The 452393-nt window shown below is 36.9% G+C and overlaps 11 protein-coding genes across 18 annotated transcripts; 7 read left to right on the top strand and 4 right to left on the bottom strand.

The window, feature by feature from the left end:
- Positions 1 to 5447: 5447 nt before the first annotated feature.
- On the bottom strand, positions 5448 to 64962 carry LOC139692568 (ankyrin repeat domain-containing protein 11). 3 transcript variants are annotated; one of them, XM_071590811.1, is made up of 9 exons: positions 64817 to 64962; positions 27642 to 27854; positions 15502 to 15644; positions 13766 to 13895; positions 10952 to 11060; positions 8952 to 10650; positions 7500 to 7712; positions 7133 to 7384; positions 5448 to 6443 (listed from the first exon to the last, which is right to left on the bottom strand). In XM_071590811.1, the coding sequence occupies exons 1-9, from the start codon at positions 64956 to 64958 to the stop codon at positions 6264 to 6266; spliced, it is 3081 nt and encodes a 1026-aa protein (XP_071446912.1). In that variant the 5' UTR covers positions 64959 to 64962; the 3' UTR covers positions 5448 to 6263. The 3 variants fall into 3 exon arrangements, with proteins under 3 accessions (XP_071446912.1, XP_071446913.1, XP_071446914.1); XM_071590812.1 differs by lacking the exons at positions 13766 to 13895; positions 15502 to 15644; positions 27642 to 27854; positions 64817 to 64962 and adding exons at positions 11409 to 11543; positions 11869 to 12182; XM_071590813.1 differs by lacking the exons at positions 13766 to 13895; positions 15502 to 15644; positions 27642 to 27854; positions 64817 to 64962 and adding exons at positions 11409 to 11543; positions 12001 to 12182.
- LOC139692570 (splicing factor C9orf78) lies at positions 64573 to 69478 on the top strand. 2 transcript variants are annotated; one of them, XM_071590814.1, is made up of 8 exons: positions 64573 to 64677; positions 64851 to 64926; positions 65797 to 65930; positions 66287 to 66401; positions 66565 to 66713; positions 66843 to 67064; positions 68932 to 69065; positions 69150 to 69478. In XM_071590814.1, exons 3-8 carry the CDS (start codon positions 65818 to 65820, stop codon positions 69323 to 69325), a joined length of 909 nt encoding a protein of 302 aa, XP_071446915.1. In that variant the 5' UTR covers positions 64573 to 64677; positions 64851 to 64926; positions 65797 to 65817; the 3' UTR covers positions 69326 to 69478. The 2 variants fall into 2 exon arrangements, with proteins under 2 accessions (XP_071446915.1, XP_071446916.1); XM_071590815.1 differs by lacking the exons at positions 64573 to 64677; positions 64851 to 64926 and adding an exon at positions 65670 to 65694.
- Positions 69479 to 73393: 3915 nt separating this feature from the next.
- On the bottom strand, positions 73394 to 94530 carry AcCoAS (acetyl coenzyme A synthase). Its single transcript, XM_071590357.1, has 11 exons — positions 94113 to 94530; positions 93705 to 93900; positions 93493 to 93619; positions 89037 to 89191; positions 87745 to 87860; positions 87085 to 87277; positions 83212 to 83345; positions 81886 to 82075; positions 78801 to 78990; positions 77917 to 78162; positions 73394 to 74461 (listed from the first exon to the last, which is right to left on the bottom strand). Exons 1-11 carry the CDS (start codon positions 94412 to 94414, stop codon positions 74253 to 74255), a joined length of 2058 nt encoding a protein of 685 aa, XP_071446458.1. The 5' UTR covers positions 94415 to 94530; the 3' UTR covers positions 73394 to 74252.
- A 50027-nt stretch (positions 94531 to 144557) lies between these two features.
- On the bottom strand, positions 144558 to 254387 carry LOC139692296 (SH3 and multiple ankyrin repeat domains protein 3-like). 2 transcript variants are annotated; one of them, XM_071590397.1, is made up of 6 exons: positions 254010 to 254387; positions 227338 to 227460; positions 149776 to 149878; positions 148634 to 148761; positions 147399 to 148047; positions 144558 to 146350 (listed from the first exon to the last, which is right to left on the bottom strand). In XM_071590397.1, exons 1-6 carry the CDS (start codon positions 254184 to 254186, stop codon positions 145386 to 145388), a joined length of 2145 nt encoding a protein of 714 aa, XP_071446498.1. In that variant the 5' UTR covers positions 254187 to 254387; the 3' UTR covers positions 144558 to 145385. The 2 variants fall into 2 exon arrangements, with proteins under 2 accessions (XP_071446498.1, XP_071446499.1); XM_071590398.1 differs by having other exon boundaries at positions 147594 to 148047.
- Positions 254388 to 255332: 945 nt separating this feature from the next.
- ND-30 (NADH:ubiquinone oxidoreductase core subunit S3) lies at positions 255333 to 257573 on the top strand. Its single transcript, XM_071590926.1, has 5 exons — positions 255333 to 255464; positions 255860 to 255937; positions 256012 to 256259; positions 256339 to 256584; positions 257307 to 257573. The coding sequence occupies exons 1-5, from the start codon at positions 255380 to 255382 to the stop codon at positions 257487 to 257489; spliced, it is 840 nt and encodes a 279-aa protein (XP_071447027.1). The 5' UTR covers positions 255333 to 255379; the 3' UTR covers positions 257490 to 257573.
- Positions 257566 to 259016, bottom strand: LOC139692632 (magnesium-dependent phosphatase 1-like). The gene is made up of 4 exons (XM_071590927.1): positions 258784 to 259016; positions 258550 to 258607; positions 258264 to 258482; positions 257566 to 257752 (listed from the first exon to the last, which is right to left on the bottom strand). Exons 1-4 carry the CDS (start codon positions 258824 to 258826, stop codon positions 257605 to 257607), a joined length of 468 nt encoding a protein of 155 aa, XP_071447028.1. The 5' UTR covers positions 258827 to 259016; the 3' UTR covers positions 257566 to 257604.
- A 192-nt stretch (positions 259017 to 259208) lies between these two features.
- eIF3i (eukaryotic translation initiation factor 3 subunit i) lies at positions 259209 to 262055 on the top strand. The gene is made up of 6 exons (XM_071590925.1): positions 259209 to 259322; positions 259443 to 259689; positions 260359 to 260511; positions 260597 to 260724; positions 260807 to 261007; positions 261753 to 262055. Exons 1-6 carry the CDS (start codon positions 259320 to 259322, stop codon positions 261999 to 262001), a joined length of 981 nt encoding a protein of 326 aa, XP_071447026.1. The 5' UTR covers positions 259209 to 259319; the 3' UTR covers positions 262002 to 262055.
- Positions 262056 to 272569: 10514 nt separating this feature from the next.
- On the top strand, positions 272570 to 351934 carry Not1 (CCR4-NOT transcription complex subunit 1). Of its 3 annotated transcripts, none has more exons than XM_071590395.1 (42): positions 272570 to 272859; positions 273495 to 273704; positions 273790 to 273967; positions 274043 to 274144; positions 274230 to 274390; positions 283883 to 284281; positions 286343 to 286528; positions 286607 to 286734; positions 286817 to 287057; positions 289950 to 290219; positions 290492 to 290607; positions 293012 to 293162; positions 297065 to 297632; positions 301589 to 301764; positions 304822 to 304946; positions 305269 to 305458; positions 306041 to 306241; positions 306895 to 307038; positions 307128 to 307307; positions 307405 to 307632; positions 308401 to 308535; positions 308606 to 308741; positions 309210 to 309409; positions 309524 to 309664; positions 309751 to 309906; positions 313700 to 313840; positions 318908 to 319129; positions 319226 to 319270; positions 319355 to 319555; positions 321373 to 321521; positions 326202 to 326477; positions 329151 to 329256; positions 329345 to 329476; positions 331007 to 331246; positions 334764 to 334910; positions 338036 to 338170; positions 338534 to 338737; positions 342229 to 342384; positions 343525 to 343774; positions 350621 to 350753; positions 350849 to 350983; positions 351191 to 351934. In XM_071590395.1, exons 1-42 carry the CDS (start codon positions 272758 to 272760, stop codon positions 351270 to 351272), a joined length of 7578 nt encoding a protein of 2525 aa, XP_071446496.1. In that variant the 5' UTR covers positions 272570 to 272757; the 3' UTR covers positions 351273 to 351934. The 3 variants fall into 3 exon arrangements, with proteins under 3 accessions (XP_071446496.1, XP_071446494.1, XP_071446497.1); XM_071590393.1 differs by having other exon boundaries at positions 297047 to 297632; XM_071590396.1 differs by having other exon boundaries at positions 297047 to 297632; positions 351112 to 351223.
- A 9955-nt stretch (positions 351935 to 361889) lies between these two features.
- Positions 361890 to 377737, top strand: LOC139692090 (dynein regulatory complex subunit 2-like). Its single transcript, XM_071590121.1, has 10 exons — positions 361890 to 362018; positions 362639 to 362788; positions 362888 to 363001; positions 363654 to 363825; positions 364959 to 365182; positions 367079 to 367271; positions 369478 to 369539; positions 370222 to 370416; positions 376422 to 376779; positions 377568 to 377737. The coding sequence occupies exons 1-10, from the start codon at positions 361890 to 361892 to the stop codon at positions 377735 to 377737; spliced, it is 1767 nt and encodes a 588-aa protein (XP_071446222.1).
- A 2892-nt stretch (positions 377738 to 380629) lies between these two features.
- On the top strand, positions 380630 to 418756 carry LOC139692089 (ATP-binding cassette sub-family C member 5-like). Its single transcript, XM_071590120.1, has 15 exons — positions 380630 to 380961; positions 381090 to 381201; positions 381280 to 381366; positions 381452 to 381578; positions 392538 to 392714; positions 396719 to 396866; positions 399194 to 399349; positions 402808 to 402911; positions 405927 to 406074; positions 409419 to 409675; positions 411587 to 411746; positions 411890 to 412119; positions 412651 to 412775; positions 412913 to 413011; positions 418570 to 418756. The coding sequence occupies exons 2-15, from the start codon at positions 381092 to 381094 to the stop codon at positions 418754 to 418756; spliced, it is 2115 nt and encodes a 704-aa protein (XP_071446221.1). The 5' UTR covers positions 380630 to 380961; positions 381090 to 381091.
- A 472-nt stretch (positions 418757 to 419228) lies between these two features.
- On the top strand, positions 419229 to 452155 carry LOC139692298 (ATP-binding cassette sub-family C member 5-like). 2 transcript variants are annotated; one of them, XM_071590401.1, is made up of 13 exons: positions 419229 to 419424; positions 422113 to 422318; positions 423308 to 423608; positions 425128 to 425250; positions 425327 to 425486; positions 429676 to 429862; positions 429985 to 430074; positions 431702 to 431924; positions 432231 to 432390; positions 433155 to 433233; positions 444073 to 444186; positions 447983 to 448147; positions 450618 to 452155. In XM_071590401.1, exons 1-13 carry the CDS (start codon positions 419295 to 419297, stop codon positions 450720 to 450722), a joined length of 2043 nt encoding a protein of 680 aa, XP_071446502.1. In that variant the 5' UTR covers positions 419229 to 419294; the 3' UTR covers positions 450723 to 452155. The 2 variants fall into 2 exon arrangements, with proteins under 2 accessions (XP_071446502.1, XP_071446503.1); XM_071590402.1 differs by lacking the exon at positions 444073 to 444186.
- The last annotated feature ends 238 nt before the right edge of the window (positions 452156 to 452393 follow it).

Below are 452393 nucleotides of genomic sequence, written 5' to 3'. Positions count from 1 at the left end.
TTTCCTCCTGTTAGTAGTGGATGGAACTTCAACAAATATTTCAGATTTCCTACCTGCTTGATATTGTATACTGAAAGAGCAAATTCATATTTCCCAATCTTCTTTTACGTAAAAACTAGTTTAAAAATATGTATTAGTCTTGCCTCCCTAATTGTCCCCCCACAAGCCCACACCCTTCTTTATGCTAATGGCTGTATTTAAAGAAATAATTCAATTTCAGACTGTCACACACTGCTAGATGCCAGAAAATAACTTCTGAATGGTTTAATATGTGGCAATTAAAATAAAGTGCAAATAAATGCAGCATTGTTCATTTTGCTGGAAAAATACCCTTTAGCTTCAAATATAACATCAAATCCATCCCTCTCAATGGTGTGCAATCAGTAAAGGATCTTGGAATTTCAACAAATTCCAAACTGAATTACATTGGGAATATTCAAATTGCCAGAAATTACACTAAGTCTGTATTAGGCCTCCTCTACTGCTTCATGGAATTAAGTGATCCATGGGTATTGCACTTTATTTTTCCACGATTGTCCGGCCACTCCTCATTGCTCCCCATCTGGTGAATGTCAACACTTACCAACGTGGCTACCTCAACAGAGTTACTAGTTTCTTCAATAAAATGGTAAAATACTGGGTTTCTGATCTCCGCAATATTTGCGTACACCGTTGATTATTTTGGTTTTGAAATATTTATCTAGGAGAGCATCACTGGGAATAGCATTTCATACAATCCATGCATTAGCATTTTCCAGTCATGGTGTCTTAACATTTCTCTCTAAGTAGGTATCAAAATAGTAGGCGTTCCCATTTAATCATCCACTTTCAATCCCTAAAGGTTTTACTTTAATAATATCTACCCTTAACTCCCTCATCTTTACTGTTGGACAGTTCAGTCTTACTTTCTTGGGTCATGAACTTCCCAATGGCATCACAGGCTAGCTAGCAACTGAATTGTATTTAGAAGTTCATGGGTTAAATGATGATGTCACCCAATGTGAAAGAAGTGCTCAATGAACAATATTGATTTCGGTGCCTGGTAAAAAAAATGCAGAATTTTGCACAAGGTTGTCCATAGTCAGTATAGAAACTGGATGAGACAACATTGCTGAAAAAAATATTCACACTTGTTTTTTGGGACATACTATACTTGCAGCTACCAATTATTGTCCTACCGTCATATCTCTTCAGTTGGATACTTTTTCTTGATTACCAAGTCTGTTATTGTCTCGTTTTTCACTATTCAAAATGTGAAAGCTCCTCTTTGCACAGGACAGTCATGAGGTACAAAAATGGATTGCCTCTCTCCATTTCCTTTCCTAGTTCATAATAAATATGTGGAGAAGAGAAGGGTGAAGTGAGACACAATTGATCACAACAACTGACTCACCTTCACAGATCAGTAGAGATGTATATAACTTCTCTAAAGTGTTAGACAATTGTGAAATCTTGCAAACAATTCCATTGAATCTATGGAGACCACCATATCCCATTGCTTGTTTGGCGTTGTGATTGGTATTCTACTGGTTAAGCTAGGTTTTGATGGAACGCAGCTATACCATAACACAATATATTTACTTTCCTCTCTTGAAAAAAAACAACATGACTTCTTACTCTACATTAAGCCAATCTTCATTGTCACATCCTCCTTCCTTTCCTCATTAATGTTCTCCCTGCCATCACCTGATTGCCCATTAAACACTTAGTATCCATCTTTCCTGCTTTCTTTTGATTTCTCCCAAAAATTCTCTCTTCCCCCTCACCCTATCTAGCACATTCTCATTTGTTTTCCATCCTTCTCCACACCCATGTTGCAACATCATAACCGTAATCCCAGGTTACCTCACCAGTCACGATGGTTTTAGGAAACTCTGGGCCGGCATTGGCCCGATTCAGGAGTTCCTGACTAATGTCCACACGTTTTTGTCTCTGTTCATAAGTCAGCCCCTGCAGGAATTTCGATGCGGCGTGCATCATGCCCAAAATGTCTGACAGGATCCAAAACTAATGTTCACTTCCTCGGCTATCTCCGCGACAATTAAATGGCATTTTGCCCACACCAAACTTCACCAATTTGACCTAGGGTCTGTCAAAGTGGAAGGCCGCCCCATTCAAGAACCTTTATCTTTCTCGGTTCTGCCCGATTTAAAACAACTGTACTACTCAAAACACTGGCTTCGACTCATAGCCTCATTAAAAAAGGCTTGCTGAATCATTCCAAATGTCTCCGTAGTACTTTTGCCAAGTTTGAAACAACATTTCACGCACACACACTGTTCCTCTAGCTCCTACATTGCTGCCAAAGCACGCAGCAACGAACAGGTTAAGACACGTACCGCTGCTGCTGCGCAGACTCAACATAAACAAATGCAACACCTCTTGTTTAAGCCGTCAGATGTGTCGCTAGATTGCGCAGTGTATTGTTTGATCCATTGAACGGTTTGCACTCAATAAAATCAGTCCGGTCTTTTTTTGATCATACCTTGTATACATTACATGCAGACATGTACGTTAATTTAACCTAATTCACTCAAATTATCGAACTCAAGTCTTTCAATCTATGTAACAAAAAAAAAATAAGCGCTCTGTTATCTATGGTCCTCTCTATTAGTACTCTCATGACTGCTCTGCCTCACCCCTTTCTTTAACTATAGCTCATCATTTCCCAATTAAGTCATTTGCCTTGCTCTCCATCCTCCAATGGATGATCCTGAGAACCACTTCAACTGTACGACAAATCAAACTTATTGTTCTATAGTCCTCACATATAGCTGCCTCAAACTTTTTGCAATAGGAATTACATCAATTCTGACAAAATCTTCAGGCCAAATTTATCCTTCATAAATACTGTAAGTTAATCCACAAAAACTCATTGTCCCATATTTCCCAAATCTTTAAGTAATTCCATGAGAGCAGTGCATACCTCCATGGACTCATTTCATTTAATGCTGATTGTCTCACCATGAATGGAGTTATTTGGAGTACTGGAAAATTATTTGCTGTCAAAAATAAAGGGTTAATCTTGAAAGAATGGATATTTGGGGTTGGGAAAAATGGAGCAGGATTGAAGTTTGACTTTTGGTTTGGTTATTGGGAGAGAATCATGAACATTTGTAAAAGATCAGAGATCTCCTCTAGATGGTTTGAGACGAAGGTTATTTCCATAAAGTTTTTGTAAATGTTCTCATGGGCACTCAGCATGGAATTATAATTTTAGAAAACTAAATGGTGTGCATGGATTACATAGGAGAGAGGAAGAGAAGTTTGCAAGAACTGAACTATCTTAAGTTATAAGTAGATGTCACTTTTCTGAACATAAACTTTTTCTTAAACATAACCTGAAATGATTCAATTTACGTAAACTATGGGCTATGTAAAAATCTTACTTGAATGAAGATCCTCTATTCAGATTCCTTCGGATGGCACTAACAGAAACATAACATGAAGCATTAAATTTTGTCACACCTTCAACATATTATGGAAGGCTGGCATCATACATTCTTTATTGAACATTGTCACTGAAAATTAACATCGCCAAATGTCATCGGCATGATGCCCACATTGCAGCAATGCATAATATTTCAACCAAGAACTTTGTAATTTCAAAATACATTTCCCCCCTCCCATTTTTAGGATGTTGATGCTGCATTAAGAGCTTTAAGGGAAATATGATACAGATTTAATTAATAGTACTGCAGTCACTTTTAATGATCCCTAGGCTATCAATGATCAGATCTGATGAATTTAATAAGTTATGCATCCACCCTATAACCTAGTAATTGTGGCCATCTCAAAACCTAGTCAACCAATGCTGACCTACTCTAATCTTTATTGCTGATATACCACGAAGGATATAATATTAGACCAACCAGGAATGGATTTCACAACTTTTTGGAGAATCTACCATAGACAAAAACAGAACTAAACCTAAAAGCTTTCCTGTTATTTCAGGTCTTTAAGCCAAAATACACCAAGTGCATCAGAATATGCTCGAAGGATACTTGGATGTACCCATGAAAAGAATTTTCTTCACCATAAAATATTAAAAATCATTTGATTACATCTTTATTGTCCAGCCCAGGTGAGATAGGGTAACGTCCTTGCCTGCCAACCCAGAGGTTGTGGGTTTGAATCCCACTTTCAATGTGGGAGTTTTTCCATCTAGGGCTGGGGCGTTTGTAATTATTTCCACCCTAATATCATAGTTGAAAGTCCGATGCAAAGGCCAAAGTGCAGGTTTCAGATAAATGTCAAAGAAATAATTTGCCATGGTATATATTCAGTTGTCGTAGGAAGAAACCAAAAAGGTATTTAATAGTCGCACGAAATATTCTGACCTCTGCTCTCATTTTTAATTACTGTCATAGTGATAAATTGTCAAAGGTTGTTAAAGCCAAACAAAACCTCTATATATGAAATATAAGTCCATTTGGGTCTTCCCTGTTCAATTTTAATTGGAATAATTCAATGGAAAGGACAAGAACAATGCCCTACAGACACCAACAATTGAATTAATCTTTACTTCATAGAATGCAACCAAAGCTTCCATTACTTTATGGTTAAGCAGCACTTTCTATTTGTGAACCTAAGATAATATATTATTCTAAACATGGACACCACATGCCTTAATTATGAAAATATACAATTCATACTTTTAGCCCTTCCTTTTCAAATATAAAAATATGAGTAGCTTGTCCAATGTAAGAAACAAAATTATCAACAAAATAAATTTAGAGGGCCAAGCAAGCACATTTAATGCTTCCATTGTAATATGCAATTACTATAAATAAACTTGTCAGAACTACACACTTAAGCGCAAACTTGGAAGTGTTCCTTATTTAAAAATACCAATATTTTACAAAAGACAAGAAATATAAGATTACAATGCGATTCATGTCTCATTAATTACTGAAAACATTCATACCAAAGCTTAATACAAACTGTTACACTACACAGACCTGCTCCGATTCATGTCTCATAATCTAAAAAAACCACTAAGATATCAACTTATTTTTTCGATGAAATTGACTTTTTTGCAACTAGGGGTAATCACAAAGGTATTGGTTTATAGTTATATAATATTGCATTATATATAGAGGAAAATAGGCCCACATGAAAATTAAAAGACGTCCTTACTGTTGACACAACAGATTAATCATTTTAAGTATCAGATATGTATCATAAAAAATAATGCTGTAAATACATTGACCATTTCCATTTATATATGAACCAATTTATGAAAATATGTGAGCATATTAGATGAAGGAGCGCATTACAAATAAATCTGAAGAGGTTAACTCTACGGAGATGGCAATGGATAGCATTAGAAATCCAACCTTTGATTTGGTAACTGTTGGTGGCATAAACACACCACCATTTTTTTTCACCAGATTCAGGGAATTACCTACCCTAAATAACTGGATTAATTGATTGATTAAAGGCACTTAATGAAAAATGTTTATATAGCTGATGTATATATGTACAATTTTTACAGGATTTCAGTACATTAAAAAAGAAATGTATATTAGAAGTGAGCTCAGGGGAAATAATTCTTATTAAGTTCCTGAAAAATAGTTACATTACTAATATCACATTAATTACTTCGCATGATTATGCCAGCTTTCCCCAGAATGAATTATTCTCCACTCAATTTCCTCCAACCAAGTTATCCCTACCAAAATGCTGCCTACTGATGAAAGTTGTTTAACAGGATTTGAAAACCACACCTTTCAAGGCACAATGACTTGAAATAGAAACAATGTATACTACAAAAGTATGGAAATACAAGCCTTTGAGAGCTCAGAGTCACAAATGTACAGGTACATAAAAGAATGAACAATTTTAGAAATTAAGCTTATTTGACAATGCATAAGCCTTATACAAGTTGAAAACAAATTATAGTAATTAGCATTAAATTCTTCAGTTGACCATGAAAAAGAGCTGATTAATTATTGCAAATAATTGGATACATCACAATCATTACTTGAAGTTTTCCCAAAACGGAATAACTAAGAATATGATAACAATGAGTAATAAATAATCTAGAATATTAATGATTTTTTTAATAATTAACTGTTACACATTTTGAAAAAAAGATTAAGTTCTTACAAGAAAACTTATTCCTCACTGAGATTCCTTTGCAAACAGATTAGCAATGATGTCAAAGTGTGGTGATTTTAAAAGGATGTTACTGTGGCAGGCATTATTTTTCTTCACTATAAGCAGTTGGCCATTTTTTATGATGCAAGCAGCTCATCCTCTCAAGCTGGAAGGAGATCAAAGTCATCACTAACATGAACCATTGGTACATGATGATCTTCAATTACTGGTTTTGTTTTGGCCTCACACAACCCCAATTCCTTCAATTTCCATTCCCAATCCATCTTTTGAACAGCATGCAATGATGCAGCCTCATTGTGATGACGAAGCAGCATTGCTTCCTGAAAAGAAGGTAGAGAAGGCAATTTAGAATACTCAAATATTTGAGTGCCAAAAGTAAATTTGAATTGGTCAACAGAAATGATGACCGGGAATACAGATATGAAAATAATTACTATAATGATATATCAACACAATTGTGAATAATGTAACTTCTTGAGACTTTAATCCTTCATAGTTCCCAAATTCTCATTCATCCTTTTCTTCATTGCATTTAGAAGTATCTTCTTAAAAAATAAATGCATTCTTTAGAAAAGAATGAGCCAACTTTTAAGCTAATAATAACTACCACTGATGAGAAACAAAATAATTAAGTAATTTAAAAAGCAAATAATTATAAGTAGATACTTAAATCATCACCCAATTTCTTTGACTATTATTTCATGAAATATAACCTCATTTAGAAAAATTTGAAACATATTAAAATTACAATACCTGTAGCTGACCATATGCCCCCAAATTCATTAACATACCTTAATTACGAATATTTCGATACTTAATAAATAAATTTATTCAGGTAAGAGTGCTAATACAATAATAACAATTTCAATGGGAAATTACTTCAATTCTGTAGAATTCCTCAGCCTCACTTTTTTAAATTTTAGATACAGGCTTATAGCATATATTAGCAATTGACCATGAAGAATGGGTAAGCCATAGTCAGAAAAAGTTTTATAAAGCAATGAACTACCTTAATTTTTTCCCATTTGTCATCAACATCTTGGAGCCAAGATAAAAATAAGCGCCCATTGTAGCGAGACCTGGCATTCCGGTCCTTTTCCTCTTGTTCAGGTGTGATAACATTATACACTTCTTCATCTTTCAAAATGGTACAAGCAGAGAAAGGAAGGGCTTGGTTAGCTAATGCTCTTGCAGCCCGCCCATGTACACGTAAGATTTCTTGTTCCACTGATAGTACCAACTTTTCTTTCTCAATGACATGCTTCAATACAAAAAGAGAAGAATATTTCAATTACTAATAAAAACCACAATCACAAAAAGGAAGAAATTCCTAGAGCAAACAAGACTAAAATTAGTAAAAAAAGCTGCTCATGTACCTGCATACGCAATCTATAGCGCTCCTTTTCCTGGTCCTGGAAAAGTTCCTTAACCGATGCAGACAGACACTGAGGAGGAGGAGTTATAGGTACTGACAAACGGGAAGTCGCATTTCCAGCAAGAACGTACGTACATCTATTCATGAGGTAATCTTTAAAACCTTGAGGTGGCTTTGGTTGTACTGGAAATAATCCTTTACGACGCCGTTCAATCTGAAATCAAAAGCATACAGTGCAATAAATTAACATTAAAAACAAAGCAATTCAATCTTATTAGAAAACTAAATACTCATCAACTTCTTTACATATTTTTTCTTTCAGAATAGTTATCAGGGTGTATCCTACTCTGTTCTGCCCTCATGATTATCTTGTCCATTTTTGTAGATTAATTGGATGAGGCTTTTCTAACTAATCCTCCAAATATGAAGTGAGATCCTCTGAATACACAGAATTGATGCCAGTTTTAACTTGGTGTAAAGAATACACACATTTACATGCAACATAGAGGAAACAATCAAAGTCCTCACTCCATTAGCCACAAAAATAAAACATGTTAGGTTACATTCATAGAGCAAAAAAAGTATTGACAATTCCCACTGGAACTAGAAAGTTAAAACAATACAGCTTCAGACTTATAGAAGACTTCTGACACCATCATTTGAAAAATAGAATTAATGATTCCAAAATGGGTAAACTCCTGGTAAATATACATGATCCAATTTGTGCAAACTCAAGGATTTCAAGTCTAAAAAAAAGTCCTCAAGAGCTTAATCTTTTTTAAATAAGGAAAAAATGGGGCAAATATTTAGTTCCAAACCTTTATCTAATCGCTCTTTCCACTGAAGAAACTATATTATTGTATTTCAGATTGCTCCCTCTTGAAGTTTAAATATTTAAAGCCCCCAGCTGCTTTTGAAATGATTACTCCTAATTAAAAAAGTTATACTTTGCCTAGGATGGGACAGTCTACTAAGAAAAATAATTGAAGCACTGTCACAAGCACCAACTTCCCATGAAAAGATTACAGAGCAGCACAATCCCCTCAAAAATGAATCTTGTCTAGAAGTAAGAAGGAAAGCACTAAGAAATTACAACACATTTAGTCACAAAGGCATATTATGCACCATATTCAGAAAGAAATGCTTTGAAATATCATGCAAATAACTCCAAAATGCATTAGGCCTTATCAAAGATACATCCTATATTTCTTTCTCAATGAGCATCAGAAAACCATTGTAAAATGAATCACCTGAAAATATGCAAAAGGCTAGAGATTTCCAACAGGTCATATTTAACATGATAAGATCCCAACTATTTGCAATTCATGAATTTACATAAAATAATTCATTTTTTATGAACAAAGCAGTCCATTTACACTATCATCACTGTTACCATTCCATTCAGGATAAATGAAAGAAAAGATAAAAATGTATACCCAAATTATCTACCAACCTGCTTGCGAATGTTGAGAAAAAGCTCATAACAATTGGTTATTGGCTGGTCATGAGGGTGAACTTCACTGACGGTACCAGATGGTACATCCATCGCTGCATCAGTTGATTCCTTTTTCAACTTCCTTTTTCTGGGATGAAGATCTACAGTGGATGTGGAAGACTGCTGCTGCTGTGGCTGCTGCTGTTGCTGAATTGGTGGAGGTAGCTGCGACTGGGGTAGAGAAGTGGGAACCTGCTGAGCTGGCTGGGCTTGGGACTGAGTCTGAGGACCTTGGGGCTGTTGCTGCTGTTGTAGTGATGGAGGCTGGGCTTGCACTGGTTCTTCACCTCCACAATTTGAGCTTGGACCGACAGTCGAGGATGAAGTTGGAACAACTGGGGCAATTTTCTCTTCTGTCTTCACTGGACAAGTGGGCCCACTGCTCAAGGCGGGAGAGGTAGATGCAGACGGGGCAGATTCAGTGATGGGCTCTGGTGGGTTTGGAGGCGATAGATTGGAAGTGGTGACAGGAGTGCCAGTGGAGGCTGATGATGTTGGAATCACAGGAGCTGTTGTAACCGCAGTTGTGCTTACAGTGACCGGTGGCACTGCCGAGGACGTAGGGATGAGAGGCACAGGATTTTGGGGCATTGGGATGGTTGAATGCATGTTTGCCATGCGATGCGAGCTTCTGAGGACTCTCTGCGATCTCTCCTCCGACAGTGTTGCAGCATCTTTCTTTTCATCACCCTTTGACCCAGGGAGGTTGTTTGTAGGCAGATTTTCTCGATTTGCAGAGCAACTTTCACCAGCAGAAGGCATACTAGAAGGTTGACTACTAGGGGCTGTCACCACCGTTCCTGAGCTATTTGGTACAGATGATGATGGATTTTCAGCCCTTTCAGTTTCACTTCCACCCCCAGAGGAAACCACATAGGGCAAGGCAGGATGGTGGTGATGGTGCCTTGTGCTTCCATTTTTACCATTGTTTCGTCCTCCTTGGTCACCACCCTCTGCACCTCCAGAATTTTGTTGAGGAATGACTATTTTCAAAGGTGGGACTTTAGGACCTCCCACCCCTGATCCACCCTCGCCCCTCCGCCCATCTTCCCCTTCGCTCTCCCCACTCTCTGTACTGACTCTGGTAGGTCTTGGACTAGCCCCAGGAGAAGATGTGGCATTAGGGCTCTTTCGATCTGTAGGTGTGTTACCACCAGATGACCCTCCACTTCCAGCGCTAACTTTCCCACTGATTGCGGTGGTAGTACCACCACTCTTACTAGCCATTCCTCCACCCTTAGGGCATCGATCTGTTATCATGCCTCTACCTGGTGGACGTCCAGATGGGCCTGACGTCCGGTTCATCTCCTTGTTACTTTCTGGCCGATCTTCCCTTCTTTTCTTACGCCTTGTTTCATCATCCCCATCCTCCCCATCATTTGCATCATTGTGACTTCGCTTGCCAAGCTCAACTTCAGCAGATTTCAGCTTTTCTTCCCTGACATTTGAGTCGGCAGAATGCTGATCGTTAGTATTTCCAGATCCAAGAGATTCTCTTAAGTCCGCTTCTTTGCTGAGTTTCGATGGTGTAATGGATTTATCTGTATCTGAGCCAGCACTTGTGCCACGGGCAGCACTGCTTTCTTTGTTGCTCTTGAATTCATAGATATCATCAACCTTACTTGAACTGGAGTCCATCTTCACACTGAATTGCACTCTATAACATAATTAATTGTGGGGATCAATATATAACCATAAAGTAACAATAAAATCACTTAAACGCATGTTCGCAGATTTTTGAACTACTATTAATTATTTTTAAACCAACTAAGAAGCAGCTTTAGAATTCCTCATTCGAGTTTTCACCAAGTGCTAATATTTCTGAAAAAGTTTGGGTTCACGGAAAGGAATTGATTGAAACATTATATTAATTACCATGCATTAACTAAATAAATATGCAATGCACACGATCTTTTACCCAGGGACTAACAGTAAACTTAACAAATAAGTCGAATTACCTGGAGTCATGAGGTGGAACTTCTGGTTTGGATTGGGTAGGCTTTTTCTCATCCCTAGTTTTCAACTGATGGAGTCTCAAAGTAACTCTGGGTGAGGCAAGCTTGTCCACTAAGGAGAAACATAAACAATGGCAATGAATATTTAAACGTAATGATAACCACCAGAAGGTGATATGACAAAAACCCTCCTGGTTGAAGACGTTAAATAATGGCTAATCAAACAGTGCCAATGGTTAAAAATCAAAAAAATAAAATGGTACGGGTTCAACGAACGCATCATCAATTATAGTCAAACATTTCACCGTAATATGTTACTATCTTTCACCTACTGAACTGACTGATGCGCCACGCTAATCATCCACACGTTAAAAACGATTAAAGACAACGTACGTTAATATAACTACTTATAACATCAACCATTGATAATATACTTCATCGACATTTGGGAATCGGTCACCTTTGTTTTGAGGTGGTGTTCTACGCATTTCACAGGGGGCACCACAGGCCTCGTAGATAGATGCACAACTGAAGTGGAGGGATCCAATAAATTTATCGTTGGGTTCTGTTTGGTTAATGCAAATTCCATTCAAATCTGTGAACCAGCGAAAACATAATTATAATATAGAGTATTATATGACTTCTACTTTAGTTCAAAGTAGAAATATTAAAATGTAAGCAAAAGGAACTTGACATTTAATGAATACCAGCCGTAAGCAGCAACACCATACAATGTAAATCGTACTCTTACATAATTAAATTACACAATGAATCAGAAATTGCAGAAAATAATGAAAGGATGATTTGATAACAAATCTTAAATTACATTCAACATAACTACTCCATTTAGAATGCATGGCTAGTTTGATAATTCGGAAAACACGCCGTTATTTCACGAAAAGACAAAAATCTAATATTACCATTTTAATCCTTGGAGAGAAGACAATCATTTCAAACCAAGGTAGCACCAAAGGATTAACGGTGTCCAGAATCGTATAACACCAAACATCATGACGACACATGAAAGTTCAATAAATTACAGCAACACAAACCTCAAATCATCACGATATTTGCAATTAACATGTTCCGAAACGGCCGATGTTGCAACATTCGAATGTTATGTGCAATAATGTTTCAAATATACACGACAACTGATACTACCCAAACACGCACTCCTACGGTCGGCACACGACTAATGCACAGGGTTGCCTGCTAAAACCTACGCCGCACAGCCTCACCGCCATGCTGATTTGACCGTGGCTCCCTCATTCGGAAACGGTCCAAGTATATTGAAATTATATAACGCTGTTTAATATGCTTTAAAATTTAATCCTAAAATTATAATTGTAAACATTTATGAAATATAGCATTCTAGAAAGTATTTCATAACTAATTAATACCAAATACGGCCTAATGTATCCCCTTTAAATTTAAAGAAGGCGTGGTCTTATTTCATTTGAGGAAGAGGACAACCAATGGTACAGAGGTTACAGAGCAAGCCCCCCCTCCCTATTACCTGTAGTAAACGTAACCAATCAAAAAAAAGAAATCCCGGACTCCAGGAATTACTTCTATCAGTTTCCGAACAGGGAGAGTTTACTAGTAGTTGTGCGGACATTGGCAAGGTACAATATAAAACAACGAAACAAGTGCTAAATAAAACACTATGAGAGCGGCTAACTCAATTATTTCGAAGAGTATTTGTCAATGGCAACGAGCCCAAACTTATGAACATTCATCTTGAGGACTAAAACAAACCGAAAAATTCAGCTAGATTTTTTCTAATACCGGAAGATGTCACCTATGCAATGAAACCGGTAGTACCGTATTAATAAATTTTTTGTCGACTTTTGCAAAGTTTCTCTTATTCATGAAGATTACTAGTAACTAATTTCACAATCGTTAATATGAAAAAATATACAAAATTAGGAATCCAGAAAATACAAATATTACAATGGGACCTTTGTCACAATCAAACTATGCCGTCTCCATATTGCTTTCTCATCCCGCAATTGGGTGACAAATATAAGGATGGATGATACCTTTCAGAAGTGGAGAAATTATCACTAATTTTTACTATATGCATGAAATTTTGGAAAAAATGCCAAATAATTTATTCAAAGGAATAACGTGCGAAAGCGGTGGGCGGATGTACCACGTACAAGGTAGTCGAAAAAGCGAAGTAAGGCAATGGGGTGGGAGCGTAGTGAGGTAAGATACAAGAGTAAATTTATAACGCAATGCCCGTCATAAACACGGCAATGTCATTTCAGCCTGAGGGTACACACATTCCGGACAATAAAGGATGGCCAAGAAAGAGTAACCCAACAAAGAGTAATTAAAGAAATTAAATTAAGTTTAAACAATGAAAATCTTAGTTATAAGCAAAGTCTAGAGGCGATTACGCATATTGAATTGAGACTAATACTATTAATTAATCAGTTAGGTAACACATTAAATATTTCATAAGTTAGGAGGCTACTTCTAGGAGCCGACCGAGCCTGGCGTCTCTAATTTATGGGACTTTCAACACATTTAAAAATGAATAAAACCTATAAAACATCGTCAAAAGATCAAAATTTGAGGACCAGGAGCGAATTACATCGATGAAGAATTGATGTTACCATTACCAACGCCCAAAGAAATGATAACGTTAATTTAACAATGAAATGAAAGTAAAGAGACTCCAGAAAATTGTTTGAATTTATTTGTTAGAAAACAATGAGGTTATCAGTTGCGATAGCTAATCGTTGGCTTTCGGTGATAATTTTACGGTTCACTAAACACAAATATAAACCAATTCGTTAAAATTCTCACCTTGATTTTGCATGTCCGTATTCTCTGCGAAAATTGCTGCCACCCGGGGCGCTGCCACATCCGCAGCAGTTTTCCCTCTCTTGTTTCTCAACGCTGTGCTGGCTCCACGATGAATGAGAAGCCTCACCAGCTGAAAAATTAGTTTAAACGCATTATTTATAAAATAACACAGTACAAATGGATTTAAACGAATGCGGTTAAAAACATAAAAGCACTTGCCGTCCTAACTACTGCTAAAGGAGTTCTGAAAGTCAGCCGAACGATAATGATTCGGGATCACATACAACATTATTATTAATGATGATAACCCAAGTCCGGAGCTGCTTTCACAATTTCATGGTACACATATTGCATATAGATATAATCATAAAATGTAATATTAACTTAAACTATTGAATCATGCCTTACTTAGTTAAAGTTTGAAATTTAAACGGATGAAAATTTGAAACTGCGATAAAAATCTAGCGGTTCTTCCACACCAGGAGTTATAGGCCATCAATGCTAAATCAACTAAATAAATACTAATTTTTTATGCACAAACAATCAATCACGATATAACTGACTATTAGCGAGTTAAAGGTGATGCTGGACAAAAAACTGATAGCCGGGCTGTGTCCTGTAAAAGCCTGGCAATATGACGCACCCATAAGAAGAGAATATTTTTAAACGAGATTACCTATTTCTCATTCGCGGAACTAAAATACATGACATTGCTGGGTCAGCATTATTCAAATAGCACAGAAGGGGCATTGAAAAATACCATACGAGGAAAATAAGGATTAGTTTTATGAACACAATAATCTGCACCAGCCGATTCTTGTGTATCTACGATTTCATCCGCTCAATTAACAAAAAAATGTGCCAGGCGAGACGTAAGGAAGCAGTGCATTACAAATAAAAAAGAGAAGCTAGATTGGTACTATCCTCCACTTATATAATGCGCAACGTGTCAAATCCATTAATTCATACTCTAAGATATTGCCTAAGTGCCTGGCATTCCACTTAAGGAATAAAGAGGATATATATATATATATATATATATATATATATATATATATATATATATATATATATATATATATATAAGAAATAGGAATAAAATACAACCCAGAGAAATTTCAATACCCCCATACTGACTCGTGAAATGGTCCTTCCTCAACAGGTAGAGCAGCATTGGGTCGTGATTCGGAAGATTCTAGGAATTAGGCAACGGGAGCAAAAATACCTAAAAATTACACTTAACAAATATTTCTTAATGTAAGTTATTTAATTAAAATTCCTGAGGCTACTGTAACGACCAAATGTCTACATGAAATACCATAGATATCTGTCTTTCCATTAAATCATTCGTTTGAAACATGATGCAGTGCTTTCCCGGCTATCAGCTTGACGAAGTTTTCTCGGACTCATCTGCCACGATGACAACGCTCCAGACGAATTTCGAAACATCGGGCAACATGCAACCCATGAACCGGTGGAATACCCGAGAAAACTTCGTCAAGCCTATTATTTTGATTCTAACTCCTCGTGCTTACGAATGGCATCACATTTATAAATATATTTGGTTAAAGGAGATGCTTTCCACTTTCGGCAATTGCTTTAAATCTCACGATTTCCTTAAGCGGCACTTAGGTGGAGCTAAAGGAATATTTATAAGGTTAATATGGTATCGATCAAAATATTTTATAACCTAAGGATGAATCGGGAGATGAGTGGTCATGCTAAGGAAAACTCACGTTTGCGTGCCCGTTAACTGATGCATCGTGAAGTGGCGTCTCGTCATCCAAGCCGCGTGCATCAACCGAGGCGCCAGCGTTTATCAAACACCTGGCCACGTTCTCCCATCCGCGGTTGCACGCCTCGTGCAAGGGCGTCCATCCTGAATTGAAGATTTAGGCGCATTAAAGTAATCAAAATATTAGGTACACAGGACAGCAAGAGGGGGAACATACCCATGCAAATACGATTAAACTAGGATTAAAACCATGGGAAAAATAACTATTCTTCTACCCAGGGACGCGTTCGCCCCGAGTAAGTTAAAAAGTGTCACAACGTTTACAACCGTCGACGGGATGATATGCCCCGCACAAGTAGAAAACTAGGCGTCGAAGAAAAAATACCTGCGTGTTCGTAATGTTTTAATTTATACCAGAAGCTCTAACAGGAAAAAATAGTGAGCGAGACTGTTCTAGATTTAAAAAAAATCCTTTCGGTTTCAAGCTTATGAGAATTAAAGTTTCAGATTTTCCCACATCAAAATTTTGGGCCGGGAAATTAATTGACCAGATTTGACATATGCTACTTCAATATTATTACTGGCATGATTATTACTGTGAATCCACTGAATTCCTTCAATTATGTAATCATAATCCTTATGCGTATTTCTTTAGAAATGTATTCGGAAATCTTCCGAAGCCAAACAATGCCCACATCTCAGGTTCGTATTGCATGTCTCTAATAAATACTACTTTAGGGAAAGTACGAGGGTCATCCGGAAAGTAGTACCCGTTCGTGCCGCATGAAGTGCTGACGACGCGAGTAGCCGCTGGACGAGGTCAGATAGCTTCAGTGGCTTGTCTGCCTTCTCTGAGCCAAGTTGCGTGACGCTAGCATTGCCTGTGTTGTTTCTGTGATTGTTTACAATGTTTAAAAAAATTGAGAACGCCGCCAGTTGTGAAGTGAGGGCAGTGATTAAATTCCTCAATGCAAGAAACGTTCGCCCATGTGATATTCATCGCCAATTAAAGGAGGTGTATGGAGACAATGTAATGGACGAGTCGTCTGTTCGGCGGTGGTGTCGCAACTTCAACATGGGGAGGGGGAACACACACGACGATGAGCGTTCGGGGAGACCGTCTGTCATTACAGACCAACTGGTGAGCTCAGTTGACGAATTCGTGAGGAACGATCGGCGCGTCACAATTGATGACATCTGTGAGCATTTTCCCAATGTTTCTCGAACAATTGTTCATGAAATTGTTAAACACCATCTGCATTATGCAAAAATTTGTGCAAGATGGGTCCCTCGCGTATCTCAATGAGCTGGCGGCGAAGGACTATGCAGCAGGAATACAGAAACTTGTCACACGTTATGACAAATGCCTTAATTTGCTTGGAGATTATGTTGAGAAGTAGTTTAAAGTATCCTCTTTCAAATAAAATTTTTTATGTTTGTTAATATTTACTTTTGTGTCTTTAATTCACGAACGGGTACTACTTTCCGGATGACCCTCGTAGAAACCCAAGGATAATATTGTTTTCTGTAAGCCTTTGCCTAAAAATCACAAAGTTTTATATTTTTTTATGCATAGCCTGAAAGAGTAACACATTAATTTCCTGGTCTTCCAAAGCAAAGCGAGACGGCGATGCTTTCACAAAAAGGCTGAATTATGGAAATAATGCTCAAACCACAAATTACCACGTCCTCATCAAGTAAATACTCCAGCATTGTTTCATTTTTATTATCAATATACAGAGAATGCTCAGCAAACATCCAGAAAACCTTATAGGATCGTTCATTAAATTTAATCGTATGCTTCTGAAATAAAGAGGCGGCAGAAAGCAAACCTTGAATAACACAAAAAAATTAAAGCAACCCCTTTGGAATTAAATTAAAAAACAATAGAAGACCCAAAGTTTTTCCTACCGTTATCTAACATAGAACACTGAGAAGTTCATCAACTAGAGGCTAAAAATTCTCAAAGCACGACCCTAATAATTCCAGTTTTCCATTTCATCGACACTAGAATCTTATGAAGAGATTTGTTGCACTCTAGAGCAGATCTTCTACTCCTAAGATTTGATCTAACATTAGCCTCGCCTGCATTATCACGGCGAACTCAGGAGTAATCGTATTCTTGGGCAACCGAGGACGACGGTCTCAAAATAATTTACGCTAATGCTCAAACCAATGGTATCAAACATGCTGGTGTTCAAATCAAGTGCGAATTGGCTCTTGGCACGAGTTTCTTTTTAGTGATGATTCATTAGTTTAGCTCACCTTACAGAACTAAACAGGCACACAACCTCTTTGTATTGATAATTAAAACGATACAGTGCTGGGAGATTCACTGGATGAGGGTTTCAGATATTTTAGCACCCTGTAAGCCACTGCTAGGGTGTGTAGGTGAATAAAAACCAGACTAACTTTGACCCGAATATTCGGACAATGTTATTCTGATTCCTTATCGTACGTGGAAAAAATTACATATTAAATCTCTTTGTTCTACACTTAATCTCTCTAATTTTATTTAAAAAAATATTTCTCCTACCGTAGTACGATAGCGGTAATAATACATGTTCAGCTAAAGAGATATCTTTCCAATTTATGGAAGAGATTTAATCTGCAATTTAACCTTTGCTCCATGAGTATCTCATAGTCCAACTCCTCTAATATTTTGGATACGTTTAACAAATCTAGCTCCTATACGCTGCACGCGATTCAATTCGGTAATCCATCCAACTTCGTGAGGATCCCATATAGCACTAGTAACATATTCTAAATGAGGCCTAACCAGCGAAAGATAAATTTCTCTTTGACTTTTTCATCACATTTACCAAGTACTCTTCTAATAAATCCTAATTTTTAGTTAGCTTGTCCACATATTCCCCGTATGTGTTTCACCCAGGAGAGATCGTGAGTGAAGGTAACGCCTAAGTATTTAATTGAGACTACACATTCCATTTCGGCGTTCCCAATGCAGTAGGCGTTCGGGTGGGAGTCAAAGAGAAATGTTATCTTTCGCTGGTTAGGTCTCATTTAGAATAAATGGCTAGTGTATGGGATCCACACGAAGTTGGATTGATTACCGAATTGGATCGCATGCAGGGTAGAGTTAGATTTGTAAAACGTTTTCAATTGTTTCAGGCACAACTTTGTGGAAGAATGAAGGAAGGAATTCATGTTCATTAAATGAAGAACACAATGGAAATGGAAAAAGTTACAAATGGTGTTAACTGCCTTATTATGGATTAATTTCACAAAAGATAGCCAACCTCTTTCTAAGGGAAAAATTTCAAATAGCGTTTTAAAACACGAATAACTTAAAATCATTCTTGAATACTACGAAATACAACGCAGGAAAAAAAATAAAAAGTGGCACTTATAAGTTAACTTGTAAGGACTGTATATGCAGGCCGAACGGGGAGATCATTAAAAACACGGCTGGAGGAACATAAACGCTCTTTCAGAAATTGCGACCTCAAGCAATCTCACTTCACCAAGCATCTATGGGAAGAAAATCATGGGAGTGATTTCAACCCGGAACTCATACACCGGATGGACAAAGGAATGAGGATGGACAAGTAGGAAGAGCAGGAAATCAAAATTTGAAAAAAGGTCATTTGGTCCACGATTTATTGTTTGAATACATCTCTCCAATCCTGGAAGCATTCCTTTCCTTCAGGGAAAGACCTAACCTCCCCACTGTAAACCCCACCTTTCCTGACGCTTAACATCCCTCTCCTCCTTCCTATCAATGCCGATCACAACCCCAATTCTTTCCCCTCCGTCCGCCCCTCTCACACAGTCCTTCCCCCGCATGAATCGTATACAAATGGACCGCAACTTGACTAATTTGTAACTGATGATGACGCCTGAGCGTTGAAACTAGTGCAATGTAAAGAACAGTGAAAAAATACATTACGTTCTTCATTAAATGAACATGAACTTCCACAAAGTTAAACCAGAAACCATCGAATGCAGAATAACACGTATTAAGTAGTTACTAGGGCTAACTTTCACAAATTTTAAGAAACTGCAGGAAATGACTCAAGTGCAACTTTCATTATGTCACCTGCAGGTGCCCACAGAAGTGCGAAAATTTCTGCCAAAATCATTCGTCTAGACCAAAATCACGCACGCTATCATAGTTTGATAAAACACGGCATGCATTCAATTTGCTCGCTTAGATTTCCACCCCAGGAACAGGGGTCCAAAAATATATGGATCGATACTGGACATCATGACTGGGCATGAATGAGCTTAAGATTGACACGTGAATGGCACTTAAAAGTTAGACTTGTTCAAATCCATGTCGTCAAAATATTTCGTTGAACTTAGAAACTGGAAATGCATGCATTTATTTTACGTGAAACTTTAGAAGGGCTATATTGATGTTCAAACGGAGAAACCCGGATTGTATGAAATATTAAATATCTGTCTCATTAAAATTTCGACAAATATCTTATTCATAAACCATTCTCCCGAACTTCCATTTATTCCTACGCTCACTACCTTACTTCAATATCCCAACATTTTCTAATGTTTCCTTACAAGGATACTAGCAATTATTTTATCTATTTGATCTTGTACATAGTTCACGTCTAACCCCCAACGATTGCTTCGGCATGTTAACTTGAATAACATGAAGTTTCTTGATTTGCTTTTATACAGAGACGCCCATAACACCCGCCCCCAGTCCTTCAAAAGTGTATTTTTAAAGTGACAATGTGGGGGCATATTCCCGAGCATCTACCTCACTGAGGAATAGATGCTGCGTGGACTACCGTTCGAATAGCTACTACCTTTCGACCTATCGCACGGGTGACCGTACTTATTATCCCCGCCAGCACAACTCTATGGGCATTCTAGAAACGCACCCCTTCCACCAACAATGGTTAGAGCCCATGGTATGGGATCTGGTGTATAGACTATAAATGAAGTCTCAGAAATGGATACGATAAATATCTCTTTGAATACATTGTTTTGGGGCGCGAAAAATATCTTCATAAAATGCCATTTAAATATTAACTCTGCTAGTTTTAGATACGGGCACGCGCACGGCGTTATCATCGTTACAATTATATTGTTGGTGCAAAATTGAATGAGGTTATTTTAAGCCTCCTATCACATGGAGTTGGGGATGCATTTCACTCAAGTAAGGAATGGTCTATTTCAAATGGGGATTTGACCCAAATATTTGGGCGAAATGGACGGAAAAGAAAACAAATAATGAAGTGCAAGGCACGATGGGATAGGAGGGAGATTTCTAGGAAGAAACTGAAAGGAGGCGGGAATGGTGGATTCACAACATTTGGATTGTCGATGGAATTATGAAGACTGCGATGGAGAGAACTTAACGCAACCGAGGTAGAGGGAAGAAAAGGATTGGCATATTGGATGGAAAGAAGCAAGCGAGAATGCATACGGGCTTGAAGGATTTATTGTACCATGGAGTGTCAGTTTGTTTCATGTTAGAAGAGGGTTGAACGAGACTAACAATTAATTATAACAGGAGAAAAAACAACGGATCCAAATAAGCGACATAAGACGACAGGTTCAAACCACCAACTAGTATCGCATGGTGTACCGACCTGAACTATTAGCAGTTGATTAACTACTACGCTCCAAAATACCCGTAATACGAGTACGGGAACGCGCAAAAAGTCAAAGTTTCAGAGCCCATTTCTCAGTGTTGGTATCTGTCTGAAAATTTTGTACGATATAACCTATTCGTGCGACGCACGAAAAAACGATCTTACAGCAATCTCCTTTCATTGAAAACCATAGCGTAGCAATTCTCAATAATACCCAAGGAAACAGAGACACCTTTATCTGTATTTTACATGGAACATTGTGTTAACTTTTCGGCACGGCTATTACTTCTCGGATAACTCCTCTTTTTCTCCCGGCGCAACAGTTCGAGGTGAACTTTTACCTTCCGCCTATTTCTCCTCCACTGTCCTCTCTTGTCCATCTTTCTCCTTCAATTTTCGACTTCATTCATGCGAAGACCTACATTCTTATAACCATTTCAGTCTGGCTCTCTCCCTTGATACATTATACCTTTATTTACATCGCTGTCTCAATCATTCTTCCAAGATGTCGCAATCACAGTAGTATATGTACCTTTATTAACCTAATTGTATCTTCTCCATTTATAAGTTTATAAAATTCATCAACATTATCCGAATTCAATACTCGCAATTTTCTTTAACTTCCGCATACATATTTCGAATATTCTCGAAGTATTTTCTTCCGTCGACCTTTAAAGTTTGTTTTAGTAACATGCATGACCTGTCTCAAAAAATAAGTAGAATAAATCGGGGGAAAGCCTATATTGCATATCAAGTACGAATTACTAAAACTCTTCAAAACAGCAAACTTGTGCATCAACACACCGATGTCAGCGCCCCTGCCGAGCTTCAGGTACGCGTTCTGCAAGGCATCAGGACCCTCGCTCAGGCATCTTTGACATAATCCAGTGGTGCAAAATGGTACTCATAGAGATTGCACTTGGGCCGAACTAAAAGGCCCATGTCTCATCATCAGTAACCAATTCTAAATAATTCGGGTCACTTTCACAACGGTCTAAGGGGTCTAAGGCAAGATTGTCACACATGGCGTCTTCCTGCAGCACCTTGAGTACAATCTGGGCACACCTTTCTCATGGCTTAATCTTCCTTAAGGATTCAATGCACTGTGGTTTTCTGAATATTGCACTCTGCTAACACCCTGAAACTAGGGAGTCATAGATCATAATTGAGCAAGTGCCTCACTTGTGGCTCCTTTTTATCACACTGTGTTGTTTTTGGATGCCCAGGGTATTCCTCATCGTCAACCTCCTCGTTACCCTCCCAGGACATCCTCTGCAAGCAGAAAACCATCACTTGGGACATTTCTCCATTTCCATAGGCATCCTAACCATGGTCATGGTCTCCTAAACCGATTTCCCAATTTCAATACAAAAAATTTATCGCATATCATTGCTCGGTGGAGAGTGACATCGTTAATTTGTGACGCGACCCTCGAACAGGGGTTCAAATCTGGCAGCGATCCGCAGACTGTAACGGCCTGAAGACAACTGACGCGGGCTTCTAGCGGTGTTGCTTTTCCAACACCTCTCAACATTTTTCCCGCCACAAATTGTCCCACTCTAGTCTTCATAAAGCACAGACCCTGTATGACATTACAGGCCATATCAATGTTTTGTAGGCCTGGATTTTTGTTTATGGATAATGGGTTACATATAATTAGATGAATGACATCATAATATGGTTTTTCCCTGCATGCATTCGTTCTAAACACTGATATACTCGAATAATTAGCAGAAAAAATACTCATAGAACTCGGAGGATATGCGGGACTATCCTTCGATAACGAACTTCAAAAGTTTGGAAGAATCCCATGCTATGATGTTACTCAGACTTGCACACTGTATTCTCTTTGCCTTGATCCGAAGGAGAAGAGCGAATTTTCTAGAAGTGAAAGGCAAATATATTGCATACTTAACATAACACATAACTCGAACTCTTGCATTTAGTCTTTTGTTCACTTTTCAAAAATTGTGGAACGCAATTTGAAACGACATCAAAACTACAAATACAGACGTAGGCGTTATAACTACGAGGGTCATCCGGAAAGTAGTACCCGTTCGTGAATTAAAGACACAAAAGTAAATATTAACAAACATAAAAAATTTTATTTGAAAGAGGATACTTTAAACTACTTCTCAACATAATCTCCAAGCAAATTAAGGCATTTGTCATAACGTGTGACAAGTTTCTGTATTCCTGCTGCATAGTCCTTCGCCGCCAGCTCATTGAGATACGCGAGGGACCCATCTTGCACAAATTTTTGCATAATGCAGATGGTGTTTAACAATTTCATGAACAATTGTTCGAGAAACATTGGGAAAATGCTCACAGATGTCATCAATTGTGACGCGCCGATCGTTCCTCACGAATTCGTCAACTGAGCTCACCAGTTGGTCTGTAATGACAGACGGTCTCCCCGAACGCTCATCGTCGTGTGTGTTCCCCCTCCCCATGTTGAAGTTGCGACACCACCGCCGAACAGACGACTCGTCCATTACATTGTCTCCATACACCTCCTTTAATTGGCGATGAATATCACATGGGCGAACGTTTCTTGCATTGAGGAATTTAATCACTGCCCTCACTTCACAACTGGCGGCGTTCTCAATTTTTTTAAACATTGTAAACAATCACAGAAACAACACAGGCAATGCTAGCGTCACGCAACTTGGCTCAGAGAAGGCAGACAAGCCACTGAAGCTATCTGACCTCGTCCAGCGGCTACTCGCGTCGTCAGCACTTCATGCGGCACGAACGGGTACTACTTTCCGGATGACCCTCGTACGTTAACATGCGAGGTTATGTTTATAGATTTCCCACACTCATATGAAATCATAAAGAAGGATATTAAGATTAATTACAACACGGAAGACAAATGGGGAAACGGAATGTAGAACCATTATCTGGGACGAAAGGAAGGAGTATCTGGAGGTAGTGGAAACATTTATGAGTGAGAACTGGGAGATGCGTGCAGTGGAGGTACGAGGCATATTCGAAAAGTAACGCCCGTTTTCTTAAATTTAAATATTGGTGGGTCAGAACAAAGTTGTACTCACGCACCACCCAGGAGGTGAACTTACATGTTGAGGGATTGAAAAATCTGACGAAAGCGTCGCGAAAATTGCTTAGAAATGAACGGCGACTATGCGGAAAAGTGAAGTAGGTTTGTAGGAAACTAAATTCGCCAATAAAAACTTTTCTAACGAATATAATTCTCTAAGACCAAGTTAACCTTACTTACAAAATTACCCTAGCATGAATTGAGGCGGGAAATTAATACAGGGATTGCTCCAAAAGTAATGCAATTGAACTTCCCGCGCCGTTCCTATTGGTCGGAGTGGGATCGAACCACTTGGAGAGGTGAGGAGACGCTAAGCTTTGCCGCGAAACAGGTCTCAGTGCTCTCCAAGCTGTGGAAGCGGCAGGACGTCACTTATTGTAAACCTCTGCGCGCCGACCATGTCACGAAAGACCAACCGAGCGAAAATTTCCATTGAAATTTTGCAACGGATTGAAAATGAACCGGATTATTTGGACAACGTCATCACCGGTGATGAAACCTGGGTTTTAGAATACGACCCAGAAACAAAATTCCAAAGCTCTGAGTGGCACAGCGACCAGTCCCTCAAGCCCAAAAAGGCAAGAATGAGGTTAAAAATTTAGGCTCATATGCAATACACTATATCAACAAATGAGCCATTTACAGAGGATATTAGACTGAAAGGCTAGAAATCCCGACAGGTTCCTATTGTCATTTGAGCCACACAAGAAAATAGTGAAATGTAACAAATTTAAATGCATTCAATAATGCAACGTTTGCTTCTCAGCCAAACATAACCATATTACGGCACTAAATTGTGGATGACTTCTCGTTGTAAACCATTTCGACTCTAATGAATATTTTTGTCTAATTGAATGCAGGATATATTCGTATTGATAGGTAATGTGGTGCTGAAGACTGTAATAGAGGAGAGAACGGAGAGCAAGATACAGGGAAGAAGAATGAGGAAATGTGGATGGACTTAAGGGAAGTAGAAAGTATCAGAGCTAAAGAATGAGAATGGGTTATCGCATAAGTACTATCGCATATTGTCAAGATCAACAACTAATGCATTGGTTCGTTTGGGAGAAGAAAAACATCAGTCATCAGGACAACGTGGGCAGGCAGGTTTTGTGGATGGATAAGAAAAACAGCGGCTGAATTTGGCCTGTATTAACACTGATGGGCCTCTTCAAAAATTACTCCTCAAGTGAAATACTTTCCAGATTTGAATCACATTGAATGTACCCGGACATTTTAATCAAAACACGCATGCATGTTATTATTTCTCAAATATTTTTCCTTATTGGGTTGATTCTTTCTTCGCAATATTGGCAACGATATTAATGGACAAATGAAGTGGATTACGAGGGTCATCCGGAAAGTAGTACCCGTTCGTGCCGCATGAAGTGCTGACGACGCGAGTAGCCGCTGGACGAGGTCAGATAGCTTCAGTGGCTTGTCTGCCTTCTCTGAGCCAAGTTGCGTGACGCTAGCATTGCCTGTGTTGTTTCTGTGATTGTTTACAATGTTTAAAAAAATTGAGAACGCCGCCAGTTGTGAAGTGAGGGCAGTGATTAAATTCCTCAATGCAAGAAACGTTCGCCCATGTGATATTCATCGCCAATTAAAGGAGGTGTATGGAGACAATGTAATGGACGAGTCGTCTGTTCGGCGGTGGTGTCGCAACTTCAACATGGGGAGGGGGAACACACACGACGATGAGCGTTCGGGGAGACCGTCTGTCATTACAGACCAACTGGTGAGCTCAGTTGACGAATTCGTGAGGAACGATCGGCGCGTCACAATTGATGACATCTGTGAGCATTTTCCCAATGTTTCTCGAACAATTGTTCATGAAATTGTTAAACACCATCTGCATTATGCAAAAATTTGTGCAAGATGGGTCCCTCGCGTATCTCAATGAGCTGGCGGCGAAGGACTATGCAGCAGGAATACAGAAACTTGTCACACGTTATGACAAATGCCTTAATTTGCTTGGTGATTATGTTGAGAAGTAGTTTAAAGTATCCTCTTTCAAATAAAATTTTTTATGTTTGTTAATATTTACTTTTGTGTCTTTAATTCACGAACGGGTATTACTTTCCGGATGACCCTCGTATATGCTAGCATGACCAATCATTAACTAGTAATCTAATTTACTATATTTAAAACAAGTTAGACACCACCAACCACAGTAAACACGAAGGTTGGTTCAATAGGTGAGGATAGAGCCCAAATAGTACAAAGCCCAACAGCATGTGGCATTAATACAGGGGTCGGTTCCTTTCACTTTTCCACCTATGGTTTCCCAGGAAGATCTGGCACCTGTAAAAATTACACAGCTTTGGAGAAGCTGAGAGTGCTGAGGAAAGTCAAACATGAATGAATCTGGGCCTTCAATTCAGTGAGCTATGCACTGTACTACCATTTCCCCAAAAATTAGATGGAGCCAAAAAATGTCTGAGCACCAACATTATATCTACATCTTCCCTTGACTTTCTGATGCCCAAAAAATACGGCTGAGCTGTCCTAAGAGAGGGAAATCATCTTGTTCATATCAAATGATGCAATACAATTTATCTGCGCTGCCCATGAAAAAACTGTTATCAACAAGAAGTTCCTTATAAGTAAAATAAAATGAGTTAATCGTCATTAGGAGAACTAAAATTAGTTTTTCATTAACTTAAACATTGATCGTATGTCTAGTAAGTAAAATAAGGCAAATTAATAATTGAAATCTTATCAAGTTCAATTTTGAATAAGAAAATTATTTTACGAAAAGGGATACAAAATGTCTAAGCATTCTAATTCCCTACTAACCCTAAAGGAAATAAGTAATTCAATTCTCACGCAGCAATGAACTCGGAACCAGGGATTATACGCGGAGAAATGATAAATTATGAGAAAAAAGCTCTTCAGAAAAGAATGAATGCTGCATGTTTAAAATGGAACTAAGTCAAGAAATCACTAACTCGGTCAATTAAGATAACAGTAGAAAGATGCACCATACAGAGCGCTGTAACCCGATTAGTGGGCGGTAGTGTTGCATTCTGCAGGCGATGGCAACGGTAGAGCACATTAGTGATGATTATCGTTACACCAGAGGTCATTAAAAACAGTTATTGCAGGCACGACTGCTGAGTTCATACGCACTTTCATACCCATTAGAGTACTTAGGGAACAGAGCAGCTCTTTTTAGAGCTACTTTTGCACTATTTGTAAATGAGAGAGGGGCACCAATTAAGTAATTAAGTACCTTCTTTGGCCACGGAGCTTGGTGATACCCTTATTAACTATTACATGAGAGGATGGGGCAGTTTGAATCTCAATATGACGCAAATCACGGCTTAGTAATCCATTGCCAATCAATTATTGACTTCACTGTAGAAAATCAACACCCAATGCCACATCTGTACACACATGCTCTTGGGAAGATTCGAACTCGCTATCCTAGGTTAGATGGCCAATTCCCTGCAGGTTGAGGTTGCATATGAGGGATTTAGCGGCGTAACTCACCCGCGAAGTCAGTGCAATTCGGGTCGGCGCCCTGTGACAACAGTCTCTGGACGTGCCGGAGATCACCTCGGATGGACGCGATGTGAAGGGACGTTTCCCCACGCTCGTTACGCCAGCAAGTCCCGCTACGCGATGAAGTCGGAGTGCCGTGCGACTGCTGGTAGTGCGACGGGGAAGCTGACCCGGACGAAGATCGACTCGGTGAACCATTGCCTGCAAGAAGAAAACGCCGATATTTTATGGTCTATGTTGCGGGATTCACGAGGAAGAATAATTGATTGACTTGATTTCATTTCCCAGGAAATAATACAGTTAGATGTATGTTACAACGAATGGACCACTAACATCGATACCGTCGATATGTTGGTCCTCGAAATACAAGGGGTTGAAAACAAACACTGCTGTCAAGTTCGGTTTGATAGGTGAGGCTTAGGCATCATCCAATACTAGGCCCCATACGGCGTGTGAAATGAACACTTTAGTTAAGAGGGACCAATTTCCTTCCCCCTGTGCCTCCTATGGTTTTTATCAGGACATTCTGGTACCCGTAAAATCACACAACTCGGGTGAAGTTGAGGGTGCCCAGAGACGTTCCCGGAAATGGAACCCGGATCCTCCGCCCAGTAGCTCTATGCTCTACCCCAGAACTACCACGTCCCCCAACAAGAGGTCAACGAATTTAATATCAGTGGACAAAAAACAACATTTTCGCCTAAATCTCTTCGGCTAGATCACAAATATGAAAAGATTGAGATTCCGTGATACGTTGGTGCCAGCCGTCTTATAAAAATCTTTAGATTTATCCAAAGGTAATGGAAAAGATAGCAATTGGGAATATGAAGATATCCTTCAGTCGATTCCGCCAAAACTGTAGCAGCTGATAACAGAGACGAAGGCTATTTCAATGTTCCACTTGATAAAGATTTATTCCCGACTGGTTTCGATGCACTTTATCATTTTCAAGTGAAGCTCGCATATATTAAACATAGGAGGTGGGGAAACCAGGGTGTCTCCACGTGCTGGGAGGGGTTATACGAGTGGGAAAAACAGAAACTTTGGGGATGGGAGCCTAACCTCTCCCAGCACGTGGAGACACCCTGGTTTCCCCACCTCCTATATTTAATACACACGAGCTTCACTTGAAAATAGCGCATCGAAACTAGTCATGAATAAATCTTTATTAAGCGGAAAATCGTAATAGTCTTCGTCTCAGTTATTATGAAACAGTGCCACCACATCACACCTGAATCTTTAATTTATGTAGCAGCTGAGATGAATTTTATGCCGAGATTGCAATGCGTAACTTCATTATACATAATATTCGTATTCTATAATTGGTTATCTGAGACGTGACTTCAAGGAATCAATTCATTTTATAATGAATAACTATAACTTTGCAATTCAAAAGTATTTTTTTAAATACTGTGGAATCACAAAATTATTAATTATAAAATTTCCATCATGTTTCAAAGCACTTTAAACGTTTTGTGATAGTAAAGAAACATAGGACTGATTTTAAGTTAAATTGTCTAATCTATCGTTTTGGAAATATATTTATCTTTGTTTAATATGTTTGACATGTATTAAAAATGAATTTTCTTAACTGAATTGACTAGGAACAAATGAGACTAGAATAATACAGGTTGCGTTCCATAAGTAATGCAATTGAGTTTCCCGCGCCGCTCCTATTAATCGGAGTGGGATCAAACCTCTTGGAGTAGGTGGGGGAGGGACGCTTAGCTTTGCAGCGAAACCGGTCCCAGTGCTCTCCAAGCTATAAATGCGGCAGGACGCCAGTTTTGTAAAGATCTGCGCGCCGACCGTGTCACGAAAAAAATGGAATCTATGCTCGAACAACGTTACGCGCTTAAGTTTCGGGCTAAACTGAATAAATCTCTTGAGGAGACTAACAAAATGATTCATGAGGCTTACGATGACCCTGCTCTGTCCTACTTACAAGTTTCGAGGCGATTAAAGGCTTTAGAAGAAGGGCCGGGAAGAGGTTCACGACGAACAAGCCCAAAAAGGCAAGAACGAGCAAATCAGAAGTGTTAACAATGTTCATTGTCTTTTTCGGCAGTAAAAGAGTCGTCCATTAGGAGTTTGTTCCTCAATTATAGACAGTTAACGCTGCCTACTACGTGGATGTGCTGGCAAGACTCCAAAAAATGGTCATCAGGACGAGAAAAGACATCTCCGCCACCTGGCAACTCCACTACGACAACGCGCCCTGCCACAACGCGCTACGAGTCTGCGAGTTCCTGGACAAACATCGGGTGCCAACGCTACCCCGACCCCCCTTTAGTCCTAACGTCGCCCCAGCAGACTTCTTTTTTTCCCTTGAAGGCAGCCTGAAAGAAACCAGTTTTTCGTCCACAGGAGAGTCCCAGGGAACACATGAGCGATCTTACACTGACCAAGCAGGGAATAGTTCATCTGCTCCGTAGTATCAAAGCACACAAGGCACCTGGTCCGGAAGAAATACCTGCTAGAATATTAAAGGAATTAGCTGAAGACATTGCCCCGTTTTTGCATATTATTTTTCTAAAATCGATAGAAGGCTCAGTGCCTCGCGACTGGAAGCTAGCCCATATAACTCCCATCTATAAAGGCGGCGATAGGGATAAACCAACCAATTACCGACCCATTTCTTTAACATCGATCTCTTGTAAAATATTGGAACACATTATTGTCACTAACATTATGAGATTTTTTGACAGTAGGAAAATACTAATCAACAACCAGCACGGATTTAGAAAAAGCAGATCTTGCGAAACACAACTTAGTCTCTTCATTCACGATATACTTAGTTCGGGAGAAAACAACACACAAGCAGTATTCCTGGATTTCAAAAAAGCCTTCGACAAAGTCCCACACAATAAGCTGTTACATAAACTTAAATACTATGGGATCAACGAGAAAATAAATAATTGGATTAGAGACTTCTTGTCAAATCGCAAGCAAATAGTAGTCTTAGATGGGTTGTGTTCAACGGATAGAGATGTAACTTCGGGCGTCCCCCAGGGAAGTGTAATAGGGCCTCTTCTGTTCTTAATATACATTAATGACTTAGGCACACACGTTGGTAGCAATGTGAGGTTATTTGCTGACTACACGGTGGTATACAGGGAAATAAGGAGCCAACTAGATCGCGAGCTACTCTCTAGAGACTTAGATAATATCTCGGAATGGTGCAATAAATGGGGATTAACACAATATAGATAAAAGCGCAGTTTTGAAATTTTGGAGCAAAGGAAGCGAGGAACAGGATATAAACTACAAAATAGAGGGTTCATTACTGACTACGGCCGATCAAGTTAAATATTTGGGTGTTGTTCTAACACCACGCCTTTCATGGGGAGCACATATCAGGACAATATGCGGATCAGCTTTAAAGAAACTTGGCCTCATAAAACGGGTAGTGGGGAAATGTAATGAGAAAGTTAAAGAGAGGTGTTATTTTGCTCTAGTTAGACCTCATTTAGAATATGCCGCAAGTATTTGGGATCCTTGGGAGAAAATTTGGCAAAAAGAATTAGATAAAGTCCAGAGAAAATCCGCTAGATTCGTTAGAAATTGTTATGATAAGAACACAAGTGTGACAGGTCTCTTAGGGGAATTAGGCTGGGAACCACTTGAAGTGCGGAGAGAACAAGCGAGACTTAGGCTTTTAGAAAGGTTCAGAACAAACGAGTTTAACTATGACACTGAAGGAATTCTAATGGCCCCACACTACTTAGGTAGATCAGACCACAAAGATAAAATAAGGGAGATAGATTCCAGGACAGATAGGTAAAAAAAACTCATTCTTTCCCCGAACAATCAGAAATCATAATAGTAAGAAACCGAAGTCACTGTAGAAATATTAAAGACATTGAATTTACAAGTCGGAGCAACGTTAAACACTGCAAAGCTGTTATACTACCTTGATCAAAAATTTCCCGGAATTTATTCAGAAAATTAAAAATACAAGTTTATTCATCTAAATCTATATTGTCCCCTTCAAAGTAATCCCCATCGACTGCAACACACTTATGCCAGCGCTTGATCCAATCCTCGAAACATTTTTTATATTCGGTTTTCGGTATGTCCATCAGTGCTTCCTGCGATTTTTCCATTACTTCCTCTCGGCTGCTAAAACGCGTTCCCCGTAATGGTTTTTTAACTCGATTGAACAGAAAGAAGTCACAGGGAGCCAAATCAGGTGAATTCGGTGGCTGTTGGATGGTATTTGTTGCATTTTTCGTCAAAAAATTACGAATAATGATAGCACTGTGCGACGGTGCGTTATCATGGTGCAAAATCCACGAGTTTTCTGCCCACATTTCTGGTCTCTTTCGGCGAATTGCTTCACGCAAACGTCTCATAACGCCCAAATAATACTCTTTGTTTACTGTCTGGCCTTCTGGCAAAAATTCATGATGCACTACACCGTTGTAATCCATGAAAACCGTCAGCATTGCCTTCTTTTTTGACTGAAAACGACGTGGTTTTTTTGGTCTCGGCTCATTTGGTGAACGCCATTCACTTGCCTGATGTCTGGATTGCGTGTCGTACTCATAAACCCACGTCTCGTCTCCAGTAATGATCCTTTTGATGAATGTGGGATCGGATTCAGCCTCGCAAATCATGTCTTTTGCGACGTCAACACGGTCTCTTTTTTGCATGAAATTGAGGTCTTTTGGCATGCTACACGACGGAAACCCAAATCATTAACCACAATGTCTTGGGCGGATCCATAGGCAATGTTCAAGTCCTCCGCTATTTCTCTGATGGTTAATTTGCGGTTATTGACCAACATTTCTTTTACTTTATCAATTTTTTCACCGACTTTCGATGTCGATGGTCTGCCACTGCGTTCATCATCTTCGATTGACTCACGACCACTTCTGAACCGCTCGTGCCACTGGTAAACGACCGTTTTTTTTAGAGAATCGTTGCCGAAACACTTTTCCAACATTTCCAACGTCCGTGCGCCACTAAATCCGTTTTTTACACAAAATTTAATACAAGTTCGTTGTTGCAAATTTAAATCCATTTCTGAAATTGTAAAAAATCGCCAACACACACAGAGATAGATGTACTCTTGGCTACGTAACTTTTGCAAATGTCAAGTTATGACACTAAGATTTAAAGGGAATATCAACAACAGATGTACCAATTTAACAAAAAAAAACAACTCAAATCGGAACGATGGGAGCGCCACACGGTGGTTATTCCGGGAACTTTTTGATCAAGGTAGTATACTTTCAGGTGCATGTGTATGTAAGATGTAGTTTGAGTGTTTGCATGTGTGGGGTGCAAGTGTTCTTACATGAATGTATGCCATGTTTTCTTTGTGGATGTATGAATTTGTGGTTCTTGCATGCGGTTTTTTTTCTAAATTACGGGTGGTGTCCTAACACCCCCCACCACACGCCCTTGCGGCAGCTTGCGGGGTATTAAGTAGATGTATATGTAGAAGAGATTGCCTCTTTGCCTTGAAAAGGAATCATGAGCTTTGGTAAGTTTTTGTACATTAGCTATCATCTGAATAACAAGTGAATCTATAGTCTAACATTTATGCATGCATGATATGTATGGCGCCAGACACCCTTGTGAGTTATTATGTGGATGTAGATGTCTTACGCATCCTTTTCGCTCTTCGCCTGATCTACGCAGTCCTATTTACCAACACTTTCCGTTCCTAACTGAAATTTCCCTTCAGAGCCCAAGGAAATTATAGTTTAAATTCGAGAAAGCTATAAATATGTGCGACAAGCCAAACGAAACGCGATGAAGCGGCGCTCAACAAAGATCATTAAGTAGGTAATGTACTTAATACTAGGGACGTCCGCGGTTAGGCATTGGGCTACTGCGTTCAAATCTGGGTGACTCTAGACACTCAGCTTTTGTAAAACTATTTTTCCTGGAATAGATCTTCCTGAGAAACTGTAGGCGTTTTAGGGAATTTAAAACCAACTGCTCTCGATTTGTCCCCAATAGCCCTCAGAGTTTTACCCTCACTTATCAAACCAACCTCCGGATTGAATACTATAGTTTTGGCTTACGTCATCCTTTCCCTTATTTTCAAAACACCAAACTCACTATTTCGTGAAAAACAGAGATGCATCGCGTTTTTAAATGTGTATTTCATTTTCACGGCAGTAATTTCAACAAAGCGTCCCATGTTACATGAGATGAAGATTTGGCTGGGAACTCGAGCGCCGTGGACAATGATGGGAACTCCCCGGGAACAGATTTAGTTCACGCCCCACGGGAATTTAGCTGCATCACACTTAGAATTGCATATCATTATACTGCAAGAGCTGAATTTCACAATTTTTGACGGGGGATTTCTGGAGCCCACCACACCTCAATCTGCCCAAAGAAACACGTGAACTGATCTTTACATCCTTAACATATTCCTCAAAAACTGACACTTTTGCCATGTGATTCTCGTAAAATTAAATGATGGTTGCTCGAATTACCCGCAGCAACTTTATCACTTTACTGAATATTTAAAAGCATTGGATTTAGAGCTCACATATCCATCTTTAAGTACTCCTGGAAACGCCACCCTTCCTCACAACTAGATTTCAAACTCATGGTAATTGACATCAGAAACTATTTTGATCAAACTGTAGAAACGCCAAATTGATTAGAAAATTACACAAACTATTAGCCTCAACATAATGCTTGTGTAGTGTTTGTATATAGCAAATGGAATAACATTAGATCACATTTTTTCACAAAAGACTTCATGCACTCGGGATAGTGAACTGATTAGTACTAACGTTATGCAGTGAAAAACATAAGTGACTTTCTCAGACGAGATAATTTCACACCGTTTAAAAAATTAACTAAATACAATACGTCAAGACGAAATATTCATGTTCAAGTGGGGCTCTAAGCCAACCCCATCACCATATTGGCCAAGCGGATTTTCCTTCGAGCTAATGACATCGGCAAGAATATTTATTGCTTTCAACACACCTATCAATTATTTCACCGTGAGCATAGTCACTGTTTAAAAGAAAGGTTAAATATGCACAATCCACCATTAAGTCGCAACTAAAGAGCCTTTACTAAACGGCAATAATCCATTACAAATTTTTATTTTGGAATACTTTGAATCACACTAAGAAAAAAAAGATATATTTTTATAGGTATTTCGCTTGACTTGATTGCAAGATTATTGTCAATCTTAACTTTAACTTTTAAAAATTTAAACATGCCAAATGGTCACAGATACCAACGCTTTTACACAGTGTATTGTTTTTTTACACATTGTTTTATTTTACAAACTTGTTTTTTACTTGAAATGGTAAAAACTCTTGAATTCCATGTAAGAGTACAATCTTAAATGTATTTCTTCAAACGAAGGTATTGTGTGATGCTATTGTAACTATTTTCAATTGTATTCACTGGGAACTTCAGTTATGCACTACTTGCTTTTCTTCGCAGTGCATATATGATCATATAAAAGCTGTTACAGTAGTAAATATATCAATAAACCCGTTTATAATTATAACAAATCGGCTTCATTGGGGCGAGATCGAAACTTTGGCAGTCCCTTCTTCCATCTAACCTGTAGTCAAATACATTAGATGAAAATAGAATTAAATTTTAGGACCAAATAATATAAAAAATAACTAGATAAGGACGTTCGATTTACAACGAATGTGCATGAGTAACAAGAGATATGCAAAATTATAGGAACATTCTACGGAATAAGGTTTTTATCCGGAGAGCATCAGTGCCTGGAGTGGCGATAATTTTTTGAATTAACCGTTTAACGCAGCATCGCGACAATCGAAAAAACATTAAATGAACTAGCGTAAAAATGTCTAAAACTAACATATGGGTCCTCCATGAGTCTCGTCACTTTAAAAGCCCGCCTTGGCTTCAATCGATATGCAAACGGCGTGACGCGAGCGAGGAAATTTCACCAACACCAACATTCCTTCAGAGCACGCAAAAGATACCAGTGGTTTAAACAAAAGTGCAACGGACACCAGGGGAATGGACTCGGGGGAGAGGGAGGAAAGGGGGGAGAAGGAATGGGATTTTCAAAGCATTGGCCCAGGGACACGTGCGACCACCGAGAGGGGCGGGGGCCGCGCTCGCTGGAAGGGATGGGAGGAAACCCCCTGATTCTGTGCGAGCTTGAGGAAAGTCGGGGGGAGGAATGAGATGAGGAGGGGGGAGAAGGAGGGGTTAGGGAGTAAGGGGGAGGAGTAAGGGGCTAGGGAGGAGGAGGTTGGAGGATGGAGGAGGGTGGGGATGAAGGGAGGAGGGTTGGGATGGATGGAGGAGGGTGAGGAGAAGAGGGAGGGAAGAGGGAAGGCGGGGGGAGGGTTGAAAGGGAGGGGAGGAAAGAGGCGGAGGCCGAGAAATCAATACGAGAGAACCCCTCGCGGGCGAGCCAGGCTCGGCACGGTGAGATGGATCGGTGGGGGAAGGGGGAGGGGAATGTCGGGCCGCCAGCGGCTCGGGGAGGAAAGGGGGCGTGCAGGGTGGGGCGCATCCCTCCCCCTTTTAAAGACGAACTTGCAAGATTAATTCGGAAGCCCCGCTCTCGGAGACCGTCATCTCCAGGGACGGAGGGGCGGTATTAGTACTGCCCACGTACGTCATTTTGACGGGCGAGCGGGGGAGGGCCTTTCACGAACGACCCCGGCCGCCCCTTCCGCATTCGCGTGTGGAGACGCAGGGCCGTGCCGTGCTCGGAATCAGGAGAAGAGCGATATTTCCGGGGTCGTGAAGGAAATTTCATTCCACCCGGTATTTCGCTCCCGGTCGCTCGTGCTTGCTTATTGAACCAATATTATGAAAACGCTTTCCTGTTATCCATGTGGCACTATTTCAATGCAATAAGACTTTCGACCAGTGCATGTGTGCTCAATGCACAATCTGAGGGCAGCGTTCCAATGATATGCAAGTACCATGTTATTAATTTCTAGAGCCAATTTCATCCCAATAAGAATTCTAAATATCACTTCCATAAGACAAAACGATAATAAGTCTTCTTATCATATTTGGTGATCAACTCAATTTTAAACAAAATATACTTTTAACAGAATAACACAACTTTTTGTCAGAGAGCAGTACCACTTTGCATGGAAGTGCACCGTCAAGGTCATTTTAAATTCAGGCGCCAGACCTGCACTGCCGTGGGGCAATTCTTAGTTGTATTAGTACTAGCAGTTTAATCTTAGGGTGCCTCGACGACCGAGGCCATTTGCACTTTACTTGGCCGATATAAAGAAAAAGAGAGGAGATGAGGTGTAGAATATGCAAGAGGAAACTCTTCGTTATTACATTATTACCGATATATGCCAAGAAAATGGAACAAAATTATTACTATGGTACGGTATAAATTCCTCAGGAATTCTAGTAAACAATGTATTCATGAACATTTCCCCAAATAGCTGCGAGAACTCTGGGATGGTACGTAATTGCTGATACTCATTAGATCACACCGAACTTATTTAATTTTGTCAATCTCTTTCACTGCCACAAAATAAGTATATACATACTAAACATAAATTACGATAATCACTTAAACATAATATAGTATCTAAACCCTCAGTATGATTTTAATAGTTCCAGGTCACAATGGCGCATCATTTTTAGCTTGACTGATACCTTTAACATCGAGTTGTTTTTGCGAGTTAAAGTTCTGTGCATTCTCAAGGTGTCTAATATCCAGCCATCAAAAAATTCCCTGATTTCTCCAGGTTTTACAGGTTATATTGTCAGAGCGTTTCAAATCCCAAAACATGTGTATCATTGGCGCGCATGGGTCCTGTGTTAATAATAAATTAAATAAATTATTGATCGCAAGCGTAACAAATGAAAATAAACGATTGATAGTATCACTGTGATATCGGCCACTTAGCATAATATTCTCATGTATGCTGTCAGCATACGTGAATATAAGAAGAATGCTATTGACACCATCTCGATCAGATATACTCTTGCACCCAAGTTTTCAACAGCCCTCTAAGCGAAACTAGAATTTTCTAGAAAAAGAAACAAATTACCTGAAAAAAATAGCGACGCAGAGTTTCACCAAAGTGGCACTTCTGTATAAGACAAACAGCAACAATAGTGGCGAGGATAGAATCATTTAAGTCACACTTTAAATATAATCATTCGCATCGATCAAAAGGAAACCTGGAAATCACTTTTTGGCAACTAGATGACCAAGGAACAAAATGAAATGTTTCCTCAAAGTAACCGAATTCATAAGAATAGAACACAGAAATAAATAAAAACATTCACAAAGAAAAATTTGTATGCCCTAATTTCCTCAGACTCTCAGTCATGAGTCTCAATTTGTCTCAACTAAATGCAGGGACTTTCATTGACATTCAAGTAGGGCAAGTGGTCCGAAGAAGACCAGAAATACTAAGGCGTATATTAATAGTCTTGAGGGATGGAGAGAGAAAGTCGGTTACAGTTGATTCGGTAAATTGCATTCGCGAGAAACTGACGAGTCGTTTATAAGTTGCTTTCCCTTGTTGTCACCGTTGGACGAGATATGGATATATGGAGACGTTTACAAACCGTTAGGGTCGTATTCCCACGTATCCCATTCGTTAAATATTATAATGTGTTTACTGGCAGTAATTTCGCACAAAATATTTACAGAATAAATGCACATAAAACTAGTTGTATTGGAGTTAAAGATAACGCTCCTAATTACGACGTCTGTCTAAGTCTGCCTGACTGATTTAAAAGCATTAGTTCTTACATGGTGCGCAAGACGAAATTAGTTTTCTATGATAAGCGTTTTCATTCGAAGAATAGATTCCTTTCCTATGAGTTAGTGAGCGTCAGTTGGCCAGTCGGTGCGCACGAAATTTCTACACTTGCACTTGCGAATGCTGTGAAATATTTTGATCGAGCGTGAAATTATTGCTTTCGGACCTATCACAATGAATAGGAATGGGGCAACTAACAAAGTTCATCGCAAATGTAAAATTGAGTAAAACATCTCATACAAATTACAATATTTATGCATGAGTAACAATTCTCCAAATTGATTAGATGCCCAATCACGAAGTAAAACTTCAACCTAAGGCATGCCCTAAGGTACTCAATTGAATCGACCAACTCAATTGAGCTAACCCATCAAAGTTTTATAAAAATCTCGGCATGTACACTAACGAAATTATCACTAGCGTGAAACACGCCACAGGCTATCCACACAAGTTTTATACTTGCTCAGAAAATTAACTGCTTTAACCCTTTCTGTAATTTGTCCTATTTTGTAAAATGTTCATGTTCAAGTTAAAATGCATCTTGAAGCGCAACTTCAATTAAAACTTTTTAAATTTTGGGAACAATTTGGGATGGATTATTGATTAAATATATTAAATATGTATTCCGCGGAATAATCTACATTCCGTGCCAACTGGAAGAGATATTAAACACTATGGAGGAATACTATAAAAATAAGGTCGATACACGTACATATATTATTACGTGTGTGTATTAATAATAATATCCAAGTGCAATATATATATATATATATATATATATATATATATATATATATATATATATATATATATATATATATTCTTCCTCCCTTCATCCCGTCCAACATCCCTATCCTGTTCCTTCCCTTTCCTCTTTTGCCCAACATTCTACCCTCTATCACAGTCTTCAACATCCCACTGCCGGTCAACACCCCCTTCATCCACTTTTCCTGCCTCCATAGGATTGCTCCCAACAAACCCCTCTCTTCGCCCACCATACCAAGTACTTCCTCATTTGTTTTCTTCTCTGTCCATTTCACCTTCTCCATTCTTCTCCACACCCACATTTCAAAAGCCTCCAATCTAGGTCTATCCTCCTGCTCCAATGACCACGTTTCCGCACCGTACATAGCTACGCTCCATATCAAAGTTTTTACGAGTCTTTTCTTAACATCCTTACTCAAAGTCCCTGTCATCAACTCTGTCCTCCTTGTGAAAGCCTCTTTGCCTAGCGCAATTCTTCTCCTTACGTTCCTACTACTTTGACCATGTTGGTCCAAAACACTACCGAGATACGTAAACTGTTCTACCTGCTCTAGTTTTTACCCTCCTATTTTAATGTTAAGCCTAGCCTTTTTCTTTCTTGAAAATCGCATAACCTTTGTTTTATTAATATTGATTCTCATCCCATACCTGTCGCACTGAATTTCCAATTCACTAAGCAATGCTTGGTGGCTGACTGACAAACTAAAGCTTGGTCATGAGCAAACCTAACTGATTTTACGAATTCCCCGCCCACTTTCATTCCTACCTCCAGTTCTTCCCATGCCTCTTGAATCATTTCCTCTGCATACAGGTTAAACAGCAACGGCGATAATGGGCAACCCTGCCTTACACCTCTTCCTAACACTGCCTATCCGGACTATCCGTTTCCCACCCGCACCTGAGCAGTCTGAGACATGTACAGGTTGTGGATTAGCCTCCTGTGCCTCCAATCTATTCCTATTTTCTGCAATATACTCATTAGTTTTTCCCAGTTCACTCTATCGAATGCTTTTTCAAAATCTACGAAACAGGCAAATACCTCCTAGTTGTGTTCTATATTCCTCTCGATTAATAATGTCATTACTGCAATGGCAACATGCGTACCTCTCCCCTTCCTAAACCCAAACTGATCTTACCCAAAGTAATCATTTGCCCTACTCTCTATCCTTTTGTTTATGATCCTGAGAACAACTTTAGCTGCGTGGGATATCAAATTTATCGTCCTGTAGTCCTCACATGACGTGGCCTTTACCTTTTTCGGAATAGGAACTAAAACTGATCTCACTAAGTCTTCCGGCCAGATTCCCTCCTCATAAATACTACGGATCAGCCAATATAGCGTCTTCCTCCCACGTTTTCCTAAACATTTCAAGAGTTCCGCGGGAATGTTATCCACCCCCATGGCCTTGTTTAGTTTCATCTCCCTTAATGCCCTTTCTATCTCATTGTCTAGTATGCCTGGACCTAAGCTGTCTTCCTCTACGTCATTTTCTTTTTCAATGTCTAACTTTGTTGGTCTAAGCTCCTTACTCTACAGTTCTTCTATATACTCCTTCCATCTCTCTTGGATCTTTACTGCGTCAACTATTACCTTACCCGCCTTATCTCTAACTGTTAGCATAGCTCTTCCTTTCTTACTTCCCGATAACGATTTAACTTTGCTGTACAGCGCACCGACTTCACCCTTTAGCTGCAGACTTTCCATATCCTCGCACTGCGTCTTCCACCATGCTTCATTTGCTTTATTTGTTGCCCGCCTCTATTTATTGTTCAATTCTTTGTATTTCATTTTGCCTAATTCTGTATTTATATTCTTCCATTTTCGCCGCTCATCCATCTTTGTAATCATCTCATCCGTGATCCATGGTTTCCTAGTCCTTCTAGCGTTAACGGTTCCAATAGTGTCTTTTGCGGCTTTAGACAACCCTTTTTTGATCATTTCCCATTTTTCTTCGATAGTTATAAGCCCTTTACCATCCTCCATGATTTTCTCTACCGCCTGTTTGTATTCCTTCCTTTTCAACCCATTTAATGCTTCTACATTCCATTTTCTGACTCGCCGCCCCTGCCTTATCTTTTTGAAACGTACGCTATATTTCATAACAACTAAATTGTGGTCTGAGTCCGGATCCGCTCCCGGGAAGCTGTGGGAATTTATCACACTGTTCCTAAACCTGTGTGTAACCAGGATATAATCTAGCTGATATCTTCCTGAGTCACCTGGCATTTTCCATGTATACCTGCGTCTTTTGTGGTGTCTAAACCAAGTGTTGGTGATGCCTAACCCCTGTCTCCTGCAGAACTCAACTGCTTTCTCCCCGCGGTCATTCCTCGTGCCTAAACCGTAGTCCCCCACCTCATCACCATCTCTTCCTTCGCCTACCGTCGCATTCCAATCCCCCATCACTATCAAATGCTTCCCTGCAGGAACACACGCGATCATGTCCTCTAACTGATCGTATATCCTATCGACCTCTTCTTCCTTATGGTTGCTCGGTGGCATGTATACCTGAATAATAACTAAGTTCGTCGGTTCTGCTTTTATCTCCACTAGTAGTATTCTATCCGTTACCTGCTCTATGTTGACTACGCTTCTTCCTACCTCTTCATTTAATACTATGGCAACCCCTCGTTGGCTCTCGTCCCCACCGCTGTATACTATTCTATACTTATCACTCCAGTAATCCCCGCTATCTTTCCATCTCACCTCGCATAGACCTAAAATATCTATATTTCCCCTTCCCATCTCTCGCTTAACATTCTCCAATTTCCCTGTCCTCATCATTGTCCTAACATTCCACGTTCCTATTCTAACTAATTTGGTATTCTTCTCCTGCGTCTTCTGTCCTGCTGCTGCTGGTTTTCCCTTGCAAGGGTTTCGTGGGATGACGACCGCGGAAACCTTGCCTCCCCCGCTGCCGGGCACGACACACGGCCGATTGGGCCGAGCCCCGTGGTTGCCAGGACTCAAAATATCTCTATTGTCCATCATATTTTTCTTGGGAATGATAATTGAGGTGGTTTCCCGTTGCCTTCCTCAATAGTGTTTTTAACGTGACACCATCACTTACTGGCCGCCCCACTGGGGTCAGACGCCATTGCAGCCGCCTCACTGAGGAACAGACGCTGCGTGGACTACCTTTCGTCTGGCTCCTAACCTTCGACCTATCTGGCATGGGTGACCCTACCAGGAGCAATTTTTATTACTCCCGCCAGCACAGCTCTAGGGGTCATCGGAACGCACAAGTCCTTCCACCACGTCAAGGTTGTAGTCCGGGGAGGGAAAAAAATAAATATATATATATATACACACACACACACACACACATATATATATATATATATATATATATATATATATACATATATACATATATATATATATATATATATATATATATATATATATACATATATATATATATATATATATATATACATATATATATATTTATACCTCCCATGGACTACAACCTTGAGGTGGTAGAGTTGCTTTGCGTTCCAATGACGCCTAGAACTGTGCTGGCAGGAATAATGATAATTGCTTCTGGTAGGGCCACCCATGCCAGATAGTACGAAGGTTAGGAGCCGGACGAAAGGTAGTCCACGCGATGTCTGTTCCTCAGTAAAGCGGCTGCAAAGGCGTGTGATTCCAGTGGGGCAGCCATTGAGTGACGGTGCCACGTAAAGAACACTATCGAGGAAGGCAACGCGAAATACCTTCATTACCATTACCAAAAATATAATGATGGACAGTATAGAAAATACAAGGTGTGATCAAAAAAAAGACCGGACTGATTTTATTCTGTACAAACCGTTCAACGGATCAAAACGAAACACAGTGCGCCTTCTAGCGACACACCTGACGACTTACAGGCGAGGTTTTGCGTTTGTTTACGTCGAGTCGTTACGCAGCAGCAGCGGTACGTGTCTTAAACTGATCGTCGCCGCGTGCAACGGAAGCAATGAAGGAGCTAGAGGAACAGCAAATGTGCGTAAAAGTTTGTTTCAAACTTGACGAAAATGCTACGGAGACATTTGGAATGATTCAGCAAGTCTTTGCCAATGAAGCTATGGGTCGATCCCAGTGTTTTGAGTGGTAAAGTCGTTTAAAATCGGGCAGAACCTCGACAGATGAAGATTCGCGAACGGGGTGACCTTCCACTTCGACAGATCCCAAACATGTGAAATTGGTGAACGATTTGGTGCGGGCAAATTACCGTTTAGCCGAGGAACTGAATATTAGTTTTGGATCATATCAACAAATTGTGAAGACATTTTGGGCATGACACGCGTCGAATCAAAATATGTCTCGCGGGTGGTGACTGATGGACACAGACAAAAACGTGTGGACATTTGTCAGGAACACCTGGATCGAGCCAATGCCGTCCCAGAGTTTCTTTAGACCATCGTAACCGTGACGAAACCTGGGTTTACGGTCATGACGTTGAGACTTAGGCCCAGTATTCTCAGTGGAAAGGTCGTCATTCTCCGCGACCGAAGAAAGCTCGCATGGCCCGGTCCAATGTGAAGATCATGCTGGTGTGTTTCTTCGATTGGCAAGGGCTGATTCTTTAGGAATACGTCCCTCAACAAAGCCGTCAACAACGATTTCTACTTAAAGGTTATGAAGAGGCTGAGGGTCGCATTGAGCCGAAAGAAGCCGGATATTCGGAGAAACAATGCAGAGCGTTTCCACCGCGATAACGCGCCGGCTCACACGGCCCTGATCGCGAGTTTTTTGCCAGAACCGGAACTTCCGTGATCCCGCATCCACCCTACTCTCCAGACGTGGCTCCGTCAATTTTTGTTTCCTAAGGTAAAATCAACCTTGAAAGGGCGCCGATTCGACTCTATTGCGGACATTAAAACTAATTGTAAGGCGGACCTGAAGAGGAACCCTACGGCGGCTAATCAGGCACGGTTCGAGAGCTGAAAGAAACATTAGCAAAGGTGTGTCGTCAGCCAAGGCAGGTACTTAGAGGGCGACAAGTTTGAATAAGCTGTATCCGTCGAAATAAACAAGTTATAAAATCAGCCCTGTCTTTTTTTGATCACAAATTGTACGAGTTGCAGGCAACTACGGGACTGGGCCCAATCGGCCACGTGTCGTGCCCGGCAGTGGAAGAGGATGGTAGGACAGCAGATGCAGAAGAAGAAGATCAAATCAGTTAAAATAGGGACTTGGAATGTTAGGAAAATATTGAAGAGAGGAGTATTTGAGAAAATTAAGCGAGAGATGGAAAGTGGAAATGTAGATATTTTAGTTTTGTGAGAGGTGAGATGGAAGGATAGCGGGGATTACTGGAGTGATAGTTATAGAATAACATATAGCAGCGGGGAAGAGAGCCAACGAGGGGTTGCCTAAATATTGAATAAAGAGGTAGGAAGAAGCGTAGTCAACACAGAACAAGCAACGGATAGAATAATACTAGTAGAGATAAAGACAAAACCGACGAACTTGGTCATTGTTCAAGTATACATGCCACTGAGCAATCATACGGAGGAAGGAGTCGATAGGATATACGATAATTTAGGACATAATCGCGTGTGTTCCTGCACGGAAAATTAATTGGTGATGGGGTATTGAAATGCGACGGTAGGCGAAAGAAGATGTGGTGATGAGGTGGGGAACTAAGGTTTAGGAGCAAGGAATGACTGCGGGGAGAAATCAATTTACTTCAGCAGATGATAAGGGCTAGTCATCATCAACACTTGGTTTAGACGCCACTAAAGGCGTAGATAAACACGGAAAATGCCAAGTGACTCAGAGGGGTATCAGTTAGATTATATTCGGGTTTGGCACAGATTTCGGAAAAGTGTGATCAATTCGCACAGCTTACCGGGAGCGGATGGGGACAATGACCACTATTTGGTTGTAATGAAGTGTAGCATCCGTTTCAAAACGATAAGTCAGGGGAAGGAGGATAGGAAATGGAATGTGGAAAAATTAGCTGGATTAACAAGGAAGGAGTATCAGCAGGCTTTAGAGATAATCATGGATTAGGGTAAAGAGCTTAATACTATCAAGGAAAAATGGAAATGTATCAGGAAAGGGATATCGAAAGCCGCACATGAAACTATAGGAACTTTAATGAGAAAATCAGAGCTAGGCAGAGAGAAGTACAAAAAGTTAAATAATAAATTGAGACGGGCAACAAATAAAGCAAAAAGAGCATGGCGGAAGACGCAGTGCGAGGATATGGAAAGTTTGCAGAAGGGTGAAATTGGTGCGCTATACAGCAACATTAAATCACTATCGGGAAGAAGGGAAGATCTGAGCTAACAGAGATAAGTCGTGTAAGATAATAGTGGACAGAGAAAAGATCCAAAAGTGATGGAAGGACCATACAGAAGAACTGTAAGGAAAAGAACTTGGGCCAACAAGCTTAGACAGATAAAGAGAACTTGGCGTAGATAAAGATAGCTTAGGTCCTGGCATATTCGACAATAGGAAGGGATGGGAAGGGCATTAAAAGAGATAAATCAAATAAGGCCAAGGGGGTAAAAAACATTCATGTTGAACTACTACAAGGTTTAGGAAAATTCGGGAGGAAGTGAATATGGGGACGGATTCGTAGCAAGAGGAAGGAATCTGGCCGGAAGACTAAGAGATCAGTGTTAGTTCATATTCCAAAAAATATAAAGGCTACAACTTGTGGGGACTAAGTTACAGAACAATAAGTTTGATTACCCATACAGCTTAAGTGGTTCTCAGGGTTGTCAAAAAAGGATGGAGAGCAAGGCTAATGGTTACTTAAGGGATGATCAGTTAAGTTTTAGGAAGGGGAGAGGCACGCAAGATGCCATTGCAATTATGAGGTCACTATTCAAGAGAAATATAGAATACAATCAGGACGTATTCACCTGTTTCGTTGATTTCAAAAAAGCGTTTGACAGATTGAATTGTGAAAACTAATGAGTATATTGAAGAAAACAGGAATAGATTGGAGGGACAGGAGGCTAATCCGCAACCTGCACGTTTCCGACTGCTCAGGTACGAATAGGGAATGGGGAGTCCGGACGAACAGTGCTGGGAAGAGGTTTAAGGCAGGGTTGCCCATTATCACTGCTGCTGTCCAAACTTAACGTGGAGGAAATGATTAAAGAGGCATGGGAAGAACTGGAGATAGGAATGAAAGTCAGAACGGAATACGTAAAATCACTTAGGTTTGCTGCTGACCAAGCTTTAATTTGTCAGTCAGCCAACGGATTGCAAGCATTACTGAGTGAATGGGAAATTCAGTGCGACGGATATGGGATGAGAATCAATATTAATAAAACAAAGGTAATGCGATTTTCTAGAAAGAAAAAGGCTAGGCTAAAAATTAAAATAGGAGGGCAAAAACTGGAGCAGGTAGAACAGTTTACGTATCTCGGAAGTGTTTTGGACCAACACGGTCAAAGTAGTAAGGAGGTAAGGAGAAGAATTAATTGTGTTAGGCAAAGAGGCTTTCACAAGGTGGAGGGAGTTGATGACAGGGACGTTGAGTAAGGATGTTAAAAAAAGACTCGTAAAAACTTTTATATGGAGCGTAGCTATGTACGGTGCGGAAACGTGGTCATTGAAGCAGGAGGATAGACGTAGATTGGAGGCTTTTGAAATGTGGGTGTGGAGAAAAATGGAGAAGGTGAAATGGACAGAGAAGAAAAAAATGAGGAAGTACTTAGTATCATGGGTGAAGAGAGGGGTTTGCTGGGAGAAATCCTATGGAGGCAGGAAAAAAGAATGAAGGGCATATTGATCGGCAGTGGGATATTGAAGACTGTTATATAGGAGAGAATGTTAGGCAAATGAGGAAAGGGAAGGAACAGGATAGGGAGGTAGGACGGGTTGAAGGAAGTACTCAGAGATGAAGGGGGACCTGATATAGAGTAGGATGACGGATTTTGTCTTTTGTTAGGAGTAATAAAATGTTTGTTTGGTAGTTGTGTCCATCCAAAAACCTACCTTAACCGGTAGATTACCATTATTGAAATAGAAAGAAAGACTCGTACTTTTCCACAGATGAAGAGGGACTTATCTCTTCATCTCTCTATCTATTTGTTTTACACTTAATATCTCCAATTTTACTGCCATTTCTCTCCTACCGTAGTACGATAGGGGTAATAATACATTTTCAACTAAAGAGTTATCCTTTCAATTTATGGAAGAAATTTAATCTGTATTTTAACCTTAGCTCCGTGAGTATTTCCCTGTCTAGCTCATCTAATAATTTGGATACGTTATACAAATCTAGCTCCTCTACGCTGCACGCGTTCCAATTCGGTAATCAATCCAACTTCGTGAGGATCCCTTATAGCACTAGTAACATATTCTAAATGAGGCCTAACAAGCGAAAGATAAAATTTCTCTTTGTCCTTTTCATCACATTTACATTTATTCCTGATTCCGTTGATTCTTATTAAGGAACCCGTTACGTTGCAATACCATTGAATGTAGAGCAAATCACACCAAAATTAACCATAGATTGATGAAACGGAATGAGTATGCCCATTAAAATCATGAACTTGATTATCTTTTAAAATTGTCTCATTTTTACGGGGATACGTACACGATAAAATACTATATTAATTGGTGATTTTTAAATATACTTATTAAGTTATATCATATAATTGTGTTGAAAAGGATTTGATATGAATTATTAATACGTAAAAGTGAACGAAACTGAAAAATAACGCGTTACGTTCGTTTTCATTACCTTTGAAAACTGGAATTATTTTTGACTACTTCAGTAAACCAATTAATTTTATTTTAGTGTACGTAGAAAATGTAACTCTGCCATTAAAATTATAAAGTTACATGATCCCATATTACGTACGGCCTAAATTTTAGTGATTCCTCGTTCTTTCAGTACAATGAAAGGATAAACAAAACGCTTTGCAATACGTATTAGATTTCCACCCACTGCACGAGATTTGTAAGCTTATACATTATCATATCATGGGTATTAATCAGATTTCAGTCAGCTTTCAAGGTGAACGGACGTATTATGCTTGCGCTTGCCCGCGATGACGAGCAACTGCGCTAAATGTGGTGGGCGCAGGCGAAGTCAGATGCATGTTGAAGGCAGTCGCTACCATTTAATCTTTCACCTACAGTGTATCTCACTACAAGAGAAAGAATTAAATGCTCTGGAGCAGCTACAACAATACTGGAAATGCTACACCTGAATTTCTGTATCACATGCGAACCGAGGTAACGAAACCCCAGTCATTAAATAATCTGAAACTCAATCGTCTAATACTTCTCTTAGATGATCAAAGAACTTCGCGTGATGGAGTTTTCCTTGAAATGTGAGCTGAGCGAGATAAATAACACACTGAATACCTGGCAAGATGCAATTCCGGCACAGACTAAAGCTGTCGAAACTCTTAACGAGGCAATCGCCAATGTTTACGGCAAGATATACAACGTGTGTGATGAAGTAGAGGTGGCCTTAAAAAGAACACAATCAATGTATGATATCGTGTTAATAAAATAGAACAGTAATGGCTATACAAATGAGGTTGAGACCCATGGTGTTCTCTTTTAAGACGGTGAAATCAAATATACTGTCAATTGGGTGTTGCTCTGGGAATTCAGTCAACCACTGATAAGATTGATTACTCCCATAGTCTGTGGACTATGTCCTGTGACAAAAACGACAAGTTGGTCCCTGTTGGCCAAACGCTTCCTTAGACACGGAAATGTATCTGATTTAATAAAGGGCCGCCGGGTTAAGTGCGACCTGCACAGATTTGACCTTGGGGGGCATGACACGCTAAATATTCCCATCTATGCGAACGAACGCCTCACATTGCCCAACTGAGTGCTTTTCTCCAGGACCCTTGTTCTTAAAAGGAAAAGAATATGAAATATACATGGAATTCGAAATGCGAACATATGTGTCAGGAGAATTGATGGTGGGGACGGGGAGTCATCCTCAATACCTCTCATTTGGATCGATTTTCATTGAAAATATGCTTGTTTTCATTCCTGTACTACTTTAATGCTCAAATTAGTAATGTTTTATTTCTATTTACACTGTTGAATTTTATGCAATGTGCTGCCTTTGTAATCATAACTTTTTTGTCTCCGTTTCTTCAAAGGACTACCACCCTAATGCTTCCATGGCATTTTTCTATTATCCCTCTCATAGAATGACAACGTTATAGTGAATTATTCAAAAATAATTCACTATAACAGCAATTAATCTTTGGAACACCCTCCCCATAGAAAAGACACATGCATTTTAAATCGATTTCAATCTGCATATTTCCGTTAAAAACTAAACCGAGAATTCTATTTTTTTTATTATTTCACGAGAGCTTCATAATATATTCGCAAATGTACTTGGCTAGTTTCTTATGTTATAACTACCTGTAGTATTGTATATCTATTAGGTCCTCTATTAACATATTCGGAAAATGATCATTTCATTTCAGAAATTAACCACAATATATAATACATGTGTTTCGCTGCGACGAAAAGGGGCACTTAGTATTGTATATTAAGTTTTTGTTCTTAGCAGAATTAAGTTCTTGTAGATATGCCACAGAATATTAATGAATATTATTATAAATTAAATAAATTCCACGAAGGTTGCTTTAAATGATAAAAGAAAAAGTGAACAATGAATTCATAACTGGATGTTAATGACTGGCATGATATATCTGGCTTTTGTATGACATAATGGAAATTAAAATTTTCCCTCAATACTAAAAATATTTACACCACTGCCATCATGTGCTTCGGCATAGCGTCATCGAATTACGAAAATAGTTGCCTACTCGTCTTTCATCAATTTCTTCCATTCTGCCCAGCCGCTGCATACTTCTTTCGTCTCATCCACATAAGTAAATAAACTGTTCCAGATACGCTCTTTTATCCCTGAAACGCATTATATTCCTCATTTCAATTCTCTTCGCTCACATTTCCTCTCAACTGTCTGGTTTTTACTGCCAGAGCATTTAAAATGTATCTTTTTAGTTTTTAAGGTTTTACTTATTCTTCGGCATGCCCAAACCAAAGCAGGGCGGGGATCGGGATTGGTGAGCTGGCTATCGTTCTAGCTTCCCACCCAGAGGTCCCGGGTTCAAATCCCGACGGTGTTGAATATTTTCCAGAGGTATCTCGATCCCTACTTGAGGTACTTTTTGGAGTGAGTACGCCGTCCGTCGGATGGGACGTTAAGCTGCGGACCCCTTGCCCTACGTTATGAGTAGGCTAATGCAGACGCAAGGTTTCTCTACACCCTTCAACCTTTCCTGTCGATCCCCCATGTCGCAAATGACCTCAGCTGTCGGTCGCCTCCCCTTAATACTACCAATGAATGACGATGCTTTCATACTTTTTACTACCAGACATCCAACAATGGCAACAACCTTGTCCCACGATTTCAAGGAGTTTTGAAAATCGTTGGCAAAGAATAGATTCCAAAGGACCGGTTGAGATTGTATGCTTGCATCAATCTACCCGAAATATCGTATAAAAAGATCAGAGTCATTTTGCATACATAACATCGCCATGATCGATGACTAACAAAGAATGGTACGTTGACGCTGCAAAGAGCATCCAAGTTATGGCGATTTACGTTTTTTTGCAAGCTCACCACAGGGAATTTTCAAGCCAAAACCTATATCTCCCCTTCTGACATCGAAAAAAAATTTCTTGGGTTTTTCAATTTTTTGTTAGTTTCAATGTGATTCTATTTCTCTTCGGGATAAACTTTTTCAATGACGCGAGGATGATTCGGTTGCAATGACCGGATGAACCAGTCGATTAGAACAAGACATGAGGAAATTGGTGCTGACGAAAACCACAAAAATGGACACGAATTGGTAGAATTTGTTTAATAAGATGATTTAATTGCATTTAGATCTTTGGGTAGGTCATGTTTCTTCCCAGGTCTGTGGTAGTAGCGAACTATAGGTATGCAAATTTTATCAATGGAATTACCGGTTCAGCATTCGATTAATGTATTTGGTCAATACTGTAAGGCTTACCAATTCAGCACATCGTTATTGCATGTCAAATCCCCATATCGACGCTGCTACAATATCATTTATCTTACGCTTAATATTTGTAGCATCTTAAGCTTACTTTACATCGTAAAATATTTATTTAAAAAAACGGCAGACATTTATTGCCAGTATATAACCAATAATAGCGATGAATAACACACTTAACATGCATTAAAAAGTAGTTTAAAAAAAGTTATTTTCATGGCGTAAATAAAACCATAGTGTATACTTTACTCTTGACTGTAACGACTGCTAAGTGTTAATTAGGGAAACGAGGATCTGTACATTTTCAAAACCCTTTGCCCCTATTGCTACTGACCTCAAATGAGAAGGACAATGGCTTAGAGAAAGCTTACCACTTTACTCCCTATACTTTACTGTACGTGATATTGGATTAATTGGGAGGGCGAGATCTCAACCGCGGTAGCTAGTGTTATCGATTAACGCCGTTCGAAAAGTTGCTGCCTTACGATTGCTTACGGAAGCGAGTCGGGTGCCCGGTTGATTTAAAGCCGGTTTTCGAAGGCCCTCGCCCAACTCGATCGCGAAGGAAAAAAATTTTCTTTTTAAATCATTAATGTAAATAAAAAAAATAGAATATGATCGCTTTTCTTGTGTGATAACACATGTTATATCGGTGATAATAATATGATGATATCAATATTGATCTGAATGAAAGGCCGCCAATTTAATTTAATTAAATAAAAAATGTAAGAATTAATGTCGACCGACAGCGTGGACTTTGACTAAAATATTCGCATCTAATCATGGCCGATATTTTTCGCGCTAAAATGTTGCTCCATTTTCCAATTTAAATTATCTTTATAGTCAACTTCCAGGAGATTCCTGCATAATGCATTACCATGGATGTTAAAATAATTAACTAAGAGATGAAAAAGGGTATTAAAATATAAAAACTGACTAACCCTTGTTCGGAAGTAACGTACGACAACTGGAACAACTGATCTGTGACCGAGAGTAAATTTCGTGTTACATTTAAAGTAATTGGAACATCAATTACTTGAAATTAATTCTTCGTCCACTCAATCACACAAACAACCAGTATCTAATGCTCTGTTCATGTCATAAGGATCCATTAAATATAATTAATACTCAATCATTTTCAGTAGCGCTGGGCATAATAAATTTATTTCTGGGGTGCTAAGTATACTTGTACGGAAGCACTTGGCGTAATAGCGATTTATAATAAAAATTTTTAACTTGATTTTATTATATTTTATTAAAAACTTAAATTTACCAATAATTTATAAATTGGTTTACAAACAAAATCAAACAATGTCTAAATAAATCGATATTTTAAATAAAAAAACTTCATTGACTTCTTTGCACGATAAAACAGGATGGTATAAACGATTTTGCAAAGGTGTGTTTAGCTGATGTAGGTGGACAATGAAGGCACACGACAAGAAACAATGCAGTTCAACATTCGGAAAAAATGATTTGCCCAAGAAAATCATTGGAGCGCGAAGCATATAAAATATTATTGGCATGCAACATTTTACAAGCATTAACAAAATCTTTGTTGTTCATGATTTTTCGACGAGGAAAGGAGGGCGTCTCTTTAGTTCTTGGAAATGTGAAGCAATAATATGACCAACATCGCAGAAAGTATTTTCAATACACAAACCGAGGTAGTTTTCTGAACATGATACTGAACACATGAGGATTAGTCACTCCTACGTTGGGATACAAGCGCAGTCGAACATTAAAGGGGAACCGTTCAATCCATTCCGGGTATATTTTCACGTAGGCTGCGGTCAGGAGGGAATGCGACACGCATAATCTTCATTCGCCTCGGTACTAAACTCGCTTCGAGGATGAGATTAGTTTGTAGCTTAGGGCGAAGAACTGTTAGTCTTCTTTGACCTTAAATTTATTCATTCCATTTCACAGCCGTTCAAACTTTCCCTTCCGGAAGAATATTACGCGACTGACGTGGAACATCGCCGTATACATGTACATATATATTCATTTAAAACTTCTTTTAAGCATTCTGAGGGAACTTGGTAGTTCAGCGGGTGCATCACTGCGCCCTTGGGATTCCGGGTGGATCCTCTGGGCACCCTCAGCTTCGCTGGGTGATCTTTCGGGTTCCAGATTTTTCTGGGAGGCTGCAAGCGGACTTGGGAAAGTAACTAGCCCCGGTGAACTATTGCTTGAATTACATACGCCGTTTTTTAGCATTAGGTGAGCTCTAATTTCACCTATTTCATTTTTCATTGGGGCAACAATATTTGAATTAAGAAATAGTAAAAAATAGACGAAAGTTACATGGAATTTTCCATGGCCTAATGTACTTTCTCTTTTTTTAAATGAAAGTCCACAAAGTAATGTGCTTTGGGATATTATACTATGGCTCTCAACTTCGCATGTTGACTATGTACACTCACGTTGATATTACCAGTTACTAAACGGTAATCTTTGATTTAATTTTCATTGCACAAGCTGATGAATAAACCAATGAATTTAATAAAAATTATCAAAGCTGAAAAATCTTGCCATTTACAATATAAAAAAGAATATATGATCCTGAAGCTTCGACATTAAATATTTCTAAAACAAATATTCCGAATAAATGTCGAAGTATTATTTATTGGAACCCCCAAAGATTATGTAATGACCTAATTACAATACATTATTAGAAAAATACACCAGCTTAATTCTGGCACAATTACTGATAGTCATCACGAGTGTAAAAAACTCTTTCTACGAACAGGAGGAACAGCGCCTCCGATCAGATTTACTAAATATTTTCCCGGTCCGACGAATATTTTAAAAGGACTCGTAAACTGACTCGTAGTTAAAGAAACGGGTTTCAAGGAGCTCCGGTAGGCTGTTAAGCAAGCCCCTGGAGGTTGCTAGCTGAGAATTTCGAATTTTGGACTGAAAGTAGGGAAGTAGCCAGACGAAAGGTGTCTCTGAAAATCTGTATGAAAGGATTTATAGGTACTCATCATGATATTCATATTTACTCTTCAATAATGCACCATCACTTATATTTCGATGAGAATCCAACAGGCGGAATGTTCTGTGGAAATTTAAGAATTAATGTAATCAAGGAATGCAGATGCAAGAAGAAAAGAAAATTTCATCACTTTTCTGCCAAAATTGACGGGAGGGAAATTTTTATTACAACTTGTACAGCATTAAACCATATCAGTATGAAAACCAATTCAGGCAAGCCGACGGAAAAGAATGTATGTTGTCATCGCCTCGTCGCCGTTAACCCATGGAATCCCTATATTTGTATGAATATATGGCCCATACACATGCTATGCTAGTGAATATTCCTTACAATTAAAAAATATCATCACATTCGATGAGGGAAAAACACATTCAAATGCTTCATGGCCACGAGCCAGCTACAGGCGCCATTAGAGCTGGTAGAAGTCCGGAATAAGGCGATAAAATTAAACGTGAAACATTCAACCAAAATTAGAAACAATCACAAAATTCGATTTAAATCGTTTTTCAATGGCACGAGTCATAAGGCAAATGATATCGCCTCAGTAACTGAAGAATTTGGACATGCTTGGCAAAACTTAAACATCAGATTTGAAGCTTTCACAAGCATAAACAAATGGACAGTAAAAGTTGGCTTTTCTTCTATGGATATCCAGCATTTCAATGGCGTCACATCTTAGCAATAATTTTGAGAAGTGCCAGAAGCTTGCTATGTAAAGGATGAGAACATAATTCATCTAAACTCTGGTCGCAATATGTTTACTTATGATAAATTAGTTTGCATTTTTAAATAATTATATTCTGGTTAGAATTTCCTGAGAAACCATTACCGTCGCAGGGAAGGGGACGCCCCCCCCCCCCCCAGCCTGATGATTTTCACATGCTGTTGGGCTAAGTATTGAGTAATGTCACATGTCACCAACCAAACCGAGCTTTCGGTTGATTACACTGTTCAAGGTTTTATATGCTGATATTGAAATAACTGTCAAACTCTAATGTACTGTTTGATATTCCTTGGTACAGTAATTAAGGGACATGGAAGGGGTGGACAGAAATTTAATTAGGAATGACATTGTTAAGGAATTAGTTGTTCTGATGGTGATATATTGTGCATCTGCAGAAACAAATATATCTTCTACTTATTTTACACCCTTATAATTAATACGGAGAATTTCTAAGTCGTTCAGTATTTTTTTACTCTATGTTTATGATATATATATATATATATATATATATATATATATATATATATATATATATATATATATATAATCTATAACTCTATCGAACGCTTTTTCGAAATCTACGAAACAGGCAAATACCTCCTGTTGTGTTCTATATTCCTCTTGATTAATAATCTCATTACTGCAATGGCATCACGCGTACCTCTCCCCTTCCTAAACCCAAACTGATCATCCCCTAAGTAATCATTTGCCCTACTCTCTATCCTTTTGTTTATGATCCTGAGAACAACTTTAGCTGCGTGGGATATCAAACTAATTGTCCTATAGTCCTCACATGATGTGGCCTTTACCTTTTTCGGAATAGGAACTAAAACTGATCTCACTAAGTCTTCCGGCCAGATTCCCTCCTCATAAATACTACGGATCAGCCAATATAGCGTCTTCCTCCCACGTTTTCCTAAACATTTCAAGAGTTCCGCGGAAATGTTATCCACCCCCATGGCCTTGTTTAGTTTCATCTCCCTTAATGCCCTTTCTATCTCATTGTTGAGTATGCCTGGACCTAAGCTATCTTCCTCTACAATGATGGACACTATAGAGAGTATGAATCCTGGCAACAACACAACTTGGGCCAATCAGCCGAGTGTCCTCTCTTGCAATGCGGGAGGCAAGGCTTCTGCAGGTATCATCTCATGAAAACCTTGCAAAGCAAAGCAAAACCAAAGGCAGCCAGCCGCACAGAAGTCACAGGAGACAAAAACCAAATTAGTTAGAATTGGAACTTAGGAAAATGTTGAGGACAGGTAAATTATATAATATAAAGCAAGAAATGGGAAAAGGATAAATAGGAATTTTCTCGAGATCAGTGTGAGGTGAGATGAAAGAATAATGGTTCCTGGAGTGATACTTATAGAGTAATATAGAGTGGACGGGGCCAGTGAGGGTGTGCCATAATATGGCAAAAAGGTAAGTGGAAGCGAGGTCAACTTAGATAGTTTGGAGTCCGACGGCAGGTGGATGAAGAGATGGCAATGAGGTGGGGCTTAGGGTATGAGATATGACCCTGGGGGGAAAGCAATTGAACTATGCAGGGGTAGGGTTGGTCATTACCAACACTTTGTTCAGACACCACAAAAGGCGTAGGTATACATGGAAAATGCCAGTTGACTGAGAAAGGTATCAGTTAGATTATATTATGGTTAGGCACAGATTTAGGAAAAGTGTGATCAATGCGCACAGCTTAATGGGGAGGATATTGACTCTGACCACAATTTAGTTTTTATGAAATGTAGCATCCATTTCAAAAAGCTAAGCAGGGGCAGGATGTTAGGAAATGGAATGTGGAAAAATTAGCTGGATTAACAAGGAAGGAGTATCAGCAGGCTTTAGATGAGGGTGAAGAGCTTAATACTATCGAGGAAAAATGCAAATGTATCAAGAAAGGGATATCGAAAGCCGCAAACGAAACTATCGGAACTGTTAATGGGAAAAGGACAATGAAACCATGGATCATGAATGAGATGATTAGAAAAATAGGTTAGAGAAGAAAATGGAAGATAATAAATACAGAGCTAGGCAGAAGTACAAAGAGTTAAATAATACATTGAGACGGGCAACAAATAATGCAAAAAGAGCATGCCAGAAGATGCAGTGCAAGGACATGGGAAGTTTGCAGAAGGGTGAAATTGGTGCACTATAGAGCAATGTTAAATCACTATCGGAAGTACAATTTTAAGATCTTTATTAACAGTAAGAGATAAGTCAGATAAGATATAATAGTTGAAACAGAAAAGATCCAAGAGAGATGGAATGAATAGAGAGAAGAACTGTATGGTTAAGAACTTATGCCAACAAGCTTAGACATAGAAAGAGAACATGATATAGATAGCTTAGGGCCAGGCATACTTGATGATGAGATAGAAAGGACATTAAGGGAGATGAAATCAAACAAGGCTGTGGGGGTAGACAACATTCCTGTAGAACTACTAAAAGCTTTAGGAAAATGTAGGAGGAAGTGACTATATGGACTCATTTTAGCAACAATGTAAACTGTGGAATCTGGCCAGATGACTTTGCGACATCGGGGTTAGCTCCTTTTCTGAAAAAGGTAAATGCTACATCATGTGAGGAGTATACAACTGTAAGTTTGATTCCAAGCAGCTGAAGTTGTTCTCAGGATCATCGACAAAAGGATAAAGAGTAGGGTAAATGATTACTTAGGGGATGATCAGTTTGGGTTTCGGAAAGGGAGAGGCATGGGTGATACCTTTGCAGTAATGAGATCACTAATCGAGAGGAATATAGAATAAAATCAGGACATGTTTGTCCCTTTCGTAGATTTTGATAAGGCGTTCGATAGAGTGAATTGGGAATAACTAATGAGTATTTTGCAGAAAATAAGAATACATTGGATGGACCGGATGCTTTCTGCAGTATGTATCTACTATATACGTATCAAACTGATCGGGTGTGACTGGGGAATGGAGAATCTCTATGGGCAGTGTTAGAAAGAGGGGTATGCCAGGGTTACCTATGATCCCCTGTGCTGCCCAACATACATGTGGACGAAATGCTTTAAGAGGCATGAGAAGAACTGGAAGTAGGAATAAAAGTGGGCGGGGAATTCATAAAATCAGTTAGGTTCGCTGATGACCAAGCTTTAGTTTGTCAGTCAGCCAACGGATTGCAAGCATTGCTGAGTGAATCGGAAACTCAAGTACGATAGATATGAGATAAGAATCAATATTAATAAAACAAAGGTTATGTGTTTTTCCAGAATGACAAAGGTTAAGCTTAACATTAAAATAGGAGGGCAAAAACTAGAGCAGGTGGGACAGTTTTCGTATCTTGGAAGTGCTTTGGACCAAAATGGTCAACATAGTTGGTACATAAGGAGAATAATTGCACTTGGGAGAGAGGCTTTCACAAGGAGGACAGAGTTGATGACAGGGACATTGAGTAAGGATGTTAAGAAAAGACTTGTTAAAACTTAGATATGGAGGGTAGTTATGGGCGGTGCGGGTACTTGGTCACTGAAGTAGGATTATAGAAACAGATTGGAGGCTTTTGGAATTTGCATGTGGAGGAGAATAGAGAAGGTAACAATGACCGAAAGGAACACAAATGAGGAGATGAAGAGGAGTGCTAGGTTAGGTAGGCAAGGAAATGGGACAGTTGAGAGAAATCATAAAGAGCCAGGAAAAATTGACGAAATGCATATTGATCAGCAATGGGATGTTGAAGACTATTAGAGGGAAGAATGTTAAGCAAAGGAGGAAAAGGAAGGAATAGGATGTGGAAGTTGGATGGGATGAAGGGAGTACACAAAGATGACAGGAGGCTTTTTGTAGAGTAGGATGCTGTATTCTGTTTTGTTAAGAAATAATTATTTAATAGTTTTGTCTATCCAAAATCTACCTTATCTGGTAGATTACCTAATAATAAAATTATATATATATATACACACATACATACATATATATACACACACACACACAAACACCGCCAAATGGCAAGATTTAGTGTTTTAATGTATATATATCTATCTTGAAGGAAAGTCTCACAGATGTGAATAATATTTTAAACAGAGAAATGAGATAGCACCAGCGAACAAAAACAAATTATTTTTGGTGGCTAGACCACCTTCCTCTAGGGAGAGAAGGAATTGAGAAGGTTTCAAGGGAGGATGAGGATGCCAGATGAAAGGGGAAGGTGAGAAAAGGTTTAGAGCAGAAGGTTATAAAGTGTGGGACTAATATGGAAGATTTTGGGAGCCAGGGGGAATGACAATATCTGGATATGGAGGTAATTAATGCCATATATTTATCCCTTACTCATTCCTGGTATGAAGGAGCCAGATGAATGCATCCTTTATTATCTTGAGTTTGGAGGGTAGGAATGTTGCCAGATAAGAGATTATAACATTTATCAAAGGGAGTATTAATTTGGGAGGTATTCTTTAGGATTAGGAGGATCTCTAATAGAGAAGAATTTTTCTACCAGGCACGGTGGCTTTTAATCCTGATATGAAAGGGTGTAGTCCACTGACTAATGTAAAAGGCAGTGAAATGTTGGCACTTCAGGAGATAAACTACAGTGCTGGAGTTTCAGGAGGAGTAAGGGACGGGTGGGAGAGATTTAAAAAGCAATTAACAGAAGGACAGGATTTCTGTTTACAAAATAGGACACCTTTTGAATCTTGGTTTATTGCATGGCATGGGAGTGACCTTGGGACGGTGCGGATTTAATAAGTGGACTCATTGAGGACATAGAATAAGGTGTGAGGATAGGGTGGTGAAAAATTTGAATGTAACCCAGGGGCATTTGGGATAAAGGTCTTGTTACGGAACTATGGTTCTTGAGGATGGGTGGAAACGTTTTAGGATGGATCTCATAGACTCTTCAGTTAGGGATGTAGGTGGTCCAAGTTGAAAATTGGTAGGTGTTTGTAGTGGAGGAAGGTTTGGGAGTAAATGCATGTTCATGTATTATTATGTTGAGGGTGGGTTTAGAGTATTCTTATCCGAGGAAGGAATGGTGTAGGTTAGGGAGGAATTTATCAAGGGAGTTCGGATGAAAAAATAGTGTGTCTGTATGGTATGTGTGTGTCCATTTTTATGCCTGACTATATTATATTGGCTAATGCTATCTCGCTCCCTTGTTTGATTTATTATTTACAAATGCGAGATTTTGTATAACCCACACATATACAAACATATATTTAACTGCAGTGAAACAATTATGGGAATGAAATATTAATGATGACTCAAAGGATGCTTAAAGGTTGAGTGGAAACCAATCAGAAAAATATGCCAGGAGATAAAAGAAACAAGCTTAATAGAATGAGTATAAAAATTACCATACAATTTAAAAGGATTTTACTGCTTTGACACTCCTTAATTTTATGTTATTATTTATTACAATAAAACAATTGGGTTGGCCATTAATTTATGAAATGATTGGCTGAAATGGAGTGGCTTGCTGATTCAAGAGATTCTTAAGTGGATAAAATAATACTTTGTAATTCTACAGATTTATTTCACAAACACACGACCCGGGTTTCGACGTACAACGTCAGCTTCAGGTGCAGACATACAGGCGACCAACATATATATACCCTTAGACCGGGGGGGGGGGGGGAAAAGGGGGGGAGGAAAGATAAAAAAGGGGGGGGGCTGGGGAGGAGGATGGTGGGGGAGGGGGGGGGGGTTGGGCAAGCCTGAAACCATCGATAAGTTCAAGAGATTGAAAAAACAGCTCAAATGATCCCTGAGGAATAAATGTTACTCACAGAATACCTCTTTCACTATGGATCATTATTACTGTGCCATATTTAGAAAAATGGGATGATAATAAGCATGAGTAAAGCATGGTAAATAAGTGCAATCACATTTATATTGACTAGACAAAGTTTAAACAAATATATTTCATTTGTGAATTAGCTGGTTCATTTAGGGAGCCATTAAATTATATCTCAAGGAGAAATAATGGCCATAGATTCAAGATTTCAACATAAGACACTGAATAAAAATATTTATAAATAAAAGTAGAGATTTAAACAAGTAATAAAATGAATAATACAACTAAATACAAAAATTACATAAAAACCATGCTGTAACTCATAAATTTAAAAAAACCCTAACATTAAATAGACAAATAAAACTGACAAATTAAATTTTCATGAAGTGAAAAAATACTGAACTTAGAAATTCTCCTTATTAATTACAAGTGCATAAAATAAGTAGAAAATAGGTTTGTTTCTGCACATGCACAATATATCACCATCAGAACAAATAATTCTTTAATGTCATTCTAAATTAAATTTCTGTCCACTCCTCCCATGTCTCTCAATTACTGCACCAAGGAATATCAAACAGTACATTAGAGTTTGATCCTTAAATATGAGTCATTTCAATATCAACATATAAAATCCTGAACAGTGTAATCAACCCAAAGGTCGGTTTGGTGGGTGATGGTAGACTTCAGCCAATATTAAACTCATGCTCAACAGCATGCAAAATTCACACATCAAGATAGGGGGTCAGTTCCTTTCCCTGTGTTGGCTTTGGTTTCGCAGAAAGACATTGACAAGACTGGTAAATGAAAAACCAAGCTCAAATTAGAGCTTTGGGAGTCCTAAGGCCCAAAAATCAAACCTGGACCCTCCGTTCAGTAGTCTAATGCTCTATCGCTGCACTACCATTTCTCCTTATCTAGGTACACACATACATGTGTGTGTGTGTGTGATTGTATTAATCCCTTGCAGACTTCACTGCAATTTCCATTTCCTTGATAGCTCAATGGCTAGTGCATAGGCCCAACAAGTGGAAGATACAAAAGGTGAAAAAAATTCTTTGGTGGGTAAAACAGCTCCGTAACACCATCTCCTGGCCAAAGAAACAGGGCACTTGATTGCATTAACCACCCACATATTTCAGTGTAAATAACATTTCCTTGATGGCTCAAGTGGTTATAGCATCAAGGAAATATTTTTGCCCTTCGGACCTGCTCAATTCTGCCTTTTCCACAGCTCTTGTGTTCATCTTTTACGAGTGTTCCTATCCCTTTTCCTCATATATTTCCATGTGAATGAGTGAATGTTCGTCATATGGTGGGTATTTGTGTTTGAATGTATGTACACACACATAAGAGTGTGTGTGTGTGTATATATATATTTTATACATATACATACATATATATATATATATATATATATACACACACATATGCACACACACACAATATAAATATATATATATATCGATGATATAGAAACACTCCCACGAGCAGCATAATATTTGGATGGCAGAATGGAACACAAATAAAATAGATAACACTTAAAAGGACAATCACAATGTACATTGTTTGAGCTTTCAGCCTTCTATATAATGTATAAAAGTTAGCAATTTGTATATACATGTATAAAGTATGTATGTGTATTGCATAGCAGAAAATAGGTATATATTATCTCTTTTTGGTCACCCAGGTGAAATTGATGATAACTATTATTTTCGTTGCCCATTGTCGTTGACCCTCAATTGAAGTAAATGATACCTATAGTTAAATATAACATTTATTTGGCCTTCACTATTTTTCATAAAAAATAATATGCCCATAATAAAAAATGCAACCTTTTTATACATCCCATGCTCACATACTGGTGGTAATAATGGCAAATTCAGTAGTAAAAAGACAACAGGAAGTAAAATTTTTAAAAGCAACTGACAGTTAATTTTAAAAATTATATACCAATGCGTGGAAAACAGTATTGGCTTTAAGTTTAGGTAATAGATGTAGGATATTCATGGAATGTGGAAATGGTTTAGAGAAACCGAACATTGATGTTTACTTAGTCTTCATGGAAGACACTAAGGGGTCCATGAAGTTGACAGTGTACTCCAATTGAACTGCTTCCCACATGGCACTAAAGTAGCATGAAAAATTTTGCCATTTTGGCCTTTGAAAAATCATGCCACCTAGATTACTCTAAGATATCATTCTAAAATTATTATATGTCACATGTTGTAATTTAAATTTCATGTTTCCTTGCCAAAGATGAATTGTTCAAGCAGCAGAGGTTAGGGAAAATTATTGGCAAAGTAAACCCAGCTGCATTTTTACTTTATGAAAAATATGTAAAATTAAGTGGAAAGTTTTCAATCACATTCACATCTCAAGCAAGAATACATTTAATTAATTGGCATATTGATCATTATATTAAATTCCTTAATCATCCTTATCAAATCACTCAAATCAAGTGGCCAAGGTTCATTTTACAAATTAAAAAAGGAAATTAAGGATCAAGAGAAAGCATTTTATACCAATATCTTTTGAAATGTCCACCGCATTTGGCCAAACTCCAACAAGACATCTAATAATCTATAGTGGAAATTAAAGTTTAAATATTAGAATAAAAATAAAAATCTTCATAACATTATTTCTTACAGAGAACAGACTATAAATTAGACCATTCCAATTAATACTTTTGGCAGGAGTTGTATTTTGTGACTACAATAAGCAAATATTAATCTGGTATGATGGTAGTCTTGAAGTAATATGCTCCTAAATCAACCAGGTAGTCTCCATAAAACTCCAAATGAAACCACCTCCGAGTCGGCCGGGGTTAACAAGAAGTATTTGTTTCAATGACAGGTGGGACTTCAATTGTAGGTTAGGCAGGCATTGAACGCTGCACTCAAACAACCAAAACAAATGTGTGCCTGTACAACGTGAATACTAATGTAGGGGTACGTTATATACACTGCTTTTTCATGGCAACTTCTAATTAATGCAAACTGAATGTGTTAGTTTCACTTTCAAAAAAGTAATCATTGAGGATGAACAAATTCCTGAAATAGGCAAAGAGCGCGACACTACTGATCATAATTTGGAGGTTCCGCGACTCATATACACAACAGTTAATGAGTATAATAGGTATCATAAATATAATGCATAAATAAAAGGTTTGAATACTGGTGACGTATCAAATATGTATAAGTATTATGAAAAGTTAAATTCCTAAATAAATTTTATTTAGATTTCTGATGCACCAACGTCCATGTCGCCTTTAATAAATTGAAATGAAGGTAAAACGAGAAAATCACCATAAAAAATTCAAGTCGCCAAAATTAGAAGTGGGCAGTTACTATCTTTTGCAGCAATTTGCGAACAACGCATTGGTTCACCGCATACACATTGCCTCAGCAAATTTATTGCTGTTGGAAAAAAGTTGACGCGGAAATTCTTCGCAGTCGACATGTCATCAAAAAAATGTTCACGCCACTAATTGAACACACAAGCGTATACTTCGTATTGAATATATAATGAAAGAAATGGCCACCACTCAAAATTCGTCTCTCTGCCCAGGAAAGCAAAAATGTTCACCTTTCGCGCCTTCGCGCAACTTAACCTTTTTGCATCTAATATTGCCGATACATGTATTGAAACAATAAAAATTTCAATAGTTCGAGCACATAAGGCGAGTTTCATGACTTGATGCGAGTTCGTATCCATTAAGCGAAGGTTTTATTGCCAATAAATGTTTTCAATGACAATAAATAGATACGACATTCAATGTAAACTCCAGGAGATTGTACAACAATAACAACAATACAGAAATCATTGACTTTTAATATCAAGCACTACTGTTTCTATTAATAACTGAAACGCCTTTCACAGAGGCTCCATCTCTTGAATTAAGAGTACAACTTTGTGGGTCTAAGTAAAATAACAATTACAACCCAACAGTAAGGCAGGAGAACACCGGGGGGAATCACAAATAAAACTACTTGAGAAAGTAATGTCAAGCGGACCACCACATGTAAATTATCCCGAAATGAACGAATGGTATGCAAAATACCGTCTTGATAAAATGAGAACACATAACTCCATCATGATGAAATTTGAATTATTCATGCTACGAGTTTAGTTTAAAAAAAGAGAGCAGTGTTGTTTGTTAAAAAAATAACTAAAAATAGATTTATACCTGACTGTCCATTTCCTGTCATCTGCATCACCAGTGCTAGCTGCTGACGTTCCGACACTGGGGCTGCGGATCTAGGCGAGCCCCCAAGGCTCTTCGGACGGCCAGCAACGGTAAGCATTCCATTCACATCACCTCTTGCCATATGCCTACAACAATCATACACGTTTTATATTAATTGAATAATGCGGCAACTATACAAGATTCAGAGTTTAAAACGCCCATCCAAGCCGAATGCGTATGTAACGCGAAAAAGAAGCGCTACATTGACGGCATGGGTAACATTACCTTAACATTAATGCCAGTTGTTCGAGAAACTAAAAGCTAAACCTAAACCCATACTATTCTTGAAAAACACCTCAATAATTGTATCACCCCGTTATCATACATTAGGTTGTAAGAGCGCCAACAGGAAAGGCTTTCTCGAACCAAGTCAATACATTGATGAGAGAAAAATACAAATATTGGATACTGATGTTAAAATTTTTTATAAAATGTCAGTTATTAGAGAAATTCACCATCAACAACGTCGTTACAGTTAAATATTCAGTATCACCCATTGAGGAAATTCAACATGGCAGCCTGATCGGTGGAATAAAGTATTTATGAATGGTTTTCACGTTATTTCTGAATTAAACTCTTGCAGTTTGACTACAATTATAATCGGATACCGATAAATCAACAATACTTACGTAAAATGATCAAGATATCCAACAAACACCAAAACAACACGGATCGATAGTCAGTTTTTCACTTCCTCCTCGGTTCACTCAGCTTGTTTTGATTTCTCGCGCGAAGTAAACTTTAATGTGATACCCATGATGCAATGCAATTGTTTGTGTTATGAGAAATTCATGAACTCAACGTACTAGTTATCGAAGGTGTTGAAAATTTAGATTTGTTTGTTATTTTTTCTTTCTGGAATTATCTTCATTCCTGCATTGATAATATTTAATTTCTCTCTGATATATTGAACTGTGAAGTGTGTTGAATCGTGTACAGACATGACGGAGGAAGAGAAGATAAGTTTTAAGAAAAAGACCTTCAAAAAACCATTAAGGAAACGTGAAGTATCTTCGGATGAAGAAGAAGCTGGTGAAAATGAAGAAGATGTGAGGTATTTTTTACTCACTCTTGTGTACTGTTTAATTCTAGTGTCTGGATGCTAAATATTTTTCTACGTAAGGGCTACTATTTGGCGTTAGTGAACGAACGTTAATCATTTTTCCATTCATTATAAGAAGTCCCTTGGAGTTGTGGGGAACAGTAATTGTGGCAATAGGGACTCTTTCTTTATTTGTTTATGTCAATGGAAGTTTGATCAAAGTTTAGCGTAAACTAATTATGTAATTTAATTTTTTCTACCATTTACCGTTCAACCATCAGTAATATGAGGTATGTCGCTGGAGCTATATTAATTGCCAATCCTAATATTCAAGTAACATGTATTATTTTTTTAAATATGTGGTTTAGGTGCAAGTTAGAAGAAATGAAATCGCTACAGAAGCTTAGGAGGCGGCCAAATGGTGTCAGCATAGTAGGATTGGCTCTTGGAAAGAAAGTATCAGTCGAGGAGGAAATATCAGTTGTAAGTGGAATGATTTTACGGTAAATTTTATATAAACTCTTTTATTTCAAACGGAGAGAATGCTCGTCATCTCTCCGAAAATAGGGACAGTATAATCTCTAGTTGCAATCAGCATGTCTTAATGCTTATTTTTATTACCCTTTTATTATCAATAAAATTTCAGAATGACCCTTTCAAAACCAAAACTGGTGGCATGATTGACATGGGTGCCCTTAAAAGTGGCAAAATTAAACGAAATGATGATGCATATGATACAGGTATTGGTACTCAATTTTCTGCAGAAACAAATACTCGGGATGAAGATGAAGAGATGTAAGTAAAAACATGACGGTGTTTTGTTATTGTAGAGTTAAGGTTGGTCGTCCTGTAAAGATATTTATCGATGTAAGGCATTGAAAACGTGTTATTTGGTCAAAAGTCTTCATGTCTGCTTGTTTACAGGATGAAGTATATTGAAGAACAACTGTCAAAACGTAAAGGTCAAAGGAAATCTACTGGAGAAGGAGAAGTGGAGTTAAATGAGGCATCAAAATATCTTTCTCCTGAAGAGGCCGCTCTGCAATCTGTACCAGACCACTTGAGAGCTTCTTCAACACAACGCTCCGAAGAAATGCTTTCTAATCAAATGTTGAGTGGAATACCGGAAGTAGATTTGGGAATAGAGTAAGTAATATCCACATAACGAGCATATTAAGTTGTTCTGGCAGTTTTACTAATGAGCACCAATGCTGTCTGTTGGTGGAGGGACATTCCACAGCATACCTAGGTTTTTGGGACAGAGGGGGCCGGCAGGATAAGATATTTTGAAGCTGGTAGTTTGGACGGGGTAGAGGTAGATACTCTATCGGGGAGGGTGGCCACATTTAGTATTATAATTCTCCTACAGCTCATTCCTACCGGCATGTTCTTACCATTGATTAATTTTAAGAAAAATTTGGTAAATGTTTGTTTTACAAGTTCCTGTTCTGAATATGCTACTGTATGAAAAACTTAAGCTAAGTTTTCATGGTTGTAAAAGGAAATTTCATGATAATGGATGAAACCATTACCATTCTTTGAAATTAACTCTTTGTTAAGAGTTTAGTGTTTTTGGAAAATACTACTTTATTGATGACAGTATTCTGACACTTTTCCTTTGTTAATTTGTGACACGTGTTTTTAAACTGTTTTTGGACTTTAAAATATCTGTGGTTATCCATCCATGCCCCAAATCTGTACCATTGAGAGTAGTCCAGTCACATGTCGGATTTAAGCAGTTTAGGGTTAAAAATTTTCATTTAGATTTTCCAGAAGTAGCATTTTTAAACTAGTTAGAAAGTTCATTTAGTAATAATTATGGGGAAAAAAATAATTTAAAAAATGAATTATTGCATTAACTGGTAATGGAAAATAGATGAAAATAGTTATAATTTAATGATCATGAAACAGTGCTATTGAAATAAGATCTGGTGCTTTCCCGGCGTATTTGATTCGTGAAGGATTCTCGGGTCTTGACCCGGTGGAAGACCCGAGAATCCTTCACGAGTGCTATTGAAAGTTAAGTTATAGTGATTGAATGGAGGGATTTTATACTGTTTTAATAACCTATTAGATATTAAAAGGGAAGATCTACATGGGGAAGAAAATCATAGGTTTGCTTTGCATAAGTACTTGTAGTGTAGTATTTCTATGCACATAATAAAAATATCACTAAAAGCAATTTGTAGCTGCCAAAGAATTGCATGTTGTGAAAATTTGCGAGAAAATTATTTTATTTTTGATAATCATATTTATACTACCTTTTTTATTTATTCTCAAAAATTCACATTGAAGTCACTAGTGTTCCTCTTAGGAAACATGGAAAATGTTGTCTTATAAATGGTATGTTTGTTACTTATTGAAAACCCTGTATTGAACTTAGCATTTTAAAATAAATAATTACAATAATGCATATTTCTAGGCACTATTGTATACATATGCACTTATCTTTTTTGACTTCCGGAAATTTTTTACAAATAAATGGAAATTATCATAATACAGTGTGCCATTTGTGATTAACAAGAACAATATACACGCACATAGCTTTTTTGGACAGAACGAGAAGAGGAAGAGGGTTTATTGTAGTTTTGAGGATCATGTTGTGGTAATTAAGGTATAGCAGTAGTCAGTTCAGAAAAACCTCCCCCAACTGGTAGTCTACCATCAATAATAATCAAATAATTTAGGCTCCTAAGACTGTTCCCAACATAAGCACTCATGAAAAAATAATGGAATCCCCCTCCATGTTATGTCTACCATCAATAATAATCAAATAATTTAGGCTCCTAAGACTGTTCCCAACATAAGCACTCATGAAAAAATAATGGAATCCCCCTCCATGTTATGTTTTCTGATTTAAAGCATGAATGATGAATGGTTGAGAATTACTCTGCTATACTTACATGATTTGAAGCACCTTGAAATTTTTAAATGTTATCTTGTCGAAGGATTTTGTTGCTGGTGAGGTTTGAATGTCAATTAAATTTAAAATGGGAACATATTATCTTTTCAGTGCAAAAATAAGAAACATTGAGGCAACTGAAGAGGCAAAATTAAAGTTACTGTGGGAACGGCATAGTAAGAAGGATGGACCATCCCAATTTGTTCCCACTAACATGGCGGTGAATTTTGTTCAACATAACAGATGTAAGTACAAAGATATAGTTTAATACAAACTAAATGTTGATGTATGGGAGTTTATGTTCCTGACCATAATTATTTTTAATTCAGTTAACATTGAAGAATCTGGCCCTCCAGCAAAGAAGTCTAAAAATCAAGATCCTAAAAAGCTGGTTGTGGTTGGTTCAGAACCTCTTGACAGACCAAGAAGAGTAAGAGTGGCAGGGGAAAAAGCAACCGATGATTACCACTATGAGAAATTCAAAAAGCAGTTCAGGAGATATTAATATGTACATTTTATTTGTAAAAGTACATTATGTGAATGGTGTGATTACATTTGACTTCTTGCAAACTGACTTGTGTGGGTCTTTCAAAATGGCTATTTTGTAAATATATACCCTTGTAAATATACAATAAAAAGTTATTTTAGTTTCTGTAAGAAAACTGTTGTTGATTTGCCTATTCCAAATATGTATTGCATTTGGTCAGACAACGTCAAATAAAAGTTTTGACTCCTCATCGCCCTGGTCAGCTGCAGCAAAATTCTGTTTTATGGAGGCTGGATTTCAAAAAGTACTCCCAAGTTTATAATTCCTATTTCAAAAGTTTATCATAATGATGTGGATGATAACCAGCTGTGCTCTTTAACTTATTTGGTGGTTTGTGGATTGTCCCGATGTCAAATCTCCTTAATATTCAGAAGATTTTTCCAGAGATCGTGGAGACGTATGGCAGAAGGGCCTTGGTGATAGGTTTGTCGTCGGGTGTTTGGTTTACACGGTTCTCCAGGGACCTTTTAAGGGCCACGGATATTTCACGGTCTTCGTAGCCATTCTGCAGGAAAGTCTTCTTTAGATGCCTTATTTCCCCCGGAAAGCTTTCTTCGTTGGAAATCCCTTTTGCCCGATGAATAAGGGAAGACAACACGACACTCCGTTGCGAAGGATGATGGTGGCTGTTGCCGTTCAAATACAGGTCGGTGTGAGTGGGTTTGTGGTAGACACTGTGGCCCAGACGTCCATCATCCTTCCTCTGGATCAGTACATCAAGGAAAGGGAGCTTTACAAGACTCGGGTAGTTTTGTGAGCGAGTCAAGGTGATGGCATGCTTCTGCTTTAATTTAGAGTATCTAAATTGGAGTAAATTCATGGGTCTCTCATGACAATGTAAATAATATTCCACCCATCCTTGGAGATGTATTAAACCCCCACTCATAGGAGCATTGATGCCTCTTCGCAAGAGGGATATTCATCACTGGATTCAATGTCTTCTATGATCACAGTGACGGAACAGGTTTCAATTTCTTTTTAATTGCCAACACACTTCTCAGTTATATATAACACCTTGCAATATTTTTTCTGGCATCTCTTCATAAGTGTGTATTAGCTAACAAGACTTGAGACATCTGTGAGTGAATATTCAAGTGCATTAAGTATCCCATTCTTAATATTTGAGTTGGAGGTAATTTTTGCCCGAATTTTCAAAAAGCAAAACTTCAGAGGCAAGTTTAAATATTGAGTTCTCAAATATTTTTCATGGATTATACTGAAATCAATTGACAAATTGTGTCTTAGGACAAATCCAGCCAGAAAAAATTGATTTCATCTCCCCAACTTAGTATTCATTCATCCATTAGTCAGAGTCCATTAAAAACCAACTTTAACTGGAAGAGCAGCAGGGTACCGAAATTGGAAATTCTGTCCCTGCCACCAGGGGGATATTTCGATAAGCTATTAATCTTCTGGCAATTGCTGTCGAAAGTTTTATGTAAGACTTAAATTTTCATTGTGTGTAATGTAGCTAACTAGTGCTGCACCATTAATCATCATCAGAAGACTGTATGTACAAATTACCAGGACTTACAGCTTTGATGAATGGAATCCATCTTTTAAGTTGCTGGTTAATGATAAGAAAGAAAATCTGTATATCTTTAATTTCATACAATGATTGTCAAACTAAGGAAAAAATGTATGTATAAATGATACATGCATGTGTTCACATAAAATAGACATGCTTGTAAGCCTAACATTTTTGATAGGCAAGCATACAGATTAGAATAAAATAGTGTTGTACTGTAAAATATTACTACATGAAAATGTTCCACATGTATTTGAAGCTCGATTGTGGCATGTAGGTATGGTGTTTAAGAGTAGATTTTTCGTTTATAGGAAGCAAAACTCTCTTAAGTCCAGCAAATACAATAAGCCAAGTGAACTTTTTTGTATCAGTTTTCAGTGAGCATAGGGCTATATGCCATTAGATGAGCTATATATAGTTACCTTAGATGTATACTTTTTGCAATTATTCATTTAACTTAAAAAACTAAACTTAGAATCAATCAGCGCAAATATTTTCTTTTTCCTGTTCAGAACCCATTGTGGGCACCATGGGTGTGGTATGCTGTTTCAACTTGTAGCCCATTGCATAATTGAGGAATACATAATTTTGGCATAATTTGCTACCAATGCACCAAATCAAATTTATCTTTAAATAATATGCATTACGTACCTACTATCTATATGTAACAGGAGTGCATTGTAGCAATAAGTAATAGTCACGATGAGAAAACAGAGTTCTACAGGAGAAAGGATTTAATATTGACTATCACACGGCTCAAACACCATCACAGGTATAAATACATGTAAATTGATGGGTGATACAGGGATATTAATTAGAGTACTTATCATGGTTAACATATATTTAGGCACAGTATCATACATTAGAAAAGTTTCTCATGACTGAATGCAGATACATTCAAATATAATTTTTGATGGAAATGGAAAATATTTAAAAATTCAGTAGCATTAATAAAGTATGTAAAGAGAGAATGAAATTGGATCATGGAAGCTTTACCTAAAACAAAGATGAAAGCCTACTATGCTTACATGATGGTAAGGGAATAAAAGCAGTCAAAGATATTGAAGGATTCAATAACATTGATTATGAAAACATGGATTACAGGGGAGAGAATTAGGCAGCTAGAAGAGAAGGCAGTTGAAGTATTTGACCCCAGGGTTATAGTGAAATAAGTACATTGAATTAATAACATTAGTCTGGTAGAGAATCAATCGATGTGAGAATATGGAGAAAGGCATGCTGGTCAGGAGGTAGGAGGAATTGCTAGGAAGCAAAAGAGGAAAAATCCCTCTTTCATAGATAATGAAGTAAACAGATTTAGATGATGACTAAGGAATACCAGTAGAATGTTATGATTTAGACATTTGGCCATTATACCAGCATACATTTATGCATATAAGAAATGAGATTTCAAGAGATAGGGTTCAGTGATATAGACATGAGAAAGCACTATGGGAAACAAAGTAAATTGATGTAGATACAAAATTCAGCGTCCCTCCAGAAAGAATTATTCACGGTTTAGAAAAAAAATTGAACCAAAATAGTATTTGCAGTTACACAAATGGTATGCAATCAGCTATGCCATAAAACTAACCAGGGAATGAAAATTGCATCAGCCAGGTAATAATCAACCATAGAGTATGGAATGAAACAAAAAATCAAATTCATTTAAATTGAGGGCATGGTTTGTAATGATATCATGAGTAGTTAGTTACTGTAGTAATAAAATCAAAATAATTACTCACTTAGGATTTTTTCATAGAGAAGGGTTGACTGTCATATCATTGCTTCCAACATTGGCTCTTACTTCAACTTTATTTTTCATGACTTTGTATTCCTGAGAATTGACCTAATGGTCTCATTTCCTAATTTCTTGAGTGGTAGTTATGGAGATAAATAAACTTGTATATTTTCTTTCCTTAAGTTAATATATAGATTTTAGCCTTATAAAAAGCTGCACATCGAGTTACCATTTTATTTCTACCTGGAAACTATCTGAAATCACTACCATATTTTCATTTCATCCTATAACTCTCTTAAAATTTCACCTATTTATATTTTTGTTCAGCGGAGTTCTTAATAATCATAGACCATCATAGGTGCAGAAAATGGTGCCAGCAATTCAATTGCTGATGGAGGAGATGACCGAAGGAGAAAACTTATTTTACAAAAATTTTTTTTCTCCATCTTATGCATTCTTAAAAAATTAAAATGTTTCATAAAAGAGAACAATTTCAATGTAGAAGTATACAGAAACAAAATTATTATTAAGTGATTGATTCAATAAATGCATTTTTATAAAAATTCCTTGCTGAATAGTTTATTTTAACTTTAGGAAATTTGGAAGATGATCAGCCATATTTGAAATAATGACTACGAAGTAAAGAAAAGTGGCATGCAGTATACAGGCAATTACCCAAAATTTACTGAAATTATAACATTCAGCCTGAAAACATAGAGGAATGGCTTACTTCAAAGTAGGAATTTAAGTGGGAGTTTAGAAATTTAGTGTCACTTTGAATTGATAAGCAACTAGTTTATTCATCACTTTCTCTATAAGATGAGGTAATTGTACTTAAACTGAGTGATTCATGTAAGTAAAAAAATATCTGCATTTTTAGAACAGCTCACAGAATTGAAAACAATATTCAATTAAAATAAATATTTTTCATTGATATATGCCAACAAATATGAACAAGTGCTCATATACATCAACATTTTACAAGTGCTTTAAAAAATATCTGTACAAACATTAGGTGGTGCACACAGGAATCCAGTCCTTCCACTGCAGCAAAATAACATTAAAATACTTTAAATTTTGTAACAAATATCTTAAAGCTACATCTTCCAAAAAGGAAGCTAACAATTACATAAAAATCGTATAATCTTAGGAACAACAAAAAACACTGGAGGCTTAATATAAAAGCCCTGACATCACAGATTTTCAACATTGTGCTTTAGGTACAATTGTGCAAATGTGCAATTATATTACAATGGCTGAAGGGCACATCAACAGTTTTCTTTCACATAGATTACAAATATTTCTGATCACATTCACAAGTGACTTATGATATGTATTTTCATCACTTATAATTTTTGGACAATTGGCATCATGACAACAAAATGTAGATGGAAAGGCTTATGAGATTCCTTAACAAGTTAGCAACATTTTCAAATAAAAATGAATAGCCACACATTATACTCATTATTGCTTAACTCAAACGGCATTTTGAGCTTGTGCCATGGACAGAGTGCAGGGGTTTACCACATGAAAAGAACATGAAACATGCTTTGCTACTACTGAATGACTGACACATAACTTTATGAGTAATATTTTCTCAAGTAATTAGGGCTTATTTATGACTTCAGATCCTTTCCTGGAAGATTGGCAAATAAATGTTCTATTATACTTTCATCTGCCAAAGTTGAGATGTCTCCCAAGTTTCGATCGTTTTGAGCTACTTTTTTAAGTATTCGTCTGACTATCTTTCCAGAACGTGTTTTCGGAAGTGCTGGTGCATGCTGAATAAATTCAGGAGCAGCAAATGGACCAATTTTTTCTCTAACTGAAAGTAATGAGAAAAAGACATATTTACTTGTTTAGTATTAAATTTATTTCATTATTTCTTGTTCTGATTCAATAATGCTGACTAAACATGCACAGGCATAATTTAGAAATACTCATCTATCTTACAATTAAGTCAACAAGCAAGCTTTAAACAATAAATTTCAATATTCAATAATTCAACGACAAAAATTTTACTATGGTTTCTAGATTTGAAATAAATTAACTTTTAATAATCTTAGATATTCCAGATTATGACAACAGAAACATTTTAATTCAGTTTTGTCTGTCCATTTAAATACTAATTAAATTAATTGGAGAGGTTGATAATTAATTTATTTGGACTTTTTCCAAAGAAATCACTGAAAAATTTTCAACAATGAATGTCTTACTGAGGACATGAATTTCTGAACAGTAAACTCCCACCCACTGATCTAGCCCACGAAATCAATACTACTCATAGCATATAGTGAAAAACTTTTTCCATTCCCCCACCAACTAGAAACTGACCCCATAGTGTCCTCTTCATTGGGCACTCTTCATTCTGTTTCTCAAGTTGCAGTGAGATTCTCTTTCTTTACCTCAGGAGAACCTCCATTTGTTCAGTACTGTATCAGTGCTATCATATTATCTTTGTGCACTCTTCAGGATAATGCATGCATTTTAGCTTGTCCAAACAACCACTATGGCTACATCTTTTAATGATAAAATATGAATTCTTACACATACGAAAAGAAGTTACATGTTTAAGAGGAAGTAAAGTTTTATTGGGTAATAAATGAAGATCACGCATGCAATGCCGATGTTATTTCCTCAAGAAATTCTATATGCAGAACTATTTGCAACACTATCACTTGGGGAAGGTTTAAAAATAAGCAATATTTTTTGAGCTGAGAGATCACATCAAGGCTTTGAATTTCTTTACAGATGAATTCCATTTTATCTGTACCTACTGAAACAACCCATACTTTTGATTGGGGGCGGCTCTCAGATTCAAATAATATGACAATTTGAATTTAAAAGGATCAAAATAATGATATTATTTGAGGAAATGAAATGACATGATGCTTTAGACAGAATTAGCTGATGCATTTTCATTAGGCTACTTTTTCTTTCCTGAAGAGGTATTTTATAATATAATGCCCTTATATGTTCACCCTTCATTAAATGCTACCATCCAGCCTGGAGAGTAAATGTTGTAATGCTTGTTCATAGTTTAATGGTATTTTTTCAACGTGTAAACTGCAAATGATCATAAATATCACATTACTGAGATAAGTGATTTCATTATGACAATTTTCCTATATATGTGATATTGTTATCCAGTCTTGTTGGAAGATCCATTGCAGAAATTACATTAAACGCCTCTGAAAATAACATTGCAATTTCTAAAGTCTTGCTTTCTAAAAAAGAACATAAGTAGAAATGTGCAATCGAAATTGTTTGCAATAGTCCAGATATTTTACAGAGATTAATAAAAGAGTTATCTCACAAAAGATAATGGAATAATAGGTACAAGTTAAATGTTATCTACCACAGGAATTTTTTAGATTCTGTCTGCATCCAGATCTTTGGTTAAATATATGGGAGTTCTCCTAGACTCAGAATGAAACTTCAAGTTTCACATTAATTAACACTCAGAAATTCACCTATGAAAACTCTCAAGGCTTTGCCATTGGAAATTCTATACAGAGTTAAAAATTACAGTGCCATCAAAACCTCTTATCTTGTTCGCCTTGTTTAAGTCTAGTTTCCAGTAAATTGAAGAACATATTTCCTAGTTTTAAGGTCACCAGATCATGATAATGACTATATTTATCAAGCTTATGAAAATGCCTTAATATGATAGACAGGATATGAAGTAAGTCATATTAAATAGTCAGCACAATCAAATTGAGGTCTTACTCTGAAGTTAAATTAAATTCTGGTTCATTACTTTAACTCAACTCAGGGATTAAATGAAATTAAATTTATTATATAGGTTACCAAAAATCTAACCTATCTTAAAGTCCCAAGTTGCTGACTAATGATTACAGAAAATGTTTTATGTTTTGCATGAAATATTTAATATCCACAATTGATTGGTTCTGTTCTTGCATATATCGCAAGAACAAAACCTGAATTTGACCTGCATTTAAAACTTCCATGATGTTTCAAGATGACATATATTACAAAATTTTCACATTGCTGTATACCTGAAAGCTAAGTTTTAAATAGGTCATAGTTCTTTGGATAACAAAGTTTTTATGTTTGAAGAGGGATATTATTGGATATTTGCTCTCTGGACCATCTGGAATAGTAAAACAAATATCCAAATATTCATCAAATACAGATATTCAAATGCTGAACAATAGTATATTCAAAGAATATGTGAAAAGTACTACTCTCTGACAGAATCTTCCTTATGTTTACTTAGATTAAAGAATTAATTGTGCTGAATTAATGATTCCACAAAACTATGGAGTGGAACTGAATTAACTGTTCCCTATAGTTTCAATAATGTTATCCAATTCAACCTGGAAAGCAGATACAAAAGATATTTAGCATACAATTTGATGGGATATTTAAGTTGTCTAAGACTCTAATTTTGAGAGAGGATAATAATTCTGAACCTAGTTTGCATAGTTATGAATGAAAAAAAAATCTGATTCAGATTCAGTTTCTTAATGTTTAACCCAGGTTAGTAATGCTAATAAATTGCTGTATTTTCATAAACACTATAAATGTAAATGAATACCTAAAAGTAGTGCATTCGCTAAAACCAGGGAAACTTTTTCAACTATTTACGTTGTCCCTTTTGCACCAGCTATTATTGTGGTGGATGAGCCAAGTCAAAATGACAGCCATGAGCTAAAATTGGTGTAAATGCTGACACTTCTAGCAGTGAGACAGTTTAATAAACTCTTTTTTTAAGGCCATTGGTATGCTACTCTCTTCATAATTTAATGTGAATATATCAAACTTCTAGATATAAGAAGTTAAATACAGAACATGATATTACATATTAGCAGTCAAATTTCTAGGTCATTTTTCCACATAGCTTTTTTTATTTGAAAACTTTTACTGGGAATTTTCAAGGAGAGACTTTGAGAAAAGAATTACACAGGCAATGAAGCCCTTTCACTTGTAAAATATTCCAGTAACAAAAATCTGGAAGTAAGAAAATATTTCATTGGACCATATCCGGTGAATAGTTTTCTATGGTGGTGAGATATGGAAACCAACAAAAGCAGAAAAGAGAAAGACGGAAGTAGTGGAAATGTGGAGCAAACAATGATGAAGATTTAAGGGACGCAGAAAATCTTAATTCAGAGCGGGATGCAATGAATGTTTAACAAGAGGTGTGAATGCAAGGTATGTTATAGGAGCGGTCAAATATTAGAAAATAATGGAGTGGAGAGATGGAATAAATGAATTTTCAGAATGATAATGACTGATTACGATGATGCTACTAACCTTTTTTGCGAAGCTCATCTGATAATTTAGGGGTAAACTTCACACCATCTTTAGTTGATATGAAACAGTGAAGACATTCTCCCTTGACAGGATGTGGACGGGCCACAACTGCTGCTTCTGATATTGAAGGATGTTCAGTAAGAGCTCCTTCAACTTCTGCTGTACTTAACAAGTGACCAGAAACATTCAGCATATCATCCATACGGCCAGTGATCCAAAGGTATCCATTCTCATCTCTACGGGCACCTGGGATAACATAAACATGATGTAATTCACCTGTTCCTAAAAATTACCATTGCATATGTACACTTCATCTTTAAATAGAGCACTTCAAAAACTGTGTCAGAGTTTTTTTGAGGGAGTTTCTTTGAAGAAATATTTATTTTAGCTCTTATATGTTATTTTAAAATTCATTCTAGTTCTGTGTGAGCTTTCTATATCATTATAATGTGTATAACAATTCCACTGTGAACTGAAGAGGAGCAAGAATGAATTCTACAGATCAAATGAGAGTAGGTAGCAACAACTCATACACATATGGCATTATTTGAATGAGGAGTAACAGGGTTTGAATACAAATTTATAAAGACTTTTGAGTTAAGAATAAATTTTTACGGTTGTCCTGAGACAGCCGGCCACTCCATTCGGAAGAAGAACAAAATGGAATTTAATGAATTAAAAAGGTAACTTCTGCTGATTACAATGTAAGAATATCCTGCCTGGTATCCCACATTAATGTGCTCCAGGTGACTACCATAAATAACAAGATAACATTCCCCATGGATTAGCCGAAAAAAAATTGACATCTAAACAAAGATTGACTGAAACTTTGATATTGACATTTTGTCTCATGGGTAATAGAACATTAAGAAAATAAGACTTACCATCACCAGAAGTGTAAAAGCCAGGAAACTTCTGGAAATATGTAGCTTCAAAGCGCTGATGATTTCCATTAATTGTTCTCATAATACCAGGCCAAGGTCTCCTGAAAACTAAATATCCTTCTCCTGGTCCTTCAATTTCCTTCCCTTTTTCATCCAAAAGTACTGGTAACACTCCAAAGAAAGGGAAAGACTGCAAAAAAGTATTAAGTATTAGAATATTATAAATCATATAATTGATTAAAACTCAGCAAATGCACCTTTAATAGTGAAATAAGACTCAACATGATTCATCTGGCAACAAATGAGAACATACAAAACATGAAGCAATGAAAACAATTTTTTGTGAATGGCTTAAATTTAGATGCCGACAAAATTTTATCAAATATGCAATATGGAGATTAGTTCTGTACGGAACAGAAAAATGACCTTTGACACAGGATGATATGCATAGATTGACAGCTTTTGAAATGTGGGTGTAGAGAAAGATGGAGAATTTGAAGTGGGCAGAAAGGAAAACAAATGAGGAAGTGCTAGGCATGGTGGGGAAAGAGAAGGGTTTATTGAGAGAAATCCAAAGGAGGCAGGAAAGATGAGCGCAAAGCATTTCGATGGGCAATATGATGTAGAAGACTGTGACAGAGAGGAGAATGTTAGGCAAGCAAGGAAGGGGCAGGAAAACAATCGTGACGTTGGACAAAATAAAGGGAGGGAGGAAGTATGGAATTGAAGAGGGGCTAATTGTTGTGGAGAATGTTGGGTTATGTTTTATTTGGAGAGGCAAGGAAATTGTCTCTGTACCTTTTGGTAGCCATCTAAAACCTATCTTAACCAGAAAATTACCAAATAGTAATCTACTATCAAATAAGTCATGATATTAGGGAAAGTGATTGAGAATGCTAAGAAAGTATTAGAAAACTTTGATATGGGGTGTCATTTTGTATAGAGTGAAAGCCTCGTTGTTGAAGTAAGATGATAAGCATAGAAAGGAAGTTTTAGAGACATGGGTACAAGGATGGAAAAAGCAAAATGGCAGGTACGTAAAGTGTATGGAAAGAAGAGAGGCAGGAAGTACATATATGATATTGAAGAAGGATTTATTGTAGTGTAGAATATCAGGTTTTGTCTGGCTAGATGAGGCTTAGAATGTAGCAGTGCTTTGCGTCAATACCTACCTTAAATGATAAACTACCGATTATTGATACACTATTAAAATGCATTCACAGGCACAAACTATTTATGCATACACAGGTGCAAAATATAAAGTTTTTGAAAGTTAATTTTTTAGAACAAAACTTTCTTGAGTCTTTCAAATTTTTAAAGTTGAGGTTTCAATTCAGATTTGGCAATATGCAAACAATTTCAAACTTAAGATGAAAATTCTGTAAACAAATTTCTCAGCAGAAAACTATGCACCTCTAATTACAGAGAGAATGACCTTCAATGTCTGGATAAGAGACAACTCCAAAGGTCCATTGAATGTCATTCACTTATGCCTTGAGTTCCATGAAATGATTTTTGCACGGGTTGAACTCATGGCTTCTCTAGAGAAAATATTTGAATGAAGCAGTTTTAGGTGTAATATTTTTTATAATCATCTTTTTAGGGAGAAAAGTTATAATTAAGTTTTCAAATGTTCTTTGTGAATCCAATTCCCTCATCCTCATGGTGGTTTCTTTACCTACCACAATTCTTCTCCTTCTGTCAATGCTACATACTTTGACCATTTTGGTCCAAAACACTTCCAGTATATTGAAATGAAATAATTTACTTTGTAATTCCACACACTTAATTTAAAAATAACACGACCCAGGTTTCGACGTTGAACGTCATCTTCAGGTTCAATTTCGAAACCTGGGTCATGTTTTTTTTAAATAAAGTATGTGGATTACAAAGTAAATTATTTCATTTCATTCCAATATGTTATGCAAATTCCATAAAGTTACGCCTGAGACAACAAATTTTACTTCCAATATAGGTAAACTGTCCCATTAACTCTAGTTTATGAACTCCTATTTTAATATTTAACTTAGCTTTCCTCTTTCTCAAAAACTGCACAGCCTTTTTTTTTGTTGGCAATTATTCTCACCTCATTTCTATCGCAGTAACTTTCCAATGTGTTCAGCAAAGCTTGCAACCCCTTGGCTGAGTGGCACACTCAAGCTTGATCATCCAACTAATTTCAAGGGTTGTCCACCAACTTCCATTCCTATCTCCAGTTCTTTCCATGTCATTTTTACCACCTCTTCTAAATATAAGTTGAAAAGCATGGGTAATGGTGGACATCGCTGTCTGTCTCCTCTTCCTAACACTGACTATCTTAATTTTCCACAAACCACATACACCTGTGTAGTTTGACACATACACATGTAACAGATAAGTTGCATATACTTTTAACTAGATGAAATTTATCACTATATAAGATTTTGAGAGCTTCTTCATAATTATTATTTTATATCTAAATTGCTTAAATAATAGAATTTACATAATGTAGAAGCTAGATATTGAAAAAACAATGATTCAGCATTTTAAATGTTTTGTTATATAGTACTTTTACACTATATTCTTCCAACTGCTATATTGCAAAGTTGATGGTATCTATTGTATCAACTTGTATGGAATACATGGAAGTTATAACAACACTGGTATTCTCCCCAGTTCTTGCTATGTGGTGCCACAGTTAGTACTAATAATTTTACTTAGTTAAACTTTAATACAGTTATTTAATGAATTCTCACTGAACATTACGAATAATCTGTTAATCTCACTCTGTTATGAAGAATGACAATGGTTCCATAACCATTCCTGAGCACTAGATTGGATATAATGTATCTTAAGTATGTACTTAGTTTCAATAATTATTATTCGATACATTTTAATGTACCCACATTGGATGAAAAGAGTACAAATTGCATGTCTCTAGAATGTTTTCCTGTCCTCTTAATACTTAAGATTGTTCTCATGCCCCAGACCTAATCAAAGAAAACCTGGTAATTATATCTGACTACCTGAGGAATTTCCTGTCAAGTTTTATGACTAAACATCATACTAATATTATATTCAATAAGTAAAAAGAAAAGAAACTTACAGCAGAACCCGGTTTCATTGGTGTGCACCCTGGTAAAGGTGTGATGACATGGCCTCCAGTTTCAGTCTGCCAAAATGTATCTACAATTGAACATTTTCCTCCACCAATCACTTTGTAATACCAGAGCCATGCTTCAGGATTAATTGGCTCGCCAACTGAGCCTAGTACTTTAAGGGAACTTAGGTCATACCTGTAATTTCCAAAATAAAAATCCATCAGAATCATATTACTTAGCATTTAAAGATTACTAATACCACATTTGGAGCAATAAGAAGGGTGAATTAAAGTTATCCATTTAATATCTCAGCACAAGTTTTACAAATTCATGGGCCACTCTCAGTAAAAATCATCAAATAAGTTTATTTGATGAAAGAGAATATTGCACATGCAAAACGAGCATCTAGTGGGGGAAAGGGACACTTGAGTCAGAACCAAAGGTAAATTGTTCATCCAAATGTATGTATTAAATTCAATAATTTGTGATAAGCTCATAACTGGTGCCTTCTAGATATATTCTGTGAAGTTATTTTGTATGCTATGATACGAAAGAAAATGATCAATGTAATCTACCTTGTAAAGGAAGGTTTTGGACTGTCCAGAGAAATTCTGAACAGAAAGAAAATTCCATATGAAACATGTATGCCAAACGGAAATATTAACCTATCTATCTGTTACATTCAGGGTTAGGTGGAAGTGAGAAATAATAATTATTCTCAGCTTCATTAAAATTTGTAAGGAAAACAATACTGAATTAAAACGACTATTTCATCATACAAATATTTCATTCCAAATATATTACACCATAAAAAAAGATTTAATTATAGAAGATGCTCAATGGAATTTTCTAAGGTGAAAAATTTTTAACAGTCACAATCTAAGCATGATAAATAGATCAAATCAACTCAAGAGGTCATCAGACTCCCAATCTTCAGAGGGATAAAGTTAGTTATTATTTGTGTAAGAGTAGTTCTGTTGCCTAACCTATTGTGGTAATTAAGGATATGTTGCTAATTAAGACAAGGTAAGAAGAAAAACTAATGAGATTAGCTTGCTCTGAACTAAATGCAACAAGGTATTATTTGGTTTTATGCACTATCCAGTATATTTGCATGCAAACCAAACAATGACTGACATCTTCTCATCAGGAAATTTTTCACCGTCAGGCAACTGAACAAAGTTTTTCCTACTGAGTCAGGGAGGAAACATATTTATCAAGATGCTTCTTCAGAGATAATTAGATTAGTCAGTGAAGAGTCATGTCCATCATGCTATTTTTGGTGATTAATGGTTTTCATCAATGAAAATGTTTGACAAAAGGAAAATTACTTTTTCACTGGAGCATCTCCGAACTTCATTAGTGCCCTTATTGCCGTCGGAGCGGTGTAAAACTGGTTCACTTTGTGTTGATCAATTATCTCCCAGTAACGTCCATTGTGTGGGTGGAATGGAAGGCCTTCAAACTGAAAGGAAAAGCCTTCATGTAAAAGCAGTAATCTGTAAGTCATTAAACAAGGTGATTGTATCTTTAGTGATGAAATGCTAAGATGGAGGTAACTAACCAAGATTTTTGGTGGTGAATGAAATTGTGATATTTTTGTATTTATAAGTTAATGTTACCTTCATTTTTCAAAAATAGTCATGTTTTAATTCATTTTCTACTGTGGAAAAGTGCATCTCATTACCATTCTAATATGGAAATTTGGGAAGATGGATGATGAGCACCCCATAAACAATAAATATTTGTTAAGTTTCATGCACATGATTTATCATTTGTTATTATTTTATTCCCCACATCCCTTTTATGGTCATACATTTGTGGTTTAAAAAACGTGTGTAACAAAATACTACATATGGCAAATCAAACCTTTGAGGGATTATCACAGGCATGCTAGTTATCTACAAAACTAATTATTATTCAAGTCCTTGATTCAAGGTAAAAATACTTTCACTGTTAGTAACAACTTGCCAATTGAATGCAGTAACCAATCACTAAATTCAAGTGAGACTGCAAAACCAAATTAAATGTGAAACAGTTACACTGGATTATGGGTGGCATGAAGAACTTCCAGATGTTACAACAAGATCTTGCGGTATTGCTCCTTGCATAGGGTTTATTACTGCATTTACCTACATCATTTACCATGGATTATTAATGGCAGAGACAGAATGGGAACCTGAAATTAACAAAATCTCTACCAATGCCTGCAATAATTAGAATTGAATCACACAAAAAGGAGAAAAATGATTGATTTGATGAATTTCACCATACAAGACAGTTTTTTAAACTAAAAGCATCTAATCCTTTATGCATTGAGTGGACTTTCCCAATCATGTATTATATTAACCTACATTATATCCTTCTTCATTTATTCATAACTTCTACCTGCCTTCATGCTATATGACAAAAAGCCTATTCTCTCTTTTCGTCTACTTACTTACCTACCAGTCTCTCCCCTATCACAGCCTGGAACATATCATTTCCTTCCTAATTATTTCTCCATCCACTTTTTCTGTCTTTTTCCGATTTATCCACGTAACTTCCTGTCTTTGCCCACACTATTTCAATATTCAGTGCTTGTGCCTCACACTCTGTTTAACTTATTCTCCCCATTCTTTGAAACTACTTCATCTCAAAAGATTATGATCTATGCTCATCTTCTTACCTCAAAAACGAGACTTCATGCTCATAGAGCACTACACTCCATATTAAGTTTTTACTAATTTTTTATTCACATCCTTACTTAATGTACCTGTCATCAATTGTCTCCTTATAAATGCCTCTTTTCCAAATGAAATTATTCTTCGATTCTCCCGAGAATCCTTCACGAATCAAATACGCCGGGAAAGCACCAGATCTTTATTCTTCTATTATCACTGCATAACCCTATTCCTCTAAAATATCACCCAAATACATGAACTGTTCCACCTGATCTAGTTTATTCACCACTACTGTGATGTTTACTTTAGCCTCCCTAATTCGAGGAATTCGTTATTTTCATTTTTCAAGCATGAGTGGTCATTAGTGATAATTTAGAACACTTTAGAATGGAGGGTCATCTATTTGTTCAGACACTTATTCTGTAATTAATATACTGTAATACCAGATGATTTGGGATAAATGATTGGATCTGCAATAGAAAAATGTTTTGGTGAAAATAAACCAAAACTGACTTTTTTATAATTAATATGCTTAAGTTCCTTAAGGTTAAAAAATTTGTAAGAAACAACAAGATCAGGAGAGAACCATCCCTTAGCTTCACTCTGTTTTCTTCTGAATAAATCTTTCCATCATAAATATTTATGGAAGAACTAAGCAAAATTCATTCAGGCTTCCAACATATTAATGCACAACAAACCTATGTTTGTGTATGTGACTATATCCAGTCAGCAGAAGGGATGGTAAAACTGAAGGAAGAGTAGAGAAGCACATTTTCCCTTTCACCTAATTTTCGGTGCCTTGGTGGAGAATTTTACCAGCATTCACTGGGAAACGGGCATGTTTTGAACTGAGCCACTTAGATCCAGGATTGATTACTTTATGTCTATAGTAATGTCATGGAAAGTTTATCAAGTTGTCCTTAACACTTAAATGGTCAAATACCTTGAGCCACACCTAACTAATGTACCAATGCTGTGCAGGCTATCTTTCATATGGATCCTAAAAAATAACTAACAAATACCACAGTTTCTAACATAACCTGGAGGAAATTCTTCATGATGAAAGAAGACGCTTGGATTTGCGCTTTACTTACAAACTTGGTATCGCTTGAGCATAACACCTTCAGGTTGATATTACATCATCCGGAATATGTTAATCTGTAACAAAATCTAGGTCATAAATTAAACTTTTTAAAGCGGAAAATTGTCTTCCTGAATCATAATCTTCAATCAGTGTAGGGCAACCTCACTACCAGCATAGTTCTAAGAATCAACAAAATGTAGAACCATTCCACCACATAAGGGCTGGATGTAGTCCTTGGATAGAATGAACATTTTTCCATATAAGATTATATTTCTCAACTTCTTCCTCAGTGGTAGATGCTTCAGAATTTAAACTCATGAAAAATGTCTCAAGTCTTTCAATTGAATATAGTTGAAAATGTTACTGCCATTGGGATGGAAACTTGCCAAGTCTCCATTAATTAAGTAGATAGAAAAAGACACTATTGCATTGTCAGATTTCGCATAGCCAAAATATTTGAAAACATAAATTACACAATTGACGTGACGAGTGTTGAGTAGATTCTGAAATTTGCACAGGGCTTAGAAATTTCATATATCTGTGGAACATTTATACAAAATTTCAATGAATATAACATTTGCACAATTTAATTTTGTTAAATTACTTGTTTTTCCATAACCCTGAGTGTGTTTTTCCTCACTGATTATGATCAGATTAAGTTCCACTTACAGGTGTTTCAGTCACTGAACAGTGGCTGATGAAAGTATGGGTAAACATAACCATGATTGGCTCCTTTCAATATTAATATCTTCTAATTTCTCCAATGTATTTTGATATGCTTGAGATATTTAACTAGTGGTAAAACTTGATTGTTCACATATTCTCTTTCAGAGGATATTGGACCATATCCTACTCATGTCATTTTTCTTTGCATGCATTCCCATACCAGTAAACCAAATATTACAAGTGATTTGCCAAACTCTTTTACTTGAAAGAAAACAACAACATTGAAATATTTAAGAAATCTGATACTAGCTGGAAATACTACAATAAAATTGGGTTATAAAATTTTAATTATATTCAAGTATGCAAAGGCAGCTAGCTGGGTAAAAGTAGTTAAAAATATATCTCAAGAATGACGGTTGTGATATCAAAAATAAGAGACATTTGCATGCACTATAACATACACTCCCAATACCTTAGATTAATTTTCATAGTTTATGTTTCAATAATGATCAACAGTCTTCACACTGAACGTCAGGGGTGCGCTGTCCACAATGCAAACCATTCTGAATGACAATTCAAGAAGTGATTTTTGTAACCCTAATTTCTAACATAAATTCTTCATATGCATTTATATCTATCGCTGTAAATACGATAAACCTTTAACTTCAACGGAGAAGAAATTTAAGGGGCTCTAATATACATAGCATAGAATCCTACACCGAACTTAGTCAAACTATTTACATACATGAACCCAATTTAATGAATATTTAAATCCTGAAGATAAACTTTACCAGCACAGATGTAGCTCCATTTGCTAGGGGTCCATAGACAACATAAGTGTGCCCAGTAATCCAACCAACATCAGCAGTGCACCAGTACACATCTCCAGGATGGTAATCAAAAACATATTTGAAAGTTGTTGCAGCATATATTAAATAGCCAGCTGTGGTGTGCACAACCCCTTTAGGTCTTCCAGTTGAACCACTAAATGAGAAAAATGACAGGCATTACAGTCAAATCTTTTGAGAATAATATAAAGAGAATGTCATTTGCATAAAAGGAATCATATACATCATTAGCCTATATGGACCCTTTTAAATTAATTGCTATTCTAGAGCAGGAAAAAAGTTGGGTGGTAAATTATAACAGTTTATTATTAAGACTCAAAGGGTACATTATATTCTATGAAATCACTTAATTCAAAAGTTAATATTATCCCTATTTAGAATGAAAACCACATTCAGCGTGGATTGCATTCATGATAATTTCTCTTGCACTGAGAATAAGTTAACAGTGAGCACATCAAATCATTGGAAATGAAAGAGAGGACCTGATTTTTTAGGGCTTGTTGTCAACAAAGACTAAGAGATCATAAATTCTACGCAAAATCATTCTTAAGGTAATTTTTTGACTTATATAATTTTCATAATTGATATCATAGTGAAAAATACCTAGTGTAGAGGAGGAAAAGTGGGTCTTCAGCTCCCACCCAAACAGGATAGCAAGATGAAGATGCATCATCCATTTCATCATCCCACCAACAATCTCTGTCTTCATTCCACGGAACCTAAACAATGATTTTTAAGAGTAAGAATTACATCCATTTGAAGAAACAAACACTTCCTCAGTCCAATACCTTTGTGATGATTAACCTATACCTTTATCATGATATGCAAAAACTAAAACTTGTTAAGAAGATTTTTAATCTTGTTCCACATTAATTATCAAAGGATCGGCATTTCAAATCTTTATTCATGAGTTCCTCATTCAAACAATTAGAAAGTTCATTTCCATTCACTAAATGAAGAGAAAATTTTTAAAATGGCATATTTCTTGATATACTTTTCGAAGTTATGTACCTACAGATTCTTTTGAATGTATGGATCTAACATATAAATACATTTTTGTAAATGCTGATATATATATATATATATATATATATATATATATATATATATATATATATATATATATATATATATATATATATATATTAAATCCAATTATCATTAATTTTCTTTGAATTTCAAATACACAAAACCAACGAGAGACATAACGAACTTGTATACACAGTATTAGGCCTGAAATTATTTCACATTAATTAATATTCATATCACAGAACTTTGTTGGGCATTATGCAAGGTATGGAGAAAGAACTGGACCTCCTATCCTGAATGTCTGAGGTTAACATTCCTTGTGATTTAGTTTTCAGTGAGCTTTACCACAGATTCAAGAAATGTATGCATGCTTTACTCCAGACCTTAACCTCACCAAGGAAAATTATCTATTCTACACTTTGCTCCCATTTTTTTATCAAACTCGCTTAGTTTTTCAATTTGACGTGCGGTACTATTTGTCAACAGTATTTCACCAGTGCACCCTTATAATCTATTATATCAAGCACCTACACACCTCTCTCCTTTGATATTTTAATGATTAATTAAGATTATCCTAGTATCAATATGAATACCTTGGAAAAAATATACTTACAGTGGGAAATCAAAAAGTTAAAATACATTCTCAAATGGAATTTTCATGTCAATATAGGGAACTGTGTTACTCTCACAGAGAAAATGAGCCGTTTAATATCATCCATGAAATACAGTTGACCAGAATTAGATTACTTTTTGGCGATGGATACATGATGATTAAGTAGAGACTGAGACCATCAAATATTTAGATACCTGTTTAAAATAATTTTTTTCTAACAACTTTTATTCACCTCCAAATACCTCTTACTAACCTGGTAATCAAATGCTTTCCGTTTCTCTGGAGACTTCTCGCTATCCTTCACCTTGCCTTCACCATCTCTTGATTGAGAGGCACTTAGCCGAGGTAAGTGCTTCACTAAAATACAGCTTTCCACTTCATGACCCAATTTTTTACTTCTTTCCATTGCTGTTATGATATAAAAACATGTTTTTAATTTATTAAAATGTATGCAAATGATTCATCATTAGTGGATTATGTGATCACTTATCTTAAAACCAGGTAAGATAAAAATTAGCATGGGTTTCACCCAACTTTGAATAATGCGAAATAAGTGGTAGATCTCAGGGTAACAGAAATAACATAGCTAACTATTGTCAGATTACAGAGCTCTCAATAATGGCAAAAATCTCAGAATATTTGGTTGTAGATAACCTAACTCCTATTTTGAATAGTATCATTATCCCTGAACTGTATGTTTTCCCTAAAAGAAGATCAACACTCAATGATCTTTTGATTTTTCAAAAGCATTTAACAGAAGGTTTGGAAAAAAGGTTACAAACAGATGTCATATACACTGACTTCAACTAGTATTTTGAAACTTTTAGTCATGAGCTTCTCCTTAAAAAATTGGAAGCACTGGAATTAATGGTACCTTACTTGATTGGATTGCAAGTTATTTGCCCAACAGAGAAATTATAGTAAAAATAAATCCATCCTGATTTAAATTTCCCTATCCATCATAATGTGTTCACCAAGGATCCCCCATCTGGGTCCACTATTATTTAACTTATTTATAAATGATAATATAATGGCATTAGACCTTTCCTTTTGTATGCCAATGACTTAAATATTTTTTTTAGAGTTCAATCAATTGATGATCACCTAACTCTGCAAAACTGCCTTTATAGGATTAAAACCAGGGGTGAGCATAAGTATCTAACTTTCAATTTAAAAAATGCTATTCTGTAACATTCAGCTGTCTAAGGAGTCCACAGCATCAAGAATATAGACTATCCAATTATCCTATCAATAAATATAAAGGACCTAGGATTAATGTTGGACTCACAGTTAATATTCCATCAACATAATAACTTTGTTCAATCTAAAGCACACAAATGGCTAGCATTTATTTTTAACTAATTTGTATAGAGTCATTTAAAGTTCTGTTCATGTCAGTCAATCAGGTCACACAGTGAACACTGTTCTTCTGTAACCTTACTAAAAACTCCATGTTCATACAATTGAACATGCGCAAAGAAAATTAATGCACAAAATTGCATTCAAATTCAATTTTCACAGAGATCTTTACAAATATCATGAAATGTTATTTTTACCAAATCTTTCCTCCTTGCATAAACGTAGAAAAATTAATGACATAAATTTTCTTTCAAAATAACTGCTTAATAAGGTTGATTCCTTAGAACTCCTAATAGCAATATCTTTTTACGGAGGTATGTTTATGCCTTTCTTTTGTAAAAGGGTTATTCCTTTCAATAAATATCTCAAGAACTCATAAACATTGCTTATAAGTCATTTGTGAAGTGATTCTCTGTACATTGGAAGTTATATAGGAAAATTTCACACCTATCATCAATCAACTTAAATTTCTACTTTCACAAAATATTTGCATTTTAGCATAGCGCAGTGATTACAAATGACTTCCCATATACCACTCCAAATTTTTTACTTTTTCAGATTCCGGAACAGAAATCAGTCTTTTGTTTTGTAGACAACACTAATTCATTGACCAAGAAAAGTTTCTAAGGGAAAATCAACATCATCCCTAGATAAACACAATCAAAAGAAATAATAATATCAAACTTTGGGCTATCGGCTTGAACTAGGATTTGGGTTATGACCTAGACCAATATCCTTCCTATAACCCAAAAATATTTTTCTTATCTGATGCCTGATATTTTATTTTGACATAGCCATAGCATATATATAGCATAATATTTTGCCACAAGCCAGACAGTGAAATATGATTTTATCTTGTTGGTAGTCTCCTATTTTAGGCAGGTTTTAGATGGACACAGGCTCAACACTCTTACATTTCTTAACATCACCTGACAAGACTAAACCAGACATCTTACACTACACTAAACTGTTCCGCATACATTCTATCTCCCTTCATTCTGTCCAATATCCCTTTCCTTTTACTCCTTCTACCTCAAATGCCAAAGCCCTCTAGCATAGTCTTCAGCAATCCCCAATGAAATTGATTTGCATGCATCTTCTTTCTTGCCTCCTTTGGATTTCTACCACCAAGGCTTTCTCCTCTCCCACTATACCTAGTACTTCTTCGTTTTATTTTCTAAATGTACTTTTTACCTTTCCAATCTTTTTCCACAGCCATACTTCAAGAGCCTCCAATCTATCCCTATCATCTTTATTCAATGACCAAGATTTCAACACAAACAAAACTATGCATGGTACTGTATATTTCACTCGTCATTTCTTGACCTCTACCCTTAATGTCCCTGTCATCAATTCCCTACTTTTTGTGAAAGCCCCTATCACAATTCTCCTTTTTGTATGCCTACTATTATGAAAATTAGGTTTTACATTTCTATTTAATTATTTGACTTAGCTTCCCTCTTTCCTACAAACTTGATAACCTTTGTTTTCCAAGAAAGTAATGGGAGATGCAGCAACAGTAAATTTTATTGGAGTGCATTTTAGTGGAGAATGCAACAATTTCATAGAGCACAAATTATTCGTCTTGACCGGGATCTTTGTTTTGCTCACATTCATTCTCAAAATGTACAATATAAGTTTCAATAAACATGGAATTTGAAATGGGTTTTTAAGAGATCATAAGATAGCAGTCCTTAACATTAGCAATCATCCTATTAAAGACAGGTTTTTGATGGTCTATAAAATATTGTATGTAGTATTTCATGAGGACTTCCACTTGTTTGCCCTATGTTATCTCCTCCCTAGGTTCTTCAAGCAATCTCATTGACTATACCCTTGATGCGATTGAAGGGCTCCTTCATTCCAATGAATTTTAATGCACTCACAAGTGACTAATGACACATAAGTAAAGCAACAATTTCACAGCGTAAAAATCATCTGCGTTTCCTGGGATTTGAACCCAAATCCCTCAATGTCTGGCCAAGTGCTTAAGCCAGTTAAGCTACCAAATCGAATCCTGGCCAAGGCGAATGATTGTTACACTCTGCAATTATTGCATTTGTAATGAACATTTAGCAGATGACTTCCTTCAAAGTTACTATCATGGCATCTCCCGCATTTCCTTGGAATTTGTGCATAGTTAATGGTTAAAAAGGTGGAATTGGGATGGGCAGTGATATGAAGTGGAGTAAGATGTGGTTGGCCATTATTGTTGGAGTATTTTAACAAATCTGCATAGGAAATTAAGGGTGACATAGACAGAACCTCATTCTGAGAATTAAAGCAGGCAATAATTGATTAAGCATGCTTTGTAAATGATCGAGCACTAATTAAATAGCAAAAGAACTGTAGTTTCTCTAGATTTCTGACACATGTGGACTGACTAGTGTTTTGAGTGCGAAGTACAAAGTTTTAAATATTGCAGAAGAGAGGAAATTGCTAGGTGAATACGGAAGAAGACAGAAAGGGTAGGTTGATGGAGTATTAAGAGGCAATGGGATGTTAAATATCATAAAAGAGGGAATAGTGTTAGGGGATTAAAGGGCATAGGAAGGATGAGAATAGTATTTTTAGATGGCATTGAGGTCGGCAGAAAGTACTCTCAATGACGGAAGGAAAAGTATTGGGAAAACAACAGGTATTCCAGATCTGGTGCTCTCCTGGCGTATTTGCGTGATAAACTTTTCTTGGGTCTTCCACCAGGTCAGGGGTTCCATGTTGGCCGATGTTTCGATACCCGACTCATACATCGTCCTCAGGGAAGATGATCTACCCTGTGGACGATGTACGAGTCGGGCATCGATCGTCGACCAATATGGAACCCCTGACCCAGTGGAAGACCCGAGAAAACTTCATCAAACAGGTATTCCACATGAAACAGGATAACATAATAATTGTTAGGGAAAGTCCATAACCATGCTTAAATTTCGAATTGTAAATGATGAGGTTGTATCATTTTTGGGAAATAATAAATTAGGAAGTGTATAACCCATAATTTTTATGGAAGAATTAACAATAAACTTAATTGTTAACCTGATAAGACTATCAATACTGCTATTCACCCTCTTTCATGCCATTTTAAAGGGGAAAATTCACTGTATTACTGAATTTTTTGTGATATTTCATAATTAATTACTTGATTCCAAAATAGATTTCCAAAATTTTTTAGACTCTGCCTAAAGAGAAGGTTGAAATTTTCATTTATGCTAGTTAGATAAGAATGATTTTTAATACTAGTGTTTGAGTGGAACGTATGAAAAATATTTTTAGTGAGGGATTCGGGTTGGAAAAAATAAAATCTATTAAGTAAATCAGTGAGCACATGCAAATATGATGGCTAAACAACTGACCTGCATCACATATTTCCTTCAAGCACAACAACTTCTCACCTCTCCAAACTCCATCGGCTGTAACTAGTACCTTCGCCTTAGCATCAATCAACCTTTCTGCCAGAGAATCTGATGAAAACCCTGCAAACTATTTGAAAGAATCAAGAATTATATTCAATATGGACACAATTACCCCACTATAGTAAGCATATTACAAATCAAAATTTACATACCACAACAGAATGTACAGCCCCAATACGTGCACATGCCAGCATAGCAATAACTGTCTCGAGTATCATAGGCATGTATACAGCCACTCGGTCTCCCTTAGTAACACCTTTTTCTTTAAGAACATTGGCAAATTTACAAACTTGGATGAGAAGTTTTTTATAGGTCAATCTACTGTAATCTTCAGGATCATTGCCTACCCTGTCATTGGTATGGAAATCATTAAAATTAATGAATGTTATTTCAACAAAGAAGATTCAAATGAGGGACTTATATTGTTCGATGCAATTTGTGTAAAAATTACCAACTATGACCTATTTATTAAAAATGAATCCAAGAGTTTTAACTGGTGGAAATTAATGAACAGAGGCATACGGCTGGAAATTAGCCAGTACTATAAATGTGTAACTTACCAGTAAAATGCGATTTTGTCACCCATTCCTTTTCGGACATTTCTATCCAGTAGATTGTAGCAAATGTTGGTCGTTGCGCCCTCCATCCACTTAATGGATATCGGTCCTTTGGATGCATCAAAATTGTACGAACAAAACTTTCCAGTGGGCGGCGTCTCCCAGTGGAACTGTTTCCCTATATCCTGCCAAAACTCCTCTGGTGATTCGATTGACCTTTTGTACATTTTTTCGTATTCCTTCATTGATCCAATATGTGGCGATGGTTTCATCGCTGGATTTGGTTTGTACACTTGATTCGCCATTTTTAGAGCTTTTTAAGTATTTCACTAAACACCACGTCCCAAGAGATTTAGAGTGTCACGATGGTATGACCCAAACTAATAACCTCACATCCATCCAGTAGCACAGTTGGACTAATCGATAATGCCGCGCAAGTCACTATATATTCCTTTCAGAGTCAGTTAATTAACTCCACGGCAGAGGACTCTGAACACATTAATGGCGGGTGATGCAACTAGAATTTATAAGCATCTGAAAATGTCACCTGTGGTAATCTCACGACCCTCTGATTAAGAGCAATTCAAATGCCCCGTTTCATCAAATTATTAATAAAAAATAAGATAAAAAATTATATATCATTCAAAATATGGCAGGGCGGATGTGAATAGACCATCCAAGGTCTTGAACCGTCCAAGGCCTAAGTTGGATTTGAGATACCTTGAAACATTTAGCATATAGCGAAACAGTTTCTAAGGTGTAGCCTCAAAAACTTTGACTTACTAATAACGAATTTCGATCAATCCGGAGTAACATACTGTTACGTATGGTTCAGGATTATAAAAAATCACAAAAGATTTTTCTATCCACATGACGGAATGGGCAAATGATTTCACGTAAACCATTAAGATTTTAAAAATACCAATTGGGTCACACAATTCGAGGTTTATCATTCATCCGAATGCATCTTGATGGAAAAAAATTATAATGACCCGGATTCAAATTCAGAATAATGTTCCTTTCTTTATTATCGGCATTTATAATGTATATTTAATACTTAATTTTGGAATTGCATTTATAAAGATCCACAACTATATATTTCCATCTCTTTCAAGGGGTTAACGTTGTGATTTATTGACATACAATACTGGATTTAAGTGATGCACCCATGATTATTATCTTACTCTACTGGCAAAAAAATTTAATGGAATTAGTGCTGTTAATAATTGAATCCATAAGCTTTTCACGATGAAGTTATAATCAGTTTTATACCTGAAATAAATAGGTAAATCTCGATCACAATTTCATTACAATTAAGGAAGCCAATAAATCATTTTGTTAATCCTAAGAAGAATTTTAAAATAATCATCATGCGGTACTTACCAGCTAATCAAAACGCCTGCCCACTATGATAGTAGCAAATAAACGAAATGCACATGTTGAAAATATAACACAAGAAGCAACACACAGCTATATATTTTCCAGAGAAGCATATAGAGATATATCTACTGTGAGTTTTATGCTCTGAATACCTGTGCAATTAGTTTATTGAGTCGTGTCTCACCAACTGGATACGCACCACACAATCTAACTAGTGTCATTTCAGGAAATTTTCCTCGAGGAGTACGCAATGACATGAATAGTCATCAAGGAAATGACGAGTGGAAAAGCGGAGCGGAAAGAGCATAGGTGGTATGAACTAAGGTCTAAAACAATGCTTATAAATTGAAAATACATTTTCAGGTATATAGACTCAGTAGATGGTATAGAGTTAAACGCAATGGAATCATTTCCGCAATATAACCAAAAACTGTTGGAACGCCGTTTACTATTTCTTTTGAATATCCAGTACCGGTTATGGATTTATTTGAATTAATATTTAGGCATATTCAGTCAATTTCAAATCTATTATTACTGTCACACATTAACTCAGTTGAAAGTAATGTCAAGAGAAATGCCCCTTTGTTTTAAAATCGTTTAAGTTCGACAAATAGCACAGAAAAACCTATTATACTTATAGTTATTATCAACCCCCTTTGTAGTATCCCTAACCAAATTCATATGATACACTAAATTTTTAGCTATTCAATATTCTAAGATGCGAAAACTGGTACGGGTGGTGGGAGTAATGGAGAAAGCTAGGCTTCAAGGAATTTATTATGAAGAGTAGGGAGTATTACGCACTGAGTGACGGCTGTTGTGGGCAGTAAGTTGGTTACGGATCTATTTCATGGGTATCATACTTCCGATTTGGATACAGTAATTGGGTGGTACAAAGTAATTCAAACTAATAATATCATTCTCACATTCTCTTTTTTTCCTTTATATTTTCGATTAATTAAAAATATCTTCGCACTTCATTCGCTGGAACCGACGTAACGGCCACTTCTGAAAGGAAGAAATCCTTCGGGATAGGTGGTAGACCCGCTGGCTGATGCTCACTGACTTTAACAGGAAATCGGCCCATTTCGAGTATTTCAGCTATTATTTATTAGCATTAGTCTTTGGGTCATTGGTTGGTTTTTAGATGAATTCAGGAAAACTTTTATTATTTTGCTCAGTGTGGAGGTCTCATTTGGTGAGCACTATAGACGTCTTGTGTCTAAAGGATGGGGTCAGGAAACTCCTTTTCTCCAGCCGGAAATGCTAGATCATTGACATTTGCGAGGTTGGGTAGGTAAGCTGTCATTGTACGGTGTTCATTATGCGTAAGAAATAAGCGGCTCCGCCCAATAAATGTAAAGTTAATATTTTATTTATGATTATCGAAAAAAGATAATGCTAAATGAAAAAAGGCACTACGAATTAACCCTGAAAGTATTTCCCATTAAATTCGCTTGGTTTACTTCTGGTTTTAACCAAACTCTTAAAATACAGAAAAACTGTACTCGATTAATAGTTATTTCATTAATAATAATGTTAAGTCAACTGAGACGGATAAAATCAGATAATAAAAACAATTATTTTTCACAACTCTAAACACTTGCATGCCTCTCCATCTCACCAATTACTCCCAATAATATTTCTAACTTCTATCGCATTAAACGGTCGAAAACCAAAGTAATATTCAAATGATTAGTGCAAGAAAATTTTCAAGGTAAGTTACACCTATTATTTTTGAATTGGCAACGAATGTAGGGTGTTGACATTATAGTAAAGTTACAGTGTTTATTCGATTGCAATAATTTCTCTTAACTTTGAGCAAGAAAAGTGAATGAGAAGCTTTAATAGAAGAAATGATCAATGCATTAGTATCGATACCTTGGGTTCAATGGCATTCCTTTCGCTCGAATATGAAGTAGAGTTGACACAAAAAATACTAGAAAATCACTTCCGCGTAAATAGTCACATGCTGGCTCGTGTTCTGAGTGCTAAGTAGCAGTACATGGTGAAGTCAAAACCGCTCAAAATTCGATGGGTTACGCCTGAATATGACAAATTTTTATGAAAATCACAGATAATCCAGTAAATTGCCACAACTTGTGGATTGCCTTACTCCTTAAACATCCACTTGGAATTTCCGCCGCACACATTCCAGGTACCCCCTTGTGTAACAGATATAAAGCATGGCTCGAAAGTTTCTCATTCAAGAATCTTCTGACGAAATGCAAAATCGAAAATTCTTTTTTACCCCTGGAATACTGGAGTTAAAAAAAACATTTGCAACAAATTATTATCACTATAAATACCACAATATTACGAAAAATATGAATTTAGCCACATTTTCGTTGAATGAATTTTTGTATCGTCTTATAGCCAACAGCGCTAAATAACAACAGCAAGCAATTAAGTAAGAACAGCAAAGTAATTCCAATGGTGAATTAAGAGGAGAAAATGAAAATCGTCGTTAGCACTAGCAACTGTGAAATAATGAAGAGATTGGCAGAGAACAGGATAGAATGAAAAGTCCAGATCGGGTGAAGATTAAAGAGCATTATGCAATCCTAGAATTAATAATCATGTAATGAACGACCTAATCTTACAAATGGAACTTTGATAATCAATAACTACTGAAAATGTATTCGATGGTTTCTGGTTCAACTCTGTAAAAGTTCATGTTCAATGAATGAAGTACACCCTGTATTTTCCACTGTTCTTTATTTTGGTACCTGATGATGACACCTAAGTGTTGAAGCTAGTAGTATTCCCAAAATAAAGTACAGTGAAAAAATACATTGTGTTCTTCATTTAATGAACTGATGAAAATATTATTAAATCATTTAGTATCTAAGTAATACTGGATGAGAACCTATAATAATCCATCTCTATAAAGAGAATGTGGAAATTCCTTCATGCGTAGGAGCATGAATGAAAAAAATGAAAGGCTTGCATTGACTGGAAAGTACAACAAGGAGTCCAGTTAAAGAAGAACTCATTTTCATTGTAATTGACCGGTTTGACAAGAGCCAATCGCACATCGAAGTTCACGCAATAGGATAATTGTCGTTCAACTTCTCACAAACCACTTAAGAGGCCAACGGATATCGCCAAACCTACCGTAATAAATTCCCGAGGCTTCGGAAAAGGAAATTTCCTACCACTTCAGGATTATGAAAACGAGTATCTCTTCCTTCTGATACTTGGCCTTCATTTGCAAAAAGGGCGCATATACCTGTGCACTTTCATTCCCAAGGTGGCCTTAATGTCGCCTTTAGCAAGGTTTTCACGGCGAAATATTAAACAGATCAATGACAAGGACGTGGAGGTACTGTTCAGCACTCTCTCTGTGCTAACAATGTATTTCCGAGAATATTTATTAAAGTGCATTCGTTACTAACTCACAAGCAATTTCACATCCTTCAATTGAATGATATAAATAGAATTTTAAATAAATGATTTAAGGTGGCGATTTTGCCACTGGTCCCGCCTAACATACTGAATTCCAACTTAATGCGCCTTTTGAGAAGTCTCGCTCTCTTAGATGATCTTCATTAACGTTTTGAAACTACTGCAAATGGACCATTATTTGAGAAATTTCAAGAATATTACTTCGTCATAAGCACGTATCATTGAATCCTATTTACTCGGTATTCTATGAAGCAAAAGAAAGTAATTATCAATAAGTTTCAGATATTGTTAAGGTTTATGATGCCTGTTTGCGACACGAGCCGTATATGTTGGGGTTCTGGGCTCGACGAAACCTTTTCCTAATTTTTTCCATTTGGTCAACGTATGCAACTGTTTACGTCTTGTGGATAACCATTTCCTTTATCTTCTTAAATACGAAACAGTCACTTTAAAGACTTCAAACTGTAATGCATTCAAAGCATTAAAAATGTTTATTTTGTTTCCATATTCTCAAAGTTTTGTTAGCAAAATGGAATGTATTGCTAGCAACATTTGACCGACTTCTAATGATCGGTTGCTATGACAATCCTTTGTTATTCTCTGCGTTTTCAGACGTATTGGTAGTGAAGCATACTAATGGCGTATCATCCACACATGATAAATGCTCACTTTGAATACCTTAAATTGAGAATTATCGCGAAAAGTTTACCTCCTCAAAGTTCTATATCGCTTGCGACGGACTTAGTAATAGTTTCAATACACGAAACACGAAGATTATTGCGAGTAGTGTCGATTTACCCACCGCGTGTTGCTCCTTTCTTATTATCTCTTTCGAGTATTTCAGGTTCCTTCCATTAGAATCATATTATCTATGAATATTAATGGTACGTGCATTTCCATGACAGAAGGTATGTAGCAGGAAATTCAAGTATTTATGAATACCAATAGGAAATATTGATAAACCTTGAGCCTTTTTTTTCAAGCCTCTGGTTACCTTCAAGAACAGAAATTGTCACATTAATGGACGATCGTCATATCACGCAAATCTCTACCCATCCTGTAAATGCAGTCGTAATTTCCCGGAATTTTTTAACTCTAAAATGACGTAAAGCGCCTAAACTCGTGGTATGGTTAAAATAAAATCAAATCGTGGATATTAATCGATTTTTCAATTTAAAAAATACATTTTCAATTCGGACTAACGACCTCGATTTCTTTCCAAATTAATCTCTCGCATCAGTTCCTCTTTCTCCACCTCATTAATCTCCATGACCTCCAACACCACATATTTAGTTACTAAAGTCAGCCATTCCATTTACCACTTTCTCCCCATCGTTCATGTCTAACCCACCAAAAGTACCGCCCAATCAACATTTACCAACATCATTTGGGTGGAGCAGCATCCCACTGGAGAGTAGAGGGTTGAACGCTGCAGCGAAGGGTTAACGCGCCATCCCCTATTCACACTCCATCCTGGCCAATCGCTCTTACAATAATCATCACTCAACCTTCATCGACAATACCTCAATATCCCAATTCATAACTCGACATCAACCCGCCCTTCTACATCGCCACACCCTTTCTTCCTCTTTCCTATACACGCCAAGCTCCAAATCCGACGCCGATAAACCTTGGAACCTTTACATCACCTTCAACCCCGCACTGCATAAAGCAAAAAAAACTACTCTTAAGACATTTTTCTCCATCCTGCAGGTCAGCCGTCTCTCCTAAATTACAAATGTTCCACTGTCTCCTAAAGATGGTCCACCAACCGCCCTCCACAACTTTCTCCCCGAAAGTTCCCGAGTCCTATTCCTGCCTTGGTGGTTGATGGCAGGGGCATACCCTCTCATCCGCTCTATTCCTGCATTCACCCCTAATCTACGCTTTCATGTATCCGGTTCTGCATCGCCGTCATCGTTTTCATTTCTTGCGGAAGCGACGGGCGGAAACAGAAGACGGTGATGACTCGTGACCTGTGTTACTTGTTAGGAGATGACCAAATAACAGACTAAGAGCGTCGATTTTCTCTCGACGTCCCAAGAGTTAAGAGATGGGCGACTTCTGCGGTGCCACAACCTGCAGCGGCCTTCTGCATCCTGATTAGCGCTGTCTACGGGGTCGCAAAAACGGGTGCATGAAAAGTAGGCTGGACAGTCTTGCCCAACTTTCGATTTCATTTAACGGTAACTGCACTCCAAAATAGTCGCATACCTACCAGAATGTGACGAGTGTACATCGTTTTAAATGAACCTTCTACCTCTATCTGCATTTACAGCCACGGAGCCTCTTCCAAGCAGTTCCCCGTCCAGAAACACGCACTAGCCTTTCCCCCTTTCTCTCGATGATTGTTTTTCTGTTTTCAACCGCCTCTCCCTTTACTTCGAACGCACACCTCGAAAATATGGAAGAATCAATAATTTAGCAGTTAAAGGCTTTCGATACGCCAGGCCTTAAACAATGACTGTGTGAGAAAAAAGGACCCCTAATATTGGCCAACTCGAAGTATTATTTCTTTGAAGTTTTTCAACGGGTAATAATAAGAGATAACAGGAGGTCACTGGAATAGAGATGTGGTGTAGTGGAAGAGTAGGTACTGAGGGACAAAGGATACTTGAGCAAGAATGATTGCCGAAAGCAGATAGCGGGGAAGTAACGTGGAATGGTCTATATGGTAAATATTTATCATTGGCCACTGAAAACCTTCAAAGATTTTTCTAAAGCTTTAATTACAAATCACTCCCTTCGTCTTCTCCTCAACTAATCTCGCTTCCTCCCACCTCATTGTCCTCTTGCACCGTTCACCGTTCTCATCTCCCCACCCACCTACCCCCCCACTTATCCTTACGAATAGAATAGCATACTTCTTGTTTCTTCAGTCTTCTTCTGCTGGCACATATATCCTAACTCTTCTCTTTCACATGAACTATTAAAAGAACGAATGAATTAATATTTACAGGGTTCGTCCGGAAAATAAGTGTACTGAGGTCAGGAAAAAAAATGTATTACACTTTTACATATCTTAAGCTAATATTCCTCAAAATAGGACCCTTGTAAGTCGATACACTTGTTCCAGCGGCGTTCCCATTCCTGGAACGCTCCCGCGAAGGCATCATCGGGAACCTCTCGAAGACTCGTCGTCGACCTCTTCTCTGCCCTCCACGAACATCTTGTGCCACCGAAAGATCATGTTTCTGGACATGGCTGACTCCCCGTAAGCCTGGTTAATCATACCGACAGTTTCGGTAGACGATTTCCCAAGCTTTACCGCAAATTTGATGGAATAACGCTGCTTCGGCATCGCGTTCCGTGACGTGGGTCGAGCGTGGAGGTTCGCGTTAACAGAGCTCCTCACTACACCACAGCTCAGAGCCGACTGCCTTTTTCAGCGTCTGCGCCTGGAGCGGCGCGCCCAGCCCAGGAGTCAGTACACTTATTTTCCGGACGAACCCTGCATGCGCATTCATTATAATATGGATGGAATATAAGGATTGAGATTCAAATTATAAAATTTAAAATATTGAACCCGGAATAAGTGCCAAAATATTTCTACTCCAACTGGTTGTCGTATTGTTAAAACTTCAAAAAAGTACCACGTTGGTTTCCGCGGTTTTGGAAAGATAACGTACTACTCTTCGGGTTGCTACTACGTTCATCCATATCCTTTGAGAACAGTTTCCCTGGTATTCCAGACTGCTCCTTCTTAGCAATTTGATCTAGAGATAAGGATGAGAGGTATGCTGGCAACCCGAAAACTCTTTTTTCTCCTATCTGATTAAGTAATTTGAACACTTTCCGCAATACTGACCATTTGGACGTTAAACAAGTGAAACGCCCATAAATAAATACACTTCATGTCAATTCGACTGACAAAAAATGATGACAAGGCTTTCAAAACATTTTTAAGTCTATTACAGACAAATTTCAAGTATTTAAGGCTAAAAATAACATATTATGTATCACCCTTTTAGTGGTCTTACAATTAGACAAGAACCAATGACTCGGTTAGAAGTTGTGAATAAAATTAACATATCGGTTCAATTCCAGTTGAAGAGACCTTTATGACCTAATGATTTCGCCCCTCTCCTATGACACCATTCTTAGCACTCCCTCCTTTGTTTCCATTTCGGTCAATTTCACCTTCAACATCTTTCCCCATATCCACATTTCAAAAGCCTCCAATCAACACCTATTCTCCTGCTTTAGTGACCATGTTTCCACGCCATACATAACTACGCTCCACATTAAAGTTTTGACGGGCCTTTTTGTAAAATTCTCCCTCAATGTCCTTGTCATTACTCGTAATTCTCTCCTCTTTGTGAAACTTTCTTTGCACTACGTAATTATTCTCTTTATGTCCCTTCTACCTTGCCCATTTCATTCCAGAAAACGTCCTATATAGGTAAACTGTGTAAAAAAGTTTATGAATGTCTATTTTAATTTAACTTAGCCTTTCTTTTTCAAGAAAACATCATAAAATTTGCTTTATTTACATTGATTCTCCTCCCATACCTGTCGCACCGACCTTCAAATGAACTCAGCACAGTTTAAAACCGCTTAGCCAACTGAAAAACTACAGCCTGGTCATCAGTAAAGCAAAATGATTTTATGAATCCCCTGACGACTTTCATGCCTATCTACAGTTCTTCCCATGATAATCATTTCCTCCACATTTACACAGAACAGCACTGTTGATAATGGACAACCCTGCTTTACACCTCTTCCTAATATTGCCCATTCGAAAACTCCGTTCCCCACCTGAGCAATCTGAGGCATGAACAGGTTGCCGATTAGCCTCCTGTCCCTCCAACCTATTCCTATATCCTGCCAATTACACATTAGTCTTTCCCAATTCACTCTATCAAATTCCTTTTCGATATCCATGAAAAAAACAAACACGTCCTGATTATATTCTATATTCCTCTCGATTAGTGATCTCGTTACTGCAATGTCATCACCCATACCTCTCTCCTTCCTGAACCCAAACTGAGCATCCCCTATGTAATAATTTGCCCTACTCTCTGTCCTTTTTTGATGATCCTGAGAAAAATTTTAGCTGCGTTGGATATCAAACTTATTGTTCCGTAGCCCTCACATGATGTAGCGTTTACCTTTATCGGAACAGGAACTAAAACTGATCTCGCAAAGTCTTCCAGCCAGATTCCTTTTTCATAGACGCTACGAATCAGTCCATATTCTTACTTCCCGATAGTGATTTAAACTTGCCGTATAGCACACCAATTTCACTCTTCCTTTGCAGACTTTCCATAACTTCGCACTACGACTTCCACTATGCTTCTTTTGCTTTATTTGTTGCCTGCCTCAAATTATAATTTAACTCTTTGTACTTCCTTCTGCCTAACTCTGTATTTACATTCTTCCGTTTTCTTCTCTCAACTATATTTCTAATCATCTCAGCCGTGATCCATAATTTCCTTGTCCTTTTCCCATTAACGGTTCCTATAGTTTATTTTGCGGCTTTCGATATCCCTTTTTCGATGTAATCCCATTTTTCTTCCATAGTACTCAGTTCTTTTTCCCTCTTTCATGATTTTCTATACAGCCTGCTGATACTCCTCCTTGTCCATCCATTTAATGCTTCTACATTCCATTTCCTAACCGGATGTCCCTGCCTTATCTTTTTGAAAGGGACGCTACACTTCAAAACAACTAAATTGTGGTCAGAGTCCACATCCTCTCCCGGCAAGCTGTGCGGATTGATCACACTGTTCCTAAATCTGTGCCTAACCGGAATATAATCTAACTGATACCTTTCTGAGTCACCTGGCATTTTCCATGTATACCTATGGCTTTTGTGTTGTCCAAACCAAGTGCTGGTGATGACTAAATGACCCTGTCTCCTGCAGAACTCAATTTCTTTCTCCCCGCGGTCATTCCTCGTACCTAAACCATAGTCCCCCACCTCATCACCATCTCTTCCTTCGCCTACCATCGCATTCCAATCTCCCATTGCTGTCAAATGTTTCTCTGCAGGAACACACGTGATTATGTCCTCTAACTGATCGTATATCCTATCGACTTCTTCCTCCATACGATTGCTCGTTGGCATATATCGTATACCTGAGCAATGACCAAATTCGTCGGTTCTACTTTTATCTCTACCAGTAATTTTATATCCGTTGCTTTTTCTATGTTGACTACGCTTCTTCCTACCTTTTTATTCAATATAATGAACCCTCTCACTGCCCCCCTCCGCTTAATATTGCTCTATAACTATCACTCCAGTAATCTCCTCTTTCCTTCCGTCTCGCCTGGCATAAACCTAAAATATCTACATTTCCTCTTTCCGTCTCTCGCTTAATATTCTCTAATTTTCCTGTCCTCAACAATGTGTCCTAACATTCCAAGTTCCCATTCTAACTAATTCGGTATTCTACTTCTGCGTCTTCTGTCATGCTGCAGTCGGTTTTTCCTCGAAAGGGTTTCGTGAAATGACGACCGCGGAAGCCTTGCTTCTCCCGCTGGCGGGCACGACATACGGCCGATTGGGCCGAGTTCCTTAGTTGCCACGACTTTCTCTTTACTGCCCATCGCAAAAATCGTGGGATTAACAATTGAGATAGTTTACCGTAGTCGTCCTCAGCAGTGTTTTTAACGTGACACCTCCACTCAATGGCCACGCCATTTCATAATGTTCACTGCAGATTGCTGAGCAGGAATATGGAATCAAAGTTACTTAAAAACTAATTTAAAAAAATCCATATTTTAAATTCAAAATTTAAGTTGATAGTGCAAGGGATAGTTAATGCTTCTTCTACTAATCTTTGCTTTAATATTCTCATTTTTTCAATTGCTCTGCCACAACCATAAAAATAAAATTGTGAGGCATGCATGAAATTTTCTCCGAAGAAAAAATGTTACTATGAGATTTCAGAAGTATACAGGAATACTTATAATATTTGAAATTACCACATCCGCTTATAAGAGAGATTCATCTAAGACTTTTTAAGCAGTAAGATAATGCAACCAAATAAATTCATCCAGAAAGGGGAAAATGGTCAAGTTTTTATCCATACTATAGATCAATTTACGCAGTATTTCACTAATCATAAAGACGCCGTGGGCAACTATCGACCTACCTATGATAATTACCAGCCGCGGATTTTCATAAGTGAGAATGGCATCCAATCCTACTACAGATTATCCAAATGTACATATTTACGCACAAATGAGGCAGAAATAAATGAAGTCCAGAAAAATGTATAATATCCTTAGTCTTTCGATCCGTAGATTAATTGCCTTGTCCTTTCTTTGCATCAGGACATAGACATAGACAGAAATTCTTTCCCGTCCATAGGCCATGATGAATCATTCTTAGGTTTTTCTTTGTTTGGTTCACGTATTTGTCCTTTGTTATTCCTCGGGAGACATTCCCTTCCAATATATTTTTAAAAAATCCTCAGTGCCTCATAACATCCTATTCTATCCCTATAATATCTCTACCTTATAATCTTAATTTCCAAAAGCTACCAAATAAAAAAAGTCAGATGGGAAACAACAACAAATGGCAACACTCAAACCACAAGTGTACAAGCTGTTGAAACTGTTTCGTGAGAAAATTAAGTTTGAACTTAGGCCTTGGAACTTGTGGCCTCTTTTGAGACTTCTATAATTATTTTCCTCTTACCCGTAAGACATGCCAAACGAATTTGGTACCTAACTCCTGGAAACCATCTTATTCCTTTACTTGTGCTCATACTGTTATGTTGCATTCTTCCTCGTTCCTAATTTTATCTGCCCGTTTTCTCATCAGAATCCGCCCACTGAACCATTCAAGAGAGCCTTGTATTCAAAAGGCTCCCGTTATCTGGAGCGAATTTCTGTATTCCGTCAACTCTCGCGTCCCTGTCCTTTCATGTATACATAGTTGCCAGATTTTGAAGAATTATTTTTTATGATTTATGCATTAATATTATTTATGTTTATTGCATTATTATTATTTATGAGTGGGTCGTGGTAGTCCAGGGTTAGAGGGTTGGACTACTGACCGGAGGGCCCGAGTGCGATTGCCGGGCAAGCCTCTCTGGGCACCTGCAGCTCCAAACAAGCAATGTCATTTTTCGAGTACCAGATCTTCCTGGGAAACCATAACCGGCACATGGAAAAGAGCTGCACCCCCTACCCTGATTTGTGAATTTCACACGCCGTCGGGCTTAGCACTACCATCACCTACCAAACCGACCATCGGGTTGATAACTCTGTATATGGTTTTCATTATTTATGATTCATGCATTATTATTATCATTCATGTATATTTTTCAGATATATATCTGCCATCACCGTCATCCGCAGTTCGGTGGAACTTGGCAAATGCTGCGGAAACCTTGGCCACAAAGCCAGAACAATACTGAATCACCAAAAAGGGAGAAAAAGATTCTCCTTCTCATCTTGACTTTGACATTAACATTAGAAAGACGTAGGATCGTCCAAGAAAGATACAATATCAAAAAATGTTCACATCCCAATCAAGATATAAGATAGGGGCGGTAGTTCCAAACGCACATTAAGTCCAAGAATGTGGGTGACTGAGTCACAGTCCAACAATATAAACAAGTGGAACGCTCCACAGTGCACGTATCCTCTTGACAGCAAAAAAATACCTACCAGCTGGAGTCCGGGTTGTGTTTTATGTACCAATCAGTATGGGAGAAGGAAGAATATTGTTTCGTTTCGGCTGACCCACCCCGCAAGCTAATTAAAAAATTCACGTTACGAAACCATTTGCGGAACGCAATCGTTTCATAAACCACGAATTTGCATGAAATTTGACCTCTCTTAATAAGTCTTTGTCGTCAATAAAGATGTTTCACCACCGATCACTGTCCGTAGCGTGTTGACAAGTAAGCGGGTGGGGGGTGAATTTGGAACAGTAATGAATTCATTTGAAAGAGGAATAAATGATATTGAATAATGAAAAGCGAAGTAAACCTAGATAACGGATACTCAGTAAAGGATAAGTTCTCAGAAGGGATTCAAAACATTTTATCTCTGGTCTCAAGCGTACTCGTATATTTCCAAACCAACGCCACACAGTGATTGAACAAACATGATATGTTGAAACTGGCTCTCGAAAGGAGAGAATAAAATCTATACCAAGAAAATAAATCCTGGGAGAAAAGAAACAAAATTACATTGATTTGAAGTATGCATCTATGGTATGTGAATTAAAAATGATAGCAGCAGAGAAGACCAGATCGGGAACTTTGGGAATGTGGTATTCAGAAGAAATAATAAATAGAAGACTTGTAAGGGGTGTACTAAGTGAAAATCTGTTGAAAACACAGTGTCAGATAAGCTCATTGGACATATCAAAACATTGTTTCAAAAAGAGTGCATGAAGTGTAGAAGAATGGACGGGGTGAACATATCAGACACAAGGAAGGACGAATGAAGTGAAGTGTATCTGAGGAGTCAGAATTAAAGGAAGAAACTGAGAAAAGAATGAAAGGGAAAACTGCAGCCAAACAATCCTCGGAATGGTTAACTACTGATGCGAGAGCATAAGGATCACATAGTTGTTCTCGAGTTACTTTATTTTCAGAGCTTTAATAAACTCGGTAAGTTGTTTTCCTTCCGTATTAAATTCGGTTCCTCCGGAAACTCTAAAAGGCTCCACGGAAAATACTGTCCTAATCTCGAAATCACGGATAATTTCCGAATTCTGCCCCGTAAGAGGACCCCATCATTCAGCAATCGCGTGTGAAGGAATAAGTTCCCGAGCTTGTTGCTTACACTTAGTTCGTTAATATTTCTGTATTTGTGAGATGGATTTCTTGTCCCACAAGGCAAATCAAACCTAATAGTGAAAAATCCACCTTCCCAGGGATCGTATCGAGCACGCCAATGTTTACATTTCCTTTGGATTTGTCATGAAATATTCTCAGTTGGAACCTCTTTATAAGACGTGACAACTTTTTGTCAGATAAACTTTTAGCCCCTGAGCTTGGCAGAATTCGATCGTAAGATACTTTTTCCTGGCTTCCTGGCGTGCGAACTGTGATAGCTGGGTTATTCACCTCCACGTAAGGGACTTTCTCATTTGGGATCATGCAATAAATTGTTACTAAATGCCAGTTCATAAAACAAAAATGTCATAAATATCTTACCAGGCCAGATTTTTTGTAAACTATTGATTGTTTTTATTAATTCGCAAGCGGAACAATATTGGCTGAGAACAAATACAAAAAGATATCATCTATCGCTAGACAACACATATTTTTGGTGTGTGGATACCAATAGATGATCATGACTGAAAATCGACTGCACAAGTATCAAAACTATTCAACGTGATTAGAATGACCAAGTTTATCTATTCCTAAGCAAGCCAAGCAAAAAGAGATAATGCTATTTACACATCCGCCACCATGTCAAGATGTATGTATGGATGTCTGCTTGAGAGAATGTAGTTGCAGAACTCGCAGCTCCTGCTGTTTGAGTTGCGACTGGCTACCACAGTCTAGCGGTTAATTTGGTAATTAATAATTTAAAATGAGTCCTAATACAACGAGGAAAGTCATTTTGTTGGTCATATAACATTTTAGAATTTTATTGAGTATAATCAACGTAAAATAATTTACTTGAATAATGTTTCAAGGCGTAGTATTGTTACGGCACTGTCAATGAGAATATGCAGCCATTGAACCCTTACCGCATTTGGTCAGTTAGGTAACGGCAAAGCTCATCTTTCACTCTATCGGTTTCCTGAAGCGTGAAATTCAAGTTTCTGAGATAATGCATTGCATATTTCCTATTTGAATGAGGGCGACAACCCACTCGTTAAACAAAAATGGAAAATCTCCAAATCACAATTGACGCGATAAGCATGACATGCTAACAACAAAGGAGCAGGTGCACTCATGAATGGCACGAGGAAGTAACCTAATGCATTAAAAAAATATAGCCATGATTGATGTTGATGGGCTGACAGTTACCAAATTTAATAGAACTATCGGACATACATCTACCGAATAGTGAAGCTTCCAGATCATCTGTTTCACTTTTACTTACCAATTGCGTAGTTTGGGAGACAGAACCAATTGTTTTCATGGCAATATACCTGTCCTGAAGTCCCCTGAACACATTTAGATCATTTTACGAATGACTATGGCAGTGTATATGTGTCTATGTGATAAATTTATATCAGGTAGGTAGGTATGGCAACTGAAAAACCCTGATCAACATGAAATTTTGTATTTAGCGTTTTCATTAGCATTATTGATTAGATGTTGGCCAAAAGCCAACCACCATAAATTACCGATTTGACATATCAGCATCGTGGGACCGCGGTGTCTCCCCAAAAATAAATTTTAAAAGTGGGAAATCTAAGAAGTATTTTTTATTCAAATAATACGAATTTTTGTGAATGGACATCTTAATATTCTCACTATAATATGACAGAATTGAATCAAAAGCGTGGGACTTGAACCATAAAACGGATAAAAGATTAAATTTTCTTATTCTGTTCACCATGCTCCGTGCTCATTCCCCTGGTGCCATTGTATTAAGAAAATTTCTACTTGCTCTTGATTTCGCCTTGCAGAGGCATTAATGGAAAATTTAAATGGACCTGAGTAATGTCATGTGTTATCGTCAATTTATTAAATTGAGTCTTTCATATGTTATTTATTTTTTATTGACTAGCTCTCTAATGGAGAAAGAAATGTGCTGTCTACATAAGATATTTTCGAAAGATAGGCTGAAAATTTTGGGAAAATCATCGATTGTGATCAGTTTATAATGATTTTGCACGTTCAGAAACATGCTCCCTTTTTGGAAAATTCCGCTCAACCAGGGTTACGTGCGTATGTTTTAATTTTTCAGTGGATATGAATAAAAATCGGCACATGAATAGACTCTCGTCACCATCCAACGAGCACAACTAGACATAAAGTGATTGCAACTATGTCGGCAACCTTTACCTGGCAGCGAAAGATAACATCTGTTAGTTTACCCAACAGGAAATTTCACAAACGATTGTCTCAATCAATATACGAATTTGTTTGCAGTAGTTTTCAGTTTCCAGGAGTACATGAAGTTTTGATTCAATCTAAGCTTTTGGTTCTCGACGTTCTCGGATTTTTTCAACAATCTTTATTCAAAACACGTTAATTCCTCGATTTTATCCGACAGGGAATACTCAAATGTATTCGGAAACTCTTTGGCTATCGCTTTCTTCCACCCTGAACCGGTAATTACACACAGTCCTCCCGATAAACCCACACATCATTCCCCCATCCGTGGGATTTATCATCGGAAGATAGCCACAATTAATGAGAATTGGAGTGAGGAGGAAATCTTACGATTCACGATCGACCTTCGGCCTCTCTCTTGCCAAACGTGGCATTGCCCTCAATCAGTTCACGTGTTGCGATCAGCTTTCACTCGTCAGAGATGCATCTCATTAGAGGGGGTCATCGAGTGGACGACAGCCCTCTAACGTTTGCTCTACTCGACAATTTGGAAGTGCCGCGTGACGCAGGCCGCTAGCGAGAGTTATCGCGATCACGCCATGTCTTAACAGACTCCCCAGCAAAAGGAATCATCCGAGGATCGCGGGATCTAAATGCGAGCACTATCTCTCTCTGTAGCCGACATAACATCACCGCGCCCGCCCATCACTGAAGGTCAAACGCTCATATGCGATCACGCTATCCCGCGAAGGTTGCCTCCTTCCCTCTCTTTTCTTAGAAGTAGGTAAAGACCCCAGCGCGCATGCACGCGAGTGCAAGAACATTTCCATACGATGAAGATAAATTGAAATTTTAACACAGCCAGGTCGACATTTCTATTTCCTCCGACGAAGAAAGGGAAGAGAAGCTTGATTTAGAGAGTCAACTCTGACGTGTGGGAGAGGGATTTTTTTATCTTCGGTCAAGCGATCCCTGACGTCATAGCGGAAATTAAAAGGATGTGAGGTGCAAGGGAGCCGTTCGATAAGATATGAGGCGTCAGTGGCTGAGTCACATATTCGGAGTTCTGAAATGGGCTGCACAAAAGCACTATTGGATTTCCTATGATGGAACAAAAATAATTTAATATCGTTGAATTAAGTTATTCTCACTGCAATCTCAATTTCTGCTGTCATGACTAGGTATTGTAAAAAAACTAAGATTCAGCGGTTCAATATGCATGGTCTCAATGCGTAGAATTTTTAATACGCGTAGTTTCATTACCATGGTTTACTGTTCGGTTTTCTCGTCAATATCCGACGGAAAAGGTCTCGTGATTTTCAAGCTTCACACAAGGTAGAAGGGGACATTATAGATTATTATGCAAGATAACATCAGAATCAAAATGGGCAAGCAAGTAGAAGGGTCAAGGGCACCGGCAGAACTAAAAAATGGAAATGAATGTAGTTGAGTGTTCCCAGATTTCTGAAATCGAAGAAAATCTCAAAAGTAATGCGAGAGAAATGGTTCATACTGAAGTCAGTTACCTACATTCATGGATAAAAGAGCAAAAAAGTGGAAAGGTTGATCCGCTGATTTCTCCTCGAACAGCGTGCGAAGTGGCAAAATCATCTAAGGTTCTTAAATTAATTAGTCATCAACGGGAAGGATTCTTTGGTCATTTATTTGAAAATACCTTGAAATCCATACTTTCAAATTGTAATATGGCAAGGAAAACTTTGTCATGATTTAAAACTAATCATTTTTTATTGGAACCTATTGTAAGGTGTGTTTGTGTAACGTTAAAATTACTATATTTTATACTAATCATTTATTATAAAATCCATATCTGAAACTCATAAGACAGCGCATAATAAAAATAGCTAGATGAATATGTTGATTAAACTTCAGAAACAAGAAAGAAGCGAATCAAGTCCCACAATAAAGTGTACACCTTTGACAGGCCTCTTAAATACAGTAGCGGTGTATTGAGCATAAACACATGCACCAGGGGACACATGTTTCAGTATCAGTGAACAGTGACAGGTCTACGGGAACTTTTGAAGATTGATGACGCAAGGGATATAAAAAGCACCTGTCATTATTTCCCATGATAACAGTTTAATGGACCCACCAAAACGTCGATTCTTCCATCACAAATTCGATCAATTTCTATCGTAACCGTAAAATAGACTTGTTATATCAACATAAATCAAACATTACTGTACCTCCAAGATTATCGAATATTCTAGAAGGCTCAATCGCCTGATAAGTTATTTTTTTTATTCTACTCCGTTTGGTGGAGCTTTTACGATTAGACTGAATCTTGCTACGCCTACTCTTGGCTTTTCAAGTGGAGAGGGGTGTTTTAATAATATCGACCACCAATGGAACATCTTGCCATATTATTGTATTCGAGTTCGTTCTCCCTCCCTATCTCTTTTTTCCATTTTCATCTTCTCCCTTCGATCCCCTTATTATCTACAGTGCACCCTTCAACTTATGCCCTTATCCAGTAAGATTTAAGATAGGTAAAATGTTGCATGCTTACTCATGTTGATTTATACTGTGATATCATTAAAAGAGAGCATGTATGAGTCTCAGCATTCAACGTTTCTTTGTTTGAATACTGTGGTTAAGACACCCTGGAATGGGTTATTGCCGCGATCCCCTGCATCACTCTCTGAATCCATTAAGCCCTGGAGAATAAATGACATTCCTTAAATAGATCTCCCTTAATACGATTCTCGGCTTGCGTCTAGTCACGGAAGAACGAAATCGATGAATGCTGCAAAGGGCAGCTGTCGCGTTGTGTTATTGAATGTCAAAGAAGAAGCTGAAGTGCGAAGAATCGACAGACCAATAGAGAAGGAAAAAATAGGTCCAGACTGATGTCCTACGAAAATAATAGCAGTGTCGATGTCCTTCTTTGTCAGCATGTGACACCACCATACGTAATCAACACGAGAGGTTCTCTCAAACACAGATACCACTGCAATACCGAAATTTTTCACATGCTTTTTATCATGATGAATTCCATTTAGATCGGTAAACATTTTAAATAAGATAGGCGTTTGGAAACGTTAGTTTTAGTTCAATTCGATAGTCTATCTGGGCATAATGTGTAGCGGATTCTAAGCCCGTGGTTTTCCGCCCGATCGGTTCATGGAGAGTGTACCGTAGTGTAGGGAATTGTGGGGGTAGTAGGGAAGTGATAGATGAAACATTGAAGGTGACTTTTGACTGAAATGTTATGCGCTAATTATGCACTGGGGCGGATTCAGGGGTTATTATTGTCACCGTTATGCAGTGAAACGCGTTTTATATTCCTTTTCAATCTGCCTTAAAGCTACTTTAATTATATGAATGAACCGTAATCAGAATCGACCAGTGGTTGGGACCGATCTCCACGTGTTCAAACGGATTACCCGAAAGTATTACTTAGACTCAAAAGAGACGGCAGAGGTAAATGACTTTTACAGCTATGCTCCAAAGTTTACTTATGTTCCATGGGTTTTTTTGCTGGACTTTGCGTCATGTGTTAATGTAAATGTTTCTGAGAGGAGATGAAAATCCGAATTGATGACGCGTGGTTTGTGAAACGCTGTGGTTAACGACTATTAAAATTTTCACTACCGCGATAAAACGACATAAATATGCGGTTGAAATATTTGACATTGAACCCCTTTATTTTATTCCATATTTCCCATCGCCCTAATAAAATTAGAAGGAAAGAGTTGCAACTTATTTCAATTTTCACATAGCACAATTGTTAAAATTTTAACGGAACTGATTTAATCTATGAATTTGACTTATGGAGGAGTAATTTTTTTCAAAGAGCCCTTTGAGGGTTCCTACATTCACTCCCTGGACATGAATAGTTGATCCCAAAGATCCCTTCATGGTTTTATCCACGAATAGGGCTGTAGAAACAAAACTTCTAAATAGTTATTTTCACCTCTCCTGATGGACTTTGAATTGGGTATTTATAACAAATACGATAAAGGTTTTTACATAATGATATTTTAAACTTTCGATACGATAGGGATTGATGGGGATATGTGTCAAAACTTTGATGATTTGAGACATTAGTATCTAATGAATTTTTCTAAATGCTAAGGTTTCTTTCACACAGAAAAATGAAACAATGCCACGAGTGAAGGCGTATGCATGGAAATAATTAGAGAACTCTTATTTATCTAGGTGCTCCTTACTCTTGCTCCTCTTGGGCACTTTTCACGGTTTGATACGTGTGGAAAAGCGTTTAACTAATAGTAAGATCATACGTGTACGTGAAAAATAAGCAGTGGGGGTGTAGTATCAAGCCATTTTGAGAAAAAACATGTTGTTTCTAGTATTCATGACCATAGCAATTTTGCCAATGTGTTCAATTCCCTATTCACCGCAAACGTACGTGCTCTCATCACATTCATCTTCTCACAATTTCTGAGTTTTCGTTAGGATTGAGAAAGAATCCAAGTGCAAGTCGGTATTATCTTGAAAAGAAAGGGCAGGAGGGATGAGATTGGGGATGTAGAGGACTGCGGAGGAATGGAGAAGGCTATGTAAAATACCGAAGTTGGATAAAGAGACGGTAGGTATTTTTACGGTAATAAAGATGATGATAAATATGTGGGGTTGAAGAAGGCGATTTAGATCGGGGAAAAGGTATTTTATAACGTTAATAAATATTTCAAAAGTTCGTAAAGTGTTTCATTTGATATCAGAAACCACCAGAAATCTAACTTTACGCGGCAGATTACCCCTAAAAAAACTGGCATTGGAAAGATTTCTCACATACACATCTGCACTTTGACCTATTCAACGAGTGAGATTTTTTTGACTTCGAGATAAATGGCCATATTACTTTTATTTATTATATCCTGTTCTTGTTTAACGGATGTAGATAAGGGCGAAAGAGTTTCAGAATAATTCTTTATCTTTCAAACGATTAATTAGCTAAATATTCACGAAAAGAAATGCAAAGGCTAAGATTCAATAAATGATAATGAAGTATTTTCATGTTTTATGACACGCCTAGTTTATTTTCAATTCAAATGATTATTTTTTGTGCTAACAATGTACTCAATTTCAGTCAAACATTTTCATAATTACAAATATTCAGGACTTTTTACTTAATCTATTCTAATTTAATAGAATTACCACAAAAGCATGGTTGAACAGAACAATGCACATAAAATACGAATTCGTAATTGAAGAGAGACGCAGGGATGAAGATTTGTTTAGCGGTAGTGTGACACGACAGCAACTAGGCAGCATATGGAACGGGAAAGACAGAGAGTATAAACATTTTAAAAAGCAGAAAAACTTAGAACTTAGAATTCTGCCTTTGAATGCACAATTGGTGAGGAAATAAATATGGATTTTACTGGCTGGTTGGAATAGAACTAATTTGTATTATCAGTGATGTAACGACGATCGAAGAACGTTTTTTTTAAATGTACGTTGTCATTGTGGCGGCTTCAAATCAAGATCCAATCATCGCCGCTTCCTGGGTAACGACCATTATCCTGCATGCTACTGGAATTGGAAGCATCCCCGGCATGCCCGCCCAAAGACAGACCCGGCCCACAATAGCGGAGAATAGGCTCTCTCTCATCTTCCCCTTGATCAATAGCCCTCAACCTCAATTCTCCTCAACTTACTCTAAATATCATTACGTCTTCTCGGGGGAAGGTCGCATGGAATTTCAAATATTCGATTGGATGCCGAGGAGCCCTTATGAATCGTACTTCTCCAGCTCACCGCTCTTTCTACCTCCCTCCGACTGCCAGCAATTGGAGTGAAAGATTTTCACCTCTTTGACTCAAAGGGGTCGTTATTTCACGAAGTTTTACCTGGAGCTACCTCTCTTGCCACGAGAGCTGCTCGGGAATTCCGATATAAAGAAGGCGTGTGATCTTAAAGCCGGACGTTCTTAAAGATGGAGGACTACGGGAGCACACCGAAGGGGAGATGTAGGTCAGCCGAGGGACGACGCTGTTATTTTTTTCTCCCCGCCGCTGTACGTTGCACGCATTATCACATGGTGGATCCAATTACACCACTTACATGACACCTCCTTTCTCGGTTCCGTTAAATTCGAAATACTTGGATTCGCGTTTCCCTTTTCACGAGGTCCGTCCTGAATGTCCGCAGGTGGAGACTACCCAAATGTGGCAGCGAAACCTTTCATTTTTCTCATGTGAGACGACTGAGTGCATTTCCAAGCGACATTTACCGTGTACCAATCACTTTAAAGAGAATGGGTTGCCTCGCTGCAGCGGCGAAGCGTGACGACATTGTGAGCGGGAGTGTTTTATCGAGGATAGACGTCCCCGGGAAAAAGTGAGCGAGAGAAGAGGGGAGTGAGGGTGGGGCCGGTGAATGAAGGGAGACGTGGGCACGGGAGGGCAAAATAGGCAGTTTCCTTCAACCTCCAAAATCAGACCAAGTGCATTAAGATGCGACGACAGTTTCTGCATTTCAAACGCATATCCCCCAGAAACGCTATTTCAACACTAATTAGGGGGAGAGGGTATCTAGGCCAAGTTAAAAAGTGTCGAGGATGACTACAATGTCTTCAAACTCGCCGTTTTAGACGGAAGCGCATGAGCGCCATGTTATACAAAATGCAAAATAATATGTACATGATTTTATGCGATGAAAACTGATAATTTAACTCTCGAGCCGAACTAGTGCCTTCACATAGACACAAATAATGCTATAGAGTATAATCAGAGTAAAAATATCAATGAAGCCTATAAAATTGAAAATTGTATTACTCAGAAAATTAAATTCATTATAATATACTATGACATTGAGCCTGTTCAAGCTGGAGTAACCTATTTCTCAGGTCACGATTCATTTCAATCTTTATGCATATAAAAACTATTGCGAAAATGAAGTATATACCAGCCTAAAATGCAACGTAAACTTGGAAATTATGAAACCGTAGCTTGTCAGAAAATGTAGTCTAATAAATACTGGATTCCCAAAGATGTTGTTGTACGTTCTAATGCTTTATTCGTTGCTGTACAAAGCGTGAGAGAGCGTGAATATTCAACAAATGTGAACTAATTATTCGAATGTAAAATGTTTCTGACTTTTATCACCAATGCATTTCATTATTAATTTAATTCCATAAAATTGTACTTTAAATATTTTTCATTTTAAAAACATTATGACCAAACAATTTTTGAAGATCAATGATAATATTTTTAATTTACGGTTCTTAAGGATGCTGGATATCTATGTAACCACCTATCGTAAAAGCGCCGTCAATTTAATTATTGATGCTAAGAAATGTTTAACAGGGTATAGTCGATGTATGCATATGGTTGATGCTGAAAGGATTAACTTGTTTTAGGCTAATTGGCCAGTACGCCTGGTTGAAGTTCGAGCCACGCTTCTATCACCTGAAGTGCGCTCCCCTTTGCCTTTGATTGTCCCTGAGGGATCTCCCTTTCTAATGCTTGAGCTTGTCAAACCAACAAAAATAAGTTGAGCTTATCAAAGAAGGAAATGAGGGATAGGACGGTTATTTTCTTCTTGCTCTTTTCAGATACCCGGACACGAAATCGAAGGATAAAGTGGGATTTTATATGAATTTAATAAGCATTTGCTTGCAAGACGAATTGGTGATTTTAATGAGCAATTTTGGGAAAATAGGCGGGGAGAAGGGGGTGCAAACAGAGCGAAAGGAAGAAGAGGGAAATGGAAATGTATAAAGGCGGATCTTTTTCCATCAAAAACTCCAATGACGCCAAATAACGTCTTTCTGCCCCAGTTTCCTAGGGATGAGGAGGTTCTTACCCGAGCACCCACCAACCTTGCCGCGATGGCTAACACTCTGCTTAACTGTTAGACTAAGATTTACTCTTCAATTAAAGTTCACATTTTCTTCGGGAGACTTGAAGTCACTGATAACGCTCAGTGACGTTTTGCGGAATGTTTAATCGGAACTTTGCATTTAAAGTAGAAATACTCCGATTTTGCAAAAAGCTTGAGATACTTCGAACTAATACAGCGCATCTATTGTTTTCATTATCAATTTTATCATTCTATCTTTGTCGTTTGAACGGAGTTGCAGACCATATATGGCATAAAGTTCAAAGTATCACGCAATAAGCAGAATTTATCCAAATATTGAGGTTATTCATACTACTTCTTTCAAATACTGTAAGCCTTAAAATTGTTCCAGCGGAAAATAACGTAAGGTTGACGTAGTTTTCAATTATCATACGAGTGCTACCATATGACGGTAGTCATGTTTGCTAGAGATCTTTAGGAGTGGTTGACTACAAAAAAATCATTGGAATAGACAAAAATATGACTGATCTTAACAGTAGATGTATTATCGAGATTCCTGATGTCGATAAGCTGGTGATTGAAAATACCCGGATCCTGAATTGAAACCTACTAAAAATGTACCTGGAAAAAATTGCCGACTCTTATGAGACAAGCATTTGTTGTAACGATAATATTCGTATTAATTGTGCTAAACTGTAGTATAAGATTTCTGCACGAGATTTGTGAATCAATTATTCATGTGGAAAGAGGCTTTTCCATGCATTTTAGTGTCGGAAGAACTTGGGCGAGGTGATTGGTGTATTAAGCATAATGACTTAAGGCGTCATTCTCGAGAGGGACTTAGGTAAGCGATTTTTTCATACCCTTTCTCGGTAGGACTCCAATTAGAACCTTTTAGGTAAAAATTTAGTTTAAACGTTTTAAACTTAAAGAAATACTCATACCAGTAAAGCTGTTACTAAATATAGCACACTCGAAGTTTTTAAATTGTTTTTTTGATATCTCAAACAACCATAAAAAATGTATACACAATTTCAAATACACACCCTACTCTACGAGGGTCATCCGGAAAGTAGTACCCGTTCGTGAAATAAAGACACAAAAGTAAATATTAACAAACATAAAAAATTTTATTTGAAAGAGGATACTTTAAACTACTTCTCAACATAATCTCCAAGCAAATTAAGGCATTTGTCATAACGTGTGACAAGTTTCTGTATTCCTGCTGCATAGTCCTTCGCCGCCAGCTCATTGAGATACGCGAGGGACCCATCTTGCACAAATTTTTGCATAATGCAGATGGTGTTTAACAATTTCATGAACAATTGTTCGAGAAACATTGGGAAAATGCTCACAGATGTCATCAATTGTGACGCGCCGATCGTTCCTCACGAATTCGTCAACTGAGCTCACCAGTTGGTCTGTAATGACAGACGGTCTCCCCGAACGCTCATCGTCGTGTGTGTTCCCCCTCCCCATGTTGAAGTTGCGACACCACCGCCGAACAGACGACTCGTCCATTACATTGTCTCCATACACCTCCTTTAATTGGCGATGAATATCACATGGGCGAACGTTTCTTGCATTGAGGAATTTAATCACTGCCCTCACTTCACAACTGGCGGCGTTCTCAATTTTTTTAAACATTGTAAACAATCACAGAAACAACACAGGCAATGCTAGCGTCACGCAACTTGGCTCAGAGAAGGCAGACAAGCCACTGAAGCTATCTGACCTCGTCCAGCGGCTACTCGCGTCGTCAGCACTTCATGCGGCACGAACGGGTACTACTTTCCGGATGACCCTCGTATATTTAGCCAATACGCATTTTTACTGTAGCCGTAGCCGTATTCATTTGACCTCAGCTACTTTGAAACAAAAAAATATAACGTGATTTTTCAAACAAAATTTAAATGAATTATATGTTTATCCTGACTTTATTTCAACGTATACCCATATGACAAATGTGCGCACTGTTATGAAATAGTATTTTCAGTGAGAAAATAATGCAAAAGTAATGACATTCACTTTTAAAATCCAAAAAAACTTGTTCCCTGGTTTTCTTATCGAGATATCATTTTAAATTTGCCACACCAAAGCAAAATTAGCTCACGCTCAAAGAGTAGGCTGAGAATTAAGAGGCATTGGTTTTAGCGTTTTAAACTAGTTTTGCCACTCAGTTTGAATATACTGCAAGGCGTACCTTTTCCACTTGTGACTAATTGCTTAGAAAATTCAAGAGTAATTTAACAGCAATAGATAAGCATATCTGTTCCACTCCTAATGGCTAATGGAGGAAATGCGGCCGCGTTCACTGTCGTGGCTACATCACCGTGAATACCCATTCTAATTAATCTCGTCGTGTAAATGTGATATCTTCTCAAACGCATGCTACTAACTCCAAGACGGCGTGGGAGATAATAGGAGAGAGAGCGAGGTACACAGAATAAAGCTTTCCTGGGTGATCCTGTTTCTTATCCATCAGCATCCAGCCCCAAAAGCAGGGACGTCCCACGTAGTGACAGCGGAGCCTTGTTCGCGTCCTCGTGGAGTTTGCGGAGGAAATGCAGTAGGAAAAAGCAAAGGGGTAAGGTGATACGAGAGAGGACGTCGGGAGTTCGCAATTCTTCGGAGGACTGGACTTCGGACCTCGGAGAGCTTTGTGTTGCTATTTCCTGTACATCCAGTAGGATAAGTGACATCCCTCCCGCCATAACAGTTGTGATTGTCTTTATTGTAATGCAAAAGAGTTAAGTGGAAGAAGGGACTATTAGTTCTAAACCTCGCCTCAATAAAGTTGTAAAATAAACAAATATCCTCTCTTCACCCTCACGTTTGATATTTTTTGGACTTCATTCCCGGTACCATGGAAAATAAAGACATATTATTAAAATAACAGTTTGCCACTAATTCCACACTTCGCCAGGATCTACATGTGGCAACTTAATTGGTACGGTGAGAACAACCGAATGAAAAAGCTGTTTATTCAGGGTGCAATCCCTGAGGTAACTAAAGAGCGAGGCAATGAAATCACGCGAATAAAAGAACATTAATGATCCAGAAAAAAATTTGACATTTTCCTGAGCAGTAAGTTGGTTAAAGGTTTTCACGATGATGGACTGAAAAATAGCTGGAATCATTTAAACTTATAAAGTGAAAAATTTTATTGGAGGAATCAGAATGATAATTATTTATTATTTTCATGATATTTCTGATTAAATTACCTCTAATTGTGGGCCAATAAAATGTCATTATTTACATAAACTGAAGTTAGCGAATCCATAATATTAATTTAAATGAAATTATGTCGTCCTAATATTTCGGTACACATTTGGTACCTATTCTGACCTCTCCCTACTCAATGTCCCAAGTTATAAACGCCATTCACGAATTAGTCGACAACCCGTCTCTAAAAGGTCACAGTACACCTGAACCCAATTAAATGATTGATAAATGAAGATATAGATAAATGAGCAACTCTAAATGAGCATTTTTATTTCTGGTAGAAACGTTCCTGTGCATAAATTAATTGGGAACATCGAAATGGAATGTGTAGACTCAATTCAATACCTAGACGTTACCCTCAGTCATAATATCTCCTGGGTGAAACACATTTGGGGAGTATATGGACAAACTAACAAAAAATTAGGATTTATTAGAAGAGTACTGGGTAAATGTGAAGGTCAAAGAGAAATGTTATCTTTCGCTGGTTAGGCCTCATTTAGAATATGCTGGTACAACGTATATGGGATTCTCGCGAAGTTGGATTAATTGCCGAATTGAATCGCGTGCAACGCAGAGGAGCTAGATAGAGGAGGACACACTGAGTAGCGTATTCAAAATATTAGAGCAGCTAGGCTGGAAATCACTCACGGGGCGAAGGTTAAATTACACATTAAATCTATCGCATAAATTGGAAGGACGTCTCTTTAGCAGTGACATTGAAAATGTATTATAACCCCCATTGTACTAAGGTTGGCAAGATCATGTAAATAAAGTTAGAGAGATTAAGTGTTGAACAAATAGATTTAAGATATAATTTTTTCCACAAACAATAAGTGATCAGAATATTGTATTCCGACCGCGAATGGAGGGAAAGGTGTTTTAGGTCAATAGTAGACTGGTGTGTATTCACCCCCTGCCACGCACCCTAGCGGTGGCTTGCAGGGTACAAAAATAAATAAATAAATTGCAAAATACCTGGTAGAGTGTTTAACACATTCACATATGTAAAGTTCGAGATTCATACAACGGCTTGGAATTTAAAAATGGGAAAAATTAGCTGCACCACTTGGTAAACGTGACTATAGCAATTGACGTGTTTAATTTTTTCTTCACCCACGAACTTAATTGTTTTCTATTGGATTACAATAACTATAATATTATTACAATAACTATCGAATAGGACTAATTGCTCAAAACATATCAAACCGTGGTACAGGGTAATACATGGTTCTCAAATTATTATTGATTCTATTTCTGTAACTTGGAAGCTTTTGGATGCGTACATTGTATAAAAATTAGTAAGGCACGCCGCTAACATGGATTCGTTCGCAGGAAAAATATTGCTGATGTATCTGTTGCTCTGAGCATTTCAGAATCCATATTAAAGAGGTAGAAAACTAATGGTGAAATATTATCTACTCGGGTTTAACAACGTTTAAACGCGAATAAATTATTACACAACAAATATTTGAAAAATGAAAAAATAAATTCCTGTTGAATATCCCGAGCGTTCGTTACTTGCAATATTAAATGGACATGTCAATAACACTGTCTAACTTCATCTCTAGCCAAGAATTCAATAACTTTTATTGGAAGTGAGAAAACAATGAAAGTCCACTGCATCATTAAATTATGAATTACCTTGTGTATCTATAATTAAACTGGTGCTTAAATTATCCAAATTTTCATTCAGCCATTTCAAATCAATTTTTATGGGGCCACGAGATATTTTGATATTTTTTGTATAGTAATTGGATAATGCACACGAAGTCTGCCTCGGGGACGTCATCGTTTTTTTAACCGAATCACTATAGATTTAACCTCGATCGCCGAAGTTAAGCTTTTCTCTGGAAGGAACAAGAGAAAGGCTGGGCGTATTGTCTCCTGCTTCGAGTCGAGGTCGCAATATTCCGGCTCGGTCACGATGCAGCATTCTCCTTTGCATCTTGAAAACCCGCCAGCAAAAACCAGAGGCAATATTGAAAGAAAAAGAGAAAATGCTGACATTCAAAATGCCTTTGGTGCATGATAACATTCATGGAAACCCTTAGGGATGTAGAGGAGTAGGCTTATTCGTGTATTGGAATGCTGCATCCTATAGATTTATGGGGTCATTGAGGAATTCGGTAGAAGCATTGATTTTTTTGAGCATGGAGATACCCTGTTTGCTGGATCCAGGTCGACATTTTAAAAGTACCAACTCCATTTCACACCAAAATTTGCAGTTTAATCGATTGCTTCACTGCAATCACTAATTCATTCAAATCTTCAATTGTTCTTGCGATTTTATGCAATATAAACGCAAATGGAAATTATGTTTTAATTTAAAAGAAAAAGTTCTCTCCGAAAATGTTCATGATATCGATGGCGCATTGAAATGTTACATTTGTCGTCATAATTTATTTTTTAACAGTTTTTCGCTGGTTAATTGCATTAAGCATTGTCTAAAATGCTTTCATTAAACCATGTTTACATTCATGCATTTAGTGCCAAATGCTACATATGCATACGTGAATTTTTTATTCCCCAATTCTATGTTGCCAGCATCTGCATATCAATTAAATTGCAGTTAATATCTCGTACCACATTATCGTACATTGAATCGTCCGAAGAATGTGGATAACATAACTAGGAGTACACGGCATACCGTTACTATAGCTACAGATGTTGACTTTGACAAAAAGTCTACGTTTCGATGCTCGACTCATGCATCTTCCTCAGGGTAAATGAGGACGATGAACGAGTCGAGCACCGAAACGTCGGCCAATATGGAACCCTTGACCCGGTTGACGGCCCGAGAAAACTTCATCAAGCAAATACACCGGGAAAGCACCAGATCTTACATCATAATAAGTCCTTGCATAACAAAATATAAAATGCTAGTTGACTGGTCATATTGCACAACCCACCTCCCTAAGTTTTCAGAGGAATGAAATATTTCATTTCTATTAAATTTATCACACTCTTGTAAGTATTAATTTAAATCTTTTGTTGACATGAAACATATTTTGACAATTGACTGTGAGACCGATTCATTAACCATGATTCGTCGCTAATGGTAATCTTTATCCACGGACACACACCAACATATTTAAAATCTTCCAAAAAACATTGAAAATATTTACAATATCTTAAATGTCAAACTGGGAAAAAACTACTAAACTTCACTAAGCCATTCTTTCTATCCGGAGCATGTCTCAAGCTGAAAATGTATCAGCATACGAAGCAGGTAATTTAAAAGTGAGAGCTTAGAATAACTGACCTTCCTTCATGTTTTCCATTTTAATTCAAAACTAGGTGAATGCAAACCTGTATCATAGGAGAAGGAAATGATGAAAGCAAATCATTTATATAAATTTCTGTGAAAGAGGGAATGGTATTAAAACACACGCTACTAATTTTTTATTACTTCAGTGCTAAAATTCCTTATCACTGCCCTTCCGAGTATTATATAAATGGAGACGCCGCCGGCTGCCCTTGACTACTTCGGCCATGACCACCGAGGCGCGAACAACATATACTCGTACGTATGTATATCTTAGTGGTCATGCCTCCGCCTCAACATAACCCCGTCACGCGTGACGTCAGATTTCTCTTCCCTCCCCACTTCTGGTTAATAATAAAACAGGTATGGTGCCAGAAGTGGAAAAAAGAATACTAAATGCTAAACGAATTGGAATCAGAGATCTATCCCGGTAGCAGAGTAGATAGGGAATGGGAGTATCCGGTGACGTCACGTACTTCTTCCAAGCTCGTTTTATGTCGGCCTTCTTGACTCAGGGCGAGTGAGCGTTTGGTATACCTTCAATTTTAGGTATTAATCACATCTGTAGACCAAAGATTCCTTGACCGTTCCGTTTCACTATTACGCATTTACGAAGTTGATGCAGAACCATAAAGCGGAACGGTTTTGAAACGGGAGGAAAATGAGAATAGTAACGGCGAAGGGCTGTCTAGAGTCGTTGAAAAAACAATTCATCAAAAATCAAAATTTTAAGGTGAACATCGGCATAACCAAATCCAACGCGATCAAGCAACCGCCAAATTACTTCACCGCATCAGTTGCACGAGTTTTTGAATGGAGCGTTTGGATGTGCATTTTTATGCCCGTTCCGGGGCCTCGTGGTGCTCGCATGGAGTGGTGCATCGCGTGGTGCTCCAATGCACGAAACGGAATGAGTCTAAGCGGCTCTAGCGCATCAATGCAACTGATACGCTAAACGTAACTTAGCTTCATGCTCGACGTTACCGAATGTCATTCTCCGATAATTTTTTCATCTATTTCTCTACTTATCTGTCAGCTTTTTAAAATTGCGCGTCGATATTAATAGCACCTACGTCATTCAACCTCGCCTACACCTAAGTAATGACTGGACGTTTGTTTGACGCGTGAAAGTAGAGCTCACCTTGTGTTAAGCCCTACGGCGTGTGACATTCGCGTGCCAGTGGAGAGGGAGGCCCTTTCGGCATTTTTTTCAGCTACGAGCCGAAAAAATTCCTTTCTCTGCAAGTAATCGAAAAAGCACCCTACTTGGATGAAGCTGGAGTGAACATGAGGCGTCCGTCACTCGTATTCGACCCTGGTCCATCTGATCAGCTCTGTTCCTTTTATTTATTCCGCAACCTGAAAAATAAAGAATTGCCAATAACCGATAGCTAAGTGCATACCTTTAGTTTTAATTGACCGTGTTATATCTGTTTTCTGAATCTATACACCTGAATACTTCAAACGTCTTAAGCCAATGTGTCATAGGCAGCAGGTAAAGGAGCTCCGGTCGGTGCTCAGACTAAGGGAGATTAACTGTGAAAAGTTAATCATTTTAGCTATATTTTTTATAAATTATTTAAATGTTATTTCCTTTCAAAATCACTTCAGCTAAATAAATCAGAATGAACGTGCAAGTTGTCACCATTTGATTTAACCACAATATTTTACTTCCACGAAAATGTGTACCAATAAATGTTATGCATAGAATAAAAAACGAATAATATAAAAAGCTAACAAACAGTTACATTTCTCTAAACAAGACAGAAGTGTTTACATTGAAGACTTCGTTCTCTCTCCTTTTTCTTCGTATTGGTACATACCTAAAATTCATAAGTAAATATCCTAAAATTATTCTGAGGATCATCTTTCTTTGGAAGAATTACCTTTCAATATGGCGATTTTTACATTTTATTTAAAAAAATAGACAAGCTAGTTCAAAACTGGCAAATCGAGTCAATGAGTTGATCGAAAAATTGAAACTACTCTTAGTTACGCTTAACGCGTCCCCACGCAAGTCTGCCAGTGCTACACGGCGCGGAGACTTCTCGGATAACCACCTTTAACCACTTCGTCGATATCTTGTTTTTATGATTATTTACGGCCGTTTATGAGAAGGGTTGTTCGTAGAGTGCGGCGAAAATTCGAATCCGCGGAAATTAGCTCTTTGAAGGAGCGGCGTTGTTCTGTGAAATTCTGCGTGAAACTCTGCAAATACTTAACGGAAACTTTTGAGTTGATTACCAATGCTTATGGTGAGGATGCTATGAAACGAACCGCAATTTATAGTTGGTTTAACTGGTTCAAAAAGGGGCGGCCATCGGTAAAAGACGATGAGCGTTCCGGAGGACCATCAATGTCGACTAATGACCCCCACATCGTGAAAGTGAATGATCTCGTTCGAACAAATCGACGCTTAACTGTCAGGAAACTTGCAGAAGAGTGTGTTATCTCGATTGATTCTTGCTATAAAATCCTAACTGAAAAATTGAGGATTGAACGAGTCGCCGCAAAATTCGCACTTCTCCTGATGACAGCAGACCAGAAACAACATCGAGTCCAAATCTACCAATATCTGTTTGATCGAGCTGAAGAGGATGAAACCTTCTTGTCCTGGATCAAAATAGGTTATGAGTCATGGGTTAATGGATATGGTATCGAAACAAATGTGCAATATTCACAATCAATTGGCGAAACATTCAAGAACATTTTCGATGCAAAGTTGTGTATCACGAAAACCGACCTAAAGGTCAGGGAGTCAACACGGAGTACTACCTGGTGGTTATGAAACCAGTACAAGAGAGAATCAAACGAAAACAGCTCGAACTTGGTAGGAGCGGCTAGTGGTTTTTTCACCACGACAACGCACCGGCTCATTCGTCTTACGGAACTCGTTCGTTTGTAGCCAAAAACAAGACCAATGTACTTTCCCACCCACCCTACCTAGCCCCATATGACTTTTTCCTGTTCCACAAGCTAAAAACCCCGCTCCAAGGAAAAATACTTGCCACCATTGCAGAAAGAAATTCGACGGAGGAGCTTAAGAGCATTCCGGAAGAAGCGTTTCAGGACTGTTTCAAAAAGTTGAAGCAACTTAGGGATAAGTGCATACTTTGGGGAGGAGACTACTTTGAAGGGGACCCTGGTCAATAATTTGTTACTGAAGTATTTTTTTGTAATAAAAAAGTTCGGGAACTTTAAACAGACCTCGAATGTAATTTGCTGAGATCCTCCTTGGTATGAGGATGCAACAGCAAACCTTTCGAAAGCGAGATACTGAGTATGCATACTTATTATCATTTGTTTCAACTGCCGTGCCTCATCCAAGTAATTCGGCTATGTCATGAATTCATTGATTTCGTCCTTAATCCAGAGAATTCTCCCGTGTCCTGGCGACAAGAGAAAGATTTACCTATTTTATTCTAAGATTTCCAATATCATACAATAATAATGCATACTGCGTTGATTGAACCTGCCATTAAGACAAGATTACTACCATGAAAAAAGTATTCCCTTCGACCCGGATTCTTAAGATTTGCGTCTGAATAGATTTGATTTAATTGGTGGTTATATCGTGGGAGATTTAAACCACTACGACTACGTGACAACCGATTGTCACAGAACAGGTGCACACATAAAATTGCAGTTGATGCGGTTGTCTTAACCGATTGATTGAATAAGCGCAAGCATTTGATCGTAACTAGGAGAATGCGCGCCCCTCAAGGCGAAGTACTTTTTCAAATATACGACATTCTTGTGCACGTCAGAGCAGCGCCTGAACTAAAGTTAAGAAGACATTTCCCACAGTTTCCTTGAACTTCAACAGACCTCGTTCAGAGTGAGAAAAACAAGATTTCAGTTTCCCAACCAACAATTTTCTAATTATTTCCAATATGGTTTGAATGCATAGCGTTCAAGGGAAGTATCTCCATAAGTTCGCGTTTACGCATCGATTGCACCATTGAATGTTGATCAAGAGGCCAGGGAAATGGGGGGAGTAGAGGTTCGGTTTACACATACGCAACATGAAAAAATACCACTTGCGCACCGCTCGAAAATAGAACCAAAGTAAAGACACATGGAACTTCTTGTCAGGCAACAAGTTAAAACTACCAATATGATTTTGACCAATCACCAATTTCAGGAAGGCAATGCCTGAAAATTTGAACAAAATGCAAAGAGAAGTCGCTCGGTTCGGGAAAATTCTGACCTGATGGGGCAAAAAACCTCAGAAAATCATCACAAAATCTTAAATGAGAGCTTCTGCAGACACGAAGACTAATCACTTGTTTGAACTGACCTCAAATTTATCGAACGTGCATTTTTACTTGCTACGTCCACTTTGTAACTCAGGTCTGGTGAAAAATCGACAGGCCAGACGAAAAGGAGTTACGCTTGGAATCACTCAAGGAGCGAAGGTTAAATTGTAGATAAAATTAATTTCATAGGTTGGATGTCTCTTTAGCAATGATGCTGAAACTTTATTGTTACCTCCATCGTACTACGGTAGGAGAGATCATGCCAATAAATGCAGAGGGGTTAAGTCTAGAACAGATAATTTAAGAACGTCATTTTTTCTACAAACAATAACGTTGTCCGACCGCAGTAGGGGCAACAATATTCTGGTCACAATTAGACTGGTGCGTATTCACCCACTGCCACACACCATAGCGATGACTTGCAGGGCGCTTAAAAATACGATATTAAATACGAGTATGTACTCGTAGTATGTAGCCTAGACGAATTTGAATGACAAAAGACTCACATTCTCGGAAAATGTTTCCCCCTACATGAGTCGCCACCGCAACATAAACAGAAATTAAAGACTCGCATAATGAACCGTATTTCTTTTTTAAATTGCCTTTTCCAACTTTATTGTTTCTGAGGATCAAATACCAACCACTGTAGCATCTTGCGATTGTTTTATTAGTGAGTTATTTGCGACTGTTTTATTTATGAGTGGGCAAATTATGCCTGAATTGCGAGGCAAGAACGGTGTCGGTGGCTAGCACAGCGACAAGCTGCATTGGGTCACTCCCCTCAGGGGCGAGAAGGCTCATGGAGTCTTCCCAGGTTTGAATGCCAGGTGACTGTGGCGGAAGTCAGGCGTGAGTCGATTAACACAAGGTCACCTCTCTTGCAATTAGAAGTAAAAACGATGAAATCTACATTTCACTTGTCGTAATAGCTCAAATTTTTCAGCAAATACGCCACCATGTTTATTGGCGTAAATGAAGGCCTTGACGAAGATCAGTTTGGTGTTGTGGCTAACGCATTGGATTAATAATCCGAGGTCCCCGGTTCGAATTCCGGCAGTGGGAGAACGTTTGAGAGGAATCCCGATCTCTACGCGGGTGCTATGTGGAGAGCACTTCGAGTGGAGTATGCTGGCCGCCAGATGAGACGTCAGATAGTCGACTCCGTGGTACCTTCCGTTAATGCTAATGCGGCCGCCGGGTTTCTCTCCACTTTGCCCTATTCCTTGGTATTCCTACCTCTTCCAAACTACCCACCTATCCCTTAATGGCGCAAACTACCTCAGTAATTTGGCGCCATTGATGGTATGATAGTATTTTTAGAACCCTGTAAGCCACCGCTAGAGTGTGTGGCATGAGGTGAATATACACCAGCCTAGTCGGCCGCCTTCCTAAATAAAAGAGGATTAACATTACTGTAGAATACATTACAAAATCAATGAGATAGGTGTAAGATGAGAATATGCGTAAGCAAAAAAGGTATATATAAATAGGAGGGCTAATAAAACATTAAATTGGGTGTGCATAAACTACAGCAGGTAGAACGGTCCCCCAATCTAGGAAGCGTTTTGGACAAAGACGGTCCAAGGGCTAAAAACAAGGGCCAAGAAGTAGAATTGCATTAGGCAAACAAGTGGTTACAAAATGAAACAAATTGACGGCAAGGACCTAGAGTGTGGATGGACAGAAAAACATTGTGAAAACTTTTGCCTAGAACGTAGTACAGCGCGGAAAGTTTAGGCAAGAGTGTGCAATCTCGTAGGCAGGAGGCTTTTGAAATGTGGATGTAAATGAGGGTTTAAACAGCAAAATGGACAGAAGAGGATAACAAACGAGGAAATATTAACCATGAATGGCAGAGGAAGAGAGTGGCTTGTCGGGATTGATTCAAAGAAGATAAGAAAAAGTGATTACATAGCGCTTTCATTTGCAATTGAATGTTAAAGAACGTAATAGGGGCAGGATAGTTAGGCAGGCGAGGTAGAGGGAGGAAAAGAATACGCATGTTGGACGGAATAAAGGGAGGCAGAAAGTATGTGGCATTGAGGAAGGGTTATTTGTAGCGCTGGATGTCATGTTTCGCCATGCTAGGTGGGGCCTAGAAATGTAGCGGTAGTTAGTCAAAGTACCAAATCCAAAACCTAAGTAAACCGGTTTATTACCATCAATAATAATTATAAATATATTTAATCACGTGTGTGTATGATATGCATGCACATTTAAATGAAGACTTCGGGAAAGTTTCGACTTCACTAGATCGATGGCTCCTTTCCGCAATATGCTGTTCGAGATGCGAGAATTTCACAGTACAAAAGCCATTCGCCATGACTGGAATTCGGATCCGGGGACCTTTCGATAGCTGAACTGCCTATAGCACTCGGACACGGAAATAGAGGAATTTGGGTTCGATTTCCGGTTGAGTAGAAAAACTCTCACTATGACATTTTCGAATCTGTATGTAGATCCTCGGATGACTCCGTAAAAGTAACTGTTGAAGCATTTCTCTGAATTGGATATTGCCTAAGTATTCATAGCTACTTATCGAAATAAGGAAATGTCACGGATCTTACCTCATCAACACCGTTTCGCTCAATTGATGACATTTCCCTACTTTTTGTGATAATTCTATCTGAAAAGACAATTAAGAAATCCCACCCCTTCCAGAAATCTACGGAAACTCTCGTGTCCGGCCTTCTCTCGGCCCTATTTCCTTATCTCACCCATTCACCGCAAATGCGTAGCTAGGAGTTGGACGAGATCAAGAAATACCCCCCCCCCCCTGTCCCTGCCAGACTTCCCTAACGTCATGTGCTGGTAAGCAAAGAGAAGAACCAATCTCCCATCGAGGGAGTGCCCGATTCATACCTTAAAAGATGACTGTTCTATAAAATAAATAGTTTGCTTCCATCATGGCTTACTCATGCTTCATAAATTTAATTTAAACTGGATTTTACCCCACTTTAAATGTTTCGCTAATTGTGCGCGACTATTCCCGACGCACATCCTCTCGCCATTGAGGCGCACCGCATCCTTCGGGAACCGCAGCGCTAATCATAATAAATAATCCAGATAAAAACAAAAGAAAAAATCCAAAAAGTGGCTAAAGAACAAAATGTTTGAGTTTAGTTACTATTTAATCCGCAAATGTTTGAACAAGATGAACGCACACACATAAACGATATTTAACATATTAATATTTAAGTCCCGCCGATTTGATTACTCCCTCCTGGGATTCGCCCTCGACTCAATGGCAATTCCTCCTTGAAATCGTGCTCCGTCACTCTCTCGATGTCTTTTCTAATGACACGCGTTACACAGTTTGCTACATTACATTGCTAATCATTTTTTGCCTCTTTCTCGGTCAACAGAAGGTATTTTTCGCACGAGTCTCAATCATTATTGACACACAAACTTAAGTGCTTTTGAGTTTCCAAGCTGAAAGATGATTCTGCAATTTCACATGCAAGCCCAGTGAAAGGTAAAGACTTTTTCCGAGAAAGAAGGATATTTTGATCGGGCCACTTTGGCGGCCTAACTCAAGGCTTAGGAAGTATTTCAACCGGTGGCATTGAAATTCCCCGCTCGCCTCATGGCTAAGTAGTGTGGCGAGGGATTGCCTTCATTCAGGGTCTCTCTCTCCCTCTGTATATGTGTGAGGTGGTTTGGTTGAAAGTCATTCCACTCTTTCAATGAATTAAAATTCGCGAAATAATAATGCTCAAGTCTACTCTGGAGCAATTTATGTGAAACTTTTCAGCAGCAGAATCATCATATCTTAATTAACTCAGTGTAAAATCTTTTCAAACTATATGTTCCACAAATCCTACAATACAGAATATCTTTAAGCTAAGCACACCACTGTGCGTGTGCAGAAGGTATTGTAGTTACAGAGATTATTGTTGAGAGAGAAGATATTGTAGTTTTGAAATGGAATTCTACTAGAATGAATGAGTGGATGACTAGAGTGTATGACCTTGGATATTTAGGAAGGGATTAGAGCAGTACGAACATTATGAATAATTGAAAAATAAAATGGAATCAAGGCATTGCCAGGAACTTCACGTTCAAGGAACAAATTTGAGATTGTTTTGGGGCTTTTTATTGGTTGACGGAGAGTTGAAAATTGACTTTGTTAGGGAAGAAGGCAAAACTATGTCCAACCAACAATATTATATAACCACATATTCACATTTATGCGCTTTTATTCACTTCATCCTTCACCAATATGAAGCTATAATATAAAGTATTCTTGAAATAGTATGCATGTGTATGAAACCAAAATATTCAACCTGAAAGCCAATTTGATAGCATTGGATAGGGTTAATCTGGCACTAATTGGAAGCTTAATTTTGATATTCAAACATCCTAGGTAACTCCCTTTCCCTGTCCCTTATGCAGTGTCTAAGAAATTACCTTAATATACATTTTCACATTTTAGCGGGTGGTATACCCAAAGACACCACAATAAAAATTAATTATGATCAATCCAAGAGCTAAATGCCCACAACTACCTATGTACAATGATACACAATGTGATAACAAGTGTAACAAAAACTTTCCTGATATTTCTTCCAGGTTTTAACAAATGATATGCTGAGAGGTGGTTGATATTATTACTGCCTTCTGTCCATATATCTTCAGACATACCCCAAATCTATATATACACTCACTCATAAACATACACACACATACATACACACACCATGTGAAAAGACAAAATCTTAATTATTCTACCTCACAATTTCCAAGTGAAACTAGTCTATGGAGTGTCTGTTAAATTGTGAAACAGAAAAATATGCAACATTGGCAGCTCACTCACAACACTCCATAATATGAGATCATATGCATTTTTGTCAATTTGTTGAACCACTAATCACAATGATTTAATCTAAACCCAATCTTAATGTATTTGTAATCACTGTTCAATTGTATTTGGAGAACATGAATTTACTTGCAGACACTGCAACAGTGACTGCATTGATGAAAGAATAACCCAGTCTAGCTTGGAGAACAACTGGCTGTAGAAAACCAAAACTGAGAGAACTCATGCAAATGCAGAAAAGATTGGAAGATTTTGAGGAAACCGCTATTTTTATTGCTATTATTGAAGATGATATCAGCTTCTGTGTCTGGATATTACCATTGCCTTCTTGAACTCAAGTAGAGGACAAAATCCATAGGGCCATACTGTTTTTTCATTAAACAAGTGGTTAAGGCGCACAGAGAGAGAACTAATCACACTGACATTATTGGTATATCCAGACTGTGTTCAACTTTAACATCATGCAACGGCCAAAAAGAGGGGGATTTGTAGAGGTAATAGATTGTGGATTATACAGTATGCCGTTTGATAATTGGTGTTGTCTTTTTTCAAAAGAGATGAATTCCATGGAGTCACACATTGCCTGATATCTCAAGTAAGAGATCATCAAGCCATGGCACTTGAGAATCAGCTATCCATGGAGCAACTCATCATTGGAATGACTGCCTGATTTGAGGAGAAAATTTTAAACTGAACAACTGCCCCATCTAAACTCCACATTAAAGGTCAGGGTACCATTGCACAAAAGTTCGGTTGTAGATGCACGGCGTTTCCCTTTTCCAGGCTCTAGCCATTCGGTTATTTATTGAAGCCAGAGATATTTCAAAGGAAATTAAAAGAAGCAAATAATTCAACTCTTACTCCATTGCAATTATAAATGTATTTGTCACTGGAATATTCTGATCATGGTTATGTCCAAGTTAGGAAGAATATTATCCACAAAGCATGGTAAATCATTCTCTTTGGGGTAAATGAGTCACTTGGGGTCATACAAATGATTGATTACACCACTGAAATTTAAGAACCCTTCAATCTTGAGGGATGGATGTCAATCTTGTTTTGCTGCATTGACCCATTTTGATGAAGTTGACAAAAATCTACAGAAGGATGGAGTTTATCTTCCAGGGATGAGAAGCCATAACCAATACTTCTCTTGCTGAAACACTCTTCAAGCATGGAATTACTTTTGATGAGATCAAGAGAGAAGATAAGAAGTAATTTGGTGAAGAGAATGACTGGAATTTTTTTGAAGTGCTGCTTTGGAAACTTTTGACATATTTTGGTGCCTGGGTCTCAAAAATTATCTCAGTGGCACATATTTATATGTGGAGGTAGGATTGAAATATTTTTATAGTAAGAAATACATTTTTAATATGACAAATGAAAAAATCCATCTGATAAGATGATTCTTATAAAGAGCAACACATTTTGGTGAAGACCAAAGATTAATACACAGCACAGATTTAATTAATATCTGCATTTTTTAAATTTAATTTATACATGGTTACAAATAGTTTCAATGCATTTTTCTCTGAAATTTGGCAATAGCAATTTTCTTTTTATTTTTAATTCACATATCTAGAAGTGAATGAATTTTTTACTTTGCTTGCTATGCAGAGGGTTTATGTAGCCAAGTGTCTGGATTCTTTGGCCTGGAGATGGTGTTAGGAAGCTGTTTCACCCACCAAAGGAGAAATGGATGATACAAAAGGAAAGGACAGTAGGTAATGCAATCATACAACATCATAAAGGATAGGAAGTGCATTTTGTGGCATGCATAACCAGAAGGAGATGAGCCACATTGGCCAAATATTAATTCCAACACCAAAACCCACCATATGGCAAACATATGCATATTTGCATGGAAATAGATATAAGGAAAAGGAACACACATAAAAGATGGACACAGGAGAGGTGGGGAAGGTGGAATTGAGCAGATCATAAGCAATAAAATATTTCCTTGAGCGGGAACCACGGATCTTTCAGTTTGCCGGGCCAATGCTTAATATCTTATACTATAAATATATATATATATTGTGGGTCGAGGTAGTCCAGGGGGTAGAGTGTTGGACTGCTGGCTGGAGGGGGCCTGGGTTCGATTTCTGGGTAAGCCACTCTGGGTACCTGTAGCTCCACCCAAGCTATGTGATTATTTGGGCACTAGATCTTCCTGGGAAACCATAACCAGCACAGGGAAAGTATCTGGCCCCCCTACCCTGATGTGTGAATTTCACACGCCGTCGGGCTTAGTACTGAGTGAACTCTGCCATTAGCCAACCAAACCGACCTCCGGGTTGATTACTGTGTTTATGGTTTAATATATTGACAATTTTAATAGCATAAATTGATATAAATGTTACTTAAACAGTTAGATATCCTGAAAAAATTAGGGAAGAAATATTATAATATCATCCACCTTTACCTGAAGCTCTTGCAATTGGTTATCTATGGTTGCAGGATGTCCGTAATTATGGTGCTACATATTGTATTAAGTTCAACTGCTTGATAAAACACTTATTGCAGTGAATAGGGATCTTTTCAGGATAATATTATCTTGTGAGAAACCTAACACCAGCAAGTTAATTTTGTTCAAAATATGAACAAGTAAGTAAAAGAATTGATTTCACTATGTCTCATGTGAGTGGGTGTTTGGTGCCAAACGTCATACTCAACCTACATAGAACATTGAATAATATAGTTAATTTAATTTCTACTGGTAACATGTTCATGCTAAGACCCATACGTACGGCTGAGTGCTACATTCAGTTCAGTTAAATTTCCTCATTCCTAGTTGAGGTAACATCACCTGCCCAGATATTCTCTTATATGTATCACGACATAAACAATCTTTGAAAGGGCTTCAATGTAGAATTAAAACGTTCTACATATATTTCCAAAAGTACCTGCCAGCACCACTCAACATAAAAGGAATTACTTGTATATGTATAAATTCTGGTATTCTTTTGAAACATGGAAGTGGAATTTTGAAAATTAGCTGAAATACAATGGTTATTCTTTCATAAAAGGGTTAAACTCTACCTTAAGCAGTGATGGCATCTTATTGCAGGTAAAATATTACATTTAACTGAAATTCATTCTTTGGAATCTAATTTTTGGGGACATTTTCCTCATTATTTCTTGAGAAAATTCAAAGTTCAATTAAAGTTCTAACGTAATTTATGAAATATTTCTAACGGAGCTTGTAAAGGAATGGGGTATTTCACGGGTAGAGCATTGGACTACTGACTAGAGAGGGTTTGATTGATAGCTCTACCCAAGCTGTGTGATTTTTAGAGTCCAGAGCTTCCTCAGAAACCATAGTGCCACAGAGAAAGAAACTGGCCCCCCTACCATGCTGTGTGAATTTCACACACTGTCAGGCTTAGTACTGGGTGAAATCTACCATCACGTATCCAACGGACCTTTGGATTGATTGTGTTTATGGTTTGATAATTAAGATTAGACTAAATGAGGAAATAAATGGGTGTACCTGAAATTCGAATGACTCAAGTCAGCCTGATGTTCCATCTAATTGAAGTTAAGCCTTGCTACTTGGTGATAGCTTCAATTGTTCATAATTTTGTGTTGAGAAGCCCACAGTATGAAATACTTGTGAAGAAACTTGAAACATACAATTAACACAAAAACAGGTTATTCAATGGTGATAAAATACTGGACAAAAACCTTCTCAGATCAATTTCCCGAAAACAAAAAATACAATTAATAGTATGGATCACATTAATCTTTTTTCCAATGACGATCATGATTCTGAGGACATGATCATTTTCTTACTTGTTTGAATTCTACCATGAAAATCTATAGTGATCCGTAATCAGCCCAAATATTTGATGATCATCAAAATACTCATGAAATCAAGAATCATTGAATATGGATAATTATAATCATAATTATAATCAATGAGTATAAATCTTAAGTACAAACTAACAATTAATGAAAAGTTATAATTTGTAATTAGATAATTAGGACTAAAAAAAATTCATTGGAATCAACAGTATGATCTTTTGTCTGCTATCATTGTCACTATTCATGAGATCATGTCCCTATGTTGCATCATTTACCATAACTCAAATCCAGTAATGCATGAAAGTGCCAGGAATAATGCATAATGGGCTAGGTAGGACAATATTTTGAGGAACAGTGACAGTATTTTCTTTCTCCCTTACATTGATAATGATAATGAGGGTGAGTTGTGATGAAACATAACCACTCCGTGAATGAGGTGTGCTGGTTCTGCCCAGGCATAACCTTACATGCCATGTTTTTCTGAAAACTGTCATGGTTCTCAAGACAATAATTGGTGGCTACTTAAAATACTTTTACTAAAACTGTTGATCTACTTACCCATTGAAAAATAATGGACATTTATACTACTAGCTTCAAATGCAAAAAAAGGGGTTTTTATAAATTTGGAGATATTCAAGCAAGAGATATTTTGCTGGGTAAGATGAGGTATTCTTCAACATTAAAGGTTTATAAAATTTAATGCTATGCCCCAATAAAAATCTCTTTACACATGTATGGATATAAAGATAACCGATGGTTAATCATTTGATAAATTGTTAACATTTAGTAATATTGCCTGCCTACATTTGCACAGCTCAAGCAGTTCTCAGTCTCACCACCTTAAGGGACAAAGATTTAGTTTTGGGTCATGTCACAACATGCTAAGGAATTGGAATTCCATCATGGAATGCTATCTTACTTTCGAAAATCTGCCCGAGTATGAATGGCAGCAGTTTGTTTACATCAGTAGTCATCGGCAGGCTTATGAAATGCATTTCACAGTAGGTTAGGAGTGTATTAGGTTATTTTACATAAAATGAGTCAGGACTGCTGATTGTAAACAGGTGAAGTTAAAGAAAAAATATTAGTTCAAATAGAAAATTACCTCATGATAGTTCTTCACAGCTAATTAGCTCATAAATGTGAAGAATCTCAACAAAATGTCCCTATTTAAGAAAGAACTGTGAATATCTCTTTAAATATATGTTTTGCACAGTTGATTAATATCTTCAATTCTAACTGGCAAACTATCATATTTTGAAGAGTTCTATATTTTTAATTCAAATCCATGGACAAAATGAATGATTTGATTAACATTTCCTAGTTATCTCTTATTTATTCTCATTGTACCCATAATTTTAGCATATAATGAAGTATCAGCTGTATCCTTTCTTTTTTCCATGCTGTGACAATCAATTTTCAGTTTTTAAAATTTAATTATAGAGTAATTCTCCATTCCTCAAGACATACTTAAATGAATCTTCAAGTGCAGTACTTATTTGAAAGAATGAATGCATGTTTTTTATAACCTTCATTTAAATCTTCAACATCTATGACCATCCTTCTCCTTCCTCATAGATCATTTTTTAAATTCTAGTTTTCGTACTTGATAGATGCAATGAAATTACAATTTTTTTTTATTTTTGTAGGACCAGGAAAATAATTGAATATGGGAAAGCAACAAAAACTTATCTCAGTCCTATAACAGTCAAAATATAATGTAGATATTTTTTTACATACATATACCAATATGAATGTCTGGAGTCTGCAAAAGGATTGAATTAAAAATTAAAGAATGCATTTGCATGCAAACCTTAATTTTGTTTATTTCGAAAGAAATCTTCAATTGCAATTTGTTTCTTAAGGACAAGACATTTTGATTCCAATGATTCATTTTATGATTTACAAATGCGGTATTTATTGGAATCACTCATGAGATGCATGAGGAAAAATGTAATGTTTCCTAAGCAACCAAGGTTTCTGCAGACATGGAAATAGGCTGCTCTTCTTCTTCATCTTTGTCTCCATCCAGTGTTTTATATTTCATGTCACACTAATCATCATTACTGTCAATGGGATATGCTGGAATTTCCTGGTAAACACCAAAACAGGATTTAAATACCTAATGCCAAGCTGCCAAACGATGCCATATTATGAATTGAAAAATGCCCATCTTCATAGTAGTAGCTTTTTTGATATTTCTACTTGTACTCATCAGGTAAGCTTCTTTTTTAACTAGTTGTTCTTTTAATGTAGTTTGAAGCAATTTACGACTCCCATACCAAGAGGCTGTACTATACTGGTGCAATTAGCAGGTAAAAACAGCATCTCCATGCATTTTGAGCTCGGGGGATGTGATAGTTAAGGAGGTAGCATGTTGGACAACTGACTGAAAGGTCTTGGTTTGATTCTCTGGCACCATCAAGTTCACCCAAGCTTTGTGATCTTTTGGGCACCATATCTTCCTGGAAACCATAGCACATGGTGCAGGGAAAGGAACTGGCCACCCTAACCTAATGTTTGAATTTCACACACTGTTGGACTTAGTATTAGGGAGCATTATCCGCACCCATCAAAGCCACCATCATGTAGATAACAGCATAGGTGGTTTTCTAGTTGGGATAAATAAATTAAATAAATGATAAATTGTACAAATGTATCAACAAAAAATAACATTTTATGATGTTGCACTCTCATATCAGCATCAAGGCACAGCAAAAACAAAATATCCATGGTCATCCATGCTTTCTTCTGCCTCTTGCATGATCAGGTCCTGCTCATTGCTACTGTCACTGTTTGTGTATAACACCAATGAGCTTCTCATATTAGAAAAATTTCCACCATGGTAAGACACTATGAATTAAAAATTTGAGTTTCAAATATCTATAAAATAAGCCTGTTTTATCAGTGTGACACACATCATAAGTTGCATACTTCTCTAGCAACATGGGTAGCTGTTTGAACTATTAATCATCACTTGAGTTTCAACAGTAGCAATTTATCCAGTAAGCTTCTTATACACAAGGCCATAACAATTTTTGAATTATATAAGCCAACTTTTTAACACCATGAAGTTGTGAATACAAATTCTCCCTGCTCCCTATTTATCTTTTACCCTAATTGTTTCCATTGATTTGGATGGTCACACCCCATGATGGCAGGTATTAGGTGAAAAAAATGGATTCAAGGTCATTGTGGTTTTGTATGTGATCACTTCTTGATGCCTCTTCTTTTTCACCATTAAAAGAATTAGGGTAGATGGTGGAAACCCACACAATACAACCACATCAACTCTATCTCCCATGGATTTTTTTCACTTCCTCAACAATACTCAATCTCTCATGGAGTGTCTTTACTTTCTTCATGGTGTGACTCATTAGTAATAGTGGAGTGTAGGTGGCATAAAACATGGGAAAGGGCACAAGAAAATTTACTAATGCCAAAACTAAACAAACAAGGATGAATGAAGAAACTATCAACCTCTCCATATGAAATTCTCAGGACTACTGATCTGTTATGACAGGCCAACTGTTCACTTGGTGATGAGGTAATGGTTATGCTCCCCAAGATCAGTGTATATGTATCCTTTACAACAATCATCTTCATGGAAATCACATCTCAAATAAAATTATGATGAAACTTACATGGGAATTGTTTATCCAACAAAGATGTCCCAAGGAGTAATAGTCTCAAGATAGATTGGATTGAAACATAAGTAAAATGTGTTAAAAATGATGAAGATATAATTTAGCCTTGCTTGCTCAGCATTTATTTCAGAAATAAAATGAATGAACAACAGATGCAGGAAAACAGTCAATGGATGAACAGGAGATCAAGGTTTCACTGCAGTCATTCGTTAAATAGTAATGTAAATCCTCAACACTAATTCATTCAGGGAAAAGTAAATAATCTTATTATAGTTAACAATACCAACATATTTATATACTATATCAAAAAGCATTTTTTCTGTAACCTGTAACTAAGCTCTTTGAAATTAATTAAACATTCGTCCATTATCAAGCCCAAGTATTTATAATGAAAATCTTGGAACTGGTGTTAATTAATTATAACATTATGAGAAATTTGATTAATAACTGGTTATACCCTGGGTTACAATGTTATTTAAATTAGGTTGGTATGCTAATCCTCAACAATTGTTAAAGAGAAATGATCATATACCTGAAATAGATGTCATTCAGCAACATTATGACATTTATATAAATAACCTCTTTTTCATAGTATTTGTTATCAACAAGAACCTTTCAATTGTTTTCTTAGTGCAAATTCTCAAAGAATAAAAATTTCTTTACAGATGACATACGATTGAATTTCCTTGTAATATTTAATATATGTAAATAGTACCTAATTCTTTCAACAAAATTTTATATGTAAAAAATAATTGTTTAATTTCCCATTAAGAGCATGAAAAATTAATAATTCAAGTAGCATTGGTCAATCAATAATATCATCAAGAAGACTGTAAAAGCAACCTAGACAGCATATGAAGCCATACCAAAGAAGAAAAACCTAACAAAATCAAAAATCATAACAGAATTATTTCACTAATTCTAAATTGCCTATTTCCAAAGGGTTGCTCGCATTCCAAGACATCTGTGCATCATAACCCCTTATTTTATTTGATTTTCTCACGATTGCTAAATATAAACATCTTAAATCAAGTACCATTCTGCCATTTTTACTCAAATAAGGATTGAAATTAAAGATATATATGCCGCATAAAACATTGGTATTCACCAAGCATGAGAAAAAGAAATTAAATTAATAAAATAACTGGTCCTGTGTAGTCATCATGAGGTAATTTTCATTACTTCTACAATAAGTTGTTCCTGAAATCACACAGACCCATAAAATGATCTCAACAATCAGCATTGTAAATCAGGCCACCAGGCTCATAATTCCAATGCAGAGTGTCACCATTGGGCATCACAAAACTCCACCTGGAAGAGTGACCTCTATTTCTAGTTCAGTATTGCCTGCCGGACACTCTAGTGACTTTGTTTCCATAACACAATTATGAGGGTAAAAAGAGACTTAACATTTCCACAAAAAGGTGGAAACATTAAGTATCTTTTTACCCTAATAATGGAGGAATTCCACAAGGTTAAACTTGAAACTTTTATGTCCATAAAACATTTTAAACCTTTACTAAGAAGATTCAAAATCACAAGCTTGAACAAAGGAGTAGTCTCTTAACCAGTAACACGAATATGCTAGGCACACACTTTATATTTCCTTTTGTTACAATTCATGAGATTTATCTCTATGGATATTGAAAGAACAAAAGAAAATGATTACCTGCATGAACCGTTCTGGTTGGTATCTGCAAGCAAATGTCAAAGGATACAAAATCTTTCAAAGGTAGAAAACCTAACGTCTTTCAAAGAAGCAAAAATCTAGTAGAAAAGGAAAAGAGAGCAAATAATAGAAAATTGACAATCAACTTGATTTATACCATGCAATAGATAATGCTGATGTGCTTTTCCAGGGAACAGATTTTAAGATTTCAGTACAATAATATATTCTGTTTGAATTCAGAGTCACATTTCTCTGAAAGAATTAATTTGAACAGGAAAACTATCAGTGAATGAGGAAGGTTGTCATTGCCATGGGTTTCTACATTGAAGAAGGATTTAAAGATCAAGTATTAGCCTTCATTTGGAAATCACATTCAAATCAATCAAAACTATCCTTTACGGCACAAATGCACCTAAAAAGAAAACACAGGAGAAAAATTTTAAAAATGTTTCAGTACTTAGATTGAAAAATACTGGATAAAATAAAGAGAAACCATGCCACCAAAGACTTGGTACTTAGTTTATTGCTTTCGTTTAAATTTCACCCATTTGAATAATTTTTTTACAGAGACATTCCTTTGGTAGCAATTACAATGGGCAAGTTTTGAGGAATGTATAGTCAAGTTGTTAAGGTAATTTTTATAACATGACTTAACATTTAGTTTAAAAGTTTAACTTGTCAGAATTGAAGACATTCTGAAAGTTATTAACACTGGTGGCAGTAATTCCCTGAGAAATACAGTACTTTTCAAAGTCAATTGAACTCTCTCTCTCTCTTATATGGATATGTAGGTATTTTGTAATTCCCACACTGCATGTGCATTTCCAGCTAATGTCAGTTGCATGATCAAGGAAATCTAGAATAAGCTGATACATAAAACAGAAAAATAGGATTTACAGAAAAGGAAACAAAAATGATGAATCAATCCAAAATCACTAATGATACAGATTTATGTTCATTCAAATTAAGTCAGTACAACTGTATATATCAAACTGTGCTTTATATGATGATAAGTTAACATAGCAATCTTATCACCATGAAGAAAGCATACTGTGTAACTGAAAAAATCATACTATATCAGCTTCCATGAAAGTCCATGGTTATTCATTACCAAACCTATTTTAAGGGAATATTTTGAAATTAATACTGAATGAAGAAATAATTATAAACTTCGTTAAATTATAAATGGGTCCCCTGGAAATCAAGTTAAGATAAATGAAAGTTCACTGGAGAAATTAGAATTTGGCATTAGTTATGCAAAAATAGCACCAAGATGGAAGACATAAATCAAAAAATCAATTTAAGTACTCTCATTTTTACTTATTAACCTGTTATTGTTAAATGAAACAGAATTATTGTATCAGTATTAAAGAAATGTGTATTTCATTCATGGTAGTGCTGATTCTCAACAAAGATTATCAGAAAAATAGTTTTACATAGTTCTGATGTTAAATCGTTGTTCACACTGGACTAGAAAGAGTAAGCAAAAATAGGCCAAATTATTTTTGCTCTTACAAAATGTGAGAGGTAAAATAATTGAGTAAATGCTTAGGACAGAACACATAACAAAAACAAATCTGAGTATTATTTCATGCAATATCATAAGCACCATTGAAACATGGAATTTGTTTGAGCTTGCTATGGGTAAATGTAAGTCAGTAGTCGGAAAATTCGTATAAAAGTGTGTCCATTACACTGAGTTTTTCTGCATCAGAAGTTGCAATTCAATCCTTTGCTAGCATTTGTACCAGAAAACAAAAAGATTTGAGACTTTACTTTGAAAAAAATATTATTGTCGCATCCATAGGAAACATTTTATCACTTCGGTATTGTTCAGATGGCATTATTATATTTAGCATCAGTTATTATGGAATAAATCACATATTTATTTTGATAAATTATGGAATGCACTTGAGTCTGGAATATATTTTGCTATGGCCATTTGCATTATCAAGAAAACATTTTCATAAAACCGCACCAAATCACTTGCATAATTGGATGTTGAAGCTATTATAATACTCTGAGCACAATAAAAAAATGATACAAATGGAAGAAATTCTTCGTTAGTAACTTCATGGCTCAAAGTCTTGTGATCTCTGAGTGTGTGATAGCATGAAGTTGCCTGTTTATGTCTGTTTGGCATGCCTTACTTGATAATCCTTGAGACTGAGATGAACTTGGTCCTCCACAACTGCACAGGCTAGAGTTTGATGCTTGTGCATGATACAGCAGAGCTTCCCTAGACACATTTTTTGTAGAATTTAGAAAAAGCTGGCGATCATCGCCTACTATTCCACTGCCATCCAAACACTCACAGCTTAAGCTCGAGTCTGAAACCATTCCAGACTCCCCAGACTCATAATAATGGGAAAGGAGTAAACTTTCAGCTGATTTGGGTGCACTACATGAGATTGAACATCCTCGACCCCCATTCCCACCTCCTCTACCCACAAATTTCCACTGTCCTGTATCTCCGGGTCTGGGCATTGGGCCCTGCTGGCGTTGCTGAAGTGGGGGCATTTGCTGCGGTGTGCCAGCTCGTGGAGGGGGCCTTACTTGACCCGGTATGGCCATGCTTCGGCCAACCGGTCCCAAAGTTCCTCCTGAATCAAGGTAGCCATATCCGAAACCATAGCCACCAAATGCTTTGGTTGTGAGGTTGTCCCATGACTTTGGCTTAACAGTGGGAACTGATGGAGGAGGAGGGGGAGGGGCCATTGATGGCATGGGTCCACCTGCTCTACGTGTTGAGGGACCCCAACCGGTTTCTGCATCCCAAAAGAGTGAATCCGTGCTGACGGATGTGGAATATGATGCTCCACTGCTCAATTCACTTGATGTACATGAGTGAAGACTGCAATGACTAATGGGGGCTGCTGAGGCAGAGGTGCGGGGCCGGGTAGTAGTGGTAACAGTTGTGTGAGCTGCAGTAGTGGTTGTGGGGGCAGTGGATGATGGAGGTGAGGTTGCAGTATTACTAGTAACCATTGATGGCATTGGCTGACATGGACTTGGAGGTGGGCGGCTACCTTTCTCTTTACTCCCTGCAATAGATGAAATGTTTGACATCACATATGAATCGTAATTTCCCTACGTGCAATGGAATTTATAAATATATTTTTATGGTTGCATGTGTACATGTGTGCACACACACACACGTCCTTTGTATGTACAGCGCTCTATCCAGTGATAATGCTTATGACAGTTATATCTCTAAGATTTCAAAACAACATAAAATCACTCAGTTATCCTTGAGCATAAATTCATTCCTTAAAAGAATCCATCAATTTTGAACTAATTTCAAATTTACATTGCAGTGAAAAATACTTACATATGCACTTTATGGTTTAGGAAAATTAATTCAAAAATCTGAGATGCACATATCTATTTAAAGTAGAGATACAAGTATGCATTAAGTTAATCTAGAAATGTAATTCAATGACAATTTCCAAATGCAATTGACAAATTCAATCCTCAAATGTAATGTTTAAATGTAATATAGACAATTTTCAGTTATGTTGATCAATTTTCAACACTATGACTGAGAGTAACAACAGACGAAAATGATTGGGAGACCCCATCCATATATTACATTAATTTGGATTACCAATCTCACGAGTCTTTGTGACAAATGCTTAATTGCACAATGGCATGATGTTGATAAAACTACATCGGAATGGTTACCATAAGTTATGGAATTAAGACCAACAGCAAAAGATTATGTAAATTTGATCAATTTTCACTATAAGCTTTGAAAGATTATACATCTTGCTCAATTAATCATGACTCCTGCTGCGATCAGGTATGCAATAGTACTTCTTTAATATTTCATAGATAATAAATAAAGACATCAAATAATAAAATACATAATAGATACAAAAATACATAAAAAATAATGAAAAATATATTTACCACAAAAGATGAGCAACTATGTGCCTAAAAATGAAAAATAAGTGTCCAGATACATGGGGAATAAATGAAATTATTGAAAAGTAACACACAGATACAAAAAAGTCTACAATTCGAAAATACACACTTGTATGCACTCTCATCAAACGACTCTCATCACATGCAAAAACTGAGTTACAGTACCTTTGGATTCACTGCGAGCCTCTTTGGATTTTGAGCGAGGCCGTCGTTTTGCAGACGGAACACATCTGGGGTCGCAGCATGGACTTGCAAGATCGTAAGCCTCTAAACCCAACCCATCTTTATTACCACCATGACGCACACATGGGTTGCATGAGCCTCGATCCCTTTCCGAGCCTCTCGTCTTGCCCTCATTACCTCCTCTGCGACTGCCTCCTCCCTCTTGCCTCATCCCTCCTTCTCCCCTTGATGAGCCCTTTGAATTCTGGGAAGTGTGGTGTGCCCTCGAAGAATTGTGGTGGGTCTCATAGCCAGGCTGGAGACCACGATAGAACTGCTGCTGCTGGTGGACCCACTCGGGTCCCGGCTGAGGGCCCGCCATTGCATAGGCACGGGTGAGACGATCAGTGGCTGTTGCAGCCGCTGCAGCAGCCACTGCCTCTGCATCTTCCAAATCTCCTGACCTCATTATGGGACCCCAAGCACCAGTGATACTACCATTGCCTCCATTACGTTTCCTGGCCGATGGCAAGCTGCGGCTCTTCCAGTGACCTTGCAGTATGTCCCGCTCTCGCCTGCAAAGGCGGTCCAGTTCTGAGGTTTTAACTTGAAGTAGCCTCTGCAACTCAATATAACGCAGGTGCAACTCCACCTGTGGAAGCAAAACATCAAATTATTGGTTGTAGAGAGACAGAGAAGTTTGCCTTCAATATAGAAAGCTGCAGAGATGTGGATGAACAAAAAAAAAACACTAACCCAGTCATTTATTGAGCAGGAATTAGGAAGGCTATTTGAATATACATTTATCCCCAAATCATGACTCTGTCATATTTGGCTACTTCAAATTCAATAAATTCTTTCAAATCTTATATATTTATTAGCAAAACTGAAGTAGACACAACTACATTTTATAAAATTAAAGGCAATTTAATATCATACCCATAAACAGCAAAAAATCTACATCTGATTTGACAGAGGAGAAAAGGGGTTGGTTGGGAAAATATTCAGAAAAAAGTAATGGTGGGAGGACGAGGCACACGTACATTTAACCTCAGGGCCGAAATAGAGCACAGAATACAGATCATACCTATCAGAGATTAGGAAGTAAGAATCAGTAGATGAGGCTGAGAAATATGTAAATAAACCATAGAGTAGCCAGCAATTTGTTCTATGACATCAGAAAAGACATTGCAGAAACAGAGGAAGTACTATTTATGCAGATGAATGCAATAATTTACCTTTCTAACACAATCCTCGAATAATACCACCATTCTCATTCTGCTATCACAGTTCTTTATAAAGCTCACAAGTGTCTTATGGTCAGCTTTCTCCATATCATGTCCATTGATGGAAAGGATGACATCACCTTGAAAAGAGTAGGGCCAGATGCTTAATAATGCCCCTGGTACAAATAACACTATACTCGAATCATCTAAGGAGCTTCATTATCATATTTTTTAGGAACTATCTAACAGATGTTAAAAACACAAATGAGTGATGACCCCAAATTATAAATCACAAATTTACCATTTTGATGTACTTCTCTCAAAATAAATCATGAAAATAAAAAGAATTTTAGTTATTATTTGGTTTCATGATAGGAATACAAAAGTCTACATTTTTTAGTGGTTAATAAAATAATGGTGTTTGAAGAGTGCTTAAATAAGATTTATCTTTTTTCCCCTAGAATTAACAGGTTCAAATTTGCAAGTATTGTTAAATATCCAATATACAAAATGGAAAAAGGTTTGGGAAATTTCTGATTCCTATTTTACCCTGCCACTGCAGAATATATATGGTCATAAATATCTATTTAATATTGTCATCTGTCAGTCTCAATGTGTAAAAGTGTGAAATATACAGAGAAATTGAAAAAAAATAAGGAAAATGGTCATTAGACTTTAACTAAAATTTAAGCAAAAAGTTATACTTAATTTATGTTTAAATCTTGTCTAGTGTAAATTATTTGTTGTAGTAAACTACTTTTATAATTACACATTTTGTGTGCGACTACACAGCTGCATGTTTCTATAATTTCATTCAAACATAATTAGCTGCAAAAAAACTACAAATGGGTCAATTGTGGATTCTATTTCATTTGGGTGATATAGTTTCTGAATCTTGAAAACATAGATGAACTTATTTGGTCCTTATAATTACTTTCATGAAGAGACTTCATATTGGTTCCCACAAAATCAAATTCACACTTGAAAAATGATATAGTTATAATATTTATATGTCCTACATTACAAACTGCCTTTAGATGGATTTTGCACCAAATAGCAATGTGAGGAGGCTTCATAAGTTAACCTATAAGAATTAATAAATACATACATACTACTTCAAGTACAAAAATTTGATGATGGGTAACATATCTTACCTTCACGCATACCAGCTCGGAATGCTGGGCCATCATAGTCCACAAAGTCCACATACGTTATGACTTCTATCTCTTGCTCCCTTTTGTAATGGATTCCATAACTCTGAAATTAAAAAGGACCATATTATGCTTGGATATCATGAACTTTTACTCTAATTGGTTACTGACTAATTATATTCTGATAAAAAAATATGAATGAATAAAATCATCTTGACAACAGAAACATCACATTGTCAAGTTGCCCATGAGACAGCAATTTAACATCAGGACATTTAAGATTTGCAAACATAGTTAACTTACTTTAACAATTTAAATCATATCAGTTAATCAAAAATGCAAACAAAAAATGAAAGAAAATTAAAATATTTTAGTCACCCTAATTTCTTAAAAACAAAAGTCTTTGGTGGGTAGGAATTATGCTCTCGGAAGAGGAAACTTTTGATAACTTGCCACTGAATTAGTCTCCCTGGATACATATCAAAGAAAAAAGATAACATTTTTCCCATTATAGTGCTTTCTCACTCGAGCATACAACTTGAATTAGCTGGAAGCAGTAACATCAGTTAGTAAGTCTCAGTCTCAACTGATCAATTTGACTTACTAGAGATAATTAAGAGAGGGTTTAAACTTCACCTTCAAACTTTTAGCAAAAGGCTAAGTATGTACTACCACCTTAAATGTTTGTAATATTATTTCACTAGTGTTAGTAACATAAGAAAATAATTCAATTCTGACAGATTTATTGAATTTTGCTGACTTTTTAGGGTTGTTCATTATGATAGTATGTCAGGGGTTTTCTTGGATTCATCTAGAGGGGATACATAAGGTATCATAGACAACATGCATCCAAGTATTGACTTAGAATATGCATATATATATATATATATATATATATATATATATATATATATATATATATATATATATATATATATATATATACTTATATACTACCTTGATCAAAAAGTTCCCGGAATAACCACCGTGTGGCGCTCCCATCGTTCCGATTTGAGTTCTGTTTTTTTGTTAAATTGGTACATCTGTTGTTGATATTCCCTTTAAATCTTAGTGTCATAACTTGACATTTGCAAAAGTTACGTAGCCAAGAGTACATCTATCTCTGTGTGTGTTGGCGATTTTTTACAATTTCAGAAATGGATTTAAATTTGCAACAACGAACTTGTATTAAATTTTGCGTAAAAAACGGATTTAGTGGCGCACGGACGTTGGAAATGTTGGAAAAGTGTTTCGGCAACGATTCTCTAAAAAAAACGGTCGTTTACCAGTGGCACGAGCGGTTCAGAAGTGGTCGTGAGTCAATCGAAGATGATGAACGCAGTGGCAGACCATCGACATCGAAAGTCGGTGAAAAAATTGATAAAGTAAAAGAAATGTTGGTCAATAACCGCAAATTAACCATCAGAGAAATAGCGGAGGACTTGAACATTGCCTATGGATCCGCCCAAGACATTGTGGTTAATGATTTGGGTTTCCGTCGTGTAGCAGCAAAGTTGGTGCCAAAAGACCTCAATTTCATGCAAAAAAGAGACCGTGTTGACGTCGCAAAAGACATGATTTGCGAGGCTGAATCCGATCCCACATTCATCAAAAGGATCATTACTGGAGACGAGACGTGGGTTTATGAGTACGACACGCAATCCAGACATCAGGCAAGTGAATGGCGTTCACCAAATGAGCCGAGACCAAAAAAACCACGTCGTTTTCAGTCAAAAAAGAAGGCAATGCTGACGGTTTTCATGGATTACAACGGTGTAGTGCATCATGAATTTTTGCCAGAAGGCCAGACAGTAAACAAAGAGTATTATTTGGGCGTTATGAGACGTTTGCGTGAAGCAATTCGCCGAAAGAGACCAGAAATGTGGGCAGAAAACTCGTGGATTTTGCACCATGATAACGCACCGTCGCACAGTGCTATCATTATTCGTAATTTTTTGACGAAAAATGCAACAAATACCATCCAACAGCCACCGAATTCACCTGATTTGGCTCCCTGTGACTTCTTTCTGTTCAATCGAGTTAAAAAACCATTACGGGGAACGCGTTTTAGCAGCCGAGAGGAAGTAATGGAAAAATCGCAGGAAGCACTGATGGACATACCGAAAACCGAATATAAAAAATGTTTCGAGGATTGGATCAAGCGCTGGCATAAGTGTGTTGCAGTCGATGGGGATTACTTTGAAGGGGACAATATAGATTTAGATGAATAAACTTGTATTTTTAATTTTCTGAATAAATTCCGGGAAATTTTTGATCAAGGTAGTATATATATATATATATATATATATATATATATATATATATATATATATATATATATATATATATAACCATAAACACAGTAATCAACCCGAAGGTTGGTTTAGTCGGTGATGGTAGAGTTATATATATATATATATATATATATATATATATATATATATATATATATATATATATATATATATATATATATATATATATATATATATATATATATATATATATATATGTATGTATATATATGCATTTTCTACCATAACCACAGTAATTATCCTGGAGGTCGGTTTGGTAGGTGGTGGTAGAATTCTCCCAATACTAAGCCCGACCGGCGTGTGAAATTCATCAGGGAAAGGGGGCCAGTTCCTTCCCCTGTACCGGTTATGGTTTCCCAGGAAGATTTGGTACCCGAAAAATCACATAGCTTGGGTGGCTGGAGCTGCAGGAGCCCAGAGACTTGCCCAGCAATCGAACCCGGGACCCTCGGGTCAGTAGTCCAACACTCTACCCCCTGGACTACCGCGATCCACTTTATCATTGTAAAAATGTCAAACAGTACAAATACGTGTAATGTTTAGCTTCCAAGTCGTCTGCTATTCTGGAAATTCTATTGTTTCTCGAAAAATCCAGCCATATAGCAACGATACCTACAAAAGTCTGCACACGATTATGAGTTAGCATTTTACCCGAGTACCAACAGATCTAATGCATATACAGGTATGTATATATAAAACCATAAACACAGTAATCAACCCGAAGGTCGGTTTTTGTAGGTGATGGTAGAGATCACCCAGTACCCACATCAGGGTAGGGGGGCCAGTTCCTTTCCCTGTGCCGGTTATGGTTTCCCAGGAAGACCTGGTACCCGAAAAATCACTTTAGCTTGGGTGGACCTGCAGGTGCCCAGAGTTCCTTGCCCGGGAATCGAACCCGGGACCCTCCGGTCAGCAGTCCAACACTCTACCCACTGAACTACCGCGACACACCAAAAGCATATATTATTAAATTTCAAATGTAATCATCAGATCTGTTCTCTGACAGCATGGTAGCATGAAATGCATATATATATGTATATATTTATATGTATATATACACTCTCACACACAGACGTATTTATATAATGGAGTGAAGATAATCAATCTGCAACCCGCAAGACAGTTAGGTAAACATGGGTAGCCGGAAATTATCGACGGCTACGATCAAGGATTGTCAGGTGTGAAAGGGCGTGGGAAATGGTCACTCCACGAGTAGGTAAGCCTGGGATATTAATTTATAGTAGAAACCTTATTTACCAATGTAAATTATATCAGGGCACGCGTATTGCTGATTTCTGAAAAAGCACTTTCGACAAATTAACCATCAATGGACAATGATTGAGTGTTAAACCAGCATTCACTTTTGATTTTCGATGTTTTAGCTGACAACATCTGAGAATCTCAGAAAGGTTTTTCAATTTTAGTGCAATGAAATTTGGGCATGAATTTTAATTTTAGCATCATTAATAACAACATCAACTTTAAGACTAACCTCTTTGCGAAGAATCAAAACGAAATTTCAAATTTTCTATCTAATGTTGTGTTATTTTACTTAAATAAACAATATTATTACTGAAAATAAGAATGACTAATAAGTCAGTGGCAAAATATCTTCCCGTTGATTGATTACTTTTGTAATTCGATTAACATAGTTTTTTCAATCATACCTGAGAATCTAGAAGATAAACAAACTGCTTCAATTTACTTATCTATGAATAAAATAGGTTTTCTTTGCTTAGTGGGCATATCACCTCTTTAAATACGAAATTTCCTGATATACTACCTTGATCAAAAATTTCCCGGAATTTATTCAGAAAATTAATAATACAAGTTTATTCATCTAAATCTATATTGTCCCCTTCAAAGTAATCCCCATCGACTGCAACACACTTATGCCAGCGCTTGATCCAATCCTCGAAACATTTTTTATATTCGGTTTTCGGTATGTCCATCAGTGCTTCCTGCGATTTTTCCATTACTTCCTCTCGGCTGCTAAAACGCGTTCCCCGTAATGGTTTTTTAACTCGATTGAACAGAAAGAAGTCACAGGGAGCCAAATCAGGTGAATTCGGTGGCTGTTGGATGGTATTTGTTGCATTTTTCGTCAAAAAATTACGAATAATGATAGCACTGTGCGACGGTGCGTTATCATGGTGCAAAAACCACGAGTTTTCTGCCCACATTTCTGGTCTCTTTCGGCGAATTGCTTCACGCAAACGTCTCATAACGCCCAAATAATACTCTTTGTTTACTGTCTGGCCTTCTGGCAAAAATTCATGATGCACTACACCGTTGTAATCCATGAAAACCGTCAGCATTGCCTTCTTTTTTGACTGAAAACGACGTGGTTTTTTGGTCTCGGCTCATTTGGTGAACGCCATTCACTTGCCTGATGTCTGGATTGCGTGTCGTACTCATAAACCCACGTCTCGTCTCCAGTAATGATCCTTTTGATGAATGTGGGATCGGATTCAGCCTCGCAAATCATGTCTTTTGCGACGTCAACACGGTCTCTTTTTTGCATGAAATTGAGGTCTTTTGGCACCAACTTTGCTGCTACACGACGGAAACCCAAATCATTAACCACAATGTCTTGGGCGGATCCATAGGCAATGTTCAAGTCCTCCGCTATTTCTCTGATGGTTAATTTGCGGTTATTGACCAACATTTCTTTTACTTTATCAATTTTTTCACCGACTTTCGATGTCGATGGTCTGCCACTGCGTTCATCATCTTCGATTGACTCACGACCACTTCTGAACCGCTCGTGCCACTGGTAAACGACCGTTTTTTTTAGAGAATCGTTGCCGAAACACTTTTCCAACATTTCCAACGTCCGTGCGCCACTAAATCCGTTTTTTACGCAAAATTTAATACAAGTTCGTTGTTGCAAATTTAAATCCATTTCTGAAATTGTAAAAAATCGCCAACACACAGAGATAGATGTACTCTTGGCTACGTAACTTTTGCAAATGTCAAGTTATGACACTAAGATTAAAAGGGAATATCAACAACAGATGTACCAATTTAACAAAAAAAACAGAACTCAAATCGGAACGATGGGAGCGCCACACGGTGGTTATTCCGGGAACTTTTTGATCAAGGTAGTATACTTTGTCTGAAAACATAAAAATCAGTCGCGAAACAAAAATGCAAATTAATAAAAAATTCCACACATGTAAATAGTACATTCATTTGGTTTACAGTGTATTCGCAAAATAAATTTAGCATGAACATTTTCCTAAGAGTATATGAATATTAGGCTTAAAGGTCGGCAATCCTTTATCACCTACTCAGCTTTAATCAACTAATTCGAGGACTAGGAATCGCATAATTTTACAAGGGTATCAAGATGAATTAGATTTATTATACATTATAAGTTTTATGAAACATGGTTAGAAACAGAAACCGTAAGAAGTTTAAAATTCATTGTTTCGAGGTCAGTATAGACCATTAATATAAACTAATAAAGGATTCGAAAAATAAAAAAAATATCCTAGCCGATTAGTAATGATTATACTATATATGATAGTTAAAATTTCAAAATGGCAATTAATATAATTTTTGAATTAATGATATAATAAACGATTTATGATTGTAACCGATAAAATAGTAAATTTATTACCTTTATACCTTTTATACCTCCATGAGAGAAAATTGCCATTTTCACCAAATGGATTTTTCCAGAATAAAATGTTGTAATATTTAAAATTTAAGTTTGAATATGAAACATCGCCGTGGTCGTATTATTACTTCTCTGTTATTGTGCTATCATTCGCACTAAAAATGGTACCGTCTCGAATCGAAGGTAATTGACAATCCTACATTGATTTGAATCTTAAATGATTTATATTTTTCAAATATTTAACATTAATTGAAAATATGGATTACGTGATAAGTAGCATATTTCAAACAGAGCCCCATTTATTTCTATCCAAACTGAAAATAGGTCATTCCTAAACGATAAACATACTAAAAATATTACTCGAGGAAGAATATTATTTTTGGATTGACTTTAATGGCCAATGATGATTCATGATTGAAATCAATCAAAAAATAGTATTCCTATTCGGCCATAATTAGAGGCCCTTTTAACATCGAGCATTAATGATGAATAATTTGGTATGAATAGATATGTCAAACACTTATTTCATTTTGCGATACCACAGCCGAACTTATTCATCGTAGGCCATGACTAAATTTATCGATCCGCTTGAGTTCTTAATTTAACAGCTGACATCATTTCTGTAACGTGTGAGCTGGCAGAAAGCGAACTAATACTGGATTGACTGTCTGCACAAAGTCAGTCAAGGTTCAAAATAGCGCGAAGGCTCTTTAACAATTCCTACCGCATCTTATTTGCCGAATAACTTGGATATGAAAATACTAGGCCGCTTACCTCACTTTTACGCAAAATGGTCAATCATTGGGTATATTGTCAGTAATCTATGTAATGTCAGCAGGTATTACAATAATTCGAGTGGATTTGATCTAAGATTAGTCTCCGGGGGGGGGGGATTGGGATGGTGCGGTGGCTAACGTAATGGCTCCCCATCCATTCGAACCCGGGCCCTCTGGAGGGAGTAGATCCTGAATCCTGATCCCTACTGGAGATACCTTGTGGAGAGCACTTTGAGTGAGTACGCCGTCTGTTGGATAGGACGTTAAACTGCAGACTTTTTGGTGCCTTTCAATCAGAGTAGGCTAATGCCGACGCTGGGTTTCTTCCACACTCCCTCCTTTCCCATCCATCCCTGATCGCGCAAATGACCTCAGTCGCCTCCCCTAAACTACTACTACTCAATTCACTTTGGGCCGATAATCGTGCCAAAGGGGACTGTTGTGGAGTAGTAGTAGTTTTTATGGTAGGCGACCGACATCTGAGGTCATTTGCGCCATGGGGAATGGATAGGAAAGAATGGAGGGTGGAGAGAAACCCGGCTTCGGCATCAGCCTACTATTTACGAAAGGCGCCAAGGGGTCCGCAGCTTAACGTCCAATGCGACGGACGGCGTACTCACTCAAAATGCTCTCCTAATGCAAGTAGGGATCAGGACTCCACTGAAACTTATCCTCTGGGATTCGAAACCGGGACCTCTTGGCGTGAAGCCAGTACGTTGGCCACCGCACCATCCCCGAGACTGTGTGGAATAACTGGCAATAGTCAACAGCTCATACTGACGGAGGTGATGTATTTTCTAATATAAATTACTTCGACAGCCTTAACATTAATGAACCTCAATTTCTTTTCTACAAGAACATACAACTTAAAAATAATTCAGGGAATTCAATATCCATAGCGAGGAATTCAAGACAAAGTACCGTTCACCAAATATCGCCGTTGGTTACAGAAATGATGGAATTCAGTATTCCCCTGCATCGTTTTAATTTGAACAATGAAACTTGTAATTGCCACAGTAATTCGAAGTTTTGAAAATATTAAAATTAGCTTTCCAATTTGGATTTTCCTTTTCGATGGTCACGCGCTGATATTATTCTTCTAAATTGCTACTTCTTATTTTCACCTCAAATTATTTATCCATGCAAATATGATATGGGGGAAGAGCTTGGATGCCAGGAAATACAAATAAAAAGGAGTACTTTTTCAGAGAGAAGCCGGGAGATGAATAGCGACTGCTTCATTTTTCCGCGAACGATTGCATGTCCCCGCTTTCTTTCCGACACGTCACAACGTTCGTCACGCGTTCTCCAGGTATTTTGGAGACTGACCTCGAGCTAACGTCGCTCCCCTCGCCGAGTCATAACAGTCGCTCTATGTTTTCCTTCATTTTCTGCATGCATTTCCTGGTACGCTTCTAATTTATGAATTTCCCTATCGTTCGAATTTTACTCCGATTTTCATCGTTCATTATTTCTATAAAATACTAAAGAGAAGAGCAATAAACAGATCGGGAATTCCTCATTATAAAGAACCTTTCAATCAAAAGGAATGGATGCTCGTTTTCAATTATTGTTTGATGCATTGGAATCAAAAATACAAGTATGATGATTGAGGAAATTAAACTTTCATTCGTCAGTTAGTTCGAGATATGTATGGTCAGATTATCTCACGGGAAACTTGCCTTAGAGTCTATTTAACTGTAAACACTGTAGTCAGAATGATTTTTACCCTAGACAGGCGCGTGTCTGACTGGATTTGGCATTTCACTACTGCAGCTAAGATTCAGCACTTGTTCGTTTCCATTTTAAATGCGCTTTTTCTTCGAGGTGAAACTTAAAGATTTTATCTGACCGTTGCACTAGTTGACTGAGAGGGTTATGCGATCATGAAAGAGGATTCGAGGATCAACAAGAAGATGGTGCGGCTAAGATGATACAACGGAGGAGAGCAGCAGCTCACCAATCTTCGGATTGAAAACTGGTACTGATGGCGAAAGAATGTCTGGATGAAGTTTTCCCCAATAAATTTACAACACACTCTTTGAAAGCATGCGCTTGATGCAGACGGGAATTACCCTAGTGAGTAGTGAATCGGCTAAATAAAATTAAACAAGGGTTTCAGTTCCATTCGGCTTTGAATCTCGTGCGTAATCATCTATTTCCAGGGCGTAGTAATCCACTTACGTAAAACGAATGGAAATTGAAAATTTTAATATGGTGCCGTGTTTGTTATGGTACGGTCCTTTTAGGCTTAAGTTTGAAGCAATCTAAGAATCGAGTAATGATATGATGGAAGTTGCTAACAGGGATGCGGCCTCAATCGTATTTATGAGGATTTTTGTCAAAATTATTGGCGTGAAGTTTTTGGTCTGCCTTTATTTCTTCCGTTACAATGTAATGGGCTCTGAATAAGCTCCACGCGAAACAACTGTAAAAAATCAAATCCATCCCGACTCATTCACATTAACCGTGAAAAATGGAAACTTAAATAACAATGAAAACCACAAACAAAGGACACATTTGCCCCTAAGGAACTCCGCAGCTTTCCCGAGGAAGTGATATAATCGTGCACAGTAACCGAGGTTTAGAATGCCTAGTTAAACGTAAAAAAAGCATTACGTCCAATAGAAAACTCATATTGATACGAATACACTTCATGTCATTTGAAGTTTAAGCAGAAATTTTCACCATGTAAAGCTAAATAAAATTATCCTGGTAATTAAAAATGCGAAATAAATCCAGTAAGTCTTCCTATTTTTTGTGCTAGTTTATACAGTGACCAATTCCATTTTAGAGCGTTAATGCTTCACGGCAGAAGACTCGAAATCCAAGCCTTTCTATGACGATTGCTGGAATCAAAGAATACAGGAAGATCCAAAATATTACATATCTTTCTTAATATTCATTTTCTCCCAGCTGATTTTTTTATTTCATGGCCGTACCATGATTTTCGGGGTTTGCAGTAATAAGGTGGGAACGGCGTTCGATCAATGATCGGAGGAATAGGTGAGCCTTGACCGGGTCAAACCTGGTGGACTCGTGACATTTGTATCACGAGTATGTACGAAGAATCCGCAGGCGGCACAGGGAAATGAACTGGCCCCGTAGCGTGAATGTTACACTGTGGGGATTATTGATGATGTGAACTCACTCACTAATCAAACCAATCTTGAGGTCTCTAGTGTCTTAATCTTATGATACAAGAAGACTAGTGTTTTAAAAGCCACAATTTTAGCATTTATTCACTGATTTTATCCTAAGTCGCGCTGTAATCATCAAGAATTTAAAATTAAATGTAAAATTCCAGGCTATTATCATTGATTAGAAGAATTATTTCTGACATTAAATATTAGAAAATAATACTTGGTAACATCTATTTAATTTGATTAATAACATATCCGCACAGAGGAATATTTTAAATAATTTATTCCTTGATGGTACTATCGTCAAAGGGAGGTTTTTTAAATTTGTTACGACCGATAGAAACGTGCTTAAATTGTTCCTAGCAAGTTATCATTGTTATGTCATTATCTGAAAATTTCCCTGAGTGCAACAATGACCTAGAATTCCATTTCAGACATCCAAAAATATAAATCAATAAGGGAATCATAATAATAAGCAAATCACAACAAATGAGGCGGTGGAGAATAATCCATTAGGCTAATTTATTTCAATTCCACGTGTTTCTATTGCCTTCGTAGTGGAATTCTACGGGTAGAGGAAATAACTTTCGGAAAAGCGCTTCTGGTTTTCTAGCTTAATAGTAACACGAAAGATAACCGGGAATATTACAAATAACCGACCTTGGTCTCCATTAGTGGTAGCGTGACTTATGAAATGAGGTCGCAGCCTCGGTTCTTAACGAGGCTAAAGGGGTGATTTTCATTTCGCTCGCAACTTCTTATCTTTTCGCTGAATTTACCTTCGGTGGGCGAATCAATCCGCGACAGAATTAATTGTTACGCGGAAATCTGAGTCATATAAAATTTCTCCCCCATTCAGACAGACTCCCACAATAATATCTTTCGCTGATGACTTCAACATTTCCGAGGCTTCAATTTTTTCCCACTCCCGTTGTGGGAGTATCAGCCGTTTTGAAAAACTTCAGGGCAGGGGATACGACTTTGCACATAGACATGGAAAGGAATGAATGGATGCAAACGAGTGATGAGCCAGGGAAATGGTGTTCGGCAAAAACAGTGGCGAATGCCAAGACAAAACAAGAGCGTGGATACAAATAGCACATCAGTTTTTGCTTAAGAATGATCTTCTATTAGTTTTTAGCGAAAAAAAAGTTTTATTAAAAATCATTGGGATATCACGCCGAGAAGCCCCTGAGAGTAGCCTCCAGGTACATGGAGAATTACTCTCACTAGTGAGCCTAGGTTTGCAATGGGATGACGCTAAGTTTACAGAGATCCTGGAAATAAGAGCTTAAGTATACGAGCTATCTAGCGGTCAAAAGATGGTGTCTGTCCGAGAACTCTAGCACAATTACTTCATCGTAGATTCCACAGCAAGGAAAGAATATTTTTCAAACTTTTAAAGTTGCATATTTATAATATCGTTTTGTTATTTACGTGGAAACTTTTGAAATGCCACAAATTGTACAAAATTCATTTTTATACCTTGTCTGATACAGTTTCACATAGCCAAACGTTATCAAATTGTCAAAGTTGTTATACGAGTACGTCAAGTCATCGTTGGCATTTACCAAAAAATCGAAATATTCCCTAGTTCGAGAATGATCTTAAAGCAGCGGTTGAAGCGGCGCTGGAAGCAAACAAACATTTGAGGATTTGTATTGGCAATACGGTCAATTCATTGCATTTTCGTAGGCAGCTCTATGCAAAAGTTTTATGCGGAAAATATTACCCTGAGGGATGACAAGTGAAGAGGAAGAATCATCCATCACGCAATGATTATCTAGCTTAGATATTAACATACTGACTGATTACAAAATCTAGCGACCACCTTTTCAAGTCTATCGCAATTTATTTATCCGACAATTGATTGACGGCATCTATTCAGTTAATTTGGTTCTCGGCGATTTCATTTGCTTTAATCTTAGCTATTGATGTTCGAAATGTTCCTCTTCAATTGATTTTACGCGATCTTTATGCGAAACGGATGGGAAAAGAGTAACTGAAGAGAATGTAAGGGTTTCCAAACATCCTTCCCCCAGAAACCCGGTCGTTTTGTGGAATCAGCTCAGTCAGACACGTGACTAATCTGGTATCACCGCAAAAATAAGGTGACAAAAGGAGAAAATCCAAAATTTTGCGACTCAAGTAATCCTTGAGAGAAGAGGGCAGTGACCTCAAAGAAAAGGCATTCATTAGCGCAACGATTATCGCAACTACGTGAATATGAAATAAACAAGCAAATCAGTCATTCCAAACAGTCTCCTCAGGCACGATTTTTGGCTTAAAGCGAATTGAGTGGTAGTTGTAGTAGATTTGGGGGAAGGGACCGACAGCTGAGGTCATTTGCGCCTTTAAGGAGGGGCGGGAAAGGATGAAGGGTGGAGAGAAACCCGGCGTCGGCATTAGCCTACTCTTGTCGAAAGGCGCCAAGGGGTCCGCAGTTTAACGTCCCATCCGACGGACGTCGTACCCACTCAAAGTGCTCTCCACAAAGCACCTCAAGTAGGGATCGAGATACCTCTGAAAAATATCTGTCGCCTCCAGGATTCGAACCCGGGCCCTCCGGGGGGGAAGCTAGTACGCCAGCCACCGCAGTATCGTGATCCTCATCTAGGCTATTCTTTTGCCCTTACTCCTGACTGGCGAAATGGTGAGGGGAGAGGCAATACCCCTCCCAGCTCCCGCACCAACGAGAGTGAGGGCGGGTTAGGGTGCAGAGACAACCTAAACCAACCACACTTTCGTAGTGTCATGATTTCTCCAAGGCGGGTCTTACCTGAAATACCAAATGTAATCCCTATAGTCAGTAACAGCTTTTACATAAATTGAAAGCGACGTCTAGGGTACTTCGAACAGCTGTATGGCTTTTTCCAACGAGAAATAACTTCAGAAGAATCTCGATTCCAAGTTTTTAATTAGCTATTCTAGTTCTAGGAGTTCGAAGGTTGATATTGCGAGAGAAATCCAAGAAATTCGAAAACATTGAAGTAAACTTATTTGACGTCAGGTTACAGTTCCCTAGCCAATTAAGTAAATTCGTCGATAGGTAAGGCTTAAAAAAAATTGGATGCAAATTCAATTAAAAATTTCTGCTCATATTTAAGGGTAATAATACTATATGTGAAGAATTTCGAAGTCTCAAGAGTCATTTTCATCATGCCATTATGAGGACCTTCACTTCCGATATTTTGTCTGCTACGAATTGAAATCAACCTTAGAGCACGTAAGCGTAAATTATTGTCACATCTGGGAGAGCAATGGTGTAATACTCACGGGCCACGCCCACATTAATGTCAGTAGCCAAAAGCAGTTAATGAACTACCATTCGTCGAATGATAATGCTAGTCAGGGCGTGTAATGCCTCATTAAAGCAGCGATGGCCCGCATTAACCGAACGGACATTAAATTTAGGCGTGGGGCGATGCGTGGCAATGACGTTGTTCGTTAATGAAATTTTGATATCCTCATGAATCGTTAAAATAGGAAGGGGAGAGGGGCCAAAACGCGGTAGAATGGGTCCGGTTCGCCGGCCAAAACTATTGGATTTTGAATACTCGCCGAAAAGGATTTCATGGACCTTAATTTTCGCTCGTGGTCCTCATTCATGTAGAGATGAGGAACACGAGCAAATATTTCATTGTCAAAAATTACCATCAATGGGAATGCGCCAAAGTTTGAAAGGTATAAGGTCGTTCAAAAGTCCGTTATTCAAAAATGGACGCAGTCCATCCAATAGGGCAGAAAATCGTGTTTTCAAATTCGGTTAATAAGGCAAAATACTGAACACTAAACTGAAAACTCATTTTTAAAGAAGCTTGAATTTTGTTATGAGGGGAGCATATATACCAGCGCCGATAGATTCAGGAAAATGAATTATATCATGTCAACACCAAATTAAATCTATTGCCTTGAGCCGAGAAGTTAAACCGCACTGACTAATACTTGTTACCCAAATTTACATCGTAAAGATATCAAGAGTCACCATGTTAAAAAGGCGTCTTTACAGGACTCTTCGGATAACTTACATCTTCTCCATTTCCTTCCAGAGACCCTAGAGATTCAAATTACTAGTAAAAGCTATAGTTTCAAAACGAAGGGGTCAGAAAGATAGAGAGAGTAGCTCATTTCTTTTCTCACAACACCACGGTTCGACACAATACGTTTCCCGCCATAAAATTCGAAGAAAATTACTTGCCCAAATATTAAAAGAAAAGAAATTATTTCTTTCTAGACAGCCTTTCCCATGAAAAAATAAAGCGATTTAAATTGCAGATTTACCATTAATATTAACGCCGACATCAAGAGCAGAGACCTCTAGACTCCCTTGTTACGCATCAACTTCAAAACCGTCCCACACAAAATTCCACATGGTAAAAATTAAATAGATGACAAACTTTTAATCAAACGTATGAAGAGTCACCATCAGCGTACTTGTATTTTCCATTGATATTAAAATAAGTTACTAATAACATTTATTGAAATTTTCATTATAGAATCTATATACTTATTAGTTTAACTTGATAATAACTCATTAAATTTAAGTTTTATATTAATGCATACCATGGTATCTATTTATTTTATAATAAACCACCGCTAATACGTAAAAATTTCGTGGAAAATTATTTTTTTTACAGATTTCCTTAGTAAAATTCTAAACAATAGAAATTAAAAATAGTATAATCGATATTTCCCTTTGTGACGGAACTTAGGATCGGGGATGGTCAAACTATTGCACCAAAGTAATAAAAATAAATTGCGATTATACTTCAGCATTACTTTAGTCAGTTATTTTAACTTTCCCAGCGAGGTTGCGTGGATACTCCCTTTTTTCGACGAGAGAAAGCCATAAGAAACATTTTCTAAAAGTAATAAATGCAAATGATGAACTTTAATGACATAACTGATAAGCGGTAATTTTTCATCAGCACATTCCAATATTTTCATTTCCATTTTTAAGCAACATTATCAACATACGCAATGACTTTGCTTTCGAAGCAATAGACATTAACATTGAATGCGCATTCGTTTCCACTGGTGCTGAACAACGATCGAAGTGTAGCTACAAAATACAAGCTATACTCCAATTATTTAACAGGTTAAAAATAGCTCCGGACCCTTATTTCTTGTATTTCCTTAAGTTTGATTCGATTTCAATGGAGCTTAAATGTTCGATTTAAATGGAGCTTATGCAAAATATATCTCTCGAGCTGAGTTATTCGTTGAGGCAAATTTATAGACATTTTCAAATTCTTTTCAATACTGTGACGGTTTGTAGAATTTCGAAAGGAAAAAGAAAAACATTAGCAGATACGTTCAAAACGCGAAGCACAGCAAACACACTGCAACTATGTCTTTAATAAAATACGTAACAAATTACAATAAAAGGGTCATGTTTAAGTAAGGAATTAATTTTTTATTCCAGGTATAATATCTGGAGGAGTCCGCAGGAAAAGTTACAAAACTCTTAATTAGATTCACTTTTCATAAATTGCAATCATAAAAGCGCCATGTGTGGAATTCCACGATCAGGAATATCATCTGCGTAAAATTAACTAGAAGTAAACCTATATGGAATGGATCAATAGACAGACAAGGCCGTGAGGCAAAGAGATCATAATGAACAGAGAAATTGGAGGTTTCTTTTTTATATCCTCTTTTTCAAATGGGAAAAGAAGCTGAAGAGGAATCTAGCTTAACCCAAGCGGCAGATTTCCATGAAAAACCTTAGGTTTCGACCGGGAAAACCTTAAGTTCATCCGACCGCCTCGAGGTTAAGAAAAAAACAATACATGGGGAGAAACCCGTGAAAGCCTTAAGGTAGCTCGAGGTGGAATCGTTGGTTGGTATGAAGGAAATGAGATCAAGGAAGGAAGCGAAGGCAAGAGTAAATGCAGAGAGAGAGAGAGGGAGAGAGGGAGAGAGTGAGGAGAGAGGACGAAGGGCGAAAGAAAAACGGAGCGATGCTCATTTATTCATTCGACCAGGAGAAGAGGCGGACCCACCGAGGAGAAACGGTGGGTTTCCTTCGGAACAAAGAGTCGAGCGCCGATTCGCTGAAGTTGACAAAAAGGAATTCTTAAACTTCAAACCCTAGCTTGGATTTAAAGGGGAGGGACGAAACAGAACTTCGCTTGCGTAAGCTGCGCAAAATACGAGTCGTACATCTAGGTACACCCTTCGCGTACATTCAAACGGGCCCTAATGATCGCCTCTCCAGGGGAGTGAAATCAAGGTGCTTTTAATTAACTGATTTCTGAATCACTGGCATGTAATGACTTTATTGATACCACATCTATGAACTGAACCGGCTATATTAATCTTAGAGCAAGTAGGTCGTATCACATTGCGTACTTGTCGAGTTAAATTCGATTTCCGTTGATGCCCGTTGAGTCATTAATGTTCTGAAGTAAACAGTTTTAATGGCATTTCTACTCACACAGTATTTTTTTATAGATAATAAGCCCAGGAAAACTTTTGGTAAAGGTAAAAGTTTCCGCTACATCCATCATGTGTTCAATGCGATCGTTTCATAGTCGATTGAAGAAAAAAACATTTGCTTATTAAGAAAAATGAAAAAAAATGAGTTTCGTATTGTGATTAAACACTTCCATTTAAAACCGGCTTGAACCGAAAAAGATCAAAGGCGAGTTGGATAATGTTCTTGGAACATTTGCTCCTGGGTTTGCGACTGTTTACCATTGGGTAAATTAGTTCAAACGTGGCTTTACATCCACACATTTTTAGGGATGTCCAGCAGAAGTGACTTCCTTGTTAGACAAAATCCACGATACGGTTTTGAGTGATCGACGAATTAAATGTTCGCGAAGTAGTGGATGCCACAGACATATCACAAAGTACAATTTTTTCAATTTCGCACGAAAAATTGGGTGCGAAAAATATTTGACGAGATGGGTGCCACGTTTGCTCTCAGTGGAGAATGCATTCATGCGGTCAATTCAGTTGACTTGGGTGGTTTAACCCTTTGCGGTCGCAATCCTGACGAGTCCCCACGTCGATATATAACGTAGGACGAAACATGGATACATTACTGCACTCCAAAAGCAAAGTAACAGTCGAAACAAGGGGTTTCTAAAGTCTTCAAAGACGGTGAAATCGGCCGACAGGGTGATGGCCTCGGTTTATTGGGACGCACATAAAAATCATCTGCATAGGTTATTTGCGAAAAGGAAAAACGATAATTGGAGAGAATTATGCGTCAATATTGCACCTACGGAGGGAAAAAATCGTCCTCGATTGGCCAAGAAAAAAATTCTCTTCCATCAATACAGTGCACGAATACACACCTGCGCTGTTTCGATGGCGAAAATTATGGAATTAAAGGTCGAATTGTTACGAAATCCACCATATTCACCCGATTATCCCCAAGACTTCTCTCCATTTCCAAACTTAAATAATGACTCAGTGGAAAATGATTCACCTCGAACTAGGAGGCCATCAACAACAAAAGAGGCCTATTTGGAGATCCTACCGCAATCCTACTTTTTGAACGGCTTCAAAGAGGTAGGAAAATTGTATTGAACTAAAAAGAGATTATGTTCAGAAAAATGTCTTCCCAAAATAATTTGTTTTTCCATTTTTTCCTAAGGACATATTGAAGGACCCACGTATGTTGTCAAGGCACACTAATTTGGCCGTTAGGTTAAAAGATTATTGAAGAAAGAGAAGACATACATTAATATATGCATGGGTGCGTGAATACTACCAATGAACTGAAAGCATGATAAACTGGGAAGGTGAGAAATGGAATAAAATGGGTGAAAAGAAGCACCAGGACTTCAACGAGGTTCCTCCATGTTCGAAGATCTTCTAATTTTTTTCTGACAACTAAATAAAGCAGATGGCAGAACTTCCATTAATTTCGGCGCAGTTTCCATGTTTCCAAAGCCGACGCGAACGCAGCAGTGGGACCTATTACCCACTGGAAAATTGCTGATGAACCGTGGTAGAGACTTCTTGTGTACGCTGTAACACAATGTTCGGTATTGTTTAAACTGTCGCACTCACAACCGCAACAGTAACTCCATTACCGCATGTCTCATTCAATTGATGGTGAATTTCAATGGGCGCAAACCCACACAAATGGAGAAAACGATGATTACTGGCTGCTCTCGTACACCAAGACGCCATTTTAATTATTGAAAAAATTCTTCTCACTCTAGCGGTAGCTATACGAACTCTAATAAGTGCTGCATAGTGCGGCCCTTTGTGCCTTGTATTCAAATAGAGTCCACGCTTATTTCAAGCTTAACCGCATTTTTATACTTACTCTCAGTTCCGAGAAAAAAATTGAAGGCACCTCGTGTTGTAGTATTTTCTATCTGAACTACCTTTTACGTGAAACAGCATTCATTGCTGTCAAATTTCTAAACCCATGACTATTGTCTCGAGGAATAAATCAATGTAAGCGATATAAATGTAACGACAATGGGCGCTATAAATGGCCAACGCACTCGATAACTACCGAAATAACAGCTCCTAATCGACGCTTTGGATTTGCTCACACTTTTACCATCACTGATATGATTCTCGAGGTAAATGTCACGGAGCACGCAAATTTGCAAGCACAATCGCCTTTGCGCTCGAAACTTAGCCCTACAAAAGTTTTGCTGCAGGCGAACAAGGTCAGTGCATATGCTTTCTCGTAATGAAAGTCTACAGGAATCCAATATGATCCATAGCAGAGTGGAGTGTTAGTGAAGAGTAACTGAAAACAGGATACCAATGAATCCTGAAGATCTTGAGGATGGAACCGCTTTTTTGCCATTGCATTGCTATGGTGATATTGCACCATTCTCCCTCTCTCTCTCGAAAACACTCTTCCTGCACTGATATCATGAGATTAACGACATTTTTTCTACTTCAGTGACTCATTTTCCCCTTGATTAAAGGGTTGAACGGGCTTGGAACGAGCTTTGCAGTGCGGGTAAAATATGCGAATATCGAAAATGTGCCAAACCCCTTCAGTAGAAATCCAGAACGCAATAATTGCCGCATGTCCGATGGCCCTTATCTGGATGAAAATAACGTTTAAATGGAAGTGACATGAAATTGACTTGTGTGGTAAGGTCGCTTTTCTATCTTTGCAAAGCCTCTCGTCTTGTATTCCTCCAACATTTTGGTTTTTTCTCTGGTTTTAGTTGAAGATAAAAATTGCGCGAATGTTCCAAAGCCTTGGGACCAGACCGCTATCTGGCGGTACGCAAAATTAAGAGCAGCACGCATAGTTTTTCCATGGAAGATTCCCAGCCCCTTAATCATCCAACCCTGATGCTAAACCACACTTTGGCCATTAACTTGATAGTATAAATGTCGCGCGCTCGAGAACGAGAGAATATTGGACAATCATAATTTATGTCCTGCCAACCAGCTTGGTCGTCAGTTTTGTGATATTAGAACCCACGAGTGGTCAAAATAAGACGATAATTTACCGCCTTCTCTCTCTACAACGAAGCGTAAAACCTACAAAACGGTGTGCGATTGAGACAAGAATGAATGCCGGGCGTACTAACATAACATTTCCAACGGTTTATGAAATGAGTGATTGATTCCAGTGCACATACGCACTGAACTAACATAAACATAAAATGAGCATAAACAAAACTTAGTCCTCATCAACAGGAGTTGAATATTTGTAAGAATTAAATCGCGCAAGTCCATAACACAACGATGCATCGAAAGCATAATCTAGAGGAATTTTTAAGAGTGCAACCGAAAGCATTGATTTCAAGGTTGTCCGGCCTGTTCTTAGGAGCAAACTGCCCGTTATGTATAATAAAAAGTCCGCTGGTTCGAGTATCAGTTCAGGTATAGTTTCTGCGAATCCTTGCTTGGTTCAACAGCTGAGACGTAGGTGACAAGCGAAGGATGATCGGAATTCCAAGAGCACACGAGCCATCTGAAGTGTCGTTAGGCGAAAAATGAACGCTTAAAGATACAGCAAGGGGTTCGAAACGAAGGTGGTTTATTGACTCCTATTCGTTTATCAACAGTGAAATTTGTAATTAATTCAGATTCGGATAAGGTCAAAGAATAACAATTGGCAATAAGTGTCAAACGTGTATAAGTTGAAGTACCATAATGCATTTAGATTTTGTGCTCAACTCTAGGATTTTGCTGTACCTTCAAGGGCTGAAACCCAAATACTACAAGCATTCGCCTCCTTCCTCGAACTATTCCGATATGCAGTCTTGAGCGATACCATACACTTTATAAATAGTTTAATTTACTTGGTTTGGAATACTTGGTTCTCAACATGAGAACAAGAGTATAAACTGCAAAAAAAACTACAGAAGGTTATCCACACAACTTGGTGAATAATACAGGTTGAAATTCTACACTTGATTCTATTACGCTTCCACTGGATGGATGATTAACTACACCAGCATTATGGGTAAGTTTTGACTTGAATTCACTACGATCAACCATCGGAACGACAAACATATGCTGTGAATTTTGGAATAGTTACGTGACACCTAGCCAAGCGCCCGATTATCACCTCTACTACTATCATCACCTGCAGGACAAGGAAATGCGCGGATACGTTCGCTGCGTGCTCACTCGATCAGCAGCATTGAGCGAAATTCCCCTGCAGCAAAGCAAGACTTCCGCGAGAGCATCATTCCACGTGCAGACTTCATATTCGCGAGACCGGCATCCTTTAATCGAAAAAGATACCCGAGAGCTCAAGGAGGTAAAGAAGACTGCACGCACCACAAGCACCACCCAATAAACTCATCAAGAGCTCGAGGGGTGCGAGGGGGAGCCGCCGGGACGAGGAGTGAATGAAAGTGAGGAAAACGGAGAGGGGGGAGGCAACAAGGGAGACCCGTGAGGGAGGAGCCTGAGGGGGGGGGGGGTGAGTTGATGGAGAAAAACGGACGGAGGGGAAAAGTTAGAAGGGGGAGGGGGAGGCGGGAGGGAAGAACGGTAGTGTTCGTTGAGAGGGGAAAGGGTAGGAAGAGGGATAGGGTGGGAGGAGAAGGGAGGGGGCGGGGGATCAGATGGAGGGTGGGGGGGAGGATAGAGGGCCTCCTACCATCTCGAGCCGCCTCAGTTGGAATCAATACGTACGTTGGGGCCAGACGCAATCCGGCCGCCGTCGAGTGCGCCGCGGACTCCACTCTTTCACGCAAACACACCCGCGCCATTCTCCGCACGCCACCATTCTCCTTCTTCCTCCCTTTCTCTCTCGCTCCCTTTATTCATGCCCTTTTCGCACGCTCGCCGATTTGGTTCCGCGAGAGGCAGCGGCGTGTCGGAGAGGAGGAAGGGCGACCCTTCCCACTCCGCGCGAAGACGGGAGACACGCCCCTCTGAAGCCCGCCTCCGAAGTGTGAACGGAAAGCCCCCGCCTCTCCGACGGCCCCCTCCCTGCGGAAGAGAGATGTGTGCGCGCTCCCGGCCTTCCTTTTTCTGTTTGCAATAAATTGTCAGCGCATTCTTTTATTTTTTAAATACGAACACCACTCGCGAGATGCTCCTTCCGCTGCCTACCTTCCTAAAGAGAAAATAATAAGACGCGGGCCGTTATCTAACGTGTGTCTCACCCTCGTGTAGATGGGGCGTGCTCTTTAGGACGGCTCCCCCGTCCCAGAAACCCTTTTTAGGGACGCCGCCCACCCGAAACTCGAGGGGACCGCAGTTAAAGAATTTGGGAGGCGCTTGGACTCTCCGTTCGTGCGCGGAAACGAAAAGAATCCCCGGGCGCGCCTCGACCATCGCCCGATCAAACGCCGCATACCCACGAGGAGGGGGGGATGCCGGATAGAAGGGGGTCATTGTTCCCCGGAAGCGGGTTGGGAGCCCGGCGCAACCCTATATTCGTTGGGCCTTGGTGCGGGGGATATCGGGCGACACCATCGATTTGCCAGTTACCCTAATAGCCTATGGATTGAAACCAAGTTTTCGCGCGTACTAAGAACTAAGCCTACAGAACAGCTGATACACAGGATGTATCGTGGTCAGGGGGAATCGCTGATTAGAATCCAAGTAATAATAGTCTTTATGATGTGAGGGCATCCAGTCACTTCCTGTCAATGCACTGAGGTGGGGACGATTGAAAGGAAGCCCGATGGACGCTTCAAGATCAATTTGGCATTATAAGTCTAAATGCATGGGAGGTGGTTACGACTCTTTGGAGAATTCCCCCTGCCACATATCTACTAAGCCGAAGCCATATCTAAATCGCAAGCCGCCGCAAGGATGTGTGTGAAGAGTATTAGGTGACCGGCCTTACATGCAAAACTATGGACTCTCACAGAAATATGCACATAAGGATAAATACACATGCATGATTATCTGTGGAGTGTTTGCTTAAGTATTTCAATGCTACTATTTGAACAAAATGTAGTAGTACTCAGGCATAACTTTCATGTGCCTTCTATTCGAGGGAAGAACGAGTACTTAAGTCTGTCAGTGGTATTGTCCCTTTTATTTTATCCCTGCCAGTCTATTATTTCAATGCGGGGTTTTAATAATTTCCTCGTGATACAAAGAAACTCAGGTATTCCGTGCATTTCTAAAAGTCTTAGTCTGCTCTCTCCGAGAATCAGGGGCCTTCAAACCCAATTCTCCAACATACGCGTCAGGCTTATTCTCTTCTCGCAGCAGTTTTTAACCAATCGGGCGGTTTTAATTTGAAAATTTTCCAATTCTGTAATTGACATTTTTCCCATGGATCTAAAAGGCTTGCCGTATATTCCAAATTATTACCTAAAACAAAAGCGAAGGAACGACTGTCTCTTATTTTTTTTACCACATTCCCAACCCGTCTAATAAAACCTAGTTTCTTTAAAGCTGACGCGCACATTCTCCTTAATTCTTCTGATGCGTGAACGACATCTTAATGGAAGGATGACTCCTGAAAAATTAAGCCATTAGAGATGAATAGACTCAAGCATCAATGAAGTACGTGGAGGGACAAATACAAAAGAACGCGAAAATCGCACGAATTGATAAACACCAAGGTTGAAAACGATACTCTACTAACTTCCGGTGGGCGCATACAACCGGCCGGAAACTAAGATAAAGCAGATTTACCAGTTTTCTCAGAATGAAAATGTTAATATCATTTCTTTTCACAAAAGCTTATCCATATTCGTTCATAACTAACAACACGTTCGTAACATACCAATCCAAAAAAGAGAGAGAGAGAAACAATTGGAAAACGATATATTGAGAAGAATCAAAATGGAGGCGCAGAAAGCTTGCGAAGAATTCGGTTTACGGTAATATTTCCCTGGGATGCAGCAGTTATTCAGCGCCAATAAGCACTCGCCATGCTACTATATAATATAAATTCAACTTAGCCCCTTACTTATACAGCAATCACATTCAAAAATCAGTATTAATAGGTCCACAGCCGCCAGGGTAGGTGCAATTCCTCGCCATTCTTGATTATCCCACCAGCAGGTCCTTATAAATACAGCCTACACCTCTCTTCATAAAATAAGTTTGCTGTTTCGAGTTTTCAGGCGGTGCCTCATCGATTATATCATAAACCGTATCTTTGCAGGAATGAAGGTGCTGATTTTTCTACTCCCAGATGGTCCTCGATTGATTGGTTTCAAAAAATAGGATGACAGTGTAAATAATACACTATTTCTCTGGAAAAAATATGCTATAAATTTGTAGATCAAAACAGATTTTTTATAAGTTTCATCACGTTCCATAGACCAAATCTGCTGCACCGAATTTTCTCGAACAAACTACTTCTAAACTTTGACCGTGGGGGCATCCACTTAATATCATGCAAATAAGTAATATTATTGCACGACGGACTTTTTAACGGAATCAGAAAAAAATAGCACCACTCGTTTCACAGCACTAAAGACATCGTCAATAACCGACACCTGACGTGACAAACGTGAAACACATTGTCCCAATCTTTTTTAACTCTTAAGAAAATAACTAATCGTTATGTCAATGCGAATATCAAAAGTTTCCTCGATGTTATAACTGAAAGCAGTTTACAACATATACTTGATTCCTTGCAATAAAATTAAACACAGTTTTACACTATTTCGGTTATGTACCGGCAGATCACGCGATTACTTTCGATGCGATTCAATTCCGCACCAATTACTGGCATACGTGTAGTGAGGTAACGGACTTATTTACCCATCGTTCTGTAACGCGAGTAAATTTACGTTAAATTGGTTATGATATATGCACAATGAAGTGAAAGTGTCGATGATGACGTTGCAAATCATATTACCACGACCCATGACGATGTAGCATTTGCGTCTTGATTGCCAATGATTTGATTGAAACTATTGGCTCCTTTCCATAGCCAAATATATTATGGACTAAATCCAAACAGAATAACAAGAAGTTATAAACATTTCAATTCGTCCAAGTGATTTGATTTCCATCGCCAGTCGATAATAATAGGTAATGAAATAAAGCGCATGCACTCCGATGTAGTTTGCTTTTCCTCCGTGCCGTAATAAAACTGCCAGACATTGTTCCATCCCCTCTTCATGTGGAGAGTGGAAACCGAGCGACAAGTGAAGGGGAATAGAAAAGTTCGTCACCACTTTACGTTAAGTGGCATACGGATGTGCCGTATTTTTTTACAGAAAAGTCGGGGAACATCTTCTAGGGTGCAGCTTCAAGAAACTTTTCGAATATTAAAACGACCACTTTCAGGAGAGAAGGATTTAATCTCGACGCAGAATCCAAAGAGGAAACTTAAATGGCAAAACTGAGAAATCAGTTTGGAAGCTACTTCCTTTAATCATCTACGCTGACGATAACACCTCGGTGCTGACAAGATAAAACTCCCGTCAGAATCGATAAAGCTTTTATGTATACTAATTTGGTAAGTGGAATTCGCGAGAATAAACTAGAGTAGCCCATAAGTATTGAAACTCAAGGGCTGAAAAAATTACACCATTAAAATTAGTAATAATGTGCAACGTCTTGCAAAATGAAAGAGGTTATGAAAAGAGCTTTTTCGTTTGTAAGGAGTCTCATCCCTTGGGCTTCCGAAGTTCACCTGGGAGATAAATGTTGAAACTGGTCTGCAAAACATTTTAATTCAACTGTATAATTCATAAATGGAGAAGTTATTTCTGGAAAGATCCTGTACCATAAATATTTACTCTCCTTCCAACAAATAGCGAGGGAATTGAGAGGGAAGCAAATTACAAGCATACATATTCATATTCCATCGAAGAAATGCAAAGGCTGTCCAATAAATAATGGTTACAAACGTTTTATACGCATAATTTTATGCGTTAATAACATGCATAATCATGCGCTAACATTTAATTTCGCTACACGAGTATTTTATGTTTTATGCGAAATACACTTATACGTATGCGTAGTACCAATTTCAATGATTTGACTCCAGCATTATATCAGTAGCAGTCATTGCAAGCTCTAACCTGGCAACGAAGGTGTTTCTTCAAATTGGAGTGGCAGAAGTATTTAGGGGAGGCGACCGACGGCTGAGATCATTTGCGCTATTTGGGATGGACAGGAGAGGATGAAGGGTGGAGAGAAACCCGGCGTCGGCATTAACCTACTCTTTACGAAAGGCGTCAAGGGGTCCGAAGCTTAACGTCCCATCCGACGGACGGCGTATTCACTCAAAGTGCCCTCCACAAAGCACCTCAAGTAGGGATCGAGATACCTCTGAAAGATATGCAACACCGCCGGGATTTGTACCCGGGCCTTCTGGATGGGAAGCCAGTACGGTAGCCACCGCGCCATCTCGATCCCCCTTCAAATTGGATGACAGGAAAAGGTCTCATGGGACGTCTGGACTACCGGGAGGATGAGTAACACGATGGACATTGATTTCAGTGAGATGCAACAACCTCTGCGATTTGCTCCGCGCATTATCGTGGGGCAACATCCAGCATGTTGTTTTGAAATGTGGTCCAAGCAAAATGAACCAAGCAATATTTTATTCCACTAATTTTTAGCGGAACGATGATTGGTGTTAATTCATGACTATGAGCTTCCAAAGGGCTTAACCTGAATCCCTAGAAATTTAATAAAAAGCTAGGATCGGATTGAAGAGTAATACTTGAAAAAAAATTACTTATAGAAGAGAAATAGTACGCCACAGAAAGCATTAAAGTTACCACATGACCAAGAAACATTGATTCATATTAGCATTTATTGTTATATGAGAGATAATAAAGCATAGTGTCATTCGGATAATCATTCCGCTCCATAGTGTTTTTCACCAAACTATGCCGTGTCCGAAATTTAAAAATTGAGTTGACTTGACGGGCAAATTGGTTGGCAATGGTCCATCACCTACGGATGTAAAGCAACTTTTTTTCGAGAAGAGCGCTTGGAAAGATCGAATCGAGCGTGGAAAATTAGGGCCGGGACCAATGATAATCCACTAGGACTCTCTCATGTTACTCCCTCAAAGAAAAAAATCGCGAATACGAATTTTGAACCAAGAGGACTCCCGCAGTAGAGAGACGATCATTAATACAGTTCCAAGTTTCGACGTGCATCGCCAGCAGCCCCGCCGTCGTACTGTTTACACCACCGAACAACACGCTGGGGGCGCTCGGGAAGAGCTAAATGCTCGGGAAAGCGAGAGGCCGAGAAAGCGGGTGGTGGGGTTAGTGCAGCCCGACAACGTGGACGGCGGAGGCCGGAAAACTCCCGACTTCCCATAAAGGAAAAAACACTTCGATGCGCCTGCGAACTATGCAGCCGAGTCCCTCGGGGTAAAAACGGAGCGAGGGGATGAGGCGACAATGTAGGGGGGGGAGGGGAAATGAGAGGATGAAGAGAAAGAGATAGAGGGGGGGTAATTTACGCGAAGAGGGGAGGAAATCGACGCGGGGTAATTTACATGGCACGAGGATGAGTAAGCCGAACGAGTGGAAAGAAGTCAAAAGGCGTGGAAAGGGGGGGGGTGTGGGCGGGGGATTGGAGGGAGGAATCTCGAGCGGGTACACGCTAGGTGCACACATGACACACACACACGCAGAGTCATTGACTCCCGATCAATAACCATGGTGACGTCACGCGGAAGCACACGTGATCCCTCCAGAAAGCCATTCACATCACCGGATTGTTTCGAGCAGATACAAGCCGATTAAGTCTTCGACCTCTCTCTCCCCCCCCCCTTCCCACAACCTTCCCGTACTACCCCCACCCACTCGCCCATCCATCCTTCCGCCATCTCCCTCGGGGGACTTTTCTCTTCCGGCCCGAACCCCCTTCGCCGTCCCACTCGTGGACGCTGGTGGCGTAGCGACACGTGGAAATGTCGAATTCACTCGCATATGTCTTATCTCGCAATATTTCCTCCTTGCGCTGGAATTCGAGACGACGAAAAACTCGTGGCATGGGGGGAAAAAAATTGACATTGTAAAAATTCTGACAGACCTCGGCAGACGCTTGTCTTCCTTAAAAGATAGTAACACATGCATGTGGGGAAGTTAATAAGAAGCTATCCATATATCACGTCATGCCTGACGGGGAAGAAGGGTCAAACAAAGGGAAAAGAGGTCATGACATGGGGGAATAAAGAGGATACAAGGAGTGTAATAATAGGCGAGTAGGGTCCGAATTTTGCACGATAGCCACGAACTATTAAAATGAAATAAGTGCCTTTGTACCAATTCGAGTGAAATGGCCATTATTCAACTCATGCTTATATTGGCAATAATATGAGATTTTGCGGGCGAGTAGAAGATAAGGTGTCATGCTATATTTGGAATAAGGTTATACTTGGTGATAATATTGGATGGTGAAAACAGGAACCATATGGAATAAAGATAACGCATGGCGTGTTATTTACAAAAAGCATGGTACTACTTGCAAGGTACGGTTGCTCCGTGCAAGGACGAACAAAAAAGAGAGCACGGAAAAGGTTTTGTTCGTCATACAAAGCATAATACATGGGGCAAGAGGAACGTAACGGTTAAGTCATAAGAGAGTAAATAAAGTATTGGATATATCTTCCGGAGGTATATTTACGGCACGAAAATTTGTCAAAACAAAACATCTAGATATCACATTACAATTTGCACACAGCGGAGGCTGACATTTTCTTCCAGGGTTTAAGAAAAATACGAAACAACCAAAAAAAGGTATGAAGTCAACGAATTTAGATTTTTCTGGAAGCAGTCCCTAGATTTCCTTTCAGAGGAATATTCATTTACATCAAACATACATTTAGTTATTTTCAATTCATCAACTAGATCAAGGCAATGGCATGCTTTAGAAAAAGAGAGTATAGTTAGATATATTAATTGCAGTAATTCCAATTCATTTATTGCTGAAGAAATACAAAAAGAATAAAAAAGAGAAAAACTCTCTAGTTATAATAAGCTAATCAGCTGTTGGCTTGATATTATCTCTTATTTTTCAAATATTTTCGTTCTCCTAATTTAGATGATTTGTAACACTCTTTAAAAACGAAAGGATAAACTCCACGACACTTATTTAAGGCATTTAAAGGCAAAAAATTGAAGAAGGAAACGAGAAAAACTGGATAAATTACAATTAAGTATATAATTTAATTAAGGACCAAAATATAGACAAATAGGAAGGCTGCAGAGGTCAGTGGAGATGAACAGCAACGGGTTAATTGCGTCAAATTAAGCAGCATTAAATACTGTGGGAAGCGATCGGCGACTGTGGCCATTATTTACTCCTTTATGGAACTGGTAAAGGTTGCGGGCCTCAGTATTTTATGGAGCGAAGGGCGGATGGAGGGAAACCCTACGTTGCCTTAGATAACGGAAAGGTGCCGAGATGCCGGCCCCGGTGGCGGCGGGGTAACGTCCTCGTCTGCCATTCCAAGGGTCGCGGGTTCGATTCCCGCCTGGGTGAGTTTCGCTCCATCTAGGGCTTGGGTGTTTGTAAATGTGACCATTGTTATCGTTGTTAATAGTTCGATGTAAAGGCCAAAATGTGCTGTTTTCGGACTTATACTGAATAAATAAATAAAATAAAATAAATAAAGTGGCAAGGAGTCATCTCAAATGTCGGGACGGCTCATCGCTGGATCGGGATATCGATGAACGTCCGCCAATGTCGAGTTTCGAACTGTCAGACAGCAGCACAACAGTCACCGAAACAATCCCATAAGGCGATTCAAGTAAAACGTCCATAAATTTACGACACATTGTGAACAAATAGGAGTGAGTATTTGAGGAATAATATCTTTCGTGGGAAGATCTAGAAAAACAAGTGAAATATATGCACCTCAAAATACAGAATTCACGTGCATTTCAGATTTGAAAACGTATTTTATAAATCATTAATTTATATAGATATTACACGCCGCAACCGGAACGGTAAACGTCTAATCTTGGAATTGTGAGGATAAATATTTCATTGAAAAAATCACTATTAAAGAAAGTTACACCAATGATTGGCTTATAGCAGTTCTTTCAGCCAATGTTCAGTTAAGAAATATGCCTTTGAATAGGTATATTCAGTTTATCCTTCTCATTTTATTCCAAATACATCCACATCCATGAGAGTTTAATTCATAAGTGCCCTAAGGTATCCATCCAATTTTATATCCAGATTTAGATCCAATCATCTGCCGTTGCTATGATTCGAACCCTTACTCCACAGCCTCAACATTTTTCAAATTTAATAGCTGCAGAAAATATACTATATCAAAGCAGTAAAAGAGGTCATCTCGAATATATATCAATATCGCTATTAACTGTAAATAGTGCCAACATTCGTTCTCAACACATTACGAATATGCTTCTCCATTCCAACCAGAGGCGTTTCGACCTCCCCTTCCAATGCCACAAAACACCATCACCCTCCCCCACCACACTACACACATCCGGTTCCCCCCTCCCCAGGAAGGGGAAATCGATGGATATCCTATTGAGCGCCAATGAAAAAAAAAACACGAATGCTCTTTTGTTTTATTTCCCTGCCGATTTAGTGACGATATCCGCGGTCATTCGGCGAGGTCGAGATTCTCTTCATTTTTTTTTCCAAGTCGCATTTGCGATTTGTGTGGGCCCTTAGATAACCGAGCAAAAAATATACTCTCGCTCGCGAGGGCAACGAGTTTAAGTGAAAGAGGACGATAACGAATGGTGGGCCGGCGGAAGGGAGGAAAGCGGCGGATATCGACTCACTTACGGGAAGTGAGATGTCGAGTCCGCCAGTTGGTCATTCAATCGGGGTTGGGGGTGGGGGGGCAACGTGTCGGAAAGGCGTCGCCCTTCGAACAAAGTGGGCTTCAGCTCGACGAGGAGGAAGGTGTCAGGGGGAGAGAGTGAGAACGGTATATTTTCGATTTTACTGGCTCCGATGACTGGTTGTTTCACACCATCTAACCAGGGTGGCCACTCACAAAGGGCTCAAAATTGCAGAGCCTGGACAATGACAAAATTTTGACGCTATGACCTCGATGAATCTCGGATAAAATGCATAAGATTTGGGTTCTTCAGATCCTATGACGTCACAATAGATGTATTTTCGAGGAATAAAAATTTCGAGACCTTACAGAATAACCCCTCTGGGTAAATACTCCTTTAAGAAACGAACAACCCATGCCCGAGGCCGAGAGACAGGAACGGAAGAAAGCATTTGCTAAGCTGTGGTACTCTTTAAAGAGTAAATAAATACTTAAACATGTAGTGAATACAATTTTTTTAAGAAATTACATCTTCAAGGAAGAGCACAAAAGTTAACACAATACATTTTTCGCAGAGAACGTAAAATAACGTGTCATTTACATCACGCAATGTGTTATTACCACGGGTAGTCTACACTGACAGTATGGGTTTTTGAAAGGCCAAGACCACTGTTAAATATCCTCATGCGCTTCCGAAATTTTTCTTCATCAAAAGTGTATCTCATCCCCGATAATACTGTCTCCTTCATCTTTACATAGCTCCTAACCCATAGCTAACCCATTCCTACTGCCAAAAATAAATAAGCTCTCCCTTCCTCTAGCCAACATTCTCTCTTTTATTACAGGCTTTAAAACCCCTCCAGCTCTCACTATATCTGCCATCCACTTTTTGTTTTATCTTCCCCGTTTACCCTAAAATCTATATTCAATCACAACTTTCCACATACCAAATAAATCCAGCATTCCCTTCAAGGAGTCTTTCAGCCTTCTTCGACATTCCCAAATCTGTCATGTCTTCAAATGCTCTATCGTAAGCTAATCAGTATGTTTTCTCTCGCTTCTAATTCTCTTCCTACTTCCTTAAAATGATAAATGAAAAACCTCCAGTCCCCTCATCGCCTCTTCTTAGCAACTTTGTTGCTAGGTCATGTATCGCTACTCACCTCGTTCATTCTTAATTACTTATTAAGTATGTTTCAGTAAAAATCTAATATTTAATAAAAATAAATATTAAAACCAGTAATCATAAAAATAACCGAAATTAGTATCCGTATATCCAACTATTTTTTAATAACTAAGAAATAAAAAATTAAAAGTTAAAAGGGAATTGATCATTGAGCAATTTAAAGTATGGTTTAAGCTAATCAGCGAAACAATTTTTTTTATTTTGAAGCTTAGTTAGCAAAGATTTCAAATGGAATAAACGAATTTCAGATAGTGACTTTAGCTTAGAAAGACTTCTTGCAATTTTCAGGTTCAACACGTAAGTAGGAGAATACGTCCGAAAGTCAAGACAGGTACCGAAACTTGCCATCATAAAATTCCATCACCCCGTTTCGGAGTTGGACTTTCGTGATCCTCCATTGAATTCCATCCGGATTTAGAATCTTCATGGCACATTAGTCCATTATTTTGGGCTTTTTTTCATCGTAATTAAACCATTCTGTTCTCGGTCGCCTATTTTACCTGTATACATACAGTCGCCACCTAACCAGAGCTAGCCATCAATCTATTTCTTAATCCTTCCAGTACGTGTCCTTCAAATTTCAAGTTTCTTTTTTCGCCATGACTTGGCCAGGGCGTTCTACGTATTCCAGGTAATTATTATGAACCAGTTTACATAGGAACAACCAGAAGAATATTTTTCAGAGACAGCGTCATAAAAAAGAAACAAACCTTTAAAGCCTTAAACGAAAGAGTTAAAAGAACGAAGGGAGGGAGATTAAAAAAAAACCTTAGAGGGGGAATGAAGACGAGAAAATACAGCTTCCTGGCCAACCGATTGGAAAGCCCAATTTTCGTTGAGAGGGGAGAATTAATTTGACACATAGAGAACGGCCTTCTCCAGGGAAAGACGAGAGGAAAAAAAAGAATCGACGATCAAAGGACGAAAAGTCACCAGTGCGAGGATCGGAGGATCCAAATTAGCATTTTGCTCTCCCATCGATTCTTGTGCTCGCTCGAACATCGCGAAAAAAATGAAAATACCGACGGCGCTCAGTGGCTGACGAGAGGGAACAAGGGCATATTCTCCTGGCGAGCGTGATCCGGGCGGCCGACTTTCACGGAGGAAAACACGCAAGAATCCAGCAGGAAAAAAATTAGGGTGGAAGGGGACACTACCCCACCAACTATCAAAGGGACGAGAGTCAAAAACACAACTTTTACGGTAAAAAATACATCTATTTTAACTGCTCCCATTCAACACGCGGGTGTCGTGTGGATTAAGGTTTCATATAAGATTTTTTGTGAGGTTTTTTGAAACGAAGATTTTTGAGAATTACCTCAGTTTCGCTGGTTAACTCGTCTTCAATCCAATACTAACCAGGATTGAGGCTGTATTTGTGGGTTCATACACTATATAATGTATTTTTTAAATAATCCAATGAACATAAAATAACAATTTAAAATATCACATATATTGAACATGCAATAACCAATAATAAACGTCTGTTAGCCCTTAAAACGTTCAATAACACTGTATTTGTACCCCATGAAAATGTAAACTCTAAACTAAAATGATTTGATTAAATTACACCATATGTCCTCTTCAGTGTACTTGAGTATAATACTTGACTTTTTTCAATCGATTCATAATCCCTTCCTGATGATGGGCACTGCGGTGGACAAGAACGGCGAGCAACAAAATAAATAAACACAAATAAGCCGAAAAACGATCTATCATCAAATTGAATCCAGGTTACGATTGCGGATGTGTCATATATTTCTTTTAGAAATGTACTTCTTCCATTGCATTTATCTAGATAAGTTTTCTAACCTTTTGTCTTTACCTTATGAAAAATATGTTCTTTAATCACCAATTATATGCATGCATATACAAGTGTGTGTGTGTGTGTGTGTATATATATATATATATATATATATATATATATATATATATATATATATATATATATACATACTTTTATACATATATATATGTATACACACTTGAATATGCATGCATACAATTGGTGCTTAAAGAACATATTTTTCATAAGGTAAAGACAAAAGGTTAGAAAACTTTATCTAGATAAATGCAATGGACAAAGTACATTTCTATATTTATATAGTAAAGTATATTTCTATATATATATACAAATATATATATACACACTTGTGAGTCATTACTTCTATTTCTTCCGATGAAGACGGAGCTGAATTCCGTCGAAATGATCAAGAGATAACGTGTGAGTGATCTTTTTTGTGTTCTTATGTTGTTTGTTGCTGTCAAAGTTTGTTATTCAACAATTCCGTGTTACTTCGACGATATTATATATATATATATATATATATATATATATATATATATATATATATATATATATATATATACACACACACACATTCAAACACGAAATCCCGCCATATGGAGAACAAATATTCATTCACATGGAAATAGGGATAGGAACACATAAAAAGGACGAACACAGGAGAGGTGAGGAAGGCGGAATCGAGCAGATCACAAGCGCAAAAATATTCCCTTGACTGGGACTTGAACATCGGATCTTTCGACTTGCCGGGCCGATGTTCTTGGACCTCTCCTGTGTTCCTCTTTTATATTTGTTCCTATCCTTTTTCCTTATATCTATTATAATACGGGTCGTGGTAGCCCAGGGGTAGGGTGCGGGTTCGATTCCCGGGCGAGCAACATCAGCTAAACCAAAGAGGTGTGATTATTCGGCACCAGACCTTCCGGGGAAACCAAAACTGGCACAGGGAAAGGAGCCCCCTACTGTTGATGGGTGAATTTCACACGCCGTCGGGGTTAGTACTGGCTGAACTCTATCAACACCTATCAAACCAACCTTCAACCTTATACACTCGCATATATAGATATCTCCGAAATAGAACTCTTTGGCGACGCAAAAAAATATACAAAACACTGATATTGATTTTTAAAACATAGATACACTAAGAAAGGACACTCACACGTGCAGTTTTGACAGCACGACCGTCATCATCAGAGAGTGTGATTCGGATGATGAAGGCTGTGCCGTCGTAACGTCAAAGCTACATATTCATGTGAGTGTCCTTTCTTTGGGTTTCTATGTTTTGAAAATCTAGGGTTCATTTTAGGGTAAAAAAACAGAAGAGTTATCAATACCAACATTTACATGAGACTGTGTAAAAACATTAACAAATGACAATCACACAATTAAAATTTATATCATTGCATACTGAGCTGAAAAGTCATTTAAATATACAAGGATACGGAGAAAGAAAAATAAAAACTTCGAAAGACTATTTCTGTTCTCCAAGGTGACGAACCGTGACCGATAAATATATGAAAACTCTCGTTCAATTAACCAAGCCTGGGCGCCCAACAATCAATGGAGGCAGGAAAAGTAACAGGATTTAATGGGTGTTTTTTCATTAAAATTAAGACCGAAGTTCAAAAGTCCCTCAACAAATAATCAAACATAAAACACTGGAAGATCTTGAGTGCAAAACAACATTTAACCTATCTTTTACGACTCGTACCAATCGGATTTCAATCTATCACAATTAAGCGAGTGCGATACAATTAAATATAAGTTTAAAAACCTAAAAATATTATTCCATAGGTATATTTGCTCACCATTATATGCACAAATAGTTACAAATACCACCGTAAATATATCAAAATGAAGTCGTTCGGCAAAGGTTGGAAAAATACTAATAGGATGAGGGTGTATTTGAGACTTTAGAGACGAGAATTGGCAGACGTATGAGGTAAAACATGAAAAAGAGGAGGACAAACTAAAAACATTTGTGTGTGGTGGAAAAAGAGAGGAGATAAGGAAGAAAATGGAATAAACCAGTTTGTAATGGGAGGAAATCCTGAGATGCATAAGGATTTTGATGGCTGGGAGAGAACAAAAAATACAAGGTAAGCAGGGGAAATAGAAGAAAATGATAGACATTTTGGATTTAATGAAAGGTCAATCTTATCGAGACGAAGAAGTGAAAAGTAAGAGGCTAAAAACAGTTCAGCAGTATTTTGGATATCCACAGGTAAGTAAAATTAAGTCATGGACTGTCCAAAACATTTCTATCCCGTAGAATTCCTGCAACAACAATGATGTCACCTTTGCTACATTTTTTTCGCAATGGCCAAAAGCTAAGGTTCTGACCACACAGGCATCGGAGATCGTAAATAATTTTTCCATGGGCCGACCAATGATATCTGTAAGAAACTTAGACGGCTCGTCCGTGGCTACGTGTTGGCAGGTCCTATGCATTCGGCCCACCATGATCAGGACGATATGGCTACCACGTCGGGTTCCCGTCCAACATCCATTAACCTCCACCACATTTAATATCCTCACTGCTCGCCTACATACTTCATTGAATGATATATATTTACGAGTAAAATATTGCCTGAAAGTCATTCGATCGAATAAACAGCATTGTGTGCTTATTTGAATTCTATAAATTCACTCTGGTATCACTTCTATCAGACTCCCCGGATTACTGCGGTATACGTCTCCGAAAATGAGTGCATGATGTGTTAGGAATGAGAATAATTCCTAAGAGACTCAAATTTTGTAACAATGCCTTATAAAACTTAGCTGTTTCACGTTTAACTCCCGAGGACTGGGACCGAAGTCTGCTGACGTAATATGTTCAAAGGGCTCGAAGTGGAGCTCGGATGAAAGCCTTCAAATGAATGAAAAGTGGCGAACCCTATCATTTACTTTTTGCCACACTTGGGCATCAAACTTTTTCCCTCCTTTGAGGGCAAATCGAAGTACTACAAAAAGACCCACCCAGAGAGTCGCCAATTAGAACTCCATGATAAAAATTCTCGCAAAGAATGGAAGCAAGGAAAGCGCATCGGCTGCATTGAGCTATTTTTTCCCCCTCCGTGAAAACCTTTTCAAAGCTTATATGTGGGAGGAAGAAGGAAAAGTGAATGGAACAAGCCTTCATACCGGAGGATCATGGGAGGGGAGAGGAAGAAGGGAGGGCTTCTCTACAACGCTTGAACGTGTTCATTTTGCCATTGAAAAGTCTTGTAAATATTTATTCTGTCCTCTTACTTAATTTTCCCTCAGTGTGACACAGTGACAACTTACAGGTGGTCGGGCAGGGATGGGAATTAGACTCGAATGTATTCTCCAGAATCCTTGGAGGGAGAGAGAGTGAAAAAAAGGGGGAAGGGAAATTCGAGCGACTTTTTAATTCCTCTTCCTGTCTCTCTCATTCAAAGCAGGCGTCGTCGTGTCGTCTTCAGAGCCTTTATCACACTCCTGCGTAATGTGAGGTGCATAAAACGCACCTAATGGGCTACTACACAACCAACCAAATTCCAGGGAAAAAATGACCAATTTCCATTTGATAAATGCTCGCCATTTACTAGCCTAAATTACAGAAAAAAATATCGAAAGAAATCTAGAGAACATTAAAAGTAATGCCTAGGAAAATAACTGCATGAATGCTCTGTCAACACAATATCTGGCTTGGCACAATATCTGATATGCTATCTCCCCAATATAAGGCTACTAAAATTCTCGTATGACAAAGTAATATAATGACTGCAATAGATATCGTAACTCGGGCGTCTCCAAAATGACTGGCGTTGGGATTGTATACATAATTTAATTGAAGTGAAATAAAAATTATAAGAAATAGAAAAAACTATGCATATAAATTGTTCTTCGTTCAAATGCTATTTAACGATAATTCAGAACACGAACGATACATAATTTATTAAATACTGGCCTCAATTATTGCGGGAGGATAAATAAATAATTTAGGTTTTCAATTGAATGAAGTATATAGACCAATTTAAATTAAATACAGGGATTTTCAGTAGCCCGTCTAGACAGCTTGTTACTACCAATTTAATCGCCATATTTTAAAATAATGCCAAAAATTATAAGACCAAAGTAATGGAATGTGTAACAGGAAGGTTAATGAGTCGAGAAAAAGAGACTAAACCAAAATGGAAATCCCATCGAACCAAAGCTATGAATCATTCAATATTTGTGGGAAAAAATATGGAAATTCAAACTACCTATTCCATCTGCAACACCGGAGAAACAATTATCAATATAACGTCAATATCGCTCTCATCTCTCATTTTCCGCTTGAATCACGCATTTTCAGGCAAAATGATCGGAGGGTAAGATGGATGTGATTTCAGCCTTTGAATTGAAACCAGCTCTCAAGTATAGTTAGTGCTCACGACCAAACGTCTAACATTTGTATTTTTTTATTCATCGCTAATCCGAAAACAGCTAATTTTTGGCCTTTTTTATCGAATTAGAAATAAAAATCACATGAAATGAAACAAAGGCCAATTACAACCCCCATGCCCTAGACGGGGTAATATATTGCCAAAGCGAGAAACGACCACGCGACATTTGGGTTAACTGGTGAGGAAGTAACCCGGCTTTTACAATTACCCACAAATACCTTGCTAACAATCTGACGAAAAATTGTGAAAGACAGCAGGCTGGCGGTGATAGCGGTATGCCGTGACGTCAACTCATGATAATGAAATAACAGGGTTAGTTCACTTTGTAAAATTCAGATTTCGGGTTCCCGAGGCTGTATTGATTTTTAAGCTGACGCATAAACATCGGTATCATACCAAATAATGCTTATATAATTTCCTATAATAACCCATAAAGCTATGGTAATCCTGGGCTAATGGCAGGCATAATCAAGGTATTGATTATGCCTGTCATTAGCCAATATTATTTTTTATCATGTACCTAGACGCACTGGATAATATTTGAACCGAATTGAGAATGATCAAAATACATAATCGTCATCAATAATGTATTTAAAAAATCCTGGTCAAGACTGAATATTACAGAATCATCTTCAGTAATTTGTACATTAACATTGAATGTTATTTTTAAAAACGGCAGTCTACCGCCAGAACCTAAATGGCAAGAGATGTCCACTCCCCCAGAATACCACGTAATACGATATAGTAACAGACTAATGCGTGCTCATTGCGATTCAGTGCGCATACAATTCCATGGCCAAAGATTCATATCACGCCTCTTATTATTGATGTTGCAATGAATTGTGGACGTCATGGTGTGAAATGATCTCATTCACACGAAGGCTAGTGCTACTCAGTTTCGGCTACTCCTACGGTTATTCGAAGTAACTTGAATCAACAAGTTCAAATTTTGCAAAGAAAATTAGGAGGGGGTTAAAGAGCGGTAAGAAACTGGATTTAATTAGCGTCACCTCTTTTGCAGTGCGGTATTAAAGACGAGCAGACAAAAAATCACCGAAAGATTATGCTAAAGGTTCGAAAAATTTATTCGAGGCCATCGCGCGAATTTATAAATTACGTCGAGCCATTACATAACTAGAAACTACGCTATTGCAATTATACGGTTTATAACACGCCACTGCTGCATTGATACAAAGAGTATTCAAATACGAACGCAGCGCAAAAAACCCAGGAGCACTATCGGCCGCCATGCACTAGTTACGCGCAATATAAGACGTGACTGTGAAAACTGGAACACTTCTTCGCAAGCATCTAGTTGTTAACCCCCTTGTTTACTAAGCGCGGTGAAGTAATTGCCTTTCACGCATACACCTTCGATACAAGTCAAGAAAGACGGTTGCGCAAGACCAGCCAGGCTTAAAGGAAAGCTGCTAATGGGAGAGACTGCGATGCTCAGAGTGAAAAAAATACGAGTCCGTGAGCATGAGGTACGACCACCACGGTCAGCGCATCAGGCTAATGGAAGAGTGGAAAGCACACGGAAAGCCTTTTAATCTGCCACCGCCATCGTGAACCCACTCTAGAATACAAATCAAACAAAACAAATTTGAAGTTTAGTATCTCATGCTGAAATATTGTCCTTGGAGAGTTCTTTCAGTTTCTATGAGAGGAAGTTCTCCCGCTATGAGCTCAAGCCCTCCTATGGTTACACGAAAACTAGATATGATATGAAAACAATGACATTTAAATGAATCCCGGGATAAAGGTTTTTGAAATTTAAACCAAACATTAGTGTTTTTTATCAGCAGACATTTTGATTGTTTAAGTAAAGTGGCTTCTCCGCCACGTTCAATTATTCAAACGCATTCACGTTAATACTGTCTATTACTCGTGATTATCTGAATGCATTCTACATTTGACTATAAGTTTTCATTTTTAATTTCATTTCTACCATTCAATGCATTAATTTTCCTTAGCCCCGTGACAACTCTCATCAAAGTTCAAGGTTCTAAAATTATTTGAAATTAAGGTATGAAATTAATCATTGAGAAAAATCAGCTCGTAAAGAAGGAATAGGTTACCAATAGAGTAACTGAAAGAGGATCGGAATTACTTAAGTCCATACGGTTCTGGATGGAACTTTAAATCTATTGTTCATTTTTTCTCATTATACTTCCGGTAAAATGAAATAAAGCAGGATAGAGACTGCTTTCCTTTTCCATCCTTCATTTTAAAAATGTAAACGTTCTTGTGGATGAAAAATACATGAGTACAGGACGTCACAGTGCGAAATTTAAATTCCTTAATCAAAGCTATAATAGCACCCTTACGCCAATAAAGCCAGGGTGAAGCAACTGTAGTTAACCTACCGTCAAAGAACTGGAGAAAATTCAACAATATAAGTCTAAACACACAGATATTAAATTAAAAACAAAACAATTTTAACTCTTGATTTTGTAAAAATGAGACACTTCTTCGCAAACATTTAATTGTCAACTTCCTTAATGATTCGAAGCCGAGAAATTTAGCTAAACATTTCACTATATATATATATATATATATATATATATATATATATATATATATATATATATATATATATATATATATATATATACCTTGAGTACAGTAAATTTATTTTGCAGAAAGAATTGTATCCGCACAAAACTTCAAAATTTTTAGAAATTCCCGAGGCACACAACTTCTTTGGCCACAACTGATATTAAACCATCGCAGGAAACTGATTAAACAGAATCAAAATATGTTCCCTAAAAAGCACTGCATTCGGGAAAAACCATATGACTTCGTAGCAAATACTTATTAACAAGTCTCGAACGTCTTAACGCAAAACCGGGCGGTACTTCGCTTCCGTACATACCGACGCAGAGTGAGAAATACCTTCTCGCGACGGGAGTGACGTCAAGTGGAAGAGGCTACTTCCTGTCAGTGATTCATCAAAAGAGCATTTCTGACCGTAATTGGTGGCTGGAAAAAATCGAGTGATGACTATTAATTAGACCCGAAAAATATTACATGAGGAATTCACAATGGGGGAGGTGAAAAGCCGATGTAGAGACCCGAGTCAATTCGAATTCTACTCACGAATAAATGCATAATGACTCAAAGGAGGTCAGGTATGAGACGAAAACAAATCCTAGTATTTTCCAAGCCAATCTACCTCAATTTCCAATTGTTTCGGCATATCATTCTCAACCGCTTCCTCCGTATGTGAATGGTTCTCGAGAATCTAATGACTCGCTGGGAGTTCTACGTCGCAGCTAACAAACCTGAGATATAGGCCTAGTGATACTATTCTGTTTACCGTAGGGTCCTTCGGACGAATTATTTAGACGCTGATAATCAAGAAAATGCCTCAGCTAATTTCAATCATACAAACAACGACAGTAAATTTATTTCAATCGATGTTCCGTAGTTACAATGATTATTTTTTCAATGCTATGAAAATTATGCTATTGGGGCTAGCAAGAAAAACATGTCCACTTTTGAGCTCTGAGGAGCAACACCTACCTTTTAGGTATTGCCTTATAGCGACAAGAAGGTTTGATCGCCGTAGTAGCAACGTAGGCCTCTGAAGGGAAACTCATAGACTGTTGACCAAAATTAAAAAAGGAGTACGCGCAGCCTTACGTGCAGCCTCGAAAGAAAAATTCCATGGGAATAGAAAAACCATAAATCATTTTGGTCTTGCTTTAGGACGACACAAGGGTACTTTCAACTTTACATTCTTTAAAGTTAGAAAACGGAGAAACTATTACAAACAGGGTAAAAATTATCACCATCCTAAATAAGGATTTTTAGGGCGGTTGAAACAAAAATATGAGTTTACGAAAATATGAATTTGAGTTGAGAAAAATGTGTTTCCTTATGCCTCTCACACGCCTGAAAAGTAAATTATTGGCATAATATTGTCTCAGAAGGAGTGTAAAAAGAACTCCGAAATATTAGAAAAATAAAGCAGCAGGTCCTGGAGAAACCCGCGCTAGAATACTGAAGAGTATTCATCGCACCTCACATAAAAACCGTTTTTACAAGTCTCTCGAATAAAGTCCAGTACCTAACTCGCCAATGAATCACTCCCCTATACTAAAGGAACTAAAGAGGTGGTTCCGGTACTTACAGAACAATCTTCGACATCTATATCCTGTAAATTCTTGAAAAGTACAATTTTATATAAAATATCCTCCTTTCTCGACGGTATGAATGCCCTATGCTGAAGCCGGGCTGAAAATTATATAATTCAAAACATAATTTATTTATTTACTTATATATTCAGTATTAGTCCGAAAACAGCACATTTTGGCCTTCACATCGAACTATTAACAACGATAACAATGGTCACATTTACAAACACCCAAGCCCTAGATGGAGGGAAACTCACCCAGGCGGGAATCGAACCCGCGACCCTTGGAATGGCAGACGACGACGTTACCCCGTAGCCACCGGGGTCGACGGATCGTAAGATCGTGAGATAAAGGATCGTAAGATCCTGAGATCGAGAGAAGGGAATTAACAAGTGAATACGGTGTTTTTCTATAAAGAAAGCTTTCTATACGGTACTTAACACTAAACTACACAAACAAAAATATCACGGTTCTTGAGAAAGTGAACAATGGATTGGTGACTTCTTGTCTCACCGTACACAAAACGTAGTCACGGATAAGTTGAAATCATTAGAGGTAGATGTAACTTTACAAGTGCCAAAGAGAAAGGGTATAGAGCTACTCTACTTGATAAAGCTCAGTGTCTTAAGTTCCCAAGCTAGCGAAAAGACTTAGATAATTTGCTGACGACATAGGGGAAATGATGAAATAAGGCCCCTGGCAAATAACGGGATACTCTATAGCGATTGTAACCAGATATTGGAAAAACGCAGGGTTTGAGGGATAGAAAAGAACATAAAAAATGAACAGAAATGGATTTCTGGAATAAAAGAAAAGGAGAACAAGACAATAGAGTAACTTAGAGCAGGTGTTGGGATGAGTCTTTAACTTAGTAAACACCATGTTTCCTCCGAGTAACATGCTCAACCGTCCAGATACGAATTTGCTTCAAACAAATCGAATGCTATAATGTGCATGCAGCGTTTCCATCGTCCTAATCTCTTCATGCTCGCATAAATCACTCCAATGCCAGTCAACTTTACGCTGAAACTGCAAGCATTTTTATAAGTGCTCTATATGCTCTAATCGCTCAACATACTTTCCCCCGTGGATCATTAACTTCAAATGTTATGTCTCTCGCTTTCTACTCGTACCATCGCTGTCGCTTTCCCTCCTGCATTCACAATACGGACTTTTAATGCAACTATACATACGTAAACTACTTCAGGTACCACCAACTTTATTCCAGTTACTCATATTTAGACCAATTCTCACATATTTTCAAAGGCAACGCTTACGGAAATAATAGAAAAAACTTACAAAATACTCGATTGTACTTATTCATCGACGAATTAGCAGAAATGAGGTCGCGAAAAAAGGCGAGAGAAAGATATGAGACAAAGGAATACCAGGACCATCGCCATAAGCAACTGAGTTGTGACCCCGCCCACGGAGGTAGACATAATGAAACAGTGAAAGGGAGTCGCTCGGCATACGCGAGCAGCGGGTCACGCTGCGCTGTGACGTGTTCAGAGAGAGCATTCTTCGAGAGCAATGACGGGACACGTAACGATTCGCGGTAAAATAGGGGCGGATTCGTGGCAAAATAATTGAATTCGTCACATTCCTTCCCCGAGAATGACGGAGAATTCTAGCCCGAATAAATTATTCGCATATGAGGCTCACTTCCTCTGTGAAATAGATTTGAATGCCATTATTTTTCCCACAAGCAGCTGAAATGCTACTGAACGTGAAATGGCCTCCAAAATTTAGATATTATCTTCGTCGGATTTGATAAACAACTATCATGTCATAAGTTGGAAAGTAGAAATGCTATGATGATTTCACTGAAGTATATAGTATTTTGAGGAAAAGGAATGCGACGCTTAATTATTTTTCCAGGATGTATGTAAGATTGAAGAGGTGTGTTCGAGTCAAACGTGATAGGAGGAAGTCATATGAGAAAGCGCAGAAAACACACCGGAATGCCTCGACTTAGCAGCTCGCGAAAAGAAGAGAGAGGCGAAGGGGAAGAAGCGATTTATATGAAAGTATTTCATTGCTCTCTGACCGCGTTTGCGAATGCAATAGGCTTCTCAAAAATCGAAATGTCTCAGGAGAGACGCAAGAGAGAATGACCCTAAAATTAATGGCGTGGCGAATCGGGTACGTAACTGTTGATGACACAGCGCACGAAAATTTTCCGAGAAACTGCGTATTTCGTACATGCTTGCACTTACTGGAGATACACTTCGCAGTGATGCAGAACAACCAAATTCTAAAATCACCCATTGATACCCTCCACGTTGCCAGTGCGCGCATTGCCCTTAAGAGACAGGCTTGAACTCAGATGACCACATTGCACTTGAACGCACATAATTAACCATTTCACGTGTACAAAAAAGTAGATATTAAAAATATCCCCAGTAAGTGTAGAATGCCGGCCTTGCAAGCAGTAAAACTGACAAAACAAATGGAACAACGAGATTCCAAAATAAGGCCCACTCATTTTCCATGTTACATAAACAAAAGGGAACAGAGCCATAAGATTGAAAGGACTAAACGCAGGGAGACAACGAAAGGTATCCCAATACAAAGACAAGATATCAAGACCAGTTTCCAAGGGAAACACGCCATCAAGGATGGCCTTGTTCTTTTGTGTTCCACTCAAATCGATGATATTGAGCGCACGCATGCCCACGAACCTTCCATGAGGGTTCCGTAATCTAGGCTGTCCTGACATTCATAGATGACAGTTTTCGTGCCGTCCTTGAGACTTCATAAAAAGGGAGCTTATTTTTAAGGATATGATAAGGCTAATTTTAAAAGAAACCTTTTTACTCTGCACTTTGGTGTAATAGCATATACACAGTGTGTCCCATCGAGTTTTAAGAATGTGGCTATATGATCAGACCTACGGGCACCATCTTCATGAAATTTGAGCAATTAGTTACTACATCCTTCCTCTCCCCCTATGTAAAGTTTCCAGCCCATTGGATCACATGCAGCAGTTCACTGGTAGTATCAAAGTGGTCGCGGTCATATTTTTCACGATAAATTAAATTTTGCTTTAAAGCTGGTAAAGGTGCGACGGAAATGTTCAAAATGCTAAAATTAGCTTATGGTGGATCTTTTATGTAACGTGCTACTATTTTTTGGTTGTATAACCATTTTGCGGAGAGTAAAGAGTCGGTTGAAGACGACGAAAGGAGCGGACGGCCACGCATCACGAAGAAAACGAAATATCGATGAAGTCGCAGCTGTGTTAACCCTCTTAGTGCGGCGGGGAATTCAGGGGTACTAGTGAGAAGTGCGAAGGGTAATTTAAGAAAATGTATCACCTTAGAAAAAAAAACATTATGAAGTTATTTGTTTAGATATCCATATGCAGTTTTTAAAATTTAAAATATAATATTGTAGTTGATAATGATGTAATACATTTACATCATCTGAAAAATAAATGTAATTACTACAGTATCATAAATTTGAAGAATATTTTTTTAGCAATTATATTTCGATTTTTAGACACAAAACTAATATTTTTTTAAAAACATTTTTCAATTAAACTACGATATTTAAATATAATAAAGAATCAAAAAGACATGCAGAAAATATTATAAATAAATAAAGAAAATCCAGTGAATTGCAAATTTTTTTGTCAGCCTCTGCATAGTTCGATTTTGTTGAAAAGGCTGATCTCATTGAGTCAAATTGGGACTTTTCCCTTTTCCTTGAGACTGCGGCAATGTGCTTACAATCTATAGGCAGAAAAAAACCAGGTTCTAACTCACAGAGAACTGCTGACAATGTAATCCATTACACAGGGCGCAATTGATTAGATAGGATGGACGGCAATACCTTACCTTGCGTAATGCGACCTGTAGGCTGATAGAAGAACTAACTGGAATACCAAAAACCATCGTACAACGCATTATTACGAACGATTTTAAGAAAAGGTAGTTGAGCGCGCGTTTCGTTCCACACGCGCTAACCGCGGAGACTAACACTCAAATTTTTGGCCAAAAAAATGGTTCCTCTGCTCAGCAACCCACCTTCATCGCCTGAATTGAGCCCCCCTGACGATTTCCTGTTCCCCAAAACAAAGATTGACTTGCCACAGAACCATTTTACATCGGTAAACAAGATACAAGAAGCTGTGACAATAAAGATAAACAGTACGAGTATTTCAAAAGATGAGTTTTTGAATGGCATGAAAAGGCTGAAAGATCGTGTCAACATGCGTATTAGTTCCAAATGAGACTATTTTGAATTTGAAAATATTTGTTGAAAAAATTTAATTTTTTCACGTCTTTTGTAGCCACAGTCTTAAAACTTATGCGACGCACTGTGTAGTGGCACGCCACACTCAGGAAATTCGGGCTCTCCAAAGCATAATAAAATTTACTATTTTCTGAGTGAATTTATGACTCACACTGCGGCTGGTATAGTAGCCCTCAGACCACAAAGATAAACTAAGGGAGATAGTTTCCAGGACAGATAGGTACAAATACTCATTCTTTCCCCGAACAATCAGAAATCATAATAGTAAGAAACCGAAGTCACTTTAGAAATATTGAAAACATTGAATTTACAAGTCGGAGCAAAGTTAAACACTGCAAAGCTGTTAGGTATACTTTCAGGTGCATGTGTATGTAAGATGTAGATTGAGTGTTTGCATGTGTGTGGGGTGTAAGTGTTCATGCACGAATGTATGCCATGTTTTTTTTGTGGATATATGGGACATTTTTGTGGACATTTTGTGGTTATTGCATGCGGTTTTTTTTCTTTTTCTTTTCCAAATTACGGGTGGTGTCCTAACACCCCCCGCCACACGCCCTTGCGGCGGCTTGCGGGGTATTAAGTAGATGTAGATGTAGAAGCCTTATATCACGCTGGTCGCGTGTTACTATCCTTACGCGGGATAAGAACATGTACGTTACGTTTGCCCGATTGATATTCTCAATTAAATCGGATGTTGCGATAAAATCATAATCTTAAGAACACATAAAAAGAAATTCGCTCTTATTCCTTCCACGATTTACCCAGATACCTCGCGAGCCGCCGCATGGATACAAGTGTATGCGGCAGAGGCTGTTGTGGCAGTAGCCTTTAATTATGCCAAAGCAAATAATAACTAATCAAACGTAAAGAATAGATTATGGTCTCATCAAAATTATTAAAGATTTGTTCTGATCCTCAAGGAAATACGAGGAAAACATTCATTGGAAGGAAAACATTTTAGAGTATCTATAAGACAATCACCTGATCCGAGTTTAAATTTGTGAGGGTTTTTCTAAATTAATACGAGCAGTAAAATGAAACTTTTCCCTTCAAAACATACTTCGAGAGCGTGTAACGAAAGTCTGTGTTTTCAGTGTTAATTTTGAACGTTTTTCAATGCCCTAATGGGTTAGGTATGTATATCGTGCCCTGAGAGTCACCGAAAGGGTGCGTGGAAGTGTGTTTTCACACCGGGCATACAACAATTAAATTAAAAGTCTTTTGCTTATAGAACATTTTCATTCATTCAAATGATGTAAATGATTACAAAAGCTTAGAAAAACTACAATATATAAGCTTAAATGACTCTCTACACAAACGAGAAGTGTTACTAGTGAGGGAAAAATATGAGGGTTACATGAAATGATGACCATACACACCCACTCGGCTACAAACCACAAAAAAACTTGTTTCTTAGCACTGTCGTTTGCAGTTATTCTGGTCCTTCATCGTTCATAAGAACATTTCAGTTCTAAACTCGATCTCTCCAATCTTTTTGAGATGGTCTTTCCGACCGTAATACGATGGGGCCAATGGTACATTTCTTTTGATACGTATCATCGCAAAGGAGAGCTGTTACCAAATTATGCATGAGATAGAGTGTAATCAATTTAACCTTCGGCCCTTGAGTGATACGAACACTAACCTTGTTCCTCCCACCATTCAGATGCGCTACTAAATTCATCATTACAATGTATTAAATATCGAGCACTCTTAGCTTCAAACGATTCAATTCGGCAATCAGACATACATAGTGAGAATTCAATATTTTAAATTAGACCTAACCAGTGAAATAAAGCATCGTCCGCTTACGCTTTCGCCACATTTACTGAGATATCTTTTAAAAATCACGGTTTCTCATCAATAAAAAATTCTAAAATAAAACGATAGGATAGAGCGTACATTGTTACTCCCTTTAATTTCTTAGAAATGACACAACAAATAAATTAGGTAATGGAACGCACGCGTGGAGGGTGTGGCAACAGTAGCAGTTCACAAACAAAATAGAGAAATTACATCACGACCGTGACGAAGGGCATTGATCACGTCGGCCCCGTCTTCAGAATATTATTAACCCGTCCTTGTGTGACACTAGGGAGGGTCCTTTGTCCTCGTTCTTTATTAGGACTCGCATCGCCAATAATCACGGCCCAAATGGGCAGACGTGGATTCCGAGGCTACCGACGAAACGCCTCCTTCCTCGAATTGCGTGAGTTAAAAACTGTCAACGGCGAGCTATCCGTCAACGGTGAGAGAACGGTCGGCTAGCAACGCAAATGTATAAAAAATGGGGAGCATGAAACAAACGCTAAAAAAACGCCGATTCCGGACCGTGCCAACCATTCCATGATCGGTAATGAACAAACTGAAACTTAAATGTTGGCATTCGATAATTACATCAGCATAGATCATTTGATATAACGGACGTAGAATGACAGATTTCTACTAGGGTAGGCTGAAAAATAAATGCACACATGACTATAGACCACAAACAAAAACAAATAGCAAGATGAGGCAAAAATTACATTAAAGTTCAATTCTTAAGTTTCAAAATCATATATTTATTTTCCAACATAATCGCCGATAAGGCTAACAAATTTCTCCCAACGTGTAACAAGTTTTTTCACTCCGTCACTGAAAAACTCCTCTGACTTCTCGAATCCAGGACTTGACAGCTGCCTTCACCTCATCGTCCGAGGTGTAATGATTACCCTTGAGGTGTCTCTTGAGTTGAGGAAAAAAATGAAAATCGCAAGGCGCAAGATCGGGGGAATAAGGAGGGTGTGGAATTGGTTCAAATTTCAGGTTTCGCAGAGCCTCTCTAGTTGCGCGCGATGTGTGTGGACGAGCGTTGTCATGTTGGGAGATTATTGGTGCCAGGCTACCTTTAACACGACTCACTCGACCAATATGGCTTGCGATACGCTTTTGAGTGATTCGCCGGTCATTTAGAATCAAATCTTCGACGAGTTTATGATGTTACCGTCTGTGGCAGTGATGGGACGTCCACTGTGTTTCATCAACAACTATGGCTTTTCCAGGCTCGCAACCACGAAATTTTACTACCCATCGATTTACAGTCGAACTATCAAGAGCATCGTCACTGAACAGCCTTTAAACGACGATGAATCTCAGTAAGAGTCACTTTTTAAGTCACGCTGTTTAACTCGCGTTGACAGCACTGGAACACGTCTCCATACTTCCGCTTCTCCAAATAAACTGGATAAATGAAACGACCTCAAACCTGCGCATGCGTGTTGAGGGGGAATGTTACTTCTAAACGCCACCAGGAATGCTTCTGAGGGTCATTTTTTTGTGGTCTACAAGCATGTGTGCATTACTTTTCAGCCTACCCTCGCATATACTGGAGGAATCACTTTTTCGACTGTTTATTACAACTTTCTTCTTAACGGGGGAGAGATGAAAGCTGTCAACAACCTGTGCAAGAGAAACTACCAAAAGAAGAATAAATGCTTAACTAGGAACATAACGAGGAAGAATTGGGCATAATTATAACCTAAATATGGTTTGTCACCCCACCAAGCCCTGCATTCTTCACAACTTCCTTATTCGGATGTATTTCATCGCTTTTCACACGTAATCATTCTTTACACTCCCCCCATACTACTTTAATGGCCCCTTACTTTAGGATTTTCGGTAGACTAGTGTGGCTGGGTTGGGTCCGATCAGTTTACCTCATCTTGCCACTGCCTGACTGGTTATACTTGTACTTCTCGTCCAAACACCTTCTTCCTAACGAGGAGCTCGGTTCATTCACTTTATTTTCCACTTTTCTTGCGCATCGTCACATTTCCATCGCCTTGCCTTAATCTTCTTTTATCTGCTCATGTTATCACCGAAGAGGCAGGCGTAGGTTAATCAACTCCATATTTAGGTTTCCATGTCCCATTTATTTCTTTTTTTTTGGGCTACCGATATTTTCTGTTAGAAATTTATTTCTCAGATGGAGAGCCTTCTTCGCCAAGGCTATCCCGCTTATAATCTGCATCTGTCTTGTTGGATAACTTACATGTAAGCACTCCTTTCATTCAAGGTGTACAAGGTAGGTTTTGTACGGCCCAATGACGACTATTAACTTCTAACTATCATAAGAACTTCATATTTATTTGTTCTACATGATTTCATTCACCATTTCTTCGTTATTTATGCCTACGCTAATGCTATCTAAAAATGTTACTCTATTCCTTCCTCTACACTACCTATCCAACGTCCTCCCTTCTATCAAGGCTTTCATCATACTACTATCTTTCAGCATTTCCTGAATCTACTTTCTCTGCCTTTTCCGGGATTCCCCAATAACCTTGTTCTCGCCCGCTCAAAACTCAAAGAGGTTTTTATTTATCCCAGCTCACCTTATTTTCTCCATTCTTGACACACCCACATCTCAAAGTCCCATAGTCTACGCTTATCTTCTTGCCTCACAGATAGGGTCTCACATCTCCACTAATTTTCATTTAAAGCCTTTACCAATCTTACATTTCTCTACTTAGTGTACCCATCATCAATTCTCTTCTTCTTGCAAGTGCCTTTTATTCTAAAGCATTGAGAATCTCAATAATTTTATTTTCTTGTTGTTAATCCTCATCCCAGACCTCTCATACTGTTCCCGTGAAGCTTTTAATGATACCTGCAATCCCTTAGCCATCCGACTCAACGATTTGACGATCCGCAAGCCTGCCTTAATTATATCGCCGCCCACTTTTATTCCCACCTCCTGCCCCAGCTACCCTGTACTAGAAGCAATCATTATCACAACCAAATATAAAAAATAATAAATAGAAATAAGTCAGTTTATACTGATAAAAAGGCTTTTCTGCAATCTCTTTCTTCTTTCGGGAAGACCTTGTACGCACTCATTATTAACTCAAATAACAGAACAACATCCAATCCAAATCCAATATTCTTACTATATTTAGAATATTGATTCGACAAAAAATATCCTTTGAGTTCAATAGGTTCATAAATGTCTTAACAGGCAAATTATCGATTTGTCTAGCGGGTTGGTAACATGACTTCTTACTCGGAGTCCTATGGTCGAGGCCCATTTCATGTATGAGCATCACCTAAATAATTCGACCCATTTTTCAAAGCTATACATGAATTTATGTATTGTATTTTGAAAATATTAAACCTCTTAATGACAATGATTTCTAGCACTTCTTCAAGAATTTCATTAACAAGAGTAAGATTTAGAGAGGTCCGGCTTCCAAGAAATCTGATGAAAACCTTTAAGTGACTCATCGGGCTCCCAATGGCATGCGGGTTATTGGAAACTTACAGAAGGAAAAAAATACGACTGGAGCAGAAAAAATCTATGTTCCTCACCCTAACACTGAGAATTTTTAAAAATCTCTTTCAGATTCGCATTGCTGATTATATATTTCATAATTTTCAAACACAAACTCTCAATACATCCCCTTTAATGCAATAGAACAAAAATTATACACCCAACAATCAATTGTTTCTACATCCAACTCGCAGGTGTAGATTTTCACGATTAACAAGGCATCCCAACGTAATGTTATAAAAGCAGGTAATGCACGTAGTATGCCTGATCGTACCTATTTCCATTTAAAGCGTCATACTGGACACACATTCGCACACTAAACAAAACGCAATTATGGGTATTAGATCAATTAAATATGACAATGTTCTGGATTTCAAAAGCGTTGGGTCAGCAAAAAAATCCTTATGAGTTTGAGAAGAAAGGAAATCCAATTAATAGAAAGCTGGGCTAACGACATGTTGGCCCGGGTTCGATTATTGGTGACGCCTCTGGACACTTTCAGCTTCACCCAAGCCGAGTGATTTTTCGGTAAGGAAACCTTCCTAGGAAACCGCAGCCGACACATGGAAGAGAATTGCTCCTCTTAACCTGACGTGTGAACTTCACTCACCGTTGGTCTTGCATTAGGTGAGCACTACCCCCGCCAATTAAACCGACCATCGGGCTGATAACTATATTTTTTAAACGTTAAAAGTTAGTAAGCTAAAGTGGTACTGAGGATTATGATGGAGAGGATGGCGAATGATTACTTAGGGGATGATCAATTTGGGTTCAGGAAGGGGAGAGGTATGCGTGATGACATTGCAGTAATGGAGGCTAATAGAGAAGAGCACAGAATACAAACAGGATGTACATATTTGTTTGATTCTTAGATTCAGAAAACGAATTCAATATAGTACACTTGATAGAATTAATTAATATATTTCAGAATACAGGAGTACATTGGAGAAATAGGCAACTTATTCACAATCTGTATATGTCTCAAACTGCCCAGGTGCCAGTGGAGGATTGAGAGTCTGTATCAGCTGTATTAGGAAGAGAAGTGAGAGGGCGTTCTTTGTCACCCATACTTTTCAACATGGGTAAATGGTTAATGGGAGGCGTGAGGAAAATTGAAAATAAGAATGAAAATTGATTGGTAATTTATGAAACCAGTTAGGTCGCCGTTCGGAAGATGCTTCAGATCCCGCTCCAACGCTGGAGTGTAGCGCAATAGGGAAACAAATGCATATCCGCCGGGATAAACACTGGCAAAGTGAAATATGAGGATACAGTACAAGCTCCGGCTTTCGTACTGGCGAGATGTACGTATTGATGTCATGCCGTGTAGTCTGAATACGGAATGGGTTTCCCGTTGACCTATTTATACGCAACGGGACGACGTTAAATCCAACCGGGGTCAGCAACCAGGCTCTGGTGAAACTCCATATATTTGAAGCCAAAGGAAACTTTACCAGCGGTGTCGGTGGAGAGCTTTTACGTTTCCGAGGCAGTAAATTCAATTTACATGACGGCAGCACACTAGAGCGGTATACCTAGTGCGCCCTCCATAATGATTAGAATTAAAATTAAATCTCGTGAATATTTTCTAATCGTCTTCCGACTTTCATCAGCTGTTACGAACGCTTAAGTCCACCATACTCCTCTGGCATCAATATTTTATGACCTTGAAGTTTAGGGGAGGACCTAAAGTGTAATTTGCCTCCCATACGGTGCCATTCGGAAAATGGAAATTCCCCGTACCTCTGGTTCCGTCGTCCATGATTAAATTCAGGGTACTTACGACGGAAGTTACCGCCGTTCAATTGGATTAATACGTTCCTGTAATGTTAGCCTCATAGTTTAAAGATGCAGTCGAATTTAAAATGAAACTTTATAATGCAAATATATAATCAATTGCAAGATACATTCATCCGAGCGACTACTAATAAAAAATTTAAGTATTTTTTTGCGTATAATTTATGCACACATTCGATTTTACTTCAAGTTAGTATTCGTGATCTCAAAGCAAGTGGAGCAGTACGCATTCGAGTGGAGTAGAAGATATTGAAAATTGGCAATTACATTTTTTATAACCTAATCTATAAAACAAATTATACAATTATATTTTACACTTATCTTGTAAACGAAGTCTAATGTCGTTGTACGTAGGGAATTCCTCACATATTCTAAGAGCCGTTTAATAAGCAAATGAGTCACAAATATTCTGACCACCCTCATTCACTTGGCCCGCTTCACGAGCCCGTCCTCATGCATAAACGCTTCCCTTTTATCATTGAAAAAAATCAGGCCAACGTGTACGGCTCCGAAGCTGGGCCGCGTCTCTTTTGTCTCATCTTTAACATTTGCTTAGCTATGGATCGAAGACTGGCCTAGACGAGCGTTTTCGTTTCAGACACTTGGCTTGATTGCACCCGAATCGAAATAAAAGCGTAATTTGAGGCTAAGTGGGAAATGCAATACCCTTTCCTGCCCCGAGACGTGACTAGGGTGTAGGAAAAAATATTTATGTATGTGTGTGGGCATATATATATATAAATATATATAAATATAAATATATATATATAAATGCAATACCCTTCCTGCCCTGAGACGCGACTAGGAGGTAGGAAAAAATATTTGGGTACGTATGTGTGTGTGTGTGTGTGTGTGTATATATATATATATATATATATATATATATATATATATATATATATATATATATATATATATGAACAGATATAAGGAAAAGGGATAGGAACACATATAAAGGACGAACACAATAAAGGTGGAAAAGGCGGAATCGAACGGATCACAAGAGTAAAAATATTTCCTTGACCGGGACCGGGAGGAAATATTTTTACTCTTGTGATCCGTTCGATTCCGCCTTCCCCACCTTTATTGTGTTCGTCCTTTATATGTGTTCCTATCCCTTTTCCTTATATCTGTTCCTATATGTATGAGTATTTATTCGCCGTTTGGCGGGATTTCGTGTTTGAATGTGTATATATATATATATACATACGAGGGTCATCCGGAAAGTAGTACCCGTTCGTGAAATAAAGACACAAAAGTAAATATTAACAAACATAAAAAATTTTATTTGAAAGAGGATACTTTAAACTACTTCTCAACATAATCTCCAAGCAAATTAAGGCATTTGTCATAACGTGTGACAAGTTTCTGTATTCCTGCTGCATAGTCCTTCGCCGCCAGCTCATTGAGATACGCGAGGGACCCATCTTGCACAAATTTTTGCATAATGCAGATGGTGTTTAACAATTTCATGAACAATTGTTCGAGAAACATTGGGAAAATGCTCACAGATGTCATCAATTGTGACGCGCCGATCGTTCCTCACGAATTCGTCAACTGAGCTCACCAGTTGGTCTGTAATGACAGACGGTCTCTCCGAACGCTCATCGTCGTGTGTGTTCCCCCTCCCCATGTTGAAGTTGCGACACCACCGCCGAACAGACGACTCGTCCATTACATTGTCTCCATACACCTCCTTTAATTGGCGATGAATATCACATGGGCGAACGTTTCTTGCATTGAGGAATTTAATCACTGCCCTCACTTCACAACTGGCGGCGTTCTCAATTTTTTTAAACATTGTAAACAATCACAGAAACAACACAGGCAATGCTAGCGTCACGCAACTTGGCTCAGAGAAGGCAGATAAGCCACTGAAGCTATCTGACCTCGTCCAGCGGCTACTCGCGTCGTCAGCATTTCATGCGGCACGAACGGGTACTACTTTCCGGATGACCCTCGTATATATGTGTGTGTGCATACATATATATAATTATATATACATATATATATATATATATATATATATATATATATATATATATACATATATACATATATACATATATACATATATACATATATACATATATACATATATATATATATATATATATATATATATATATATATATATACATATATACATATATATATATGTGTGTGTGTGTATACATATATATATAATTATATATATATACATATATATGTGTGTGTGTGTATACATATATATATAATTATATATATATACATATATATGTTTGTGTGTGTGTATACATATATATATATAATTATATATATATATATAATTAGATAATCTATCGGTTAAGTGAGGAAGGCAACGGGAAACCACCTCAATTATCATTCCCTAGAAAAATATGATGGACAATAGAGATATTTTGAGTCCTGGCAACCACGGGGCTCGGCCCAATGTGCAAAGTGTCGTGCCCGGCAGCGGGGGAGGCAAGGCTTCCGCGGTCGTCATCCCACGAAACCCTTGCAAGGGAAAACCAGCAGCAGCAGGACAGAAGACGCATGAGAAGAAAACCAAATTAGTTAGAATAGGAACGTGGAATGTTAGGACAATGATGAGGACAGGGAAATTGGAGAATGTTAAGCGAGAGATGGAAAGGGGAAATATAGATATTTTAGGTCTATGCGAGGTGAGATGGAAAGATAGCGGGGATTACTGGAGTGATAAGTATAGAATAATATACAGCGGTGGGGACGAGAGCCAATGAGGGGTTGCCATAGTATTAAATGAAGAGGTAGGAAGAAGCATAGTCAACATAGAGCAGGTAACGGATAGAATACTACTAGTGGAGATAAAAGCAGAACCGACGAACTTAGTTATTATTCAGGTATACATGCCACCGAGCAACCATAAGGAAGAAGAGGTCGATAGGATATACGATCAGTTAGAGGACATGATCGCGTGTGTTCCTGCAGGGAAACATTTGATAGTGATGGGGGATTGGAATGCGACGGTAGGCGAAGGAAGAGATGGTGATGAGGTGGGGGACTACGGTTTAGGCATGAGGAATGACCGCGGGGAGAAAGCAGTTGAGTTCTGCAGGAGACAGGGGCTAGTCATCACCAACACTTGGTTTAGACACCACAAAAGACGCAGGTATACATGGAAAATGCCAGGTGACTCAGGAAGATATCAGCTAGATTATATCCTGGTTAGACACAGGTTTAGGAACAGTGTGATAAATTCGCACAGCTTCCCGGGAGCGGATGCGGACTCAGACCACAATTTAGTTGTTATGAAATGTAGCGTACGTTTCAAAAAGATAAGGCAGGGGCGGCGAGTTAGAAAATGGAATGTAGAAGCATTAAATGGGTTGAAAAGGAAGGAATACAAACAGGCGGTAGAGAAAATCATGGAGGATGGTAAAGGGCTTAGTACTATCGAAGAAAAATGGGAAAGTATCAAGAAAGGGTTGTCTAAAGCCGCAAAAGACACTATTGGAACCGTTAATGCTAAAAGGACTGGGAAACCATGGATCACGGATGAGATGATTACAAAGATGGATGAGCGGCGAAAATGGGAGAATATAAATACAGAATTAGGCAAAATGAAGTACAAAGAATTGAACAATAAATTGAGGCGGGCAACAAATAAGGCAAAAGATGCATGGTGGAAGACGCAGTGCGAGGATATGGAAGTCTGCAGAGGAAGGGTGAAATCGGTGCGCTGTACAGCAAAGTTAAATCGTTATCGGGAAGTAAGAAAGGAAGAGCTATGCTAACAGTTAGAGATAAGGCGGGTAAGGTAATAGTTGACGCAGGAAAGATCCAAGAGAGATGGAGGGAGTATATAGAAGAACTGTATAGTAAAGAACTCAGACCAACAAAGTTAGACATTGAAAAAGAATATGACGTAGAGGAAGACAGCTTAGGTCCAGGCATACTAGACAATGAGATAGAAAGGGCATTAAGGGAGATGAAACTAAATAAGGCCGTGGGGGTAGATAACATTCCCGTGGAACTTTTAAAATGCTTAGGAAAATGTGGGAGGAAGAGGCTATATGGGCTGATCCGTAGCATTTATGAGGAGGGAATCTGGCCGGAAGACTTTGTGAGAGCAGTTTTAGTTCCGATTCCGAAAAAGGTAAAGGCCACGTCATGTGAGGACTATAGGACAATTAGTTTGATATCCCACGCTGCTAAAGTTGTTCTCAGGATCATAAACAAAAGGATAGAGAGTAGGGCAAATGATTACTTAGGGGATGATCAGTTTGGGTTCAAGGAGGGGAGAGGTGCATGTGATTACATTGCAGTAATGAGATTATTAATCGAGAGGAATATAGAACACAACCAGGAGGTATTTGCCTGTTTCGTAGATTTCGAAAAAGCGTTTGATAGAGTGAATTGGGAAAAACTAATGAGTATATTGCAGAAAATAGGAATAGATTGGAGGGAAAGGAGGCTAATCCGCAACCTGTACATGTCTCAGACTGCTCAGGTGCGGGTGGGAAACGGGGAGTCAGGATGGGCAGTGTTAGGAAGGGGTGTAAGGCAGGGTTGCCCATTATCACCGTTGCTGTTCAACCTGTATGCAGAGGAAATGATCAAAGAGGCATGGGAAGAACTGGAGGTAGGAATGAAAGTGGGCGGGGAATTCGTAAAATCAGTTAGGTTTGCTGATGACCAAGCTTTAGTTTGTCAGTCAGCCAAGGGGCTGCAAGCATTGCTGAGTGAATTGGAAATTCAGTGCGACAGGTATGGGATGAGAATCAACATTAATAAAACAAAGGTTATGCGATTCTCTAGAAAGAAAAAGGCCAAACTTAACATTAAAATAGGAGGGCAAAAACTAGAGCAGGTAGAACAGTTTACGTATCTCGGTAGTGTTTTGGACCAACACGGTCAAAGTAGTAGGGACGTAAGGAGAAGAATTGCGCTAGGCAAAGAGGCTTTCACAAGGAGGAGGGAGTTGATGACGGGGACTTTGAGTAAGGATGTTAAGAAAAGACTCGTAAAAACTTTGATATGGAGCGTAGCTATGTACGGCGCGGAAACGTGGTCATTGAAGCAGGAGGATAGACGTAGACTGGAGGCTTTTGAAATGTGGGTGTGGAGAAGAATGGAGAAGGTGAAATGGACGGAGAAAACAAATGAGGAAGTACTTGGTATGGTGGGCGAAGAGAGGGGTTTGTTGGGAGCAATCCTATGGAGGCAGGAAAAGGGGATGAAGGGGGTGTTGACCGGCAGTGGGATGTTGAAGACTGTGATAGAGGGTAGAATGTTGGGCAAAAGAGGAAAGGGAAGGAACAGGATAGGGATGTTGGACGGGATGAAGGGAGGAAGAAAGTACTCAGAGATGAAGAGGGACCTGATATAGAGTAGGATGATGGATTTTGTGTTTTGTTAGGAGTAATAAACTATTTGTTTGGTATTTGTGTCCATCGAAAAACCTACCTTAACCAGTACATTACCTTAAAAAAAAAATCGGTTAAGGTAGGTTTTTGGATGGACACAACTACTAAATAAAAATTTGCGACTCCTAACAAAACACAAAATCCAGCATCCTACTCTACATGAGGTCCCTTCATCTCAGAGTACTTCCTTCCTCCTTTCATCCCGTCCAACATCCCTATTCTGTTCCTTCCCTTTCCTCGTTTGCCTAACATTCTCCCCTCTATTACAGTCTTCAACATCCCACTGCCGGCAATACCCCCTTCATCCACTTTTCCTGTCTACATATATCTATCTATCAAAATATATAATATATGTGTGTACATATATATATATATATATATATATATATATATATATATCATAAACATAGTAATCAACCATAAGGTCAGTTTGGTAGGTGATGATAGAGTTCATTCAGTGCCAAACTCGACGACGTGTGAAATTCACACATCAGGGTAGGGGGGGCAGCTCTTATGGTTTCCCAGGAAGATCAGGTACCCGAAGGATCACTTAGCTTGGATGGAGAGGTAGGTGCCCTAGAGGCCCGGGGATCGAACCCGGGCCCTCCGGTCAGTAGTCCAACTCTCTACCCCTAGACTACCGCGACTCACATGTATACGTATATATAATAAATATACATGTATATATTTTTTTTAATTTATTTATTCACGCACACACATACATACACACACATTATCACGTTAGGAACAGGATGGAATCACTCGCGAAGGCAGGATGCGGTCGGTCGTCCGTAATAAGAGGGTAGTCGCTATAGTTAATTCAGTTGAGGTGGGAGAGCGGGAAGCGAATTCGGAGGCGTCCCTCAGTGCTGCAAGCAGACTACCAACAGAGATGATAAAATTGTGATTATGTCAAATCGTTCACGCGCGCCAAAACCATCCAGAAATAAATAAACCCATGAAGTTGCCCGTGTTCATCTTCAGAGAGGAGCTTTCGTCAGTCATAAAAAACATGTAAAATAAAAAAAATTCCGTGCATTCTATACTTAAAGTGAATCACAAAATAGTGTTAAAGACGTGCCATAAGGAAAAAAATATACCTAGAGACTGATATAACTCATTTTTCCCATATTTCTTCATAAGGTTTTTACTTCGACTGAAATAATGCGCCAAGTGTGTCCAAACGTGATTTCCTCCCAAGGGCGGTCAGACGGGAAACTGAATTACGGCTCCTAGCACTATCCTGTATTTTAATGAGTAATATTTAATTCTTATTTGCGGTCTTTCAATGCCAAAATTCTGCAAATATTAAGCATTCGAGAAGAATTTCAAAAATGTATTTTTTAACTCCGGCCACTTTAATAAGTTTGTGAAGGTTATTTTTAGAACTCCAGAATGTAAAAAAACATCAATTTACGTTGACGGACTTAGGAGTTTCATATCATAGCAATCGATTCATGATTGTTTATTCGAGCTAACGACAACTATCTTTCATTCAGCACAACAATAATCTCCCAAGTGACTGTGATCAATACCCAAACAACCCAAGGGAACCATATTGAGGAAGTTAAGCTTAAACCTCACGTGATATAGCTTCAACAGGTTACGTTTGGCTGTTGACCTTGAGCATAAGAGAGACTTAAGTTAAATAGCAATAACAATAAACACAAAGTTGAAATTGACATGCCTCGAGCCTGAGAGACAGGCGGAGGGCAATGACAAACAACACAATTACTCATATTCCTAACCTAGGAAGGACTGTTTTATTTGGACACTAATCAGGTGCCTCTCATAGTATCAGTGTAGTTTCAATAATACATCGTATGATTGAACTTATAGAAAATGTACTATTGATTATATGCTACAATTAAATTGAGTATTGTATATTATTGAGAGAATATTTACTGAGGAAATAGGTATAGACAAAATTGTTTAAGTTTCCTACGCCGATTATTTTAGTTAACATTTCAGAAGAAAAAATAGACGCAAAATGGGATATTGATGGGCATATTACTTCCGAAGATATAGCGCTACTGACAATAAAGAGCGGAGAATAACTCCATTTGAAATTATTTTCTTGGCTCACTATTGGCCATTTATTGGTTTTGGAATGATCTCAGATCTGTATCACGATTCGACAGACTGATACTTGAAGGGAAATTATATTTGTATTACTAAATTAAGCAAAGTGATGAGATGTGCTATTTATGTTCCCTGAAAAAATCAAAGGATTTAAAATTGCAAGGCAATTGAAACATATTTGTTTTATTGCCATTCTCGTTGGTTTCGAGCCTTCTAGGGATCTCATTCGACAGAAACTGGTGTTTTAGCCCCATCTCACGTCAACACTAAATTTTCCCCACACAGGAAGGTCGACGGGAATATCTTCGTGTCATGAACTGGGAAGAATTTCACCATACACGGAAAGGTACTCACATTGATTGCTTGATCGCGAGAACGAAACGAAAACTGTCGATGATCGGCAAAGCCACGTTTTTCTCACTCGGGATTTAAAATACTCGTGTACCTTAATACGTTTATCTTAAATCTTTTAAGCTATGGTTTTCCATCCAGTAGTAGGTCTGGAAAACCTAAAAGGGTGTCGGGAGGGGAGGGTGTTATCATATAAACCAAAAACAGCTATCAATCCGATTATAGGAGGTAGCAGTTTTTCCTCAGTCCATGGCGGGTGAAATTCACACAGCGGAGTAGGGGGACCAGATCTTTTACCTTTCTCTGTGCCGCCTAAGCTTTTCCAGGACTTCTGACATCCGAAAAATCCCACAGCTCGGGTGAAGCTAAGGGGGCCCAAAGGCGTGCCCAAGAATCGAACCTGGACCCTCCGGTCGGCAGTCCAACTTTCTACCCCAGAACTACCACGCACATTATTTTCATTAGTGAAAAACAATAATTTTATTACTTTTTCCAGCCAATAAGTTGAAAATAATGTTTAAATAATTGAACTTCATTAGACATCGCAATGAACACTGAATTACTAACTTTATGATATGGGGAATAGAGCTATTCAGAAGTAGTACCGGGGAACTAAATAACTGAGTAATCTACCGGTTAAGGTAGGTTTTGTATGGACACAACTACCAAATAAATATTTTGCAACTCCTAACAAAACACAACCCAACATCCTGCTCTACATCAATTCCCTCTTTATCTCTGAGTACTTTCTTCCTCCCTTCGTCCCGTCCAACATCCCTATCCTATTCCTGCCCTTTCCTCGTCAGCCTAACATTGTCCTCTCTATTACAGTCTTCAACATCCCACTTCCGATCAATATGCCCTTCATCCATTTTTCCTGCCTCATTATGATTTCTCTCAACATTCTCCTCTCCTCGCCCACCATACCTAGCATTTTCTCATTTACTTTCCTTTCTGTCCACCGCACCTTCCACGTTGTTATCCACAACCACATTTCAAAAGCCTCCAATCTACGTCTATCATCCTACTTCAGTGGCCATGTTTCCGCGCCATGCATCACTACGCTCCATATCAAAGTTTTTACGAGCCTTTTATTCACATCTTTACACAACGTTCCTAAAGAGGACCGGCATGGTATCAATACTCACCCCTTAGGCCCGCCTATTTTTCTATCGCTACTTTGCGGTGACAAATCAGAAGAAATTCTCTTTCCAATTCCGTTAAGAACCAACGATCATTGCTTTTTTGTGTGTTAAAAGCTAGACCGAAATGAAGATATTATTCAGGTCTTTAAAAATTAAACATGCAAGACATTAGTGAATGCAATTCATATGGTGAGTTTCGGCAAGTAAAGAAAATATAAGGCAAGTGTTCAAATGTATAATCCCGAACGTAATAAAATAAAAGAAAAATAATAAATAAAGAAAATTTCGTTAAGACATTATAAAACTAAAAATGATACGTTCATTTTTAATTTCCAATAGCTGCAGACAGTTCACATCAGTTTAATTAAATGTAAGATAAGGTGATTAAACTTTGTTAAACAAGACTGCAAATAATAATAAATAATGGTTCAACTTTTGTACCACACCCAATGCACCCATTGAAAGCAACACGACTCAATTTATTTACTCTCCCGAAAGTTTATGGTTTATGATAAAGGAGCAGTTGCCTTCGAATGAGGACATTTGAGGGTCTCGATGCATTTAAAAAAATTATAAACGATCTTAGCTACATCTAGGCCTAGCCTTTCGAGCTTCCAGTTCGAGCTCAAGGAAAAACATCTGGTTGATAAGAGAAAATTGGAATGACTCTTCCATATATTTCTTAAGTGAGACCTTATGCCAAGGAAGCTACATCATGACATGAGTAGGGATTAGCGAGCTACGATGCTCTAACCAAATTATAACCATCAAAATACCAAGCAATACACGATAAATAATTGGGACGCCGCTTGCCTAAATGAGAGATAATAAGGGGTGGACTTATCCTGGAGTTACTACTGTTTTTATTGATCCAACATTTAATGCATGAGACTTGTAATTCACGTTTTAACTTGTGCAAAGAAGTTATAGTAACAATTTTCGCATCCCAAAGAAATCCGTTTTATGGAAATTTCAACTAGTGGTCCTGGTGCTGGTGTTGATTAATTATTTAAATTAGACACTTTAACGGGTAGGACTGCTCTCAGAAGCGGCCGCCCCCACTGATACGGCACAGTTGGCACGGCCGCCACTATCTGTTTCCGCCCGCTTGACCTTGGTGACCGTGTGAAAACGCGCAGCACAGCAGCGGGAACGCAACCAACCACTCGGGGACGGCGAGTAGAGCGCCAACTGCGTCATCCTCCTCACCTCACGGAACCATTCTTAACAACACCTCACCAGTTCCCGAGAACGGCTTCGTTCCCTATTAAACATTGCCGGCGACTCAAAATATCACGAGTCTACCTTTTAGCGTAATCCAAATGATCTCACCCAATAATCCCCCAAAATTCGAAATAGAGAGGGAAAATTTGGCTTTGAAAGTAAACCGTGATTATACTTGAACGCGGAAGTCACCAAAACGGAAGGAACGACCAAGAAAATGTTCAGATCTTCAATTTTCAGTTCAATCTTCCAATTTAAGAAAGAAAACAAAGTTCTTAGGTGGCCTGAACATTTACGACTCCATACAATCGATTTAGCAAACTGGGATCTTAGAGGAAAATCCGGGGCGAGGGCAGGACAAGGAAACAACAGAGGTCAACTTTATATTAATACGTATAACATGACCACTTTGGGGCAAAATATTACCTGAAGGCCAAGTTCAAGAGAGGAGAAAAAATACCCGAGAAATATTCAGTTTGCTTCTCTCCACATGAAAAAAAACATTTTACCTGAAAAACTCTCAGCTTTTCCATTCACAACTTCATAAATTAAAAATTACATCTGGTTCGTTTCCCTCTTTTTAGCTGGAAAAAGGGAGGCGATATTTCGGTCTGCGTCCCATGAAACAACGCCTTCTTCCCGTCAGACATCTGGACACGCTATCCACTCTCTCTAGACCATTTGCCCGACTCAGCGGAGGGCGCAGCCGCGTGCGTATGTATTTTGGTACGAAGACGAAAGGGGTCGGGGTGACGAGGTGTCGGAGGGAGGGGGCGGGAGGGAATGGATATAAGGTTCGCGAGGGGGTAGCGGCCGGCCCCGGCCTGCCACAGCCGACGGTAGGGGGTGCTGCACGTGACCTGAGGATGGAGAGCGGGAAGAAAGGGGTTCAGAGAGGGTGGGGGGAGAGGGACAGCTGATTACGCTCCCATCTGCGGGACCCCCTGCGCACAAGCGTGAGTGCACCCGAAGTGAGTCGGCGGCGTGCATCAGTGAAGGGAAAAAGGATTCGGTCGGCCCAAAGCTCACGTCTGGACCGACCGAACCCCGCCGATGGAGGGGTTCGGTCGGTTGGCGTGGGGCGATGGAGAGTGATTGCCGCCTCAATCGCCCGCTTCCTACTAAAAAAAAACCGAAAGACCATAAGATGGAACTGTTGCTATTGAGGGCGAGTCCACGCTGCGCTATCGGTTCCTGAGCCTGGATTTCTGGCAACCATCAAGTGAAAAGTGCCGCTTTCAGTTTGCTCCGGACAGATGCCAGTGAAATCATGTACAAGCGTATTTCACAATGCCCTCAGACAAACGTTTTACCCAAATCAAAAGGCAAAATGGTTTGCAAATAAATATCAACCAACACACTGATACCCAACTTCTTAAGCCGCGGATTCATTATTCTCCACGTTATCCGCTCTAGATTCACAAACGTCTTCGTAGATCGCTAATTTGATATGATGTATTTATGAATGCACTTACTTTCGATGAATCAAGGCCTGGCTGTTAACCCTTAAGAATAAAACATAAATAATTAAAAGAAAACGACCAAAACTATGATAAAGAATGCAAAAAAAACAACAGATTAATGAGAAGCAAAATTTTCTACTTAAATGGCGTTTAACTTACAGAACCTATGATATTGTTGTCTTCACAAAATATTTACAAAAAAATCATTATTTTGATCACAATGTATCCCATCATTTTTTGGCATTAAAAATTCCAAATATTTATCGCAAATTAATATTCTGTTAATCGTAATTTACTGCTACACATTTTAGATAATATTTTATTAAAGGTTCTTGTTAATCCCTGGGGTGCCTCTAGGTGCCCTCAGCTTCCCCCAAGCTCTATGATTTTTTAATGATATTATATCTTCTTGAAAAACCACAGGCAGCCCAGGGATAGAAACTGGCTCCCCTGACCTGATCTGTAAATTTCACACGCCCAAACTTCAGGTTGACAACTGTAGAGTTATAACTACGAGTACTCGTATAATTCAAACTAGACGATAGAAATAAATGAAAGTAGAGTGTATATTGTAGAATTTGTTTAAACTATAATAACACTTGCATTGAAATAGCAATGGTGTTATGGCGAATATTTAAAAGCTATAACACAAATTGAAATTCCGAATATAACACAAATTCCGGCATCTTCGACCTGAAGACGCCGGATGAAACTTCGGCGAAACTGTTGTCGGCTTCAAACAACAACGCGGTGAAAACCCGGACATGCAGAATTCTTCACAAATTGAAATTGTCTGAATAACGTTTTCCTTTAAATGTGAACCCAGTCCACTTATGGGCATCCACACTGGCATGAACATTAATTTCAATACGGGCTAAACCCAATGGTTCAAGCAGATTTGAGACACCTTTTTGTAAGCTTAAAGGTGTGCTTCTGGCTTACTTCTGGATTTCTCCTTGGCACTTCTATGTTTATTTCCCAGCTCAGTCCTGAATCCAGAGAATACCTACTTTTCAGAGAGTCCATAAAAGGTAATCCGTGAGACCAGCAGTGCACCGGTTGAACACAATCGAACGATATCGCAGGATATTCATTTCATTCCTCTCTACTTTATTTTCCTCTCGTTATCCTTGCATTGGTCTAATTAAATCACACTTTCCATTTGAAAGTGACTTTGTGGTTTGTTCTTTAATGTCAAACTCTACTGCAGTAATTTAATTATCTTATCTGCATTCTGCCCTCCTAAGTCCTGTAGGCTGCAAGGAATTAAACTACATTCATAGGTAGAAAAGTAGGACACAGTAAATATAAAGAGGAAAACAGAAGAATTGATGGATGTAATCATATATATAAGAGTACCATTTATGGCTATCTTCGCAAGTTTATAGGGAACACTGATTCCGAAAAGTAAAAAATATTCCCGTTTGGCCTAAAGTTTCGTGATCAATATGTTAAATGAGTATTTCCACTGTTTATACTGAGCCCGCTCAGCCGAGCGGCTCCTCGTAGGTACACTCAGCTTTTACGAGCGCGCTAACCAAAGAAATAACTTAATTCTAGAGAAAACGCGGCGAACAATATTTCTATAGTGAATCTAAAATTTCGCTCATTTTGAACTTGATAACATAGGCACTCATAACAACTCTATAAATCGTCTCGCTCCGAAAATTCCTCGCGGCGAAATCATGAAATTGCACCGGATTGCAAGGAATCCCAGATTGAGCCTGGAAAAATGAAATACATGCGTATATCATTTTTCGTATTTATTTATATACGTATACTATATATAAATAAATACGATATACGTATTTATTTATAAACGTATATGTATATATATAAATGTCTATTTTCATATGCATGTGTGTATATGTATATTTATTTATATGCGTATGTGTATAAAAATGAGTAATTTTATATGCATGCGCGTGTACATATATATATATATATATATATATATATATATATATATATATATATATATATATATATATATTACAATTTTTAGGCCGGAGAGGAACATGCTGACGAGTTATCGAAGAACAAAACGATTCAACGATATAACCTGAAATATTTAGCACGTTAAAATTATTTTTTACCACTGCTTATACACTTAGGACATTTTCATGAAAGCCATGCCACTGGGAATGCCCGTAATTAGCCAGAGCAGGCAGCAAGCAGTCTAAGGCCAATATTTCATTTAGCAAAACGAGTTCCGATACGGAAAGGAAAAAATGGGTTATCTATAAAAACGCACACTATCTTCCTTTTACCCCGCTTTTTTTATTTCTGGGACCGGATGGGAAGTAAAAAGAGATTTAATCCCATAAATTTGCCATGTTTCACTGCTTGCGGCAATATTGGGCTTTCGATGTTGCCGTATTTGGCGGATACGACCGTAATTCAACCAATTTTCTCAAAATAATTGCAAAAAGGGGCATAAAATCAACGCTTAGAAGCCACTTGGATGATGCTCTATCAATTGGTCGAGCAATAAAAACTGATTTATAGTGCATCAAGATGTTTTGCTACTTTTCACCCAGCCATGGTTCTCGAATGGTACTTGATGCGACCTTTGAGAGACTTTTATAATCTTTACATGGACATAGATTCAGACAGAAAAGTGGAGGTCTAACTCGCCATTGGAATTCATTACTGGATGCCCAAGTCATTGACAATTTGCATAAATCTGCCCAGGACTTTGCACAAGTTGGGTCGATATTTTTTTCTTGACGAATTTAGGGTTATAAAAAAAGAATGTTACTTGTGAGGGAATTATTCAATGTAATTAGATTTGCATTTCAGCTAAGTTTAAGTTTAACCGTGGAACAATTATTTTTTTTTAAATATAAATTAAGAGCGTCGTAGATCTACCTGCACGATTGTTAATCCGAAATCCCGACCAGTAAGATTACATTCGAAAAATTCGACAAATTAACAAAAAGGAAAGGCTAAAAGGGCTGGAAAGGATAAATTGAGCTTCTTACAGCCCCTTTTAAGGATATTTAGGTTTTTCTTCTTCAGAGCACTGAAGAAGATAACCTTGTGGTCGAAATACGCGTAACCGCTTTTCAAACCATTTTATGCGTATCCGCTGTTTCTTTCTTTTGATTGAAAGGCTTAATTCCCTACCCTTTGCGGTTTTGGCAACGCAATCAGGCCATCCAGTGTTTTGTCCGCTTCGTATTCCCGAGTTTTGGTATTGCTTTGCTGTAATACCCGAGTGTTTTAAGGTGAGTGTATTATTCCCCCGAAGTAGGACCCTACGTTCTGGATTAACTTCTTCGCAAACCTATTCGGTTTCTTCCAAGGTAACACGTAAATAGTTGAGGTAGCCCACAGCCGGTTCCTGAATAAGAAAAACTTCCACGTAAACCACTTTGGGCTAATCAGTGTGACAACGTGTGTATTTTCACGTTCCCAAGTACGGTCCCTGAAATTAGGATTAATTTCGTTGTAAACCTATTCGGGAAATAATCCGCATTAATGTAAACATCCTACATCCTCGTAATATTTTGAAAGTGTGTCTGACCACCGACGAGGGGTTAACTTTCCCACAAGTTAAATCACCACACCAACCTCAATATTCCCCTCCTTTTTTACTTATACGGCGATTAAAAAAACCCTTTACGACTCAAGGAAATATTATTTAAGATAGTCAATTCTAAATTGACTAATTTTCTGAGGGTATTCATATCTGGAATTACAAGGTATTTACTTAAACGAAACTTGAAAAGAGCGAATATTCATCGTTAAATTGGCATACCGATTCATACAAATACATGAATTGCATCCATGACTGAAGAAATTTAAATTGATGAGATTCGATAGGGTAGGATTGATTTCATTGCGCATCGAATCATTTCTCTAAACTGCAATTTGAATCCGAGACTTTTGGCAGAGAAAAACTCTCTCAAATGTGAGAAGCACTGATTACTTTTCTTTCGATTAAATTGACAATGAATTCATGAGTAAAAACATTCCCGTCATTGAATTTCCACGTCATTGAATTTCCCACTTAATATATAAACCGTATTAAACGAACGAAGTAAATAATTTAGGTTCGGATCAATTTTTCGGTGTGGGTTTGTCTCCGTTCCGTAATAGTACGGTATGGAATTCATTGAATGTCTTATACCCTTAACTCTCTTTAAGTGAAGGCATTTGGAATTTTTTTACACTTCTTGTAATTTTTTAGGTAATTATTGAATTTCCATCCAATTATTCTGAATCCACGCAAAGAGATCCAATAAAAGTTTTGCTTTTAACTATGCAAACGCCTCGATGCCTCAGTAGATACTATTCGATGCGCCAAGCTATTGGCAGTTGTTAAATCACTCCTTTAAATTCCATCGAGCATTTTGTGCCAAGGCTTTTTCTACAACGACGTAGCCACAAGTATGAAAGCAGGCCATCGATTTGTGGATCCCAAAGGTTCGTTCCATTTCCCCATATGTCGTTTCCCGGGAAGCGGGTGTGCACTATTTTAACAGGGTCCCCCAACTTCTACTCGGCGATATCTCCCCCAAGTTCCACCCCGCACTCACTTGGAAATCCTGCCGCCCTTCAACACGGTGCTCGCCGCCTCGCCACGGAGGGTGCCTCAGTTAATTTCGGAGGAGATAGCAGGATGGCCGGGTGGATGCCGCCTTATCTCCCGTCGATAGTCCAAGTGGTAGGGGCTTCTCGAAAGGTTTTTGGTGGCTTAAGAGGAGCTCACGGAGCATGAACGAAAGCGGCGTGGGGAGTTGTAGCTACAAAACCAGCTCCCCATCCTCGCTCACAGATCTGAATCTACGTCGTACTCTGCCATCCGTCACACGGACATGTGGCAGGATGCGTTGGGAAGCAAAAACCAGCCACACGACATTTCAGGACTAAGAGAAGTACCTGCAGCTAAGGGCATACCTGTATGTCCTTCATAAAGCACATAATCTTTAAATATGTGATTGCTAGATTAAGTAAGTATCCACAAAAGGAATTGCAGAGAGAAATATTTTTTGTTCAATGACGACTGTCATCGCGTTTAACCTCGGCCTCGCTATGATCACGAAATGCAATATGTAAGTCCTAGTAGTACTAATTATTAGGGAAGAGGACCGACAGTTATGATAATTTGCACCATCAGGGATAGGAGGGCGATTTGGTTTAGGCAGAATATTTAGGGAATGGGGAAGGATGGAGAGAAACCCGACGTCTGTCTTAGATTACTCATTGTAGACCAGAGTTTAACATCCTATGGGTCGGACGGCGTACAACACTCGGATTCTCGGCATATATCCCTCCTAGTAGAAATAGGGATACGTCTGGGAAGCCCGGGATACATATGAGAAACTCTCCCGCCGTCGGGATTCGAACCTAGGCTACTGAGGTGGGAAGCTAGGACTTATGCCACCTCGACAATACGATTCCCTAGAGAAGAAAGGAGGGGTTTATATTAGTATGAGAGGCTATTCTCTGTGTAAGGAGTAAGTTACTGATTTAGCAAGCGAGTTCAATGATTCCCTCTATAAATTCACAGGTAAAATTTTGTGTTCCCTACATTTCGGGGTCTAGCTTTTTCTCTTCGTAGCAGGAGGAGTTCCCGACCTAGTTTCTATAACAACCCTCTTACACTTACTTTCTTTCGGTTACAATTTTTCATAAATCTAGGGTAAATCTTTCCATCTGGGTTTTGAACTTTACTCTAACCCTTAATTAAGACTTTCCCCGATGGGTTTCACAAACTTGAAAAAAACTGACTCTACTCAAGGAGAAATGCAGCAACGTCTTTACTTTTCCTATGCACTTACAAACCACCCTCCCAATGGAGCCAAGTTTCTTTAATGCGACACACACACGCGCGCGCTCTCGAGATAGAGAGAGAGAGCGCGGGAACATCGGCAAACACACAGGAAGATGGCGTCTCCATACAGCAAGGAGTGGGAAGGGGGTTGGTCGGTTGGCGATAAAAAGGAAGTGAAAAAGTTCGTTCTTCGGAGGAAAAAAAGCTCCTGGAGATAGGGACGTCAAAACCCTTGACGCCCTACTTTGCCTCGGAGGCATGTTCATGTAATGACAAATTCATCGCATGCCCCGACAGCAGCGGACGGACGGACATAGGTGTGCGAGTGTTTTTTTTCCACCCTCTACTCTCAGCCCTGCGCGCGAAACGACGAACATCCGCGCCGTCATCGTAATCACACGTATCCCCTCCTGCCCGCGGGATCAAGCAAAACAAAACTGCGTTCATCATTTTATTTTCGTCGCTGGATTCATCCTTTCTTCATGCTGAGCCCGCGATTCAGCGGGGAGGAAATGGAAGAGCAGCGACGGACGGGTATTGAAAGATTAAAATTCACCCTCTCATAAATGCGATGCATAATTCTTTCCCCCATGGTGCATAGAGAGAGGGCGTTGTGGAGAGAGAATCGCGGCCGTAAATGTTAGAACGGGGCCGGGACTAAAACCCGAGGGTATCACGCTGCTTCCCTTCCCCTGAAAGAGAAAAACCCTAGGGATTATTTGCCCGCACACCATCGGTGTGCAGTGCGGCCCATGCAGAAATAAATGCGAAGTTCTTTATCGGAGGAATTGTCCGAAGCAACCTGCATATTTGACTAAAATAATTTATATACGATTAATTAATACCCGAGGGAAGTTATCACACTATTCGGCTTTATATAATAATTCACTCACCACCTACAACGAGTTAGAAAGAAAAAATTGGTTGATAATTATTTAAGCACACTTAATTTCAATTAATTACAGACAATACTTCTTGTTGACTGCAGCGCCATATTCATAAAATAATTCTCATCCAGGTTGTGAAGTAAAAAGGACAATACATGGAGCAGACTTATGGAAGCTTAATGATAAAAATATCTCGTTACATAAAAATAGCAGGTAGTTTTTATTTGATAAAACACACAAATTCTTGGTTGTCAGAATCATGATAATATTTCATTTTTGAATTATGATATTAATTAAATTTTGTCAAAAGTTTCCGACATTTTAGAGCGTATGATTTTACAATCACGCAGCAATATTAGTAAACAAAATTCTGATGAATAAAATCCTAAACAGAAAGAGTTGCAAGAAATTAGAGAGGTAGACACATATTAATCGGGCTCAGTCGATGGGCGAGAGGACGCGGATGAAAATAACTCTACCAATAATGACCCAGGCCAACGTATGAGCTCATAATCAACCCTTTGCTATAGAAAATATCATGGAAGGCTATGGGAAATAAAATGAGAGCAAAAGAAAATACCATAACATCCTATTTTACTATCAATCTGGATTCGCTCTTTTTCCACGACCCTCTTCATCTTTCATACCGATCAAACATTCAGTAAATGGTGCATTCGATCTCAAAATTGGAAGGCAGCATTGATTGGTTTTTCAAGGGACCAGATAATTTTTCTTTGCTGAAACGTCCGTTTCAAGACAACACATCACCATGGTCAATGCGCAAATCGAATACATGGGTTAGCCCGCGAACTCATCATCCACTGCACCAACCATAAGGGTGGAGAAATATCACATTAAATTGAGTAAATTATTCATATCTTCCTATGGCTAGTAATATTATGACAAAAATAATATAATCAATCGAAGATATTCAACATGACATTTTTAAAGGAAATATGTCCATTATTAATGGACTTATTACGATCATTTAGAATTTCATAGCATCTTAATTGAAGTTTAATTCAAACATTACTAACGAGTGCAAGGTAAATAAATCTTAGTCGCCCCCGCATGCAGTCACTTGAAAAATGTGAACTGATTATTCTCATATAGCTCAAACATTACCTTGGATTGAGAAAATGTAATTTCCAGCTGTTATATTTTAATTGATAATTGACCACATTCGATCAAATTAAACATCATGAAATCCAATAATCAAGAAAAATATTTGAATAACTCGGTAATTACACAATTATGTACAACACGAATAACTAAACAACAAGAAAATAAACGGCTTCCAAAAGCGAATATAATACAATATAAACTCAGTATATTAAAATGGCAAAATAGACAGAAGGCGTTACCTTCTGAAGAGTTAACCTACACTTCTGAAATTAAGAAATATATGACATATTAATAACGTTTTCTCTAATATAAAATGTTGCTGAAAACAAACGCTCTAACAGCCGCAATTCTTAGGCAATCTAAACGAGATTGAAACAGGATAATGCCTCAAGGAATTTTAGATGTAACTTTCATATCACAGCTACTTCAAAGGAAATCCGCAGTGGCCTCTTTCTAAAATTACTTTTTTCCTGTAAAATTTCCGTCCCCTGCATTCTAGTCTCGCAATGAATTTCCCATAGAGGGAGCAAAATGAAAAAGAGATCTCCTCTTGCATATCCCAGATTTACCCGTTTTACAGACATAAAAATATACCCCGGGACTCAAACACCTCGCTGGCGACAGCAGTGGCAGGAAGGCCACGCTGGGAAATAGTATTTCGAAGAGAAATCAAGTCACTTTATAAATCTCTCCTCTTGCGACACATGACTTAAAGATTTACGTGAACACTAGCCGGGTCAACATTCAGGTAAACAGGATTATTGTATCAAAGAGAGAATAAAGCCTTGAAATTAGGAGGGATCAAAAATATGCTATGCCTATGTCGGCACAAACGATACGAGTAGCAGAAGGGGCTTACTTATTCGCACAAATAGGTAAGCCCCTTCATTGAAACATTAATAAGTAATATCGAGGTTACACAAAATATTAGACAATAAATGGTAAAAATAAAACAGCTGAGACGGTATTACAAAACTGAGACTCGAACTTCGCATACGTAAATTTCATCGCATTCGCATCGCATAAATTAGTTTTATTTAAAATATTCCCCGAGTATTTTGAAATACACCAGACTTCATACTGTGAAATAATTCGCAGTGATGCGGATATTGACAGAAAAAGGAGGAACGCATTTAGCAAAACAAAACAAAATACAAATTTTTAACCAAGTCGCAAGTTTGAGGAATTTTTATCTTAAAATCACTCAATATATCTTGATTACTTTATACACAATATCAAAAGAAATTAAATTAAATACATCAATGCATTTTTTATCATAATTTCAGAAATCAGAGGAAGTACTCGAAACAAATTAAAGTATAATTATATATTTCATATCTCTCTGCGTAGAATTTTTCTCTTCAATATTACACTGATAATTTAAGTAAAATTGTGTAGCAGGTCATCCATCATTGTTTTTCAAATCAATAAGCATAAGACAAGTACAAATACCCGTAGAAAGAAATTAGGTTAACGTTATTTAGTGATACCCGCCTAAACTCTTCAAGGGGGGTATTTTAAGGCATAAGTTTCAAATTCATAGCTGATCGCGGGACAAAACTCAGTAATTCAGTCACAATAAAAAATCTATAAAAAACAGTATTGGAAGGGTATAACGTCAGCCTTTTGAAAACACCACCCGGTGTAGTCCTCCAAAATAAACCTTCCGCCAGAACCCCGTAGTTACGAGTCTCGTACTTCAAACAAAGCGCAAAATGGGAGAGCTTCGCCACCATGGTTTGTTACTCCACGTGTCCGTGCAATAGATGACATCATGGCCCCTTCTGAAATTCAAACAAGCTCATAAGCCGTCCATAAACAAGTGACGCATTTCAGGGAGGAATGGGGTCACTGCATGCGTCACTGAAAAGCACAACAAGAACATCTATCTCGTGTCATCTCCATAGTATAGTAGACGTGTCATTTTTAATGTCGAATGTCATTTTGTGCAATTGAATTAACACTCATCTTAGCGAAAGAAAAGGTACTAAATCTATTTGACATATTCTCACTGTGTTAATTTTAGAGTTTGTTGCAATGGCTATCACAAATAATCAACCTCGTTAAAATATATCTCTATGTTTTCTGAATAGAGAAAATTACATTTTTGATCGTGTCTACCTAAGCCGTGCGATTCCTATGAGTACGGATAAATAGATGGTCGTCTTTATTTTGGGGTGAGAGGGACATTAGGGATGAAAATTGTTCCCTCTAGAACATTAATGACGCCAACACTTCACCAGGGGTCACATGATATAGGAGGTTCTGAACCTATGCATTTTGTAGGTGTAAAAACTGCCCAAATTTGTTCCACGTTTCTCATTGATAGCCCTTTCCAACGTAGAGACGAATCTCTGCAACAACCAACTGCTTCATTTACAAAACAATCTCCACGGAATATTTGTTTATTCTGTACGAATTTAATGGGCGGAGTACTTACTATTCAACACCAGCACTGAGAAAAACAGAGCACTGATTTTGACTATGTATCACACTCTGCAGCATCTTAATAAAGTTTTATGTACTTTTTAACTTAATTTTCATCAAACCCTTCACAGATAAAGAGATACGCCTATATTTTATACGTTATTACGAAAGAAAAAAAGGTGTTCACTCATCCGATCAAAGTTTTCTCGTCGAAAATGGCGCATTCAGCTGTATATATATTGGAAATGTTGATTAATACATACATAAGAAGCTTTCCGTTACACCAACATATTCTCTGAAACATGGAACAAAGCCGACGCAACGTTTATTTGACTTGACCGCCTTGAAACTCCCGAATGCTATCGGATTCTGTCCACTAATCTAAGCTCAAGCATTGCATGTCTTTTCCTTCAGGGCGATTACTAAACCGTATTTCCTTTCTTCTGCAGACAAACGCCTACGTAGCACATGAATTCGTTGCGACATCCACGACGGATGGCACTCGAAAGCGCTCCGAGTGAAGAAGCCCGAATAAAATTAATGAGTACGAAAAGCAACGCCGATATAACAATGGCATGACCAATGAATTAACTGTTACTGTTCTACCTACTTATTTGTTGGAACTAAAACGCATTTCAATGCTTTCTAGTCATCTTCCGGTACATAATAACAATGAAAACTCACTTGTTCCTTGATAGGTGTGAATATGTTTTTTTCAATGGGGAAGGCAGGGAGGCGAATGAATTTTGGTTCGATCGAATTGTCCGGGGAATGAAAAGTGGTAATATCTCCAAAGAATTACTCAATTAAGGGAAGTAATTTTAAGAGGAAGTGGAAGAAAATTGGAGGCGTCTCCTTTTGGGTGGCTTACCAGAGTATTTGCAATCTATGCAAAACAGTGATAGGATTTAGGGTGTTTTAGGTGCCTTAATGAGGTTTAATTCGTTAACCATGCCTGTAATATACCTAAAGGTTAGCGCAAACCGAACTTTTCAAGTGAGTTGTCTTTAATGGCGAGACTACTCAATGAGATAGCACCAACTTGAAAACAGGAAATTTGAAAACACGGCAACACGTTGACCAATAAAAGAGCAACAAATTCAACCGAGGAAAATCCAATAACACTAAATGAATACATCACAATCATGAGAAAAATCCAGTGGGATGATGCAAGCTAACAATCCACCGCAACTTGTGCATCGCAGGACAAGGACACGCCACCGGTATCGATCAGCCGAGAAGCATAAGGTCACAGTCATCTCATTGCCCTCGGGGCCAGGGATTAACGTGGCCTCGATAGGAACTGCCGACGTATGACTTCTAATAAACAAAGGACACACACACACTGCACTAAAGAGCCCTCGTTCAGGCATCCTCCTCGCAACTGGGACAGGAGCTGAAATCCCGATATCACCGCGGCGACAGAAAATAACTGAAATGGTGCACTTTAGCGACTCGAATCCGCCAAGGGATGCATGATTCGATTTCATGGGACCACAAGGGATTCTGAAAGGTTGTATGGGATGTTCAGCCGACAGCGCCCATGCTTCCGACCGTGTCACCGGAGTACGGTACAGAGATGACAGACGGTAGCAGCGTAATTATGACGGGATGACCTCGCTATCTAGAGGATCATGGAGGTCAGCTCAGGAAAATCAGTGTCAACCACAACCCTGATTGCTCTTGGTGTGAATGATTGGGTGAGGGAACAACCTCCCGAAAGCTCATACTGAAAATAAAGAAGTCACTACATTCCGTGCCCGCAATCCACTGCTCATACGACGCATACTCACTCCTCACTTTTTAACCAACGTATTACGGAAGTTGGGTTAGCGCCGTAAAATTTTCCACGAAACAAACACATCTCCAATTCCTATGTGATGTAGTTCTTGCACATGTAACATCAAACGGGTAGGATAATCGTTGCACAACGAGTATACTAATTCTATTTTTTTTACTTTCCCATATTAATGCAAAGGCAATTAAATGAACAATAGCCAGCCAGTGAATACATTTATTACTTTAAATCCCGCCGTTTTGGAAAAAGGTAAAATCAAAAGACAAATGGAAAATTTAGCTGTTCCGCATTGTTAAATTTAAAAGGTTGCACTCGCAACTTGTTGAATACATTTTAATTTTTAGATCTTGACTTCAGGTTCGCCCTTCCTTAATTTGCATCTTTCATAGGACATTAAAACCGGTTAACAGTTCGTGCAATTTTTTAACTTTGGCACGATGATTTAGTGCCTACTTAAATAACTGATTTCATTGGTCTCCCAATATTTAAAAAGGTACAAAATGGATACTAAGAAAGTTATAATTTTTTTTACATTAGATACACTCCAGCCTGAATAATTTTGACTCATATCAAAAATAAAAATAATATTCCATTAGAATGTAGAAGATAATTTGCTAACCACATCATATTCTTGTTTTACTTCCCGGTAATGATATCGCGAGGAACGTAGCGAGATAGAAAAAAGAGTCCCCTAATATCACGCCCTATGTGAGATAAAGAATTCACCAAAAGTACTTGAAATGATTGAAGCGACAGGCAATGGGGAAGGGGAATTAGGAAATACATAAAAACTCCTCTTGATTGGAAGACTTATTATTCGTAGGAGTGGTAAGCAAGGAGACTAAACCCTTTTAAAAAAGACCTTTGCATTTAATTTTTTCCGCCTCAATTTACCGACGGCCCTCACACGACAATGGCGACGGGTCGACCATTTGAGGCAACGGCCAAGAGGGCGTGACGCCACCCATTCACTTCGCGGTCGAGCGACCCTCACTCACCTGCAGCGTGAATCCAAAGGAACCATTTTTCTTCTCGACGATGATTGTCCTCCTCCTGCGGTCTTCCTCCGGCTTGGTAACTATGACGCGGTCCGGGCGCACGCGATCCAGGACCTGCGCTTGCTTGGAACGGGGAAGGACGAAGGAGTGTCCAGGGAGGGAGAGAGAAGAGAAAAAGAAATTAAAAAATGGAATAATACTCGAAAAGGATGAAAACAATTGCTGACGACTACGGCATGCTGTGCGTCAACGAGGAGGAAACGAGATTTTATTCATTTTTATAAAGATACGAAAAAGTTTTCTTCCTCGGTCCTTTGTTTCAGGTAGAAAATGTTTTCTCGGTTTCTTTAAAGGCTTCATCACGAGGGGTTGACCTGAATAGAGACGCATAATACAATGAAATATAACAAAAAAGGCTCCCATTATCTAGTTTTCAATCTAAGATTGTTCTCAAATGAAATGCTTCCTCTTTTTAAATAAATGTTTTCACGTACGAGTGCAAGCAATTGAAATTACGGCCTAGTTGTTGCTTTCAATATGCTTGGCAATAATCATGTTATAATAAAACAGGAATTACATCCAACATCGCTAAAAAAAATCGGTAATTACACTAATATTAATTGGACGCTCATCCCATCACATTTCAGGTATTTTGACTTCACAACACGATAGAATATGCGGACTGTCATTAATGATCATCTTATTTTCTACAGGCGAGCAAAGTAATACTACTTGGCAATTAGAATTAAACTTTAAAAAGTGAGTAGTGACAAATATTTGGAAAAAGAGCAATTCCCTCCCGAACGCCTACTGCACCAGGAACACCGTGATGGAATGTGTGGACTCAATTTAACACCTAGGCGTTACCCTCACTCGTGACCTCTCTTGGGTGAAACACAAACGGGGAATATAATAACAAGAAAATAGGATTTATTAGAAGAGTATTGGGTAAATGTGATGAAAAGGTCAAAGAGAAATGTTATCACTCGCTGGTTCGGCCTCATTTAGAATATGCTGCTTGTACGTAAATGGGATCCTCACGAAGTTTGATTGATTACCGAATTTGATCGGGTGCAGCGTAGAGAGTTAAATTTGTAAAACGTTGTTATAATAAACTTAGTGGCGTCTCCAAAATATTAGAGTCACTAGGCTGGGAACCACTCACGGAGTGAAGGTTAAATTACAGATTGAAGCTTTTACAAAAATTGGAAGGTCTCTTAAGCAGTGATGTTGAAAATGCATTATTACCCCCATCGTTCTATTTTATCATGTCAATAAAATAACATAGATAAAGTGTAAAACAGATAGATTTATGATGTCATTTTTTCCACGAAAAAATAAGGGATCAGAATAACATTTTCCGATCGCGGTAGAGTCACATTCCGGTCAAAATTAGTCTGGTTTGTGTTAACCCCCTGCCATACACCCCAGCGGTGGCTTGCAGGGTACTAAAATAAATTATATAAATTAATTAATTAAATAATAATTTATACCAGTTTTTTGGAATGATGGTGTTCATGGATTCACTGAATATTTAACTCAAAACTACTTGTCTCATGCTGTAATGTAGAGTTGAATTTTAAGAGATTTTTTCGAAATACACAAGGGAAGTTGGTTGAAGTAATAGGTAGGAAATAAAAAGAGGACTAGGCAGGGTATTAAAATTTCCAAGACTTTGACTAGAGGCATAATTGAGCCCCTGCATTGCCAACAGCATTTGCTAATTAGTTGCAACATCAATTAAGAAAAAAGTAATGAAATCTTGTATATATGAGGGTTGCAAACGTATACTGCGCAACAAGATGATAACTCATCAAATAATAAATCTTATCCTGTAAGTGATGAGTCTTTTTCAGTGGAATAGAGGTGGAGAGCGGAACGATGTCGTTCTGACAATAAGCCGTGGTTCAACTGACAGAAAAATTCAAAATAAAATATGAAAAACAAGGAATAAGACGCTATGACAAGATTTTGAACCAAAACCCCTAGTCTTTACCGAGATGAATCATTTCTGAAGGCTTAAAATTAATTTAACAACAATTCCTTGAGGTAAAAGAAAAGTAATCCGAAAGAAAATCAGTACCAAATGAAGGATATAGTCGCACTTCCCTCCTTGGTGTGTATTACAAGCGGTATAAACCCCTCTTTTCCCGTCTTGATCTTTCCACTAAATCTGAATCTCCATCATTTCAGAAGGTATTGAAAATACATCAATCCTATCGATGGCTACTCCCCTCCTTAAGAATGTTTTTTTCAATTTCAGTTCGGGATTTTGTACTTACATTGCTTAACAAAAAGTTTGCAAGAGATTTCAAGCACATTTCCCGCTTTCCACATGGCAAATGTATTGACCGAGAAAACAACTAACCATCAATGAGGGTTCTAATTACGAAAGGTAATGAATGTGGACAAAAAATTAAGGAGTCTCAATGAATAGGCAGTCTTTTTTTACACTTGATAATAAACGCAATCCTATAAGAGCTAAAATTGACTTTTTAATTTAGATATCATTGGGCGAGTACCTTTAATTTCTGGGCAAATGAAGGAAACCATCAATAAGCAACTAAGAACAATTTTAAATCATCAACAATCCTTTAGCATAACAAGATATTTCTCGTTTAAAAAAATTAATTCAGAATCAATATTATAAAATGTAAACATTTGAAGTATATGATTAAAAAAATAAAATTAACTTTTAAATTAAATGAAAATGATATTCACCTATAAGTATTTAGTCGAACATGTGGTAGCATTAAGTGCAACAAAGAATTACAGACTCCATCCACTCCATCGATTCATACCTCAACATGCTGGATCTCTAATTGTTCACCTTTTTCGTCAGGTATTGTTGTGATTGTAAAACCAATTAAAGACGCTTTCACGAAGTAAAAAGATAATAGCAGACATGAAGTCGAATACCTATCAAGACACGAAGAGAATAACCGATTAAGATAACGGTGAGCACAGAGATGCACGAAACCGATCCCATGAAAGTAATGTAAATAATAGGTAATTTTGGTAAACAGTTGGGCCCATCATTTACAAAATTACCACTAGCCTTCCATTTTTAATGGCTTTGTGACTAATACCCGTTAACTTGTTTCCTAACAATCTGATCTTCCACGATTATAGCTTAAAACTAATAATGTAGGACTTACGTGTGCGTGCATGCGTATGAATAGGTGCAATCACGGATTTAAATTACGTACAACTACGCATACCATTCCTGTAAATCAGCAAGGATATATTGGCGCTTTTGACAGAATCCCAATGCGCTACTTCAATATGTCATAATAATACTTCACAATTAAGTGGTCATTAAAATCATCTACAAATTTTATACCGCCAATATATTTAAATAGTTATGGACACGAATATTGCATATTGGTTTCTTCAATAGACAACTGAAGTTTTGTTAAATCTTGAAGTTTTGCTACATTTGTACCAATAAATTCTAATAATTTTCATTTTAGATAAAAAACGAAAAAGCCAATGCCATGATTGACAGTGGGTTTAAAGGGGTAGGTAAAAACAATGTGACAAGTCAGAGGAAAATGAAACACACACACTCGATCTCTTGGGTGTGTTTGGGAAACAGGGACACTCGTGTACCTCAATCACAAACAAACAATGCAAAAATAAATAAAGGAAACAGACTTACAACCACTCGATCACTAAAATGTGTTAAGGGATAACAGTCACTCTCGTTAATCGCATTCACACCCACACACACACTCTCAGGGTTGGCAAGGATACCTCCTATGCCAGGGACCCCTTGATCTCATATAGAAACGAAAATTAATTAAAAACAAAATTAAAAAATCAAAAAGAAAGGGCCCAAGATCAAGTTCGCAGTCACTCAATTACTTGGGTGTGCTCGGAAACAGGGAGGTTTGTAGATCACACGCACGCACACTTTTGGGGTTTACAAGGATTTTCTCCTATGCCCGTGACCCGTCAATCGCACTGAAAATACAAATACGAAAAAGAAAGGACTTACGTCAACGCTCAATCAGTCAATCACTCGGGGGTGTTACACATTCGTAAATCGCACTCACTCAATCGCTCAGGATTAACAAGGATTCCTCCTATACCAGTGACCCGTCAATTACACAAATGAAAACAAAAATTCTAAGAAAGGTAGTAGGTAGCGGGAGTAGGTAGGTGTCCAGAGAAGACCTGACACCAGGTGTTTCACCTGCCAAGCAGGCCTCTTCAGGGAAGAATTCTGATAATCGATCGAAACTATCTCACGCATACGCATATCGCCAAATACACATTCACACTTGTGCCCACATGGTCACTGGCACACAGTTCGTCCAATAATTATATCATAAAATTTTGACAATTTTTGACCCCTCTTTACCCAAGTCAAACCTTTTTAGATCACTCCATGAAATGATATAACAAACTGAAACAGTTCATATATATTGAACAGATTTATGAGCATTTCGAAATTTCTCCATCAAATCGAGGTCAACATGATTCTCAAGGAGCCAATATGATTTTTTTTATCACTCATGTAGTTTCCGCGGAACAATTTTACAATAATGACCGCCATTCAAATGGACATCTTGACTTTGAATTGTAGTTTCAATAATGACGCTGATGCCATGTTCAGATTTTTTTATCGTTGTCAATCGGTGCTCGCAGGAACCTTTTCACCGCCGAATCGCCTTCAGTCTGGCCTCGAAATCAGAGAACCAGAATTCAAAGGACAAGCACTTCATAAAATTGGAAATTCGATAAGATTAGGATTCTTTGGGGTCGTTGCTATATTTTTCACGGGATCTGGTTTGCTTTTGATTTTATAGAGGTGAGTGACGTGAGATGATTATAAAACCTGTTGGGCTGTATTTTATTTTAGGAATTGGAATAAAAATATTTTATGGGAGGGGAACAACGTGGGAAATAGACCCTTAATAATTTTCAGGGCTTATTTTCCCGGCCTGAATATTTGTCAGTTTGTAGCACTAGATAGGTCCCTATACGATTTTGTAATCAATTGACTCAACTGAATTCCTTTGGATTTGGCGATGATTTCGTTAGACATTTTCGATTTGACACCTACGATATTTGTGTTCATTTCAGACTCCACAGTTTAACGTTCACAGCGACCGTATTCCTTGCGGTGGGCCTAAAATTCTTAAGGCTATAGCATAATGTTGGGCCAGTAGAATTTAAATAAAACCCTACTAATTCGACTCCATCGACTTTAAATTTAGAAATTCCCCTTACGAAGTAAAAAAAACGTCGACAATACGCATTTCACAAAATTTACAGAGCTTTGCGATTTGGTGAAAATCCCACCCTCGCCTCTAGGTAATCGATTTGGTTGCATAACAAAAACGCTCGAAGACCCGGCGTGTTTTAGAATGAGCAAAGCCTATTCAAAATTAAACCTCACAGAGACTAAATTTACGTTTTGACCAGATGGACTCGTATTGATCAGTATTTAATAATATCAATGCTATATTTCACCATCTTAGAAGTCGCATAGCAACATCCCACAGCCTCACCTCTGGTGCATATTAAAAGATATTCACAAATCACACCCTTACAGGTGATGAGACCAGTCCCAATAAAATCATTTATTGGCAGACAATTTCATCTACACCGATACAAATTGTTTAAATTCCAGATAGAAATATGCGCGGTTGCTCGGCGTCATTCAAGCACATTCAGTGAACATCAGATTAAGGCAAAATGTCACAACCCCTCAATAAGCGCCGAAAGAAAACCTAAAATATTCTGGAGAATGGTCATAAAAGATGCACGAGGAAACTACAGGGCTGTATGGCCGCCATAACATTTTATATACCCTTCTAACCAAAGAGATTTGTATTTTTCCTAGATAGGCCACCATCATTTTAGGGCGTCATACGTGATCATACGATTGCGTTATCTTCACATTTCCCCCAGGAAAGCCATTTAGTGCAGGTCTTTGTTCGTCAGAATTGTCATTTGTCCGGCAAACCCTTTTTCATCAGTACCGTAGCAGGCAGAACAGGTGTGTAAATTCAACACAGAGATTTAGAACAGCAGTGTTAATACAAGACAAAAATTTAAAGTTGTGCCAGTTGTTAAAATATACGGGGTTGCGTAACATGAAAAAGGTTTTTCACTAGCATCATTATATTATCGGAATGCAGTACTATGTGCCAAGAAAGATTTTATTTGACTATAGGCTCGCAAATTAGGCGAGAAATATTTGCATGCTCATTTAGGAAAATAAGAACAAATTTTCCATTACTACCTAAGTCCAAAGAAACTGCGGGAGATGCCGCAACAGTAACTTTAAACGGAGTCATCTGCTAATGTGCATTTCAATGCAACATTTTCAGAGTGTAAAAATCATTTGCCTTTACTGGGATCCCAGTCAAGGCGAATGATTGTTACACCCTGAAAATGTTGAGCTACATAAAATGTTTCTTTTAATGTAATGCCAGTCCATCTACCAATCTACATGATATTCCGCTGGAAGCGGGTGGTTACACACCTGTCACGCAACATCAAAAATTAAGTTGTTCTTCATTTTAAGTGATTATTCTTATAGGTAATTTACCGGTTAAGGTAGGTTTTTACATTGAAAAGCTGTCAAACGGTACAGCGAAACCTCCTTTGTCTCTCTTCACAAAACATAACTTGACATCCAACATTTCAATAAGCCCCTCTTCAATTCCGAGTCATTCTATCTTCCCTTAATTCCGTTCAACATCCCTATCCTATTCCTACTCTTTCCTCACTACCATAACATTCTTCTGTCTATCACATTCTTCAATATCCTATTGACAATCAAAACGATGTGCATCCATCTTTCCAACCTCTTTTTATAAAGAAAAATTAATTTCCCATGAGTACCTACGCATTTTGTACTGACTAAAACCTTTATTTGTTTTGATTAAGCCCTATCTCCTGCGAAACTCTATTGCTTTCTTCACGCGGTCATTTCTTATTCCTAAACCGTAGTCCCCTACCTCACTACCATCCACCAACCATTGCGTTGCAATCTCCCAACACAGTTATATGTTTCCCTCCAGGAACAGCTGCGATTATGTTCTCTAACTGATCGTGTACTCTATTGACTTCTTCCACCCTATGATTGCATTATGGCATGCATACCTGATCAATGACGAAGTTCGTTATTTCTTCTTTTACTTCTACTAATAGTATGCTATAAGTCGCTTGCTATACGTTAATGTGGTAGTCCAGGGATATAGCGTTGGACTAAGCCTAAGTAGTACTAAGCCTTTATGCCATCACCAATCAAACAGACTTTGGGCTTGATTACTGGGCTTACAGTATATAAATGGAGGCAGTAATGTATCTGTGTGTGAAAAATAATTGAATTTTATTTTAGACCATGATAACTATAATGATTGAACGCAAATATTACAAGTTGTATTATACACAGTTTTAAATGGAAAGGTAATGTTTTATGAAGTAGGCATTACCCTGAAAGAAGAAACTACTATGCGTGAGGCCTGGTACGGCCTTCACTACCTTTATTAACTGACTTCAGCAGGGAAAAAAATACGGCTAGCCAAACGCTGTGAAAATGACACTACGAAATGCTGCCATGGGTCGGCAAGGTTTACAGGGAATTCTACTATCGTAATTCTCAGTATTTCAAGTAAAAATTTTCCTAGTTAGCGCTAACAGTTTATGCTGATACACTACAAAAAATTCCCGTCCCCATTGATAGATATCTTCATTTGAAGCAGTCAATGTGTTGAGCTATACTTAAACTGTCCACCATAAAAAACACTTTTTCCGTATCCGACTTATTGAAACAAGCACTTCCTTTTGGAAAGCGACTTTAATTTTCAAATACAAAAGCTACAAAGAAACTTTTAAAGGAGACATGACACAGCGAACTGCGATTAACCAGTTGCCGTCACACCGCCAACTCTCATTCTCTAGTAATACTCAAGAATAAATAAAGTTCTCGGCATTTTAGGCTACGCTACTTGGGAAGAAATCATGATATCTGGAAGACGTACGTATTGTACTAACTGGTATACTTCCTGAGGCACAAAAACAACACTTTCACAAGAGTACAGTGGAACTTTTTGTCATGGAATCCATAAGTGTGTGTTGAGCTCCCGTCTCATAGCCAACATAAAAAGGACTTCAAAGCCATGAGTTTACTGCATCTTTCTATAGGTTCGAATTTCGTGAAAAGATTCCAAACAAAGAACAACTCGTATACCCTCGAGGTCAGAGTTCAACTCTCATCATCAATCCAATCCCTTAGAGAGGCCGAAACCTACTACAGGGCAAATACAAAAGGGGCGAGAATAACAAGGGCAAAGCCTTAGCTACCCTTTCGTTTCGATTTGTCTCATGTTCGAATAGGAAGTCGTTAGCTCTCTCGAGCCTTCCGCTAAAGGCAGAATAATACTCACGCCGGACTGTCCTCTTAAGACTTTCACATTTTCCAAACAAATCTGTGAACCCACATATTGCCAATTTACGCATTATGGAGCAATTCAGTTCAGCCATCTGTCGTTTCCTTAGATTTAGCTTTGGCTCGTTTACCCATTAATTCTTAGATCGCTTACTTTGTACCAAAGTAAGACCTGAAAGATTAGAGCGAGAGGGAAGGAGAAAAATAAGAGAAGGAAAGGAAGGTCATCATCCCTCGCGCAGCCGAGAATTTATATGGAAGCCACCCCAGGAAAGACCACCTCGCAACGTTTCTTTTTCATCAATTCACCTCTTTGCTTCGTCTAGTTTTACTACCGCTCGACAAAGTTCCATAGTAATAAACACATTATTGATGTCAAAACGGTATCGATACACAAATAAAAAGAACTGAAAGTTGTACTTTCCATTCATATTACGGAAAAAATACGAATGCAATGGCTTACGATGAAGCTTAAGAGGTCAATAAATCAACCATGCATATATTTCTTGAATAACTGTGAACAATGGTTATGGAGTCATCGCATTTTGGAGAGACGGTGTCATAATTCTCATACATATTATTTATACAGAATATTTCGGTGGAAAATAACACCAATATATACTACTGCCTTCAAAGACAAATCATTTTCAATTCTGAATTATCAAGGCAATGTTATAAATAAGAAAAATCTGACTATATTTATCGAGGTGGACCTAAATTTCCAATATTACATAATACCTTATATAGAAGCCTTCCATCCAGCTAATCAAGCACAATTATTTAATACTCCCAGGTGTAGCCAGGGAATAATACCTTCAAAGCACGGATTAACATCGAGTAAGACTTATTTTACACCCATAATAATTTTTATTCCAATTTATTTTTCCAAGTATAGTGGCCAATGAAAAATATAATTTGGACATGAAAGTGTTATATCCAGCGAAAAGGAAACAAATATATACCTGCATACAGGTAACTAGAGATAAATCCTTTACCTTCAGTATGAGGACTGAAATCAATTTAATTTCAAAACAATATAGGTTAAATGGGACTGTAGGCGAAAGAAGAGATGGTGATGAGGCGGGGGACTACAGTTTAGGTACGGGGAATGAGCGCGGGGAGAAAGAAAATGAATTCTGCAAAAGACAGGGTTTTGTCATTGTCAACCCTTGGTTAAGAAACCACAAAAGGCGTTGGTACACATGGAAAATACCAGTTGACTGAGCAAGGTAGGAGTTCGAGTATATTCTGGATAGACACAGATATAGGAACAGTGTGATCAATTCGCACAGCTTCCCGGGAGCGGATGCGGCCTCTGATCACAATTAAGTTGCTAGGAAGTGTAGCGTCCCTTTCAAAAAGGTAAGGCAGGGACATCCGGTTAGGAAATGGAAGTCAGAAACATTAAATGGATTGAAAAGAAAGGAGTATCAGCAGGCTGTAGAGAAAATCATGGATGAGGATACAGAGCTGAGTACTATCGAAGAAACATGGTAATACATCGAAAAAGGGATATCGAAAGCAGCAAATGAAACTAAAGAAACTTTTAATCGGAAAAGGACAATGAAACCATGGATCACGAATGAGATGATTAGACAGATTGATGAGAGAAGAAAATGGAAGAGTATATACAGAGCGCTAGGCCGTGGGAAGTACAAAGAGTTGAATAATAAATTGGCACGGGAAACAAATATTAGGAGAACAAGGTTAGACATAGTAGAACAGGAGCATGACGTGGAGGAATATAGCTTAGGTCCAGGCATACTCGACAATGAGACAGAAAGGACATTAAGGGAGATGAAATCGGATAAGCCGTGGGGGTAGACAACATTCCTGCGGAACTACGGCGATGTTTAGGCAAATGTAGTAGGAAGAGACTATATGGACTGATTCGTACCAACTATGACAAAGGAATCTGGCCGGAAGACTTTGTGAGATCAGTTTTAGTTCATATTCCGAAAAAGATAAAAGCTACATCATGTGAGGACTACATAGCAATAAGTTTGATATCCCACGCAGATAACGTTATTATCAGGATCATCAAGAAAAGGATAGAGAGTAGGGCAAATGATTACATAGGGGATGATCAGTTTGGGTTTAGGAAAGGGAGAGGTACGCGTGATGCCATTGCAGCAATGAGATCACTAATCGAGAGGAATATATAATAAAAATAGGAGGTATTTGCCTGTGTCGTAGATTTCGAAAAAGCATTCGATAGAGTGAACTGGGAAAAACTAATGAGTATATTGAAGAAAATAGGAATAGATTGGAGGGAAAAGAGGCTAATCCGCAACCTGTAAATGTCTCAGACTGCTCAGGTACGAGTGGGGAACGGCGAGTCCGGATGGATTGTGTTAGGGAGAGGTGTAAGGCAAGGTTGCCCATTATCACCGGTGCTGTTCCACGCATATGTGGAGGCAATGATTAAGGAGGCATCGGAAGAGCCGGAGGTGGGAATGAAAGTGGGCGGGGAATTCGTAAAATCAGTTAGGTTTGCTGATGACCAAGCTCTAGTTTGTCAGTCAGCCAAGGGATTGCAAGCATTGCTGAGTGAATTGGAAATTTAGTGCAATACATACGGGATGAGAATCAATATTAATTAAACAAGGCTATTCGAACTTCCACAAAGACAAAGGCTAAGCTAAACATTAAAATAGGAGGCCAAAAACTAGAGCAGGTAGAACAGTTTACGTATCTCGGTAGTGTTTTGGACCAACACGGTCAAAGTAGTAGGGACGTGAGGAGAAGAATTGAGCTAGGCAAAGAAGCTTTCACAAGGAGGAGGGAGTTGATGACAGGGACGTTGAGTAAGGATATTAAGAAAAGACTTGCCAAAATTTTTATATGGGGCGTGGCTATGTACGGCGCGGAAACGTGGTCATTGAAGCAGGAGGATAGACGTAGACTGGAGGCTTTTGAAATGTGGGTGTGGAGAAGAATGGAGAAGGTGAAATGGACAGAGAAGAAAACAAATGAGGAAGTACTAAGTATGGGGGGCAAAGAGAGGGGTTTGTTGGGAGAAATCCTAAGGAGGCAGGAAAAGTGGATGAATGGAGTATTGATCGACATTGGGATGTTGAAGACTGTAATATAGGGCGGAATGTTAGGCAAACGAAGAGAGGGCAGCAATAGAGTAGGGATGTGGGGCGGGATGAAGGAAGACTCGTAAAAACTTTGATATGGAGAGTAGCCAAATACGGCGCGGAAACGTGGTCATTGAAGCAGGAGGATAGATGTAGACTGGAGGCTTTTGAAATGTGAGGGTGGAGAAGGATGTAGAAGGTGAAGTGGACCGAAAGGAAAATAAATAAAGTGCTGTATGGTGGTGGAGGAGAGAATGTCGTTGGGAGAAATTAAATATACCTATCTTTATGCAATATTTAATACGTGGGTTTTATTAAATAATAAGCTACTTGATTTACACTATGCTAATCATATTGTTAGTTAAAAACCTAATCACGTTAATGGCAACTGAGATCCAGTTATTGTCATAAAACCATCATTTGCCTCTATTAGCAAGATGTGACATTAATAAACATAATACCACTGGAATATCGTACGACTAACACACATTATTGTATGATATTAAACGTATGGCCATGGCATTAAAGCTTTTGTCGTAGGGAGACCTGAACAATTAAATCTTAACAAGACCCAACAGGCACTTTTGAGAATAGGGATGGACTATAGAAAGTGTTTTATCACCAAAATCAAGAAAAAAATGATCTTAAAAGTACAAAATTTATCTGAATCAAAATTTCACCAAGTGAGGCAAGAAACCTTTGAGATTATCCGTAATGAGAGTAGGGAGCGAAGAATGTTTTACTAAAGAAGTTGTCAAAAAACCTTCGCGGAAGCGACACTGGCTTTTACTGCCGTCATTCCCTCTGTACAACTAATGAATTTGATGTTGGATGTAATTCCACTGCTATGCTCACTGCCTTATATACTTATTTTCGAAGCTATGGCACCGCGAAAAGAGCACAAGTAACGATTACTATAAAAACGGTAAATCATTACGAAACATATCCGCTGTGCGAAATATCATTGTGTTTTCTTAACGCATCTTAAAATAAGTTTGTCCCTCACCGAATGTATTGATTAATACATTAGTTGGAAACGCCACATGTTTTCAGCGAATGCCGCTCCCTTGACCGCAGCGGACGTCGGAATGAACTTACAAAACGAATGAGCACCCCAAGGAGGCAACACAGGAGAATTAACTCGAGTGAAACGATTTTCCTTGCATTCCAGCTGGCCGTCGCTTTATGGGGTGGCGTTTTACTTCGAAAGGGGGTGGAGTGGAAGGTAAGGGAGGGAGATACGAAGCCACCCCTAATGAGAAAAAGTGTAAGACACATCTGGCACGCACGCAAGTCCTTTCCACCCAGATACCCATCGCCATAGGATGATCCCCCCCACCCGCCGCATACTCCTCTCCACTTCGCCCCGTATAACTCACCACTCCACACAATGCCCCGGGATTTCCCACAGCACAACAAAATGGACAAGAGAGCGCGCGCGCTAAACGCTGGACGCACAAGGAAAAGTCACGTTCCCCCTTCCCCCGTGGGCAGAAATGCTTTTCACTTTCAAGTGGACAATTATCTATCGGAGATCGTTGTCGTTTCTACAAGGCCTCGAAGACTTTGAGTGCAGCCATGATGGAGAAAAGGAATACTTATTGCTTCCCCACGACGGTGTCTGAAGTTCGCGATCTTGCATGCTGAGGACCGATTACTCAGCAGATATTAGAACTCCTTTGCTTTTTCTTTCAGATTTCTTTTCACGGATTCTTAGAAAAAACAAGTATGATTTAACAGGGTACAAACCACTATCAGAGGCAAACCGCTATCAGAACTACGGCTGGAAACACAATTGTTTGGTTGATGAACGTGTTCCTTCACCCCTCCGCCCACATCTTTCATATAATTCATCCAAGATTTATCAATTATTCCTTCCCATCTGGCATAGCTGTACATTAACGGTTAAATAGTAACGTGAAGCGTATACAAATCATTCCTTTTAGTTTTAAAGTTCACAAAGTTAATTGCAAAATCCGTCGACTCAGGGATTGGATAAAAATAACAAATATATAGTGGGTGAAAATCACGTAATGAGGGTTAAAATCACATGCTCTCTAACCACTGCCACCTATAATTTTTCACTACATTTTCGTACCTTTAAAATCAGGTATCGGGTTTATTAGAGGAGGACCAGAGAGGAACCAGGAGAATTTGAACCAGGGACCCTCCCCGCTCATTTCAAATGAACGCTGTGGTTACCATCATGGCAGGTAATCATTACGTTGAAATAATGCATCACGACCTGCGAGTTCAACTGAGAAATTAGTTAGAAAATAAGTTAATTATACCAGAACCCAAACAAGGAGATCTTTCGGTAACTCTCCGAATCTGAAGTAAGCCCTCTGTTGCGTGATTGGTCGCACAGGAAATAGGTTTCTCGATTACTATATAGTCTAAGACATTATCTCAATTTCATAGCGGTTGGTGGCAAAACGGTTTACTATATAGATCACGCGGCAACTCCGTAACTTGAAGCTCCCGGGTAACAGCCACGACCAAACCAAAGTGGTGTCTTTACTGAGTACCAGAACTTTCTCGTAAAAAGCAGAGAGCAGGCGAAGGAGTTCCCAAAAGCCTACTTGAGCGAATTCCACTCCGCACTTGGCTCTACGTTAAGTGAACTCTCCTCCTCTCATACATCGAACAAGAAAGACATCGATTTGAATACAAAGGTTTTGTTTTCCAGTCTTGATCAAACTTAACTTTAAGTGGATTCACAATGGGACTCATATCTTTAGCGGCATAACAGTAAATTGCATGATATCCTTTACAAGATGGCGTGCTTTAGCTGGAATTTCCTTACCAAAACATGCAACAGGAAGGCTTTAATTGAAATCACGAAGCCAAGACAATAAGTAGGCTTTCAAAACCCGGGTGCTACAATATCCAATTATAGACAGCTAATACTTGATTATCATTTATTTGGCTATCATCAACCCTACAGGCTTTGAAATTTTTAATCCAACTGTAGGCAGGTAAGAACTAATAATTGAGAGGTCAAGTACGCGATTGTTGCAGGTGCGCGGTACGAAGAGTATATTCAGATTCTGATTAACTCAGTATGTATGATTTGAAAGTTGGTATACACTAAAATTCAGTTTCGTACATTAAAACAATTGCGAATAATCGAAATGGAATTATTATTTTTATTACTGGATAATTGATTACGATTCACTCACCATGCCTTAAGTGCACTATCACACAGGCTAGTATAGTAAAGGCTACATTCAAGGCAACTAATGAATGGGCTACGGATTTTTCGATGCTCTACAATAATTCTGAAATTGGTACGATTAGGCTACTTGACTAAAAGAGAAGGCTTATCGGAAATCCAGAGACCACACGGATCACGGAGTGCGCACCATGCAAAAAAGTGCAGGTTCATTTTTTTCTCACGTGAATTTCAGTAGACCAATGTATATTGATAAATGCAAAAGATATCCGTTTAAATGAATATACTTTGTAACTTCCACACAATTTTTATTCGTACTACCGGTTTCAACGCATCGGCGTCATCATCAGGTACATTGGTACCTGATGATGATGCCGATGCGTTGAAACCGGTAGTACGAATAAAAATTGTGTGGAAGTTACAAAGTATATTCATTTAAACGAACATGAACCTCCACAAAGTTGAGCCCGAGACCATAGAATTCAGCAAAAGATATCGCCTTAAATGAGTCTCATGCTTCTTGATTTAACCTGAATTTTCACAACCTTCGAGAGGCGCATATGACGCGTTTCGGAATACAAGTAACGAAAATCCGATTGCTGATACCGGTTTCATAATAGCCAAAGTAGCGACTCCTTGACAATAACGAACTTGATAATAGTAATTCGCAGTCTATATGCCTAAGACAGCGTTCGATTATATTTTTACCATTGATAATCATTGATGACAGTATTCAATTATAGTTTTATCCCATTCTCAGTAGAACAGGAACATTTTTAGATACCCAATTATCCAAAGATACACATTCAATTGCTATAATATGATTTTGTGGGATACAGCGGAGTTACTCGATGCTGGCAAAATAATAATGCCGAAACCTACCGTTCTAAGACAAATCCACGAAAATTTAAAACAATATATTTTATTAAAATTGAAGGCGAGAAATACCACAAAAATCGGGTTTTTATCAATTAACTGCATGAGTATTTTTTTGCAATGGAACAAGTGTGTTAATATTAATTATTTGGGCAGGCCACCGACAGCTAAGATCATTTGAGCCATTAGGGAAAGTGAAGAACTTTATAGGGTTAGAATGTTCAGTGACTGGAGGACGGATGGAGAGAAACCCAGCATCGGCATTAATATACTCTTAGCAATAGGCGTAAAGGGGTACACAGTTTGATGTCTCATCCGACGGACGATACTCTAATTCCCACTTTCTCTCCAAGCAGCACTTACGGATTGGGATACTACTGCAAAAATATCCTACCGCCGTCGAGATTAGAACCCGGGGCTTCGGGGAGGGAAGACAGTTTTTTTAGCTATCGCATCATCTCGATCCCAATTTCCCATACGATGAAGAGGAGGGGGGGGGAGAATACACGCTTGAGCTTTACTGAAGACCAAGAAAGGATGGCGAGTGTGTCGAAGCAACCATTTACACCTCAGCAACCGCGTAGTTGTCTCTTCATACAACTCGAGAAGAATCTAGTTAACAAGTTTCGCCGTCCGGGACAAAATAACAAAGAGGAAAGTAGTCGGACCTCAATCATCCAGGTGATGACAAGGTCTACAGGTATGGTGTAATAGGATGAGAGTGCTCATCTAGCTTGAAATTATGAATCTATTACCCAAGAGCCAGAAAATCATCCATCGTGTCCAATTTGTAAGACAACGATTGGTCAGTGTTCGCTGCGGATCCTGCATATGCGGTTGCAAGCTATACATTCGTTTTTCTACCGCTCACAGCATGCGTGTGATTTATTAGAAGCGCATTCATTTATTATTAATCACAATGAAGGCCATATCAGCTGGATAATGCCGAATTCCTAAATGATTATGTCGTATTTTGTAATATCAATCTATGACAGTAAATACACATCATGGATGTTTTGGATTAAAGAAAAGAAAAACAAGCCAAATTATAAAATAGACATGATCGAATGAAGCCACTCAGAGGGGTCAAATTTTTGGAGGTGTTACACTTATATGACACATTTCGTGGGGTATATACCTAATAAGGGGTGAGGGTGTGCCTTAAAGAATCTATATTTCATTTGACAGGTTGCAGAAAACAGGGAAAAGCTTTACTTCTCTTTTAGGCCACATTAAGAATCCCGCGGCAAGTCTTTGGGATCTATGGGAGAAAACATAAACGGGAGAAGTAGATAAGGCTCAGAGAAAACCCACATATTCGTCAGAAACTGCCACGAGAAGAGAGTAAGAGGAACAAATATGATGGAGGACTTACACGGTTTGTCCCAATTTTTTTTCCCAGCAGTTTCTCCCAGCACGTAATACATGCTCGTGACGCATTTCGAATATTTCATTTATTTATACATGTATGCACACACATACACACACACATATATAGAACCATAAACACAGTAATCAACTCTAAAGTCGGTTTAGTAGGTGATGATAGAGTTTACACAGTACTAAGACCGACGGCCTGTGAAATTCGTACATCAGGGTCTTACCCTGGACCACTTATGATTTCCCAGGAAGAATTGGTACCCGAAAAATCACAGGCTTGACAGAGGTTTATCCGGGAATAGAACCCAGACCCTCTCGTCAGAAGTCCAACGCTCAACCCCTCGACTACCGCGACCCTTATTTATATATTATTATTAAGTAGTCTACCGGTTCAGGTAGGTTTTTGGATGGACACAACTGCCAAATAAATATATTGTGACTCGAGACAAAACACAATCCAGAAACCTACTCTACATCAAGTTATTCTTCATCTCTGTGTATTTCTTTCCTTCCTTCATCCCGCCCCACATCCCTACTCTATTGCTGCCCTCTCTTCGTTTGCCTAACATTCCGCCCTATATTACAGTCTTCAACATCCCAATGTCGATCAATACTCCATTCATCCACTTTTCCTGCCTCCACAGGATTTCTCCCAACAAACCCCTCTCTTCGCTCACCATAGTGCTTCCTCATTTGTTTTCTTCTCTGTCCATTTTACCTTCTCCATTCTTCTCCACACCCACATTTCAAAAGCCTCCAGTCTACGTTTATCCTCCTGCTTCAATGACCACGTTTCCGCACCGTACATACCTGTAGCTATGCTCCATATCAAAGTTTTTACTAGTCTTTTCTTAATATCCTTACTCAACGTCCCTGTCATCAACTCCCCCCTCCTTGTGAAAGCCTCTTTGCCTAGCTCAATTCTTCTCCTCACGTCCCTACTACTTTGACCGTGTTGGTCCAAAACACTACCGAGATAAGTAAACTGTTCTACCTGCTCTAGTTTTTGGCCTCCTATTTTAATGTTTAGCTTAGCCTTTGTCTTTGTGGAAGTTCGAATAGCCTTGTTCAATTAATATTGATTCTCATCCCGTATGTTCTGCAATGACTTTCCAATTCACTCAGCAATGCTTGCAACCCCTTGGCTGACTGACAAACTAAAGCTTGGTCATCAGCGAACCTAACCGATTTTACGAATTCCGCGCCCACTTCCGTTCCTACCTCGATTTCTTCCCCTGCCTGTTTAATCATTTCCTCTGCATACAGGTTGAACAGCAACGGTGATAATGCGCAACCCTGTCTTACACCTCTTCCTAACACTGCCCATCCGGACGCCCCGTTCCCCACTCGTACCTGAGCAGTCTGAGACATTTACAGGTTGCGGATCAGCCGCCTTTCCTTCCTAAATATTCCTATTTTCTTCAATATACTCTCAGTTTTTCCCAATTCACTCCATCAAACGCCTTTTCGAAGTCTACGAAACCGGCAAATACGTCCTGGTTGCATTTTATATTCCTCTCGATTTGTGAAATCTATGAGTTGTCTTTTTTCGTCGAGGGAAAGGATGAATTAACTTGAAACTGTTCATAAATTCATAAGTGTGCCTTTAACCCTCTCGGTCTCCATGCTTTCATCTGGAGACGCCGCCTTCAAGCGCACTCACTCCTGCATTATTTATTTCATCCTTTTTAACATTCACGGCAAATTTGTTGATGAAATTCCCCTCTCCCTCTTAGGACGGTGGCCCAAAGTTAAAAGAATAAAAAATGACGGACCACTACAGTCGATTTTCATAACCCCCTCGGAAAAATTAAAGTAAGTCTCAATGGGTTAAAAAAAACCCATCCCAGCGAACCTCGAGGATTAACCCCTTCTGACTCCCCTCCACAACTTAGGGAGACTTTTGGGTTAGGGAGGGTGTTGCGGTGGGTCTCGGTAAGAAAAGCCGGAGCGGGGCCAAGGGGAACGCAGAGCAGAACCACTCGAGCGTGCACGAAACAACGAACGACTCGCGGCGAAGAGAGGGAGGGGCAGGGGTGTGGGATTTGGTGGAAATGAGAAAAGTGTGGACGTCGCAAGGGGAGGTAGAGGAGGGGTCCGTCGCCTCTGAAGGGGGAACGGGGCTCGAACCAAAGCAGCTGGACTCTGGCCAGAGGCATCCGCGTGTGACGCGTCGGAGGAAGGGGGGCGGGGAAGAGGGATGGAGTACTTAAAAAAAATGTGTTAGCATTAGAGAGAGTGGGGTGAGCGAGCGATCTATTTGGCGCGGGAACCCCGTGACGCCAACGGGGAATAGTTGACGGACCAACTCGCGTGGGGAGTCAGGAGCGTCGCTGAAGGGGAAGTGGTCGACAAGGGAAGGTCGACACGGGCGACCCGCCAAAAGAACCCCCCCCCCCCGCCCCTTCATCCACTGGGCCGATGGGACTTGGATATTTAGACCACGCCTGTCCTACGCAACTCCAGTCAAACCCCTCCCTCTCTGCTGGCCAAGACGGATAGGAGAGCGTACATCCTCATCACGCGTGATATCCAGGGGTAACGACCAATGTTTTCGAGCTTATGCACCTCATTTGCAACGTATCACAAACACAGCCTCGGTACAAGTCAATATGCAAATGAGTTGTCATAGACCTGCTAAGAAAACTATTGCTCCATTCTCAGTTAGGTCGGGGTGGACAGTAGCGAGCAGTCGAAGGAAACCGCATCCTTACATTCCACTTTTCGCTTGGTTCTAACCCATCAAGAATCTATAGCATATTATTTTATGGTAAAGAAAAAAATGTTGATATAAGCATTTAAAACTCCTCACACTGAACTGATATATTTTGAGCTTATGTAAATAATAAAGAATACATAACGACTAATAAATAGTATTTCTACTATCAATTTTTACATTGGTATTGATGTTTCAACAAGTTAAAAGGTTTAAAATCCTCACTATGATACAAAAACGATATCAAATTCTTATTGGTCACTCAATGGTCATCATAGAAGCCTAAAAAAGTTGACAAATTTGAGCGCCATTGCACAAAGATGGACTTGGTATTACAGTGGTAACCCGTAAGTTTCACTCATAAACATCAATCGGCTGCTAGGTTTGCGCCATACATATCAATGAGCACCAATAGAGGGCCAGTGGAGAAGGCGTTACGGCGTCAGTTATTATCAATTATCACCTAGTGTCTAGATAGAGAAAAAATGAGCGAAATAGTAACAGCAGATGTATTTATTTAGTTTACAATCCTTTGGATTGCGAAGGCTCAACTTATATGCACAACATACATGGTTCTGTGATTGCCAAATTGGCATACGGTAAAATGGAGATCTTCACCAAAACCAATGGAGAAAGTTCACCAATTAACTGTCCTATTTAAATAGATTAACCTGATGTGCCAGCAAAGTGTAGAATCGAAATAAGTAATGTGCGTTGAATACTTATGTTCCACCAGAAAACTGACCCATAATCAATTTCGTGATCCACGACAGGGTGGAGACCTATGATACAAATCCCTCACCCCTATGCGAAATTTCTCAACTACATTTAGCATGCCTACATACATGCTTAACTATCAGCGTTCCAAATATGACAAATTCTTATCAAAGGATAATAAACCCGGTATATTGTCAAGTAGGGATTAAGTGTTGTGACTCGACTCATACGCTCCTGCGCACATCCTGTTTCATTGTCCTTGGCTCGAACTGCCTCTGACATCTTGGCTGACACCGAAATGACACTACGAGAGACGAAATCCGAAAAATTGCTTGCCTGGAAAATTGTCGCAAGTCATTTAGCTTCTTAACATACCGTAAAACCGATCTAAATACTCGGTAAATGTACCGAGCCACATTAATGTTTTCACCAGTTTTATTAACCGTCACAACGAAAATCTAACTCAATTTCTAACTTCTCCCACTTCGCACCTGGTTATGTTATTCACACAATCGTTGCAAGGGAAAATAGGAAGTACCAAAACTGACTTTCAAATAGGATGCCCGAGAGTCCATATATTGTATGTATGCCTGGTAATTTTCTGACGATAGAATAAATTTCATGGGATCGTAGGTTGGAAAATGCGGTTGCATTTATGTACTTATGCATCAACATCAAACTATGCCAAGTATGATTCAGTTTCTCTCTCTGAAGAATTTTTTTTCTCAGGCGTGTAATTGAAGAGATGAAGGTGATTAATGTCATGATAAAACCCTCCCTTCCGCTGCTAAGACCTCCTCAAAATCCAAATGCTGAAAAAGAAGTATACTATATTTCACCTGGGTTGGTGTGTTCCACCAGAAGAACTTGAAGTAGTTGCGGTAATTTCCTTAAAACGCGGGGTAAGTGAGGATTTCCAATCGAAAAGCATACCCTTCTACCTTTTATACACGTACTCCATTCCCACCACCAATTTGAAAATACTGACGAACCCGACGCATTGGGAATCAATACTCAAATTCAAAATCCCTCGTGTGTTTTGTTGTCAAAACCCTTTCATTCCGCATGACCTCATTAGAATGCCTTTAAATAATGTAGGACTCTCCACAGTATTGTCTGGTCTGACTTTATCTTTTTAAGGTTCCCCTTGCATCCCTCGTCTCTCACCGTGGGGGGACCCTTCCGCTACCTGCAGCGTTGGGTCACATTCCCTCCCTGTGTCCTTGGGGAGGAGACCGTTTTATGTTGTATGTCCATGTGGTAGCGGATTTTCGCCATCATACTTTTCAAATTCCGCACGTTATTGAATAAATTTCTTAGTGCAGCTTAAGGTGCAATTATTTGTTAGATGATAGTATATGTATTTGCATAAGTGTAGAATACAAGGATTTTTGTATGAATGTATACGCCACAGTAGGTATAGTTTTTCATGCTCGAGTATGCGTTGATTTTGCATATGGTTTTGTTCCTTTTTACGGGTCGTGACCTAACACTCCCCGCATCACGCCCTTGCGGGATATTATGTATATGACTACTTATTTCAATAATTATGCCTCCCTAGAGCCAAATAAATTCAGAATATAAAAACGATCGGCTGCGATAAGCACGTCGATTCCCAGGACGGAATTGTCCTCAAAGATTGACCCTTAGCTTTACCGCAGTCCCGACCGAGTATGAGTACGGTGGTCCATTAATTACCTTATTTTCTTACTTCTACTCAATTATATAAAAAGATTTTACATTATATTTTATGCTATTAACATATTTCATCAAGTTCTTCTATCCAATTGAGCATATTACGAAGAGGATTTCAATACGCTATCTACACGTACAATCGCTTTATCAAAAAAGTCAGCCCGTAATTCTAGTTAATTAATTTTCAGACAAACATATCAATAGTCAATAATGAAACAAATGAATATGCGTAAAAATTCTAGAACGCATGGAACTGGAAAAAGTCAACTAAATAAATTGTACCGGGAGCCTTAATTAAACTATCGCGCACTCAAGTGCCGCATCAAATGCGTATTTTTCGGATGAGGAAAATCACCGTGTGACACAAATAAATAATAAATCCTACGATAACAAACAGAAATAAAACTAAACGATTTCTCAAACATAATTTATATTAACACGCATATGAAAAGCGTACGTTTTCCATTGCTTAATTAATATTCTCATAGTAGTAGACACAGAATGCGACCTATCCATTGCCCTACGAGTAGGATAATCCCACAGTCGCCGTTTTCACGACTGTCACCCAGAACTCCCTATCCAAAGAGCCCTTAAGGGCAGAAAAATCTTTTATAAGGGGAGCCGATAATTTCCCTTTTTTGTCAATGGCACTCAAACTACCTACATAATTGTGCTCAGAAAATCATCCCAATCACTCGGGGCATGCATGATGTTTTCTTCATTGGGCAACCACACCATTTGTTATTATATTTATCTGTGTATAGTCTATACTAATGTATCTAATACTTGTAAAGTTTCACAAACTCGCTGTGATATATTGAAATTCAAGCAATACTACTGCAGAGAAAACAAATCTACGTTTGCGGCGACTTGATTACAAGATTCAATTACACTGGACACGACTGACGGTGTATATTACACGCACCACTAATCGGGTACCAGACATATTTTAATCGGGAATTAGCGGAAAAGATTCTCTCACTGTTGAATGAAACTAAACGGATCGCATTTCAAAGAGGTTATCTAAATTATTCACTCCAATGATTAAGTAAATATCAGTTCTTATTCGCCTAGGTTTTGGCGAAATGTTAGAGGTAATTAGCGAAAATTACTATCAACTACTTTCCACAATTGCTTAAATGTGAATTTTAGCTAATATGTAATTTACACTACATCTAACTTGGCATCATATACATTTATTTTATAATTTTAAAATCGAATAATTAAAATTATTTAAATTAGTTCTATCATTTTTAGAATTTGCATGTTTTCGGTAATAGCTTGAAAGGATCGAAAAGGTGCGGTGGCAAACGTACTGGCTTCTCATCCAGAGGGTTCAAATCCCAAAGGTGGCAGATATTTTTCACCAGTATCCCGATCCCTATTTAAGGTGCTTTGTGGAGGGTGCTTTGAGTGAATACGCTGTCCGACGGATGGGACGTTAACCTGCGGATTTCGGAAGCACCGACGCCGGGTTTCTCTCCACCTAAAACTACTACTACTATGATTTCTAGTGTTTCCAACCCAGGCGATTTCATATAGACGCACTCACTGGCTGCGCTTTGCTAACTCAGCTCAACTTAATTGAAAAAATTGAATAACTTATTATGCCGCGAAACTATGGATAGGTTCAGGGATGTATCGTGCGCAACCTCTTCAACACACTCAAAGGATACGGCCTATTAGAGAGGATTGCGGGTGGAAAAAGGTTAGGCGGTTAGGCCTTTGGTATGCATATGATAGTTATTGCACGCAAAAAATATTACGAGAAGCATGTACAACGAAGGGACTTTAAAAACACTTTCCACCAAGTGGACTGTTATGAAGGCACCCGGATGAGAACTTAAATGGTACATTTTCCAAACCAATATAAGAAAATACCACAAGTAAATGAGGTAGAGATTAAGTGCCATGCAAGACTAGACACTGAAATCCAAACATGCAATCGTATTCATATTTTACAGAGCGATGATTAGTGTTGCTCCCTCTTGTGTAGGGAGTCTCCAGCAACATCCGGAGCAAGCTCGTTAATTAGATTAAATTTTTAAAAGTACTCCACTGCCTAAAGCATCTGTAACGACGTACGATAACGAAATACTGCTTCAGTTACTCATACGATTATGCGTCCGTTGAACGCTAACCTACTGCCTAGAGATCCCGAGCTTGATTCTGTGTGATGAGAGGCACTCTTAACTTCACCCAAATGGGTGACTGAATTTGTCGTGTTCCGGGTGTTCCATGTACGCAAAACCGCTGGGAGCACAGGGAAAGGAACTGTCGCCGCCCCCTCCCTTTCCCTAAATTGTGATTTCATTCGCCTTTACGCTATTACGTAGCCTCTACCTTCGATTGTCAAAGTTAGTTGTTAGGTATACTTGTAGGGGCATGGGTATGTTAGTTGGTAGTTCGAGTGTTTGCATTGGGTGGGGTAAGTGTTCTTGCATGAATGTATGGCATATTTTTTTGTGGATGTATGAATTTGTGGCTTTTGCATGCGGTTTTTTTCTTTTCTTTCTAAATTCCGGGTGGTGTCCTATCACCCCCCGCCACACGCCCTTGCAGCGGCTTGCGGGGTATAAAGTAGATGCAGATGATCAAAGCCGTCTTCCCTGTTTAATTCTGTGAATTTTTCAACTAGGTGGACTACCGTAACGTTGAATTGCCGAAATCCGCAACCCGGTAGAATTACATTAGATCATTTCCTCTACACGATAATTGTAGTGACAATAACTTTTAAACATGTATTAAAATGAGGACACATTGAAAAAATAACTGCATAATGAAGACTATACATAAGAATACGAACAGCAACAGAGGAAGTGGCACTCCAATCAGTTTTTATGGGAGGCGACCGACAACTAAGGCCATTTACGCTAATAGGGATGGATGGGAGGGTGGAGAGAAACCCGGCGTCGGCATTAGCCTACTCTTATCGAAAGGCGCCAAAGGGTCTGCAGTTTAACGTCCCATCCGACGGACGTCGTACTCACTCAAAGTGCACTCCACAAAGCACCTCAAGTAGGGGTCGGGATACCGCTGAATAATATTTGTTATCTCCAGGATTTGAACCCGGGCCCTCTCCTTGGGGAAGCCTGTACGATACCCACCGCACCTTTCGGATCCTCCGCACTCCAATTATCACCATTGCGCACTCTCATTTCTGAATAAGGACTTAATTTTGCCAAAGAATTTGATTCCGCAAATTTACTCTGGCAGCAACCAAATGGGGGCGTAACTTTATCACGCCCCCTAGGCCTTTATGCTCTCATTGTACCTCATTTCTAACAAACGAGTAACGTGATCCCTCTATGAAAATATTCTTGCTACAATTAAACTACCATACATTGGTTGATAAACAATCTAAAGATACCCCTGTCATGACTTGACCCATGCTAAAACATAAGTCAAGGTGTACCAAAAATATTGGTTTTCTGAAACAAAAAAAATTCGATAGCTGTCATATTTAGAATAACCGAATACCCTAACTCACGGCATAAGTTATCCGGTTGCTTGGCCAAAGAGCAAGTACTGTTTTCCAGCTTCCACTGAGTGAATTTTGACCTGTATGTGATAAATTGAACGACAGACGGAGTCAACTGCCGAAATAAGAATCGCAAACAACAACCAACCATATAAAACTAGCTTGAAGATCTTAAAATGACTGAAATGAATGAAATATCTCTGTCAACTATCACTATAAAGGAATCTACTAAATCTACTACTACCAAAAGTGATTCATTCACATCTCTGAGAGACAATCTTTTTTAATGAAATAAGGACAGATAACTATTCTAATAAAATGGACTAAGAGTTATGGATACAATGGTCAATAACTTCAATCGGTATCATTAAATATAATATTATTAATGATCCCCGATCCCATATAAAGCATTGATTATTCTGGATTGATAGCCATAACCACGCCACAAGTTAAAAGGCCTTACAAAAATAGACCATTCCATTACATTCAAACCAAGACATCAAAAATAGCTAAACCCTCTGTATGACAAAAAACTAACACGATCAGTTGGAATCGCCTTCTCACGTATTAATGAGGAAAATGTATGATTGCTGATCCACCTACTCGAATCTTGAAAATTGCAGCGCTATGGCGCCAATCCCAAAAAAACCATGTTTTCAGCATAATATAAACTAACAGCCAGGACAAATTCAACCATTCGATTTAGGTACGTAAGGCCATTCACACCGGATCATTCGGATAAAATACTGTTCGAAGAATTCTAAGCTGAAGAGATAATTTGGGCAAGCTGGGGGGGTTGACGGAAGAATGTATTATTAAAATTCTGCGGCCGAGAGATAAATAATGATTAATAGGTTTTCGGTGGCTCGACATTTTCAGTTTCTACTCCCCAATTAACTTAAACAGAACAAATGGAGCGTGTAGAAAATACTTCCAAGATGAATTGTCATCCAAATAGATGAGAGCCATTTCAGCATCTGAAGATATCTGATACAGTGAGATGGAACAGGTGGTATATGGTATATTCATTGATCGATCACTAAGCCAAGCAGACGCCTTCGATTAGGGAGAAGGATCAAATGGTAGGAAAATAAAATTAACCTTCCCGTTTCAGCAAAAGTACTATAATATAAACTTACCTGCGTTGCTTCCACTTCGTTATCATTTGAGGAATTTTGTGCTTGTTGATGTTGAGCTTGCGAAGATGGAGTACCTATTGGCCTTTGAGAAGGCGGCTGTTGTTTTCCTTGCTGAATTCCTCTTGTAGATGATGTTGTTGACGATGGTACTTTCTCACTTAGCTTGGGTGAATTCATATTGTCGATGAAAAGGATTTAGAATGCACAGATCCCTTCTGCGAAGTTTACCTTATATCACATAACATATCTGCACTGATAAAATATACTATTGTTTGAAAATATAATTGCTACATCGTCTCCGAGGGTTTTAAATCTGCAAATGGATAAGTCCATTATTAATAATCACACATACTCCCAAGCACCGATGTAACCCTTCGGATGTCGTCTGCTTGACTGACTTGAACAGACGGTGTTTCGACTTAACCCCGTAGGGGCGTGGATATGCATTTTGGCATGACAGTGCCATCTACTGAGAATAAATTAAACAAATTGAAATAGTGGTTCTGGTCGTTATTTATTTAAATGAAGAATGGCATTTTTTTATTGAGTTGAAATGAAATCGTAACTGTTAAAGTCATGCAATTTTAAATTATGATAAGTTTTCATGAATAAATGGCGTGACTTCGTATATTCATGCAATAAAATGCATTTCTGACTAATTTTCATGAATTATGGCAGATGCTCTCCATTATTATAATTACTATCCGGCATATCAGAATTTGGAGAAGCTACGAATAAACTACCTAAACCTTTGTGAAAGGTTAATGCGAGTAGAGATTCGAAGGCAAAAGTCAACCTGAATTGGCACTCGGCGCAGTCCAGACTAAGCATAAAATATTTAAATGATGTACCCGGGGTGAACTTCATTTGACATAAATACGAATTATTCAGAACATTTTAAGACCTAAAAGACCATCAAGACCTAAAAAAGGATAGGAAGCCACATGGGTTATTAAAAAATAGTGGGCAGGGTGTGACGTAAACTTTTAATTACCATTACGGACCATTTTCACTTGTAAAACAAAATCTACAAAATATCAAGTTACATTCCAGGATATGTAACTCATCGAGTTATCTTGAACTACAATGCATACCAGTTCACGGTATTGGTAAGATATCAAGTCTCGTTACAAACTCAACACGCACACTTCCAAGAGTAGTTAAAAGTACATGAGAGGTGATTTTACTGAAAAAAGTCAACCATTCAGAATATATCTTCGACTCTATATGGTCCGACGGCCACATCCCCAACTCTTTGGATTTGCCGGCTGGCTTCTTCGGCCCAAAAGAGACATCTATGAACTAAACATGAATTAAAACAGTCGCAGTCAGGATATCGGTCAAATTTATCGTGGCTCATCTATTTTCTCATGTATTTTCATTACTATCAGCACACAAAAATGGCATCGTTATTGGCCAGGAATGCCTTAAGATTTCTTCCTTTGAAAGTGAACGGTAGGTTATGAATTCATAGCATATGAATTATCATATTATTAACATAACCGTCAGGAAATACAATGTGGCAGTGAAAATTATTTCACAATGTTACTTGGGTTTGGAGAATCGAATATAACGTTACGGTCTTACGATAATCCTGCAGGGTTTTCTTGTAAACTAAAGTAGTTGGAAAAAGTGTTTCTTAGTAGTGTGTTGAATCAATTTAGTGTATTTATTTTCAATAAACAACTGCAAATATAATCGTAAATGTTCTTATCCGATATCCTTATAATCTGTCGGCCGTCCAATTAATACAATATAAGTTATTACACTATTTTTGTAATTGTAGTGCGCGACCTCGAGGTTAAAAATGTTTTCTTGTACCAATTGATAAAAAAAGATTACAATCCTAGGTCCAGCACTTGCCCCAACGTCCCAACATTTACGCTTTAAGACGACAGAAACTGCTGATACTACCGTTGAGAAAAGGCGTAAGTCATACGGCTGAATTGTGGTTGTATTGTAGCAATTGCCCATAATGTAACTTGCATCTTGATTATTTCAGCGACTGTATATAAGCACGATCCAGTGAAACGCAGTCATCTGAGTGAGTTTGGAAAGTACGTTGCGGAATGTCTGCCAAAGTGGGTTCAAAAAGTGCAGCTTACCGCAGGTGATGAATTAGAAGTGTGCGTCGCACCTGACGGAATTATTCCCACCCTGTACTTTATGAAAGAGCATCACAATGCACAGTTTACTAATCTTGCTGACTTAACTGCCGTTGACGTGCCCAATCGAACTTACAGATTTGAAGTGAGTCTTATTTTTCTTGTTTACTGATGCAAGTAGTTACTTTTTATGGATCCCCATTCAAACAGTTTCTTTCTTGCAGTTAGTGTACAATCTTCTTTCTCTTCGCTTCAACTCTCGTATAAGGATCAAAACCTACACAGATGAATTGACTGCAATTGATTCTTCATGCGAAGTATATAATGCTTCCAATTGGTATGAACGCGAGGTCTGGGATATGTTCGGTGTATTCTTTGCTAATCATCCAGATCTGAGGCGGATCCTAACAGATTATGGTTTTGAAGGACACCCATTCCGCAAAGATTTTCCTTTGAGTGGATATGTTGAGGTATGCATTATTGTAATTTCTTATAGTTTATAGCTATTCACATATTTATTCCATGGAAATGTTATGCGATACCTGAACTGCACGTCCCTTGTTATTATCAAGAGTTCTACGGGTAGTGGGTTTTCTTTAAGGATCTGCTAAGCATGCTATAATACTTTGCCCTGAATAATCGGATTGTCGTAAGCACACTCTGACCCAATTCTGCCACAAATGCATATTCTTTTCTTTCACATACCTCATTTACCCAATTTTATTCCCTATATCGCATTTCTAATTCACAAGTTACCATGCCGTGTATTAACACTTCCTGCCTTTGAATTCCATCGTAACTCTTCGCATTTCCTTTCTTACTCGGATATGCATTTAATCTTTCCATCCTCATTTGCACCCACTGGTCATAAGTCCAACATCCCTTTGCCCCAACAACCAAGTTTATTAGTTTTTCTATAATACACTTGAAATCAGTATTCCTGGGTTTCATTGAATGACTTTCCTCCCATTTTTATATACCTATCAAGGAGATGTTTTTGATGTGGCCACCCCTAGAATCCCTACCAATTTACCGTAGTGATATCCCTATCAATTTACCGTAGTGATTAGTGTGGCTCCTAATTCAACCCTGATATTGTGAACCATGTTGGTTCCACAAATAATTCTAATAATAATAGTTACTGTCTGAAGTGTAATTGCTTTCTACAATTCTGCATTTTGTTCACAAATAGGTGCGATATGATGATGACAAGAAGCGGGTGGTTGTTGAGCCCTTAGAATTGGCCCAAGAATTTCGTCGCTTTGAATTGTCAAGTCCTTGGGAGCAATTTCCTAACTTCAGAAATGCTCCACCTGCTGCCGAGGAGGTCGATACAAGTGGAACGCCAGTTGGGAAATCCACACCCAAGAAATAACTTATTTGAGAAGCGATGATGTAGTGTACATAAATTTGGCCGTGAGTGTAGGCTATTTTCTCAGAATAAATTGTTTTGTCGTTACTCATGCTTTTATTTTCTGAAATGCAAAATATCATAGCCAGTTCATCAATATTTCCATTGTAATTCCATTTTCCACCTGTACTGATGTCACTCCGAGACGGGAAACTTCTCGTATATTTCTTTTATCATCATCAAAGAATAGCATGTCCTCAAATTCCACACCAGTATGCATCCGGAGACTGCAAAAATGAAAATTGTGAATAGTATTGATACAGGAAGCAAACATGTTGAACATTACATGATTGGCGCTCACAGGTCGTAGTGAGTCAACCGTAATAATCTTGGAACATGTAATACCAGTAGCACACCTCTGCATTCGAACAATAATATGCCCCTGTACTAGTTACAAGTAATGAACTTTCTGCAAAACAAGCAAATTCGGGAAACAATGATCAAGGGCAATTTATGACCCTGTACTTAATTGATATCGTGATGATTTTTATTTAAGTGCCAGACTTGACTAAAATCAACTTGAGAGGGGATTTTTAGATAATAAGTCATGATTTTCGTGTGCTAAAATCATCTTTATTTTGCAAGAATATGCACGTCAAACTGCTCAACACTAACTCGTGATATTTATAAAATTACTTTAACACTATCTTTATAACTACAGTAATAAACCCACAGTTTACAGTATATTGGTAGTGTTAAAAGCCATCATGTGACGGCGTAGTATTCTAGACTACTTACTCCTTCAAATGTTTAGTTTTCGTCCCTGGATATATAACAATATAAGAAAAGTATCTCTTCAGATTAAAGTATCTCATTAACTGCTCGGCGGCGTCGAAATTTTCGATTCGAGACGCCACTCCTAAAGTAAAACCTTCATGGAATAATTTTCCTAAGACACCGTGGACTCCAGGAAATAAATTATATGCCTTCCCTCTCGAGTCGATTACCCTGCCATCCCTGGAAATAAATGAGTGAATGCCGCATATTTCCGTTTTAATATCACCGATATTAAATTGTCGCTTACACTATGCGGAATGGAGGGTTAGATTCCTTGTCTATCCTGAATGGCCATAACGTATAATCTGAAATTAAAGAAACATCATCCCTTACATTAAACTATACAACAATCATTTCCAAATAATAGAACTATTCGTTTGATTTCCATTGGCATTTGTGAATGTTAATTTAGCATAAAAAATGTTGAAAATTGTCGAAAACAGACTAGGTTTCATTCTTTCAAAGGAAGTATTAAACCCACCTAAATCGAAAATTATGACTTTCGGTGCTTGCTTACTGCCCATGTATTAACGGCTGGGCTTTACACTGAGGAGAATCTTAGTAGTGGGGGAATATGCAAGACATTTGGCAATTGATTTCAACATAAAATTTTAACATCAAAAGAGATATTCCGTAATAATTAAGCTTCACACAGTAATGCACCAGCAATGATTTCAATGGTAAATAAATGAATCACTCAACCGGTGAACAATCATCCAATAGAAACCAACCAATGATGCCAAATTTTATCCCTACTTCGGTAGTCATGAAAAATATATTTGTCTTTTCACGATGCTGGTAATATTATTATTTCCTCATTAAAAAGACCATTGGCCCATTTCCCTTCAGAAAAATAATCGTACAATTACCACTTCACATATTTTATACCGTCCCTTGGCAACATAGAAATAGCTGTCAAGATGAAGGCATTGTATGACAAAAGAGAATCGATCCGTCTCCACCACGCAGTAGAGTAACCAGCAGCTTCGTGGAAACTCAAACTGGAGAGTACTCAATATGGTACGATTATTCATTTAAAATGGTTTATTAGCTTTATATTGCAATTGCGTGTTTGATTCATTTCTTTTTAATATTTTACAGCGCTATCGCAAAACGTTAAGCTTTGTTGTCTTTCCACAGAAACCAATTATACTACATGGGCATGAACGCCCAATAACCCAAATCAAGTATAATCGAGAAGGTGATCTTTTGTTTTCATCCGCAAAAGATCCTAAGCCAAATGTGTGGTATTCTGTAAATGGGGAACGTCTTGGGACTTTGGAAGGTCATTCTGGTGCTGTTTGGACAATAGACGTAAATTGGCAAACAACACGAGTGATGACAGGGGCAGCGGACACCACTTTGAGAATTTGGGATTGCGAGACAGGTTAGGATTGTGTAATGTTTTGATAACTTTGTCAATTAAATGGGCAAATTATTATGTGGTCCATTTTTTTAATTGCTGCTATTTCAGCATGCACAATCTTTGTGTAAAGTCGCCGTTAATTTTATGTATTTAAAATAAAATTGAAAACAACCTACTCTAATACCTCTCATTTTATGTACAAATACGCTCATTCAATCTCGAGCGGTTTACGCGAAGCAAGTCGTTTCTACTAAGGGTCTGAAATCTGTCAGAATACCCGATACTTGCGTCTTAGATCTTTACCTAACGGAAAGTGGTACTTAAAGTTAATCTATCTGGGATAGATACTTAATTCCAAATATTTTCTTTAAATTGTGTATTTCGACCTGTGCCATTATTCACTTATGAATTTGAAGCCAGCCAGATAGTGTGTTGTTGTAGCCTCTTGGACTAGAATATCCAATTGTTATAAACTTCATTGATCGTAAAAGCTTAATAATTGACTTGTTTACGGAAATCCCAGCAAACTAATAAATTTTGTCTTACGATTCCTAGTCTTTTGTTGTCATCCAAATTTCGAAGAGTAGAATTGTAATATAGTATAATAATCGTGTGTGCATATACATACACACACGGTTATATATATGTATATGTTTGTATTTGTTTAACGATATGATTGTTTTAATGCAGGTGTTACAATTGGAATAGTACCTGCAAGTTCGTCTGTGCGTACGTGCGGGTTTAGCTACAGTGCTAACATGGCAGTGTATTCTACTGATACCCAACTGAAGCAGCAATGTGAAATTGCCGTCATTGATGTTCGCAATGCCGATGAATCAATTGGTGAGAATTATGGGTGTACAAAGTAAATAATGTTTCGTAAATGTGTGATAGGCAGTCGTAATTAGTAAAGTTAATTGCCTTTCAGTGGAAGCAAATCCCATTCTTAGAATACCAATCCCAACATCAAAGGTAACATCAATTCTGTGGGGAGCGCTTGATGAGACCCTTATTTCTGGACATGAAGATGGTGAAATATGCTTGTGGGATATTCGGGTATGTTACTTCCTTTGATACCCACATTTAGGTCATGTTATATTACTTAGAGCATGGTATTAATTTTGTTTCTCTTTCCTAGAATGGAAAAAAAATTACTTCCGTCAGCGATCATACTGGAGCTATCAATGACATGCAATTCAATAAAGAAGGGACAATGTTCGTTACAGCATCTAAAGATAATACAGCTAAATTGTTTGACTCAGAAAGTTTGATGTGTTTGAAGGTGTACAAAACAGAACGACCGGTCAATAGTGCTGCAATTTCTCCTATCCTTGATCATGTAAGTATATGGTTTAATTTTTTCATTGCCACTTCTAATGTTGGTCTAAAGAAATATGTGAATGTATGTTCCAATTGCAACTAGGCACATTGTAAAATTTTACTGATTAAATTGTTACATAAATTTTTTATAATAATTGGAGGTTCATCCATGAAATGGAGTCATGGTGCCAACATATAGGTAGTGTTTCAGTGGCGCTATATTAATGGGTAGCTGTTGGCAGTGTGTGTGGGCAGTGGAAGTTTTTGAGTTGTTGTTATGGTTTGGAAAATATATAGCTGTACTGTCTGCCCCTTCAGCCACATTCTTCTGCCAATGCATTCTCAAAATGTGCAAGACTTCTCTCTTATAAATGTGCAAGATGTCTCGGAAGCAGGTAGTAAAAAATGTATTGTGTTCATCTGAGTGTAAGGGAGTGGAAAGAACTCGGAAGTGAGTTTGTCTTCACGTAATCATTGGGTTAAGATGATTGCTAATTTATGAGTTACTTTTAAACTGTTTCATGCTCATACACGGTGCATCAACATAACTTCCTTTTTTGATAGTAATTTGCATTTGAAAAAAAGGAAGTTAAGTTGCTGCACCCTGTTTAATCTTGAGAACAGTAGAATGCAATGCCACGGTGTGAATGAATGAAGGACCTTTTAAGCAATGACGTACTAATTATGTCAGGACTTAGCTTTGGTAATTAGGTAATATTACAATAATTGGAAATCATTTACTTGAATATTTCCTTATTTTGTAGGTGGTACTTGGGGGTGGTCAAGATGCCATGGATGTGACCACAACATCAACTCGAGTTGGAAAATTTGATGCCAAATTCTTCCATTTAGTATTTGAAGAAGAGTTTGGTCGTATCAAAGGACACTTTGGTCCAATTAACAGCCTTGCGTTCCACCCCGATGGAAAGAGCTACAGTTCTGGAGGAGAAGATGGTTATGTACGTGTGCATACTTTAGACCCATCATACTATGACTTTTGTTTTGATTATTGAATAAATATTTTTGATTATTTTAAAGATTACTGGTAATAAACGTTGCCATTGTAATGCTTGTATCTTTCAAATGTGTTTTTTACTGAATTGTCTTAAAAAATGAAACCCGAGGTAATTATGTATATAATCAAGAAATCCATGCCGCATAGGAATTTTATGCTATAAATTGATCAATATCAATCTAGAACAGTGTAAAATTTGATAAAAACAACTGAAAACATGTTTCTGAGACTACAAAGATGTAAACATTAAAAATAAGTCTTATGTACAAAGAACACTTATTTTTAAAAATTTATATTGTTGCAGGCTAGTCGCTTTTTTTACTCCCAAATTGTTCCTATCATTCTTTTGTGCTTTGTGTTCGAAGTTTTTCAACTTCATAAACATTCCACATTTTGAAGTCTTCTCTGTAGCATAAGCTAAGTTTTTGACAACTTAATTACTGACTACTCCTCACCTTCTGTCCAATTTCATCCTGGGGATTCCTGTAAGGGATCCATACTCCTTACGAGTACATTCCTGGTTGCTGGGTAGAACCCTTCCATCTGATTGCAAACAGGAACAGTTATATTCCCTTACAGTCCAGTGTGTGGTTAGCCAATCAAAACTTCCACAATGGGCTCAGGTAGAAAATGGGAGACATGTTTTTGAAGATGTTTATGTCATTGCTAGATGGAAAGTTCGAGGCATCATATTTTCTAGTACTTCAGTAACATCTATGATAGTGAGACTGTCAATGTGCATCCTTAAGTTCAATGGTGCCTCAGAACATAAATTGATCCATTTCAGAGGACTGTTGAGTTTTGCATTGAATTTCCCATGAAGTAAATGAGGATCAATTTTAGACCTAAAGGTTACTTGGTCATCCCTATGTACGAGGGTCATCCGGAAAGTAGTACCCGTTCGTGAAATAAAGACACAAAAGTAAATATTAACAAACATAAAAAATTTTATTTGAAAGAGGATACTTTAAACTACTTCTCAACATAATCTCCAAGCAAATGAAGGCATTTGTCATAACGTGTGACAAGTTTCTGTATTCCTGCTGCATAGTCCTTCGCCGCCAGCTCATTGAGATACGCGAGGGACCCATCTTGCACAAATTTTTGCATAATGCAGATGGTGTTTAACAATTTCATGAACAATTGTTCGAGAAACATTGGGAAAATGCTCACAGATGTCATCAATTGTGACGCGCCGATCGTTCCTCACGAATTCGTCAACTGAGCTCACCAGTTGGTCTGTAATGACAGACGGTCTCCCCGAACGCTCATCGTCGTGTGTGTTCCCCCTCCCCATGTTGAAGTTGCGACACCACCGCCGAACAGACGACTCGTTCATTACATTGTCTCCATACACCTCCTTTAATTGGCGATGAATATCACATGGGCGAACGTTTCTTGCATTGAGGAATTTAATCACTGCCCTCACTTCACAACTGGCGGCGTTCTCAATTTTTTTAAACATTGTAAACAATCACAGAAACAACACAGGCAATGCTAGCGTCACGCAACTTGGCTCAGAGAAGGCAGACAAGCCACTGAAGCTATCTGACCTCGTCCAGCGGCTACTCGCGTCGTCAGCACTTCATGCGGCACGAACGGGTACTACTTTCCGGATGACCCTCATATATGTAATATATGTTGAAAACCGATTAAGGAATGAAATAAATGACAATTCAACTGAACTTGACTGACACTGGGGTGATCTAATAGTATATTGAAGAAATGGAGAAATTATTGATTTGAAGAGGGGCCAACTTCCATAAAGGTAAGGACTGCCTTTCTGGGCTTGATTGATTCTCCTATCCATTTAGTCCCTCTTACTATGCCTAGCTTCGACATCACCTTGAACATGAAAAATGTGTAGAGAAGTATGTTTCCTCACTCCTTCACACTCAGCTGCATTCCATGATCCCAACATATTTATCTTTGTTGCTAATTTACATATCCTTTATCTTTTCGTTGGAGACGTTATCCCTTTCTCATCTGCAGTCCACTTCTTTCTCTCCCTGTGACATGGCAGACTTGTACTCCTCATCTTGGGCTATCACCCCATTCTTGACATCCTCCTTCATAACTTCCCAAACATATTGACTTTGCCTGGCAAATAATATCCTCCACAAAGTATTAATATCTTCTGCCCCAACTCTTGTTAAGATCCCATTCTGCAGTGCCATTTGGTCACAAATTCCTCTTAGAAAATGGTCTAGAATTGATAGAAATGCTTAGTCAATGAGCTCAAGACTGGTGAGAGTACTGAAATGGTTGCATAAAATTCCCCAATTGTCAAAAGAGTATCAATCATGTTAAAGTTAATGAAAGAGTGCCTTCATATAGCTAGATATCATCTGATTAGTAAACTGGGTAAATTTTATATCAGTGGATATTAAATTGTTATGTCCATGGGTTGGATGAGAGATTGTATTCTGAATCAAGCTCCTAAACAGCTCTCAGGTGAAGGTTTGAGCTGTGTTTCTTAGGTTCATTGGTATGCACAGTAATTCAGTTTGAATGGTGTGATATTTGCGATTATCAGGATGGTATTTGGCCATATGCAGGTGCTAGGCCTATCCTAAGACAAAGACCTAGAAATCTGTATGAGGGAGCACTAAATGTGCCTTTATAAATCAATCAATCTGATAACCATTTTGATAGATACAGTAGTTACCCATTCGTTTTGAACAGAAAACTGTGTAACCAACATATAATATCATTTAGGGTGGTCGCAAAAGTTGTATCAATGTTGTTTTAAGAGAATAATTTAACCATACAATACCCAGCAATCATGGTCAAGAGCAATAAATCATTAGGTCTGTTTACACTTATCAGGAACACAAGAAAAAAACAAACAAACTTTGTGAAGATTTACTTAGGATATAAATTACTATTTTAGTTCACCTTGATAAGACATGTTGAGGAGGTAGTAGGGCATAATAAGCAAGTGTGAGGATACAAAGGGTGCACTGTACAGAAAGGTGTCTCAGCAATATGGGATATTTACGTGCACTATTAGAGATATAACAGAAAAATTATGATTCAACCCAGAAAAGATTCAAGAGAGAATGCACCAAGGAGCTATAAGGTAAGGAAAAGCTAGTTAAGCCACACAAAGATAATATGATGTCACTGAGGGTAGCTTAGGTTCAGGCACACCTGGTTGTGAGGTGAGCAAAGATTTTAAAAGAAATTAAATTAGTCATCCAAAGTCATATTCAAAGCTGTAGAGATGGATAGCATTGCCACAGAACTGCTAAAAGGTTTAGGAATAGAAAGAAGAAAGAGTTCTATGATCCCATTGATAGCATTTTTAAGTGATAAATTAACCAGGAAGACTTGGTATGTGGTGTTGATCCCCATTCCAAAAAAGAGAAAAGTAGTCATGCAAGGATTATTGGACCGTGTCTAATTTTGTGTTTCCAAGGTAGTACTTTGGATCATCAATAAAAGATTTGAGAGGAGGGCACATGATTACTTACGGGATGATCAGCTTTGGTTCAGAAAGGGGACATGTGTCATAGGAATAATGAAGTGATCAATAGAAAGAAATATGGAATACAGCAGGATGTAATTGCTTTCTTTGTGGATTTTGAGAAGGCATTCAATAGAGTGAATTGGGTTAAATTAATGTCCGGTAGAAGGTGGGTTGACGGAAAGAATAAATGGCTTACCTGAAAATGTCTCAGACTGTGAAGAGGTGGAGTGTGGCAGATTGGAAGTCAGAATTAGCTGTTTTATGCAGGGTTTAGGACAGGGCTGTAAATTATCAGCCATACTTTTCAACATTTAGACAAAGAGAATTGTAATAGTACCATGGAGTAAGATGGAAGTGGGACTGAAAAATCATGGAGGATTCATCAAATCAGCTACATTGGAAAATGAGTATGCTCAGCCAAATGGTGTCAATCACTGCTGAGCACTCTACAAAGTCAGTGTGATTAGTAAGAGATGAGAACCAATGTGAATAAAACAAACATAATTAGGCTCTTGGGATGTTAGTAAATTCAACTGAACATTCAAATTGAGGGCCCTAAGCTACAACAGGTATAATATAACACCTATCTATGAAGTGATTCAAGCACAGATATTTGTGGTGGAGACATAAGATTGCATTGGGCAAAGAAGCTTTTACAATGAGGAAGTTGGTGGCTGGGATGTTAAGTAAGGATGTACAGAATATATCACTAAAAACTGTAAACTATGGTTATGCATGGCTTAGAAACATGGTTTTAGATGCAAGCATGGATTAGAATGGAAAGGAATACAAACAAGGAGGAATTAGACATGGTGTGGGAGAAGAGGGTAGTTCAGAGAAGTTCTAAGGAGGTAGAAAAAATGGATCCAGAGTATTTTGATTGACAATAGAATGTTGAAGTTTGTGATAGAGGCAAGACTGTTAGGTGGGTGTGGAAAACAAATAGCATGCTATTAATTACAGATTCAGGTGTGATGCAGTGTAAATGTTCCATAATAACAAAGACGAAGACTTTTACAATTTTCCACACAATAAAAATTTATTTCTGACTAGTTTCGATGTACTGCATAATTTTCAAGTGAAGCTCTCACTGCATAGAGTCCAATGTATACATTAAATGCAGGAGGTGGGGAAATCAGGGGTGTCTCCACATGCTTGGAGGATGCAAGTGGGAAAAACCAAAGCTCGTGAGGATGGGATAAAAAAAAGGTAAAATTGGGGGGTGGATAATTAGGGTTTGTGGAGGAAGATGGAAAGACAAAGGAGTATGAAGAGTCCAGTTGGTTGCAATGAGACGGTCTTTTCCTCTTATCATAAATTCCTATGGCATCAATTGTCCAGTCTCCCCACGGTGTGCGGGGAAGGAGGATGGTATCAGCTCGGGTCCGTTGGCCGAACAGTCTCTTTCAATGGGAATCACCCACGTGCTGAAAGTCAATTCACTCTGTGGTAGTAGTGAGTGGGAGTTTGGTGTCCTCCTGCGCCTGATCGGGACTAAGCCACTGTGTAAACAGCTGGTCTTAAGCAAGGGTCTATCTATGAGGGGGGGGGGGGGAAGAATGGTCCAATCTCAATTGGGGTAAAGTCCCTTGTTCAATTGTTGGTCTTTGAGATGACGCTTTTGTGAGGGATGGGGTGAGGCAGGAAGATGGACGGGAAGGATATAGGTTTCTTGTGGCGAAAGGTGAGAGATGGACTGATTGAATGTTATCACAAGTAATCGGGAGTGAGGCCGAAAGATATTGTCAGTCAACAACTAGTCGTTATGGATCCTGTGATGAAATATTTCTAATTGTTTTAGGGCATCTGGTTTCTTCCCTTTCTCCTATTGGCGAGTATATTTTGGGCTGAAGTTGTATTTGTGATCAGTTTCAATTATGTACTTTGGAACCATTTAAGATTTATCTCCTTTCTGTGGACACTTTGGTGCTAATTTGGAAGCCTCTGTCTGTATGGCCTATGTATTTAGTAGGTCAGAAGTCACGCGTCAGTTCATAGTCATTTTTCTGAATTCTGTCCACTTTATTTTTTGGATTACTCAATAATTGGGAGAGGCTTATAGGGATGTAAAAGGAAACTTTGTATTTATCTTTGGGGAATCTATTGGCCATTTAATTTGACAGATAGCCAATTTAGGCTATCCTGCACCATTGTGAGTGAAAATGATGCAGTATATCAAAACTAGTTTGAAATAAATCTTTATTAAGTGGAAAATTGTAATAGCCTTCATCTTTGTATTGATAACCATGCTGTTTTGATTGACAAAGTGCTGTAGATTGTGATTGAGGCAAGAATGTTAGGCAGGTGTGGAATGATGGACAGAATGAAAGAAGTGAGTCAATTTTGTGGTTTCAGCCATGATCAATTTGGAGCATGTAATAATTCACCATTTCACTTTTAACTAAATATAGTTCAACCTAGGTTTCGATGCTCCTTCATCATCTTCATACAGTTGTGGAGAAAGAGGATTTATAGTGACTAGAAAGAATTTTTCCTCGTCCCCAAATAATTTCAAACATGGTGAAATAGCATTTTAAATATTTATTGCTGAGAAGCTGATATGGAGTCTTTATGAATGATCTCAAAATTACGGGAAGAGATAGTCTTGACATTTTTTATAAGACTGTCCCTGTCCAGGATAACCATGCCATTTCCTTCATTAGCTTTTGTGATAATCTGCTGTTTCTCTGATATGTCCATGATGAGCATTTTCAAAGTATTCACTTCCAAGGTCAGGCAAATGGCATAATTTGAGGTTTTCTTTAAACATGCTGATATGATGTTGGTCATAAATTGTCCAGTGAACTGCCCAGCAGTTCACTGGACATGACAACTCCACAGTATACAGCCAGGTTCTTATTAGTATTTGATGAATGGAGCATATTTCAAGCCCTTGTTTGGAAGGTGAGAAGTTTCATTTGAACAAGTTAACCACTCTTGGAGTGAACTTATGGTCACTAGCTTGTCAGAGCAACTTTGATTGTAGAGCACGATGGTTATGATTTCCGGAGAGATGTTAAAGTTTTCCATTAATCACGTTCAGATTTTGGTCTGATTTCATTCATCCAATGCACAATTTTCAGCTGGATGTAGTTAAAAAATTAAACTCCTATGTATTAAGAATAAATGTTGGCACAAGACATCTCGCTTTTGATACCACATTCACAATTCCTTCTGGACCCATGCCTTTTTCCCTACAGCAACTGCATGTTGAGCTGCAGGCATGGAACAATAAGTGTTGATGGAGACAAAATTCAAAAACACAAACGGCATAATTTTTAATTTGAAGCCCTTGCAATTGAACATGATGCTGATGGAGGCCATATGGCATTTAATTCTTAATTTTAAATATAACTTAGCTTGCAATGTCACCTAAGCATAGAGATTCAATTTTGTTGATTCAGGTACAATGTTGTGGAAGACAAGCTAGATCGATTCATGACAAATAATAATGCACTATTCCCCTGCTAATAAAGTATAATTTGATTTTAGTTCATCATCTCCATGTCAAAATGTATTTATTAACAGTGGAATAATACATTATTATATACTATGCATTGATCGAGATGGGAAGTATGTGAATGAAGGTTTATTGCAATGTTGGGTGTTGCATAAGGTGAGGCTTAAAAATGTGGTGGTGGTAAGTTTTTTATCATCCAACACTTACATTAACAGAAGCTGGGTGAATGAAATAATCAATTGGAGGAAGTATGGAAAAAAGATAAATCAATGGTAATTCTTAATGAAGAGTTAGGATACTATGCTAAACAAAAAGATTAAAATTAAGGCAAGCGTAAAAGTTTGCATATTTGCGTATTTCTTCAGTGAAAATGAGTTCTTTAATGATAACATTTGGAAAATAATTTACTCCTTGTAAACAAAGGATAATAATAATAATGTGTAGAGAAATTATTTTTATAAGCCATGTCTTTGAGAAAAGAAAGTGGGCATTGATTGCAGGGTTTTGAAACAGGCTTTTTGAAAGATTGAACAAGGGTTGAAAATATTTAGAGTTGGAAGAAGGATATGTTTTAAGAAAATAGTTTTCAGGGAATGCCCTAAATCACCTTCTAAAATATAGCACATTGTTTCCAGGGTAACTTTGTGGTATGGCTTAATGATTTAAAAGAACACAACAGTTATTTCCATATCAAAATCTTAATAACATGTACAAAGATGGGGGTTTTCAAATCCATCAGAATAATTTTCTGTGACTCCCATGAAGATGTTGCGCAGCAATTACACCTGGGTCAAGTAATATAGATTTCCATGAGGAATGAACAAAGTTTTTGAGTTATTTTAAATCACCTAATAAAAGGTGGATTACAGATAAGGACTTAAGGAACCATGCTCTTTCGTGCAATTTATTTCAATTAAATTTTTCCAATAGCAGTGACTTTACAAATTTCCTGGCTGCCCATTATTCAGATGTTTTTGGATCATATGTTTACATGGTAAAGAGACTCCAGAATTGTTTTACTAGTTTAAACAACGACTACAACAACATTTACACTTTTGGGGATTCCAAGTTCATCAGAAACCATGCGAACACTTAATCTGTGAACCCAATCCAACAAAGCCTTCAATGTTGTAAGATTTTTGTCCCTTTTTGAGGTCGAAGGGCATCTTCAAAATCTTTTCTACCCTCCTGAAACAACTTGTGTCCCACAAAAACACCCGATATACCCATGGCATTATCACCATAAGCTGCCTTGAGCATGTCATCATCCGTTTATTGGGGAAAAAATAAGTCCTACTACTTGTGGGACAGATCTAGTATGCCTTTAAGGAATTAATGCTTACTTGGCATCATTCCACCACAAATTTATTAGCAAGAATATTTCCCCCTTCACGGCACCGAGTATTTGAAACAATGACATGGCCTTATATACAAACTTTGAGTATAAATTACAAGGCATCCTAGTTAATGGAGTTGGGGACTTGTGAGAGTGTAAGGGAAGAGGTGAAACAATTCAATCGGTGTTTTGGGGTTATTAGAAACAGTGAGGGGCATCCATTTTGTGATGTTAAAACTTCTGTCATATGGTGGAGAATTTTATCATTTTAAACTATTCACTTTGATGCCTTGGTGTAAAGAGTTATTTTCAAAATAAAAAGGAGTTCTGCAAAAATCACCACAACCCTTGATCAGGTACTTGCTTGGAAAAATGATATTTCTAATGCTTGGGTGTAAGATGTTAAAAGAAAGAAGTAAATAGCACTATTTTCACTGAAGACATTCAGAGGAAGGGGTGGTCCCAAGGCTCCCCAAGAACTTACTATACCAATCCATCCACCACTCACATATGAACTGCACTCTAATAAAATTTTCTACATGGAGACATTGATTCCAGCTGTCTCCTTGGCACGATTCTATTTCACATCCCAGCGAAGAACATCATACAAACTTGATAAATAAAAGTCTCTGGCATCACTTGGTGGAAATTCTTCATAATGAACTTAAAATTAAACCACTTGACTTTTTCACAGAGATATTTCTACGTGGAAAAGCCAAGTGGTTTAATTTTAAGTTCAATCAGACCAACTTGTTTCAATAAGTGCATTCGTAAAAGAATTTAACTTTTAAGTAACCATTCATAAAAATGGGCCACAAAAAATTTGAATTCCATTTGCAGTCATATAGAACTGTTTATTGTACATTCAAAGGATTTGAAGTAAAACTAAATCTTTACTTTAAGCAATTTTAAAGAAAGTTTTTAATTTTCAAATTAATTTCTTCTTAAGAATGAAATAGTGAAATTTGAAAGGAATATGATTACCACTTCGAAACCATTTTCATGGCAAGGAGATGAACTGGAAATACCATTCCCACAACATTCAATCCAGTACAATGCGTACGTACAGTGACATTGGGAGGGAAACGATTGACTAACAGGTCTGCTCGAGCGGAAAGCAGCCATAATTCCTTGTAATATACCAAGACCCATAACTTTTCTGATGATTAGAGCTACAGCGAATTCTACGGCCTGGGCCCTTCAGAAAGCTTGAGGGTTATTATAGACCAATATATCGAGCCTGTGTTAGATATATTGGGCTTAAATAAGTCAATTCCAAGCAAAAGCCACACATATCATGTTAAACAATAACTTTTATACGAACCTATTAACCTTGGTGAAAGAGCAAATTAACCAATATTAATTAAGGGCAATAACAATTATAAGTTGTACCAGGGATCATTATTGCCATAAACTAGGTCGACGGTTATTAGGTACACTACTAATAACTATTACTGCAGTGTTGCGATACGGAAACTTGATTCAATTCGTTGAAAATAAAACAATCTTTTCTGTTACTCTACCGGGCAGTATATTCAGCAGGCCATTCGTCTGGTGGGGTTGCAAGTTTCAATGGACGTGACGTCAACGTCACGGAATTAAATGCGTAAACAATTCATAACTATTATATTCTACAGTTCAAGTATTACAATAAATGGGTACGTTCCAAGTGATCGTTTGGAATACGTTATCTAACGCAATCATCATTTGCCGTTTCTTGTGCTGAGCAAAAGAGAGATAAAAAGTTTGCGATTAAGCATCATTGAGGCAAAAACGAAACAAATGTTCACATTCGGCATCAATAACTTTCATCTCAATCCACATCAAGAAATCATGAGGTCATTAACAATTTTAACGAGTCGACCTTAGTTGATTTCAAAGTAATGCAAAATAATATCTAATGAGGCAAATAGATTTCATTTAACTAAATGCAAAAACAGAAAGTCCACAATAAATCCAACCATTAGTTTAATTCTTTAAGAACTATCTAGGGCCGAGGCCCGCTCGAAAACAAAAATGGTAATAATACAAAAACATTCATTTAAAATAAAGAATCACACGACACTCTCTGACCACAGAACAGAATTAATTGACTTAGTCATGCCTTAGACAATTAAAGTCTAAGATAATTCAGGACTTTAATACTGGGAAATGATTCACCAACTCCGACAATCCCTTTCCCGAAAAAACATAATAAACTATAACGTTGCTGCGCTGGTTAACTGCGGACACCGCCATCTGTTCATGTACGGGTGTTTACGACACTTGCCGAAAGTGCACGATGGGACATTACTGTAACTGCTGTTGTGTTCGCCATGATGTTGTTGTGAGATTTGTATTATAATTTTCTTCCCGATGTTGGACTTAGGATTATATCAATGTAGAAGTTACGCTTACAACAACAGGGGGAACCAGGGAAGCTTTTCGTGGATACCAAAGAAAGCTTCAAACGTATTTGAAGCTTTCGAGGCCGTATTCATGGAACTATGAACCTGGACTCGTTGTCTTTTACCTTGTCACAAATAAGTTATTTGGTTGTAAATTTAAATAAGAAAAATCATAAATCAAGTGCTCAGGAAATATCACGTGTAAGTATTACTAAATAATATTCTCCTTTGAAGGTATTTTCCCCAGAAAACGGTAGATGTTCCAGCCTGCAAAGCGTAAATGCGCTGTTGTCATTCAGACTCAAAATCTATAGTTATAATGTCTCATTCCAGTTTTTGTGGAAATTTGTGTGTTTTCAACGTCTATTTATAATGTTTTTGGGTAAATAGTGTGAAGATGCATTTAAATGTAGTACTTACTTCAATAAAAGGTGTAATTTGGTGAAATTGAAGAATCTTTTCACTTCCGAAAACGTCATTACACAGTTTAGGGTGCTCTATTTTAGAAATATGTGTGTGGAATCTCTGAAATTGATATCTCATGTGATGAAACATTCAAATGTAATACTAATTTGATCAGGAAGTGTATTGATGGAAAAATTGTACAATATTTGCACTTTCGAAAACCTCGTAATACAAAATGTGACGCTTTATTTGGTAATTTTTGCATTAAAAGTATCGCTTGGGGTGATGTTTTTAGTTTTGTATTTGAAATTTGTGTTCTGAGTAATGATTGAAAAAATGTATTCTCTTGAGGATATTTTTTTAAACAATTTGAAACATGAAATGAATTTTGTATGCATACATAGTTTGATATTATCAATTTTCTCCATCAGCTGGTGGCATTACACGGCCTAGAAGCAGATCGACACTTGCTGCGCTGTCTCTTCTCACACGTCGATTTCAGTGCTGAGGGAGGCAAATCCAGCGGCAAGGATTTTCACCAGACTCAATTGCTCATTCAAGAGTGCTCCAATTTAATTGCAAAGCCTAGCTTCTTATCAAACCTTTGCTACGCTATTGATAACCCTCTTCACCATCAGAAGGTCTGTCATAACTTCGCCATATCTTCGGAAATATTTATTTAGTTCTTTTTCTGATGTTATTTAACTACTGTTATTGTTCTTTTAGACTCTGAAACCATCTGCACAACTTTTACCGCAAATTAGTAAGGTATTAAAGCTCACGCCCATTCAAGAAGTGGTATTTGGCTTTGCTTTATTGCATTCCTTAAATCCAGAAACCCAGAGTAACGCTGCTCAGTTTGTGAAGCAAAAGCTGCCTGATCTCATACGCTCGTACATTGACGGTAATTATAAAATAACAATGTGAATCTAGAATATAATGCTAAGTATGGTAAACACTAACTATATGACACTTCTAGGGAGGAGTAGTAGTCTCCAGGAAGGTGGTTTACACGACGCTGCACCAGAAGTTTTGCATCTCATTCTCAGCAATCTCTTGCACGGACCCAAAGACCAATTTGGTAACTTAATCTGCTAATTGCAATAGTTCATGAGTAGTAATTATGATTAAGGTTAAGTATATCTTGAATGGTCTTTTGCTTTTAGGTGTTTGGCCAGAAACTAAAGAGGCATTCCTGAAGAACCTGTGTAGAGATTTCCACCGAGAGTTGGTGCCAGTTGTGCTTGCGCCTCTGTTATATCCCAACACTCCAGATTTTCCTATGGAAAAGGTTGGGCAGGAGCATTCAGCGATGGCAAATTCCTTGGTGAGTCATCTCTTGGGATTTTTTTTGTTGATGTCGACAGTAGTTTTTATTACACTACCATCTGATGGTATGACTTGATTGGCATATAATATTTTTTTAAATTATTTTGTCTGTAAAGAATATCATGTAGCACAGCAGGTCATGCATGTGCATACTCGGGACTTATTAATGATTCCAGTTTGAGGGTGGCAGCTCTGTATTATTTAGTTTCTACAATTAAGTTATCATCGGTAGATATTTTTCTTATCATGAGAATGTGGACAAAAATTAGTGTATAATGTCCAATATCATGAAGTTTGGTATAATTTTTAATATGGTGTATATGATGGACATTTGGGCATAGATGGAAGTTGTGCCCAAATGCCAAAGATCATGCCTAACTTGAGTGAGCTATCAGTTTGTATATTTATACTCAGGTTAGTTCTTATTAACGATGCGACCTCCATGTTGATTTATGGTAGAGGTCGACTTTGAATTTTCAATATGATGTTGATTCGTGAACAATGGTTCATTCACTAGGTAAAAATTACAATGAGCATTTAAAATATAGATATGCAGCCGAGAAAAAATGATCAATGTGAATGTTTATACAGTATTATTCACAAGAATTTTTCTATCTCTTAATTGAAGCACCTAAAATAGTGTATTTGTGAGAATTATGTTTAAGCTGCAAGTATGTGTACTCCACTTATTGCTGCATTTCCTATCTATTACAATTAATACCTGTAAGCATTTGCTCCTTAAATGCCCTGATAAATCATAATATGCCTCTAGTGGGGTGTTTATTAGAACCCTGAAGTTAGAGTAGAATGGCAACTCGTTGGAATTCATAGCAACATGGCCATTTAGCATACACTCTTGAGAAGGTCTCACATAAAGATATTTTATGTCATTCTGTAGTAACTCACTTGGAACAATACATCAAGTGTACATGTGTATAGCCCTGAGTCAACCCAATTTTTAGTTCACTTAATTTCATTGCCTATTTTGGGTTAATTTCCAAGTAAATAAGTTCGACCGTGGGCCCTATTCATTTGAACTGAACTGTTTTCTCTCATGAATGAGAGAGTTTTTCATAGATTCAATACTAAGCGTACACAAATGAATCGTGATTTTTATTGTAAATATTGATCAAGTACTGCCTCATTATATGTACAACTGAATACAACTTCATTATAGTATGTAAAACATTATTGCAATCATAATAAACTCAACGAATAAAATGTGGCAAGGAAAGCTAAAACCGTTGCATTATATGTTATTACATTACTATGAGTGTTGAGCTTTATCATATTGCCCAAAATCACAATGAAAAAAGAGCAAAGGAATAATTAATTATTTGGAAGGTTTTTTATTGTATCAATTATCACTGACTTAAAATCTAACTTGATTTATTGCATAATACCTACGAGAGCCTCGGTAGAGATATTCCGACATAAAGATATATTCTTATCTATTCAGAATTTCCAAGTCATGGTCATGAATCACAATATTTTCAGCTGTTTAGTTATTTTATCATCTAAGCTTCTGATAGGGGTATTGAATACTTCATTTTTGCCAGATAAAAAAAAGGTTAATTTATTAAGTTAAGGCAATGATATCAAATAAATTATGGATTATGGTGAGGAATACATTGTTGTTATTATAATTATAAGATTTGTATAAGAATAGTTATTATAATTATTAGATTTATTTTTGTGGGTAGATTTAATACAGGTATGTTTGTCTGTTGGAAACTTTTGGGTGGCCCAGTTATCCTAAGCCGCATGGACCTTTATTCATGTTTGTCTTGGGCTGATACACCGTAAGAATATGTATGTCTATTCTTTGGGATGAGGAAGCAATTTAAGACTCCGTCTTATCAGTGAGTGGCTGTTGACTATATAAGCTGGCTGACATGTGCCTGCTAAATGTTTTGAGTGGTAGCTTTGTAGCTGTAATGTAAAATGCCAATTAGGGCGCTTGTAATAGCCATTAATACAAAGATAAATGAAAGAATGTTTCATAGTTGGCCATTAGTTCACTAGCCAGTGTATAATAGAAGGGAAATGTTTTTAGTGAAAGTAAAATCATAAGGTATTTACAATAAAAGGTGAAAATATTTGCTGTTATTCTGAATGATCTCGTAATTTCAGCTAATCTTATGAATTTTGTATGATATTGACTCTAGCATACTTCTGTATTATTGAATCTCCAGGCAATATAAGATTTAATCAATGTTAAACATGCAAAGTCATAAAAAAGCTTAATGTTAATCGTGTTGTTTGCTTGCCTGTTGAAACATCAAAGTTACCTGTTGAAATATCAAGGTGACCACTTATTTCGGAAACAGAGAGGGGAAAGAAATTTATATTTTTATGCAACAGTTTAAATATACATGTATAATTTTCCTCTTTATATCTTCAAAATTTTGGAAAGAAATGGGCAAAAGAGCAGGTTTTTTTTTTAAAAAGTTGGGGATTGTACATTTGAATCAGAAATATGGCAATTGGGAATTCCTAGTCTGGTAGATGTTATTCCAAGTTGTTAGTTGTGTTGAGCATTAGCCATTTTGTTTGCAGAACCAGGGGAAAATCTCTATTATAGTTGAACCTACTCTACTAATATGAGTGGCATATGAAGCGAAGAGAGAGCTCTTTAAAAAAAACCTATTAAGATTTAAAACACTTCTAGAAGAGCAGGAAATCAATGGGGAAAAGTTAGACGTAGGAATCATGAAGATTAATGGATGCATTGAGCATAATCAATTATGCTGGAGACAGCAATAAATTCTTTTATGTCAGTTCTTGAGAAGATAGAAATTCTGTAAAAAGCACACTTTAATGGCACATTCAGTAAGATTTCTAGTGACCTATAGTAATAAGATAAAGTGATGATAATATTGTGTTCTTATTTTTTTCCATGCTTCAGTTACTTCACCTTTAAATGAGTGGTTGATCTTTCTTGTGTCTTTATTTTTACATGTTGTTTTATGAAAAATATTTCGGGAAATTTATAGTTTGTTTTAAGGACTACTAAGAGTGGAGAAATAGATCGAAGTTATGTCACAGTTTTTTTATGCATTTATTGATCAAAGAATGTTTATGACCATTGTATTATTACTTATTATCCTGCAAAATCCTTGAAATTTACTTGAATATTTAGGCGCATCATAGAGATGTTTGAGGGTTGCATTAATCATGTTACCGTTGGAGTACTCTAGGAATGAATTAGGTTTTCATGTCATGGCATTCGCTGCAATATTCCAATCATGTTTCCCTGTATTTTCTGATGTAGTATGTTTGTTAAGGAGGTTATATTGTAGCCTGCCATGCGTAAAATTGCAATTATGAATATGTCGCAACAATATTGCAGTGGGTACCAACCCTCTTGTCCTTCCATTTTTAGGAGCACCATGAAAAACTCAGGCCCCCACAGATACAACTATGTTTCATTTAAAAATACTCTTACTCTTATGTCCTTCAGAAAATTTAACCCCTTCAATTTCAGATCATTTTTCTAGACTTTGACAGCTATGAAACAAACCATGAGTGATAAAGCATTAATTTTTATGAAGCAGGATTGTAATCAAGGGACAAAACTTTACACAGGGCAAATTGGAGTATTTTCTGTTATTTAAAAAGAAAATGAATGCAAAACTCCTGCACTAGTATCGGAACATAATTTGGAAAGAAATTTATGTATCCAGATGTATGATTCTCATAAAACTAAACAAGACAAATACAGCTGTCAGCCTTACAATGTTGTATGAATATTTTTGGAAATGTACGTGAAATTTGATGTTTAAGAATCTTACAGTTATGCTTTCAAATCTGAAAATATGTGCTTCTACCAAAGTGCTTCCAACAAACTGATAAAATATCAAACGGATATTTCTGTGATGACAAATATCATACATTTTGGTAGCCAAATAAGAGGATTTTGTACCTGTAACAATAAGAAGCTAGAAATTGCTACTATAGGAAATTTATAAGAGTCATTCAAAAAAAATATTCCACTTGAAGACATATTTCATGGCCAAAAATGAAGAGAGAAGAACAGTGAATCTTGTTGAACCAGTAAGCCATATCCAAAGGTACAATTCAATTTACAAGTCCTCTGAATTATCTCATATCAAATATTAAACTATCAAACTCAGGATCTAGACCAGGAGAAAGTGCTGTACCCTTTATTACCTGTGGCTGATCTCTCATCAAATTACAGGTACTTTTAAAATCAGTTGTTGCTCTGAGATATGGGCCCATGGTCTGTTAAATGTTAATGTGGTGAGAAATGGAAGTTGAAACATTGAATGGTAGTGAAAGAAAGCAGAAATTTGATATCTTTCAAATTATTCATTTACATGTCATTACTTTTAATGTAAAACTGGGTAATTGGAAATTTTATTTGTATCACATTTAATACTTATGACACTGTTCTAATATTATATGTTCACCCCCAATTTATTTCATTGTTATTAAAATTCACCGAAAATCAATTTTTTAATTGAGTCATGTTTATTTTCATGGTGTATTAATAAAAACAATGTAATCTTTAATTTTGTGAATATTATAAATAAAATGAAAATATTTATAGCTACTGCTGCTATAGCTTGAGACCTTTGCCCTTCCCTTCCACCCTCTTTATGAAATAGCTCTAACTTAATAAAATAATTGTAATACCGCGTCATCATAGAGGGTATGGGAAATATCAAAATTACTTTCACAATGAAAGGGAATGCTTAATTTTTGCATATAAAATATTTTTTGGCATATTAATTGAATTGTGCAATATTAATAAATTATTTTTTGTATTGAATACTTAGTGGAAAAACTAGTATTGGGCCATTGTGAGACACTTACAAAAAGTAACTCCCAAAATAATCTACTTTACTTCTCCTCAAGGATTTGCATTATATCAGTGCATAAAAATTGAACTCCCATTCTCCTGAAATGGAAATCTCTGGTTGCCTTGTGAAAAATGTAGTCTTTCATCTCAGACTTAGAGATAAAAAAATCTTTTTGATACCTGCTTTTCCTATTATCATATTTTCCCATTGATAACACGTGCGTTATCTGTACAAAAATGTTCAGATGATTGAAAATATGATGAAGCGCTTTATATAATGAAAATTGAAAAAGTCCAAACATAGACCTATTTTTACGTGCATATAAATGTATATACAGATATGTGGCCTCTATACACGTTCAAGATAACTATGAAGCCCTGGGTGCGCAGTATCAATAAAAATTCATGATAGATACAAAGTTCTGGGTGTGCATTGTACATAAGGTGCGTATTATCAATGAGAAAATGCAGTACTCGGTGTATGGTGCTCTTCAGAAATCAGGATATCCTTCAATGTCAGCTGTTATTTATAATTTGTAAATTTTTAGGAGCCTTTTTTTAAATTTAGTAGAAAATATTGACTTAAAAAAGTATCTAAATATGCTCAAATTCTCCAGGGATAATTTATAAGTATTTGTTTTATGGCATATGTGCCAAAACATTTGTCCATGCGCTAGAAAATATTGGTCCTAATGCCTTTGTCTTATAAAGTTTTCACTTAATATCTCTGTAGGATTTTGTTATATAAAATTATAATACATGTCACTTTTTCATAAGTGTTTTCCTAATTACCATAATTATGCTGTTGCAATGTGCGCTATTGTCCTTGTATTCACAGAATATGTGAAAGTCACTTATAAGATCTTTACGCATCTAAAATTGCTTTAAAAAGCCTAACCCTAAATGTACCATAATATAGGAACATGAGGAGTCAATTTGGCTGTTAAATTGTAGACTTAATGAAATCCTAGTGGCAAAAAATTTGCTCTTTGGATCTGTCTAGTAAGAATAATATTTCATTCAAAATTATCTAGTCTATGTGTTTGTGCAAATGTAAAACTGATTGGCCATCCATGTTATGAGTGACTGTGCCATTAGTATGTGACGTAGTAGTTTTAATGACTACCAAGGGTTCACAATAATTACACTCCCCATCATTACTCTTTTTTTTCCTATTTTTGCAAGGTTATCTTATCCAGAATTTTTGATCAATTTTTCAAGGCAAATTTGTTTTGGGCAGCAAATTGTGTATCATTAACAGTTATGTACCTTGTTTGGCACCAATTTGTGTCAAAAAAGGTTATTGGAAGAAACATTTTTATAATCACTGTTTAGCAAGGAAAAGTATTTGCTGTAGTTTTAAAATACCTCCTTGTGAATCATTTTAGCAACTTCTTCTGACAACCCATGTAAATTTCTAACGAAACCTCTGCCATGAGATCAATGGCAGCTAAGGGTTAATCCCATCTCTTTTTTCATGGTCTTTCAATCTGCCTGGTTGACTGCAGGTAACTCTTCATGTGAACTACCTGCTTTATTCCTCATATAACTTTCATGAAATGTTGATCTGTAGACTTCTGAGATGTCTTTATGCTGGATTCATACTTATGGGATTTCTACCATATCCATTTGTTTTTGGTGACAACAGTTTCACTTCTTTGAAGTGATTTACCAAGTGTTTTGGCTGGTATTTATAGGGACACCTCTTTGACTTTGGGCAGTATGATTAGGTGAATGTGGTCCTGAATGATCCTTTTTGGGTGTTTTAACTAGTGGACTCCATAGAGTTTTCCAGACTGAGGTATCATCTTATCAGTTGTAGTTGTGCTAGTTTTTGGCCATTTCCACCCTGGTGATTCTATGGTGATAATGCTTTTCTTTTCTAGTAATGTTGTCTTTGATGTTAATTTGATGGCCTGTTTCTGTGCATTCATGTTCAGTGATGGCTGACAGGTGAAAACATTTCTGTTTAGTTGCCCTTTCTTATTTAATTATTCTTTCACTCTGCATGAAATGGCTCTTCTTGTATGTTCATGAATGATTTTCTACTTTCATGTGTATGTTGTCCTTTATTCATGACATCTGGAATATGCTCTTTCAGATTGGATATTATGATACCCACTTTCTTTGTCACGGAGAAGTTAGAAGAATATTTGTGTGTGCTTCTGTAGGAGCTCATTAATTTTTCTGATTTTACATACAATGCTGGTCATTTTTCCTATCTCATTCTGGTAGTTGCTGGAGTCAGCTAATCGGTAGGTCTTCATTGACTTACTTTTGTCCATGGTTCTTTTTTTAAAAAGTGTTTCAGATGTTATTTTTTGCCGGATGCATGCAAGGCACAATGTATCCAAATGAAATGCTTATACATCAGAGATACTCTATGCCAAATGTACTAAATTGTTTATTAATGATGCATTTGGAGTTGGATGGTGGTGGTAGCATGTGTCCAAATAGTGGTTTGTATGCACTTTCTTGTGGTTAACAGCATTTCGAAAACCCATCTGCCCTCCTGCTTACCATAGCATGATGAGCGTGCTGCCTCTTCCGTTTATATGGTGATTTTGATGACCCTGTGTTGCTTGTTGGGCTGTCTCAAAAATCTTCCAAGCTCTTCTAACATGTGCAGCCATAGATAAAAGTGACATCCATGAACATCACCAGATGGAGAGTTTCTTGGGTTATGTCTCTTTGGCCTTTTGTTCCAACTCCTCCATAAATAAGTTGTCTACCCCTGGGTAGAATGGTGATCATGTGGCAGCATCTTTGTTCTGTAGGAAGTATTTTCCATTCCAACGAAGTAATAATTCTTAAGCATAAATATGATAGGTCTGGGAACTTCTAAGGCAGTCAGTCCTTTGTCGATGAGCATTTTAGTGGAGGGCCATCACAGCTGTAAACTGGCAGCCCTGATATATATTGGCCAAAATACTTAGCCAATCACTTCGACCTGAAGGTGCTTCCATTATAGGGATTGAAACTGTTGTTGCTGAAAACAAAGTACAAGATGGCAGCCACAGAAGAAGTACAAGTCCATCATAAGATAGTCTCTGCTATGGTGTGAATCCAAAATATGTGGGTTGTTCGATAAGTCTATGGGAAAAAGTATAAAAATATTATTTTGGGTAGATTTTGTATATTGTTCAACATAATCTAATTTTAGCTCTACACTTTCTTTGGGCATTTATTTTAAGCCATTCAAAATATAAGATTTTTAAAGGTCCTCAAAATAGGAATCTGTGTTGGCGATATTCCCCTTGTTTAACGTTAATCATTTTCCACTGAGCCATCCTTTCAAGCTTAAAAAAATATAAATTAAGCTAAAATAAGTCACGGGGACCAAGTCTGATGAATACGGTGGATGTTGTAATAATGCAAACTTTAATCCCTCAAGTTTTGCCGTAGAAACTGTGCAAGTGTGCACCTTTGCATTGTATTGATGGAAAATAATTTTTTTTCTTTCCCAAATGAGGACATTTTTTCTTGATTTCTTCACTCCATCAGTGAAATAATAACAGACAATACTATTCATTTATTTTTTGCCCTTGTTGCTAGCAATCGACATAGAGGATTCCGCATTCACCCCAAAAACCATGGCCATCATATTGCTGGCAGATTTCACTACCTTACCCTTCTTTGGAGCTTGATCTCTTTGAAAAACCCACTGTTGGGACTGTTCCTTCTTCTCTGGTGTAGTGGTTTATCTGTGTTTCATTAGCAGTTATATATTGAGGCATACATTTATCAGGATTGTGACAGAAAAGTGCCAAAAAAGCCTCTGAATGGACTGTATGGTTATATTTATTTTCCCTTGAAAGCAAATGCAGTGCTCACCATGCCAAGATTTATTACACCCAATTTTCATATGTTCATCATTTGTAGATGTGCGGCTACATTAAAACCCTTTTAACTAATTTTAAACTGTTGCAAACACATGAGCAGATGTGCCATGAACTTAATACAACTCTACTTCGATCTCTGTCAGTGTTAAGCCTTTTAAATAGAAGCTTAGTCACTGCATGGAACTCATTTTTTTCATTTTTCTGAGTAAACAAAAGTTTGCATCAATCAACTATGAAAATGAGCCTACATGATTGATATGGACTAAACTTAAACAGCAGTGTAGTCAAAGCTGAGTTTCAATAAAAGTAGTCCTTTATGAAGAGCTATTTACACTATGAAGTGCCATATCTTGGATTTTCGAAGGAGTTATTTAACGACCCACATGTGAGAGTGATAATTTAAATCTGTCATTCCTAGAAGTGCATACTCACCTACTATCAGAGCAACCTCCGAATTGATACTAAGTATACATGAAATACCAGCTCCAAGGACATTTGTCAGTAATAATGTCATGTGTACTCTTAAAAGCTGTTCCAATTTATGGTTCAACAGAGATAATTGTTCCGATGTTGTAATCAATGATTTGGCCTCAACATGCTTCATCTAAATATTTGGCCTAAAAATTTCTTTTTCTCTGTAGATAATAATTCATAGTGCCCTTCTAATTCATTACATTTATAATGATTGTATCCATATAGTTTGCACTCCTTTCTGTATTAAGTGGTTCTGTTGTCACCATGCCATTTTTGTTTCTCATGCAATTTTATGCCAATAGTGTGACCATTGATTTAATACTTTGTCATAAATATTCTTTCGATGCAGATGGACAGTTCGCTTGCTGACTTAATTTTGGAAGTGGGATATGGTTTTTGTGCCTCAGTGGAGGAATGTCGAAGCAACCTAGCCAACTTATGCATGCGTGGTGGGAGCAGTTCCGGGGGTCCAGCAGGAAGCAGTGGAAACAGCGGATCAAGATCAGGAGAAGGCTTGGCATCCGTGCTGACCCCCGCAGCAGTCGCTCGAGTCTTGGGGATGTTCGTGAGGACCCATGCTGGTTTGGAAGAGCATGTTGCACTGCAAAGTTTGAGAGGTTCGACTGGAACATTCTGGCCGGATGGAGGAGGGGGGAAAGAGAAAGGGGATGGAGGAGGGGGTAATTCAAGCGCCAATCATCCTAACACATGGAACGTTGAAGTTTTTGTCCAGGCTCTCAAAGAAATGGTACAGTAATTTTTCTAGCTTAGTCATCTCATATGTAAGATATGCTACTTATAATGTATTTGTGGAAATGAGAATAATTTATTAAATGGTCGATATCTGTGCATCCTTTAATTTTAAGGTTGTGGCTTCAATGTTCAACTCGTACTTTATGGTGTCAGGGAAAGCCTGTGTGTGTCAAATCAACTATTGGGCAAAATATAAATAATCAAATGTATAAATAATTTAATTTTTAATATCACTTAGGTGGTAATGTGAGTGGTTTTTTAACCCAAGTTGGTTTCTGTTAAGAATCATTGTACTGACGAAGGCACTCATTCCCTTGTCCTTGCAAGAGTTGAATTGTACGAGGTTCTGGATTCTTATCTTCATCTTTTGGCAATACCTGTTTTTTTTCAAAAAGGTAGTGTAGAATTAATTTTATGGTATTATAACAGAATAATAAATGACAAATTACAGCAACCCCCATTATTTGCTTTCCTAGGGACTCAAGAAAAAATAGTAAATCCCAGCAGTGGGAAAAGAAGTTTCAGCATTGAAAATGTTCTTTTTTTGGCCTAGTCTTCCCATTTTCAAGCAGGATAACACTTTAATTCCTGAGTAATTGAGGAAAACTTGACTCATGAGAATCTGAGCTAACTTGCTGTTCAAATAGTGTAAACAGTCGTCTACCTTCAACTTTTTAAGAAAATAAAATTATATTTGATTCAATGTAGTTTTAATGCGATAAAACATGATTCAGTACTTTTTATTAATCGGCAGCCTATCACTGTTATATCTGTTGCCTCAAGGCAGTAGAAATGTGCCGAGGCACATCTTACTGTCAAATTAATATTCATTCATCATAATTTCGACTTTTCTTTATATAAATAATCTTCCTTAAGTGTTCTTACATAGTATCCAAGAGACTTAATTGTAAATTATGTAAATTGTTATTTATGTAACTAACTGCTAGTTGTGCATTGTATTCATTTCATTGCATAGATTTTTTTCCTGCCAGATGGAGATTACGAGTTTAAGTATTTTACATTTCCACCATATTCAAATTCTTCACTAAAACCATTCCAATTACTGGTCTCTCTCATCTTTTTTAGGTGTATATGTACGAAAGGAAGTTCTCTTAATGCCTGATTTACATGAGTAACGGTTTAGATTATGATGTATTTTTTTATCCAGCATATAGTGGGAAACCCGAAAAAGAAAGAATGTTAATGTGGTGTTCCACCTATATTGGAAAAATAGGAAATTGTATGGGACATGATTTTTTAACTTCAAATTCCAATAATGCAAGTATGGGGTTTGACAGTATTAAATTCTGACTTCCCAATAACAATGAGCTACCAATAAACAGAGTGGCTACACATCAGGAAAACTTGTAAAATGTGTGAATGTCCTGAATTTCTTTGTATTTAAATTATACCTAGCAATATTCAAAGCTTAACTTCAAGCTCATATCATATGTTATTTCATCATGCAAACATTTCTTTTAGTATTTAGAGCCCTGATTCAATGGAAGGAGTAATATATTTATTTTTGTGAAAAAATTGATTCTCGGTAGAATGTAGATTCCTCAGTAAAAAGCAATGTTTTGATTATTGTTTATTGTGATTATGTAGCTTATAAATTTCAGGAAATCTGCCTGGAAAATTGCACATTTTAGTTAAGAAAATCTCAGAATTTTGTTGCCACTCTGATTAATCATTAATATTCTATAGCATAAATGTCATGATTTCTTTCAGATATTTTATTCATCACTAATTATGTGAAACTAGATTGAAGATAGTCCTTGAGATGAATTGATCTTGTCACTTGCCAACTTCTAGTTTTCTTTTAGGCTTCTGAGTATTTTAATTCCAAACTTGGACTCTTCATGTTTGGGTTGTTAAGCAATGTTACCTGTGATTTTATTTTTCATTGAAGTGGGATCAAAATTATTGTCAAACTCGATAAAGAGAGTCAAATTGGTGCTTAAGACTTCTATATCAAGATCTTTGCTTGTGGTATTTCAATTTTTTACTTAGCCTTATTATTTGTTGATGGCATTTTCAAATTTCTTCATTTCAGGTGTCAAATTTATCATGGAATGAGGTTATAAAGGAGTTGGATCATGCAGATTTTGTTGTGAAAGATCGGAAAGGTTTAAACCTGTTATTTACTGCTTTACGTCTCGGATTACAAAACCAAGGCTTCCATCCAGAATTGTTTCCTGTAGATCACTTTTATAAGCATTGGAAGAATGTAGATGGACAGGTATGCAGACTTGCAGAGTGACTGCTTCAGATGTCTAAGGGAAATATGATAGTTAATTTTACCCATTTATCATTTCAGTTTTCCCTCATACAACAAATTCTAAATAACTCCGATATATTTTGCTTTGCTGACTTCCATTTTCATGCTGTACAAGTTGACATTTTGAAAGCTCCACCTGAGAGTGATAATAAGGAAATAGCAACATGGTAACTATAGCTTCAATCTAACATGTGTATTATTCTGCTTCTGCGACACATATTCCATAATTTTTCTATTCTTCTTTTCCAGGCGGTCAGTGGAACTCTTGGAAGTACTCTTGTTTTTGTCAGATAGAGGCCTTTACTCCCAAGTACAAGAGATATTCAAATTTCCATTACAACATTGTCCTGATATTTTGCTTATGGGTCTTTTGCAAATTACTCCATCCATGACAGTTTTACGGCAAGAATTGCTCACCAGCCTCATTCCAATATTCCTGGGCAATCATCCTAATTCTGCCATAGTCCTTCATCATGCTTGGCATTCTCAGGTACCTATTCATTTTATCCTATGCTATTTTTAACCAACCTTGAACTGATCTTTATAATTAGTATAAACAATGTAGATGGATATGTAATTATGGTCATTAACTTAGTTGATTTATCAACAATGAGAATGACACTTGTTGAGTTTATATGGTTTCCAAGGAAATATTTCTGTTCAAGTTTTAATTTGTCAGAGCCAGAATGGAATATTTCAAATAGGTGGCAATGATTTTACAATATTCCAGTGAGTATATTTGTAGGTGTTCAAAGGCTTTCCATTATATTTATTATGTTCATCTGTAATTATTCTATTATACTGTAATACCTGTGGTGATCTATTGCCACTGATTGGACAGCATATTCTTGAATTAAGCATTTATTGTGGTTCATGTGCTTCTATATTTTTCTATATTTAATGTTTTATGACCTCTTATGACGTTTCTTATAATAATTAAAAGGAAGGAAGAAAGAATAAATATTTGCATTTAGTTAATTGTTGTTAGTGAATTGAAACAATAATGTACTTAGAAGGTGGTTGTCTAAGTGTGCATTTGAGATTTTTGGATTTTTTTTGTCTTGTTGATTTAGTAAATACATTTTATGTATTTTTCTAATTGCATTAGTGGTATTTAAAATTTAATCATAGAACTATTTACACCAGACAAATGAGCCTTAGTGGTGCAGTCAATTTTTCATTGAGTGGAATGTTATCCATTTGGTTTAACTGTTATCAGTTCTGCCACTAAGGCTTTTTCCTATTCTCTAGGTTTCTTTAATGCATGTGGTCATGATTTTTACCGAGACCATTTTCATCATTCTTATTATGAACAGAAGGCCATCTACATATTTGATAATCATTTGGTGAAAAAGTAATATCATTCAAGTAATATTAATGAGAGCTATGTGTAAATGTTTCCATTGCCTATGCAATATATTACATTCCAAAGGCCAATCTGTTCTGCTTTTGTTTTACCGTTCTCTGAATGGAAGATAATTCTTCTGAATTTCTTTTGTGATTTGGTGGTTGTATTGATGTTATTATCACCAACCCTTTTGAGCCATAATTTATTGATGTAAGTTTGATTTTAATTTATTGCTGGAATATGTTGACAAATTGTTATATACTTTATTTAAAAATTTTTTTGTTCATATTGCACTGTTTTCAATATGATGATGTAGCATCATCAGGTACATGATTATGATACTGTAATCAGATGATATCATACATGGTGAAACTCTGTATGGAAGATAGGAGCAGTGTGGAATCAGCGGGTAATAAATGTGTTAAAGCCCTTGCTGGAAGTCCAAAATGCTCCGACTTGCACATCATGGGCATGAACTAAAAGCCATAGTTGGAAAGGGTTAGAATAACAGTTCATAATGACCATCTTATTGAATGCAGGTGTGTGATACTAGTACTTAAAGACAAGATAGCCAAGTTTAAATGTGGTGATCATGATAGACCTATGATAGGAACCCAACGGGCTTGATATAGTGTTATTATAGCTATACACTGTGCTGTTTTTATGAGCATAAGGAAAAAAGGAGATGCCATTCTGCAGGTATTGACATGCTGTTGGGGCCGTAGAATTTCCTAAAAAGTGACACAAAATCAATGAAAATATCGAGAATATTAGTGGATTTGTCTTTTGGAAACCTCCTGCATCATCATTTTGGCAATCTCTGTCAACAACTATGCCCTATAGAGTTAATTGCTGCTAATGGAAATCACCACTTCAGGACTGTAACCTATACACAATGCAAAGAGTTGCTCCTTAAGGCATGACATACATTGTCCATAGGTTCCTAGATATTTCTAGCCTGGATAGTTTCTCCCTGGAGTAAGTTGCAGGATAAATGGCAAGAAATCACAAAAGATGTGTCTTTTGATAAAATTCGAGGTATTTGGAGATAATTTCCATTACTCTTTTCTGCATTTCATGGAAGTATACATCTAGTTTTGAAAAAATGAAAATGTTACTAATTATTAATACTCATGAAAGTGGCCATGTTGCTCCAAGTATAGAATAGAATTAAATTGTTGTTCCAAGATTGCTGTTATTAAGTTGATCCAATGTTAGAATAATTTCTAGAAAGGTTAGTGTTCCTTTGCTCCTACTAAAATCTTGTTTCAATAATTTACAGGTATCATTACTAAAAGTGTGCTAGGTTTGCGTTGCATCATAGTTTCCAACTGTTCTTTCTGGTAAAGTGAATAATTAAGTTTTGTCAGCACGGTCTCAGAATTTAAAGTATGACTTATCAAAGGAAACTCTTAAGGATTCAAAATCCATTGAGTATTTTGTGTGAAATTGAGCTAATATTTTTATGAGATTTCAACAAACAATTAGGTCATTCTATGTAATTAAAAATTGGCTCTTTGAGTGATCAAGTGTACATAACATTCCTACTAAAAAATGAATGGTAAGCAGTGCTGTGAGTTGACGAGTATTGATCTCTATTTTATTCATATATTAAGGTGTTGAATTTAATATTAAATGGGTTTCATTAGTTTTTGAATGGATCTTGTATTTTATTTTTACTGCATAAATCCCTTAGCTTTAGTTATATTGTGAAGCACAGGTGTAAAATGTTTTTCATGATTCATCTTCAAATGAATACCAGTTTATTATCACTTCTAGGAGGTGCTGCAATGTGGAACATTTTAAGTCTATCTTTCCACTCAATAAGCCGCCCCTCTAAACTTAGAAATTATTGGTTGTTCCTGTTTATACCACATGCAATGGGCATCAAAGCTAGAATTACAGTTTTTTACTCGCAGAAATCTCCTGGAACTAAGTAATCTCTATATTAATAGCTTGGTCATTATGGTCATGGTGTAACATGGAGTTTATTTTTTGTTCAATTTCATTTCACATGTACAATTTTGCTTACAGAATGTGCCTATTAGGCCAATCGTGATGCATGCAATGGCTGACTGGTATGCTCTTGGAGATAATGACCAGAACAGGCTGACTCGCATTTTTGATGTGGCCCAAGATTTGAAAGCATTGTCAGCTCTTCTAAACTCTCCCAATTTTTTGTTTGTAATTGACTTGGCATGCTTGGCTTCACGGAGGGAGTATATGAAGTTAGACAAATGGCTGACAGACAAAATACGAGAACATGGTGAAACATTCATCAGTGCATGTGTAAATTTTCTGCAGGTGAGTCAGTGTTAAGAAGTATGCATTTTTGATATTCTTTGAATGTGTAATCTAGATTTTCATAACATGAAACTGAGATAATTGAAAAGTAAGACTAGTTTTCACGGGAATTTTTCTGCAACACATTTCTCATTGAGCTCACCAGTGATGTGTAAATGGTGCATGATAACCCATATTATAAAGTCAAGCTCAGTGGATAAGTTAGGAAATTTTCTCTTGACACTCATAATTTTTATTTCTTTTAAGTGATAAATGGTCATTTGTCATTCCAGAGGAAATGCCCACAGACTGTTGGAGGAATGGTGAAAGAAGAGAGTTTACCAAAATCAGCTCAGTTACCACATGAGTCCTTGACAACTATCCTTGCATGTCTACAAGCCTGTGCTGGGTATAGTGCTCTTAGAATTCAGATCTTTAATGCATATTGTAATAGCTATGCATTTTTATTAATTATTCTTATCAGCAGAGTATCTGCAATTTTAATTCAGCCAAACTGATCCAAAAAGAAATTCTTTTGAAATTCAAGGGACCAAAAAAATAGTTCATGAAATATGACAAATCACTTAAAATTTAAATATCTTATGACCTTGTATTTGGACAGTAATTTTATTTGACCATTAATTGGCCAAAACAATATTTATGTGTATTAGTGATGGTAAACAAAAAAGGTTATAAGGTGTTTAATGAAAAAGGCAGTTAAATCTTAATATTGAAGGGCTGATGCCAGAGCAGGTAGAACAGGTTACCTTGGCAGTGTTTTGACTGAAATGGTCAAAGTTGTAGAGGCATCAGAGAAATAATTGTGTTAGGTAAAGAATCTTTAACAAGGAGGAGAGAGGTTTTGATGGGGATGCCTGGTAAAGATGTTAAAAAATGATAATTGGACCCTTTGATGTGGGGCATAGTGTGGAAATTTGATCGATACTTGGCCATTGAAGCAAGACAATAGGCATTGTTTGGTGGCTTTTGAAGTGTGGATGTAGAGAAGAATAGAAATGGTGAAATGGATGGAAAGGAAAGAAAACAAAGAAGTAAAAGGTAATGATGGGGGAAAGAGGTTTTTTGGGAGATAACCAAAGGAGGCAGGAAAGATAAATGAAAGGCAGTTTTTCATGTGCTGAAGACTGGTAGAAAGGAGGGAGAGGTTAGGCAAAAATGGAAGAGGGGGGGGGGGGGGGAAGGGTAAGCATGTTGAGTGGGGTGAAGAGAGGAAGAAAGTATGAGGAATTGAAGAAAATTTTGTTGTACTGTGGGATCAGGTTCTCTTTGGGTGAGGCCAAAAAATGTGAGGGTGTTCAGTTGTCCATCAGTTCAGTTGAGTCTAACCAACACCTACCTTGAATAATGGACAACCAAATAAAAAATAGATGGTAATTATGCTCGAAATAAGCTCTTATAAGTAAAATTTCTTCAATTCTACCATGTTAAGCAGTTCACAAAGTTGCTATATTTTTTGTGAAGACTGATGTTTACAGAAAGTTCTACACCATTCCTGCTCGAGTCTTACTCTGTGGTGTCTTGTTTTGTCCACTCTGTCCTTGTCTATTGACTTTCCCCCTCTACTATGTATATACATACCAGAAGGAATTGTAGTAAAATTTATTGGCACTTGTGATTTGATAAGCATTGCTTGATGTTGTTCTAATAGGATTTCGAGACAATTATTTGATCGTTATGCATTAATGTTGTTGTTAAAGCAGGATGGCAGCTTGTTTTAAGCACCTTAACCCTCCTGTCTCCCAGGCTACTCATTTCACATCCACCTACTACCTCTCTTGGAGGGCCTAGCATTGGTAGTAATCTCAATAAAGTTAGGGCCATCAAATCAAATCCTTACAGACTAATCCTTACAAACAAATCCTACATTGTGGATATTAACTAAGCAAAAATAAATTATCTGTGTGTTAAAAATTATTATTCCTTGGTATAAAGTTTAATTAACAAATATGATAAAGTATGAAAAAAGAATCAAAGACTTCGCATTTCCACAGGGAAGAAAACATAATTGTTGGCTAGTTCCGCTAAAATGTGGCTACAGGACTGGTCCAGATGATGCTACATTGTAGAGAAACTAGTCAGCAATAATAAATTCTTTCCAATGGAAATGTGAAGATCCTTTCTTCGTGCTTTACAAATGGATTTCCACAAAGTATAGGCCTTGACCATCTCTCAAAAATATTATGACTTTCTGAGTAATTTTGTTTGAAATGTAAATATGCTAAATATAATGCCGTGATGAAATGTTTCAGATAAAGCATCCTTGCAAGTTGTTAGATGATAATGCTTCAAATGTGACTGTGAATATTGTTCTGCTTATCTTTATTTTAAGCATTCAAAATGCTATGATTGGCTGAAGACTACTTTTAGGGTCAAAGAATACAGTTTTTCTGAAGTAAACGGGATCAAAATAACTAGATTTTACTGTGTTTGGATGCACTTTAGTCACTTTTAATAATTAATATAAATTTATTTATATTTAATGCTTAGCTGTACTATTGTGGAATTCAAAGCATACAATGAATTTTTATGAAATATCTGCATTGACATAATTGTTTGAAATTCATAAGTATTTTTTCAATTAGAATTCTGGAGGTTATTCTTATAATTTTCATCACAATGGCTTTTCATGTATGCCAAAGACCCTTATTTTTGACAAGACCTAGTTTTTTTCCTGCTTGATTTGAGTTCATGGTCTTTTATTGATTTCGGATTATTATTTTTAATGGACTGCATGTATTTGATTGATTTCCAATGAACTGATGTATTCCATATTCTTATGTATCCTTTTTCAGAAATGTATCCCAAGAGCTATCAGACAGAATACATACCATCTTGACTAATTGCAACATTCTGCTCAACAAGCCACGACAGCCTCCACCAGGTGTTATTAGAACTCATCGAGGGATGGAAACTGCCTTTAATCCATCTACACTCGGAGGCCAGGTATTTGGAGTCATCTATTTAATGGGAATGAATTGAATGTAAATTGTTGTCATACTGCAAAGGCTATTTATATCTGTTTAGTGATGTAACTCAGTAGTTCATTGCACTAACATCGTACAGATTTTATTTGTTATTAGGTGGGTATATAATGATGTTAATCATCAGTAATCTTTTTGCTTGACGATTAAAATGAGATGCCTTGATGATTACTGATGTGAGAAGCCATAAACCCTTCCTAAACTACATTAGCATTATACATTCATAATTTTATATTGCTTTAATGGACAATAGGTGGTATACATGGATGCTTTGTTTATGATCAATATAAAATGTTGTTGCGTTAAGTGTTATGGGGTATTTAGGAAAATATTTTGCATTGCCACCCACACATAATAAATTCTGATAACAGGTAATTAGCCGTCAGGGCTTTTGTTTATTTTTATCTGCAGGTTGTTGTCAGTACTGCTGGCCTATGCTGTAATCATACGATGATAGATGCAGAAAAAACACCTGGGCAAGGGTTTTAGATTATCTTTCTGCTTTTTTTTGGGTGCTAATTTATCTGGGCCCTCACAGACTATGGCTATTGGACAGTCATTCAAAACAGGAGTTAGTTTTAAATTCATTCCTTCATGTGTTAGTAGCCTGGAATGGTGAAACATTGGGTTTATTAAAGGAGTTCTCTGATGGCCTAACAAAATGAAGAAGCGTATGTAGTTGCTCATAGCATTGATCCAGAAAGCAGCAGGTTCTGCAATTTATCATTAATCCTGAAAAGATTTTTCATAAGCTGCGAATTCAAAATATAAAATTCTAATTACAGGTACAGCAAGTTCCTAACTTCAATGTCATTTCCTTAAGACATTTCAAAGAAAGTTGCAAACTTGTGAGTCAAATTAAATCATCAATGTGGTGGTAGACACTTTAATATAATTTAGTTCCAAAAGCATTTTGTGTACCATTTCCATTTTATAAAACATTTCTTTTTGGCTTTCAAAATTATCATTCATTGTTTTTGGATTATGAATTGTTTTATCTTGTTTTCAGTTTCAAGATATTCAAATTTGTATCCAGAGTAGATATTTTAATTTCAAATAAAGTAGGTAGTACTAGCTCAGGAGTTTAATTTGCTATTATTTTTTCATTTTACTCAAAATATTCCACTTTAATTGTGTTTTTTTGTCATTGGAAATATGCTTATCAGGAATGTGACTTGCTAGATTAATCAAGTATAGTTATAATTACTCACTTGTTCACTGATGTAAGCGCACACAGTATTTGTAAAAGCGATAAGGATTTTTTTAATCAAATAAGAATTCTCTAGTGATGGATAAGTATCAATAAAGTAGTCACAAGAATTATTATTTCATTGCTTTTCAGAAATTAGTGACTGTTGTACTCCTCTAAAATTAAAGTTTAGAAAACTTGAAACAATTTGAATCATTATAATGGTCTTTTACATCTAGTATGTCAAATTTTATATGAAGTCTGCATATGGTGAACCTATGATAGCTGTTTAAAATTCAATAAGTAAATAACCTCCCGCCTTCCTGCACAATCTGTCTAACCTTCTTCATCCATCATTATAGTTGACTCGATAAAAATGTTGTACCAAAATAAGCCTTACTAAGACTTAAATAAAGGGCAGTTTCTTATTTGATTATAGCTTAACTAAAGGGTTAGGCTAAAGTACTGGGAAGGGTGATAAATGCTGTTCAGGTCTCATTCCTCAATGAAGGGAAATATCCAACCACACCTCCTCATGGTGGGGTTGGGCACCTGAGGGTGGCTAACATGGCACTGGAGACAAAATGAAGGTTGGTGTAAACCTTCTCCTACATCCTTCGATGGAGATGGGGCACCCTCTTATTCCAGGAACTAGAAACAGCCCCTAAAGGTGGATAAACCACAAAGATGGCCAACAGCATAGAATGGAGAAGGCAATGAGAAACCGTTCCATTAAGGATCCTCATGGATATATTGTGTTTATACAGCCATGAACAATGGATAATAGATTGTATTCAAAGGAATATTACTGATTATGGGCTTTGGAACCCAAGATCTGGCAGGAGAAGGAACAAGACTTTTCAGGTTGTCATCCAGCTAGGTTGATGACAACCTAGCTGATGCAGCCTCTGATGCATTGACCATGGAGCTCTTGTCCCCTACTGCATGTGGCAGGCAGTTCAAACGTGGGCCAGTGCAATAGCCGAAAAGATCTAAGTGCCTGGAGTTCCTGTTGGAAGTCCTCTCGGTCCAGCTATCTATTTATCTTACACAGGCACTTAATGAAACTAGAGAGCTAGTTGAAATGTTCCTAAATTCCAATGCAGTAAATCCCTGTGCCAAATAGATGTCAGAAATTGTTTCATGGGAATAGTTAACCTAAGAACATGCCTATTCTAAATTTGTTATGTGCATGATGTTTGATAAACATTTTTATTTCCAAATATTAGCTTGTGTTTTCGCAAGCTTGGTAGTATATGAATTGTGTCAGCAAGTTTTGACTTGCTATGACTTTTAATGAAAAAAATGTACTCTACAAGGTGCAAAAAAATAGCCGTAGTAAAGTGCATAGTGCCTACATATTTTGTGAAGAGAATGAATACCTCTACACTGGAATTTCCCATGCACAGGATAATTATGTCTCTCATCCTGCGTAATTAAGAGTATCATACCTATGGCTCATTTTATCACAACATATAATCTGTTGTGTAATTATCTGGTCCAAAAATATTCATGGTCTGTTGAAACATATGAGAGATTATATTATTATAATACTCTTGCTTATGTCATAGCAATAGCATTAATGGCTCTGTACTTGTGAAGAGAAGCTGCATAAAACTGCTGGGTGTATTCGAAGCTGCTGCCTGAGGTTGAATACCTTTGATGTTGGTCATGCTTTCGATATTATAGCTGTTGATAACTATATCTATTGATCATAACTAGTAGCCCTGAAACAAAGGCCTAAAGCTAAAAACTGAACTTTTGCAGAAATGGGAAAAAGGGGAACTGACCCATCACTAGATAAAATGGGTTTTAATATAAATTGGTTTATGATATTTGTCTGTGTGCATATTCCTTGGAAATTCAAAGGACAGTATGACTCTTTGTGTTATTTATTAATCAGTTAATGTTTCTTATTGCTGTGAATAGGCGTTAAAACTCTCTTAAATGCACAACTATAACACCTGGACCCTTGTTTTTGGATAATCAATCTTGCTGCAAAACACTGCCTCCATTTTATATTGAACTATCTCAAATACCATGATGTAATTATTGCATCAGCATTATTTAGCACTTCCAGCCCTTTTCGTTAGTTTTTTAGTTCCTATTTTACTACTTCAGAGTGTCCTATTCACATTTCTCTTCATTCGTGTGAACATTTTAACATTTAAAAACACTCATGTTATTGGTGTCAACTTTTTAAGCGGAGCATGGTATGTAAAATATCTGTCTTGATTGTCAGCACTTTCTTCTTGGAGATAAATAAAGGCCATCCGCTTTTACTTCTGTCTAGAAACGAAAGAGTTTTCACCAAAAAACACTTGCCTTGGAAAAATGGAAATCTAAGGAAATGGCTTGGCCACTTCCTTATCAGTTTCATTTAAAAATCTCAATTCAAAAATTAAATCAAGGCACCTTAATATTAAAACTTTTTTACTTTAGTGAAGTTACCATGCCTTGTCATGAATCAGTTGACACCGTGAACGTTGTACAGAAAATTTGGGAAACTGTTCTCTTAAAACTTAAGAGTAAAACATATTGCGTAAGTTGATTTATAAAATTTTCTCACCCGGTAGATGACTGAATTGCATGCTTTGGACATAGGTAGGCTCTTGCTTGGCTCACTAGTTTCTGCTTAAACCCCTCCTATCATTCAGCTCTTCCCCGCCACCCAGGTGGAAGCCATTGCTGGTCTGAGCTCGGGCCTTTCCAACATGAATCTCGGTGCAGGAGTGAGCAGCACAGTGGGGGGGTCGGCCGGAACAGGCTCTTCTGCAGCCCTTGGCCCACCCAACAATTCCACCTTCAACTTGCCCGGCACGCTTGGCCCCCTTGTGTCTGCCCCTGGCTCACCCTCACGTCTCCTGGTACCTCCAGCAGCACCACCCCCTGGAGCCCCTGTTGCTCCCTCGCCCAGCCCCATCCCCATGATGTCCATGGGGTCTCAGCCCCAGCAGCAGCAGCAACAGCAGCAACAACAGCAGCAACAACAGCAACAGCAGCAACAACAGCAACAGCAGCAGCAACAACAACAGCAGCAGCAACAACAGCAGCAGCAACAACAACAGCAGCAGCAGCAACAGCAACCTCCCCAGCCCCAGCAATTGCACTCCCGTCCCGTGGGCACACCCCAACAGGTGGGGCCTTCACCAGGGATTTCGCTTGTGCCTGGAGTGGGAGTTGGTGCTGTGGGGGCACTTGGGCGCACGGGGCTACAAGGAGTCACCGAAAGGACAAGATTGGGTTGGTATCATTTTTGGTGTGCTCGCACTTATTGTAGTCTGTGATTAAGTATTTTTAATGATAGGATTTGGGTAAATTATAATGTTGATGTGGACTGACTGCATATAGTTTTATGGAGCACAATTATTATTTACTCCCACATTGTCTTTTGGGGGAATTTACATGGTGTCTTAAAGCGAACATTCAGGTGGTTCGGTTTATGCATCTTACATTAAGTAAGCCACATTATTGAGTAACTTGATACTGAAATTTTCTTATTATTAACTAAATACAGGGTATGGTAGTCCAGTGGGTAGAGTGCTGGACTGCTGACTCACACCCCCAAGTATGATTGTGGGTGAAGCCTCAGGGCACACTAAGCTTCATCCAGGATATATGATTTTTCAGGAACCAGATCTTCCTGGTAACTATAGGTTAACACAGGGAAAGGAACTGACCTCTCTAACCTGAAGTATAAATGTCACACATTTTAAGGTTTAGTACTAGGTGAGCTCTATCCTAACCTATCAAACCAACCTTCTGGTTGATGGGAAGTTGTGGTTTTGGGAAGCTAGGTTGTTGATTCTGATGAAAGGAGTACTGGAAATAGATGAAATACGTGCCATTAATTTTTAGATCATTATCGGCCTAGCCCTCCTGTCCAAGATCTTACTGACTCTGCCCTCCCTAAACTAAATGACATTTTCTGAGCTGTCGTGAAATACGAAGGTATTTTGAAAAGTTTCTGACCTAACAAATAAACAACATTTTTTCTTCAATTTTTTTTTAGTTTTCAACATAGTGTCCTTTTAAGTCAATACACTTTTAAGCAATGCTCCTGATTTTTTAACCCTTCCTAATAGTAGTGAAGTCTTTCTCTGCAAAATATGCATTTGCATATGTGATAACCTGCTTGTCCAATGAAAATCTCTGTCCTTTATGCAAAACTTTAAGGTTAGGAAACAGGAAAAAGTATCCGGAACCATATCTGGTGATCATGGTGAGTGGTCGACAAATTTGAAGCGCAACACGTGTCTTTTAGCCAAGGTGTCCACCAAAGCGTGAGCATGTGCATTGTCCTGATGGGAAAAGCATTTTCTTCTTATCAAATGCCGTTGTTTTTGTAATTTCTGCCTTCAGCTTGTGAAGTAATGATGTGTAATACTCTGATTAAGGAAGAAGTGGTAAATTCTGAAGTGTAAACCAACAAGGTGAACTATGTCACTTAATATTAATGGGGGAAATTGATCTCATGGTACTACCTGATGAGTGTATATAAAAGTTTAATAATATTCAATTATCCTATTTTGTACAATTCTCCTATCAAAGGTTCAATTGCTTCATTCATTCTCTTGAAAAAATTAAGTTCATTATGCTAAAAAGAGACTAGGTAAATGTTTAGTATGGAGTGTTATGTAAAATGGCTGTGAAACATGGACTGCATTAAATAGGGGCTAGGGGAATTCGAGACATATGTATGGAGAAGAATGATGTGCATAACATGAACGTACCGGGTGAGGAATGATGAAGTGTCGATGAAAGGGGAAGAAGAAAGAAGATAACTGAAAACAATCTAAAAAAGGAATAGTAATTGTCTTGGGCATGTGCTACGAATGTACTGCCTCTTGAAGGAGGTGTGAGAAGGCATAGTGTAAGGGTATGGTAAGGGTAGGTAAGAGGACATAGGAAGGTAAAAGTGACAGACCGTGTGAAAGAGGGTAATGGATATGAGGAAATGAAGAGGGCACTGAGAAGAAAAACTTGACTTAAGAAGACCAAGATTCTGGTGTTCTGGCCATTGGAAAAAATTATTAAAAATAATCTGCAGAATGACTGCTTGGTCAAATTTTGTGAATTGCCAGATAAATCAATAAAAGCCAAAATAAAATCAAGAGAATGCCCAAAATAATTAAAAATTCAATAATTTAAATTTCAGTTTCAATGAGAGGAGTCTCCTAGAACCCTTCTCTGGACAAAAATGATATGTAGTAATAGGTGTGTGGTTTTTAATAGAGTAAAGTTATATTAGAAAAGAATTCAGCTTCAAAATCTTAAATGTTGTACCTAGTGATGCTGATGACACTGTATAGGGTGATACAATGATAGCAAGCTTTCACAACCATGCATAGCTAAAATAAGACAAGATCTCACTTTATTTTTGTGCATTGTTATTTATCATACATTCCTAACAAGCAGGAGTTTAATTTTTCATTCTGTACTTGAATTGGCACAAAATAATGGCATTAGATGGTCTCCATTGGCTTTTGGGTAGGCATGGAATTCTCCTCTGCTGTGATATAGGATCACTTCAGCAACTTTTTCCAGAAAAGACCCATTGGTCACAATGATAAACCTGTTGCAGCAGGTAATCCTCAGAATCTACAAACTTCTTGAAGTCACCGATGAAGTTTTCTGTTGCCTTCGGGTTCAACTCACTGCTTCACCAGGTCTTACAACATGGTGGATACCAGTTCTTCTGTTAAACTTCTCAAACCATGCATGGGTTTCCTTTAAATTATTCTTCTACAGTTGATGATCCTGGCATCTACTTAGCAAAACACATGTACTTAGACAAAATTCACTTTCGCCTTCTTGCAAATGACATTCTAGTTAACAGTGTCACATTGCAATTGCTTTTCATTTATTCATATGAGAAGCAACCTGTCAACATCATTTAGAATATGTAATTGTATAGATATTCTTGTCCTATGAAGAATCTATCTCCTTGTCCTTGTTCTTGAGGATAGGGCAAATAGCTGATGTAGGTCAATTGTATGTGCATCCTAGATCAGCAACACACACCTTGTTCTCACTTTTCAATGACTTGAATGTTCATTTCTGCTTTTATTTTTATTTCCTTATGGCTATCTTGGTATTTTATTTGGGGGCATTTATAAAAATATTTTTAAAAATTACTATATCAGAATTATGTAAACCCAATTATGAAAAATTGTGTACCGACTAGCAACACTAAGTTGATAGCAGAATGATTGCTAAAAACAAACTGAAATAGCAGGTGCGACATCATTCTAGGAGATCCCCTCTCCTTGTCAATCATTGTGCCAAAGTAACTTGTTGGGCGAGTCAATTTTGAGCAAAATATTTTTACTCGTTATGAAAATTATTCACAATGTTAGGTGCTTGTTAAGTTAGGTTCCACTGCATTTACATTCTGCCTTGCATCTGTATGGTTTTCCTTCTACTGGGTTGTTGTTTATTGAGAAAAGTGACCTATTCATGTTGCGATGTGGGACTGTTCCTATGCTTAGTCAGTTTTCCTTACGTGCAGTCTCCATATAATTTCAAAAACAATTCATATCTGCATGAGATCACAAAGTCACTTAAAATTCATATGTTTAAGTGAAGGAAGCTCTAATTTATGCTCTTCCTTTGGGGTCAAAATGCAAGTGTACGGTAAAGTAGCCATTTAATTTGTCATTGCCTAAAGCCTCCATGCTAAGTGGGGCTTGCATAGTGTCTCTTGCTGCTTCTTGAAAAACTATAGACCTTGGTAATTCCTGAAGTTAAACAATATTTTTTTTGGAAGCATTCCTTTGTCCTAAAATGTTGGGTGTGTGTGTGCATGCAAGAACCCCTCAATCCCTGGGCATTCCACAAAGGATAATATCAGCACTGTATTTAAAGTGGGTATTGTTAAGATGTTAGTATTTAATCAGATTTGTATATTTATTTGCTACGATAAACAATATTAAACTGTAGAATAGAGGAATATTTACTCAATATGCTATTTGCAAATTTGCAAGACCTTGCAGTACATTTGATGATCATTATATTTGGGAATACTTTCTTGACTTAAGACTTTATAAAAAATGAAATTTAATTACAAATGATTTCTACTTAATTTGTGCCAAGTGTATGTATCTTATTCGTAATTTTCCTTTCTCAAGTCCTTCAGTAAATCATTACTTTTTCTCCTGATTTGATGTTCCAATTTGTTTCATTGTTTTTCTTTTTAGGTGAAAACTCAAATTTATTCCCAGAAATGCCACCTACTGTTTCAAAGGAGGTTGAGGATGAGGCCAATAGCTATTTCCAAAGGATTTACAACCATCCTCCCCATCCAACATTAACAATTGATGAGGTTTTGGGCATGCTTAAAAAATTTCAAGAATCTCATAGTAAAAGAGAACAGGTAAAGCTAAAACATCCGGTTGTGAATGCTTGTAGTTGTTGAATCATTAGTATGAAATCTGGAATAACACTTGCTTTGTTTTTCCATGTTTTATTTTGTTGTTATTAATTAATAGTAATAGTGTATCGAGGAAGTAGAACTTTCTCCACCGATGATACTTTCCAAGATTGTCTGTGTATTTTATTGAGCACTATGTATTAGTCTTTTCTTATTTATGTGTTAGCAGTCACCTTACAATTATTACCTTGCTGTATTCAATTAGTAATCATGCAGGCCATGAGGTTTACAAAATACTCCCCCATGGGGTTATATCCTAAATTATTTTTTTTTCCTTAATTAAATAAATTTAACTCATGGATGATATTTGGAGCCTTTCTTCTTAAAGACATAAAATTATTTTTTATACTTAATGAAAAGCTAAAACTGCTGGCAAATGTGATGGGGAACCAAGGAGGTGTTTATCAACATCATGTGGCCAAGGGCTTCCATTTGGGACTAAGTTTCAGCTTATCATTTCTTAAAACACACTCCAAATATATTTTGATATAAGCCTTTGAAAATAAAAATGTCTTAGCACAAGGTGCTGAAATGTTTTGATTTCAAGTGCTGTAATATGAAAAAATATGAACTTATGCATCCAGAATCATATTTTAAAGTTTTTTCCTCTACTTTTAATCATATATTAAATCACATATTTGTGTATGTATGAATATGCAACAAATCTCCGGACAAATAAATGTATTATTATTATTATTATTATTATTATTCTGTATGCATAGGATACATTCCCAATATTTTTCTCTTTAAATAGGAAAATTAGGGTTTTTGAATCATTTCAACCAAATCTTCATTAGAAACATGGCATATCTCCAGTCCATAACCCATGCAGTATAACCCTTATTGCTAGAGATATTTGCAATGATTAGATGAAGTGCTCTCCAGTGGAGAAAGTAATTTTTGCAGAAAAAGCGTATCCATAGTATCTTAAACTAAATAAAATTTCAATTCATGCTACCCTTTACCCTGCACAGAATTATGGATGCCATCAGTGTCTGTTGGGCATGTAGGCATTTGTTACTTATCTCATCTATTCACCTCCCCTGTAAAAACCTTGTCCTCCCCTTCATAAACGTTGTCAATCCAACCCGATACTGACCGCATTTCTATTCTTGATCGTTTTTCAAAATAGGTAAATTACACAAATAAAACACCTTCTGGCGTGACTTGGCGAAAAATTTTCATATTGAAATTAAAAATTAACAACTTAGCTTTTCCACGTGGAAAATTTTTTTATTTACTAAATACTATTACATAGGTAAATTACAGTTAATGACATTTTTCTTGTTTCCTGGTGGTTGCTCCATGACATTTCAGCAGTAACTTAGTAGTAGTAATAAGGATGATTGTTTGAATGACTATTTGTGCTGAAGTAAACTTTTAGGAAAGTTGAAGGAATGAAAATAGTCTTAAATACTTAAAATTGTAATATTCTGTGGGTTAGTAAATTGGTCATTGAGGCAACATGATGTGTATTTCTTAGAAGGAATTTGACATGTGGGTGTGAGGGTGGATGGTAAGAACATCAAACTTTTAGGTATGTTAGAGGAAGAGAGAAAGATGTTTGGAACAATTCAAAGAAAGCAGAAGTCTATTCAGGGCACATTGAAGGGCGATGAAATGTTGATAGTGGGGAGAGTTTGGGAAACAATGTAGAGGCAAGAAAATAATAACAATTTTGAATGGAATAAACAGGGAAGTAGGAAGCATGTGAATAATATTTTGATTAGTATGTTAAAGTATTTATTCAGCAAGGGGTTGTGTCTGGATGGTATTAGATAGGCCTTAAAAATATAGCTGCTTAGGTGGTGGATCCATCCAAAATCTACCTTGCCAGTTGAATAATAATATAATAATGAACCTGTAGGCAGGAGAACCTGTAACCAGGCATTTTCTAGTATACAACAAATATATATTAATAACAGAGTGAGTACTAGTATTTGTTAATATTCTGCATCTAAAGAATTTTTTTGTCTAATGTTTCTCTAACTGATACCATTGCTGATCAAATCAATAAGATGAAAATTCTAATACTTTCCATTTGGTCTCTCTGTATTTCTAAATTATATAACTCTACCAAATAAGACCATTAGGGTCATACAGATGTTTAAATAAAATAATTGTTGGTACATTTACCACCAAAGCAGAGATTAAAAAATGGTGGGAGAGATATTGATTTAATAAAGGTAATTTAAAGTTAATGAAGTTTAAATTACTGCATCAGACCATTGGAGAGTATTTTCATAGAATCATGGGAGTTATTGCTATACCTCCATCTTAATTATGCCACCAAAAGTGAGAGAACTTGGTGAAATTAAAAACTGAAAATTTAAAAACCCAGGTCACTACTTCTGCAATTAGGAGTCATTGTAAAGAAATGTTTGAGTCAGTACTTACAACAGCATTTTAATGACACTTATAAACTGCAAACAACAAGGATCAAGCCCTAATGGATTCATATTTATGGACTAAGGGATATACTGAGCATTGTTGCATGCTTTACCAGTGCCTGTTGCTTAGTGTATGCCTCATCTTACTTTGTCCTTTTTGGGAAAAGGCAAGGTAAGAAGAGGCAGGAACTAAGCACTATGGGGCAAAATTTCATAGGTCATAATGGTGCATATTTGCAATGCATTGATTATTGATTGATGCACTTAGTTCTGGAAATATTAATTTTAGTAGTTCCATTCTAAATAAACTGTGGATACAGGGGGCCTACTGTAAAAATGGTTACGTTCATTTATTAATGATATGGAGAAAATAATATACTGATCATTAATTATGCTTAATTTATTGCTTTTCACACAATTCCAAAAAATGAATTTTCTAATGACTCAAAGCTATTTAGTTTTCTTGGGTGATTAATTTTTTATGTCAACTTTGGCTTATTTATTTTCACATTTTTTTATGTTGTTTAATATAAGGAAATGTAAAAAGGGTATGATTGACTTTAATATATTTTTATCACTTGTATTTATTATTTTGACATTGATTTTTCAGGATGTCTTCAGTTGTATGCTCAGAAATCTCTTTGAGGAGTATAAGTTTTTTCCCCATTACCCTGAAAAGGAATTATATATAACTGCACAATTATTTGGTGGAATCATCGAACATGGTCTTGTAAGGTAAAGGACAAATTATGGTCAATAATTAAATATTTGAACTTATTTAATTCTCCACAATGGGTATCATTGCAGATGCATTTACTTTCTGGTGTATTGTTTTAGGAAAACATTCAGTACTTGACGGATTTATTTTAGCTTAGTATTTGGACAAAATTGAATGTATGATTTATCTAATGTTTCCAATGGAAGGTGATCAAAAAACTTATTTTTAAATTAAGTGTTGACCAATTAAAAGTGACATTTGTAACTTTTTGGTGCAAAAACATGGAATTTAATGTAGAGTTTTTGGAAGTTGATAAAAGAATATTTTTTTCTTTTACAGTTATGTGACCCTGGGCTTGGCACTGCGGATTGTTCTAGATGCCTTAAAAAAACCACATGGGACAAAAATGTATTATTTTGGTATTGCTGCCTTGGATAGGTTTAAAACCAGGTTAAAAGAATATCAGAAATATTGTGAGCACATCAGAGCCATTCCATCATTTCATGAATTCCCGGCCCATTTAATGGAGGTAAGACATATTTTAAGGATAAGCCATACTTGATAAGCCCGCATTAGTGAACTCTGTATTATCAGGACTCTCAGGCAAAAAAATAATTGTAAATGTGAATAATTCAGTCATTTACTTTATTTTACAGCTTTTTGGATGACATAATATACATGGATAGTTAGATTTTTGTATATTGTCCTCTCTTGTAAGGCTAAGCTATTTTTTCAATGCACTTTTAGTCGCTAGATATATATTTTACCTGCTCAAAATTCATCACCAGCCCAACAGTTTGGGAGAGCTTGAATGAGTCATGTCAAAAAGTACATAATAAAAAATTCTCTTAATATATATATTAATAGAGAGATGTTATCACTATATATATCCATATACTTACATTTGATGCATGTCAATAAAATCTTGCACAGATGTTTTCACATAGAGAAAAAATTCAAGGTATTCCACGGAAATTTATTTTAAATAAATTTTTGTGGAATAACAGTGTCATTTTAGGTGAATAAGAAAAATTGTTTCTGTGGGGAAAGCAAAAACAAAGTTTTGCTTACTTCATGACACCTTCCTAATTATATCATTCTTTTGTTTCAGTATGTGATGTATGGGCTTCGATCGCAAGAGCCTCCAACTCGACCACAGGGCCCTGTACTGCCCTCAAATCTTGCTGCAATGGCAACACCAATGCCTTCTCCTGTGGTCACCACTTGCTACAAAACCATCACGTCCACAACCATCACAACTACCACAACAGTTGCAAAGTCTACCACAAGCACAGCACCTATTTCAGCAAGAGTATGCTTCTGTTCATTTCGTTTAAAATATTTGGTGTCATGGTATGCCCTTGAGATAAAAAATGGGTTTGATTGATGGGAACATGAGGAGCCAAATTAAAAAGCTCTTGGATATCAAATTGTGACTGAAGTGGGAGGAAATACCCCAGTCAAGAAAATTAAACCCCATGAAAGTGTTCTTCCATGAATGCATGAAATGCCTGTAGTGGTCCATTTTGATTCTGCTATTCTATTTATAATTTGATTCCGAATTTTATAGAAGCAATGGTTTTGCTCTGCGGGGAGTTCGGTATGCTATATGTTGCTTTTTATTAATGACTGGAAAATGCCTATCTGTTTTTATTCAGTGGGAAGGACTAAAAAGATGGATTCAGCAGCTTCAGAAGGACAGTTGCATGTGAAAGCTTTAGTGATTGAAAATTCATTAATAATTAAATACTCATTAACCTTTGAAGATGCTTTTCCTTGACTCTTTAAAGAAGATAATGTAGTATGAGAAAGTTAATCCTACAATTTAGTGGGTAATACCTTGCAAAAATATATTTAATTGTTTTAATTTCTCAATGTGTTAACTGGTGTAATGGTTTAGAACGTTGAATAGATTGATTATTGAAAATTATAAGGTAAATATGAATTGTTTGTTTTTTTAAACAGCCTTCCATTGCAAATGCTACAAACATTGACACCTTGTTAGTTGCTACAGAAAAAGAGGAAAAAATGACCGCACCCCCAGAATCTCTTCAGGATAAAATTGCATTCATTTTCAACAATTTGAGTCAGTTAAATCTTGCTGTTAAGGTCAGTTAAAAAAGGTTTTTTTATGTATCTGTTTTTTTTTACTCATTTCATTATGTTGAGTATGAATGATTTTTTTACTTGTTTTTCAGTGTGAAGAATTAAGAGAAATTGTGTCTGATGAGTATTGGCCATGGGTATCTCAGTATTTGGTTATGAAAAGGGCTAGTATTGAACTTAATTTCCATGTCCTCTACTCTAATTTTTTGGATGTACTTAAAGTTGCTGAAGTAAATAAAATAGTTCTGAGGGAAACATTTAGGAATATCAAGGTTAGTAATATTATTGTTTCTGTTTATTTTATTTGTGTTTCACTTTTTTAAGGAGAACCTGGTGGAGTTGAACTAACTATGTTTTTGAACTTTTCAGGTTTTATTGCGTAGTGATAAAGGTATTGCCAATTTCTCCGACAGATCACTGTTGAAAAATTTAGGTCATTGGCTTGGAATGTTAACTCTGGGAAGAAATCTACCTATTCTACAAATTGACATTGATTTAAAATCATTATTAGTTGAAGCTTATCACAAAGGTCAACAAGAGCTTCTGTATGTGGTACCATTTGTTGCCAAAGTTTTGGAATCCTGTGCCAAAAGCAAGGTAAATCAACCTTTGTTCTTCTTTGTATTATTTGTTTCTTAAGTAATTTTCTAAAGACAAGGTTCCCATTTTTATTTACTGAATGACAACTTATGTATAAAGTCTATCCTTCAAATGGAATGTGGTGCAACTGCTTCATAATTGGTGTTTATGAAATAACACACTTTCAGCTAATGCTGTTGAAGAATATGCTAAAAGTATCTAAGTGGTTAATTTGAATAAATGAAGGCTAGTAACAGTGTGAAATTTTATTTCTTTAATGCATGCAATCCCTTAATGCCATTCCCCTTTGGATTGATCCTACAGTATGCCTGATTGCAAGTTATATCAGAAAATACTCTTTTATAAATGTCGTCCATGTGTCCAGTTCTTGAATATTTATTTATAATATACCACACTAGAAACATTTCCCTGCACTCATCTTATTCATGCATCTCTTCTAAGAGGACAATTATATAATGATTTTTTTAGCTGCCTTAATGCTCATATTTTAATGTCGTCCATCATATCATCTTCTACATACATTCTATAAGTACATGCAAAATGATCCATTTGTTTAATTAATATGGGGTGTAACCTCACGCAGAAATAATTATATCCATTCTCCATGCTATATGCAATTCCATTTCGAACCCATTAACTTTTATTTATTTGCTTGTTATATTGCTTCCTTCACTAAATGAATTGGTGTAAGTATTCAACAATTATTGATGTGGTTTTCATTTTTATTGTTCACATTTATAATTCATGTACATTTTATTATTCCAGGTCTTTAAGCCACCAAATCCATGGACAATGGCAATAATGAATGTATTGGGGGAATTACATCAGGAACCAGACCTCAAATTGACATTAAAATTTGAAATTGAAGTCCTTTGTAAAAATCTCAGCATTGATGTTACTGTAAGCATTGATGATGGTCTATTTTAATTCCTATGACTGTATTTGTACTCATTCACTTTATTTTCCCCAGGATTTGAAACCTGTTGTGTACTTGAAGGACCAAGAAAAGATAAGAAACATTGAATACCAACTCTCTCATCCTAATAAAAAAGTAGAACAGATTATTCAACCAGCCATGACTCAAGCACCAAGTCAGCCTCAACAAGGTATCATTAATCATGTCCTTAATCATTTTGCTAGCTGCTGAAACAAAATTCATTATCGTTTTAGTTTGTGTGAGCCCATGTATCATGGTAGGTTACTCCTTGGGCATGGATATATGCCCAAGGACTAACTTGTAAATGATTACATACATGTGTAAGAATAATATTGCTTGGAAAATATGGTAATTTATAAATAGCAATACTTTGTTACTATTATAGTTAAAATAGGTTGGTAACCAATGTATAATAATAGTAATTATTTACTTGGGTTGGGACTATGACCTGGTCAAACTGATATACAGGCAAAGGAAACTATCAAGAAAGTTTAAAAATCATATATGCTGTTACGATGGTTAATGATGAACAAGTGAACCAAAATATAATGTCAAAAATATGATAATAATTAATTTGCATTAGAATTGGCCTTTGATTTTCTTTTTACTTCTATAACCTGTGTATTCTTTTTTTCAGTTGCACCAAGTTTACCCTCGGAGGAAATGAATCAAATTGCAATAACTTCACCTTCAACACCGACTACTTCAGTAGCCCATACAAATACAACGCCGACTACAAACTTGCCAGCTGGACCACCAGAGCCAAGATTTAGTTATATGGATATAAATGTGTCTAGTATTGCTGAGCTTGGGCCTCACATAACTGTAAATAACCAGGTGAGCAGTAATAGCTATTCATCTTGAAAATATCATCCAGCACAGTAGTTTTTTCTTTGTTTCAGTCATAAGTTGTTTCTCTTACCTGGCATTTTTTTTATTTCCGCCATTTAGCTTGCCCTTTTTCAAGCCCATCCTCAGCTCAAGCAGTTTGTTCGTCCAGCCATTGAAAGGGCAGTGCAGGAGTGGATCCTTCCTGTTGTAGACCGAGCAATAAAAATTGCTCTTACGACAGGCGAACAAATTGTGAAAAAGGTGAATTTTTTGTGTTAAAACCCCTTATTGAATACAAATAGGTAAAAGTTGACTTAGACTTAAAATATTGTCAATTTCCTTGATAGGATTTTGCTCTGGACCCAGAGGAGTCAAGAATGAGAGCAGCAGCCCACCACATGGTCCGAAACTTGACTGCAGGCATGGCAATGATCACTTGCAGAGATCAATTGCTTGTTTCTATTGGTACAAATTTAAAGACAGCCTTCATGACAGCCTTAATGGTAAGAAACATCAATTTATTTTCACTAGGATTGCCTGTTTCATGAATGAACTCTTTTCAGTATTTCAAATGAAGAAAATCTATTTTGAAAGGTTTTCTTGTTGTATTACTCACTAGGGATTGAGCATATGGACTTAGTGTCCATGTGTAAAAAAATATGAAAAAGAAAAAGTTCCGGTACCGCAAAACATTTTTCTGGTCCTGCATTGTGTTGTGAATTTTCCTTTCCCCTCCTTTCTTCATTGCTCACAATTTTTACTTATTCTGATGTTTTACGTTTTTCTTCAGAGCAACCTATCTTAGTATTGTCCTCCTTCCGCATTTCACATACATATAAGTAAAAACTACATTAAATGAACTTATAGTCTTTTATATAATTTCCGGACTTGGATTTCTGAACTCAGCCGTCTTATCCTTCTAGAAAGATTTTTCTAAGTGTATATCTCTCCTTTAAGGAATTTTTAAACAATATTCAAGTGAAATAATTATTATTAAATGGCAATGGGCCAGACAACAGCAATGGTTTAATTTTAGGTAATTCAAAAATGCTCCCACCAGATAAATGGTAGAATATTCATTTTAAAAATCAATTGACGCATACAACAATAATCAATGTATTAACAAAACTTTACTGATGAACTAATGTAATGAATAATGTAAGTATTAAATCTTACAGTTTTGAACAAAAACAAGGAAAGATAGAGTAAAAAATGAGCTTGTAATTTCCATGGGGCGTTTAGATTTTATGTAAATTCAAGGTATATTCGACAGATTCAGGCGAGATGCAGTTGAAGTTCGTCATTATGGGAAAAACAAAATTGTACTTTGCCACAGATTTAATCCCATGATCAAAATCTGTGGAAAAGTGCAAATTTTGTTTTTCCGATAAATTCAAGGTTTTAGGAATGTAAATTGGATGTTTAGATAGCATTGGTAAGTGTGGACACCTGCACACATCCTAAAAAAATATTTAAATTTGAGGACTAAGTAATTTCAGGGAGTTTTAATTCCAGGTTTCACTGCAGCTCCTCTGACTGAATACTAATTTATGCTGAGAAAATGCATTTGTCACTTAATTCATAATTAAACCTGTGTACAGAAATGCAAGTAATTGGAACACACTGCATAGACATTAAAAGCACAAAGTTATTAATCAACTTATTTTCTTAAGAAAGCCGTACATTTCCTGGAAACTTGAACACATACCGTTAGAAAATTTGTTGTCTCCTGTGTAACTTTATGTAATTTGCATTACATATTGAAATGAAATTATTTACTTTGCAATTCCACACACTTTTTTGTGGAAGTGTGTGGAATTGCCAAGTCAATAATTTAATTTTCAAGCATACAGTTATACTGATTAATTAGCTTTTGAAAAACTAATGTAGATGTAATCTATTGGTTTTATGGTTCAACCTTTTAGACTGTTTGCCCTCTGTTACTATTATTCCTTCTTCCTTATTATTGTTTGGTAATTACCTAAGTAGGTTTTCGGTGTATACAACTACCAAATAAATATTTTGTCTCTTAACAAAACACTACCCAACATCATACTGTACAAAAAGTCTCTTCATCTCTGTGTACTTCCTTCCATCCTTCATCCCATCGAACATCCCTATCCTATTCCTGCCCTTTCCTTGCTTGCCTCACATTCTCCCCTCTATTACATGTCGTCAACATCCCACTTCCGATCAATATGCCCTTCATTCATTTTTCCTGCCTCCTTATGATTTCTCTCAATAATCCCCTCTAATTGCCCAATTATGTGATTTAAATTCCATTTGTGTCCTTTCTATCTCACAATCAAGAATGCCTGGATCTAAGCTATTTCCATCTCTTTCATTTTCTTTTTCTGCGTCTAATTTTGCTGACCTAATATATATACCGTATAGACCCTCTATGCATTCTTTCTAGCTTGGTTGAATATTCTCTGATTCAATTAGTAATTTTCCTGCTGTATTATTTAATAATGTGCACGGATATTCAGATATTATACCCTGATGTTTTTTTCACCCTCCTGAACCGTGTACTTAATTCGCCCTTATTTTGTAAACTACATGTTGTTTCTCTGCACCTTACACCATGCTTCTTTTGCCAATATTAGATTCATGCCTCAGTTTATTCATCTCTTTTTACTGTCCTAGTTCTCCTTACCTTCTTCCATTTCCTTATCTTTTCTATCTTCCCTATCATCTTGTTTCTTGATCCTTGATATTCTTGTCCTTTTCCTATTTACTGTTCGTATCGTTTCATATGTGCCTTTCTATATCTCTTTTTTTTACCTGTTCCTGTCCTCCTTCGAATGTTCTCCCTGCCCTTATAAATTTTCCCCCTCTATTTTGGTTCCCATTTCTTTTCCTGGTTAATTTTTCTACATTCAATTTCGACCTCCATCTTCTCTGATTTATCCTTTTGAATCATTTCACTTTATATTACTAAATAATGATCTGATTACTTAGTACCTTGTTGTGTAAAAATCTCCCTAGCATAAGTATCTGTATGCAATAGAAAATTATATTGATATCAGATTTTAGAAAATTAATACATCCTTCCAAATGTTCAGCCAAGTTGGTTACAATTTTATCGCTGACAAAATGCATGTGTTTTTCATTAAACTTTCCCTATTTTTATGAATTTTTGTAAAATTGTATAGATCTTCTCAAGTAAAGTAAGGGAATAGTAGCATTTGTGTTAAAAATAGTCAAAGTCACCTGCAGGAAGTATAGTTATACTCGAGTATTACTATGTTCAAAACTTTTCAGATACTTTTTTAACACCTATTTAGTCGATTACTTCATGAATACCCTCTCTTTTCTTAATCTCATTCATCATGATTTACTGAAATAATTTTTTTGTGGAAAACATGAGCCTAATTGATTTTTTAATTAGTCATCAGGTACTTTTGAATCATGTAATGCTTAACTCTTGATTCACTTTGTGTGAAGGAAAGGCTGCTGTCATCTATTATTCTGTAGGAGAGTAGTTAGAAACTATACTATTGACTAGATTTTGAATGAAAGGGAAATAGACTCTGCTCTTCATATGATGTAAACATGAGGTAAAACAAAGTTAGGGTGTGAGAACTGCAGTGCCCCATGTGTGAGAACTCAGTCTGGTGTGTGTATTTATTTCATCCATTTGTACTTGTAATTGAGGTTCTGCCCATTATTTTGTACATTTTTATTAAAAAGTTTCATTTATTTGCATTCAGCATTTTTCTATCTGAATTGTTTGTTATCACATTACCCTTAGTATTGTCAGTTTTGAGAAAAAGTCAATCATTGAGTGGTCTAAATCTGCAAAATCAGTAAAGTAGAGAGAACTGTACAAATTATTTAAGCCTTTAAATGCTACTTGTCTATTCCCCTCTTTCCTCAATTATATATATTATTTCCTTTCTTCCATGTTGTAAATAATATTGTTTTTAATCGAAAGGCCTGAGCAGTGATTAGTGTTTTCTCTACATAATTCTTTCGAGATGCCTACTGCATACAGAATTTCAGTAGACTCATTCGTATATTCTACCTACTGAAAATATCATCAGTTCTTGATGATTGTCTTAGTCAGTAGAACAAAAAATGGAACTTTTGTTTTGAACAAATGATCAATATGCAGGGAGAAATTCTGAAAAAAAATATGTAGGGCAAAAAATCATTTTGAGTTAAACAGATGGTTATGAAGTTATAAGTACATTTTCATTTTAGGTAAAAAAGCAGTATCTAAGCATTGTGTTGGTACAAAAATGGTAATCGTAAAATATTTTCGCATTTCATGAATAAAGATTTCAATTGCAGGGTGCAACACCACAGCAGAAGGATTTTGCTGATCAAGCAGCTTCTGTTGCTGCTCAAGAAAACATGGAATTAGCTTGTGCCTTCATACAAAAGACAGCCATTGAAAAGGCAATTCCTGAGATTGACAAGAGATTAGTTAATGTAAGTGTTGTTGGATCTTTTTAAAAACATTAATGGCCATTTGTAAGTTGTTTACTTCAAACGGAAATTGATTTTTACCTTGCTTATTGTCTGTGGATGCAATTGTACATCAAATCTGATTTGTTGATGATCTTATAACATTTCTAAGAAATCATCGCTTGAATTTGGTAAAAATGCCATATTTATGTTAAAATAATTACATTTGTTTGAAGAACAACAGCATATTACATGATCAAAAAATATCTTCATAAAATAAATGCAAATGTGTATGGTTACCTAGTTATAGATAATGATACTGTTGAGAAATGGTGAAAAATGCCAATTGTAGTATAATTTAATAGATATTCTAACGTTTTTTATGTATGAATGGAAGTTATTAGGTAATTTTTTTGGTAGCTTGTGTCCTTATTTTATGTCTAAGATGTCTGGGTGATGGGAAATGGAAAAGAGGGCTTAAATTACTCAGTTTCATCAAAAATCCTCGACAAAATCGAGAAGTTTGAATTTTTTTGGTAATTTTGGAATTGACATGAAAATCTGAGATGTGTTTGGAGTTGGGAATTCTCAATGAAAGTGTAATTTATTTTAGTATTGTTTGCCCTAAACATTGAGCTAAAGGACCCAAGTAAGAACCAAAACTACAAAATGGGCCAACCTCATTTTTAGCAATGGCAGTGTTGTGATAAGGTATGATCCCCAGGAAAGTGCTTATTTAAATTGTCATTACATTAGAGAAAAATCAGGAAGAAATTATTGTATTTTAATCTGGAAAAACAAGAAAAATTCTGGAATGAGGATCTGTAAAAAGAATGGCCATTGTGCTCTTTCTCTCAAATTTAGTTGATCCTTGTAAAGTAGGAGTGAAGAAAGAAGGCACAAGGCCATAGAGCAAAATCATTCTTCAAATATTTAATCAACATTCATTAGTATTGCTTTTATTTTAGTTCACTTTGGGGTTCTATTTCTCCTCGTTTAAATTAGTAGAAAGCCATGTACTTAAAAAGAGCTTCACCACTGTGATTAGTATCGCTGTAGCATATGGCTTAATTTGATGCTAATGTGATGAATGTGATATTCTGATTACAACTTTTGGTCAAGTGGTTATGCATATTGGAATGATACAGTGAACCCAGCTTTTTAATTGATCCCTGTTTAATACAATTTGACTTCTAGAGAGTAAATGCTAAATTAAGTTATTTAAAAGTTTCCCGTTCAATACCAGGTGCATTACTGTTTACATTAGTTTTCTTTAAACTGCAGATTTCAGCAGTTTTGTTTCCTTCATCTATAAACCTGAAGCATCGTGAACATTTGCAGTAGGTAGCCTAAAAGTATTGTAAGCACCAAAAAAAATAGCATACCTATAGTATCTGCAATAGCAGATACATACATACATACATACATACATACATACATACGAGGGTCATCCGGAAAGTAGTACCCGTTCGTGAAATAAAAAGACAAAAGTAAATATTAACAAACATAAAAAATTTTATTTGAAAGAGGATACTTTAAACTACTTCTCAACATAATCTCCAAGCAAATTAAGGCATTTGTCATAACGTGTGACAAGTTTCTGTATTCCTGCTGCATAGTCCTTCGCCGCCAGCTCATTGAGATACGCGAGGGACCCATCTTGCACAAATTTTTGCATAATGCAGATGGTGTTTAACAATTTCATGAACAATTGTTCGAGAAACATTGGGAAAATGCTCACAGATGTCATCAATTGTGACGCGCCGATCGTTCCTCACGAATTCGTCAACTGAGCTCACCAGTTGGTCTGTAATGACAGACGGTCTCCCCGAACGCTCATCGTCATGTGTGTTCCCCCTCCCCATGTTGAAGTTGCGACACCACCGCCGAACAGACGACTCATCCATTACATTGTCTCCATACACCTCCTTTAATTGGCGATGAATATCACATGGGCGAACGTTTCTTGCATTGAGGAATTTAATCACTGCCCTCACTTCACAACTGGCGGCGTTCTCAATTTTTTTAAACATTGTAAACAATCACAGAAACAACACAGGCAATGCTAGCGTCACGCAACTTGGCTCAGAGAAGGCAGACAAGCCACTGAAGCTATCTGACCTCGTCCAGCGGCTACTCGCGTCGTCAGCACTTCATGCGGCACGAACGGGTACTACTTTCCGGATGACCCTCGTGTGTGTGTGTGTGTGTGTGTGTGTGTGTGTGTGTGTATATGGAATGCGACGCTTATCTCCGGAAAAATTTCAATTGGAATTTCCCGCCATATTGTAGTCCGACTGGAGGTTGCGATTGACATTCTTGAAAGCTTTAGGCATCTAGTAAACAGTCATAACCTCAAAATGGCCGAGATGTTACATACTCATGCAGAGTACAATCGAAAAGCCACTATTATCGAAAGTGTTCGTGCAGGGCATTTGCCCAGTGAAATAGTTCGATTCTTCGGGTATCCCAGATCAACTGTTTACGATATTGTGGCTAAATATAATGCTTCAGGGAAGTCTGGGGAAGGTCTCACTTACCCGGCGAGGAAACCTCATTCCAGGAAACGCATGTCACGAACTACGGCAGTCATCGAGAAGGCTCAGGTGCTGATTTCAGAGGACGCTGGGCGTTTGCTAAGGAAATTGGCATCGGAATTGAATGTTAGCGAGTGAACAATGCGGCGGATTGCAAAGGATGACCTACAATACAAGTCGTACACAATAAAGGTGCGACAGATGCTGTATGAGGCTGCCAGAACAAAGCAGATTGCTCGCTTTAACCTGCTATTGTGTTCTCTAAAAAATGAAGCCGCGAAGGGAATCAGATTCTGATTAAAAAAATTTCACCATTGATAGGAAGATCAGCGGGAGAAATGATCGCTGGCTCGCCCATGACCCCAAGAACATCCCGATTGTTGCTCGAATAAATTTTCCGGTTAGTGTTCATCTTCTAGGTGTTGTGTCCAGTTAGGGTGGCATCGTGTCGCTGCATTTCTTTGAAAAGGGACCAACTATCACAAAAGACGTCTTCATGGGAAGGCCCAGGAGTAAACGGCTTGACCTAGAAATGGTGGTAGTTGTTTGAAAAATATAACTCTATCAGGAAGTATGCAATCTTTAAAGCATATGTTTGAAGTTTGAAGATGCTACGTAGTTTAGTATTTGTTTGGCAGCCACTAATAGTGAACGTTTTCTGTGAATTTGTGAAAATGGAGAAAATAGGTCATCGTTATGTGATATAATACTTTTATTTGAAAGACCTCAGCCCAACCAATATAAAAGCTTAACTGGATTCTACTCTAGGTGAGTCTGCTCCTTCGTTACAACATATTGGGTAGCAGAGTTTAAATGAGGCCATACGAGCTGTCAAGACGAACATTGCATTGGTCGACCAAATGAGTTGACGACTCCAGAAACGGTGAAGAAAATCCACAAAGTGATACTGGATGATCGTCGACTGAAAGTGCACGAGCTAGCAGGGATAGTAGGCATTTCAAAAAGTGCGGTGCATCATATATTAACTGAAAAGTTGGACATGAGAAAGCTGTATGCAAGATGGTTGCCGCGTTTGCTCACACTAGAGCAAAATCAGTGTCGTGAAGATGTTTCAATGGATGGCTTTAGTTTCACAGCAACAAAGCAGAATTTTTGCACCATTTCATAACCATGGATGAAACATGGGTCCATTACTTCACACCCAAGACAAAATAACAATCCAAACAATGGCTTCAGTGATAGCAAATACCATTTCATCTGCAGGCAAGGTCATGGCGTCGGTTTTTTGGATTAGGGTGGAATAATTTTCATTGACTATCTTGAAAAAGGAAAAACTATCAACGGCAAGTATTATGCAAACTTATTACAACGTTTGAGTGAAGAAATGAAGCAAAAGTGGCTGCATTTGGCGAAGAAGAAAGTGTTGTTTCATCAAGAAAATGCACCAGCTCACAAATTCGTTTTTGCATTTGCCAAAATTCATGAATTCAAGTTTGAATTGCTATCTCATGCACCCTATTCACCAGTTTTAGCCCCTCCCAGATTATTTTCTGTTTGCAAACTTGAAAAAATGGCTCAGTGTTCAAAGATTCTTCATCTGTGAAGAAGTGATGTCGGCAGTTAATGGCTATTTCAAGGAGCAAGACAGTTCGTATTATGAAAAGGGTGTCAAACTAATTGAACATCGCTGGGAAAAGTGCATAGAGCTGAAAGGAGATAATGTTTAAAAATATATTTTTTTCCAAAAAATTTTCTGTTTTCTTTGTTGGGTCGGGTACTTCTGGGATTACCGTCGTATCTGCAAATTTTGAAGAATGTCGTGAAACCGTGGATGGTAACTGTGGCCTCCAGGAGACAATATGTCTTTCAACAGGATGGTGCACCAGCTCATACAAGTTATTTAGTCCAAAACTAGCTCTCAGATAACTTTGATATGTTCTGGTCAAAGGAGTTCTAGCCATCGCATAGCCTGGCCTTGAACCCCCTCGGCTATTATGTTTGCAGCATAGTCGAAAGAGTTACCAATAAGACGAGGCACCCTAATGTCGGGTCTCTTCACACCGCCAATGTAGCAGCACTCGCTAATATATTGACAGCTCTGTTTTAAAGAGTGCGTGCGATCGATTAGGACAAGATTGGAGGCAGTCATTGCAGCTGAAGGGGATTACATTGAGTAATGTTACTCTTGGCATATACCACTACTTGTATGTAAAAGGATTTTCGTTTGCATTTTTGTTTTATAAATTTGCTTTTAAAGTAAAGTTTCAGTTTTCCGGATTTAAGTGCCATGCCCTGTATTTTGGATAAGCAGTATTTTCAAAATATTTGGAATGTTTCATTTAATTTTGATGCATATGTAAGTGCATATATTCTCAGAAGTAGGATTCAAATTAAATCTTAGAATTGAAGCAAAATATTTAATAATTTTGACCCCACTCCACAAAACTCTGTAGTAATACATATAGTATACCCCCCTGGAGAAAACTATTAATTCCATTCAATGAAGTTGTTGAATAGAATTGTATCTCTCATTACATGTCTAATTCATTTTAGGTTATAATGAGCTTAATATAATGACTAATCTTTCTGATAGGAGTTTGAGCTGAGAAAGCAGGCGCGTAATGAAGGGAGAAGGTACTGTGACTCCACAGTACTCACATACCAAGCTGAGAGGATGCCTGAGCAGATAAGGTTAAAAGTTGGTGGTGTAACACCACAGCAAATGGCTGTATATGAAGAATTTGCACGTAACATTCCTGGTTTCCTACCTCTGACGGAGAGAGATGCAGCCATGTTCATGCCCAAACCAGTTACTGTAAGTAAATAAAATTATTAATTTACTGGTCTTTTTGCCCTGCTTGCCTAGGATGAAAGGGAATTTTTTACTATGTTAATTGTTTAATTTTTGTAGGAAACTGTAACACCTGCATTTACAGCTGCAGCTCCCCCCCAAATGGTAAGTTTTTGTTGTGAAGTAAGATTTCCTTTGAAGCAATTTTAATTTATCATAACTAATGCTAATTATTTTAATTTGGAACAGTCATATGCCACTGATGATATTGGCAACATTTATGACAAGCTTGTGAGTGAATTGGAGCATTGTCTACAGCCTATTATTGTCTCACAAGGAGAAATGGCCCCATCCAACTGTTTAGTTGTTGCCATGAATGGATTGTCAGATACCTTACTGATGGCAAGAAGAAATCGAGATCCAGTTTCTGCCATTGCATTAATACAGAAGGTAAATTTGGTTTTTATTCTGTTCTTAAATATCATTGGTGCACTTACAGAGTATTCATTTGAAAGTTATAAAAATACTGCATGTATTCAAGGCATTAAGAGGGAGATCTTTTACTTTTCTGTTCCACAATTTATTTGCTATAATAATAACACAAAAAGTGCTTCTTTTGTTGTTTAATGTTTAAATCTTAGGTTTTCATGATAAGTACATAAAAAGGAAACAAAAATGTCCATTTTAACATGCCCAATGTTTGCAAGATTAATAATATTTATTGCTATATATGTACAGATTACTGGACAGAAGAACAGAAAAGTTAGGGTGTTTTCAGTTATGGATAATAAGTTATAAACTTCACTTCATTTATTTTATGTTGACTACGACCAATGGTCAGAAATTTGTTAAATTAGGGTCTCAGAAAAATAAATACTTGGTTATTCCACATATATTTTTATTAAAACAAGACCCGGTTTTTGACTTACAAAGTCATCATCAGGCCTATATGTGGAATAACCAAGTATTTATTTTTCTGAAATGAATCGCTTCCACAAAGTGATGCCTGAAACCATTCTATTCAAATTAGGGTCATTGATCCTTGAATTTTAAGAGCTGGATATACATGGAAAACTTTCAAAACAACCTGGTGATAAACATTAATTATGATGGTAACGTTTGGAATAAAAATGAAGACTTTTCTCTAGAAAATATTTTTTAGTGAAAGAAAAAATATTTGCACTAGTTTTCATGGGAAATTTTTCCTGTAGTATAGAATAATGTGGATCGTGGTAGTCCAGGGGTGAGCGTTGGACTACTGACCTCAGGGCTTGGGTTCGATTCCCGGGCAACAGGGAAATGGACACCCTCAGCTTCAACCCAGCTATATGATTTTTCGTATACTCGATCTGCCTCGGAAACAATAACCGGCACAGGGAAAGAAACTGACCCCCCCTACCCTGATTTGTGAATTTCACACTCCATCAAGCTTAGTACCGGGTGAACTCAACCATCACCTACCATACCAACCTTTGGGTTAATTATTGTGTATATGTTTTACTATATAAAAATAGGTTTTAAATAATTATTTTACTGCACATTCACGTATGCTTACTTAGTGTTATCTTTATTATTTATAACATTGTTTCAGTGTGAATAAAGACATGTTAAATTAAAACAATATCAACTTCCATTAGTTGATCATTAAGTCTTCATTGCAAACAATTCACACTATCTGTGTATCATTTCCTAAGCATTGAGTGTTCCAAAAAGAGAAGGAAAATTTTTGATTGTTATCATAATCTTCCCTGCTGGGTAAATGTGACAATTTTTTTTTATTGTCTGACAACCTTCTAAGTTTGAGGAAATAATGATATAATATGAAAGACAGAATGTATTTACAAATATGTATTATTTTCTTTGAGCTTACACTTTTTTATTAGGAGAGGAACTACCCAACCAAGCTTCATTGTTAGGTTGTTCCTGTCCCTTCTATTGTATTTTTTTATTGTGAGAATAGTAAATTAAAAGCATGTAATAATCTCTGTGGGACAGTGAGATTTTATTTAAATTCTATGTTCAAAATCAAATTATCCTGTGGCTATATGGTGATATAAACAAGTTGTACTTTTCTAACTTTATTATAGGAATGAAAAATTGTATAAATCTTAGCTTCTTTAGTGTAAATTGATTTTTACTAACATTTATTGTAAATATTTTGGGTATATAATATTATAGTAAAGGAAAGTTACATAAAATGGTTTATAACAGTATTAATTTTTGATAGTCAAAACCTTTTTGCTCATAATCACTATTTTTATTTTTAGGCTGTAGAGGGAATTTTAGGTGTCTTATCTCAGGTTCCTAATGAGCCAGAAACAAAGCTAAGATTCAGAAATTTCCATTTCTGTGTATTGAAAGAGTTACAAGATCCACGGGCTTATGGAACACAGTGGACAAATAAACAAATTACTAGGTAAGTTCGTATTTTGGGCCTTAGATTTTGTGTGGAAAAGGTTATTAAATGATCTTTGCAATATTAGACTCCACTTCTAATAACTCCCTTTATATTTTAAGTTGGGAAATGAATTCATGTCCTATTCATTTTAATATTTAATTATGAAAACAAGAATGTTATCATTTCATGGCAAAATCATCATTGGAAATAAAATTGTTCTTCAAAAGAGCAATGTCCAATCGTGGATCATGTCCTCTTTAACAACCACCATGAATTAAGAAATGAAAGAGGCTCAGCTTTATGCAAATTAACAAAATTACCTCTCATATTTGTAGATGAGGGTTAAATAAGTATAATTGTAAAGTAAATAATATATATTTCTAGGTTTTCCATAGCTTGTGTTGTGTATAATCCCGCAAAAGATGATTGAAAAAGGTATCAGAAATAAATAAAAAACTAGAATTATAATTAATACAAGCAACTTGTAAGTATAGTTAATGAAATAGAAAAAGAGCAGATGACAAAACATAATATTGACCATGCCAAGTAGTTTCAAAGGCTTAAGAAAGTCAGCATGGCATTGAAAATAAACTAAATTCAATTTAATTAAAATATCATAGTGAAGAAAAAAAGATTATGCATTCCATTAAATTAATATGTGCTCCAGGTCATGTTTACTCTATTTGTGAAATTTCAAGAAGTTAGCTGCCTGTAAAAAAGCACCACCAGGGCAATATTTATTTTGTTTTAATATCACCTTTTACTTAAGGAGATGAAGGATAGGGGCTCTCACATAATGCAAATTTTAATGTATTCTTCCATCATGTCTTGCAAGGTGGTCTTTTTTTGTCTTGTGAGGATTTTGGAATAACCTTATTTTAAAAATACATTATGTAATTAGCTTTCTATATATGGTAAATACATGCCTATTTGCCAATATAAGTCAAGGACTTAATACTTAACTTTCCCTAACATATTTATTCAGAGTTTGAATTTATGGGTTATTTCATCTTGACATAATTATATATCTTAATTAGTAATATGTTTACATTATATCATCACACCCTCCCATGAACTATAACCTTGATGTGGTAGAAGGGCTTGTGCGTTCCGATAACCCCTAGAGCTGGGCTCGTGGGAGCAATGTCAATTGCTCCTGGTAGGGTCACCCATACCAGATTGGTCGGAGGATTGGAGCCTGAGGAGAGGTAGCCCATGTAGCATCTGTTCTTCAGTGACTTGGTTGCAAAGGCATCTGACTCCCGTGAGGCAGCCATTGAGAGATAGTGTCACATTACTACATTATTGGGGAAGGCAATGGGGAACCACGTCAATTATTATTCCCATGACTTTTATGATGGACAGTATAGAGAATATCAGTCCTGGTAACTACAGGACTCAGCTCAATCAGCTGCGTGTTATGCCAGGCAGAAGGAGAGGCAAGGCCGCTGCGGTCGTCATCTCATGAAACCTTTGCAAAGCAAAACCGACAATAGCAGCACAGAGGATGCAGAAGTAGGAACTTAAAATGTTAGCACAATGTTGAGGACGAGAAAATGAGAGAATAGGAAGCAAGAGATGGAAAGAGGAAATATTGATGTTTTAGGTCTACAGGAGGTGAGATGGAAGGATAGCAGGGATTATTAGTGATAGTTGTAGAATAACATACTGCGGAGGGGGCAAGAGCCAGCGAGGGAGAAAACAATTGAGTTCTGCTGGAGACATGGGTTAATCATCACCAACACTTGGTTTAGACATCATAAAAGGCATAGGTGTACATGGAAAATGCCAGGAGACTCAGAAAGATATCAGTTAGATTATATTATCGTTAGGTTGAGGAACAGCATGATCTATTCACAGTTTCCTGGTAGCAGATGCAGTCTGATCACAATTTAGTAGTTACGAGGTTTCAGCAGGCTGTATAATGGAGTATCACCAGGTCGTTGATAAATCATGAGTGAGGGAAAGGAACTGAGTACTTGTGAGTAAAAATGGAAGTATATCAAAGAAAAGGTTATCAAAAGCTGCAAAAGGAGCTATTGGAACTGTTAATAGGAAAAGGACTAGGAAACTATGGCTCACAGATAAGATGATTAGAAAGGTAAATGAGAGGAGGAAATGGAAGAATTGTAACTACAGGTAGAAGGAAGTAAAAATAGTTAAATAATAATAAATTGAGATAGGTATCAAATAGAGAAAAATAAGTGTGGCGGAAGACACATTGCGATGATATTAAAGGTTTGCAATGGAAGGTTGAAGTTGGTGCGCCATACAAGAAGGTTAAAACACAAAAGGGAAGTAAGAAAGCAACATCTTTGTTGACAGTTAAGAATAAGTCGTGTAAAATTCTAGTTGAAGCAGAAAACATACAATAGGGAAGGAATATATAGAAGAACTGTATGTTAAAGTACTTGGGCCAGTAAAGTTAGATATATAAAGAGAATAAGATGTAGATAATGAGACAGAAAGGGCATCAAGAGAAATGAAATCAAAAAAGAGCCTAAGGGATAGACAACATTCCTGCAGAACTACTAAAAGGTTTAAGAGAAGGTGGGAGGAAGAGTCTAAATGGACTAATTTGTAGAATCTATGAGTTAGGAATCTGAGATCAGTGTTTGTTCATATTCTGAAAAAGTTAAAGGAATGTTAGAACTACAGAACAAAAAGTTAGAGATTACACATACAGCTAAAGTGGTTCTCAAGATCACCAACAAAATAATGAAGAACAGGGAAGCTGATGACTTGTGGGGTGATCAGTTTTGGTTCAGAGGCATGTGTGATGCTATTGCAATAATGAGATCATTATTACTGAAGAATATAGAAAACAATCAAGACATATTTGCCTGTTTTGTTGATTTCGGGAATTCGTGAAGAGTGAATCAGGGAAAAATAATGAATATATATCAGAAAATAAGAATAGATTTGAGGGTTAGGAAACTAATTCACAAACTGTACATGTCTCAGGCTGCTCAGGTGCGAGTGGAGATTGGAGAGTCAGGATGAGCAGTGTAAGAAAGAAGAGTAAGACAGGGTTGTCCATTATCACTTTTTCTGTTCAACGAATACTAGGAGGAATTGATTAAAGGAGCATGGAAAGAATGGGAAATAGGAATGGAAGCTGGTGGGCAATTTTTAAAATTAGTTAGGCTTGCTGATGACCAAGCTTTAGTTTGTCAGTCAGCCAAGGGGTTGTAAGCATTGCTGAATGAATTGGAAATTCACTGCGTTAGATATGGAATGAGAATCAATATAAATAAAACAGCAGTTATGTGGTTTTCCAGAGAGAGAAAGGATAACTTAAACGTTAAAATAGGAGAACAAAAACTAGAGCAGGTGGAACAGTTCATTTATCTCGGAAGATTACTGGACCGAAACGGTCAAAGTAGTGGAAACATAAAGAGAAGAATTGTGTTAGGCAAAGAAGCTTCACTAGGAAGAAGGAATTGATGGCAGGGACTCAAGTTAGGATATTAAGAAAAGGTTTATACTTTGATTTAATTATTAATTTTGAAATTCCTTCAAACTTTGATATGGAGCGTAGTTATGTACGGTACGGAAGCATGGTCTTTGAAGCATGATGATAGGCATAGTTTGGAGGCTTTTGAAATGTGGGGGTGGAGAAAGTGAAGTGGACAGAAAGGAAAACAAATGAGGAAGTACTGGTTATGGTTGGGAAGGAGTTGGGAGAAATCATAAAGACATAAAAAATGGATTCGGAGCATATTGATTGGCAATGGGGTGTTGAAGGCTGTGATAGAGGGGAGAATGTTGGGAAAATGAGGAAGGGGCAATGAAAGGATTGGGATGTTGAACAAAAAGAAGGAAGGATGGAAGAATATGGAGGTAAAGAGGCTTGCTGTAGAGTAGGATTTTCGGTTGTGTTTTGTTACGAGAAACAAAATATTAATTTGGTAGTTGTGTCCATCCAAAACCTGCCTTAAGCGATTGATTAGCTTTAATAGAAATAATAATATCATCACATCTCATCTTACATTATGCTTCACATAATAGGAATTCTGTCTAAATCTGAAAATTCTGTTGCAAAGGAAACACTTGGTTTTTCCACATAAAATATTTATTCACGACCTAGGTTTCGACGCTCAGCGTCATCTTCAGGTGAAATACAGGCCAAAATCTTTCTTTGTGGAAAAACCAAGTGTTTCCTTTGCAATATGTATCGTTTCCACAAAGTGACGCCTGAAGCTATCTCCTTTTGAAAATTCTGTTATTGTTTTGACAAGGGATGTACGGTGGTAAAATATATGGTTAAATTTCTTTTATTCACCGAAAGAAACAAAAGAGGAAAAAGTAATGAAAATATTGCCATGGCTAACTGGCCAATAAATCTGTGGTCATATTGTCTAGGCTTTATTGAATTTGACATTTAACATGTATCAGTGTACAGTGGAACATTTATGCTTGCATTAATACATTTATATTCCTTAAAAGTAAGATAACCTTCTCTCCTATCCTCACTCTATTAGATCTATTGTTAAAAAATTGGTTTTCTGGCATAATTATTTTGCACATTTTTGTTTGGCTTCAATTTTATATTGAAATATTAATTTGATACCGCCTGACAAAGGTTTTGCCATTTTCTAAGTGCAAATGCACTGTGTGTTTTCTGAAATTCCTAGCTTCTTAATTTTGATTAATTTTTGTGTTGTTTTTAAATATACTCGCTCTTGATTCTCCCAGATGCCTTATTGAATCAAGAGAAGAATACAAATTTAATGTGGAAGCTGTTGACCTTCTAATTCGTGCTCATATGATAAACCTTCCCCAACTGGATTTACATATTGCACAAAGTATGGAGAATGGCCATAATTTCCATGCAGTAATATTTGCGATGAAACTTGTCCAGCTCTACCTGATTGACGAAAGGCACAACAACTATTTGACTGAAAATGATTTGTGTAATACCATTGAGATGTTGGCACGAATATCACTTCATGCACGGCAACCACCAGAAGGGTAAGATATAATTTTAGAGTCATAAAAATATTTTGTAAACTTTGATGTTTAGCTTTGCCTATTATTTCACAAGTATCCAGCTTCGAATTTCAGTGATGGAATAAGCTCAAAACATTCTAATAATGATCTGTTTAATTCATTGTTAAGTTTTAACAACGTGATAAGTATAAAAAGTGTATTTATGGCTCTCTTTGTGGACCTTGGGTATTGATATACATCCAGTTTTAATTTTAGGATAAGAACTGAAGTAAAAATTGTTAAGCAATTTGGCTGTGTTGCCCCTTATAAAGTGTACATGGTACAATAAAATTCAATCAATCCATGTCCTTGACAGAATTCGTAGACAAAGATCATAATATATCATTTTTGCCATTGAAATCTTAAATTTTGAGCATAAATAGTGTTTGATGAATTAGTAACTTGAATAGCTAAAGATCGTTTCACACTCAAGTAAGCTGGATACTAGATATTTGATGATTTAGTGAATTGAGTGAAAACAGTTAAAGATTGTTTCATACTCATGCAAGCTGAATATTATTTAAGGCCTGTTGCTATAGAACATAAATGGATGTCTTAAGTTTGTATTTAATAATTGATATTTGTTGATGTTCACATTTCATAGGCGGTTTTGTTTATTGTATCAATACAGCATTGTTCCACTTGGTGGAAATATTTTTGTCTCTGTTAGCATTAATATGTATATCAGTTGATTTCATTCCACGTTTTTGCATCATTTCAATAATTACAATGAGTTGGTATTACTGAAAATGTTGACGTGATGGTTGGTTACAAAAAAGTTTATGTAACCTGCTTTTTACCCAAACATACAAGGGTATGCTGAAAAGTAATGCACACATGTTTGTAGACCTGAAACAAAAACAAATAGCTAGATCAAATTATTACCCTTGACGTGTCTCTTGAGGTGAGGAAAAAACAAAATTCGCAAAGGGCAAGAATGGGGGAATAAGGAGGGTGTGGAGTCAGTTCAAATTTCAGGTTTCGCAGAGCCTCTTCAGTTGCGCGCGAGGTGTGTGGACGTGTGATGTCATGTTGCAAGATTATTGGTGCCAGACGGCCTTTAACAGGACAAACTTCTTCCTTGGATATTCCAATATGGTCTGTGGCAGTGGTCAGACGTCCGCTGTGTGTTTCTTTAACAATTATGGCTTTTCCAGGCTCGCAACCACGAAATTTTACTACCCACTGATTTACAGCAGATGTATCAACATCATGGTCATCATAAACAGACGTAAAACAACAATGAATCTCAGTAGGAGTCACTTTTTCAGCAGTTGAAAATTAGATTACAGCATGCTGTTTAACCCTCTTTGGCATAGCACTAGAACACGTCTCTATACTTCCGCTGAATGAAACACCCTGAAAACTGTGCATGCATGTTAAGGGGAATGTTACTTCCACATGTCAGCAGGAATGCTTCTGATGGTCATTTGGTTTGTGGTCTACAAGCATGTGTGCATTAGTTTTCAGCCTACCCTCGTATTTATCATTGGATATCAAGTAGCCTCAGGATAAGCATATAGTAACAATATTGTAAAATTGGTTGACTTTATAGGTATGTGCTCAGGATGTTTTGTGATATCACTTTAAAAAATATATTTGTCCATTACAATTAAATTTACCAATAAGTGAATAGTATCATGGCCATTAATTATGAATGCTTGTCCTCTTCTTAAACTAAGTATTGACATAAAATAATAGTGATATAGTTATTTACAATAATAAATAGGTTGATACATGAGTATTCCTTGACATGCATTCAAATTGTAATGGGAAAGTATTTTGGGAATCCAAGCATAAGTGGGTATGTAGCACAGGTTTTATTCTTTTATAGATTTATTAGAACAAAGAATAGAAATTCACACTAAGTGAATAGCAGAATGTGCATTTCTCAGAAAGCTGAACCAATCGCATAGACAGTTAGGAAAAAACATACAAATTACTGGCAAAGGAACAATTTTAAAAAGGATTGCTAATGTGGATATTTTGCATATGATGCTGATTAAAGTAATGCTGTGTAGATAGTATGACTTATTTTTTGCACAGAAAAACTATGTATTTGCCCACTTTGAAAGAGGATATGAAATTCTCAGGTCAAATGAATGTGAGGGAAATGAAAAAGGGAAAGTACAGATTGTAAAAAATTTTAAATTTAAACATTAAATACTATGGAAAATTTGATTTTGTGAAATTAAAAACTTATAAGGAAGCCCATGTATTTAAAACTTGTATTATTTCAAAAAGTACGTAGAAATTTCAAAGCTTTTACTTTTCTTTGTAATTGTATTAAAATTTTGAAGTACTGAGAAGAGAGTATCATGGTTAAACCACATATAGGCAATCAAGAGTTTACTGTAATTTATTATACGTGGAATTTCTTCAGTTATACTTAGTACTTTTGTATGACTAAAATTTCATTGAAAATACATGCAATAGCTTAATTTTATGTGATGTTGCGATAAAGTAATAATGATTTGGAAAAGATCCGTTCCAATAAATTTCATATGGTTCTGAGTTCTCATAATTAGATGTTTTACTGTACATTTCAGTGATTTTATGGTGACTATTTCCACATAATTTTAATGAAAATTACGGTAATTCATGTATCACTTTTTTCATTCTATGTTTTCACTTCTGTCAATATGTTTCTTTTAGCCTTCCATCCCTGATAGAAATGCTTCGTGCTACTCATGACCCAGGTTCCCTGGGTGATCGTGCACCTGGAGGACCCACTTCTCACATACATTCAGGAATCTTACAAGTGAGTTGTGTGAGTGATCAAGAAACCTATGCTATATTATTAGAAAACTTTCCCTTCTCTACTATTATTTTTTTGCACATTTTTCCAGGCAAGGGAATTTGATGATCCACCTGGGTTACTTGAAAAGACAGAATTCCTTCTACGAGAATGGGTGGAAATATATCATGCTCCCTCCACGAGCAAAGATCCTGGTAAAGCTTTCAGCATGTTTGTACATCAGGTAAAGCATTATGTTTGCATCTAGTACTGTGTTATTATTCACATTCACTGTTTTATTCCTTGTAGGTTTGTGCATAATATAATACATTCTTGTCAACATTCATCATTTTTGTTATGTCTCTTGCCATGTGTGCTAATACCTGGACTTGTAAAAACATGACACTCTCAGCCTATTTATATTTTCATTAGTTTCAAAGTTTAATTTACACATGATTCTCAATTCTAATCTCTAAGTAAGATAATTAGTGTTATTGAAAAAATAGCTTTTTGAATTGAAAGTTCAGAATTTTCTTGTTAAATTCTGATTTAATAAGTCAATTATCTCATGGTGCATGGAGTGGGTGAGGTTAACCTGTATGATGATTTATGTTATGGAGGTTTACCTAGTGCACAAAATAATTGTGGTTGTTTAGTATTTAAATTTTCCAATAGAAGCCTTGCTTTTCAAAAGGTTTTGTGCAATGCAATATGAAATTAGCCCAGCTGTGGTTCAGATATTTTTAAAAGACTTCAAAATAGAGGAATCTCATGGTTAAAAAATAATGTCCAATTATCTCTGAATAATTGAACTCTGTATTTTTTTGCAAAACTTTCAATGGTCATGAATTTTCACAAAGTAGAGCCTGAACCCATCGAATTAATTTCCCCTAATCTTGAAGTGTTATAGTTTAAGAACTTACAATTTTGATTGTGCATGGAGCAGTGGTGACAATAGCCCAGCACAGGAAAGTTGATCTAATAAGAAGTAATTTTATATAAACTAAGACCCAATTGTTTGTCAAAGAAGTTGAGTAATGTGTTGTGTAAGATTATTTTGGTTAAGTTGTTCATTCCTTTAGATTTGGTAAAACTGCTGGGAAAATGTTTCGATATCATGCTTTGCTGTAAAAAAATGAAATTATCATGTAATGGATTTGTTTTTCACAGAAAATTTTTATATAGTATATGTATGCCTTTGTAAAGCCATACCCATTATACTGGACTGGCATAATTAGTGTATAATGTTCCAACATTTTAGTCCAGAAAATTAGCACTGTCAAGAAATATTCAGGTAATTTGAAAAATATTTGTGAGCAAGTTTTTGCTGGTGAAAAATCATTTTCAGCCCTTAAGATCCAGAAAATAACTAATCAGAAAATATTTTGCTGATGGCCTTCAAAATGTTCCATACTTATATGTATAAAGCTTATTTTTATCGTATACTATTCATATAACATTTTATCAAGCATTTGCCCAGCATCAATCATAATATTCTTAAGAGCACTAGATGAATTTTTGTTCAATCTAATGTTCTATTAATACCTGTAGTTAAAAAATCATTACTGCCTCATTTGTACTTACAATCATTTTTTATGTGATCACATGATCATATGAGGTATATTGAAAGGCACTACATGAATTGTTACACCTCATGTGTAAAATTATGGCATTGTTTTATTTTTTTTAATATCTTCATAAAATTATAGATTTGTATGTATGTAGAATGGATGAACTGAGTTTTTTCTTCAGAACTGTGCATTTTTATTTGCAGATGAATTGCCATGGGATACTAAAAACTGATGATCTTATCACCCGCTTCTTCCGATTAAGTACTCAGATGTGTGTTGATCTGTGCTACCGTGCTATAGCTGAACAAAATACTGCTGCCACTACGCTTGTTCGAGCAAAGTGCTTCCATACTTTGGATGCATTTGTACGGCTCATTGCTTTACTTGTTAAGCACTCTGGTGACTCAAACAACACTGCCACCAAAATTAATCTTTTAAATAAGGTAAGCTTCAATATGCCCATTTTTTTAGTAGTTTTTAATTTATTAGAGAATCTGAATTTTATTTTTGTTCATAAGAATTGTAAGGGTTAATAAAAAATATTCTAGGTATTTTTTAGTAATACAACAGTAATTGAATTAAAATGGCAACTTTACAGAAGCTTTGGTGCTATATTTTGGAGCCTAAAACCATAGGAGAATGCATTAATGTGACTTATTGTTGAGAGAGCAGGGGTTCAATGTGTAAAGTGTTTTGTAGTTCTATTTTCTTGCAAAATGCATTTCAAAAGGAAAATTCGTTTATTAATTCCTATTTTGATCTTATTTATTGAGGGCATGTAACATAAGAAGAGTTGAAATAAGCAATTTGAGATTGATGTTAATTTGGTCATAGATATTTGAGTGGTGTTTTTACTGAACAAGTTGGAACACCATATCCCTAGATCCTGGGTGAGTTTAATGTGAAACATGTTTTGATAAAACTTGGCATTTGCCTTCTCATCCAAGATGAATCAAATCAGCATGTGGCAATCAGTCTTTGAATTTTGAAACACATGGAAAATAATAACACTTTTTGCCTGATTTGTATCTTAATTGGTAAGTGCTCAGTGTCTGAATATAAAACAAACTAAATAAATGCTAGAGTGAAAGATATCATCTTCATTTCCATTAAAGGAAGGAAAGTTGGTGTGATCAAATTTCAAGGTGATGCTTTTCTTTTTTTGGTGTGGAAGGTCTGTTTTACCATAATTTATTCATCAAGATCTGATTGTGTCTTTTCATTGTTCTTTTGCAATGAATTAAAGCAGAATTTGTCTGGATTCCTTTAAAGGCCATCTCACATGGCCTTTAATGCCATTGATTTCTTGTAAAGCAGATGATCTCAGTGGTGACTCAGTGTAGATGGTTGTGGTTTAAAGGGGTGTAAACTTCAAAATTTTTTAAATTCTTATTTTTTCTGCCATACACTTAACTTGAAATGGTTTTAGACGACATGGGCAAAGTATAAATTGTGTTAAAAGAAGAGTTTTATTTGAAAAAGTTTTTACAAAGAGGAGGTAGTTGACGGGTACCTTTTGTAAAGACAAAAAGAAAAAAATGTTAAAAATTTAATGCGGAGCTTAGTCATTTAGGCATCTGAAACTTGGTTTATGAGGCAAGATATTGTTGGGGTTTTTTTTAGATGAGGGTGAGGAAAAACTGAAATGAATGTTAGGAAGAATAAACTAGGAAGTTCAAGTAATGGTAGGGAAGGATAGACAATTTCACTGAAACTGTAGGAGCTGCCACTAGAGGAACTTCTTACTGAGTCTTTTCTTAATGCTCATTTTAATGTAACAATTCCAAAATCTAAAAATCATTCACCCTGACTGGGATTTGAAACAGGATCCCTCGATGTTTGGCCTAGTGCTTTAACCTGTTAAACTATGGTGGCATCCTCTTACCCTCTGAAATTTTAAGGCCTTTAAAGGAAAAAGGTATTCCTTCAAACCTAAACTGGCTGAAGCATTCGGCTAGACATTGAGAGATTCAGGGTTGAATCCTGGTCAAAGTGAATGAATTTCACACTTTGACATTTTTGCATTGAAAGTCAAAACATATAGGTATGTGCAAGTCATATTGAGTGGCAGTAGAATATTAAAGACTGTGATAACAGGGGAGAGAGGTGCATAAGTGAATTATTGTGAGGTAAAGATTAGACATATCATTATATAAATCTTATTGCAATTCAGCAATTGTGCATATCGGATGCAATGAAAGGGAGTAGAAAGTGCATGTAGTTAAGAAATGATTGGTATGATATTTGTATTAAGGATATTTTTTGTCATGTCAGTTGGGGTTTAAAATTATATGAAATATTTAAAGCAGTGCTCAGTTCATGGGACCATCAAAAATTATCTTTACTGGTTGTCTACTGTTAATAGTAAATAAGTCTATCTTGTTCTGCTCTATAAAAGTGTTCTGCTCTATACTTCAAGGTTACTCCTTGAATGAAATTAGCAGTACCTAATGCATTGAAAAAATTACCTGATGCCTTTACATCTTTCCCTTCTTTAGGTAGTTTTTGTTGTAATTAAAGTAACTGGATTTAAGATTTTATGCTCAGGTGACTTTGGAGTTTTGCTGTGTATGGAGCATTTTGTATTGCATGTGTTAAAGCCTGAATGCCCCTACAACATTAAGGAACTGTCATAATTGCAGTAACTGATGAATCTTACAGTTTCTCCGTATTTTCTAAGGTGTAATAAAAAAATCATGATGTTGATTGTCACTCAAAATTGTGTGTTTTCACAATTCTATGAGTTATCATAAATCTCTCACATGCTTGGTAGCAGTTGTTCTGCTTCATCAATGTGCTATGCTATTAATGTTCTCCATGCAGCCTCCTTATTTTATTGCAAGTCCCAACTGACATGGATTCATATTGACCTAGCATTAATGTGTTATGCTGTAATTTGACCTTACTACTCAGGTTGCTGGCTGTTCAGTATATGTCACCACTTTTCCATCACAGATGATTGCAGACAGACATACAGAGCAGTCAATATATTATATTTGAAGGATTTTTATGCATTTAAACTGGCTCCTTTTTGCTTCATAATACTATCGAGTTATTTTATCCATGAAAGTATAACTTGTATACTTATATATTGAAACTAATATGCATATCACTTAATGGTCAACCTATTCGGAAAATACCACCCCGTGTAAATATGAACATCCTGATATTTTGACTTTGTCTCTCATCACTGGTGAGGGATTAACTTTCCCCATAAATCACCTCACCAGTCTGAATTTTCTCCTCCTTTTTTGCTGAAACAGTGGTGTAAAAACCCTTTATGGCCTAAGGAAATATTAATTGAAGTAGTTTAAGTAGAGGTTGTGTAAGACACTCAATTTATCCTTTCCGTCTATCCCTAATGGTCCAATTGACCTTAGCTGTCGGTAGCCTCCCCTAAAACTCCTACTCCTACAAGCAAGGGCTTTATTAGATAATCTGATTGGCAAATCAAAAAACAGCATTATATGTCTTTCTAACTAAGTTCTTTTTATATTGTCAGTAGTAAAAACTAAAAATAAGCCAACTGACTGAGTTAGTTCATAAACATCAATAATGTATGTGTATTGCCTTGTCATGAGCTATGAGATTTTCAACTTGTTCAGATATTGTTGGGATGAATTAACTGCATATGACAAGTGAAACAAATGTAGTTATTTCATTTTACTGGCACTATTTTTATCTGTCTGGACCGATTTCTTCAATCTTGTAAATAGTTTTTCTGTCCATGATTCACAAAAAATACGTTTAACGTCATACTTAATTTGTAATATTAGAATATCTGGTTAATATATTTATCATTTAAATGTCTTAGATAAAATCATGAATTACTGAATAACCTCGGAAAACATTTTTGTAATAATTGATAAATGGCATATTAAATTGTCCTTGCCTCTTGCTAGTTGTTGACACCTTGATTATTTTATCTATACCTAACATTTTGCTCTGTTGTTATTCCAGGTTTTAGGTATTGTTGCAGGAGTATTACTCCAAGATCATGAAGTGCACATTGCAGATTTCCAGCAGTTGCCTTATCATAGAATTTTTATTATGCTCTTCTTGGAACTCAATGCCCCTGAACCCATTTTGGAAGCAATAAACTTCCAGGTAATATTAATAATTCGTATTAAATTAATCATTTCATTTGTGCTGTAATGTTCCAAGGCCTGTGTTTTATGCTATTATAAATAATTTTGCAAAATAAAAAATTTTGCAAGATTCTCCTCCCCCTGTGATGATTTACAGCATAATGACCGTCCCTGCATCCACTATATTTCTTTATAGCTGTAAACGAGGTATCATGTGGACAAAATGAAGTCAATGCACAACGTACCACATTCACATACACCACAGTTAACATTTAGTATTTTCATCACGATCATAGTGTGTGTGTGCAAGCACAAAACACGCACACATGCTCATATACATTAAAATATGTTTAATATGAAATGTTTTTATACCACCTTATAAAAATTCTCCTTCATGTATCAATATCCTGTTGCACCCTACTTTGTGAATGCATGATGGTACACATATGGTTAGTTCTGTGAGGGTTATGGCATTTGAATATAGATTATTCCTTGCATAACTATCAAAGAGACTAGTGAGGTCATTGGAATATGCATGACTGTGAGAAAATGTCAAATTCTCTTATACTGATAGGAGGTCACCTTTGGGGTACTCAGCCAAGACAATTGCTTGATGTGTTCGTTTTACACTGTGCTGTAGCCATTTACATACTCAAATAAATTAGCCCATTCAACAAAACAGTATACTACCTTGATCAAAAAGTTCCCGGAATAACCACCGTGTGGCGCTCCCATCGTTCCGATTTGAGTTCTGTTTTTTTTGTTAAATTGGTACATCTGTTGTTGATATTCCCTTTAAATCTTAGTGTCATAACTTGACATTTGCAAAAGTTACGTAGCCAAGAGTACATCTATCTCTGTGTGTGTTGGCGATTTTTTACAATTGCAGAAATGGATTTAAATTTGCAACAACGAACTTGTATTAAATTTTGCGTAAAAAACGGATTTAGTGGCGCACGGACGTTGGAAATGTTGGAAAAGTGTTTCGGCAACGATTCTCTAAAAAAAACGGTCGTTTACCAGTGGCACGAGCGGTTCAGAAGTGGTCGTGAGTCAATCGAAGATGATGAACGCAGTGGCAGACCATCGACATCGAAAGTCGGTGAAAAAATTGATAAAGTAAAAGAAATGTTGGTCAATAACCGCAAATTAACCATCAGAGAAATAGCGGAGGACTTGAACATTGCCTATGGATCCGCCCAAGACATTGTGGTTAATGATTTGGGTTTCCGTCGTGTAGCAGCAAAAATACCTCAATTTCATGCAAAAAAGAGACCGTGTTGACGTCGCAAAAGACATGATTTGCGAGGCTGAATCCGATCCCACATTCATCAAAAGGATCATTACTGGAGACGAGACGTGGGTTTATGAGTACGACACGCAATCCAGACATCAGGCAAGTGAATGGCGTTCACCAAATGAGCCGAGACCAAAAAAACCACGTAGTTTTCAGTCAAAAAAGAAGGCAATGCTGACGGTTTTCATGGATTACAACGGTGTAGTGCATCATGAATTTTTGCCAGAAGGCCAGACAGTAAACAAAGAGTATTATTTGGGCGTTATGAGACGTTTGCGTGAAGCAATTCGCCGAAAGAGACCAGAAATGTGGGCAGAAAACTCGTGGATTTTGCACCATGATAACGCACCGTCACACAGTGCTATCATTATTCGTAATTTTTTGACGAAAAATGCAACAAATACCATCCAACAGCCACCGAATTCACCTGATTTGGCTCCCTGTGACTTCTTTCTGTTCAATCGAGTTAAAAAACCATTACGGGGAACGCGTTTTAGCAGCCGAGAGGAAGTAATGGAAAAATCGCAGGAAGCACTGATGGACATTCCGAAAACCGAATATAAAAAATGTTTCGAGGATTGGATCAAGCGCTGGCATAAGTGTGTTGCAGTCGATGGGGATTACTTTGAAGGGGACAATATAGATTTAGATGAATAAACTTGTATTTTTAATTTTCTGAATAAATTCCGGGAAATTTTTGATCAAGGTAGTATACATAATTTGGGTTAGGCATATGGATTGATATGATGGCTGATATTTAATGATTGTCTTCTCAAAAGTGTATTAGGGGTTGTTTCCACTTTTTTTTTATTCAGATGCGAGTGGTTCTTTACTTTGGTTTTCGGTTTTGTTTCTTGTATGTGTTATATGGTATTTTATAAACAATGAAGCCTTACAATAGAATGCATAACTTGTTAAGGGATAAAGGTCATTGCCTATTTTGCATTTGTTGTTACTTTCTCATGTTCATTTGAGAACAAATTTTTAAAATATGTAATCAATTTTATCCACAAAACAATGCAAAGAACCGGTATTGACTGAAATTATTTCCATATGCGACTTATTATATCATAGGGTCATCTCCCAGAGAAACCTTTGCTTTATAGTATCAGTTGAGTTGAATTCACTAGTGTATAATGGCTGTGCTACCATTTTAATAATTGTAATCAAATAAGGATTGTTATGTGCATTGAAAAGTATGATGAAAAGCATGGGTCTGGTGCTAATAGCATTTATGAAAACATAATTAATTTTTCCATGTTTTTGAAGGCAATGGAGTAGATAATTAGTGATTTTTATATTTTTTGAGATCCATAACAAATTTTATACTTGAATTAAAGGACAGTTCAAAACCCACAGAGTGCACACCATTAAGCATTTAAAAGAATATTCCTAATGGCTTTTCTGTAGCAATTCACGTAAGAAACCAGTAATTACTAGCTACCAGTACAACTTAAGCATGAGATGTATTATTGTTCCTCATCATCATATAACTTTTTAATGGATCTTTAATTTTCACAGCTTTTAACTAATATGAACAGTTGTGGACTACATTCCACACAACAGACTGTGATGCAACATAGGTTTGTTAAAAGAGCAGTGAAGTATAAAAATCTAGAATCATTCTATGGGATCTTTAATACTGTGCCATGAATATTACCACCTTATGTATGGTTTTAGCATGTGTAAACCACCTATTCTATTAAATCACTTGGTTCTGGAACCAGTGTTATTTGTTTCAATTCTGATTTTTATTCCTTCAAGTGCTGCTGGATCCAAAGAACCAAACTGGCCTATCATGAGTACAAAATAAGTCTTTCACTGTTTCCTTTCATATTTAATTTCAGGTGCTGACAGCATTTTGTCATACCTTGCATATTCTTTGTCCTTCGAAGGCGCCTGGTTTTGCTTATGCATGGCTAGAATTGGTGTCTCATCGTGTGTACATTGGGCGGATGTTGGCCATCACTCCACAACAAAAGGTAGTAATTTTTTTTTTAAATGATGATCAATTGTAATCATTGGCAACTTCTCACCTTTTCAAAGCAAGTGGATATTAAACCCTTGAGATGTTCATTTCTTGAATGACAAGATGAATTAATTCATTGTTGATGATTAATTCAATTTTTATTGGAAAGATTTAATGTATGAACTTGACGTTCATTTAAATTTGAGAAATAGAGAGAGGGAGTGAATTTAAGAAGAGCCTACTGAGATCATCCAAGTTTAAAAGTGAAAGAAACTTTCCCAACATTCTAGTCAATGGTTGAAACCTGTTTGATGTTTTTTGCCATTTCCTTACTCATCTATTTTACCACCTAACCTTTGGTGTTTTTCTCTGATAGGGTTGGGGCATGTACGCACAGCTCTTAATAGATCTCTTCAAGTTTCTTGCTCCATTTTTACGCAATGCTGAACTGGCCAAGCCTGTCACACTGCTGTATAAAGGCACCCTTCGGGTTCTTCTGGTGCTTTTGCATGACTTTCCTGAGTTCCTGTGTGACTATCACTACGGTTTCTGTGATGTCATACCCCCTAATTGTATCCAGGTATGTATGCTTTAATTTTATTTCTTGGCATGATTTCGTTTGTTATAAATTATGCACAAGTTTTATTATTTATTATTTACTAGATCTTCGAATATCAAACAATAAGAATACTGAAAAACTATTGATGTATGTATAACCATGACTTGTAGGTAGTCCAGGGTAGTGTGTTGGACTACTGAACTTAGGGCCCGGTACGTATTTGATAGAAATTTGTGAAATTAGGGTCATTAATCCTTGAATATTGAGAGCTGGATAAAAATGGAAAACCTTCAAAACAACCTGGTGATAAACATTAATTATGATGGTAGCGTTTGGAATTAGAATGAAGACTTTTCACCAGAAAATATTATTTTGTGAAAGAAAAAATATTTGCACTGCTTTGTTTGCATGAGAAATTTTTCCTGTAGAATAGAATAATGTGTCGTGGTAGTCCAGGGGTAGAGTGTTTGACTACTGACCTGAGAGCCCAGGCTCAATTCCCAGGCAACTGGGAAATGGCCACCCTCAGCTTCACCCCAGCTATGTGATTTTTCGGGTAGTCAATCTTCCTGGGAAACCATAACCGACTCGGGGAAAGAAACTGACACCCTACCCTGATGAGAGAATTTCACACGCCGTGGCACTTAGGTACTGGGTGTATTCTACCATCACCCACCAAACTGACCTTCAGGTTGATTACTGTGGCTTGTGGTTTAACCATGGATTATGTTTTCTTGTTTGCTAGAATCATTATATCATCAAGTTTATATTAAGCTTGGTGAAATCTAGTAAGGAGATGCACTCCATTGCTTTTTTATTGCAGTATAAAAGATTTTAAAGTTTTTACAGTAATTTTATTGTCAATAGATTCTTTCATTGTAAATTACCTCACAGATTATAACCTCACTTTCTAGAATTCTACCTGTGTTGCAGCATATTGCAGTAACTCTTGCTGATTTTATCTGCTGTGAGCCTAGTTCTCATCCTTTACATTCCCTACTTCTAACTTCAGAACTCTTAAAATGTTATCCATGCTTCTTGAAATACAGCTAGCAGAATTATAAAGCTTGGGTTCCACTAGATACCCTCTCTTCAACTTCTCCAAACAGTATTTCTTCCTCTTAATGAATAATATTTTTTCACCTTATGTGTTTTGCTCAATTTTTATTTTTTATTCCTTTTCAATGCAGCATTTTCAGAGTGTAGAAATCATTAGCCTTGACCAGGATTCAATCCCGGATCCCTCAATGTCGGGCCAAGTGCTCTAGCCAGTTAAGCTACCAAGTTGTCCTCTTACATTCCAAAATTTTACACTCTTGAAATTGTTGCATTGTAATGCACACTTAGCAGATGACTCTGTTAAAAGTTACTGTCACGGCATCTCCGACAGTATTATGGAATTTGTCAAAGATAAAATACCTCTGTGTTTGAAGTTGGCTTAAACCTCGCAGACTGTGGCACCTCAGTAGTTAAACTGGCTAAAGCACTTGGCTGGATATTGAGGGATCTGGGTTTGAATCCCAGGATTAACTTGCTAAAAATTGCTCAGTTGGTGACTGGAATATGGAATTAAAACTATGTGTTCAGGATGTGGGAATAAACAATTTTTAAAAATATCATGGGCATGCTTTTGAAAAGTGTGTTTATGATATGGTATTTTTCTGCATTGATGCATATTCATGAGGAAAATTTCTTTAATGGAATTTTGCAAGTTTAAGTACATTTGTGAAGATATTTTGAAGCTTAGATTGTTGTTTGTATGAGTTGGATGCTCTATGGTTGCTCTTGTTGTTTATCCTTTTGGATAGCAGACTGATATATTTGGTTGTAGAATATTTTTGTTTCCTTTGTTGAATTTCTTTGCTTTCATTTTAGTTATGATAGGATTTCCTATGTTGAAGTTCTTTGGTTTTATTGTAATGATGATATTAACCTAGGGTAGGCTACTTGGCAAAATAGTAATTTTCATTTTGAATCAATTCCATTATTTTATAGTTAATGATTAAAGAACACTTGAGTGCTTAATTATAAATTGTGAATTTTTGCTTGTTTAATATTACCAAATCAATACTATTATGAGGTTGTATAAATTAATTAATTTCCTTGGGAAAAATATTTCTTCTTGCAATAGGATCTGGTGGAATTTATTTTACTTTAAAATAATTTTTAATTGTTTACTGTTGTTACAATGCGTTTGCCAATTTTAAATACTTTTCATTTGTAGCTGCTGTTTCCTGAATAGTACAAATTATGTCATTGATTGCAATTGTCTTACTAACCTAATATATGCAGCCAGAATATATTTCACTCCAAGAACTTGATCTCAAATAACAGTGTGTGTTTGCAGATCCCAGGGATCTAGAAGCTTATAACCAGAATTCACAATCCCTAATTGTCATCTTTGACATAATGGCAAAATTTTAATTTTCCTCCTGTGTAACTCACATGAATCGAATCTGGTCACAGTAGCAATTTTGAAATGTGAATAATGACTGTGAATAAAGTTGCTACTTCCTGGGTTAGTCTGAGAAGCCATTGAAATATTTTTACTGAGGATTTTTGGCTAGTATTACTTTGGCACTTATTTCATTGTCTGACTGACATTCATAGGTCATCAAAGCTAGGCTCTTCAATTAAGACCATTTTGTTTGTACCTCAACTAGGAAGATTCTTATGGAATCCTCCTGGTTAAATTTGTTTTGAAAATGTACATACACATATATTGTATATTGATATGTCCCAACACTGGAATAAGCCAATTTGCTGGGATACTCAATTTTTAAATTAATTTTGCTAAAGTGGGGAATGTATGAAGTGTTTTGGAGTGAAAAAAATGTTTCAATGCCAAACAATGTTTGATGTGAGAAGAATTTTGAAGTGAAATTTCCAAATTCTCTACTTTGACCTTGGATGTAATAGTAATGTAATGTGTGTTGGTGTCATTGTGTATTTACTTGGAGAATAATACATGTATAACATAGGACATGTAAAATTAGAAAGTGTGAAACCCGCAGTAAATAGGTAAATGCAATCACCAACAATGGGTATCTAGTGGCATTTTAAATTATCATATTCCATAAATTCCTGGATTGAACAGGAAAGGAATATATTTTAAAGTTTTCCTAGTTAGCTTTTGAGAAGTGACATCTTGCGAGTCATATTGAGTTCATTACTTAATTATTTATTAAAAAAGCCCTAACCCCATGGGATTGTGTGCCATTGCAGTTGCTAGAGTATATGCATACGTATGTTCTGTGATCTTAATTTCTAGGACCTAGCCTCAAGAATACTTACAATTTTTTTTACATTAAATGTTGACCAATTGCCATGTAATTTTTTTGGAATTTTTGAAGTGAAAATTAATGATTTTCTACAAGATGTTATTATTTAATGGCCTTGAGCTCTCATAAAAAATATGCAAAAGCAGAGTTTACGATTTGAATGAAAATAATTAAGTTTATATTGTTTTGATACTATTGTTTACTCTCTGAAATATTCCATTTATTTTTCAGATGAGGAACCTAATACTCTCAGCGTTTCCTAGAAATATGAGACTTCCTGATCCCTTCACCCCGAACTTGAAAGTAGATATGCTTCCAGAAATTGCTCATGCGCCTAGAGTGCTGACCAATTATGCCTCAATGATACAGCCAATTACATTTAAGAAGGTGAGGCTTAGTTCTATTCAGTTCTCTTATTTCTGACAATAGCTTCTGGTATGTATGTTGTTAACATCCACAAGTGAGAGTGATTGATATTTAAAAATGAACTCTTAGCTATTAAGATTAACTTGGTGAGTATGGTAAAATTGTGCTCAGGAGTATGTTCATTAATAATGACACTGATTTTAATCAATCAGTTATAAATTGCTTTAAGTTGCTTCCTCATATTTATTTTTTATTTATCAACAATAAGTATATAAGTAACAACAACAATAGTGTGGGAGGTTTAACATGGTGATGTTTTTTAGCCAAGCAATTAACTTCATTATGTCAAAAAAGTTGAAGTAGTTTAATTACATTAGTGGACTTCTTTTATTTGTATGTTTTCAGAGTTGGTTTATGTGAGAAGGGAGCATGTTGATTTGTTCCCATTTTCTATAATTTTATTACTATAGTTATATAATTGCCCAAATCCATGTTTATAATTGTGTAACAATTGATTGCATATTATCTTATTTTGTTTATTTAAATTCTAAACATTTTGATGTACAGTACAAAATAAATTCTTAAGTCTTAATAATTAGGCATTTAATCCATGGCTATTAGTTCTCATTTTCAAATGTAATGACAGGAAGTGAAAATATATTTAAGCCATAGGAATTCTTATATTTGCAAATTCAATTTTCATATTTTTAATCGTAAGTCACAACTGGTTTTTACAGTTTGTGTTAAAAAATTTTCTTTGAACAATTACTGTGACTGCATAATGTAGGCCTAATTGAAACTGATTTTTTTTATTCATAAATAATTGGACAATTAGCTATTACTTGTGCTGAGATGTCCTTATAGATGATATTTATCATCTTAGGATTTCACTGTAATTTTAAGGTTATTATAATTTAGCCCTTTATATGTAATTATATTTGGGCCTTTCACTGATACTGAATATTGTGTTTTCCTCCAAGCCAGATGAATGCATTTGAGTATCTTAGTTAGTCTATGATGAGTATTAGCTAGTTGCATATCCTTACGAAAAGTTACCTTGTATGCTTTTTTGTGTCTTGGTTTTGAATTAGGAGAAGCAAGTTAAATCCAAAATAGATTTCTCACCCATTTTTCTTCACCTAATTTTTTTTATCCCAATAGGACCTTGACTCGTACCTGAAAGCAAGAGCGCCAGTAACTTTCCTCTCGGAGCTGCGAAGTAACCTGCAAGTTTCCAATGATGCCGGATTGAGGTACAACATTCAGTTGATGAATGCATTGGTACTTTATGTGGGGACGCAAGCCATCACGTACATCCGCAGCAAAGGACTGACGCCAAATATGTCAACAATTGCGCATTCCTCACATATGGACATTTTCCAAAATTTGGCAGTTGACCTTGACACGGAGGGTAAGTTTTAAAACAACCTTGCTGCTAATTTTTTATTTTCATTCTCATGGCATTGTTCCTTTGTATTTTTGCGTAACAGATGAAATGAACATAAGCGTACAACTTCATATAACCAAGAAATGATGTATAACAATGAAATTGGATGAATATTATGCATCCTAATCTATTACATTGAATAGAAAGTGAATAGCAGTTTGAAGAGACCTGAAATTTGTCACCACGTTGAATTTGTGGCTCTCATATTCTATATATGTCCATTTTCAAATACATATGATGAAGTTCCTGAGAAAATTATGTTTCTGGCTAAAATCTAGCAATTTGAGACTTTGAAATTTATATTTAAATCATTAATGGCATAGGCCAGATGTGCTAAAATGACTTCAAGTTTCAAGCATTTCATTACTAACAAGTGAGCGACAGAATTAGAGTATATTGAACTTTGAAAAGAGGGTAGCAATAGATTACGAAAGGAGTGATAATAATTTGTTATTTGTGTAATATATTGTTATACAATAGCTTAAAGTGTAATGTATAAGCTTCATTGATTATACTATAGTATTGTGTCATTGACAGCTTCTGTTGAAACATGCTCACATCACCTGAGGCAATGATATGGAAAACTTATAACATTCCATTAAAAGTTTGTTTTCACATTGTCAGCTGAGGTCTATGTGTTGTTACAGGAGGCTTATAGAGAGAATACTCTTCTCTATAGCACTGTTAGAAGATTGTTTAAAATATTAAACGAGTGGAGACAGTCATTTCAAAGGAAGCTGGGCCCAGGGCTCTAGTTGCTGCTCATATAGAAGCACTCTGCTGCTACAATTGTAAGAAGAGGTGGCTAAATAATTTTAAGACCCCTATCAAAAAATCATGATATAAGGAACCAGATGTATTGTCCACAAAATTTCATTAATTTATGTCTAGTTTCAATGCTTTTCTTTTATCCTCAGATACAATTTAATATGAATAAGTGTAGGTATATATACCCTTAGTGGAGGGAAAGGGATGAGGGAGGGTGGGTTTGCAGTCAAGTTAGTTTGGGATGGAGGAGGAGGTGGGGAGGGGGAGGTACCCAGCAGTGGGTTGGGTTTGTTTTTTCTTGAAGGAAAGGAAGGTCTTGAGAATTGGGGAGAGTTATTCAAGCAATATGTCCTTGAACAACTGTCCCCTTTTAAATTTCTTCTTATCTTATACTCCTCTCATTTGTCCATTCTCCTTCCATTATCCTTCAGATGTAGTAACTCTGGGTGAAATCCTGTAATTTTAGTCCCATAAATGTTTGGCTAAGTGAGAATTCATCAAGTTATATTTATGAAAACTTCTCATATGTCCCTCTTCTTGCAATCTTAATGAGCTACCCGTTTGGCCTGCATAGATAACTCTGCATTCATTACATTATAACTTATACAATGCATATGCTTATACATCACTGTAGCTTAGTTTGTCCACTTAGCCTGGGTTGGGTTGATAGGGGATTTTGGGTTGTCTTATTATAGCATGCTCCCCTGAATTGTTCTTCAGGGAAAATATTGCCTATCTTTTGACATAGATCTCCATACTATGAGAGTTAACATTAGTGATAATCTTCTGCTCCTACAGATTTAAAAAGATTTTATATATTAAAGGAACATTTTTGTGTTGGTTTTTTCTGTTAATCTTTTACTGTATCTATTTTTCAAAGTAATTTCCTATATTAACCTCATCTTCATGTATTCTCCCCTTCATTAGTCTTCAACATCCAATCAAAATAATTTCCACCATGTTCCCCACCTTCTTTGGATTTCTCTGTGCTATCCCCTCTCTTCCCTTACCATACCTATCCTTTCTGTGTTTATTCGCCATTTTCCTACTGTCCTTCTCACCTTTTCAATCCTTGTCCACAGCCACGTTTCAAAAGCCTCAAATCTGTGTTAATTGTCTTGCTCGAACAATCGTGTTTCAGTGCCCTACAAAACCATGCTCTATATCAAAGTTTTGATGAGCTATTTGTTAACATCCATTATCAATTCACCTGTCATTAATTGCATGTCTGTAAGAGATATTTTGCCCAATGCAATTCCACTTCTTAATTTCATACTGATTTGACCATATTGGTCTAAAAGACTTTGAGGTTGATAAATTGTTCCACCTGCTCTAGTTTATGACCTCCCATTTTAATATTAAACTTAGCCTTCTTCTCTTGAAAGTTGCATAACCTTTATTTTGTTTGCGTATATTTTGACCCATACCTGACTCACTGATTTAATAATCAGCTGGAACTTTATGGCTGAATTTAAATCTTGAGAATCTGGAAACCTAATTGATTTTATTAATTCTCTGCCAACTTTCATTCCTATTTCCATTTCTTCTCTTGCCTATTGTGCCATTTTCTTCATGCATACCATGCACATGCTCACAAGCACTGGTGATAATAGACGTTCCATTTTACTCCACTCCTGAATCTATGTGTATCTAACTCCATCTGCTACTTGCACCTGAGCAGCCTGAGACATGTGAAGGTTGTGCATAAGTCACCTATTCCTCCAGTCTCTTTTTACCTGTAATACATTTATTAATTCCACCCAATTAACTCTATCGAATGACATGTCGAAATCTACATAACACATGCATCTTGATTGTAGTTTATGTTCCTCTCTCTTAGTAATTTCAGTATTGCTCTGGCATCAATTGTGCCTCTCCCCTTCCTGAACCCAAATGAATCATCCCCATTCCATCATTTGCCCTTGCCTTTCCATCCTTGTGTTGATGATCCAAGGAATCGTTATTAGTGCATGTGTCATCAAACTAAATGTTCTATAGTCCTCATAGCTGCCGTTTCCTAATTCAGGATGGGAACTAACACTGATCTGACCAAATCCTCAGGCCCGATTTCTCACTCAAATGCTCTGAATTAGTCATTGAAAACTTATCCCTCCACGTTTTCCTAAACCTGTAAGTTGTTCTGGAGGAATGTTATCTACACCCAAAACCTTATTTGATTTCAATTCCCTTCATAATTTTTCTATCTTCCAATCAAGTTTGAATGGGCCTAAGCTATTCTTTTAAGTGTCATACTATATTTTCATTCTGTGACTAAGCTTGCTTGCCTGTCTTTACCACATAGATCCATTATTTATTCTTTTCATTGCTGTCGAATCTCTCCTGTCTATATTAATAATTTTTCTGACTTATCATCTTTCATTGTTTGTGCAGAATTTGTCTTATTACTAACAGTGGTCTCATGTCCCTAAATAGCGCATTGATGGTACCTTTCCTTTGTAAACTTTCCATACCCTGGCCCTGCATATTCCACCATGCTTCATTATTTTGTGTAATTCCTGCATCAGTTTATTATCCCTTGTACTTAAGCTGTAGTCCAGGACCTCAATATCATCTCTGCCTTCACCCACCATCACATTCATCCCATTCCATAACTATGGAATGCTTTTCCATGCACAATTATTTCCCTTTATTGATTGTATATCCTGTCAACTTATTCCTCCCTATGATTGCTCAGTGACATGTATACTTAAACAAAGCAAGTTTGTTGGTTCAGCTTATTATACTAATAATATTCTATGAGTCACTTGCTCTGTGTTTCTATGTTTCTTCCTACATTTTCGTTCAGTATGACTGTTACTCGTCTTTGGCTCTCTTCCCGCCCACTATACATTACTCAGTAACTAGCACTTCTGTAATCATTCCATTATCTTTCCATCTCATTTCACATAGGCCTAAAATATCTATATTTCCTCTCCTTAACATAATCCTAACATTACAAGTCCCTAAGCCAGCTGATTTGATCCTCTAATATGATGGTGTTGTTAATTTTGCAAGATGACAACCATGGAAGCCTCTCCTGCTGCCTGGCATGACACATGGCCCTGTGGGCCCATTCCCATGGTTGCCAGGTCCCAGGCACTGATCTATACCCTAGCTTGGGATATTTACTTGAGATAGTTTCCTTTTGCCTTCCTCAGTTGTATTTTAATTTGACACCATTACTAAACTGGACATCCCACTGGGGTCAGGTGCCTTTACAGATGCCTCAATGAGGAACAGATGATCCACACACTACCTATCATCTTGGTCCTGCCAGCACGACCACCAGGGTCATCAAAACGCACGAGCCCTTTCACCGCATAAGGGTTGTCCAAACTTCCCCATGAGTCCTGTGTTTATGCTTGAGACTCATGGGGTACTGCATATCACAAACCTTAGCGAGGGAATGTTTTTCATTATTATTCCTGTTATTAAATTTTCTTCAAGTTATTTTTACATGATTTTATTTTTCCCCGCTTATTTTTTTGCCCCTCAAGTATGACCTTGGTGAATATACCTTTCATATGGATGGCTGTATTCCTCTTTTAGTTACCAGAGTAATGTATATGAGTCCCCAATCAAGTCCTTCCTAGTTTCTTCAACTGCATAAACAATCCATGTATTTTGTTCATGCAGCACACATTCTGTATTTTAATATACTACCTTGATCAAAAAGTTCCCGGAATAACCACCGTGTGGCGCTCCCATCGTTCCGATTTGAGTTCTGTTTTTTTTGTTAAATTGGTACATCTGTTGTTGATATTCCCTTTAAATCTTAGTGTCATAACTTGACATTTGCAAAAGTTACGTAGCCAAGAGTACATCTATCTCTGTGTGTGTTGGCGATTTTTTACAATTTCAGAAATGGATTTAAATTTGCAACAACGAACTTGTATTAAATTTTGCGTAAAAAACAGATTTAGTGGCGCACGGACGTTGGAAATGTTGGAAAAGTGTTTCGGCAACGATTCTCTAAAAAAAACGGTCGTTTACCAGTGGCACGAGCGGTTCAGAAGTGGTCGTGAGTCAATCGAAGATGATGAACGCAGTGGCAGACCATCGACATCGAAAGTCGGTGAAAAAATTGATAAAGTAAAAGAAATGTTGGTCAATAACCGCAAATTAACCATCAGAGAAATAGCGGAGGACTTGAACATTGCCTATGGATCCGCCCAAGACATTGTGGTTAATGATTTGGGTTTCCGTCGTGTAGCAGCAAAAATACCTCAATTTCATGCAAAAAAGAGACCGTGTTGACGTCGCAAAAGACATGATTTGCGAGGCTGAATCCGATCCCACATTCATCAAAAGGATCATTACTGGAGACGAGACGTGGGTTTATGAGTACGACACGCAATCCAGACATCAGGCAAGTGAATGGCGTTCACCAAATGAGCCGAGACCAAAAAAACCACGTAGTTTTCAGTCAAAAAAGAAGGCAATGCTGACGGTTTTCATGGATTACAACGGTGTAGTGCATCATGAATTTTTGCCAGAAGGCCAGACAGTAAACAAAGAGTATTATTTGGGCGTTATGAGACGTTTGCGTGAAGCAATTCGCCGAAAGAGACCAGAAATGTGGGCAGAAAACTCGTGGATTTTGCACCATGATAACGCACCGTCACACAGTGCTATCATTATTCGTAATTTTTTGACGAAAAATGCAACAAATACCATCCAACAGCCACCGAATTCACCTGATTTGGCTCCCTGTGACTTCTTTCTGTTCAATCGAGTTAAAAAACCATTACGGGGAACGCGTTTTAGCAGCCGAGAGGAAGTAATGGAAAAATCGCAGGAAGCACTGATGGACATTCCGAAAACCGAATATAAAAAATGTTTCGAGGATTGGATCAAGCGCTGGCATAAGTGTGTTGCAGTCGATGGGGATTACTTTGAAGGGGACAATATAGATTTAGATGAATAAACTTGTATTTTTAATTTTCTGAATAAATTCCGGGAAATTTTTGATCAAGGTAGTATATATTATATTATTTAATATATATAAATATTATTTCATTTATAATATTTGTTACATTATTGTGGATATGGATACACTGCCTTGATCCTGAGGCAAAGGAACAAATCAAAACAATGGGTTTCTAAAGGTGATTCATCTCTGAAGACAGGGAAAATTGTGAATTTGGCCCACAAGGTGATGGTCACAGTATTTTGGGACACACATGGGCTCATCTACATTGATAAATTGCAAAAGGGACAAACGATAAATTGAAAGTGTAGTGCATTGTTATTGCAGCAATTGAGTAAAGAAATCAAGAGAAAATGTCCTGATTTGGCAAAGATAAAAATTCTCTTCCAATCAAGACAGTGGACAGGTGCACACCTGTGCTCTTTCGATGGCAAAAATTATGGAATTAGAGGTCAAATTATTACAGCATCTGCCAGTATTACCAAACTTGAAAAAATGGCTTTGCAGCTAATGATTCACATTGAACGAGGAGGTCATTGCCAACACAATGTCTATTTTGAGGACCCTCCAAAATCTTCCTTTTTGGATGGCTTTAAAAGTTCGATAAATTCATATTGAAATAAAAGGAGATTATGTTGAAAAATAAAGAACCCAAGATCATTTATTTTTATTCTATTGTTTCAGGCTTCACTTCGTGGAAGTAATTGATATCCATTATTAAAATAGAAAGAAAGACTCGTACTTTTCCACAGATTTTATTATACGGTACAACGCGTTTCACCGACTTGCGGCATTTGTACCTGATGATGCCGCAAGTCGGTGAAACGCGTTGTACCGTATAATAAAATCTGTGGAAAAGTACGAGTCTTTCTTTCTATTTTAATAATGGATATCATTTATTTTTCTATTTTTCCAATGGACTTATTGAATGATTTATGTATTAGCTGTTAAACTAAGCTCAAGATCCTAAGTTTTTTTAACAAAATTGTATTGACATACGGTATTTCTGTTAAGATTATAATTCTGAATTTTGCGTTGAGAAATGAGTGTTTTTTTGATAGCATTTTGCCTACATGTTATTATGACTTCTAAAAGTGACATTTTTCTTGCAGGGAGGTATCTCTTTTTGAATGCTATTGCTAACCAGCTGAGGTATCCTAATAGCCACACACATTACTTCAGTTGCTCCCTCCTTTATCTTTTTGCCGAAGCTAATACTGAAGCAATACAAGAACAAATTACAAGGTAATTATATATTATCTAATATAACTTTATGTTACGAATATAATTATTATGTATGTTTTCATGATCATTTTATTGATGCAAATTATTCATTTCAGGGTGCTACTTGAGAGGTTGATTGTGAACAGACCACACCCATGGGGCCTTTTAATTACTTTTATTGAGCTTATAAAGAATCCAACGTACAAATTCTGGACCCATGAATTCGTTCACTGTGCCCCTGAAATTGAAAAGTGAGTATAAATACTTTAATTCCTATTATTTTGTCCATAGAATCAGATTAAACTATTGGAAAATTTAGTTATTGTTGTCATCATTGACTCATGAAGTAGAACCAACAAAGTCTCATTTTGCTTTCCAGGTTGGAAAAAGGCATCCTTTGCATACGAATAACTTAGTCATCAGCAAATTTTTAGTATCAGTTACTATTTCAATTGCAGGTTATTTGAGTCGGTGGCACGTTCCTGTATGGTGCAAAAGCAAGTTCAGCCAGTGCAGGAGAGTGACCTGCTCCCAGAATGATGATAAGCCATTGAGTGTAGTCAGTGCAGCAACTTCATGAACAAAGCAGCTGTCCATCAAACCACACCACCTGTGAATAATAATTGTAATGTAGTGGGTGCGAAGATAAGGGAATCTGCAATTGTACATAGTGAAAAGTATGTCTAGTCCAGAAAGTTACTGGAGGTCTTTGTTTTCTGCATTTGTAAAACTTAATTTTATATTGTTAAACACTTACTTAAAATGGTATGTGAATAAGGGATCTGGTTTTGGAAACCAAATAATTTTGTTCTGATATGTTTAAGGAAGAAGGAATACTGTGGAAATGTAGTGAAATGATTTCAGTATAGAGTGAAATGTTAATATGATGCAATGGCATTGTTTATGCAGGATGGTCAGAGTGCTTTGTAAAGTTGTAAACTAGGTGTAAAAGATGCAAATTAAACTTTGTGTACAAATGAGATTTTTCATCTGAAGAAACAAGTGCTTTCAGTTTATAAACCAAATGTGATCAAGACAAATATTTGTCTCAAGATGGACTACCTATTTTTTGAAGTTCTCTTGTGATGTTGGAATTATTCATGTAATATAACTCGAGAGTGTATGGATTTCATGCAGTCATTCTCTTATTTTATTTGTTTGTAGAAGGCTTGTTTGTCCTTAGTAAAACTTCCCAGCAATTATTGGATGTTTTATTTATATTTTCTGATAAATATAATCCCGTTATTAAGCTTTTGTTGAAATAATTGAGATTCCGTATAGGCATAATGGCACTTTGCAATATATATACCTTCAGTAGCAGTGAACCAAAGAGGATTTGTTGTGGATTGGATCTGTCAAGGCATGCATACTTGTTATTTATATCCTACCTATGGGTCATTGAAATTCTTTTTACTTGATACTCTCCATCTTGTCTGTCTTTGTCAGAAACTTATAGTACTATTCATGTTGTGTATTTAACTTTTCCCTTAATTGTTTCATTACAAATGGAGATTTAAATGTGACATTTCTCTTCTTGATTTACAATTACCTTTGGAGAAAAAGAAAAGATTCTCTATGCTGTGCAACATTCAATTTACCACCCTCTGACTTCATCTGATTTCAAAAATTTTCTCTCCATGCCAGAATGAAATACATTCTATTTGTTATTGTCAAACAATTATTTGACCCTTAAAATTTATAATTAACAATTTTGAAAATCAATCAAACGCAATCCTTTTTGTCTAACAATCAATTTTCACTGCTGATTACATGGAACCCATTGTTTATTGTCCTCTAAATAAATAACCTTTATTGTCCTAAAATAAATACAAAAAACATGAATCCATTAACAAGGCTTGCTAAGTCAAGGCTAAGCTATAAACATGAATTCTGGTTAGAGCTCCTTCATATTTCTGATAATTGTGAAGGCATGGACCAGTTATTAAAACATGCATTTCAAGGTGAAGCAATGATATCAATATCTTTGTCAATGCACAACCACCAAGCATATATCCTATCTAGAGCTTAGGAGTGCACAATTCTGGAGAAGTTTTTTGTCTCTTGGTTGATAGTCTGACATCTTCGATGGGGTAGAAGAAGTACGAGAACAAGCCAAGCAGTTTTTAAAGTGGTCAGAACCAACCTTCATGTATACTGGCTATGATTTTAATACAACATTTAATGGTCTAGGTAAATCTAAAGTGATAAGATGAATTATCAATCTGAGTTGTGCAAGAAGCTCAAGCTTTATACCCTACAATGTAGGAAATGAAATGTATCCCATGTGGAAACATAAGGATGACTTTTAATGACTTATTCAGTCCTGGGGTTGTAGAGGAGACATCTTGATTTGCATTGACTTTGAATGAGTAGTGCGGAAAAAATAAAACCATTTTCCCCCAAAAGTGGATGTAAGTGACTTAATGTACCACTCATTTTACGGTTTTTTAGGACTGAATACATAATTTGTGGATTACTTATGGGACCATTAGGGATAAAATATGTAGGTGGAAAGAGATTGAATTTCCCCTTGGACATCTAGCATAACTAGTGACCCAGTATCTCTGTACCTCTATCAGGACAGACCTCTCTCTTTCACTCTTGTTGTATAATCTTGCTTCTTATATTATCCATGACTTCATTGTCATATTACTCAATAGCACTTAAATGTCTTTGAAATGACATTCTGGGATTGGGTTGAGGCGGTGGCTAGTGTACCAGCCTCCCATCCAAAGAGCCCTGGTTCGAATCCCCATGGTGGCAATTCTAATTAGGGTACAGTGCACTTCAAGTGGAGTACAATATCCATCTGATGGGATGTTTAATTAGTGGGCCCATTGGTGCCTTTCATTACATATGGGCTTATGCTGATGCCTGGTTTCTCTCCATCCTTCATCCATTTCCAAAACATCTTACCTGTTCCAGAGTACCCACCTATGTAATGGTGTAAATGGCTCTTGGCTACCTCCCATAATACCGTATTTTCTCATTGATAACGCGCACCCAGAACTTTGTAGTTATGAATTTGTATAGATACCACGCACCCAGGGCTTCATAGTTATCTTGAACATGTATAGAGGCCTTGCATCTGTATATATATATGCGCGTAAAAATTATATTTTGTGTGTGTAAAAATACGTCTATATTGGATGTGTGTGTGTGTAAAAATACTTTAATGTTGGATTTTTTCAATTTTCATTACTTAATGCGCATCGACATTTTTTCGATCATGTGAACATTTTTGTATAAATAACACGCGCGGTATCAATGGGAAAATATGGTAAATAATACAATTGACTTATTTGCCCTTCCATGAGTGCATTCAGTGGCACAGAATATTATTTTAATTTAATAGATAGAATTTGGTCAAGTGTCTGGCTTAGCCATCATTGAAGTGGGCTAGGAGGTATTACGGATGCATCATTTCAACTGGGGTAGTACTGCGTTCAAAACAAGAGCTAAGCCCTCTTGTTTCTATAAACAGTGCCCAATTCTACTGTGCACTTCATTTGTAAAGATTTCCTCAATGCTCCTATATTCATTGCCAAGATTCTGAGACCATTAAGAAACTAGGGAAATAGATGTTATAAAACTTTATTGTGGACCATCAGAATGTAAATTGATTATTAGAACAAGCATTAAAGTGAAAGCATTCCTTTTGGCTGCCCTGAATTTATATTGGTTGCTACAGCATCAGCCTGATTATTGATTTGTATGGTCCCACTCTTTTCCCCTGAAGTTGACTGTGACTTATGGAAGTAGCGTGGCTATGTAAAACTCCCCACAAAGCCCCTTATCCTATTCTATATTGTTACTTTAAATAAGAGACAAAAGGTATTTTCTTGGTATGGATGAATATCAAAGGATAGATAAAAGGAATGACAATGCAGTTTCATTGACAATGTCTACTTTGCCAGGCAAGGTACTCATATGCTTAGAAAATGAATGAACAAATGATTCTGGGGAAGTAAAGCGTAGGAAGGCTGTTGAATAGGTGACTTGGAGGTGGGTGGGGAATGTAGGAGAAAATGTGAGTAGTTTCAGTGTGTAAGTGTATTCATCTGAGGTTAAGAATTGGGCCTGTCTGAATTTTCTGTTGACAGATTTGTGCATAAGGCGCCGAGATAAGAGGGAGAGATTTTTCAAAGGGTGGTTCCTTGAATAAATCATCATGCCTCATGATATGTCCAAACAATTTACCTCTCCTTTTTGTAAGTGTCATAGACTTATTCCTTTGACCACTCTTCAAATTAGGTACTTCATTTGTTACTCTGTCCAATCATTTTATTTTTAGCATTCTACATCATTGCCGATAATGCTATATTTGGTAGCATGTCCTTTTTTAAAACTAAAATTGGATTGGTTACATTTATCCCTTACATCTCTTGGAATAAATATTTTGGTGGCCATCTTTTGGCTATGAGTACATGTTACTTCTAACTTTTTCACAGATAATTTTAAATTTATAAAAGCGGGCACAATAATACAAATACATGCAACCTACAAACAGGGTTCACTAGCTTAATCATACATAGATAACTTGTACAGTGAAGGTTGGAAATTTGATGTAGATAATGGTGTATTTTGTATGAAAGCTCCTAGCATGTGTGCAGAAACATTTTTTGGACTGAGTGATTTTATTCTGAAGGAGAGGAGTGGATATGACTGTTGGCTATGCCAATGCCCCCAATCTTAAGTCCCTTACATTCACCTCCAGGGAAAGTTTTACCCTTTACTTCAAGCTTCCTGCATCAAAATCACTTTCCCTTCATGTTGCTGTCTTTCCCTTTATTGAAGCATCAGGACATTTCAACTGAGCAATTGATGGTATGTGTATACATATTTCTTATCATCACTTATCATTATCGATGAACTCTATGTAAGAATGCCGACAGAAAGAAATTGTGACCTTGACATTAGCAGTTGAGAGGATGCTGGGTGCTACTACATTGACTCATATACTGTATTCATGCTAATTCAACTTCTAAGAGCAGGGCATTGGATATATTTTTACACTTGTTGTACCTACAAATGAGGAATGTTAAAAAAGTGAGTATACACTCTTCATATATATAATTTATTGTGCAAAAATTTATACATATGTTATATTTTGTGCTTTGTGTGAAAGGTATCTGTGGTACAAATTTCATTGATTTGTCTCCAGTATTGCAGCAGCCATTGCAGGTTAGAAGATATTTATTTTGCTTATGACAAAAAATGTCTTCCATTTAATAATTTCTTCACTTTGAGAAACAGAAGAAAGGTCACATGGAACATGCTCTGGACCAGAAGGAGGATTAGGGAAACACTTAGCATCTATGAAACCCACCAAATACATTTCTCAAGTGATTTTTTTTTCTGTTACCACCAATCAATTTATTTTTGTCCAAGAATTTGTTATACAAATAAAGTATAGTATTAACAGCCACCTTGTGGGTGGCACCCAATGAAATTCTCAATATTTCTTATGCTGTGCTCATGCAAGTATGTCATTTGATTATCTTGACAGCAATGGTTTTAACATTTACTTAAACTTTAAAAACAGACACTGGAGCACCAGGCCCAGGTTCCTTAAAATTGATTGTCTCCCCTCTAAAAACTTTATGACATCTAGCTGCTCTACAGGGAAGAAAAGACTCTCCATAAGTCTCATGTGACATAACCGGGACTTCAACTGACTATTTATTCAGGAGAAAGCAAAATTTCAATGACACATTGCTTTTTACCTCATTACCATAGATCGACTGAGCATTTCAAATTACAATGGTTAATGCTGAAATTATACTGAATTAAAATCAATGAAGCTTGTATCATATATACATTACTCATTAAGCTAACAGCATGACAAAATTAAATTTTTGGCCACTAAATAATGCACATGTAAAATCTGTGTCAATCCAAAAACCTACCTGAAAACTGTAAACTAGTATCATAAATCAAATTATGTAAATAAAAATATGATTCCCTCTTTATTGAACAGTGATCATAAAAAATGTTTAGGGTATGTAAAATAAAATGCATTGCCAAAGTCATTGGTAAGCTCAAACAAGATTAAAATTAGGACTCACATAGTTGCCCGTACAATAGGGAAAAATATTATTGTGTGAAAAATGCATACCATACACTGCTAAAGTTAATGGTGGAAAGTTAATAGTGGAAAAAGTTGCTGTCATATGCAATTTTATAAATTTTTTGCCTATGTGTTATATTTGCAAAAGTATACTTTCATTTCACCTGAATATAGTATCTGCAAAGCAATTGTATGTGTGCTGCAATCAGTGGGGTTTCTTCTGACCTCATTTCATTCAAAATTCCTTTTAATATGATTTTCGATATTTCTCATAGAATTGACCCACAGTAGCAAAGTTCTTTTCCCAGAAGGAGCCTCTTGGTTTCCTATTTTTGCTGCTACTTTTCTTTTGTGAAATCTCACTCACAATTTCATTCTAAATTAGGATACAAATCATTTGTAACCTCACTTCTTTTTCCCTTTTGCTTTCCTTCCTTTCTTACTCTTAGCACGCTCAAGTTTTCTTTGCTTGTATGTCCGCCAGTGTATCTGAATTATGCGTGCTGCAACACGTCGTCGAAGATCCTCAATGCGTCTTTCCAACTCTAAGTGTTCTTCATAAGCTTTTTCTTCCATTAAAATTATATACTCTTTTTCTTGTTCATCAAATCTTTCCTGAAACAAAAATGTTTTCAATATGTCACATTGTACATACATACTTTAATGATTAATTTTTCTCATTCTTCCTTTTGATAAAGCATTTCATATTATTCACTGAGATTCAAGAAATATAATATATTACTAAATTGTACATTTCAATTCTTTGCCTCCTCCTACCTTGCTTACATAACATTATCCCTTCAGTCTTTGTCTTCAACAATCAATTCACAGCATCAATGCCTGCCTTTTTGAAATTCTCTTAGCAACCTTCTCATTACACCTAGGGGGCACTTCTGGAAACTGGTGCCTATGTCAAGCACTTCTTCCTTTGTTTTACTTTCCATCCTCCTAACCTACATCTCAAAGGTTCCCAATCTACACTTAACCTCATTTCTCAATGGCTAAGGTCTTATCTTTTGTATTATATCTTTTTCATATTTTCTCTTCGCATCTATTCTTAATGTCTTTGCCATTAAGTCCCATACTCTTTTTAAAAGCTTTTCAGCTGATATAATCCTTTTTTTATTGCCCATACCTTTGCCTATCTTCATTTAAAATACTTCTTATCGAGGTAAACTGTTCCACCTGCTCTTAATTCATGTTCTCTATTTTTTATGCTTACTTTAGCCCTCCTATATCTCAAAAACCTTATTGCCTTTGATTTGTTTACATAGATTCTCATTTGATACTGATCACACTGATTTCCTAATGTGCTCAGCTATTATTGTAACCAATTTGACTGACTGATGGACTAAAGTTTGTTCATTCACAAATCTGATTTTATAAGTTCTCAACCTAATTTCATGCCTTCTCCAGCTCTTCCCTTACCTCCATACAATAGCTACGTATTCTCAACATCACATTCTTTCTGTTTCAACTTTCTCCTAATATCTTCACCATATAGACTGATCATCTATGCATTCCTTACATCTCTTCTGAATCCTTTCTGGGTTGTAAATCATTTTCCTGTCATATTGGAGATGAAGATGGTGCAGGAGCTATTGTACTGACTTCCCACCCAGAGGGCCTGAATCCCGGTAATGTCGAAAATTTTTCAGCGGTATCTCGATCCCTACTTGAGGTGCTTTGTGGAGGGCACTTTGAATGAGTTTGCCGTCCGTCAGATTGGGCATTAAGCTGCGGACCCCTAGGCACCTTTCATTAAGAGTAGGCTAATGCCTACCCCAGGTTTCTCTCCACCCTTCATCCTTTCATGTCCATCCCTAATAGCACAAATGGCCTCAGCTGTCGGTCACCTCCTCTAAATACTAATATTACTCCTGTCATATATTTGATAGTGCACATGGAATTTCCCTTTGTACTTCCAGACAGTGCTCTCTTTCCTGCGCTGTGCATGCATTTCACCCCATCTCTGTAAACTTGAGTATAAAACTAAATTATGCTTTCATTCAAAGTATAAGGTTACTAAATCTCAAATTAGATTAGGGAATGACATGAGTAAGTTGAAGTTTTCAATAAGAAAAACAGTTGCAATTTGCTAATAGTACTAACCACGAGTATAATACATAATGAAGAAGTTTTTTTTAATATAGTAGTAGCAATGGGAGATCACTGACTGCAGAGTTTATTCGCTCTTAAATTCAGAATGGACGTTTTTATTGCTGAAGGATGTATGGATGATAGGAGCAACTTCAAAAGGAAAAATAGAATATATGGGAATGTGGAGTCATGCAAGAATTATGAAAATATGGGGAGACAGAATATTAATTGAAGAAGTAATTTGAAGTTTGAGAAAAATGAGAAGCTTTTGGAACATGAGAGCAAGAGAGTCAACTATTGGAAAAATCTTGAGGCATAATAGCCATACCATTGAATAAAATAAAGAAAGGCTAAGTATGAATTGTGAGAAGTAGTTGGAGAAGATATCAAAGCAAGACACTACAAAGAAAATAAGACAGGGGAAGGAAATGGGGAAGAGTTTATTCTAACAGCTATGCCAGTCATGTTCATAGTCCAAATATTTTGTATTTTTCAGTTGTTAAACCATATCCTCCCATTCTATGCCCAATACTTCCTCATTGATTTCCTTTTAATCCATTTACTCTTTCCATCATTCTCCACAACCTCATCTCATAAGCTGCAATTTATGCCTATCATCTTGCTTCAATGCTCAAAATTCTGAGCCACACCTTATGTCAAAGTTTCCACAACCTTTTCTTAACACTTTAACTAACATTTTCTTTACAGAGGATTGCTATGAGAAATCCAAATGATACAGTAAATGTAGGTGCAGAGCATTTTGATTGGTGATGAAATGTTCAAGACTGTGATACATGGGAGAATATTAAGCAAGCAATACAGAGGGAGATAAGAGATGGGCACGTTGGATGAAATGAAAGGGGGGTAGAATACTACCTGAGGAATTGAAGGAGGCCTTATTGTATTGTGGATTGTCAAGCCGAGAGTTTTGGGTAAGACTAAAAAATGTAGTGGTATTCATTCTGTGTCCATCGAAAACCTACCTTAAAATGTAGACTGCCAAAAAATGATTATAATTAGCCCCAAATCCTTGGAACATGCACAGAATAAATTTAAATTAAAGTTGAAACTGCTAACAAATAAAAATAAAATAAATATCAGGTAAGTGTGACCTAGCCCAACTAGACTAGTGATAAGAATAAATATTTCCAAAAGCCTTAAAAATGAATTATAAACCTGTAAAGAACCCAACTGCCGCTGTTCTTCCTCATATTCTGCCAGTACATCTTCATATTCAGCTTGTCGTTCCCCCATGTCATTATCATATGTCTCCAAACATTTCTCTAATTCGCTCTCTATCATTAACCTATAGAAATTATTCAGAGGAGTTAGGCACTTTTGGTTTGGTTAAAAAACAGCAAAATCAAAACTTGGGTACCTTTTTTCCCGAGATTCTTTTTCTTGCTTTAAGTGCTCATTAAGAGTATGTTGATATGTTTCGTCCAAATTCCTTACGTCATTGACAATAATTTCTTCACGTGTGGCACTGCTTTCAATCTCAACAGCCATATTCTTTTCATAGTCATAACTGAAAACAAGACTTGATATTACTTCCATAAAAAAACTTAGATATTTTGAAACATTTTGTTGATTCATGCATTTTACCATATTTTTTCAATTTCTTCTTTGAATCCAATCTCCAAGTTTTTCATACAACTTTGTAGATCACTAATTAATTTATTTTTTCCCTCTAGTTCAACCTCAAAGTGTGTCTTTATATCATTCAGTAGGGGTTTCAAGGAATTGATTTTTGTCATAGCATCATCATTTTTAAACCATATATCTTTGTAATGCAAGGTTTTCTTTCTCTCTGCCTCGGGAGAGAGATCGTCCGTTAACCTAGTATAAGCACACTGTCAGAAAGCTCGCATATTTTCCAAAAAAATGAATCCCGAACTTTCTCTGTCATAATTAAGGTATTCATTTTTAGCAATATGCATTATATCAGGGCATTTCCACAATATATATATTGCCTTTTTAACATACGAATCTTCAAAACCATTAGTTGAAGGTTTTTCATATTGTAGTGAAAAATGTTGAGCTCCTCTTTCCACACTTGAATGTTGTGATTCTTTTAACCTATCAGATGAGAGCAACACTTTTATTTCATCCTCATCAATGCTTTCTTGTTGGGCTTGGATTTCCTTTGTATCCTGGCTCCTATGCGCCTCACACTTCCTCAAGGTGATAATCTCATATTCGGTCAGATGGTTAGAAAATCTATCAATATTCTTCAAGAAAACTGGAAGGCATAACGCGAGTTCTATTTTTTCAATAGTTTCATCCAAAACTTTCAAAATCCTGCTCGTTCTGATTGAAACTTCAATATTGATATTTTTTGTGATGACTGCAGTCATTTCAAATGATTTATCAGTCGGAAGTTTATCCTAACTCGATTTCTGCCTCCGAAGGTTGTAGTTATTGTCAACAGTAAATAGGCAACTTAGCTTGGTGGAAAAATAAATACATAAGTAATTGTAATTTGGAAGAATATATAAGAAATAGTTATCATTTTCTCTCGGAATATTTTCACTAACCTTTTCTCTATGAATTGTTCGGAAAATATTTTACGAGGTTGATACCTCTTATGCCTTTTATTTACGTAAACTGATGATACCTTTCGTACGGCCGGCGAGTTGCACCAGTGTTGCAAGATGTGTTAACATATTCACCACACCAACAATGGTGTTCCATGGACAGAACCAGTGCTTTAAGCCATCTTACGCTAAAACACTATCAAGGCCCAACTAAGATACCAACAAATTTCTAGCCCTTCTGCTGGATGGAAGAGCTTTTTCCGAGCAAGTGTCACCATTAATGAAAACAAGTAAAATTCGTTTTCAGAAGTTTTAACAGCTAACGTATACACAATTTACAGTAATTCTTTTGGTAAGTTTCCGATCAGTGTCACTTCAATTGGGAATGCAGTAAGTGTAAGTACCATTTGGGCATCAGTATTTTTTGTTACAGCACTTGATTTTGTGGAGATGATTGCCGCAGCGGCTGTATCCATGGAAAGGGTCCCCATCATGATACCAGATGGAATTAAGACATTCATTGAAAATTTCGGCAATGGTTTTTCCAACAAATATGATGAATCATTAGGTTGTCATGTAGTGAGGTGCAAATTCTTCGAGGAAATGAACGTCTGTAGTTTGAAGCCGTTCTGAGCCGCCATGAGCAGCCTGAGAGCAAGAGGCATTTCAGTAGTTCGCAGGGTAACGTGGCAACTATGCATGATTGAGGGGGGGGTGGGCATTTTGAATTGTGCAGCAATCTAATCAGGCAGTTGATAATGCGTCCCGGTTAAAATTTAGATTAAGTATGTATCCATTCATACAAAAATGTAATTTGTTAAAATTGTTGATATACAGGGTTCAACCTTTTCAATTCGTCTACGTTATTAAAAATGTAACTAAAACAACGTTTCCAAGGTGATCATTATTAAGAAAAGGAGTGTGTTGAGTGGGCGTGGTGGATTAAGATTACAATTTTAGGATTTAAAAAAATAGAGAAATGAAATAGCTAGGTCATACCCATTACTAATTGCTAGACGTAGCAATTAAATTATTGTAAGGCAAGGGATCGTGTAATCTCTGTGTTTCGTGCCGTTAATACCGAACATTAAGAATTTAATCTCTCATTCAGTTTTTTAGAGGTAAATATCAGTAAAATTTGTAAGTTATCTAACTCAGAGCTATAAATCTTGAGTTGATCTGATTTTACTTTTCCCAAGGAATTAGGAATGGGTCCAAAGAAAAAGGGCAAAGCGGGCAAGTTTGCCCGGATGACAGATGAAGAAAGGGCACGCTATCTACAACACAGAGCTGCCTTAGAAGAAGAGGCTCGAAGGCGAAAGCAAGAGCTGGTCTTTACATTTTTGAAGGTGAAAATATTTTTCAACGTGGTACTTATATATCAAAATGACTGGAAAATAGTTATTTATTACAACAAAATGTGCTCGTATAATGATTTAAAATTTCAGAGTAAATTCAAAAAAGAGGATGCATTTGCAAGAATTAACCTTGCTAAAATTCATCAGCAGTGGAGACAAATTTTAAGAAATATTAAAATAGTTGAACTTAAGGAAGAAGTTGAGGTATGTTACCACTGCTGAGGTCCTAGAGGTGCAAAAAATATATTTGATGTATTTTTAAAAGGTATAATTAACTAAATCACATATTTTTTTAAATATTAAGGCTCTCGAAAAATCATTTAAACGAATATTTGAAACAAAAGATAAGGCAATTAAAAATCTTGTTGGAGGACTAGATGAAGCAGAAGGACAGTACAGACGAAATCTCTACAGCCATGTGTGTACTATTGATAGACTTATTTGTAAGTTCTCATTTTGCATTTAAATATCATCTGAGATTTTTTGTCATTATACAGCTTAATAATCAAAGATAAAATGTAAGGAGATGTTTCAAGGTTGTTTATGGACTTAAAAGCAATAATCAACTAAAAGGTTGATTTTAGAGGTAATGATAGAGCTCATATCATGTTTAGCCAAATGGTAGGTGAAATTCACTCCAGGCAAGGGAACCAGTTCAATTCCTTGCTCTGTGCATGATTTCAATCTGCAAAGCTGTACAGCATGGGTAAAGCTGAGGGTATACATAGGCATCAACTCTGGGGATAGAAAGTGGTCGATTTGATTAAATATTTGATTTGAGCAATAGGTTTTTAATTGGGTCTCCCAATAATAATTAACAAGTTTCCTCGATTTTGGATGTGAAAACTTGTTGCAGGTGAAGTGTCAGAATCCAAGAGTGTGTTATTTATACCTCTGCACTACAGAGCCAAAGAATGGGGGGAGGGAATGGAACAAGGATGAGGCAGTTGCCCCCCAACCTCAACCTCCAAAGTCTGATCCTACTATATCATATATCACTGAGATCTGCGGACTTTTGATATTAATTTGTCTGTGGCTCATGGCCTAGTCAGAATGATGAGGATGACTACTATGTATTTTTGATATTAACTTTGTAATATTATTAGGAATACCAAAGCTTTAAGTGAGAAAATTTCAAAATCCTGATATCATCACAATGAAATTTTCTTGTCAATTTGTTACGAGTTATTTGAAATTGATGTATGACATTTTGGAGTTACCACCTTACTTTATGGTAATTTCCAATGATTAAACCACAATTGACCATAATTGACTTTAGGGTTGATTTGATAGGTGAGGATACAGCTTCCAAGTCCAAAGTCATGTGAAATTCATAAATCAAAGATGGGGGTCCAGTGTTTTCCTTGTGCCTCTGAGGTTTTCCAGGAAGAGCTGGTACATGGAACATCGCACAGTTTGGGTGAAGCTATGTGATTTTCCACTTGTGACTCCAAAATATAGACAGTAAATTGAAAAAAAAATTACTGCTTTTTCCTATACAGCTGAATGTAAATATAAAATGCTGTTGTGTTGTAACTAAATATTTTGAATCTAATTTTATTTTTGATACTATCAAGCCCTGATCAGGGATAGCATTCACGTAATTTATTCGAAAGTGTATTGTGGAGAATAGCTGGATCTGAAGAGAATGAATCAAGTAATTTGCAAACTGTATTTCTTATAGACCTGAGCATTTTTCTCAAAAATTCAAGTTGATTCACCATCCATCTGAAAAGTCTTTTCACACCTTATGTAATATAGCTAATTAACTAGTGCTACACTATTTGTTGTCATCATAAGATGCTGTATATACAAATTAAATGGACTTGTAAACTGACTGGTGGCTTTGAAAAATGAACCCCAGGTCCAGGGTTTTATTTATGGTTTTTTTATGGTTTTAAAGAAAAATGAGATTTTCCATTAGCTATATTTTCCAGATGAAACAGTTCAAAGTGAAATTTTGAGCAAAATTAATGATAGTGATTTATCTTAAGAAAGAGGGCTAAGTAATAAAAGTCCCCTTTCATCATTCCTATTTCTAAAAAATCTATTTCCTATTTGTCTAACACCAGAGTTACTATGCCAAAGAAGACATGATGAATGCTTTGCATCTAGTGTTCTTAATATAGGTTAATTTTGAAAGCATTTTATTTCCCTGTAGTACTTCAAGGTGAGCGCTTAAGTGTTCTACATAAAGAATATGTTAACAAGAAGAATGAATTGTTGAAAAATGGAAGAAAAAGGCTACAAGACTGTAAAACTTCAAATTTTATGGCTCAGGAGCATATTCGTGTTATCATCCATGCAAGTGAAACTAAATTTCTTAGATCAGAAACAGAGGCAAAGGGTGAGTTTATCACCAGAACTACTGATTGGAAGAATGTGGTAAGTTTCCATTGTGAGAAATTATTTATATGCCTATATTCAAAAGCCAATTTTCACAAGTGAATAATTTATAATAATAACGTAAAGTACACATCTTAACTGAGTTGTAATGTTTCCTAAAGTCTTGTTAAACAAACTTACAGCAATTACTATGGTGGCCTCTCAGATTGACTGCATATTGATCATTCTAGGCTCAATATTTCTTTTATGTTCACAGTGAGTGTCTTTGGTGGCAAAGGCAAAATTTGAAATATGAGTTTCTTGTCAAAGCTGTAGTTTCCTCACTCCTAAATACACTCAATCTAACTTGAAAGTTGAGCTAAAATATTGCATTTGCAGTCAACTTTGGAAGCCACCAGAACACAAAAATCATTGCGTAAGCATATGATCCATGTTCATTCAGTGATTGTATGAACTTTTGAATGCCTGTTTAAGGATAATTTTGCAATAAGTACAATGGTGGAACGTGGGAACTGCTTGTATGTATTCATGCCATAGTCAATTTCTTAAATAAAGGCAAAGATAGCTAAAGTAATTGCTCCAAGATTACTGAAAGCAAATTGAAGTAATTTGCTGATTCTTTGTTAATATTTTGGTTTGTTCATAATAAAGGAAATATTAGAAAAGTTTTTAATCACATTTGATGTAAGAGCCATTTTTTTATTTCAAGTTGGATGAAATGAACTCTGAATTATGAGATGTAGGTGTAAATACATTTATGCAGCATCCTGCACTCTATCAAAAAATTATGTGATTGAGTTTTTTAAATTGCAGGCAATGTATGGGTTCTTGCATTATTATCATGGACTTTAAAATGGATGATACTTTATTTTTGAGTTGGTAGTTCTTCTAAATTTTACTTTTGTTTTCTGCAGTTTGATGGATCATAAATTATTTTTGAGATACAGTTATCATTTAATCATTTTAATGAGTATATTTAACTCCTCATTATGGTCTCACCTGCCAGTGTATAGCCATTAGAATCAGTGCCTTCATTCAGTGTTCAATGATAATTTCAGCATTAAACTTCTACAATTTGTATTTTTTTGTTAGTTGGTGCACATAGCTGTCATGCCTCTAACAGCTCATGAAGTGTAATTTCCAATATTTATGTGATGTTTTCAGTTATTTCAATATTTTTTTAATAAATCAAATTACTTTCATTTGATTCCTACCTGTTTCTATTCAGAAATCATGCTTGATGCTTTTAAGTTTCACTTTCCTTTATATATTCTTATGTGCAGGTATTATTCATCAACAAGAAGGATTGTTAAGGAGCTACCTGGGATTGTTTTTCATTTATTTTATTTTTGCCTGGCCCAGATATGCTACAAATTCACCTGATTGCTGCTATAAAACATGATTTACTGTTATTTTGAATTTTCCATGGTAGTTTTCGGACGATACCAAGGTTTTTGAATAGCTTCCACATATATTGGTTTCTCTGGATTTCTCTTTTGTTATCATTTCACTTGGTATATTTAGGTCATTATCTTTATTTAGGATTTAATTATGCTTAAGGTGCATCTAGGACATAATCTAAACAACATTTAAATCAAAGAAACTATATGAAATTCCATAACAATAACTTTAACAGAGTCATCTCTTGGTGTGCAAAATACAATTACAAGGATTTCAAAGTGCATAAATGATTCACCTAAACCTGGATTTGAATCTGGAACATGCAGACCCTACCAAGTGGCTTTGGTGAATTAGGTTTCCAAAGAGAACTTTACCCTTTGAAGTTCAAAGTACAAGAGGATCATTCAGCATCTTAACTGACTAGAGCAATCAGCCAAGAGCAAAGGATCCAGGTTTAGGGAAATTATTTCTGTATTTAGAAATTTTTCAGGATTTATCTTATTTACTACATTTATCAATATTTATATTTTTTAGTCCGATAATGAACAAAATGTGATGATGAGCATCAGAGAAGCCAAAATAGAAGCCTTAGCTAAAATATATAAAAACACAACAAATGAATACTTTATTTCCACTGAAGAGAGAAGAAAGCATTATACAACACTCAAAGCAAAAGATGATTTAAACTGTGCCATGATTGAGAACCAATCCAAAAGACTGGTGGATGGTGAGGTAAGCTTTTGCTGAAGATACAGGGTGCGTTCCAAAAGTGGTGCAATTATTTTTTTAAAGTAATTTATTGAACACTTTTATACAAACACTTAAAATTCTTCAAAGTACTGTCCTTGGGCATCTATGCATTTTTTCCAGCGACTCTTCCATGACCAGTACGCAACCTGGAAGGCATCTTCTAGGACCTCTTGCAGGGTCTTCATCATGGCTGATTAGATCTCTTCTACGGACGAGTTCCATCCATAACCAAACCAGGTTACTTTCAGGGCTGCCTTAATCCGAGGGAACAAAAAGAAGTCCTATGGGGCAATGTCAGGACTATAGGGGGGGAGGGGCAGTGAAGGTACCTGGTGTTTGGCCAGGAACTTGCAGACTCGTAGAGTTGTGCCAAGGCGCGTTGCCGTGATGGAGTTGCCAGGTAGTGGAGGAGATGTCTTTTCTCGTCCTGATGACCCTTTTTTGGAGTCTTTCCAGCACATGCACATAGTAAGCAGTGTTAACTGTCTGTAATTGAGGAACAAACTCCTTATGGATCACTCTTTTACTGTCGGAAAAGACAATGAGCATTATTTTCACTTTTGATTTGCTCATTCTTGCCTTTTTGGGCTTGAGGAACTGGTCGGTGTGCCACTCAGAGCTTTGGAATTTTGTTTCTGGGACGCATTCAAAATCCAAGGTTTCATCACCAGTGATGACGTTGTCCAAATAATCTGGTTGATTTTCAATACGTTGCAAAAGTTCACTTGAAATTTCTGCTCGGTTGGTCTTTTGGTCGTCTGGCAACACCTAGGGCACGAGCTGGGCACACACTTTCCTCATTGCTAAATCTTCAGTAACAATGCCAAACACAACATTAGACCACAATTTCAGTTCATTGGCAACCATCTTTATACTACATCAACAGTCAGAGTTCAACAATGGTCAAATACGAGCCTCATTGTTGTCAGTTTTGCTGGTTGATGGCTGCCCAGACCGTTGCTCATTATGAATCTCTTTCTGGTCCACCTTTAAGGCCTTTAACCACCTCAAAACTTGTAAGTAGGACAGAGCAGAGTCCCCGTAAGCCTCATGAATCATTTTGTCAATCTCCTCTAGAGATTTTTTTCAGTTTAGCACAAAACTTAGTAATCACATAACGTTGCTCGATTGTCGGCTCCATTTTTTTGTGGCACGGTCAAGACATAGAGGTTTACAATACTGACAGCCTGCCACTTCCACAGCTTGGAGAGCACTGAGACCGGTTTTGTGGCGAAGCTTAGTATCCCCTTTCATGTTACCCAAAGTGGTTTGATCCCACTTTGACCAATAGGAGCAGCACGAGAAATTTAATTGTATTACTTTTGGAACGCACTCTGTATACCTTTGTAGTATAAAAATTGGAACCAATTAGCCATAATGTTGTTTCATATGTTAGAAAATTGATAAAAAAGTTTAAAATATATAGGTAATTGGTGCATTTTCCAATAAAACCATACTGCAGCTATTAAATGTGTTTTCATACACAAATGGTAATTATAAGTCTAATGTGAAAACAGTGTGGGTAACATCAAAAATAATGCTGCCCGACAATGCAGAATATTGAAACCCAGCAATGAGGAATACTTCATCAAAAAAATTGATTTATCATAATTCCAAATTCATTGCACCGAGGCAATCATACATTCATAGATCATACAGCTGAGATGGCTAAATGGGTATATCATATGATCAGTTAATGAAAGACTGAAAAGAAGATTACTTTGATGTCTTTGGAGGAATTATAAGGTATCCACATAGTTGATGGCAGAAAACATTAGCTACATTATGATTATTGGTGAGAATGAAATATCATGTTCTCTAAGATCATTATTGTTTGTGGAAAATTCAACTTCCATTACCATTGTCCAAGAGATTGTTGCCCGATTGGGTGATTTGCGGCCGATTTGGCTACCTTCTTAAATCCTGGTGGGAAATATTAAGGATAAATTGAATGCTGCAGGATTTATTTACCCCATCCACATTTCATTTTCCCTGGAAAATAGTGCCATTTCAGATTACTCAGTGAAATCTCTGTTTCTTTGTCTAAAGAATGAATTATGTATAGCTCCCTAATTGGTATTTTATATCATAGTCCCTTCCCTGTAATTTCATACTCATTCTAAAATTTAGCATGAAGAATAAATATGCCTGGGTATATTAATTCTTCTCCGAACATTTTCCAGATGTCACTATTGTTCGATGTTATTATCCAGGTGTTATTATTGCCATGTTGTCTCATATGAAGGTAAGTCATCTGGATTGGTGTTATGGAAAACTGTTGTTTTTGTTGTTACTAAATTTGATGATCATATTTCTCCACCATCCAGCATTAATAAAATAAACTTCTGTTTAAGAAAAGAAAGCTACACCACTAATTTGCTTAATCCCTTGTTACTTGAAAGAATGAAATCCATCCCAGAGTTTGAGGTAGGGAGGCAGTCCCTCTTGTAATGTTCACTCAGTGTACCTATTATGATAACTTTAAATCATTAAAGTCATCACGTTCACATGGGAAACTCAATCAATGAATAAAAATAGAAAATTCATTCTATTTTCATTGACATTACTGACTTCCTTGTGCTAACAATATATAATGTCTAGGTACTATAATAGATCTCCCTTACATAGTAATATAAGTCATATTGATACTGACCGGAAAAAATGTATGTCACAAGAAACTGGCTCTGCAATGCCTTTCCTCTACTGCATGTAAGAAATATCAGGATGAAATTTTAAATTCCTATTTTTGTTTAACTTGCTTCATCCTGTTCTGCGCCACTGAATTACATTAATCTTATTTGCTATTGCTTATACATATGTAAAAACCTGTCCTAATAATTAGCCAGTGTATATTTAGAATTGAAGTTAGCCCGTCAAATCAAACTTGTCGTTATAAAAATTAATTTTGTTTGCTTCATTCCATTTAGATTCTGACAGAGAAATTAAAAGAGCAACTGTTATCTTTACGGAAAGCATATGACATGGATATAAACAATTTAAAAGCTGAAAGACATGAATTGTCTGTACATTTTTCTCAACTAAGGAACACTTCTCAAATGATGGTAAAACTTGACAAAGAGAAGGTCATTCATGTGACAGTTGCTAGTAATAAGGCTAATAAAGTAAGTCTTCCACTTTAATTAACACAGCTATTTCTTGATTTGCACAAAATTTCCTGTGAATTTCAGTTCTGGGCATTTGTTCAATGACTTTATAGGAATATTTGTAGTATCTTACTGGTCACATCTAACTACCGAGCATCCTTCTGTTTTGATTTTTTCATCCATTGGAAAAGAAAAAGTATATGACCTCACAAAAGAACTGAGCACAAATTAAATAAGAGTTAAGACCTTTAATAAAAAAATGTTCACAATGAGACTACAGAAAATGAAATATCTGTTCACCTTGGAACATTGGTAGCCTCCCATTTTTCTTCAAAATATTGATACAGAATGCAAAGGTGGAGCAATATATTCATGCTCAAAAAAAATAAGCATTCAAAAATATTAAAACCAGCAGTAAGTACAGGCAATACTTTTATTTTCTCCCTTGATTTCTTATTTTCTAATTTAGAATATAATATAGAAATTAGTATGCAAAACAATAGGAGCAGTAAATAAAAAAGGTTAAGAAAACCATGGATTACTGATTATGTGATAAGACAAATCAATGAAAGAAAGAAATGGAAGGACGTGAACAAAGAGTTAGCTAGAAGAAGAAATACAAAGATCTAAACAACAAACTGAGACGAGAAACTAATAGTCATAGGAAACAGTAAAATGAGCAATGTGAGGATATGGAGAATTCACAGAAATGGGGAAAAATTGACATAATATATAAAAAGGTAATGGAAATGTTAGAATTGACCAAGGGGAATCTGGTTATTAGTCATTTGGAATTTGGTTCATAGTTCCTAGATATACTCGTTCCATCTTGTCAGAACCTTTTTGTCTTCAATCAATATTTTGCCCATTGCATCTCTAATAGTGTTTATCAGAGAGCAATAGGTACAATATTAATTGAAGATGAAGAAGTTCTGACAAGATTGAAAGAATATATAGAGGAACTATGATGAAACTAATAGACCAGGGAGTTAGATATAGAAAGAGAAATACAATGTCAGGAAGAGTAGCTTGGGACAGGAAAACTTAACGGCCAGATATAAAAGAAATTAAAGGGAATGAAGTCAAATAAGGCTATGAGAATAGATAGCATACCTGCAATACAACTCAAGAATTTAGGGAGCAATTTGGCCAGCAAACTTGGTCAGGTCAATACTGACCAAAACCGCAAAGAAGGAAAAGACAGCAGCATGTGAGGGGCTACAGAACTATAAGTTTGATTTCTTCCGTGGCATATGTATAAGGTCAACAAAAAGAAGGAAAAGAGAAAAAATGAGTAATTAGGTGAAGATCAGATTTGGTTTAGTAAGGGAAAGGGTAGACATGATACCTTAGCAATAATGAGGTTACTAGTGGAAAGAAAGGTAGAATCAACCAATTAGGTACAACCAGGATGTTTTTGTCAACTTCCAAGATTTTTGGAAATCATTTCTTATGAGCAAGATTATTGAACATTTTGCAGAAGATAGTTGTAGGCTGGACCTGTAAATTTCTGTAGACTGCACAAGTGTGGATAAAATATCTCATTCATGGTTTGAAAGTGTATGAAACATTTTATTTCAGCCAAATACGTAAGACAGCCGTTTTTTTATTCAGTAGTAGTAGTTTTAGGTGAGGCATGATGACCTCAACCAACATCTGAGGTTTTGGACCATTAGGTCCAGGACCCAGCATCAGCATTAGCCTTCTCTTAAACACCATAAGTAGGGATTGGGATACCACTGAAAAATGTCTGTCGCCTCTGGGATCCAAACTCGGGCCCTCTGGGTGGGAAGCCTGTATGTTAGCCACTGCACTATCCCAGTTCCCTTTTGATTCCATGTTAGTGACAATATTATGTCATATAATGAACTCAAATTTGAATAATTGTAATGGCTATTCTCATCATGTTAGGATTATTGATTTTTCATATAGCGATTTCCCCGGTATTGGTGATAATGACGTATTTTAAAGCCTGCATATCATAGACATAAGTTATGAGGTAGATGTGCAGACCATGGGCTACAAAAGTAGACCATGAGCCACATGTTTACTTTCCATTTCATTTTAGCATTATACTTGCTTAATGTTATTACTTCCTCTGCTAAATTGCTTGCTATGCAAGTTAATTGCGTTGTATTAGTCACTGGCATCAAACAGAGAGTCATACAAATTTCACTCCTTAGATATCAGTACTACTCCCTTTCTCGGGTTGAAAGGAATGTATTTAGTGTTTTCATGTCAAAATGAGTTATTGAACATTATGACCAATGCATTCCTAAGCCCAAAATTTAGCTATGGTCATATTAATTGCAGTGCACTTGCATGATTTGAAATAAAACTCTACACCCTATTAACTTTTTTGTGGCATGCAATTAAAATATACTACATTATAGTAAAATAATAGGTAGAATATTTTGTTGCTGGTCAGTGTGGCTGAGTTTAAGTCTGTGTTATAATAATAATATAATAATAATTTTATTTCCCCAATTGACAAGTACATAGTATGGTACAAAATATCATACAATTATGTAATCGTATAGGGTACGTCAAGAAGTACAGTAACTGGATTACTAGCCAGAGAAAAGAAAATAAAATTACACCTACACATATAGTTAAGGATTTACACAATATAAAATTAGAATTACCCAGAATTGAAGTAGTCGTTCACACTGTAAAAACATTTTTCATTTAAGTACATATATAACTCATTTTTAAAAATAGAGAGTGATTTCTCATTTTTTAAACTAATGGGAAGCCTGTTGAATATTTGGATGCACAGAGAACGAGGTCCCTTGGACATCATTGTCATGCTAGCAGTCACTACACACAGATGATTTCTTGTCCTAGTCCCATAGGCGTGTGTGCCATTATTTGATGGGAATAGATGCATGTTCTTTTTTACAAAAATTATCGAATTATAAATAAAAACACTAGGGGCAGTTAAGATGCCAAGGCTTTGAAAGAGAGGTCTGCAGTGGGCTCTATAGGGTTTATTGCACATGGACCTAAGCAATTTCTTTTGAATAATAAATATTTTATTTAACTTAGTTGGTGACCCACTTCCCCAGATTATGATACCGTATGATACAAGAGAATAAAAAAGACCATAGTAGAGCGTTTTCAAAACATCCATACTAACAGTATGTTTCAGAATTGAAAGAAGATAGTACACAGAATTTAATTTTTTACTTAGATTTATGATGTGCAGGTCCCATTTCAGGTATTTATCAAAATATATTCCCAAAAATTTATACTCATCAATAATTTTACTGTTATTTGACATAGGCTGAGACGTACTTTTATCAGAATGACAGGTTTTTGCAGAGAAAATCATGGCCTGAGTTTTTGTTTCATTAAGAATAAGGTTATTCCCATAGCACCACATGCCCATGTCCTGAATAATGGCTTTACCTATAGTCATCAAATCTTCAAAGGATTTCTGATTCAGCACAAAGCTCACATCATCTGCAAATAAGACACAGTTACCGAGAGGATTTACACGTAATTTTTTGGGTAGGTCATTTATATAAATGAGAAATAAAGTTGGACCCAACACTGACTCTTGAGGAACACCTTTTTCAACACCTAATGGTGAAGAGAGGAAGGTATTCCCATTCTTCTGGACAGCTACCCTTTGTTGCCGATTTTTGAGGTATGTTCCCAACCATTGCTGTGCTTTGCCTCTAATACCTATTTGGTCACGTTTGAACAAGAGTTTATCATGCTCAACCATATCAAATGCTCTGGACAAGTCAAAGAATACACCCATTACTTTCTGCTTTGAGTTAATTTGTTGTATGATCGTGTCAACTGCATTGAAAATTGCCTGCTCTGTTGACTTCCCTTTTCTGAAACCAAATTGTTTTGGGGGTAGCAGGTTATTACCTTCAAGGAATTCTGTCAGCCTTTTATTTAACACATACTCAAATATTTTACCTAGCTGGGGGATAATAGATATGGGCCGATAATTTCCCACATCATTTTTTTTCCTTTGTTTTTATAAACTGGTATTACCCTGGATACTTTTAGTGCGTCAGGATATGTGCCTTCTCTCAGACTCTGATTTACAAGTAAGAGTAAGGGACTTAAAATTTCATCTATACAATTATGAATTATTTTTCCTGATATACCATTTATATCAGTTGAGGCTTTCTTTCCTACCTTGGTAATGTATGAGCGAAGCTCTGAAATGCTACATGGTTTAAGAAAAATAGACTTGTAAGATGTAGTAAAGGAGATATTGATATCATGAGGAGGTTCTTGTACATTAACCATTGGTAGCTTTAAAGAGGAACTATTGAATTCGTTTGCCAGTTTTATTGGATCCACTGGTTTATTTTTATCATTCCTAAATTGATCTGGTAACTCCACAACATTAGGTCTAGAATTTTGTTTAATAATATGTCATGCCATTTTTGTGTTATTGGTTGTATTTAAGATTAGTTTATCATTATATTCTTTCTTTGACTTCTTTATCATAATACGGTACAGCTTTTTTAAGTTAGAATATTCATGGTTCAGTGTGTTATCTGCAGAGGACATATTATATTGCGATTTTATCCTTAATACCCTGGACAAATGTCTAATTTCTGGTGTGATCCAGTTTTTTTGAATGGGTTTAGGGTGCTTAAATGGTATAAGGGGAAAGGCTGATTCAAAGTGAAACAAAAACGTTCTGTAGAACAGGTCAAAGTTAATGTTCAGGGAGTTATTTTCATTCAACAACTTCTAATTCTCTTGACTCAAGAGAAGTTGAAAGTGGCTGACAATTGAGTCACTAAAGACCCTCTTAAATATGGTAGGAGCAACAGCAGATTTGCTAATTTCAGACACATTGAAAACTGACATAATTGCCCTGTGATCGGACAGAGCTGGGTTAAAAACAACAGTTTTAACTTGGGATTCTGGGTAGTCTGAGAAGATGTTATCCAACAGGGTTTTAGAACTAGCTGTAACTCTTGTAGGATTTTTCACCAAGGGTTTTAAGTTGTAGGAGGCTAGTCAAGATAGCAGTTCTCTTTGATTATTACCATCAGTAAGGAGGTTACAATTGAAGTCTCCAGTGAGAATTATTTTAGGCCTCTTAGAATAAGTTGTCATATTATAGAGTAAATTGTCCAATTTATCAACGAATTCCCTAAAGGATCCTACAGGAGATCGATACAGTGCAAATATTATATGAGTTTGCTCATTGACAGTGAGTTTTACCACTGAACATTCAAATATCTGTTCAGTGTTCAAGGACTGCAGATTTATCTTCGGTTTTTCATGCACAATAGTGTTTTTTACATAGATCACCACTCCACCATGGCATTTCACTTTTTGACAATAACAGTCCCCTATCACATATCCTGGAATTGTGACATCCAGTACACTCATCCAATGCTCACAAAGGCAGATTACGTCCGGTTTGTCCATTAAAGTTAAGGCTTCAAGTTCATCTAACTTATTACAAAGACACTGTATGTTGAGAACTAGGATCCTGATCTTACTCTCCCCACTGAAATGAGATTTATTGTCTTTGCCACTTCTTATTAATTCAGTTCCAGTCTTCCTACTTCTGGCTAACTGGTTTTAAATTTACTAAACCTTCCTGAGAAACTGCAGGTGGTATATGGAAAGGAACTGACTCACCTCAATTGATGTGTGACTATAATGTACAATAGAGCTTAGGACAAGGTGAACTCTTTCCTCACTTATCAAAAACCCTTTGTTTGGTTTGCGTGGATTAATAAAGATTAACTGCCTTAACTGAGGGAGCATGATACTATTTATGTGAATGTAGTGGTTCTGAGTTGTCTCTTCTGTTATTAGAATTAGTCTAATTTTAATGATTTGATAAGCACAGTTTAATGATAGTAAATGCATGATACAATTTTATTCAAAAACATTTCACAAATCAAATTTTTTATATCTTTGCTTCCATGCTTATGAGCAGGCTTTTTTGCTATTTATTTTTATGCATCAATTTTTCCTTTTAAAATTCAATAAGTTACTGTTATTTGATTTTAATTTACTCACAGAATTTAGAAAACTTAATTGAAAGAGCCAAACAAATTCTACGCCTGGCTCAATCATGTCGCCGTTTTGAAACCATTCAAGAAAAAGTTATAAATCCTGTAATAAACAATAATAAACCTGAAAATTCTCTGATGAACATCGGTGAAATTGCTGATGAAGAGACATCTAATTGGTTAAAGAGTAGCTTGACTGAATATGGACAGTTAGATGGATTTTGGAAAAGATTCAATAAGGCTTTAATGGAACGTGCTACTCTAAAGCTGCACCTTTCAGCATTATCAGTGGAAAATGAACAGTTGAAAGCAGCCCTTAAGCATTACTTCTGCTCAATTTCCCCATCATCATGTATGATTAAGGAAGGTAAGATGTAAAAAGATTTTTGTTTTACATCTCTCAGCTGCCAATATAATATTGGAATATAAATTATCTTCAATCATGAGACCTATTGTAGAGGGCCCATGAGTGGTCATGTTTGAATTGCCTGTCAACTTCTGAAACAAAGATTGATTAAACTATTTATAATCTCTTACTAGTTTGAACCTGAAAGTCCAAATAATTGCCTTACCTCTGATTTAAGTTTCAATGACCAGATAATGATACCCAGGAACCTTTTATTTTTGTCAGCAATTGTTTTTGTTCTTAACTATCAAGATGTGCCTGTCATTTCTGTTGATTGCTGAAAAATACAAAAAACAAGCATAGATAGCTATTGATTATTCAATTATCAGGTTGAATTAGTAATTATTGTAATGTTTTTAATAGTATTTATAACCATTGTTGAAATAGAAAGAAAGACTCGTACTTTTCCACAGATTTTATTATACGGCACGACGCGTTTCACCGACTTGCGGCATCATCAGGTACCTGATGATGCCGCAAGTCGGTGAAACGCGTCGTGCCGTATAATAAAATCTGTGGAAAAGTACGAGTCTTTCTTTCTATTTCAACAATGGATATCAATTACTTCCACGAAGTGAAGCCTGAAACAATAGAAGTATTTATAACGTTGATTTGGTTTGATGATCTTATAGTCATCAAATTGATTTAATTTAGGGACATAAGAGCTGAATTTAATCTCTATACAAATGTGTTTAGCCATCACCATGAACTTGTTTGTCAAGATAAATTTCCTTTGCTTTTATTTTTAGGAGTTACAAGACACAGTGCAGTGGCGTTGATGAAGGACAAAGATACAAAATGTATCATGGAAACAACTCCAAAGAAAATCATACCTAGGGAGAAGTATTATCAGAATCGTCCAAGACCAGTGACCTCTGTTGATGGACGTATTACCATCAGGAATTATTCATTATTTTAATGTCACATGCTCAGTTTAAAACAATTACCTATATATCCTTGCAAGTTTCACCATGAAATGTTTACTGTCCTTATACCTGGTTTTGGTGGCAGTGGATGTGTTGTATGCTCTTGTTTCTTTTTTCATCGTAAGAAATGCAACCTATGCAATTACTTATTTTAGACTTTCTCCTCAGCACATATTTGATAAAAGTTGATAGCGATTCCCTGTAAATTGATTCCATATAAGTTTAAATTTGGCCACTCTGGAATGTTATACACATTGTGTTGGCAACTATCATAGAATGGATGTAGATATGAACTACTTCTCTCTCTACAAGCAAAGAAGGTCTCTAAAATTCAAAGGTGTAGAATGGGAAGGGTAGAGATTCAAATGTATTTACTGATTTTATACAGTTTTATTCCTGTATTTTTATTCACATTTTTTATTTTGTTTGCCAACAAAGAATAATTAATGGACATTTCGATTTCCAAATTCTTTTTTATACCACCAAATACTGTTCTAACTCACGGCTTATTAATCCATCCTATGAGTATAATGGTATCAGCAAAGTTATTGACATTTTGCATAAGAGATCTGAGTTTTCTGAACTGACTAAAAAACTTAAAATAATTGTAATTTCACACAACAACTTTTACCAAAACTATTTTTCTCTTTTTGTACATTCGTTGAAAACTTGTTATAGCAAGAACTCACAGTAGTAGTAGTTTTTAGGGGAGGGGATGGACAGCTAAGGTCATTTATGTCATTAGGGATAGATGGGAGAGGAAGAGTGAAGAGAAACCCTGCATCAGTATTAACCTACTCTTGTATGTCCCATCCAATGGACGTTGCACTCACTCTCTAAGCATATGCATATTCTTGAAATTATGAATGTCAGCCTGAGGCAGTTTAAAAAAATGTGTGCTTCAACGTACAATAAAGATGCAATTTAATACTTTCCTCCAATGTAGATCATTTGTAATCTATATTGTATGGCTATTGAGGGAACCATGCATAGACCTTAGTATTACTGATGTATTTAAGATGTAAATCATAAGGTGATAAATTATAACTTGAGCATTACTCATTATGTCAGGCTTCTACTGTGTCTGTATGGTGCTGTGGGAATTTTTTATACCAAATCTTTTTTACCTATTTTTGCGGAAAATAATAACCAATAAATAGCAATATTTATCATTCGTCTGTGTGTGATCCTTTGGATTCATTTCAGGTATGGCCCTGGCTCCATCTTCTATAGTAATTTTATTTTCTCTGTCTTCTACTTCAACAATGCCAATACAATAGGTAATTTAATTAGAAGAAATAAATTCCTTATGGTTTTGCTAGTCCTATCAGATGTTGGCTTGACAACAGGTGCTAGGTGAACAAGATAAGAAAACATCAAAAATGTTATGGAGTACCTATACAATTACAAAGTGAACCAAACTATTACTCTCTCCAATTTTCAGTTTCTTTTTCCTCTTCATTTATAGAATCTAATAGCCTACAATTTAAGGTCATATCTTGCAAGAGAAGATGTAGATTTTAGATAGAGAGCTTTTATTTCCCCTACAACAGGTAAGGTACTCCATAGTGCATGTCTTAATCTACAAAGTGTATTAAAACATACATGGCATTTGAGTACAATTACAACAGTATAAATTTGTACATTCTTGGTAGAAAATGTGGATGAATGAAGTTTTGAGAGGTAGTTGGGCGTTGAATGTTGTAATAGAAGGAATTCAATTCTGGTCACCTTTATGATACATGCGTAGGTACAACCATACAGTAGTAATTGTCATACAAGAACAATTTGACATAGAGCTACATTAGAATGCAATCCTCTTGAGTGATACTCTCAATGGATTCATTTAATTATTCGAGAAGTTTATTGACCCACTAAGAACAGTTCTGAAATTAGCACATATGTCACAAACTTGAGACATTGAAAAGTAGTCTGTTGAATAGGCCACACTTTCAGACAATCCAAAGTATTTCATGTCTTGCTGTGTACACAACAAGGTATGTTTGTACCAAGCATCATGTACATCAGCACACCGGGGAAAGTTGCTGAGGTTACTCTTTACATCAAATAGATATCAAAAGACAATTTGTGAATATTTTGTCACTGACATTTAATAATGGTTTCAAGTATGTTGCCAAAAAAAAGAAGAGTTCGAATAGATATGTAGCTGATAGCAAAGCCCCTGCCTCCCTATTTATAAATAGGTATGATCTTGGCATCTTTGAGAAAGGAAATATGCCAGGTTGTACTACACATAGGTACCCACACTTCACGAACTAAACAAATGCTCTAATGTTTCATAAATGATGTCATAAATCTGTTTAATAAGGTCAGGGGTGAACTTGCAAACGCACTGCATTTTTGCCAGATTTCAAATATCTAACAGGAGACTGCTGAGAATATACTTCATCCAATCTATTTGAACTCAATGGATTCTTTTTGTTTAGGGTTTTACTCTGCAGCTTTCCTCAACTAAATGTCCTTACTTGCTACTACCTGCCCAACTTCCAAAGTTCTGATAGTTTTGATATATATTCTTTAACATGATGGAAAATAGGTTAAATTTCCTACCTTAATCCCTCTCTACCTTAAATCGAGGATCTCCTAAGCTTTTGTGATCTGGGGCACAAAAACTTTTATTTTACCCTATTTGGACCAAGTGCTCCAGTTAAATTAATTGACTTAGTAATAATAATTTTAAAATTAGACTCTTTCATAAAAATGAATTTAGTTTGAAATTGCGACAATTTTCTTGATATCCAATTTCCCCATCCTGTGCCGTGATGTGAATTCGATTTACCGCCATTTATATCACCATGGCAACAGGCTTTATCGCCGTCGGATGTGTAATGTCATTTATTTAGTTTAAGACAGTGTAACCAATGTTGCATTGTCCTGCACTTGTATTGATAATTAATTCTTCATGCAATATGCGTTAATCTTAAATTTGATTTATTTTGTAAGAAAAGTAGATATTTCTCATATATGAAATGGTAAAACAATGATGTTAACATACTTCAACGTAAACTGATAAATGCCGTGTACATCTCGGTTATTTCTACGCACTTGACTATTCGGCGGGAGTAAGATAAAAATGTTTTTGCAAACGTCGTCTATTTTTGAAGAATTCGCAATGCTTTTTGTGAGGTGGATCGTGAACGAATAAATCTCTTCAACTTTGCTTATTCATTCCTCGCTTGCGTGAGTTATAAATCAGGTAAGAGTACATATCGTGAGACAGTTGAGGAAATACTAAATTATTTTGCATTGGTAAAAGAATTTTATCGCAAAAGTTTACCATGGGCTGATGTTTATGTGTTCTTCGGTTGTCATGGAAAAGTAAAGGAATGGATTCTCACAAATGGCTTTCCAATGGGTCCATAGACGTGAGCTTTGAGGGGCCTTTGAGACGGAGTAATAGAGATGTTAAGGACTCTGCCACCAATCAAGATTCGGGGTTAGTAAAGTTTCATACTCTCTGAATATTGAGTCCTAAGTCATCGCTTTAACTTGATGCCTGGCTTTAATATTTCAGTCCCAGCAAAATGAGCACGAGGAAAAGGTTTAATTCTAAGTACCAGCCTTCCCTAATGACCCTGTTACCTTATCGGAAGTCGACAAGGTTTTCGAAATTCATTCAAAATATTTTTGTAATCATTGTACTCCTACCTGGTTTAATGTTTAACTACTGTTGTTCAATTTTATAGGTCTAAGAGAGTTTTGCCTAGTAACAACGCTGGACTATTTTCCTTTGTGTCATTATCATGGTTGTCCAATACCATGTGGAAGGCATATAGGCAAGGACTTACTGTTGAAGACCTATTTGAATTGCAGGTATTATGCTTAATCTGCTGTCACTAGAGAAAGATTCATATATATTTCTATGGGATATTTCTAATATACATTTTATCCTCATCCACCCTTTGGACTCCTCTCATTTTTTTGTTGACATGATAATAAATATCCTCAAAGACAGATGTTCCAAAATCCCCTTTTAATTGGAGTTGCAGTTTGGTGAATGGGTTAAATCCTCCGGGGAGATGTGTTAGAAATGATTCAAACATTCTCTGCTAAAACTGGTTTTACCCTTGTCCAATTCATTGGATGATAATCACTTCCAATTGTTTGTCTTTGTTATTTTAGTTTGGTTTTAAAATTTGATGACCTGAACTACCTACTTGCTACAAATGTTTTGGCTTGTGCATAAACTGTTCCGAAGGAGTATATCCATATTTACTTTGAAGATGACAATCTTGTAGCTTTCATAGAATTCCAAAATATATTTTGCACTCCCAACTACAATGAATAGCCATTTTTACCTTGGAAAAAATATGCACTGCTATTTTTTCACAATGAACTGTAGGTTTTCAACTCTGATCTTGATGTAAAGAAAAATACTGTGTTAGTGAACAACCAATACATATTTATATTTATGTTCCATTAAGTAATTTGGCATTTCCCTGAAACAACTTGAACAATTAGTTGTGACTACTCGTAATCAAAATCATCTTCATTGCATCCCTTCTCTTTAGTAAAGAGACATTATCTTTGAAATTGGCCTGGCCAAGAAGGGCATCCATTCAAAGTTTCATTTAATGGAGTGGAGAATTGAATGACCTATCTTACAAAAAGTAAACACTGATAATAAGTTCTTATCATTTTCTTGAATAAATACTTTTGGGGCATCTTGGCTTCAAGGATTGTGACAATTATTAAGTACAAATTATTGTCTGATTTTGGACCGAGTACAAGTGAACAAGAAGATGTTCACTGATTACCTTGCTTGATCCTTGTCTATACCTTGCTTTTTTCATTAATCCTGACTTCCCCCTGTATCTCTTCCATTCCACCAATTCCTTTGATTGTCTAGCAAGTCAAATTGGAATCCTCTTATTTGCCTTTTGGTGCATTGCCACCTTCAGCCATTTCATGCCAAGTATGTTTGTTGTCACTGGTTATTGAACTAATTTCCGTTCCATTAAGATTGCCTATCCATGGTTCATGCCAGGAACTTATCCCTTGGTTAGGTATGCACCAAGTAAGTAGTGATGTTTTAGTTCTCTACAAGACTATATCGAAATTGTTATCGATGCCCTTCATCATTGCAATGTACTTTTCATCTTTGAACCCTCAGAGAGAATAGACGATTAAGAAATGGGAAGGAGTGAATAAAGTAAAAGGGCTAAACGAATACAAACAGGCTGGGTGAAACAAAGAAGTATGCAGGAATTCAACATGTTGCACCACAAAATACATTTTGGTGGGCAAAGTTAATTTTAATATTATTGTTTAATCATCCCCTACCGACATATACATGATTAATAAGACTAGTGAAAAATATTCAGTATGCATATTTATGTGGGTTGTTCATTGCATCTTTGAAAAAAATTGAAAAACTTTTTCTGGTTAATTTTTTTACATTATCTCATTTTAACTTCATAAACTTTTCCCAGAATTTCTCCAATGTTTTGAAGCTGTCAAAAAGTAGGATATCGAAAAGGCCTCAAAATAGACATCTATGTTGGCAAATAACTCCTTGCTCGATGTGAATCTTTTTCCATTGACATATTTAAGTTTAGAAATTAAAGAAAAATCACTAGGGGCCAAATCTGGTTAATATAGTGGACATTGTGATAGTTCAAGCTTTAATTTATTACATAATTTTCATCATTGAAATTGTGCAGGCATGCACCCATTCATTGCCTTGAGGGAAGAGAATTTTTTCTTTGCCGAATGAGGATGTTTTTTCTTGATCTCTTAATGTAACTGATACAATAATCACACACAATACTCTCCATTTGATGTTTGTTCTTTTTACAAGTAATTGATGTAGATGATTCCATGGCCATCACTTTTTCGGCTGATTTCACTGTCTTCAGCATTTTTGGAGCTGGATCTCTTAGGCGTAGTAGTGTACGTATCCATGTCCTATCTACAGTTATATATTGACACAAGAACTGATCAGGATTCTGATGGAAAAGCACCAAACCAGCCTCCGAATTGACCACACATTTGTCTCTTCTCCACTGAGATCAAACATGGAATACATCTTGCCAAGAGTTTTTTCACACCCAATTTTTTGTGCAATTTACAATCTGCGGCAATGTTCATTGGCCCAATTGTAAGCAGTTGCAAACATAGGAGCAGATAAGCCATGAACTTCATCCAACTCAGCTTTGATCTCTTTTTGGCATTAAGCCATTCTACAATTGTTTTATCACTGCATGAAACTCATGATTTTCCATTTACTAAATAAATAAAACTTTTTTGAGCAGAATGGATTTGGTAAATGCCGATATGAGGACAAAAATTTACATTCATGTGCTCCTTCATGAGGAAAGCTTCAACTGAAACTGTCTGTGAGATACAAAGGAAAAGTTTTGAGCTTCAACTCATGCTGTCGTACCAATGGGAAGAATGGAATGGCTGTCCATTTATAGTGTTAGTGATTGAAAAAATCTTGGCAAAGAGTTAAAATTTAGACTATTGTAATGTCTTTTCAAAAATATGAAAATAAGGTATGCACTACATGGAAATGAAGATGACATTGCCTATGAGGAAATTGAAAAGAACTGTGGAAATGGTTTAGGAGCTGTGATGAGGAATTTCTGGTATTCTCCGTTGGTTAAACATTGATATGCGTGTAGCTGTAAATTTTTAATGTAACTATTCATTTTTTTTTCATATAAGTGTTAACATCAAAACACTTCAATCCATTTTGTATGATCCAAGTATTGTTCATTAATTCTAACTGGGAAAATCAGGATGCATCATATGCTCTGTTGAGTCTTCTGAGCTGGGAAATATGGTAGGCAAAACTTTTTAGATCTTAGGATAGCTTAAAATTACTCCTGATCTTAGAGATCCAATAATTTGGTGTAACAGTGGATCTTTGATGAGATCATATAAAAGCAGAATGATCATATTACATTACGTGTAATATCATGAAGGCCCTCTCATGGACTACAAACTAATGTGGTGGATGGGCTTGTGCATTCCGACGACCCCGAGAACTGTGCTGGTGGGATAATCGCTCATAGTACGGTCACCTTTGCCAGCCAGATAGGTGAAAGGTTAGGAGCCAGATGAGAGGTAGTCCATGCAGCATCTCTTTCTCAGTGAGGTGGCTGGTGGCTGCAAAGGCATCTGACCCCAGTGGGGCAGCCATTGAGTAATGGTGCCACATTAAAAACTATTGAGGAAGGCAATGGGAACCCACCTCAATTATTAATCCCAGGATTATTATGATGGAAAGTATAGAGAAAATCTGTCTTGGCAACTACGGGACTCGGCACAATAGGCCATGTGTCGTGCCCGGCAGTGGAAGAAGCTAGGCTTCCATGGTTTCATCTCATAAAAGCCTTGGAAAACAAAACTAACTGCAGCAGAGAAGATGCAGAAGGAGATGACCAAATTAGTGAGAATAGGTACTTGGAATGTTAGGACAATGTTGAAGACAGGTAAATTGGAGAATATAAGGTGAAAGATGGAAAGAGGAAATATAGATATTTTAGGTCTATGCAAGGAGAGATGGAAGGATAGTGGGGATTACTGGAGTGATATTTATATAGTAATATACAGCGGGTGGGGCAACAGCACGCAGTGAGTTGCTATAATATTGAATAAAAAGTTTGGGAGAAGCATAGTCAACATAATACAAGCAAGGGATAGAATATTATTATTAGAGGTAAAAGCAAAAACAATGAACTTGCTCATTGTTCAGGTATACATGCCACCATGTAGTGATAAGGAGGAAGAAATCCATAGGATATACAATCAGTTAGAGGACATATTTGAGTGTCTTCCTACTGGGAAATTTTTGATAGTGATTGGGGGCTAGAATGCAATGTTAGGCAAAGGAAGAGATGGTGCTGAGATGAGGGACTATAGTTTAGGTATTAGGAATGACTGAGGGTAGAAAGCAATTTAGTTCTGTATAAGAGAGTGGTTAGTCATCACCAACATTTGGTTTAGACACCACAAAAGGCGCAGGTATACATGGAAAATGCCAGGTGACTCAGAAAGGTATGAGTAAGATTATATTATGGGTAAGCCCTGATTTAGGAAGTGTGATCAACTTGCACAGTTTCCCGGGAGCGGATGTGGACTCTGATCACAATTCAGGGCTCATGAAATGTAGCGTCCATTTCAAAAAGATAAGGCAGGGGCGGCAGGTTAGGAAATGGAAGATATAAGTATTAAATGGATTAAAAAGGAAGGAATACCAGAAGGCTGTAGAGAAAATCATGGAGGACGTTAAAGAGCTGAGTACTATCAAACAAAAATGGGAATGTATCTAGAAAGGAATATCGAAAGCCACAAAAGACACAATAGGAATTGTTAACAGGATAAGGACAAGGAAACCATGGATAACAGATAAGATGATTACAAAGATGGATGAGAGAAGAAAATGGAAGAATGTAAACACAGAGCTAGGCAAAATGAAGTACAAAGAGTTGAATAATGAATTGAGACATACCACAAATAAAGCAAAAGAAGCATGGTGGAAAACACGGTGCGAGGATATGGAAAGTTTGCAGAGGAAGGGTGAAATTCGTGCGCTATATAGCAAGGTTAAATCACTATCGGGAAGTAAGAAGGGAAGATCTGTGCTAACAGTTAAAGATAAGTCGGGTAAGAAAATAGTAGACACAGAAAAAATCCAAGAGAGACGGAAGGAATATATAGAAGAACTGTATGGTTGAGAACTTGGGCAACAAGCTTAGACATTCAAAGAGAATATGACGTAGATGAAGATAGCTTAGGTCCAGGCATACTCAATGATGAGATAGAAAGGGCATTAATGGAGATGAAACTAAATAAGGCCGTGGGGATAGATAACTTTCCTGCAGAACTACTGAAATGTTTAGGAAAATGTGGGAGGAAGAGGCTATATGGGCTGATTGATATATTTATGAGGAAGGAAGACTTTGTGAGATCAGTTTTAGTTCCTATTCCGAAAAAGTAAAAGTAACATCATGTGAGGACTACAGGACAGTAAGTTTGGTATCCCACGCAGCTAAAGTTGTTCTCAGGATCATAAACAAAAGGATAGAGAGTAGGGCAAATGTTTACTTAGGGGATGATCAGTTTGGGTTTAGGAAGGGGAGAGGTATGTGTGATGCCATTGTAGTAGTGAGATCGCTAAACAAGATGAATATAGAATACAATTGTATTTGCCTGTTTCGTAGATTTGGAAAAGGCCTTTGATAGAGTCAATTGGGAAAAACTAATAAGTATACTGCAGAAAATAGGAATAGATTAAAGGGACTGGAAATTCCGTGCGACAGCTATAGGATGAGAATCATTAATAATAAAGCAAAGGTTATCCGATTTTCGAGAAAAAAAAGGCTAAGCTAAACATTAAAATAGGAGGGCAAAAACTAGAGCAGGTGGAATAGTTACCTCGGAAGTGTTTTGGAACAATACGGTATAAGTATTAGGGATGTAAGGAGGAGAATTGCACTAGGCAAAGAGGCTTACACGAGGAGGGAGTTGATGACAGGGACGTTGAGTAAAGATATTAAGAAAAGACTCATTTAAACTTTAATATGGAGCGTAGTTATGTACAGTACAAAAATATGGTAATTGAAGCAGGATGATGGGTGTAGATTGGAGACTTTTGAAATGTGGGCGTGGAGAAGGTGAAGTGAACTGAAAGGAGGAAGTGATGGTTATGGTGTGGGAGGAGAGGGAATTGTTGGGATAAATCATAAGTAGACAGAAAAAATGAATTCAGAGCATATTGATTGGCAATTGAATGTTGAAGACTGATAGAGGGGAGAATGTTGGGAAAACAGCGAAGGGGCTGGAATAGGATAGAGATGTTAGGCGGAATGAAGGGTAGAAGGAATTATATGAAGTTGAAGATAGGCTTGTTGTTGAGTAGAATGTATGGTAATGTTTTGTTTGCAGTGACGAGATATTTTTTGGTAGTTGTGTCCATCCAAAATACCGTAATGAGTAGATTACCTATAATAATGATAACATCATGAAGACCAGTCAAATAGTTATGAGATAATTTTTGAACTGTGACAATCAAGTCATTTTTCCTTACGAAAGAAGTGGCAATTTAGTAACAAGAGTGTTGCTCCTACCAGCAAACAGTTTGAACATGTTTGTAACTGTTGATGCTAATCTTGATGGGCACGGTTGAATGCCACTCAGTCTTGCTGTAGAAATCAAGCATCAAGTCCTTGCGCTAGTATCTTGTCAAAAATATGCAAAGTGTTAAGATGGCGCGATGAGTTAACCTTAAGTTTCTTGTGATATTGGGGAAAACTGCTGGAGAAGCTCGTGCCACATTAAATGTATTGTACGGACGTTAATATTTATTATGTACACAAATTTTTGAGTGGTGTGAAAGGTTTAAGGAGGGATGTGTGAAGACCAAAGATGATTCACAAACTGTACGGCCCTTAACATCAAAAGGGATGACAACATCCAGAAGATTTGAAAATTGATCAGCAAAAATTGTCATCTGAGTGTCTGAGCTCTTGCTGAAATCTCCGGAATTAACAAAGAAAGTGTCCATCACATTTTGCATGGATCATTCAACATGCACAAAGTTTGTGAAAAAATAGTGCCAAAACTTCTCACCCTAGATCAAAAGGAATCAAGAATGAGCATTTGTGCTGATAGTTTAAACAACATTGATAATGCTCCAGAATTGTAAGACAAAGTGATTATTTCTGATGTATCATGATTTTTTTGCAAGAAAAACCATTGATGACTTTAAACAAAGCACCAATTGATGCAGTAGAAGAGACTGATCCCAACATGGCAAAAGCAAAAAGAGCAAATCAAAATTCAAAACCTTGATTACTTGTTGAGAACCTCCATCCCATTTGCTTTCACTGCTTTTACATAATGGCTAAAAGCAAATACGACAAAGGATCTCAACAAGTTGACTGAACTGGACTTCCAGCACTGCTTGGAACAATCGAAAATTTACATGGAGTGTTCTAGGAATCGGCAAGGAAAGTAAATTGAAAGCAAAAACTTTATTCTGTAAATGGTGACCAATGAAATATTTTTAGCCCTAATCTGTTTATTTAATTGCTGCACCTCATATGCCTCAAGAAATATGTTTAGAATTCTCTCTGTAACAAGGGAGGATAATATCTTATACCAGGTGTACTAGTAGAAAATGATGATTTAAAAAATTTTTCTTGGAAGAATGATAAGAAGAGCTTCATTCAAAATATGCCTTATAGACATTTTCCCCATCTTTAGGGCAATTTGTGGAGACCAAGCCGGTAAAAATGTTTCCCTTTTGCTGCAAATCATTCATCGAGCCATTTTTTTCACATCTTCACATGAACCAAAGTGCTGCTCAGCAAGTTCGTGATCCATTGATGCAAACAAGTGATAATTGGAAGGAGCCAAGTCTGGTGAGTTAGCTGAATAGGGTACAACTTCTCAGCTGAGTGCATTTAACATGCTGAGAACTGGTTTTGCCGTACGTGATGGAGAAATGCCATGAAGAAAAATGACTATGTGCTGCCTCTTTTGGTATTGTGGTCTTTTTTCAAGCGGCAAACGGTTCAAATTGAATGATTGTTGTTGGTAGTGTTCGGTATTAACAATTTTACCAGGTTTTAATGACTCTTAATCGACCACACCCTTCTGGTCCCATCAAACACAGAGCATCATCTTTCTGCAAAAGTGGTTCGGTCTTATATTCGATATGAATGGTGTGCCTAGGTCTACCCATGATTTTTTGCACTTGGGATTCTCAAAATAAATCCACTTTTCATCCCCAGTAACGATGCAATGCAAAAACATCTTCCTTTTGTATTGTGCGAGCAAAATTTTCCATGCATTTTTGCTACTCTCCATTTACCTGTCGTTCAGCTCATGTGGTTCCTATCTGCCGGTCTTCTGAATGTTTCCCATCTCTTGTAGGCTGTTGGAAACAGCTTGTCGACTAACACTCAACTGATTTAAAAGTTGTTTGTGTGTTTGTGAATCATCTTCGTCCAACAATACTTACAATGCCACATCTTCATACCTTTTTGGCAGTTTTCCATGTTCCTTGTCTGCAGCATCGAAGTCACCACTTTTGAAATGCCAAAACCATCATTCACATGTATCTTGCAATGGTGCATGTTCACCATAAGCTCCATAAAGTAAATGGTATGATTCAACCGCTGTTTTCTTCAAATGAAAACAAAAAATTAATGCTGTCAGCGAATGGTCTTGGTTTGGTGAAATTTCGACATATTGAACACAGCACTATTCAAACACTTTTTCAATTTATCACTCATGCACATCTGACGCTTGTTGATGGCACAACAAAAAGGCATAAGTATGAAATCTTTGTACTACAAACTGCATTGGTGCACCACCTGGTGTCTGAAATCTGCATTTTGTATTTATACTCTTGGTAAACACAGTAATCAACCTGAAGATTTGTTTGGTAGGTGATGGTAGAGTTCACCCAGTACTAAGCATGGCAGCATTTGAAATTTACACCTCAGGGTAGGGGGGCCAGTGCCTTTCTCTGTGCCAGTTATGGTTTTCCTAGGAAGATGTGGTATCTGAAAAATCACATTGCTTGGGTGGAGCTGAAGGTGCACGGAGAGGCTTGCCGGGGAATCAAACCCATGCTCCCTGGTTAGTAGTCCAATGCTATACCCCTGGACTATCGTGACCCTCTAAGCCTGATATTTATTCCCTTTTCCTGTGTTTATCCAAAAAATGATTCATTAAATTCAAGGCAGTGGTTTCTGGGTCATTAACGAGCTCTCCATAATCATCGCAAAGAATTGCAGAATTGTTTTTTGTTCTTGAGATTCTTTGGTAATATTCCATGATTCCTTGATTCTGGTAGCAGAATTGAGGATTCTAGTATTATTAAATTCTTTTCTTGCATTTTCTATGTAGTGCTTATGTTAGCGTTTTGGGTTTTTGTAATCTGCTGGTGATTTCACATTATTTGATTCTCTTGCTAGTACAAAAAGATTCTTTATGTGTGCAGAAAACTGACAAATCTCTGGAGTAACCAGTTACTTCTTGTTTCTTTGATGGTCTCTCAAGCGTCTCCCTCAAATGAAAAGCCATATTGAAGTAGGGCAAGGAATCATCATAAAGTAATTGAAACTTTACCTTAAATGGTGGACAATCATAGACAATACTCCAACACTCAGATTTAACCATGTTGATGAAATTACATTTTTTATTTTACTATGTCCTATAGTAATCCATTTAGGTTATAAATTGGTAGGCAATGAGAAAAGTAACAACAGGATGTCAGAGAATTCAGATCTGATTACTATACAATTTTCATTTTGTAGATCCTTATAAGTTATAACCACAATAATTCGGTTGGAAGCAGCTAATGATTTGTTTTCAAATTTGTATGAGCCAAGCAGAAAGAATTGATAATATCAACATAATCTTTAGAGTCAGCACTCTCATATTGATAACATATTTTTAAAGCCACTAGTAATAATATAATAAGTGTTCTGCAAAGAGTTTTGAAACATGCCTAAGAGGAGGTTATAAATTTTTCATGAAAACATTTTACCCATAGTAGATCTATAGAATGTCAAAATGAGTATTTGACCGTAACTTAATTATGAATGAAACACCCGATTCTCAGGAATACGGTGGTAGTGGAGTTTGGGCAGCCTCAGTATACAATTTTATATAAGTCCAAAATCAATAGTATTTTTGCTTAAGTATATCACAGTATAGTAGCATCTTGGCTGATATTTTTCCCAGTTGCTCTTATCGTGATATTTCATTTTCAGTGTAGTGGTTCAGACCTCTGCTAATATTTTTGCTCCTATCATTACTATAAGATAGTGTACTGTTTAATGTAGGTTTTTATACTCCTGTTAACCTATCCTTTGATAATAATATGACACCAAAACACTTCTTCCCTTCTGCCCTTAATTTAATCTTTAATTTTGCACTCTTGCTTCCTCCCTTCATTCCATCCAACACGCCTATCCTGATTCTCCCCTTACCTCATTTGCCTAACATTCTTCCCTCTCAGGCTCAGGCTATGTTCTTGTTAAAAAAATGTAGCATTGATTCTTTTTGGGAATACACATACCTATCAGTATCCTGGAACAAGTACTATAAGAGATTTTGATCATCAGAGTTTGCCATCAGCTATGTAAGCAGTAATTAATGATGTACTTGTAAGAAGGTAAAATTTAAGCAAACAAACAAAGTTAAGTCAGGAATATTATTAATAGAATGTGGGAAGATTCAAGAGAGATGGAAATAATACACTAAGGAGAATTGAAATGGTAAAGACGTTAGGCCAGCAAGTTTAGATATAGAAAGATGATGTGATGTAAATGATGATAGCTTAGGTCCAGGTGTACTTGATGGGAGATCAAAAGGGCATTAAGAAAATTCAAGTCAATTAAGACCTTCAGTGCAGATAAAATTCTCGCAGATCTACTTAAGGATTTCGGAAAATGTGGAAGGATGAGATTTATGGGTTGATAAGTGGCAATTATGAGAAAGGAATTGTCTGGAGGAATTCATTACATCAGTGATAGTTTTCATCCCATTTTGTTTCTCATTTAGGTATATATCACCTATGAAAAACCCATATGAGTTCTAAATTTTCTGTTGACATCCTCTTTTTGAAACGGGAACCATCCCTCTATTAGTGTTAATAATTGCAAGAGTTGAACTTGAGAATAGCACAAGACATTCCAGACTTATTTTAATGATTCTGAAAGAACATTTATCTATGTCTTAATAAGTGCACTTCAAAATCTACCATTATTTTTCTATGGTAAGAATTAACTTTATTTTTGTACACAGGAAGCAGATTGTGCTGAAAGTAATGCAAGACGCTTGGAACCCTTGTGGTGTGAGGAAGAAAGGCAGAATGGAATTAATGCTTCTCTTCCATTAGTTGTGTGGCGTTTTGTGAGGACTCGTGCTATAGTTGCCATGGCTCTAATGGTGTTTGCTGTAATATTCCAGTTTATTGGACCAGTGAGTATTATTAAGTTTACCTATGGCATTGCAATAGAATTTCAGATGTTACTTTATTAAAATTTGATTCTTCATTAGTTCAATGCTAATTAAAAGAAAAAATGCATACTATTCTATGTGGTGGAAATAAAAGGAAAGAGATGGAAACATGAATATTGGGGCATTTCTTGTATCTGTTTCTATATGTATGTATGAGGGTGATCTGAAAAGTTCTCAGCCTGATGATGAAAATGCCAATTTATGTTTTCAAAAAAGTTTAATTTTAAACATAATTACCTTTAATGTTAATACATTTCATCCAGCGATGTTCCAGTGCCATTATTCTGTCTATTAAATGTTTTCCTGGAAATGCTGTAAGGTACTCATTTACAGCTGCAATTGCTTCTTGATTGGTCTAAAAATGGCGAACAGCAGGAAAACTTTTGTGTTTGTGGAATAGATGAAAGACTGAGAGAGCTGAATCCAGGGACTGGGGTAGATCTTCCACTACTTCATAGTATGGATTCCTCAATTTTCCCATCTCCTAGACACTGATATGGGCAGGTGCATTATCTTAATGGAAAATGGTTTTTTTCATCTGCTATTTGATCAACAGAATTCCTGTTCCATCCCAAAAAATTGGCACCATGACCTTTCCTGCTGATTGTACAATTTTCCCCTTCTTTAGAGCTGAAGGGGATCGAGATGGTGCGGGGGCTAACGTACTGGCTTCCCACCCTGAGGGCGCGGGTTCAAATCCCGGTGGTGTTGAATATTTTTCAGAGGTATCTCGATCCCTACTTGAGGTGCTTTGTGGAGGGCACTTTGAGTGAGTACGCCGTCCGTCGGATGGGACGTTAAGCCGCGGACCCCTTGGCGCCTTTCGTAAAGAGTAGGCTAATGCCGACGCCGGGTTTCTCTCCACCCTTCATCCTTTCCTGTCCTTCCCCTATGGCGCAAATGACCTTAGCTGTCGGTCGCCTCCCCTCAAAACTACTACTACTTTAGAGCTGAAGAACTGGCCTTTATCCACTGCATGGGTTGTTGTTTCGATTCTGGTATATAGTGATGAATCCATCTTTCATCAATTGTCACATATTGATGCAGAAAATTACTTTCATAAAGCGTGCTGAGCATTGCTTGGAAAGTGTTGTTGAAATGTGTTTTTGATCACCAGTATGGCACCTCCCTTGCACAAAACTTTGTCATGTACAATTCCCCATGCAAAATTTGACTGATGCATTATTTTGGTGTCACTACAATATTAGCGATTACATACACCTTCGTATGCTGATCTTCCAAAATCATATCATGCACTGATCTCCTGTGGTGATTTCCAGTGTGGTTGCACTTTTCAGACATCTTTCTTGTGGATCATCTTGTAGGCTTTCACAACTATGTTTAAAATCGACTGCCCATTTTTTCACAGTAGAAATTGAAGGATAAGAGTCTCCTTACACATTTAGAATCCTCGAATGAATTTTGGTCAACCTTAAACCTGCTTTAACAAAGAATTTTATTGCTGCACGCGACTGAATTTTTTCCCTTTCTAGAACCGCAACTGATTCAAATGACTGTCTACAGTGAACTACGGGATGTAATGGCTTGCAATTTCACAGGTGTGCCAACATGCAAGAAAAAAAATCATGCGATTATTGAGGCCATCTATTGGTTAGGTTGACAACCTTTCAGAACACCCTCATATTTGTTGTCCCAAGGTCTGAATATTGTTGAGTTAAAACCAATAATTGAAAGAATATTTATAATGCATGTGAAAATATTAGGTAACATTTCCACAATAAATATGTAAAGGCATAAGATAACAATGTGAGTCGCGGTAGTCCAGTGGGTAGAGCATTGGACTGCTGACTGGAGGGTCGCGAGTTTGATTCCCGGGCAAGGCACTCTGGGCACCTACAGCTCCACCCAAGCTTCGTGATTTTTTGGGTACCAGGTCTTCCTGGGAAACCATAACCGGCACAGGGAGAGGAACTGGCCCCCCTACCCTGATGTGTGAATTTCACATGCCGTATAGGGCTTAGTACTGGGTGAACTCTACTATCAACTACCAAACCGACCTTCGGGTTGATTACTGTGTTTATTGTTTAAGATAACAATAATGACATGAAAAATTACAGTCATGTGTTAGAAAGAATGTACATATGGCATTGCCTTTTCTTAGGATATTGAAACCATCATTCTGAATCTGAGATCTGCAAGGCAAAGTAGATTAAGAACCAATGTATAGATAGTTGGACCCTACAGGCTACATAAAGAATATAATAGTGGCATATGTAGGTTAATAGATTTTGCAATAATTATAAATATGATCCTATAGTCAACACATTTTCCTACATTAAGACATGCGTAAATAGACCCAGACCTCACAAAATGGGCTAAGCTTAAATCAGATTGGCCACATCTTCCCAAGCAAAAGGAATACTCCAAGCATAACAGATGTCATCGTCAGATTTTAGATCAGATTACCACTTAATTATGGCGATATATGGGTGAATTTAAAGTTAGGACATCTTAAGAAAAGAGTACAAAAGTATACAAAATTCAACATTACATAACTAAGTGATTCACAGCTGCAGGTATCAGATGAAAATGAATCAGAGATTAAGGTTGATAGAATTGGTGCGCTGGAACTATATGCATTGAAACCTGTTTATATCTGAAGAATAATATAACAGACACAACCTGCAATATGTAATGCTTTGAAGAAACAACAATTAGAATTGAATTATGTCATTAAATGTGAAAAAGCATTAGAAAATAGGACTACAGTGTAAATCACTAGACCAGTTTGGACAAAGGAAAACCTTAGAAAAGAACTTTACAGACTTTGTAGCGTTAAGACAAGAAAAACAATGAAATCTTGCAAAAATATAGAAGTTGCTTTTAAAGCGTAGGACAATGATTGGCTTTCCATGGGACAAATTGTATTAGTTGAAAAATGAATTTAAACCCAGGATGGCCTTACAGAGGAATCAAGTGAAAATCAATGCAAGTGATGAATAGTTGGCAAGAACCCGGTAGGAAGGAATAGCAGAAATTACACCTTACCCTTTCTACACGCCCTACATTTCCTCATGGTGGCTTGAGGAAACAAATATAGATGAAGGCCTGTGGATGGCAAAAATACATAATAATACTCATAGATATTTAAAGAATTTATAAAAAAATTGTCAAGTAGGCCAGAATCTGATTTGTATAATCTGGATTAGGAAAATATGTCAGAAGAACATGGTACAATTAATATATCCCCCATATAAAGTTCAGGAAACAAATAGGATTACAGAAAATACAAAGGCCAGTCTCTCTTTTTGTAGGATACAATATTTTTCTACTCCACTCTGAAAGAAAAATCATCAATCATGATATCAAATGTTGAAGGGAAATATCAAGCTGGCTTTCTACTGTGCAAATAATCATAGACCACGTATTAGCTGTGAAATATTTTGGAACAAAAGTTGGGAGCATAATATGGTATTCACAAAATATTTGCACATTTTAAAAAGAGTAAGATAGTGTTGACAGTTAAAAGTTTTACTGCATTACATTTGATATTCCTTTAAAACTTATTTTTCTCACAACAATAACAATGAGCACCTTTGTGTCAAGAGTAAGTTCTCAGAACAAGTAAGCTCTCTTTTTTTAAATTAAATATGATTGAAATCAATTAGGTGGACTAGTACCCATGACTTTCAACATATGTAGCATTATAGAGCTATCAGTGAGTACAATTGCCACCATTGTTCACAAACTAAGCCAAGTAATAATGTGAAATGTGAATGGCAGTAGAGGGAACATCAAAGAATGATCAAAAGGTTAATAGGGAAGATGATAGCAAGAGAATTCTGAGTTTTGTAATGGAATACATATTTGCCATTACATTATCAAAAATCCAGCAATTAGCCATTTCAATGTTAAATTAATGCTCAACTGTTGTGAAAAATAGTTGGAATGATAGTATCTTTATTGCATGTTTTTATAATACTTTGTTGAATTTTTCATGGCAGGCTTGGATCCAAGGGTTGATCTTGGGTTATGTAGAAGATCCTGGCCAGGGTCTTGAATGGGGTTTGTCATTGGTTGGAATGCTATTCATTTGCCAGTTTTTGAGAAATTATTGTTTCGGCGGATCATATATGCTTGGTATTCATACAGGTAATGTAAAACTTTATTTTATCGTAATAAACCTATCTTTGTCACCTATGTCCCATTTTAATATTCATGTGTTTGTCTGTCAAAAAATAATACATCTATATCTTCAGTAAATTAAAATTTGAAACATGAAGGCTTCTTCATTGTCAAATTTTCAAATGAATTAAGGACTGTTGGTACAGTGGAACCTCACTGAGCTAGCACCTTACTTAATGAGTATTTCACATAAAGAACAAAAATTATTATTTTAAAAATGACTTGCTTGAAGAGAGGCATTTTGCATAACAAGTGATTAGGAGAAGGGAATTAATGGCGGGGCACGCCTGCTGCTTCATATTATGTTTAGTACTCTTTTTACTTGCATCTTAGTGTCTCTAGTGATCACACATTTTTCCAAACTTGTTTTCTAACTACTTATGTGTTAATTTTTTTTGCAACGTTTTATAATAATTTGTGCGTTGTTTTAGAAATGTCCCCAGTGACTATGCATGCTACAAATTTATTTAATGATTATGCTTTGAGGAATTCAAACAAATTTTTGAAGAGTTGGCAAAAACAGATGTCTCGAGACAGCTTTCTAGAAAAAAATTAGGATTGTATCATAAATAATGAACTTATTATTTTGATTCGTTTCAGTTTTCCACAAGTAAAAATGGTATTCCAGTTTTGTTCATTTCTTGGTACAAGAAAAGATACGAGATGATTCATAATCCTAAACAATTTATGTATAATTTTCTTTAAATAAAACTTGTACATAATTTATTTTTTGGCATGGAATTTAGTAACAGATTGCACAATATCTGATATTTGAAAAATTGTTTTGCTTAATGAGTGTTTCAAATAGTGAGTAAGATTCTGGAATAAAGTATGATCATTGTGAACTTATGTACAAGGGTGGTCCCTTAAGTACCCGGCCAGATCTAGAGATGGCAGTAATTGTGCGAAAGATAGCTCAGTATTACAAAGTATGCAATCTATAAAGCATATGCTTCAATTTGAAGACGCTATGTTGTTTAGTATTTGTTTGGCAGCCATTAATAGTGAACATTTTCAGTGAATTTGTGAAAATGGAGAAAATTGATCATCTTTATGAGATACAATACTTTTATTTGAAAGGCCTCAGCCCAACCAATATAAAAGCTGAACTGGATTCTACTCTGGGTGAGTTTGCTCCTTCGTTTACAACAGTAAAATATTGGGTTGCAGAGTTTAAACAAGGCCGTATGAGCTATCAAGATGATGAGCATTGCATTGGTCTACCAAATGAGATGATGACTCGAGAAACAGTGAAGAAAATCCACAAAGTGATACTGGATAATTGTCAACTGAAAGTGTGCAAGCTAGCTGACATAGTAGGCATTTCAAAAAGTGCAGTACATTGCATATTTCGTGGAAATTTGGGCATGAGAAAGCTGTGTGGTGGATGGGTGCAGCATTTGCTCACACCCGAGCAAAACCAGTGTCGTGAAATTGTCTCTATTGAGTGTTTAGCAAAATGTCTCAGCAACAAAGCAGAATCTTTGTGCCGTTTCACAACCATGGATGAAACATGGGTCCATTACTTCACAACTGAGACAAAAGAACAATCAAAACAATGGATTCAAAAGGGAGAACCGACTCCAAGGAAGGCGAAGACCGTTTTACCTGCAGGCTAGGTCATGGCGCCGGTTTTTTGGGATGCACATGGGATAATTTTCATTGACTATCTTGAAAAAGGAAAAACTATCAATGGCAAGTATAATGCGAACTTGTTGCAAAGTTTGAGCGAAGAAATCAAGCAAAAGCGGCTGCATTTGGCTAAGAAGAAAGTGTTATTTCATCTAGACAATGCACCAGCTCACGAATCTATTATTGCAATTGCTAAAATTCATGAATTGGAGTTTGAATTGCTACCTAATGTACCCTATTTGCCAGATTTAGCCCCCTTGCATTATTCTCTGTTTGCAAACTTGAAAAAATGACTGGGTGGTCCAAGATTTTCCAACCATAAAGAAGTTATGTTGGCAGTCCATGGCTAATTTGCAGAGCCACACAGTTCTAATTATGAAAAGGGTATCAAACATATTGAACATCGCTGGAAAAAGTGTATAGAGCTTAAAGGAGATTGTTGAAAAATAAATACCTTTTTTTCTAAAATTTTTCTGTTTTCTTTGTTGGGTCGGTTACTTCTGGGACCACCCTCGTATTATTTCATATGTTGCTCGAACTTAATTGTGTGGACATGTCATATAGCAGAATGGTAAAGGGCTTGAACCCTATGTTGCTCAATGCATATGGTTGATTATTGAATGTGTTCATCGTATATAATAAATTCTTTATTATATTTTTAGCGGTGCGGCTACAGGGTGCTCTTCAGTTTTTAATTTACAAAAAAATGCTACTTCTCCATTCTGGGGGTGAAAAAGCTCTCTCACAAGTTATTACTTTCTGCACTAATGAGCAAGAAAGAATATTTGAGGCTGTATCAATGGGAGTACTTATTCTTGGTAAGTAGACCTGCATCAGTTATGCAGTACATGCTGCTCAAACAAAGCGTGTACAATCAATATACTCATCAGAAATCAGTTATGATTTAGAGACAAATTTTTTGCTTCTAAAATTGGTTTAGAGACAGTTTGTGATTACACGGATCTAATAAAAGGTTTTTTAGTCATACCAAAATTGTCAGCTCAAAATTTTCTTCAATAAATTTTGCAGTAGCCTGAGGTAAGCTTCAGTTTTAGCTTTGGAGCTTGAAGATCATACAGGACATCTAAAAATGTCTGTAATCCAAGTTATGAAATTAATGGTATTAACACATCTTTGCTAAGTAACCCCCTACATTAGTTATTAGCCATCCTCCGAAGTATGGTATCTGCATATCACTTACATATCTCCTTATAACCTCTTGCCACAATGTCATGCATGATGCTTATTATACTTTGATTTTTGTGTTCATCCTTCTGTAGTTTTTTTGCTCTCATGTGATGAGTTTTAACTTTTATGGAGTGTACTGTTGTTGGTTTTGGCTAGATATATAGATGGATATAGTTTGTACATCAAATCCTTGGATAAAAAGAAATTGGTTGATTGATTGATATAAATAATTGTCTTTTTCTTCTAATAGGGTCTAATGTATTATTTGTTCTACCCGCGGTAGTTTCTATTTATGTTCTCAGTAAACTATCATGTTACAATGAGAACAGTTTACCTCAAAATTAGGTCAGTGATTATTGGATATTGGAGCACTGTTTGAAGAACTTATTGTCAAGATTTATTTCAGCTCAATCATTCATATCATATCATAAATCCTAGTCTGAAATTGGGGGATTTCTCTCCCTTAGGGGAATTTTAGGGGTGATTTGGATCATTATTGAGGAAAGAGTGAAAATCCTGTTGCTTCGGTAGTCTATGAAATTGTAATTTGTATATTGAATATCATATTTTCATGTTGAAATTTGTATGTATCTTTCCCCACGGACTACAAATATGGTTTAGGTGGAAGGGCCTCTGCATTCAGATAACCCCCTATATCTGTGGTATCAGGAGCAATGATAATTGATCCTGGTTGGGTCACCCATGCTAGATAGGTTTAAAGGTAGGAGTCAGGCCAAAGATAGTCAGTGCAGTATGTGTTCCTCAGTAAGGCTGCTGCAAAAGCATTTGGTCCAAGTAGGGGAGCCATTTCAATGTTGGTGACACTTCAGAAGCATTATTGAGGAAAGCAGCAGGAAGCCACTCTGATTAGTGATCCCGAGAATAGATAGATATTATCAAAATATTATTATATATTATATTATTATATATATTTATGATAGATAGAATTACCGAAATTAGTGTTGGTGACTATGAGACTTGGTCCAATGGGCAAAATGTTATACTGGGCAGTGGGAGAGGCAAGGCTTCTGGGATCTGCATCTCACAAAATCTTTGAAAAGTGAAAAAGGTAACAGCAGCACAGTAGACACAGAAGAAGACTAAACCAGTCAGTATAGACTTGGAATGTAGGGATGATGTTGAGGACAGGCAAATAAGAAAATATGGAAATGGGAGATGAAGAGAGGAAATATAGATATTTTAGGGCTGTGCAATGTGAGGTTTAAGGATAGCAGGGAGAACTGGAGTGATAGTTACAGAGTGATATAACAGCAGAGGGGAAGAGAGCTTGATACAGGTGGCCATACTATAGACAAAAAGGTGGGAAGAAACATAGCAAGCATCGACCAAGTGAGTGATAGAATATAATTAGTAGAAGTAAAAGTTTCTGTAGTTTCTGCCAGTACAGTAGTCTCAAATATATGGATATGTTATGGATTCCGTTTATTCTTCAAAAATGTGATTTTTAGTACATTGGATGTGGGATTGAAGATGGATTTTGAATGATAATCCCACCAGTAAGCAAAATGTGTTTTCCTATTCTTCTCTTGGTAAGTGGCTGCACATCTCATTACCATTAATTTGAGGTCATGTTTATTTGGAAGCATGCTTAATTATTTATAGAGGTACCAGTACTTTTTTACATAACAATTTGGTGGATAGGTATTTGGGTTATGCATTTAAAGGGAAATTGGGTTCTTGTCTTGTGTACATTTTTTAATATTCTATTACTCTAATCTATTTTTCTATGGGGGATCGAGATGGTGCGGGGGCTAACGTACTGGCTTCCCACCCTGAGGGCACGGGTTCAAATCCCGGCAGTGTTGAATATTTTTCAGAGGTATCTCGATCCCTACTTGAGGTGCTTTGTGGAGGGCACTTTGAGTGAGTACGCCGTCCGTCGGATGGGACGTTAAACTGGGGACCCCTTGGCGCCTTTCGTAAAGAGTAGGCTAATGCCGATGCCGGGTTTCTCTCCACCCTTCATCCTTTCCTGTCCATCCCCTATGGCGCAAATGACCTCAGCTGTCGGTCGCCTCCCCTCAAAACTACTACTGCTATTTTTCTAATTGCATAAATGTGAATTGTTATTAATAATGCTTGCAATCAGTTGTATTTTTTAGTTATGTAAGTGCATGTTGACTTGGTATAAGTATATCATGGTACCTGTTGCAATTAAGTTTTCACTATAAGTAGATAGTGAATTGTAGAATGAAGGTGCAAAATAGTAATATTTCATATAATTTTGCATTTGTTGTACATGGATTAAACCAGTATTCCTGATGATAGCTGTAATGTTAGTTTTCTCTGGCCAAATAAATGTTTAGTTGTGTGAAAAAAATTCACCATGGATAGCCATACTGCAGAAGATTGGATACCAGTCCAAACAAGTGGATTTATTGCAAAAGAATGTTAAAGATGAGGTTGTGTGATTCGAAAAATGCTTTCTCATAATTTATAATGGATTCCTTTTTATTATTTTCCCATATATGTCCTAGCAAATGATATGAACTAGCCAATTTCCATCGAAATCGTGCTTAAGCTTTGTGAAGTTATCATTTTGTATATTTTTCCATGGTTGGAAGAAGGTGAAGCATATCATGCTAAGTGAAGAAGCTCGCTGAAAAAATATACAGTTATGAATTCAATTTATAATGTAAGGCAATTCTGGAATTATCAATGACATGTATTTATTTTCACTTGTTTTGATCTCCTTTCATGTATTAATGCCTTATTTCAAAGCATTTATTAATAAGGCAAAAATCATTACATTACTTGATATTTTGAAACTTGAAAGAAAACCAAGAGAATGATAGTCAGCAAAATGGTTTAACATAAATTTAATGTTTTGATCTCTAATCCAATCTTCAGGAACCAATTGATTTTTAATGGTGAGGACTGTCTACTTTGGGAGCTAAGGCTTTATGAATTCTTTATATACTTGTTATAACAGGGTTATTGGTTTTCTATCTTTCATATTATTGGGTTTATATGTACATAGTTGATATATGAATTAACATTTTCATTTTAGTGTTTGGCTTTTCCTTGGAATAACTAGTTCTTCTTGTATTGATCTTCTCTACCCTAGGTACACCTGTTATGTTTACCATGAGTGTAGTCTATTCTTGCCAAGTCCTTGGTCCTTGGGCTTTACTTGGCAATCTTATCATCCTTTTGTTTTATCCACTATTGGTGAGTGTATTATTTGTAGCATTGTAGGATTTCACTAGATTTTGCATGGAACTAAATAATCTTTTATTAAAATAAGCCCTGGCTCTATACTAGGTGGTAAAAGTAATTGCTATCATGTCTTAGAGAATTATAACTGGGTGTGTTCTGACATTTAATCTAGTATATACAAAAATGAAATATTTTTTCTGTGCAGAATTTGCTCTGTGCAAAATTTGCAAAATTATTTCATGTATCACTTATGCAATTATTTTTTCTAAAATCAATTAATATTGAATATATTACCATATTGACTTAGCCCTGAAGTTTTCCATTCTTTTAATTTTAGGCAGACTTTCAGATTTACCGAGTGTATTTTTAGTCACTGTGAATATATTATTCTCTCTAACATAAGTTTGAAACCAATGGCAGTTTATTCCATAATATTGAGTGAATTTAGTGCCCAAAGGATATTTCAAAAATGCTCTTTTCAGTATCAAACTAAGAAATAGCACAAAGGTACATATTTTAATTGAAGACTCTTTATGTTCCCAATAAGATATATACATTTCTATCTATCTTTGGCCATTCAGACCCTGAATTTGTATCAAATATGAATGAATCTAGCTAATCCTCAGCAAGCCTTTACCCAGTTTTTCCGCCGTTAGTCATTTCTGTTTTGGTAAAGATAAACTTTTCCCTGTCCTCATCTAAATCCATCAATTATATAGTGTTACCCTCTTGTTTAAATTAGTTGTAGCATGGAAATGTAGCTCCAGTGTTTTGTTAATTAATTGACTCCGATATCACAGATTTACCGGAAGACCAATCTGCAATAACTTTTATGCCACACAGCCATCATATATTAACCAAACTTCCCTTGTGAGCATCAAAGATGTTTCATTCTTACCTTTCCCTGTGATTGGTAGACTGATTATTATTTGGATTTATGTGAATTTATTGGGATTTGTTCCACATCTTACTTTTTAAATTTTTTTATTGAAGATTGCTTCACAGGGTTGCATTTGCCTCGATGTGTTTTAATCCTAAATTTCCAAAATTTTAATGTCAACAATGGGGCATCTATGAAAGATACAAACTGTTACTGAGTAAGGTTTTCCATTTTCTTGCCATATTTTGGAAGAATGATAAGCTTTTTGGTTGAGTGCCTTTCTTTGTAACTTCACTTTCCAAATATTGTAAGTAATGGTAGAGAAACCATATCTAAATTTGAAAGGATGAATATTTAATGAAATGCTGTAGGGTTGGTAAGAAGTGGAAAGGATGGTATCATAGATAATGGGAGTTTTTTCCACATTGTATGAACTTTTGTGAACTTTTCACCTTACGTGTATCATTATCATCATGGTATCATTATCATCATAAGACAACTATCTTAGGATTGGTTTTCAATAGCTCTCCATTCCTTACCCTAAGATCTCCCATCCCTTGGTACATATAATTCACCTTTGGCATTCCTCTATATGTACTTTTTCCCTTTCAATGTTCATTCTGCTATGGTCAGCTATTAGTGAAATATTGTGCTCAAGGATATGAAAAATTAGTTTCTTTCTTCCTCTTGTGGTTTAATGAGCTCCAATTCAATTAAAGGTGCACCTATGTCATTGTTTGTTACTTAGTCTGTCCATAATAATAATAATTATTATTATTATTATATTAATTAATTATCATAATTCTTTCAGAAGAATGCAAGATGCAGTAAAACACAGGTGTTCAGTATTGCCTCTTATCTTTAGCATATATATTATTATGATACACTAATAAGGCAATCAATGAGATGAAGGAAAAAATAGAAGGTAGTCTACAAGTAAAATTAGAAAGGATAAGCGTATTTTGATTTGTGGAAATGTGGCTGCATTGATAGAGAAGAAAAAAGATATCAAGAATAGGAAAGGTAATGAAATATTACATCTTCCAAAGAAAATTTTAAAATGAAAATAATAATCTGCAGCTGAAATAATGAAGCCAGTTTTCAAATAAATCTAATGTGGTCTAATTCTCTCCGTGAAATTCAACTTCTTTTGCTAATTAGGTATCAATATCACAAGATATGGTACATGCAGAAGCTTAAGCAGCTAGTTTACTATCAGGAAAAAAAAACTTTTTGGAATGCTTGAACCCAGAGTAAGGAAATGTTTCTTAAAAATCTGTGTATACTTGTTCTTTTTTCTCTGGTTGTGAGACATGCATAACGTAAGGGGGCAAGAAAATAAAATAAAAAATTATTGGAGTATCGGGCTTAAGAAGAACTATGCACATAAAATCACCAACAGAGTAATAAATGAAGAACTTGGTACATGCTTCGTGGAATTGGAGCCATGAGTTGTCATCATAGGATGACTGAGAACTTATGACGGTATTGATAGACTTAGATATACTATAGATAACTATAGATATACCATGCTATGACACCTTCACAAAGTTTATATTAATTTAAGTTCCATCTTATGGTATGGTGGACCCTTATGCCCTCCAGGTACTGTTTTTTAATGTCCAAAACTTTTTTTCAGAGAGAACCTCTGTATCTAGAAGTCAACCCAATATTCCCAACCTGATAGGTGTACTTGACTACTTTAACCTCAGCCTCAGGATTTTTTAATTCAGTAGATGTTTTATCATGAACAATTCTCAACAATATGATTGTATTCAAATTCAGTATTTTCTGCATGGGAAAGTAATGCTAAACTTATAATGTAACTACTTATAATTTAGTATTGGGGTAACCAGCTGATGCTGCCTATTATGTCCAATTACTTTGTATTGTAAAAATTATTTTAGTCATGCCATTATTCAACTACTTAAGTATTATTCATACATGCAGCTAGCTCATTGATTTATGTTTTATGACTGTTGACATCATTTTTCATTCACTACCATGAAAAATCAATTTAAAATAAGAAATGTAAAATAGTGTTGTACTTGGAAATGAACAGCTTATAGTTATAGTATAGTATTTCAAAGTATTTCTGGCTGAGAAATATTATTTGAGCTGTCATTCATTTTCATTTTATTTTCCAGGCTGTGATTGCTAGCTTTACTAGCCATATTAGAGTAAAAACAGTGAAAATAACGGATCAGAGAGTGAGTCTAATGAGTGAAATTTTGAACAACATTAGACTGATTAAAATGTATGCTTGGGAAGACAGCTTCAGTAAAAAAATATGTGGTAAGTATATTTAATGTAATAAGTAAATAACACAATTGCTACATTTTACCAGCAGAGGGTTGTGCCTTGCATCACAGATAGTTACTGGAAACAAGTATAAATACCACTTTGATTGTTCTTGTAAAGCATGAGTGGGAGACATATTTGGGAAGGGAAGGGATGAGGTCAGGTTAATGTCAAAGAAGAAGGTTTGAGATTCAGGTGCAGCAGTAACTATGGAGTGTGATAGGACTAATTTGGATGATATACAAGGGTTGCTGCGAAGGTTTTGAGATTCATACAATCTAAGATATTTGGAATAATTTTTATAAATAAATATTCTCAAAATACTTGCCATGACATTCTCTACATTTTTGCATTCTTGTAAACCACTTCTCAAAACAGTTTTTCGACTCATTTTCCTTGAGTGCTGAAAGTTCACTTTTGTAGGTTTCAATAGCTTCTCCAGGACTGGAGAACCTCCTTCCACACATGCGATTTTTGACTGTAGGAAACAGGAAATAATCACTTGGGACCATGTGAGGACTGTAAGGTGGGTTAGTCATTAGTTTAACCCTGTGGACTCCAGGAACTGAATTGTAAGGTTGGCTGAATGTGCAGATGCATTGTTGTGGTGCAGGGCGATACCCCGCAGTCCTGTCTTCAGGTGCCATTCTTCAAGCTTTCCAAAAACTTTGTTAGACATACTGTTGTGTACCACAGAGCAGTAAGAGTTCCTTTTTCTTCCAGAGAACAGTTACTACATGCATGCTTTTGGAGAAGAAAGTTGCAACCATTTTCTTTCCGACGCTTGGAGGCCACTTCACATTTGTTGGTGGATGTTCATCAAGAAAATTCATACAGTTGACTGATGCTTATTTTCAGGATTAAACATATAAATCCACGTTTCCTCACCAGAAACTATGTCATAAACACACCTAGAGTTGCCAAACCTTTTCAACATTTCTTCTCACCATTCAGCACATATGTTTTTGTGCCATGGTCAAAGTGTGAGGCACCCATTGAGATGTAACTTTCCTGATTCGAAGATTTTCGTGCATGATTTCAGAAACTGCCAGGGATACAATCTGTAGTGATGTTTCAATATCCTTAATGATTGTTTCATGCACCAGTTTTTCTGCAGTGGCGATGTTTATGTTAGTCACTGCAGTCGCCGGATGCCCACTCCTCTCCTCATCTTTCGACAGAGTTTGATCTCTTCTAATTATATTCTTGAAACCATTGGAAACTTGTTGCATGGGAAAGAGCAAGGTCCCCTTAGGCTCGTTGTAAATGATCAAGGCTTTCAGGGGATCGAGATGGTGCGGGGGCTAACGTACTGGCTTCCCACCCTGAGGGCGCAGGTTCAAATCCCGGCAGTGTTGAATATTTTTCAGAGGTATCTCGATCCCTACTTGAGGTGCTTTGTGGAGGGCACTTTGAGTGAGTACGCCGTCCGTCGGATGGGACGTTAAACTGCGGACCCCTTGGCGCCTTTCGTGAAGAGTAGGCTAATGCCGACGCCGGGTTTCTCTCCACCCTTCATCCTTTCCTGTCCATCCCCTATGGCGCAAATGACCTTAGCTGTCGGTCGCCTCCCCTAAAAACTACTACTATCAAGGCTTTCAGATTCATTTTAATGACTTGAAAGTCATAAAGAATCATTGCCCGAAAGTGTTCTCTTGCGTGCTCCATTCCCATTTCACCTGCATTCTGCGTAAACAGAAACAAAGGAAGACCACATAGCAAGAGTGATAAGCCAAGCAAGTTACAACTTGCATGTGTTACTTGGAAAGGATGCCGCTGTCAACCTGATTTCTTGGAAAGGCAGTAATAGACTGCAACATAGTCAGTCTCAAAACTTTCACAGTGACCTTCATATGAGTGTTCATGGGAGTTCAGGGAAACTAGAAAAAGCATGCCAAGGAGGGAGGAGTGAGCATTAGGAACTCGATTGTTCATTGATTTCACTTATTGAGGTTTAATAGAACTTTTAGCTGTCCCAATATTTCAAGTCTTAGTTCATTAATTTTGTGAAGAATTTCCAGTTTGAGGTCACCATTGTTGTTACAACCAAAAAGGTGCTTGCTGTAGTGCAAAGTCGGATTTCTGTTCATAAGACATGGTTGGTGCACTTTTGCCCTGATAGGAGTGCTCTGGCCTGTTTCCCTAGTATAACAGAAATTGTGGTTTCTAAATTCCATCTTCAAACTCCACTTTCATGATGTCACCTTGATATCACTCATTTTGCCTTTCATGCTAGTGGACAGTAGGTAGTAGTTGATATACTCATATATCATTGGTATTGAACTCACCAATAAAAAGACTCTGGGCAATTTATAATTTATTTACACTGCAGCAATTTTAACAGCATGTTGTAGCCACAATGATCCAGAATCATAAAATCTTGAAATACAAGGTCTGTCCCAAAAGTAGTAGGACTGAGTCAATCAAAACAAATATATTTCCAGAATTGTTTCATTTACTCAAAATTCTTCCAAGTAACACCCTTGTGCATCCACACACCGCTGCCCGCCGGTTTTCCATCCTTAGTATGCCCTCTGGAAGGCGGTGCCCAGAATACTGCTAAGCTCCCTCGTCATGGCTTGTTGTAACACTCCAACCAAACCATGGTGATGTCCTTTCAGCCCGGGTTTGAGGTAAGGGAAGAGAAATAAGTGTGGTGGGACATTGTCTAAAATATTTGAATCATCACTCACACGATCGAGAAGCTCTTGGCAAATCCATTCCGCGAGTTTCCTTTTGTTTATCTGAGGGCACTCATAGTACCAACTTTGCATGCACATTTCTCATTCCCATGTTTTCAGTCACACATCACTTTTAGGATGCCAAGTTCATCAAAAACCATGCGAACACTTAATCTGCGATTCCTGTCCAAGAAATATTACAAGGTTTTTGTCACTTTTTAGGGACAAAGGGCATCCTGAACGTTCGGCGTCTTCACATTTTTTCTACCATCCTGGAACAATTTTTGCCACTCAAAAACACCTGATCTACCCATGGTGTTATCACCATAAGCTGCCTTGAGCATGTCATGAGTCTATTTCCCGGTTTTACCCAGTTTCACACAAAATATGATGGCTTAGTGCTGTTCTAATAAGCGGTTCATGACGGAGCATAATGAGGTTTTGCTAGCAAACGATCCACATTCCGCTTTTCTCCTAATTTCAGCATTCAAAATTTAGTAAGGGATGTAATGTACATGTACCTCCATGTGAAAAGTGGGAAAATGGACATTTCCCCATTTGCTCAAAACCCTAATATCTTTGTTGAGGTGATCCTCTTATTCCTGAAAGGTTATTAAAAGAAACATTGTCATAATTCTTTCATCTTTATTATTTCAGAGGTTCGTGAAGAAGAAAGGCGTACTTTACAAAAAGCCGCTTTCCTACAGTCATTTAGTAACACTGTTACTCCTTCCATCACGATTCTTGCATCAGTGGTGACCTTCTTAGGATATAGCTTAAGTGGTCACCCCTTATTTCCCGCACAAGCATTTACAATCTTTTCTGTTTTCACTGCCATGCAGTTTTCTGTAGGAACACTACCCTATGGCATTAAATGCCTTGCAGAAGCTACCATCAGCTTAAGAAAAATGCAGGTAAATTTATTTTGAATCCTCTGTGCAGAGATAATGATTATTATTATCATTGAAATAATTCATGGTGATGCTTAGTCTGTAAAGCCGATGATATTTCCTTATTTCTGGATATATACTTCATAGGACTGATGATAAAATGGGGATACATCTCCTAAATCACATAACTGTTTAAATGTAGTTGTTTGCTAGCCCAGTGACTTTAAAATCTTTAGCAGTGAACAAATATATTTTTGATGAAGTATTAGTTGATAATGTATTTTGAAAGTAAAAATATTAAGTAGAGAGGTCATGTAGGATCATGCTGGAGAATACGTTATCAGGATTCCTTGTGTGGAGCATAGTCCTGCTATTGAATTTTTCTAGTAGAGAGCCCTGAATGATAGGCTTGATTGCTGCTAAAATGCCAAGGGATATTTTTAATTATTGATATTTAATGTTATCTGAAAACTTTCCATCCTGGTGTATCATATCTTCACTAAAAGTATACTCCAGGGGATATCTTTAGTAACATTACATACCTGAATAGTATGCAAACATATTTCCAGTATCTAGTTACTTCCACTATGTCATTTTAAGACAGACTACAAAATTTGACATTTCTAAAGTTGTGTATTCACATATACTTTTTTATATACACTTTCAGGCTTCATTTCGCGGAATTGTTTGATGCCTATATTAAATGAGTTCATAATTTTCCACTGACTTCATTTTATGCTACAACCGGTTTCACCGACTTGTGTATTCAATATATTTTTACATTATTACGAATAGAAATAATCATTTCTCTCGTGACAAAAATGCTGAATTACACCCAGGTATTTTAATTTTTTTCATGTGCATTTTTCATTCAGAGTTTTCATTTTACTGATACTTTCAAAACGAGTAAATATAATAATAATTATTATTATAAATGTAAATAACAATAATAAAGTAATGTTTTTTTAAACTCTTAGGGTGTTTCCTAGCTTCAAATTTTGATCCCGTTGCCTAGCACTGCATAATAATTCAGGGGATGGAAATTTTACCAATGAGTTTTAGAAATTTAAGTTTGAAATTATATCATTAATCCTAGATTTTAAATCTTATTTCATCTTCCTCTGAATTAAAGACACAAATGTAAACTTGAAATATAACTTAATCTATGCACAGCATGCTTGCCAAGAGGTTGTGGTCAGGTGTGTAGAGTTCCGGGCTCTTGCCCAGAGGGCCCAGGTTCAATTCCAGGGATGCCTCTGGGCATCTTCAGCTTCACCCAAATTGTGTGGTATTATGGGTATGAGATCTTTCCGGAAAACCACAGGTGGCCCAGGGAAAGGAACTGGCCCCCTTACACTGATGTGTGAATTACTATAGGTGGGATCTACCCTCACATATCAAACCAACCTTTGGGGTTGATTATAGTGTTGGTTTTTTTTGTGTTCTTGGTTGTGTAAAATTTCTGAATTTCAACAACAATATTGGAAATGACATAGTGTTAGTAGCAAATAACAAAAGGAATGCTGGTACTGCGTCAACAAGGCTATCACTCATAGCATGCCTTCAAATGGCTGGGTTAACTTGGTCAGATAGAGTTTATCTCTAGCTAATCATATAGTGTATTTCCTGCTTGATACATTTTCTTAGTTCCTAATTTTTGTTTTCTGTTATTGTAATGTTTAGTGTATTTTATATTTGACATTCTTAGTATATATGTATATGTATTAGGCTGATGAGATGACATCTCATCTATTAATTATTCATTGATTCTTTGATATTCCTTTTGCTCTGTGCTGTACTAGCTAGCTCATTTTATATTTGATGATGAATTTAATTTTGATGCTAACAGTTATGGGTACTGCATGCTTTGAACTACATCCATTGAAATTCCTCGTTTTTAGTAAATTGTATTTTGTCCCTTTTGACATGAATAAGAAATTTCTTCAACGCCAGAATCATAAATCTCATGTGATAAAACAGTCTGGAGATGCACATGAATGCAATGAAGATGTAATGAAGGATATGGTGGCTATCAAAGATGGCTCATTTGCCTGGGATGTGTTAGATGATGAAGTTACCTCTCGCCCACAGGCCAGTGAGTAATACTGCATGAATAAATATGTCTTTAATTCTGTCCTGTAGTTTTTTAAAAGTTATAAATATTACTTCAATATTTATGTGACTCAATATCTCAATAAATGGTTTTAAACTGTGATGTTTTATTTTACTTTTATGTAGAGATTTCTACGAAAAGGATCCGTAAAAAGTACCATGGTGCTGTAGTCAGATCTAGTTCTAAAGAAAATATAGAGGTTAGCGGAATATTTCTTGGAAAGGATGAAGAGAAAGAAATACCACCAGCATTTTTGCAGAATATATCAATTACTTTAAAGAAGGGTAAACTGGTAGGAGTGTGTGGTGGTGTTGGAGCTGGAAAAAGCTCTCTTTTGGCTGCAGTTATGGGTGATGTATGTATGCTTTGTTTTTGGTTTAATAAAAATCATGCTTTTTTTTACAATTTTTGTAAAATTTTCTTGTTATGTCATACATTCATGAATTGAAATTGTCATAATAATTTGAAGTTCTATTGATTTAATTAATTTATGAGCAAAGCAAAATATGCTGAATTTGTTTAAATAAAAGATACAAGTTGGTTATCGACTGACATATTTTATGAAACTGCTTTTTGATTGAAGGAAATGTAAATAATAGACATTTAAAAAATGCTTTTGGACTCATGGCAGTTAGAGTTGGTTGGCATATTATGAATATTTTCTTAACTTAAAAATTAATTCTATAATGCAGATTTTTGATTCAGCCTGACTGCGTAATTAATGCTGTTTTCAAACTTAATACTTTAGCTGGAAACTATTATTTATTCCAATGCCTAATTTTTGCTGGTTGTGATTTTTTTTATGAAAGTGCCTGGTAAAATATCTTTTGGTTGATTCCATGCTAAAAAACTGTTCACATTTTCTCTTTCATCACAATCAATTTAGATGCTGGTTATAGGTGGTGGTGTTGAGACAAATGGAAGCATTGCATTAGTGTCACAGCAAGCTTGGATTTTCAATGATACCCTTCAAGAGAATATTCTGTTCGGACTACCAATGGACCAAAATAGGTATTTACTGCATTTAATCATCGCAATAACTTAATTGTCAATTGGTAGAGTTAAATACTTCGAATTAAGTTTGTTATTGAACATTCTATAATCTAATGCATATCCTTTCATCTGTGATTATTTCTCTTGCATGTCAGGTATAAAAAAGTTTTAGATGTTTGCTGTCTTAACAGAGATCTTCAATTGCTAGCAAATGGTGATATGACTGAAATTGGTGAGAGAGGGACAAATCTCAGGTAGGAACTTAGATGTTGCCTTTGTATTATTTTCTTGTCACATAGGAACCTGTTCATGGATGTGGTCTATTTTTTGATTTAGTTTCATTGTTATGAATCCATTCTTGAATGCATTGCAGAGGATTTACTGCTTGCTTAATTGCATTTGTATTGTTTCATTGTAAACTATGAATATAGTGCATAGTAATTATTTTTCCCTTAAAATCAGTCTATAATTATAATGTATTCTGACACATCTTATCATATGCCATTTTATTTATAGATGTGAGAGAAACCTCCCCTTAAATAAAAATTCAAATGCTCTAAGCTCCTAATCTTCTGCTGTTGCAAAAATCCTATTAAAGGTACCAATGCAAATGTTCTTTCTTCTGTCATTAGATCACTGCTTAGAATGTACTGACATTAATTTTCAATAAATGTCATAACTCATTAAGTTAGGTCTTGGAGTGTAGAGTTGGAAAAAGAATCCTGAGTCGAATATCCTCATGCCCACCTTTTATTGGATGTGCTCTTTCAGATAACATTTTTGAATTAAATACATATTTAAATTGTATTTAAATGAGATATATGTTACCCAAATGCATGTGTATAATGTGAAACACGCATGGAAATAATGAAATTTATTTAGCCAAGTAATGCAAGTTACTTGATCTAGAACATAGTCCTTATTGGTTTTATTTTCTCCAAATACAATTTTCCATTAAGTGGAATAATAACATAACTTATGCACCAAGTAGATAGATAGATAGAGAAATGCACCAAGAGTTCTCAGTTTAATCTCCCAACCAGTATCTGCAACACCACATTTCAATGACAACAATAAATTCTACCTCTGAAACGTTTTGCCAATACAACAAATCTTATCCAGACTCTTGATTTGGAAGCTAATACACTGGTTCCTAGAGTTGTGTGGTCCATCAATGGATCGCTCATAATGAATGATTCATCAGGATGACCCATGTGACTTAAATGATATATCCTTTATCCATGGGTCAAAAAGAATGAAAATTAGAATCACAGGATTATTGAGAACAATTTCATGTAAGAACTTTGACTGGTATGATATTCATACAATTTGTGATTTTTTTAAAGAAAGATCAATAATTATCAGATTGAGGATATGTGAGAAAACAATCATAAGAGTTTGGCAAATATGGTGATTTTAAGCATCATTTTAAAGTTTTTTGACTGAAAAAGTTTCAGTTCAAGTAGATAGGTAATGCTTAGCCATGTTCCCTAATTTTTTTCATATTGTTATCTAGCTTTTGGAGTAAATGCATTAGCTTTGACGCAAGAAGTTGGCTGGGAAAGACATGAGTGAACTTTATGTTGAAAAATTCATCTAGGTACTTGGTACTGTTTATCCTCCTGATTTCAAAACATGATATGATGGAACCTCAGTTAATAAGCATAATTCGTTTCAAAATCCAACCGGAAATGTGAATTTGATTTGCAAAAAAATTGAATAATTAGTTCATTATTTATCGTTTCAACCTAATTCTTTTTAATAGAAATTTATCTAGCTATATTTGTTTTGCTGATGCCTCTAAATTTGGTGAAAATGTGACACAGTATCATTATTAAATAAATTTGTAGCATATATATCCACTGTCTCATTGGGATGATGCTTCTCCATATCAATGCAAGTTTCCCATGGTTTCTGAATTTCTGTTATTTCACCAGAAGATTGTTGCTTTGCTGTTAACGCCTCCTCCTCCTCCTCTGACAAACTCTCCTCCACAACTTCTAAGTAAGTAAAATTTCTGAAAAGCAAGAAGGAGGTGTGGCAATAGCTGATCTAGCACATACATGTCTAAATCAATAATTGGACTATCCTCAAGAACAAGGACAAGGTTGAGGAAAGTGATGCTTCAAAAGGAGTAACAAGAATACCTACATGACAGTTACATACGTATTCTCAACCTTGTTGAAAAGATACCAGAATCATCAATGGCTGAAGAAGAAGTATCTTAGCAAAGCCTTAGGTAGTTCAAGAACTTTAAAAAAATGAAGAAGATGAGATGCTAACAATTTTCCACTAAATAGGTTTGATAGTACTACCTGGTTTCTACATTGAAACCCGGTCGTACTATTTTCTTTATCATGTTCCAATGCCACTACATCACGCCTGAAATAACTCAATTTGTTACTTTAAGAAAAGAACCAGCTTGTGTCCACAGCATTGTGAGGCATGGTGAAGCAGCAAGCTCTGAGTCAAAGGCAGCAGAGAACTTCATTCGTGACTTCAAGAAGCTCATAGATTCTGTGGGTTACCTGTAGCAACATGATTTTTCGTAATTGTGATGAATGGGTCACTTCTGGAAAAAGATGTTGTAGTGAGCCTATATAACAGTAGAGGAGGATTCTATGCCCTGTCACAAGCCAATGAAGGCCATCTCTTGCTGCTATTTTGTGCCAATATAAGTGGTGATCAAAAATTAAACCCCTGCTTGTTTACAATTCAGAAACTCTATGAGCCTTCAAGAACTGTACAGTCCTGAAGAGCAGGATAAATATATTGTGGAGGTATTGGGAAAACATAGGAAACTGCATCATACCCCGAGAAACATCACCCTGTTGAGGTTGTGGTTATGCATGCTAGAAATTTATTTACTGATAATGCTGTGTTGCATTTTCAGTGATAGGAAAAAAATGTCTCTAGTCAAGTTTCTAGTAAAAAAAGAATTAGGTATGTATAATAAAGTAATTATTTTGAATCTTTTTAGTTTTATAAAAATCGACTTTTTATTCCTAGTTGGTTCATTCTATGATAGAGTAAAAGATGCATTTCTAATGAAGGTGTATATAATTTTTTCTGGGTAAAACTTGCAAATAAACTATATTAAGTGTTTTTCCCGGCATAGAATGCATTATCATACTTTGCATTATTTCATATGGGAAAAGTTATGTTCCTTAACTAGTATTTCACTTTACGGTAATATTCTGGAGCAAATTATGCTTGTTGTGCAAAGTTCCACGGTATATAATTCCTTAGTACACAATCAAGGAATAAATCTAAATCACAAATGGAAGAAGTTGAAAATTTAATAGTAAATATTAAACCCTTCTCAATACAATACTGGTATCTGCAACAAACAGGTATCATCAGGTTTGTTCATCAGGTATCAATTAATTAATTGTTAATGGAAGGAAAATAAAATTTTCATTTAAACAACTGCAGCCTATCTTCAAAATTCTTATGCCATTGGAATTATATGTTTTCACCTAATCATGTCATATTTTGCTGCCAAGGTGCTGGTTCATCCCTGCATGGTGATCTTGGTGTTGATCATGGGGTTGGTTCATCTTGAACCAAGTCCACAAATGGATTAGGTTCATTGTGGTACCTCTGTTAATGCTGTGGCAATGATTTGAAAGATGGGATCATTGACGTGAACCAAATTATATGAATTCGATCATTGAAATTAATTAAAAATCCCACCTATAATGGTTACCACACCAATGCAAGAACTAATATTTTTGAATTTTGTGAGCATTCAGGGGTGTGATAGATGAGAGGGTAGAGCATATTAGGCTACAGACTTTAGGGCCTGGGTTTAACAGCCTTACAAAAGCTGTGCATTTTTTGGATACCAGGAAAATCAGTGGCAGTACAGGGAAAGGAACTGCCCCCCCTGCTCTGATGTGAGAATTTCACACACCATAGGACTTATGTGAGGTGAGCTCTACCCTCATCTAAGAAACTAGTCTTTTGCTTGTTTACTGTGGTTGTTTATTGGGTATTTACTTTAGGTTGTTTATTCCATTGTCCCATGCTTTCATTAATAACATTTAGATATTTACAGGGTAGGTGCCAGTAATTTTCTGGCACCAAGTGAAATTCTCTAACATCAACCCTACTTCAGATCCCAGTCAAGGATTTATTGCAAATCCAAGCCAGGTTTTCTTTAGTGGGACACACTGACCAAAAAACCAATGCATGTTGCTACCATGACACATAAGTTGGGGTACCAGTATCAATCACTGCACCCATGTCTAGATTTCCCTGGTACATGACCAAAAAAACATTTGCATCCACATTGCTTCTGTTTTGTTTTACATATTTATTTTTATTTCTCAAGTCATCCTCTGTTTGTGTTTTCATATTTTACTGGAAATCTTCAGGCTAATATATCTATCTAAAAGTATTGTTGTTAAATCTCAAAATTATTATTCCACAATTCCATTATACAATCAAAGTTTATATCTGGACCATGACATTAATCATATACTGTTGTTTGAAATTTTATGGATCATACTCTAAATTATTTTTAGATTATCAAATAAATTCCTTTTTTTAGTACTGCAGTGAGCACTAGTATCAATTTCTAATCAATTGCTCTGGCTTTATTTTGTGTGTCTGGATCTGCTCAGTCCTTATCCATAAAGTAGAAATGGCCTGGAGATATAATTTTTCTCTACTCATTTGACTTATCTGGGTGCTGCCTCTCTGTTCTCATTGTCTTACTCAACAGATGAGCTATTTTATATGTTTTAGGTGTTATCAATTCTTATTTATGAATGTGGCTTCAGTATTCTGAATCTGTGAGAATGTTGCCAAAAAGCACAAATTAAACTCTAGTGCCTGGTAGATACCAGATCTCCCAGAGGAAATCATGGGTGTAACAAACTTTTGTCAGAAACTGGTCTCTCACCCTGATGTATGAATTTCGCATGCCATTGAGCTTATGCCTAGTAAATATTAGTTGATCTCTACCCTCACCTATGAAACCACCCTTCAGATTGAATCCTGTGGTTGTGGATGCCATGTTGCAAAATTTGACGAAGCTCTAAAGACATTAATTTTTATCAATGACTTTCAAGTAGGGAGCCAATGAAAAGTTAAAAAAATAATACTAAATGTAAATGTCTTTGCACGTTCAATGGTAGTTACAATTCATGGTTAATTAGTGGTATAGTGCCTCTCCAGGTAAATTACTCACTCTACAATGACGAAAAAATTGATAATACCTTTAGAAAATACTTAATGGAATAAAGTAGGTTCTGAAAATAGGTCTGGTGTACTATTTCTCACAATTTTAATTGTGTATCTTTCTGCTTTAAATTTCTCCACAAATAGGATTGTAGCTTGAAAATTTGTGATGGTCATAAATGGAGCATTAGGCAAGGAAAACATTTTTAAGGATAATCTGCTCTTGAGCCTTTAATAACCAAAGTGCATATTTGTGTTATTTTCATCTTTATGAAAGTCTACATTTAATTAATCTTATTTGTACTTTTCATGGAAATTATTTCAAAATTATATTTTTAAAATTAGAACTGATCACTTTCAATTTTCTCCTAAATTTTAAATACTATCTTTGGTGTATTTTGATTCATGCTTGCAGCTTTTCCAGACTTATGTTGAGTGTTTCCTTTCCATCATTGACTTATGTACTCTCCCTTTGCATTGAACAGCCTTTATCTCTCCAGCAATCTTTAGGCTGGAGTGCTTTTCAACTACTTATTCGTATTAGACGTTTGATATTTTTTTCAAGACTCCCACATGTATCAAGCATGAACTGATGATGATTACTTCACTGGTTTGCATGCTTCAGTGGAGGGCAAAAACAACGAATCAGTATTGCACGAGCAGTGTATGCAGAAAAAGATATATACCTCTTGGATGACCCCCTTAGTGCAGTGGATGCCTATGTGGCCCGTAGGATATTTGAGTGTTGCATCCGTGGTGTACTGAGGGAGCGAACCATTCTCTTTGCTACTCATTCATTGCAGGCAAGTTGATGCTTTTATGTATTTTGAAATGAAATAAAATACGTGCACATTCACTTATTATTGTATAAGTATTCATATTGATAGTTAGCACGACTCTGGTGCATTATACTTCTCAATCCACAGGGGTTGCAATGATGTATATTCCCACTTGTAGCGTGGTAAATTAGTCATTTTATGGACTTGAAGGATATGAATGTATGGAATGATTCCTGGTATAGGTTTCCTGCAGTTAAACTTGATCTTTAAAATTAAATGGGTAATATTCTGTCCATAAACATATATGAGCTTTTCTTTTGCTTAGTTGCATTTTGAATTTGAAATTGAAATTACATTTGTGATTTGGCTCTAGTCATCAACAGTGCTATTTCATTTATATTTAGTATATATTAATTAAATGTATTAGGTAACTATTTAGTGGACATGTTTTATTTTCACTAACTATGAACCATTTGTATGTTACTTTCTTTCGCAGTTTCTTTCTGATTGTGATGAAATTATCTTCTTAAAAGAAGGAATTATATCAGAGAGAGGTACTCATAATGAGTTGATGGCATTAGCAGGAGAATACTATCAATTAATGCAGTTTGATGAAACAAGGAAGAAAAAAAATGGATCTAATGAAAGACCAAAACCTATTAGGAGAGAGAGTGAACACAGTGTCGCCAGAGAAGTCACAGGTGTAGTTATATACTATTCTCTCTAATTTTAAAAACTGGTGTGCATGAAGGTATTCTGATATTTATTTTTCATATTCACTCATTTGAAATATAATACAATGTTTTTTTGTGTAAATGCTGCTCAATTTTGCTTGTAGGATGAAATTATGTCATTTCAGAATATCTATAATTCTAGTAAACCTAGTAAAAGTTTGGAATTAAGGGGATTTGCAATGTATGATAACCTAATAGGCCAGGCATTCAATCTCTTAACTGATCCAGATGATTACTTCGGTGGCCACGAGGCTGTGTTTCATGTTTTTTCATATATCTGTGGGTTATTGTCTAATCTGGAATTCCCAGATGCTTGGAAAATAGAACTGGTCTCTCATCTCACACTGGTTCTTTACCAGAGATGTATGGATAATAAGGATAGCTTTGAAAATTTTCTACTATATCCCATTAAAAGTGAGGGATTTCCTATTAATTTTTTAAATAATTTCTTTGTTGTAAATAAAATAGAGCTGCATGACATCAAAAGTTAAGTTAGTTTTAATTTTTGGATATTGGTTCTTTATTTGTCCAGAGGTCACATTATAAAAAAGAATATGAGGCAAATTGAGTGACAGTCCTTTCAGAAACAGTATGTAGAAAATGAAAATTAAAGGTAGCAGATTTAAATTGGTGGCATATCCAGTACGCACAATGTTTGTATCATGTTGTGCAGGATTTTTCTCTGATAGCCAACTTATTCTTTTCAAAATCTAAAAAATCGAGCCAACCAAAGATGTTAATTCTAAAGCAGTATTTCTATTCCTACCTCTTTGTCAAGGGTTTTTACCCATTCCCTTGCTCGGTCACAGGGAGAATTGTGTTGTGTTTATATTTTTTTTGTAGAAACATTTGCATATTTTTATGGGCAGTTTTGTTTTAATGTTACCTGTTATGATATTCTTGTAGTAATCATTCAATGTAATAATAATATAGATGAAATTTCAACTCCTTGAAGCAATAGGCTTTACTTTATAAAAATTGCTTAGTGCTTTTATTGTTATTTCACAACTGGTTTTCCTCATGGTGCCATTGTGGAGTACCCAAGAATATTGTGGATATTTATTAGGCTGGGGTCCTTTTGATTAGGGTCATGGGTACTTAGACCTCTTAGTCCGATGTACCAACCCATAATTAACCTGCCTGCCTTATGCAGACCAAGGACAATAGCAGCATAGTAAAGGTTCAACCTTTGTCCAGTCCCAAAATTACTTAACTTCTGTGATCTAATGCAAACTGATGTGTCAGTGTGGCCCAAAAATACACAAAATCCGAAGTTTAGTTTTTTAGCAATGCAGAGATTCTACTGAGTAATTCCTGACAGTATGTATAGTGCTGGTAGCTTTAGGGGAGGTGACTGATAGCTGAGGTCATTTGTATCTTTAGGGGTGGATGGAAAATAAGGAAGGGTGGAGAGAAACTCAACATCAGCATTAACTCTTAATGAAATGCAGCAAGGGGTCCACAGTTTAACGTGCCATCTGACAGATTGCATACTCACTTAGAAGTGCTCTCCACAAGGCACTCCAGTAAGAATCAGGATACCACTGAAAAAGCTGTGGTACCTCCAGGATTCGAACCTGGGCTCTCTGGTTGGGAAGCCTGTACATTAGCCCCTGCACCATCCCGTTCTGCAGACAGCATTTATTTCATCCTTGAAGTCAGAGGTTTCTTTGTAAGATAGAAATAATTTATTTAATGAAGAAAGTTCTGTGCTATGATATTGGTCATTTGCATTCTTTATTTGTGAAATTTTTTGCATTGTGTTCTGTAAGTTTTGAATTTCGTGTTTTTAGGTTCTGTTCTAAAATAAGTAGAATCATTTTTTCCCACTGATACAGATGGGCAGAGTGGGGTAATTTGTAATGGAAAAGGTAGTGGGAGGTCTTTGGAAAGCAATGCAATCCATGTCAGTTGTCTGTGGAACTTCACTGTATGCAGATCACTGCCAGACTGGACCTCTGTTCAAGAGTCACATCATGAGTTGTGCAACAAAAATGTGCCGAAAATGAGGGACATGCTGAATTCTGTTCAACACTTATTTGTCAGAATGTTAGAAGAAGAGTGCAATACTCTGAAAACCAAAGTTTCTTGTATTCTTACAGAAGATTTAGTGATGAGAAAGGTGTGTGCCAAGATGGCCCCCAAGGTGCTGTTGGAAGATCATGAGGCTGTTCACGTGACAATCTTGCGCGATCTCTTGGACCGCTGTTACCGCTGGACTTATGTGGGACTGCTGGACTTCTTTTTATTCCCAAGAATGAAATGGAGGATGAAGGGAAACTATTTTGGGATGCCAGATAACGTCAATAAGACCATGATGAGGTGCCTGAATGAGGTTCATGTTGATGCCTTCCAGGAAGCATGCAGTGATGTGCTGGGATCAGTGTATTGGTGCACAGGGGTGCTAGGTTGAAGAGTTTTAGTAATTTGAACTTTGATCTGCAGTAATTTTATTTCCTGGATCTATTCTACCAAGTTATTGTTTGGTACAGACCCTGTATGTCTGATACTGTTGAATCCAGGTATTATCTCAAAAAAACTCAGAAAAGCTGTCTTAGTTTTCAGTAGTTGTCCAGTATGAAGTTTTCAATTTCCAATTGTTTTATGTATTGTTTGTACATTGTTTTTCAATGTTGTTTTTGTGGTTCAATGCAGGATATGAGCAATCAGGAAAGATGACAGCTTCAGAGGAGCATGGTATGCAGAGAACTGGATACCAGGCATTTTTAAGATTTTCTAAATATTGTGGAGGATATGGTGTCATGTCAGCACTCTTCTTTCTTATCCTCCTATTTACTCTTTCACGACTATTCTCTGGAATTTGGCTTCAGATATGGTTGGATGAAGGAGATGGAACAGGAGTGAGTATTTTAACTTTAGCTGTAAGAAAGTAATTTATAACTCCATACGTGTAACTCCTTAAACTTGATTGCTTATAACTCCTTAAACGTTCAAAATATGACCTAAAAAGTCTGGAAAAAGAATTGAATTCATTTAATATATGGTTTACTTTCTATTTTTCTATTGTCAGAAAGAAAAATTAAAGTTGCAATTTTATTTTTTTATGTTACTGGATGATTAACCCTTTGAATAGCTGCGTGGTTTTTTTCTTGATAGCAGCAGATTTGGGTATTACAAATGCATCAAAGATTTACTGAACTACTGCATGTTGAATTTACCTTTGATCAATCAACACCAAGTTTTTACATGCACAGCCCCTCAACGGATAATTACCCAAATTTTGACAGTTCATTTCCATTCCTAAAAGGAGAGGTTCCATTGAAAGTTTTTGAGACCAAGATGGACCAGCACATGTTTTATAATAATTTATTTGATAATGTACATGATCTAATCCCTAATTCTCAAGCATGCACTAGTATGTTGGTTTAGAATCCTTTGTTGACCATCAATTTATCAGTCCTCTACTAATAAAATATACATTCATTTTGATATAATGACTGCTCCACTGAATAGCTTAAGGTCTTAACAAATTGGTCATGGCCCAAAAAACAAGGTTATAATCTTCAAGAGTCAACAGGCTAAATCCTCTTTTGTTTTTTGCACAATTTATTTTAATCACATCTTTAAATTTTTGATTTCTCAATGGTTATTCAATTCAAAAAGTTCAATGTAGAGTTGCTTATCTGATTGCCTAAATTTTGACAAATTTTCCAGTCTGATTACAGAGAGGTCATTATTAATAATCTTTTAAGTTTTTTATTCAAAAAATAAATTTTTCCTCCTAATTTTTTCTATAATAGTGGTAACATATGTATGAAATAAGATATAACTGTTACATGTTGTATTTTATGCCATCTTTTAGTAATTCTAGCGATTTTATTATTTTTAGGGAGCAAAGTGGAAAGTTAGTTTGAATTATTCAAGCTTAAATCTCACTGAGAATGAATTAAAAGGTTCTGTCAATGACAACCCTAATCTATGGTTCTACCAGACTGTCTATGGCTTGAGTTTTATAGTAATGATGCTTATTGGTATGGTGAAAGGTATGGGTATAGTACGGCAATTACTTCTTGGCTCCTCTAGGCTGCATCAGACAATGCTACAAAAAGTAATGAAGTGCCCAATAAGCTTCTTTGATGTCACACCACCAGGAAAAATATTACAACATTTTTCACGGGACATGGATGAAGGTAAGGAATATGATATTAATTTTCTATATTTTTTCGGAATAATTGTTTACCTTATTTCTGAGGAAAATTCAGGAGCCAAGGAGACATTCAAAGGCTATATCGGGATAAGATAGTAAAATCTGCACTCGGCTGGATTCTTATTTGGGATTGGGCACTCAAAAGAAAATATTTAGAAACCCCTTTAAGCCAAATTTTTAGCTCCCTAGACTCAACTGTATGTCAATAAATAAAGACTTCTGATACATTTATATTAGTTCACATTCCGTTTACTTTGCACATTAAAATGATAAAATGGACAAATATTAAAAATTAGATATTACCTATGCTTAATTAGCATTATTTTATTGAATTTTGAAATTTTATTGAATTCATATTATAATTGTGGGCAAATCCGCATAGATAAACTGCTAGTCAATAAATATTTTCGTATTTAAAAGGGAGATTTGGAGTCTTTGTAAAGATTAGTTTGTTAAAATTATTTGAATGTGTTTGCGTGAATAATACAAAATTATTGGGGCTTGATGAGATATTGTTGTAATGGATGCTCAGGATATTGTTTAAGTAAGTGCGCGGGATTGTTGCAAGGATTGTACAGTTTGGCTGAGGGAAATATATTGTTGACAGTCAGTCGTCACTCGAAAACTGAACTGGTGGGTTGTATTTTCTGTGCACGCGAGTATACTAAATACGATGACTCATTACTGTGAGTGAGCTGAACTGACATGCAGTTGAGTTTACGTGCTAATAACATAGGGGAAAACACCCAAAAAAATGGGTTTTTTCGAATGTTGAGGATATTCCAGAGAGAAAATGGCAAATCTAACCCCGCCATTCAAAAGAACAGAAAAAAATACTTGAAAAATAATTATTTAGAAGTTTGCCAAAAATTACCTACATAACCTAAAAATTCTTTGAAAAATTCAAATATTTTTCCTGAGCTCAATTTTGATCCAAAAAATCTGAAAAAAATCAGGATGTTTTTGGGCATTAAAATGTATGTTCTTGAATTTTTCAGATTTTTTAATGCAAAGAATCGCTCTGTAAAAATATTTTTTGAAAAGATACATTTTTTGCGATAGGAGACCCCTGGGGCCACCTAGGGAGCTAAAAATTTAGTTAAAGGGGTTTCTAAATATTTACTTTCGAGTGCCCAATCCCAAATAAGAATCCAGCCAAGTGCAGATTTTACCATCTTATCCCACCCTTGAAAGTCTTCTTGGTACCATCAAATCACTATGATGGTCAAAGGTGCTTGTGTCTTCATCCGTAATTCTAATATTTGTTTATGATATAAGTCTGATTCTAATGATAATATTCCATTGACATTTTCTTGAAAAACAGATACTGTTAAAATGGAGTTTTAAAAAATTAATCCATAAAATCATTCTGTAGTAAATGTAAAAATATATGCTTAGATAAAAATCTTGTAGAGATATGTTTTGCCCTGTCAAATATTAATTTCAGTATGTCATTGTAAAATGTATGGTGTAATTAATTATACTGAATTATTTACTTACAGTGGATGTAAGATTGCCCTTTTTCTTTGAATTTGTGTGGCAGGGCTTAATGTTTGTCATCACACAACTTGTCCTGGTGTGCTTCATATTTCCTGTATTTTCAATTGCACTGTTTGTAGTTGCAGGTAAGCAAAATATTTATAATTGATCAATATTGTTTTTGAAATTATTTTATTTCAAGTGGAACAATTGTTTCCTTAGGTCTATTTGCATTTCTGGATGTTTGGCTCAACAAAGGTCTCAGGGAAGCCAAGAAGATAGATAATTTTTTAAAATCTCCCGTCCTTGACCACATTGCATCCAGCATGGCAGGCCTTTCAATTATTAGGGCATATGGCAGGCATAAAGTATTTCTAGAGAGGTAAGTAAACCTTAATTAATGCTAATGGAGGATTTGGTGAAAAATCCTCTGCAACATAATGGTTTCAGAATTTTGAAAAATCTGATTTTGCTGTATTACTGAATTTTGGTAGAAATTATAATTAAAATAGCATAATTATTTCATTAAGTTTTTTGGGAGCAAATAGGTTTTCCTATTGCATCATGAGTAATCATGCACAACACATTTGAAGTGTCTGTGTGTTAGCCAATGGGAGGGAGAGTGGGGAGGGGAAAGATTTAGGGGTGCATATGGGGAAGGGATGGAAAGTATATATAGCAGTGCTGGTGTAGGTTCAGTCACCACAACAGCTTGGTGAAAGAGTAGATAGGGGTAGTTGGAGGTGAGAGGAAGAGAAAACGTTCATGGTGGTAGAAACTATAGAAGTAAGAGTGGGGGAAGGAACTGACTTAGATTTTGGGCAAAAGAGCTCGGCCTTAGAATCAGGTTGGGGATATAAGGATTGAGAGGTTTTCAAAGTGTAGTTTAATAATTTTGTCTCTTTTATGAAGGCCAATTTCCATTCCTGGAAGAAGTCGATTTTCCACTTTCTTTGTCTAGTGTAAGATCTCTGGTGTAAAAACGTTACTGTGATGATTGTTAAACAAATGCTACATGAATAGAATTTTAGGTAATGGTTCTTGAAAAACCAACCGTCCTGGTTTTGAGCCATCTGGTAGCTAGGCCAATGCATGCTGTGTCACTGTTTGGGGTTTTCTCTTAAAGACTCCTGATTGGAAGAATAGATCCTGTTTGTTCTTGGCATGGCCGGAAAACTCATTTAATTTCTTCAGAGTGTAATAGGTTGATTTGAGTTAGGTAAGTGATTCATTTCTTAGTTTGTAGGATTTTCTTGGGATGGAGGGTAATTTGCATTTAGAGATATTTAGTGGAATTAGAGGGAGGAAAGATGGATTTTTCAGCGAATTTATTTTTAATTTCTGGAGAATTCTACGATCTCAAATATGTAGCCATTCTAAAGTGTGATACTTCTGGTGGTTTAAAACTAATGATAGAAAATTTCATTGAGAGTGGAACGTATTTAGGTGATTAATCATTATCTGGAAGGCTGTGTGCTCTTGGAAAAAGTGTTGGGAAGAATTAGAAGGTGTCACATGGTCTCTTTATTATTATTATTGGTAATATACTGGTTAAAGTAGGGTTAGGATGGACACAAGCTATCAAAAAGTAAAGGGATAATTCCCTTATTTCTCTTAACAAAACACAACCTGACATCCAACATTACAATAAGCTCCTCTTCAATCCTGAATACTTCCTTTCTCCCTTAACTCTGTCCAACATGCCATCCTACCCATCCCTCATTTGCCTAACATTCTCCCCTCTATCACAGCCTTCAACATCCCATTGCCAATCAAAATTGTCTTCATCCATCTTTCCTGCCTCTATTTTTCCTATTTTTGATTTCTTTCAACAATCCCCTCTCCTCCCCCCCAAACTTAGTACTTCCTCATTTGTTTTCTTTTCAGTCCACCTCACCTTTTCCATCCTTCACACTGGCATTTCAAAAGCCTCCAATCTATGTCTATCATTCTTCTTCTACATGTTTCCATGCTGTACATAAACATGCTCCTCATCAAAGTTTTTATGAGCCTTTTGTTAATATCCTTACTCAACATCCCTATCTTCACTTCCCTCCCCCTTGTGAAAGCTTCTTTACCTTATCCCATTCTTCATCTTATGTCTATATATTACTTTGACCATTTTGGTCCAGACCACTCCTTAGATATGTAGACTATTCCACCTGCTCTAGTTTATGAACGAATTACCGCAAACCTTAAAAAACTGCACCGGTGGACACGGACGTGGAAAATACAAATCAAACCTGACAAAAGCACACACATCGATATTTCCCGAAGACAAAAACGCTCGCCTCACGTTCCTCTCTTCCTCCAGCAACACAATAAGAGTATAAAGATGGTTGCCAATGAACTGAACTTGTCATCTACTGTTTTGTTTCGCATTGTTACTGAAGCTTTAGCAATCAGGAAAGTGTGTGCCAAGCTCGTGCCCTAGGTGTTTCCAGACGACCAAAAGACTAACCGAGCGGAAATTTCAAGTGAACTTTTGCAGCATATTGAAAATGGACCAGATTATTTGGACAATGGTATCACTTGTGATGAAACCTGGGTTTTTGAATTCGTCCCAGAAACAAAACTCCAAAGATCTGAGTGGCACATCGATCAGTTCCTCAAGCCCAAAAAGGCAAGAATGAGCAAATCAAAAGTGAAAACAATGCTCATTATTTTTTGGACAGTAGTGGTCCATATGGAGTTTTACTACTGTTGGGCATGATACATGGCCAATTGGGCTGCGTTCTATAGTTCCCAGGACTTGTTTTTGTTATTATGTTCATCATAAAAACGTTGGTAAGAATAATTGAGGTTATTTCCCGCTTCCTTCCTCAATAGTGATTTTAATGTGACACCATCACTCAGTGGCCAACCCACTGGGGCCAGATGCCTTTGCAGCCATTTTACTTAGGAATAGACAATGTGCCTTTCATCTGACTCTTACCCTTCACTAGAGGCCTTGGCCTTGAAGAAGTTTCTGCAGAAGCAAAGTTTCATTTGCAGTTATAACATTTGAGAGAAACTCCTAATCTTCCTGTAACATCAGCTTCAGCTGTGAACAAACCTGCTCATGAACAGGCTTTTTTTCCACTAAGGGAAGTCTTGAAACAAACTGCACAAACACTTATCATACGTAATTTTTCTGTTACTAATGACTGTGTGAATCCTAAAAAAATGTTAAATATTTATGAGTGTTTTTAATGGTATTCAATGATATTCTCTCACAATGGCTGCAATGGAGTTAATGTTTACTTCCATAAGAGCAGTGACTCGAACTCAGGGTCCAACTTCCTTTGAAATGTATGTCTCCTCTCTTTAAACATTTTAAAATATCTTCTAGCTATGCTCTCTGAAGGAACAGACTTCCTATTAATCTCCAGAGGAGCTACATAGACCTTGGCTGATGACTTATTCAGGCAACAGCTAAATTCCAATGCAGTTGCCATAGATAACAATATATTTTGATAACAACATTAGCGCAATATATTCCTACAACAACATATTTCAATCTGCACTGCTGCCATTGATTCAATTCAATGAAAGTTTTGCCATGGTCACATTGCATGTTATTTAATGGTACATCATAGAATCAAATTTTTCCTTAATATTTGCTCAACTCCTTATCAAACAGCCTCGTTCAGTATTTCAATAATGCTGGCCTTTGACTTGGAACAAGTTTTGAATGATACTTAGAAGATAAGTTTTAGTTCAAAGTGAAATAAAGAAGGATTTGGTGAGGTTTAGAGTTACTTGAGGACGAAAATATCATTAGAAGAAACTGTAGTGGAAGATTGCTTAATGAAGCTGAAGTTGGAAGTAAGAAATCATTTTTATTTCACCAAATTTACCTTTACTTTGCAATGATGTGTTAATGCCTTTGGTTGGATTTTGAGAGGTTGTTTCAGGGTGTAATTACTGCTGACCCTCTTCTGTTGTGAAATAACGTACTTCTGGAAAAAATCAGGATATTTCAACTGCTTCTCCAATGAAATTGGCTACCCACTCAGTGTGGCATAACAATGTTACCTGTGTAAAAAAATATAAGTTATACTTGTCTGACTTGTTTTAATTTCTTCTACTCCAAGATTGGAGCATGTCCTATGCCAACATTAATCAAGTTTATATGAACAATCTCCCTGAGTGACCTATTATCAAATTAGTTAAACCTTTTTATCAGTGAATAAAGTGTGAACCAGTTTGTATGAACCAGTATATATGAGGTAAGTTATTAAAATTTACCTAAATACCATTGCAGAGGATGTATGAATACTCTTTTCCAAAAGTCTGTAGGCAGTCACCAGTGCATTGAAAATTGGGGAATGGTTAAAGGGTTTGTTTTTCTGGCATTCAGGCTGATTGGTATTTAGGACTGTGATAGTTCTGCATCACTTTGAGAACTTGAATTGCCTGCCAGCCTCTGTAAGTAAAAAAAAAAACAAATGTCTCCATCTTTTCTCTTTTGTAGCCATGCTGGTGACTGCATGCATATTTTTGGAAATGATAGTATATAAATGAATAAGCTTTTAATATGTGTCAGTTAATATTATTTCAAGTGCAATAATTGTGGTTAATAATTTCAGGTTTTGTACCAGATTGAACCGCACGCTAGCTTCTGATTTCATGTTCCGCTCTTCCATGCGGTGGTTCACTTTTAGAATGGACATGGTTGTTGTTGCTACAGTCACCTTAACAAGTCTCGTGGTTGTGTTGCTCAGGAGCTCTGCATCCTCTGCACAAGCTGGGCTGGTGCTTTCATGTGTGTTTGCTGTAAGTTTGTCTATGTGGTAATTGTCAGTTGATGAAATGGGTTTCAGAAAACTTGTGTAAGCTCGGATATCAACTTGTTTAAAATTGTTTGTGGAGTATGCTTTCATGAACATTTTTTATAGGTGAGTACTTTTGTGCCTTATGTGATGCAGCTGAAATCTGAAATGCAAGCCCGCTTCACATCAGTGGAGAGAATTTTGGAGTATGCTGAGGTTAGTTTTCATCAATAGTGTAGCAGAAGGACTTCATTAAATTGCCATTAATGCATATCTATATGTCTAGTAAATATGCTATTATATCATGAATGAATAACTTAATGTTAGTTGAAAAACACATACCATCTGTTCTCATCTGTTGGAATGACATGGTAGGTCATATCTATGTATTTTCTGTAATACTGGTCACTTCATTCTCCACTCAGGCAAATAAATATATGCACATACATTGTTGAGGATTTAAGTATAAATTTTGCTAATGTATTTCTGTAGTATATTTTCTTCTGCTATTTCTCTATTGTCTCCAACTGCCAGATAGGGTTGGCAATAAAATCATAACCATGTATGCGTACTTTTCCATATTGAGTTCAATTGTAGCGAGCAGAAACACTGGTGTAGAAATATGGTTAAACCTACTGTGGACTGATTCTTCAAGAAATTTAACTGATTTTAACCACTGAACCATCTTACAATTTGGTCAGTGTATTAAACTGCAAGAAAATTAACTCAGTTTGTATTGTTTAACTGGTGAGAACATGCTTCACTCTACAGATTATTTAAATGCCACACTATTTAATGGTTTCAACATTCCAGAAAAAAATGTGATTTCTGGAATTACTTCAATAAATTCATATTTGTTTCTCTTAAATGTGGACAAGATTTAATTGATACTGTCTTATTTAATGACGTTTGCAGGTTAATGTTGTTTTGAATACTAATAGTAAACTAATATCTATTTCTTTCTAAATTTAGCACAGTAAAAACTGCAGTGGATAAGAACCTATTTATCCCATGTAATGCACACCTTCCTACCTTTAATCTTATTTTGAAGAATAGTAAACCTCTTACATCTTGCGCTGTGAATATGTTATTAAAGGGTAATGTGGTTTCATTACTTATAATTTAAAGATAATATAGGTGTGGCATTACCTTGACTCAAACTGAGTTTTATTTTACCTGTAAGTGTTTTAAATCATTTTCATATCAAATAATATAAATCTTTGAATTCTCCATTTCAGTAACAATATTTGAACATAGTAACTGCCCTAAATATTTGTGTCTTGAACTTAAAACATTTATAAAAATTAGACCATTTGCATGGAAACTTAAACATTTCTGGATTCAGTGTTGATTATAAGTGTAATTTATATGTCAGTTCAAAAAGTAAATTACTACAAAAAAATTGCTGTGAAGCATACTTTGGCAACTGCAAAAATGACATTTCAAATAATACTGTTAAAATAATGTTGTACAGTTAACTCCTGAAGAAAATATAATTTCTCGATGCAGTTTGTGCATTGAGCACAAAAATCATGCATAAAATGACTGGCTAGCTTTTGTTTTCAGGTAATTACTTTTAATGTATATATGTTACGGTAAAAACTGAAAAAAGATAATAAAAAATAGTTTCATCCCTCATCATATAGTCCTCTTTAGCCCCAAATATTTTTTCTTGGAAACATTGTTTAGTTTTGGTTTGTACTCTTAAGGTCAGTTGCCATTCATTTTATTTTAATTTGTATAAGAAATATTTATTTGATATGAAGTATTTTTTGCTAGGATCTTAGTGATACATCAAATACTTTCATGTAGATACATCCTTACCCTCCTCCAATATCTGTAGGAATTGGAGGAAGAAGAAAATGTTGTCAAGGAATCTGAGGATAAGATTGGTGCTCCTGAAAATGTTATTGGTGTCCCTCCAAAGGACTGGCCTCAAAATGGTGAGATAGAATTAACAAATGTGCAGCTGAGGCATGGTCCTAATTTGCCACTGGTTCTAATTGGCATCACTGCCAAAATTTCTGGAGGAGAGAAAGTGGGAGTTGTTGGAAGAACTGGTGCAGGTGAGATAGTTACTGATAGAATCTATCAATTTTAGGGAATCATTCGTATTCATAAACAAAAGGACATTTTTTTTATTTATGATTAAAATATTCCATGAGACTGATCTCTCATTGGTGAGATGAAGGCGATAATTAAAAGAATGACTAATTATTGGGAATGAATTTTCTGATGCACTATTTTAAACCTCTCCCTGAAAGATGATTTAACTGTTTTTGCCGAAATCTAACTACTATAATAGTTTTTATTGCATAAGGAACATACAAAAATTCTACTTTAAATTCTAAGGTCTTTCTTTCTTTGTGTAGGTAAATCATCACTGCTAGGTGCTCTTCTCAGGTTAATTAAATTGAGTGCAGGGGTCATTAAAATTGATGGCATTGATATTTCCAAAGTGACTCTGCGCACATTACGCTCTACCATTGCCATAATTCCCCAAGATCCTGTGCTTTTCCATGGGACATTAAGGTAAGTGTTTGTGGTGTGTTTTTTATCCAATTTTCCTGCCTTTTCCGAATCTCCTGGCAATTATCTTTCCTCCCCACCATAGTTATAACTTCAATTACTTTTCTTTCTGTCCATTTTATTATAAACTGGTCTTCCTAAAATATCCAAAATCAGTATTTTTTGTGAGGAATGACGTTGGAAGCGATTTATGCACCTGTTGTGAGAGTATACATACACAGCCTTATAATAGCTCTAATTTTCAACGCTTATGTAATACATAAAATATTTAATTGAATTTCTTAAATTTAACATTTAATAGTATTCACTTAAGATTCAGCCAACAGTGTTCTTCCTTTACAATATCATCTTTTATTTTAGACTTAACATTTTAATGTGCTTAAACAGAAACTAAAAGACAAGAACTTAGTGACATGAAAATTTACTAAATTTATTTAACCCACTGATCATTTGTTATCTAAACGTACATCTCATTATGTCCATTGTGTATGTAGATCTGAAATTACAGGCTGGCAAAGTGAAACTTACTGTGCCTTTTTTGTGCTGCTCAAAAATTCTTTTTCATTCCTGATGCATATTTATTACTTCTTAATTTTTCTAAAAGTATATCATATATAGTAATAGTTTTTGGGAGGGGAATAAAAATGATCCACTGATCACTTCCTTTCTGTCTCTCACTTCATTTTAATTTCTTTACTTGTAGGTTTGGAAATATGTGTGAATATCAAATTGTAATTTCTGTTGATGTATCATATTATTTATGCTAGGTACAATCTGGATCCCTTCTCTGAGTATTCAGATGAAATAATATGGCAGGCACTTGAAAAGTCACACTTGAAGGAAAAAGTAAGTATTTGAAATGATGGTTTACTATCAAAAATGTTTTATAGAAATGTATGTTTAAAATTGTGTTATTAACAAATGTATTCTAGGGGCTAAGTGTTTTGCAGCCTATGCTTGAATTTAAATTTCAGATTAACATTTTGTCTATTTTTTATTTATTTCATTAAGTATTTATCACTATGTCATTGATTTTGAGTGTGGAAATAAATTTATATGAAGGGTATTGAATAGGATTGGTAGCTTTACATATAGAGGTCCTGGAAGGGATGTTTTCAAATAATATTCCATTTTTTACCTCTCAGTGTTGAGGAGAGTACTTCAAACATGTTACAAAATACCTTGCTTAGGGAATCAATCTTTGGTTCCTTTCAAAAAGTGTAGGTTAGTACTAATTCTTGGGTTCCCGGCACCATCCGTCAATTTTATTTGCGATGTCGTAAGTGCTTACTACAACGTTAGTGTAAAAAGTATTCAGGGAAAATGTCGGGGAAAAAAGATTTATTTCAGATATTGCTACAATGCCTCAAAAATCTTCAAAGGACATCCCTTGATACACTTTTGCCAGTGGCTTTTCCACGACTCAAAGGGTCCCTTGGCCATATTATGAACAAAAATGATTACACAATGATAAATTCTGGGCTGAAAAAGCACAATAGATTTGTATTTAAGACTATTTCAACCAGTAACAAGTATGTAAGCACATTGTGAATAGATAAATTAATAAAAATATGATAGAGACCCATTGGAAATGATTATCAGGTAGCAGGTGTCTTAGTTGATCAATTCAGAAATGAGTTAATTTGATTTAAGATTTGTTTTCTGTCAGTTATAGTTATTTCTTACTGCTCAGGGGGTCAACAATGCCCAAGCCCTCCCACCACTTCAAGTTTGTTGTCCATAGGAGGGCATCATTGATAGTATAAGGCAATCCCAAAAGTAAGGTCTCCATTTTTTAGAAATAGAAAAAAATATTTATTTTTAATGTTCAATCAAACATTCCTCCATTTTTCTATATAATTGCCATTTCAGTCGATGCATTTTTTTAAGTACTGGGGCAGTTTTTGTATGCCTATGTCGTACCAGCTCACCATTACGTCATTGAGGAAGCATTGGACCTCATCTATCACCTCATCTTAGTTGCTGAAGTGCCTTGTGGCCAAATGTTCATTCTACTTTGTAAACAATGGTAGAGTCCCTGGGTGCTAAGTCTGGACTATAGGGCAGGAGGGTGATGATATCCCATCCCAAACTGTTGCAGGAGAGTGACAGTTTGATGGGTGACATGGGGCCTATCTTTTATTTTGAATCACCCATCTGAGTTGTTTAAGTATCTGATAATATCTGTCTGTATTTATTATGGTCCCAGGATCCATGAAATTGGCCAACAATATCCCATTTCAATGCTTTGCCAGCTGACTGTTTGAATTTTTACGCTTGGGTGAATAAGAATGCTGCCAACCATTTGATTGCTGTTTGGTCTCAAGTGTGAAGTGGAACTCTCAGGTTTTGCAAATCTTGACAAGCGACAATTATGAGATAAAAAAAAAGGTTCCTCAATGGAATGGTGGCAAGCTGGTATCACATGGGCATACAAAAACTTTCCCAACACCTACAAAAATGCATAGGCCAATATGGTGATTATCTAGGAAAATAAGAGGAATGATCAAGTTTTAAAATGAGCATTAAATATGGAAAATACATATTTCTTTCTAGTTCTAAAATCTTGGAGACCTTAATTTTGGGATTGCCGTCACAGAAGTGATCAAAGCTCAGGGCAGCTAATGAGAGTTCGCATAGTTTTTCTCAAGCCTATTTGTTCCTTATATGGCTATCCATTCATGACATTCAAATGGTATGGAGGACAGGAATTGAGATATGAGCATCAAGGTAAAAGAAGAAATAAGGTTCAGGGATGAAATTTGGGTCATAAAGGTGTGATCAGGAGATGTCTGATAGCATAATAAAGTCATAGTGAGTGGCTTTCCATATCACTTTCTACTCCAGAAGTTCTTATTTCTCTTATTCAGATTCCAAAACAATAATATCTCTTTTTATCTTTTTACAACACAATCAGCGACAACCATTTCCCGGAAAAAATCAATAACAATGAAAGATATCAGCCTTCTACTACTAGTAAGAACTACTATAACTCAGGCTACATCAATTACCCCTCTTGTAACGCAAAACAATTTTTTTAGGTGTGAGGTTAGAAATGAGGTCTGGTCAAAAAGTATCGCGAATTTTGAATTTCCGTATATTTGATTTTTGATTTTTTTGTGGCTTATATTGGTACTTATGTCTATCACTTATGCCTAAAATTTCGGCCATTTTCAATGTTCAGTTAACTGTTTTGCTTGGACGTGTTTTGGCTTGTCTTCCATTTTTGCCTGTTCCAAAAGGATCATAGAATCTGTATCAAATTTTGTATGAAAAACAAAATTATGTGCGCGAACGCATTCCAAATGTTCACTATGGCACATGAAAATGCTACCTTGGACGGAGGCAATGTTTATCGGTGGTACAAAATGTTCCCAGAGGGCTAAGAAGATGTGAACGACGAAAAGGGTGCCGGATGCCCGAGCACGTCAACAACAGATGAAAATGTTGATGAAGTGAAGAAAATAGTGTTGGCTAATCATCAAATCACCATTAAAGATGTTGCTGAGGACCTAAACATTGGCTCGTGCCATTCGATTTTTACCAATGATTTGGGCATGACATGGGTTGCTGTGAAATTCATACCAAAATTGCTCAATTTAGACTAAAAACAGCAACGCATTAACATTGCTAATGTGGTGTTGGACTCTGTCCACGACGACCCAAATTTACTCCAGAGAGTCATAACTGGTGAAGAATCATGGGATTTTGGTTATGACGTGGGAACTAAAGCTCAATCATCCCAATGGAAGCTGCAGTACGAGCCAAGACCGAAAAAAGTGCGCCAAGTTCGGTCGAATGTGAAAGTTTTGCTTACAGTTTTGTTCAATTGCAGGGGCCTGGTGCATCATGAGTTCTTGCCACAGAGTAGAACGGTAAATAAAGAATATTACCTGCTAGTTATGTGCAATTTGCAAGAAGTAATCCGCCACAAACGCCTAGATTTGTGGAAGAAGAAAAAAAGGACAATGCTACGCTATGATTGACGAGACAAAGACTGCATCTAAGGAGGAGCTGAACTAGATTTAAAAAAATGATTTTTTGGAGTCCTTTGAGGGTTGGAAAAAACGTTGGCACAAGTGTATAATATCTAATGGGGATTACTTTGAAGGGGACAAGATAGATATTCATGAATAAATAAATAATTTTTGAAAAAACACAAAAGTCACTATACTATTTGAACAGACCTTGTATTGGCTCTGACCTGTCCTCATCAGCTACTCCCTCAGGTCCCAGATAATCTATCACACAACATTGTGCATTGGTCCTGTCACCAGTTTCAACTTCACTGCATGAGCCTTCACTAGAGGGGTGGCCTGTAGCACACACCATGACGTGAGTGTTATGCTACTTTGAAAAGTGCAATCCATATTGGTGCCAGTCTTGAATTGTTCCAATCAACCTTACTGTTGGTCCTGTGATTTCATTGCAAAAATTGTTGGGAAAATTATGTTCTCTGCAACATCTGCTTTGGCTCCAACCTGAGACATCCCTACTTAACAAAGTCTTTCAGTGAGTTGTCACGTAAGGGTAAACTGCCCATCATCTACATTTTCAAAGGTGCAGCCACCCTTCTTCGGTGCTGCCACTGTAGCCCTGAGGCCTCCTTTGTGCCATCATCAAACATGGGGTTCTAAGTACGCTGTCCATCGGATGGGACGTTAAACTGCGGACCCCTTGGCACCTTTCGTAAAGAGTAGGCTAATGCTGATGCCGGGTTTCTCTCCACCCTTCATCCTTTCCTGTCCATCCCCTATGGCGCAAATGACCTCAGCTGTCGGTCGCCTCCCCTCAAAACTACTACTACTACGCTGTCACTCACAAATCTCTCGGTAGCACCATGATTGACTCAGTGCTCAGTGACCACTTATGTACCCTGCTAGCTTCTGCATTTGCAGTTCTTGAATGTGAACCCTCGACAGAAATTCAGGACCAATGCTAACTGGGATTCTTCTTCAGCACCACATTCAGTTTCAATATGACATTCTATGATTCTGTCTTGCCTGGTTGGCCAGCATAACCTTCTTGCACTCTGAGCTCCCATCTCTTCCTAGGTATAATGTGTCTTGGTCTTGTGTTCTCTTAACTCATGGGAAACTGTTTCCACACCTCCCACATGGGTGCCCGCAGGGGTGTTCTATGGAGGCTTGCACCACCTTTTCTCATAGAACATCTTCCTTGTTCAGATGATTTCAATTTCTTGGCAGTTATAAATGGCAATCCCAGTAGCAATTCCTTCAGGTTCAGGTTTGTCCTTTAGGTGTTCCTCCTCCTCTCTACATTGCCTCTGCTCATATGTGCATCTAAATAACTTCCTCTTGTGTTTTGCCCCACTTTTGGTGTAGTTATTCTTCATGAAGTATCCCTGTTCATTGCCCTGGAAGGACTGACCCCCTCCACCAACATGCTGCTGTTTGTTTCTTGCCCTTCTTGTGTGACTTCCTGGCAGTATGGAAAAGTGCAAGATACCTAAGTCATAGGATGTTGCCATTATCATCCAAGGTTACCACATTAAGATCAGAGGGCATTAGGATTGCTGAGATTCCCAGCTAGATGTCCTCCCCCACTTCTCATCAACCAGAATCCACTTGTTTGAACCTTTATACCACCTATCTGATTATTTTTTTTCACTGACAGAGTCTGAAACTGAACCTGGATTAGTGCATTTTGCTTATGCCATCTGCCTGATCATTGCTCAAAATTTTGACAATATTGCTAGCGTCACTGAATATTGAGGATTATGCTTCTTCTTCTATGATGAAATACTCTTCTCTCCTTCAGCCTTCAGATTCTGCCAAAGAACATAGCATTCCCTTAAGCTTAAATATTAGGGGGTGTTTCCAAAGGTTAAAATAAATGCAAAATCTAAAGAGCAACTGAGAAACCTTTGAATCAAACTTGCTAATTTTATTATTATGAATTTGGAACCATTTTAAGCATCAAATTTGCTTTGATACATTCCATAATTTATTTCGGCAAAAATTAATTACCTAATTCTTATGCCTGTCTCCAAAATATATCCTAATAAGCCTCTAATTTTACTTTTGATTTTCTTGACTTTCCCATGCATACATCTTGATGATGGAATTGGACATGAAAAATTAACGTCTGCCCACCTCTTGACATATCCGAAACCTTAACTAGTGACCATGAGTTTTATTCTACTTTGCATCAGGATTGAAATGTACATGCTATTATTGATGTTTTGAAAAAGGATAAGGCGGTTGTTTGTGATCACATTGTCACATGCCAGTCCATGTGGTAACAGAGAGAAGTGATGGAGGGAGCCTACTTAGTTTCAATTGACTGGTTGAGGGGTGAAATAGTATGGTGGGATAGTAGCAAGTGTGGCCGATATTCGAGGATAAGGTGAAAATTTCTCAGCCTGACATAGAGATGGTGTTCCAATTAGCGAAAATTTATGATTCCTGCCTGAGTGCATGTGTCATTAGTTTGTTAGACAAATTTCAACTTGTTCTTTCCAGTAGTTAGGTTAAATGTATTGTTGGAGTAGATGTCTTTCATGTTTCCCATTCAAATGGAAAAACTTGAATTTCTTGCGGTCATAAAATTCTTTATTTTGGATGGCTTAACTCCTGAGGAAAGTCATCCAAAGTTGATAAAAGTGTACATGGACTTGGTTCCTTCAATGTCAACCATTAAAAAGGGGCAGCTGAATTTAAACGTGCTCATACATCCCTTAGAAGATGACCCATATGAAGGATGGCCTAAAACCACAACCACACCAGAAACCATCCAAAAGGTGCACAATATCGTGTTGAATGATAGTATAGTGAAGATGTTGAGATAGCTTAGACCATGGGGATATCAGAAGAAAGAGTGCAAAACATCTTGCACAAAGAATTACGGTGACAAAAGCTCTGCGCCAAGTGGGTGCTGCCTTTGCAAAATGCCGATAAAAAGCATATGCGCAAATGATTTTCACAGCAATATTTGAACCAATTCAAGAGGGAATCGACCAGTTTTGTACTGGGATTTGTCACCATGGTTGAGACATGGGTCCACCACTGCATGCCAGAAATGAAACAGCAGTCAAAACAGTGGCTGGAAGGTGGTGGTTCAGGAACAAAGAAAGCAAAGTCGATCGTATTTGCCGGAAAGGTCATGGCCAGTGTGTGTTGGGATTTAAAATGATCCTGTTAATTAATTACTCTGAAAAAATCAGAACAATTACAGGTGAGTGTTACTCCAAACTTCTTGACCAGCTGGATGCCAAAATTCGTGGAAAAGGCCTTGTGGAAGAAGGAAAAAAAAACATCTTTCAACAGGACAACACCCCTGCTCACAAAGGTGCATTGGCGATGGAAAAAATATGGGATCTGGGGTATGATTTCCTCAGCCATCCTCCTCTTCTCCTGAATTAGCATCATCGAACTTCCCTCTGTTCCCAAACTTGAAGAAATTTGTTTCTGATGAGCACTGTGCATCAAATGAAAAAGTTGAGTGTGTCATAGTTGGATATTTTCATAGCCTTCCAGGCTCTGACTTCCGGGAAGGAATACTGATGTTGGAGAAACACTGGGCCAAGTGTGTTGAAGTCAAGGGAGATTATGTAGGAAAATAAAATAATTTTTTAAGTAAAAATCACAGTCTTTCATTGTCAGGCGGAGAACTTTTCACTTTACCTTTGTAGAAGTTGGAAATGAGATGAAATCCCAACAACCTTCCCCAAATTGGCTCTATTTTCCTTGTAATATTCTGTTGTCAACCCTCTTCCTAGGAAGACCTATCTTCACATTTTTTCACCACTATGTTTGTCATTTTTTTCTCCCAGAGTTATCCCAAGAAATACTTCCCTTTCTCCAGTAACCCATCTTTTCCCCAACCATATCCAACTACCCAATTTCTCTCTTCCCAGACTCTCCAGATGCCCTTCTCTTAGATCATCTGAAATATATTACGAATAGGAATGATGACAAAAATGTGAAATACAGTGAAGCACCAACTTGGAGCTATCCCACGGTGTTGAGATCAGGTTTTAACATGATACTGAGTCCATATTGTGGTTAAAGTAAAAATTTTGAATCTGATTAGGAAAATGTGATAATATTGTTGGCAAAATTGATTATATAAAATTGACAACACCCCTATTTGATTTTATATAGTTGGCTGGAAAAAATATTTTGACCCATATGTAAATAAGTATTAAAATGGGGGCATCATATGAATATCTGTACTATAAATATTTACTTCCCACTATTTAGCCCTGTATTTTCATGGTTATGCATAAAACTGCTGATATTTTTCAAAATTTACTTCTTGATATTCCATCCCCTAAATATTGCTAGCGTAAGAAAAATCACTGGGAGAACGTGTTAATCTTCAGCTTAGTGACTTCCTGCCAGCACCTATTCATCCAGCTCATCTCCGTACATATTTCTATTTAATTGGACGAATAATAAAAATCCACTTTGACCATGACTGAGTGAAAAGACAGGGCAAATAAATAGTATACTACATGTGCTCTCTCTCTCATAACGGAGTGATTCTTATTGGGAATACCACATTTGATGTAGTTTTTATTCTTATAGTTGCTTGATCGGCCAATAGATGCTGAAGTCATGCTGGGAGTGTGGTGTTTATTTAAGTTTAGCATTAACATCTGATGGCTGTGCATTTTTTTGCTGGAAGTATTTACCAAGCACTACCATTTTTGGAAGTATTTACCAAGCACTGCTATTTTTGGAAGTATTTACCAAGCACAGCTATTTTTTAATATTTGTATTTAGTAATATTTGCAGTCAACTGGTGAAGCCATACTTCACTTGCTTCATCAAAGGGCATGCCACTGAGTAAAATTTATTACATATAGTAAATGGTTATTTTGGTAAAACCTAACTATACCAGTTTCTCTAGAAAACAGTGGGTAGGTACCTTAATATTTTATGAAGAAAGTTTCAGGTGAGTCTCATCATCATGTAGAAATCATTCATATTAGCTAACATATGAGTCAGGAGCATTGTTACAGTTAAGAATATAACTGTGCTGAAATATCACAGCAAAGGATACACATCTCAAGATTTGACTAAAGTTATTTGTATCCCCTACTATTACATTAACTTACCTATTTCTGCTCTTTATAATCAATCAGTAATACTGGACATGCAACTATGATATTGATTGCATGGGAATTATATTGAGTGCATGTTTTATCTTGAATGTATATAAGCTTTTCTATGTTTTTGGGGGACAGCTTGCTTTATGTGGTATTACTTACAGTTAACCCTTGAAGGATGTGTTTGCAGTAATATCAAATTATTGAGGCTTGTGGTGCATTTGAAAATAGCATGCATGTCATTTGAATTTACCACAGATTATCTGATCTTTTTCTCATATTTTAACTGTCATCTCTAGCATGTTCATGATGAGGCCTATAGATTTTTGGAAAAGTAGTCGGTTTGACTATCTAATTATTTATTATGGAACCAATTTTAAAGAATGCACCAAATAATATGTTTTTGCTGGCACATTTCATTTGATTAAATTACTTAATTAATAGATCTATGAAACATTGTTCTACTATACTAGCAGAGCAAAACATCTAGTTTGATATAACTCAGTCCAAAGAAAAATTATTTATGTGAACAAAAAACAATCTTAAATTTAGAGTAATGGCAGTGCTTATGCAATGGATCAATAATAAATCAACTATGATAAATTTACTCGCCATAATAATAAAATTTTAAATCTTACTGATATCTCTTTGGCGATATAAGGGTAATCTAAAATGTCCTCAGCCTGATGATGAAAATGGCAATTTATATTTCCAAAATGGTTTCATTTTTTAACATAATCATCTTTAATATTAATAAATTTTATCCAGGGGAGTTCCAGTGCCATTATCTTGTGTTTAGTATTCTTCCAGAAGTGCTGCAAAGTACTTGTACACAGCAGCAATCACTTCTTGATTGGATGAAAACCATTGATCAGCGAGAAAACTTTTGTGTTTTCTGAATAGGTGAAAGTTCAAGAGAGCCAAATCCAGGGAATAGGATGGATTTTCTAGCACTTCGTTATGCTAAACCCTCAGTTTTTTCATCATCAAACACTTTCATGGGCAGGTGCATTGTCCTGAAGGAAAATGGTTTTTTTCCTATCCTCCAGCAAATGTTTTTACGTTTTTCAAGATATTTGACCAGCAGAATATCTTTCACATCCCAAAAAACCAATGTCATGATCTTTCCAGGCTAAGATACCATCTTTGCCTTTTTTGGAGCTTAAAATCCACTGCATGGATTGTTGTTTTCATTCATGTGTGTTATGTGAATCTATGTTTCATCCATTGTCACATATTGATGCAAAATCTCATGTTTGTTTTTCATATAGCATGCCAAGCACTGCATGCTGATCTTCCAAAATCATATGAGCTTTTTTGATGATTTCTGGTATGGTTGCACTTCATAAATGACACGGTTTCAGGTGTAACATGGTGGAAATCCTACATGATTAAAGAAGACACTTTGCTTTTCCATATAGAATTTTTTATTACGGCCTAGGTTTCATTACACCTGAATATGCTAAGCTGTAATGAAACCTTGGTTGTATTAAAAAATCCTATATGGGAAAGCAAATTGTCTTCTTTCATCTTCATCATGGTTGCCTTTCTTGGATGTCCTTAACGTGAATCATCTTGGAGGCTTTCACAGCCACGTTTAAACTTGGCCACCGATTTCTTCACTGTGGAAATAGAAAGAGAAGAGTCCCTGTACGTATTTAGAATCCTCAAATGAATTTCAGTCAGCATTAAACCTTTTATGAAGAATTTTATCATTGCTTATTACTCAATTTGTTCCATTTCTAACAACGCATGCCCCACAACTGATTCAAAGGACTACCTACAGTGAACTGTTGAATGGAATGGCTTGTGATTTCACATTTTGTCTACTTATAGTTACTCAACATGAAAGAAAAAAGTCTTATGAGTAGTGATAAAATCTATGAATGAAGCTGAGAACTATTCAGACTACCCTCGTGAAATTGTAATATTCTGAAATTCAATTGTATTTATATGTTATAGTTTTGTACCTTTTGTTTAATGCATATCAAGAGCATAATTTTCAATTTCATTATTTTTCACATGCATGTCTGTGAGAAAATATATTTTTTAGGGTCATATAGTAGAAAAGAACAGCTTTTCTATAGTAGAAAAGGACAGAAATTAAGGGGTTCAAGAAGGGGGAAAGAAAGCCTTCAAATCCAGCTGCGAGCACCACCAGGAAAAGAATAATAATATACTTGCCTTTAAATGAATTTATATGAAATGTCGTTCTTTTTGGCTCAATTTATAATTTAAGGTTGAGTACCTAATTATTATGAAGCATCAAGTGCTGCATGCCTGCAGTACATGGTGTCAGTGGCTGTAAACGACTTTGATTTTGCAGGCATGTATTTTTTACATTCAGTTTTCATGGATAAGGACCAGATATTCTTATATTAATGCCTGTGCATCTCATAAAAAATATTTTTGGCTAACTTAAAAATTCATGTATCATTTTGAAAAACATATGGGTTGCATGCTCACAAATTATCATAAACTTATGGAGAAACAGATACTGGTCCCCTGAAAGTCTGAATTTTTAACCTTCCTTCCCTCTCCTTATTTAAACTTATTAAACTGATCTCTACTTATCAGGAATAAAATTCTAATATTAATGATTATTTCAGGTTACAAAAGAGGACAAGCAGCTTCTAATGGTTGTAGAGTCTGATGGTGAAAATTTTTCTGTGGGGGAGAAGCAATTAATATGTTTAGCAAGAGCTCTACTAAGAAGAAATAAAGTATGTCTAACATCTGTGCATAAAAATTATATATTTACTTCTTGGTGTGAATGAAAATGAAAGGCCCCAAGGATAAATACCTTATAGCACTGTTGAAGAAACCCAAATCAAATTCAAGATTGACCTAGTAGTTCAAAATTCCCAAGTAGTCTAAAATTATAAATGTAAAAATGTTTATGCACACATGGCGAAAAGTGAGTGTGACATTGTCACTTTAAAAAATATTTGAATCGATAATTTCTGAGATTATAGTAAACAAATGAAAAAAACTATGCTTCTCGAACTTCTTAGTTAGATGATATCCTCAATCATAGGCAATTTTGTGTGTGTATTTACATAAATGTGGATATTTTAGGGCAATGCTAGGTGAAATAGAAGAATAGTAGGGATTATTGGAGTGTTAGAAACAGAGTAATATACAGGGAATCTGGCCGGAAGACTTTGTGAGATCAGTGTTCATTCCGATTCCGAAAAAACTAAAGGCTACATTATGTGAGGACTACAGAACAATAAGTTTGATATCCCAAACAGCTTAAGTTGTTCTCAGGATCATCAACTAGAGGATAAAGAGTAGGGCAAATGATTACTTAGAGGATGATCAGTTTGGGTTCAAGGAGGGGAGAGGTGCATGTGATTACATTGCAGTAATGAGATCAATAATCGAGAGGAATATAGAATACAATCAGGACGTATTTGCCTGTTTCGTAGATTTCGAAAAGGCGTTTGATCGAGTGAATTGGGAAAAACTAATGAGTATATTGCAGAAAATAGGAATATATTGGAGGGAAAGGAGGCTAATCCGCAACCTGTACATGTCTCAGACTGCTCAGGTGCGGGTGGGAAACGGGGAGTCAGGATGGGCAGTGTTAGGAAGAGGTGTAAGGCAGGGTTGCCCATTATCACCGTTGCCGATCAACTTATATGCAGAGGAAATGATTAAAGAGGCATGGGAAGAACTGGAGGTAGGAATGATTGTCGGAGGGGAATTTGTAAAATCAGTTAGGTTTGCTGTTGACTAAGCTTTAGTTTGTCAGTCAGCCAAGGGGTTGCAAGCATTGCTGAGTGAATTGGAAACTCATTGCGACAGAAATGGGATGAGAATCAATATTAATAAAATAAAGGTTATGGGATTTTCCAGAAAGAAAAAGGCTAAGCTTAACATTATGGTAGGAGGGCAAAAACTAGAGCAGGTAGCACAGTTTACCTATGTCAGAAATTTTTTGGACCAACACGGTCAAAGTAGTAGGGACGTAAGGAGAAGAATTGCGCTAAGCAAAGAGGCTTTCAGAAGGAGGAAGGAGTTGATGAGAGGGACGTTGAGTAAGGATGTTAAGAAAAGACTCATAAAAACTTTGATATGGAGCGTAGCTATGTACGGCGTGGAAACGTGATCATTGAAGCAGGAGGATAGATGTAGATTGGAGGCTTTTGAAATGTGGGTGTGGAGAAGAATGGAGAAGGTGAAATGGACAGAGAAGAAAACAAATGAGGAAGTACTTAGTATCATGGGTGAAGAGAGGGGTTTGCTGGGAGAAATCCTATGGAGGCAGGAAAAAAGAATGAAGGGCATATTGATCGGCAGTGGGATATTGAAGACTGTTATATAGGAGAGAATGTTAGGCAAATGAGGAAAGGGAAGGAACAGGATAGGGAGGTAGGACGGGTTGAAGGAAGTACTCAGAGATGAAGGGGGACCTGATATAGACTAGGTGCTGGATTGTGTTTTGTTAGGAGTTACAAAATATTTATTTGATAGTTGTTTCCATCCAAAAACCTACCTTAACTGGTAGATTACCATATAGTAATAATAATATTGCCAATTTATTAAGCCATTTAGAGTATTTTTGGTATTTGGAGCAGGCCAATTTGGAGCATGAATAAATTATTTGAATAGTTTTCCCTTTAATTAATTTTTTCTTTTAATAATCATTGCAAGGACAAAGCATCAATAGGGTGTTGACATTTTTAAGGGAACATTTCTCCCCAGAAATCCCAAAAGTTGCATGATTTAAAATTATATTACAATATTTAACAGGGCCTTGGAAATTCAACCTCATGGACAAATTTCAACAGATTTCTATTTTGCCTTTTGAGATTTGCCACTGACAGATGAATTCTCTGACAAAGTGTAACCAGAATGCATTTTGTATTTCTCAATCTGGCTGCTGTCAAATTGTTCATGAAGTGGATCTTATTATCCCTTAAAATCTTAATTTATTATGTGAAAGTGATTGTACTTTTTTAAAATTTAAACAAAGCTAATTTTCAAGTATTTCATAGATTTTATTAGCATATGATTGATGGAAGAGGAAGGATGATTGCAGTAACTTGCTGCATAAAATAGAGGATGAGTGAATGAAAACGTAATGCATATTTAATTGATTGCATAATTTGAGAATGGCTCCTAGTGAGGTTGTGCACTCAGCATGTTTTCATTTGTTAAATGGATCCTTAAATTAAAGATGTACAGCATGTACACATTAATGCATGCAGTTAACTATCATACTTAAAATGTTAATATCACTCATTCATTGTCTTAACATTCTTAATAATAAACCCATTGGTGAACTCACTTTAAAGCTTAAGTTAGAACTAACTTTATACACCTTCTCAAATGACAGTTTCAGGTGTATTATTTCTGGGTGAACTAATATGACTAACCAATTAAAACACGTTGCACTTTTTTTATTTAATTGTCATAAATAATTATTTTAGTGTTTCATCATGCATAGTGGCTAATTATTATGAATAAAACCTTATTAAGTTCTTAATGTGTCTTTGTAACAACCCAAATCATACTTGCATGTACAAGAGCGATTCGAAAAGTAAGGTCCCCTATTTTTTTTTTTTTTTTTTTTTGAAAAATCAAATTTATTCTCTACTTAGCTTACATCATTGGAAAGGTTGAGCATTTAGCTATTGCATCCTTGTAAGCAGCTTTTTAATACCGGTATCATACCTTTCTCTCACCATGTCATGAAGCCAACTGACAACTGCTTCTCCAATTTAAATTCATCGCCATTTAGTGGAATGTACGGTGAGAAGTGTATGGACATCAAAAACATGCGGAAGTGATGCAGGGAGTTTTTTGATGGCCGGGAAAACGTTCTCGATTAGCAGCGGTCAGGGCAGCCGAGTTTGCCGGAATGAACGGTGGCTCCAATTGATGAGATTGTGCACAATAACAGGAGAATTACCCTTCATGAGATAAAGGAAGGCCTTAATGAAGAAAGTGGCTACTTCTCTGTGCAGAATATTGTGTCAGAGGTCCTCGGTTACAACAAGGTGTCCACCAAATGAGTGTGTTTGCATCATGGCAATGCACGTCCACACGTCACCCTACTCAATGAATTCGGCTGGGATATCATCGACCACCATCCTTACAGCCCGGACGTTGCCCCCAGTGACTACCACTTGTTTCCCGCTCTCAGAAAACACCTTGGAGGACAGAAATTCAAGTCAGATGAGGAAGTGAAAGAAGCAGTCATCAGTTGGCTTCGAGATGCGGTGGCAGAAAGGTATGACGTTGGTATTAAAAAGCTGGGTACAAGGATGCAAAAAGTGATTGATCGTCAAGGCGACTATGTAGAAAAATAGCTAAATGCTCAGCCTTTCCTACGATGTACACATAATTGAGAATAAATTTGATTTTTCATGAAGAAAAAAGGAGACCTTACTTTTCGAATTGCCCTCATATTAAATTATTCTTAACAGAAAATTATTGCAAAAGTCAGTGCATACGTGTATGTATCTACCTACTTAATTTTTTTAAATATTTTATTTCTATGTATAAAAGATTTTATTGCTGGATGAAGCTACGGCATCCGTGGACTTGGGGACTGATTCCTTGATTCAAAACACAGTCCGTGAAGAATTTTCAAGTTGTACTGTTATCACCATTGCACATCGAATACACACAATAACTTCATATGACCGAGTTATGGTTTTAGATGCTGGCAAGGTAATGATATTAATTTCATTATTATTAATTATACTAATTTAAGTGTTATGCAATGTTTTTTATTCATTCCTCTTTGATGGCCAAGGCAGTGAATGGAGTTTCATTGCGAATTCCTAAAAGAATATTCATAAATTGATGCTAAATAATTGTATGAATATTGATATGTTGCGTAGACACATTCTTCCTTTCATTTTCATTTGCAAATGTGTTTTTTGTAATCTAATGAAACATCAGAATATTAAGCAGACTTTGCTTTAATCATTTTTTAGGCAAAATGGCTACCAAAATGTAAAATGATAATGAGGTAAAAAAGTCGTGATGTAAAATCCTGTAATAGTAAAACCTTTGAAAACAAAATGTCTGAAACCAGTACTCTCTCTCAAGTGCAATTTTGCCTTCCTTACAATAATTGTGCTGAGATGGACATCATTGTTTCTCTCCATTACTCTCGGATGATGTTTGTTTACATTGCCATAACTTCAAAATGTACCACCCTTCCATTCATGATTTTAGTCCATTTCCCTTGTGGTCCAGGTATGAAGTCAGGGTCAACTGGGAATGAGGGATACTGAGTAGGGTGTGGGGTAGGCTGAAGTCAGTAAAAATCGATGCATAAGTTTATCAGTTTACGGCCTTTAGTAGCTCTCAGTATACCATTACTTGAACTATGTAACTTTTATTACACTTGAATTGTACCTGGTTATTTCTCACATTGAGTGGGTACATGGCACATTAATATCTATAATTTTTAAGTAAACGCTAGGTTTTCGTGTTGCTAGAAAAATTATACTTAATAGTTTTAATTTGAATGGCAAACCAATGTGTGAGGGCTGTCCAGAAAGTAACCTTCATTATGCTATGAAAAATACACCGGAATAGATACAAATTTTTTTTTATTTTCAGCTCAAAAATATACATCTGCTTTTTTATACATATTTGCCTAACAGATTTAAACATTTTATATATCTCTGAACTAGTTGTTAAATTCCTTCTGCCTAAAATTCTGCCTCCTGAGATCGAAGCCAATCAATGACAGCATCTTAAAGTTCCTTGTTGAGACATGCACAAAATATGTGGCAGCCTAACTTTTCAGTTGTGTTTCCATGAAGCAGAGTTGTAGAAATCTTTGGAACCTTTCTAATGATTTCATTTACCATAAAAAGCTGGCTTTTGCGAATGTTTTGTCAATTTTCAGGTGCAGTTCATTGTTCACCACATATGGGTGGCCACTTCTATCATCATCATGGACATTTATGTTCACTCGTAATGGAACGACAACACTGGTGCACAATTTTTATCATTCATTACATTTGGTCCATTCAGAACACATATTTCCCCATGAATGTCAGCAGCTTTGAAGATTATAATTGCTATTGTAAACAAATGACAAGCGGTGCAACCTTCTAACCTCTGCAGCTCGAGTCGTGCTGACCTACTGTGTGCGTCAATACAGTGACCATTTGGCTCCCTCCACCTATTCTTGCGCTAAACAAAAATGGAGTTTATTTTCTGGACAGCCGTCATGCATATTATGGTCTGTACATGACACTTGCAACAAAAATAATGGGCAGAAGAACAACAGGCGTTCTTAATACATATCAAAATAAGCACCAGAATATCGTTGTTACACAGCAGAAAAAAATCATCCAGAATATCCTAAAAATATGTATGCAACCCATGAATGAAATATCAGAAGTTTTCTGTAATTGAGCACCTATATAATGTATTTGGAATGCAATCAAATGATTGGTGATCCAAACAAACCACCATTTTGTTTTTCAAGGCGAATGATTTATACACTCTGAAATTGTTGCATTATCTATTTTATTTCACCTGAATCAAATTATTTCAAGACTTCTTTATAATTAGATGATTTTTCCTAGACAGTCAAAAACTGTTATAGTTTCAACACCCAAGCGAACCTAGAACAATCTAACTTTCCTGAAGTACATCTGAGCCCCTCTCTTCATAATGAAGCATACATTCTGACTGTCATTTTCAGTATAATCAGCTTTTAGAAACAATTTACTATCATTTCCATTAATTTCAACAACAAACCAATCCTTGTAATTTGTTTAACCTACAGCCAAGGCATCCTTTCCTTTACAATTATATCATTAACTCTTATTTTTATCCATCATCATCATCCGCACAACATTATATTTATGTATATCTTTAAATCCATGTAACAAGGAGTATTTAGCTTCAAGGAGACATCAATGCATAAAACTTCCAGGTTGAAGAATCTCAAATGAAGCTTTATTCATACTGTACCCTGTGCTTATATATTTTTTAGAAGTATTGTGAAAGTTTTACATGTTAAAGTTTTATGAGATGAATATGTAAGACTCCAGTAACAAGCATGTGTTGGTATTCATGTCCTACCTCAGTTATTATTTTGAAATTCTAAGTTATTGAATTGAATAACTCTATACAGTCACTAATATGACTCCATTTTTTTCTCATGAAGGTGGTGGAATTTGACTCTCCAGCATTGTTAATGGCTAAATCTGACTCACTATTCCGCCAAATGATGGAAGCAGCAGGGATCTCAAGCATCTCAGCCATAGAATGACATATTGTGTGAAAGATATTTGCAATGTTTTTTTATTCAAGTGTTTTTTTAAGTGATTATTTCACACCAAATTTTTGTTTTTTTTAGCCCGAGCTGAATATTGAATGAGTCATGGAATGTTGATCTTATTATAAAAAAATGTACTTGTACAAGTATTTAAAAAGCAGTATTAGAGTTTTGAATGTTCGATTAATATTTATATTTATCCCATTTTATATTTTCCTGTAGACTTTTATATTTATTTGAATGTTTTTAAGGATTTTTTAAAAATAACATTGCAATGTGGTTGTGTTCAGTACTTAATTATTTAAATTTCAAAAGCTTTTGAGAAATCAAGAAAATATTGATGGGAGCACTATGTAGGTGAAATATTTTAATAATTAGAGAAACAGTGCTTATTTTGATAATTAGAGAAACAATATTGAGTGCCTTATGATTAATTAAAGGTTTTTTGCTGTTGTTTTTAGATTCATGCTGTGATTGTATACGTGCACTATGTATCTCTCTTCCATATTGTTCAGTAGCTAATGGAATTTATTTTTGAATCTTCAAAATATGATATTTTCTTCCATGAAAAAGTCCATAATTATAAGCAGTTTGATTTTAATTAAATGTTTATTTTATATAAATGTCAGAGCTGTTCAAATAACTTCCATGGTGTCCCAATGGACTTCTTATATGAAGTAATAATTTTATATTATACAGTTCTGATCCCAGATAAAATTTCAAATCTTTTTAAATTGGGTAACCAGGGATACTGTCATGAATGCTTGTAGTAATTGACTCCGTTCTGTTCATTTGGTCTGGCCCATTTGATGTACTCTTCTCTTCTTCCCATCATATCATATTGCTCCCCCATTTGGTCCACATCATCCCCAACTAACCTTAAATCCCTTGATTCCATCTCTCACTTCTTTACCAAAATAGTCCAACACCGAGTCCCACATTACCGCAATATGTCCTCAAATGCTGTTCTGTCTTCCCTATCCATTTCTAGTCCCCAAAGCTGCAGACTTAAAGCTGATTTAAAACTCCTCTACAAGACCCTAAACTCGGCTATTGATTGCCCTGAACTGCTATCTTTCTTTAACTTCAGAATACCAACCCGATCCACCCGCACCCACTCCCTACTCCATCTGCCTTCTCCTAGAATATCCCTCACCAAGCGCTCACTGTTATTTCGCCTCTCCTCCCTTCTAAATTCACTCCCTCACACTGTCGACCCCTTTAACCTATCATGCAAAAACTTCACCACCCAAGCTTTATCCCACCTTTCAGTAAATTAAAATTTTCCCCTGTCCATGCTTGGTTCTCGTTGTTATTGTTATACTGTTATTGTCTTTGTCCTCTTTTATGTTTGTTATATTTTTCACTGTAAATTGGTGCCACTGCTGTATGTGAACAATGTTTTAAAATTAAAAAAAATAAATAAAATATTTTTATGAAAAATAAATATTCCATTTTACTGATATTTATTATCTTGAGTGTCTACGGTAAACTAGGTTCCCATTGAGGGCACATGAAACATTTTGGGAGGAATGACCATGAGAAAGATACTATCATCAATTTTAAATGGCAAGATAGCATTCTTAGGCTTTTACATGTGCATGCTATAAAAGTGAATAAAATGTTGACGCATTTACTAAAACAATATAGTGATTTTGTATGAAC

The sequence above is a fragment of the Hetaerina americana genome, unplaced genomic scaffold, assembly GCF_022747635.1.
Source record: "Hetaerina americana unplaced genomic scaffold, ioHetAmer1.1.p SCAF_4, whole genome shotgun sequence".
NCBI classification, from domain to species: Eukaryota; Metazoa; Arthropoda; class Insecta; order Odonata; family Calopterygidae; genus Hetaerina; species Hetaerina americana.
The sequence above is the reverse complement of the archived record's forward strand: the minus strand, read 5'-3'. Positions and strand labels throughout refer to the sequence as shown.

Excerpts from the sequence above, each read along its gene's own strand:
- LOC139692568 (XM_071590811.1), bottom strand. The coding sequence starts at position 64,958 with ATGGCAAGAGGTGATGTGAATGGAATGCTTACCGTTGCTGGCCGTCCG. Across the intron at positions 11,061-13,765 it reads TACGGACATGCAAAATCAAG|TGGACAAGCTTGCCTCACCC; the intron begins GTGAGAATTTTA and ends GTTTCTCCTTAG. Across the intron at positions 7,385-7,499 it reads GCTATAGATTGCGTATGCAG|CATGTCATTGAGAAAGAAAA; the intron begins GTACATGAGCAG and ends TTTGTATTGAAG.
- LOC139692570 (XM_071590814.1), top strand. The coding sequence starts at position 65,818 with ATGACGGAGGAAGAGAAGATAAGTTTTAAGAAAAAGACCTTCAAAAAA. Across the intron at positions 65,931-66,286 it reads GAAAATGAAGAAGATGTGAG|GTGCAAGTTAGAAGAAATGA; the intron begins GTATTTTTTACT and ends TATGTGGTTTAG. Across the intron at positions 66,402-66,564 it reads TCGAGGAGGAAATATCAGTT|AATGACCCTTTCAAAACCAA; the intron begins GTAAGTGGAATG and ends ATAAAATTTCAG.
- AcCoAS (XM_071590357.1), bottom strand. The coding sequence starts at position 94,414 with ATGGCGAATCAAGTGTACAAACCAAATCCAGCGATGAAACCATCGCCA. Across the intron at positions 93,901-94,112 it reads GACAAAATCGCATTTTACTG|GGTAGGCAATGATCCTGAAG; the intron begins GTAAGTTACACA and ends TACCAATGACAG. Across the intron at positions 87,861-89,036 it reads GGAAAGCATTTGATTACCAG|GTTCCGTGGAATGAAGACAG; the intron begins GTTAGTAAGAGG and ends ATCATTGTTTAG.
- LOC139692296 (XM_071590397.1), bottom strand. The coding sequence starts at position 254,186 with ATGAATTCACCCAAGCTAAGTGAGAAAGTACCATCGTCAACAACATCA. Across the intron at positions 227,461-254,009 it reads ACGAAGTGGAAGCAACGCAG|CAAGCGCAGGTCCTGGATCG; the intron begins GTAAGTTTATAT and ends CCCCGTTCCAAG. Across the intron at positions 148,048-148,633 it reads TCGAGGATTGTGTTAGAAAG|GTGGAGTTGCACCTGCGTTA; the intron begins GTAAATTATTGC and ends TTGCTTCCACAG.
- ND-30 (XM_071590926.1), top strand. The coding sequence starts at position 255,380 with ATGTATTTTCATTACTATCAGCACACAAAAATGGCATCGTTATTGGCC. Across the intron at positions 256,260-256,338 it reads ATCGAACTTACAGATTTGAA|TTAGTGTACAATCTTCTTTC; the intron begins GTGAGTCTTATT and ends TCTTTCTTGCAG. Across the intron at positions 256,585-257,306 it reads CTTTGAGTGGATATGTTGAG|GTGCGATATGATGATGACAA; the intron begins GTATGCATTATT and ends GTTCACAAATAG.
- LOC139692632 (XM_071590927.1), bottom strand. The coding sequence starts at position 258,826 with ATGGGCAGTAAGCAAGCACCGAAAGTCATAATTTTCGATTTAG. Across the intron at positions 258,608-258,783 it reads AGTCATAATTTTCGATTTAG|ATTATACGTTATGGCCATTC; the intron begins GTGGGTTTAATA and ends CTTTAATTTCAG. Across the intron at positions 258,483-258,549 it reads AACCCTCCATTCCGCATAGT|GGATGGCAGGGTAATCGACT; the intron begins GTAAGCGACAAT and ends ATTTATTTCCAG.
- eIF3i (XM_071590925.1), top strand. Across the intron at positions 260,512-260,596 it reads CAATGCCGATGAATCAATTG|TGGAAGCAAATCCCATTCTT; the intron begins GTGAGAATTATG and ends ATTGCCTTTCAG. Across the intron at positions 261,008-261,752 it reads TTTCTCCTATCCTTGATCAT|GTGGTACTTGGGGGTGGTCA; the intron begins GTAAGTATATGG and ends CTTATTTTGTAG.
- Not1 (XM_071590393.1), top strand. The coding sequence starts at position 272,758 with ATGAACCTGGACTCGTTGTCTTTTACCTTGTCACAAATAAGTTATTTG. Across the intron at positions 293,163-297,046 it reads CATCTACACTCGGAGGCCAG|CTCTTCCCCGCCACCCAGGT; the intron begins GTATTTGGAGTC and ends CCTATCATTCAG. Across the intron at positions 319,556-321,372 it reads CCATTGCATTAATACAGAAG|GCTGTAGAGGGAATTTTAGG; the intron begins GTAAATTTGGTT and ends TTTTATTTTTAG.
- LOC139692090 (XM_071590121.1), top strand. The coding sequence starts at position 361,890 with ATGATTGCCGCAGCGGCTGTATCCATGGAAAGGGTCCCCATCATGATA. Across the intron at positions 362,019-362,638 it reads AATCATTAGGTTGTCATGTA|GAATTAGGAATGGGTCCAAA; the intron begins GTGAGGTGCAAA and ends ACTTTTCCCAAG. Across the intron at positions 363,826-364,958 it reads CGGACTTTTGATATTAATTT|TACTTCAAGGTGAGCGCTTA; the intron begins GTCTGTGGCTCA and ends ATTTCCCTGTAG.
- LOC139692089 (XM_071590120.1), top strand. The coding sequence starts at position 381,092 with ATGGATTCTCACAAATGGCTTTCCAATGGGTCCATAGACGTGAGCTTT. Across the intron at positions 409,676-411,586 it reads TCAGCTTAAGAAAAATGCAG|AAATTTCTTCAACGCCAGAA; the intron begins GTAAATTTATTT and ends GACATGAATAAG. Across the intron at positions 412,120-412,650 it reads TGGCTGCAGTTATGGGTGAT|ATGCTGGTTATAGGTGGTGG; the intron begins GTATGTATGCTT and ends CAATCAATTTAG.
- LOC139692298 (XM_071590401.1), top strand. The coding sequence starts at position 419,295 with ATGGCATTAGCAGGAGAATACTATCAATTAATGCAGTTTGATGAAACA. Across the intron at positions 422,319-423,307 it reads ATGAAGGAGATGGAACAGGA|GGAGCAAAGTGGAAAGTTAG; the intron begins GTGAGTATTTTA and ends TATTATTTTTAG. Across the intron at positions 432,391-433,154 it reads CTTTTCCATGGGACATTAAG|GTACAATCTGGATCCCTTCT; the intron begins GTAAGTGTTTGT and ends TATTTATGCTAG.